This window comes from Antedon mediterranea, chromosome 1 (genome assembly GCF_964355755.1).
Source record: "Antedon mediterranea chromosome 1, ecAntMedi1.1, whole genome shotgun sequence".
NCBI lineage: Eukaryota > Metazoa > Echinodermata > Crinoidea > Comatulida > Antedonidae > Antedon > Antedon mediterranea.
Window position 1 is genome coordinate 38,555,496 of NC_092670.1, and position 480,572 is coordinate 39,036,067.

The 480,572-nt window shown below is 34.4% G+C and overlaps 35 protein-coding genes, 3 non-coding genes and 2 pseudogenes across 57 annotated transcripts; 25 read left to right on the forward strand and 15 right to left on the reverse strand.

Moving 5' to 3' along the window:
- Positions 1 to 2,437: 2,437 nt before the first annotated feature.
- Positions 2,438 to 12,675, forward strand: LOC140044880 (von Willebrand factor-like). The gene is made up of 11 exons (XM_072089579.1): positions 2,438 to 2,536; positions 4,348 to 4,411; positions 5,739 to 5,976; positions 7,074 to 7,120; positions 7,294 to 7,619; positions 8,109 to 8,253; positions 8,690 to 8,857; positions 10,369 to 10,536; positions 11,170 to 11,407; positions 11,823 to 12,110; positions 12,567 to 12,675. The coding sequence occupies exons 1-11, from the start codon at positions 2,447 to 2,449 to the stop codon at positions 12,673 to 12,675; spliced, it is 1,881 nt and encodes a 626-aa protein (XP_071945680.1). The 5' UTR covers positions 2,438 to 2,446.
- Positions 11,720 to 36,050, forward strand: LOC140044890 (uncharacterized). The gene is made up of 30 exons (XM_072089590.1): positions 11,720 to 12,110; positions 12,567 to 12,613; positions 12,967 to 13,170; positions 13,496 to 13,680; positions 14,018 to 14,122; positions 14,334 to 14,622; positions 15,294 to 15,485; positions 16,261 to 16,344; positions 16,614 to 19,376; positions 19,560 to 20,054; positions 20,216 to 21,169; positions 21,442 to 21,936; positions 22,098 to 23,372; positions 23,546 to 24,295; positions 24,472 to 25,134; positions 25,309 to 26,145; positions 26,321 to 26,809; positions 26,984 to 27,820; positions 27,995 to 28,408; positions 28,496 to 29,005; positions 29,181 to 29,669; positions 29,844 to 30,257; positions 30,519 to 30,680; positions 30,855 to 31,691; positions 31,866 to 32,528; positions 32,705 to 33,694; positions 33,790 to 33,999; positions 34,186 to 34,338; positions 34,765 to 34,809; positions 35,169 to 36,050. Exons 3-30 carry the CDS (start codon positions 12,975 to 12,977, stop codon positions 35,474 to 35,476), a joined length of 15,804 nt encoding a protein of 5,267 aa, XP_071945691.1. The 5' UTR covers positions 11,720 to 12,110; positions 12,567 to 12,613; positions 12,967 to 12,974; the 3' UTR covers positions 35,477 to 36,050.
- A 1,656-nt stretch (positions 36,051 to 37,706) lies between these two features.
- On the forward strand, positions 37,707 to 46,736 carry LOC140044901 (von Willebrand factor-like). The gene is made up of 13 exons (XM_072089601.1): positions 37,707 to 37,780; positions 38,777 to 38,832; positions 41,467 to 41,538; positions 41,780 to 42,322; positions 42,995 to 43,429; positions 43,676 to 43,842; positions 43,975 to 44,131; positions 44,384 to 44,615; positions 45,110 to 45,159; positions 45,314 to 45,627; positions 46,030 to 46,174; positions 46,429 to 46,596; positions 46,711 to 46,736. The coding sequence occupies exons 1-13, from the start codon at positions 37,707 to 37,709 to the stop codon at positions 46,734 to 46,736; spliced, it is 2,439 nt and encodes an 812-aa protein (XP_071945702.1).
- A 1,067-nt stretch (positions 46,737 to 47,803) lies between these two features.
- LOC140044911 (uncharacterized) lies at positions 47,804 to 65,797 on the forward strand. Its single transcript, XM_072089612.1, has 17 exons — positions 47,804 to 47,996; positions 48,352 to 48,592; positions 49,390 to 49,671; positions 51,168 to 51,217; positions 51,702 to 51,899; positions 52,421 to 52,605; positions 53,015 to 53,122; positions 53,554 to 53,839; positions 53,998 to 54,861; positions 55,028 to 55,426; positions 55,751 to 58,279; positions 58,418 to 58,644; positions 58,980 to 59,172; positions 59,564 to 59,926; positions 60,060 to 60,242; positions 60,865 to 60,912; positions 64,977 to 65,797. Exons 1-17 carry the CDS (start codon positions 47,804 to 47,806, stop codon positions 65,282 to 65,284), a joined length of 6,657 nt encoding a protein of 2,218 aa, XP_071945713.1. The 3' UTR covers positions 65,285 to 65,797.
- A 349-nt stretch (positions 65,798 to 66,146) lies between these two features.
- LOC140061172 (protein argonaute-2-like) lies at positions 66,147 to 83,430 on the forward strand. Its single transcript, XM_072107696.1, has 20 exons — positions 66,147 to 66,261; positions 66,998 to 67,346; positions 67,903 to 68,023; positions 68,244 to 68,425; positions 68,839 to 68,975; positions 69,412 to 69,546; positions 70,115 to 70,202; positions 70,792 to 70,875; positions 71,127 to 71,190; positions 71,713 to 71,784; positions 72,242 to 72,418; positions 73,040 to 73,173; positions 73,438 to 73,622; positions 74,091 to 74,250; positions 74,464 to 74,554; positions 74,649 to 74,843; positions 75,291 to 75,527; positions 76,244 to 76,443; positions 76,680 to 76,727; positions 77,071 to 83,430. Exons 1-20 carry the CDS (start codon positions 66,225 to 66,227, stop codon positions 77,177 to 77,179), a joined length of 2,805 nt encoding a protein of 934 aa, XP_071963797.1. The 5' UTR covers positions 66,147 to 66,224; the 3' UTR covers positions 77,180 to 83,430.
- Positions 83,431 to 86,033: 2,603 nt separating this feature from the next.
- LOC140061245 (pre-mRNA-processing factor 6-like) lies at positions 86,034 to 98,290 on the reverse strand. Its single transcript, XM_072107780.1, has 24 exons — positions 98,173 to 98,290; positions 97,851 to 97,910; positions 97,654 to 97,735; positions 97,419 to 97,537; positions 96,806 to 96,884; positions 96,430 to 96,524; positions 95,874 to 95,955; positions 95,261 to 95,389; positions 94,513 to 94,672; positions 93,752 to 93,879; positions 93,446 to 93,572; positions 93,215 to 93,333; positions 92,577 to 92,739; positions 91,736 to 91,844; positions 90,973 to 91,042; positions 90,728 to 90,849; positions 90,073 to 90,331; positions 89,725 to 89,826; positions 89,116 to 89,190; positions 88,569 to 88,702; positions 88,194 to 88,261; positions 87,397 to 87,535; positions 86,856 to 86,982; positions 86,034 to 86,474 (listed from the first exon to the last, which is right to left on the reverse strand). Exons 1-24 carry the CDS (start codon positions 98,259 to 98,261, stop codon positions 86,322 to 86,324), a joined length of 2,790 nt encoding a protein of 929 aa, XP_071963881.1. The 5' UTR covers positions 98,262 to 98,290; the 3' UTR covers positions 86,034 to 86,321.
- A 42-nt stretch (positions 98,291 to 98,332) lies between these two features.
- LOC140044922 (uncharacterized) lies at positions 98,333 to 100,949 on the forward strand. The gene is made up of 4 exons (XM_072089623.1): positions 98,333 to 98,621; positions 99,611 to 99,763; positions 99,857 to 100,014; positions 100,124 to 100,949. The coding sequence occupies exons 1-4, from the start codon at positions 98,333 to 98,335 to the stop codon at positions 100,358 to 100,360; spliced, it is 837 nt and encodes a 278-aa protein (XP_071945724.1). The 3' UTR covers positions 100,361 to 100,949.
- Positions 100,950 to 101,242: 293 nt separating this feature from the next.
- On the reverse strand, positions 101,243 to 110,930 carry LOC140063902 (sialidase-3-like). The gene is made up of 8 exons (XM_072084773.1): positions 110,830 to 110,930; positions 110,402 to 110,444; positions 107,869 to 108,045; positions 105,399 to 105,631; positions 104,582 to 104,662; positions 103,923 to 104,035; positions 103,366 to 103,515; positions 101,243 to 102,928 (listed from the first exon to the last, which is right to left on the reverse strand). Exons 1-8 carry the CDS (start codon positions 110,849 to 110,851, stop codon positions 102,617 to 102,619), a joined length of 1,131 nt encoding a protein of 376 aa, XP_071940874.1. The 5' UTR covers positions 110,852 to 110,930; the 3' UTR covers positions 101,243 to 102,616.
- Positions 110,931 to 123,187: 12,257 nt separating this feature from the next.
- LOC140039532 (soma ferritin-like) lies at positions 123,188 to 125,234 on the forward strand. Its single transcript, XM_072085145.1, has 4 exons — positions 123,188 to 123,423; positions 123,714 to 123,860; positions 124,506 to 124,631; positions 124,793 to 125,234. Exons 1-4 carry the CDS (start codon positions 123,319 to 123,321, stop codon positions 124,937 to 124,939), a joined length of 525 nt encoding a protein of 174 aa, XP_071941246.1. The 5' UTR covers positions 123,188 to 123,318; the 3' UTR covers positions 124,940 to 125,234.
- A 617-nt stretch (positions 125,235 to 125,851) lies between these two features.
- On the reverse strand, positions 125,852 to 130,310 carry LOC140063599 (elongation factor 1-alpha). The gene is made up of 6 exons (XM_072110012.1): positions 130,184 to 130,310; positions 128,669 to 129,012; positions 127,957 to 128,124; positions 127,269 to 127,548; positions 126,744 to 127,000; positions 125,852 to 126,534 (listed from the first exon to the last, which is right to left on the reverse strand). Exons 1-6 carry the CDS (start codon positions 130,269 to 130,271, stop codon positions 126,178 to 126,180), a joined length of 1,494 nt encoding a protein of 497 aa, XP_071966113.1. The 5' UTR covers positions 130,272 to 130,310; the 3' UTR covers positions 125,852 to 126,177.
- A 1,144-nt stretch (positions 130,311 to 131,454) lies between these two features.
- On the forward strand, positions 131,455 to 155,068 carry LOC140059841 (DENN domain-containing protein 3-like). 2 transcript variants are annotated; one of them, XM_072105824.1, is made up of 28 exons: positions 131,455 to 131,786; positions 132,056 to 132,350; positions 132,706 to 132,839; positions 133,586 to 133,731; positions 135,823 to 135,931; positions 139,198 to 139,395; positions 140,238 to 140,378; positions 140,977 to 141,083; positions 141,391 to 141,549; positions 141,798 to 141,894; positions 142,178 to 142,311; positions 142,839 to 142,910; positions 144,820 to 144,968; positions 145,134 to 145,201; positions 145,640 to 145,776; positions 146,343 to 146,515; positions 146,960 to 147,058; positions 147,404 to 147,584; positions 147,912 to 148,051; positions 148,709 to 148,821; positions 148,982 to 149,086; positions 149,420 to 149,549; positions 149,796 to 149,932; positions 150,293 to 150,444; positions 150,643 to 150,782; positions 151,925 to 152,046; positions 152,550 to 152,678; positions 153,201 to 155,068. In XM_072105824.1, the coding sequence occupies exons 1-28, from the start codon at positions 131,550 to 131,552 to the stop codon at positions 153,393 to 153,395; spliced, it is 3,999 nt and encodes a 1,332-aa protein (XP_071961925.1). In that variant the 5' UTR covers positions 131,455 to 131,549; the 3' UTR covers positions 153,396 to 155,068. The 2 variants fall into 2 exon arrangements, with proteins under 2 accessions (XP_071961925.1, XP_071962010.1); XM_072105909.1 differs by lacking the exon at positions 142,839 to 142,910.
- Positions 135,282 to 135,354, reverse strand: Trnat-ugu (transfer RNA threonine (anticodon UGU)). Its single transcript has one exon. It is a non-coding gene; the product is annotated as a tRNA-Thr (tRNA).
- On the forward strand, positions 139,023 to 139,095 carry Trnat-ugu (transfer RNA threonine (anticodon UGU)). The gene has a single exon. It is a non-coding gene; the product is annotated as a tRNA-Thr (tRNA).
- On the reverse strand, positions 142,303 to 173,329 carry LOC140039445 (RBPJ-interacting and tubulin-associated protein 1-like). Of its 4 annotated transcripts, none has more exons than XR_011842519.1 (4): positions 173,266 to 173,329; positions 170,134 to 170,216; positions 163,588 to 163,854; positions 142,303 to 142,414 (listed from the first exon to the last, which is right to left on the reverse strand). XR_011842519.1 is itself a non-coding variant. In XM_072085058.1 (4 exons), the coding sequence occupies exon 4, from the start codon at positions 156,631 to 156,633 to the stop codon at positions 156,049 to 156,051; it is 585 nt and encodes a 194-aa protein (XP_071941159.1). In that variant the 5' UTR covers positions 156,634 to 156,696; positions 163,588 to 163,854; positions 170,134 to 170,216; positions 173,266 to 173,329; the 3' UTR covers positions 155,252 to 156,048. The 4 variants fall into 4 exon arrangements, 2 of the variants coding, with proteins under 2 accessions (XP_071941159.1, XP_071941152.1); XM_072085058.1 differs by lacking the exon at positions 142,303 to 142,414 and adding an exon at positions 155,252 to 156,696; XR_011842518.1 differs by lacking the exon at positions 142,303 to 142,414 and adding an exon at positions 163,345 to 163,460.
- On the forward strand, positions 163,389 to 175,297 carry LOC140063621 (kynureninase-like). Its single transcript, XM_072110046.1, has 13 exons — positions 163,389 to 163,593; positions 164,735 to 164,855; positions 167,174 to 167,256; positions 168,400 to 168,461; positions 168,808 to 168,879; positions 169,177 to 169,251; positions 169,601 to 169,747; positions 170,713 to 170,811; positions 171,249 to 171,322; positions 171,853 to 171,905; positions 172,903 to 172,988; positions 173,146 to 173,376; positions 174,211 to 175,297. Exons 1-13 carry the CDS (start codon positions 163,389 to 163,391, stop codon positions 174,361 to 174,363), a joined length of 1,461 nt encoding a protein of 486 aa, XP_071966147.1. The 3' UTR covers positions 174,364 to 175,297.
- A 296-nt stretch (positions 175,298 to 175,593) lies between these two features.
- On the reverse strand, positions 175,594 to 179,309 carry LOC140039277 (ketohexokinase-like). Its single transcript, XM_072084885.1, has 7 exons — positions 179,203 to 179,309; positions 178,595 to 178,711; positions 177,988 to 178,122; positions 177,339 to 177,411; positions 176,955 to 177,098; positions 176,456 to 176,544; positions 175,594 to 175,999 (listed from the first exon to the last, which is right to left on the reverse strand). Exons 1-7 carry the CDS (start codon positions 179,295 to 179,297, stop codon positions 175,747 to 175,749), a joined length of 906 nt encoding a protein of 301 aa, XP_071940986.1. The 5' UTR covers positions 179,298 to 179,309; the 3' UTR covers positions 175,594 to 175,746.
- A 470-nt stretch (positions 179,310 to 179,779) lies between these two features.
- On the forward strand, positions 179,780 to 184,091 carry LOC140039296 (uncharacterized). Its single transcript, XM_072084904.1, has 3 exons — positions 179,780 to 179,801; positions 182,467 to 182,850; positions 183,461 to 184,091. Exons 1-3 carry the CDS (start codon positions 179,783 to 179,785, stop codon positions 183,952 to 183,954), a joined length of 897 nt encoding a protein of 298 aa, XP_071941005.1. The 5' UTR covers positions 179,780 to 179,782; the 3' UTR covers positions 183,955 to 184,091.
- Positions 184,092 to 187,878: 3,787 nt separating this feature from the next.
- Positions 187,879 to 190,652, forward strand: LOC140044929 (protein mono-ADP-ribosyltransferase PARP12-like). Its single transcript, XM_072089636.1, has 4 exons — positions 187,879 to 188,167; positions 188,843 to 189,062; positions 189,817 to 190,263; positions 190,451 to 190,652. Exons 1-4 carry the CDS (start codon positions 187,879 to 187,881, stop codon positions 190,650 to 190,652), a joined length of 1,158 nt encoding a protein of 385 aa, XP_071945737.1.
- A 213-nt stretch (positions 190,653 to 190,865) lies between these two features.
- Positions 190,866 to 193,566, forward strand: LOC140039316 (protein mono-ADP-ribosyltransferase PARP12-like). The gene is made up of 3 exons (XM_072084921.1): positions 190,866 to 191,166; positions 191,445 to 191,675; positions 191,975 to 193,566. The coding sequence occupies exons 1-3, from the start codon at positions 190,976 to 190,978 to the stop codon at positions 192,390 to 192,392; spliced, it is 840 nt and encodes a 279-aa protein (XP_071941022.1). The 5' UTR covers positions 190,866 to 190,975; the 3' UTR covers positions 192,393 to 193,566.
- Positions 193,567 to 194,243: 677 nt separating this feature from the next.
- Positions 194,244 to 199,084, forward strand: LOC140063142 (protein mono-ADP-ribosyltransferase PARP12-like). The gene is made up of 7 exons (XM_072109636.1): positions 194,244 to 194,525; positions 195,130 to 195,346; positions 195,523 to 195,993; positions 196,114 to 196,288; positions 196,799 to 197,046; positions 197,155 to 197,385; positions 197,584 to 199,084. The coding sequence occupies exons 1-7, from the start codon at positions 194,255 to 194,257 to the stop codon at positions 197,999 to 198,001; spliced, it is 2,031 nt and encodes a 676-aa protein (XP_071965737.1). The 5' UTR covers positions 194,244 to 194,254; the 3' UTR covers positions 198,002 to 199,084.
- Positions 199,085 to 199,230: 146 nt separating this feature from the next.
- LOC140063812 (acyl-coenzyme A diphosphatase NUDT19-like) lies at positions 199,231 to 203,661 on the reverse strand. Its single transcript, XM_072110182.1, has 3 exons — positions 202,720 to 203,661; positions 202,024 to 202,234; positions 199,231 to 199,640 (listed from the first exon to the last, which is right to left on the reverse strand). The coding sequence occupies exons 1-3, from the start codon at positions 203,491 to 203,493 to the stop codon at positions 199,411 to 199,413; spliced, it is 1,215 nt and encodes a 404-aa protein (XP_071966283.1). The 5' UTR covers positions 203,494 to 203,661; the 3' UTR covers positions 199,231 to 199,410.
- A 127-nt stretch (positions 203,662 to 203,788) lies between these two features.
- LOC140039062 (uncharacterized) lies at positions 203,789 to 208,347 on the forward strand. Its single transcript, XM_072084779.1, has 3 exons — positions 203,789 to 203,941; positions 204,779 to 205,436; positions 205,979 to 208,347. Exons 2-3 carry the CDS (start codon positions 204,792 to 204,794, stop codon positions 206,378 to 206,380), a joined length of 1,047 nt encoding a protein of 348 aa, XP_071940880.1. The 5' UTR covers positions 203,789 to 203,941; positions 204,779 to 204,791; the 3' UTR covers positions 206,381 to 208,347.
- A 540-nt stretch (positions 208,348 to 208,887) lies between these two features.
- On the reverse strand, positions 208,888 to 222,010 carry LOC140061980 (uncharacterized). 2 transcript variants are annotated; one of them, XM_072108122.1, is made up of 11 exons: positions 221,857 to 222,010; positions 221,121 to 221,294; positions 219,718 to 220,880; positions 219,158 to 219,294; positions 218,706 to 218,806; positions 217,227 to 217,363; positions 215,543 to 215,734; positions 214,849 to 214,986; positions 214,261 to 214,396; positions 213,014 to 213,236; positions 208,888 to 211,956 (listed from the first exon to the last, which is right to left on the reverse strand). In XM_072108122.1, exons 1-11 carry the CDS (start codon positions 221,891 to 221,893, stop codon positions 211,806 to 211,808), a joined length of 2,589 nt encoding a protein of 862 aa, XP_071964223.1. In that variant the 5' UTR covers positions 221,894 to 222,010; the 3' UTR covers positions 208,888 to 211,805. The 2 variants fall into 2 exon arrangements, with proteins under 2 accessions (XP_071964223.1, XP_071964154.1); XM_072108053.1 differs by having other exon boundaries at positions 221,851 to 222,010.
- Positions 222,011 to 223,574: 1,564 nt separating this feature from the next.
- On the reverse strand, positions 223,575 to 236,125 carry LOC140059976 (uncharacterized). Of its 3 annotated transcripts, XM_072106027.1 has the most exons (24): positions 235,972 to 236,125; positions 234,578 to 234,978; positions 234,139 to 234,245; positions 233,627 to 233,797; positions 233,256 to 233,279; positions 231,917 to 232,006; positions 231,430 to 231,576; positions 230,642 to 231,161; positions 230,457 to 230,509; positions 229,809 to 230,060; positions 229,137 to 229,235; positions 228,677 to 228,771; positions 228,322 to 228,551; positions 228,115 to 228,222; positions 227,368 to 227,710; positions 227,150 to 227,246; positions 226,809 to 226,922; positions 226,169 to 226,356; positions 225,830 to 226,054; positions 225,350 to 225,442; positions 224,907 to 224,992; positions 224,482 to 224,551; positions 224,091 to 224,207; positions 223,575 to 224,000 (listed from the first exon to the last, which is right to left on the reverse strand). In XM_072106027.1, the coding sequence occupies exons 1-24, from the start codon at positions 236,098 to 236,100 to the stop codon at positions 223,866 to 223,868; spliced, it is 3,894 nt and encodes a 1,297-aa protein (XP_071962128.1). In that variant the 5' UTR covers positions 236,101 to 236,125; the 3' UTR covers positions 223,575 to 223,865. The 3 variants fall into 3 exon arrangements, with proteins under 3 accessions (XP_071962128.1, XP_071962209.1, XP_071962289.1); XM_072106108.1 differs by lacking the exon at positions 229,137 to 229,235; XM_072106188.1 differs by lacking the exons at positions 231,917 to 232,006; positions 233,256 to 233,279.
- LOC140039194 (lipid droplet-associated hydrolase-like) lies at positions 227,315 to 479,125 on the forward strand. Of its 3 annotated transcripts, XM_072084793.1 has the most exons (7): positions 227,315 to 227,326; positions 475,595 to 475,629; positions 476,342 to 476,487; positions 476,747 to 476,896; positions 477,020 to 477,136; positions 477,542 to 477,771; positions 478,251 to 479,125. In XM_072084793.1, exons 3-7 carry the CDS (start codon positions 476,367 to 476,369, stop codon positions 478,575 to 478,577), a joined length of 945 nt encoding a protein of 314 aa, XP_071940894.1. In that variant the 5' UTR covers positions 227,315 to 227,326; positions 475,595 to 475,629; positions 476,342 to 476,366; the 3' UTR covers positions 478,578 to 479,125. The 3 variants fall into 3 exon arrangements, with proteins under 3 accessions (XP_071940894.1, XP_071940903.1, XP_071940911.1); XM_072084802.1 differs by lacking the exons at positions 227,315 to 227,326; positions 475,595 to 475,629 and adding an exon at positions 472,640 to 472,683; XM_072084810.1 differs by lacking the exons at positions 227,315 to 227,326; positions 475,595 to 475,629 and having other exon boundaries at positions 476,355 to 476,559.
- LOC140061681 (oxidation resistance protein 1-like) lies at positions 240,912 to 275,133 on the reverse strand. Of its 3 annotated transcripts, none has more exons than XM_072107938.1 (15): positions 274,921 to 275,133; positions 266,585 to 266,730; positions 265,721 to 265,800; positions 255,745 to 255,852; positions 255,518 to 255,577; positions 255,102 to 255,182; positions 253,023 to 253,289; positions 252,345 to 252,514; positions 251,173 to 251,993; positions 247,043 to 247,205; positions 246,621 to 246,783; positions 246,093 to 246,212; positions 245,595 to 245,753; positions 245,079 to 245,248; positions 240,912 to 244,850 (listed from the first exon to the last, which is right to left on the reverse strand). In XM_072107938.1, the coding sequence occupies exons 2-15, from the start codon at positions 266,667 to 266,669 to the stop codon at positions 244,709 to 244,711; spliced, it is 2,589 nt and encodes an 862-aa protein (XP_071964039.1). In that variant the 5' UTR covers positions 266,670 to 266,730; positions 274,921 to 275,133; the 3' UTR covers positions 240,912 to 244,708. The 3 variants fall into 3 exon arrangements, with proteins under 3 accessions (XP_071964039.1, XP_071964014.1, XP_071964022.1); XM_072107913.1 differs by lacking the exon at positions 274,921 to 275,133 and adding an exon at positions 267,276 to 267,672; XM_072107921.1 differs by lacking the exons at positions 255,518 to 255,577; positions 274,921 to 275,133 and adding an exon at positions 267,276 to 267,671.
- LOC140063718 (5S ribosomal RNA) lies at positions 273,956 to 274,073 on the forward strand (annotated as a pseudogene).
- LOC140039484 (uncharacterized) lies at positions 275,149 to 277,437 on the forward strand. Of its 3 annotated transcripts, none has more exons than XM_072085091.1 (3): positions 275,149 to 275,268; positions 276,048 to 276,283; positions 276,805 to 277,437. In XM_072085091.1, exons 2-3 carry the CDS (start codon positions 276,071 to 276,073, stop codon positions 277,153 to 277,155), a joined length of 564 nt encoding a protein of 187 aa, XP_071941192.1. In that variant the 5' UTR covers positions 275,149 to 275,268; positions 276,048 to 276,070; the 3' UTR covers positions 277,156 to 277,437. The 3 variants fall into 3 exon arrangements, with proteins under 3 accessions (XP_071941192.1, XP_071941208.1, XP_071941201.1); XM_072085107.1 differs by lacking the exon at positions 275,149 to 275,268 and adding an exon at positions 275,779 to 275,908; XM_072085100.1 differs by lacking the exon at positions 275,149 to 275,268 and adding an exon at positions 275,779 to 275,898.
- LOC140039307 (programmed cell death protein 6-like) lies at positions 277,468 to 283,999 on the reverse strand. The gene is made up of 5 exons (XM_072084915.1): positions 283,952 to 283,999; positions 282,891 to 283,203; positions 281,958 to 282,110; positions 280,516 to 280,659; positions 277,468 to 279,342 (listed from the first exon to the last, which is right to left on the reverse strand). The coding sequence occupies exons 1-5, from the start codon at positions 283,991 to 283,993 to the stop codon at positions 279,116 to 279,118; spliced, it is 879 nt and encodes a 292-aa protein (XP_071941016.1). The 5' UTR covers positions 283,994 to 283,999; the 3' UTR covers positions 277,468 to 279,115.
- LOC140039126 (uncharacterized) lies at positions 304,591 to 343,949 on the forward strand. Of its 2 annotated transcripts, none has more exons than XM_072084783.1 (3): positions 304,591 to 304,760; positions 333,576 to 334,194; positions 343,441 to 343,949. In XM_072084783.1, the coding sequence occupies exons 1-3, from the start codon at positions 304,655 to 304,657 to the stop codon at positions 343,712 to 343,714; spliced, it is 999 nt and encodes a 332-aa protein (XP_071940884.1). In that variant the 5' UTR covers positions 304,591 to 304,654; the 3' UTR covers positions 343,715 to 343,949. The 2 variants fall into 2 exon arrangements, with proteins under 2 accessions (XP_071940884.1, XP_071940885.1); XM_072084784.1 differs by lacking the exon at positions 304,591 to 304,760 and adding an exon at positions 319,743 to 319,968.
- On the forward strand, positions 328,752 to 328,823 carry Trnad-auc (transfer RNA aspartic acid (anticodon AUC)). The gene has a single exon. It is a non-coding gene; the product is annotated as a tRNA-Asp (tRNA).
- On the reverse strand, positions 350,447 to 357,241 carry LOC140039374 (androgen-induced gene 1 protein-like). The gene is made up of 6 exons (XM_072084979.1): positions 357,042 to 357,241; positions 356,292 to 356,426; positions 356,093 to 356,194; positions 355,347 to 355,462; positions 354,506 to 354,657; positions 350,447 to 351,842 (listed from the first exon to the last, which is right to left on the reverse strand). Exons 1-6 carry the CDS (start codon positions 357,204 to 357,206, stop codon positions 351,808 to 351,810), a joined length of 705 nt encoding a protein of 234 aa, XP_071941080.1. The 5' UTR covers positions 357,207 to 357,241; the 3' UTR covers positions 350,447 to 351,807.
- Positions 358,670 to 394,017, forward strand: LOC140059357 (uncharacterized). Of its 4 annotated transcripts, none has more exons than XM_072105279.1 (4): positions 358,670 to 359,018; positions 380,961 to 381,011; positions 383,663 to 390,063; positions 390,269 to 394,017. In XM_072105279.1, the coding sequence occupies exons 1-4, from the start codon at positions 358,979 to 358,981 to the stop codon at positions 391,427 to 391,429; spliced, it is 7,653 nt and encodes a 2,550-aa protein (XP_071961380.1). In that variant the 5' UTR covers positions 358,670 to 358,978; the 3' UTR covers positions 391,430 to 394,017. The 4 variants fall into 4 exon arrangements, with proteins under 4 accessions (XP_071961380.1, XP_071961458.1, XP_071961527.1 ...); XM_072105357.1 differs by having other exon boundaries at positions 383,663 to 390,057; XM_072105426.1 differs by lacking the exon at positions 358,670 to 359,018 and adding an exon at positions 367,664 to 367,965.
- On the forward strand, positions 397,588 to 407,335 carry LOC140049957 (uncharacterized). Its single transcript, XM_072094915.1, has 2 exons — positions 397,588 to 397,743; positions 405,355 to 407,335. The coding sequence occupies exon 2, from the start codon at positions 405,408 to 405,410 to the stop codon at positions 406,185 to 406,187; it is 780 nt and encodes a 259-aa protein (XP_071951016.1). The 5' UTR covers positions 397,588 to 397,743; positions 405,355 to 405,407; the 3' UTR covers positions 406,188 to 407,335.
- LOC140058860 (uncharacterized) lies at positions 428,073 to 432,325 on the forward strand. Its single transcript, XM_072104663.1, has 4 exons — positions 428,073 to 428,176; positions 428,564 to 428,641; positions 428,986 to 430,688; positions 431,097 to 432,325. The coding sequence occupies exons 2-4, from the start codon at positions 428,584 to 428,586 to the stop codon at positions 431,328 to 431,330; spliced, it is 1,995 nt and encodes a 664-aa protein (XP_071960764.1). The 5' UTR covers positions 428,073 to 428,176; positions 428,564 to 428,583; the 3' UTR covers positions 431,331 to 432,325.
- On the forward strand, positions 434,462 to 444,758 carry LOC140058943 (kelch-like protein 18). Of its 2 annotated transcripts, XM_072104770.1 has the most exons (7): positions 434,462 to 434,499; positions 435,529 to 436,110; positions 436,641 to 437,149; positions 439,826 to 440,057; positions 442,088 to 442,228; positions 442,722 to 442,914; positions 443,471 to 444,758. In XM_072104770.1, exons 2-7 carry the CDS (start codon positions 435,714 to 435,716, stop codon positions 443,691 to 443,693), a joined length of 1,695 nt encoding a protein of 564 aa, XP_071960871.1. In that variant the 5' UTR covers positions 434,462 to 434,499; positions 435,529 to 435,713; the 3' UTR covers positions 443,694 to 444,758. The 2 variants fall into 2 exon arrangements, with proteins under 2 accessions (XP_071960871.1, XP_071960946.1); XM_072104845.1 differs by lacking the exon at positions 434,462 to 434,499 and having other exon boundaries at positions 435,348 to 436,110.
- Positions 437,641 to 439,183, reverse strand: LOC140049967 (uncharacterized; annotated as a pseudogene).
- On the reverse strand, positions 449,354 to 457,825 carry LOC140049973 (uncharacterized). The gene is made up of 4 exons (XM_072094938.1): positions 457,711 to 457,825; positions 455,988 to 457,340; positions 455,546 to 455,747; positions 449,354 to 450,410 (listed from the first exon to the last, which is right to left on the reverse strand). The coding sequence occupies exons 2-4, from the start codon at positions 457,323 to 457,325 to the stop codon at positions 450,136 to 450,138; spliced, it is 1,815 nt and encodes a 604-aa protein (XP_071951039.1). The 5' UTR covers positions 457,326 to 457,340; positions 457,711 to 457,825; the 3' UTR covers positions 449,354 to 450,135.
- Positions 458,203 to 467,846, forward strand: LOC140063661 (RCC1-like G exchanging factor-like protein). Of its 2 annotated transcripts, XM_072110110.1 has the most exons (13): positions 458,203 to 458,284; positions 458,433 to 458,818; positions 459,316 to 459,445; positions 459,794 to 459,922; positions 460,069 to 460,135; positions 460,451 to 460,502; positions 461,088 to 461,172; positions 461,521 to 461,631; positions 462,008 to 462,078; positions 462,184 to 462,271; positions 462,693 to 462,866; positions 464,112 to 464,197; positions 465,459 to 467,846. In XM_072110110.1, the coding sequence occupies exons 2-13, from the start codon at positions 458,483 to 458,485 to the stop codon at positions 465,534 to 465,536; spliced, it is 1,407 nt and encodes a 468-aa protein (XP_071966211.1). In that variant the 5' UTR covers positions 458,203 to 458,284; positions 458,433 to 458,482; the 3' UTR covers positions 465,537 to 467,846. The 2 variants fall into 2 exon arrangements, with proteins under 2 accessions (XP_071966211.1, XP_071966220.1); XM_072110119.1 differs by lacking the exon at positions 458,203 to 458,284 and having other exon boundaries at positions 458,712 to 458,818; positions 459,360 to 459,445.
- Positions 467,173 to 474,220, reverse strand: LOC140063694 (glycine receptor subunit alpha-2-like). The gene is made up of 9 exons (XM_072110166.1): positions 474,015 to 474,220; positions 470,929 to 471,029; positions 470,570 to 470,637; positions 469,898 to 470,115; positions 469,504 to 469,586; positions 469,039 to 469,179; positions 468,372 to 468,601; positions 467,861 to 468,007; positions 467,173 to 467,419 (listed from the first exon to the last, which is right to left on the reverse strand). Exons 1-9 carry the CDS (start codon positions 474,098 to 474,100, stop codon positions 467,174 to 467,176), a joined length of 1,320 nt encoding a protein of 439 aa, XP_071966267.1. The 5' UTR covers positions 474,101 to 474,220; the 3' UTR covers position 467,173.
- Positions 479,126 to 480,572: the final 1,447 nt, after the last annotated feature.

Sequence of the window (480,572 nt, forward strand, 5' to 3'; positions counted from 1 at the left end):
ATACAATTATTTAAATACGCATGTCTATTCTAGTTGATTGATATCAATATTACGTCAGTTTTTATGATTAATAAAACTATTCGAGATGAAAAAGACATTTTTCACGCGTCGTCGATCAACTTATGTACGCTCAATGCACGCGCTTCTCTCTACATATGCCCCAAGGGCGCCCAGTGCGTGAAATAAATTAACTGAACAGTTCACTTCTTGTATGTAGTCATATTATAAGGAAACTATATAAAAACATAGAAGTTTACAGTGGGCACATTCACATCAAGGCCAAGGGAAACACATACACTTTTGTTTAAACATTCTCCTATGTATACCTCTATCCATAACATTACATTTATTGATGAATACATACCTACATGACATTTTAAAGGGGATGGTTGCTAGAAAATGTCACATGGTGTTTTTCTGGAGGGGCGGGGGATAATAAATCATGAAGCATGACCATCTCGAGATGATCTAATAGAATGTTTTTTCAGCAGACTCAAATTTTGAAATAACGGGATGAATAAATAAAAAAAGAGACAGGATTTCGACAACCTCTAATTTTCTGGAATTTGTTATTAACTCTATTCGACCGGTTAACTTAATTTTGTTTAGGCCTAGGCCTACTTTCGATAATTGTAAAAAACAATTAGCACAAACAGTGAAGTGCCCCACTAACTGAATAAAAGTCTAGACATTTTTTTCTAAGTCTAAGTCTCATTTTACTGAGTTACAGCGGCCTGAACCTAGAATTTTTGTTATGTTAAGCAGTATACCGTACCATACTCACACGACATGTAAAGACACGTGTAGACACCGGCAGCATATAACTCTTCATTATAAATTTGCTTACATTGCAAAAAATAAAAACGAGTATAGATATATAAAGGTTAGAATACCACATACACTCTTGGGAAATACAGGGTGTTTGTAAAAAGTGGAAAACTAATGGAATAATGAACCACAACTTAACCTAATGCATGATTTCAATGGTTGTCAACTGATCATCGGATAATAAGTCAAGGCTGGGGATGATTTTATCAACTTAAAAACAAGAATAAGCAACAGCACGCGCGACCTTATTTGCGCGATTAACCCAATTGGTTTGTCTGTGTATAAGAACACACTGACATCCTCTACTGTACAAATGGTCAAAAAAATCCCGAGAGAATTCTAATTTTTATTTCCTGTAAATCAGAAATCAAATCGTTCTACGAACTCTGACTATGTATTGATGGTCAAAAGAAACTCTTGTGCTGGGTGCGAACGTACTTAGCAGATCACGTTTTTACATTTATGCGTAAATATCTTGTAAAGAATAATTGATATAATCTATCGTCTGAACAATTTTGTGAAGTCCTAATTTTTTTTAGTCACCCAAATTATGCGAACATCGAATGATTCAGTGAAGGATCCAGGATTTTTAAATAGGGACACCAAATTGCAACGCATGGTGCAAAAATGACAGACATATGTAATATTTCATTCAGCATTTAATTTTGTTTAAACAGTAAAGTCCATGAACAACAATACATAATAATAATATTTTTTAACAGATTAAATTTAAAATAAAATAAATTAATTAATTAGAAGTAAAAAAAACTTCTCCAATAAACGTGACATCAGTATCATACTGTATTTGTTAACAATTAACATTATTTTTTTATTAAATTTAAATTTTCTTCTTCTCTTTCTTAAAAAAGTATATATTATAATATTAATATTTTGGAAATTAATCTTTACCAATTATGAACTTTTATTATACCTAAAATACATCAATGGACTAGCTTTGACAACAATTTAAAAAAATTAAAATTTCCAATAGTTTCCATAAAGATATAAACTTTCTTCGTTAAACTATCAAACATCCAATAAAAATTAATAATAATTAGGCTAAAGACAAAAATAAGTTTTTACAAACACTATTCATCTTGATGTTTAGATAAGACCATATTTTATAGTTTATAGTTAATTTTGTTTTTGTTTGCTTAGTTTAGTTATTCATGTCTTTATTTTTCTATAATGTTCTGCATTGTTTGCTGGACCGCACTGCATACTGTGAGTGCCACTGATACAAAGGTGTATATGGTCAACAAATAAATAATGAATAAAGTCTTTTTTTTTTAAAGTAAAAAAAAATTAGGATTAAAACATGGTTACACATTTCTTGTTCTTACAACACAGTGGTACTAACATTTTTTTTAAACACCAGTATAGTGTAAAGTCATTAATATTATGACTGTACACTTATCTTTTTTCTTTTAAACGATTGCTAAAACCCGAACAAGGACTTAACAACAAACCAAGGATAAGAACAAAATGCACGAAATCAGGAAACCTGGATTTACTTTCCAGGGGCCAGAGCCTACAAAGATGTCCTTCGTAAAACTTATAAAAGGTGATGTAGATGACAAGTTAGAGCAGAACGTCCGTGGATCCTAGATCCGTCAAGATGTCCCAACGATACTTGCTTCAAGCTTTCCTACTATTGGCTATTTGTATGACGTCATCGGCTTTTATTTTAAATTGGTTCGGAAATAATGTAAGTTTTAACTTATTTTAACATTAGTTTGAAACAAAATGAGCTTATCTTGTAATCTCGATAAAAAACAAAGCAAATTATTTCTGAATATTTTGTTTTAATTTAATCAGATTATTGTACATTTTAATATTTAAATTTTTTTTTTTCTATTCCATTGTTAGAATTATTATAATACGGTATGTTTAAAAATCCATTGTCTTGAATACTAGAAGATGGCTAACTAGAAAGACTCGCTAAAGACTCGCTAATGACTTTGTTTTAGTTTCTATGTAAAATATTACTTAAAATTTATTTTGATATCATTTTGAAAACACTAATACTGAGGAGAATTCGTTTGTCTTTTAATAACGCTATAATATGCCAGCTACAATAGGCGATTGACTTACTTAATATTAATTATTTTTCCAAATTGATCTGGATAGATACAAACAAATTTATTTAGTTTTTTAATCACTAAAAAAAATTTCAACAAATTCATTTTGATTTTGTAGTTTTTACTTTACCATTTAATTCAATACTATTACACTCTTCTTACTCACTTAACTATTTCTTCTTATTAAAAAAAATAGTTTTGACATATAGTTTAACAGTTTGAAATTAAAATCATGTGAGTTTTTCCAGAAAACAAATATTTTGTTTCTTAATTATAATTATATATAATTTATCTAAAGTTGTATCAAATATTTAATTGTCTCTTAGAATTGTTATTTTTGTTTAATATACCGTTATTTTTCACATAATAGTAATTTAAAGAAGAATATACCGGTAGTCATTCGGAAGTCAATGAGTTTTTAATTACTATTAGATTTTGCTACCGTATTTTTTAAGTGAATAACTTTAGTAAAACTATACAAATGGTCTATTCAATGTATTTTTTCTTGTTCTGGGCGATATATCAAACAACTGAACAATTTAGAATTAGTAACAACAAAAATGCTTTCTTTATTTATGTGACAAAAGATATGATGTGCCCATATATGGACATGATGTGATATCGCTACCATATTTAAGCATATCACTACCATATTTGGCCACATCACATTTTTTTGTGGCATAAAATTTAATAGTGTAGACAAAGCTTTAAGTAGCAAATTTGAATAAGGATTATAGAAGCTTGGTTTAAGTATAAACTTACTAAATATTACACAACCTTTCAAATCAAATAGACAGGCGATATATGTATAAGGTAATTTATTAAGCAAACACGTTTTTAAACATTAGGTATTTTCAGGAAAGATTGTAATTTCATTCCTTGGTATTTTCTGCATCATTAAATACCAATATCGTCGCTCATCGGCTTTAATGTCTTAGTTTCAATACCCATATTTTTGCGGGTCTTTTACCGAAACTTCTAAACAACTGATCTTAAGTTCTAACTTGTGATTTATTTCTTGGTGTTGCTAGTAATCACTGTGTATTACTAGGCACTTCTTTTAGGCTTTGTTCACATGAACACTAGAACGCAAGGACATAAACATCATAACCGCCGACGGATGATTGGTAACAATACTTGAGCAGCTGCATGTAGGCCTACGCCCTTTTGCGTTGCGTCTTAGTGGAACTAAGTTTTACCTTGGTTCCCAATTGGACGCAACGGAACAACGTGACACAACAAAGCAAGTGAGTTGACCAATCACAAGCGACAGTCAGATGACCCATTGCGTCGTGATTGGTCCGCATACTTGCGTTGTGATTACGTCTTTTCGCTGCGTTCCTATAGTGGAAAACAATCTCTTAATATGTAAATCCAACACATACATTACTAATAATTTTATAAACAACCAAATAATTATAATCTTTTTACGTCACAGAAAGAAACTGATGCCGATAAAGACAGTGAAGACGTATTTGGGGTCAGGGCACATGCCGAAGAAGGTTCGTGTAGCCAACTTATTTTAAAATGTTTTAATTACAGCAAAAATATAAAACAAAAGTCTATACATTATTGGGTGCATTGCAGTTGTGTTATATATTTTAATATATGTTAATAAATCTCAACTTTGGTTTCTTAAACAAATACCTACACTTTATCATCCTAAATCGGCGCAAACATAAAAAAACACGACCTTTGTCCAAGTTTGTCTGTCCTACCTTATTGAACATTTCCTTAGTATGTTTATATTCCAATCAATCCGAAAACATCACTTCGTTTGCCCTTGCGGTGTAGATTCCTGGGCTCGTGATCCGTCATTTCTCAGGAAGCACTTCAGGTCATTATAGGCGGTGTATCACCAACACCTTATCAAATCTGTGTCAATAATACGTCGTATGCATGCTAGCCAGGAAATAATAGACTGGCGTTATTTTACATTCCTTTATGTACTAGGGTAAAGGTACTATTGGTATATAGGCTAACAAGACACATTTTGTACATTAATGTTCCAAGTACAGTTCAAATGAGTTTGTTGGTCTATTTGCAAAATGCTAAGTCACCAACATCAAAAACACCCACGAATATTTACCACCATTATGGCGCGAATTGCGAATGGTGTTCCGTGATTGCTGCCTGGAATACGGTGGCCAGAATAACATACGCTTTGAATAATGTTTGCATAATCAGGATAATTGTATCATATCTTCATCGTTTACTAAATTGTAAGCATCAATTGTAATAATACTGTTGAACCCAATAGATTGCCTTAGTTGAACTTAATAAATTTAATTCTGGAACCGTACCACTGTAGCCTACAGTCTAGTAACTCTTGGACAACTATGTTTAGACATGTTCTTCAAAAACATGTGTGTAGTTAGCCAACCAAATAAGACGCATTGTATTATTAGTCTAATTAAAATAATATATTTAAATATAAAATTCACCTGATGAAATTACACAAACACTGGTATGCCTACTCAATAATAGCCAAAACATGAGAAGTTTGTTCGGTATTAGCTATTAATTAGTGGAATGCCATACTCTCCTCAATCACACGATGTAGTATAGTAGCGTAGCCTAAATACAATTGTCAAGTAGGTTTGAAAAAAAGTTAAGTTAAGTTATCTAAAGCTCTGTCCACTACACATCAAACGTGTCAAAAAAGTGCCCATATATGGACATGATGATGTCATCACTACCTTATTTGTGTATATCACTACCATATTTGGGCACATCACACTTTTTTGTCAAACTAGTTTGATAGGTAGACAGAGCTTAAGTAAGGCAGGTAAGCAAACATTTGTCATGATTATTCTTGTTGTATTTCAGTTATAGAATGTCCGTCGGACATGGAATTTATAGAGTGTGGAGGGCCTTGTCAGGCGACTTGTACCAATCCCTATGCCGAGTGTCCTACTGATGGACCAGAATGTATAGGGTATTGCAAGTGCAAAGACGGTCTGGTACGTCAAGGTAACCGTTGTATACCGTTAGGTGAATGCCGATGCGAATACGATGGCAATTTGATGAATACTGGAGACGTCATTAATGTTGACTGCAATAATTGGTGAGCACATCTTATGTTATCAGGGTATCCTTCCTTCCTTCCAGAGCACATTATAATCACATCATCAATATATTGCATAAATATTAGTAGTCGTCATTTTCGCACGCGTGTCTAGTGTAGACGCGTGTCTAGTGTAGCCCTGGGTTTAAAATATATATTATTTTTAAAAAAATATATGACCTAACATGTACCAACATTGACAATCACTCAGTGATTCAGGACCCTTTTGGATCATAGGGGCTTATTTCACAACATTTGTTCTGGTTAACCACGTTCACAAAAATGTTTATTATTATTAATATTGATGTGAAGGTTTATATTTATTTTTTTAATAAACAATAAATTTTAACTGGAGCTCCCCTTTAATTTAACTTGATTGTTGGAAGAGTTTGCTTATACAGAGATTAGCGCCCTCTATTTTATTCGGAAAGTTAGTGAGGTCCCTGGATTTCTGACGGCTTTTACCTATGTCATGTAGGATGCTGCTGTTTTTTTGAAATATTGTTGTCTGGATTCTGGAACGCTAATTGACGTATTTTAAAGACATTAACAAGAAACCAATACTAACACATATTCAAGGTAGTCTGAGTGGGTTAATAGCTAGGCTGACTAGCTAATTAAGCTAGGACTTAGCCCGGTCGGTGTAGCCTAGGCCTAGCTAGGCCTAGCCTAAAAGCCGCCTTGAGGAAGCAGCGGGTGTGCAGTCTACCGCCAGCAGACGGTTTCCCTGCTGGATGTGAGGAAGCAGTGTGGGTGTGCAGCCTACCGCCAGCAGACGGTGTGCCTGCTGCTGGATGCGAGGCTCAGTCAGACAGAATTGATAAAGCAAGGCCATGGTTTAATCTGACTGTGTTATCTGATTATCTGAATCAGATTGTGTTATATTATTTATATTTTATTTGTTTTGTTTTGAGGAGCCTATTCACCACAAGCTTTGCTTTCTTTTAGGCTCCTCCACTTTATATTTATATATTTGTAAAGTGAAATAAATAAATGAAAATGAAATGAAATGAAATGACTGTTCAGGCCTAGCCTAGGCCTAGCTAAGTTTTGCAAACTGATTGAACATTGCAACTTTATTTTTATTTTGTTTACAGTACTTGCAATGGTGACCAATGGGAGTGTACTGAAAATAAATGTGGAGGTATGACTAGGCCTAGTTTATATATATTTTTTTCTTTATCCTATGCTTTTTTCCAATTTCTAACACGTTTGCATGTTCTTTCTACTAGTATGCAATATAAGCTTTATTTATTAATATTTTCAATGATAATATAGCGCCAATGATAATTATTTTGTATGCCTTCTTTCTCTTAGCCACCTGTTGGACTGCCGGTCTTGGCTCTTTCAAAACATTTGACAACAAGTACTACGAACATGAAGGTAACTGCGAACACTACCTTGCAAAGAACTGCCAACCTCAAGGTACGAAATACGAGATCAGATTGAAAACCGAGAACTGCTACGCTCAGGCCTCTGGTAAAGACAACCTGTGTAGAAAGTCCATCAACATCAGATACAAAGGGAGCAATGTTCGCGTGGGTTATGCCAGTGAAGTCATGGTTGATGGCGAAGAAATTGCCGTTTTCCCATGGTCTGAGCCTGGTATCTTCATTGAAAAACCAGTATATCATACAACCAAGGTATGTGTTTACATGTATATAAAATATTTAGTTAATCATACATTTTTTAAGTAACTAAAATTGTATTCATTATTTAAACTGTTTCCTTTGGTTTAAAAACTCTTATTTCCCCAGAAATGTATTACATGCCTACTTAAACTCTGTCTGCACTATCAAACTAGTTTGAAAAAAAAAGTGTGATGTGCCTAGATATGGGAGTGATGATATCAATCAATCAATCAATCGTTCGATTTATATAGCGCCATTCCAACATTCATTGCTCATGGCGCTCATATGCTTAAATATGACATCATCATTTCCATATATGGGCACGTCACATTTTATTTGTCACATAAAGTTTGATAGTGTAGACAGAGCTTTAATAACTTAATCAGTTTCTTCTCAGATTGTTTGATAAAAACATGGTTAAACGTATAACTATATTACACTATTTATAATATATACAATAAATATAAATGTGTAAAGGTCCATCATTTATTTTTTTCATAGGTCACTTTGGATATTGGGATTGAAATACTTTTTGATGAGCAAACACGTGTTCAAGTTTTCGCCAACAATGATCTCATTGACGCCACGTGTGGTTTGTGTGGAACGTTCAACAACAACATCGATGACGAGTTTCTTACTCCCTCAGGTAAAAAGACTAAACACATTTAAACAACTCTTTAAACTAAGCTAAGACGCAATGCAAGAATGTAAATTAAGCGCAATCCAAGAACGTATTTGACCAAAAGCAAGCGATTAAAATCTGTCTACACTATCAAACTTTATGTGACAAAAATGTGATGTGCCCATATTTGGACATGATGATGTCATATCACTACCATATTTGGGCATATCACTGTACTATTTTGGGCACATTACACTATTTTGATAGTGAAGACAGAGCTTTCCTTGCGTTGCGTCCTAGGGGGAACCAAAGTTTATTTGCCATATTAGGTTTTTTCTAAACTAAGGTGATTAAGAGTGAAGTTGTTTGTCATCTGACAGGATTTGAACCAATGACTCCGGAGATCAAAAGCCAAACATCTTAACAATTAAGATTTACTCATTATATTTTTGTGTTCTAGGTGTGGTTGAAACAGATCTAGATTTGTTCTGGTTTAATTGGCTGGTAGATCTTTGGTGTAGTCCAAGCTTTACTCCAGTGGTTGCAGCTTGCGTTGCTTACGAAACAATGCAGCCGCTAGCAGATGATCTCTGTGCAGATTTGGTCCATAGTCTTGGTCCATTTTCAGGTAAGACATTTGTGACATGATTCGCGCATCTAGTATACTAAAACTTTCACCATACACAGATAATTGTATCTATAATTAGGCCGTGGGAAATTTTATGCTTCTCATTGGCTCGTTCTCATTTTGAAGCGCTTTTTAGGTAAACTCTCATCACAAGATTTTAATTGCATGCGCAAATGCAGCTGGATAAGTTGTAAATGCAGTGGCAACCAAACTAGGCATATACCCAGTTATTCTAACTCTATGCCAACAAATTGTAAAAATATATTAAAAGAAGAAAAATAAGGTAGGACTTCCAGTTGGCACCATCCAACTCATGTTCTTTTTCTTTAAAAAAAACAAAAATGCAGGGATGACAAGAACCATGTCATCTATTTCCTTTGGCCTTGTTTTTTTTTGCAAGCGCTGTCAACACTATCAAACTTTATGTGACAAAAAATTGTGATGTGCCCTTGTATGGGACATGATGATGTCATATCACTAATACCATATTTGGGGACATCACACTTTTTTGTCAAACTAGTTTGATAGTGTAGACAGACCTTTATTTTACAATTTACTTGATGAAACATAAACAGGCCATGATATACTGTGACTACACAGTACATTGCATCCAAATTTTGGCGATTTAGTGACCACAACCATATTTCCGATCTTGATCTGTTGTTTTCCCATGGTCTATTTTTAGATAAGCCTTAAGAAGGTAAGCCTTAAGGAGGTAAGCCTTAAGGAGGTAAGCCTTAAGAAGGTAAGCCTAAAGGAGGTCAGCACAAGGCTAAATTATCTTTCACTATCCCAGTCAATCCGCTTCAAATCCTTGTCATCCTACTCAGATATCCCGCTCTTTTCCTACTCATTCCACTTTGACACGGTCAAGGGTGTGACATTTTGAGTGCTTGTCAGGGTACTAATTCATCTTAATCCATTTCAACAAGGCCCAGGAATTTGATCATTTCCTCTGGTTTACCAATTAATATATTTGACACAATAAAGAGTTTTTAAAGTGATACATTTGCATATTCATAATTATGCGCAAAACTTTTCTTATGTTATATGTTGTCTATTATAGTTTTCAAAACACTCTTAAAAACCCATCTTTTTTCTTTGTAATTTCTTTCTGTTTTTTCTCAGCGCTTTGGGACAATCTTTTGATTGTATAAGCGCTATATAAATCCAACAACAGTACATTACATTTAATGTGACATAATAGTTATTCACTCCGACCAAAAACTGTATTGAAAAAAAAAATTATTTTCCTGAAAAAGTGTAATTTAAAGCAAAAAATACTTAATTTATCTGTCAGACAATGGTTTTTGGTTAAAATTAACAGTTTATTTTTTTATAAGTGAAATAATTTTTTTTTAAACAGAAGTGAATAACTTTATTCAAATTGCAAAATAGCCTAATAAAGTCTGATTTTATTAATCTTCATTTTTCATGTTTTTGGAGGACAATACATCTTTAAATTTCAGCACACATAAAATAACAAGCATGATAATTTTTTTTTTAAATAGCCTGTCACAGTAAGGTGAACCCTGACCCCTACTATGCAGCTTGTCAGTCCGACGTATGTAGCTGCGCTGAGGGCGCCAACTGTCATTGTAATATTTATTCGCAATACGCAGCTGATTGTAGTGCAAATATGGTCACCGTTTCCTGGCGACCAACAACTAAAGGATGCTGTGAGTAGACATTCAAATATTTTTTATCTTATAAATTGTTTAATTATAATTTTCAGATACCATTTATGCCCTAGTATTAATTGTCATTTGTATATAAGCTCTCAACTTAGCATGAGGTTAGGACATAATATTGGATGTAAACTAGTTGGCCAATCACAAGCAACAGTTTGGATAATAAATTTCTTGTAATTGGTCAGATTAATTTCCTTTTGCTTTCGTCCTTGTATCCAAATCTTTTGATTTATTTAATAATAATAACAATTTTTAATACTAATTATAAGTGACCCAAGAATATTACATTATGGCTTAAAAAAAAAAATTAAAAAATAAGGTGACACAATAACAATTAGTGCAACTAAAAAAAAAATGGTACAAGAACAATATAGTGCATCAGTATCCATTGTACAGTACCTAAAGCACTGTCTACACTAGCAAACTTTATGTGATAAAAAATGTGATGTGCCCATGTATGGACACAATGATTTCATATCACTACCATATTTGGGCACATTACACTTTTTTTTGTCAAACTAGATAGTGTAAACAGAGCTTTATTAATTAAGAAATAACCTCAATACATTTGATTATACATTTTTTATGGTTAATAATTATGTCTTAAATAATACTTCATAGCTCTCGTTTGTCCTGTTGGAACTCAATACAGTGAATGCCACAACACGTGCAAATCCTCTTGTGGAGCCCAACTATCTGAGGTCAAATGTCATGACACGTGTGTATCGGGTTGCTCATGTCCTCCGGGGATGGTCTTCGATACAAACGGCTACTGTATTCCTGAAGACAGCTGCGAATGTCAGGCGTTTGGAAGATCGTTTGATTCTACAGACATACTAAGCCTTGAATGCAGTAAATGGTAAGATGAGTATTACTTTATCTTTTATATTCCAGATGTTGTCAAAATTGGCAAATATGATTTAAATACAAAATATAGATACTTTACTTAATTTAAATTTTAGTTTTTTCACATGATGAAAGAAATCAGTTTAAATCATATTATGTAACATATAAAAATGCTTTATTGTTGTAAAATTACATTCTTCACAAATGTAAAGACATACTCAGACAGCGTTGTAAGTCGAGACCCAATAAGTTGTATTGTCGGGCGAAAATTGAACATGTTTCATGTTTCCCGGCGACCTAAAACCATGCAACTTTGTCTCAAGACGGGATTCACCTCAAACAGCACCGAAAAGTCTTTGTCGGGAATTGTCTTATGCTGTCTGAATTAGCCTTAAGGTAATTAGTTAATAAAATGATTTTGTTCATAGTTCATGTGAAAAGGGGTCATGGAACTGTATATCAACTGGTTGTTACTGTGGCGAAAATGCTGAACTAACCGATTGCAAGCTACCAAATGAATGCCAAAAGACATGTGCAACTTTAAAGAGTGAAGCAGTCTGTTCTGACACTACATGCTTCCCAGGATGTCAATGTTCATCTGGATATGTGTTAGACGAAGTGTCTCGTAAATGTGTTTTGCCGTCTGATTGTTCATGCTACCATGGTGGAGTGGCGTATGCCTCTGGATCTGAGGCAAATATTGGTTGCAAGAGTTGGTAAGTAGAATTTAATTGATAAATTGATGGGAAAATTTGTTTTTGTTTTTTTCATTTCTAAAAACAATTATGGTGCAGACCTTTCTACCGGTTTGTTCTCCCTTTATAAGTCAAGTCTAACGCTCTGTCTACACTATCAAACTTTATGTGACACAAAAATGTGATGTGCCCATACAGTATATGGACATGATGATGTCATATCACTACCATATTTGGGCATATCACTACCATTTTTTTTAAAACTAGTTTTATAGTGTAGACAGAGCTTTAAGGTGTTTTGTTTAACTGATGGAGTGCCCCCACAATTCTACTATTCATTTATAGTTTTACTGTATATCCTTCTTCGGATTGTGAATAAAACAAATAAATAATTATTATGCATAATTCTGTTGTTTAGTCAATGTTTAATTCCAATATTTTGCAATTACTGCAGTAATTTTATATTTATTTTTATAGTTCTTGTTCTGGTGGGGAATGGACATGCAATACTGACAAATGTCAAGGTATGATAATCTTACTGTTGTATCTTGCTTATTATACTTGTATTATTGTGTACAAGTATTGACACCCAGAGACAGTGTGTACCAAATTCTAAAAACATTCCTATTTGGGGAAACTGGTTGTACCTAAAGTCATTTTAATTGTATATAATTAATTAATTAACTAATTATATAACTCAACTCTATTAGTAAACTGGCTGTATTACATTAGGTGGTAAAAATCAGTCCCGAAGTATGTATCAACTTTCTATACTATTGAATAAAGACTCAAGACTAAGCCACAATTTGCTGAAATTTGCTCTTAATATAATGTATATTATTTGTGATAGAACCATTTTAATTTTAACTTCTTGTAGGCTCATGTATGGCATGGGGCGAATCCCATTTCACCTCTTTTGATGGTCAAATGTTTGACTTCTCCGGTAACTGCCAATATGATTTGGTAAGCGTGAACGATGTGGCAAATAATATGAGATTCAACATTGGAATTCGAAATGAAGTTTGCAGTACCTCAGGACTAACATGTATCAAAGCTGTTATAATCAAACAATTTGATCAAGGTATTAATTTATTTTTATTATTTTTATGTGACTATTTTCAAGACAGATAAGATTTTAAAAAAGTTAAAATGGTGGAGTAAGAGTAGTTACTCTGGCCATGACTATTACTTGCTACTGACAAATTATGTACTTTTCTAAACTTGTCGAATAAATAATGTTTTTACTATTATTAATGATGTTGGTTGTTTCAATAGAGAATAACATAGATTTACCGTCAATGATAAACTAACACAGTAGTACAGATTTCAGAAAACTACAGTATGAGTATACACAAATGAATACAGGCAACTTTATTTTTATTATAATATTTTTTTGTTTTTACCAGTTGTGGGCCAATGGGACACTTTAAAACTGGTACAAGGTGCTCCAGTAGTTGCCCCACGGGGCGCAGGTCTAAGTTTAAGAGAGCGTGGTCAATACATCATTGTTGATTCTTGCCTTGGCTATACAATCTTGTGGAACAGAGGAACATGGTTGCAAGTCAAAGTTCAACCTTTCTTAAGAAATAAGGTAAATTCAGCAACAATTATGTATATACCTGTTTACTATGAGTTTCTCTATCTTTCTTATATTTAGACAAATTGCCAAGGATAACCATAAGCAAATTCATTCACTAGACAAACATATACACAAAATGCTTTACATAAACAAAGTCTTTGGGAATGGAGTTGTAATTTGTCTTTAGAAAAAATCCTGACATGGCAGGACTTGAACCCAAGGACCCTTGGATTGGTAGTGGTGCATGGCTATACCAATCCAAGGGTCCTGGGTCCACTACGTAGAGATGTTACTGTATAAGTGATTGATAGCAAAATAATTTGAATGTTTTAAATTTTATTTTGTGTAGGTTAATGGTCTATGTGGTAATTTCGACGGCAATAAAACCAATGATTTTCAATCAAGAGACAGCAATGAAGTAATGTCAGTGGTGGACTTTGGAAACAGTTGGAAGGTATTGTTCTATCTTGTCTATCTTTCAAATACACTATAATATATATCTCTGTTTTAAGATTTGCATGATAAAAATTATTTTGTTACAAAGTTGATATACACCATGTACTGTAAAACCATGGAGCCTTTGCAGCCAAGCTGAATTGGGGATTTTTTTTGTGCAAAATCCAATTTAATTTTCATTTCAAGTCATTATCAACTTTTTTTCAAAGGTGCATAGAACATGCCCAGATACCAGCCCAATTGTAGTGGAACCTTGTGCATCTTCTCCTCATCTGGAGTTGTGGGCACAGAAGAAGTGTAGCGTCATCACAGGGTCAAAGTTCAGAGCATGTCACGGTCTTGTATCACCAAAACCGTTCTATGATAAGTGTGTGTCTGACACCTGCGCTTGTGACTTTGGTGCTGACTGTGAATGTATGTGTACTGCTATTGCGGCATATGCCCAGGAGTGTAATGAACACGGAGTACATGTTTCATGGAGGACGGATAACCTTTGTCGTAAGTGGCACATGTGAATACTTCAACTACTAAAGCTCTGTCTACACTATCAGACTAGTTTTACAAAAACGTGTGCCCAAATATGGTAGTTATCTGTTATCATTGTGTCTACATATATAGGCATATCACTTTTTTTGTCAATACCTCATCTGACTAGTTTGACAAAAAAGTGTGCCCAAATATGGTATTGATATGATGTCATTGTATCTATATATGGGCATATCACTTTTTTTGTCACATAGTTTGATAATGTATACAGAGCTTTACTATATTAAAAAGAACAGTCAAAATAATAAATGTCATTAGCGATGTAGCAAAGTTAAACTATGTAATGTAGTGTAGTTATATCTAGGCGTGATTTGGACACAACTGATAATTTGTCCCTAGGTCATTGCAAATTGAATTACCCTAATTTCACTCTCTGTCATTCTAACTGTAACTTTGCCAACATTTGCAAATAAAATGTGAATCTACAACCTAACTTTGTTATTGTTAAGCTCTGTCTACACTAACAGACTAGTGATGTGCCCAAATATGGTAGTGATGGTCAAATGTGGTAGTGATATGACATAATCATGTCCATATATGGGCGCATCACATTTTTTTTATAGTACTAAATACTGTATTTCTTTTAAATTTTATAAATCATTCTTTAATGTTTTAAATTTCAGCAATGCAGTGTGCTAGTGCCGGTGCTATCAGCGGTCCTGAATGCTTGCAATACAGTCCTTGTGTCGATGTATGTGGTGGAACCTGTATTGAAGGATGCTGTCCAAAGAATGCAATTATGTACAATGGTGTTTGTATCGAACCAGATGATGAATGTCCAAGTTGTGGTACTGGTTATCAAATTGCCACCTATGGTAAGCTCATCTTCAACGAACGAATCACTAAACGAAGTAGTAACTACGATAATAGATACTTTTACCGTTTGAAAACTATATGTGTATAATTTCAACACTAAAAGAAAAACAACTACAAATTTTTTTTTTTTTGTACATATTGTATCGGTATTGGTAGAAATTTGTGTTAAATTAGACAGCCTCACTTGAGACACACCCTGCCCATGACAGGAGTAAACGGTGCTATGTCAGACACACCCTGCCCATGACAGGAGTAAACGGTGCTATGTCAGACACATCCTGCCCATGACAGGAGTAAACAATGCTATGTCAGACACACCCTGCCCATGACAGGAGTAAACGGTGCTATGTCAGACACACCCTGCCCATGACAGGAGTAAACGGTGCTATGTCAGACACACCCTGCCCATGACAGGAGTAAATGGTGCTATGTCAGACACACCCTGCCCATGACAGGAGTAAACGGTGCTATGTCAGACACACCCTGCCCATGACAGGAGTAAACGGTGCTATGTCAGACACACCCTACCCATGACAGGAGTAAACGGTGCTATGTCAGACACACCCTGCCCATGACAGGAGTAAACGGTGCTATGTCAGACACACCCTGCCCATGACAGGAGTAAACGGTGCTATGTCAGACACACCCTGCCCATGACAGGAGTAAACGGTGCTATGTCGGACAACAATGAAGTGTATAAGACTTAACGTTTAGAAATGTATTGGTTTTCTAAGTACATACCGTTATTGTTAAAAAATAACATTGTTTTTGTAGGTATTACATACAGTTATCGGTATTATCAATTCTTTTGGACGATTACTGAGGGATACAAAATCACTTGGACATACCTAGGAAATTGTAAGTTTTATGCAAATTATAGAACTTTGACATCAATTATTTTATAGCTGTATTAGCTGTATCAACACAGCTACCATAAGTGAATTAATAATGATAATATCCTGGATTTATATAGCGCCTAATGTTGTGAAACCCCAGTTATTTTTTAGGGATAAAACACGTATGGAAACATACTCTCATAATGCAGCTAGTAATCAGCGCGAATTAAAAAGTAATATGTACACTATGTAAACAAATTTGAATTAAAATAATGTATTTAATTCATTTAGCATATTGCTGGACTCGGTGGTTTGATGATGAAAATGGTGGAAATGTCTCCCCATCTGCAAACTATGAGGTTGAATCAATTGATGACATCTATGCTCGGTATCCATCTTTGAGCTGTAGAAATCCAACAGCAATCCAATGCCAGACCACTGATGGAGTTGGCTTCGATCAAACTTCACAGAATGTACAGTGTGATCCAAGCTATGGTTTAAGATGTACAAACAGTCCAGGAAACACATGTTACAACTATAAAATCAGATTTATTTGCTCAGATTTGTGCAGTCAATATTTAATTCGCGAGTATGGATTGATTGGTGGTTCTAGCTCTACAGGTGGCACATATGTATCTGGTGGAAGTACTGGATCACACGTTTCTGGTGGCACTCAAACTGGTGGAGGTGGCACTGCAACTGGTGGCACTGTATCAGTTGGAACACAAACAGGAAATGTTGGTGAAGGAGATTCAGAAACAAGTGGCGGCATGGGTGCAGGAACCAGTGGCACTGCTGCAGGTGAAACACCAGCTAGTGGTGGCATGGGTGCAGGAACCAGTGGCACTGCTGCAGGTGAAACACCAGCTAGTGGCGGCATGGGTGCTGAGATTGTTTCAGGGCACGATGATAAAGATACTGAACCAAAAGATCCTAGTGAAGATGAAGAGCCATCTGGTGAAGTTGATACTGATTCTCCAGATTCTAGAACTGATGGTGCTGCGACAGGTGAAACACCAGCTAGTGGCGGCATGGGTGCTGAAATTGTTTCAGAGCAAGATGGTAAAGATACTGAACCAAAAGATCCTAGTGAAGATGAAGAGCCATCTCGTGAAGTTGATACTGATGCTCCAGATTCAGGAACCGATGGTGCTGCAGGTGAAACACCAGCTAGTGGAGGAACGGGTGCTGAAATTGTATCAGGGCAAGATGGTAAAGATACTGAACCAAAAGATTCTGGTGAAGATGAAGAGCCGTCTGGTGAAGTTGATACTGATGCTCCAGATTCAGGAACTGATGGTACTGCAGGTGAAACACCAACTAGTGGTGGCATGGGTGCTGAAATTGTATCAGGGCAAGATGGTAAAGATACTGAACCAAAAGATTCTGGTGAAGATGAAGAGCCATCTGGTGAAGTTGATACTGATGCTCCAGATTCTGGAACTGATGGTGCTGCAGGTGAAACACCAACTAGTGGTGGCATGGGTGCTGAAATTGTATCGGGGCAAGATGGTAAAGATACTGAACCAAAAGGTTCTGGTGAAGATGAAGAGCCAGAGCCGTCTGGTGAAGTTGATACTGATGCTCCAGATTCTGGAACTGATGGTGCTGCAGGTGAAACACCAGCTAGTGGCGGCACGGGTGCTGAAATTGTATCAGGGCAAGATGGTAAAGATACTGAACCAAAAGATTCTGGTGAAGATAAAGAGCCATCTGGTGAAGTTGATACTGATGCTCCAGATTCAGGAACTGATGGTACTGCAGGTGAAACACCAACTAGTGGTGGCATGGGTGCTGAAATTGTATCGGGGCAAGATGGTAAAGATACTGAACCAAAAGATTCTGGTGAAGATGAAGAGCCATCTGGTGAAGTTGGTACTGATGCTCCAGATTCTGGAACTGATGGTGCTGCAGGTGAAACACCAACTAGTGGTGGCATGGGTGCTGAAATTGTATCGGGGCAAGATGGTAAAGATACTGAACCAAAAGATTCTGGTGAAGATGAAGAGCCGTCTGGTGAAGTTGATACTGATGCTCCAGATTCAGGAACCGATGGTGCTGCAGGTGAAACACCAGCTAGTGGAGGAACGGGTGCTGAAATTGTATCAGGGCAAGATGGTAAAGATACTGAACCAAAAGATTCTGGTGAAGATGAAGAGCCGTCTGGTGAAGTTGATACTGATGCTCCAGATTCAGGAACTGATGGTACTGCAGGTGAAACACCAACTAGTGGTGGCATGGGTGCTGAAATTGTATCGGGGCAAGATGGTAAAGATACTGAACCAAAAGATTCTGGTGAAGATGAAGAGCCATCTGGTGAAGTTGATACTGATGCTCCAGATTCTGGAACTGATGGTGCTGCAGGTGAAACACCAACTAGTGGTGGCATGGGTGCTGAAATTGTATCGGGGCAAGATGGTAAAGATACTGAACCAAAAGATTCTGGTGAAGATGAAGAGCCAGAGCCGTCTGGTGAAGTTGATACTGATGCTCCAGATTCTGGAACTGATGGTGCTGCAGGTGAAACACCAGCTAGTGGCGGCACGGGTGCTGAAATTGTATCGGGGCAAGATGGTAAAGATACTGAACCTAAAGATTCTGGTGAAGATAAAGAGCCATCTGGTGAAGTTGATACTGATGCTCCAGATTCAGGAACTGATGGTACTGCAGGTGAAACACCAACTAGTGGTGGCATGGGTGCTGAAATTGTATCGGGGCAAGATGGTAAAGATACTGAACCAAAAGATTCTGGTGAAGATGAAGAGCCATCTGGTGAAGTTGGTACTGATGCTCCAGATTCTGGAACTGATGGTGCTGCAGGTGAAACACCAACTAGTGGTGGCATGGGTGCTGAAATTGAATCGGGGCAAGATGGTAAAGATACTGAACCAAAAGATTCTGGTGAAGATGAAGAGCCGTCTGGTGAAGTTGATACTGATGCTCCAGATTCTGGAACTGATGGTGCTGCAGGTGAAACACCAACTAGTGGTGGCATGGGTGCTGAAATTTCAACTGGTGCGACTCAACCAAGTGGTCCATATCTTGATGCTGAAGGTAGATGATTGTTATTTTATTAATGTATATTGTACTGCATAATTTTGTAATAATGTTTTATATTTTAATTATTTACTCCAAAGTGTATATGTATGTGTACATCTATACAATTACAATTGTTACAACTGTAAAACAATGCAACCATTAATGTAATAATAATTCTTAACTTGTTACTTTATAAAGGTTATTGCTGGACACAATGGTTTGATGACGAGAATGGTGGTGAGGTATCTCCATCAGCTCAATTTGAAAGTGAATTTATCACAGACATTTTCGCAATGTATCCAACACAGAGCTGTAGATATCCTACAGGGATTAACTGTCAAACAATTGATGGTATTTCTTACGACCAAACCTCTCAAAACGTCCAATGTGACGCAAGATTTGGTTTGAAGTGTGTGAACAACCAAGGCGAAACATGTTTAAACTATAAGATTCGCCTTGTTTGTGCTGAGTTATGTAGTCAGGAAGGAGTACCAGAATTGATAACAGATGCTGATGGATCGCAACCAGGTGGCGGAGCGAGTGGAACAGGATCTGACAGCACCAGTGTCACAGATTCTGGCACAGACTCCGAAACATCTGGTACTGGTATAAGTGAAGAAAACAGTAAAATAGTAACTGAAGTTACTACTGGAACAAACGGTGCTTCAGTAGGACCACTCCCCAGTATATCAGGTAAATTAATAGTTGATTACTGAATAATAGATTCAATTTAGATATAAGTTCTTTGGAAATTTTGTAACGATTTTATTTAAAATAAAATGTTGAAAAATTGTGTCATTAACAGAAATGCTAAAATTGTTAAATCAATTTAATTTAACTTTCTGCATTTTTAGACTACTGTTGGACACAATGGTTTGATGATGAAAATGGTGGTAATGTTTCTCCTTTTAACAAATATGAGATTGAATCTATTGATGACATCTATGCAAGATATCCAACTTTGAGTTGCAAGAACCCTAAAGGAATCCAATGTCATGCTCCCAGTGGAAAGTATGATCACAATGTTCAATGTGATACAGTCTTTGGCTTAAGATGTACAAACACCAAAGAAAAAACATGTATCAATTACAGAATTCGACTCATCTGCCCAGAATTATGTAGTCAACAGGGAGTTACAGATTCAGGCTCTATGGCAGGACAAGGTGGCATAGATTCTGGTTCAACAACTGGAGGATCACACACCAGTGGAGGGATGAGTGGAACAGTTGTATCTGGTGGTAGTGATGGTACAGACTCTGGAGCATCCGGTGCTACTGGAGGATCACAAACCAGTGGAGGCATGAGTGGAACAGTTGTATCTGGTGGAACAGACTCTGGAGCATCAGGTGCTACCGGAGGATCACAAACCAGTGGAGACATGAGCGGAACAGATGTATCTGGTGGTAGTGATGGTACAGACACTGGAGCATCCAGTGCTACTGGAGGATCACAAACTAGTGGAGGCATGAGTGGAACAGTTGTATCTGGTGGTACTGATGGTACAGACTCTGGAGCATCAGTTGCTGCTGGAGGATCACAAACCAGTGGAGGCATGAGTGGAACAGATGCATCTGTTGGTACTGATGGTACAGATTCAGGAGCATCAGGTGCTACTGGAGGATCACACACCAGTGGAGGAATGACTGGAACAGTTGTATCTGGTGGTACTGATGGTACAGACTCTGGAGCGTCCGGTGCTACTGGAGGATCACAAACCAGTGGAGGCATGAGTGGAACAGATGTATCTGGTGGTACTGAAATTTCAGAAGGTGAATCCCAACCAAGTGGTCCTTATCTTGATGCTGCAGGTAGATTATTTTATTGTTATTATAGAATTCCATATTAAATACTTTAGTTTACCTTTTTTATCTTTATTTCAATCAAATGAAAACAAGTTTTAATATGGAAATTTATTATTATTATTATTGTATTTTTATTATCATCATAATTACAAGTCAAATTGGGTTGTTTAATTTTGTATAAACATTTTGAAATGATAAACAATATACATACATTACAACTATAAAAGCAAAACAAAGATAAATATATGATATCATTCTTAACTTATTGCTTTTGGTAGGTTATTGCTGGACACAATGGTTTGATGACGAGAATGGTGGTAACGTATCTCCATCAGCTCAATTTGAAAGTGAATTTATCACAGACATTTTCGCAATGTATCCAACACAGAGCTGTAGATATCCTACAGGAATTAAATGTCAAACAATTGATGGTATTTCTTACGACCAAACCTCTCAAAATGTGCAATGTGACGCAAGATTTGGTTTGAAGTGTGTCAACAACCAAGGCGAAACATGTTTAAATTATAAGATTCGCCTTGTTTGTGCTGAGTTATGTAGTCAGGAAGGAGTACCAGAATTGATAACAGATGCTGATGGATCGCAACCAGGTGGCGGAGCGAGTGGAAAAGGATCTGACAGCACCAGTGTCCCAGATTCTGGCACAGACTCCGAAACATCTGGTACTGGTATAAGTGAAGAAAATAGTAAAATAGTAACTGAAGTTACTACTGGAACAAACGGTGCTTCAGTAGGACCACTCCCCAGTATATCAGGTAAATTAATAGTTGATTACTGAATAATAGATTCAATTTAGATATAAGTTCTTTGGAAATTTTGTAACGATTTTATTTAAAATAAAATGTTGAAAAATTTTGTCATTAACAGAAATGCTAAAATTGTTAAATCAATTTAATTTAACTTTCTGCATTTTTAGATTACTGTTGGACACAATGGTTTGATGATGAAAATGGTGGTAATGTTTCTCCTTTTAACAAATATGAGATTGAATCTATTGATGACATCTATGCAAGATATCCAACTTTGAGTTGTAAAAACCCTAAAGGAATCCAATGTCATGCTCCTAGTGGAAAGTATGATCACAATGTTCAATGTGATACAGTCTTTGGCTTAAGGTGTACAAACACCAAAGAAAAAACATGTATCAATTACAGAATTCGACTCATCTGCCCAGAATTATGTAGTCAACAGGGAGTTACAGATTCAGGCTCTATGGCAGGACAAGGTGGCATAGATTCTGGTTCAACAACTGGAGGATCACACACCAGTGGAGGGATGAGTGGAACAGTTGTATCTGGTGGTAGTGATGGTACAGACTCTGGAGCATCAGGTGCTACTGGAGGATCACAAACCAGTGGTGGAGGCATTAGTGGTACAGTTGTATCTGGTGGTAGTGATGGTACAGACTCTGGAGCATCAGGTGCAACTGGAGGAACACACACCAGTGGAGGAATGAGTGGAACAGTTGTATCTGGTGGTACTGATGATACAGACTCTGGAGCATCCGGTGCTACTGGAGGATCACACACCAGTGGAGGAATGAGTGGTACAGTTGTATCTGGTGGTACTGATGGTACAGATTCTGGAGCATCCGGTACTACTGGAGGATCACAAACCAGTGAAGGAATAAGTGGTACAGTTGTATCTGGTGGTACTGATGATACAGACTCTGGAGCATCCGGTGCTACTGGAGGATCACACACCAGTGGAGGAATGAGTGGTACAGTTGTATCTGGTGGTACTGATGATACAGACTCTAAAGCATCCGGTGCTACTGGAGGATCACAAACCAGTGAAGGAATAAGTGGTACAGTTGTATCTGGTGGTACTGATGGTACAGATTCTGGAGCATCCGGTACTACTGGAGGATCACACACCAGTGGAGGCATGAGTGGAACAGTTGTATCTGGTGGTACTGATGGTACAGATTCTGGAGCATCAGGTTCGACTGGAGGATCACAAACCAGTGGAGGCATGAGTGGAACAGTTGTATCTGGTGGTACTGATGGTACAGACTCTGGAGCATCAGGTGCTACTGGAGGATCACAAGCCAGTGGAGGCATGAGTGGAACAGTTGTATCTGGTGGTACTGATGGTACAGACTCTGGAGCATCAGGTGCTACAGGAGGATCACAAACCAGTGGAACAGTTGTGCCTGGTGGTACAGGAGTAAAGATACCCACTGTTACAGGTACTTTAAGGATTATTACCAATAACCAAAATATTATTAAAAAACCATTTTAAATGAAACAACAGTTTACAGTATTGTTTCAATGTAAAAAAAATTAACTAAATAGGAAAATTTATTTATACAATTTAAATTTACAACATACTTATATTTGAAACACTATTTTTATTTGACAGGTTTCTGTTGGACACAGTGGTTCGACGATGAAAATGGTGGCAATGTTGATCCATCTGCTCAATATGAAATTGAGTCTATTGACGACATCTTTGCACAATATCCAACATTAAGTTGTAAAAACCCTAAGGGAGTCCAATGTCAAACAAACAATGGTGCTTACGATCAGTCAGTCCAGTGTGATGTAGCATTTGGTTTAAGGTGTACCAATAGTGAAGGAAAGACTTGTGCAAATTACATGATCCGATTTGTTTGCCCAGAATTGTGCGGCCAAGGAGGAGCTACAGATTCAGGCTCCATGGGCGGACAAGGTGGAATAGATTCTGGTTCAACAACTGGAGGATCACACACCAGTGGAGGCATGAGTGGAACAGTTGTATCTAGTGATACTGATGGTACAGATTCAGGAGCATCAGGTGCTACTGGAGGATCACAAACCAGTGGAGGCATGAGTGGAACAGTTGTATCTGGTGGTACTGATGGTACAGACTCTGGAGCATCAGGTGCTACTGGAGGATCACAAACCAGTGAAGGCATGAGTGGAACAATTGTATCTGGCGGTACTGATGGTACAGACTCTGGAACCTCAGGTGCTACTGGTGGATCACAAGCCAGTGGAGGCATGAGTGGAACAGTTGTATCTGGTGGTACTGATGGTACAGACTCTGGAGCATCAGGTGCTACTGGAGGATCACAAACCAGTGGAACAGTTGTGTCTGGTGGTACAGGAGTAAAGATACCCACTGTTACAGGTACTTTAAGGTTTATTACCATAATCAAAATACTATTAAAAAAACATTTTAAATGAAACAACATTTTACAGTATTGTTTCAATGTAAAAAAAAAAGAAACATAGCAGAAAAATGTATCTATACAATTTAAATTTACATCATGCTTATATTTTAAACATTATTTTTTTATTTGACAGGTTTCTGTTGGACACAGTGGTTCGACGATGAAAATGGTGGCAATGTTGATCCATCTGCACAATATGAAACTGAGTCTATTGACGACATTTTTGCACAATATCCAACATTAAGTTGTAAAAACCCTAAGGGAGTCCAATGTCAAACAAACAATGGTGCTTACGATCAGTCAGTCCAGTGTGATGTAGCATTTGGTTTAAGGTGTACCAATAGTGAAGGAAAGACTTGTGCAAATTACATGATCCGATTTGTTTGCCCAGAATTGTGCAGCCAAGGAGGAGTTACAGATTCAGGCTCTATGGGAGGACAAGGTGGACTAGATTCTGGTTCAACAACTGGAGGATCACACACCAGTGGAGGCATGAGTGGAACAGTTGTATCTGGTGGTACTGATGGTACAGATTCAGGAGCATCAGGTGCTACTGGAGGATCACAAACCAGTGGAGGCATGAGTGGAACAGTTGTATCTGGTGGTACTGATGGTACAGATTCTGGAGCATCAGACACTACTGGAGGATCACAAACCAGTGGAGGCATGAGTGGAACAGTTGTATCTGGTGGTACTGATGGTACAGATTCTGGAGCATCAGGTGCTACTGGAGGATCACAAACCAGTGGAACAGTTGTGTCTGGTGGTACAGGAGTAAAGATACCCACTGTGACAGGTAATTTAAGGTTTATTACCATAATCAAAATACTATTACAAAACCAATTTAAGTGAAACAACATTATACAGTATTGTTTGAATGTAAGAAAAAATTAACTAAATAGAAAAATTTATTTATGCAATTTAAATTTACATCATGCTTATATTTGAAACATTATTTTTTATTTGACAGGTTTCTGTTGGACACAGTGGTTCGACGATGAAAATGGTGGCAATGTTGATCCATCTGCTCAATATGAAATTGAGTCTATTGACGACATCTTTGCACAATATCCAACATTAAGCTGTAAAAACCCTAAGGGAGTCCAATGTCAAACAAACAATGGTGCTTACGATCAGTCAGTCCAGTGTGATGTAGCATTTGGTTTAAGGTGTACCAATAGTGAAGGAAAGACTTGTGCAAATTACATGATCCGATTTGTTTGCCCAGAATTGTGCGGCCAAGGAGGAGCTACAGATTCAGGCTCCATGGGCGGACAAGGTGGAATAGATTCTGGTTCAACAACTGGAGGATCACACACCAGTGGAGGCATGAGTGGAACAGTTGTATCTGGTGGTACTGACGGTACAGATTCAGGAGCATCAGATGCTACTGGAGGATCACAAACCAGTGGAGGCATGAGTGGAACAGTTGTATCTGGTGGTACTGATGGTACAGACTCTGGAGCATCAGGTGCTACTGGAGGATCACAAACCAGTGGAGGCATGAGTGGAACAGTTGTATCTGGTGGTACTGATGGTACAGACTCTGGAGCATCAGGTGCTACTGGAGGATCACAAACCAGTGGAGGCATGAGTGGAACAGTTGTATCTGGTGGTACTGATGGAACAGACTCTGGAGCCTCAGGTGCTACTGGAGGATCACAAGCCAGTGGAGGCATGAGTGGAACAGTTGTATCTGGGGGTACTGATGGTACAGACTCTGGAGCATCAGGTGCTACTGGAGGATCACAAACCAGTGGAACAGTTGTGTCTGGTGGTACAGGAGTAAAGATACCCACTGTTACAGGTAATTTAAGGTTTATTACCATGATCAAAATACTATTAAAAAAACATTTTAAATGAAACAACATTTTACAGTATTGTTTCAATGTAAAAAAAATAAACATAGGAGAAAAATGTATCTATACAATTGAAATTTACATCATGCTTATTATTTGAAACATTATTTTTTTATTTGACAGGTTTCTGTTGGACACAGTGGTTCGACGATGAAAATGGTGGCAATGTTGATCCATCTGCTCAATATGAAATTGAGTCTATTGACGACATTTTTGCACAATATCCAACATTAAGTTGTAAAAACCCTAAGGGAGTCCAATGTCAAACAAACAATGGTGCTTACGATCAGTCAGTCCAGTGTGATGTAGCATTTGGTTTAAGGTGTACCAATAGTGAAGGAAAGACTTGTGCAAATTACATGATCCGATTTGTTTGCCCAGAATTGTGCAGCCAAGGAGGAGTTACAGATTCAGGCTCCATGGGAGGACAAGGTGGAATAGATTCTGGTTCAACAACTGGAGGATCACACACCAGTGGAGGCATGAGTGGAACAGTTGTATCTGGTGGTACTGATGGTACAGATTCTGGAGCATCAGGTGATACTGGAGGATCACAAACCAGTGGAACAGTTGTGTCTGGTGGTACAGGAGTAAAGATACCCACTGTTACAGGTAATTTAAGGTTTATTACCATAATCAAAATACTATTACAAAACCAATTTAAATGAAACAACATTATACAGTATAGTTTGAATGTAACAAAAAATTAACTAAATAGAAAAATTTATTTATGCAATTTAAATTTACATCATGCTTATATTTGAAACATTATTTTTTATTTGACAGGTTTCTGTTGGACACAGTGGTTCGACGATGAAAATGGGGACAATGTTGATCCATCTGCTCAATATGAAATTGAGTCTATTGACGACATCTTTGCACAATATCCAACATTAAGTTGTAAAAACCCTAAGGGAGTCCAATGTCAAACAAACAATGGTTCTTACGATCAGTCAGTTCAGTGTGATGTAGCATTTGGTTTAAGGTGTACCAATAGTGAAGGAAAGACTTGTGCAAATTACATGATCCGATTTGTTTGCCCAGAATTGTGCAGCCAAGGAGGAGTTACAGATTCAGGCTCCATGGGCGGACAAGGTGGAATAGATTCTGGTTCAACAACTGGAGGATCACACACCAGTGGAGGCATGAGTGGAACAGTTGTATCTGGTGGTACTGATGGTACAGATTCAGGAGCATCAGGTGCTACTGGAGGATCACAAACCAGTGAAGGCATGAGTGGAACAATTGTATCTGGCGGTACTGATGGTACAGACTCTGGAGCATCAGGTGCTACTGGAGGATCACAAACCAGTGGAGGCATGAGTGGAACAGTTGTATCTGGTGGTACTGATGGTACAGACTCTGGAGCATCAGGTGCTACTGGAGGATCACAAACCAGTGGAGGCATGAGTGGAACAGTTGTATCTGGTGGTACTGATGGTACAGACTCTGGAGCCTCAGGTGCTACTGGAGGATCACAAGCCAGTGGAGGCATGAGTGAAACAGTTGTATCTGGGGGTACTGATGGTACAGACTCTGGATCATCAGGTGCTACTGGAGGATCACAAACCAGTGGAACAGTTGTGTCTGGTGGTACAGGAGTAAAGATACCCACTGTTACAGGTAATTTAAGGTTTATTACCATAATCAAAATACTATTAAAAAAACATTTTAAATGAAACAACATTTTACAGTATTGTTTCAATGTAAAAAAAATAAACATAGGAGAAAAATGTATCTATACAATTGAAATTTACATCATGCTTATATTTGAAACATTATTTTTTTATTTGACAGGTTTCTGTTGGACACAGTGGTTCGACGATGAAAATGGTGGCAATGTTGATCCATCTGCTCAATATGAAATTGAGTCTATTGACGACATCTTTGCACAATATCCAACATTAAGTTGTAAAAACCCTAAGGGAGTCCAATGTCAAACAAACAATGGTGCTTACGATCAGTCAGTCCAGTGTGATGTAGCATTTGGTTTAAGGTGTACCAATAGTGAAGGAAAGACTTGTGCAAATTACATGATCCGATTTGTTTGCCCAGAATTGTGCAGCCAAGGAGGAGTTACAGATTCAGGCTCCATGGGAGGACAAGGTGGAATAGATTCTGGTTCAACAACTGGAGGATCACACACCAGTGGAGGCATGAGTGGAACAGTTGTATCTGGTGGTACTGATGGTACAGATTCAGGAGCATCAGGTGCTACTGGAGGATCACAAACCAGTGAAGGCATGAGTGGAACAATTGTATCTGGCGGTACTGATGGTACAGACTCTGGAGCATCAGGTGCTACTGGAGGATCACAAACCAGTGGAGGCATGAGTGGAACAGTTGTATCTGGTGGTACTGATGGTACAGACTCTGGAGCATCAGGTGCTACTGGAGGATCACAAACCAGTGAAGGCATGAGTGGAACAATTGTATCTGGGGGTACTGATGGTACAGACTCTGGAGCATCAGGTGCTACTGGAGGATCACAAACCAGTGGAGGCATGAGTGGAACAGTTGTATCTGGTGGTACTGATGGTACAGACTCTGGAGCATCAGGTGCTACTGGAGGATCACAAACCAGTGGAGGCATGAGTGGAACAGTTGTATCTGGTGGTACTGATGGAACAGACTCTGGAGCCTCAGGTGCTACTGGAGGATCACAAGCCAGTGGAGGCATGAGTGGAACAGTTGTATCTGGGGGTACTGATGGTACAGACTCTGGAGCATCAGGTGCTACTGGAGGATCACAAACCAGTGGAACAGTTGTGTCTGGTGGTACAGGAGTAAAGATACCCACTGTTACAGGTAATTTAAGGTTTATTACCATAATCAAAATACTATTAAAAAAACATTTTAAATGAAACAACATTTTACAGTATTGTTTCAATGTAAAAAAAATAAACATAGGAGAAAAATGTATCTATACAATTGAAATTTACATCATGCTTATTATTTAAAACATTATTTTTTTATTTGACAGGTTTCTGTTGGACACAGTGGTTCGATGATGAAAATGGTGGCAATGTTGATCCATCTGCTCAATATGAAATTGAGTCTATTGACGACATTTTTGCACAATATCCAACATTAAGTTGTAAAAACCCTAAGGGAGTCCAATGTCAAACAAACAATGGTGCTTACGATCAGTCAGTCCAGTGTGATGTAGCATTTGGTTTAAGGTGTACCAATAGTGAAGGAAAGACTTGTGCAAATTACATGATCCGATTTGTTTGCCCAGAATTGTGCAGCCAAGGAGGAGTTACAGATTCAGGCTCCATGGGAGGACAAGGTGGAATAGATTCTGGTTCAACAACTGGAGGATCACACACCAGTGGAGGCATGAGTGGAACAGTTGTATCTGGTGGTACTGATGGTACAGATTCTGGAGCATCAGGTGATACTGGAGGATCACAAACCAGTGGAACAGTTGTGTCTGGTGGTACAGGAGTAAAGATACCCACTGTTACAGGTAATTTAAGGTTTATTACCATAATCAAAATACTATTACAAAACCAATTTAAATGAAACAACATTATACAGTATAGTTTGAATGTAACAAAAAATTAACTAAATAGAAAAATTTATTTATGCAATTTAAATTTACATCATGCTTATATTTGAAACATTATTTTTTATTTGACAGGTTTCTGTTGGACACAGTGGTTCGACGATGAAAATGGGGACAATGTTGATCCATCTGCTCAATATGAAATTGAGTCTATTGACGACATCTTTGCACAATATCCAACATTAAGTTGTAAAAACCCTAAGGGAGTCCAATGTCAAACAAACAATGGTGCTTACGATCAGTCAGTCCAGTGTGATGTAGCATTTGGTTTAAGGTGTACCAATAGTGAAGGAAAGACTTGTGCAAATTACATGATCCGATTTGTTTGCCCAGAATTGTGCAGCCAAGGAGGAGTTACAGATTCAGGCTCCATGGGCGGACAAGGTGGAATAGATTCTGGTTCAACAACTGGAGGATCACACACCAGTGGAGGCATGAGTGGAACAGTTGTATCTGGTGGTACTGATGGTACAGATTCAGGAGCATCAGGTGCTACTGGAGGATCACAAACCAGTGAAGGCATGAGTGGAACAATTGTATCTGGCGGTACTGATGGTACAGACTCTGGAGCATCAGGTGCTACTGGAGGATCACAAACCAGTGGAGGCATGAGTGGAACAGTTGTATCTGGTGGTACTGATGGTACAGACTCTGGAGCATCAGGTGCTACTGGAGGATCACAAACCAGTGGAGGCATGAGTGGAACAGTTGTATCTGGTGGTACTGATGGTACAGACTCTGGAGCCTCAGGTGCTACTGGAGGATCACAAGCCAGTGGAGGCATGAGTGGAACAGTTGTATCTGGGGGTACTGATGGTACAGACTCTGGAGCATCAGGTGCTACTGGAGGATCACAAACCAGTGGAACAGTTGTGTCTGGTGGTACAGGAGTAAAGATACCCACTGTTACAGGTAATTTAAGGTTTATTACCATAATCAAAATACTATTAAAAAAACATTTTAAATGAAACAACATTTTACAGTATTGTTTCAATGTAAAAAAAATAAACATAGGAGAAAAATGTATCTATACAATTGAAATTTACATCATGCTTATATTTGAAACATTATTTTTTTATTTGACAGGTTTCTGTTGGACACAGTGGTTCGACGATGAAAATGGTGGCAATGTTGATCCATCTGCTCAATATGAAATTGAGTCTATTGACGACATCTTTGCACAATATCCAACATTAAGTTGTAAAAACCCTAAGGGAGTCCAATGTCAAACAAACAATGGTGCTTACGATCAGTCAGTCCAGTGTGATGTAGCATTTGGTTTAAGGTGTACCAATAGTGAAGGAAAGACTTGTGCAAATTACATGATCCGATTTGTTTGCCCAGAATTGTGCAGCCAAGGAGGAGTTACAGATTCAGGCTCCATGGGCGGACAAGGTGGAATAGATTCTGGTTCAACAACTGGAGGATCACACACCAGTGGAGGCATGAGTGGAACAGTTGTATCTGGTGGTACTGATGGTACAGATTCAGGAGCATCAGGTGCTACTGGAGGATCACAAACCAGTGAAGGCATGAGTGGAACAATTGTATCTGGCGGTACTGATGGTACAGACTCTGGAGCATCAGGTGCTACTGGAGGATCACAAACCAGTGGAGGCATGAGTGGAACAGTTGTATCTGGTGGTACTGATGGTACAGACTCTGGAGCATCAGGTGCTACTGGAGGATCACAAACCAGTGGAGGCATGAGTGGAACAGTTGTATCTGGTGGTACTGATGGTACAGACTCTGGAGCCTCAGGTGCTACTGGAGGATCACAAGCCAGTGGAGGCATGAGTGGAACAGTTGTATCTGGGGGTACTGATGGTACAGACTCTGGAGCATCAGGTGCTACTGGAGGATCACAAACCAGTGGAACAGTTGTGTCTGGTGGTACAGGAGTAAAGATACCCACTGTTACAGGTAATTTAAGGTTTATTACCATAATCAAAATACTATTAAAAAAACATTTTAAATGAAACAACATTTTACAGTATTGTTTCAATGTAAAAAAAATAAACATAGGAGAAAAATGTATCTATACAATTGAAATTTACATCATGCTTATATTTGAAACATTATTTTTTTATTTGACAGGTTTCTGTTGGACACAGTGGTTCGACGATGAAAATGGTGGCAATGTTGATCCATCTGCTCAATATGAAATTGAGTCTATTGACGACATCTTTGCACAATATCCAACATTAAGTTGTAAAAACCCTAAGGGAGTCCAATGTCAAACAAACAATGGTGCTTACGATCAGTCAGTCCAGTGTGATGTAGCATTTGGTTTAAGGTGTACCAATAGTGAAGGAAAGACTTGTGCAAATTACATGATCCGATTTGTTTGCCCAGAATTGTGCAGCCAAGGAGGAGTTACAGATTCAGGCTCCATGGGAGGACAAGGTGGAATAGATTCTGGTTCAACAACTGGAGGATCACACACCAGTGGAGGCATGAGTGGAACAGTTGTGTCTGGTGGTACTGATGGTACAGATTCAGGAGCATCAGGTGCTACTGGAGGATCACAAACCAGTGGAGGCATGAGTGGAACAATTGTATCTGGCGGTACTGATGGTACAGACTCTGGAGCATCAGGTGCTACTGGAGGATCACAAACCAGTGGAGGCATGAGTGGAACAGTTGTATCTGGTGGTACTGATAGTACAGACTCTGGAGCATCAGGTGCTACTGGAGGATCACAAACCAGTGGAACAGTTGTGTCTGGTGGTACAGGAGTAAAGATACCCACTGTTACAGGTAATTTAAGGTTTATTACCATAATCAAAATACTATTAAAAAAACATTTTAAATGAAACAACATTTTACAGTATTGTTTCAATGTAAAAAAAAAATAAACATAGGAGAAAAATGTATCTATACAATTTAAATTTACATCATGCTTATATTTTAAACAGTATTTTTTCATTTGACAGGTTTCTGTTGGACACAGTGGTTCGACGATGAAAATGGTGGCAATGTTGATCCATCTGCTCAATATGAAATTGAGTCTATTGACGACATCTTTGCACAATATCCAACATTAAGTTGTAAAAACCCTAAGGGAGTCCAATGTCAAACAAACAATGGTGCTTACGATCAGTCAGTCCAGTGTGATGTAGCATTTGGTTTAAGGTGTACCAATAGTGAAGGAAAGACTTGTGCAAATTACATGATCCGATTTGTTTGCCCAGAATTGTGCAGCCAAGGAGGAGTTACAGATTCAGGCTCTATGGGAGGACAAGGTGGAATAGATTCTGGTTCAACAACTGGAGGATCACACACCAGTGGAGGCATGAGTGGAACAGTTGTATCTGGTGGTACTGATGGTACAGATTCAGGAGCATCAGGTGCTACTGGAGGATCACAAACCAGTGGAGGCATGAGTGGAACAATTGTATCTGGTGGTACTGATAGTACAGACTCTGGAGCATCAGGTGCTACTGGAGGATCACAAACCAGTGGAGGCATGAGTGGAACAGTTGTATCTGGTGGTACTGATGGTACAGACTCTGGAGCATCAGGTGCTACTGGAGGATCACAAACCAGTGGAGGCATGAGTGGAACAGTTCTATCTGATGGTACAGATTCTGGAGCATCAGACACTACTGGAGGATCACAAACCAGTGGAGGCATGAGTGGAACAGTTGTATCTGGTGGTACTGATGGTACAGACTCTGGAGCATCAGGTGCTACAGGAGGATCACACACCAGTGGGGAAATGACTGGAACAGTTGTATCTGATGGTACTGATAGTACAGATTCTGGAGCATCAGGTGTTACTGGTGGATCACAAACCAGTGGAGGCATGAGTGGAACAGTTGGTTCTGGTAGTACTGATGGTACAGACTCTGGAGCATCCGGTGCTACTGGTGGAATTAGTGGTCCTGATACATTGCCAACTGCAGGCACAGTTTTAGTAGCAGGTTAGTGAATTGCTCTTTCTCTTTTTATTGTGATTAATATTGTACTTGGTGAGGAACAATACATGATTGTATCCATTTGTTTTTTTTTAATACAGTTTCTTGTACAACAAGTTTGTGTGATGCATTGAGTATGCCAGTCTTTGATATTACCCGTGACGTCGTAGATGTCTCTAAATACTACGTCATGTGTATGGCTGGCAATGCGTGCAATCCATTTTTCGCCTGCTCCGTCATTAGTGCCATGGTAACAGAATATGAACAAAAATCATCTAGATGTTTGAGTTGGAGAAAAGAAGTAGGATGCGGTAAGTAATTATTTATGTTTTATTGAAGTTTTATAATTATTCTATAATGGCGCTATTATAAGATATCTTGTACTTATTTTATCGTAATTGTTTGTAATTCTGGATCTTCGCCAGATGATTTTAGAGTAACCATTTTTTAAAATAATTTATCTTTAAGTTAATTAATTGGTACACTGTGTTTTCTAGATACATCTTGCTCCGCTGGTCTTGAATTCAAGGAATGTGGATGTGTCAACTCTGTGTGTAGTGTTAGTGACGTGTGTGAACCATGGCAGAGACGCTCCGGATGTGGGTGCGGCAAAGGATTCTATTTCAAAAACGGCGTTTGTGAATCTTGTGGTAAGCTCTATTTTACTCTTTTGCAGTAAACAATGCTGGGTTTTAAGTTCTACAGAAGTTACAAAATTGTTGTCTTTGGAACCATCGCAACGTTTGAATAAAATAAAATCTTTTAAACCTAATTCTAAAAACATCTCATAGGTAGACCAACTACAATTGTCTGGACACCCAAGTCAAATAAAAATAAACAGCATGCAGTATCTTGTCTTTTGACAAACCGTATGTCATACTGTATAATATATCTCTCATCACAGTATACAATATTGATATAGAATCCCCAAAACAATCCAGTGTATGCATTTGCAAATATATGTACCACATTGTGTAATCAAAACATCAGTATTAAAGTACACCCTCGAAGTATACTCAATGCATTATGCAAACATTCTCATGTTGTTATTTTTGTATTTCTTTTTCATTTTTCAGAACATTATGATGGTAGCTTGGATGTTGTACCAGCATCAACCGCAGGTTAGTTTTTCTAATTGTGTTTTTATATTAAGCTGGTACTAGATTCTTTCTAGTACATCATCCACTAGTATATCATTAAATTGTACATGATGCAATAGTGCATGATGCAATAGTACATCATGCAATAGTACATAATCCAATAGTACATCATGTTATATTACATCATCCAATAGTGCATCATTTAATAGTACATCATTCAATAGTACATCATTTAATAGTAATGTGTAATTCCTTCATCTTCCTTAACATCTTTACCAAGGATATTCAATTATTACACTTGGAAACAAACTTCAATGGTGTAATTTAATCTTTGTTAAATGTAGGCCTACGTTTAACAGATATTTGAATCTTTTTTACAGGAAATTGTCGCCACCGTCGAGTTGAGAAAGTACACAACGTACAGTTCGATGATGGATCAGTGTGCAATGCAACATTTGCTGTTGATGAATGCAGCGGTAAATGCGCGTCACGATCAGCAACAAATGGAATGGTCGAAAACATGATGGCTTCACGTTCGCAAACATGCGGATGTTGTAGACCTTTTGAACCCGTTGGAAAAATGATTCCTGTTCAATGCGACGCTAGTGGTGCCATCAAGGAAATCAATGTAGAAGTGTTCGATAGTTGTGTTTGTGAACAAAACCGGGATTGTACATTTCAAGATTAAAAACTCGGAAATAATTAATCAACTTCAGCAATTATTTTAGATAGAAACCATAGATTCCCGAAGGGATCTGAATTCGGCAATGTTTTGTAATTTTATTTTTAAATGTGCTATAGTTACAAAAATTGTCTGTTATGTTTGTTTTGTTAGCAGGATGCTGTGTATATATCATTTTAAATGATTTATGATGAAGAAATAATTTGTTACATAAAAACACTGCTCTGTTATTTATCATTTTTTTCCTATTTCGCCATCATAGGGCGTACATTAAAGTTAACTGATATTGAGAAAGTGAACCCAAAGTTTAACAACCAAAACGAAAGTTTGGCTATTATTTATTGAGGCTGTACACGATTGAGACAATGTCTAACGTTATGATTATGTGAACATAGGCATACTAGTTATTAAGCACGCTGTTTTTGCTGTTAAATATTGCTTGATTACTGACGTTTCTAAAATGTTTGTCTCCTCTGTTAAAACATAGGTTCAATTAAAGATAATGTGTGTTGATTTACTAAAAAAAAAGTCCAATAATAATTGTGTGTTTTATTAAGTTAAAATAAATGTGGAACCTTTTTAAAAACTGTTTTGTTTTTTAATTGTTGTTTTCTTAATTTCATTACATTTATTTAAAAAAACAAGGTCATGGATAATAGATTTATCAGATTCAGAAGTTGAACTGAACTTGTTCGTATTCACAATGTTTAATATACTGTTTGTGGTTGATAGAACTTTCAGTTATATTGAGCTTATAAGAGCTAGAATAGTGTGTGGGTTGGGTCTCTGATATTATCACCGGCTCTTAAACCTAATTAATTGCGGTTTATGTTTACTTTCCGTGTTTAGATTGTTGACTTGGTTACAGGCGATAAGCTTGTTGTTTTGCAATTGCGCATATTTGGTTTCTTTGATTCCAAAAGTTTCAAAGAACACAGCTTATAAATGTCAACCAAACATCATTATCGAATGTTAACTTTTTAGAAATTAATTACATTTTGTGATATTAGTAGGCATATTATATGTCATAATGTAACAATGTTTTTAACACCAAGATCGGCGAATTTCAGCAAGGTTTCTGATACTTTTAGAGAAATCTTTTTAGTTAAATTGTGAATTCATCATTTTATTTCATTATTTATTCGGTCTATTTCTATATAGACAAGAGACTAAGTGAACTTAATCACTGTAGCTGAGCCGGTTGACCAAACCCCAAAGTCAGTTTACACATAAAAGACACTAAATACAGTTAAAGCGAATTATATATCGTAATGTAACAATTTTTTAACACCAAGATCGGCGAATTTCAGCAAGGTTTCTGTTAAATCCGTTTTAGTCAAATTATGAATTCATTATTTCATTTTATTGTTTATTCGGTCTATTTCAATATATAAATAACAAAAAAAAAATGAAATTGGGGAGACCAGGTTCAACCTAAGTGAACCTAATCACTGTAGCTAAATACAGTTAAAGCGAATCAAAATGAATGTGAACTTTTCTAATAAAGGATGATGGCTTTATAGAACTGCAGCATCTGTCAATAAGTATCAAATCTTAAAGAAAGTGGTATTTTACTTATTAATATATTTTAAACCCTTTATATTGCAGTTGATTTTCATAGTTTCCAGAACAAAAAATTGTGTGTAAGATTTTTCTAAATGTTTGGGGTTAGCAAATCAGAAAAAGTCTACACTTTACTTCTGACGTAATTTTAATATTCTTCTAAACTACTCATTAATGTTAAATAACAAAATAATACAGCAGCAGGCATACAATAGAGTTTTTCTAGAAAGCTTCGCATTTCTACATTTTTGCTTTAAAAATTCTTCTGCTATCTAGAAGTGTTGCTTTTTCAGAAATGTTTCTCTGGGCCTTAATACTATGGAAGCTTGTGATATTTTAACATGGAAACGTCTGATATTGGGTCGATACGTTGAGTTGTTCAGGTTAGGCATGTACCTCTAGTCTGTCATTATCTCACATCAAACAAACCAATGTCTGTATGAACAAGATAATCGTAATCTTTTCTGATTTATGGGGAGGATATGTAGTTGACCCTTGTATTACCCGTCGTATACACTAAAAGGTGTCATCCCGATTTTCCACATTGTAAAACTAGACGAGAGACAGGAACGTACTCAGTTTTGCGTGATATACAGTGTATATATGAGTACTTGTACAAAGTGGAAAACTTGTGAAAGAGAAGATCCGGTGTTGAGCTTAGGGTTCTAGAACCATGGCCTCCATCATCAAATCGGTCACATTCATCTTCGCCATTATTTATTGCGCGTCCATTGGTGAAACTTCAAGGTATGAAATATAATTTATTTTCAATTTAAACTTTCAATAATTATTTTGGTTAGGCCTACTCTCTTAAGGAATAGTAGTATCTAAAACATTATTTATCTATTGTAGGGTATTTTAATTATAATCAATATTCATTGTTGCTTTAATTGAATATTCCTGACATGTTAGATCCATACTTTCATGTTTTTGGCTTTGTATCGAATTCTGAATTGTAGAAAATTTATGCTGTTTTTTTTATTTAAGAAATATTATTTCCCTCCATAATAATACATTTCAGTCATATTTTTCAAAGTCTGATTTTCTTAAGCGGCATCTTTTTTTATGTTATAAAAAAAATAGCAAAGATAATTTTATTTCTACCTTACTGAAGTGAAATTTGAGTAATTTTATCAACACGATTTCCACTTTTTCTACAATAATTACTAGTACAGTACTTATCATTTTTCTGTGGAATTAGGCAACTTAATCTGAACGTATATACTTTAAATTAATACATGTTAGTGTACATATTCAAAATACTGTTAATCTGAGATACAGCACTGGGAATCGTGTGAATTCATGTCTGAAACCAGTCAAGTAGCATAGAGTGGTTCCACCTCTTCCATGAGCAGCAGTAGTAAAATCATTCTACGAATGAAGTACTGTAGATCCTAATAACAGCTGTTACTGTGTATGATTCCACCAAACATTCGAGTTAAAATCACGATTGTGAGGCATTTAATAAATATTCAAACTGCTTAAAATATCTTGACATGTTTCGAGAAACTATTCTCATCATAAGAACAGAAAACAAGGCCTAGAGTACTTATATACAGGAGAGTATTTATATAGGACATGTTGTATGTAAATGAGGAAGTAATTAGCATGATACTGTAGTTACTTCTTGTTGAGTTTCTTAAATAAATTAATATCAAGGTGTTACTTGATTTACCTCAAAACGATAATTTGCTTTACTATCACTAAACTGAAATCCTATGAAATAATTTTTGTTTTTTATAGATATGTAGGAAAATACAGTGCCGATCAGTCTTTAAATGCTTACCGAGATTTCAATGGTAAGATTCATTTTCATTTTCTTTGTTTTCACATCTTTATTAGTGGCTTAACTTATCAGGCCTAGGCCAAATAATACATAATATTAATGATATAAATAGCGTATAAGCAGGCTCTCAAAGCGCTGTACATTGAAGTAAAACATAGGAAAGGGAACAATTGTTAGGGTCTAGATAAATGGAAAGCTTGCTGAAAAGAAAAACATTTCAGTGGGTCTTAAAAGACATCAAAATTGCACACTGTCGGATTGGAATTGGTACAACGTTAGAGCTGCCACGCCTTACTAGACTATTTGATGTACATGACAAAGTTTCACAATTTTGAATAGAATGAGCTTGATAGACCTAATAACAGCAATGTTACATTTAAGATACACAAATTTTCTTGGTAATAACAAATATTTTATTGTAACGATACCTGTTACGATACCTGTTATGATACCTGCTTTCTGCAATAATAATCTGTCATCAGAAAAGGTAGAGAATATTTACATAAATAGGCATAGCACAAATATATAAGTCTATTACTATATTTTAAGATAGGCCTACTGGAATGCGTTGTATTCCTCACTCAGTTTTTACTTGGGAAGAATGAGAGTACTCTCAGTCTTTCCAAGGCTATCTAGTCTTGCTTATTCCTGGTTATAATAATATGAAACTAATGGTAGATGCAGCCAGCTTAAATGATATTTTACATGATGATGTTTTCTTTTTTTTTTCGTTTTCTTAATACAGTCTTATTTTGTTAAAGATGATATTTTTTTTTTTTTTTTTAATACAGTCTTATTTTGTTAAAGAACATTTACGTGTGTGTTGTGTGTTTAAAAAAAAATCTTTTTTGTTCTTTCACTAAAAAATAGGGAGCATTAGAGCCAATCTGTAATTGTGTAATGCTTTAAGTTTTACTCTTAATGTCGTAATCGAAATGGGGAATAAATGATGTAAAAAAAGATACAATTAAAATAATTTCGTTGCAAAATGTTTACCTTAAATGTTTGCATAAAGTTAAGAGACAAACAGGACGTTGGCGTGATGACGTCAAACCGAAGATACCCTATTCCACCCACGGTCTCAGTGCATATTGTGCTTTCTAATAATATCAGGTTGTCTTTTTGTAGTTTATAAAAGACCACGGTCGACAAATAACACATTATATGATAACGATGTATTTGACTAGTATGTTTTTATCAGTTGTGATCTTGTTATGTTCTTTAACATTCCAAATATTAAGGTTGAATGTGTATTTAATGCATTGGGTTACAGATAAATCTGTACATTTAGCTCTACCTATTCATCTCTTGGTTTTGTTATTTAACATTCCAAATAGAAGGATTTTATGTTGTATGAACATTTTCTAACAATTCGTTTATGTGAAAAGTCAGGAAAAAAGGAAATGAAGCAAGTATCGTATATAGAAAACGTTGATAACTAATATACAGTGCCAATTAATATACTCATTACAATATGTTTTGTTTTCAACATGACAAATCCTATGTAGGTTACAACTAATGGTAATGACTCGAGAACTTTTCGTTTGTTTTTAATAGTTGTTTTTCGGTTGTTTTCATTTAGTTCTTGTAATGTATTATGAAAGATTAAAAGTAATAAATAAAAAATAATTTAAAAAATAAGTTATTAGGGAAACACGCAAACGTTATTGTACAATAATTGGTTTATGGAAATCAATGACAACATTGTCAAAATGAAGTTTAACAGAACGCAAAAATAATTTAAAACACAGAATAGCGTCAATTTAAAATTATTGTTAAATCCGATCTATTGTGTCTTTGTGATGAAAACTATATTACAAATTAGATTATGCCTATTAAACAAAAATAATGACTCGAGTGAAAGTAAGAAACTAGTAGTTTAGACCTACTACCATTGTGTCTTTTTAAGATAAGATAAGATAACTTTATTTCGTCTACAAACAAGTGGAAATGATGGTGTTTGTCTCATACAAAGTTAAAACATTAACAGAAAACCAAATATCAGAAACAATTTGAAAACATGTATTGTGTAGATGTCAATTATACTGAAACTATGACGTAAATGTTTCCTCATTTATAACTGTCATAATAATTATGGGGGAAGGGGGTGGAGGGTCTACGATAATTGATAACAAGTCCTTCCAAAATAGAACAAAATGGTCGTGCCGAATCGTACGTTTTATGATCGGTGCAGATGAATACGTGGGTTGTCAAAATAGATACTCACGCCTACGTTTAGATACTGTAAAGCTACTGAGTAAACACACACATCTTGCTTGACCCTGTTCATCGATTCGCAAAAACGAATACAGTATTAGGCTTTATAATATCAGAAAGGATAATGTTTTAATATTAGAGATTATAGAGAGAAAAAAGCGTGTATTAAGAATGTAGACATTGTAATATTAATGGGAAAGGTCAATAAAAGGTCAATAAAAGGTCAATAAAAGTATACTGTCAGAAAAAATAATATATTAGAGATTAAAGAGAGAGAAAAAAACATGAATTAAAAATGTAGAAATTGTAAAATAACTAAAAAACTATATTAGGCTACAATTGTCTGTCATTCAGAATGCAATGAGGAAGGATTAACAAGAATGGAAAGAACAATGAAATTATAATATTCTTAATTATAATTGGTTTTCAGATCTTCATGTTCAGAAACGTGCTGCCCAACCGATTCCGAGGCTACCTCCGCTTCCCGCAACCGGCTCACCACGTAAGTACATCATCTAAACAATTTCCCCGTAACTTCCTTCATATATGTTTTATTTGTACAAAACACTCAGATATATACATATTTAACTTAGAAGACTCAGCAAAATAACTATCCGATGACTAAAGCCATACTACACAATGTTCTATAAGACGTGTGAGTAGCATAGAGTACTTCATTTGCGTAACATAACAGGTGGCGAAACACCATTAACTAACTAAAAATGTATTGTATTTTATTTCAGCCGTTGCAGCAACAGGCACATGTTCAACGTGGGGTCAATCGCATTACAATACGTTCGACGGGCAAATATACACGTTTCCCGGTTACTGCGAATACATCCTAGTTTCCGATTGTCTGGACTTCTCTTTCCACATTTACGTGCGTAATGAAGCAGCCGGCGTATGCACAGGTAGCGCGCCGTGTAGACGGTGGGTGACAATCGAAAACGGCGCTCCATCTAGCCTACTTGAGCTATCACCCAGGGATGGTGGTTCGCTGGTTACCTACAAAGGGATAGAACTAACTTTACCAGCATCAATTGATGGAATGATAGTAGAAGAAATAGCCTCGTATATTGTGGTTAGAAGCGGTCTTGGATTTAATCTTGTTTGGGATGGAGCCGAGTACATCGATGTCCACGTTACGTCCTCAAGTTTGAAAGATAACACGTGCGGTCTTTGTGGTATATACAATGACGATCCAACGGACGATTTCTCAACTCCATTGGGTGTGGTAAAAGACGACCCGTACGACTTTGGACAGTCTTGGCAAAACACGGAACCAGGTAATCATTAATTATTAATCATTTTCCATCATATAGACTAACTAAATAATAGTATCTCATTATACATTCTGTTTAATATTACTAATTATGTTTAAACAAACATTAATCTATAACAATTCGGTTGAACGACGTGGCATCACAGACTAATATAATATTTATCCAGATAATAAGTTGGGTTCATTAGCCAAACCAGTTCATCATTTATCCGGGTATAGACTAAGCCTAAATAGGTCATATAAGCAATCACTGCGCATGCTTGCACACCGCTTATGTGTTATGTCCCATTCTGAATGTGTATCAGAACGCGCGCAGAGTGTCATATCAAGCATGGGGCGCACGCTGCGTCCAATGATTGTTTGGTAGTCTTTTAATGCCACAGTTGATAATCAACATGATCTAAAATTAAATTATAGACGTATTACTTGCACACTAGATTCATTATGCACAAAAAAGAAACTTTGTTATTAAACCATTAGTTACAAAAAGCAACTCATCACCAAACCGAAATGGTGTGTAAATCAAAACAAAAATACAATTTTTTACAAATTATATTTGAAGACGTTCTTGTACGTTGATAGTGACTATAGCAATTGTTGGTTTTATAACAAAGATTCTCTAAACTAACTTTTAGAATAGTATAAAAACATTAGAATTATATCGCTTTAAAAATAGATTGCTTCACCGACACAACCGACACAACATACCGATATCGTTATAACCTTCCCGAGATTCAAAGTGACGTCACTTTACTGGAGTTTGAAGTGCGCGCGTACAGTGACGTATACATCTCACTTTCGTCTGCAAAAAGTGATGTTGATCCTATGTATGAGATTGTGATTGGTGGAACCAACGACACCCGCTCTGAGATCAAACGCTGTAAACAATGTCCGACGTTGGCAACATCTGTTAGATCGAATGGATTTGTCAACATGCAAACTTTTACGAAATTCTGGATAAAACTTGAGAACGGACGAATATCCGTTGGAGATGAAAAAAGCACATATCCATTTATGTTTTGGACCGATGCTAATCCGTTAAGTATTCGATATCTTGGATACAGTACGGGTACAAACAGTATTGGAATATTTAGATTCTGTGGGTTTTCTAGTAAGTATTATGCTTTAATGGAACAGCTTAAACAATTTCTAAAGCAGTATTTGGTGTGTTTAAATGTTGCTCCTAAACAAATCATTACAATTTGTATAAATGTTCTACAATATACCTTTGACTACCATAGAAATACCATCAAATTCATGTCATAGAGCTCTAGTCAAAAGTTCATCATTAATCTATTTCAATGTCATAAAAATGTTACACTGGAAATAGAGTTTACAAAAGTTCGTTCGTTTTTAGGTGCCTGTACCGTTGCACCGCCACCGCCTGCAGCCAGATGCACTGAGGCCCAGTTCCCGTCATATTTTTACACCAATCCGGCCTATAAACACTTGATCGATACGGCTAACTTTGCGCGGGAGACTTGCAACCAGTTAATGAGTGCGCCATTTAACTCCTGCCACTCGGTAAGATTCCCTTTTATATTTTTTCTTTCTGCTTAATCACCGAAATTCTCTAAAGCAAGTTATGTAGGTAAAGTTCAAAAGACAACTTGGATAAATGCTGATTCTTTACCTCTTTTCAATCATATTCTACAGGTTGTTGATGTTAACCCTTACGTATACGCTTGTGAAGAAGATCTTTGCTCGTGTAGCCCTAACAGAGACGACTGTCCGTGTGGTCCATTTGAAGCATATGCTCTGGAATGTTCCAGAAATGGCGTAGTATTATCGTGGAGAAGTGACGACCTTTGTCGTAAGTAGCCTACACCCCATTCCTTTTTGTACCAACAAATTGAGAATAGGTTTCATTTCTAGTTAAAGGATTAATATTCAACAAAATGTTTGTAAATGTATGCTGTTCTGCTGTGTTGATCTAGAAAAAGGAAAGCATGTGAACATCGATAAGGGGCTCTGGTTTTAGTATGTCGTATTTGTATGTTCAAAATGTAATTGTATGTATTTTTAATGCTCTGTTGTATATATTGATGTAAATCTTCTCCTCTAGCTCTCGTTTGTACAAACGGAACAGTGTATGACTCATGTGGTGGTTCTTGTCCGGCTACTTGTGAAAATCGTCAAAGAACATGTTCCAAAGATTACTGTTTGGATGGATGTCACTGTCCAGAAGGCCAGCTGCTCGAGAATGGTCAGTGCATCGATTCAAGTGGATGTCCATGTGAATATAACAATAAGGAATATCCATCCGGCCATGTTCTACGTCAAGGATGCAACTCTTGGTATGTGACAAAATATTTGTGACGTCACTTTAACAAAAGTTTTCCAAACATGACTTGACCTTTGGAAATACATTTCACAATGCTATATAGCTTTTCGCAACCGTACTTGACCACGATTCGAGATCCTTATTTTTCATGAGGCGCCACTTCACTACGCAGCTGCTGCGCATGCTCAGAAATATATGTGGCTCCTTGTGTAATTAGGAAAGCCGTAAACATATGAAAATTTGTTTCTTTGCACAATAACGTCAACAATGTTTAAGTTATCGTAATAAAAATATACTCACAAACAGGGCGGCCATGACAATTGATTGTCAAAATATTGCTCAAGTCATCACAATTACAATCTCGAGTTATCTGTATCTTCAATACGTCGAAATACTAAATAGTACGCCCTCTGTCTGTACTGTACTAAGTTTTTCACTCAATTTCTGAGCATTCAATGTTTTTGGAAAAAAGTAAGCTTATAGTTGTTTTACTTTACTATATTTCAGTACTTGTAAAGGTGGTTTGTGGACTGACTGCACGAATAACATATGTGGAGGTAAGTTTTTTTTTGGAGATGGAGATGGATGGATATATAGCATAGGCATCACATCTTTTAAATATGCCTATGCAGCCTGTTCTATTTGAGAAAAAAGGCTAACCAGTCAAGTCTTTTATCTATATTATTATTATAATCTCTTATCAATTTACAGCAAAATGCTGGGCTTCTGGAGACCCTCATTACCGTACGTTTGACAATAAGCGCTATGACTTCCAAGGGGCCTGTTCTTACGTCATGGTACAGGACTGCTGGGATTACTCTAATGATTATGCCATCCACACTGAAAACGTACCATGTAGAGGCCCTGGAATCACCTGTACTAAATCGATAACCATCAAGATGGGAGGTTCTGAAGTTGTTCTTAAGCAAGATTTTGCTTGGACATTTGACGGGAAGCCAGGTGATAGCCTACCGTTTGGCAACCACCATTTGTACGTAGAGATGCCTTCAGAGGAAATGATCAAGGTATCGTAAAATCATACATATAGACATAGTCCTCTATCTAACTGAAAGTTGAAGTAAAGGTATTAAAAGCATTTAAAATTAATCTATAAATAGAATGTAGAATTCGTGAAAAACAGAAAAGTTATACTGTAAAAGTACTGATACAGTAAGAGCTGAACCGCTCACAAGACCGCTCACAAGTCTAAAGCTCCGTCTACACTATCAAACTTTATGTGACAAAAAATGTGATGTGCCCAAATGTGGTAGTAATATGCTTAAAATGGTAGTGATATGACATCATCATGTCCATATATTTGCACATTTAGTTTGATAGTGTAGACAGAGTTTTAGTATTTTGTTCCGTTCATTTTTCTTTTTAAAAGTAAAATGGATATCTTCAAACATGTTCATTTCATACTATAGGTAACGTTGGAAAACAACATCGAAGTATTTTGGGATGGCATGAAACGTGTTGAGGTATCTGTACCTGCTGAACAGTACAACAAGACGTGTGGGTTATGTGGAACGTACACCAACAAACAGAACGATGATTTCTACACACGAGCTGGTGAGATAAATCATTTATTTTAAGTCCTACATAATAGAAATACTTAGTAATAATATAGATTATTGTAAAGTCTACACTATTAAACTAGTTTGAAAACAAAAAATTATGTTCCCAAATATGGTAGTAGTGGTATGCCCAGATATGGTAGTAATATGACAACGTCATGTTCATATATGGTCACTCATCATTTTTTGTTGTCACATAAATTTTGATAGTGTAGAACAGAACTTAATGTTGTTTTATTCTATTTCCAGGTGATATTGAGACGAATCCAATCTCATTTGGAAACAAGTGGAAAGTGTATGGGACATGTCCAGACCTGCCCATAACTCCTCCAGTTCATCCATGTGATCTGTTTTCTCAGAGGGCGCCAGCAGCCACACTACAATGTCAAAAATTAAAGAAAGATGACGCTTTTAAAGGTACCTAAAAAATATTTATTCAAAGAAAGTTACCATTCCAATTTCTCTAAGCACACTTTCAATTTGGTCTTTAAAAATATTTAAATTAGGTTTTAATTGATTTTTCTTGTTCAGGCCCATCAATTCCCCATCACCTATGAAGTCTCACTGCCACCTTAATTAATATTCGTAAATAATCAATTGTACAATTACATCCTATATTTTTTAGTATACTGTATATTTGCTAGTAAATAATGAAGAAGATTGTGAGATTGTATATGCGCGCCTACGTGTGAAATTAAAAGAAAAGTTTCAAGATCTAGATACTATAATGACAATTAGCTGATCTTTTTATTGTCTTTGTTTGGTTAAACATTATAAAATGTAACTTATTATGTTTGCTATTGTCTGCTCAGCGTGTCATGATGTCATTGACCCGGCGCCATATTACGATAACTGTTTGTATGACGTATGCAATCAATTCCCCATCACCTATGAAGTCCCACTGCCGTCGAATTAGTATTCATAAATAATCAATTGTACAGTTACATCCTAATTTTAGTATACCGTATATTTGCTAGTAAATAATGAAGAAGATTGTGAGATTGTTTGTATATGCGCGCCTACGTGTGATATTAAACGACAGGTTCCCGGATCTAGATACTATAATTACAATTGATTTTTATTTTTGACCCATCAATTAATATTCGTAAATATTCAATTGTACTGTAAATTTGCTAGTAAATAATGAAGAAGATTGTGAGATTGTATATGCGCGTCTACGTGTGATATTCAAAGAAAAGTTTCAGGATCTAGATACTATAATGACAATTAGCCGATATTTGTATTGTCTTTGTTTGGTTAAACATTATAAATGTAACTTATTATGTTTGCTATTGTCTGCTCACAGCGTGTCATGATGTCGTTGACCCGGCGCCATATTACGATAACTGTTTGTATGACCATATGACGTATGCAATCAATTCCCCATCACCTATGAAGTCCCGCTGCCGTCGAATTAGTATTCATAAATAAACAATTGTACAGTTACATCCTATTTTTAGTATACCGTATATTTGCTAGTAAATAATGAAGAAGATTGTGAGATTGTATATGCGCGTCTACGTGTGATATTCAAAGAAAAGTTTCAGGATCTAGATACTATAATGACAATTAGCCGATATTTTTATTGTCTTTGTTTGGTTAAACATTATAAATGTAACTTATTATGTTTGCTATTTGTCTGCTCACAGCGTGTCATGATGTCGTTGACCCGGCTCCATATTACGATAACTGTTTGTATGACGTATGCAATTGTAAACCAGGAGGATTATGTGAATGTGACGTGTTTGCGCAGTACTCTCTTGACTGCGCACACAAAGGTGTCGTCTTAAACTGGAGAGATCAAATAGACGAATGCAGTAAGAAATAATAATTATCGTCTTTTATTTCTATTTCTACCTACCTTTGAATATTTTAGTTACGATGCTCTGAAAATGAAAATGAAATAGAAAATTAAGCGAACCACCTGAATAAATGTAGAAGAAGTAACTAAAAAAAGTGTGATGTGCCCAAATATGGTAGTGATAGGACATCACTATATGTGACATGTCCATATATGGGCATATCACATTTGTTTGTCACATAAAGTTTGATAAGTCTTGTGCAAACAAGACTTAATAGTTAGTAATATTTTTTTGGCCTCTGTTGAAAACTTACTTAAAAAGTTCTTTGCTTAAAATCAATAATTTCCCACAATTTCTTTGAAACCAATAGAAATTGAGTGTTCGAATGAAGAGTTGGTTTACCGAGAGTGTGGACCTTCTTGCTATTCATCCTGTGCTTCATTAGAAAGTACTTTCAACTGCACCGAACAATGCGTACAGGGCTGCTCCTGTCCTGACGGAATGGTTCTTGACAGAAATAGGAAATGCGTCACTCCAGAGTTGTGCAGCTGTGAGATGGATGGATCCGTGTATAAAACTGGTGATGTTGTCAAGAAAGGATGTGGAGAATGGTAATTTTAATCTTAATTTACATACATAGACTATTTAAATAATTACTGTATATTTCATTTACAAGGCCAAATCCAGACAATTAGCGAAACGTTTTATTTGGTATTTTTGTCAAATAAGTTGAGCAATGTCATTATGATTATTATTTTACATTTTGACAATAAAGTGATATGTAATATACTGCGCCTTATCAAACAATTGCCATGCGTATTACAGATATTAAAACTAAATGAGAAAAGTGTGATGTTAGGAGTATGTTTTAACCTAATGATATTTGATACCTCACGATGACGCTGTGGAAACATGTTTCACATACGGGGCCAGCAACATGGAAGGACTGATCCCCGTGGCGACGATTTGTTGGAGGAAGACAGAGTCGGAGTTGGCGTTTGATTGCCCAAGAAATGAAACGCATGTGCTAATATGGTTGTTTCAATTCTTGGAGTTTAAATACTGCGAAATCATTAAATCTTTAGGACGTTTGGTCAATAGAAGGCAAAATGTCAGGAATGTATATTGCACAAAACGTAAACGCAGTAGCGTACCTAGCGTACTACTTTGCCAGTATAAATTCATTTTGTTCCAACAATGTTTTTTTTTTACGTTTTTGTTGAACAAAAGTAACACAATTGTTTAAAATACAGTACTTTTAAGAAGAAGGTATTCGACGAAACGTTTGGTTCAACACAAAAGTAAAAAAATAACATTTCTATTTTGTAATTAGTTATATCTTTGGTTTTATTTCAATAAAAGAAGATTAGTGACACTGACAAAGTTCCAAATAATAATTTGATTTCAGCACTTGTTTTGGAGGTTCGTTCGTGTGCTCAGACACACAATGCCCTCTTTCTTGTGGCGTCAACGAAGAAACAACTAAATGTGTGCCCGAGTGTGTCAAAACATGCGGCAACATGCACGAATTTGAAGACTGTTCATCGGCTCAGTGTCTTGAGGGTTGTAAATGTAAGGATGGCTACGTCTGGGATGGCTTCATGTGTATTCTACCCAGCCAATGTCCATGTCATCATGCAGGGAAAAGCCACATGCCTAATGACGTCATCAAGATTGAATGTAACAAATTGTAAGTATTATATCAAATCTTCATATTCACTTAGAAACTGTTTGTCTAAACTTATACGATCATATTCAAATAGTAATTAAACTCTCACATCTTTATTTTAAACGTAACAATTTTTTGCCTGTTGTTTTCGTCTTGTTGTTGTTGCTGTGTTTAAAAAAATCATATTATTCATATTGTATCTTTTAAGACATCCTTTTATTGGCTTTTGGCTGTTAGATGTGAACGTGAATTAAAATTTTACAAACATTTTTATTAAAATTGAAACTAATATGAATGAATAAAATGCTGGTTTAGTTTAGAATGTCATGAGGAATTTTTCAGAATGGTCGAAATCAAACCGGTACTGGGTTTGGTCTACTAGCGTTCCTGCTCCCAAAATATTGTTAGAGATGCGTATGCATATCTAATTCACTCTGTGAGGTTGTGAGATTATCTCTATGAGGTTGTGAGATTTTCTCTGTGTCTAAATTACGTTGTTATTCGCGCGTTCAGGTTTTGTGTAGTTAGCTTATGTAGGCGTTTGTAAGTGTTTGTTGAAAGACACAACTATGTGTTTTATCAGTCGATTTATGTGTTGATTGTAAGGAGATAAGTCGATTCAATGGTCATTAAGCACCATTCTAATCTATCAAGAACCCCCAATATTATCAAGGCCATATCAATAACAACGGTTCAATATGTTTAGCTCAACCTAAATAATATTTTAATTCACAATAAAGTTATTCAATTAAATGTAAACTGATGTGAAAATATCTATAGTGTAGACACAATATCTAAGTTCTGGCAGTTTCATTTTCTGGAATATCTTTGATCTTTCTCTAGAATACAGTTTTATCAATTTAAAACAAAATCGTTAATGAAATTAAATTAGTTGTATACTCCTCTGCTGACTAGATTTGCCCCAAGTTTGTAGTTTAAAAGCTCAGGTAGTATACGTATGAAACGCCATTTGTGCCAAAAAATTTATCTTTTTACTAATATTAAGTCAAAACTCCGTCTGGAACCCAGACTAACTGCTGACCTACGATTTGATTTTTTTGTACCGATCGCATTAAAATGCTGATGAAAAAGGTATATATATTTTGATAGATTTTATACTTATAAATTATTTGACCGGGTGTACTTAAATATGTTTTCACCATTATCTTACAATGTAAACAGTTATCTAATAGAATATAGTGTGAATATACTCATTGCGATTAGGTTATGTAGATTAGGCATATTGTAGGACATTAACATTTGTTAGTGACACAAAACTTGCCACGCTCTTACTTCGTGATTTTCTGACGTCATTATTACCTCATTTGGAGATTTCGTAGTGTGCAACACTTGTTTTTCTCTGTCCATGAACATTGATCCGCATTTTATAAAATTTGTTTTCCTGGAGGAACCTGTCTTAAAGCTCTTTGAGCTTGAACAAAGAGCATCAATATCTTTAAAAATATCTTTGTTGCTTTTTTTATTGCCACTGTAATTGTAACCCTTCTTCTTTATAGACAATGTAATGGAACATCCTGGCTTCCTCTAACCGACCATGACTGTCCAGGTAAATACATGATTTAGAAATGTCTTCGTATTCAACGAAATATTTACAGTAACTTCATACATCCAAAATCAACAGAAAATACAGGTAGAGCAATATACAAATGCTCTTTGCTGTAATGCCAATGCGCGATGAGAAATATCATGATGGTGGTATTCCCAGACGTTTTGTGGTGAGAAATCGGATACAGTAGTACGCAACGTGACGTGTAGAGACAACTTTAGAAAGATGACTATTAATCCTACGTTCACACCTCGTCCAGATAGATCCATTCAAATGGCCGTACAATGCAGGATAACACTACGTTTAGCTTGGTTCACACTAGGGACGCAACGCAAGGACGTAACGCAACGGAAGTGATCAATCAATCAAACAATGGATTATTCAAACATTGCGTTGCGTCTACGTCTAGTGGGAACCAAGCTTTGTGTGCAGATATATGTGCAGATGATGTGAACGTTTTTACCATATGTTGTTTTATTTACAGTTACCTGTGTCGCCTGGGGAGACCCACACTATGAAACATTCGATGGTAAGAAGTACGGTTTCCAAGGAGCTTGTGAATACATATTGGTGACCAATTACCTGTACACACACTCCAACTCTGACTTTCAAATCACCGCAGCCAATGAGCCGTGTGGAACGTCAAAAGCCACATGCACAAAAGTGGTCACTCTCACTGTTGGTAAGTTTTCATTTAATTTATAACCTGATTGTTGAGACCTCGTCAAAAAGTTTGTGTCCATTTAACCTCTGTTCACTTCAATTCACCTCTTGCGTATTTCATTTAGATAAGAAAATGTTAAAGATGTATTGTCCCCCTGAAATAATAATTATTAAAAAAAATTTTGAATATGCCATTTTAATGTCACCTAATAGTTATCCACTTTGACCAAAAATTGGATCGAAAAAAATTGTATTTACCTGAAAAATGTAATTTTAAGCAAAGCAAACAGCCAATGGGTTTTTGGATGAATTTAACCATTTATTTTGTCATTTTATAAGTGAAAACATTAAGTTCTCCCTGTTTTTTTTTCTACGGAAGTTTATTAAAACTCCAAAATAATAATTGTATTTATAGTCTGATTTAATAATCTTTATTTTTCATATTTTTGGGGGACAATACATCTTTAAGTGACTCCGTTATGTTTGTACAGTATGCCAATATAAATGATATATTAACATACACTTGTGTTTTTATTGAAGGATCGGGTCGGAATAAACAGACGATAGTGCTAGATCGATATTCAGAAGTTCCCGCCTCAAGTAAAACGTTCGACGTCACCGAAGTAGGCTTATCTGTTTTTGTTCATACCGACATTGGTGTGACGTTGGTATGGGATAAAAAAACAAGAGTTGACATCAAAGTCGAACCTTTTCATAAAAACACGGTAAGATCATTACTGATTTCGCACATTATTTTTTATATAATCGAAAAATTGTGCTGTAAACATCGCCATGTTGAGAATGAAGTGGAGTTTGTGACTTGGTGGTTATGATGCTTTACTACCAATTCAAGGGTCCTGGGTTCCAGTCCTGTCATGTCAGGATTTTGTCTAATGACAAATTACAACTCCACTCCTAAAGACTTGTAATTAGACTGTGTTTATGTAAAGCATCTTGTGTATTTGTTTGTCTTTTGAACGGGATTGCCACCTTTACGAAGGATAGTGAATGAATTCGCTTATGTTTTTCCTTGGCACTTTGCCTAAACATATAAAAAATAAATAAAATAAATGACATTATATCCTTATAAAATGATGTGACGAAATATATAGATTACATATATCTTACTTGTAGCTTGGCGGATTATGTGGAACATACAATGGCAACCAAGAGGATGACTTTACAAAATCCAATGGTGGTTTCCCCGTGGTGTCTGCAAAGGAGTTTGCAAACAGCTGGAAGGTTAGTTATCATGAGTGTATTTGTTTTATTGTTCTATTACTAGCCTAGACTTGGGCATATAGGCCTACTAGTACTACCTTATATCGTGCTTTGGTTAACTTATGAAACATTGGTTTTATTTTTAGACGATTCTATTTACAAAAGCTAGGATACTATTACTATTACTAAACTGTTGGGATCATATAGCAACGTTTGTTCTCAATATGAAATTGTTTACGAGCATTACGTTGAGGTTGATTGTTTTACATGTTGTATCCACCAATGTATTTACAGTTTTCATTTAAACCATGGTTAATGTAATGCAACTACTTCCACTTGTGCGCTTTGCTATCCTGACACAAGATAATTGCTAGCTTGCTATTGAATAGTGGAATTGCCTGGTTTTGATTTTACTTGAAATACAATTTTCCCTCCTTTTCTGTTTTATACAGACATCCGAATCTTGTGGTGACGCTCCAGATGTCGGCGACCCCTGCGAAGATAATCCTCACCGTAAACCATGGTCTCAACGCAAATGTAGCATTATTAAATCAAATACATTTAAAGAATGTCACAACCTTGTGCCGTACGAAGAATATTACACAAAGTGTATGTACGACGCATGTGGATGTGATAGTGGCGGTGACTGTGAGTGTCTTTGTATCGCCATTGCGGCCTATGCACAGGCTTGTAACGAGCAGGATGTACCAATAAAATGGCGCTCCCAAGAACTATGTCGTGAGTATTTTTATTGTATGTTATTGAAAGATTCGGAATCAAATAGTCACAAAATGTCACTTTATTGCACATCGTGTTTCTGTTGTTTTAGAACATCACATTTAAATACTGAGCTTACTATGCTATCTGTATAACAACCTGTACATTTCTCTCTACAGCAATTCAATGTGAAGGTTGTTTCACCTATGACCCATGTGTGTCAATTTGTGATAGTTGTGGATATACCGATAACCGTGATAGAGATGGCCATTGTGAAGACACATGTGTAGAGGGTTGTAAATGCCCAGATGGCGAATACTTTGATGATGGAGAATGTGTGAAGACTTGTCCAGAGCCTACTACTTTGCCAACAACAACGATAACCACCACCACCATACCAACGACTACAAAAGAATCGACCACAAAAGAATCGACCACAATGAAACCAACAACCACGCAACCAACTACTGCAGAACCAACAACTACACAATCGACAATCGTAGATCAAACAACCACAAGATCAACAACTGCAGAACCACCAAGTACTGTGATTTCGACAACCACTGAATCAACAACAGAAATTGTCACTGTTACTTACCCCGATGTCTCGACAGAGGCCTCAACTACTTCATCTAAGCCTCCTCCTCCTCCTCGACATAGTACGACTTTAGAGTCGACTACTGCTAAAGTCACAACTCCTGAGCCACCGACCACTGCAGAATCGACAACAACCAAACCAACGACGTCGGTGACAACGGCTGAATCAACGACAACGGCTGAGCCAACGACATCAGTGACAACGGCTAAACCAACGACAACGGCTGAGCCAACAACATCAGTGACAACGGCTAAGCCAACGACATCGGTGACAACGGCTGAACCAACGACATCGGTGACAACGGCTGAACCAACGACATCTGTGACAACAGCCGAGCCAACGACATCGGTGACAACGGCCGAGTCAACTACCACTGTTACGACTAAACCGACTACAACGGAGACAACCACAGTAACCACAAAATGTGTACCGCAGCCAACAAAGAGTAGGTTTAATGATTTTGTTTTATGGTTTGTGTATTTCACCAGATAACTTAAACGTCCTACTCCAATGCATGCAATATTCATCCATGTTGTGTTTCAGTTTGGTAAAGATTATATTTTTATTGTGACTATTGACATAACCTGTATTGTGTTCAATTAAATATTTAGTGTGTTGGACTGATTGGTTTAATGATGAGGGACCAGGAGATAAAATTACACCATTCGATGAAGGGGAATTTGAGCTTCTTGCCGACTTGCGTAAGGTATACCCAATCTGTGAAAACCCAGCCGACATCGAATGTACGTTTGCATACGACCCTTACTACCCGGCATCAGAGACGGGTCAAGAACTAGAATGCAGAGCTGATCTTGGATTAACGTGCTTGAATGATTTTCCGATTCAAACGTGTTACGATTATCGAGTACGTTTTTCATGTCCGTGCCCCGATCAGCCACCTACATGCGAACTAGACCATTCCACTGTGACGGAACCGACAACGTCGGTACCAACGACAATCGTTCCGACAACAAAGGAGCACACAACACAGTGTATCGAAACACCAATCGGTAGGTCGTCTGTTTTTTTTTGTCTTTCTGAAACTGAAATTAAATGTGGGCGAATGACATTCCTTGAGTGTGCATATCTTGAGTGTGTATATACATGGAATAGACAGCTTCTTAATTAGACTTTACCGTCCAATGGACTGGTACCATCTGAATTCATGATGACCTCTCTGTGACTTGATAGTGAAATTGGTCTAAATAATACATTGTTAAAAAAAATATAAATTAAAAGATGACGGTGTGTGTTTTGGTCAAATCGTTTAGGACGAGATAGAGTAATACGTTTTGGGTTAGTGTTATTATTACATAGATTCTGATTTGTTACAGAATGCTGGACCGACTGGATGAACGATGAAAATGGCAATAAAGTACCGGACTCTGCTCTTGGAGAATTTGAGCTTCTGGATGAACTTCAAAAGGATTATCAATTCTGTGACAATCCTTCTGCTATAGAATGTCGTGTTGCATCAGAACCGAACTGGTCTTATTACCGCACGGGACAGGAAGTCGAATGTAATTTAGAAACTGGGCTAACATGTTATCATTCCTCAAATGAATCTTGCTATGATTATGAAATAAGGGTTAGATGCGAATGTGAAGACCAACCATTCCCAATATGTTCAACAACAGCAGCTCTAACTACTGAAAGCGCTACAACTGTACGTTCAACGACTAAGGGACGTACAACCGATGTAAAAAATGATGATCGTACTACTACCTCTCGCGTGTTTACACCACCACGTGAATCAACCACTGAAGTTGATCACACAACAGCTGAATCATCAACAGAAAGGTCAACAGTTGTTGTAACGTACGAGTCAAGTACAGCCGCTGAGTCAACCACAACATTAGAACCAACCACGCTTGAATCAACAACAAATACACCAACTACAACTTCCACAACCCCTCGACAAACAACAACACCACACGAAACAACTGAAGAACCAACAACCCCAGAGACAACTACGCTTAAAGTAACAACAAGTAAACAAACTACACCTCATGAGACTTCTGAAGAACCAACAACCCCAGAGTCAACAACTGCTCCAAAAACTACAAAAGAAAGTACAACCGTTCAACCAACGACTGAATTGAAACAAACAACAGCTGAATCTACAACAGAAGAGTCAACAACGGGAACAGTTGTTGTAACGTACGAGTCAAGTACAGCCGCTGAGTCAACAACAACATTAGAACCAACCACGCTTGAATCAACCACAAATACACCAACTGAAACTACCACAACTCCCCGAAAAACAACAACACCACACGAAACAACTGAAGAGCCAACAACCCCAGAATCGACTCCACCTTCAGTAACAACAAGTAAACAAACAACACCTCATGAGACTTCTGAAGAACCAACAACCCCAGAGTCAACAACTGCTCCAAAAACTACAAAAGAAAGTACAACCGTTCAACCAACGACTGAATTGGAACAAACTACAGCTGAATCCACAACAGAAGAGTCAACAACGGGAACAGTTGTTGTAACATACGAGTCAAGTACAGCCGCTGAGTCAACAACAACATTAGAACCAACCACGCTTGAATCAACCACAAATACACCAACTACACCTCCCACAACCCCTCGAAAAACAACAACACCACACGAAACAACTGAAGAGCCAACAACCCCAGAGTCAACAACTGCACCAAAAACTACAAAAGAAAGTACAACCGTTCAACCAACCACTGAATTTGAACAAACAACAGCTGAATCGTCAACAGAAGAGTCAACAACAACATTAGAACCAACTACGCTTGAATCAACCACAAATACACCTCCCACAACACCTCGAAAAACAACAACACCCCACGAAACATCTGAAGAACCAACAACCCCAGAATCAACGACACCTTCGAAAACTACAAAAGAAAGTACAACTGTTCAACCAACGACTGAATTTAAACAAACAACAGCTGAATCGTCTACAGAAGAGTCAACAACCACATTAAAACCAACCACGCTTGAATCAACAACAAATACACCTCCCACAACTCCTCGAAAGACAACAACACCACACGAGACTTCAGAAGAACCAACAACCCCAGAGTCAACAACTGCTCCAAAAACTACAAAAGAAAGTACAACCGTTCAACCAACGACTGAATTGGAACAAACAACAGCTGAATCCACAACAGAAGAGTCAACAACGGGAACAGTTGTTGTAACGTACGAGTCAAGTACAGCCGCTGAGTCAACAACAACATTAGAACCAACCACGCTTGAATCAACCACAAATTCACCAACTGAACCTCCCACAACTCCCCGAAAAACAACAACACCACACGAAACAACTGAAGAACCAACAACCCCAGAATCAACGACACCTTCAGTAACAACAAGAAAACAAACTACGCCTCACGAGACTTCTGAAGAGCCAACAACCCCAGAGTCAACAACAGCTCCAAAAACAACAAAAGAAAGTACAACTGTTCAACCAACCACTGAAGTTGATCACACCACAGCTGAATCATCAACAGAAATGTCAACAACAGGAACAGTTGTTGTAACGTACGAGTCAAGTACTGCCGTTGAGTCAACAACAACATTAGAACCAACCACTATCGAATCAACAACAAACACACCAACTACACCTCCCACAACTCCTCGAAAGACAACACCGCACGAAACATCTGAAGAACCAACAACCCCAGAATCAACGACACCTACAGTAACAACAAGGAAACAAACGACACCTCATAAAACATCTGAAGAACCAACAACCCCAGAATCAACGACAGTTGTTCAACCAACAACTGAATCAAGTACAACTCATCTTACAACCGAACCAACCACTACTACCGTTGTGACAACTCAGCCCATAGTGACGTCATTACCAGATGGTGCCTGTAAGTCAAACTTAAATTATAATTTTTTCTTTTGACTGTCGATCGAAACCAATAGCCCCATAATATGGCCTAGGCTACACAAATTACAATAGTAAAAAAACTGTAAAAGTTTTCTAAATTCATTAAATGTCTTTAAAGGTGAATGCAGTGGATATGGTGACCCGCATTACTTTACTTTCGATGGTAAATCATATGATCACCAGGGCAACTGCACATATATCCTTTCACGTGATGCGTCACCAGAACACCAGTACACTGTATACATTCACAACGAAGAGTGCGCAAATTTCCCAGGTACCACTTGTCCCGAATCGATGACAGTTCTTTACAAAAATTATACGATTGTTATGCAACATGACTTTGAGGTAATTTTCCTTTTTTTTTAAATTATTATTTTGGCTCGCAGTACAGACCTATCACAGCAAGCAAAGATAAAACTATATGTTTTTCTTAATTTCATTTAATTTATTTGGTCTCAAAACAAACAAAAAATATACGAGTAGATTACAAACGGTGAACTAAATGAAAGCCGCAACCGATCATTAAAAATTCTTTAAACAATCTATAAAAATGTCTTTTTTAAACAAGACAATTGCTCTACAGGTAATAAAATGCATTTAGATAAGTCTAGGAATGAATATTACAATTTACCAAAAACTGCAACACATTCTCTTAATCATCATTTTTATACTTCTGTTAGTTTAACGTTAGTGGAAATGTAGTGTATGCTCCTGCATATTTCGATGGAATTGAGTTGCGTCAAAATGGTCTCAAAATGATGGTAATTGTTGCTGCAATTGGTTTAGAGGTTCGATTTGAACCACTGTCTCCGCGATATTTTCGTGTGGTTGTTTCTGCTCAATTGTTTTGGAATAACACAGAAGGATTATGCGGTAAGAAATACATCAATTCCTTCTGCCCTCAATTTAAAGAATAGGGCACTTACTTCTGTCCACTACGCTTTTCCGGTGTAGGCTGCAGTCCTTGTCTACGTCCAACACCCTAACTTGTTTCTTTCCACACTTGGAAAAAAAGTGCTTACATTTTCAACAATAAAATAATAATTATTCATTATTTAATTGTGTTTCTTAATCTTAAATGAAGCCCAACAGCAGATGTCTGGCGAATCTTCTCCGGGATCCTGGTGTTAGGATATTGTGATGATGGAACATTAATCATGTCCTTTATCGACTGAGTCTATTCTATCTCTATTCTTTTTCTATGTCACCTACTGTATTTTCTGTTTATAATATGAATTATTTATAATAATTTATTCTTTATCAGGTCTATGTAATAATATCACAGAGGATGATTTCATCTCACGTGAAGGCAAAGTGATTTCTGATCCGTTTGAGTTCGGTTACGAATGGCTTGAGTCTGTAAACGGTGATGAAGCCCACTGCATTCCACAAGTGAAACCAACTCAATGTATCCCCAGCCAGGAGATTATCGATTGGTGTGGTAACATGAATTCAACCGTGTTCCAATCATGTCATCCATACGTGGATCCACGAGAATACTTCAAGACCTGTATTCGAGACAATTGCGCAGAAGGATTTCCAGGAAATTGCTGGGCCTTTGAAAGTTATGCTGAGGAATGTAGTGGATTGAAAGTGTGTATTCCTTGGCGATCAGACGATTTTTGTCGTAAGTGATTTATCTTCTACTTGATAAACATTATAGGAAACGACTTCTAATTGTTTTCCCTTGCATATGTACATTTCTTACAGTCATTCTTCAACAGAACATTATTTGATTTATATGGTCTTTTCCTTTTTAGCTGAAACATGTCCAGATGGCCTAGTGTACCGTCAATGCAACTGTCCAATACCTGAGGTCGATAGCTGCTCATCCTGGGAAGAATTTGACTGTCCTCTTGATCCGATAGCTGGCTGTTTTTGTCCTGAAGGTACCGTTCCCGATGGAACTCATCCAAGTAATATGACCTGTATTCCCTGTGAAGGTATTATTTTACATATTTATCTACTGTTCTAACAAACGATGATAGGTTTCCCAAAAGTGCCTTTACAAATAAGCTTTCTCTCGGATGCAATACATTGACTTTATGCAAGACAACAAGACAATCAATGTTTCCGCATTTTGATGATAGGTTTCCCAAAAGTACCTTTACAAATAAACTTTCTCTCGGATGCAATACATTGATTTTATGCAAGACAACAAGACAATCAATGTTTCCACATTTTATACTGTGATGACGCTAGTTACTATCCGTTATGCATGAATAATTTCTAGAATTATTACGTAATGCATAACGTTATAAATTACGTAGTAAGCTGGGTACTCATTGTTCACAGACCAGTGGCTCGGTGATGCACTTGAAACAGGCCATCGTTGTTGTAAATAAATTACAAATGAATTTAACTTGATGTAATTATATTGCCAGACCTATACCTGTCAAATAATACTAAACAGCATAATAGCACTAAGATTGTGATTTTGTCTGGATTACTGTAATTAATATTCAATTCAATGACTTATGACATGTAGAATTAACAAAATAATGAACATAATGAACTATGAACTATGAACTATAATGTCTAATTATAACCGTTATATATGTTCAGTTACTCCACCACCAACAATACCAACAACAACAAATCCTTGTCCTGAAGGTAAGCATTATTTGAATAATTACACAGCCAAACGTTGTAATATCAAATGATCAATGAAACAATTTTCCCGAGCGTTTCTGCTTTTTTAAATACACCTAAAAGTTACTTTACACAGACGCATTAGGGTTGGTGAGTACCCTGCCAAAATACGCAAGAATTTTGCCAAAATACGCAAATTGAGGGCGCTATGCTTTGCCAAAATACACAAATCATGCCAAAATACGCAAATTGAGGGCGCTATGCTTTGCCAAAATACACAAATCATGCCAAAATACGCAAATCAGCCTTGCCCAAATACGCAAATCATGCCAAAATACGCAAATTGAGGGCGCTATGCTTTGCCAAAATACACAAATCATGCCAAAATACGCAAATCTGCTTTGCCAAAATACGCAAATCATGCCAAAATACACAAATTGAGGGCGCTATGCTTTGCCAAAATACACAAATCTGCTTTGCAAAAATACGCAAATCATGCCAAAATACGCAAATCATGCCAAAATACGCAAACTGAGGGCGCTATGCTTTGCCAAAATACACAAATCATGCCAAAATACACAAATCTGCTTTGCCAAAATACGCAAATCATGCAAAATACGCAAATTGAGGGCGCTATAATTTGCCAAAATACGCAAATCATGCCAAAATACACAAATCATGCCGGAAAGCACAAATCTGCTTTGCCAAAATACGCAAATCATGCAAAATACGCAAATTGAGGGCGCTATGATTTGCCAAAATATGCAAATCATGCCGCCAATACGCAAATTGAGGGTGCTATGCTTTGCCAAAATACACAATCATGCCCAAATACGCAAATTGAGGGCGCTATGCTTTGCAAAAATACGCAAATCATTCGCTCCTCCTTGTAAAGAGGCCCGAAAAAACATATTGGCTTAGCAAGAGGTACAAAAACGTAGCCGTATACTTTACTATCATAATGTTCATATTTATTAGCAATCATATAAACGTATTTATCTTAGATTAAATATCTAATGCACATTTACTTCTGAAAAGAAATTTATTACCACCATGCTTTATTTACGATACTTTAACGGCCTAGAAATATTCAACCATGCGTACACCAGCATGGTCTTTTCTTGTCATTTCCCCATCTACATCCCACCGACTGTCTGTAGGCTATGTGAACATTAAGGATTACTCATTCTTCTCATCAGTATTTTCTTTAATAATTCAAAAACCGCAAAGGGAATGTGTTGTACTTTTAAAGATTTATAAGACTTTGTGTAGAGCATCTGTGTTTGTATTATTTGTGATTCATGTAAGCGGGAAACCGCCTTGTAAGCCACTAGCCTTAATGTTAATGTTGCTATGTGGCCTTTTCAGAGGATACTTATTACTTGTCTCCAGCGTTGCCAGCGATAAAATTTAAATTATGCCGTAGCCTGTCTCAAATAATGCCAGATTGGGAAAAATAATGGCAAATCCCTAAAATGTGGCCCTAATTAGCGCCACCAACGGTTGCATGTTTAAAAAACGTCTGTAAAACCCCAACTGACACAAAGGGCCTAAAATGTTATCCCATGTCGTTAAAAATTTATATTTTTAGTTTTGTGTGTAATAACTAATATAATTCCCAATATCTGGGGTGCGAAAATGGTAATTGCAAATGTCATCAAACACCACCAGCCCGCCACCAAATTTAAAACCTGCTACAGCTACGGAAACTTTAAATTGTTTAGCTGAAATATGTTTGGAAATATCATAAAAATATATTAAATGTCTTCAAGACCCCAGCCCACCATGGTTGGAAAATTGGAAAATTTTGAAAAAATGGAGAGCTGCTCGTTGGCCGGAAATGGCACTTATTTTCAAATATGAAATTAAAATATATTTATTAGTGCCTTCAGGATCTTAGCAAACCATGGTCCAAAAATGGCACTTATAATTTAAAATAGGAAATAAAAATGTATATTAGTGTCTCCAGGACCTCTGCCCCACCATAGTTGGGGCTGAGGTAAGAAAATTTGGAAAAATAGAGCTGCTCGATGGCCGGAAATATATGAGTCTCTAGGACCTCGGCCCACCATGGTCACTGGGGCTGAGATAACATTTGGAACAAGGCCATACAATGGCTGCAGTCGCGTGCTCAACTACGCAACTTGGACAGCACCGAAAATATAGTTATACAATGTTATGTTGAGAAGATTTAGAGATACACGCGCAACAAAATTCGTGGAAAGAAGAAAAGACTAAAAATAGGACTGCTAAACGATGCAAATGAAACTGAATTTGAAATATGGAAAACAAATTCTCTAGTAGATTTTTGTCTCTTTCGTCATAGCTCATCACATTTGATAGAGCGCATCTCGACTTATCCGTATTCCATTCCCCCCCCCCCCCCCATATATGGTCCGGTATCACTATATGCGTTTTATCGCTTTTCTGTACTTTTTGAACTGTTTTGATGTACAGACAAGTTTTAAAGTAGGCCTACATTACTTTTTGAAAGTTCATTTTTTTCTGAGAGCACGCGACTTATGGCTGTTGGCCTTGTTAAAATTGCTATGAGGCCATCATGTGCAAAAGTGTAAATAGCTTTGGTCACGTAATTTCATCATTCCAATCAATTTCAATATGTTACAGCTCCTCAGAGTAAAAAGTGATACTCATGATTAAAACGTTTTCTGGAATCTATTGAATTGAAGATACGAATTCATGTACAAATTTTGCGCATCGGATGCTGTGACGTCATCATATGGCCAGTTGAATTATAAACGTCATACTTTCATATATTTTTTTTCTCCATATTCTTCGTATCCAAATTCCTTCAACACGTCAATATGCGGTTGCTCAGATAATTCCCTTCCAAAATTGCTATCTACGTGCTTCATTTTGATGACATGACATGTTAAAAATTTGATTAAAATGTGGGTCTCGTAATTTCATGACACAAAATAGGTACAATTCAGCACTGTAAATATATTTAATTCATGTCATAGGATGGCATAATAATTGTCGCCGTTGATATTTTAACGTATGTGCATGTTGAGGTAGCGGATACGCCGCTTATAATTATGAACTGAAAAAAACAAAACCCTTCATAATGTTTTCGGTTAATTTTCTCTACATCTGGGGATCCAATAACCTACATGAACTCTGAAATACTTAGCAACATAATTGGTCAATCGCGGCTAGCCTCGTCGGTTTCGTTGTGCTGCCTATCGCACACACGGGAGTTTGTGAGCAGCCAATTCCTATCCGAAGAGTCGATCGAATCCGAAACAAAAGGATGGATGCACTATTGTACGAAAAAACCTGACAGACCTGTTTTGTACGATATGATATTGTGTACAGTGTAAGGTGATATGTACGAAATTGCAAGATTAAACAAAATATTATTGTTGTTCTGTGGTATATTATTTTTTTAGTTGTTCAAAAAACACAAAATTATGCCAGATTAATATACTAAAAACGGCTAAATAATGCCGCGGCATTTTCCCAGACGCCGTGGGCCTCTAAATAATGCCAAAAAGCATAATAATGCCAGAAATGGCAACTATGCTTGTCTCCAATTATGTCGTCTAGCTTACATTGATATAAATCTATTCAATCTACAATAGGCCTATAGTTAATAAATTAGTACTTGCTTTACTCGCTTTTTAGCAATAAAGAATGGATATAATTCGTTTTTACTGTTTAAAACTGTCTTCGACCAGTTGATTTTATTTTCATCCGAGTGCGTACGTTTTTATGCTTTTGGTATGTTTACGGTACACCTCAAGTTGTGTGTTGCCAAAGTGCTAGTCAACGAGGCACGCAATGCACACAATCCACGCAATGCATGCAATCCTCGACGACGGTAATTCAACGGAAAAATTACCAACAAGTGCGATCCTTCGAATAATAATAAGCCTTCGTTAATATTTGTGTACAATTCATAAACATTTATGAATCACCTACCGTTAATGTAATTATGTTAACAATTTCGAATATCCAGATGCGACTTCGATGTCTACAAGCGAGACCAACAAGAAGGGAGCAGCAGTAGTCTGTATAAATTCATTTCATATCGTTTACATTTACTTTTTTTATATTCATAGTTGAGCCTATTGGATGTATTGTTATTGAATCTGACCCGGTAGAAGTACGAGACGGTACCTGTATTGGCAACACATCCTCAACCTCTTGTCTTGGCAAATGCGAGTCTTCGTACAAAATCACAGGCTACACAGACGGGGTTCCAAGTACTGAAAAAGAATGTCCACTATGCGAACCGGTCCGGTTTAGCACCGAAGTCGTCGATCTGGTCTGCCCCGGAAATCTATCAAAACAAGTAGAGGTGCAGAAGATAATGGAGTGCAGTTGTAGCGCAAGGGACCATATTTGTCCAGATATCTTGCTAGATTAGAATATAGATTTTGAAGTCTGACTTAAAAGTGCATTCTCTACTTTTTTTTATAAATTATATTTTAGTTAAATTCTTTAGTCTTCTTATCGTGACAAGTATTTATTGTTGAATTGAAACAAAATGAAAATCGACCTTTGACCTTTGTTGACGAACGAATTTCTCTAAGTATAGGCCTAACAGAATTATGATTTTATTTATTAAACGGAATTTTCTTTTTGAAGTCTGTTTTGTTGTGCAGTCTGACACGAGTCGAAGTAAAGGAATGAATTGTTCTGTTCCCTTTCCGACTTTTAACAAAATAATTAATTTTAGATTATAATAGTTATTATTATTATTTTACATACAATTTGTCTGGGAAAATTTAAAAATATTTTAAATATTTGACGGTCATTGTATTTATTGCATTTATGATGATGAATGATTAATAAAACCTCCACTGCACTCATTAATCTTAATAGCTTTAACATGCACATCTGTTTGTTGTAAGTCAATGTCAAAGTTGTTACTTTTGAAACGGATAAACATTATTATATAATATTTATGAATCGTAATAAATTACTTTAATGTATATATGATTTGTGTTTAAATCTTACTGTTTTTTATTTGTTACAAATTGTATTTCTAATAGTAAATAATAAAAGCACGAGAATGCATATTGTTTGAACAACATTTGTTATTTTGAGACTGATGATGAAATGTATTACAGTGTGGACTAACATACAACTCAGAAGATATAATAAGATCATTCTAATACAAACTTTTCAATGAAATTATTGTGGGAAAAAGAGATCAGAAAGCAAGCTATTACGACTGGCGCCCTCTATAGTTATTATCTTTGATTATTATACAGGTAGGAAACAATAGCGTGTAATGAAAGACGAGGGTTTGTGTATTTTTGTCGATTTTATTCCTTGTTTTTATACTTAAATACACGTTCAGAATGTACCAGCCTCACAACACAATGTATCCTCAACATAGTAAGTATCTTTTGAATAATAACTATGGTTATAAATGATTAAAATAATGATAGATTTAGGTATGTTTGTTGTAACAATAAGTCCCGGGAAGCGATTGTGACGCTAGGCCATGGTTCGTTCGTGGACCCTCTGAGATTGGATTGGCCTTGATCGGGCTAGCTACTGTAGGCCAGACTGAGCGGTAGCCGCCTTTTAAAAACAGACCATTAATTTGGGTTTGCTGTTATACTAACGTAGTATGTAGCTTGAAAAACAAAACAATAATTTATGATCTAAAATCAATTTTTAAAATGTAATTGGTGTCTTGCTTGCTCTGCACAGTATTTTACTCACTGTCATGAAGTCTTGGCTTGTACTACTGTATGTGGCCTGGCCTAGCACTGCTTACTCAAGGACAGATGCATTATACCTAACCTATAAGTGTGTATTTATTCTTTGGACTGATGGGCTAGTGTTGCCCGATAGCTCTGCTAATTTTTCTGGCTGTTTTACTTTATTGTTTTTTGCTCTTTTGTTTTTGTCCATTTTGAGATTCAGCAATGATACCAACAACAACAGTATTGTCATTTTTTCAGTAATTTGCCTTTAGATTTATATAATCCTTTATAATACCATTGAGTAGATTATTTTTATTATGTCTGGAGAGAGAATAAAATAAGCTAGACCTAAAGAGAGAATATCAATTCAAAAATAAGTTTAGATCATTTTTCAAATATATTTTATTGTACATTTGCAGATATACCCCTGCCTCAACAGCAGCAACAGCAGCAACAGCAGTCACAGCCACCACCACAGACTCCAGGTGGCCCACCACCACCTGTACAAACTCAAATACCTACAAGCTCAATGCCTCAACCACCGCATCAGACTCAACTCGTTCAGCCTATTCCAACGGAAGCTGGAGCTTCTGCCGTACCTGGATTGGAACTTGCGCATTTTGAATCACCACGGAGGCCGAACATCGGCACCGAAGGAAGGCGTATTTTACTCCGAGCTAATCATTTTAAAATCATGATGCCGAAGGAAGATGTGTACCATTATGATATTGATATTACACCAGAAAAGTGCCCTAGGAGGGTAAACAGGTATACAGTCTTATTTATTGACCATGCTGGCCCTGGTACAGTATAAGCCCCTGGTTTATGAATGTATGTTGGGTAAACAAACCCATAACATTAGATTTTTGTTTACCATGATTTGCATGTTCAATATTATATTATATTGTACATTAATTTCCAACTTTAATGCATTTTAATGCATTAACTTTTAAGAATGGCTTGTACAGTACTATTGGTCAGTGTCATGTACGTGTCACCTGACATTCTATAATAGTTTTGATATTAAGAGATTAAAAAGATTAAAATTGAAACAAAATAGTATAGTACTGTAGTATTGTAAGTAGAGTTATGTTGTATAAAGTGCATTCTTTTTTCTAATGCTCTGTCTACACTACCAAACTAGATTGACAAAAAAGGTGTGATCTGCCCAAATATGGTAGTTATGTGACATCATCATGTCCATATATGGACACATCACATTTTTTTTGTAACATAAATTTGGTAGTGTAGACAGAGATTTAACATTACACTGTTTTGTCAGGTAAAACAAGGAGCCATAATATCTATATTTTTTATTGAATAGGGAGGTTATTGAAACGCTTGTGAAGGTGTATTCCGTAAAGGTATTTGCCAATCAGAAGCCGGTATTTGATGGTAGGAAAAACCTGTATAGTCGGGAACCTCTCCCCATCGGCAATGAGAAGGTTGGCATTCTTTTTTGTTATTCTTTTCAGGACATATTCAGCATCAAATTTGATCTCTAAACCAATTTTTATAAGCTGTGTTTTGCCCATTCTTACTAATCTCCAGAGCCATGGCTTGAATAAACTCTCTCTGGAAAATGATATAGTCTCACAAGTTACTACTACTGTGCCACTACTGTACTTATTCAAATTTTCAATAATTCTTTCATTGTATTCACAGGTTGATCTAGAAGTAGTCTTACCTGGTGAGGGGCGTGACCGATCATTTAAAGTATCCATCAAATACATGTCAAGGGTCAGCCTATTTCAGCTGCAGGCAGCATTAGAAGGCCAGATTGCATTGGTCCCATTTGATGCAATTCAAGCCCTGGATGTTATCATGAGGCATCTGCCATCAATGACGTAAGATGTTTACAAATATAGTACAACCCCTTAGAGAGACACTTTTGGGATCCAATATGGAATATGTGTGTTCCTGGAATTAGGGTTAACCATTGTTTTAAAGCATATTGCCCCTTGCTTGTTTCACAATAAAATGTCTTAATGTATGTAACATTAACTGTAAATCCCAATCATTTATTTTACACAGTTAAGCTCTGTCTACACTATCAAACTAATTTATGACAAAAAGTGTGATGTGTCCAAATATGGTAGTGATATGACAAAATATGGTAGTGATATGAACAAATATGGTAGTGACGTGACATCGTCATGTCCATATGTGCACATCACATTTTTTTTGTCACAAAGTTTCATAGTATAGACAGAGCTTAAGCCACTTCAATGTTTTGATTTTCTTTGTTTTCCCCTTTCAGATATACACCCGTTGGACGATCTTTCTTCACAGCACCTGAAAACTATTACCATCCATTAGGAGGTGGCAGAGAGGTTTGGTTCGGTTTTCATCAAAGTGTTCGTCCTTCGATGTGGAAAATGATGCTGAACATTGATGGTAGGCCTATCTTTTTTTCTATACTACATTTTATTTATTGTATTATTTATTGAAGCAGATTGCCATACCATATTTAATCTCATTGTCCACACACACAAGTCCTTAGGAGTGACTTGTTGGTCTGCTAATATGAATAACATAGGGTTGGTAGAACTCTACCGCAAAGGTAATTTTATTTAAACAAAGAATGACCGTGTTAATAGGAAATAAATATTAATGATATTTTCCTTTATTAAAAAAACATTACTCTGGCTACACTATCAAACTAGTTACGACAAAAAAGTGTGATGTGCGTAAATACGGTAGTGATATGACATCATGTCCATATATGGGCACAATTTTTTTGTCACATAAAGTTTGATAGTGTAGACAGGGCTTAAGAGTCAGTTGATGAATAAAATGAATGGACTAATCTTGCCTTGTTTTCATCTTATAGTTTCGGCGACCGCTTTTTACAAAGCTCAACCTGTTATTGAATTCATGGGCGAAGTGTTGGACATCCGGGATTTGCACGAGAACCGACGACCTCTTTCAGATTCTCATCGTGTCAAATTCACCAAAGAAATACGAGGTACTATATATTATTTTTTTAGTTGTAAGATTTGTATAAGGTAAAGGGTAAACTCTTTTGGTCAAGTTCTGAGAGGCTGTGGCTCGACTGAACCAAAATTGACCAATAATCTAAAGTGCTGTCTACACTATCAAACTTTATTTCACAAAAAAATGCTAAGGTGCTAATATATGATGTCATATTACAACCATATTTGGGCACATCACATCCCATCAAACTAGTTTGATAGTGTAGACAGAGCTTTATGGAATAATTTTGCATGAATGTAACTTCTATTTAAGCAAGCCAAATGGCTGAGCGGTTAAGGCAGGGGCGACTCGCTCCTATTTCTGGTGGTGGAACAAGTTTTCTCAGATAAGGAATATAAACCGTAGGTTCAGTGTACACAGTTCATCATTGGAATCGAGTAGGGGGTGACCCAGGTGAACTGGTTCACAAAATAGCCACTGTACAGTACAGTATACAATGGGATAATCACCTATCTGATAGGATAGTGATTAATTTGCTATTGGTAATCCTTGGCCACATGTGCCTATATACATAAAATAAATTATTTACATTTTTACAGGATTGAAGATTGAAATAACACACTGTGGAAATATGAGGAGAAAATATAGAGTGTGCAATGTAACAAGGAGACCAGCACAAACTTTAACGTGAGCATACTGAAAATATTCAGTAGATTTAAATAGTATAGTGTTTAAAATTGAACATTAATTTACTTTTGCTATTTACATTTGAAGGATTTTACATTTGAGCTCCGGGATTCCCGTACCCGAGGGAGATTACCCGTCAGAGTCTCACCCTGGGTTATGGGTGATTCTGTACTATATAAATATTTTAGTAAATACCGTAGCTCTTATTGTCAATGTTACATAAATCAATAATTAAAATATAAGCGTATACGTCATATAAACATAGACCTCGAGTACACCATCAGTGAAGTCAAATGATACTAAGTATCCGTCAATGACGGCCATGTTTCTTCAGAAGAAGACGGCTACAGTAACTATTACTGCTGGTATTGTGAGTGAGCTCTGTCTACACTATCAAACTTTATGTGCCCATATATGGACATGATGATGTCATATCAATACCATATTTGAGCGTATCACTACCACATTTGGACACATCACAATTTCAAACTAGTTTGATAGTATAGACAGAGCTTAAAAGGCTCTTCTTTTTTTAATCTACCTGTTATTGGTTGTACTGGTATTATATTTGGTGTATTTCTATTTTCAGATTCCCCCTTCAGTTAGAGAATGGACAAACAGTAGACTGCACCGTGGCTAAGTATTTTATGGACAAATACAGAATGAAGTTGCAGTGAGTTTAGCTTTAACTCTTTTTTCCAAAAATAAAAAACACACAGTGATCAGTATTTTTTTTCATTCAAAACTCAATATGAATTGTGTAGATGAAAAATTAATTAATACCTTAAAAAGAAATAAGTAAAGAGAACAATTCTTGTAGTGTAGTAGAGCCAGGATCTTAAATGGGAGGACAACATTCTGAGAGTAATCACATAAAACTTGTCCTCCTTTTTTTATATATTTTCTTCTTTTTTTTCCTGTCAGTTATCCGTTTTTACCTTGCCTACAAGTTGGACAAGAACAAAGACACACCTACCTCCCATTAGAAGTAAGTTCATTCAAAGTATAATTATATATATGGATAACTAAAAAAGTACCCACCATGTTGGTTGCTCACTCCTGGGCTGTATTCCCAGTCCGGTTATTTTGATACTCCATGCGTATGATTGCATGCAATAGCAACATACAACCACTCTCTCTTATAATATAAAATACATTAAGAAATATGTTACATAATAAAATGTAGTCCAGAATTGAGGTATTGTTAAATGAACCTTAAGCTCATATCTACACTATCAAACTTTATGTGACAAAAAAATGTGATGTGCCCATATATTGACATGATGATGTCATCGCACTACCATATTTGAGTATATCACTACCATATTTGGTCATACTGTATCACTACCATTTGTATCTGTTAAACCAAGCTGTAAGTGGCGGATTTGTTTCTGCTGTTTCTGGTTTTTAAAAAAAAATAAAAAAAAAAATATTTGGTCATATCACTACCATATTTGAACATATCATTACCATATTTAGTGAAGACCGCTTTTTATTTGTATTGTAACAGGTGTGTAATATCGTTGCTGGACAAAGATGTATAAAAAAACTCACCGACAACCAAACTTCTACAATGATTAAGGTAAGGGTTTTATTTTCAGTTTATTACCAACATATGCAAATTAACGTATTAACTACTTTATAAGGAAGGAGCCATATGATCATTAAAGATGTATTGTCCCCCAAAAGCATGAAAAATGAAGACTTTACATAGACAATTTTGCAGTTTTAATAAAGTAATTCACTTCTGTTAAAAAAAAATTGATTTCACTTTTAAAAAGACAAAAGGAAAGGTTCATTTTAACCAAAAACCATTATCTGACAGACAATTTAAGTATATTTTGCTTTTAATTACATTTTTTTCAGGTAAATTTAATTTTTTTTTCGATCCAGTTTTTGGTCAAAGTGAATAACTATTAGGTGACAAATTGCACATTCACCAAACATTTTTTAGGGGGACAATATATCTTCAATATAACTTCTTAAACTATTATAACTAAAATAGAAAGTTACATTAACTATGATCATATTTTGCGTAGGCCACAGCAAGATCCGCGCCAGACAGAGAGCGTGAAATTAATAGTCTTCTCCAACGAGCAAAGTTCAACGAGGACCCGTACATGCGGCAGTTTGGTATCAGTATCAGCAATGAGATGACAGAGATACATGGACGGGTATTAAACCCGCCTAAACTGCAATATGGGGGCAGAGTGAGTGTAAGTATAACACCCATTACTTAATACTCTACTATTTTTTTTTGTATTGTACTATAATCTGTATTTCATGTTTAACATAAAGTATGGGGGACCAAAAAAAAATCAGCACTGTGGTCATGTTACAAGAGTTGTCAAAACAATATAGATTATCTGATAAAACTCCTAAAAAGTAGGAAGCCTTTGTAATTTTTCCCCTGACTGATTTCAGTGAAAATAAAACAGTTGTTAAAAGGGCATACCATATTAAGTGTTGAGCATATTGTTACAATATATTACACTGTGTCTGAGTATGGAATAGTCTATTCTCTGAATGGGGTGTCCCAAACCTGGAGAATCTCCTGTATTGTTTGCGTAAACTTGATGCTATATGCTATGCTATTCCTGTTAATTCCCTTAGCTAGTCATGTACTTTTGTTTATGATTTTATTTTTTATTAAAATGCAGAAAGGGAAACCAAAATGGTTACTTGAAAGGCACTACTTTTACCGCTATACTTTGAAAACTCAGCCCTAAAATCCTCTCCAACTTATTTGAGTATCCACACATTAATTATTTATTATTTTATGTGGAATAATAAAATGAGATGAGATAATATTTTAATTTGTTAATTTTTGTGTATAGACTCGTCAGCAAGCAGTGCCTAACAGTGGTGTTTGGGACATGCGTGGTAAGCAGTTCCATTCAGGGGTAGAAATCCGTATTTGGGCAATAGCATGCTTTGCACCTCAACACACCTGTCGTGAGGAGTCTCTAAGGTAAGCTGCACCATGCTGTACATTGTAGAAGTGACCGTACAAATGATAAATTTGAATAAACAATACTAGGAATGTTTATTTAGCCAGTTGCGTAACGGACGGTGCAATTTCCCTGGTCTAAGGGCCCTCCAACGCTGGGTAGTTGCATTGGACTGCTCATTCTCTGAGCCCATTGTGCTCTGGGGCCCCTGGGTTTAGCCTGTGAGTGCTCATAGCCGTTATGCCACTGTATATAGCACATTAATTTCCATATTTTCTTAACAGATCGTTTACCGCACAACTCCAGAAGATCTCAAACGACGCTGGTATGCCGATCATAGGCCAGCCATCCTTTTGTAAATATGCCAGCGGAGCTGACCAGGTCGAGCCTATTTTCAGGCATCTGAAATCAACTTTTGAAGGGCTACAGTTAATCATTGTAGTTTTACCGGGCAAGACACCAGTTTATGGTATGTACCTTTCTCAATCTAGATGCAATATTTGTTTTTATTGGTATCATTTGGCGTATTCGATTGGGAGTTTTACCGTTGAGTACAGTTTTTCCTTTGAGTACTTCTTTAACAGAGTATTTTGAGCGTTGAAATTGTTCTTACGAAAAAGCTTGCGTTGTTAACGTTTTCTATTCGAATGATTTTCTGTTGAGCACAACCCGTTTAAAATTTACAATTTGAATACAAAAAGTACTCAACAAATCTTTATGTTGACAACGAAATTTCCCAATCGAAGACGACTGGGCTTCTAATGTAATGTTTTATATCAGCACTGACAACATGTACCTGATTTTTCTGGGCCAACAATTAAGGAGCATGGTCGACTTTAAAATAAACACACGGTTGACTTGTCTGTATCCTCAACAAATCTAGACATTCATTCAAAATTTTCATGAGAAGACATCTATTTCTTTTTTCATTTTATAGCGGAAGTAAAGAGAGTTGGAGACACACTACTTGGGATCGCAACACAGTGTGTGCAGGTGAAAAACGTGAACAAGACATCACCGCAGACTCTCTCAAACCTCTGTCTCAAAATCAACGTCAAGTTAGGAGGTGTAAATAACATTCTACTTCCTCAAATAAGGTATTTTTTTATTTGTACCCAAATATGGTAGTGATATGTCCAATTATGGTAGTGATATGCCCAAATATGATAGTGATATGACATCTTCATGTTCATATATGGGCATTTTTTTGTCGCATAAAGTTTGATAGTGTAGACAGAGCTTAAGGGTTAACTTGTTCTTGTGTACCTTTTACCATTTTTCTAAATTTTTATTTGCATATTTTTCTTCAGACCACCTGTCTTCCGTGAGCCAATCATTTTCCTTGGTGCTGATGTAACGCATCCTCCTGCTGGTGACGAGAAGAAGCCCTCTATAGCAGCTGTAAGTTCAAAGTTTATGAGAAAATGTATGTGTCCATCATATTTGCTATTGTATTAAAAAATCAATATATTCGTATGAACTTTGACATTTTCAGGTCGTTGGCAGTATGGATGCACATCCAAGTCGCTATGCAGCTACAGTACGTGTTCAACAACACCGTCAAGAAATTATTAATGATTTAAGTGGAATGGTGCGGGATCTGTTGGTACAATTCTATCGCTCAACACAATTTAAACCCTGTAGAATTATCATGTATAGAGATGGCGTTAGTGAAGGCCAATTCCCTCAGGTGAGTACAAATGACATTCAGAGTGATTGCAGATCTCAATTGCAATTCGGCTCAGCCTTTCCATGGAGGAAATATACAATATTTCCTCCATGGCCTTTCTGACTACTGGATTTACTATACATGTAAGGGCGTGTGGCGCAGTGCGTTGGATGTTGGTTTACTGATCGAGGTTTTACTTTGGTTTTGCCTCTCTCCACCCAGGGGGTACCCGGTTAGATCAAGACACACCTTTGTGCTGATTACTAGCTGCACTATTATGGGAGTATGTTTTCATACGTGTTTGATCCAAAAAATGACCTGGGTAATAATGTGGAGTGCATTGAGCGCTTGCTTATATGCGCTATATAAGAATGAACTATTATTATTATTTGAGCAACCATAGGCCTTAGTTAGTGATTAGTAAATTATCTATGCTTTTATTTTGTGAACATTTTTTATTCGTTTAAGGTTCTGGCACATGAACTGCGTGCTATACGTGAAGCTTGCACCTCACTTGAGATCGGCTACCAGCCAGGTATTACGTTAATTGTTGTGCAGAAGCGCCATCATACTAGACTCTTCTGCTCGGATAAACGGGAGCAGGTTGGTCGTAGTGGCAACATTCCTGCAGGAACCACCGTTGATGTCGGTATCACTCATCCCACTGAATTTGATTTCTACCTGTGTAGTCATGCCGGTATACAGGTGTGTAGTTAACATCATGGTTTAGACATATCATATGTTGTAATACTGTAAAACCTCAAAAAGAAGCCACCCCCTGTGGTTTGCGAGCGTAATCTAAAAAAGAAGCCCATCTTGATATCAAGCCCACTGAGCTTCTTTTTGAGATAGTATAGGCTTCTTTTGAAGATAGACTGTATTTTTTAATGTCAAAGGTATAGAAATGTATGTGTACGTGTTATCATATCGATATTAATGACCTTACAGCCCTTAATTATCTCATATATTTATCCTACAATGTATGTGTTTTTCAAATGGTACTTTGATTGCATCTTGTATCTTCTTGTCTGCCTCCTTGACAAATTTGTAAAAATCGCTAATCCATAAAACCAAGCCCATGGGCTTCTTTTTGAGGTTTTACGATATGGCTCTACTAAGAGAAACGTCCTAAAATAAACATTTGTTTATAAACATGCTTGTACGTATTTCAGGAATATGTCGACGCATGTGTGTATTATAAGTGTAGTAGTCCCTTTTCATCCCATTGGGACACAGGGCCACTCTTGTGGTTCTGTAAGAAAGTGATTCAACTGGTAGGATTGTTAGTCCAATTAAGTGGCAAACGACAGCGGTTGAAATGCACCAGAACACAGGGATAACTCCCTACTCACTCCCAAAGATGAGTGAGATTATTTTCAACAGACTTTATTTCAATTATTAAATTTTGCTTTTATTTTTAGGGAACCAGCAGACCGTCGCATTACCACGTGTTGTGGGATGACAACTCGTTCTCTGCTGATGAGTTGCAGACTTTGACGTATCAGTTGTGTCACACGTATGTGCGTTGTACACGCAGCGTTTCAATTCCAGCCCCAGCTTACTATGCACACTTGGTAGCCTTCAGGGCTAGATATCACTTGGTTGAGAAAGACCATGACAGGTAAAATTTTACTTAGTAAAGTCAACCAAAAGCTTTGTCTACATTATCAAACTTTATGTGACAAACAAATGTTATGTGCCCATATATGGACATGATGATGTCATATCACTACCATATTTGAGCATATCTATACCCTATTTGGGCACATCACACTTTTTTTTGTCAAACTAGTTTGATAGCTATTGAGAAATCTTGTGAAAATTGTTTTGACATTTTTTAAAATGTTTTATTTACAGCCCAAGTCAGTCTCGTAATGGGAGCTATGTTGGAAGTGGTGGAGACAGGTATGACATTGTTTATTGTTTAATTATAATCTTTAAATGCTAATGTGACTTTCAGGCAATTACTTTGTAATGTGTTACTTAGTTCCCACTAGGAAACATGCAAGGATGTGTAAGAAGAATGCAAATAATTTGACCAATCACAGCGTGCAAACGAATTGCGGTGTGTTATAGTGGGAATTAAGCTTTAGCACTCATCAGTTTGTCCACAATGACAGGATGATATGAATCAAAACCCTACTACTGTATGACTATATTTTTGGATGGGTTGAACCTCTTGTTATGAGAGTGTTCCTCCGTTATAAAGGAGAGTAACCAATAAATATTATTATTATATATATTTTAGTGGCAATGGAAGTCAGCATTCACACAGCGGCAATGGTAGAAACTTTGTAGACATGGCCCGAGCAATCAAGGTTCACGACGACCAGCTGCAAGTGATGTACTTTGCATAAGAGGTTCACAACAAAATTGGTTTGTTATGTCGGTTTATCATTTGTTCATGCAGCAGTATGCAAGATTTCACAACATAGAGTTATAATACTTGTTATCGAATAATTTGTGGCATGGACTAATGTGTGCATATAGCACACAGAATTTTGTATTTAAAGATTGTACAAGCTCTTAGTGAGTTAACATAGTGTTAAACATATACTCTCATTGTGTAAAGTTAGAACATAGTTTACAGTACGTAATTCTGTAAACGCAAGTGAAAGTTGACGACACATTTGTAACCATCAATTGTGTATGTTGGTCAAATGAGGCATTGAATGAGAGCCGTTTTGGTGCATTTTATCCGTTAGTGAATGTTGCTAGCAAACCCAAAGCCTAATGTTTTCTTCACAGTTGCTAAAAACGGTGTTGAAAGCCAAAAACTTGCCAAAATGACCGTTATCTTTCAAGCTTAAGCCAGAATTTTTAAATTAGAAATGAAGGAGTTTTTTTTTTAGAGAATATGAAATTTATGAGGTACAGGCAAAAAGACAGTAGTAGTAGTAGTAGTTTTAATATTAGTATTTTTATTAGATAACGTACTTCAACATTTTTTGTGCCTTTGAGCCCATGAAGTTATTATTTAACATACAAATAATGTTACATATTATTACATTATTTTTAAAGAGAAATTATAGATTATTGGTCCACATTAGAACATTTTATGGAGTTCATAGTTCAATTACCTAATGTTACAAAATGCTGTAGTGTGGACAGAGCTTAAGAGACTTATGTGTGTGGACAAACCGATGCAATGTAAACGGAGGTTGTAGATGTAAATACTACAGGGACCTTGATCATAGAAGTGTGCTTAGTTTTATTGTGCAAATGAATCTATCCAAAGCTTTCCATTTTTCATTAAGTGCATCAAAAGTTCTATCCAAATGCTTAACTTATTTTCACTTAAGATCTATCTACATTCTACACAATGTTGAAATCATTTTAACTTAAGAACAAGCAAATTCTACCCAAATCATTTTACTTAACTGCTTCATATATACTACCAAAAAGCTAAAATAAGTTTTGAAATTGTCTTAAGTGAAAAAGATCCGGTCCCACTAACTTGTACTAATAACTCTTTGCTTATTATTGGGTCACATAAACGATAATGTACTTCAGAATAATTATTAATATTAAACAATATAGAAAGATAGTATTATTCGGTAGCCTCCCGTTTTATTTTGATAGGCTATATTTATTTAGGAAAAATGATATAATTATAATTTAAAGCTGGATTTATGCACCCCTCTACAGTTTTCTGCTGGGCTTGAATAGTGGTTTAAAAATTATTGATAAAAATAGTTATTTTGTAGTATTATCTGGTCGATGCTGACCAACATGCACATTCTCAGCTCATTCATTTCTACAGGATTATATAACTTATAAATGGGTTTTATGAGAAATTCTACATTTTGGACATGAATACAGTATTTTAATTTATGAGTTTTGTTGGTATGTGATATGCTTAGTGTTAACTCGCGCCCATTGTAAGTGCAGATAAAAGATTTCAGCTTTAGTAACTTGTTTTAGAAGCCTAGTGGATGCTGCCTACTTCTGTGAACTGTTCGTAGTGAATGTTGCTGCCTAGACCAGTGAGCCTCTTTTAATCTGGTCAATATTGCTGCCTAACCAGATTATGTCATTTTAGTTATTTGCTTTTAAACCTGGTATATCATCGGTTAATGAGTGAGAAGCTTTTGATCTAGTCAATGTTGCTGCCTAACCAGTTTATGTCAGTTTAGTTAATTGCATAACCTGGTATATCATTGTTTAATGAGTGAGCAGCTTTTGATCTAGTCAATGTTGCTGCCTAACCAGTTTATGTCAGTTTAGTTAATTGCATAACCTGGTATATCATTGGTTAATGAGTGAGCAGCTTTTGATCTAGTCAATGTTGCTGCCTAACCAGTTTATGTCAGTTTAGTTAATTGCATAACCTGGTATATCATTGGTTAATGAGTGAGCAGCTTTTGATCTAGTCAATGTTGCTGCTTAACCAGTTTATGTCAGTTTAGTTAATTGCATAACCTGGTATATCATTGGTTAATGAGTGAGCAGCTTTTGATCTAGTCAATGTTGCTGCCTAACCAGTTTATGTCAGTTTTGTTAATTGCGTAACCGGGTATATCATTGGTTAATGAGTGAGCAGCTTTTGGTCTGGTCAATGTTGCTGCTTAACCAGTTTATGTCAGTTTAGTTAATTGCATAACCTGGTATATCATTGGTTAATGACTGAGCAGCTTTTGATCTGGTCAATGTTGCTGCCTAACCAGATTATGTCAGTTTAGGTATTTGCTTAACCTGGTTAATGAGTGCTTCTTGATTCCTGTATTGTTTCATACACAGTTACTTAGCTATGTGGTAACAATATAATCATTGCCTTTGTATTACCTCAGTACTTTCAACATTGTGCCGTAGAATATCAACTTAATCAATCAATATATTTTTTTTCAATAGATATATTTAACAAGTAAAAAGCTACTACTTTCCTTGGCTACAGGTTTAGACTATTGTATAATTGATGTGCTGGGCTATTTCATTGCTGCAGTTTTTATCTATTCCTTTGCAGTTGAAGACTTCTGTTTAGGATGTGGAATAGGTTGCAGTATTAGGCTTCTATCCTGGCTGAAATTAGGCTGTGGTTTAGGCTATTCTTAGGCTGTGGTTTTAGGCTTTCTTAGGCTGTGTTTTTAGGCTATTCCTAGGCTGTGGTTTTTAAATTATACAGCTTCAATAGAAGACTTCATTTTAAACGGCAGGTTTCTGTTCAACCAGTAATGTGTTGGCTGATTCAATCTAATTTTGAAAAAGAATTGAGGTTAAATAAAATTATTTTAGTCAGGAACAAAAATTTTAATTAACTTATATTGTATATATATTTTTTTTCTCCATTACTATTTGTAACATATTGTTAACATATTGTTTTTTTATTTTCTATTTTAAAAAGAGATTAACACACATTGTGATAATTAGAAAATTCAAGAAAAATGATAATACCCTGACTAAAAAAAACTAATTATTGAATGCATTGATTTATATCAAGCATTTAGCATAATATTAATTTTCAAAGAGCTAATAAGAAACATGTGAATCGATTTTAAGGCCAAATATGGTGCATAAATGCTGCAATGGTCGCAGGACGCTTATTGTAAAAACGCGATCATCTTCCATTATCCTATGAAATGAACGTAGGTGCGCAGAAAATGATAAATAATAAATTAACTACATAATACTACTAAGAATATTCTTGTTACTTAATACTATTTTTCCCTACATTTTATCTATCAAAACATTTGAATAACATTTTATTATTAGGAGTTATATTTTGTAAAACTCTTCCTATCCAATCCACCAGACGTAATATGTGCAATGCTTTTATACCTAAACTTTGTGAAGTAATATTTATCATTATTTCTCGCAAAGTACAGTATTTAAATGAATATTAAAAGTACAATATTTATCCTATGCATATCAAGACGGTCCTTCGTATTTGCCAATAATAAATTATATGTAATTATATACACTTGATACCTCCCAGACGTGAATACAACTTGCCAGGTTCAATTATGTTTTACTAAATTTTTCTACTAAACTCTTTGCAATTTTGAATGCAGTAATTTATGCCGGAGGTTTTACAGTGCATTTAAGCGTTAAAAAACTATTGATAATTGATAATATGTGTGTTACTGTACACAACTAATTGATCTTTATGACCTGAAAATATACTTATTACGGAACGCACAGAATTCATCCACATATTTTTCAGAAGTGCATTGTGTATTTAATATAAGTATACTGTATATACTATTGTGTAGTGGTGTAGATACAGTGTGGTATGTACAATAACCATGTTATATCTCATAAATGTGATGTACTGTAGTAGCATGCTTTTATTGCTTGTTTTTAAAAATGCTTTTTTTCTTTTAGAAGACTTCTCATATTTACATTTTTTATTGTGAAATAATTTGTCTTTTTTTATGTCATAGTTATTGCAGTACAATCATGCTTTACTGCAGTAACTATGTGCTGCAGTAACAGTTGTCTTTTGTAGTTGCTGCAGTACGATCATGCTTTACTGCAGTAACTATGTGCTCCAATAACAGTTGTCTTTTGTAGTTACTGCAGTACGATCATGCTTTACTGCAGTAACTATGTGCTCCAGTAACAGTTGTCTTTTGTAGTTACTGCAGTACGATCATGCTTTACTGCAGTAACTATGTGCTGCAGTAACAGTTGTCTTTTGTTGTTACTGCAGTACGATCATGCTTTACTGCAGTAACTATGTGCTCCAATAACAGTTGTCTTTTGTAGTTACTGCAGTACGATCATGCTTTACTGCAGTAACTATGTGCTCCAGTAACAATTGTCTTTCTGTAGTAACTGTTTCACAATTTAGTTTTACTGTATAGTATGGATAATTACTGCAGTACCTGCATGTTTTCTGCAGAGGTTTAGAATCTTGTCAAAGCAATTGGATATCTTGTTAGTTTCAATTTGTTGGCATTCATTTGAAACTACAGTGTTTTTACTTTCCATTATATTCAGTGTTACTATTTCTACTTAAACTTACGCAAACAAATCTAACTGTATATCTACCACTTACAAGGAGCGTATTATGTGCAAATATAGTACACAGTATTCATTTAATCTAGTACTACTAAAATGGTGCAGGAACATTTTTCCTATCTTACAACACAACATTTAAATGTAGTAATAAAATATGATAATGCAATTTTTATTTTTCTTTGCTGGGTTTTCATACTATTTATGTAGTTCATAGATAATTTGGTTATATTATTACCACTTTTTAGAAGATGTAGTTAGTGGCTTAAAAAAAAGAAATGTTTTTACCGATTATGTGAACACCGTATGAATCCAACGTATTTTAATATAACAGAATTTTATTGCACATTATTTTTGTCTTTATAGGGACAGTATTGCCGTTAATATATTTGGGTATTTTCTCAGTTTTTCTTGTGCAAGATTGTGGTTTTTAAAGATTGTTGTTTTTTTTAAACACTTTTGTGCAATTTCAGTATTCTCATTATACTTAACAAAGAAACCCTGCTCTTAAATTCCAAGTACTATATACAAACCAAAATGCAATACTTTGTTTGTTTTGGTCAAATTATAGCCATCGTTGTCATGGTTACTACAAATTCATTTAAATCATGTAAATCAATTTATTATTCAGGATATCAATTATGCATTAGTGATTAATATGCATGTGTTTTTGTGTTTATGCAAATTTGAAGGGAAGGTGGGCGACAATGCAATAGTTGGTAGGTAGTATCATTATATGACTGGTTAATAAAATATCTATGATAAAGGTATTGATATATACAATGCAACAAGATCTTATAGTAACTATGTATAGCAGACTTATTACAAATTTACATGGAGTTTAGTACAACTATTGAGAAATAATGCATTTTCATGGTTTTCATTACCAGTAATGTTGTATTGACATCGTGTAGTAGTACTCAACTTGGTTTAAATTGAAATAGATATAAGTGTACCATATTAGTTATTCACTTATACTACCTTGATAAATGTTAAGTGTTATCACACTGTACAAATGTATGTTTGTAGGGTGATAGTGTACGTTCGCACATAAATGATATTATCTGTAAAGCTCTGTCTACACTATCAGTATCAAACTAGTTTGATAAAAAGAGTGTGATGTGCCCAAATATGGTAGTGCTATGACATCATCATGTACATATATGGACTCGTCACATTTTTTTGTAAAATAAAGTTTGATAGTGTAGACATGGCTTAAGGTTAGGTTCAGGACTTGAACCAAACCCTCAATAGGTGCGAAAATATGGTACCGCCGTTTATAGTTGGTAGAAGATTGGTCAAACCATATCAGATATTTCTTATTCTGATTTAGTTTTTAAAAATAATGTCCAAAGAAAACAGTGCATTTTCAACTTTTCTGTAAATATTGACATTTTCTTTTTATTTATACTCAAGAAACTTTGTTATTGTAGCAAAAACATAGAGGTGTAATACGTAAACCACCTCATAGTAAAACAATGCATTGTTGTAAGGACACCGGTAAGGTCCACCCATTATTAATGGTATTATTTTTTGTTTGAAAATTGTATTTCCTTGGCTTTGTAAATTGGTGTACTGTATGTATTATTAGTATAGTTTTCTGCTTTCAAAAGACAAAAATGATTGAATAAAAGTAACTATTTCACTTGAATTTTGAGTGATTTTTAACATTATATGTAAAACGGTCGAAATTTTGCGATTTTTGTAAACAAATTATGTGGTAAAATGCCCGAAATATCGATTATAATATATATTATAGGTCGACATTATGACATGGATAACCAATAAAAAATAAAGGGTCAAAATTTGTCCATTTTTCGAATATTTCCTGTATATGTATATATTGTTTTATCATCATCTTATAGAGTCATAGTAGCCAAAAATTTGGGAGATTTTTCGAAAAATGGCCAAAATATTACCTTTTTAAAATTCAATTATTATGCGATAATATGGCTTTATATTGCTTTATATCATCTTATAGAGCCATAGTAACTAGTTTTGTCTAAAAATAAAAGGGTCGAAAATTGGCCATTTTTTGGAAAAATCCCTGTACTAATAGTACAGGGAAATTTTCGAAAAATGGCCTTTTATTTTTTGACATAAATGGTTACTATTGCATAATAAACATGCGCAGAGACGAATAATGGGTTCTGCGCATGTCAATTGTGCTATAGTAACCAGTTTTGACCTAAATGGTTACTATAGCATAATAAACATGCGCAGAGGCGAATAATGGGTTCTGCGCATGTCAATTGTGCTATAGTAACCAGTTTTAACATAAATGGTTACTATAGCATAATAAACATGCGCAGAGACGAATAATGGGTTCTGCGCATGTCAATTGTGCTATAGTAACCAGTTTTGACATAAATGGTTACTATTGCATAATAAACATGCGCAGAGACAAATAATGGGTTCTGCGCATGTCAATTGTGCTATAGTAACCAGTTTTGACCTAAATGGTTACTATAGCATAATAAACATGCGCAGAGGCGAATAATGGGTTCTGCGCATGTCAATTGTGCTATAGTAACCAGTTTTGACATAAATGGTTACTATAGCATAATAAACATGCGCAGAGACGAATAATGGGTTCTGCGCATTTCAATTGTGCTATAGTAACCAGTTTTGACATAAATGGTTACTATAGCATATTAAACATGCGCAGAGGCGAATAATGGGTTCTGCGCATGTCAAATGTGTTATAGTAACCAGTTTTATCGAAAAATAAAAAGGTCGAAAATTGGCCATTTTTTTTAAAATGGCCGATTTTCGACCCTTTTATACTATTGCTTAATAAACATGCGCAGAGACGAATAATGGGTTCTGCGCATGTCAATTGGCTATAGTAACCAGTTTTGACATAAATGGTTACTATAGCATAATAAACATGCGCAGAGGCGAATAATGGGTTTTGCACATGTCAAATGTGTTATAGTAACCAGTTTTATCGAAAAATAAAAAAGGTCGAAAATTTGCCATTTTTAGAAAAATCTCTGTACAGGGAAATTTTTGAGAAATGGCTGATTTTTTACCCATACATAAATGGTTACTATAGCATAATAAACATGCGCAGAGGCGCATAATGGGTTCTGCGCATGTCAATTGTGCTATAGTAACCAGTTTTATTGAAAAATAAAAAGGTCGAAAATTTGCCATTTTTGGAAAAATCTCTTTACTATAGTACAGGAAAATTTTCGAAAAATGGCCGATTTTCGACCCTTTTATTTTTTGACATAAATGGTTACTATTGCATAATAAACATGCACAGAGTCGAATAATGGATTCTGCGCATGTCAATTGTGCTATCATAACCATATTTGACATAAATGGTTACTATACCAAAAAAAATAAAAAATAAAATAAATAAATAAAATATCATCTTTTTAAAATTCAATTATTATGCAATAAAATGGCTATATATTGCTTAGTATCATCTTATAGAGCCATAGTAACTAGTTTTGTCGAAAAATAAAAGGGTCTAAATTTTGCCCTTTTTGGAAAAAATCCCTGTACTATAGTACAGGGATTTTTTCGAAAAATTCCTAAAATATCATCTTTTTAAAATTCAATTATTATGCTATAAAATGGTTATATATTGCTTTGTATCATCTTATAGAGCCATAGTAACTAGTTTTGTCGAAAAATAAAAGGGTCGAAATTTTGCCATTTTTTGAAAAAAAATCCCTGTACTATAGTACAGGGATTTTTTCGAAAAATTCCTAAAATATCATCTTTTTAAAATTCAATTATTATGCGATAAAAATGGCTATATATTGCTTTGCATCATCGTATAGAGCCATAGTAACTAGTTTTCTCGAAAAATAAAAGGGTCAAAATTTGGTTATTTTTAGAAAAAATCTCTATACAGGAATTTTTTTTAAATAAAGCCCAAAATATCACCTTTTTAAAAATCAATCATTATGCTATATATTGCTTTGTATCATCTTATAGAGCCATAGTAACTAGTTTTGTTGAAAAATAAAAGGGTCGAAATTTTTTATAGTACAGGGATTTTTTCGAAAAATTCCTAAAATATCATCTTTTTAAAATTCAATTATTATGCAATAAAATGGCTATATATTGCTAGTTATGTCAAAAAATAAAAGGGTCGAAATGTTGCTATTTGAAATAGAAATCCGTATACTGCAGAGTCTCCTGACGTGACAACAGTATTTCCAACACTATACATTGCATACCTTTCATATACATCATGCCAACAAAACTTGCTTAGTATTTTTTTTTTAATACGCAAAATATGTGATGATATTGAAATATATTTCATGATCCTATTTTTCAAATTAATGTGAGCTTTACATATAGGTTGTTCTACAACTACATCAAATTGTGGAACAAAAGAAAAGCTTTGAATTAATCAAACTAGTTTGACAAAAAAAGTGTGATGTACCTAAATACGGTAGTGATATTCCCAAATATGGTAGTGCTATGACATCATCATGTCTATATATGGGCAAATTACATTAAGTTTGATAGTATAGACAGAGCTTTATAGTTGGATTTAATGCATGTTGCTTTTTCCAATTAAATATTATATTGAACCGTGGCTGCAACCATTGGAAGAAGCTTGTCCGTTTTAAGTCGCCAGTTTTTAATGTTCTTTGAGAAACTACACCAGATTTGTCCGTGATGTGGTTCCGCTTCAACGCATCGCTTCTTAAGGTTCTCTTGCTTTTCCTTCATTAAGAATAATAGTATTAAAAAGTATAAACACAAATACAGTGCAAACATTTGTTTAAATATTATTGAATTTTTGAGTTTCATGATCATATAATCCAAGTGCCAATGCAGCAATGTAACCAAGCTATGACAAGCATAGGAACCAATGGTATAAAAACTATTCTACTAGAATGGGGCCAACTTTGGAGAATGAAACTATTAATTAAGCTCTTTTTACACTATCAAACTAGTTTGACAAAAAAGTGTGATGTGCACAAATATGGTAGTGATATGCCCAAATATGGTAGTGATATGAAATCATGTCCATATATGGGCACATCACATTTTTTTGTCACATCAAGTTTGATAGTGTGGACAAAGCTTAATTAATAAACTTACTTCAGTGCCATGAAGCTGTAGAAATTTATAATAGTATGCCCATGCATCACCAAGATCTGGCTCGATTTTTATTGTCCTTTCAAACCACTCCTTTGCTTTGTTTGACCGGCGTTCGGTCCAGAACAATCTGTATTTCAAACAAATGAAACATTCAATTGGATATGAATGTTTTTCTCATTAAATATAACTTAATTTGCACGCCAAATGCTAATCTGTAAAGCCTTGTCTACACTATCAAACTTTATGCGACAAACAAAATGTATGGTGCCTATATATGGACATGATGTCATATCACTACCATATTTGGGCACATCACTACCATATTTGAGCAAACTAGTTTGATAGTGTAGACATAGATTTAATTGCGTGCATGTCTACAAAACATTGATATTAAATGCTTTGATTCACATACACCTTAGGTTGGCATTGATTATCATTGGATATTCAATATTATTTTTGATACTATGATGCCATACCTTTCAGTCATTAGAAACGGTGTAAATAAAATGTGAAATTTTAAAACTTGTTTTTAATGATTTACCGTGAGACAGCTAAGAGAACATGAGGGTCATGCTCACATCTTTTCAATGCATCAACACTTTTTGTCTTTCTTTGAGGCCTCGCTTCCATAAAGATGGCATCAGCCCATAGAATACCAGAGTTTGGACAGTCTTGCATTGCTAAATAGAATATTTTAATGTATTTATAAAAACAAAAATGCATGATGAATTATGATAGTTTGTTTCTAAAGTATGATAGAAATATTGAAGAATATACTGATATATTCATACCCTTTTTTACGCCATGAAGAGAAATTCCTATTTAAGACACATAAAGACAAAGTCCCATCGTCGACAAATAAAGGGATTGGAAATTCCATCATAGCCACAGAAACATGAAGGGAAATTCTCATCATAGACACATGATGGGAAATTCCCATTATAGACACATGAGGGGAAATACTATTCTAGGCATATCAGGGAAATTCCCATTGTAGGTACATGAAGGGAAATTCCTATTTGCAAATTCTTATACAGTCAACTCTCCCAATACCGGACTCTCTGAAAACCAGAAACTCTCCCAATACCAGACTTTTTTTGAGGACCAAAAGGTCCCAAATTTATATTTACCATTAAAAACACATTCCGAATACCAGACTTTCCGGAAAACCAGACTTATTTGGCTGGCCCAAAGGTGTCCGGTATTGGGAGAGTTGACTGTAGTAGGCACATTTAAGGTAAATTAACCCAACACCATAGACACATGGGGCAGAAATCCTATCCTAGGCACATAAAGGGAAATTCCTATTATATGGAAATTCTTACAAAGTAATACTACCTTTTGCTAGGGTTGATTGTGCGATATTCTTGTTGCCTGCTCTCTCCTCCATTCGTACTGCTTCCAACCTAAAAAGTGAATGCAAAACCATATTCATTTGGATCATTAAGCTTGGTTCCCACTAGCAAGGTAGAAAAATTACTTGTTTGTTGTGTGAAAGTGTGAACTGGTACTACAAAAGTACTGCCACTCAGGTAATGCAGTACAACGGATTCCCCAATAATAGTGGCAAATGGGCACAGGTAATTTCTGACTGGCACCTATCTTTTATGTACGGTGTGTTTGATAATAAAACATGTCATAACATTTGAAAAAAACAGTAGGCAAGTCTGCAATAGCACATGCTGGCTAATTGCATGTACATGAAACTCTTACCAAATTTCTGGACACTTTGTAATGGATAGTCTGGCTTTCTCCAAGATGGCCCTAGCTTTGGTCAAATTACCAACTTTCTCCTCTAATCGAGCAGCAAGTATCCACAGGGGAACGGCATGGTTACACTTTTTTAACTGGTAGATGAAAAAAAAATTAAAATACTTGTTAATGAACCCAAAATAAGGTGACTTTGTTTTCTAGCCTTTACAAAACACATAAAAAAAAGAAATATATGTTTCAGTGTGGACAGACTAACAAGCGCCGTTTGGTGACAGCACATGACTTGAAGGGACCCTTAGGGGAAAAGGCAGTTCTGTATGTGTCGTCCACACCTGTGCGCAATTCAGCCTAGTAGGCTGCAAGTCGCAGCTTATTCCTCTATTTACATATGTAATTTTTTACTACTGTATGCCCCTTAATAACCCCCCTAAATCCCCCACCCTTCCCTCATCCACCTCAACAGCAGTTCAGGATAAAGGATATAGTTAATGCATATTAAAATAATGTATACAAGAGACACATTGAAAACAAATTCAAGTCAACTCACTCCCTGCTGGTATGCTTTTCGTGCCATTTCTCTGTCCCCTAGCTGTTCCTCAATCTCTCCCTTCATCATCCACAACTGAATAAGATTTGGAAAAAATGCAAAGAACTATGAAACAACTATGAGCTATCACTGTAACCCGTGTTGAACATGTTCAGAAATGATACTGAATTTGGAAACAGTCCGAGAAGCTATAATAATACAGTAAACATCAATTGTGGGTTGCAATAACCAGTGTATATTCTTGTGGACTGGCTTATTGAGGAATGTGTGGCGGTGTGTGTGAAGTTGGTTCGAATCTTGTGTGTATCCTTACGCACGACACTTTATGTATGCATAATGGGTTTTTTTAATGGGTGCCTGGCAAGACCAAAACACAATTGCGCTTATTATATTACTAGTTGCATTATGGGAGTATTTTTCCATACATGTTTGATCCGAAAGATGACCAGGGTAATAATGTGAAGAAGCATTATATAGCAACATATAAATTATTATCGCAGTAGCACATAAATGTACTTTGCACTCACTGTAGGAGTGAAATAAATAGCTGCCTATTACTCAAGCTATTAAACATGTTACAGAGTAATTTAAGTAGAGTAATAAACAAACTTTAGCAAAATCTGGATATGCTTTCACTCCTTCCTCAAGAAGGTCTTTTGCTTTGGTCACGTTATTCAGTTGCCATTCTAACTTTACTGACTTCATCATAACCTTAAAAGAATTAAGATACACTAAAGATTACTTAGGATAAAACACATTTAAGACCCTCTGAAGTGTCCACTTAATAGTGGCGTTCAAAAGGAGGGGTTCTAATATATAGAATACAGAAAAGAATTGTTCATTTCTATGTGCAAGATTCTTGTATTATAAACGATGAAAAAATAAATGTAAATTAAACTTTAGAAATTGTTTCTTTCTTTCTCATTGCCATAATGATAACATTGTTATTCCCCTTACCCTAGCTGTCGGAGCTTGCCTTCTAGCCTTGGCCAACAGCAGTCTAGCCCTCTCATCTTCATTATTCTCGCTCTCAAGCTTGACGGCAGCTAGCCAAATCTCTTCACTGTTTGGATTTGCTTGGAAAGCTAATGCCAGGATGCTTCTAGCGGCTGGGACATCTTCTGCTAGCCACTTGGACTTGGCTCCCATCAACCAAAGAACCTCTGCTTTGGGACAATGAGCTACTGCTCTTTGTAATAAATTTTCCAATGACTCCCTGTAAACAGATATGTGTTTAATGAATGATTTAATATAACACCTAAATAAATTCCTGTCATTTGATTGAACGATTGCAGGTCACATAGCGTGCAATAGTATGCACTACTAAACGGTCATTCAGTAGCACTTTTTTAGCGTACGAAACAAAAAACTTCAATTTGATTCAAATGTAAGCCTATCTTTTATTTTTATCTCATGCCATTATTTGTACCATTAAACGCATAAACATTCATTACTTGTAATAGATAACATAACTAAATGCAATAGATTCTCAAATAATTCAGAAAATGTGTGTATATATAAACATAGAGATATTATATATATATATATATACTATAATATCTCTATGATATAAATAATGAACAAACACTATTTCATATTTTACGTAACATACCTTGACCCATGATTCTTTTCAAAGTAGGCAGCCTCAATCCAAATTTTCTTACGACTTGGGAACACAGATAGGGCATACGCATAGATCGCACGTGAACACTCATAAGCGGTCATCGCTGCACACTAAACAAAAAAATTATAAATTAATCAAAATTTATTTATACTATATTACGTATATTGGTTCATACAATATGAAATAAATTTAAAGAGCTGGATAAATTTGTTCAAATAAAATATCGTACTTACACTCTCAGCATCGTCCATCCACGTGGCCTCCCTATCTTCATCTTCAATTCCAACGCCAATCACTGTACGTCTACAAAACAACAAATCTTTATTCAGTCAGGGTCTAATTAATTAGTATGACAGGGCTTAAGCTGCACCCATATAGGGTAATACATCGTAGGCCACCCTCTCTTATTCTACTTCCTACCTAGTTTGATCTACCTTTATATTCATATTATAGCAGGAAGCAGATGAGAATATGTAGGGGTTATGCTGGCTCAAGAAACAAGGATATATTTGGGTTAAAGGTTGAAAGACAATGTTATATCTTCCATTTATGTGTAAATACTTATTTGTCACTCTCATAACTTAACATAAAACTTCATTAAGAAATATAACAAGACCAAGCTTTCACTACTCAAGTTTATATTTTTATTTATTTTTTTATTTTATATATTTAGGCAAATTGCCAAGGATAACCATAAGCAAATTCAATTACTATCCTTCTTAAAGGTGGCAATCCTGTTCACAAGACAAACATATACACACAATGCTCTACATAGTCTTTATTACAAGTCTTTGGGAGTGGAGTTGTAAATTGTCATTAGAAAAAATCCTGACATATGACAGGACTTGAACCCAGGACCCTTGGATTGGCAGCCAAGCATCATAACCACCAGGCCACAACTCCACTCCAATATAGCAGGAAGTAGGATTATACTGGGTGGTGGAATATACTGGGGTCAAAGGTTAAGAGGATATAAAAGTAAAATGGTAAACTAACATGATAGCCTGGCAAGTTGATATACTTGAAGCCTTCTCACACTCTGCTGCATCCTTTATCCACTGATCACGATTGATCTCTACCATGTTTGCTCTTAGTGATTTCACAGCTAAAAACCAAATAATTATATTTTTACATTATTACAAGTGAGTGGCCGAGTGGTTAAGACAGTGGAAACGTAATTACATAGCCATAATATAGGCAGGGGTTTGAGGCTCACTCGCTTCATGGTTCTAGTGGTAGAATGAGTCTTCTCGATAAGGACTATAAACCGTAGGTCCAGTGTACACATCCAGCTCATGTGCACCTAGTTACACCAGTGTACTAGGAGTAGTTGTGACAACATAGGAAGCAGTTAAGTTAATTTATTGTGCAGAGACAGTGGGATGTTCTACCTCACTCGATTGGCGGATTGTAGGTCCAGACAAAAACCAACAACACAATATGCATTTGCCCTAGATAGCAAATTGAAAGCTCTGTATTATAAAATGTCAATAATTTTAAAGTTCCAATGTTAGATGATCCAGAAGGTAACACATGTAGATACAAGTAGGGCTAAAGCTCTGTCTACACTATCAAACATTATGTGACAAAACATGTGTGATGTGCCCATATATGGACATGATGATGTCATATCACTACCATATTTAAGCATATCACTACCATATTTAGGCATATCACTACCATATTTGGGCATATCACTACCATATTTAGGCATATCACTACCATATTTGGGCATATCACTACCATATTTAGGCATATCACTACCATATTTAGGCATATCACTACCATATTTAGGCATATCACTACCATATTTGGGCATATCACTACCATATACTACCTCTGTCAATGATTTTGTCTACCATCTGAGAGTTATTATTTGCTTCTTCGAGTTTTGCGGCCGTAATCCAGATCTGTCGATCAGTAGGGATATTCTCACGTGCCTTGTTCAAAACTTTTCTTGCGTTGTCGTACCCCTCCAGTTTTGCCAGTGCCAACCACAACTACAGAAATCAAATAAAGAAACTATTTTTATATGTGTCTTATGCTCTGTCTACACTATCAAAAACTAGTTTGACAAAAAAAGTGTAGACAGAGCTTAAAATGGTATAGCGTATTTTGTTTGAAAAAAGACTAGACAAATTTGCAGACCTTCATTAGTTTCTAATTCAACAGTGAATTGAATACCTAAAGCTTGGTTCCCACTGGCATAGGCACAATGCAAATGAATGATCCATTGTTTCATCAAATTACTTTATGTCTTTTTGTTGAATCTAAGTGGGAACCAGGCTTTTGTTGCTATAAAGCTCTGTCTACACTATCAAACAAACTTTATGTGACAAAAAAAATGTGATGTGCCCATGATATCACTACCATATTTGAGCATATCACTACCACATTTGGGCACATCACACTTTCTTTGTCAAAGTAGTTTGATAGAGTAGAAAGAGATTTTAGAATTAACTATTATGGACATACCTCAACACTTGTTGGACAACACTCTACTGATCTGCTAAGCAAGATCTTAGCATCAGTAGGGTCTTCTAACTCAACGGCTGCTTTCCACAACTTTACTGAATTTGGTATATGCTCAAGAGCTGTAAACAAACAAGTTCGATCCATCAAATATTGTATGCATTTATATGAGACAGAAAAGAGACAAAATATCTGTATGCAATACAATACAAAAATATCTTGTGTTCAACCTACCTTTACGCAGCACTCTCTTTTTCTGTTTAATTTCCGTTTCTAGATCTGAAGCTCTGATCCAAATTTTGACTGACTGTGGCAAATGTCTAGCAGCTTGTGTTATGACAGCCTTTGCAGCATCACCAGGCTTTATATATAAAACGAAGTTTAAAATATGCAATGCAAGTGATTTGACCAATCACAAACGATGGCGGTAACAGTTTCACTATTCTCATACGAGATTTGTTGTTGGAAGTGTTACAAAACATAATATGAGTTAAAAAAGTTAAATATTCTATCAATACAATAACTAGTTAATTTAATTACCTGTAATCTAGCAGCCTCCAGCCATACATCTTCACTCTTAGGGCAGGCCTCACAGCCTTTCATGATGATGTTCCTAGCTGCCTGCAGCTTGCCTGTCACTTCTTCAAGACGAGCAGATGCAATCCAGGCTAACAAAATAAGTAAATATTTAAAATTAATTATCAATAATCATTATTAGTATAAAGAGCTTTGTATTTATCCCATTCAATTTAACTTTATATATCCATGAAGGCTTAAGCTCTGTCTACACTATCAAACACACTCACATTAAGTTTGATAGTGTAGACAAGGCTTAAGACTAACTCATGTGACTGTTCCTCCTCGGTGCAGTAAGTCAAAAAATAAAATACAATTTATACATCATAATTACGGCTTGATTTACAAGAAAATAAATACTGTACTACACATAGGTCAGCAGTGTAATCGTGGGGTCACAGTTTAATATCAAACATACTTTGTAAACAACATTTTACTGCATGTACACTGCTTATTGGTAGTTAAGCAACACCATGGATAAAGCTCTGTCTACACTATCAAACTTTGTGTGACAAAAAAATATGATGTGCCCAAATATACATGATGATGTCCTATCACTACCATATCTGGGCGTATCACTACCATATCTGGGCGTATCACTAACATATTTGAAAACATCACAACTTTTTTGTTGAAGTAGTTTAATAGTGTAGAAAGAGCTGTTTAGGGAATTCAAGACAATTTTAAAATGAAAAATATTTATATTATATTTGAGCATACTGTACCTGGAGGATGTTTTGGATTTGTTTCACGAACGCTTTTCAAAAGTAAGTGAGCTTTTTTTACATCGGCCACGTCACCGCTGTATGAGGGCAGCATACTCTGTAAGTCAGTCAAATAGCCTTTAGGGTCTACAACAGTTTGACCACTCACAGAATCAGACACCTAAATTAAGAATAGTTAAAATAGATATGGTCAAGTCAAAATTATTTTACTCCAGTTACTGCAGTAACTAAAATGTGTGTGTAACCTGCTTTTGTTAAAGATATATTGTCCCACAGAAAAAATATTTTTCTATATTTTTTTGTTGAGTATGTAATTTAATGTCAAATAATAGTTATTCACTTTGACCAAAACTTGGATAGAATAAAAATGTATTTACCTGAATAAACAGTAATTTAAAGCAAAAAATAGTCAAATTGTCTGTCAGACAATTTGTTTTTGGTTGAATTTAACCGTTTATTTTGACTTTTCATAAGTGAAAACTTTTTTTTCTATGCAAGTGATTACCTTTATTAAAACTACAAAATGGCCTATTAAAAGTCTGATTTATTAATTTTTATTTGTCATTTTTTGGGAAACAATACATCTTTAACGATGTAAACAGAAGAAGAAAAATTTGTTCTCGATGACTCCCTCTATAGTACACAACCGAAAAGGCCGTCGTGACGGCTTTTTTTTTAAAGATGACGGCTTGCTAAGTACTATGGGAAAAGTGTGAGTGTAAACGATCTTTGTCTTTTAAATGTTTACCTGGTTGAGTCGTACATCCATCAGTGTGTTCCTTGCTTCTCCAATCTTTCTCAAATCATATTCCCCAGATGGTGTCATTAAACCAGATGACATCAGGCCAGGGTACGGTGTTTGAAAACCTCCATAATTCTATCAAATTCAAACAATAAATTTTTTAATTGTTCAATAATCTGAAGACTATCAAGACACACAAGCTCTTTTAAATGTTTGCAGATTTCTTAACCTCTGTTCAAACTATCAAACTAGTTTGAAAAAATGTGTTATGTGCCCAAATATGGTAGTGATATACCCAAATATGATGTCCATATATGGGCACACAACATTTTTTTGTCACATTAAGTTTGATAGTGTAGACATGGCTTTAGAAAGCTTACAGTTCGATGGAATTAAGTACCAAACCTGTTAGTGCAAGCCAAGTCAATTCATTTATACAAAGCTCTGTCTACACTATTATTACTGTGACGAAAAAAAATGTGATGTGGCCATATATCGACATGTATTTAAGGTAAAAACAAATTAAGAAAAACAAATTATTATTAATTATTTATATATATAAAAATGACTCGAGATGTTCATATAAGTAAATTAGATTTAAAATCAGGTTCTACGTTACCTGTTGCATTGGGTCAAGTACATTGTGATGATCTTGACCACTGGAATGCTTGGCAAGAAAACTATCAGGTACTGGTGTAATCCTGGAAATTACGGAAATTGTGTCAATCAAAAGGTTATAAAATTGTGAGAGGTGTTTACTCGATAAAAACGGTAATGGGTATGATGAACTAGCGTTTATGTTCCCAACTAATCATCCATTGATAGAAGTACTGATGAAGAAATCAATCTGTGGGAACTGTAGAATGGACCCGAGGGAGGATAAAAATGAATGAGTCAATGGGTTATTGGTTAAAATCTGACTGTTTATTAACTTCATTAAAACTGTAAAATGGGCTATTAAAACTCTGATTTTATAAAGTTTATTTTTCATGATTTTGGGGGACATTTTTAAGGTAACCGTTTGAAAGTCAGGACACAGGATATCTTTCAACTCCCTCGTCCCCACTGTCTACAGGCTTGACGGTCAATTCGTAAACAGTGACTCAACCAATGTGTATTTTTTCAATGCGTTTGATGTATCTTACTCACAGAGTCACATTATTTATATCACTTACTTATCGGCCCGTTGACTCCGTTGCGCTTTGTTTCTTGCGTCACCGACTTCTGGAATGCTTGTCCATTCATCCTCCGACACCTCAGCTAATTTACGCTAAAAAGTAATAAGATTATTAGAAATAGTCTACATAAACAAAGTCTTATTATAAGTTTTTGGGGTGAAGTTATAATTTGTCATCCCAAAAATCCCAACACTAACAGGACTTGAACCCAGGACTCTTGGATTGGTAGCCAAGCATCATAACCACCAAGCCACAGGTACTATTGCTTGATCTTGTTAAGTAGTATTTTTTTAACACATTAAAATAGTCTCCTTATTTAACTAATAAACATTCATTAATTGTCTATTATATAACCTATATTTAACTTCTTTACCTTCAAATCTGAAAACTGTTGTTGAATTTTCGGTCGTTCTTGTCGGTATTTTTCAATTTCTTCTCGTAGCCTCTTCTCCCTATAAGTTAATACAAAATATTTTTATTTATTTATTTATTTCATACTCATCCAACAGCGAGTAACCCGCCAATTACAGGATGGATAAACTATTTAATAATTTCACAAGACAAACATATACACAAGATGCTCTACATAAACAAAGACTTATTATTAAGTCTTTGGGAGTGGAGTTGTAAATTGTCATGAGAAAAAAACCCGGACATATGACAGGACTTGAACCCAGGACCCTTAGATTGGTAGCCAAGCATCATAACCACCAAGCCACAGCTCCACTCCAAGCCACAGCTCCACTCCAAAATATTATTAACAGTATTATATAATTATAATATATAATTAAGCATGGTTCTCACTAGAGACGGAAAGCAAGAACGTAAACGACACAAAGAATAACCAATCGCTTGTGATTTGTCAATCACTTGTGTTGCGCTGCATCGTAGTGCAACATTTTATGCTACAATTATTAGAATAATATAATTATAAATATGTAGTCAAAATATGCAAACTTTAAAATGTCAAAGGTCATTATACCAACCTTCTCTCCTTCCTCTTTTCATCCATTCTTTTGTCTATTGCATCATAGATAGCATCAGCTTCTTCATCATCTTTTTCATAGGGACCTCTAGAGAACAGGCTACCAGAATAACCATTGAACTATCAATATGATAACAGAAAAAACTTGTATTATTAAGTTCTGTGATGTGTCAAAATAGTTTGCTAGTGTGGACAGAGATTAAGAAATGATCCATAAATAAAATTCTAAGATTTACCTCATCAAAATTATTGTCATTTAAATCTTCTTCATCACTATCATTATTTTTCTTCTTTCTCGGAGCAGGATGCCGATCGTCACTTTAAAAGTAAAGTATATTTAAGCATATTGATATTGTTATTATGTTCTTGTTGTAAATTAAAGTGCTGACAAGTATAATAATGTATTTTCTCTTTCTAAATATGATCATCTCACCTGATGTCGGTGGCTTCTCTAGCCGGTCCAATATCTGACCGTGTAGTAAATCCTGTCGCACTGAAAATAACCAATACATACAATATTCTGTTATTAAAAACACACTACCAACAAGTACAAAAATAAAGAAGACGTGACTAGGCTAGGCCAAGTGCAATCTCTCCTCGGATTGCGCCACCGCAACGTTACACTTACAGCGGCGGCAGTCGAGAGCGAGAGATGACAGTAAGCCGGGCCTAGCTTATTAAGTCAAAATTAAAGGTCAATTAGAGATTTAGATTTTATTAAAAAGTCTGATATTATAGCCTATATATATACATACCCTCTGCCCAACCCTGGGACGTATCCCAAGGGTGCAGACATGTTAATAAACTCTTTCTTTTTGTGTACAAGGGAGCCTGGATGCGCCATGTTGACGTTATTGTTCAAAATATACGCCCTCAACGTTTTGTGTAATGTTTGTGTTTATGTTTTTTTGGAAAATGAGGGGAATTCAAGATGTTTATTCAGCGACAAAAAAGGTCGTTGATTTATGGTCGTACGACAGCAAAACAGTTTTATATTCATCATCTATCGGTGCGCTTGTTTTTCCTGTAAGTCTGGGTTTAATTCAACACTTTGTTTTCAGGACAATTTCAATAGCAAATGGACATTTACTTGCCCCTGTTCTAGGCCTAGCTGCTGTGGGACTATCGGGATGCGCTTCGGCCATCGCCGTGACTGAGGCTTCTTACCGGCTTCGGGTAAAACAGAATTACTATTATTGGCGAGGTACGTGAATTTGAATCGATCCATTTAAAAAAAATGTTTTTTACATCAAAATAAAATGTTGTTGGAGAGCAAGATAGCATTTTATTTAGGCCTATTTTCTATGATTTATTTAATATTATTAATAGTTAATGAATATGTTATGCGCGATTTGAACGATTTGCGCAATTTGAAATTGCGCAAAAAAAATCCTTGCGCAATTTGAATTGAAACATGTGTTTCAAATTGCGCAAGCAACGTATTAAATTGCGCAAGTAATCTGCAAATTGCGCAAGGTTTTTCGACAGATTGTGAAATCATGCACACCCATATTTATATAGTAATTTCTAAGAATGATTCAAAATTAAAGATAAATATCGCATTTCCTTATTTTAGTAGTGCAAATATTGTTATAAGTTAGCATACCGTCGAAGAACCGACGAAGGAAAACGAAGCGGTGGTGTTCCACCAGGCGGGCGCGGCGCGGGCGGTCGGCTATACTACTCTAGCCTAGCTAGGGTCTGGACTACTGATACTGACTAGGTTACATGGCCTAGCTTATTAAACTAATATTAAAAACTTAAAAAGTGAGTATTAAACATTATCTTCATTGAAATGGTCTTATTTATATAATAAAATACTAAATTTTAAACTCCTCTGCCTAGGCCTAGCCATGTATGGGAAAATTTACAGTTCGTTTTCAAATTGCGCAAAGGTGTCATATTGCGCAAGAACTATCTTGCGCAATTTACAAATTGTGCAGCGCAATTTAAAATTGCGCAAAGATTTTCTTGCGCAATTTGAAATTGCGCAAGTTGATTGCGCAATTTGAAATTGCGCAAAAAAATCCTTGCGCAATTTTAAATTGCGCAAGAATTTTTTGCGCAATTTCAAATTGCGCAAGGATTTTTTTGCGCAATTTTAAATTGCGCAAATCGTTCAAATCGCGCATAACAAATATAAAAATAGGCCTAATATTTAATAACAAAAAAATTCTTCTCAAATCTCATCAGATGAACCTGCCATCTTCAAGTTGCCCAAACCATACAGCCTTGATGACAAAGACTTGAAATTGTTGGCTGCGTACTTTATGGGAACAGTTATTGTATTCAAAGTTTTTAGAGGGCGTTTTGCATCTGTTCTTCCGAGTACTGTGAAATCTCCAGGTAGGCACACAAACATTTTAAAAACTTTAAAATCTATGATTAAAACCATTTATTTAAAATCTATAAATTAAAATTTACTATTTTTAATTTCAGGTGCTTTTGCAAATGAAGGAATTATTGGTTCCCATCGGTACGCTCACAAAAGTCAAAGACAAAAGATTGTGCAAATAGGCCAGAAATTTGGCTGCCACACATGTGGAAGAAAATGGTTTATAAAATCATTTATTGCTGATCACCAACCCCCACTATCAGTAAGTGCACATACTGTAGGCCGATGTGTGGAGGAAGGGGATTGAGGATATAGTAAAAGTTAAAAAGTAAATAAATTAATCATCATAATAATGTTATATTCTTTTATAGTTGTCACGCAACAATAAGACAAAGAAGTACTTACTTGGGTTGTTGCAGTACCCAAAGGTTCAACAAAAACTGTATCCACAATGTGTACGATGTAGTCTGAAGCAGCAGAAACATCTACAGTCTCCAGGCAACTATAGTGAGGTCGTAAGTCACGCTTCATCGCTTCGGATCTACCACCTATTTCTACCTCTACCTTACATATGGGCTTTTCTTCAAGATGTTCTAAATCACTTGTAATAATGGTGTTTGCTGATTTGTAAATATTGTTTGATATGAATCTGAGCAGTAGATGTGAAATGTATGCATTGAAGTAATATATGTCTACACTAGTTTGACAAAAAAAAAGTGATGTGCCCAAATATGGTAGTGATATGACATCATCATGTCCATATATGGGCACATTACATAAGTTTGATAGTGTATAGACAGAGCCTTATACCTCTTGCTCCTGCTTTCGTTCACCCTAAATAAGCTTAGAAACTTAATTTTAAAAAGTAATGGGACCATATTAATTAAAGTGCCTAGCCATGGGAGGCTAGCATTTTATTAAACATACTTTCACCTTCTATCAAAGTTTAAAAAACACATCTTTTTAGTTCTAATTCAATCGGTTATCTCTCCCATTTCAATTTTTTGAACATTGGGATAATCTGCTGATTTTTAAAAGCGCTATTTATATTTATCAACAACAAAATCTCTATAGATAGAGTATACCATACTAGTAGGTAGTGATTTTATAGTTTTTAATTTCTAATTATGTGCAAAGGAATATGTATTATATTTTTTAGAAATAATATAAACACTTTGTGGTGTTCAATAATGTTTTGCAATTTATATATTTCAATAATTTTAATACCTGTATAATACAGAGTACTATATGAGTAAGTAACAATAAAGCTATATTCTGTATTGGACTATTTGCTGTTAATAAAAATGTGTTTTGTTTATTTTTACTTAATTTCCATAAACAAACATCAAACAAGTCCACCAACATAGTGGAAAATAAAACAAGATTCAATCGAAATGAGGAAAGCTCAACTGGAATACAAATATTAATAAGATACAAAAACACTAACCATGTTCATAATTAATCTTTATTTCAATGTAAATCATCTTCAAGTTCAATTAGTCTAAATTTCATCAAAATATATCAAAATATAACATGATTTCTGCTTGTCATAATTTATTTACTGCATAATTTAGTTCCAACAAAGTGTATTTTGATTTAAATAGTCAAACAACAATACGATACATGATGTCCAATTTGAGGTAGTTATATCAACTTAGTCAATTGCAAGATAAGTACAATTATACAACAACTTATATAAGTTTAAACTGTCCAGAAATAATAAATAAATATATGTCATTCCAGTTCTGTCATTTTAAATGCTAAAATAATGATATAATTAATATACATGGAATAACAAAGAATCAATGCTGTGATTGTAATATAACAACCATCCAAGAATGTTAACTTCCAGGCTTAGATAGTTTAGCCTTTCATGGGTTCAATAAAGTGGGACAAGAAGGCATTCTTGGTCAGCTAAAGAGTAACTGGGTCAGCTGAAGAGTAACTGGGTCAGCTAAAATAATTGTATATTTAATATGTAACATAGAATAACAAAGAATCCATGCTGTGATTGTATATAACAACCATCCAAGAATGTTAACTTCCAGGCTTAAATAGTTTAGCCTTTCATGGGTTCAATACACTGGGGCAAGAAGACATTCTTGGTCAGCTAAAGAGTAACTGGGTCAGCTAAAGAGTATCTGGGTAAGCTAAAGAGTATCTGGGTAAGCTAAATAGTATCTCTGGGTAAGCTAAATAGTATCTGGGTAAGCTAAAGAGTATCTGGGTAAGCTAAAGAGTATCTGGGTAAGCTAAAGAGTATCTGGGTAAGCTAAAGAGTATCTGGGTAAGCTAAAGAGTATCTGGGTAAGCTAAATAGTATCTCTGGGTAAGCTAAATAGTATCTCTGGGTAAGCTAAACAGTATCTGGGTAAGCTAAAGAGTATCTGGGTAAGCTAAAGAGTATCTCTGGGTAAGCTAAATAGTATCTCTGGGTAAGCTAAATAGTATCTGGGTAAGCTAAATAGTATCTCTGGGTAAGCTAAATAGTATCTGGGTAAGCTAAATAGTATCTGGGTAAAGCTAAAGAGTATCTGGGTTTAGCTAAATAGTATCTGGGTAAGCTAAATAGTATCTGGGTAAGCTAAAGAGTAACTAGGTCAGCTAAATAGTATCTGGGTAAGCTAAAGAGTATCTGGGTAAGCTAAAGAGTATCTGGGTAAGCTAAAAAGTATCTGGGTAAGCTAAAGAGTATCTGGGTAAGCTAAAGAGTAACTAGGTCAAAGAAATATATATACAATATCCTGAGTATGTGCTGGAGAAATGTGTCATGGTTGGTCCAATTTAAATGTAAATGAGGTCAAACTTGTGCTATGACGTATTTATGTATGTAAATGAGGTCAAGAAAGAAGAGTAAGGGTTGGCTAGTCATCAAGTGTAAAGGTTGTAAACTCAATATTTCGTAACAATGTCTTATTACGTTCAAAAAGACAAGCAAACGTTTGCTCACCATCTTCAACGAATGCTGCCAAATCCGAGTAAGCAGAACCAAGAGTTTCGAGGACTTTGATTGGAGGGTCAGACCAAGTCTGGCATTTGTCCTTACTTAAACGCACGGAAAGGTTCCTTCTCAATAGTCTGCAATCTGGATTACTAAACAGTGCCCAGCGTAAGTCTTTCATTTCAGGGTCTTCAGGAAGCTTCGAATCGGTTGCTTTAAAACCAATAGTGCTCCCCTACAAATAATACATACATTTTTTTAAAACTAGGCCCTATGTAACTTGGGAAACTAAGCAGTAGTCAGGGCCGTAGCCACCAGTACGGTTGGTAAGGTTTCAACCTGACCACTTTTTCACAGAGGCCTTTGACAACCCAGTGGCTTAAACACTTTTTTTGCGAAAACCGGACCACTTTATTTCTCGTGGCTACATCACTGGTAGTGACCAAATCAAATAATACAGACTTTTTGAGAATGGAAATATCAGCTCACGGCTGTGCAGGGTGCAAGGTAGACTTGCCGCAAGACTCCAAAAATGGGATCACTCGATACATTTTTATTTTATTTAGCCCCAGCTAGTTGCAATCAGGCACAGAATCTGTGTGTTTAATGCATTTTACTAGACAAAGTATAGTAGTAAGTGGAGTCCTGAAATGAGTGAAAAAAAAAACTAACCTGGCAACCATTTTTTGGTTCAATTAATGTTTGCATCACCTGCGAGTCACTAAATGTTTTACATGCATCAGAGCTATAGCATTGGAAACGTGGATAGGTGCCTCCAGTCCTACAATTTATCACAACATTGTCTGATCCCATGTCAACTGGCTACAAATAATAACAAATTATTTGTATAAATAATTACAGTTTTTAACTAAAGCTCTGTCTACACTATCAAACTAGTTTGACAAAAAAAGTGTGATGTGCCTAAATATGGTAGTGATATGCCCAAAGATGGAAGTGATATGATATGACATCATCATGTCCATATATGGGCACATCACATAAAGTTTGATAGTGTAGACAGACCTTTACGCATCAATAAAAAAAAATGTATTAATAATGGGGCAAAGGAAAAATATATGAACATCTTTAGAAATCTAATTCGTGATAAGTAATTTAAATTTTAATTGAAAAAAAGAAATAAGTATTTCAAATATGTAGGACTTTCTCGTAAACAATAAATGACATAACTTTGTACAATAATCATTGAAAATTAATTATATCTTTGGTACCTGACATTCGCCTCCTGAGATTTTCTTTCCATCAATTTCAGGCAACGGAATTAAACCTCCCATATGCCATGTTTCTCCATTATTTTCACTTATGATAACAAATGGTTTACTCTCTGTAAATTAAATTTTGAATTTACAAAGTAATTAATATAAGCAACAAGATAAAATTAGGGATTGAGTATTAAGGGCTTACAGTACAAATGCCAGGGCTGTGGCCAGCATGAGGCAGATGAGCGCTCGCCTCATGAGAATTTCCAATTTTCACTACCCACCACAATTCCCCATCAGAGATCGTCATTTGTATATTAATAATTACTAATAGTAATTTAACAGTCAGGGAGAAAATGGCAAAAGGCTTCCTACTTTCTAGGATTTTATCAGATAATCTGTATTGTTTTGACAACTCTTGTAACAGACCACAGTGCTGATTTTGCCATTTTCCCCCTAACTATTGAACCATTTGTGCCTTGCTGTTTTTAACCTCTCGCTACGGCCTTGTCGCATACTGGACAATGTACTGTAAATTACAATGAAGGTATTTGTAATACTGTACATATAATATGCCATTTGGAAATACAGTACACACAGAAAGAAGTCAATTTTGGGGTCAACTGTATAGGCGAATGACATTCTATTTTTAGCACACCACTGTAACTTACTTGTATTTTTGGATTTTGGCCATCCAACATTTCCAGAAACAATTAACTTTCCTGAATCTAGCTTGATAGCATGGCCAGGTCCTGTATAACAATATAATAGCGTAATAATCAACTACCATTTTGTGCAAATGAGTGTAATGCAGAAAACTTTATAAAATACTTTGGATAATAAAGTTATTGTAGAAGAGTATAGATATAACAGTGAGTCATACGTACCTGTAACGGTGACATAAAAGATACAAGGATCTCACTATTGTCTGTAATGTTTTTAATGGTATTTTTATATGGTTTTCGTTAATGCTTAATATTGTAATGTTTTTCTTTGTGTGTGCTGCCCATAATGTTTTACATTTTTAGTATGTACACACAATGCTTTCAGCTTTTGCTGCTTTTTGTATTATATTTTAATATATTAAATAAATAAATAATTAATTATGTAGTTAACTTCTATCTGCCAAATTAGCTGGTATTGTAGATTTAATTTTAACAGGAGACTTAAGCACGGTCAAACCATAGACAACATTTTTAATCAATTCCAATTTAAACAAATACTGGACATCAGCATCTAAAGTATTGTACTGTAAATGTAAACAAAGGTAAGGCGTGACATTGTATAAAATATGTCCTCAACATTTTTGCATTTAGTTAACCAAAAGGGCGTGGTCGAAGTAACAGGCCAAATTCTGCGATTATTAGGATACTATTATCAACTCAACTGTTTGTTTTTATCTTGACAAAACACAACTTTATTTACATTCTAACAGATTGCCACGATTGACAATTGTTTTACTGGATTGAAAATAAAAAATAAACGTACCAACAGCGCAATAAGATGGTACCCCACTTTTGAAATTAGAAAAGATCTTGTCAACTGGCAGTTCACGGGAAGGTTCCCACGTCTCTCCACCATCATGACTCTGTGTGATCAATAAATTCCATACGCGGGTGTCACTATTTCTTACGTCACTTTGCGGCATGTTCTCCGGGTAAGTGTTGAACAGTAAGATGACGTTAGTTTCATTGATAACAATAGGAACGGGATTCATTGGCCTTTAAAAACAGAAAGAAAAAAGAGATATAGGAACATTTCAGAGCGTGCTTCCATTTGAAAACGAATATCACAGGGGTTAACAATTCATCCGTTCGTTTATTCAATATTCAATAAATATTCTCCACACATGTATTAAAAATACATAAAATAATAATTATATAATTTACATGTATAGTTGGGGAGCCAGAAAGGGTTCACCTGCACCCTCTAGCAAACTATGTTAACAATGTTTTTTTGCTTCCTTATATCAATACAAATCAATTTTTTGCTGTCGCCCGAAAAAAAATTGGGATGCTTGGTCAAACTTTATTTTTGACCATTGGTTAAGAAAATAGCCATATCAATATCTCAGCAACCACTAGTCAGAAAGTTATAATTTTAGTCTAAAATTACTCGCAAAATATATATTTATATTTGCTCTAATACAACAGAAATACACAAAATGTTTAAAAACACCTTATTTTGACATTTAACCTATAGCTGGTACAAACATTTTTGCGTGGAGCACAATTACCATTTTTAATAACAACTGAATGTTGTCTTTGTTTAATATCAAAATTCTGTACACTCCTATTGATATCACTCTAATGAACAAGTGCCAAAAGACATATCATGACCACTGATCAGGAAAATAACCATAGAAATATTTAGCAACCAGGTCAAAAAGTGATAATTTTGGTCTCAAAATACTAGGAATAAATATGTTTAAAAACGAAATAACAAGTTATGAAAAAGTGGAGCCTTTCTTTTCAGGTATCACATGATAAATTGCAACGCGTTGTCCATGATACACTATACGGTAGGCTACTCAGTCCGGCTACTCCTCCTTTTATAGATTAGAAGGGTTGAATTTGGAAGTCTTTGGTAACAAATGAGTATTACATTTCAAATAAACTGGCACTGTGGATGATGGTTTTCAGTGGAAGAGGTGGCAATTAGGAAGGAATTCTCAACCTCAGTCCCCCATCGTATTGGGATTGAGTAAGGATATTTTAAAAATAGTTGACCAGAAATTAAGTTATGTAAAAATCGTATCAAAGTTCTAGCTTGGAGTCAATTCTATAAAACCTTAAAAAGATATTTTAATCTGAAATATACACATGGGTCAGGCCAATTTCAATGGTAGGGCAGTTAAGTGAAGGGGTCTTCTGCACTACCTCATTCCCATCATAGTTGGTGCTGAGGTAAGGTATGGAATACAATCATATCAAACTTCTCAATTCTTAACACTAATGTTGTTGTTTGTACTGTATACTTTTAATTTATAAATAGGAAAAGTCTCCACACACATAGACTGCCAAAATCATTATGCTATATAATACCAAATTTAAACTCTTGCAATATTTCACTTTAAAACTATACCCAGTTTCTTTCTTGTTGCTTGTGTTTACAATTATGAAAATCTGAAGACAAATCAAAGTAAACTGTTGTAAACAAGTATGACTATGTTATAATAATCCTAAAGGACATTATTGTTATTTACTCATCCTCCTTTTTGTTGGATTTACTAATAATTTAAGAAGCAAATAAATGAATGAACATTGCATAGTAACCATCATACTACAGTGCGCATGTGAGTTTAATTAAAACTAGTATCCTAAATATAGGTTTTACTATGCAACTAATTTACATATTTTTGTTTATTTGTATTAAAAATATTCAATATAACTAAGTATGTTGCATCAAACAGCTTATTGTAATGGAGGGAAACATTGAAACATCTGAACAAAACAAACCTAAGTTCTTTAGAATTAAATTATTAATTTTTAGTTTTTATTAAAATCACATATACTGAGTAGTATGATGTTTACTGTGCAATATCATAATAAACAATAACATAGTAAGCTTCTTAATTAGTATTAGTTATAAATTAATAATAATTATTTATAAGTTAGTGATTCCAAATGTTTGTGCCAGCTATAGGTTAAATGTCAAAATAAGGTGTTTTTGAACATTTTGTGTATTTCTGTTGTAGCAAAAATGTATATTTACGTCAGATATTGTATTGTGAATTTTCATCTCCATTATTTTAATTTAAGAATTGTGTTTTCTCCACTCTAAGCTACTAATAATTTAAGAACACCGTATTTTAACACTTCGGTGTCAATCAAGGACTTACGAAAGTTGGTAAAGCTCTCAAAAAACTCTGTAAAAGCAGCAGCTGATATAAACTACTTAAAAAATGTTTGCCATGTTTCCAAAATGTATAAAATGACTTAAAATAAAAATAAAAAACCTTTTTCCAGTTTCTGTTGCAGGATATATGGATGTCTCAGGACTCCAGTTGACATTGTCACCTTTGAAGAGCCTTCGTTTAACTACCATTTTCATTGGTCCATAGTCTTTTGATCCAGTTAGACGCTTTTCAGAAAACGCCAAGAAATGGTCTTCCTGGAACACCAGAGCTGGAATGCTAATTGGGAAAAATCCACAAGAAATTAACATAATTGTAAAAAAGGTTTGAAAGCCTTTAAACCACAAACAATTTAAGACCAAGCATTATAGTATTCATGAAACACCGGATTGGGAGAAATTAACAAGAAAGTAACAAAATTGTGAATAAATAAAGTTTTAAACCTTTAGACCACAAACAATTTGAAACCAAGCATTATAGTATGGGACTGTATTCGATGTTTTAAAATATATCAAGGACAAAAGTAAATGAACAAAAAACGAATTATGGCAAAATCATTCTACTGCAGTTTTCCCTTTTCAAAGTTAGTGATGATTATCCAAAATATGCTATACGTCCAGGTAATTACTGCAGTTACTGCAGTAGAATAATTTTTACATGATAATTATGTCACGAACTCCTCTCACGTATGTTTCCGAGCGGTTGAAAATACTTTAGGAACTCCCTTGTGACATAAAAGTATACACACAAAATCCACAAAGTTGTAAAATAACTCAAAAACAAAGCTTTAATTTCAATCAACTTCAACTTTCAACAATCCAGTAAGCACTTTAAACAACAGTTTCACAATAACTTTACAATATAATATCCAACCTCTAATCCAACAACCTTCTTCAAAATAAATGCTTCAATCAAAATCCTTCTCCCACTTACAATTGTCATACTTCCCCTTATATACAATATGTTCATAACCTTCTAGATCATTCCTTATACTTCTCATTATTACATGATTACAGTTTCTATTAATAGGACTTCTGGAATGTTCTTGATTGTTCTTATTAATTATACATGGTTTCTTAAATCAAAACATCTAATTCTAGAATGTTCATGTAAATACTATGTTACTCTATATGTTAGGGAATGGTAATTTATTACACTCCCCCCTCTTTCTGAGCTCAAAACTCTTTCTTGGAGTTTTGAGGGGAAAGTATACACGGACGCGTCAAAACTTAACCCACTCCTAGTCTATAAAACTTAAATACGCCATAATAACATAGAAAATAATTATTAATAATTACTAATAATGAACCAACAATATTCATGTAAATTTGTCGGAATGGTTCACTAACAATTACTGACATAGGAATCATTCAATTTAGTTTTATACTTTGAGGCTTTACAATACTCTTTCAATGAAATATCATGTGAAAATTTCAAAACACTATTACTGCAATGATATAAAACCACTAATTTCTCTATGGGTTCCGTCTGGTGTTTAGTAAAAGCATGCATAAATAAAATTCCGTCCTTACAGACCGTCATATCTTCCCGACATAAACCTTCTTTCCTTTCAATATCTTCCCGATGTAAACGTTCTTGGTTATCCATCATCTGCTGCATCAGAAGACTCTGTTGTTGTATTTGTTGCTTCATTAACAACACTAAAAAGTCTGTACTGCTGTACACTTTACCGGATATTGTTGTTGATTGTTTATCAGCCATATTTTAAATCTGGATGAGGGTCTTGTTACTAGTTAATCGTAGTTACCGAGACGTTCACAAGTCTACTGTTCCAAATAAATAATGTACTGTTCTTAAAACAATGTTTGTGTACTTACGATTAAACAAAACGTAGCACCACGGCTTCCGTAAAATATCTCAGTATCGTAAGTACCACTTCCTCAAAATATCAATAAAAGTACAGTTGATCCTAAACAGCCACCAATCTATGGCAAAATACAGTAGATCAAACTGCTACCACAAAATATCACAACCGTACTGTAGATAAATACACAGTTAAGTCGAACAGTAGATCGAAATAACCGCTGCCACCAAATTAGGCTGAACACCGCTGCCACCAAATTAGGCTGAACACCGCTGCCACCAAATTATGTCACGAACTCCTCTCACGTATGTTTCCGAGCGGTTGAAAATACTTTAGGAACTCCCTTGTGACATAAAAGTATACACACAAAATCCACAAAGTTGTAAAATAACTCAAAAACAAAGCTTTAATTTCAATCAACTTCAACTTTCAACAATCCAGTAAGCACTTTAAACAACAGTTTCACAATAACTTTACAATATAATATCCAACCTCTAATCCAACAACCTTCTTCAAAATAAATGCTTCAATCAAAATCCTTCTCCCACTTACAATTGTCATACTTCCCCTTATATACAATATGTTCATAACCTTCTAGATCATTCCTTATACTTCTCATTATTACATGATTACAGTTTCTATTAATAGGACTTCTGGAATGTTCTTGATTGTTCTTATTAATTATACATGGTTTCTTAAATCAAAACATCTAATTCTAGAATGTTCATGTAAATACTATGTTACTCTATATGTTAGGGAATGGTAATTTATTACACTCTAATACAAGTCCAATAAAATCTTTAAAATTACCGATATGTTGGTGTGCTCCAGTAGCTAGACTTGAACACAGTTTCTGAAAAACAAAATATGAAATGACTGTATGTAAATTAAAATGCAGAAATCCATTATTTTATACACAGGAATAATTAAAAAAAACGTATATCCAGTGCATGCATATGATTTTAAGCATTTATGACGATTGCTTATATTTAATACAATTACAATTGGCAAGAGGCATATTGAGAATGGGAGAAAGTGCTAACATACAGCAATACTACTGTATACAGTAGTAATAAATCGAGTAGTCAAAGTAATTCATAATTTCATTGTAGCTGTCAAATGGGTGGTGCATGAGTATGCACCTATTTCTATCCTGTCTCCTGAATCTTCCCCCGACTTGTTTTAAAGAGGGCGTTTATTTGACTGCAGCGCTCCTGTAATTCATGATAAATCGTTACCTTTAGACGTGCTTCCTCCCATGGTACGCTTTAATGCACCTGTAAAATGCAGTAAAAAAATACAATAAGAAAAACAAAATTAATATAAAATACTAAATCTTTATACTCTGTTAGAGCTGTTTTGAAACACACAATGCATGTGATAATGCTAGTCTAGTATCTCTCTTATGTAAGTACAGTTCGAAGTTCGTAATCAAATAATAGTCTGGTGGGCTTAAGGTTTACTCACATAGAGATAATGAATCTCTATGGTTTCTAGGCCTATGTATTATATAACAATAACAATATAAAGAACATACGGCATCCACAAACCATAGAAAAAATACAAATAAGACACATCACATAAATTTCCAACGGGCGTCAACAAACGAGCATAAATGCAGAATTCATGAAGACCATGGAGTAAATAAAGATCAAGATTACATTTAACATTAGTAAATGAAAGAAATTAGGTGGAGTTGGTATGACAGTCTAAAGTTCAACAATAATGTACAGCATAAAAACATATTCATGTTTCTATTGGATACAATTTGTGTAGAGCCAGACCTGTGTACGGTTTACGCAATTACTACAGTTCATTAATAATATAGGCAGGCCTAGGCTAGTAGGGGAATCTGCTAGTAGTGGCCAGACAGGCAGAGAGGGCGGCCGCCCTGCCTACAATTACCTGTACTTCTAGGCGCTTGTGTCAAGCTAGCCAACAATAAGCCAGCCAACAATAAGCCAGCCCACTTTTATTTTTTCCAGCCAACAATAACTATGAAACGCCGTTTGTGCATTCTTTACATTTTCATTGTTACTTATGGCTTTTATGGTATTAGGAATTAAATATTTGTGAGAAAAACGGCGGATTGTTCCTGGGATTCACTTGGTGGGATTATACTAGGGTGCCTCCTTAGTCGTCCAGTATAAGTTAGAGTGGGACCACTGGTCACGTTTACTCAGCCCTCATCTTTAAAATTTGAGTGTAACTCAATTACGATTTTTAAAATATAGTTAAATTTGAAACTGTATTTGTGAGAAAATGGCGGATTGTTCCTGGGAGTCACTTGGTGGGATTATACTAGGGTACCCCCTTAGTCGTCCAGTATAAGTAAGAGTGGGACCACTGGTCCGGTTTACTCAGCCCTCATCTTTTAAATTTGAGTGTAACTCAATTACAATTTTTAAAATATAGTTAAATTTGAAACTGTATTTGTGAGAAAATGGCGGATTGTTCCTGGGAATCACTTGGGGGGATTATACTAGGGTACCTCCTTAGTCGTCCAGTATACGTTAGAGTGCGACCACTGGTCCCGTTTACTCAGCCCTCATCTTTTAAATTTGAGTGTAACTCATTTACGATTTTTAAAATATAGTGAAATTTGATACTGTATTTGTGAGAAAACGGCGGATTGTTCCTGAGAGTCACTTGGTGGGATTATACTAGGGTACCTCTTTAGTCATCCTGTATAAGTTAGAGTAGGACCACTGGTCCCGTTTACTCAACCCTCATCTTTAAAATTTGAGTGTAACTCAATTACAATTTTTAAAATATAGTTAAATTTGAAACTGTATTTGTGAGAAAATGGCGGATTGTTCCTGGGAGTCACTTGGTGGGATTATACTAAGGTACCTCTTAGTCGTCCAGAATAAATTAGAGTGGGACCACTGGTACCGTTTACTCAGCCCTCATCTTTAAAATTTGAGTGTAACTCATTTACGATTTAAAAAATATAGTGAAATTTGATACTGTATTTGTGAGAAAATGGCGGATTGTTCCCGGGAGTCACTTGGTGGGATTATACTAGGGTACCTTCTTAGTTGTCCAGTATAAGTTAGAGTGGGACCACTGGTCCCGTTTACTCAGCTCTCATCTTTAAAATTTGAGTGTAACTCATTTACGATTTTTAAAATATAGTGAAATTTGATACTGTACTGTATTTGTGAGAAAACGGCGGATTGTTCCTGGGATTCACTTGGTGGGATTATACTAGGGTACCTCTTTAGTTGTCCAGTTTAAGTTAGAGTGGGACCACTGGTCCCGTTTACTCAGCCCTTATCTTTAAAATTTGAGTGTAACTCAATTACGAATAATATTTTAAAATATAGTGAAATTTGATACTGTATTTGTGATAAAATGGCGGATTGTTCCTGGGAGTCACTTGGTGGGAATATACTAGGGTACCCCCTTAGTCGTCCAGTATAAGTTAGAGTGGGACCAATGGTCCCGTTTACTCAGCCCTCATCTTTAAAATTTGAGTGTAACTCATTTACTATTTTTAAAATATAGTGAAATTTGAAACTGTATTTGTGAGAAAACGGCGGATTGTTCCTGAGATTCACTTGGTGGGATTATACTAGGGTACACCCTTAGTCGTTCAGTATAAAGTAGAGTGGGACCACTGGTCCCGTTTACTTAGCCCTCATCTTTAAAATTTGAGTGTAACTCATTTACGATTTTTTAAATATAGTGAAATTTGATACTGTGTTTGTGAGAAAACGGCGGATTGTTACTGAGAGTCACTTGGTGGGATTATACTAGGGTACCTCTTTAGTCATCCTGTATAAGTTAGAGTGGGACCACTGGTCCCGTTTACTCAGCCCTCATCTTTAAAATTTGAGTGTAACTCAATTACAATTTTTAAAATATAGTTAAATTTGAAACTGTATTTGTGAGAAAATGGCGGATTGTTCTTGGGAGTCACTTGGTGGGATTATACTAGGGTACCTCCTTAGTCGTCCAGTGAAAGTTAGAGTGGTACCACTGGTTCCGTTTACTCAGCCCTCATCTTTTAAATTTGAGTGTAACTCAATTACGAATAATATTTTAAAATATAGTGAAATTTTATACTGCATTTGTGATAAAATGGCGGATCGTTCCTGGGAGTCACTTGGTGGGAATATACTAGGGTACCCCCTTAGTCGTCCAGTATAAGTTAGAGTGGGACCACTGGTCCCGTTTACTCAGCCCTCATCTTTAAAATTTGAGTGTAACTCATTTACGATTTTTAAAATATAGTGAATTTTGATACTGTATTTGTGAGAAAACGGCGGATTGTTCCCGAGAGTCACTTGGTGGGATTATACTAGGGTACCTCTTTATTCATCCTGTATAAGTTAGAGTGGGATCACTGGTCCCGTTTACTCAGCCCTCATCTTTAAAATTTGAGTGTAACTCAATTACAATTTTTAAAATATAGTTAAATTTGAAACTGTATTTGTGAGAAAATGGCGGATTGTTCCTGGGAGTCACTTGGTGGGATTATACTAGGGTACCTCCTTAGTCGTCGAGTAAAAGTTAGAGTGGTACCACTGGTTCCGTTTACTCAGCCCTCATCTTTTAAATTTGAGTGTAACTCATTTACGATTTTTAAAATATAGTGAAATTTGATACTGTATTTGTGAGAAAATGGCGGATTGTTCCTGGGAGTCACTTGGTGCGATTATACTAGGGTACCTCCTTAGTTGTCCAGTATAAGTTAGAGTGGGACCACTGGTCCGGTTTACTCAGCCCTCATCTTTAAAATTTGAGTGTAACTCAATTACGATTAATATTTTAAAATATAGTGAAATTTGATACTGTATTTGTGAGAAAATGGCGGATTGTTCCTGGGAGTCACTTGGAGGGATTATACTAGGGTACCTCCTTAGTTGTCCAGTTTAAGTTAGAGTGGGACCACTGGTCCCGTTTACTCAGCCCTTCTCTTTAAAATTTGAGTGTAACTCAATTACGATTAGTATTTTAAAATATAGTGAAATTTGATACTGTATTTGTGAGAAAATGGCGGATTATTCTTGGGAGTCACTTGGTGGGACTATACTAGAGTACCCTCTTAGTCGTCCAGTATAAGTTAGAGTGGGATCACTGGTCCGGTTTACTCAGCCCTCATCTTTAAAATTTGAGTGTAACTCATTTACGATTTTTAAAATATAGTGAAATTTGATACTGTATTTGTGAGAAAATGGCGGATTGTTCCTGGGAGTCACTTGGTGGGATTATACTTGGGTACCCCCTTAGTCGTCCAGTATAAGTTAGAGTGGGACCACTGGTCCCGTTTACTCAGCCCTCATCTTTAAAATTTGAGTGTAACTCATTTACGATTTCTAAAATATAGTGAAATTTGATACTGTATTTGTACGAAAATGGCGGATTGTTCCTGGGAATCACTTGGTGGGGTTATACTAGGGTACCTACTTAGTCGTCCAGTATAAGTTAGAGTGCGACCACTGGTCCCGTTTACTCAGCCCTCATCTTTTAAATTTGAGTGTAACTCATTTACGATTTTTAAAATATAGTGAAATTTGATACTGTATTTGTGAGAAAACGGCGGATTGTTCCTGGGAGTCACATGGTGTGATTATACTAGGATACCTCCTTAGTTGTCCAGTATAAGTTAGAGTGTGGCCGCTGGTCCCGTTTACTCAGCCCTCATCTTTAAAATTTGAGTGTAACTCAATTATGAAAACATTTTTAAAATATAGTGAAATTTGATACTGTATTTGTGAGAAAATGGCGGATTGTTCCTGAGAGTCACTTGGTGGGATTATACTAGAGTACCTCTTTTGTCATCCTGTATAAGTTAGAGTTGGACCACTGGTCCCGTTTACTCAGCCCTCATCTTTAAAATTTGAGTGTAACTCAATTACAATTTTTAAAATATAGTTAAATTTGAAACTGTATTTGTGAGAAAATGGCGGATTGTTCCTGGGAGTCACTTGGTGGGATTATACTAGGGTACCTCCTTAGTCGTCCTGTAAAAGTTAGAGTGGTACCACTGGTTCCGTTTACTCAGCCCTCATCTTTTAAAATTGAGTTTAACTCATTTACGATTTTTAAAATATAGTGAAATTTGATACTGTATTTGTGAGAAAATGGCGGATTGTTCCTGGGAGTCACTTGGTGGGATAATACTAGGGTACCTTCTTAGTTGTCCAGTATAAGTTAGAGTGGGACCACTGGTCCCGTTTACTAACCCCTCATATTTAACATTTGAGTGTAACTCAATTACGATTAATATTTTAAAATATAGTGAAATTTGATACTGTATTTGTGAGAAAATGGCGGATTGTTCCTGGGAGTCACTTGGAGGGATTATACTAAGGTACCCCCTTAGTTGTCCAGTTTAAGTTAGAGTGGGACCACTGGTCCCGTTTACTCAGCCCTTATCTTTAAAATTTGAGTGTAACTCAATTACGATTAATATTTTAAAATATAGTGAAATTTGATACTGTATTTGTGAGAAAATGGCGGATTGTTCCTGGGAGTCACTTGGTGGGATTATACTAGGGTACCCCCTTAGTCGTCCGGTATAAGTTAGAGTGGGACCACTGGTCCGGTTTACTCAGCCATCACCTTTGAGTGTAAGTGACTCTCAGGAACAATCCGCCGTTTTCTCACAAATACAGTATCAAATTTCACTATATTTTAAAAATCGTAAATGAGTTGCACTCAAATTTTAAAGATGAGGGCTGAGTAAACGGGACCAGTGGTCCCACTCTCACTTATACTGGACAACTAAGGAAGTACCCTAGTATAATTCCACCAAGTGACTCCCAGGAACAATCCGCCATTTCCTCACAAATACAGTTTCAAATTTAACTATATTTTAAAAATTGTAATTGAGTTGCACTCAAATTTTAAAGATGAGGGCTGATTAAACGGGACAAGTGGTCCCACTCTAACTTATACTGGACGACTTAGGGTGTACCCTAGTATAATCCCACCAAGTGACTCTCAGGAACAATCCGCCGTTTTCTCACAAATACAGTTTCAAATTTCACTAAATTTTTAAAATCGTAAATGAGTTACACTCAAATTTTAAAGATAAGGGCTGAGTAAACGGAACCAGTGGTCCCACTCTCACTTATACTGGACAACTAAGGAAGTACCCTAGTATAATTCCACCAAGTGACTCCCAGGAACAATCCGCCATTTCCTCACAAATACAGTTTCAAATTTAACTATATTTTAAAAATTGTAATTGAGTTGCACTCAAATTTTAAAGATGAGGGCTGAGTAAACGGGACAAGTGGTCCCACTCTAACTTATACTGGACGACTTAGGGTGTACCCTAGTATAATCCCACCAAGTGACTCTCAGGAACAATCCGCCGTTTTCTCACAAATACAGTTTCAAATTTCACTATATTTTAAAATATTAATCGTAATTGAGTTACACTCAAATTTTAAAGATGAGGACTGAGTAAACGGGACCAGTGGTCCCACTCTAACTTATACTGGACAACTAAGGAGGTACCCTAGTATAATCCCACCAAGTGACTCCCAGGAACAATCCGCCATTTTCTCACCAATACAGTATCAATTTTCAATATATTTTAAAAATTTTATCGTTATTGAGTTACACTCAAATTTAAAAGATGAGGGCTGAGTAAACGGGACCAGTGGTCGCACTTTAACTTATACTGGACGACTAAGGACGTACTCTAGTATAATCCCACCATGTGACTCCCAGGAACAATCCGCCGTTTTTTCCCAAATACAGTTTCAAATTTAACTATATTTTAAAAATTGTAATTGAGTTGCACTCAAATTTAAAAGATGAGGGCTGAGTAAACGGGACCAGTGGTCCAACTCTAACTTAAACTGGACAACTAAGGAGGTACCCTAGTATAATCCCACCAAGTAACTCCGAGGAACAATCCGCCATTTTCTCACTAATACAGTATCAAATTTCAATATATTTTAAAATATTAATCGTAATTGAGTTACACTCAAACGTTAAAGATGAGGGCTGAGTAAACGGGACCAGTGGTCCCACTCTAACTAATACTGGACAACTAAGGAGGTACCCTAGTGTAATCCCACCAAGTAACTCCCAGGAACAATCCGTCAGTTTCTCACAAATACAGTATCAATTTTCACTATATTTTAAAAATTTTATCGTAATTGAGTTACACTCAAATTTAAAAGATGAGGGCTGAGTAAACGGGACCAGTGGTCGCACTCTAACTTATACTGGACGACTAAGGACCTACCCTAGTATAATCCCACCATGTGACTCCCAGGAACAATCCGCCGTTTTCACACAAATACAGTTTCAAATTTAACTATATTTTAAAAATTGTAATTGAGTTGCACTCACATTTTAAAGATGAGGGCTGAGTAAACGGGACCAGTGGTCCCACTCTAACTTATACTGGATGATTAAAGAGGTTCCCTAGTATAATCCAACCAAGTGACTCTCAGGAACAATCCGCCGTTTTCTCACAAATACAGTATCAAATTTCACTATATTTTAAAAATCGTAAATGAGTTACACTCAAATTTTAAAGATTAGGGCTGAGTAAACGGGACCAGTGGTCCACTCTAACTTATACTGGACGACTTAAGGTGTACCCTAGTATAATCCCACCAAGTGACTCTCAGGAACAATCCGCCGTTTTCTCACAAATACAGTTTCAAGTTTCACTATAATTTAAAAATCGTAAATGAGTTGCACTCAAATTTTAAAGATGAGGGCTGAGTAAACGGGACAAGTGGTCCCACTCTAACTTATACTGGACAACTAATGAGGTACCCTAGTATAATCCCACCAAGTGACTCCCAGGAACAATCCGCCATTTTCTCACAAATACAGTATCAATTTTCACTATATTTTAAAAATTTTATCGTAATTGAGTTACACTCAAATTTAAAAGATGAGGGCTGAGTAAACGGGACCAGTGGTCGCACTTTAACTTATACTGGACGACTAAGGACGTACTCTAGTATAATCCCACCATGTGACTCCCAGGAACAATCCGCCGTTTTTTCACAAATACAGTTTCAAATTTAACTATATTTTAAAAATTGTAATTGAGTTGCACTCAAATTTTAAAGATTAGGGCTGAGTAAACGGGACAAGTGGTCCCACTCTAACTTATACTGGACGACTTAGGGTGCACCCTAGTATAATCCCACCAAGTGACTCTCAGGAACAATCCGCCATTTTCTCTCTAATACAGTATCAAATTTCACTATATTTTAAAATATTAATCGTAATTGAGTTACACTCAAACGTTAAAGATGAGGGCTGAGTAAACGGGACCAGTGGTCCCACTCTAACTTATACTGGACAACTAATGAGGTACCCTAGTATAATCCCACCAAGTGACTCCCAGGAACAATCCGCCATTTTCTCACAAATACAGTATCAATTTTCACTATATTTTAAAAATTTTATCGTAATTGAGTTACACTCAAATTTAAAAGATGAGGGCTGAGTAAACGGGACCAGTGGTCGCACTTTAACTTATACTGGACGACTAAGGACGTACTCTAGTATAATCCCACCATGTGACTCCCAGGAACAATCCGCCGTTTTTTCACAAATACAGTTTCAAATTTAACTATATTTTAAAAATTGTAATTGAGTTGCACTCAAATTAAAAAGATGAGGGCTGAGTAAACGGAACCAGTGGTCCCACTCTAACTTAAACTGGACAACTAAGGAGGTACCCTAGTATAATCCCACCAAGTGACTCCGAGGAACAATCCGCCATTTTCTCTCTAATACAGTATCAAATTTCAATATATTTTAAAATATTAATCGTAATTGAGTTACACTCAAATTTTAAAGATGAGGGCTGAGTAAACGGGACCAGTGGTCCCACTCTAACTAATACTGGACAACTAAGGAGGTACCCTGGTGTAATCCCACCAAGTAACTCCCAGGAACAATCCGCCAGTTTCTCACAAATACAGTATCAATTTTCACTATATTTTAAAAATTTTATCGTAATTGAGTTACACTCAAATTTAAAAGATGAGGGCTGAGTAAACGGGACCAGTGGTCGCACTCTAACTTATACTGGACGACTAATGACGTACCCTAGTATAATCCCACCATGTTACTCCCAGGAACAATCCGCCGTTTTCACACAAATATAGTTTCAAATTTAACTATATTTTAAAAATTGTAATTGAGTTGCACTCAAATTTTAAAGATGAGGGCTGAGTAAACGGGACCAGTGGTCCGACTCTAACTTATACTGGATGAATAAAGAGGTTCCCTAGTATAATCCCACCAAGTGACTCTCAGGAACAATCCGCCGTTTGCTCACAAATACAGTATCAAATTTCACTATATTTTAAAAATCGTAAATGAGTTACACTCAAATTTTAAAGATGAGGGCTGAGTAAACGGGACCAGTGGTTCCACTCTAACTTATACTGGACGACTTAGGGTGTACCCTAGTACAATCCCACCAAGTGACTCTCAGGAACAATCCGCCGTTTTCTGACAAATACAGTTTCAAATTTCAGTATATTTTAAAAATCGTAAATGAGTTACACTCAAATTTTAAAGATGAGGGCTAAGTAAACGGGACCAGTGGTCCCACTCTAACTTATACTGGACGACTAAGGGGCTACCCTAGTATAATACCACCAAGTGACTCCCAGGAACAATCCGCCATTTTCTCACAAATACAGTATCAATTTTCACTATATTTTAAAAATTTTATCGTAATTGAGTTACACTCAAATTTAAAAGATAAGGGCCGAGTAAACGGGACCAGTGGTCCCACTCTAACTTAAACTGGACAACTAAGGAGGTACCCTAGTATAATCCCACCAAGTGACTCCCAGGAACAATCCGCCATTTTCTCACTAATACAGTATCAAATTTCACTATATTTTTCAAATCGTAAATGAGTTACACTCAAATTTAAAAGATGAGGGCTGAGTAAACGGGACCAATGGTCCCACTCTAACTTATACTGGACGACTAAGGGGGTACCCTAGTATAATCCCCAACCAAGTGACTCTCAGGAACAATCCGCCGTTTTCTCACAAATACAGTATCAAATTTCACTATATTTTAAAAATCGTAAATGAGTTACACTCAAACTTTAAAGATGAGGGTTGAGTAAACGGGACCAGTGGTCCCACTCTAACTTATACTCTACAACTAAAGAGGTACCCTATAGTATAATCCCACCAAGTGACTCCCAGGAACAATGTGCCATTTTCTCACAAATACAGTATCAATTTTCACTATATTTTAAAAATGTTATCGTAATTTAGCTAGTTACACTCAAATTTAAAAGATGAGGGCTGAGTAAACGGGACCAGTTGTCGCACTCTAACTTATACTGGACGACTAAGGAGGTACCCTAGTATAATCCCACCAAGTGACTCTCATGAACAATCCGCCGTTTTCTCACAAATACAGTATCAAATTTCACTATATTTTAAAAATCGTAAATGAGTTACACTCAAAATTTTAAAAATGAGGGCTGAGTAAACGGGACCAGTGGTCCTACTCTAACTTATACTGGGTGACTAATGAGGTACCCTAGTATAATCCCACCAAGTGACTCCCAGGAACAATCCGCCATTTTCTTACAAATACAAGTTCAAATTTAACTATATTTTAAAAATCGTAATTGAGTTACACTCAGATTTAAAAGATGAGGGCTGAGTAAACGGGACCAGTGGTCCCACTCTAACTTATACTGGACGACTAAGGAGGTACCCTAGTATAATCCCGCCAAGTGATGCCCAGGAACAATCCGCCGTTTTCGCACAGATACAGTTTCAAATTTCACTATATTTTAAAAATCGTAATTGGGTTACATTCAAATTTAAAAGATGAGGGCTGAGTAAACGGGACCAGTGGTCCTACTCTAACTTATACTGGGCGACTAAGGAGGTACCCTAGTATAATCCTACCAAGTGACTTCCAGGAACAATCCGCCGTTTTCTCACAATTACAATATCAAATTTCACTATATATTAACAATCGTAATTGAGTTATACTGAAATTTAAAAGATGAGGGCTGAGTAAACGGGACCAGTGGTCCAACTCTAACCTATACTGGACGACTAACGAGGTACCCTAGTATAATCCCACCAAGTGAATCCCAGGAACAATCCGCCGTTTTTCTCACAAATATTTAATTCCTAATACCATAAAAGCCATAAGTAACAATGAAAATGTAAAGAATGCACAAACCGCGTTTCATAGTTATTGTTGGCTGGAAAAAATAAAAGTGGGCTGGCTTATTGTTGGCTGGCTTATTGTTGGCTAGCTTGACACAAGCCTTCTAGGCTTACTCCATAGTTAGCCGCCTGAGGATGGGAGAGCCTAGATTACTATTTGACTGTAGGTAGTGTAGACCTAGCTAAGTTACGTGCAACTTCCAACTTATTAAGACTATGGGACATTATAAATATTCTACTTTTTAGTGTCTACAATTTAGAAATATTATTGTTTAGAAAACATGCAATGTAATATACTACTACTAACTATTCAACTAGCCTACTGTGTGACGAAACAAGTGTGAGTAAAACTCATTCATCCATAACCGCAACAACACACTTATGGAACGCCTAGATAAAGAATGAGTCATAAACGTGACTGATTGAGATCTAAGTATTATTATCATCATTGAGATCTACGTATTATCATATCATAGAAATAACAAAATATTGTAAACTAAGATAATTCACAAACAAATTCGCAGAAGATACGAGGAAACAAGTAAAGCAAGAGAAGAAACGGAAAAAAGAATTGAAAATGAAATTTAGAGAAGCAGAAGAGAAAGATGAAGCGCGCGCATTATTTAGTGAATTATAGTTATTTATACGTACCTCCATGAGTGAAGTATATTATAAAAGTAAATACATTGTTTTACATAGCAATGAAAGAAAACAAAAATATGTGACCTAATATTTATAGTAATAATGAAATAGCAAATATATCCCAGTAATTGTGTCCTATCTGGAAGTTGTTATTTACAACTCTAATTACAACTTTCCTGGTACGATCCTACAGAAACTCTTCCCTGGTTGTTATAGTGTTGTTGATGACCACGAACTCAAAATGTGTCAAACATTCACCAATTTTAAATTAATAAACCTAATTCAGGGTACAATAATGTAATGGCAATGCACCTTGATCATTTTTGGGTTGGGGATATATTATTGGTATAAACCCGGCCAGGTCTGCATCACACTAGAACGCGCGTGATATAAATTTGGCCACGGCACGCCCTTGTGGGTGTATTTAAATTAAAGGATGACAAAAAGATAATGACGTGAGCAAAGGTCTTGTGATTGTGATTCGATCATGGTCGAGGTCTCAGTCATTGTTAATCTATATTGCGCAATATATTATTGACATTCCATCATTTGCGACTACCTACCTTCTATCGATTAATTCGACTAGGCCTACGTGATTACTTACTAAAATGTTCATTTTGATTGAAAGTGTAATTTTATTTAGTATATATGTATATATAATGTTGAATAAAAAATGAATAAATCGTAATCCATACAGAATAATATAATATTTGATGACAAATTTTGCAAGTCATTGAAGGGGTATGTCAAACTGATAGAATAGCCAGAACGGTATAAAAGAACGCAATCCCGTGGTTTTGCAACTCATTGAAGTGATCCTGTTTTTGCTTTCGCAGTGACGAAACGGAACGGCGCTTCTACCCTGCAAAATATTGATATTTTTTATAATTTCATAACATTCTAACCAATTCATCGTTAACCATGGCTCAGTCTCTTCCACGACAAAACTATCACTCTGAATCAGAAGCTGCTGTCAACAAGCAAATCAACTTGGAACTGTACGCCTCATACGTGTACCTTTCTATGGTGAGTAGAATGGCTTCCCGCGCGCTGCTTTCTTAAGTCTTTCATAGGCCTAGCACACTGTGTGCGAGCCGAAAACGTCATAAGCACATCCGGGTTACTAAGTCGAGAATGACGTAATGTGCAAAAATTATATAGCGCCGCCAATCGATGTTGGCTACATTACTTTTTTAGGCTAAGGTGAGGTAGTAAATAGAAACAATATTATAACAGTATCATTATTATCAATTTATTTATCCTTGAATTTAAATCAATTATATTTGAATTACGTATGTATGATTTGATTTTTTTAGGCATACCACTTTGACCGGGATGACATTGCTCTGCCAGGTTTCAAACGCTTCTTCAAGAAGAACCACGAAGAAGAGAATGAGCATGCTCAAAAGTTCATGAAGTTCCAGAACCAACGTGGTGGACGAGTTGTTCTGCAGAACATCTGTGTAAGAATTAAAACATTTTAGAAACAAGATAAGTTATAAGATTAAGTGTTGCAATGAAAGTCAGTAAAATAGTTCATCAATGTAAAATAATTGAACTACACTCACTATTTGGACATGTATAAATCTCTTCATTCCAGTTCATCAATTTGTTTTAAATTTTTTCTTTTACCCCATGATTTAATGCACTTGTCAATTGTATGACTCACTATACGACCCCCGGGAGAGGTGCGTCATTTACAAATAATTACCGACGCAGGGGTGCGTCAAAAAACCTAGATGGTACGTCACATCAATGAACAAGGTGTGTCAATGTCCGTCACTTTACCACCCACCATATCATAAACAACATGGTCAGTGCGTCAAAATGGGTGCGTCATGGTCACCTAAAGGTAAGTCACCTTTTTGACGCACGGGTGCGTCATGGTATTCAAAAGTATGACGCACCTCTCCCGGGGGTCGTATAATTGACAAGTGCATAAGCGCCGTCTACACTATTAAACTAGTTTGCCAAAAAAAGTGTGATGTGACCAAATATAGTGGTGATATGCCTACATATGGTAGTGATATGACATGTTCATATATGCGCACATCACATTTTTTGTCACAAAGCTTTATATTAATATATTATTTGATCTTTGTTAATAGAAACCGGACAAGGATGATTGGGGAAGCTGTTTGGAAGCTATGCAGACTGCTCTCGACTTGGAGAAGAACGTCAACAACTCTCTTCTGGAGATGCACAACATCGCTGACAAACATGGCGACAAACAGGTACACAAAGTGTTTTACTTGACTGTATCATTTCAGCTTTGAATGTCAATTTTGGTCCTTGTTTTTGTATAGATTTTAAATAATTTTGTCATTTGTATGAATGCACCATTTATGCAAAAAATGTTTTGCCATAAATTAATCATTTTTTGTTTTTATTTAAGATGTGCGACTTCTTGGAGGCAAACTTCTTGACTGAGCAAGTCGAAGCCATTAAAGAGCTGTCTGACTACGTCGCTAATCTGAAGAGAGTTGGCACAGGCCTTGGAGAGTACATCTTCGACAAGGAAACTCTTGGAGGAGAATCGTAAACTTGTTATTGATACCATAATAATCAGCTCAAATTATTATACCATTGAGCCATATAGTATAAAAAACGTAGTTGTGCCAACATATAAGCAAGTTTAGTATTCATTACAGTAGTACATATAATCCTGTATAACTAGTACCCGCTCAGTCAAAACCATTGAAATGCTTTCAAACTAGAAACTACAATACCGAAGAAAAATAAAATAGCAACATCTTCAAAGAACCATTCTAATAAACCTTGTGCAAAATAATTAAAAGTTCAGTTAAACTGGTGAATAAAAAGAAAAAAAGATTTTTGCTCTTTCGTGAATTTGTTAATGTACTGTAGTGTAAAAATCAATGTTGTATGCGGTTGGTTCTAGACAACGGACTCGGAACACAAAATACTGTATAATAACCAACGGACTCGGAACACAAAATATGCAAGCCAACTGCCAACAACAAGGCAATGATTTTCTGAGAATGTAGAGTGAATTATTTCAGTTCAACTATATTTACATTTTTTTTCATATTTAACTTGTGTCCCTCATAAAAACTGTATTTCAGCAGAACCGGAAACCACCCTGAATGTGTGTAAAGGTCACATCTGTGTATGATGTTCACCAGCACATCCACTTATTATTTCATATAATTTCTTATACGTTCATACTGTATATCTGTCACAGGGACATGAACTTTGTGCAACATCACTCAAATCAGGAAGTCCCTACACGCCTTACAAAATTACATCAACACCAGCATCTTACACTTTCATTTCAAAGGGGTGTCATAAATGAGGTTTCTTCCCACCATTTAGTGTAGTCTAGTATAGTATACACGTTCTGCAGCCTTATACAACCTCCTTTGTAATTTTATTGTAAATCGTCAATATTATATGCAAACTACATATATATATAGAAAATACATAACCAATGTACATTGTAAATATTGAATTTATTGTTACTGCCAACTTTACATGGAACACATACGAGACTGAAAATGAAATCCTGGCTTTCTTATGGATTAAAATCTTTTTAAATGAGGAGTTTATAAATGAAATGCATGTTTAAAATAATATATTTAAATTAAAGTTACATGTACTGTACTCGTTTTTTCTTCTGAAACATTTTCTGTGACTTTTTGTAGAGGACAGCCACTTTCTTAAACATATATTCATGAGAGAGTTTATAGAGGTGATGAGGCATGGTCGAATTGCTATGGAGTATGCATCAGTTAAACCTTGGTGGCGGTCTGCCAGACATCACTTCTTCTTGGTGGCCTTTGTAGCAGATTTTGTTACTTTCTGGCCTTTCTCCATCTTTTCGACAGATTTGATTACTCCTACAGCAACGGTTTGCTTCATGTCACGGACAGCGAATCGACCAAGGGGTGGGTATTCGGAGAAGGCTTCAACGCACATTGGCTTGCTTGGAACAAGTGTTACAATAGCGGCATCGCCACTCTTGACAAATTGTGGTGCGTCTTCGAGTTTCTTGCCAGAACGACGATCAATCTTCTCAATGAGTTCTGCAAACTTGCAAGCAATGTGAGCAGTATGGCAATCCAAGACTGGCGCGTATCCTTGCTTTATTTGACCGGGATGGTTAAGAACAATAACCTGGAAGAAGATAGTGGTCGATTAAAATATCTCTAAAAATAAAGATTTAAGGAGATTTGCCTTCTCACAGGGGTGAGGCAACTGAAGAAAATTTCAATTCAATTTATTTCCACAATATAACATATAATACACAATAACTTATGATATCTAGCAAGTGAATTAGACAAACTTGCATAGAAATACAAATAAAAAAAAGAAATTCACTATACCTGTGCGGTGAAGTTCTTTGCTTCTTTTGGAGGATCATTCTTGGAATCTCCAGCAACGTTGCCACGACGGATCTCCTTAACGGACACGTTCTTGACATTGAAACCAACGTTATCTCCAGGTAAAGCCTCCGCCATGGATTCGTGATGCATTTCAACAGACTTGACCTCAGTTGTGATGTTGGCAGGTGCAAATGAAACTACAACACCTGGCTTGATGATACCGGTCTCCACACGACCTACTGGCACTGTTCCAATACCTATAACACAAATTGACAAATTTAAGGGACCTTTATTTTTCAGACAAACCCCTATTGGAAAAATAATCACGGTAAACACATGCGATTGCCATATACGAAAAAAAAAATCGCATGCCGTTATAACGCAACTGAAACTATGGTTAGAATTTTACTTTTGAGATAAGCAAGTCTAATTTGCTACAAATGTTCATCTATAGGATTTTTTTTGCGCACGCATGTGGCTGTTGGGTTTGTTTATTTTAGAGGAACATTTTAAACCAAAACTAACCTCCAATTTTGTAAACATCCTGGAGTGGTAGACGAAGAGGTTTGTCTGTTGGCCTCTTTGGAGGAATAATAGCATCTAGAGCATTGAAAAGAGTTTTTCCACTTGCGTTGCCTTCCTTGCGTTCAACTGACCATCCCTTGTACCAGGGCATGTTGCTAGAGGCTTCCAACATGTTATCACCATGCCAACCAGAAATTGGGACAAATGCAACAGCCTTGGGGTTGTAACCAACTTTCTTTACATAACCAGTAACTTCTTTCACAATTTCTTTGAATCGAGCCTACAATCAAGATTAAAAAGCAACAGTACATTAAAAATGAACAGCACAAAAAAAAAACGTGAACCATTTCAAATCTAAATTTTCCAATAATTGTATTCAGTTTTTAGTTATCTATTGTTATTTTTACATAAAGCTTGGTTCCCACTAGAACGTAACGCAAGCGTTTTAACCAATGACAAGCGAAGTTACAGACAGTTAGCAATCACAAGGGAATAAGCCATCGTTTGTGATTGGTCAATTCATTTGCGCTGCGTCGCTAGTGGGAACCACGCTTAAGCAAATATATATATATTTAGTCCTTTGTGTTTTTTTATATATACTTATATGAGGGCCCCCTGATTGCCAGCATATGCTGTTTAGGGTTAACCCTTTTTAAATAAGGTATAACTATTTAATAAAGATATTTACCTCGCTGTATGGGGGCTCTGTGTTGTCCATTTTGTTGACGCCAATGATCATTTGTTTGACACCAAGAGTGTATGCAAGCAGTGCATGTTCTCTTGTTTGACCGTTCTTAGAGATACCTGCCTCAAATTCACCAGTACCAGCAGCAACAATCAGTACTGCACAATCGGCCTGAAAACAGATTTAGTAAAGTCACTTGTAATGATTATATTTAGCATCAGAAATATAGCCATTTATTTATTTAACTTTATTTTACAAGTGCTATAAGTGTCTCTACCGTACAGCTTACTTAAATAAAAAATAGGTGTAGAAAATAGGTGTAGTCGCTGTCCATATTCTATTTAAACTTGCATAAACTAATCAATGCAAGATAAATCTTATTTTCATGAACATAAGGCAAACATGAAATTGGTTTTCCTTGATGCTTAAAAATACATACAATATATAAAACATTAAACAATATCAATACATTAAAACTATATAGGTATAACAAGTTACATTTACACAAGGAATAAAAAAACAAACTATCTTTGAAATGTTGCGTTTGAAACAAAGCAAATCAGATCACTGTAAGGAACCATGGTTACAATTTTGTTTCAGAGCTTGTTTATCGGTGGTTTTGTGAATTTTGGTAAATCTATATCAAGAGGCAACCTACTGTATTACATTTCAAATGGGGGAAAATGTTATCAAGAATAAATATTGTATATTGTACCTGAGATGTTCCTGTGATCATGTTTTTGATGAAATCACGATGCCCTGGAGCATCAATGATTGTTACACAGAATTTTTCAGTCTCGAACTTCCACAGAGCAATATCAATAGTGATACCACGTTCACGCTCGGCCTTTAACTTGTCCAATACCCAAGCATACTTGAAAGATCCTTTGCCCATCTCCTGAGCTTCTTTCTCGAACTTCTCAATTGTTCTCTTGTCGATGCCTCCACATTTGTAGATGAGATGGCCGGTAGAGGTTGATTTACCGGAGTCGACATGTCCAATGACGACGATGTTGATGTGGATCTTTTCTTTAGGCATTTTGATTTTTTGAAGTGATTCTGATAATTAAAATGAATTTTAATACATTTTCAAGGAAAGCACACCAACATTAGGATTGCAGTTACAAAAAGTTTTACTTATTTATTTTTTAACAGATGCTATTTGCGAGAAGTTAAATATAAATAGTAGTTAAATTATTTGTAGTTATTGGCATCCTAAATGAGAATTTCATCACTGAAATAGTTTTGCGTTTTTGGCTAGGCCTACATTATGTGTAGACATAGAGTAGGTTACAAATTATTTTAATTGGCTGCGTATAACTATATAGCATGCCTTTTTGCAAACCATAGGCTTCCATTGGTGCAAGAGAGAGAAATGCAAAAGGGTAACAATGCTTACGAAGAGGAACGACGACAGTTGACATGGTAACATTATTTTTAACGTAGTAGTTCGTAGTAAGTAATGTATAGACAGAAATTTTCTTTTAAAATAAATATTTCCGATGGAATGATATATAAATATTTTAATAATTTAATTGAGAACGTAATAAATAAATACTGTAGGCCTAGTTACTAAATAAAAAATGCAACACTGGCCATTATATTGGTGAACAGCACTGCATAATATTAACTAAATAACAGTGACCAAAATGCATAACACCATGACCCATGTGGAACACCATAATTATATTGTGTGTAGCATGCCTTTGCTAAAATCAAATGGCAAATTTATCCCTATTACTACTAGCCTAGGCCTTTTTTAATGCAAGATTGTAGGTATCCTCAATATATAAAGAGAATGGATAGGCTTACTAGAGTCTAGACTACCCTTTCTCTTTATGTTAATTGTTGAGGAGTGGCAGAAATGTGGTTAAATTTACAACGAAAAAATAAAAATAGGCCTACAAAATTCTGCTTCCTATTCAATAAGAAATTGAGAGCGAGACATATGATTATTTTTGTATGAAATATCAATTATTTTTGTGAAACCCAACAGTTTAATCAAATCTTCTGTTCAAGAAAACGGAACAACCGGCATCTATGTAGTGTATGGTACAGCACAATTTTTCATTAAATTTCAAACATCCAATTGATAAATAACATCATATAACAACATATTGATATGTAAAGTTTGTAATAGAATACATACAAAATATTATGTCTTAACGATGCAAAGTATTTTTACTGATTTTATACGATTAAACATAAGACAAAGTAAAACACCTCTTACCTTGGTTTTGCCACGCGAATAAAAAGGCCGATAAAGGACGATCACGTGGTATATATACTGCAAATAGGGTATACTGTAATGACGTCATTTATTCATTTCGGAGATCCCTCCATTCACCGTCGTACCATTGAGCGAGTGTTGTGCAATTCGTACTTAACTCTCGTTGTATTAGTACTTCCGGTATTTCATCATTTAGTGTGAACTGCGCAAACGTGGACGTCGAGAATATAAAAATTGGAATCAATATTCTAAAATCAATTAAAAGGCATGCCATCTAATTACTTTTATCTCAAATATAGTGGTTGTCTAAAAAAACATTAAAACAAATTCTATGATGATATTTGAATAGGAGGCCCTTAATTAACATTTTTACTAGCATAAGATGTATTGTACTTCTCATGTTTGGTGAAAACAAAATGAAAACAAAACTATGATTTCGCTTATGAAAGAGACAATTAAATTAACAGTTAAACTGGAAATTGTTTTAACCAATGATTACGATTTACTATTTTTCCCTTTAAATTTATGGTTGTTTTCAATAAAATGTCGACTTGATTTTTCTGACAATGAAAGGAATTAAATGTGTATTTGTTCATATATTTATGGAATATATTGTATGTTGTATTTGATTTTATTTAGAAATAAAAACCTAAATTTTATTTTTTAGTGGTCGGTTTTAATATGTTTACATATTTGATATATATTTGTGATATATTATATCACGTACCCGTATCGCGCCTTGGTAACCACTTCACTAATTAATTTACGTCAGTATTTCAATTTTATGCCTTATTTTTCATTTGTATCGCCGAGAATAAGTTATAATAATATTTGAACCAGCTTGCCTAATGGCAATGATAAGATGTTTGAATTGATTATTGAAATAATTATGTATAATAATAAATATTATTAAAAATAATAATTTTCGATATTAGATATCGCATTATATAAATCTATATGCATTTTAAAATTAATAATATAATTTAAGGAGACTTATTTTGTGAATATTAACGTGTTATTCATAATTTGGAAGGTGTTTACTTATTAAAATGTACGAATCATATTTATATTGTAAAGGAAATTCTGAACTTTTTAAGCTGAAAAACATTCGACTCAAGCATGGACTTAAATAAATAGATTATTTAGTATATATCATAGCAAAGATCTTTTAGTATAGTTACGTAGGTGGCGCGCTCTCTAGATATAAAAGTTCAATAGGGAAACCCCCTTTTCTCTCTCTTCAGTCGATCATGCGCGACACAATAAACAAATTTAAGCCTTTCTTGGACTTCGGTTTCCAAATTACTTCTGGGTATCATTATCGTTAGCTAATAACAATTATTAATAGTAATAAAACTTAACAATCATGTCAAGGGCAAACAGTGAAGCTAGTGCTTCAGAAGAAACGGATTCGTTCGGTGGGTATCCTAGGCCTAGATTCGAAGAGACGACGAGGAGGTGCAGCTCTTCGCCTCGAAAATTCAAGATGAATTCTACCCCACTAGTTGTGTCGAAACCGAAGTTACATAACAGCCTAGTTGAGATGTGTGTTCTTGTAGGTGTTGACGAGGACACTGGTTTGAAAATAAAGGATTTTTCACAGGTAGAATGAATTGACTAGGTTAACGACATATTCATATTTAAATTTTAAAAACATCGAAATCGAATTCATGTCTAGTCTAGGCCTATGACTAATGTAGGTCATATTATGTGTCTAACTCCCATTTTTAATGGCAAACTCATATAAATTCAAATTTGAACCTAAAGGCCTACAATACAATCTAGCTAAGTACTCTAAATGATGTCTTAACAAGTTCAGGTATATTAGCAGTGAAGGCACATCATAAAATGTATTCATATTCATTTTTATAGGATCCAGCAATGGACCCATTTGAGTCACTAGATGAAGTTGGTCCAGTAGACACACAAGTCCTTGCAGTAATAACACCACAGAGTGCGTACTATCCACAGTCAAAGGATATCCAAATAGATCCACGTTACCCTGTGACCACAAGTGGCTCGATAACCCCAACAAAATCACCAAAAAAGCTACGAAGAACAAGCTCTAGACATCATATCTTGAGAATGATTTCAAGTAACGGTCAAGCTATTCCACAATCCATCAACCATGAGATGGTCAATTCGCTTCCTCCACTTTGTTTTCCAGGTGAAGAATAATTTATTTAAATATACAGTACCACATGTATATAATAAACATGTAGTCATTAGAAGAAATTTTGCCTGATGAAAATTAATTAATTTGAAACGATAAAGATGAGGAAATCTGTGAGAATGAGAAAACCCCAACCAAGATTCAAACTATGTATACCTTAGTATAGTCCTATGAAATTTGTACAAAATGAATGGGTGGGATTATACTCGGATTACATTAACTATTTTTAACCAATGTTTTATATTCTAAAGGTGGGAATATACCTGAGCATGGAATTATATTTGATCATATAATACAAAAGACTTAGCAATATTAACATTTAATACTATCAATAAATGAATGATTTCAGATGAGGCATATGTGATATCACAATCAAAACATCGTATTCAAGAAACAATCCATACCCTTGTTCTGACAAGTATGACAGGGGTGAGGACGTACGCTACATGCTTGTCATTTCATGTGCCATACAGTATACAACAGGTAATATTCAATACACTATTATTAAAGTACAAAAAACAAAACAGGATTCAAACCTCAAAATTGGGTGACTGGCCTCCTAAAGGGTCTTTCACACCTGTTCCGGCACGCTTTGTCTGCCCATATATGGATATAATAATGTCATATCACTACCATATTTGTGCATATCACTACCATATTTGGGCACATCACACTTTTTTGTCAAACATAGTGTAGACAGAGCTTTAGTGAGTTCCTTAATACTATGGTACTGTAGTTATTTACATACTGAGTAATTTGAAAATAAATATAATGTTATTTCTCTTCAATCTTTCTCTTTTAGTGTATTAAAGATGTAAGGATGGTATGGTTTGTTTTTTCCATTAGAATTAAAGATGTATATTGTCCCCCAAAAACATGAAAAATGAAAATTAATAAATCAGACTTTGAATAGGCCATTTTTTAGTATTACCAAAGTTAGTTCTGTAGAAAAAAAACCTGGAAAAAATAATTTTTTCACTTATAAAATATAACAAAATAAACGGTTAAATTCTACCAAAAACACGCTGCTAGCAGCCAATTTTACTGGTTTTTTTTGCTTCAAATTATTTTTTAGGTAAATTATTTTTTTCGAACCAATTTTTTGTCAAAGTGAATAACTTTGATATATATTAAAATATATCTTTAAATAAAATAATTTAAGATAAATTGTTAATGACATGTATTTTATTAAATAAAGTATTTTTATTTTGTATAAAATAATGTTTCAGAGCAAATCAAGAGAACCAGGTTTTTATGACCTAAAACAAGGAACAGACATTTATGAGAAAAATGTGACGACTCGATGGGTTCCTAAATGCATCTGTCTCATAACTCAAGCACCATACTTTGGCGTAATGAAGAAAATTTTATCAAGGTATATATTTCTTAAATCAATCTGTATGATTAATTTATCTGCATTTCGTACAATCAACATCTGTTCCTGGTATAGTACTTCACAATCTTTGTTATTATCTTTGTGTCATTGTTTTATATTCTTTAATTGTTGAAAAGGGAAATTCAAAGCTCCTTCCAGATGTGTGTGGTGAATGTCTTTGTGAAAGATAAGAAAAATAGAGGTAGAACAATAAACACAGGCTGGGGTTACACATGGGGGTAATTAGAAGTGTGAATCTGTTTTTTTTTTTGTATGGTAGAAACTTAGCATTAATGTATTGTTAAATCTATTACACAATAATATGGATGAAATTTAGCCATGGAGGAATTCACACATTTGTGATTTCAAATCATTCAATTAAGCAATAGTATAAATCTATGTCTAAACTATCAAACTAGTTTGAAAAAAGTATGTGATAATTTCACTCTTCCTTGGATGTACTCAAATATGGTGGTGATATGACATCATCATGTCCATATATGGGCACATCACATTTTTTGTCACATAACGTTTGATAGTGTAGACAGAGCTTTCATTCTTTCAAATGACAATGATTTCTTTCACCCTGCAATAATTAAATATAAATTTCTTTTATAAAACAATTATGCTTTCAAAAATTGATAATTAAGAGGAAAAAAAAAAATAAAAGCATGAAAAAGAATCGCCAAGCCTGTGTGTGGGAGGGACTACTGTAGGGATTAATCTGACGACGACAACACCAGAGATTTAAAAAATAATAATAATACGTCATTGTTATATAGCATTTAATGCTCAAAGCCTACACATGGAGATGGTACACTTTCAAACTTTATGTGACGATAAAAAAATGTGATGTACCAGGGAAGAGTTAACTATTTCCTGGATGTACAGGTACCTATATATGGACAAGATAATGTCACTTTACTCCATGATCATATCACTACCATATTTAAGCATATCACTACCATATTTGGGCAAATGACACTTTTTAAAAAAAACTAGTTTAATAGTGTAGACAGAGCTAAGCGCATCATTATTATAACATCAATATATTATCATGTTCAATGCTGCAGAAACAATTAAAGGTTGTTTAGTACCATCACATTTTCAAAGAGAAACATAAATAAACCACAACTTCCTGTTTGTTATTGTGATCCCTCCATGATAATAATAAACTTACTTTCCCTACTGGTAAATACTAGTATGTCAATTGCATTGATTGATTGATTGGCATTTTTCACAGCAGAACACATTAGGGAAAATTTATTTGTCTTAATTTCTGTCTACATTATCAAATGTGACAAAAAATGTGATGTGCCCATATATGGACACAATGGTGTCATCAAACTAGTTTGATAGTGTAGACAGCTTACAAAATGTGTCAACAATTCTGTCTTGTTGAATAAAATACATGATAAAAAGATTTCAGTCACTCAGAGAGTTGATAATTATGTGTACAAAAAAAAAGCACACTCAGAATTGTGCTGCATCTGAAATCAAACCATATTTCTTGTACTTATATAAATGATAAAAAAAGAAATTAAAAAGTTAGCCCCTAGTGAGATTTGAACTCACGACCCCTGGTTTACAAGACCAGTGCTCTAACCCCTGAGCTATAGAGGCATTTGTTGTGGGATATCCTCTGTAATTAGTTTTGATACTGAAAGGTGCCGACACCTGTTGTCTGATGTTCAATTGTGATGTCATCGTTATTGATTATGTCATAAAATTGATTTTTGTTAATTTACGGTAGTCATCATGAACTTATAACTGATGGTTGGTGGTTAACATGTACAAAAGAGAGAAAAAAAAACATGCTTGCTTATAAATTCCAGGGTCCTGGGTCCAAATCCTCTCTACTATATTTTATTACTCGACCTTTCCTTAGGTCATATTATTAACATACTTGATAAACTACTTTAGATTAGAATATTATAAGTTATTATATATTAAATTATTATAAATTATATTTTGTATAAGGAAATCGATCCATGTATTGATTCTTAAAATATGTATATTTATTACTTTTTAAGTTTTTTTTAAGTAACATTGTAATTATGATAATTTAATATTTGTTCTTTTGTATCATAGCCTTCTTCCGGATTTGCAGCAATCAGAGCAACTTCTATTAAAATCCTTAAAAAATATGTTGTATTACGTGGCCATGGTTCCTATGCCGCCGCCAGGAAACCTATCTGTGGTAAGCGTATTTTAACTCTTTGATTCTTTCGAAAGGGAGTGAATAAAGTTGTAACAGGGGTCGATTGCTAACACATGATATTGCTAACATATGATATTAATAGTTAGTATCAAAAGTAATTAATAATTTAATTTTAGCTGTCAAATAAAGGGGAGCGCGCCCCTAGAGATACCCCCTGGATCAATCCCTGTTTGACCTGTTCCTTAAACTGTTGAAATCAAAGAAAAAGACACAAAGTGTTGCTAATATGTCTGAAACCTATTACAATTTTAGAGGCACCTACAAGTACATTTTTTAAAAAAACATGAAAAATGAAGAATAATAAAAACAGACCATTTTGCAGTTTTAAGAAAGTTATTCACTTTAGAAAAACCAAAAACAAACTAGATTTGAACTCGTCACTACGGACGAGTTAGGTTATCCGCAGCGCAATGACCACGTGCACGTCATACGTTAAAATATTGCGCGCAGAAAAACGATTAAGTCATTGAAACAATTTCAGTGTGCTCTCTATTTTTCGTCACGTCTGAGTATATACGGTATACACTACATACTGTATACGTACTACATACAGTGCAGAATAGGTGAAAATAAGTGACCAAAGTTATTGACGCTTTTGAACATGATGACGTCATTAAAATTTTGAAAATGGTGAATCGTGCGAAAGGTAATTGATAGACCTAGACAACATAAAAAAATGGGGGGAAATGGAATACAAATAAGTGGAGATGCGCTATATTAAATGTGACGAGCTACGAGGAAAGAGACAAAAATCCTATATTTTATATTCGAGTGGTCATACGATGACGTCAGAATGTCCGGTTAGCCATATTGATGCATTATTTGATATCTGCAACTCATCTACTACCAGAATATGTAATTATAAAAAAGTTCACCACGTAGTTTAGAATCTATGACTGTTTAAAAAAAGACATAATTTTGACAAATTTTTGAACTTTTTCATCAAAAATGCGCGTAAATTGTTTAATTCTACGTGCTCGTATGACGTGATTTTAAGTCGAAATTGTTTGAAAGCTGGTAAATTTTCTAAAAAAGACAGGAAAAACAAAAATCAATCAAAAAAATGATGTTTTTGCCCTACGTGCGCACGTGCGCGTAAAAAAATTGCGCACGCGTGGGAATTTTTGAAATGCTCAAAATGACATGAAACGCGTAGAAAGTTGATTAGATATTAATTTTTCGCATTTTGAAATTTTAAATACGCGTGCGCGCGTAACTTTTTATGAAACATGCCATTTTTAATCCATAGAAACTTTGCGCATTATATGACTTAAATGTTCACCAAGTTTCAATACAAAACGATTTTTAGTTTTTATTCTATGATCAATCATTGAAATTCACAAAATTGCGCGTAACTTACGCTGCGCGACTCGAAATTTGAAAAAAAAAGTTTCTTGCACATCTACAGCTACAGGGCAATCTTTTGACAAAGTTATACAATCATATGTTGGCCAGAATTAGAGATACGCTGCGCACAAAAAATGGGGGAGAAGGATGTAAGGAAAGAAATAAATACTAGATTTGAACTCGTCACTACGGACGAGTTAGGTTATCCGCAACGCAAAAGCCAGAATATTGCGCGCAGAAAAACGATTATGCCATTGAAAAAATGTTAGTGCGCTCTCTATTTTGTGTCACCTCTAAGTATATACGGTATAACACTATGTACTGTATACGTACTACATACAGTGCAGAATAGGTGAAAAGAAGTGACCAAAGTTATTGACGCTTTTGAACATGATGACGTCATCACAATTTTAAAAATGGTGAATCATGCGAAAGATAATTGATTGACCTAGACAATATAAAAAAATTGAGTGAAATGGAATACGGATAAGTAGAGATGCGCTCTATTAAATGTGACGAGCTATGACGAAAGAGACAAAAATCCTATATTTCATATTCGAGTGGCCAAACGATGACGTCACAATGTCCGGTTAGACATATCGATGCATGATTCGATATCTACAACTCATTATCTTCCAGAAGGTGTAATTTAAAAAAAGTTCTCCTCGTAGTTTACAATCTATGACTGTTTTAAAAAAGGCATAATTTTGACGAATTTTTGAAGTTTTTAATCAAAAACACGCGCAAATTATCCAATTCTACGTGCTCGTGTGACGTGATTTTAAGTCGAAATTGATTGAAAATTTATAAATTTACTAGAAAAAGCTGAAAAAACAAAAATCAAGCAAAAAAAAGATGTTTTTGCGCTACGTGCGCACGCGCGCGTACAAAATTTGCGCACGCGTGGGAATTTTTGAAATGCTCAAAATGACATGAAACGCATAGAAAATTGATTAGAAATTGATTTTTCGCATTTTGAAATTTTAAACGCGCGTGCGCGCGTAACTTTCTTTGAAATATTCCATTTTTCATCCATAGAAAGTTTGCGCTTGATATGACTTAAATGTTCACCAAGTGTCATTCCAAATTGACTTTTGGTTTTTAGTCTATGTTAAATACGCGAAATTCATAAAATCGCGCGTAACTTACGCTGCGCGACTCTAAAGTAAAAAAACGAGCTGTCCTGCACTTCTACAGATAGAGGTAAATCTTCTGACAAAGTTATACGATGTAATGTTGATCAGAATTTGAGATACACGTGACACAAAATTTTGGGAAAGAAAGAAGAATAACATAGAAAAAAAAAAAAAAAAAAAAAAAGATCCTGACAATAACAAGAGGTTATCCGCCAAGTGCGGATAACCAATAATTATTTCACTCATAAAAATAAAAACAAAATTTTAACCAAAAAACCATTGTCTGACAGATAATTTAAGTATTTTTTGCTTTAAATTACATTTTTTCAGATAAATCATTTTTTGATGAATTATGTGACATTAAAATGGCATAATCAACAAGAAATTGGAAAAAAAAATATCATTAATTAGACCAGGGAGTTGTAATTAATTACAACTAATTAGACACAGTAATTAATATGCATACAATTGATTAGTAATGATTGTCAGACATTTGGATGTTAATGCCAGTGGTAACAGATGCCAACTATTGAATTTATAGTAATATTACTATTTACATTTCTATTATTAAACTGTTGTCAGCCAATGCCTCTATAGCTCAGGGGTTAGAGCACTGGTCTTGTAAACCAGGGGTCGTGAGTTCAAATCTCACTAGGGGCTAATATTTTGTCATTCATTTGTATTTTATTTTATATTAATTAGTATGTGTATATATTTATATATTATCAGTTATTTATGATAAAAATTTTTTTTTTTTACCAGGAATTTTCAATCAACGATGTATCGATAGTTGTAGCGCCACCGGATGACACAGATAAGCCTGTGGTGGACATAGCGCTTCACATTCCGTTTCTGAGCTTTAGCGTAATGGACACTCTCAGGATTGTGACATTCATCCTCATGCAGCAGCCAATCATCTTCATAGCATCTAATTATGCCTTGTTAACTCATGTAATGGAGGTATGTCTAGCTATATTTAGAATGTATAAAAAAAATAATAGGCTTATTATTTGCCTTTAGGCAATTATATTAAAGAGAATTGAAGCATTAGGAAACTGTATCACACAGAAGCGGTAGTGTTTGAATCATCTTCATTGTTTTTTTATTTTATTGTCATTAATGGGTTGTCTTTGGTTAGCCTATTTCCTGTTAAGAGTCTAGATAAGTTTATCATTATCAGATTATAATCAAACAAACACTCAAAGTGCTCTGATCTATGCGAAAGAGATTTATATGAAATAGCGCTATATAAATGTCGAAGCTTATAGCAAAAAATTGGAATTGAAAACTCAGACTGGCCATGCGCAAACCCAAAAGCACGTCTGGGAGAGTAGACTCTATGAGATGTACTGTAGGCAGACAGTAGTCTGTAAGACCTCTATGAGATGTACTGTAGGCAGACAGTAGTCTGTAAGACCTCTATGAGATGTACTGTAGGCAGACAGTAGTCTGTAAGACCTCTATGAGATGTACTGTAGGCAGACAGTAGTCTGTAAGACCTCTATGAGATGTACTGTAGGCAGACAGTAGTCTGTAAGACCTCTATGAGATGTACTGTAGGCAGACAGTAGTCTGTAAGACCTCTATGAGATGTACTGTAGGCAGACAGTAGTCTGTAAGACCTGTTCAATAAACAGTGTTTTTGTTTTAGCTGTCATTTTTTGTAAGAAATGTTTCTTGTTTTATCTTTGACTTACATTTGTACATTTGTTGTTTTTGTTTTTATTTTACAGTGTTTTATGGTGTTCATCTTGCCATTTAAGTGGCCGTTTACCTATGTGCTTATTGTTTTTATTTTACAGTGTTTTATGGTGTTCATCTTGCCATTTAAGTGGCCTTTTACCTACGTGCCCATTGTTTCTACCATGTTGCTAGACCTTCTTGAAGCTCCTGGTGTATTCCTCATGGGATGCCACTCTGAACATTCCAAGTCTGTCAAAGAGGTACAGTAAACCACACTCCTTGTGAAATTATTGATTGGACATGGGTGAACATTCATATCTGAAAAGAGAAGAAGTTTTAAACTCTGTCTACACTATCCAACTTTATGTGACCAAAAAATGTGATGTGCCCATATACAAAGAAATTGATGTCATATCTGGGAGATGTACTCCCTGGTCATATCACTACCATATTTGGGCACATCAAACTTTTTTTGTCAAACTAATTTGATAGTGTAGACAGAGCTTTTAGACCTGCCAATGTTGTCTGATGTGTGTTCTCTGGCAATATATTGATATTGCATAGCATTGAGAGTAAATAGGTACTGGTCCCTTTCTAAGGATGATAAATGGAGCTGTAGTTTGGGGTTAATGTGCTTGCCTTCCAATCCCAAAGTCCAGGGTTCAATCCTGACCTAGTGTCAGGTTTGTAACTCACCTACTCACACTTTCAACTACACTCACTAAGCCTCAAATGCTTAAGTTTATAACCACAATAAATTATTAATATCCATTCTGTAATTGGCAAGTTACGCGATGTTGGATGCGTATGAAATAAACAAATAAATAAATAAATATGCACTTATTTTTCTATCAACAGATTAAAGGCATGGTTGTTGTTGACATTGATCAAGGCTCCATTGAAGCTTGTCAAAGTGTTAAGATACCAACAATCCCAAAACAAGCTGTATCGGTATTCATGGAGAAGTAAGAATGAATGACTTACATATAAACCAATAAATATGTATGAAATACAAAAATTAAATAAATAAAAACCAAAATAATTCAACAATTATTTATTTAAATGCCCTACAAATAATACAGAGCATAAAAATGAGGACCAATCTAGAAGTGAACTTGTCTCAGTTCGCCCTTTAACATGGTTACAATACTTAGTGAAGTCCACAACTTTGGAAACATAAGATAAGATAACTTTTAATAGGGGTGCCTACCAATAAATTAGAGTGATTATTTCAGCACTGCCATCACTTTACCATGTATTACTATTCCTCAGTTTCAGCAGTGTGCGTCGTTATATGGTAGATTTGTTGATGGTTGGACGACCTGACCCGACCAGCCTTGAGTCTGCCAACTGCTTCACAGACAAGATGCATAGAAAATTTCAACTGGAAATACAAAATCATTTCTTGGAATTCATGGCCAATCTTTTCAGGTAAAATATGTTGATTAATTTCTATCAAACAATATTTAGTTAAGTATTATTATTATTTAATTATTTATTCTTATACTGGGTAGCCTCTTTAGTCTAAGACTGTTCTCCCAGAGGACCCAGTGTATGTGGGGGAATATCCTGCAACTACAGTAGCAACCCACTGGGCTGAACTGTGCATGTGTGGATGAAATGTTGCAATAACTTCAAAACTATACAAGATGTTCATTTTATAATGTATCTTTTTAAAGAGATATTCAAGATTTCATCAGTCCTGAAATTCAGTGTGTCAAAAAAGAGGATTTTGTGATGTCAAGACCAGAGGATGAAAGATATTTCTACAAAAAGGTAAACATTTAAGTATTTATGCTAAATATTCTACAGCTATTAATAATAAAACACTCGAGATGTTTTTACTTCATATTTCTCTACATGGACGGTGATTTCTGTACTTTACAAGTTCTTTCCTTTATCTGGAGATTTCTGTACTTCATATTGTATGGTCTTCCAAGGTTTCTTTGTCTGAAAGGTGTTTACTTTGAAGGTTCTTAATTTGAAGGTGTCCCTCATTGGGAAGGTCTTCAGTTGAAGAAATCATGTATTTTCATATATATATTTTAAAATTTTTTAGATTATGGAACAACAAATGTTCAAGACATTTCTTGACGATCGTCTTGACAAAAAGCAGGATTACTATACCAGATTGGAAAGAAGGACAAGACCGCAAAGCTCGACAAACATTGGTTTATTTTCCGATTTTCCTAGGTAAGATCTTTGATGTATTTTGCTGTGCTTTAAGAGTGCTATATACATGGTCATGGTATGTCTCTTCCTAAAAGGTGTTTAACTATCTTTGAAGGTTTCATCTCTAAAGTTTAAGAAGGAGAAAGAACCATATATGCTTAAAACATTTCCAAAAGGCTTGTTCTTTGCATAAACATAATTTATGACTAAACTTATAATAATATGGTTTACTGCAATATATTTGTATTCTTAAGCTCTGTCTACACTATCAAACTAGTTTGACAAAAAAAGTGTGATGTGCCCATATATGGTAGTGATATGCTTAAATATGGTAGTGATATGACATCATGTTCATATATGGGCACATCACATTTTTTTGTCACAAAATTTGATAGTGTAGACAGAGCTTTAATTAGCAGAAATATTTGTTAAAAAAAGGCAAAATACATCATGTATCAATTCTATAATACATTCATCGAATTATGTATAAAAGCTTACATTAAAAAGCATTTAAAAATACATCATTGCTTCTTTGTACTCCTTTGAAGCGGGGGTCGCAGATGGAGAGTGCCACATGCAAACACCTTGCTACCTGTGTGCCATGTTGCTGGTAAAGATGGGTAAATTTCACTTGCTTCATGTCATATATTTACATTATATCAATTAACATATTTATTTTACAACCTATGTAAAATTATCAAGGCCGTAGCAAGAGGTTAAAAACAGACAAGGCAAAGATGCTTTAAATACAATAATTACTATAAAATACGACGATCTGTATGCCTCGTCTGCCTCATGCTGGCTACGGCCCTGATTATGAAATTAAAACCCACAAGTTGTTAACCTGATGGAATATATAAATAAAAGTATAACTGGAATGGACACTCTATTGCACTATACTAATACAAAACATTCATTAGTTATTCTATAACACACCTACTGTTCTAATTCTATATAATTAATGAACTGCTTCTACCTTGAATCAAATGTCGAATGCTAGGCCACTAATGCCACTCATCGATTGAGGTGTAATGAAAGCTTACATTTTCATTGCTTCTTTGTACTCCTTTGAAGCGGGGGTCATAGGTGGAGAGTGCCACATGTAAACACCTTGCTACCTGTGTGCCACGTCACTGGTAAAGATGGGTAAATTTCACATGCTTCAAATAATTTTTATCTTGTATTCACATCATTATCAAAACATATTTATTTATTATAAATTTTAGGTAAGTATGAAATTAAAATCCATGAATTCCCTAAAAACTCATCTCAATGTTTTAATTTGTAAATTTAAATTAAATTTTAACAGATTTTTGGGGAGTTTAATACATTTTTTTGTGTATACACATTTATATATGTTTATTTAGTTGTCAGCAATGCTCCCTATAGTGTTGGCAGGTTTGTTTTTCACTTACGTATATGTTTTACACATGAGGCCTAACCTTTTACACTTCACACAAATACTGTATAGTATACAAATACTAATGTTATGCATTGAATTGGGGAGAATATTTCATAAGTTGACTGTAAGATTGACTGTAAAATCATACAGTCAGACGGTCAATGAATAAAAATATTCTACCGATTTAATAAATACAAAACATTCATTATTTGTTTTAACACGCCTCACTGTACCGAACTAAAACCAGGAAAGAGTGAATTTCACTCTTTCCTGGTGTAAACTGTTTATTTATTCACATATATACTGCACAGAATCATGCATGAACACATCACATATTATGTTATAATTACATATTTAACAATAATTACAACCATTTGACTTGAGGGTCTTAAAAGGGAACATACAGGCATAAAATCTTTAACTTTCACTTAAACATGTATTGAGTCCCCCTAATAAATTATTCTTTAAAAATGTGTTGTTAAATATGCCAGTTTAATGTCGCATGAAAGTTATCCACTTTGAAAAAAAATTGGATCAAAAAAAAAAATTTCTGCCAGCCAGTTTTTTGGTTGAATTTAACCATTTATTTTGTTACTTCATTCTATACGTGTCAATCAATCAATCAGCCATCTTCATCATGACATTGTTTTTTTAGAGGGTCTTAAGCTCTGTCCACACTATCAAACTAGTTTGACAAAAAAGTGTGATGTGCCCAAATATGGTAGTGATATGACATCATCATGTCCATATATGGGCACATCACATTTTTTTTTCACATAAAGTTTGATAGTGTAGACAGAGCTTTTGAGTTAAACACAACAATTAAAATTAGTGGTTCAGCTCAAAACTTCCCTCGTGGATTATGCACGAAACTGATGCTGGGGTAGAACGCCTCAACTACTTCAGTAAAGCTTGGTTCCCACTAGAACGCAACGCAAGGACGTAAGCCGCAATGTAAGCGAATTTACCAATCCAAGCAATGGATTATGCGAACCGTTCCTTGTGATTGGTCAATTCGTTTTCATTGCGGCTTACGTCCTTGCATTGCGTTCTAGTGGGAACCAAGCTTTATGATTACACTACAATGTAACTGGACGTTAAATAATGAAAAAATTATTTTTTTATAGATACCACCCATCGACACGTGTCCAGTCAGCCATGGCAATGAGACGTAAATCTTCAGCATCTACCGATAACATAAAGCAGCAATTTACCCCTCACACGCACCTGACCTTGCCGTCATTTGATTTGTCACTAGACGAGGCTTCAGTTACAGGTACAGTACACCTATCTCAGGTTGTATTTTACATTATTTTTTTAATTTCAATTTCTTTTATTTAAAAGAAAATTCGCATTGCATGCTACAGTATATGTACATTGTAGATAATTGTTTAGAATATTCAATTTTTAATTAATATTATCTCATCTCAAATTCCTTTAGGATCAAAGCAATTGACAGCACAAGTTTTCTTTGATAAATGTGTCACAGAACTAACAGAAGTTTTGTCAGTAAGCATATTAATGAATTAATATTCTAGTTAATAACTATATTAGTTAGACCCACCTATATTGAACAAAATTATGTATGACTAACAGGGATATAATATATTTACTGAAATACAGAACAGTGTTACTTATGATAACATAGCAGCTGGGCTTCTGAACTTCATTGACTCTTTAGAAGTCCCAGACATTTTTGTCAAACAAATAAATGAAACCTATGTTAAAATAGAATTTTTTTAGACTTCATCTTATAGAAGATAAAGCATGCCACCCACTGGCAGATCCAGAATTTTGAAATACTGTAGGGGGGGGGGGGGGGCTAAAAATGGTGAAATGAAGGGCTGAGCTTAATTTGCAAATTTAGGGAGGGGGTTGTTCCCCTGCCAGCCCACTACATTACCTTCCACCATATATCACCTAATATTTGGTTCACTTTTCTTGCAGAATGTGCGTAACACAAGTATAAAAGCATCATACCTGTATCTGCGTGGAATGTTTCATATTGCTAACTCACACTTTATCACTGGTCTTGAGGATCTATGCAACTTGAACACAGTTGACCTATCCATCATGCCTATTAAGTATGAGAACTTATTCATTTAAACGTGTAAATTACCTTGTCTTGAATTTTATACCCAGGAAACCGCATATCATGTATGTATTTATATGACGATGAATAAAGAATCTTGAATCTTGAATCTAAAGACGCTCCTATTTAGTGTAAGGCTAGGACCCAATGGCCTTAATACCAGTATAGGTATGATAGTCATTCATTTTAAAGTGTACATACGCTCCTATATAGTGAAGGGATAGGACCCAAAATGGTTATATTCAAAACATCAAAATGGAGACAGGAGCATGCTAATGGAAAGACACTAACACTAATCCTGACACTAAAGCTCTGTCTACACTATCAAACTTTATGTGACAAAAAAAATGTGATGTGCCCATACTGTATATAGTAATGATGATATCATGTCACTACCATATTTGGGCATATCACTACCATATCTGGGCACTTCAAATTTTTTTGTCAAACTAGTTTGATAGTTTGGACAGAGCTTAACACTTATCCACTAGCCATGAGTATGTACCTGTATTTTCATTGCCCCTTGATAGATAATTACTTTTCTTTAACATTTAAAAGTTTCATGGCAAAAGTGATAGCGGATTTGCCACAATCAGACGTGGAAGTTGTCAAGAGAAATCCATTCTATCGAAGCAAAGAATTTCTCAGTAAGGTTGAACAGAAGAATTGCATGAGACAGCAAAGACTACATTACAAAGAGTTTGACATGGACAACCTACCAGAGAAACTTGGTACAATATCTTATCTTAAACTCTGTCTGCACCATCAAACTAGTTTGACATGAAAGTGTGATGTGCCCAAATATGGTAGTGATATGCTTAAATATATGGTAGGGCTATGACATCATTGTGTCCATATATGGGCACATCACATTTTTTTGCTACATAAAGTTTGATAGTGTTTACTTTATGTATTTAAATGTAAATTCCACCTTGTGAATTGTATTGGAAATAGTACTGTATTTTAGCATGTACTGTACCTCACCATGTACTGTACCTCACCATGTACTGTACCTCACCATGTACTGTACCTCACCATGTACTGTACCTCACCATGTACTGTACCTCACCATGTACTGTACCTCACCATGTACTGTACCTCAATGAAGGGCATGTAAATTGCTGAGGAGGAACAAGGAGACAACCTTATTACCATAATTATGTCTTTCTTTTAAGATTTGGAGGATTTTATTAAACGGATTCAGATTATGGAGATTGCTATGGATAAAGACGTGATTGAAAGGTTGTTTAAAGCTCTCACAGTTGGAAATGATGGTAAGCACCCCAACCCCTCCCTCACCTGTTATTTAAACTGTGCTTGACTACTGTATAGAGTAATATTCCGTGGCTGCAGTAAAGTTGGGCTACACTGCTGGTTACCACGACCCACCTTAAAGCTCTGTCTACACTATCAAACTAGTTTGACAAAAAAAGTGTGATGTGCCCAAATATGGTAGCAATATGCCTTAAAAATGGTAGTGATATGACATTGTCATGTTCATATATGGGCACATCACATTTGTCACATAAAGTTTGATAGTGTAGACAGAGCTATGTTAAAACAAAAGTATCTGCACTGTTGTGAAAATCATTTGTTTTCTGTCATTCTATCTTCTGCAGAGTTGCTGTCAGACACATTTTCAAGTTTTGTTGATAGCTGGAAAGATAATGGCACTGAAACAGACGCCATCTACCCGCATCTGCAAGCTCACTTAAAGGAAGGAGAAGAGTATCCAATAAAGGTATCTGGATGGATATCATCAGGAGATGGGTCTGGACGATTGGTACTAACTCAAAAGAGGTAATTAAATTCCTCATATAATTTTTGTTAAATTATTAATCTGTTCTATTGATACTGTGAAATTATATATTATAACCGGATAAACGTTGGTTTCATTTACCTATAAGATAGTTGAACATGGACACAGTCAACTGATAACATTTCTAAGTAGTTGTGACTATCATATAAATACGTTTAAGATTTAACGTCTCGGAAGATTCGACACAATTTAGAAGTTGTTTCAAAATAATGTAGAATTAAAGAAAGAAAACAAATATCCACAATATTTCCATCAATTTACAGTCAAGACCTCCCTGTATAATTTAGTAAACATATTCTTGATTTTAGGTTAGTGTTCTTAGGGGATGGAAACCAGAAATTTCATGATGTCATAAATTTAACAGATATTAAACGTATGGAGAAAATTGAACATTTTACCTCTCTCAAGTCACTATATGTTGCTGCTCTTCGGATACATAGCAACAAAGGTAAGGATACATAGCAACAAAGGTAGGGATACATAGCAACAAAGGTTATACATAGCAACAAAGGTAGAGATACATAGCAACAAAGGTAGAGATACATAGCAACAAAGGTAGGGATACATAGCAACAAAGGTAGGGATACATAGCAACAAAAGGTAGGGATACATAGCAACAAAGGTAGTGTTACATAGCAACAAAGGTAGGGATACATAGCAACAAAGCAGGGACACATAGCAACAAATGTAGCGTTACATAGCAACAAAGGTAGGGATACATAGCAACAAAGCAGGGACACATAGCAACAAATGTAGCATTACATAGCAACAAAGGTAGAGATACATAGCAACAAAGGTAGTGTTACATAGCAACAAAGCAGGGACACATAGCAACAAATGTAGCGTTACATAGCAACAAAGGTAGAGATACATAGCAACAAAGGTAGTGTTACATAGCAACAAAGGTGGGGATACATAGCAACAAAGATAGTGTTACATAGCAACAAAGGTGGGGATACATAGCAACAGAGGTAGGGATACATAGCAACAAAGATAGTGCAACAAAGTTAGGAATATTTGAATATATTTGCCAGCTGTAATTTAATTGATGTTTCTGTGTGATTTATTAAATGTTTTTACTTTTGCATTCTGATAATTCTTGAAGAGGGAGACAAACCATATACTGTAAACTTAAAATCTGAACGTAATAGCTGGCAATTGTTGATAACTGAGATGTGGAATGGAAGGATTGTGTCACATGCACAAAAAGATGATCAGGTAAATGAATAAAGGAACTAGTTGGGAGACAGAGAGAGTATGATGTGAGGAACTACCATGCTATGTCTGAATTGCTCGAAGCCTGTCATGTCAACACCAGCACATAATTTAGATTTAACACTGAAACCAAAAACTATTACTGTATCATCATTATTTTTAGGTAATAACGGAAGCAGCACTGAATGTGATGCTGCTGGACGCTGTCATCCGGAGTTCAGAGTCAGAGAATGCTTCGCATGCAAGACATGTAGAGAGTGCTGCTGGGGTTAGTATAGTACATTTCATTTCAAGTAACATTTATTTCTTCTTTCAAATGTAATGTTAACATTTGACAAAAAAGTATTAAAATAAATAATTAATAAACTTTTCATTTAAAAAAGCAAATCAAATTTTAAAAATATGCTAAAAAGATGAGGCTAGAAGTTATACATCAATTGGATTACTCTAATTGACACTTGTGGCGGGCAAGCCAGATATAATATATCTACAAACAATTGTGAGTAATGAAAACACAGACCACAAAAAATAAGGGTTGTGCTTTTTTATGGACCTTGGTATTTAAAGCCTGTTTCTTACATTAAAATGTTATTTTCTCCAGCACCTGTCCCAATTTACACATAGTACTACTAAGAAAAAAAAGTCACCAAATGCATTGAAACATAGAATAAACCCATCCTTTTCGGAGCCTATGAAAAGCACCGTCGAAGCTATGATCTACATTCCTGGAAGTGAGTTGCTATTTCTGTCTTTTAAACTCTGTCTATACACTATCAAACTTTATGTGACAACAAAAATGTAATGTGCCCATATATGGACATGATGATGTCATATCACTACCATGTTTGGGCACATCACATTTTTTTTGTCAAAATAGTTTGATAGTGTAGACAGAGCTTTTGTACTGTACATTCAGGTGCAAAACAATGACTTATCTCTATAATGATATAAATCACACTATCTTTTTGTTTTTGAAGCCAGTAGCGATGGCAGTACATCTGATGATAGTGACAGCTGTAAGCTATGGTGTGGTATGGCTTCTGGTAAAGTCAAAATATTTGACGGGAGAACCTGGATGCAGGAGGCAGAATTCTGTGATGCCAAGGACCGAGTGGTAATTATACAATTTGTCAATCAATAAGCAAATATGGTAGTGATATGGCCAAATATGGTAGTGATATGGCCAAATATGGTAGTGATATGGCCAAATATGGTAGTGATATGGCCAAATATGGTAGTAATATGGCCAAATATGGTAGTGATATGGCCAAATATGGTAGTGATATGGCTAAATATGGTAGTGATATGGCCAAATATGGTAGTGATATGGCCAAATATGGTAGTGATATGGCCAAATATGGTAGTGATATGACCAAATATGGTAGTGGCCACATCACTTTTTTTTTGTTACATAAAGTTTGATAGTGTAGACAGAGCATTAAACTGATATAAAAGTGTTCTTGTTCTTTTACAGTGTTGTTTAATGTCAGTTGGTACTGGTAGTGTTTGGGCTGGTTCATTTGATACCAACATTTACATTATTGATGTTGATACATACACAGCCAATAAGAAAATTTGCGATCACAGTGATTTTGTTTCTGATATGACTGTCACAGCCAATAAAACGTAAGAAAAAAATCTCAGAATAATTAAGACATAACCAGGACACTTATCCTCATGTGTGGTCAATCTTGATTTCGGAAAGGCAATACCAGATTTGAACAATCTAGGTAAAGCTACCTAAAGCAAAGAAATGTATCTTACAACATGCTCCCTCTTTGTGGAAATATACTTCACTCAGTTTCCGAGTGCTTTCATTTGTAGAGTTGCCTACACATGTAGTTTGGATGGTGAGATTATGATATGGAATACAATAACGTTAGAAAAGGTACAGGACTCCATCAAACTGCCTGAATGCAGGAGCTTAACATCAATCAAATGGAAAGATGGCAAACTATGGTGCTGTAAGTACAGTATAATAATAATAATAATACGTTTTTTGTGGGTTTTTTTTAAATTCAATTTTCTGTCATATACAATACAAAGAAGACAAAACAAATATAAAGGGCAAGGAAAGACCAAACAGGTGCTAAACACCTATGCTAGTTGGTCAACTCAGAACAATTCACAGAAATAAACCAAAAAAATTACATTCTACAATTAAAGCATCTACATGAAAGCGACCAACTATACACACATTTTGAATATCAAAATTATTTTAAAAATAAATATTAAACGTTGATCTTATATCATGGCTCTTAATGCACAAAGCGCGTTACATTGTAGTTTATACTGGTAATTTGCTTTATAAAGCTCTCTAATGCTAACAATTTGACAACATTCACCTCAGATTATATTGAGTGTGTAAAATGGGTGAGTAAGGCAGAGGCGCCGATTTATTGTAGCTACAGAGTCCGTAATAACGGCATGTGTTCGCTCCTAGTTTTGATGGTGGAGCAAGTCTTTTCTCTCGGATAAGGACTATAAACCATAGGTCCAACGTACACAGAATAAAACTTGGTTCCCACTAGAACACAACGCAAGGACGTAAGCCGCAACACAAGCGAATTGGCCAATCACAAGGAATGGTTCACGTAATCTATCGCTTGGATTGGCGTTGCGGTTTACGTCCCTGCATTGCGTTCTAGTGGGAACCAAGCTTTAAGAACCTTTAGTTCATCATTTGAGACAAGGAGGGGTTTACTCCCGTAACCTGGTACACAGTCCCAGAGGGATTACCACCTATCTGACAGGCCATGTTATTTGTCAACTTAAAATATATGGCACAGTGATGTACCCACAAGAAATAAAGTTGTCCAGGTTTTACAAGAAAAGGGAACAATCTGTTCAAACCACTGGGTTGTCAAAGGCCTCAGCCCATTATTCTCTCTGGACACATCATTAACCTGGTTGTTATTATTATCATTATTGTACCATTGTCTATATACCTCTTTTTAATAAATTAAATAATAAATAAGGCCTCTGTGAAAAAGTGGTCAGGTTGAAGCCGTACCAACCTTACTGATGGCTACGGCCCTGTGGCAGATACTCTTGTGACATGTCATATGCGTTTACTACATGTTCCACTTATTGTACTTAAATACAGGCACAAAAGAAGCTATCCGTGTCATTGACCCATCAACTGGTGATGAACTCAAGAGGGCAGTATATATGGATGAGAAAAAATTTCCTGTACAATTTGATTGTTTTCTTACATACGAGGACAAGGTTTGTTGTCAAAGCGTTATAGCTATTTCTGCTTTGTCTACACTATCAAACTAGTTTGACAAAATAAAGTGTTATGTGCCCAAATATGGACATGATGTCATATCACCGCCATATTTGGGCATATTACTATCATATTTGGGCACTTTTCACACTTTGTTTGGTGAACTAGTTTAATAGTGTAGACAGAGCTTTAGACTCTTAGACAACCTTTTCCTACACTTGAATGAAAGTAATATATCTTAAGCGTGGTTCCCACTAGCGACGCAACGCAAGGACGTAGCGCAAGTGAATTGACCAATCACAAGCGATGGCTTATTCGCTTGTGATTGCTAACTGTCTATAACTTCGCTTGTCATTGGTTAAAACGCTTGCATTGCGTTTACGTCCTTGCGTTACGTTCTAGTGTGAACCACGCTTTAATGTTTATGTATATACTATTGTATATTATATTATATTGTTAAATCAGTTTGTTTATAATGTTATTCCATTCTTTATTTTGCTAGTTGTGGGTAGGTTGTACTGGGTCAAACAACGGTAAACTTTTAATCTTTAATGAAGAGACCTTAGAAGTTATGGACACACTACGCGTTAGTTGCCGTGGTATCAGTAAACTGGTTGCTGTGGAAAATAGGGTAAGTCAGTTTTGAAAACATAATAAACTGTCTGTATATTTTGGTTATTATATTTAAAGCATCTTTGCCTCGTCAGTTTTTAACCTCTCGCTACGGCCTTGCACAATGATACTGTAATTGGGCCCTGAAACTGAATATATTACCTCCACAAAATGATACTGTAATTGGGCCCTGAAAAACTGAATATATTAACTCCACAAAATGATACTGTAATTGGGCCCTGAAACTGTATATTAACTGAAAAAAAATGATACTGTAATTTGACCCTGAAACTGAATATATTAACTCCAAAAAAATGATACTGTAATTGGACCCTGAAACTGAGTATATTAACTCCAAAAATGATACTGTAAATGGGCCCTGAAACTGTATGGTTAACATGACTGAATCTCCTGGTTGAAATACAGTACTGTCACAACACTACCTGTATACTACCCGGATTTTCTTGTGGCCAAAACACCTCTACCCAAACGTTTTCTATCCTGTAATTTTAGTAATGCATGTGTTCTTTCTCGACATTAGATTTGGGCTGGCAGCAAACAAGGTAAAATTCATTTATTTAATACCAAGACATGTCGCAGAGAAGAGAAAGTTCTAGAGGCCCATGAGGACGCTATTCGCTCCATGTGCATGGCAGCCAATCAGTATATTTTAACAGGTTCGGGAAGTAAGGATGGAAAAGTTGCAATGTGGAAGGCCGATTTTGATAATACATAAGAAAAAAAACCAACACAATAACATGCCTAGAAGTAAAAAAAACCAACACATGCCTAGAAGTAAAAAAAAACAACACAGGTCTAAAAGTAGCCCTAGCCAAAAGGATGTTTTGTCACGTAAAACAGGAAAACTTCACTTTTGGCAAAAACATATTACAAAAATTATTAATTCTTTAAAAAAAAGACTAAAGAAAATAAATTTAACCAAAGACACATTGACTTCTAGATAAGACTTCTACTACTGGTTTTTATCAGGTAATGTAAATCATTGTTTTCCAAATTATTTGAATTGAAAACATACTTTATATTATGTACTTTATAAATCAATGTAATACAGTCTCATCCTTTGGGACACCCATATTGAGGGGACTTCTCAATTGAGGGGAAACTGCTATTGAGGGGACATCCCTATTGAGGGGAAACTGCTATTGAGGGGACATCCCTATTGAGGGGACATCCCTATTGAGGGGACACCCCTATTGAGGGGACACCCCTATTGAGGGGACACCCCTATTGAGGGGACATCCCTATTGAGGGGACATCCCTATTGAGGGGACACTTTACCATGAACTGAATGATATTTAAACACTACGGCCAACTTTTATTCAGGACACCTACTATTTTTATAGAAAATAAGTGTGAATATATTTGACAAGTATTTAAAGTTGGATACAAATTATAAACTTTATATCTGATGACCAAATTGTGAGAAAATAGTTTGTAATATAGTAAAGTAAAATATATAATAAAAATTAAGTACTAGAAGAATACCATAATTAATAGATTATGGTATGAGAACTTAGCAATAATATTTTTTTATAATCATTACTATTATTTTTAATAATTAAATATATTAAAAAATGTATAAACATTTTATGCAATATCTGCAATAGTGGAGTACTAAAATATAGTTCTGTTAATAATGAAGCGCATTCTTCCATAAATAGTTTTCTATTTACCGTACTTACCGTAATAATAATATTAATAAGTTTTCAATTTGCGCTAGGCATCATCATTAGCAGTCTTCCATAAATAGTTTTATATTTTACAGTACTTACCATAATAATAAGCTTTCAATTTGCGATAACCTTAATATAAGGCATTATCATTTTGTAATGCGTAATTTCTTGGAGCTAGAATTGGTTAAAACTAGACCAAGGAAGCACATCCTAAAGTCTGTGCATCCTTACAATATTTCTAGGTTGTCGCAATTGGAAACTCTCCATTAATTGACCAAGTTATTTAAGAGAGAAGATTATAAACTATTAACTGTACCCACTAGTGGAGTACTAAAATGTTCGATGTCTGTTATATTAATAATGAAGTGCTAGTAACATGTTTACCACGAGGAGAATTCACTTTTTTACAAGCATGTCCACAAGTGCATCTATGTTTTTAGAATAAGAGTGTTGAATAGTGAAAATGATCTTGTTATGTGTACTCTGAACTATCTGTTACGATCTTCAAATCTCTTCACTAAAGGGAGAAAACCTTAAGCGTGTTTTCCTGTCGAAGTTATCGTTAACAATAATCAACAAACCTTCTACGTAAGCATTGAAATGTTAACGATTTACAGGAAAAGGTACTCGCTATCGTTATCATTTCAACTTGATCGTTTTCAAACGATCGTCGTTAAACTGTTAATGATCAACGAAGATAGCGTTGAATAACGTCGACAGGAAAACAGGTTTTATTTTAGTGTGATTTTCCGTTTTGTTGTTTGTTGTATATTGTATATGGAATTTTTATTTTTTCATGGAAGCAATCAATAATGAAGTGCAGTCTTCAAATAAATAGTTTTATTGAAAAAAATTAAAATATTAATTAAAATTCGAATTAGTGTACAATAAATATTAAAACATTTTCCTCATTGTACTAAACAAGGGAGTTGAAATCCCTGTAGAAAATCTATAGAATACATAATCTTGTTTGTAGAGAAACACATAAATCCACTGCAAAATAAATTTAAAATACCGATTCCCGGGTTATTAAAAACATGGTTAGATCAAGTAGTTGTGACGCCACAAAGCCTTGTTTACACTATCAAACTTTATGTTAAAAAAATGTGATGTGCCCATATATGGACATGATGATGTCATATCACCACCATATTTGGGGATATCACTACCATATTTGAGCACATCACACTTTTTTTGTCAAACTAGTTTGATAGTGTAGACAGAGTTTTAAACTGCGTTGTAATTTGATAAAACCGAAAAAAAAACAAAACAGTTATGTTGAATAGAATGAATCGCCAACAAAATCTTGTTGAAGGTCACTGTAAAAAAATACAGCATTACTGTATTAATCTTTTTTTTTAAAATTAAAAATCTTTTGAAATTATGTGGATGACCAGTGCACACTTTTGATCCAACAATTTTGACCTTGTTCAATTATTTGCTAAATTGGGTTATTATTATTATTATATATATTTTTTTTTCAACTTTATTTATAGAGGGTAACCCCTCCAGCTAGACAAATTAATGCCAGTTGATATTTAGGAGCCCTCTTAAATTCATACAAATGATAAATAACATTATGATAAAATACATTATTTACAAATAAATGCAGTCATAAGCCCCCCTCTGAAAAAAAAAAAACTCAATCCCACCGTGGGATTACAATGGGACCCCTATTCACAATACGCGCTTTATTCATTTCCACGGTTGTCTAGTACTACCAGCTGAACTTGGTCGTGCTGAACTTGGTCTTGCTGAATTTGGTCGTTTTCCCCCAGCGGAACTAGGTCGTGCTGAACCTGCAGAAAAAGGTCTATTAGTTGACCCTTGCGTTGTCATACTCATACTGCCAGAAACGGGCGGACTCCACATCAGTATTTGACCTTTAACTGTACTCTCCTTTTCCCAAGGTGCGGGAAAGCTCGGCGTCGGTAACCGTGGTCCGAATAGTGTCTCATCCACGTACGATGGCGAGTGTTTATGAATACGGTATGGGTTGTGTGTCCGAGGCATTCCTTTTAAAGGTGTTTTAATTTTGGGAACTTTTGTTTCATCACCTTTTTTTGTCAGGGTTGACTGATTATTGCCATTTGAGTTAATGTCTAATTTTGGAGTGAGCTTTACTGCAGACGCCTTAAATAGTGTTTCATCAACTTGTGATTGTTCAGCTACTTTGCGGTATTTGTAAGTTTTTTTGACAGGTGTGGTTCTCCCTGTGAAAGGTCGATTTGAATCTCTTCCGGATTCTAAAAGTCCTGTTGTTGTACCAAAACCACTCATTGTTATCGTGTTCCTCGAATTAACATGTCCATTAATTCATTTTTGTCATTTTTAAACATCAATCTGAAATTAATCGGAGAAGCATTAGCATTAATTTTATGATTAACTTATGGACTTCTGTTCAGGCATATTAATATTTATTGGGTTTAAAAAAATTCTAATCTAAAGCCTCTCTACAAAAATAAACAGCAAAACAATGAACTATCTTTATATTATAGTGTTGTGTTACGTGTAGCCCGCTAGTAGTAGCCCGCTAGTAGTATAGTAGCCTATTTATTTTGTATTTATTATATAAATAGGGAATTTGCTTGTTACAGTATAGATAGGTAGACCCTACTACTCTACTAGTACTAGCCTAGAGAAGCCTATACCCTGATGATACTGTGATAATAATTAATTATAGGCCTAGTTAGAGGCTAGGTCTAGCTAGTTTTTTTAGGGCCTAGGCCTAGGCTGGATTTAGGGCCTGGTGGGTGGGTTAGTAATGAATGTATACAGCCTATAATATAGGGTAGGGCTAGGCCTAGCTAGGTAATAAATAGGCCTAGAAGGCTAGGCTAGAAAGTGTAGGGCCTAACTAGGCCTAGCCTCTATCTAGAAATAGTAATAGTAGACTAGGTAAGCTAGTTTAGCATAAATTAACAAATAGGCTAGGCCTAGTACTTGCCTTTCAAATTTTGCAAAGAACCCCCTCTTTCTTTCTTGTCTTTTTCAGTTGTTGTTTATTAATATTATCTTTTTATCCAATAAAAACAAATTGAGGGCGCGCTATCTAATGGGAGATTCGATTTCCGCCGCCGCCATGCGCCATCAAAACAAAAACATTTACACATTGAGAGCAGAGTTGAGACACCAGTCTGTATTGCATTGAGGAGGACCTAGTACTGTAAAGGTGAGTGTGAAATTAATTAGAGATTCATTTATTTTCAAAGGCATTAGAGAAACATTTGGGATAGATTCAATCAATTAATTATATTATTTATCATATTAGGCCTAATAAGTCACTTGTTACACGTAAAGTGATACAATTTATCTTGTTGTATTTAAATCTTTATTTATGAACAATATTAAATAATATTATTTAAATGGAGTGCAGAGGCATGTGATTTTTGAGTTTCTACTACATCTCTGAATTGAGGGTACTGGTATTGGTAGGCCTATCATGATTTTATGAAATTACATTTTTTATGAAGGAAATGGGCTATTTGCACAATTAACCATGTGCAGCAGGTTTTAAATCTATATCACCAAAATGGTGACAGTGGCTTGGACTGCTTTTGTCACATTACTGGCAGCTAGTGACTAGCTAGTGATTTTATATTGCATCATGTTTGTTTAATTTGTTGATTTGTATTATATTTTGTAAAATGTATCTTTTGCCAAAATAAATAATAATAATCATTATAGGCATGGTCAACAGTGCATGTATAACTTCTTTTCAATCACTATTGACTGTTACTGGTTGAGCTTACAATATTGATTGGCACTGTTAATGCATTAAATCCATACTTTTTAAGGAAATGACTTTACACGCCTGTCAACTGGGTGTGTAGAAAGCGACGACCTCGAATTGGACGACCCCAACGACCTAGAATTGGACGACCCATAACACGAAACCGACGACCCCTTTTGCCTAGCCTAGGCCTAAGTGTGGTATAACATCCCGAAGCCGAACATAGCTAAAGATCTTTAAACCATACCTTATATAATACTCGCAAGCAAGCAATTGATTGAAAAAATACAGAAATATCGCCATTTGATACTGAATGTGTCGACACGAACAAACGAACAGATATGGAACGCCAAGAGTGCATCATTTTAAAACTGCATTCGACATATTAAAAATAAATTTAAAAGAAACTAGATTTGAACTCGTCACTACGGACGAGTTAGGTTATCCGCATCGCAAAACCCACGCGCATGACACCTAAGTTAGAATATTGCGCGCAGAAAAACGATTATGCCATTGAAAAAATGTTAGTGAGCCCTCTATTTTGTGTCGCGTCTAAGTGTGTACGGTATACACTATATACTGTATACGTACTACATACAGTGCAGAATAGGTGAAAATAAGTGACCAAAGTTATTGACGCATTTGAACATGATGACGTCATCACAATTTTAAAAATGGTGAATCATGCGAAAGATAATTGATTGATCTAGACAATATAAAAAAATTGAGTGAAATGGAATACAGATAAGTGGAGATGCGCTCTATTAAATTTGACGAGCTATGACAAAAGAGAAAAAAATCCTATATTTTATATTCGGGTGGCCATACGATGATGTCACAATGTCCGGTTAGCCATATCAATGCATGATTCGAGAAAAACAACTCATCTACTTCCAGAATATGTAATTTTAAAAAAGTTCACCACGTAGTTTAGAATTTATGACTGTTTAAAAAAAGGTCTAATTTTGACGATTTTTTGAAGTTTTTCATCAAAAACACGCGCAAATTATCCAATTCTACGTGCTCGTGTGACGTGATTTTCAGTCGAAATTGATTGAAAATTCATAAATTTACTAGAAAAGGCTGAAAAAACAAAAATCAAGCAAAAAAAGATGTTTTTGCGCTACGTGCGCACGCGCGCGTAAAAAAATTGCGCACGCGTGGGAATTTTTGAAATGCTCAAAATGACATGAAACGCATAGAAAGTTGATTAGAAATTGATTTTTCGCATTTTGAAATTTCAAACGCGCATGCGCGCGTAACTTTTTGTGAAACATGCCATTTTTAATCCATAAAAAGTTTGCGCATGATCTCACTTAAATTTTCACAAAGTTTCAATACAAAACAACTTTTAGTTTTTATTCTATGATCAATCATTGAAATTCATGAAATCGCGCGTAACTTACACTGCGCAACTCCAAAATCGTCCAAAAGCTTGGCTGCACATCTACAGCTATAGGTCAACCTTATGACAAAGTTATACAATCTTATGTTGGCCACAAGATAGAGATGTGCTGCGAACAAAATTCGGGGAAAGAAAGAAGAATAACATAGAAAAAAAAAAAAAAAAAAAAAAAAAAAAAAAAGATCCTGACAATAACAAGGGGTTATCCGCCAAGTGCGGATAACCAATAAATATTATACATTACATGGTTAAACCATGGACGTATAATTACATCTCGTCTTCTTATAACGAACACTAGGGGCCGTTTTGACCTGGTTTGCCATTTTTATGATATTTCGTGTGCTAATCGAGTCGAATGCAGTTTTAATGATGCACTCTTGGCGTTCCATATCTGTTCATTTGTTCGTGTCAACACATTCAGTATCAAATGGCGATATTTCTGTATTTTTTCAATCAATTGCTTGCTTGCGATAAGGTATGATTTAAAGATCTTTGGCTATGTTCGACTTTGGGATGTTATACCACATTAGGCCTAGGCTAGGCTAGGGGTCGTCGGTTTCGTGTTATGGGTCGTCCAATTCTAGGTCGTCCAATTCTAGGTCGTTGGGGTCGTCCAATTCGAGGTCGTCGCTTTCTACACACCCCTGTCAACTGAGCACCTAGTAAGTCGATGTGCTAAAAAGACAACATAAATTAAAGGGAAGCTAACAGAAGAAAAGTTGGTTTAAAGGTTAGGTGCGGGCAAAAAATATCTATTGGTCATACCTTCCAATAATTATCGATCTATAGTTTCCCATATGTTTCATAATTTTTTGGATTTTATTTGTTACACGAGCTTGTTGAAAATAAGCACTTTCTTGTCAGTGTGGGGGGGGGGGGGGATAGTTCAAATTACACAGTAAAATCTCAAATTTTGTAAATAGGGAGGCATTTTAAAAAGCTATAAAAAATAAACGGTGTGGTAAAAAAAATGTTATCAGATGACTAAATATAAGAAAAATAACTTGAATTTTACATTTCTGGTAATTTTATTCAACTTCAGATTTTTATTTTCATGCTACTGTATACAGTAGCAAAAATTATCCACCGTATATCCACCATCTTTTTTCACCTTCTAGGGAGTCACCAGACATGTTATTACATTAGGTTAATATACCTAACTACTGAAAAAAAAGTCTTCCTGGTTTTTATGGCAGAATTTTGCCAAATTTTGTATTTGACCATATTAAGGGAAATTCATGTTTTTTCGTCTTGATTTCTGTTACAAATATTTGATTTATGTAGAATTAATCAGATATTATATTTAAAAGTCATGCCTGTACCTGAGCTTTAAGATGATGACGGTAGCTTTTAATTTTTGTTGCGATTAAAAGTATGAAGCATCTCTAGAGCTATCATACACACCCCCACCACCCCCAACCATCTGCCAAAAAATTCCTTTAGCTCTTTGTACTCAATAAATTAGTGACTTTACTGTGTATGACAACCAATGAAACCCAACCAATTTTATCTCAAAGTTTAAGCTTATGGGGCTTTACACTACACTTGTTGGTTTTGTCAACACTTATGGTGCCGTATCAACATTTGACTTATTATACTGGCATACGTTGACCTTTTGATGATCATACTTTACGACATACCAAAATATGCTGCCATACGTAAAATAAGTTAAGAGTGTAAGTTGTTATAAATTCAGAGCATGTTGAAATACGCTGGTACACGTTGGTTGTAAGACTCATTACAGTACGTGCACATAGGCTCAAACACAGATAGGTTAGACATAGACAAAGTTTTTGGTACATAACTTATTTGTTCTATCCTAGCCTATTTTAATATCTTAAAAATAAAATATCAAAATTATTTATATTATTTTTTTCATGCTGACAATTTCAGATATACTTTTTGTTTAGAGAACAACATTAATTATTTTGGTACGTGAACATATTGCTTAATTTTTTTAATAATGTACTGTACACGTTTATCAAAAACCATGAACCAAATTTAATGAAGTACGTGTCTGTAAAAAAGGTGTTTACGTTTTATACGGTTTATTTCTCGACCTTAATATACTTAACTGTAGTTAATTAGATATAAACTTAAAACTATCATAAATACAAGGACAATCATATACATTATGTAAGCTTATATATCATTATGTAAGCTTGAAACTTTAATATTCTTGTGCTCTTCTGATGCTGGTATTGTTGGCAGACTTCATCAATTTTATTTGTTATTAGATAAGTCATTTACATACATAAAAACAAAAGAGATCCTAAATAGACCTGTAAGTAAGGCACTCCACTTTCTTAAAATCTGTTTAGAATGATAACAAACGATAATAAACTGGCATACGTTGACCTTTTGATGATCATACTTTACGACATACCAAAATATGCTGCCATACGTAAAATAAGTTAAGAGTGTAAGTTGTTATAAATTCTACAGAAAACACTAAAGAAATTAGAAAAATAGGCCTAACCATTCATACTGTCTTTGAAAATAATATTTTCAAAAATCTAATCAAATGAAGTCATGATCAGAGCAATACAATTGTTATATGATTTTTGATTTGAGATTCTTTTGATAAACTTGTACATTAACTTAAATTAAGCAATATGTTCACGTATAAAAATAATCAATTAATGTCGTTGCCTAAACGAAAAGTATATCTGTAATTATTGATCATGATTAGTTAGAAAAGACAGAAACAAATTGGTTATCCTTTAGTCCTAGGATGAAATTTATTTTGGTTTTGTAGGAAAATGTACATTTACTGTTCCTTATTGTTGTTTACTGTTAGCAGCCTAATAGGCCTAAACCACTAATGTACAGGCAGGAAGGTTATCATTACAGTAGTTAGTTTACTGTTCCTTGTTGTTGTTTACTGTTAGCAGCCTAATAGGCCTAAACCACTAATGTACAGGCAGGAAGGTTATCATTACGGTAGTTAGTTTACTGTTCCTTGTTGTTGTTTACTGTTAGCAGCCTAATAGGCCTAAACCACTAATGTACAGGCAGGAAGGTTATCATTACGGTAGTTAGTTTACTGTTCCTTGTTGTTGTTTACTGTTAGCAGCCTAATAGGCCTAAACCACTAATGTACAGGCAGGAAGGTTATCATTACAGTAGTTAGTTTACTGTTCCTTGTTGTTGTTTACTGTTAGCAGCCTAATAGGCCTAAACCACTAATGTACAGGCAGGAAGGTTATCATTACGGTAGTTAGTTTACTGTTCCTTGTTGTTGTTTACTGTTAGCAGCCTAATAGGCCTAAACCACTAATGTACAGGCAGGAAGGTTATCATTACGGTAGTTAGTTTTTCTACTGTAATTAACGGTAATGTAAGGAAAGAAAATCGATCATAATTAGTTAGTTTGTTTAATAATATGTAATTAACTGTAAAGCACAGAAAATCATAATTAGTTAGTTTGTTTAATAATATGTAATTAACTGTAAAGCACAGAATACCATAATTACTATTTTTTTAAATAATCTGTAATTATCTATGATGGACAGTAATTCTCTCATCGTGGCCTAATAAAGCACCAGATGCACAAATACCATTCTTTCTTAAGAAATTAAACGCCCAATAGATTATCATTTTAATTGTTGACCATGACGACCTTGACTTACTTACTGAGGTCAAGTTCAAACCAGGTGTTGTCATTAAATGCTGGATAATAAGTAACTTTTTACACTTAGAGTTCTGGTACTGAACAGAAAACACCAATACTTTGATCTCCTGCTAAGGTTGTGAGTCTATAGTGTTTCAGCTTTCTCTACAAATTCATCAACTGTATAGTTTTTTTTTAATCGATCATTCACATTTTTCTTTTGCAAAAACTTTCAGATTCCTCTAGTAGCACTCAAATTTATCGTCAAAAAAAATCAAACAAAAATGTCTGAAAATGGGAAGCCGAGACGTACCAAGAGACAGCGTACGTCTATCCCAGACAGCCCATCAGATCTTCTGCAAGAAAAGGCGGACAAATTTGGATGCAAAGTGACTGATAAGGAGTTCCCAGTCAAGATGGACTTGCAGGATCCCATGGCATTCCTACGGGAAGAATTTAAGATTCCAAAAATGAAAGGTTTACCTGAAGGTAAGTTGTTGCTGATCATCTCAGCCTCCACCTCTACGTTTGTTTAGTTATCCACGTCTGTATTGGTTTAGTTATCCACCTCTGTGTTGGTTTAGTTATCCACCTCTGTGTTGGTTTAGTTATCCACCTCTGCGTTGGTTCAGTTATCCACCTCTGTGTTGGTTTTATTATCCACCTCTGTGTTGGTTTTATTATCCACCTTTGTGTTGGTTTTATTGTCCACCTTTGTAAAACAAGTTAAATTTAAAGATGCATTTTTTCCTGAAAAAATAATTATGAAACATTTTTCTGTTGAATATGCAATTTCAATGTCACATAATAGTTATCCACTTTGACAAAAAATTAGATCAAAAACAAATTTATTTACCTGTAAAAAAACTGTAATGAAACGCAAAGAATAGTCAAGTTGGCTGCCAGCCAATGGATTTTTGGTTGAATTTAAACATTTATTTTGTCACATTGCTTGTATCTGTAGGCAAGATACTTTACTTACGTTTGCCTCTCTCCACCCAGGTGTATAAATGGGTACCCGGTTAGATCAAGACACAACTTTGCGCTGATTACTAGCTGCATTATGGAAGTATGTTTCCATACGTGTTTGATCCAAAAAAATGACTGGGGTAATAATGTTCAGCGCTTAAAGGTTTCATTACATTAGGCGCTATATAAATCTTAAAATCCAGGATATTATTATTATTAACATTACTTTTTTTTTTCTACGGAACTGATTAACTTTATTAAAACTACAAAATAACCTAGTTAAAGTCTGATTTAATTATTCTTCATTTTTCATGTTTTTTGGGAACAATACATCTTTAAATGTGAAGTATAATACAGAATTATTAGTATCATTTTAATGTTCCCTCTGATACAGTTTAGAAGTTTTCAACCTGTAATTGACATGACAAATGATAATACAATCCACTATCCCAATACCGGACACCTTTGGTCTGGCCTAATATGTCTGGTTTTCTGGAAAGTCTGGTATTCAGAATGTGGGTTTAATAGTAAAAATGAATTTGGGTCTGTTTGTACTTCAAGAGTTTCCGGTTTTCAGAGAGTCGGGTATTGGGAAAATCAACGTACTATTTACTGAAAATAATAATTAACAGACAAAATGCTTAAATTTGTATTTTATCAGTGGACCTATCTTTAGTCGATGGAGAAGAAGATTGTATCTACATGTGTGGTAATTCATTAGGGTTAATGCCTAATATGGCAAGACATTATCTCAACAACGAACTGGACAAATGGTCTAATGTGTAAGTAGTGTAATTTTTTCCACTTATTATTTGTTTTAATTAGATGTTAGGGAGCTTTTGATTTGCTACGACCATTGACCTGGCTAGGTCATGTCAATCTGTGTGTCGTCGACCTAGAAACCATACAAAATCTGTCAAGAGAGTGAGGGCACACGTACGGTAAATATCGCTGCAAGCGCATAATGAATTAACATGATATAGTTGTTGTTCGTTGGTCTTCACAAATTGAAAGTTCCTTAAGTATTAAATAAGCTCATCGAGATTCAAATCAGACAGCGCCAACTAAAACTTTTCATCTGGCCTTGTTGTACGATGCTGTATGAGTTGGCCTTTAGGGATAGAGTGAGCGCCCATTTTGCCTACTAAAACCGGCACTGAATATGATATACAGTGTTTCTAGTAATTTTTGGTAACAAAGGATTCTTGTACTACAGTGAGTGTATACATCTAAATTAGCAGCTGTTTCAAGACCTCTTGATAAGTAAACCAAATATTTAAACAAATCATACAAACAATTATGGTGAACCAGCATATGAGAAACATATTAATTTTAATAATAATGTTTATTCGGTCACCAATGAAAAATAAACAGGAGTGATTGATTGAAATATGTATTTATACTGGGTAACCTCTTCAGTCAAGGACTGGTCTCCCAGAGGGCCCAGTTGGTGATCAGTGGCTGTGATGTACTAATACACCGGGGTAACCCCCTACTCGTCTCGAAAGATGTACTAGGTTCTTTAAAGTGCACACGAGCTAGATGTGTACACTGGACCTACGGTTTATAGTCCTTATCCGAGAAGACTCGTTCTACCACCAGAACCATGGAGTGAGTGAGCCTCGAACCCCTGCCGATGTTATGGCTACGTAATTACGGTTCCACTGTCTTAACCGCTCGGCCACTCACTCACTACGAGTGAGAATAGGCTAAAGCCCAAACAGATTCTGCACTCACTCCATACAATACAAAATACAGTTAAAATTAACCATATACAAGAAAATTAAACAGTTGTAATACAAATACAGTACAACTATACATACTGTAACATATAAATGTTTTGTTTTTAGAGCAGCCTTAAAGATGTATTGTCCCCCTGAAAAAATAATTCTTAAAACATTTTTTGTTTAATATTCCATTTTAAAGTAACATAATAGTTATCCACTTTGACCAAAAATTGGATCGAAAAAAAATGTATTTACCTGAAAAAAATGTAATTTAAAGCAAAAAATGGTCAAATTGGCTGCCAGCCAAAGGAATATTGGTTGAATTTAACTATTTATTCTGTCATTTTATAAGTGAAAACATGATTTCTTTCGTTTCTTTTTCTATGGATGGAAGTGATTAACTTTATTAAAACTACAAAATAACATATTCAAAGTCTGATTTAATTAATCTTCATTTTTCATGTTTTTGGAGGACAATACATTTTTAAATATTTTGAGTGTTTTCTCAGTAATTTATTTTATCTAGTTTTATTTGTTTTAGCTGAAATAATATAATAAGTCTGACCGGCATATTAAAACGTTATTTTAATGTATTTGTTTAAAACATTCAATTAATAACTTAATATTGTGCAATTCCTGAAACGTGCTGGTATATTCTCTGAGTGGAATGAATGATGATAGTGTTTTGTCTTTTGTTAACTAATAATTAAAAATCAATTTTTAATGGAAAAAATGTAATTGATACCATACGGTGAGGTAAAAAAACAACCTTTTAATTACAACCATTATAATTAAAGAATTTTACATTAGACATATTGTATAGTTGCTTTATAATTTTTTAGTCATTTGTAATACAATTCATTTCAGTCCTTGACTGTCGTTTTGTAATATATTTTTATATACCAAATAAATAAATAATTAATTTTTATATGATTGTTTTTTTTTATGGATATACTATCTACTGTACCATATGTTTGTATCACTTACTGTTTTATTTATTGTATATATCATATTTAAAATTAAAGAATTTATTTTTATACGGTTAGTTTATAGTTCTAACCTGATTATTTATTTTAAATTTAAAATACCGGTAGTTGTCTACCATCTTTTGGTATTGCTATTTAAATTGAAGAATGTTGTATTAGACATATTTACATTTGCTGTATATAGTATCATATTTTAATATCTAGCTCTGTCTACACTATCAAACTAGTTTGACAAAAAAATGTGATGTGCCCAAATATGGTAGTAGTATGCTTAAATATGGTAGTGATATGACATCATCATGTCCATATATGGGCACATTTTTTTGTCATATACAATTTAATAGTGTAGACAGCTCTAGAATAATGATGTTTTCTTGATTATGGCAGAGGTGTATATGGACATTTTATGGGTGAACTGCCATGGACTGAATGTGATTCAAGAATACAGGGAGACATGGCCAGGATAGTGGGTAATGCTATAAATAATTAATTAATTTACAAATTACATATGGCTGTTAAGCTCTGTCTACACTGTCAAACTAGTGTGAAAAAAAGTGATGTGCCCAAATACGGTACTGATATGCCCATATATGGTAGTGATATGCCCAAATATGGTAGTGATATGACATCATCATGTCCATATATGGGCACATCACATTTTTTGGACACATAAAGTTTGATAGTGTAGACAGAGCTTAACAGTGGTAATGAAGTCAATAATGATGAATGCAATAATTAATAACAATAATAATATTAACATTAGATAAATCATGAATGATTCCACCAAACTTAATAATAACATTGATATTCACAAATAATAGAGCAAAATACAGAGTAACATAATAAATATACAACTAATAATGAACAAATTAATAATAAATGCAAGAAAGAAACATAAGTGAAAAAAGGAAATCACAGCAAAAAAGCTTCAAATTATTAAAATATTCACTAATTATAATAGTTACATTGATAATGATGATCATGATAAAGTTATACTATTATTTAATATGGTTCATCTCTCCATCTGTCAAGCGCTGCCTTTGTACAGACAAATTCAATTATTTTAAAATTGAAAATTGCTTGTCACTTATATAAAACATAAAAAATATGATAAAATGGTTAAAATACAAACAGTACGACGCAAAGGGGTAAAACACAAAAGCAACAAATATAAAAATTACATAAAAAGGTTTAAAACATGGTGAAAAGTCACATGGTGAAAAGTCACAGTAGGAACAACAGTACAACAGCTGTAACATTGACAGGACCAAGACCCTATTCTCAACACAAAAAGATGCACTTGGTTCTTTCAAGTGTACACATTACTGGGCCTCCGTTTTTAAATTGTTATCCAAGTGTACTAGTATACACACAACCACTGTCACACACAGACACTTATAACTCATCATGAGGCCCCTTCATTGTCAGCATACTCTGTTTAGTATCACCCTCTATAAATAAGGTGAAATGAAAATATGACTTCTGCAACATCTGAATTATGGGAGAGGAGGCTAATTTTCTGGCTATAGGAGTCAGTTCCCATGCTTTAACCCCATAGCTACTCAACGTCTCTGTGATAGTTAAGCCTCATGATTTTATCCATATATTTGTAGGTGCCAAGACCAGTGAAGTGGCTGTGATGAACGCACTGACTGTCAATCTCCACTTATTAATGGTGAGTTGTTATTTTTCTCAATAATTTAAGAGTTTTTTCACAAAGGTGATATGGATGTAAAGTTTTTAGTAGGTGCACTAGTGAAATTAAGAAACCAAAATCTTTATATTTTGAAAGAAATCTGTTTGAGAATTTAAACTTTATGAATCCTCTTCTATCTTTATGTTTGAATGTTGTCTGTATACTTTTGTATTGTTTTTAAGAGATGATTCTGCCATATTATGTATGTAATTTATGCAGTCACAGAATCAGAAAAATTTAGACATTTTTCTCAAGTTAAATATGACAATAACACCAAAAATGTAAACCAATTTGAATTAAAAAATGGTTATTTTTTGTATTGTAGATTTCATTTTATAAACCAACAGAAACCCGGAAAAAGATCTTAGTGGAATCAAAGGCATTTCCTTCAGATCAGGTAACGATCAAAATTGAATTAATTTAGTTTGGTGGCTTGCTTACTAATCCCAGAATTCTAGGTTTGAATCCTTGTTCCTCTAACTATTTAACTCATAATCAGAAAGTATGTTAAATGTATGTTGGCTTTCGTAGAAACAACCCACCTTTAGTATTTCCCTCTTTTTGTTCTTTCTTTTTTTCATTACTTCTTACATATAAGTTCAATTGTCTTTAATTAATGGAGTACCAGGCTCAAATCTTAATAAACAATTCTTTCTGCTCATAACAAATTTTTTGTAAATATATTTCTTTGCAGTACATGATTGAAAGCCAAATAAAACTACACGGTGGAAATCCTGAAGATTGTATCATTTATGCAAGCCCAAGAGAGGTACTGTATAAATGCTGTTAAATTTAATACTGTATATTCAAAATAAGGGTTTGATATTGTTCTAGGTTAGATGTACTGTCTCCAAAAAACATGAACATTGTAGTTTTAATAATATTTTTAAAAAAAATTATGGTTAAACAAATGGTTAAATTCAACCAAAAACCCATTGGCTGGCAGCCAATTTGACTATATTTTTGTGAATAAGTGAACGATTGTTACCATCAAAATGGCATATTCAACAACAAAAAATTGAAAAAAAAATTTTTTTTCAGGGGGACACTATATATATTTTTTTTAAATTTGCATATATGCAATATTTTGTAATTTAGTGTGTGGTTTTTTTAAACAGGGAGAAGATAGCATACGATTGGAGGATATATTGGCATTAATTGAGAAGCATGGGTCAGAGATTGCCACAATCATGTTTTGTGGTGTCCAGTATTATACTGGTCAATTATTTGACATACAGGCCATCACGAAAGCTGGACATAGTAAGGTAGGTATCACATAGTTAATTTTATTTGTCCAAAAGGAAATTCATGTTGACATACAATTGCTCGAAATTAGTTGAAGGTTAGTAACACAGAAAAAGACAATAATATTTGAAAAATACAACAGAGCTACAATATTACTCTGATTAACACCTGAGTGGAATAAAAAGCCTGATTGAATGTGGAACAAAAGAATTAAGGAGACGTTTTGTTCTACCTCAAACAGTCCTTAATAACCTTCCAGATCTTAACCATTGATAATTACTATGGAGTGAACTGAACTTTTATTGTATCTCTTTTAAATCAGAGGCCACAGTCTCAATGAGATGTGCAACAAGTTTACAATGAAAAATATATATATAGTGGTAGGCCAAACTGTTGTTTTGCTTACCAGTTTCAAGGTCCTACACTCCTTAGCTGTTGTATCAAGGTTTAACAGCAAAAGCATTGCTTTATGTCGAACGAATAAATTAGCTGAAATATAAAAAAATGAATAAATTAAAAAATATGTGGGTTGTTATGGATTTTTTTTTAACATGACCACTCTGTGCGAGTCCATAGTTAAGACGGATTTGTACATATATTTGTTTTGTTTTTTGTTTGTTTTTATATATTTAAGAAAATTTCCAAGGATAACCATAAGCGAATTCATTCACTATCCTTCTTAAATTTATTTATTTATTTATTTATTTATTTAGGTTTAAAAACACATACAAAACAGCAGCCATTGGCTGATAACGTTTGTTTACAATCAAAGGTGGCAATCCTGTTCACAAGACAAAACATATACACAAGATGCTCTACATAAACAAAGTCTTTTGGGAGTGGAGTTGTAATTTGTCATTAGAAAAAAATCCTGATATATGACAGGACTTGAACCCAGGACCCTTGGATTACTTTATAATTACGCATACTATACACATTCATCTGTCTGTCTATTCATTTTTTTTCTTTGCTCATTAATTTCAAGGGTTGCATCGTAGGGTTTGATCTTGCACATGCCGCTGGGAATGTGGAGCTGAATCTTCATGATTGGGATGTTGACTTTGCTGCTTGGTGTAACTATAAGGTGAGTTTTTATTTTTGTACCTGAACAAGGGTGTGTATCTGTTTTTTAATGTTGGGGTGTGTGGGGGAAGAGAGACACAGAGAATTTGAAGCAAAAGAAAAACCTGAAACAGAGTTTCTGACACTGCAGTGTGGAGTTGTTGTTTTATACCCAATTTTTGTTGTTGATGAAAAGTGGGGGAAAATTGTGAAAACATTTGATTGGTGATCAAGATAAACATTTTAGTTATGTTCATTCATTTATCAGTGGAAAATTACTTCCATTTATTGTCATTTGCATATAAAATATACATAGACATTATGTTTGCTCTGAGATATACAAAAAGTATTGAAAGTTTATAGGCAAATATTTATGTATAAACTTGGCATTTTTCCAGCTAATTTAATATTTCGCCAAAATGTGTTGATGTGTTATTTCTCTGCTTGTATTTGCTACAGTATATGAATGGTGGAGCTGGTTGTCTGGGCGGTGCATTCATGCATGAAAAACATTCTCAAACCGACAAAACAAAGTAAGTATCGACATATACGTTGTTGAAATTACCAAATAAAATGTATAATGATGTGGTTTTATGTTATAATATAACTTTATTGTTTGAATACTGTCTACTGTACATGTATTTTTGTACATTTTTATCATAAACTGAAATGCTGCTGGTACTAAAGTTTTCACTGTTTAAATAGTAAAAGTTAATAAAGAATTACTACATACAATAACGAGTAATTTTGTTTAGTTGAATAGCATGTTGTTTTTATAGTATGCATCTAACCCCATTGCTAGGGTTTTGTTTTCTTAAAAATACAGTAGTATTACTATTAGATTCTCCATATTATCTTTGCCAAGTTTTGTTTTGTTTTTTATATATATTTAGGCAAATTGCCAAGGATAACTATAAGCAAAACAGGTGGCAATCCTGTTAACTAGACAAATATATGCACAAAATGCTCTACATAAACGAAGTCACTTTAACTACTATGGCAACTACACCTACCCAATATTAACCTCTATAGCACACCACCCATATTTTTCTGTTCATTGTAGATTGAATGGCTGGTGGAGTCATCGAAATGAAACAAGATTTCAAATGAGTAACAGTAAGTTGTAAATAATGTATTTAGGCATTATTTGTTTGCTTTGTTATTGTGTTTGTTTATATGTATCTGATTTTACACTAGAGCTCAATTCTTCACATGTTCTTGTATGTGGTTGTGTATGTACTGTACAGTAAACTCTCCAAATACCAGACTCTCTGAAAACCGGAATCTCTCCCAATATGAGGTCCGAAATTCCTTTTTACAATTGTGAGTGAATGGCCGAGCGGTAGATAGTGGAACCGTAATTACGTAGCCATAACATCGGCAGGGGTTCGAGGCTCACTCACTCCATGGTTCTGGTGGTAGAACGAGTCTTCTCGGATAAGGACTATAAACCGTAGGTCCAGTGTACACATCTAGCCTGTGTGCACTTTAAAGAACCTAGTACATCTTTCGAGACGAGTAGGGAGTTACCCCGGTGTATTAGTACATCACAGCCACTGATCACCAACTGGGCCCTCTGGGAGACCAGTCTTTGACTGAAGAGGTTACCCAGTATAAATATATATTTCAATCAAATTAAAAACACATTCTGAATACCCGACTTTCCGAAAAACCAGACATATTTGGCCAGCCCTGGAAGGTGTCTGGTATTGGGATAGTTTTAGATTGTACTCAAACAGTTGTTTCAAGATTTCGCTCTGGTGGCCGGATAAATACATTTTGTACAAAACGTACGTTGATTTATGTACAATTAACCAGATATTATATTTAAAACTAACTAGAAAGAAATACAAAAAAAATGTGAAAACAGGCAGTGCAGAGGATCAATTGTTTGCATATTATAATAATTTAAAAAATTTAAAATTATATTTATTTTAATAATTTGTGTATTCAATAAATAAACAATTTTTTTTATTATTTTTATATAGATATAGAGCTGTCGCCTGGAATTGAGGGCTACCACATATTGTAATAATTAAAAAATGTAAAATTATATTTATTTTGAAAGCTTGTGTATTCAATATATAAAAAAATAATTCATATTTTTATATAGATATAGAGCTGTCGCCTGGAATTGAGGGCTACCGTATTTCAAATCCCTCGATTATGGCATTAGCCCCTATTAAGGCCAGTCTTGAGGTTAGTAATTTTTTTAAAACTTTACATGCTATTTTAATAACCTTTGACCTTTTTTACAATTAAATTCCAACCACACCTGTATTTCAACCCAAATCAACATAAAATATCCAGAATTAATTTGTAATTGTTTCTTTTCTATTTTTTTTTTTTTTTGCAGGTTTTTAATAAAACAAATATGTCGGAATGCATTGCTAAACAGGTGCTTCTAACCGGTTATTTTGAGTATTTATTAAATACGATGTTAGTTGAGAGTGTAGTGGAACAAGGAAAGCCTTACATCAAAATCCTGACACCATCTGATCCAAAGCAAAGAGGATGTCAGTTGTCGTTGATCTTCTCGATCCATGTCAATCAAGTCCAGCTAGAACTGAAAAAGAGAGGAGTTACAGTAAGTGGCTTAAAGCTCTGTCCACACTATCAAACTAGTTTGACCAAGTATGATGTGGCTAAATATGGTAGTGATATGACATCATCATGTCCATATATGGGCACATCACATTTTTTTTTTGTCACATAGATGTTTGATAGTGTAGACAGAGCTTTAGAATATTTGAAGTCAAGAGATGGTCAATAGACACAAATATGCTTGATTCACCCAAGGGTGTTTTTCGTCATGCAATGCTGCATGTAAAAAAATTTAAAAACAAAATAAAGCATTGAAAATATATACAATAATTAAGATAATTTACATCAGTAAAACTCATTTACAGATATTTAAATTTGAAGCATTTTTGTGTCAAGGTTGTTTGAAAGTTTACAACCTTTAATGACTCAAGACTTTTCTTTTATTTTGTTAACTTTATTAGTAATGCTTGCTTGGTTCCCACTACGAAGCAACATAAGAACATAAGCACAACAAAGTTTGACCACTCCTGAGGACGATCAAAGTACATTGATTGAAACGTCGAGAAACTCAACAGTTCTTTTCAGAACTAATATACGTGGTGTACCGCAAACTTTATATCAACATTTGATTTCGCCATGCAAACCTTCAAACAATGTAAAGTTTGACCAATCACAAGCGATGGGTTATTCAAGCTTCGCTTCTGATTGGTCAACTCGCCTGCGTTATATCTACATCCTTGCGTTGCATCGTGGGAACCATGCTTAAGTAAAACGAACAATAGCCTATAAAGTTTTGTTACAGATGCACAATGAAAACTATTCACAATGCTTTTATTACCAATTTACATATTTACTTTACTATTTTATATTTTCTTAGAGTGATAAACGTGAACCAGACGTGCTTCGCTTTGCTCCAGTTCCTCTGTACTCGAGGTATATTGATGTTTATCGTCTTGTGTACGCTATACAGGATGCCATGAAGGTGGCTGCGTTAAACCCAATGCCTGACATGCCTTGTGAAAACAGTTGAGGAAATTCCAGAAATTCAGTGGTATTATGAATGTGTTTTTCATGGTAAAAAGATGAAATTTTAATTCAAAGTTGTTTATCTCTCAAGGACAATTAAAAAAACATTGATTCAATTTATTTTCCAAATTGCAAAGATTATTTGATGAAATAAATGGTTAAAATAAAGCAAAAAGGTAAAAAACCAAAAGAGCAAAGGACAATAAAATAAACAAATACTAAAAGACAAATTCTTACGCAATGCAAATATAGGCGAACATTTTGTTAAAATATAATAACGCACATTAGATTTTTGCATTGTAACTTAAGTTAATACTGTATAAAATGAGATATTGTTTGAATTGATGTTTACACACACATGGTAGGACCCCTCAAAAGGGGCAATTAAAAAGGCTTGCCAGGTCTATTGCATTGTTAGGTCAGTAGTGAGCCTATTTTTAATCATTTTAAAATTTTGTATATCTACAGTAATACTAAAATATAGTAAATAAAAATATATATTTTTTATTTTCGCTATAATGAGTGTTATTCTGCCAAAAATATTTGCAATAAAAGCGTATTGTTTCACTGCCAGTCAGTATAGTTATAGTAATTCATTACTCGTTCTGAGCCAGTTGTATCCTTATCGATGCCGACTTGTTTCGCCACTAGGACTATGGCCAAAGAGTGCCTTTGTTAATATTATGGCTGTGGTTTGTGATGCCTGTCTTGGTTTGACTTTTATGTGCTTAATATTTGGGTTGAGGCGGCTTTTTCTCAATCTCACAGAATTCCTCATCTTTATCATTTCAAATGAATTGATTAATCAATATTCAGTATATAACTGGGCGGTTTACAATTTCTTATAATGCCTATACATGTTTACATGCTTTAAAGCTCTGTCTACATTATCAAAGTGTGATGTGCCCAAATATGGTAGTGATATGCCCAAATATGGTAGTGATATGCCCAAATATGGTAGTGATGACATCATCTTGTCCATATATGGGCACATCATATTTTTTTGTCATATAAAATTTGATAGTGTAGACAGAGCTCAATAATTTTGATTCTTTAAAATGCTATGCATCAAATATGTTCACTTTGGCTAAAAAATAAATAATAGGAAATATTTATTTCTAGCATTGAATTGTACAGTGACTACAATAAATGTTTGTGAGTACTGAGTGTCGATGTGTTTACATCAATCAAAGATTATAAAGACATTTTTCTCAAAGGTTGAGACAACTGAGAACAAAACTATGTTATTCGTTTAGTGCCCATTTATGGACATAATGATGTCATATCACTACCATATTTGGGCGTATCACCACCATATTTGGACACATCACACTTTTTTTTGTCAAACTAGTTTGATAGTGTAGACAAAGCTCAAGATTCGACATGTTCATTCATTTTCTTCAATACCAGATAAGCCGTACATCCCACACTTCCGACCAGCAATCTTACAACCAACATTCAAAGCATCTGATAGAACTCTCCCTCTGTTCAAAGCCCAAATAACGCCAGCATTAAAGGTATCACCAGCACCCAGTGTGTCTACTACTTTTTCAGGCTTGTAAGCTGGAGCATGATAGATTGTACCATCAACGCCTCTCCCCCAGGCGCCACTGCTACCCCACGCACAGATCAAGACAGCCCTGTAAATATACAGGAAAAACAAAAAATTTAGTTGATTCCATAACGACCCACATTTTGATCTTCGAAAAATGTTTTTATCTGTTTTTTTACATTAACTATCCGTATATAAGTTTTTACGTTAAACCCTTCATGAATGTGTACAATGTTTCAACTTGTTTTCAACAATTCATCTGATTAGATGTAATTGGTTGCTAAAAGTACTGTAACTTTGCTAGTTGTAGAGCAGCGCCTCCTATTCGTAACATCTAGTTATTGCCAGATGAAGATTTGTTGAAACGTCAAACACGTACGTGTTCATGAATGGTTTAACGTAAAGAATTATATACGGGTAGCCGAAATTTTGATGTGTGTAAAAAAGACTGCATAGCAGATGTGGTCCTCCACTTGGATCCACTTATAAAAGCAGAGCAACAATCTATAATTGCTGCAGTAACTGAAGTAGATTGATTGCTTACCCTTTTCTCAATCCATCATGCAACCCATGCAAAGCACTTTCAGATGTTGTATAGCCTCGATTCATGACATACTCCTTACTCACAAATACCTACAAATTAAATGAACATTTGAATGTACACAAATTTGATTTGTTCAGTACCAGATATTATAATATCATTGATTATAACTTTTTAAAATTGATGATAGAACATTCAGTTGTAGTTTTTCTAATTTAAAACAAAGATGCAGCTGGCGTGCAGGCCACTGACACCCTGAAGAAACATTGAATGGGAGTCGAGTGTCAACATCCTTAGCAGTTAGTAATGTTAGGTAATTTCCCAATTGGTCGTAAAATCAAAACGGGTATGACCAACTAGATAGGCTTTCTTTATCGGTGCTTGAATGGATGTTCTGTTGAGCGCATGAACGCTAATTAAACATACCCAGTACCATTTTGATATTACAATTAATGGGTAATTACCTTGTGACGTCACAGTTAGTACACTAGTATCAACTTACCACATGTCCTAATGATAGAAGTTTCTCAATATCTGAAGTCTTTGATTTTTCAAGTTCCACGGACACTTTAATGTCGTCATCATTCATAGAATTGTAGTTTTCAACAAGTTCAATCATCTTTAACACATTTGGTATATTTCTTCCCTGAAAAATATAGTTAAATGGTTATTCAGACTAAGTTTTAAAGAAAAATTAGAACAGTAGGCCTGCTTTTCACAATGTTTGCAGGCGCGAACTTAGTACCCCACCTCCCCCAAAATCTTTTTTGAGAGTTAAGAAGTATTAGGTTACATCATGTAAGCAGCAAGTCCCTGTTGAATTTTTGCAGATAAAAAAGTATTTCTATATTTATTTTTCACTTTGTACAAAATAAAATAAAATTACCTCAAAATGAATCCAGCTATATTGTGCTAAATTAATTTTTGAAAAATCAGCAACACTGAGTTCAGGTAAAGAACTAAAAGAGTAAATAAACATGAAACATTATGTAAGAATAAGTTGCAAATGAAAAATGCAATCTTAAGCTCTGTCCACACTATCAAACTTAAGCTCTGTCTACACTATCAAACTTAATTAAGCTCTGTCCACACTATCAAACTTTATGTGACAATAAAATTGTGATGTGCCCATATATGGAAATGATGATGTCATACCACTACTATATTTAGGCATCCAATTACAGTCAGGAGGATAAACTTGTAGTGCTTATTAACGTCTCATTTGAGGCTTAGGAAGTGGAGTTACAACCCTGGTACTAGGTCAGGATTGAACCCTGGTACTAGGTCAGGATTGAACCCTGGACCTTGGGATTGAAAGGCAAGCACTAGAGATATTCAGTATTCGGCACACAGCATTATTTTAACATTAAGTGATCTAATGGTCTTAAGACAATAGTCACACCAAATAAGATCTAACGAGGCAACATTTAATATCAGTAGAGCATTTCATAATGTATTTATTCTGAATCTTTGCGAACTTTTTTTTTGTGAGTATTTTATATAATGTACCTGTAAAAGATATATAAAAAACTTACTTATTTGCATGTAATATTGTTCGTAGACCGTTTGTTGAATTTAATATAACGCATGATGTTGGTGGCCGATAGTCATCATGAAAAGAGCAGTTCTCAAACTTTACTTGGTGTTTATTCAAATCCTCTTTTATTATTCTGTTGAAAGAGAATTGTTTGAAATTGACTTTTAAGAATATGCATAGTTACCAACGTGTCACGCATTTCAAATCTTTCAGGTTGGTTGTCAAAATTTGTTTTATACTGATTTTGTATTTGTATACTGATTTGGTTCTTTCAATATTCCTGACTGAGGTAACTGTATCAATATATTACAGTTTTAGTGGTTAAGTAGGCACAAACTACTTAAGGCCAATTTACACAGACGAGCGGTAACGGTGAGGGGAAACCGCTTAGCTTGTCCCACGTAGAATCTGTATATCGTCAGTGAAAACCACATGTCCACTCCATTTGTGTAAATGGTCATATTACCGTCACCGCTCATCCGTATAAATTGGCCTTTATTAGTAGCATATTGTTCCATGAACAAAACTTAACAATTGTTTTAAGTTCTTATTTTGCATGGGAAGATGGTCTTATGCCAAACCTCTTTTGTCAGAGACTCACTCACTCCGATAAAATATGGGAGGCAATAGTTCCAATGTATTCAGCACAACCTCCGAGTTGAGATGCTACCACTGCTGTATTGCTTGCATTTCCACCTCGGTTGAAAAACTGTTCAGTTGATCTGATGGGGATGGTGTTTTAGTCATGAAAAAGAAAGTGAAATAGTTAATTAAAGATGTATTGTCTCCCAAAAAAATTAAATATGAAGATTAATAAAATCAGACATTTAATAGGTCATTTTGCAGTTTTAATAAATTTGTTCACTTCTGTAGATTAAATTTAACCAAAAACTCATTGTCTAACAGACAATGAGTATTTTTGGCTTTGAATTACATTTTTTTTCAGGTACTAATTTAATTTTGTTTTTCGATCCAGTGTATGGTCAAAGTGAATAACTATTGTGTGACAATAAAATGACATACTATATTAAAAGGGAGGGGGGGGGGGGAGACAATATATCTTTAACAAACAGGCTAAACCAAAACAAATTGATCAAAAATAGGATTTTAAAGAAATACTAGGAAAATTATTATTAATATTGATAAAGGTTAAAGGTTAAAGGTTATTGGATCTGAAGAGATGAGACTAGGGATGTGTCCAATGCTTATTCACCTTGAATCTGTGTCCTCTTCTGGGTAATGGTCGTGCACATTTATGATATCGAGGCAGGATAGTCCAACGAAAAGCATCCGTTTCTCCGCTGCCATTAGTCAGATTGTGTTCTTCACGTTTTTAAATCTAGTAGTATAGATTTAGGCCCTACTTAGATATAAATGAAAATAATATAATAAGTATTTATCAAAAGAACTCTTTTAGTTTATTGAGAATAAAGTCATACAGTGCCAACCCACTGGCTGAATGACTTCTTCTGGTCCGACAACACTGTCGTTAATGAGTTTACAAAAAACTAGGTTTAGCTCTAAAAGTCAATTTTTAACCCTCACTAGCTGAAGCAAAGAACACACAGCATATGTTATAGATTCTTTGGCTGAAGTACTACACAGGGAGAGCTGTGACACAATAGGACAAAGTCTGTATCCTCTTGAATCTTGTCTATTTATTCATGCATGCATGACCTTCAAAACAGGCATGAGTTATGATAACATGGCTAAAATAAGGTGAGCCCTCTATACAAAAGAGCGATTAAAGGTTTATTTGGACGGAAAAATTGACATGTGGTCAAAGATGTTTGATGTGGTGGTGTATGAAACGTGAATAACCATTGTTTACAAATTCTTACATATAAATGTTTTGACGTGATATGTTTTTAGTTTAATTTGGTTAGTTCAGTAGTAATTCTGTCACTACAAGTTGAAGTAGTAGTGTGTTTAGGCTATTTATTGAAGGCCTAGCTTATAATATATTAAAAAAGTTATACTGTACTACTAGAGGCCTACCTGGCTAGGCCTAGATAGCCTAGTAGTAGCGGGTTTCTAGAGAGAGTAGGCCATGGAGGTATACCTCCATGAGTAGGCGGTAATTCGAGCGGTTCGAGCCTATCTTTGCTACTACTAGCTACGCCTAGGGTAGTTATTAGGTACCGGCGTACCGTATATACGGACGCTGGCGAGAGTAGAGGGTAAAGGCTGGTTTCCTGTCGACGTAAGAACATCACTTTTGTTGCGACTACGTCGATTTGTCGTAAGAAATGCGGATTTTACAGGAAACCGATTACGATCGAAAATTTATAAAATCGACGCAACGTAAGAAAAATGGTAACGACAAACGATTTTACAGGAAACCGATGACCTAACAATTGTTGCGTTACGACGTTTTCTTCCGATTTTACAGGAAACCGGGATTTTTTATCTTACGCTTGAATGAACGCCCTTGCGTCACGTTTCTTACGTCTCTTACGAAAGTTGACTTGAAGTCAACTTTCGCAAGAGACGTAAGCGCAATCGTAACAAGCAACCAATGAGCGACAAGAGTTATGACGTAATGTGTATGTCCTTATAGTGAAATAAAGCCGGACAATAACATTTGTATGTATTTACTACTATAATTTTAGCCTAATCATGTTCTAATCAGGGAGTTTTAGGGTTGAGGGATGGGAAAGCGGATAGGTGCAAAGAGGAACAATTTTTAAATATATTCTTTATGCACTCAGTAACGAAATATTTTTTTCATGTTTTATAGGCCTATAAATAATATACCTCTAAATACAGTAAAACATTTGCGATTTAATACTTTGTTAAAACTGTCACTGTCATAATCGATTGAAATATAGTCACGATACACCACTACGACGTTTATATTTTTGGTAATTATTAATTAATACAAACGTTGAGAAGGAACTGTCAGTATAGTTTATTTGTATATAATAATGTGTTTATATATCTAACAGTAGAGCCTATCCACAATCTCAGTAATAAGTTTATTTGTATATATTTTTATATTACATCTAACAGTACGAACATTCACAGTAAGAAATGTTCGATTCAAATGAGGACCAAAAATAGGTAATTATGTATTTACAGTATTGTTCAAGTTTATTCTCAAAGGGCCCATATATTTACCTACCGTATGTGTTAAACCAAGGGCTCATAAATTTACCTACTTTTTTTAAACCAAACTCTGGCAGACTGTATGAGATTGGGATGTTCCATTCATCGCAAATTAATACATTTGTATAATCGTATATTAAATCAAAATAGTATTTTTTAAAGAAAATCGGCCTGTCTTCAACATTATGATGCTGTACTCTAGCTGTTCAACCGGTTTTCAGCTATTAAAAACAATTATCGTAGGAGGAGATTGGAAAATGCGAAGCCTCCTCGCATTTTTGTAGCGGGTATTTTTCAAGATGGACATCCATTATTAGACAGTGTATACCACGATCGGAAAACACCCCTATTTGGGGCAAATCGTTGAACCTAAATTCGTTTTAATCGTCAATAACTAATTATCTAACTTAATTTAATTAGTAAACAGGGTTACATCAGGTGGTTAAAATCAGTACCGAAAGTACGAACCAACTTTATATACCATCGAGTAAAAATTCTAGAAGTAAAGCGCGATTTACCGAATTTTGCCCTTACGTAAATTTATATATAGATTATAGGCCTGTAAATAATGGGTATCTTACTGCGGTAGTAGGCCTACTATCTCATGCTCGATTAGATATGCTTATAGGCCAATAGGCCAATGCCTAGTTTAGGGCCTAGGTAGGTCTAATAATAATAGGAATCTCGAAATGATTTGCCTTTTTTTAATTTTGAAAACTATTTAAGGCTAGGCCTAGAGGGCCAGGATAATTAATTCATATTTTGATTCATACAAATAATACATAGGCCTTCTAGCCTAGGCTAGTTTGATTATTTGGTCAAATCAATTCCTATTAGTACGGTACCGTACAGTATTAATTAAGTATTTTACTAATACTGGCCTAGCTTATCTACTGAAAATAACATGTTGGTGTGCTGCACTGACAGGTAGGCTACAATAACAACATTCAACATTTTGCGCGAAAAATGATAAAACCCGCTCTAAAAAGAAACACCAATCAGAGATGTTGTTTCAAATACGTCATAAATCCGACCGACGTAAGAAAAAAATTTTCAACTTTTGTAACAACACTAAAATCGACGTAAGCATACGACGTGTGTTTCACAGCCAAAATTTCAACTTTCGGGAGCAGCATAACTACAGATGTTTCTCTGCGGCCCGACACGATCTTGACTAACGTCAACGACGTCAATTTTTTCTCAACTTTCGTAAGAGACGTAAGAAACGTATGAAACGCAAGAATCGTTGCAAAATTCGACTTCTTACGTCGACAGGAAACCAGCCTTAAGGGCCAACACTATTATGGTATTATAGAGGCTAGGTAGGTAGCTACTGTAAACCTAACTGTGTTACCTTATTTCCTTGCAGCTGTTATCATGTCTGATAAAAACAACGAAAACTGTTTTGAAGATGATGAAATAAATGAAGAAGACAGTGTCAGTGAAAAAGAAGAAAATGAAGCAGAAGAAAGTAATGAAGAAAAAGACAGTGATGAAGAGAAGGATGATGATGATGTAGAAAAGAACAGTGATGAAGAAAAAGACAGTGATGAAGAAAATGACATTAGTGATGAAGAGGACAATCTGTTTAAGAAAGAAATATTGTCTGCTTCCTTAAAAAGACGGCAAAATAAAAAAGAAAATCCAGGAATTGTTTATCTTAGTAGAATTCCAATGTTTATGCGACCCAATCGATTAAAACTTATATTCAGTGAATATGGACAGTTGGGCCGAATCTACCTACAACCAGAAGGTGTGTTACTTTAATTCCAATGGCATAGGGAAGGGGAGGGGAGGAGAGGGGAGGGGCCGGGGAAGGGAGGAGAGGAGAGGGGAGGGGCATGTGCCACTGTGGTAGAAGAGTTATGCCTATGAAAAGTAAAAAAACTCTTTATTATGATTGTTGGAACAGTTTAAAAACAAGGACACCACCAGACATGGATAGCATAATTGCTTGTGATCTGCTAGACTTGCTCCAAGTCTGTATTTATTGTCTTTTTTATGTTATTCCATACGTCGTCGTTTTGTTTTTTTGTCAGAAAACATCCAAACTCAAGTAATACACATATGAAACGCCATATGTGCAAAAATATACTAATATTAAGACAAAACTCCATCTGCCCAGACTAGTGATCTGGTGGTACATGTTCCGATTCTTGAAAATTTAGTTCTACATCCCAAAATGTGCACCAGCCCCATTCCCAAACCAGCCTATGTTGTTATAATAATAATATATATTTATTTTTTACTGATTTACACCGTTTTGTAGAGTACTTGAATTAAATAGTAGTAATAATAGTATTCTTTAAAAAATATAGTTCGAAAGTGTATTTTTATTTCATATTAAACATTTTTTTTTATAGAAAAGTACAAAAAAGATCACCGCAAGAAGAAAACCGGTTCACGCGCAAAAATTTTCACCGAAGGTTGGATTGAATTTAAAAACAAGAAAATTGCTAAGAGGGTAGCGTCGACGTTCAACAACACAAAAATCGGCGGCAAGAAGACTAGCAGACAATATGACGATATCTGGAACATGAAGTATTTAAGTCGATTTCAATGGAGTCATCTAGTAGAGAGGTTAGAATATGAGAATGCAGTCAGAGATCAGAGAATGCGTACTGAAATTAGCCAAGTCAAAAAAGAAACAAACTTTTTCATCAAAAATATTGAAAAGAAAAAAGTGCTGGAAAAATTGGAAGACAGGAAAAGAAAGAAAGGCGAAGAATGGACGAGTAAGATGAGGAGTTTTAAACAAAGAAAAACCGATGAGAAACATAGTTTATCAAAAGCATTAAATGAACATAAAAAAAAGGCTGTCAGTTCAGATTTTCTACATAAAATATTCCAGGCATAGATTATGCTCATCATGGATTTTATTGTATCTATTTAATTTGATCGCCATGGTTAATAATAAACAGTATTAAATGTATGAAAAATCACTGGATGGGGGTACCTCTTATTCAGTAGTTATCCATCAAAACTACACCAATTCATTAACTAGACATGTAACTCGTCACTTTGACGAGTTTGGTTATCCGCCGCGCAAGTGGTGCAACATTAACATTAAAGGGATAGGTTGAGGACAAAAGGAAGTGTTCACGTTGGCATTATGACCTGAACTGAAGAATATGATATGTTGTTATTGCTGAATTTTATTATTTAAATTCATATATAGTATACACAGTATAATCTGTATCCATATCACATACAGTGTAGAATAGGTGAAATTACTGGACCCGCTATTTATTGCAATTTTTAACATGTTGACGGTTTTAAAATGAAACGCGAAGTTAGCAATTCCGAAAGAAAATTATCTCAGCAACAACGTATTAGCGTGTAGAAGAAATTTGAATACGTGAAATATTGATGCGCGCTCTTTTAAATGTAATGAATTATGACGCAAAAGATGAAAATACGACCTTTTTTATTTAACTGGCCATATGATGACGTCACAACATCCGATTGGCAACACTTTTACATAATTTCGTATCTACAATCCAATAGCTTCCAGTAAAAGTTTTAATCGTGATTATCACATTTTATTCTTACGAGCTATAACAGATTAAAATTTACTGTAAAGATGAAATTGATGCCACACGTGATTTAAATTTTTAGGCATGATGACGTCAAAAAAATTAAAATATTTTTAACTCATGCGAAAGATAGTTGATTGACCTACACAATATCAAAATCGGGGTGAAAATGGAAAACGGATAAGTGGAGATGCGCTCTATTCAATGTGATGAGCTATGACGAAAGATACAAAAATCCTAAATTTTATATTCGCGTGACCATACGATGACGTCATAATGTCCGGTTAGTCATATTAATACCTGATCCGATATCTACAACTCATCTACTTCTAGAATATGTCATCCACAAAAATTTGACCGTCTAGTTTAGAAATTACGACTGTTTTAAAAATGGCATATTTTAAACGAATTTTTTAACCTTTTCATAAAAAACGCGCGCAAATTGTCCAATTCGACGTGCTCGTATGACGTATCTTTAAGTCGAAATTGTTTAAAATTTGGTAAAATTACTAGAAAAGGCTGGAAAAACATAAATCACGCGAAAAAAATACGTTTTCAATGCTACGTGCGCACCGCACACGTAAAAATGTGCGCACGCGTGGGAATTTTTGACATGCTTAAAACGACATGAAACGCGTAGAAAGTTGATTATAAATTAATTTTGCGCATTTTGAAATTTTAAATGCGCGTGCGCGCGTAACTTTGTGTAAAACACGCAATTTTTTTTCAACAGAAAGTTAGCGCATGATATAAATTAAACTTTTGCAAAGTTTCAAGTTGAAATGTTATTTGGTTGTCGACCTATGTTAAATACGACAAAACCGTTAAATCGCGCGTAAGTCACGTTGCGCAATTGTAAACGTCATGAAAAGCTTCGCTTGACGACGTTACGTAAATGTCAATATGTTAAGATAGTTACCGAAATGTTATGTTTGCGAGTTTTGGAGAAAAGCGTTACACAAAAATCATACAGAAAGAAAGAAGAAGAATAAAAAGATGATGATGATGATGATTTCGTACAATCACAAGAGGTTATCCTGCAACTTCGTTGCGGATAACCAAAAAATATTCACACCGTTTTACTTAAGTACAGTACTGTATCACTTGGCCACATGCTGGACAGCTTTTCTTCTAGAAATAGGATGGATGGATGCAGTACAGTAAAGAACCTTTGTCATAAATCTACCATTTGTATGTTTAGGCCTACTTAAAATTAAACTTATTCTTTCCCTTTAAAAAAAACACAAATGTATCTTTTTATTATCAATAAACAAATTTAAACGTATGAATGCATTGTATCACAATGTAATTATTATTTTTACACTAGCAAGTATATTATAAATTCAAGTATGGTAATTAAAATTTAAAGATGTATTGTCCCCCAAAAACATGAAAAATAAAGATTAATAAAAATCAGACTTTGATTAAATTAGTTTGTAGTTTTAATAAAGTTAATCACTTTCGTAGAAAAAAACCCAAATATTTAATGTTTCACTTATAAAATGACAAAATAAACGGTTAAATTCAACCAAAAACCAATTGGATGTCTGTCAGCCAATTTGACTATTTTTTGATTTAAATTACATTTTTTTTAGGTAAATACATTTTTTTTCCGATCCAATTTTTGGTCAAAGTGGATAACTATTTAGGTGACATTAAAATGGCATATTAAAAAAATTAAGAATTATCTTTTCGGGGGGGGGGGGGGGGGACGGTGTCTGATCATTTTGGCCGCCAGTCATTTCGGCCGCCGGTTATGGAATTGCCAAATTCATGAAACGCCAAAAAGGACAAAATATGTATTGTTAATTTCGGCCGCCAGAATTGTAATTATTCTTGAATATGTATGACACGCCATGTGTGTTAAAATGTTAATATTTTACTAGGCCTAAATACTGTATTATTAAGCCGAATCGGCGGTCTTTAATTCCAGAAACAGCAGCAATATTATAGCGTGCACATTGCCATCACTACAGTGAATATTTTTATTAAGAAGGAGGTGATGCTGAAGTTTTTTTTATGTGCCAGTCAAAAACACTTGACTTGATTCATATTAAAAGAAACACATTTTTACAAAGCACACGCATCTTCAGGACTTGTAAAATAAATAAAAAAATAAACATTAAATCAATATTCATTTTGACCAAAATATTCAGACGGTAAAATACCGTAACTATAACTTTAAATCTATGCCTACGGCAAAAACAAAATGTATTTAGCCCATTGCACAAAGTTCTCTGTGGCGTTCCATAGACTTGATAAATTTATTTGTTTTCACTGTAATACTGTACAGTTAATGAGTTATTTCTGGCTATTTCAATTTAGCGCGCCATACCTGGCGGCCGAAATGATCACGCCATTTTTTGGAGTTTCATGAATTTGGGCGTTCCATAACCGGCGGCCGAAATGATTGGCGGCCGAAATGCACTGTGACCGGGGGGGACAATACATTTTAAATAACTTCATAATACTATTTAAAAATACAACGATTTATTTTTCAGAGACACGAATAGAAAGAAATATAGATAACATTATTATTGAATAGTACCCCTTTCACACCAAAAGCAAAACTGCGAAGACACTTTGGTGTGAAAGAGGTATTAGTCCAGAGGGAGCAGCCTACACTTCCATTGCATCCTACGTTCGATCGCAAACAAGGAATTGGAGCTCAACGCGATACTACTGAATAATTTTCCCAATAATCACGTCACGATGGATCATCCCTAGACTTGCCCCAAGTCTGTATTATCTTTTTTTTTTATTTATTTGTTTTTATTTCGACCGCGATTTTTATCAAGTAGTATACGTATGAAACGCCATCTGTGCCAAAATATTTATCTTTTAACTAGTATTAAGACAAAACTCCGTCTGGAACCCAGACTAGATCATCCCAGATGCCGCTGCGATTGGTCAAAAAGCGTTGCGCGTATGCCATTGCGTCCAAAAGTGGGGTTTCCCATTTTCGTGTTAACTGTTTTTGTGTTCAAATTGCTTTTCTTGAGCTATTTGAATCAACTTCTTTATTTGTGTGTGTAGTTCAAAATTGTTCAAATAAGTCTGTGTTAAATGCACGATTACATTACATACTGTAGGCTTATACATACGTCAGACCGTGACGTATACTGTACAATTAAACGTCTGGTTAAAGAGTCTGTAGACTACAAGTGGAAAATCCAGTAAAGTGTATTGACTTTAAAAACCAGAAAGGAGTGGGTCTATTTGGGTAAAATATAAAAAACATCAAGATGGAGAGCGAGATTATTGCGATTTTGTTTAAACACAAGTTGATAAGTCTAGAAAAGTTAAAGGCTGTTGCATTGAATAAAGGTTACACTATCACTGGAACTGACGAGTTGAAGACATTGGTCGATAATTATCCAGAAGTACGTATTTTTACCGAAGGCGGGGAAACCAAATGCGAGTACCAACTGAATATTGAAGTGTGTGCGCGAAAACCACTTGATAGTACAACAGGAATGTGCAAACTGGGATTCGACTGCAGCAAAATTCACATTTGTACATTTTTTGTTAATGGTGAGTACATCGATGGTGTTATAAAATAAATAAAATAAATTTTGAGAAGTTTAAACATAACCTTCCTGAATGAAGCTGGGTATTAGTGTGGGTATAATAATTTCGACAGGCCACACCCATTTTACCACTTGTCCCCGGCACCTACTTCGATATCGTAACACACACAGATCCTAGACGGCAAACCATTTTATCTTTTACTGCGTCAGTCAGCGCATGCTCAAACGTGATATTACATAATCGTGAACGATCAATTATTTATCATCTAAAGCTTGGTTCCCACTAGCGACGCAACGTAACCCAAGGCGCAACGTAAGAAAATGCCCTTCCAATAATTGTGTTTTCCCCCGCCCGCGTGAAATCAAACCTGCGATGTTTGCATCACTATTGCGTCGTCGGTTCCCACTTGTGATTACGCAATACAGAACTTTGCGTCAATACCTCGCTGTAGGCCTATTGCGTTCTACTGGGAACCACGCTTACGCAACGTAAGCAAATGCCCTTCCAATAATTGTGTTTGTCCCCGCCTGCGTGAAATCAAACGTGCGATGTTTGCAGCACGTTGCGCGCCCGACGTTGCGTAGGTTGCATTGGGTTACGTTGCGTCGCTAGTGGGAATCAAGCTTAAGGTGTGTGTGTATGTGATGTAAACTTACTTTAATTGTTTTAATTTTATAGGTGAATGCTCAAAGGGTAATAAGTGTCATTTCCCACATGATCTCACAACCCCTGGTAATACTGCTTTTGTGCGCAAGCATGGTTTAGAAGCTGTTGAAATGAAGGATATTTTTTCACAAACTCATTTCAAAGAGGGACTGGTTCTTACTATCTGCTCTTACTACAATAGTGAAAATGGTTGTAGAAAGGGGAATGACTGTAACTTCCTACACATTTGCAGGTAATATTAATTCAGCTATTCCACAATTGCCATGCCTTAAGCTCTGTCTACACTATCAAAGTTTATGTGACAAAAAAAATATGATGTGCCCATATATGGACATGATGATGTCATATCACTACCATATTTGGGAATATCACTACCATATTCAGGCACATCACATGTTTTTGTCAAACTAGTGTGATAGTGTAAACAGAGCTTTATAGAAGTAGGCTACCCATTCCAATTTTAATCCACTCCTGTCATACTTTATAGTTTCTCTGCAGCTAATTAAAATTTGTTAACTCTCAGTGTAATTACTAAATTGGAGAGACACACCTTACCGGTGACAGCGTTTGTTTAATGCTTTTGTCTTTCCTCGGCCCCGTGTCTTGTTTTTCATATATATATATATATTTTTATGTTTTTTTTGTAATTATTATTTCATGTTTATTGCCGAAATGAATAAAATAAAATACACATTTTCATTTGTTTATCTTCATTTTTTTCTGTATTGAAAGAATAAATGTTTAGTTGAATTGAATTCGTTGCAATTTGTAATTGAATTTTGAATATTGAATTTGATTGTAATTTAGTTTCATTTATCTTCATCTTCATCGATATGAGTTCCCACAATCATCACGTTGATGTGGTGGCAGTATTCAAAGCTGAGGGGTGACTCGAGTTGACGGGGTTGTTTAAGAAATGGAACATCTATAGTATGTAGGCATGTACAGTATCACATACTATTTTTATCTTTTTAATTTTTTTGTAGAAATTATATTGTTACCAAATGTCCAAAGTCCTGTGAGTATAACCATAATGTTTTTAAAACCAACTGTATAAGGGTGTTGAAGACGTATGACATCTGTGTGGATCAGCGACCTGTCAAAATCAAGGATGAAATTAAACAAAAGATTCAAACACACAAAAAATCAGCAAAACCACAAACTCCAGCATCAACATCATCACCCCCACCAAAACCAACACCGGCACCCACACCACCACCACCTTCAAAGCAACTCACAAGTCTAAAGGAAGCAATTTGTACTTATAACATCCGAGAAAAATGTAGGTACAATGAAAGCTGCATCCGACAGCATCATACGTTGCCTTACCAGTGGTTCTACATGGACGGATTGATGTGGAAGCCATTCACAGAAGAGACTCAAACCAAATTGGAAGAAGAGTACTGTAATGTTTCTATTGTGAGCTACACGACGTAAGTATGTCGAACCTCTCTGTGTACAGGGCCGTGCGGCCAGTATGAAGCAAACATTTTAAATTTCTATCACCCACCTCAATTCCCCACCACAGATCGTCATATATTAATATTTCCAGCATCTTTGCCTCGTCTGGTTTTAATGCCATTGAATGGCTACATATATTGTACAAATCTTTTGATTTAGTGAAGGAGTCACGGTAAACTTTGATAAGATGAGAAAGGACAGTAAAGTTGTACGTCTATCGACTCCATCCAGCGTAACAGAGCCACCAAACCATCCGTTCACGACCAAATGGACATGGTACTGGCAAGATAATTCTGTAAATGCCAAGGGTAATTGGAGAGAATACACACAAAAGGTACAATTTAAAGCAAATACCATGTAGAAATGTCATGCAGCATATAGATGAAGAAAAACATATTCTTCATTTTGGCCACATTTATTTACAAAAAGGTGCCTTTATGATTCATTGATATACCCAATTGTAACACATTACACTTTATGCTGAACTGGTCAATCCTGATCTCTGCTACTTTGTAATAGAGACTATGACATAAAGTTAATAGAAGGTATACGAACCGGTCCTAATAAGCATGCCACTGGATATTTTTGGGGGACAATACATCTTTGAATATTAATTGTTGATTACAGAGCACCGCTGGAACAGTGTCTGATAAAGACAGTGAGGAGTTAGAAAAACATTATCAAATGTTTTTAGAAGAATCAAGTCTTTCTACGATTACTTTCAATGTTGGACCATACAGCTACAAATTGAACTTTGACAAAATGGAACAAGAAAGTCTTACATTCAAAACCATTAGACGTGTTCGTCGACGTCCTGCAAAACTAGTCACCAAACATGACATAGTGAGGTACAAGATGGAAGTCAAGTCAAACCGGTATGTAAGGTTGGATCTGTATTTGTATCATGTTAAGCTCTGTCTACACATTCAAACTTTATGTGACAACAAAATGTTATGTACCCATATATGGACATGATGATGTCATATCACTACCATATTTGGGCACATCACACTTTTTTGTGAAACTAGTTTGATAGTGTAGACAGAGCTTAAGAACCATGTCAGACCCCTTTTATATCTTAAAGTCTCCCAAATATTTTCTCTAAAGAAATATCAAAGTATAAAAATCTATCACCTTATTGGTTTTGATCTAGTTCTAAAGGGATTACCACAGGTGTCGGTGGTACCTCATCATCGACAAGCATTCCTGCTTGCTGGGAGAAAGTGGACAAGTTTGATCCAGAAGCATCCTTTCAACTAGTAGATGTAAAAGTTGGTTCTACAGAGTACAATGAAGTAAAGCGTCTTTTTAATCAAACTTGTAACAATCCAATTTTAAAGATACAGCGGGTACAAAATGAAGAATTGTGGGAAGACTACCAAAAGTAAGTTTATTACTATAGCAAACATCATCTTTTGGAAATTTGTTGATGTCTTCAATAACTCTAAAAAGAGTTACAGAAAAGTAATTTTACAAATGATATCATGTTATACCATATCACCTACAGTACAGATGTATCCAGGTTGAGGGCCTAATATATGATATTGTTGTGACCAAAACACTTTACTACTCTTAGAGCTGTATTGGTTCTCTTTCGTCAATTCTCAATTTATAAATGTATTAGGATCCATACCAACATACATACATAACAGGACAATGTGTAAAATGATTTTATTCAAACAGGAAACAAGAACGGATGATCAAAAAGTTACCACCTGGAACAACTGTTGAAAGAAGACTTTGGCACGGGACAAGAGACTACCATGCCCAGGCTATTTGTCAACAAAACTTTGACTTCAGATGCAGTGGGTCAAGCTCTGGAACAGCCTATGGACAGGGAAGCTATTTTGCACGCGATGCGAGCTATTCAACTGGTTATGCACGTGCTGCAAATGACGGTCGCCGATTTATGTTCCTCGCCAAAGTATTGGTTGGAGAATATACAATAGGAAATCCAAGCCACAGACGACCACCAGCAAAAATTCAGGCTGGCAATTTAAAGAGTCTGTACAATTCTTGTGTTAACCAGACATCTGAACCAAGCATATTTGTGATATTTGATAAAGATCAAATGTATCCAGAATACCTTCTACAATTTTAAGAGAACTATACCATTTTCTACAGGTAATGGTTTATTAGAATGGTATCAATAATGTTTTTTTATATTTTATACACTATAATCATAATAAATATTAATGAATTGAAGTAGTGTTGATTTTTAATAGTACAGTAGTAGTAATGTATTTTACCTTTAATGAAATAATAATTGTATACAAATGAATTTAATTTTTTATTAATAATTGTACAGTACCGTACATTTTAATATATTAAAAAAAAACTTAATTCCGACAACCACCATGCTAAATGGTATTATTAGACAGAATTACATTAATGCGTTTTTTAAATTGATGTACAGGCATTCATAAAAAACTTAAGAAATTTAGATTAAGAAGTAAACTGATAAAATTCACATTTCATGGCTAACAACTAATAATTATGTACAGTTTAGTGCATAGTGCAGCTAATTATTAGAAATATATTATGCTTTTGGACCTCAGTTTTATATTTGAATGGTTCTCAAGGACGCAGAATAAGGACGTAAGCACAACGCAAGTTGACCAATCACTACGCCCTGTGGGAACCAAGTTTTATACTAGACTTTACAATGCAGAATACGGTATTATATGCTGAGGCTGGCTAATTCAGCTTTGATTGTCTTAAACTGTTACTTTCGGATAAAAACCATCACCTAATTAATATAAAAATAATTTCTCTGACAAATATCATTTATAAACCTTGGCTTAGTGGCTTAATTTCTGGATATTATGATAGGAGGGTATATATTATGATAGGAGGGTATATATTATGATAGGAGGGTATATATTATGATAGGAGAGTATATATTATGATAGGAGGGTATATATTATGATAGGAGGGTATATATTTATATGATTGATAGGAGGGTATATATTATGATAGGAGGGTATATATTATGATAGGAGGGTATATATTTATATGATTGATAGGAGGGTATATATTATGATAGGAGGGTATATATTATGATAGGAGGGTATATATTTATATGATTGATAGGAGGGTATATATTATGATAGGAGAGTATATATTATGATAGGAGGGTATATATTTTTTGTACAAAGTTTGTAATATAATCTAATGAATAAAAAGGTGGCTTTACATAATGTTGGAATGTTAAATACTTATTTTTAAGTTTTTCACCATGCTTAGAATACTTAATATTCTCATAATTCTGTACAGTGGACACATGAACTCTAAAGGTGGGGGGGGGGGGGGATGGGGTAGGGGTGTTTTCATTTATAAACTACACTTAACTTCACTGCAGTACTGTACATAGTTGCTAATTATTAATTTTATATGTAACACTGTGAACTCCATCTAGTAGTAGTACTAATATTTTGTTTAAACAATGGAATCGATCCTGTAATGATGTCATTTAATCTAATTGAGTGAATAAAATGATGTCATTGTATATAATGAATACAGTATACTGGCTCCATGCTGGTTTTTTTGCGGGGGGAGGGGGGGGGTGTTACATAAAAACAGGAAGTATAGGATTAGATTCTGCCTTAAAGTACAATATGTTTTGGGGTGGGTAACACTTTATAAATAATATGTCATTCATTGCATATAAAAATATCAATAAAACACAACAATAATTACTGTATATATCTCGTGACTTATTTTTATGTCACTATGGACGCCTTACTTTCGATGATGTCACAGATTAGATCACATGACAGCTTAGCTATGTTAAGATAATGTAATACATACCTACTATACAACGACTGGTAAAGAGTCTGTACCTGGAAATTCCCAGTATATATATAATATATATAGTACAGTAGTATATATATTTGGATATACAGTGCAGTACTGCATGCTGAAAGAAGTACCGTAAGAAAATCAAAGGAAAAAACATCAAAGATGAGTGCAATTATTGCGATTTTGTTCAAACACAATTCGATAAGCGTAGAAGAATTAAGGGTCGCTGCAGCAAATAAAGGTCGCAATATAACTAGTACTAGTCATTTAGTGAGATTGGTTAATCGTTATCCAGGTGAATTGCGGATTGTTCGTGATGGAAGAAGGGAAATATGCGAGTACAAACCTGTCAATATAGAAGTATGTATGCGCAAAAACTGCAACCAAGGACCCAGTTGCAGTAAACTTCATGTCTGTACATTTTTTGTTAAGGGTGAGTGTACGTGTGGTACCAACTTCATATTTCACTCATAAATCAATGCATGAATTTATTATACATTATGGAACAATATTATGTTTTCTAAATCTATTATCAATATCGCTAGAGCAGAGGTAGTAGAAATAAATTATAAATGGTTATATACATTATCTATTTTTATATGTCGGGAGAAATTAATTGTATTTTAGTTGGAGATGGGGAGATGACAAAATATTGGGAGACTCCATCATTATCGAGAGAGTTGAGAGGTCCTTGCTTCAAGCTTAGCCATCAGTCTTTTCTGTGTCTGACCACTTCCTGCCCAAATTCAGGAACATATTATAACATTTTCAAAATTGTCTCAAGCCACCCCTACCATGGTGATTCTGGTGATGTAGTGAAAACTCTCTTCATCCCACATTCCACTCATTTATTCTTTAAGAAAATCATGATTTTTTACCTTGATTTGAAGTGTGGTGTTCGCACCTAAATGACTGCATGTTGTGGTTATTAAAATATTTATCATGCCTTCCATTCAGTGTTATAATGAACTTTGATCTCGACCTGAGGTCAATTATATTGACTGAAGTATAGAAATGTCTAAAATGTTGTTTTTTAGGCCGATGCTCAAAGGGAGTGACATGCCCCCACCCACATGATCTCTCAAGTCCCAGTAATATTGCTTATCTGAACTATCGTGGGCTACAAGATGTTGACATGAAGGATATTTTTCTCAAAATTCATTTCAAAGAAGGATCACTCAGTGTCTGCACTTTCTACAACAGTGAACGTGGTTGTAGAAATTCTGATGACTGCAACTTCTTGCACATTTGCAGGTAAGCTACTGTAATTCCTTAAATTACAGACCCGGCCACTTCATTTCAATTTTATTGCAAATTATCTACAGTTAATCTAGTTTTTAATCAGGTTTGAAAATACTCAGCATGTAATTTTTTCTTTTTCTTATTAGTAAAATTGTTATTTAGTTGATGGTTTGGTTTTATTTTTGTAGACAATATGTTGATACGAAATGCGCAGCCTCCTGCAAGTATAACCATGATGTGTTTACAACTAACTGTAAAAGGGTTTTGTCAATGCATGGAATTTGTGTGGATCAGAGACCTATTGAAATCATACAAGATATTAAACAAAAGATTAAAATGCCTAACACTACCATAGCACCATCCGCAATACCTGCAACATTACCTGGAAGACCAATGTCACCTCAAACATTATTTCAAATTCCAAGACCAATATCACCTCCAACATCTCCTTCAAAGCAACTCACAAGTCTAAAGGAAGCAATTTGTACCTATAATATCCGAGAAAAATGTAGGTACAATGAAAGCTGCATCCGACAGCATCATACGTTGCCTTACCAGTGGTTCTACATGGACGGATTGATGTGGAAGCCATTCACAGAAGAGACTCAAACCAAATTGGAAGAAGATTACTGTAATGTTTCTAAAAGGGGCTACAAGGAGTAAGTACATTTACTAACCAAATCAGTTATGTGAATGTAATAACTTCAACTTAAATTTCATTAAAGAAAAAAAAAATGTTGCCAAGAGTATAGGTTTAATAATCTTTCTCCTTAAATTAGTAAAAAAATCACAGTATATTTTGATAAGATGGGAAAGGACAGTAAAGTTGTACGTCTATCGACTCCATCCAGCGTAACAGAGCCACCAAACCATCCGTTCACGACCAAATGGACGTGGTACTGGCAAGATAATTCTGTCAATGCCAAGAGTTACTGGAGAGAATACACACAAAAGGTTATACTGTAGTCTTTAGAATATAGCAATGTTATGCATCAGACCAACAGTCATTCATGTAATAATATTTTCTAGCTGGTTTTCCTGGGAAATACATTTGTATACTTGTGTAAAGTGTACACTGTACAACACAGTTCGCAATCTTCCATTTACACATGGTTGCCTGAACTTTGCTAGATACAGTCGTGAATCCAGGTTATATAAATTGTGAGGTAGTAGGAGGAGAGAGGGCCAATAACAATTCTAAAATGAAGTCATGACCTAATGTCTTATCTTTTGCATTCCATTTACCACTTGGATCTACCTATGAGATAAACAGCCAAAGATTTCATTTTCAGTGGTTTTTTATCATTATCTTTACTTAAATTCAGAAATATGAATAATTATATGATTTTCACAAGGAGGTACAGTACACATAAATATACAATTATTACACCTTTTAAAATAATACTTGTGTACATCACTACAGTAATGTTGATTTGTTTATAAAATAACAATTCGTTATTACAGAGCACTGTTGAAACCGTGTCTGATAAAGACAGTGAGGAGTTAGAAAAACATTATCAAATGTTTTTAGAAGATTCAAGTTTTTCTATAGTTACTTTCAATGTTGGACCACATAAATACAAATTGAACTTTGACAAAATGGAGCAAGAAAGTCTTACATTCAAAACCATTAGATGTGTTCGTCGACGTCCTGCCAAACTAGTCACTAAACATGACATAGTGAGATACAAGATGGATGTTAAGTTAAACCGGTAGGTAGAGTTCATTATCAATGCCAGAATCATTCTACCAGGTTCTACCAAGAATATTATGTTAAAAATTTACAAATTACTGTAAAACTAATAATTTGTTTTGTTTAGTTCTAAAGGGATTACAACCAGCATTGCTGGCGCTTCATCATCAACACGCTTGCCCGATTGCTGGGAGAACGTAGAACAGTTTGACCCACAAGCGTCCTTTCAGTTAGTAGATGTCAAAGTTGGTTGTCAAGAGTACAATGAAGTAAAGCTTCTTTTCAAACTAACTTGTAACCACAAGATTTTAAAGATACAACGGGTTCAAAACCAAGAATTGTGGGAAGACTATCAAAGGTTAGTTTAAAAAACATTTCAAATCTTTGGAAATTTGTTTACAATCTGCACATTGCACAATACATATATTTTTTGTGGTATGAGATACAGCATAGATTATTGTAACAGTACCAGACCAAAGTAGTACTGTAGTAGTATTGATAAAAACTTAATAAATAGATGATTAAAGTACATGTACAATTATCTTTATTCACAAAGAAAACAAGAACGGATGATCAAAAAGTTACCACCTGGAACAACTGTTGAAAGAAGACTTTGGCACGGGACAAGAGAATACCATACTCAGGCTATTTGTCAACAAAACTTTGACTTCAGATGCAGTGGGTCTAGCTTTGGAACAGCCTTTGGACAGGGAAGCTATTTTGCTCGTGATGCCAAGTTTTCAACTAAGTATGCAATTTGTGCAAATGATGGTCACAAATTTGTGTTCCTCGCCAAAGTATTGGTAGGAGAATACACAAAGGGAAAAACAAGCCACAGACGACCACCAGAAAAACTCCAGGCTGGCAATTCAAAGAGTCTTTATGATTCTTGTGTGGATGATACAATTGACCCCAGCATATTTGTCATTTTCGATAAAGACCAAATGTACCCAGAATACCTTGTCCAATATTGAAAGGATAACCTTTTTTCTCCTCCGTTTGTACGCTTAAGCTCTATCTACACTATCAAACTAGTTTGACAAAAAAGTGTGATGTGCCCAAATATGGTAGTGATATTCCCAAATATGGTAGTGATATGACATCATCATGTCCATATATGGGCACATTTTTTTGTCACATAAAGTTTGATAGTGTAGACAGAGCTAAAGAGGTTTGACAGCATTAGGTACTTTATAAATCCAGGGTATTATATTATTCTTTATAAATTTCTTCAAATGATGATTACTGTATACTTTCTGATTAGAAGGAATCGTACATCTGCATCCGGAAAATCAAAGGGCGTGGGACTATGCATTATATAATCAAAATTATTGCAAAAACTGGAGCATCAAAAATAAAATATGCACCCCTGACTACGACGTACTGACAATCGTTTTATCTACCCCTGTAAAGTATAATAACAATACAGTGGTAGTCACAAGTAGAATGGTGTATGATAGAAGTAGCAGAGTATTGTGTTAATATTTAAATATTAAAATACAGTATTAAAACTAATAATTGTAGGCTAGTAGAATTGTAGTAATAATGATAATATATTAATATTTGTGTCGTTCTATCATATTCAATATTAATCATAGTAGTGATATGGAAAAACATGAATGTAATTGATTTTAATTGTCACCTTATTTGTAATCTTAAATGAATAGAAATTAATTTTTCATCAATTCCAACCAATGGTAAAATATCAAAATATTATGGTATAGGTCTTTTTCACTGTTTTGTTACTCATGAACAGCTTCAGAATGGCAAGCTGTAATTAGACAGACTGACCTCTAGGGATGGCCAATTCAGTCTAATTTCATGCATGGAACAACGAAACTGTCTAATTTTTGTATTTTAGTTTGATAAAAAATCAATTTCTATATTTTGATATTTATTATGACAACAATAAAAGATAGCATTAGACAGATGGCTTGAAATGTAGTAATACAGAGTACAGTAGTTGCATATATTTTTGTATTGTATATGTATTGGTATTATTTGAGTGGGCTGATATTTATGGTAAAGTACTGTAGTTTAAAAACAATGTCCAGTATTAATATACAGTAGCTTTATTTATTTTAATTTACTATTATTTTATTGAGTGGGCCGATATTTATGGTACAGTACTTTAAAAACAATGTCCAGTATTAAATACAGTAGCTTTATTTATTTTAATTTACTGAGTGGGCCGATATTTAAGGTACAGTAGTTTAAAAAACGATTTCCACCAGCATTAATGTTAGCTTTGTTTATTTTAATTTACTGCTGCTATTTTATATTTGAGTGTGCTGATATTTATGGTATAGTAGTTTAAAAAACTATGTCCAGTATTACAGTATTAGCTTTGTTTATTTTGGCTTATAAAATCTATAATATTTATTCACAGCTTTGATTGTACATCACTATCTGGATTATTAAATAGAGCTGGAGCGACATGACCAAACCTTGGTATAATATTATAATATAGAGAACATTCCGTTGAGTCTTTGAACACCATTCTGTTTACATTTTTTGACTCTTTTAATGATTGTTCTGCAGTTTTGTTTAGAACGGCCATTTCTCCTGCATTAATTGTCTTAAACTCTGGCACTTTTGGATAAATATCATCACCTAAATATAAAAAGAATTTCTCTGGTAAATATATCATTTTTTTTATAAACCTTAGTGGATTAATTTCAGGTAATTTGAGAGGAGGGTATATATATATATTTTTTTCCAAAATGGTGTATGTAATCTAAGGTACAGTAGTGAATAAAAAGGCGGCTTTGCATAATATTGGATATTGAATACTTATTTTAAAGTTTTTCACCATGCTTAGAAGACTTAACATTCTCATTCAAATTCTCATGATACTGTACACAGTGGTGGCGCCAGCGGGGGGGCTACGGGGGCTGTAGCCCCCTCGTCGGAGAGCCTAGCCCCCACGTCGGGGAACGCGAGTACTTTTCGTCGGGGGGAATATAATATAAAGTAAAAATCATTCGCGTTCACTTCGTAGCTTCAGAAAACCGCGAAGTTCCATTTTTGTTAAGTACGTCGGAGGGCTATTACACTTTATTATGCATGCATTATTGCCAGCGATCTAATAAACAATAGGTATGCACTTGTCTGGCGGTGTCCCTTTGTACGAATCGTTTAACATTGGCCCCGGCCCATTGCGGTTTACGCGTGATATCATGTTCCACCCAGGGACCAGAATGTGTACTGTAGTTACTTTCCAGGCGAAGTTTACTGACGCGTTACGTCGTGTACTGTGTATCGACAGCAAAAGGGTACGAATTATCTTCGCGATCTATTTTATTGTTCGTATGTTCAATTTTTTAATTTACGATTACCGTGGGGTACCTGAACCTGAAATAGACGTTTTTCACTGTAGGCTCGGCCTACATTACTAAACAAAAAACATGTCATTTTCGTTTAGCCAACATCTTATTATAGCTAAGTTATTACATTTCCAATGTCCTGTATGTCATGAACTGCTCGTACATCGAAATTCCAGATTCACATCTGGGAAATAGACTGATTTCCCCGACGGAAAATGGTCTACGCTTGTGGATGCATTCCCCTCCAAATAAAAGGTAAAAAGGGTAACTTATTTAGGCCTCTATGTCTGAATTGTTTTTAAGTATAGGTGTAATTTTTAAAGACCTGTATCTCTAGTTTTCAAAATTGTCTTAGCTCAACCGTCCCCAATTATAGAGCTGGTCTTGTATACTTACTGTACATTTTGTTTCATATTTCGATGTACAATATACAGTCAGTGCATTGAACCTAGAGCCGGGCCTAGAGCTCTATTTTTTCAATTTTTTTTTATATCCATGGTAGGGCTGGTTCTGGAGACGTACCGGTATATATCTTGTTTTATGCTTCGAAGTATAATAAGTTAAATTTCCGGGACCTAGCAACTCTATTTTTCAGAATGTTCTTAGCTCCACCCCAACCATGGTGGGCTGGACGTATAATTTCGTTTCATATTTCAATGTTTTGCAGGGACCTAGCAGCTCTATCTTTGACAATTTTCTTAGCTCTGGTTCTGTAGACTTATAATTTCGTTTCATTTATCAATATGGGCCTATATAAGTGCAATTTCCAGGTACCTAGCAGGTCTATTTTTCACAATTTTCTTAGCAGCTCAACCCTAATGGTAGGGCTGGTCCTGGAGCTTTATATATTTTGTTTCTTTTTTTCGAAATACTATAATCTAATATCCGGGGACCTAACAACTCTAGTTGTTTAAATATCCTTAGCTCCATCTCAACCTCGGTGGGCTTGTTCTCTGATAGACTTCTTATTTTGGTTTATATATCAATGTATAATTGCAATTTCCGGGGACCTAGCAGCTCTATTTTACAAAATGTTCTTACAGATCAGGCCATGGATATCTCGTGCAATTACAATTTTCGCACCCCCAGACAGCAACCTGCCTATCTACGTCTCTGCGATTATAACGATATACCTCTTGGGCCCGGGGGGTAGGTTTTACGTTCGCGTATATTTTCTATGATAGGCATATTGAAATTTGAAAGAATGGATTTACACAGTCATCGTACCGGACCTCTTGCAATGTGTTTTTCACACAGTATTTTATTTATGTACCATACAAAATTGAAAAAATTGGCTACCCTAAATCTGATTAAAACGGCCTCAAATTACGCTATAACGTGTTGCTTCCGGGGCTCCCCCCCCCCTGACCCCTAGCCAAGTGATGCTCGCGCTTCACTCGCACAGCCCCCCTGTCGGGGAATTTAGCCCCCGCGTCGTAAAGATCCTGGCGCCACCCCTGACTGTACAGTGAACGCATGAACTCAAAAGTGAGCGAGGCTGGCTCAGTTGAGCATGGAGATCAAGAGCATCAAAGAAATTTGAAAAACAGACCAGAATCTACTCCAAGCGTTCAAGACTGAGATTGAGGAGTGCTAGAAAATTACATTTTTTGATTTAGATGTGCTCAACTAAAAAATAACCATACTGACATACTCTACTGCCTTCTTACCTGGATATGCCGATACTACTTTACCATCCTCACTCAGATATAAAACTGGAAATGTAGTTTCACAGCCTAGGAATGCCCGTTGAGAACTAAAATCAAACAGATCTTGCAAACTCTTAAAGTTCTCAATACGACTTAGTTCATATATTTGAGGAGGTGGTAGATATACCTGTTTGTCTTGAAATGATTGCAGAGCTTCTGTTGGTAATGACCACTGAACATAATAAAAATGAATAAATCTCTACATTATTCAACAAAGAATGAAAAGAGGGAATGATGTGGTATTTTTTAACACTAAACTTCACCGCAGTACAAAGTTGCAATGATAGAATCATTCAAGCAACGAATATATTGTGGGGAAGGATCCTAACCACATAGTACAGTAAAAGAATTTCATACAGCCACTCTGTCAGGACAGTTGACAGTTGAAAGAGTGCTAGAATTTCTTAGTGGATTGTTGGAATGGCATTATACAAATGGAAATGAATAAATTAATTTGTGAAGAGACATCACCACCCTTTTGGATTCAGCTACAATATCCTTCTCATTAAAAAATGAGTACTAAAGCTCTGTAAACTTTATGTGACAGAAAAAATGTGATGTGCCCATATATGAACATGATGATGTCATACCACTACTACCATATTTGAGCATATCACTACCATATTTGGGCACAATGATGTAATGTTTTTTATTAACCTTTGTCTGAATCATTTCCTGTGCATCGTGCTTCACTAGCGGTACATCATTCATACAGCAGAGAAAGAACATGGTATCGTATCTCTTCTTATTAGTAGCTGGAGTCAACCAATCACACCATTCCATCAGAGACCAGACATCTGGAACGCACTGAAGCTCGCGACACAGCATTATAAACTGACTTGCATCTCCATGTACACGGCGTCTCCATTCATCGATAGTAACTTCTGAAAGACTTGGATGTTCATAATTCTTTGCAAATGTTACTTCTGTTTTTTTATGTGGGATATCTTTGAACGACTTGAGCAAGAGAAGACCAGCTTCTTCAAATGTTTCTCGAATGGCACAAATCCTGAAGGCCACTTCTCTTGGTAGTGGAGAGGTTTGTTTATTTGTGAAAACTAATGGTCTCTGACCCTGGACTGATAACATCTTTCCAAAGTCTTTTGTACTGATGCCAGCTTCTTCGAAAAATTCAAGCCAATCTGGTGAAGTGTCTGCATTATCAAGAGCACCTCCAGGAAAGACTTCAGCTCCTGCAAAAAAGGAGCTCGACTGCGCTCTCTGCATTAACAAAATCGAAAAGTCGCTTTCACAATGATGCCTAACAATAACATTGCCATCATTGATTTTTCTAATTTTGTTTCTGTTTGACAGTTTTTCTTCGCCTTTTTCTTTTGCAGCAGTACTGCTAGAAATAGTATGTGGATGGAATATACCATTTCTTCGATTGGCAGCCACAATGAGAGAGGCTGCCTCTTTCCAGTATTTCATAATGGTTGTTACAACCTAGTCCTACACCAAAACTATGATTACAATTTTTAATAGGCTAAAATTAAATTACATTGGCAAAAGGGAGTTCTTTGGCAGTGTGACATTTAGTTGAACCTGTTGACTGAGTTTAGTTGATCATTGAAATTGTAATAATTATTGCAATAAGTTTGTATTCCCTATATGTATTTCGTGTTGGTTCGGTTTGTTTATCAATTTTACTTTATTCTTTCACGTGCACTTCACTACTGCCCCCATCGGCCACACCACCAGAGGCGCGCCTAGCCAGCCTACCGTCGTGGGATAATATCGGGGGCGCGAGGCTGTGTCGTTGCCACAAATCGCGGGCTGAGAACGGGAGAAGTAAGCCTACCCTACTAGGCCTAGCCCGCTAGTATTTTTTCTTTTTAATATAGCACGACACACGTAGGCGCGTCTAGTATCGTCACAGGTAAGTTCTGTGATTCTTGTGTGTGTTCTTTATTAATTTTAGTGCTGCTGACAATGCACCGATCGTGTAGGACTAGGCCTAGCCCTCCTATAGAGTAGTACTAGTAGTAGCTAGGTTTTAGGTAGGCGGCTAGGCTGGAGCCGGTTAGCCTAGGCCCTAGGCCTAATAATATAGGCCTAACTAAGGCCTAGGCTTCTTGGCGCTAGTTCCGTTTCGCACCTGTCATTTATTTCGACTCAAAATTGGTTAAGTAACGGAACTAGCGCCGGCTTCTTTTTAGGCCGCTAGTTAGTAACTAAATAGTAAACAGTGTACTGCTAGCTGCTGTATTTCTACTAGTACTAGAAAAAGGAGGAGCGGGTCAGTTTAGTTCAGCTAGATAAGATAGCTAAATACTGCTACGCTAGCCTAGGCCTATGCTAGAGTTAATTAATTAATTTTGTTTACAGATTTATTTTATCATGCCTTTTACTATTATTTTATTATTACATATTAGTCAAATTTAATTAAATACATGTATTGTCATCCTGAATTTTTTAGTTAGGAATAGATAGGAGATATGAAACAAATTGTTATTTTTTTCAAAATCTTTTACGAACAGTAATTTTACTGTATAGTTACATTTTCTGTATGGTTAATGTTTGCACTCTGAAAAATCATACAAACATGTGCAGTAATTTTTTTCTCATACTGTAAACTATGACACATGGCTGGTCACGAGGTTTTTTTTTTTTCTCTTCTCTGCAGAAGCACAACATTCTATATCTTTTTTTAAAATCATTATTTTCCCTTTTTTCTTCTATTATTTAAATGTTTAAGTATTTCTTGTTGTTGCAGGAATTTGTAAAAAATGGGTGACAGGTTGTGTGGTTCTTCTACGAATTATGACAGCCATCATACACCTGTTTCACAAGAGGAGGCAAGCAGTACTTCTAAAGGGGAGTTTGCCTACAACAGCCTTGTGTCTAGATCTACAAGTTCTTTGTCATCACTTTCTGAATCAGAACAGAAAGCAGAGTTTCATGACATTGTCCTTATTTGTAGTGAAAGAGCAAAAAAAGAACGTGATTTATTCTTGACGTTTTGTCGTAAACAACAGTGGAAAGTGTACCTGCCATCTATGGAAAAGTTATTGGGGGAGAGGCGATCCGCCACATTTAAACGTGGATTTGATCATAGTACATACATCGTTGTTTTAATTACATCATGTTTTCAAGAGGATGTCTGGGCTGTCGAACGTTTACAAATTGCGTTAATAAAGTCAATTGAGGAAAGATATCAAAACGTTATCCCAGTATTATTTGGCGGTTTACTTCCATTTGAAATGTCTGCAATTGCTAATGTAAAATATGATGATGAATTTTTTGAACATGTGATGAAAAAATCAATTAAAACAGACACCCGTATATTCAAACAAAATCAAGAAGATTGCCGCTTCCAGTCAGCTCAAGGCACTATGGCTACACCACCACCAGCTTATGAGATTGAATCTATGGTAAATTTTAAAGAATATGTACACTTCAAATAAAAACATATGATGTTCCCAATTCCCATCCCATTTTCCCTGCCTCCCCCCCCCCCCCCACATTCGATTTTCCCAGCTCTCCTAATCCAATTTTCTCTGCTCCCCCATCCCATTTTCTCTGCTCCCCCATCCCATTTTCCCTGCTCCCCCATCCCATTTTCTCTGCTCCCCATCCCATTTTCTCTGCTCCCCCATCCCATTTTCACTGCTCCCCCATCCCATTTTCACTGCTCCCCCATCTTCCCAGCTCTCCCATCCCATTTTCTCTGCTCCCCATCCCATTTTCTCTGCTCTTCCATCCCATTTTCCCGACTCCACATACCATTTTCCCTACTCCCCCATCCCAGTTTTCCTAACCTTAATCTGTGCCCATGAATATGATGATGTCATATCACTACCATATTTGGGCATATCACTACCATATTTGAGCACATCACACTATTTTTGTCAAACTAGTTTGCTTAAAATTGCCATTTATACAAATAAATTAGTGTTTTTTGTTTTGTTTGTAGGATTCAGGAGAAGGATGCTCAATAAGTAGTTCCTACTCTGAAGAGTTTAACAACATGTTGACAGAAGCATTGCCATCAGAGATATCACAGCAGTACCTAACCACCAAGCAATTTCAGGGGCTCTGTATCTCACTTGATGTTACTGACCCAGGCTTGAATGATTGGAGAGGCCTAGCAAACTCATTGGATCTCACTTCTTCTCAAATTAAGTTTTTAGAAGATAAGCAAGCTAGGACATCTGAGTACAGCCCTACTAAACTGATTCTTGATGTGTACTTTGAACATAATAAAACCGTCGACAAGTCCTCAATACTAAAAAATCTAAATGAATTGTTTACAGAAATGAACTTTGGTAGGGGAATACAGATTACCCAAGAAGCTATTGAGACATTCATTGGATAAAGACTGAATTATGCAGTTGAATAAATATTTAATGTACCCTTTTTTATCTTTAATTGGAGTTTGCCATTGCTTTCTAATTTACATATGACTTTGACCCTCTGTTTTGATTCTAGTTGTACCATTTATCTAATACTAGCGGTACAGCGGTACTGTACAGGTCACATTCAGTGAATATGGGACCTCAAAGATCTGCCCTAGTAGCTCTTTTAATATACGCAATTTGTAAATGGACGTTCCAAAGGGAAAGCGGAATACTAGTTCAAGTCCATCGATACTGCGGTCACGCAAACAACAGTACAATACGATTCCCAAAACTTGCCAGTCTATACATTGACTCTTTATTCGCTCGTCACTCCGAAGTTTAAAAAAACACATTATCCGAAAATACTACATCCATCAGAACAATGATCTTGCATTTGTTTCGCTTTTGATTCTCGCATTGTGTGGTGATATAGCATCTAACCCCGGGCCCACCAAGGATCCATGCGGTTCTTGTACTAGGTGTGTCAGACCGAATCAACGCGGTATACAATGCGATGATTGCAATTACTGGTTTCATCTGAAATGTACCAACTTGTTAGAGGAAGAGTTCTATGCTCTCGCAAAATCAGCCAGTAACTGGTACTGCTACCCGTGTTCTTTGCCTCAACTCGGCGACTCCTTTTTTTAAACTGAAGATACAGAATCTCTAGACAGTGAATATGCTTCCGATTCTGACTCTCTGGACCAAAGTGAGCATGTAAACCTCCGAAATTATTTAAATTGTTTGTATATCAACGCCAGAAGCAGCAAGACTGTCAACAAGAAAGTAAACAAGTTCAGGGACTTGGAAGTAATTCAGTCGTCCCAAAAACATGACTGTATTTTTATTACTGAAACTGCATGATATGCTGATGTCCTAGCCACCTGCATGATATGATATGCTGATGTCCTAAACACCTGCATAATATGCAGATGTCCTAACCACCTGCATAATATGCAGATGTCCTAACCATTAGACATTTCATGGTATTGTTCAAATTCAATGAAGCTTAGATATATTTACTGTATAAACTTGGTACTGTCTGAAATATATTCCCTGCCCCATTGCCCTCCTATTAGAAATGTCTGTACCAATGGATGTTAACTGCCACAATGACATTACTTTAATTATTGTGTACACATTTTTAATATTTAGTAAAGCGTGGTTCCCACTAGCGACGTAACGCAAGTAAATTGACCAATCACGCTTGTGATTGCTAACTGTCTATAACTTCGCTTGTCATTGGTTAAAACGCTTGTGTTGCGTTTACGTCCTTGCGTTACGTTCTAGTGGGAACCAAGCTTAAGTAAGTAAGTATACATATTTTATTAGTACAATACAATATTTTTTTTTATTGAAAATTATATTCTAGTTAAAATTTAAATTGATTTCTACAGTAGAATAACGATGTTAATTATTAGTACAGTATTATGTATTATTAGTACAGTATTATGCTTGTCGTCATGACATCTTTTTCAAGATGAAAGGAGGCGAAGAACGAACATTAAACTGACCAATGTACAGTGGGCATTAGTACTTTACTGTATTACAAATAAACTATGAAATAAGACTGTACTTATTTATTTCTCTCCATGTGTTTACTTTTAAAACCCAATATTAATCAATGGCTCTTCAGTGAGATTTTTCTTTTAAAGTATTTATGTTTGATTTCACATAAGTTAATAAAGAGTGAAACAATTCCTTAGCCTAAGTGTAATATGTGAGTACAGCAACTGGATTGTTTTGTAACTTGTTATGTGTTTATATTACAACTAATAAATACTTACCGATGCAATGATAGTCGAGTCATGGTGACCTTAAAATCCTTAACTAAAATACTGCTACTGCACCTCTTCTTGTACCTATGGAAAAACATCACTTTTGTTAAAATTGTTTGTCATTTTAGAATAATATTTTATTCTTAATTTTTATTTTGAATCATGCAATAAACATTTTTAGCTAATTTCAATGTGCGTGTTGTTTTGATTAATTTTAATACAGCCACTGTATCTATAATCTGTACAGTTTCATAGGCTGTGATACATATGTATCACATATGACACATTGTATCATAGGTAATATGTGATACTGAAATTGCCTATGAAATGAGAATCGAGTTCCATCTGTTAATCAAACTAAATAACAGACCTGATTTTTACCTTTTTATTTTCGCAAAATCATTACAGTATATTGTACGCTGTACATACATGTAACAATATTCAACAATAGTCCTCATTTTTATTTACTTAAGACGACACAAAAAAACCAAATAATAATACAAGATTTTGGCTGAAAACCTGTTTTAATTATGTTTAATTCAATTATGTATTAATGATATAACCAACATTTGCAGTATTATCACCAAAATGTGAATAACTTGACAACATAAGAAGGCAAGAAAGTCAAGGCATAAAATAAAAAAAATGTTGAGACAATTCTGAGCATTGATTGTGTTAAAAATACAAATTTGTTAGGAGTTATCTTGAGAACTGATTACATTAAACAGCAAACCAGTGGTGCATAATGATTATGCACGCTCATTGGCTAAACCCAGGGGTCCAGAGGATGAGCAATCAAATGCAACTACCCATCGTTGATGGACTGCTGAACCAGGTGCCCTTTCCCGGTGTATTGCGCAACTGCAACAGACACACACACTAATGGGTGGGGAACATATAAATGGGTGGGGACACACACACTAATGGGCACGAACACACACACTATGGGTGAGGAACAAACCAATAGGTGGGGACACGTACCAATGGATGGGGACACACACTAATGGGTGAGGAACATGCACCAATAAGTTGGGACATGCATAAATGGGTGGGGACACACACTAATGAGTGGGAACATAATAATGGGTGGGGACACACACTAATGGAAGGGTACACACACTAACGGAATGGGACACACACATGGGTGGGGACACACACTAATGGGTGGGGAGGCTAACTAGATAAAACACTACTGTAATAAAATGAAAACAAAGTTTATAAAGGCATAATTGATTTTTGAGGCACTTTGGTAACTATGTTCTAACTTCATATATATTCTAAACTAAGCTATACACATATTTATTTTAATGAGTTGATTTAAGTAAATTAACAAGTTTTATACACACAAAAAAATTGAATACAATGTGAATACAGTAACAATCAAACAAAAAGTCCAATTCACTCACTATGATGTATACATATTATATAAGAAAAAATGTACAAATATATTTATAAAACAATGAAGGAATATACTCATAATACATTATGAATATGATATACCCTTTTTCCCAAAATGCAACATTTAAGTTCGGCCCCTTTTTTGCATATAAACTTAAAGATGTATTTGATGAATTTTTTTTCTATGGAAGTGATTAAACTTATTAAAACTGCGAAATGGCCTATTCAAAATCTTTTTTTTGTACTAATCTTCATTTTTCATGACCCAATACATAATTAACATACATGTAAGCAGTCTTTCTAGCATGCTGAGAAAATAATACTAGGCAGGTTTTTTTGAACTTACACACTGCATTCTGGGAAATAATGAATAAAGTTTAGCTACTTAAAGAAAAGCACACTATCAAGCAAAATACAGAATTTTAAAGAAATAAATGTTATATATATATTACATGAACGGAATCTGGATCAACAAGAACGAACATTAGCATATGAACATTAAAAAAGAATACAGAAAATATGAACATTAAAAAAGAACACAGAAAATGTGAACATTAAAAAAGAACACAGAAAATGTGAACATTAAAAAAGAATAATTTTTTTTAAATAGAACACTTTAAAAAAACTAATTACAGTTGTACTGTAACATTTACTAAATTATGTTAAGCATTAAAATGTATTAATTAAAAATTACAGTTTTACTGTGATGAAGGGACTAAATATCAAAATGTATTGGCATAGTTTTTATATTATTATTAAGTAGTTGCCATAATATGTAAGTAGTAGGCACTATTTATAAACATTAATCTATAAAACTCTTAACTATAAATTCAAACACAGGAGTATTTGTTTTTAGTACCACTAATGGTAACGATTCTTAACTCGCATCCACTGCATAGTGTTTAGCCAAACCAATTTTGGGCTAGTGGCGTATTTAAATGGCGATGAGCTCAAGGGGCCCCAGAGCATGAGCAGTCTAATGCAATTAACTAGCCAGCATTGGAGGGCCCTTAGGAGTGCTAAACCAGGGGTCTTTGTTCTATGCATTATGCCACTGTTTTAGGCTAGTCAGTCTGCCTTTGATGATGTCGTGTGAAAATTGACATTCTCATTTAGCAATACACAATAATTATTATTATAATATTAGTTAAGGCTAGCAAAAGGCACATATGCTAGTGAAATTGAATTGGCTTGCCTCTCGTTATTTGAAGTCAGCTTTATACTACTGTTTGTTATGTTATTTAAACATAATCTATTGGAATATAGTCTGAAATTCATTCATTGTTAAACATTTTTACACTAACTATATCCACATAATTACAACATTGTTTTCTTGTTGTTTTTGATTAAGTAATGAATTTCTTATTTCTTAATTTTTATATGTTTCATTTTAAAACATTTTTCTTAAATTTAAATTATTACATACTTCTTTTGTACACATTATTGGCTAAAAACAATAACATTTCTGGACTAAAATACAACTTAGTTTATTGTTTTAAAATTTAAGCAAAAATAGATATAGGTCTACAATACACAAATATGAAACAAAATAAATAGAACACTACAAAGTAAACAAAATCTAAGGGAAAAAATACAAAAATTATTATAAACAAATATTGTAAATTAGAAACAACAAAATATTGCTTAAAACTACCTACACTGTAATGGTACAGTATCACCCTGTTAAATGATCATGAAATCAGGTAACATTTATTGGCTACCATAGCAACCAAACACACACAAAATTGGTAGAAACCCAAGATAAAGTGAACATTTTTTTTTACAATTTTGTTTTCTTAATTTTGCAAAAAATTGTTTAAAAACAGTAAAATATATTTTTGTTTAGCATAGCTCTCATGCCATTCTTCCTACTAAAGTATTCGGAAGACAAATTACTTATTACCGATACAATGGTAATGCATTATAGTATTTATATACTTTGCATTTTAATTATAGATTGCTACATTTTGAATACACACAAAAAATGTTTTAGCGCCCTCAATTGTAATGGTGAAGTCATAGGTTAACAATGATTGTCAATCATTTTGTGAAAGCTGTCAATTTGATTTTCTGAGATTTAAATGGCTGTCATATACTTTTCTGATATTTAAATGGCTGTCATTTTATCTTCTGATATTTAAATGGCTGTCATTTAATTTTGTAATATTTAAATGGTTCTCATTTAATTTTCTGATATCTAAATGGCTGTCATTTAATTTTCTGAGATTTAAATGGCTGTTAATTTTCTACGCTGTGATTCCGTGAGTTCTGGGTGCCAGAAGTCTACAATAAGAATTAACCTAAAGCTGTCACCATCATGCCAAACCTCATGCTCAAAGGAATCGTCAAATATAAGCATCTTGCCTTCTTGCCACTTCCTATAAAACAAGAAAATTAAACTTGAAAGATACCATGCCAAGGAGTGACAAAAAAGTATGATATGCACAAATATGGTAGTGACATCCCCAAATATGGTAGTGACATCCCCAAATATGGTAGTGACATCCCCAAATATGGTAGTGACATCCCCAAATATGGTAGTGACATCCCCAAATATGGTAGTGACATCCCCAAATATGGTAGTGACATCCCCAAATATGGTAGTGACATCCCCAAATATGGTAGTGACATCCCCAAATATGGTAGTGACGTCCCCAAATATGGTAGTGACGTCCCCAAATATGGTAGTGACGTCCCCAAATATGGTAGTGACGTCCCCAAATATGGTAGTGACGTCCCCAAATATGGTAGTGACGTCCCCAAATATGGTAGTGACGTCCCCAAATATGGTAGTGACGTCTCCAAATATGGTAGTGACATCCCCAAATATGGTAGTGACATCCCCAAATATGGTAGTGACATCCCCAAATATGGTAGTGACATCCCCAAATATGGTAGTGACATCCCCAAATATGGTAGTGACATCCCCAAATATGGTAGTGACATCCCCAAATATGGCAGTGACATCCCCAAATTTGGTAGCGACATCCCCAAATATGGCAGTGACATCCCCAAATATGGTAGTGATATCCCAATATATGGTAGTGACATCCCAATATATGGTAGTGACATCCCCAAATATGGTAGTGACATCCCCAAATATGGTAGTGATATCCCAATATATGGTAGTGACATCCCAATATATGGTAGTGACATCCCCAAATATGGTAGTGATATCCCAATATATGGTAGTGATATGACATTGTCATGTTCATATGGGCACATCACATTTTGTTTGATAGAGTAGACAGAGCTTTAGCCTTAACATATTAGTTAATTAATAAGATTTTAATTAAACTACATTTTTTAAATAAAAAAACTAAATGAAAATTTCTTAAGCTGAAATGATGTGTTTTGTCTAATTTAATAATGTTTAAAAACGCATGTTTTTATCAAATCATTACGCAGCTAATATCACTTATAAAATATTCTTACCTAGTTTGATCTTTGACCCGTATCCTAAGGCCGTCTGGGACAACTAAACCTAGATGACTGCGCAGTCTACAATTGGTTGGTCCGCAGTGCGCCCATATGTGAGTGCCTGGGTGCAATACCGAAAACTTCACTTGGCCTCGCTTGTTACTAGTTGCCATTGGAATCTGATCAATGATTTCACAGGTTTTTGGCGCCCTCTTACAGTTAGCATCGTTTCGTTTACCTATTGTTAAAAGTGAAAACTAGTAGTACATGAATCTTGATTCAATACAAGTTATTAAGACGGTTGTATTACAATAATAAATAGTATATTTATTTCATTTATTACACATCAAAAATAGGGATTTTGTAAATTTGCTGCCTTTAACCTTGGTTATTTCCAGATTTCATATTGGCTTAATTCTCAATTTTTTTATAGAAATGTCTTACTATATATTATAGTTGTGACTGATTATCGTTTGGAAAAGGAAATTTCATGATTTTAAATCAGGATTCGCTCACAAAAACGTGAAAAATATAGCAACCAATTCAAATTAAAATATTAAAAAATAATATAATTATATTTAAAGATGTATTGTACCTTGAAACACAAAAAATGAAGGTCAAAATATTCTAAATTTAAATTGGCCATATCAAACTAATATTAAAGTTATTCACTTTAAGTCAAAAATTCGAGCCAAAAACAACAAGTTTACGTAATTACCAGGTAAATTAATTTGATTACATTTTGTCTGGAAATCGTCGCGAGTGAAAGTAAACAAAAATTTCAAACCAAGAGTATGCATTATGCATGATGCTAATTAGAATTGTTTACAACTCGTCACGGTTGAGAAGGTGTTCACACACAGATCGCGAGGAAGTTTTATGAGCGCATTATGAGATATGTTTTAATCAAAAACTTTGACTGGAAGTTATTTTTTGAACTAAAAAAATGTTTGTATTTCAGTTAAATGATTTTTTTTTTGACTAATTTTTGGTGAAAGTTAATAACTATTATGATACTTCAAAATGACCGACTTTTTTTCGAAATCTTTTAATTTTTTTTTTTTTGAATTAGTCAAAGGGACAATACATCTTTAATTTTTACAGATTTTTAATGTTACTGTTTTACACTTTTACCATTTATTGTCATTTTTTAGTCCGTTTTATGTATCTTTTAATCGGATTTGATGACAACTAACATTTCTTTCTTTTTTACCAAGACAAATAAAGTTTCTTGCTTAAAATGTATTAAAATGACAAGTTACCTCGTGTGTACAAGGTAAACTGTTTCCAGTCACCACTCTCCCGTAGGTTCTCAACCTCAGGTACGAAAGAGCCAGTTTTAGGATCCATGTTCGCAACTCCCTCATCACGTATAACTTGCCAATTATCCTCAAGAAGCTAAACACACACAAACAACTATTAAGCTCTGTTTACACTATCAACAAGTTTGATGTGCCCAAATATGGTAATGATACAACATCATCATGTTTATATATGGGCACATCACATTTTTTTGTCAAACTAGTTTGATAGTGTAGACAGATATTTATAAATAATCTGCTACGAATCTTTTAAAAATAAACATTTGATACTATCCTAATTGTCATTAATATTATAACCACAACATTTACCATGCTAAATTTTTACACAAAACTTTGGTAAATTACATTGTTATATATATCTAATTATAATCCCACTCCAAAGTTTCCTAACATTTGATACTGGAACTAAACTTCATTATTTTATTTTATTTCACTCCAAACCAACATTGCCACTAACAGACTGGTTATTTATTTACGTTAATAAGCACAGAATAAAAGACAACATAAAAATGATAAGGAATTCCTTACTTTGATAAACTTGGCCACCTTTGCAGAATCTGGGGTCCACCATGGCTTGGCGGTTAAAGAATCCACATTGTAGAGTGACCGTTGCCATTTAGACAAAAAGAAGCCTTTTTTTGCAGCTGAACTATATACTTCATAGGCCTATGAAGAAACAATAATAAACATTTATTTATTTGACCAAAAGGTTTAAAGCTTGACCATGAAAAGAAAGTCTCCTCGGTAAAGGACTAAATGTCAAGTATACACATCTGGCTTGTGTGCACTTTAAAGAAAACCCCAGTGCAACTTTCAGAATAGTAGAGATACCCAGGTGTACTGTTCCATCTCAGCCACTTTCGTTAATAATAGGTCTGAATTGTGGCTGCTGTGCGTCTATCGTGAGAACCTAATCAAATTTTCCTCAATTGAGGATGAATATTACCATTATCAAACATTATTCAAAGATATAGTATTACTAAAGGTCTGTCTACACAATCAAACTTTATGTGACAACAAAATGTGATGTGCCCATATATCACTACCATATTTATTTATTTATTTTTATTTCATAACTCGCCGAGTATGGAGCATTTGGGCATATCACTACCATATTTGGGCATATCACTACCATATTTGGGCACATCACACTTTTTTTGTCAAACTAGTTTGATAGTGTACACAGAGCTTTAGTGTAAATTTAAAAATGTATTGATTATACCTGTTCTACTCTACCCAGTCTATATAACGCATCCCCAAGATGGAAGTAGTATTTTCCTTCTTTCGTTCCTTCTTCTTCCGTTGCTATTCCCTCTGTCAACAGTGGAATACTTTCTTCATACTTTGTCTCTGATTTGAGGATGAACCCAAGATGGACTTTAGCATGACCGTCACTGGGAACCACTTCAAGGATCTGAGAAACAATTGACAAAAATATACAAAATTAAATACACCTGTACAAGTAGAGGATACTGTTAAAAACAGATACAGAGGTGTAAGCTCTGTCTACACTATCAAACTCTAGTTGTTGTGCCCAAATATGGTAGTGGTATGACATAATCATGTCCATATATGGGCACGTCACATAAAATTTGATAGTGTGGACAGAGCTTTAAACGGGTGCAGGTCAAGTCGGCCCCAAACCGTCTCGGCCAAAGTCAAGTCGGCCCCACGTCAAGTCGGCCCCAAGTCAACTCGGCCTCAAGTCAACTCGGCCTCAAGTCAACTCGGCCTCACGTCAACTCGGCCAAAAACTAATCGGTCAACTCGGCCACAATAAAGTATGGAACGCAAAAAGTGCTTAATATTATTACGGTTCTTACTATCCACGTTTAAAAAAAAATGAAGAAATAAAAAATATAATATCATATAAAAAAATGAACTCATTGCCGATATTAATAGAAGTACCCGCGTGTTACAAAAAACACGTGCAGGTACCGTATTTTAGGAAATCGAAGACGGAGGCCTACGTTCCACCATTTGGCCATAGAAACGTACATCGTTTTTGTGCATGATTTGCGTTTTAAAAAAAGGGGAATCCCCCGGTCAGCGAAAACACGTAGCAGTTGTAGATATCGAAAAAGTTGGCAAACGCACAGGGAGGCTCAGCTACGAAATTTTATTAAACGTAAATAAAGGAAAGTTGGTGAAATCATTCCTATTTTTTTTGCTAAATATATTATTGTCTAAATAATAATATTCATTAAAAGTCAGAATTATTCATAGTTAAAAAATTGTGAAGAAATATTATTTTATCAATCCCTTTTATTTGCACTTTTTGCGTTCCATACTTTAATGGGCCGAGTTGACCGATTATTTTTTGGCCGACTTGACGTGAGGCCGAGTTGACTTGAGGCCGAGTTTACTTGCGGCCGAGTTGACCTGAGGCCGACTTGACTTGGCCGAGACGGTTTAGGGCCGACTTGGATCGAAACCCTTTAAACACTATGTATGCTTACAGTACATACATATACGGTTAAGGTTAAGATACGGTTTTAAGGCCTGTTCATACTAGGAAGGTCGATGACAAACTATACACAGATAGAAATACAGAAATCACAAGAAATTAGAAAAGTTTTTATCCTAGAACTACTGTATACAGTAGGATTTATACATATCTTTGATGAAAATAATATTTATACCTATTCTCTTTGGACCCTTTACCACATAAGGCTGCTAAATATTTATATGGAATATTTATCATCATTAGTTAGTTATCATCTTGTTTCTATTTTAATACTCAAGAACTTTAATGTGTATAATGAAAATTATAACCAGATAGACAACAGGAAATTTACATTCAAGTAGTGGCCGTTGCCATTTAGAGAAAAAAAGGCCTTTTTCTTTAACTGAGCTATATACTTTATAATATAAGAAAAAATTGGCTGATAATTCACAAATAATACCTTTTGAAAGATTGGTTTTGCTGCATTGTTGTTGCCTTTTATCAAATATGTAACTCCCAGTTCACGTAAAACCGTAATATCATTTGGAATCCTTTTATTTAAATCTTCCAATACAGATATTGATTTCATGGAATTTCCTAAAAATGAAAAAATACATTTTAAGTATTATTAGTACAGATATTTCATTCTTAAGCTCTGTCTACACTATCAAACTAATTTGAAAAAAACTGTGATATGTCTAAATATGGTAGTGATATGCCCAAATATGGTAGTGTTAGGACATCATCATGTCCATATATGGGCACAGTACATTTTGTTGTCACATAAAATCGATTATAAATAAGTGTATTAAGAGTTTTGGTAATAAATAATATGACAGTGATCACATTCAATAGGAGGTGTAAAATTTTAAAAAACGTAGAAACAAAATAAGGAAAGGGAGACAAGCAATAAAGGGAGAATATGCAGCGGTCCCAGGAGATATTGCACCTTTAACAGGAATCAGGGAATATACCAGTAGACTTGAGAGGTATGAATATGCATTGTACCCTATGGTAAGCTTTGCATCAATATTGTCATTGCAAATAGAACTGAAACAAGGATTTTGTGTACATTTGAGGCCATTAGTTCATTTGTATTCATGCCATTTGTCGTATTCAATTGGGACATTTTGTTGTCAGCATAAAGATTCGTTGAGCACTTTTTGTATTCAAATTGTGCTCAATAGAAAATCAAATAGAGAAAGCGTTAACAAAGCAACCTTTTTCATTAAAGCCCATTCCCTACGTTTTTTTAGATCTAATTTAAGATCACAAACTATATTTAATGTAAAAATAATACTATATGGTCCTATTGCGATAACTTTTTTCGTCTTTAAACGGTTAAAAACGGCTATAAATCCCAAAATGCATTGCGCGCGGATTGATATTTTTGTTTTTCACCTGTAATTCGCCCACTTTTCGATCGATCGTGAAGCCAAAACAAATGGAAGACTCCTAACTTTTCAGCGAAAATACCGGGTTTTCCCCAATTTGTATCAACGGAGTATGGCAAAAATAGAAAGACAATTAATGCAGCAACTATACAACGTCAGGCTAGGTATATAGCTAGCGTACGATGTTCGTACGTTATCGATGTTTACCAGCTAGGCCTACAAAACTAAGCCTAGCTAGGCTAGGCCTAAGACCGTCCACGAGAGGTCGATCGCCGCGAGCTACTTAGGTAGTGCATTGTTTCTCACTTTTTATCATAATTTACCATAAAACGTACATTTAAGGCAAGGAATGACATGGTTTAATGTTTTTAAAGTGATATATATGTATTATTTTCAAAAAAACTTCCAAAATTGCAGAGAAGGGGTCTTTAAGAACAATCTCAAGACTCTAAATACTCTGTTAAATAAGCACTTAACGGAAAAACTCAATGGTAAAATTCCCAATTGTATCTTTAGACAGTTTATGCCTTTGTTGCTGTATTTACCTAGGAAACGTAGCCTGTCTGCTTGCGCAATCATTGCTTCTTTCAACACTTCATTAGGACAGTTTGGTGCCTTGGCTACCTCATCATATGCGCTAATACAACTATAAAAATTAGAATTTGTAATCAATTAAAAAACAAAACCTAATACTTTTGGCAATATGAAAACTTGTAGGAATTGTAAGACATATAAAAAAAAAAAAAGTTTATGTATGTGTGCAGTGGCTTAACAGCTATGAGCGCTCACTGGCTAAACCCAGGGTCCACAAAGCTTATGGGGCCCATGAACAGTGCCCAGAGAAAAAAACAGGAATTAAAATATGCCAACAAAGCTAAAAACTCCCGAGGCCTCCAGCGTTCGAACTTGGAGGTCCACTTAGGTTTCATAAACCAGGGACCTCAGGCTTCAACGTTACGCCACTGTATGTGTAGATAAAAACATTTAACCAACTTACGATTTTAATAAGTCATTACTACGTTGTTCATCAGCAATGTAGTACAATGCATTAGCGCGACCTAGACGTGCTCGTGGACTAGCTGGGTGTGTTGTTAAAAGCTTCTCAAATCTTCTCAAAGCAGACTCATATTTTTTCTAGTAAAAAATTAAAAAAAAGATTATCTACAAGTCATTTTAATGGCTTTGTTCTTTTTTCCGATTCAAAATCATCAACTCTACGTGGCCTTATTGCTAAATAACAAAGGTCAGTGACCTTTTACACTCTTGAAAATCTTCAAATTCAATGACCATAATCCAGGATTTTGAGATTCTATTCAGATAAATAAATGACCACAATCATCGTTTAAATGATATACTGTTTTTCTAACATTTAAAAATGTTCCTGTGTACACCATCACTTTATATGACAAAACAAATTTGATGTGCTCATATATGGACATGATGATGTCATATCACTCTCATACTGGGCATATCACTACCATATTTGGGCACATCACACTTTTTTGTCAAACTAATTTGATAGTGTAGACAACGCTCTAAGAAATTTAATGAACAAACCTGCACAATAAGGTCTTCACAAAGATCCAGTTCTTTTTCAATGGCTTTATCGTAAGTATTGGTTCGCCCAACCAAAAGTATTTCTTCTTTTGAATTCTTCTTTCGCTTCTTTTTATTTTCTTCTTCAGCCACCAGTTGATCTTCTTTCTTTGGCTCTGGTGCCTTTTCTTTCTTTAGCTCAGTTTCTTTTTCCTTCTTTGGCTCAGGTTTTTTCTCTTTCTTAGATTCTGGTACCTTCTCTTTCTTTGCATCCGGTGTCTGACCTTCTGATTTCTTAGACTCAGATTCTTTTATTGGTTTAGGTACTTTTTTTTCCATTTTGTCCAACTTTTCATTTAACTCAGGTATCTTATCTTCTTTTGGTTCTTGTTTCTCTTTCTTTGCTTCTGGTGCCTTTTCTTTTTTCGGTTCTGGTGCCTTGTCTTTCTTTGGCTCTGGTGCCTTCTCTTTCTTTGGCTCAGGTGCCTTCTCTTTCTTTGGTTCTGGTGCCTTCTCTTTCTTTGCTTCTGGTGTCTTTTCTTTCTTAGGCTCTGGTTCTTTCTTTGGCGCTGGTGCTTTCTCTTTCTTAGGTTCTGGTGCCTTCTCTTTCTTTGGCTCTGGTGCCTTCTCTTTCTTTGGCTCTGGTGCTTTATCTTTCTTTGGCTCTGGTGCCTTCTCTTTCTTTGGCTCTGGTGCCTTCTCTTTCTTAGGCTCTGGTGCCTTCTCTTTCTTTGGCTCTGGCGCCTTCTCTTTCTTTGGCTCTGGCGCCTTCTCTTTCTTAGGCTCTGGTGCCTTCTCTTTCTTTGGCTCTGGTGCCTTCTCTTTCTTTGGGTCTGGTGCCTTTTCTTTCTTAGGCTCTGGCGCCTTTTCTTTTTTAGGCTCTGGTGCCTTCTCTTTCTTTGGCTCTGGTGCCTTTTCTTTTTTAGGCTCTGGTGCCTTCTCTTTCTTTGGTTCTGGTGCCTTCTCTTTCTTTGGCTCTGGTGCCTTCTCTTTCTTTGGCTCTGGTGCCTTCTCTTTCTTTGGCTCTGGCGTCTTCTCTTTCTTTGGCTCTGGTGCCTTTTCTTTCTTTGGCTCTAGTTTCTTTTCTTTCTTTGGTTCTGTAATTTTCTCTTCCTTTGGCTCTGGTGCCTTCTCTGTATCCTTCAACACTCTGTCAGTTTCTGAATCACTAGCTCCATTAAATTCTAAATATTATTAAAGCACATATTTTAGCACTGTCACTGTATTAGCATTTAAAATTATATTATTACTATATATACCATACCGAATATGTATTTAATTTTAAACAAAAATAAACTGAAATCTTTTTTCTTCATTGCATTTTTTAAATATAATGTCTATATTTATAAAGAGAGCTATTAATAAATTTCCCATCTAAAAAGGAGATAGGGCCTATGCATGACCAAGTTTCTCATGTACTTTACCTTGTTGAAGTTGCTGAATATCAATGTAACCGAGATGCACCGCAACACCACACCCGACAATAACAACCACAATGGACAATACTAAAAACTTGGTCAAACTACTTGAAGAAGTATTACTGTCTTTGTCAGATTTGGCTGTCTTGCTCTTCCCATTTTGTGAATTACTTGCATCTCCTAAAATATACAAAATACTTCAAACTACAGTGACAATTTTGGTATAAATTGGTATACACTATGCTACACCCCAGCCTGTATAATGTATTAATTATCATTATTAATCATTTTGATAGATTCAAGATTCATTTGAAATACGGAGTTAGGCCCTACTGTAACACAGAATAATTTCAAAATTGTAACTCATTAAAACTAGGAACAGGATAATTACTATGACAAATCCTGGACCTAGGCCTAGTTAGTATATAGTAAGCATGCCTACTAGGCCTAAATGATTTTAGTATTCTTAGCCATGTATTCTAGGTAGGCCTAGCCTTGCCCTACTAGTTTCCGCTAACATATGGGGCTAGTCTGTCTGGTGAGGGTATCTGGCGACCGGGCAACTGAACTGAGGCCAGATATTATTATTAGCTAGGCCTAGGCCTACTATGAGGAGGCCTAGGCCTAGTTAGTCTACTCTAGGCCTACCTAGTAGCTAGCCTCGGCCTAAAAGCGGTTAGGCCTGGCTATGATTATGTACGCTAGAAAAATAGTTGAAATAAAGTGGTTCACTAACCTTTACCTTTATCCTTAATACGTTTTCTTGCTTTAGGTGGCATGGTTTATTGTGTCCTTTTTTATATAACAAATGAAGATTTCTTGTTGCAGACTATCTACCCAGTCTATCATCAATCACTCTTTCGATCTTCTTCTCCAGGTCAGCCTATAGAAAACACCGGTATGACACACAGTCGCGACAAGAAGAGTCCACGTCGCACTTTACTACACACACGGTGGGTTCGTGTGGACACCTCGACTACCACCGGAAAACATGTGAATGAGCATATTGAGGGCGACAAAGCGAAATTATTTAGGATCAGAGGAGAATTTTTTTTAGAAGAATTCAGATTTAGGAAATTGTATTAAATATTGCGCCAGGCCCTAATTAGGTGGTAGTAGGCTGGCCTGGCATATATCACTTTATTTCAAACACATTTATGATCTAATAAAAGTATTTAAAAAAGCATTGTCCTTACTTAAAATCTACAGCCGTAGAAACTTGCCCTTTTCTAGGCTAGACTCAATTATAAAAACAGATTTACTTGTTTTGTAGATACCGAGTCCGAGATTACTTAATTCATATATTGGCATTGAATCCACTATTGATATTTTCTTTAATTGCTTATCTTTATTTAAAATCCCAAATTAAGAGTTGTTGCAATGGGTTCTTGTTGAACAGGACCATGTCGATGTTTTTTTTTTGTCTTGTTTTTTTATGCATTCCAGTCTGTAAATAGGCACCTCACCCCCCCCCCCCCCCACCGCTGTTGATAGCGAATTGAAATAAAATCAAATAAAAGTAAAATAAATAGGCCTAATATAGGCCTAGGCCTAGCCTAACCTAGGCTATAGCCTAGCTAGACTTAGTATAGGCCCACTAAGCCTAATTAATAATACTAGGTAGGCCTGGCTAGGTCTATATAAGTACGTCACTTCTAGGCCTATAGCCTACACCTTCATAGCATACATGCTGTGTGTTTGTTAAAAACAAGGCATAGGCCTAGGCCTAGGCCTAGCCTCACGCCGGGCCCGGGGCCTAGGACTAGGCCTAGCCTAGCTAGCATTCTACCTAGCCTAGCCTATTACTAGGCTAAGCGCGCCTTCTAGCATAAGCCTACCCACTCTAGGCAAAGACTTGCGTATTTATAAGATATCCTGATGCACTTACAAATGTGTCCAGTAAATATTTCGTTGATTTAAATAGGCTACGTGTCAGGGATGTGTAAGTGTACTCGCGACTGGATGATAACTTTTTACCGCCAGTCCGGAAATCCGCTGATGCTGCTCCTCTGTGATTGGTCAGTAGTTCGTTCGAATCGTCTGCTACTATAACCACGTGCTCGGAGGATAAACCAATCAAATCGCAGAAGAAACTAATCGTCGTGAGGATTAGAAACAGCCACAAAGTATATTAACCGATAATTAACGATAAAAGATCATGCGGTTTTAATCTATTCCACTCGAGAAAAGAAACATAAACCAATAATTATATCATTAAAATTAGATAATTATCGGACAAATGCGATAATGTTTTTAACCATTTACCCGGAAAAATTGGTTGTTCGATAATGACTGATCATGCACACTTTATTTTTTAAAAATAATTATCTGATTGGTTGAAAAAAATAATTTATGGACGCGCATAAGAGAGCTAAACGAACTGAAATTGACACACAAAACTACATAACAATAAGTTTATTCTCTGTACAATTTTTTTTCATGATTACAAATTGCACTCTCAATTGTTACGTTATATAACATAAATAAATTTAAATAAATAAACGTAATTTCTGTTCTTTCATTTTTACATAACCATTATTATTATTAAGCTATTTAAACTTATTAAAATTGATTAATAATCGTGAACAAACAAGTAAATGTAACTAAGTAATATAATTGAATTTCAGGTCTTTAGGCCTTTCTTTATGTCCTGAGATGAAACCATTCATAATACTTAGCCCAACGTCCCGGGTATACAGCGGGTATGATGACCTGCCTTTCCAGGAACGTTGAATGAAGCTCATAGGCCTACTAAACGTGCATTACACCTTGGTTGAAAGGATCATTGATGATATTGCCATGAATGTCAATAAATAACGGAAGATACGTCAAGAAGTCAAGGAAGTCAACAATACCATTACCTTCACGACCGAACTTGTTCACAACCTGAAGGAAACAGATCGAAATAAGTGTACTGACGAAATAATAAAACAATAAAAAGGAACAATGGAATCGTTGAAAAAATAGCAGACGTACAAACTTAATATTGTCTTTGCTTAGTCCTCCTGCTTGCAACTCAACTGATAGATTATCGATGGTAACCTCTCCAGGATACGTCTCGTCATCCTCATCCTCCAGCAGTTGAAAAAGTTCCTTAAAAATGACAAAATAATATATCAATAGTTAAGTTTACAGTACATTGATGGGTGGACGAATTAAAGCAACCACGGACAGTGACGTAAAAGCAACCGTTCAATGTTTACGTAGAAGATTGCCGATTATTGTTAACGATAGCATCGAATAACGTTGACAGAGAAACAGGCTTCAAGCAACACGTGGACGGGTTGGTAAATACAAACACGGACGTCTGTGAATGAATTTGTTTCCAACAGATAAATTAATTATTAATAATGATTATATTAATTACCTTGGCTCGTTGCATCTTGACATCAAGAGCTTCAAAATCCATTTTATTTATCATTTTCTTCACGAAAGGTCTATAAAAATGAATGGAAAGTGAAAGCCTACTGCAGTGCAATAATAATAATAAGCTATATCCTTACGCGTGGTTCCCACTAGGACGCAACGCAAGGACGTAAGCGCAACGCAAACAAACTGACCAATCACACGAATTATTCGAACTGTCGCTTGTCATTGGTCAACTCGCTTGCGTTGCGTTGCGTCTACGTCATTGCGTTGCGTCCTAGTGGGAACCAAGCATTACGTTGTATAACCCACCAATAAAGTTTCCAACTGCGGATTCGATACACGTCTTAACACAACGAAAACGTACCATTACGTCACGATTTATAGACTTAATTGTCATGGTATAAAAAATATATTTTCACTTACTCTAGTCTGGAAACTTTCTCTGATAAGGCAGCTACAACCGTAAATAGTTTAAAGTTTAGCTTGTGACGTTGTGGTAAATTTAAAACCTAAAAATAATAATAAATACGTAGAGATAAAAAGCTTTCTTGGACACGTCCCTTAAGCGTGGTTGTTTCCACTAGAACGCAACGCAGTGACGTATTGACGCAACGTGCTGTATTGCGTAATCACAAGTGGGAACTGACGATGCAAACATCACAGGTTTGATTTCACGCCGGCGGAGGCAAACACAATTATTGGAAGGGAATTTTCTTACGTTGCGTAGGCTGCGTTACGTTGCGTCGCTAGTGTGAACCAGGCGTTCTTAGTTGTTTCTCATTTACAGACAAATTATTCTCTTAAAATACAAACATTGGTATGATTAAGATTAACGATAATAATTATAATATTATTTTATAACTCACGTGATACACATATTGGCATTCCTTCTTTGTGATAAGTTGTCCGTTTACTTGTTGTAATAACGGTTCAATGTCTGAAATGTTCATGTCATGTTCCTGTAAAGAAAAATACAGGTCATATTATACTATCTTCTATATACAGTAGGTATACCTTAGGTCATCATCTACGTACGTCACAATTCTGAAAAGCAAAATGTTCACGACTACGCACGTACCTATCGAGTTAAACAAATCTGGGCCAGCATGCTCATTTTGTTTCTGATGCTCGGACTACACTATCAAACTTTATGTGACAACAAAATGTGATGTATAACATGGACATGATGATGTCATATCACTACCATATTTGGGCATATCACTACCATTTGGGCACATCACACTTTTATTTGTCAAACTATCTAGTTAAGGGTGACATCTCACTCTCGACAGCTGAGTAGTCTTTTCTTTAATCGTTTGATATTCTTTGATTTGAACCAAACTCACCTCAAGCGGATTCATCTTATTATACAGACCACTCTGTGCGCGCCTAAACTCAGGATTGGCCGCTGCCCGGTTGACCTCTTCGCGCCTTTTCTGTTCACTAACTTGCGCAGTAATCAATGAACTCTCTTCCTTCAGCTCCGACAGCCATCTTTCCATATCCTCAAGTTTCTCGTTTGCACGCCCTTGAGCAAGTTTAGCTTTTCTGACATTTGGATCGTTTTCAATCTATATGAAAAAGATAAATTAATAGACCTAGGCTTAAATGTCAAAATACGGTAACTTATAAGCCTTCAAGAGGCAAGTGCAATATTGTCCATACCATTTACAAATAACACTTACCATACGCATGGTTGCAGACGACGTGCGAGCAACAATTTGATCATCTGTTAGTTGTTCTAGGTCAACTTGACGCATTTTGGCGGGACTTGCCCGAGGTGAACCACGAGGTGTTGCTTCAGGAGTCGCACCTACTGTGATTGTTGAATGGTTTTTGTCATCTTTTTTGGTCGCTTTCTTTCCTTTACCTCCTAAAGACGCAAGACCCATTTATAAATATTCCATCAAATCAAAATAAACATTTATTTCCTTCAAAAGCGGAAAAGATTATATTGAAACAAAATCAATAACAGCAATGAAAAAGGTTTCAAGAAGAAAATGTAACGTACACTACACTAACGTATAACTTTTACCAGAGAATCATAAAAGAATTCTGTATAATAATAAATAGAAAGCAAAAGAAGGTGGCAACCTCCAAAAGGCAAGCCTGTGTGGGAGGAGTCAGAAGGTGGCAACCTCCAAAAGGCAAGCCTGTGTGGGAGGAGCCATAAAAAAGTATATAGGCCTACTCTTAGTTTTCAAAACTAGGAGTTTTATTAAAAGAAGCTTATAGCCTCGACTCCAGATCCAGCAAATGCTTCGCTCCGGAATCAAGTAAACAAGAATCTTAGGGCCTAAGAGGTACCGTATTACTTAGGCCTACCTTTTTTCTTCTTCTTGCCAGTTTCATTCTGTGCTGCAGCGCCTCCTTGCTCTCGCACTGTCTTTTCAAGTAGTTCAGTTCGAGCTAGCTGTTTAACTCTCGTTTCATATTGCTCTAAAGAAGAAAAATGTTCTTAAATGTTAAAAAAAATATATTGGCAATAAAGATTTCCTCAGACCTAAGATCTATCTACACTATCAAACTTTAAAAAAAGTGTGATGTACCCAAATATTGTAGTGATATGCTTAAATATAGTAGTGATATGACATCATCATGTCCATATATATGGACACATCACATTTTGTTGTCACATAACGTTTAGTGTAGCTTTATTTTGTTACCTTGGTGCTCGTAAATTTGGGCGTAGAGTTTCTCAATTTTGGAGTAAACGTTGTCTAGAATGAAGTTTAGTTTATCAAGGCGAGCTTGAAGCAAAATCTACAAAACAAAGTAAAACAACAATTTTTATCAGAAAGTAACAGTATTCATTTTAAAAAACACACTAAAAACTAGGCCTAAAAAGTTACATTTGATTAGTGAAACTAAAGAATAATCTTACGGAATCTTCACTTGGTTCAACCCCTGAAGAAAGAGTCGTAGACTGCTCAAGGTCGCTAGTAGGACTGTCTGATGTTTTTCTATTGTCTGACTCTGCTTTTGCTATTTCAGTTGGACTTATGTATTCTTCAGCATCTGGTGATTCTGCCGTACTACTAGCTGTTACAAAAGTGTTCTGAAAGTCGTTACTTTTACTTGTAGAACTAATGAACGATGGTTGTGCTGTAACGTCTGCAGTTGAGAAGCTACTGTCCCATGTATTTTCTTCAAAGTATTCGTCACTATCTTTCTTTGAATTTGTAAACTCTCTGAAAACTCGTTGATAAAAGCCAATTCGTGTTTTCCTGTTTAAAATAGTCAATGAAAATAAATTATGTAATTCAATTTATTGTCATTTGTAAATATATACAACAATATTTATATGCGTCAAGTTGACCTTGAACAACTAACAGATGATCAAATTGTTGCTCGCACGTCGTCTGCAACCATGCGTATGTTAAAATTTATATATTTATATACATTGAAATTAATTGAACGGTTTCGGCTAACAACAAATAAATAGAACTATAAGGTGAAACTAAACCCCACCGGACACCATCCCGGTACTGGTGTATTTTTGTTAGAAGAGTAAGTAAAATTTGAACACGATCACAATCGATAATTAATGACGTCATTTACGTGCGCGCCAACTTTGGCCATGTCATGTCATTAGTGATTATGAAAAGAAAAGTTATAAATAAACACTTACTGAACGATGCAATATTTGGCAAGACAGTCTAGGGGGTCTCTGAGTATAGGGTCTGGGCTTTCTGGAAGGGAAGTCCGCTTTGGTCGATTCCACGACTTTTTCAGTTTTCTAAATTTAAAAAGAAATACCTATAAGTTACTGGTACTAGCCCTAAACTAATGGAAACACTATAGCAATCCATAAGGCATGCGATTCGATTATTCCTACCTCATTTTTCGCTTCCAAATAATTGGTTCCCGTTTAGGAGCAACGGGAGAGGGCAAAGGAATTGGAGTTGGGGTCCGGGGCGGAGGAGTTTCTTCTTTCGGCTGAATGACCGGCGTCGCTGGTAAGGGAGGTAGCACCAATGGTTCCTGTACTGGTTTTCGTAGTGGTGGTGGTGGTTCTGGTTCCGGTGGTATTCGTTCTGGTACTATTGGTAGTTTTGGTAGTTCAACCTTTTCATTTTGAAAGAGAAATACAATAATTATCATAACTATCTATCTCAGTATATGTATGTAGTAATAGTATTATATCAATAGTTAGCAAATAATTTATATAGGCCTTTAGGAATACACCATACCTGTTTAGGCTTCTTAACGGGAGGAATCTTCTTTCTTTTGTTTATCTTCTTTTGTTGATATTTTGGTTTTGTTTCTTTAACTGTAGTCTTCAAATCTAATATAAATCCACGTTAAAAGTGAGTATAAGTCCCTACTCAGATTGTATACCGTATTGTATGTGTAATCTATAGGCCTATATTTCGTTGAAGTTGTACAACCATGGAGTTATCAATTATTGCTCCATGGTACAACCATGGATTACCAAACCAAATTATTTCACTGTAATGATTCTTGATATTCGATATTAGTTACATCCTCATTTCACTACGTCTAAATGCCACCAAAGAGTTAAAAAGCAGTTTAAAAATGTTAGAAAAGGAGGAGAGACGCATCTTTTGACAAAATGCTGGTCAATATTTTGTCTCTCATAAAGGTGATGAGATTACTGGATAGGAGGATGGTGTTAGTTCACTCATTTACCTGGCTGTTTCAGCGCTTTTTCTACTTTCGGTAATTTGGGAGGCGGCAGTTCTTTTAACGTATGTTTTTCTTCTGGTTTTTTGATTGGCTTTACTAACACTATAATAGGAGATGATTAAGCAAAGATGGAAACATAAGAATGACTTTATAAATGGATATGATGGTGACGAAGATAATAGTAGAAGTTTGATAAATGTGACAAGTTGATTGGTAATATGAATGACAGTTATAGTGATGATAGTGAGATATGAAAATGATTGTATTGCTGACGTCATGTTGATATAATCATAATATCCAAAATAGATAGCACCGTAATATAATTTATATACAAAAATATGAAATGCAAATAGATAACGTGATCTAAAAAGCCGTAATATATGTTTGTAAGAGAAAATAATGTGAAGTTATGATAATATAGTCTATATATTGCAATTAGTAAATATTTTCTGTAAATCATTCAACAAAGAGACACAAAGTTGACGCGCGCGTACAACAGTCACTGTTGTACGCGCGCGCCAGCATTGTGTCTGAGTCGTACAATAAACATCAGCGTTTGAACGCGAACACGTTCTCTTTATGAGGGTGCTAACAATATAATTAATACTCTATTTAGTAATCAAATTAGCTTTCCACTTTCAATGATTTTAACCCAGATTTTACTTGATGACTTACTTGGGTTGGTATCGTCGATTTGTGGTAGTGGAGGAGGTTTTGGTGGCGGATCCTTTGGGGGTGGTGGTGTTGGTTCACGCGGGGGTATTGGGGTTTGTTCTTTCTCTGGTGGTGGAGTTGGTTCATTGTCAGAAGGTGGCCGTGGGATTTCGGATGGGTAGTCTGGTGTTGGATAGCGATCTGGAGTAGGGGGTTGTTCAATAGGATGTGTGTCAGCTGAGTTTGTAGAAGAAGGTACCCTCGTTTCAATATCTACGTATAAAGAAATAGTGACGAAGAAACTACAAGTTGTAATTCTATAAATCTAAAATAATCTAAAATATTAATGAAGAAGTACGAGTTCCAATGCTATAAATCTAAAATAATTCAAGATATTAAAAGAAATACAGTAGGCCTGCATTGGGAAGATCAGGAAATCTGCTAATAACAAGTTTATAAAAAGTTCAATTTCGAGATAATAATGATAATAATAATAATAATAATAATAATAAGATTTTTATAAGTGTTTAGTAAAAAAAGCAAGTCTATGAATCCGAAAATAATAAAAACAAGAGAAAGTATTAAATCATTGAAATATAATATATTTGAAAATATAATTGATATGAGGGTTAAGGTGTAGATGACAATATGAAAACGACGATTATTTACCTGGCTCGTCATGAACATCTACTTCCTCTTTTTCTTCTTTTGAATCAGGAATTCTATATACAAAATAAATAGAGAAAGAAAGTATAATTAACAATAGCAACTAAAAACAACCGATAACATTTTGCTAATCATAGTGTCTTATACAAATAAAATCCAGTAGATATCTTAGAATATTTTTGAGTTACATTTGGACAGGAGTTGGAGAGGGTTCACGACTCTCTTCCCGATTTTCTACGACGACGACAGGTGGTGGTGGTGGTGACGTTGGTGGTTCAGGACTAAACCCTACGGGCTCCACTGGTTCTGGTTCCTCTTTATTTTCTTCATCAACCAGCAACTCTTCTACTGGTGAAATTGGAGAAGGTGAAGGTGAAGGCGATGGAAAAGGCGAAGGAGACGGTAAAATAGATGGAACTGGCTTGAGTTTCGATTTAATAACTGGGATCTTAGCTTTTTCAGTTTTTTTGGGAGGTTCCCAAAACTCCGTGGTCTTCTTATCAGTATCTTTTTTAAGTTCGAATTTTTTTGGTTCTTTCCAATCGGAGTCCCGTCTTCTGAATTCCTGTGTTTGTGTAACTGCTTTTGAGCTCTTTTTGATCTCGAACTCTTTGGATTGCGGAATGTCATAGGAGCGATTCTGCGAGAACGGATCAATGGCCACAGTCGATTTTGTTTCATTTGGCTTGATTTTAAATGCTTTTGGAGCTGTAATTAAAAACAGTATAACAAAATTGTTTTAAGATATACGAAGAATGATGGCTGAGGTTCTATTAAGACATTTCGGTAGTTAAATAAAACTTAAGCTCTGTCTACACTATCAAACGTTATGTGACAAAAGAAATATGATGTTATATCACTACCATATTTGTGTTCATCACATTTTTCCAAACTAGTTTGATACTGTAGACAGACCTTTCCTGCTTCTTATCGTTCATTGTGTCTTGCCCTAATAACACACATAAATATTCATTACCCTTGTAAAGGTCTTTCCTTAATTCATCTTTCTTGCGTTGTTGTTCTTCTTCGACTTTTCGCCTAGCCGCCTCTTCCTGTGCCCTTCTTTCTTCCTCTGCTTTCAACCTAGCTTCTTCTCTCTCCTCATCTCTTTGCCTTTGTAGAACTAAGAGTCAAAATACACAGTTAGATGCCAATTGCAAAATATATAAGTGACCCAGGCATGTTTCCTGTGTGCATGCGTAACAAAAATGATTAGTAGACACAACATACATAGGTTACGGATTGAACCAGGGAAGAGTGAAATTTATTAAGAGTAATTTCACTCTTCCCCTGGATTGAACTGATTTTTTCTCGATTGCTGAAATCATGCAAAAAAGAGATAGAGATGACTCAAATATCTGATCATAAAACCATGCAAACTGACAATTAATACACATTTAACAACATCGTTAGTGGACACCACGGCACAACAAACTGTTAGATAAAGGATTCGGAGTTGTAACCTTCTGAGCTAATTGATGTTCCGAGTCCTGACGTCATAGATGACTCGTCATCAGTATGATCACCTTTATTCGTGTTGTGCTTCATTAGAGCTGTTAAGGCAAAGTTTAATACAAGAAAACTGGTTGATTCATACAATATAAAATATCTATTCAATAATGACAAAATAAACAGGTCTAATTTTCTGTAATGTAAAGCTCAACTCAGACAGCGTCGTACGACGAGGCCCAACGAAACGTCTTGAATCTTCGGTGCTGTCTGAGTTAAATCCCGACGAGTCTTTCGATAGCTTCGGGCGTAGTTTTTAGGTCGTCGGGAGAACATTAAACATGTTTAACTTTCTCCCGACGAGATGAGTTGTCGGCACTCGTCGTACGACGCTGTCTGAGTTGGCCTTAATAATAAACATGCAACATTGAATTCGAATAAGACATGTAGCAAATGACTACTAAATACATATTAATATTGATAACCCAAGAAAATTCATTCAATATTAATGCAATTACAAAAAGATGATTTTGATATAGTGTATTTGCTTATGATATTGAAATGAAGAACAAAAAGCGTGTTTTATCTACACTATCAAACTTTACGTGACAAAAATACGATGTGCCCATATATGGACATGATGATGTCATATCACTACCATATTTGGGCATATCACACTTTTTTGTCAAACTAGTTTGATAGCGTAGACAGAACTTTAGTCAGATCAAGAACTAAGACAATTTTAATGATGAGCGAAAATTTGTAATATTAAAAAAGAAAATGTTATAATTACTCAAAATACATTAAAGAAACACCAATATTTATAATTAACAACACAATAGCTTCTTTTTCAATTCCGTACACAATTATTTATGAAAAATCGTGATAAACAATTGCTTAGTAAGGGGATGACGTGGGGGTTTACAGATAGGATACGGCTGCTTGGGGCGTAAGTGGATATAATGGCTGCTATGCCGTACTGTGTTATTTATAAGAATATAAAATAGAAAAAAGACGAACACTTTTAGTTTGTGTGTGGTCTTGTACCCCTTTCACACCAAAAGCAAAACTCCGGAGACACCCCGGAGACACCCCGGAGACACCCCGGAGTTGACGCCCCGCTGTTTGGTGTGAAAGGTAAAATCAAGCAACTCCGGAGTTTAAAACTGCGGGGTTGAACAGCTGAACATTCTCCGGAGAGCGAACTGCGGGGACACCCTGGTGTTTTTGTGTGAAAGGGGTATTGGAAAGAGTGTTAATTGAGAGGTTAGCCAATCCACTGCCTTTAAGCAAATTGAAATGCATGCATCACACAAATCACACAATATATCTAAATCTTAATAAAATCATCACCTTTTTGACAAGCGATACATTTACCTAAAAGAAATTATTAGAGATAAAATTACGCTTGTGATGTCTCCCTTCTGTTATTTATTCATTATAGAAGTAAAAAATGTTAACATTTTACAAACAGGTACATTTTCCTTGAGATTGTTTAACCGTAAAGCCGTATACAGCAATTTACCAATAGTTAACAATTCTGGATACTTACTTATGAGGTGGACAATGCGTGGACATTGTAATCAATAATTGAAAATCGATATTTGTCGATATCAATGCCTATCGCCTTAATTGAGGATATGTGCGAATAATGTCACGTGAAATTAGTTTGATAAATAAAATAAAGTTGACTGTTCTTAATCGTTTTATTTTGTCGTACTTACTTTCATATATACTTGGTTTTACCATGTCTGGTCCATGAACTTGCCTATCGCGTACAAATTGCGGTACGGGTGAGCGCGTTTCGCGTGGAATTGTTGGTGCGTAAACTGGTCCATCCGGCTCCTTTAGCTTATCAACGTGAAAGAAATCTTTTTCTTTCGATAAAGTTTCAGCTATAAGAAAAACGATTAGTTTTTGTTTAATTGCATTTAGAACGATAACAGAATGACTCCCAACAAATGCCAATACCCAAAGAAGTTCACAAACACGGTGTAATATAATAACCGCACAAGTTAATGCTTGGTTCCCACTAGAGACGCAACATAAGGACGTAACGTAAGTTAGTTGACCAATCACAAGCGATGAATTATTCGAACTGTCGCTTGTCATTTACGTCCTAGTGAGAACCAAGCTTAATGGTCTATTATTATCGCTCGTCAAGTTAAGTTAAACAAATATCCAATTAAATTATACATTTACAGTATTTCGAATACTAAACATAGTAAATGCTCACCAGCTCCCATGCGAACCCATTTAGGCAAAGTGGTACTTTCAGGTTTTCCTTCACTGTCGTAGAACACAAAGCCTCCGCCAACTCGACGAGGTTTTGAATTTTTAGTTCTGAAAAAGAAACTCGATTTAGTGATGATGTCATAGCATTACCATATTTAAGCATATTATCACTACCATATTTGGGCACTTTTTTTGTCAAAGTAGTTTGATAGTGTAGACAGAGCTTAAGACTGGATCCACATCACAACATTAGCTGTCACTGAAAACATAACACCTTTCATCACTATCATACCACTATCATACTAACCTAATCATTGTAGTCTGCTAGGAAGCACAGCCTGTATCTTATCGTATCGGCCATCCTAGTATGTGCTCAAAACATAGCAAATAACGGTTACATTATATCATAATTCTCTAATAAAGACTCGTTACCGACTTACTGGGAGGTATGAGATCTTGCGTTGCTATTGGATCTTCCCCATATGCCATCGCCTTGATATTTAAATGTCACATCAGTGGTCACAGAGCCCTCTGCACTATTGTAACTTTCCACCAGACCGTCTCCCAATCCCCCGTAAATACTAACAAGTTCCCCTTCACCGTAACCCCCAGCATCAGACCGACATCCATAGCACAAATTAGGAGTGTCTTCATTCTTTGTTCTGATATCGACAGCGCTTAAGTACTTGGGGTTAAGCGAAGCCGTTCCCGTGAGTTGGACGTATGATCTGCCGACATAGTCTGCTCCGATGTCAGAAACATTCGAAGGTGCTGGTTGGCTAGAGTTTAGTGGATCGATGGTCACACGGCTTTTATTGAAGTCTACATATCCATGTTTTTCCTGTAAAAATATTTAAAAAAAAGAAACATTAAACCATTTATTGTTCATTAAAATATTACTGAATTGCAAAATTAAATATACATTGATAAAAGTGATATCATGAAGCGTTTCGGCTAATACATGCGACGCTGTCTTATCATCTTTTGACTACACATCATAATGTTATATCACTGACATATCAACATACCATATTTAATGCAACAGTAATGCTTTTTCACACGAACTGTAAAAATCCGAAAGTCTTAAGCCCTGTCTACACTATCAAACTAGTGTCATAAAGTGTGATGTGCCCAAATATGATAGTGATAATATATCATAATGTCCATATGGGCACAAGGTTGATAGTGTAGACAAAGCTTTAAAACCCTATTTTCAACAAATCTATTGAACTCAGAGGTTATATAATATAAGATTAAACCACTTTCGTTTTGACTGGGCCGTCAATACAATGCCAATGCATTATACAGTAAAAGTAGGATGAACGTATCAAATGCATGATGTAATAAACAAGTCAATATTATACTTCGTGGTTAGTTGATATAATATTCATTGCCAAGTAGTGCTGAATTTGTTAAGCAAATCAAGGAAGAGTTTAGCAAACAAACCAAATGGACTTTATTGATACATAGTTGATGAGTCTGGAACAAGAACAGTACGCGCAGTATGTCGACGATACAATTCACTCGACAGTTATTGTAATCGATGCACTTATTGCAAGCCTATGCAAAGTGAGCAACTTATTGTTTTATACTTAGGCCTAAAGGGGGTCAAAAGGCATAGAAAAGAAAATTATAACAACACGGCATTTATTTAGATAATTTCATTTTGTATTACGTTTTTTACATACCAGGGAAGAGTGTAATTACTCATTTTTAACCAATCTAACCGCACCAAATACTTTCACTCTTTTTCAGGTGCCAAGGGTACGGTAGCTATCTCGGTCTAGATCGGGTCTAGGCCCCTCTTCTGAAGGTACAGTAAGCCCTAACTTACCCTGAATCCACCCCCTACAAAATTCGTAGCAGATACCAGCGGCTTACGATGAGGCAATAATTTGGCTTTGTACTTCTTATTTCCTCTAAAACCTGCCACATGAGTCCCCATATTTCTGCCACAACACATAGCGAAATGTTTTGATCGAAAACGAAGAGGTTTCTACCAAATTGTCCTAATGCCACATTATTTATTCAAGCGGAACTATTTTGATAGTTTCCACGGAAACATATACTTTCATTTTATTGTTAGATCCAGTTTCATTGATTTTATTTATATTTTTTGTTAATGTATTGTTCTAAAAATGGTCCAATGGTTAGGCGAAGATCGTACTAAATTGATATTCTTTCATCATCGACTCAAATTCATTACACGATGTTCACTTATAAAGCTCTGTCTACACTATCAAACTAGTTTACAAACAAATGTTGATGTACCCAAAATATGGGTCATCATCATCATGTCCATAGGCCTATATGGGCACATTTTTTTGTCACAAGTTTGATAGTATAGATAGAGGTTTACCTAAAGAACTTGATTTATTGTAGCCTGCAACGTTTGATTTTACAGTAGTGATTGAACACCCTATGAACAAAAACTGTGTAATTTTTGCTATCTGTTGTTATTACGTTAATCATCAAGACGGGATTGCTTTCGTCCGTATGGACAGGCGCTTATATCGATCCGGGTTTTTATTGTTAGGCCTATCATTTTGTCCGAGTGTGTCATTTGATTATGATCGATTGGTTTCGCCACCTCTTCAAGGTGACATAATTAAAGAATGGAACATAAGATTGTTTAGACTTAGGCTAATTAAACTATATTGGAGAAGTTACATTTAGATATTCCAGTGCCAGTCACTAGCAAAATTAATGTTTAGTTATAGACAGGTTTAAAAGAATCGATATAGATAGCGGTGTTCTTATCTATGCTAAGAGGATGTAGGCCTATACGTGTCACTTTCACGATGATTAAATTTCGGGTTTATTTTTTTCGTTTCCAGATTTTTTTGGTCAGACTATTATAACATTGCCTACTGAATTACAAATTACATTACATTACAAAGAAAAAAAACATTTTCACAAACTTCCAATGATCTGATTGGTCAATAGTAGTCTGGCCACGACTTTTTTAAATTTTTAAACTACTTTTCGTAAAGCTTGGTTCCCATTGGGACGCAACGCAAGGAAGTAGACGCAACGCAAACGAGCCAATGACAAGCGACAGTCGAATAAATCCATCGCTTGTGATTGGTCAAATCCCTTACGTCGTTGTGTTGCGTCTCTAGTGGGAACCAAGCTGTAGTGGCCACGGACAGTACTATTGGAATTAGCCGGCATCTCTTCCTTAGCAACATTTATCATTTTACTCGGTTAATGGCATACCGATGATATTACAGTTGCGGTGCTTCGAGTAAAGGTCGAAAATTAAGATATACTAATGAATTGATACGTTTGTTACATCTGCTGGTCGATATTTGATTTCCATTTACAGATAATTCAAGTTACTGCCATTGAACCTTGTCGAGTCCCGGGCCTTGTGGGCGTCATCGACGGTTTCGGGTGATTAAAGCCCTCTCATTCTGTGCGGTGCGGCATAGCAATTCATGAAGAAATAGCATCCACGTATGCTTACAAAAAATATATATTTGAGTCTGAGGATTTTGTAGAGTTATTAAAGTCCCATGTGACATTTATGTCACAATTACATTTACAATATTTAATAGTATACCAAAAGAAGCGAGTGCTTGTCATGGTAACCATTTTTTGCATGCATTTAAATGTACACATGATGCCAGACAACATTCAACAAAAATGATTTACAAAAAAAAAGAAAAAAGAAACAATTGGTCGTCCACGACCGGTCAGCACCTCCGTGGGGCAGTTTTCTGTGGTGAAAATGGGAAATTCCTCTCTACTTTAATAGTGACGCACCATGGAGGAAATATATTTCCTCCATGGACGCACGTACATAAGCGCGACCAACAGTGACCACCACCACATGTGAGGTATAAAAGGACATTAGGCTGTGGCTTAATAATCACTAAGATGACAATGCAAACATTATATAGACTCGCACAGATTGCAGAAGGTAAATCTGCTGTAGGGGTGTACTTTGCATTGGTAGGCATATTATGAAGAAATAATAGAGACTCACACGCCAAGGAGGCCTATTGTTCATGCTTACCTTACACACAGACGATTGTTATGCGTGTATGGCAATTAGAAGACTTAAAATTAGCACAAAGGAGCTCACTGTGTTAAAGTTTCGAAGAAATCACCTTACGAAACAACGAAATCAAACGTAATTTCTTTATTAAATTACTATAATTATTTGATAAAAGTAACTGCTGTTGTGTTCTGAAAAAGATCTGAACCTACTGTGCGCTTTACATGAATATTGAATAATAATAATGTATCAAGGCCGGTCTATGTTGTAAATGTTGTGCCAAAAACAACTTTAAAAAAGAACTCATTTAGGCCTAATCGGATTTCAAAAGGAATGTCTCTGTATATCTGGAGATAACCAAGCAATTTGATTGAAATTGAATCGGGGAGCGGTGGGTTGATTTGTTCTATCTACCATAGTTAATATTTGATTATGCATTTACTGTTCATTTTCACCACATATTAAAAAACTGAAAGAAAACTTTTTAAATGTTTAAACGTGACATTAACAGATTTGTCATTTGAACTGTATGTACGACATCGGACGTGACAGGACGGATGATGATGAGTTATTAAGTAGCCGACTATACTCTACCTTTAATACTCCTTGGGGAAATGTCTCACTTCGTTGATGCTTATTTCTGTGTTTTCTATGCTTATATTTGTTCTTGGTGGGCTTAACCTTCGAATAATCCGGCCTAGCTGGAACAGGTGCACCAGGTAATCTCCATTCGCCATTTTGATCAAGTATTTCTCCTTTTAGTAACCTCTCCTTAGCCCGTGTGATCGCATTTTGGTAACAGTTATCAAGAAGGGGGTTCGCCTGCCTCCCCCTCACACCTCGGGGGTGTGTTCCGTGTATAGTCACAACACTAGGAAATCGAAGAGATCCGATATCGTTCTTGTCCTTCAAACTGCAAATTTCCGATGAAGGAAACGTATCATAATGGCCACTTGTATCATAGTGGTCTGTTTCGGAGTACGTAGACACGGCTGTTGGGTTGTATACACTATCACATTCACTTGCTACCCCAGAATCTACCACATCATTGTTAATGTATCCACCAGGATAGTTGATTAATGGAACTGCCGCTGTCATATCCTACCAACATCTCCTTATTATTTAATAATAAACTTCTCTCGATGCTACGCCTTACATTACCTCGTCTAAAACAATAGTTTCTATTCCGAATGTATGAGTTTTATTTAATACCAACACCGTTAAAGTAAGATCGCCATTTAGGCATACGTCTAAATGTAACGATGTCCCATACGAGAATATTATTAAAACCCGAGCGTTCGTTGCGTCAAAAAGTATTCCAATACGGTGAACATTGAACAATTGCGTAAAAATTCCGATTCATACGGACGACCATTAATTACTAATCCCATTCATGGCCAAGTAAAACTGAATAGAGTCCAAACTTCACCTATAGCTATTCACACACACACCCGATCCGTTGCCTATGTTACGGCGTTGAGTCTCGGTGGTGGTGGTCGGTCCTGGTAAAGATGGCGCTCTTTTATTGACCGAAACTGTAAGTTAATACAATACAATTGGAACTGTTATCTCCTAATTGGAATGGGCCTGTGTAAATTTACTTGTATGGTTAAGGAGACAAAAGGTATAGACCGCGGGTGTACTGAAATCAACAATATGTGGGCACAACAACACGTCGACCGTATAACAGTGCACCTCGACCAATATTAATTAAACGAATTTAAAAAGTAACATAACTTAATCCCTGAAATATTCAAGCAGATATTTTAGTTTTTAATAGAGATATCTTAGTTTTTAATAGAGATATCTTAGTTTTAAATACAGATATCTTAGTTTTAAATACAGATATCTTAGTTTTAACATCTTTACTCCATGGTTTTAAATAGAGATCTCTATTAATAGAGATATCTTAGTTATAAACTAAGAGTTTCTATTTTCGAATAAATACGCCATATACATTCATTGATTGTGGACAAGTTACATACACAGTATAATATACATTACTGTACAATATCCTATGGAATATCAACTATTAACGGATACATTTATGGTGTACACACAGAACAAAGGTCGCATAATAGGGCAAACTGTCGCTATAGAAACGGTACACAGGGAATATAAGGAAACCCCCCGTGGTTTAAACAATGTCACGTTGATACCAATTCCGCCGTGGAAACTCTCTTTGTTGTTAAAAAATCGATATAAGTTTCGAAAGTTTTTTTGTTACGAAGAAATATATCAACATAAAGAGTGTAATAAATAGCATAGTAGGCCTACTGAAAAATCGATTGTGAAAGTACTGTAGTTATTTACCTTAATCGAAATACTTTGACATGATTAGTACGCCGTTACGAATTACGTCATGGGCCTATACTACAAAATGCTTAAAAAACCACACCACAGGAGATGAATTAAAATTAAAATTATGAATGAACACATTTGACAAATGATGATGTTTATTGAGGTCTGACATGGAACAACATCATAATGATCATAGTTCACAAAAACCATCAAAACTAAGTAGTCTGAACGGAGGTTATAAAACACAGTCAGTCAACTGTATACAACACATGACGTCTCATAAAACGTGATGACGCCCGCGCTAAACTGATGACGTAACGAAGTTAACCACTAAACTTTTGACGTAATTATCGTATGTTACATTTTTGTTTACATTCAGTAACAGAGGTTCAAATATATATGGCTAACAATTGTTAATATATAAATTATTCACTATTTATAATATATGTTTACTGAATGCCACAAATGAATTATTGTAGGCCTATACCGAGTTGTAGTATTATTACCATATACGAATTTGTGGCCAAGATTTGGTTAATTAACATTCACTAAACAACATGCCTCATACAACCCTAATTAAAATACACGTTTATTTGTACTTGTCATTCGAGAAATAATTTCAGAAATAAAACATTTCATTTCATCTATTAATCAGATAAATAAACCACTCAGGCCAAGATAGCAATCACAATATAACTACATTGCAATTTTTAGACAAAATCTCACAAAACAAAATTTACTTTTTGCCTAAACCACCACGACGCGATATTAACCAATATTCAAAAGCTCTCTCTCTCTCTCTTGATGAACAAATACTGTATATGTTTGCTTTAACGTACTGGAACTTCTTAAACTTTTACTGTATAGTAATGTATACGTATGCTTTCACCAAGTTAAAAAGTTGTTAACCTGGTTATATCTTCAGTACTATTAACTAACAAGAATGATTACAGTTACACAAACGGGTTACTGTAGATCACCATAACTAGGTTTAAGTTCATACTTAATCATAATATTAAGTTAAATCAATAAACCTAATAAAACTGAGTAAATTACTGGTATTTAAGTAACAAACTTGGTTAAAAAGTAGTAGTAAGTAAACTAAACTGGTTTTAATTAGTCAACAAACCAAGTTTAATTTGGTAAAATATTTAACTTAATTTTACGTCTTCACCGATAGTTAACTGGGTTTAACATTTCAACTTTAGTAACACAAGGAATCAGGCTAAAATACTATTAATAGTAAATTAAGCCTGGTTAGTTACATAACCGGGTCAAGAACTCAACTAGTTACCAGCTAACTAGGTTAAATACACTGGACCTTAATACAAAACAGTTTAATTTCCTTAGTGAAAACACAATGCACTTATTCATATTTAAGATTGACTCATTCAATACTTAATTCATATTCCAACAATTAATTTAACACAGTAATATATTTACCACTGATGTTTTATACATAGGAGAGATTTATTTCAGTACAATAGAACGATCGTAAGCTCTGTCTACAGTATCAAACTAGTTTGACAATAAAAGTGTGATGTGCCTAAATATGGTAGTGATATTGCCAAATATGGTAGTAATATGACATCATCATGTCCATATATGGGCACATCACATTTATTGTCACATACAGTTTGATAGTGTAGACAGACCTTTAAGATTTTAAAATCACAATTTATATAGCAATATTCCAACAACTAATTAATGTAGTGTTCTATAAAGTGGTTAAATAATGTTATTATATCTATACTGTTTCGTCAACATTATTGCTATTAGCCCATTGGTATTGAAAGATGAGGGATAAACAATCTAAAGCTCTGTCCACACTATCAAACATGTGACAAAAACAATGTGATGTGCCCATATATGGACATGATGATGTCATAGCACTGCCATATTTTGGGAACATCACACTTTTTTTTCAAACTAGTTTGATAGTGTAGACAGAGCTTTAGATTGTTTAAAAATATTTCAGGTCTTAAGTTAATAATAATATTCACATTACGCATGAATACAGTATAGACAACAAATTACACTGGTAAAATAATACAATTAATTTTTTTCTCAAATAACTAAACTAAATATGAACCATTGCAATTGTATTAATATTTACCATTGTTCATGGACTTCTGTGCGCCTATTTTTTCTACTGGTTTTTGTAAATATGATTTTATGATTACTAAATAATATTATTAATAAAAATAATGATTGTATTATGGTACTAAATAAACAACACATGCTAGAATGATTATTGATATCTCAATAATAATTTAAAATTAAGTTCTCTTAAATTAAAATCTAATGTAAAAATGTACAATATGTAAATGTGGTGTTGATACTGTATGTGCTAAGCTCCACAGGGGGAGAGAATGGGTACATTAAAGTGCAAACATAAGTCAAAAAAGCCGAAACAGAAGACAAAATGTATATTTGGTGAGCTACGCCAGAAATCAGAAGTAGAAGTAGGCTACATGGTAGTTAAAATGAAATAGAAGAAATACTGTTTATTTATATTTCTAAATAAATGAAATCTCTGGTGGGATTTGGTCATTGGAATCAGAAAAGAAAGGTAGATCTAAAACTGAAAACAACTCAAAAGTTTTCCAAAAAAATATCATGTAATGGCAGCATTCAATAGCTGTTGCAAGTAATTTTTTCAAAAAATAAAAAGTCCAAAATCCTAAAAAAAAGTTTACATTTTGTATGGAATATGACAACTGTGTTATGTTACACTATTTTAAAATACCTTCAGTAAAGACACTATTATATTTTAATTTAAAAAAAAAATTGTTTATAAAGAACTCAGCCATGAAATTTGTATATAATGTAAAGGATTATAAATATTAACATAATAATTATATAATTTAAAAATAATTTACAAAATCTTAATATGCTAATGTCAAAAATGGGATAAACTCCAACCACAATCAGTCTTGGATGGACCGACATCTGAGATGTTTTTTAAAAATAAAATTAAAATCTCTGTTTCATTTCATTTCATTTATTTCGTCTCACATAATTATAAAAAAAAAAAACAAACAATAGAGAGAGACAGGATTCCCAAAAGCGAACTAAATCAAACTATCAAGTGTGTCTACAATTTAGTTTGAGCGTGAAAGCAACAGCAAATTATAAATAAATTTTAAAAATTTATTATTTTCATATTCAAAATTGGATTATATAAAGTATGCTTTTAAACTAATGCTTGGTTCTCATAGGACGAAACGGGCAAGTAATTTGACCAATCACGACACGATGGATGACGATGATTAAAAAAGAAGTTTGGTCTTAAAATTAGGTTAGAAATAGAAAATAAATGGTATGTAATTTTTCTCTGGTAATCATACAAGTTTAAATTCATATTAAGTTCCATCATGGATCATACTAAGGGTATTACTTCTCAAACAAGTCCAATCAAATATTAAGCTATGTCTACACTATCAAAATGTATGTGACAAAAAAAGGTGTGATGTGCCCAAATATGGTAGTGATATACTAAAATATGGTAGTAAAATAAATTCTCCTTAATCGGGAGCGTGTAAATTTACAGATAACGCGATAACTACTGGCATGTACAAATAATAAGCATCCTAACGGAAACTCGTTTAAATTTATTCAAATGACGCGAAAAAAACGTCGTTGATGGCAAGTAACGCTACATCGATGTCACTTATTATAGGCTGGCACGACAGACGACTGCCATAACTTAACTTAAGCGGACAAAATTTGATTTTTTGCGAAGTTTTGCGAATGATATAATTTGTTGACAACTCTAATCGCAATTTGCGAAAACGTGAATGGTTAGCGTGAGGATAGGATATAACATCATCATGTCCATATATGGGCACATTACATATTCTTTTGTCACATAAAGTTTGGTAGTGTAGACAGAGCTTTAGGTTTCTCTTTTTTACAACAATAGGAAATCTTTACACTAACAGTCTTAATATACTTATTCACAATCTACATATGATACATTAATATTTATACTTACTGTAAATGATCGAATAAGACGCACACCAAACATGATGTGTTTAGAAAAGCTCTGTATACCCTAACAAACTAGTTAGACAAAAAAAGTGTGATGTGCCCAAACATGGTAGTAATATGACATCATCATGTCCATATATGGGCACATCACATTTTTATTGTCACATAAAGTTTGATAGTGTAGACAGAGCTTTAGAACAGTATAACCGCCCTGGGTAAAACACTGCTTGTTTTTTCGATAATTTATTCTACTTAGTTTCTAGTTAAACATTGTTCAGTTGCAACAGAAACCCCATACTTCTAAGTTGCCAACGGTAAAATCTTCTTCTTGTGATAATACTTCATTATCAAATGTTTTACAACAATGACTGCGTCCATGGTATAAATCACCATCTAACCACAATCCAAATTTTCCACTGAAAAAGTAAAAATACGTTTTAAATTTCCTACAAATATAGCATTTTGTTGGTACAAGATTTCACAGAAATTGTGGTACATGCAAGGGAAATCAGACACAAGTTGGAATTTTAAAAATTTAGATTTTCACAAATACTAAAACTACATAATCCAAGATTTAAAATGCTGAAAAAAATATCTTGATACCATGTCTACTTTAAAATAAATGATAAGCATGGTGTACTTACTCTCCACCGCCTATAGCTAAACTATCAATGTCGCCTTTCACAAAGAAATTATTTTCTCCTGTCCATTTGTAAACGGTCAAATCTGGCAGGAAGTTGAAAAGGAATGTCTCCCCTGTACCGTAAAAATGGTCACTGATTTTCATCGGGGAATTTGTAAGGGCACCGAACAGCTGTTGATGAAACAAGAATAATAAATATTTAATATGCTGCTTTCCAATATGAAGTAATAAAAAGATGGAAAGAATTTAATTATACAGTATGAAGCATGAAGACAGTGGTATACATTTCAAAGTATATACAGCCCTGTCTAAACTATAACAATTTATGTGACAAAAAATGTGATGTGCCCTTGTATGAACATGATGATGTCATATCACTACCATATTTAAGCATATCACTACCATATTTGGGCACATCACACTTCACATTTTATGAAACTAGTTTGATAGTGTAGACAGAGCTTAAAATGTAAGTCCTACTGTAGATAATTGTACTATTTGATTTAACAATGTTTACCCTGTTATCTGTGTCCTTAACAACAATTAACATTGGTCCTTCTGTGCCTTGCATCTTACGATAAAGACTTTTCAGGCTAAAACCATGTTCTTCTGTACAAAACATTAAACACCATGAGTGGCCTTCGATGCGTGCTGGCATATGCTTCCCAACAACAAACTGTATGGATAAATAGAATGTTAATTGTTATTTCTGATCCGTCTATAACCACAATTCGAAGTCCATTGAATTTAAACTACTATTATTATAATTATTGTAAAGCTCAGTTCCCACTATGATGCAGTGCAGAGACGTAAGCCACAACGCAAACAAATTCACCAATCAAATGCGATGGACTATTTGAATTGTCGCTGGTAATTGGTCGATTCGTTGCTTTGCTGCTTATGTTGCTATCAGGAATCAAGCTTTACGAGAAAAAAGAAAAAATCTAAACCCACTTGCCAAATTGTTGAAATAAATGTGATATTGTATTATGAAAGACAAAATTTAATTGCATACCTGACGTATATGTTCAATATTTATTAGTCGGCTCTCTCCGATTATGGCCGGGAGGGGGAGGTCCTTCTCACACTCCAGGATGGTCATGCGTCGCCGATTTGCTTCATCTTTGGTTACAATCTAACAAAGAAGTAAACATATTTGGGCATATAACTATCATATTTGGGCATATCACTATCATATTTGGGCATATCACTATCATATTTGGGCATATCACTATCATATTTGGGCATATCACTATCATATTTGGGCATATCACACCTTTTTTGTCTCCTGGGTGGAGAGAGACTAACATAAATTAAAGTGTCTTTCCTAAGGATACACACCCTTACAGACATAAGTTTACTAAAAGGAGAGGGCGTGGATGTGATAATATTTGTATGTATGTGAATCTACACAAGCAAACTTTATGTGATCTGCCCATATATGGACATGATGATGTCATATCACTACCATATTTGGCCATATACATACTTTATTTGACAGTGTAGACTGAGCTTAAGTATGTTGAGTGGTACGTGTACATACCTCCCAATCTTTTTCAATAGGGTCATGGAAGAAGTCTTCGACAATATTCATACACATGTCCTCTTGGTTGACCAGTTCAAAGCCCTTCTCATTGTGATATACGTCCTCTTTGCCGTAAACTTCCGGAGACCATTGGAGGAAGAAGTCATAAAGGAGATCAGCTCTAAATAAAAACAAAATATATTTGTTTCAATTTAACAATTTGATTCCAGTGTAAAGTTCTGTCTACACTATCAATCTAGTTTGACAAAAAAAAAGTGATGTGCCCAAATATGGTAGGGATATGACAATGACATCCTCATGTCCATATAATAGGCACACCACATTTTTTTGGTCACATAAAATTTGATATTGTAGACAGAGCTTAAGATAATATATAAAAAGGTTGTAAAATTTATAGAACTGAAAAAACATTGACTAACCTGTCACGTGGAATTGCAAACCAATACTCAGGTATCTTTCCTCTACTTTTATTGCTTTCTGAATCTCGTTGTGCCTCAAACGTCTTTTGCATGGGCCGATAAACTTTCAAACATAAGTACAGAGGTGGCTTGTCATTTGGTTTAGATGGCTTCGGTTCAAAAGCTACAAGAAAAAAATATAAAGAAATTCAAAAAATATTTAAAAAATGAAAGATTAATTCTTACGTGCACGGTCGTTTGATATAATTTTTACTTTCCAAGAAAGAATTGATCAGAATTATTCGAAATTAAAGAGCGCAGATAGAATATTGCAATAAATTATGATCTCACTTTTACCCACAAAAATGCATACGACACTAAATCATAATGAATGACTCAAAAATTGAATGCTGAGATGAAACTATCTTTAGCTTCTTGGAAACAGGAAAAACAAAAATAGAAATTTTCATAATTTATTCCAAAATGGCATTTACTTATTTGAATAGATTAAATCAACCCTGTTGTTTTATCAATGGTACTCTCTTTTTCTGCAAACTCAATTGATTGTAAATTGTACTGTACCTAGCTGAGTTGTCTAGTACAATCTGTATTGATTTTATAGCTTAACAAAGTGCATTGTTCCCACAGTGATTTTAGTATCAGGAAGGATTATGTAGTAAACACTAGTGATACATTAGTAATCATCAACACTTCACACATTACAATGTAACATAGATTTTACAATCAAACTGTGATTTAATACACTTAAGATGAATTGTCACATAATCTACAAATTGTATTACAGGTTATGTTTGTTAGCTTTAATTATAGTTACAACTTAATATTTAATTTAGCATTATGATACTATGGAAAGAATAATATACTGTATGAATTTGTTTTCTAATAATAATATATTACGAGATTTCCTTTACAAAATAAAAATAAAGGACTTTACTCTGAATACTGTAAGATAAAAAAAAACCCCATAAATTTAAACTCCATAAAACAAAACTAAAGGACAGTAACATTTTATTTTATAGGGATTGTAAAAATAATTATTGGATAGGTTTAGTAAACAACTGAGTCATTGCAAAGTGTAGAACTTTGTATTCACAGATAAAGATACTATAGAATGGTGATGATGATGATGATGATGATGATGATGATGATGATGATAGTGATGATGATGATATTGATGATAGTGATGATAATGATAAAAATGATGATGATGGCAATAGTGATGATAATGATAACAATGATGATGGTGATGATAACAATGATGATAACAATGATGATGACGTTAACAATGATGATAGTGATGATGATGATAACAATGATGATAGTGATGGTGATGATGATAACAATGATGATAGTGATGGTGATGATAACAATGATGATAGGGATGATAGTGATGATGACAACAATGACGATGTTATAGTGATGATGATGACAATAGTGATGATGATGTGATAATGATGATAATTATGATGATGGTGGTGGTGATAACATTGATGAAGGATGACAGTGGAGATGATAATCAGAAATATTTGGCGATAATCAATTATGGATGATGGATTATGATAATAACATAGTGAAACTCATAATCAATTTACAGTGCATATTATCATTAATGTTAGTAAATTAGTATGTTAAATCTTCTATTTATAATTTATATAAGTGTATATAGACATTAAAGCCCTTGATTGGTTCAACATCCATTAGTTGCATTTATACTATCTATTAACCTGCTTGTAAGTAAGCACTTACTCAAGCGAACTCATGTTACATCATTACATACATCATGTTGTTAAACTGACACTTATTAATACAGTTACTGTACTCATCCATGTTTATGAAACATCCATTCATAATATACAGGTGTCTATTAACAATATACAGGTGGCACAGTCTATTAACAATATACAGAGGTGTCTATTTATTAACAATAAAAATTGATGGAAACTGGTTTGATAGTGTAGACGACGGTGCTTTACAGATCAAATAAGGTGTCAATACTGTAAGGTAGTATAGTAAGGGGAGGGAAGGGGGTTTACAGATCAAATAAGGTGTCAATACTGTAAGGTAGTATAGTAAGGGGAGGGAAGGGGGTTTACGCTGGGATGGGGAGCTGGATACTTAAATCTTACTTTGATATAAAAATAATATACAGTGAAAACATATTACTGTATTTGTTGACAGTACATTAAATTACTAATTAGACATAACTATTATAACAGACTAAATCTCTTTGTTCGTTGAATGCATTTAAATTAAAGTGTAAAGCTAATATTAAAGCACATTGTCCATATGGTGTGACTATCCGGCGTCACTCACCTACGCTAAATTCATTATGTTGCAGCTAATTCTACAAACGTACGTAAAGCCACTTATCTGTAAACAACACTACTGAATGGGCCATTAACACATTTAAAAAATTACTAAACTAGTTATGTTATTGGTAATTAGTAATTACTGGACAAAAAATAAGCTAATTTTTCTTTACAAGCGACAGCCAGATGTTTTCAACTGTATCAAAAAAAAATAAACCGTATATCACCAAGTAAAACCCACTCCCTAATTTAGGCAAAATTTTAAACATAAGACTTCGATAAATTCTATTGTTAAAGTAATCTGAGTATAATTCACCCCCCCCCCCCCCCCTAATTTTCTACATACTTCATAACTCTAGGTTCCCTAAACTAATATTATGCAAAGTTATATGAAAATAAATTAAAATAACAACATACCAAATGTTTCCACTTCATAATATAAACAAACAACGCATTATTTATAAACAATGCCACGATAAAAAAATGTAAAGACTACCAGTAGAAAATGAGAAGAAATGTAATATTTTCAACGACACACTGAGTCATATCATCTGATGATACCTAGTGAAAAACAGCTGTTTTTATCCGTGGATGTAACTTATGATGACAATTTGATATAAACTTCATTGGTTGGCCATCATCATTATTACAGTACTTTAAATAATGCTTGAATGACATCTCTCATTTGTTTATAAATCAAGAGAAAACCATTCAGAGGTAATCCATACAGCAGATAAAAGTGCTGTATCCCAAAGGCCTGCTTGTAAAATCATTTTAAGGATACTGTTAAAACGGGATAGTAGCATGCTACAGAAATAACAGGCACCTTGGAATCGTTACTTTAATACACTGTATTACAGCATTTGATAGCAATAATGTATAGAGACATCAAAAACACATTCCACCTTAATAGACACAAATGGTATAGCAACTTAAGGTAAATTATGAAGGCAATTATTTAGTAGACGGGATGGATATGGTATTGATTGACTATTATATTTTACTGTTTTCCTTATGTAGATGTTGAGATGTCTTTCTGGTTTACTAACAAGACACTCCTACACACTCCTACGTTAAAATTGAGATGCGTTATTTGTCACTAAAAACACACTCCTTCCTTATGTTTACTTAGTTTGATGGGATTATGTTCTAAAGCTCTGTCTCATTCATTCATTCATTCATTCATTATTTATTTGGTCTATTTAAGGATATACAAAACAAAAAAAACTGAAATTGGGGAGACCAGGGTCAACCTAAGTGAACTTAATCACTGTAGCTGAGCCGGTTGACCCAACCCCAAAGTCAGTTTACACATAAAAGACATAAAGACAAAATACAGTTACAGCGAATCAAAATGAATATGAACTTTTCTAATGAAGGCTGATGGGCTTTCTAGGACTGCAGCATCTGTCAACGGTCTGGGAAGCTGGTCCCAGACACGGGGTAACCTGATTGCTATAGAATGGAAAAAAGCCTGTGTCCTTGATGCTTGATGTCTGTCTACACTATCAAACTATGTAACAAAAAATGATGACATGATGATGTCATATCACTACCACATTTGAGAATATTACTAGCACTACCATATTTGGATACATCACACTTTTTGTAAAACTAGTTTGATAGTGTAGACAGAGCTTTAAAAACATTTTTAAAAGGAATTTGCTTTCTGTTTCTGAAAAATGAGCTCTTAGTAATAATTCAAGCTCTTTTCTCACTCACTCACTATATAAAAATAAAAAAGATTTAATGAAGATAAGAAATTGAAACTTAATTTTACAAGATATCTTTAATAAAAATAAAAAATAAAAATCAAATTACCTTTAAACCCACCAGGAATGTGTGATAATCTTGGAATGATAGTCGGACTTGTACAATTGTCTTCTGAGGTCGATCCGCTGCGGATCTCTTTCCCGACTTCTTCCAACTCGTGTAACTCCTTCTCTGTCGCGGACGTATCATGAATACATTCCTTCATGTCGGGTACCATGGAACACCGACGACAGTCAGTCACGAAAATGTGCGACGAATAATTGACAAAGTTTTGGCTGGTTGACTGAGATGGCAGGATGTGTGTGCACATATTTGAATCTAATTGCTTGCTTTGGTTTGAAAGTTTATCATCATTGTCATCATCGGTTTGAGAAGAGATTCCAATATCGCTATTTGTCGTTTCTTTACTCTCAATGGCGTTTAATATCTCTTTCATAACCATGTCTACAGCACAATCAACTAAAGTGTCTGGTGATTGTTCTAATGGCTCAAGAACATAAGAAGAAACATTGCTTGATGATGATGTATGATCATCTACACCGTTTGATGTATTCATTCCGTCGTTATTTCCTGTATCTTCTGTAGTTTTTCTAGTTTCTTTAATATTTATTCCTTCAGAATGACTTAGAGTTTGTGAGTGTCCTCCTTCTTCGATGTTCATATCGTGATCGGTACACCTCGTACAATCACGTCTGTGCTCTTTACTTTGGTCAGAAAATAATTCAGGTAATGGGTCAAAGGTTGAATCAACGCCGGGTGTTTTCACTGATTCTGGGCCGCATGAACAGACACTCTCTGAGCGGTCTTTCATTTGGTCAAGTGGATTCTGCTCATTGTGCATAGGGCAGTAGATCTCATGATTCCCATCCCTGTAAATAAATAGTGAGATAAATGTATAGATGAGATAAAAAAAAAACATATCATGTTCGTTTTAGAGATCAATTTAAATCTTTGTCCACACTAAGAAAAAAAAAGTGTGATGAGCCCAAATATGGTAGTGGTATGTTCAAATATGGTAGTAATATGACATCATCATGTCCATATGGGTTCTCTACTGTAATTTAAATCAGTAATAAGTTATTTTGCAGGATTTTCCTTTTTGTTTTCCATCTAATTGAATGACAACAGAATAAAAAATAAAAAAGGATGCCAACAGAATAAAAAAATTAACATAATTAAACATTTTCCGATGCAAGATTTATTTATTATAGTTTTCCAACCTGTTCATCATTGGTGCTATATCTCTGTACATAGCAGCTCCTAGTACTTGGTCCATAGGTGATAAAACTCCATAAGGTGTTGTACCTCTTTCAATGACCAGCGGGTCCGACACATTAGGGTCAAACATTATTGCATTTGGTGTAACTAGCATAGTCCCATTCACAACACCCTACAAATAAAAAAAGCATTTATATTATTTACTATTTTTAGTATAACAGGAAATTGGCATGTGCCAATAAGAGCCAAGAATTTAATTATTGGCCAGACAATTTATATGAGATTTTTAAAACGACACATAACTAAAGTCTGAGACACAAACATTATGTACAGAGTAGCCTAAAACTATATTATTATATAAAAAAAAAACATCTTTACAAACTATATAGTGTATATAAACAACCAATACAGTAGAGCACGTCGTTTGGGACTACCATCCCTCCCCCCCCCCCCTATTCAGGGGTCAATTTGTAAAGGGGACACTTTTCCATGGAATGAAAGAGGTAAAATAATGTAATAACACTACAAGCAACTCCTAGCCTAATCAGGGGATACTTTCTTCTTGAGAAATACTCTATGTTTGAACACTTAAAGGCCAACTCTCTTTAGGGAGACCCCTACTAAAAACCCTTTGAGGCGTCCCTTAATAGGAATCTCTACTGTATATTTCAAACACTTACCTCACCGTCAGTTATATATTTCACATTTAATTTTAAAAACTGTTTACTTCCAATCTCTGTCTCCGATTCTGTCGATTGAGCACGTACCACTTTGCCCGGTTTCGGATCACTATTTTTGCGAAGGAACGACTTAAACTTTTGACTTTTGGATATGTAGTCATCTTTACTTTTAGACTTTTTTAATTTCGATTGCGGAACTTTATCATTTTTACTTTTAGCCATAATAACTGGTACATCAATCGGCTTCTCACGTACAACTGGTAAATCCTGAAATAATTAAATTAATAATAAACTAAACTTTTGAGAGCAATACCACGCTCAAATAAATTACCTATTCAGGGAACACATGTATTAAGGTGGCATATTGTTGGGTGCTGAAGGTGTACACTGTCCCCTTAATGCAATGTCAACTTTGCGCTGATTACTAGCTGCATTATGGAAGTATGTTTCCATACGTGTTTGATCCAAAAAATGACTGGGGTAACAATGTTCAGCGCTTAGAGGTTTCATTACATTAGGCGCTATATAAATCCAGGATATTATTATTAGTGTAATATACATCATAAGTACCGGTACTATGAAACATGAAATATTTCTTATAAAACCTGCTGCTCAACATGTAACAGTTAATTAACTGTTAATTGTTTTTTCTTCATTAAACTGCCTGGAGGCGCGGCGCGAAAATACTCAGATTAACTGAAATAGAAAGCTTAAGAATTACAATGCCACGCAGATACTGTGTACCTGGCAGTGGTAGCCAATAGCAGGAAGGATGTACAAGTCTTATGTTAAGAGATCCGTTACTATTTAATTAAAATAACATATACAGTATTGTATAAAGAAAATTATTCCTGAAGATGAACAAATAATGTTTTAAATATATTAAATAAAAATGGCTTGCCTCAAGTTTTTTAAAGATTGTTTTATCATTATTTTGGAAGATACTGTAGGCCTATCATTTAAAAATAGTCTTAAAATAAGTGCATATTATTAGATGATTCGCCGACATTGTAAAATGGAAAGAGAGAATATGAAAATACAGTAGCAAATTCGTTCTTTTTTTAGGCTAATTTGGGGATTGACAACAAAAATAGTGATTTTTAGGACTATAGACTTGTAAATGTAAGTTGTTGTTTAAGCTGAAAACATATAGTCTACAAATTTATATCGAACAGATTATGATTCACATCAATGTATAATTTAAAAGATACAAAATTGTTAACGATCTGTTAACACAAAATCCTAATGGTTAATTTAAATTGTTTAAATTTAAAGGCTTTAATGAAATTTTAAATAGTAAAATGTATCGTAGTTGTCTGCAATAAATACTGATAATAGGCCAATATTTTGTCGATAGCCAGTTTTGTTTGACAGCTTACAATAAACTACAAAATACCTGTACAGATGTGATAATGATGAGATAATATGGAAAGTATTTAAAACTTTATTACTATTTATTTTAAATATACTGTATAATACACTATTTGGAAAGCAGTATAATTGTATTTTTACTCAGGGTACCCGAATCTAGGACTCACTCATCTTCTCCTCCATCCGACACTATTGAGTAAAAAGTGTGATTTATAAAGTAATACTCCTCCCTTATTTGTTGTAGTATTGAGCTGGGATTTGGCATGAATATACTACAGGGACATGTCCTCAAACAGGATGAAGCCGTACTGTATTTACGTCTCGAAGATGGTACCGTATAGCCGTATAAACTATTTGGTAGCGAGGTTATTGATGTGTATGTGACGTCACATCCCGTCTTATGACGTCATTACAGCTTCTTTTGTGGTACCCCGAGTATCGCACATTCATGCTTGTTCTTACAGTTTCTTTCTTGAATGAGTCTAAATCTCTGTCTACACTATCAAACTAGTTTGACAAAAAAAGTGTGATGCGCCCAAATATGGTAGTGATATGCCCAAATATGGTAGTGATATGACATCATCATGTCCATATATGGTTTTGATTTTTTAGTGGAGTGTGCATAATATAGTCTCATTATTGATTGATAAGTATACTGTATGTAAAGACAAGATGGTCATACAGAAACAGAAAATAAATTTAAATTACCTGTACATGGGTTTTTGCAACTGGAGATGTTGGACTCAGACTTACTGGTTCTTCTGAATCTGGATCAGGCACAAATAAAATCTGAAAACAAAGATATATTCACTGTAGAAAATCAACAATAAGATTCAAGACATTATATTGGTCCACTTTAAAATGGAATTTCGTTTTGCTTGCCAAAATTTAGACAATAAAACAACAAAGAAAAATACATCAAATTGCAAATGGTAATGTTAAAATACTTAATAATATATAATTTATAGGCCTATGTTAAAATAGTGTTAAAAAACTATTAAAAATACAGATTGCAAAAACATAATAGACGCTGTAAAATACTGTTAAAACAATTAAAATTGAAAATAAAAATTACAACAAAGAGTTATCGTTGAACATTAGAATTGTACATTAATGTTATTTACCACAAAGGACTTCTTAGTTCTACATAGATTGTTGTTTGAGAGTTGTAGTTTAATGCCAGTCTATTAAAATTTTAACAGTAATGTTGAGGGTGCATAGGATCTTTCATATTAAATATATTCAACTTCTAGTAAATCGTTGAATCAGTCATTCAGATCTGCTTTTATAAATGATACTTTGTGCAATCTTCTCAAGAAAGTTTTGAAATTGAGGTTAAAGTTCAGCTTACCTGTCCTGGAAAGATCATACGACAATTGAGATGGTTGAGTCGGACCAGCTCTGACGCTGTGATACCAAACCTCACAGCTATCTTATCCAAAGAATCATTTGAACTGACCTATGACACAAAAAATGACGGTAAATAATTAATGTAGCGAATAAATTTAAAGGATAATTTGTAATAGTAAAGTATTTAATACATCTATGCTGCTGAAATACAAAGAAATAAATTAGTTATGAAATGGATAATTTCCAATGAATATTTTAAAAGTGATTTTTACTAGGTTTTGTCGAAAAAGGGGTTATTAATCAATATAGTAGAAGCCCTATTAAATCTTTTGGCCTCTATTCAGGGGACACCCTGTAAAGAGGACACCGTCCCATGAAATGAAAGATGGAAAACACTACAACCAACCCCTATTCAAAAGATAAGGGGACATCCCTATTTAGGGGATAGTACAGTTATATCGGGACCTTTTTCAAAAAATGTTTTCTTGTGTGTCTACACTATCAAACTACATACATATCACTACCATATTTGGCCACATCACACTTTTTTTGTCAAACTACTTTGATAGTTTAGACAGAGCTTTAGGATCACCAAGGTTTATGATTTTCTTTGCATCTTTAGTACTTGTACTGTAATGACAAAATAGTGATGTACTTTTAAAGAACAGTAATACTCTACATACGAAATACCGTATTACTGTATATTAATGTAGAAAGAAACTTTGCATTGCAGCGGTTTCATTTCATGTTAAAGCAAGCTAGAATAAATGTTGGTGTCTACACTATCAAACTAGTTTGTGACGTGCCCAAATATGGTAGTGATATACCCAAATATGGTAGTGATATGAAATCATCATGTCCATATATCATGGGCACATTACATTTTTTTATCACATAAAGTTTGATAGTGTAGACAGAGCTTTAACGTTGGTGTCTACAATCAGTGTAACTGTTCCATGGAACCTGATATGAAAAAGAAAATGAATTCTAACAACAGCGATAATATGAGCTGAGCAGGTGACACGTTTAATCATCACTACATGTTGAAACGTAATCAATGCGCCACTGTTTTCATTTAAAAGGATATCATTTAGCATTATTAATATTTTATTTATGTTTAAAAATTGCAATCAATTTTTCATCACAGAGAGATCAAGAGATACCTATAATATTGCTTGTGGAATACCATTCTGAAGCTCTGTCTACACTATCAAACTTTATGTGATGTGCTCATATTATGTGCACTTTAAAGAACCTAGTACATCTTTCGAGAGGAGTAGGGGGTTACTGCGATGTACTAGAACATCACAGCCACTGGGCCCTCTAGGAGACTAGTCTTTGATTGAAGAGATCACCCAGTATAAATAAATAATGTCATATCACTACCATATTTAGGCATATCACTACCATATTTAGGCATATCACTACCATATTTGGGCATATAACTACCATATTTGGGCATATCACTACCATATTTGGGCATATCACTACCATTAAGTAGAGCTGGGGAGGAGGAGGGTAACACTTGTAACCATTCATCAATTTTCTATCTTATATTTTGAGTCTGGTATTCAGGACTATAACAGTATTGCGTGTGGAACACGTCCTATTTTGTATAAATGCGGGATTTTTGTTAGCATTATCGAGTCGAAGGTTAATACTGTACAATGCTGGAAAGTTTACTGCACCACCACCTTTCCCCTTAATGTTGATAGTGATACAGATAATATTTGAACTAACTCAATGTTATCTTAACATCTTAAAGGCACTGTATTTATTATTTTAATAATGTTCCCCGGCTCTGTAAACCATTGTGTGTATGGTTGGTAGTTTCTATATTAAATATTTTTTTTTATTTAAAAAAAAAGAAGGCACTAGCAATAACATGATTTTGACTCACATATTGTTATGATAGATTATACAATGTGCTACAATAAATTGAACTACAGTAAAGGTGGAATTAAAAAGCACAAGATTTAGATATTACTATCTAAGCTGCAACTAAAACACTAAGCATAACAGGGCTTGATTTAATATACCTAAATTTAACTAGCCCATGTCATTTTGCTAGCCCATATTATTTTGCCCAACCATGCTCAAACTAATGCTACAAACAAAAACAGAATTTTTTGTTGACAAAAATTATTACATTTACACACAATATTTGATACAAAGTGGTATTAACTAATATTTTTTTCCTAATTCCGCAAATATCATTTAGGTTGGCTAGCCCTGACTTTATACACAAGGCTAGTGTATAAATCAAGCCCTGAACAATATAAGACAGCAAGCAGCTACAATACGTAATATTTTAAACTGAAAAGAAAAACACTACAGACTCCACGCAGAAATATAAATAGATGTTTACAAAATAAGACTTACAACTGTCATAGTAAGTTTAGAAGTCATGTTGGATGGATTAAACTACAAGCCGAGATCAAACTAGATGACAGCACTGAATACCTAAGAATAAAAACATGTATTGTCATATTGTTCGATTGGTTGGCGACTTCTTCTTGTAATACACAAACCAGTGGGACATCCCCGCATTAGAACGTGGTTGCGAACTAGTTCATTCTTATCTTAAGCCCTCTCTCTGGAGATCATGGGCTATTGTCAGTTTATCCAGGTAAGCTAGGCACAAAGTAGACTGTATAGTTAACTATGAAGCAAAACCCGCAAAGTGGTAGTATCAAAGCAGAAGAGGGGGGGGGGGGGCGAAAGACAGAAGGTGGGTGGAGTATGTGGCACACTTTTGCGGACAAATTTTCAGTAGCTACAGTAAAGCTCTGTCCACACTATCAAATTTTATGAGTGACCTTAACAACTTTAAAGCTCTGTCCACACTATCAAACTTTATGAGTGACCTTAACTTAAAGCTCTGTCTACTGTACACTATCAAACTTTATGTGACAAAAAATGGTTACCGCTCGTCTGTGTAAATTGTCCTTAACACAGTGCAACCTGGCTATAGTAGATATAGAAAACTATACATTGAAATTCCGAATGACTTTTTAAAAATCACACACATAATGATAAATCAGCGATCAGTAGAACATGCTTGACAATGTAAAACAGTTCAGTAGGAAAATAACACTACTGTTAGAGTTTGTGAAAATGACACATCAAACCTACACTACAACAAATAAGTACAATAATATAATATTGTATAACAAATTATGTTATGTTTTAAAAAAGATCATACTTATTATAAACATATACAGTTAGTCACTCCCGCACATGTGGATGGATACAGTAAAGCTTTCCAAAATGTTCTACTAAAACAAAGACAATACATTCAATTACAGTTATCTTACCTTTGATAAAGATTTCACAAAAAGGGCATTTAAATAACACATTTTATTTTGTTTAAGCGATATAGAACACACTAAAGTAGTCGTCCATAGTCCAATTGTGCCATCCTAAAAGCGCTAACAATTCTGTGTATTCACCAGCACATATTTCATGCTCACTGAGGTGATATCCTTTCTTTTCAAATCCTTATCAACGATTTACCAATGAGATTTTAGTACCACTTAAAATGGGGGAATTCCCAGATTAGCAGATTTACCTGGCTAAGATTATAGAAATACTGCACAGTGGCTGTTATTGTCTACAACAAATATTCCATTCTTTCTCCAATAATGAAAATTGTTCACAGTATACGTTGTTTTCACTTTATAGTTTCTAAACATTTTTATAAAATTTGTTGAAGCAATGGAATAGACCCCAACAGAAACTAAAACTGAAACCAATTGAGACAAAACAAATAATAACTAATAAGCAAATTATTATGTAGAAATTTACAACAGATTTACTAAAATTTTAAATTTTAATTTTAAAAATGTATTGTCCCCCAAACAATGAAGATTACTAAAACCAGAATTTGAATAGGCAATTTTGCAGTTTAATAAAGTTATTCAGTACTTTAAAAAAAAAAATATTTCACTTTAAAGACATAAGAAATGTATAATTTTAACCAAAAACCATTATCTATACAGACAATTTTTTCAGGTACATAATTTTTTTTTCAATGCAGTATTTGGTTAAAAAGTGAATAACTATTATGTTACTGTACATTAAAATAGCATATCGAAAAAAAAACATTTGCTAATAAATATTGAGATGCATGTGTAGATGGTAGTTATCATGAGATAAGCGGTGTTTTGTGTAATATTTTCAATATTTCTTGTATATAATAATAAGGATACACACAGTTTTGCAGGGAATACCTATATCAATTTCTATATTGAAACAAACAAAAATCATATAATTGCAGTACATACACACATTTACATTACTGCATTAACTGCAGTACAGTATATAATCATTTTTTTGACTTATTTGAAAGAGGATGTAGTCAAATACATGAAGTAGTTATAATCCAAATATAATTATTTAAAATGAGTACAATCAATATCCTCAATCAGAACATAGTCCATCCTGCACCTACAGGGAGCATTCTTAGCTCAAAGGTATCAAAAGATGAGTATTGATCAAGATTGATTCAAGACGATGACATCATATCATATATTTTACAAATATTTCAGAGAAATCATTACCTTTTTCATATTAGGCGACTGCATAATTATAGTATTGCTAATTATTTGGTATTAAATTGGACATATCTGCATGTTTTGAGAAAATAACAACAAAAATGTTTGTGCATATTAAAAACTCAGAGCTTGAAATGTGTTGGTTTTTTTTTTTTTTTTTAAAGAAATGGTAACTTGGGGCAATTTCTGTCGTATTAATTTACCAAAACTGTTGCTTGCGTGCTACAGTTGTTGGGCTAAGTTAGATCAGGGAGTTGTCCCTGATCTAAACTAAATTTCTAGACCTGTACAGTAACTAACCGATTTTCATGTGCAAATATACGAGAGTATATATCTTAGACATAAAGTTTTTTCTACTGGATTCTTAATGATGGTTTACTATTACGGTAATAGCCTTGTAATAACAATAGCAATAATTTTATCCAAATCAGTAATGTAACAAAAAGTAAAGATAACATAGATAACATGTCAGAGAGAAACTTTTTAACTTTTTAAATCCTTTTTTTTATCTTGTGAAATGTCATTTTAGTACAGTATATATTCTTGATATTTGTAATTAAAAAATAATCGAAAAAAAATGTATTTACCTGAAAAAAATGTAATTTAAAGCAAAAAATTGTCAAATTGGCTGCCAGCCAATAGATTTTTGGTTGAATTTGACCATTTATTGTGTCATTTTATAAGTGAAAATATAAATTTGTTTTCTATGGAAGTGATTAACTTTATTAAAACTACAAAATATCAAATCAAAGTCTGATTTAATTAATCTTCATTTTTCATGTTTTTGGAGGACAATACATCTTTAAAGATGAAACAAAGAAAATCAAATCCATACTGTAAATACTGTATATCAGGTCAACTACTGTAAAGCTTGGTTCACACTAGAACGTAACGCAAGGACATAAACGCAACGCAAGCGTTTTAACCAATGACAAGCGAAGTTATAGACAGTTAGCAATCACAAGCGAATAAGCCATCGCTTGTGATTGGTCAATTCACTTGCGTTGCGTTACGTCCTTGCGGTGCGTCGCTAGTGGGAACCACGCTTAAGGATAAGACTACTACTGTAACATCATAGAGTTTAAGTACACAAACCAGTAGTGGTGTTTAGTAGTCTATGATGAGTGCCACTTACCAGGATAAACCGACAATAACCTGAGGGAGAGCTTAGATACGAAAAGTAAAAGTTCCTAGAACACTCCTTGACCATAATGGACTAGTCTGCAACCACGCCCTCATGTGGGAATGTTCCAACGTACCACCGTAATCATTTCTTTTCTTAACAATGCTCTAGCCACTACTGTATAAGATGTGGGTTTATGATAAAATCGGTTACAAGTAGTATCGGATTTCCAACCCGCAATGTCTTGTATGTCTTTCATCGACACACCTAACCTATGAGATGCTGAGGAAGATGCACCCCGAGCCGAATGGGCTTTGAAAATGTCCGTATTTATCCCTGTTGTATTCAATTGAAAGTTCCTAGCAAACAAAAGCTAAGCTTACGGTACTAGCAATGATATAGTTCGACTTATAAGTGAGCGAAAGTTTAAGCAAGTATTATTGGGTTATGCATGCTATAACTGGCAGTACAGTACAGTGCATAGGAAGACTACCTCACACTCAAACTTTATGATAACTGCTTGCAGTACAGAACACAACATTCAATCACAGTTCTCTTCTGGTGTGTGTTTTATTTCTCACTGGATATCCCTTTTCAATCATCAATGCAATCCTTATCAGGACACAATTTACAACAAAACACTGACTTGTAAATGTTCTTATATAATTCCAACAATTTTACAAAATCTATCTTCGGATTTTAGTTGTCTTCCTCGAAGCAAACAACAAAATAAATATAAAACATCAAGAAAGTGTCTCTCACACAGTATTACTATGGTACAACATCTGAAGCTGCCACTAAAGGGTGACAATCTTCTCTGTAGTGTCTGTTGACAAACACAAAAACTTGTTGAAGTCTATTTGGAATATATCCATAACTAAACAGAGTGGAACTTATACTGTATTATTAGTCATAAAGCCAACTTATTGTATTGTTGAAAATTAATTCATATTGTCAGCTGAGGGCAAATGCTTGAACTTACGCCCACAAAAACAGAGATAAATATTTACTTGTTCAAACACAATAAAACTATTTATTCAGGGTCATACCAAACCCACAAAAATTGTTGAACAAAAAAATGATATGTGAGTGTAGTGGACTTATAAAATGGATACAATTTTTAAAAATCCTTTAAGCACTGTCTACACTATCAAACTAGTTTGACAAAAAAAGTATGATAGTCACAGTGATGAACACAAATACGGTAGTGATACCTGTATGGGCACATCACATTTTATTGTCACATAAAGTTTCATAGTGTAGACAGCAAAAAAGATGAATGCATTTTTAAATAAATTCATTAAATTTACAACAAAACAACAATATACTTCTATCACAGACATGTATTATGAATACAGTAACATCATTTTTTGTGCAATGCAAAGTTATAACAAACCGGTAGTGTGAGTCGCTTCTACTCCGCGACAAGTTCAGACATTTTTAAATTTCAATGTTCCAATTAAATGTGTACTCATTTTATATCCATTTAGGGATAGCTAACGTGAATGTGGCTTTGTTGGTCATCCACACAAAAGAAATGCAAAGTATCTTCTACTATCAGGGAGACAGGTATTGTATTTATACTTCCATGCTTACATTTAATGTAACCATATACATTCGGAATAACAAGGAATACCTATACAATTTCTCTTTATGTTTAAACCCTTTAAATCACAATAATAGTTAGTGTAGGCTCTTCACGCTTCATTAATTATATACTGCAAATATTCAGGCTCACCTAGAGAGGGCTCACTTAAGATTAATTAACATAAATTTAGCCTGCTGCTGTACTTATGCACCAAATAACACATTTTATAGTTATTAAACTGATTTAACCTTCCTATTATTAATACAGTCTGAAATTCTATCCTAAGTCTATTATATTATAGGTCCCCTTCCAAGCAAAGAGCAACTTGGCAAAGTGTTTAATGAATATTATAGTTGTCATCACACTGTGTGGCTGAAGGCTAAATTTAATAACAGTTTTTTTTCGAAAATGCCATACTGCACACAAGATTGGGTATGCAGTACCGTACATTAGTTAAAGATGAATTGTCCTCCTGAAAAAATAATTCTTAAACATTTTTTTTAATATGCCATTTTAATGTCACCAAATAGTTATCCAAAAATCGGATTGAAAAGAAATGTATTTAACTAAAAAAATAAATAATTTACCGTAAAGCAAGAAATGGTTAAATTAGCTTCCAGCCAATAGGTATTTGGTTCAATTGAACCATTTATTTTGTCATTTTTTAAGTTCAAACATTTTTTTTTCTTTCTACGGAAGTGATTATCTTGATTAAAACTACAAAATAATCTATTCAAAGTTCAATTTGTTTTTTTGGGACAATACATCTTTAACTCATGGAGGTAACAAACAAATTATATTTTTACATCCATAGTTAACTTTTCTTTTTGCAATTTGTAATTTTTATCTTTTATTTTAAAATGTGTGGAGAAACTAAAAAAACAAAAGACAAAACAAAAACTGGATGAAAATGCAAAGGGTCTGTTTTCTGCTACATAACACAGAATAAACCATTTACTTCAAAATAGATTTAAAATATAATTTTTATATTGGCTACATTTGTGCTCAATATTTGCTCCTAAATATCCGTTTAAATCAGTGGGTGGTCGTTGACAGAAATCATCAGCATTACCCAAAATGCAATAATTCAAACGTTACTGCAGTGTAATTGACTAAAGGTCAGCGGTTGTCAGTCAAATAACCGCTATATTGCGTTGCAGCTAAAAGTTGCACAGCAATAACCATGTTAAATGGTGTGTTGGATGATTTGGTGTTTTTAACTATATTATTTTCAGGCTGCAATTTTACCGGCTACTAAAAATTTTTCCTGTTTCGGCTGCCAAGCAATTGGAGTTAACTTATTCACATGGTTTAATAACCGTATATTTTTTTGCAGAAGAAACAGGACCATAGATTGTTGGTTAACATTATAATCATGGTGACAATTAAATATTTTGTCTTATTTTGAGAGGTTCAGATGTACAGTAATATTATACACAAACTATGTACTGTATTAATTAACTTCAAGTATATTGTTTGTACTGTAGGTTCGGAAAGAATTAGTCTAAAAATGTCGGCTTATCAACATGCTAGGCACTAAATATACTATCAATTTCAATATACATAAATATCCAAATAAACATTTAATAATGAGCTAATTAGCATAAAGTCCTCATTCCATTTGCATTGATTAATATCGAGATGAAAGGATTTCCTGAGTCAAATACGGTATAACACGTAATATGTCTGTAGAGGTTCAGACTCATTAATAACTTATTACCTATGCATAGTGTAGCTATCTGACCGCGTAGTTTTTAATAATTACAGTGCAGCATTTTACACAGCACCCACGGGTATACTTATTACAATGTGTGTGAGTAACCCTCGTCTTGATTCAGGACTGCTGCATGTATAAATAGTTGATTTTCACCCTTTTATAATATGGGTACTGTACTGTATGTGCTTTTTTAATTTTTTTATTACACCTTATTTATAGAGGGTGACTCTAAACAGCGTACACTGACAATCAGGGGGCCTTCTTGATGAGTGACAGTGGCTGTGTGTACACCGGAGTAACAACTACTTGTCTCGAAAGATTTACTAGGTTCTTTATTTAAAGTGCACACGAGCCAGATGTGTACACTGGACCTACAGTTAATAGTCTGTATCCGAGATGGTTTGTTCTACCACCAGAACCATGGAGCGAGTGAAGCTTGAACCATTGCCGATGTTAATATGGTATTATGGTTCCACTGTCTTAACCGCTTGGCCACTCACCACATTAACATACTGTACCATTTATTATACATTAAGTATGTACAGTACTAATGAGCAATGAAGTACACAGCTACTTCTGAGAAAACATTTCTTGTCATATATTCAATGTGATTTTACTCATATGTAATACTAATAGATATAGGATATAAAGTGCTGGAAGAATGTGATGTCTTTTGCAAAGTGCTTGGTCCTATGTTGCATTAACCGCTTGATTACCATAATTCCTTAGGGACAACAGAGGAGGCTGAGTATTCCATGCATTATCGATTCTGTATCCATTGGTCGGTGAAAATTTGATAGGCATTCTAATGCTACTGTAAATGAACCTCTGTGTTTACTAAACTTATTACTTACAGACTCTTGGTGAGTGCAATGTGTCTACTACAGTACTTGGCAATGTCATGGTACTGTTGTAACAGGCATTGTGGGAGTTGACCTTTAGTTGGTCTAATGGCTGAAGGAGAATACTAAAGGCTGGAAGGTGGCAACTTACTGTGTGCTCAATAGTATTTTTCGGCTGATCAATCAAACTTCTTCGTTTTGATAGTGGTGGTCGGGTTGACTTTCCTGGATCTGAAAATAAGAAAATTCATTTATACAACCATTAAAATATGTATTTTAAAGTAGCAGTATTACATTGTATGTGTCAAAAAACCTTCAGTAGAAATGGGGAAACACTATTTATTGATATATGATTATGAACACTTTTAATACTAGAATGTAATGTGGTAGGTGTACTCTAGCTTCATAGCTAAATATACAGCTCCCAGGATTTCTCACCAAGAAAGGCCCAGTATGCAATCCTCATCTGACATAGTTCATACCATTATAAACCTCCCCCTCCCCCACCCCCTTTGATTCCCATATTTAGGAGACACCCAGTGTAAATGGGACACTTTCCCATAAAACAAGTGACGGGAAGTTAGATCAACTTCTATTAGCGGTTCCTGAAGGTGTCTCCTTAACGCTCCATCTTCTACACTATCAAACTAGTTTGACAAAAGAAGTGTGATGTGCCCAAATATGGTAGTGATATGTCCAGATATGGTAGTGATATGCTTAAATATGGTAGTGATATGTTCAGATATGGTAGTGATGTGCCCAAATATGGTAGTGATATGTCCAGATATGGTAGTGATGTGCCCAAATATGGTAGTGATATGTCCAGATATGGTAGTGATATGACATCATTATGTCCATACTGTATGTGTACATCACATTTCTTTGTCACACAAAGTATGATAGTGTAGACAGAGCTTTATAGGTTCTACTGGTTAAAATGTTTTATACCATGCTTACAGTATTAGTTTTATTTTTATTTATTTTATTCTTATTTTAGATTATGTCACACTCTCACCTGAAGCATGGCGGATTCTACTATCAATAAGGTTTGATGATATGGGTAATGGGTGTGAGGCTACAGCAGCATCTACCGTTTCCATGGTTATAGGCAGGTAAATCTCAGAGCCATCTTTCTTAATAAGAAGTGTAAACACACCGTTCCTAAGAAGTAAAAAAGGATGGTTGTTATTTGTTAATTACACAAACCGACAGAGGTATACCTGTGGATATAACAACAATTAGCCTACTGTAATGTAACTCAAAATGTATAAAAAAAAACCTTCTTAAAAAACAATTATTTTTAGTCACATGCAAACCCGACTCTACAGCTCACACTATGTCGGTCGGTTGGTTGGTCGGTAAACACTAACTCAAATTTGAGCACACAACTGTAGCCATGTGTATGGCCTTGTTATTTAAATAAACATACATTTTATATAATGCACTGAGATAAAATAGAAAGATTTATTTTAGATCTTGATGTACCTAAACAGTATGCTTAAGATCATAATAAAACATTGTTATGTTAGCAATATGTTATTTCTAAAAAAATAAAAATTTAACAAAAACAGTCATACTAACATAAAATCTGGCCAAGATAAATACATTTTTATTACAGTTAGTAGATTAAGGCATACCAATGAAAATGCTGAATAATTTAGTATAAAGATGAGAAAATCTGATCATGAAAATGGTTGATAACATACCCTGCCATTATCACTTAGTATAAAGTAATCAATATAGTTTGTTGCTTAATATGGTCACTAACTGCAAGAGGTTTGAATTAAAGGAAATAATAGGGAACAACTGCGGTTGGAAAATATCTAATGACTCACATTGAGTAGATACACAGGTTGATAAAAATATATTCCAAGTATTGTACAGGCTTTGAGGTTAAGTCTCGGTCTTCCTATCCCAGGATATACGCTTCCTTCATATGCTTAATAATATCTAACTATACTGTACTGTACAATAATATTTTACTATGGTTCGTACCATATTGTTAATGTACAGTATTTTTCAATGAAAGTTACAAGGTCTGTCTACACTATCAAAAACTAGTTTAACAAAAACGTTTTTTAACAAAATGATGTGCCAAAATATGATACTGTATGGGCACATTATATTTTGTTGTAAGTTTGATAGTCTAGACAGAGCTTAAAATAGTTCCTCAGTACAGTTCTGCCAACACTATCAAACTAGTGATATGCTTAAATATGGTAGTGATATGCTTAAATACAGTAGTGATATGACATCATAATGTCCATATATGGGCACATCATATATGGGCACATCACATTTGGTGTCACATATGTTTCATAGTGTAGACAGAGCTTTTGATTTTTTACCTATGTTTATATAAACTTCCGTGTAAAATTATTGTGTGTCATCAAAATCATTTTTTTTTCAGCATACTTAATATTTGACATTAATAAAAAATAAGGTCAAGGTAATTTTGATACTGGCAAGTAAATAACACAGAGATGTAAAATTTACATTTTACATACAGTATTTTAAAAACATGTATACAGTTAAATCTGTTTAAATTGTAAATAAATGAATCATTTGTTATCTTATTTGAGATGCCCATGCTGTTTCTCTTCGTACTTTAATTCTATTACATGTAAAAATCAATGAGCTCATTAGCACTCTTCATCCAGGGGCCAGCAAGATCTTCTGTCTGCACAATGGGCTAAATGAGCTCACCACATATCCAGGGGCCAGTAAGATCTTGTTGAAGGATTTGTAATAACCATTGGTCAAGTTAAGCCATGAACATGTCCAAAGCATGTCATTCACATGATCTGTACAAAATTTAAATCTAACTTTACAATTTGATGCCATTTAACTGGTTATTTGTCTTGTTTCTTATTAATTGGAATATTTTGTTCCCAGCAGATTCAGGCAATATTTTAAATTAAAAATTTGTTTTCAATTTTCAAACCTTCCTGTTTGATGTGTGATGTGCTCAAATATGGTAGTGAAAATGATATGACATCATCATGTATTTTCCATATACAGTATGGGCATATCACATTTTGTTTGTCACATAAAGTTTGATAGTGTAGACAGAGCTTTATAATACAACAACATACAATTTTTGTGCCTGCCAGCAGTTTTAGGCTGCTTTACAAAACCATTATACTAGAATAGAAGGATAAAATTTGAATATTCTTAATTTTTTCAAATAATATAATAAAACAACTTCTCATTTTAATACTGGCCTAGTATTAATTGAACCCTGAATTGTATTATTATCAAAACATTATTACTTCTTATCCCTACTTTTATGACATGGACAAGTCAATTTTAATATTGATATTTTCTATCTCTCTTGAGAGATATCATCAAACACTTTTGGAATTTCAAAGTGAGAACATTTCCCCAGTAGAAACATTGTAATGATAATAATCCAAGGAACGACAAGAACATGTTAATGTTAATGTTGTACAGTAAATTGAAAGGAAGAAAAAATGTGTGTATAATACACGCTTAGTATGTTATAAGCAAATGAAGGTACTGTAGTTTTTAATGAGAAAACACCAAACGTTTTTTAAAAATATACTGTATATACATACTGTATTCATTGAATTTTCTACAGTATCAGTGGATGATCCAGGATGTTGAAATAGGAGGGCCCAGGGCCTAAAAATGGTGAAATGAAGGGCTTAGCCTAATCTGGGCCCCCACTTGGATCTACCCCTGATTACAATAGAGAATTCTTTAAGAGAAACCCTTTGGGACCCAACAAATTTCATAATCTTGTAAATAAATAATCAATTTCCATATTTCCCTTATTTACCGTAATTAAATTTTAAAATTTGTAGATAAATTTTAGCTAAATTTGTAATTTTATGTATTTTTCTTGTGCAATATGTTTGATTCCACTTTTATTTGTTCTTTGATTTCTATGTGCACTTTATATACTGTTTTATGCCTGTTTTAAATGTTTTTATATTTGTAAGTATCATGTAATAATTCAGCCATTGGCTGCGATTTTGATATGCAATAAAATGAAATGAAATAAAAAAAAAACAAAGTGTCTCCTTAATAGAGGTGTCCCCTGTTGGCCATAGTGTTAAAACATATTGCTTCTTATTCTGTTCATGGAATAGGGGTGTTCCAAATGTGTTATGGTTATCATCCAACAGACAAATTTGCCAAATCTCAGTTTACCGACTTCAACCAGTTTGCCGACTAGATTGCTAACATTTCAGGGTATTTTGGGGATACTTACCATAAATTTAATAATCAGTAGTCAAAACTGGTCGGGCTACATTTAAATGATTAAACCAGACATAACAAAACTCCCAGTCTATGATAGCAATGTTGGGGAGGGTGATGTCAGGAGAGTATGATGTTGGAGGATGTGGAGCGTAAATAATTATATAATTTAGTTATTTTTACCAAAATATGTTTTTAAACATATTGTGCAAACGTCCTACAACTCAAACTTAAGTTTCCTTTAGTGTATTGAGTTGGTCAACACCGGCTGTACTGCATACACATAGCTAACTTTATATAAACCCATTGATTTTTTTTGCAATTTTAACTAAAATTAAAGACTGTATGGTAAAAGAAAGGTTTTTATTGTTCCCTGTAAAACGATTTATTTGTTCAGTACAAGTTCATTGTACCAGATGTCGTAAAACCAAACATTTGCTGGTATTTTCTGAACTGTTATATATTATGTGTAGGCTTGTTACACAGATTGGAAATCAGTACAAACATTTGGAATGATGACAAATAGGCTGCCTACAGGTAGTGAATTTTAAATCTTAAATAAAAGCAGTGTTGTTTTTTACTTACCGTATTGTGAAATGGTAGCCTGAATCTTGTTGCTTAGTATTTACCATACCGTCTATTTCTTATGGTTACAATATCCTATGCATTTAAACTCAAACTGCATTTAAATACTAATAGCAGAAACAACAACATTTCAAGTACTAGCATGGAGTAAAGATAACTCCATGGTACTAGTTCCAATGCTAGTTATTAACTATTATTAGTCCTGTGTTTATATTCATTGTTGTTGTGGAGTTAATCTCTAAGCATCATGGGTAATCTATTAAATGCCCTCATCAAGGTCCCTTGTTTTGTGTGTATTTTAATAAGTCCTGTTTTTTAGCCGTGACCTATTCAAAGCATATCAACAGCTCAAGCTCAAGTTTAAGTTGAACATTGTGATGATCAAAATTTGCATTTGGTGTGTTGTCCTTGTACCTTAATAGTTTACATTAATTTAACAATTATCTACATGTATGGTGGTATTGCTTAAAAAATGGTTGGATATGACTAACTGACCAGTTGTTTTTTTTAATTGCCAAAACTAATATTGAAAAGCTAACTGTTTTTCAATGTTTTGTTCTGTAAGTAGTACATTCAAGTCTACAGTATATTTGTATAACATTAATAAAGAGATCAAAATGTCAAAATGCAATTTAAGTCACAAACAGTCAGAAACTGTGCTCTTCTAAAAACATGATTGAAATATCAGGTTGGTGTTGGTCTTTATTTAATGTGTATTGCAGTACTTTAAAATTAATGCTTTAAACATAGTACTTATTCGAGCTGATTCTGCTCTACAGTATTTATATAATTTTTAAAAGTAATAAAGTAGCCTACATGTTTTAACATATCCACAGAACAAGCTAAACTGCAGAAACACTATAGAAAAACCTGGTAAAAATACACAAACCAATAGTGGTGTTGGTAGTCTAAAAGTGCTGCTTACCTGGATAAACCGACAATAGCACATGATCTTCAGAGGGAGAGCTTAGATACAAAAAGTTAAAGTTTCTAATACTACTGGACCATAATGGACTAGTCCACAACCACGCCATCATGAGGGAACGTTCCAACGTACCACCGTCATCATAGGAACTTTAACTTTTCATATCTACTGTAAGCCATCTCTCTGTAGGGCAAAGGTAAGCTACTGTAGGAACAAAATAAACATAAATACTGTATACCGGTAGTAGGCCTGTATATTTAAAGGCCTATATTTAAAATCATGCTTTTGTTATTAGTCAATGATATAAATCATACTGCACTTTATATTTCTATAATTATTAACCAGACTTCAAGGAATTATTGCAACGAGTAGTTGACCATGATGCTATCATCATAGTTTGCATCTAATCAATAACCTACAGTACTTCAACTACTCAGCTGAATATTATCAGTAAATTATCACCCTTTATACAGGTCTCAATAGAAAATGAAGTTGTTGACAGTGGTATTTCATCCAATACTGTCTAAGCAATTAGGTTCTGCTGGACAGACTACTGTAGATGTTACATACCTTTTTGTTTACAATTTCTAACAACGTGCAACCAGGTTTGATCTCTCGATTTATTACACGCTTTTATACACGCCCTGAGAATCATCGGAAGGAAAGCGTAGTTGCACGCTATTTTACTGATTGGTCAGTTTAGTACCAGGACAATACATGAACGCTAGTAGCAGTAAGAACTAGGAACATCTCAGAACAAAAACAGGCTCTCATCAGTGTATTTTTCCCCCGACGCCCCTAGCCTACAGTACAGTAACTAAAGATTGCTTGAAGTAAAAACTTGTTGTCAAATACAATAAAATGAATTTGTTTATAGAGCAGTGATTGATGTTTTTTAAATTAAAAACCATATCCCTCTGTGAATACTGCAAAAGCTAAACACATGTTATTTCATTTCAATATGAATAGTAGTTTCGAACAAAATTCCCTTCTATCCATATGCGTATTTCCTTCCTATCAATTACATCACTGATGATGTACAGTATGAAACAGTTGCAATGCAATATTTTGACATACAGTTATTGCCTTCCATACAAATGGGTATTTCCTTTACTTTATTAATTAATCACTGTACATCACTGATGATACTGTATGTGAAATACCGGTACTCGCAATATGTTTTTGACATATACTGCCTTCCATACATAATATGGGTATTTCCTTTATTAATTACATCACTGTAATGATATGAAACAGTCGCAATTCAATGTTTTTTGACATATATTGCATTCCATACAACAAAGGGCCCTTAATAATAACATGTGCATGAAGAATAATGCTAACGATATCGTTGATGTAAATGTATCGTCAAGTGGTTTGGTCAGATGAAGAGCAGCGCAAATAATTATTGATTTGGTTTTCTGTAATGCTCGCAATTTGCAATCAACGGGCAAAGCCCTTCTGCAAATCAAATTACGTATTTTAAAAAGGTCAAACTCAAAATCAAAACAACACATTACTGATGATACAGTAACTCGAATTTGTGACACAATGCAAAATTACAAAGTATTATAAATATATTTACTGTGCTATCTTATTCATAGTATTAATAAGATATTTTACACTTTAAAAGAACATTTGGATTTTTCTATCAACAATACTGTAGTGACCTGGATATAATCCCATTACTTACCTTCAATATATTAACAGTGTTTTTAGTGTTTCTGATTGTCGTCTATATAATTGATGCTTAAAATACACATTGACACTAATGACAGATGCAAAAAAATCATAGGAATAAGCCAGTCAGTACAGTAGTTTATCTCAGAACTTGCATAACATTGACTTAAGCTCTGTCTACACTATCCAACTACAGTAGTATGACAAAAAAAGTGTGATGTGCACAAATATGGTAGTGATAATGATATGCCTAAAGATGGTAGTGATATGACATCACCATGTCCATATATGGGCATATCACATTTGTTTGTCACTAAAGTTTGATAGTGTAGACAGAGCTTTACAGCAGTACAGTGTCCCTCTGTCTATTGTTTAACAACAACACATAGATTATTAGCTATGTCCCTGAAAAACAGTTCTATTAACATTGATTAGTTTCGAAAGAATTGCTAAATTATCATTTAAATTATTTGTGGCAGCTGTCCAGAACTAAAAGCAGGTCAATGAACTATCCCTATCAGTAATCAGGTCAAGCAATTTATGTGTTCAATTTAAGTTAAATCAAATCCGGTGATGACAACATTGTTTACTGACTAATAACAAGAAAGATGATAAAAGCGCCAAACCATAAATAAACATTCAAGATAATCATTCCTCAAAATAGAATCAGTAAAATTTGGAAACTTAAGAAGAATACATGCATACTGTAGCAATGCCCATACCTGTACATGAAATTTATCCTTATTTTCCAATTGAACATTTTGCAACTAAAGATTAATATTTTTGTCTTTAATTAACATAGCGCCATAGCAATCTGGACTAAAGATAAGCCCACTGACAAGTATTGTGACCTATATCTGCTATGGGTCAATTACAATTAGATTTAGGGGCAAAAGTAAAACAGTAAGATCTGATCTTACTGGACAGTAAAACTAAAATGTTTTCATTATTATATTATTAATTTTATACGGCTTATACGGCTTTACCACGTTGAAACACCGGTTCTCGTCAGATCACCGAAGTTAAGCAACGTTGGGCCTGGTTAGAGCTTGGATGGGAGACCATCTGGGAATAGCGGGTGCTGTATACGGAGCTGGGGTCCCGTTAGGCATTTGAAATCAGCACTGCTGATTCTTATGGCAGCCCCTGCATCTAGTATCTAGGTGTAAATAAGTTAAATTAAAGAATTGATAATGATATTGTCATTTTAACTGCACATAATTGCAAAAAGATGAAATGAATGTAGCCTGAATATTAACTAAATGAGCAAACTCCATACATTGCTGGTCATGATAAAATAACAATCAATGAAAAACCTTCAAAAACCTTCTCCAAACTAATCTATGATTAGCTCTTCCCTCCTCAACCTCTACTCACACATTGAGTTATAATCCAGTTGGAGTTTATCAATTATTCAATCAAGATCAATGATGGCAACCCCCATTTAACATTGTTGGTACTTTGCATCGAAAGTTGCATAAACACATTAAAAAGTTCAAACAATACTCTCTACTCTACACAACACAGACTTTTTAAATTAAAAATATAATAAAAAGGATAAAACATTAAAATAAAGAAGGCAACACAAAAATAAACCATGATTTATTAATATTTTATTTTTAGTCTTATGCAATATTACAAATTATAATTAGGCTACACCTCAGTAATGACACCTCACCATTCAAAAGTCTCTAGGCCTAAATATAAGAACGTTACAAGCATACTGTCCCCGTATGCACCTGCTGCCTGCAGCCACAATTACAGAGCCATTATTACCAGGCCAGGGTCCACCCTACCAAGCAGCCTGTCTATACACAGCGCACAGTACACACACAATACATACAACTCACACCGGCAGTGAAATCACTCACTTTTATTTAAAAAATAACTAGGCAAATTATACATTATTATGATTACAAATTAAACCAAGATCTCACCTTATGTTTAGGTCAGTTTCATTCAATATGCATTAAACCGAATTTAAGTAACTCTGCATTTTGTCTTGTTTTATTTTCTATCGTAATCAATTCGTTCACGTCTGGTATATTTTCCTTATTTTGACAAAAAACGTCACCAATATTCGTGTACCCCTATGTTGAAACGTACGAATTTAGTGTGAACTATAGACTGTAGATTTCCAGCCGTTATGTTGCCGTTGTTTATTGACCACTGTGTAACGCCACTGGCGGTGAATGAGACTAGGCCTAGGCTAGTTTATGATTGATGGGTTTTTAAAGAATTATTTTATTTTTAATACAGAACTGTGTACTAAAATTAATAATTATGTAAGCTTGTCAATATAATGATTTTATCTATGCTATATCTAGGCCTAGCTAGGCGTAGTAGGACAGGTTTAAATTTATAGGCTAGCAAAGGCTACGCGGTGTGTTGTATTGTTGATTGTATATATATAGGCCTGCCCTAACTAGGCCTAGTTTTAGGCCTAGCTAGGTAGGCCTCTAGGCTAGTAGTAGGCTAGGCCTAGCTAGTAGGCCCCCCCCCTGGCCTAGGCCCTAGGCTAGGTGGTGGAGGCTAGGCCGCGCCTACTAGCTAGGCCTATGTATGCCGGCCTAACTAGCCTAGGCCTATATAGGCCCGGCCGGCCTAACTAGCCGGACTCCAACCGTAATTACGTAGCCATAACATCGGCAGGGCCCGTTCGAGGCTCACTTGCTCCATGGTTCTGGTGGTAGAACGAGTCTTCTCGGATAAGGACTATAAACTGTAGGTCCAGTGTACACATCTAGCTCGTGTGCACTTTAAACCTAGTACATCTTTCGAGACGAGTAGGGGGTTACCCCGGTGTATTAGTACATCACAGCCACTGATCACCAACTGGGCCCTCTGGGAGACCAGTCTTTGGCTGAAGAGGTTACCCAGTATAAATATATATTTCAATCAATCAACTAGCCTAGGTAGGCCTAGGTAGTCAATTGCGCAAACATATTTAATTAATATATTATTAATGAAAACATCTTCTCTATCTATTTTTGCTCAATCAATGCTGTTTTTATGGCACTTTGTGGCATCACTAATGAGTTTCTTTTTTATTGTTAAAATCTAGATCTGATTCATTTATTGACAACAATGGGACCCGTACCTAAAGAGGATAGGAGTGATCCTGGTCGTAATGATGATGAATCATTGATGGAACCAGGCTTTGTAGTGATGGAGAATGATGCAACTGATAGTGAAGACGAGGAAAGTGGTGATGAAGGTGATCATCAGGGGTATCAACTCCTATCACAGGAACCAGAAGGTGATCATCAGGGGTGTCAACTCCTATCACAGGAACCAGATGTAGGTTGATACAGTATTTGCTATGACTTAGGATAGATGAAGGAGATAGTGATTTAACAGAAAATGACTAGCTACAGTACACTGGTTACACAACCGTCAGTCTGTTAAGCTCTGTGTACACTATCAAACTAGTTTGACAAAAAAGTGTGATGTGCCCAAATATGGTAGTGATATGCCCAAATATGGTAGTGATATGACATCGCCATGAACATATATGGACACATCACATTTTTTTTTGTCACATAAAATTTGATAGTGAAGAAAGTATTAATACAGTACTATAATAAGTAATATGTAACTTTTAACATCAGTGTTTTTTTGTCAATTTTTAGATCTAAAGTTCTTAAAGCTATTTAATTTTGCCAAATACTGTATTATTTTTTTTAATTTTTTATTTTTGTTATGTGTTTTTATGTATATATTTATATCCTTAATTGGCAATTTGTTTTGTTGGATGTAGTTGAAATAGAATAAAAAGATCAAAATAAATGATAATTCTTTCTCTTGTTTTTTTTTTCCAGCTAATCATAAACGATGACTGTTCATTAGGTGCTACAGCAAGTGCACAAACCAGTCGACAGCCAGAAATATCAGCACAACTTGCTCACTGTTTACCAAAAGAAATGCCAAAACCTGATACATCAACAATTGTTACACATACAGATTCACCAGAAACATTGAAACAAAGGAGAGAACTTATGGCAAATGATGACTTAATAAAAGCAGCCATGTCTGGTATTAAATTGCCAACGACTGGCGTACCAAACTGGGCAAACTTTGTCCAAGAAAAAGACTGGAAAAAAAATATAGTGAAAACAGCGAGAAAAGAACGTTTAAATGACGAAGAAAATAAGTCTGGTGAGAACTCCTGATAATCCAGGAAATATGTATGAACATTTTGGGTACAAATATGCAAATTTTAATCAATATAATCTTTTTATTATTTTATTCTATTACTAGTCAGAAAATAATTTTACAATACTAAAGCTTTGTCCACACTATCAAACTTTATGCGACAAAAAAAAAACCTGCTGTACCCATATATGGACATGATGATGTAATATCACTACCATATTTGGGCATATCATTACCATATTTAGGCACATCACACTTTTTGTCAAACTGGTTTGATAGTGTAGACAAGAGCTTTAGATTACAAATCCAGAAAATACAACACCATTCCATAAATTTATAATTATCATGTATTATATGTATTGTAATATATTAAAATAACAGTAAACAAAAAAAGGAGGTCCAGTGTAATACTTTTGGCCTGTGTGCACTTGACGAATCCAGGATACCCCGGTGCACTGTGTCATGGACAAAATGTACCACAAATAATATTTGTTATACCACCTTATTAAAGGGATTTCTGCCTTGTATATGGTTTACTGGCATTTGTAAAAGAAGAAACAAAAAACAATTTGCATACTCAGTCCATTGGACTAGAATAAAGTAGTTTATTTCTATCCTTTTTGCCACGATAATGATAATCAAGTATTTGAAAATTATAATACATCTTATAAAATCATTAACATATACATATCAAAATTAAGTTTATTTAACAAGCATAGCCTACACCATTAAGCTCTGTCTACACTATCAAACTAGTTTGAAAAAATAAGTGCGATGTACTCAAATATGGTAGTGATATGTCCTAATATGATATGACATCATCCATATGGGCACTTTTTTTTTTCACATAAAGTTTGAAGTGTAGACAGAGAAAACACTATTCTACTAAGAACGCAACTAATAAATTACAATATCATAAATTTTCAGTACTTGACATTTCATTTTGTTCCTCAATTATTCATTTTTTGGAAAAAGACACATTTATTCACAAATAAATACTAAAACATCATTTCTATTATGCATAATAGCCATAATACACATTTTTGTTATTTTTTTAAATAATTTTTAATGGACTAATTATAGAGGGCGGCAGACATGATTTTATAAAAGAACAAAATCATTATTCAGTGCATGATTTAAATAAATTTAAACCATTTCTTTCTATTTCTATAACAATAAATCAGTATCAGGGAAATTCTGTCATGTGTGGTGCCTATATTATGTTAAGGTTAGGAAGGCATACAATACACACATCACATGTGATACATAAGTGACACTGTATCACAGAATGGTACTAGACAATTATAGATACACTACTGTACTGAGGATAAGAGCTAAAGAATGCAATAGCATCCTTAGGTTAAATCACTATCTGTAGCTATCTCTTCTCGACATGCTGTATGGAGTAAACAAATTATTTAAGAATCCACAGTATTATAAACAAATGTCAGTAAAGTGTGGATGTACTTGGAAGATTTATAAACAAAGTGAAATAAATGTTGATAACAGTTGCCAATTAAATTTGCGTTAATCCATCAATCATCCAATATTTAATTTTAAACATCCTTAATTTTCGTGCTCTCTTTATTTTCGCACTTTTTTCATAAAAAAAAATATACATACGAAAAGGAATGAATTTGATTTTCAATTATTAAGGCTGTAGAAATAAAATGTTACAATGCTTTCAACACACATTAATACAGTACTATGTTTTGTCTACTGTTTAATTTAACATGTTTCATTATCTTTAGTTGATGTGAAAAAATAGACTAGATTTATCAAACTACCTCACAGTCATTTGCCTGTTCCAAATCACCCCTCCATCCCAAATGGATCAATCCAATCCAATTTCCATAAATACAAAATTGCAATTTCTGTCTTCAAATATCATTATGATATATCAACCAACACATTTTAATACCTTCTCTGCTTTTGGTCTAATTTTCTTGGAAGAATTATTATCATTTTTTCAAATAATTATGGTCTGTTTAAAATCGTAAGTGACATGAAGTCTTCGTAATTGATTTGGATTGAACCGCTCATGTTACTATCTCGTTGCCGGAATGCGTCGGTTAACGATTTCATCATCACGCACGCTTGAATGAAGTCGTCCAGTTTAAGCGATTGCTTCGCAACGGTGTCAAACTTGACCACAATCAACTGCGAGAACTGTGGTGATAGACGATATCCCATGTCGGAAAATGCTATTAAAATTTTAAAATACAAACCATGAATAATAAAGTAATTAAAAAAATTGTAAAATAATTGAATTAGCAAAGACAAAGAAGTGTTTCTACTAAGAGAGTTGACTGTATAGAGTATCACGGTGTGACATCACAACGATAGAGGGCGCTGCATGATTGCTAGACAACGAAAAAATTCGTTCAGCGCTACTATGTTGATAAACAGTAAAGATCTGTATTTCTATCAAATTATGTATCTTAGCTTGATTTTTTTTAACTTAAACTGTAGTTGAAGAATAAATAGATTACCGTATTAAAAACAAATATTTAGTGATCTTTTGAAAATTTAGTTTGTTTTTATTGAAAATTATTAAGTTTTAAAATGACTACTTCAATAAGCCTATTCCAAACCATTGGTGATCTTGGAGTCAGGCAGGCTGAACGCATTTTTGATTGCGCTAGCAACCACGCAGCGCCACCTACCGTTGTGACGTCAGCACCGTGATACTCTATAGATGTGTTTATTGAATTAAATTTAAACAGAATAGTAAACCATTGAGGCTATCGGCATAGTCAACTGTGCAAGTACAGTTCCCAACAACATGGTCAACTGTGGCAATAGTCAATATGGTTAGTGTCACTTAGTACTGTGCATGAAATTAATTCTTTCCAATCGGCAAAATTAACCGCGTATATATGGTTGACTTTTCATTGGCATGGTTGACAGATAGCCACCTCCAAAGATTAATTAATTAATTTTGTATAAAAATGGTTGAAGTAAGCGGTTGGATAAAATCAAAATTGGTAAAGATGTATTGACCTTCTGAAAAAATATTCTTAAAACATTTTTTGTTGAATATGCCATTTTATTGTCACATAATAGTTATCCGTTTTGACCCAAAATTGGATCGGAAACAAAATTATTTACATGAAAAAACTGTAATTTAAAGCAAAAATAGTCAAATTGCCAGCCAATGGGTTCTTGGTTGAATTTAACCATTAATTTTGTCATTTTATAAGTGAAAACATTATTTTTTTCCATTTTTTGATGGAAATGATTAACTTTATTAAAACTTTACAAAATAACCTATTCAAAATCTGATTTCTTTAATCTTAATTTTTTCATGTTTTGTGGACAATACATCTTTAAGTATTAATGGTTGATTTCAATAGTGTAATCGTTGCTTATCTTACCTCTACTCAACTCGTTAGACTCGATACGTCCTGACCTATCTTGGTCGTATCGATCAAAGAAACCTTTCCAATCTTGTATGTACTTCCATAAAGCTCCAAACTCATTCACATCTATCGTACCGCTGTGGTCCTTATCGAATAAGCCTACAATAATAAATAAAGTAGGCGAAATGAATACTAAGTACTAATAATAATAACTTAGGTATTTGTATAGCGCCAGAATCAACTAAACCGAAGTAAAAATCAAAGGCGCTTATATTGGATGTTAAAAAGATGTGTTTTAAGTTCTTTAAAAAAAATAGCAATAGAAGTTGATTTAGTAAAATGACGAGGAAGAGAATTCCAAAGAGAAGCAGCAGAGAACATAAAAGACTTTTGTCCATAAGATTTGGTGTTAATTCTAGGAACAAGTAGATAGAATTAGTGTAAAAAACATGATATTTTTAGGGAAGATTTTCCTATACAAACTACAGTGGTTCTACAAACTCCTATTTTTAATTGGCTAGATTTTCCAATTTTAAATTAAAGGCCAATTTACACAGACGTGCGGTAACGATAAGCAGAGAAAAAATATGTAGCTTGTTCCACGTACAACCTCTATCTAACCACAGAAGAAACCGTTCGTCCGCTCTGCGTTGTGTGTAAATGGTCATAAGGAATAACATAGATTCTATATTTTTATTATTCGTTACCGCTCGTCTGTGTAAATTAGCCTTTTTTTAAGCTAAACTGCTAAGCAACAAATTAAATAAATATAATAATGTTAAGTTATACTGTATATCAGGAAAAATATTAAATATAAAATAAAAATACACACAACATTATATAAAACAATACAAATTCCATAAATATTATTAAGAATCTTATAATATAAAATGCAATTTTTAAATTACTGTATATATTTTATTCCTGTGTGATTTAAATTTGATGAAATCCTGTTTGTAAATTGCTTCAATACCACTATGTTTATTTAAAGATCAAACAACATATTGCAATCTACTTAAAGACTTCTCTACTAAGGATACAAAGGTCAGGTTTAATAATGCAAGTACTGTACAAAGGTCACATCCTAAATCTTATCACAGCACAGAGAATATTTTCATCTAAAGCTCTGACTACAATATCAAACTTTATGTTACAAACAAAGTGTGATGTGCCCAAATATGGTAGTGATATGCTTAAATATGGTAGTAATATGACATCATCATGTCCATATATGGGCACATCACTATTTTTGTCACATAAAGTTTCATAGTGTAGACATAGCTAATGTTCCCAAATATGGTAGTGATATAACATCATCATTTTTTGTCACATAAAGATTGATAGTGTAGACAGAGCTAATGGTCCCAAATATGGTAGTGACATGACGTCATCATGTCCATATATGGGCACATCACATTTTTTGTCACATCAAGTTTGATAGTGTGACAGAGACATACCTATCATTAATCTGCAAGTCTCAGCATTGAAATGACTCCAGTTCCCATTTGTCAAAGCTTGCTGTAACTCTTTTGCTGTGACCTTGCCTGACCTATCAGCATCAACTGCTACAAACCAAGAGTAGACTGTAGGGTCCATCCCAGGTGGACATCCTGCAACAAAATAAAAACAATATTAAATACAACTCATGAGGATTCAACAAAATCTAAGCTACTGATACTATATTGTGTTTGTTATTATTTATTTATACCGAGTGACTTCTTCAGTTAAGAGGGCCCAGTTATGATCAGTAGCTGTGATGTACTAGTACACCGAGGTAACGCCCTACTTGTCTCGAAAGATGTACTAGGTTCTTTAAAGTGCACATGAGCTAGATGTGTAGACTGGACCTAAGGTTTATAGTCTTTATCCTAGAAGACTCGTTCTACAACCAGAACCATAGGGCGAGTGAGCTATACATGGTAACAGGTTTATACATAGAGTATCACGGTGTGACGTCACACTGATAGAGAGCGCTGCATGGTTGCTAGCCAACCAAAAAATGCGTTCAACGATAATATGTTGATAAACTGTAAAGATCTGTATTTCTATCAAATTTTGTATCTTAGCTTGATTTTGTTTAACTTAAACTGTAGTTGAAGAATAAATAGATTATTAAAAACAAATATTTAGTAATCTTTTGAAATTTTAGTTTGTTTTTATTGAAAATTATTATGTTTTAAATGACTACTTCAATAAGCCTATTCCAAACCATTGGTGACCTTGGAGTCACTCAGGCAGGTTGAACGCATATTTGGTTGTGCTAGCAACCACGTAGCGCCACCCACTGTCGTGACGTCAGCACTGTGATTACTCTATAGCATCTCAGTATCAGCCAGTGAGGCCTACGACAACGAAAGTCTACTTCATCCTAAATCGTGAGGAGTGCATACCTCCTTGTCCTCCATAAGGTGCACCACCAAATGACTGACCTCCAGGTGCACCAAACCTAGCAGGGGGTTGCCCTCCATAGCCTGCTGGTGGCTGACCCCCATATCCTGTTGGAGGTTGTCCACCATAACCAGCAGGTGGTTGACCTCCATACCCGGCAGGTGGTTGACCTCCGTAACCTTGTGGTTGTTGCCCATATCCTCCTGGAGCGCCTTGTGGTGGTGGTTGTCGATATCCACCAGGCGGTGGTTGTTGCCCATAAGCTGGTGCTCTTCCTGCAGGAGCATACCCAGTTTGTTGTTGCCCATAAGGATTCTAAAGGAAGGGAAAAACTAGTAAAGTTATCTTATTAATTAGCATAATAATTCCTCAAATTATATAATGTGCAATTATTTCCTTGCGCAATTTATTTGAATCAAAATACTCAATTCAAATTGCAGAAAAAATTTCAAAATGACCAAAGTATTTTCAGTATATTTGACAAAACCGAAAAATTTACTGAAAAAAACTTTAAGGGAAATAGTGATCCTCTCGCCACAATTTCAAATTGCGCATAAATAAAATCATTTAAATTATACTGTACTTTAAACTTAGGCCTGGATAGGTTGGATAGCATGGAGTAAAGCATGGTTATAGTACTGCTAAATAACAATTAATTATTTAATTTTAATATATATATATGCCTGGGCCTAATAATAATATTAATAAATTAAATATTAAATAATAATATATGAAACTGTGCGTGACATAAAGTAAATCAGATATCCAAAATAGACGAGCATGATACCGTAATCGAAGGCCTAAGTATGCTAGGCCTAAATTTCGATGGCTGGCGCAAGTGTTGTGTTGGTGGAGAGGCAGGGGGCAAACGTCGTGTGAAAACAAGATAAAGAAAGGCGAGAGTGACAAGAAGAGGGCTAACTTATTTCGAGACAAAACGGTATATAGTTTTTGTTAAAATAAATGGAGGCATTCGAAACAAATGCTATAATCTAATGAAAAAAACTTTAGAATTAATGTATATACGATAATACTACGAATATTCGGTAATTATCTATTTTACCTGAGGAGGTGGAGCTCCGCCTTGCGGATAATTATACGCCATGTTGTTTTGTAATTGTAACAGCACATTTGCCCAATTCTAATAAACGTTGCCAGATAAATTATTAAGCGTTTAGTACGTTATACGCGACGAAGCCGTAAAGTGGAACGGTTTGACGTCATCATAATACGTAACGTTAAACTGCTTGCGGAATCATTTATAATGAATTTGTCAATTTGTCTTGAATGGCATTGGTCATATATGCGCATATCATTCATATCATTTGAAGTTTTTGTTAAGTTGAATATTATTAATTTGAGGAGAAGAAAACACATTTTCAAAGTGTGTTTATTGGACTACTTCCATATTAGATGACAAATTTCGTTTTTGTAAAAGCACAAGTTAACGGAGTACTTACTCGAACGTTTCGATCTCTATCAGAGATCCTTCTCAACTGACTGCGGAGTGTTAATGCAGCTTGGTCATTCTTGACGTCATCTGTTGATGACGTTGTACGCCTCCGGTTGTAGGTTGGAGGTTGTGCGGGGCTCGGCCAGGTGATGTGTCTATCAAATCATTGTACAAATGCGAGAGTTCGTGGGCTCCAGTGTCCCGGTTCATGGTCTTCTCTTTATTTCTCCTTATATGTAATGATTCTCTAATCTGTCTGTCTTTGCGTTTAGGCTCTTTGGTTAAGATGGTAGCCTCCCAGTTCGGTACATGATTGTGTTTTATGACATGTTCTGTAATGGCAGATTTGTGTATGATCGAAGATGTGGATGTTCTGGAGGCCCTAGTCATTACTCCCCCCGTGTTTGTTGTAACATCTTTTTTGTGATCATTAATTCGTGTTTGTAATGCCCTCCCTGTTTCCCCAATGTAAACTTGTGGACAGTTGCGGCAGGTGACTTCGTAGATTACTCCACATGTATCCATCTTCTCGATTTTATCTTTTGGGTGGACGAGGCTATTCTTGATTTTATTTTGGGGTAGGAAATAGGTTCCGACATTGTGATAGGAGAGAGTGCGTCGTATTCTTTCTGCCATTCCTTTTACATAGGGGATTCCTATGCTACCTCGCATCTTGATCTTTTCCTTCTGTGGTTCGTGTCCTTTGTTCTTTTTTCTTTTTCGGTTTTCCATAACTCTCTGGAAGGACCACTCTGGATACTGGCAGTTGTGTAACGCTTTCTTGATGTTATCCATCTACTTCCATATTGGAATCACATTAACATAAGTAGGCTAAAGGGAAGCATGTTGATTAGAATTGATCATCTTCAAAAACTATCGGAAATACCACCGGCTTGTAAAATAGGCATGTATTTAAAAGAGGCACTTTTCCAGATCCAGTTGCAGTACATACATGGAAAAAAAAATTTTCTCGGTCATGAGCCCGGTCATGAGTCTAAGTAAGGCCTATCCCAAAATTTGAATCAGCATGACGTGGTGATATAGGAGACCATATTCATTGAGAATCAAAACCACTATAGCAACAAGTATCTGTGTAACAAAATTAGGCCTATACGTCACCCGTGGAGGTCACACATCTTGCAGTTGAAATCAACAATCTTCAATTACTTATGAGTAAAAGTTCTGTCTACACTATAAAAAGTGTGATGTGCCAAAATATGGTAGTGATATCTAAATAATTAGCATATGATATGACGTCATCGTGTCCATATATAGGCACATCACATTTTTTGTCACATTATTGCATAGTGTAGACAGAGCTTTAGTTTATAATATTATAGTTGATTAAAAAATGTACGATCGGCGGACGAGACAGTGTAATGAATGAATGAATGAATGATAGGCTTACTGTATGATGAAAGGATCACCATGGAGATGAATGATGATGGTGGATCCGGTGTTGGATGGAGAACAATCTATTTTAAGTGTTCCCATGGAACCGCTCTTCCGTCGATCCTCTGATAACTCAGCACCATTTCCAGGATAAAATTCAGTCATATGACGTGAAAAGTCTTTTGTACGAGAAATTAAAACTGTCACGAAATAAAAAACACATCGTAAATCATATTAAATTCAATTAATGTACAATTTTATTTTACTTGTACAAATAATGTTTCACTTGTTACAAAAATATTTAATATGATTATGTGTAGGTCTAAATAGTATTTTTGTTCGTGAAAAGGCTGTTTTTCATTAGGGAATGAAATATAATATGCGAATAGTATAGTAGAGGTCTTTATTTGCTTCTGAGATATAAATTTGGCAATTATTACCATATGACGCCTTGCCGTTTACATGGACGTATGTTAATATTGGTGGTTGTGGTTAACACGGCCATTTTAAGTTCATTATAAAGACCACATCGGATACTTTTTATTAATTTAGTCATTGTGTAAATTTCTCCTTGAGGGTGAACAACTGTTCGGTATCTAATGCTCTGTCTACACTATCAAACTGGTTTGATTTTACCAAAAAAGTGTGATGTGCCCAAATATGGTAGTAATGACATCAGCGTGACCATATGGGCACATCACATTTTTTGTTACATAAAGTTTGATAGTAGACAGAACTTTCAATATCGTATGTGCGGTATATCAAAGTGTGATGTTTTATCATTGACATTGTATTGTACAAAATGATTTAGCAAATTATTGTATTGATATCATATTACAATACCAATATCGAAACTCATTCAGAGAGCCGACAAGCAAACCGTGTACACTGGTAATAAAAGGCAATGCCACTGACCTATTAAATATAAACGCCCGTTCTTAAGCTCTGTCTACACTATCAAACTTAGTTTGACAACAAAAGTGTGATATGCCCAAATATGGTAGTGATATGCTCAAATATGGTAATCATCATGTCCATGCGTTTCACATTTATAAAAAGTTTTATAGTGAAAGGGATTAGAATATGTCACGGCATTTGTTTGTTTTGTAGTATTTAAATTTTAATATACGACTGTAAAATTTAATTTAAATTACCAAGTTTTACTCATTGGTGAGATAATCCCGTAGGTTCAATGGTTCAGTTTATATCTTTATCTTGTTTTAAGTAGATCGAAAGTCGTAACAACTTGCTATAATATGATATTATTTACTCTTGGGGTCCTTCAAGCCATATTTTAATCCCTCAAATCGTATCGAGAATGTGTAGAAGCTGAGAAGCCAAGTTTTCCGTAACGTCAACAGCTCTTCTGCTTAGCTCTAATTTTGGCTATAGTCCAGATAAGACTTACTGACGAACAAGTGTCGTTATATACAGGTTAACCGCTAACAGGTTAGGTGCTAAGGTTAAAAGAAGATTGTAAACATGGAAATGATGCAGCCATCGTCAGAGCATATTGTTATTATATCAATAATCAATAATAATAATAATCACTAATAATAATAATCAATAATAATAATTATCAATAATAATAACAATCAATAATAATAATAATCAATAATAATAACAATCAATATTAATAATAATCAATAATAATAGGGGCCTAATAATCAATAATAATAATAATCAATAATAATAATAATAATCAATAATAATAATAATCAATAATAATAATAATAGAGAGATGCCTCTTGAATAGGAATAGGAATTGGTCGTGGTGTGAAATATGTATTTTTCTCCAATTCAGTTGACGCGTTACGCAATGTGTTGGGTTACTGATCGTGAGATCGTGGTTCGAATCCAACTCATTGCTTGCATCCTTAGACAAGACACTTACATTTGCCTCCCCACCCAGGTGTATAAATACCGATACCGGTTTGATCAAGACACAACTTTGCGCTGATTACTAGCTGCATTATTATGGGAGTATGTTTCCATACGTGTTTGATCCAAAAAATTACTGGGCCAATAATGTGCAGCTACATGCGCATAAGAATAAACTATATATTTCAATTCATAGCAAAGGAAGTTTGCCCTAAATAGGGATGTTCCACCGGTATCAGAGAAACGAAACAAATAGTTATCAATTTATAGAATTGTTACTTTAACGACTGTGTAACAGAGAATTGTGGTTAAGGGTATCTGAACATGTGTTCGTGTGATCTGTAAATCCGGAATTAAAATATTTGTTTATTCACGGAATCTTTAGTGATTTTATTTGTGTTTTTAAATAGTGGTTAATAATGCGGTAAAATGTATTGTTTACATAAAATAGTTGTAAACGTAGGCCTATGTTTAGACCAATTTCTAAGCTTTGAAAATGTCTTGGGTCGATGCTTTCACAATATTGTTGATTAATTCGTCATTTAGACAAATTATACTTTTAACTCTCGACAATATCATATTTTGTATGATATTTAGAGAACCCCTATTAAGAGGCACTTCGAGACTCGACAAAGTGTCCTCAATATTAAGGGTCGATCCATTGACAGTAAACATGCCTATTTCCCATTCGTGTTCACATGAAAGTGTCCTAATAGAGGGGTTTACGTGTATATTTCAATAAATGGAGGGGTTTACGTGTATATTTCAATAAAGGATTGAATCATATTCCATATTATAACAGCTTACATGTAGCATTATACATTATGATTATTATTATTGTAGATATTGTAACCATAATTATTATTTTTCTAGCGCAAGGTCTTCGAGCTTTCATTTTTGTGTAGCCAGGATTTGATGTTATAGAAGGATTAAATAGCGGTTGCCTTGTAGTCGTGTCGCGCATTAAAATATTGTTATGGAAAATAATATCGACTGCAATAATAAAAATAAATTTTACAGCACAGAAATCGATTAGCGTATTGTTGGTATAAGTACAGTATAAGAAGGTAACAAACAATGGCCTGGTTATTGTACGATTTTGATTAAGGACATCATGAATGCATCATATTATATGGTAATGATTTCGACTATGAGTATTATGATGATGACGTGACGACGAGAGGTTGATGACGAAATATGATGATGACGATAAGGACAATGATACCGATAAAGATTATAACGACAACGATAAGAATGGTGACGACGACGAATAATGATGACGATAAAGATTATGACAACAACGATAAGAATGGTGACGACGTCGATAAGGAATAATGACGATAAAGATTATGACGATATTATGATGTCGATGATAAGGACGACAATGAAAGAATGGTGGAGGACGACGTTAAGAAATAATGATGATGATGATTATGACGACGACGATGAGATGACGACGACGATAAGAATGATGACAACGACGTTAGGACAATGATAACGATAAGGATTATGACGAAGGCGATGAAATAATGATGACGATAAGGATTATGATGATGACGATATGATTGTGACGACGACGATCAGGAAGAATGATGATAAGAATTGTGAAGACGACAATAAAGAATGGTGACCACGATCAGAATGACGATGATAAGAATTGTGAAGACGACAATAAAGAATGGTGACCACGATCAGAAAGACGATAAGAATTGTGAAGACGACAATAAAGAATGGTGACCACGATCAGGATGACGATGATAAGAATTGTGAAGACGACAATAAAGAATGGTGACCACGATCAGGAAGAATGATGATTGGTACGAACCGACGCTAGTACGACGACTGATTGCTGAGTTTGTTTATATATTGTTATTATTAGTGTTGAACTTCATTATAGTAATTGCTACTCTCACTTATTATAAACCGTTTAAGCAGCCTGCATAGCGGCTGGCAAGCGGAATGCATAAACTCGTTAATTGGATCTCAGACCTCTTATCACATTGCCGAAAGCGACCTAGCTTAGCAGCACTAGCAAACAAGTTCAAAAACAAAATAATGTTCGCACGAAGAACAATTCAGTTGTGATAAAAGCATAAATGAGCAATATTTCGTCTGCAAATCGCGCGATAAACATAACGTAATGACTTATATAGGCTGCCTACAATATTGATCATTTTGTATAAAACCTGACAAGAGTCAATGTTTATGCGGGTTTTGTAATTTATGTTCACAAAGTTTTTAAATGCAAAAACTTTGTTAAAATACCGTATATGTTATGTTTGGTTAAAATTATGTCCATTTTTTAATAGATATTTCTAATTAATTTCATTGACATTAACCACATGAAATCCACCAGAGGTGGTACGTTGAAACAATGTGTTCGGTGTATAGAGGATAGGAAGGAAACGTTTATTTACAAAACAATTTTCTCAGCAGATTAAAATCAATGCCCAAGGCATCTTCAAAAAGTGATTAAGGTAGAATATACTAGACACAATTCATCAGGACCAGAGCACCTTCTCACTAACTTTTAAGAATAAACTTGGTTTCCACTAGAGACGTAACGCAAAAACGTAGACGCAACGCAAGCGTGTTGACCAAATGAAAATCGACAGTTCAAATAATCCATCGCTTGGGATTGGTCAAACGTAACGCAAGGACGTAAACGCAACGCAAGCGTTTTAAACAATGACAAGCGAAGTTATAGACAGTTAGCAATCATAAGCGAATAAGCCATCGCTTGTGATTGGTCAATTCACTTACGTTGCGTTACGTCCTTGTGTTGCGTCGCTAGTGGGAACCACGCTGTACGTTGCGTTACGTCCTTGTGTTGCGTCGCTAGTGGGAACCACGCTGTACGTTGCGTTACGTCCTTGTGCTGCGTCTCTAGTGGGAACCAAGCATTAGTAAGTAGTGTATACTCTCGTGTTCCTTTGGGACATTGTTATTTGTTCTCCTTTGAATTTTATTGTTTGTTTTGTAGTCACTCATCTAGTTGTTAGTATTGAATCTCGTCTAACAATCTGACTAAATAATACCGTTCATAACAAATAGGCCTACGCGTTCGTCAGAATGTCTTTTGCTTGGAGACAGAATACAGAATATTTATTGGCCAAAAAAGGAAATTCGTTTTGTTGGCAAGCTTAAACAATAATATAAAAAAGTGATGAATACAAAAATACAAGTGTAAAATATAACATATTAAAATACGAATATAGGCCTACATCCAACATACACAAATATAAAAATCACTCGTTTTCTGCTTGTTAATTTTTTTGTTGTCAAAACAATAATAAAAATTGATGTAATAGTATAGCCGGCCCTGTGTGTAGAGGCATCAGGCATAGAGATATGATAGTTCAGTTATAATGTCTCTATGGTGTTAGGTAGGTTTAGTAGGCTTCTGTTGTGTTTTGCCAACAAGGAAAATAATACTGTACAATAAGTTGAAATTCAACATTGTTGGTGGTAAGTATATACAGAGGAAATTTATTGTCGGATTGCCGGAATTTGGGTTCATTAAACAGGATGGATCCATACTATTCAATTGCTATTGTGTGAACATCCCTCTACACAAGTACGGCACGATACCAACGTATCTATTCACAATCGAATCAACAACTGTCTTTCTCATGGCATGGCATACACGTATACAACTACTCTTGCCCAACAAGTCTGTAGTTTTCGATTTTTTGTCTGAATGAGCTCAATAATAATTATAACTTGGATTGACGCTTCTGCAACAGCGGCACAAACCAAATGGTAGTGCATCCTAACTAAATATAAACATTACTTATTATAATAAAATATAATTATATATAAAAAATATAAATACTGTATATTTATTATACGTATGAAACGCCATGTGCCAAAATATTTTAAAAAATAAATAAATTTCAGTCTCGAACCTAGACTTATAGGATACAACAAGTATTTCTAACCGTGGGTGGTGGGAAGTGCCGTATTGCTCAAAAAACGATAATTTTTCTATGGAATAAACATGGATTACCACGAAAAATGTTGATTACCAGTAGGGAGGTCCTACCATATGTGGTTTTACATTGGAGGAGAAGCTGGTAGTGTATCAATAACACGAATCACCATGATCGATAATACTACAAGTAATTGCACATAATTGGAATAAATTGTGAATACGAGTATGGCACGCCACTCATTTTTCGCATGATGGCCGAAACTTTATAGAAATAGCGTTAAACCGGTAAAAATTGCACTGATTGTTATTAATACGTTAATAATATACCATTTGTTATAGTTCACAATGCGAATAAAGCATCCTTTCACTCATATTTTAATGGGCTTTATGAAAATCATAATTAAACAAACATTGTTTTGTGCTTAAAAATGCGATCATATTATCGAAAGAGAGATTAGAATACTGGTGGCAAAAAATAGTTATCTCCTGGTAACTTAAAAAAAATATCTGTATGTGAAAAAAATGTCGTATCACTACCATATTTGGGGATATCACTACCATATTTGGGTACATCAGAGCTTTAGTCACGCTACTATCAAACTTTACCGTACGTGACAACAGAATGTGATGTCCCATATATGGACACGATAATGTCATATAACTACCATATTTGAGAATATCACACTTTTTGTTGTCGAACTAGTTTGATAGTGTAGACAGATCTTTACATATCACACAATGGGTATTAGGTATGTACTATGTACTTGGAATTTGATTGCCTTTAATTTTACGTGGAATATCAGCATTGCAGGCGCGCCAATTGTTCATAATCTAATAATCTTTTTATGATACAATTATTACAACACGGCATTTCAACGTGTGGAGTTATTAAACAATGGGATGAACTATCAACTATTGACTTCTTCGGTGTAATATTGTATAATAAAACTTATACAATATAATATAGATAAGGTCATGCATTCAAATTATAATATGCTTCAAATAATAATTCGTTTTCCTGAATTTGTTCATTGTTATTCAATAGATCACATCAGCTAAATTCTCAATACTATTGTATACTACTTTTGAGTCTATTACAAATTTCTTCAGTGTTCTCTCGAAGCAGGGTTTTCCAGTAAGATTTGCCGATTTAAAGTGGCTCCAACTGGTATTCAAAATGGAGTAAGACAATTATACTTATCTATTAGTGGCAGGTTAGGCCTTGCCATTTTTAGGTTTGTTGGGGTTTAGCATACATAAGAACACTGCAAATTGATGTGCCCAAATATGGTAGTGATATGCTCAAATATGGTAGTGATATGACATCATCATGTCCAAATTTGGGCACATCACATTTTTTTTGTCACATAAAGCTTGATAGTGTAGACAGAGCTACGGTACCAGGGAAGAGTAAGTATTAATATTACTCAGTCCTGGGTCCACCCACAATGGAGGATATCCTTCACACAATTCACTAATAAGATTATTAAAATGCTGACGTAACGGCATCCTACACAAGAAACGTATTCTCTTCTTTTTGACAACAAAATAAAGAACATTTCACACTGATTTTTCACAGTTCAATTATAATTATTTCTATCTTAATTAATAAATAGAAATACAATATGATCGCTAAGCAATTACAAAGTGCAAATTTAGATACATTTTATGATTTTTACATCTCACAAAAATATATTCTCATATACAATCATCTTAATTCCTGTACATATGTGTTTATATTATACTTTTACTGTTAATCATCCTAGAGGAAACATTTAGATCAACCAACAAGTTATAGTCCTGTTCACACTACTGGTACATGACTGGTAGAGTATACCAATCATTTAGACTCTGTTCACACTACAGTACATTTACAATTTTAATTTTTGCACTACTGTACTTTATTTTGAATACTGTAATATTTGGGCACATCACACTTTTTTTGTCAAACTAGTTTGATAGTGTAGACAGAGCTTAATAGGTACAACCATTATGTTTTTGTTATTTCTCAAAACATGCAGCAATGATTTACTGTATTTTATTAATCATCAGATGATCAGCAAATTTATTTGTTAAAAATACAGATTTATTTAAAGATAACAGGTGGTAGGCAGTAAGAACAATTACAATAAAATATTTCAAATATAAAAAGTCTTTGAATTATCTTTGAAACTCTGAATTATAGTACAGTAAATACAAATGCATTAACATTATAAGAACACCTATGGTTTTAGAATACACTATTGTAAAAGTAAACTTTTCTTTTGAACATCAAAATGTGATGGTTGAATGACATGACAATTATTTTTTTCATTAAAAAATTTAATTTAACTTTTTCACTAAAAACTGATTTACAAGGCACTTTGAATCTTTGTTTTACAGTTAAATTTACCATTAATTGGTCTGCATAGAAAATTTAATTTCAATCACGGCAAACTATGAAAATGTATTAACGCAAATTGTCAAATATGTGTGACTGTCTTACTTCCTAAAATATTACAAATCACATTAAAGGTGTTCACATATTCCTAAATGTTTAACATTAATGTTTTTCAAATTAACTATGTTATTTCAAAACAGAGTTTGCATTAATTAAAATCTTAACTATTCACTTAAAGATTGACCAATCAAAATGACAATTGTGGTTAAAGTGGGTGACATTTCATAGAATTGATGAGTCATTAATGACATTAGTGTTTTAATTACAATCACTATACTGTCATCTGTAAAGCTATGTCTACACTATCAAAACAAATGTGTTGTGCCCACATTTGGTAGTGATGACATCATCATGTCCATGGGCACACAACATTTTTTTTTTGCGCCACATAAAGTTTGATAGTGTTGACAGAGCTTTAGTCACATGGATTGTAAACTGGACAATACTATCATTGTTATCAATGTCAATAATGAATCATGTTACAGTACACAGTATAGCATACTGTACAGTACATTAATGAATCATGTTACAGTATACTGTACAGTACAAAGCAGTAAATTAATGAATCATGTTACAGTATACTGTACAGTACAAAGCAGTATATTAATGAATCATGTTACAGTATACTGTACAGTACAAAGCAGTAAATTAATGAATCATGTTACAGTATACTGTACAGTACAAAGCAGTACTTTAATGAATCATGTTACAGTACACAGTATAATTGTACACAGTATAAAGCCGTACATTAATAAATCATGTTACAGTACACAATATACTGTACAGTACAAAGCCGTACATTAATGAATCATGTTACATTATACTGTTACACAGTACAAAGCAGTACTTTAATGAATCATGTTACATTATACTGTTACACAGTACAAAGCAGTACTTTAATGAATCATGTTACAATACATAGTATAATTGTAAACAGTATAAAGCCGTACATTAATAAATCACAGTACACAGTATACTGTACAGTACAAAGCAGTACATTAATGAATCAATCATGTTACAGTACACAGTATAGCATATGATATTGTACAGTACAAGGTATAGCATTCAGTACAAAGCAGTTCAAGATATTAATCTACTGTGTACTGCACCTTAAAAACTTAATTGTTATCAGTTACATGTTTCACATGACATCATGTTTCTCCTTACACTACCACAAGAACTTGTTACAATTATCATCACTGTTATCAATTATAAACTAGACATGTCAGTGAATCCAAATACCACAATGTAATATTAACTACAGCAGGTTATTCACCCAAACCACACCTTCATCTAATCTTAGACAGACAACATATTAATGGTTGAACCTAGAGGTTAACCAGAGATTTAATGGTTAATCAACCCATCAAATTTTACCTTACAAGTTGCTATATTTGCAAGCGCTTGTTTGTAGATTTAAACACAGTCAAACTTATGTGACAAAAATGTAATGTGCCCATTTATTGACATGATGATGTCATATCACTACCGTATTTGGGAAAATCACACTTTTTTTTGTAGACAGAGCTTTAAAGACACTTTACCTAGGTTTTTTTTAAATCTAATTTAAGTTCACAAACCCACTGCATTTTATGTAAAATTAAATACTATATGGACTGTATTCAGATAATCTTTAAGCTGTTAAAAATACGTCAATATAGCTAGGATACGACCATTCATACATTACCGTTGAAATCTATCAGTACTATCGCTGTTACAGTGGGTAGGCCTAAAAAAAATCATGAGTAAATACAGTAGACTAGGCCTAAAGCTCTGTGTACACGAGGATATTGTACTGTATTTTTTATCGTAATTAACTATAAAACATACAAGGAATGACATGGTTTAAATATTTTTAAAGTAAATGCAGTATTTTTAAAAAACGTCAAAAAATGCAGGAAAAGTGTCTTTAAGTTGAACATTGTGTGATCTGTAAATTATCTTAAGCTCTGTGTACACTATCAAACAAGTTTAACAAAAAATGTGTGATGTACCCAAATATGGTAGTGATATGCACACATGTACATATATGGACACACCACATTTTTTTGTCATATAAAGTTTGGTAGTGTAGACAATTTTGATAAAGCCCAGTGAATACATACTACTGTATTAATAGTATTGTACATTTACTTTGACAATTCAGTGCATACAAATCTACATAATGTTATGATAATCATAAAATGTGTTTTTAATCAAGGCATTTGTGTTTGTTGGCAGTGGTATCATAAACAAACTGTACATATGTATATATTCATTTAAAGCTACTGTATTTTATAGTTTATATTGGAATGCTTTCATTGGATACCATTTTCGCCACCAACTTTGATTTACAATGGAAATAATTAAGAATTAACTTTATTTTTATTTTTATACAAAATACTGTGTATTGATAAGTTTTAAATGAACAACAACATTAATAAAAATTCTATTACAACTTTTTATACACAATATGAATGTGTAAAAACTAAAACTTGTAAAAAATTTCTTAAATTAATAAAGTTCTTAAAACTAAATATAGTTGAATTACCATGAATTAACATTTGTAACAGGGTCTGTAACTAAAAACACATTTTTAAATTAAGTTTTTAATATGTTGTACCAACTCAATAAAATAAACTTACTGTAGACTTAAAGGAGACCAAAGTGTATTTATAAGGTCGTCTCTCTAACCCCAGAGCACATTTCTGAAAACACTACTGTACTACAGCATTCTGTATGTTAGAGAATCTAACAGATGCCTAGGTTAGTGTTTGCCATCATTTTATTCCTATGATGTCTGAGCGCATGAATCAAAGTATTGCACCTGGTGGGTAGAATTCAACTGCACAGACATTTGGTCATTCTTTTTGTCATAGATTAATAGTACTGATATAAATGCATACAAACTTCACATTTCTCTGTCAAAATCTATCGGGTATAATTGACAGAGAAAAAGAAGGGGGGGGGGGGGGCGTTAATATCAATCTGGTTTAAATTCCATGTTTCTTTGCCAAAATCTTTCAGGTATAATGGAGAGAAAAAAAAAGGGGTGTTCACAACAATCTGGTTTAAATTCCTTCTTTCTTTGCCAAAATCTATCAGGTACTGTATAATGGAGAGATAAAAAAGGGGGCACATCAATGTCTTAAATTCCATAATGTAAACACATGTTTGTACAGACTATCTTCAACTGGTCAATGGACCAAATTTGGTGTTGGTTTGAACACAGCTTTAACAGGATGATTCATTAAACATTATCCTAGCAATAACTGCATCATCATCCTCCTCCTCCTCATTGTCAATCTCATCTATCATTGGTATAACTAAATCTCCCCCGGTAAAACTTGTATTAGCGCCAACCACTGGAACATCCAGTTTGTTATCGTTTGATATCGATTCTCCGTTTGGTTGTTGCGGATTTACAATAAAATCAATTCCAGATGCACGCAGTAAAGGTTTTTGCGAACAATTTGACGGGCTTAATTTTAAACGTCCTCGGCCCGGTGACAGCACAGCTTCATCTACATTGTTAGCAGTCTTTGTATGTCGACGTCGTTTACAGAAATAACAAATTAAAAAAATAAATAAAATAAGTAGTATTATCACAAGTCCTATTATTAATCCAAATATCTTCGCGTCAGGTAAATTTCCAGTAACCGTATCAACGTTCTTAGTAAATGATGTACTAGGTGGATTGCTACTAGCAGTGCCACTAATAATACTAGGAAATTTTGATGTAGGCTTTGGTGGGATTGGTGGTAGGCTCGCACTAAATTTCGGTGGTGGTTCAGAACATGTACATTTTAGCCCACTTCTACCTACATCCCAACAATGCTGCGGTCGTTGTAGAGACATTATAAATTCTTTAAATGCGATGATTTCAAATATAGGTAATCAAAATAATGGTTTCAGCTTGTAGCACATCAAAATTGACTTAAAAAACACTTTTTATGATGAAAAACTTTATCCTCTCCAGGCCCTAGTTAGGGCTATCTATCATACATATCCTAGGCCTATCTATGCATAAAAACAACCACAAACATGACCATGTACGTATGTATGTATACAGCAGCAGTAAATAAACAATGATGTTGACCTTAAAAAGTCTGTTGTCAGAAAGTAGCAATTCAGTGTTTGGTTTATAAATAAGTCTTGAATAGCATTCTCCTACTACAACTCAATTAGAATATAGGCCTAGGCCTAGTATCGTAAGCCTGGATAGTATACTCGATAAGCACAGCAGGCGGCGAGAGTTGGGCCTACCTATAGCCTAGGCCCTCCTCGACCTCGTCGTGTTCGAAAAAGTGACAAGCATGTTTACGCTATAAAATACAGTTAGAAGACTTGTCAGCCAAGTTTAAAGACATGGTTGTCTACAATGAAATATATTATAACTGTCACTTAACTTCAAATACAAGAACAGGCTTTTTGCAAAGTTAAATGAGCAAACATTACTAGGCTAGGCCTAGGCAGGTTGATTTGTGTATTATCTCTGTCTATCCACATTTGAAATGATGCACGTTTTCGTTTTTTTCGGAGTCGCGGGGGCGATGGATATCCAACAACAATGGCTCAATATTGAGGGCGTGATTTACATTTTGCTGCTTTCAGGTATTAGTGGATATTATAACGTACTAAACTGTAGGCCTAAACATTGGAAATGCACAAAATAAGGCAAGTAAAATCATTCTCATGATTAAGACGATGAATATACATTTATTTTTCATTAAAAATCTCTATATCGTGTCATAATGCTCTTTAATTGCAACAAACTGGTACGCAGACCTAATAGGCCTAATCATTTAAAAACACGCGGCATTATTATTTAAGTTCGTTAGTTATGTATTAGTAATGTATGAATCGTTAAAAACGTCACTCATAATAATATGTGCCATCGCGTTTTGAATGAATTGCTTCATTCGATTGTTTTTCAGACAGCACTGAATTACAGGGCCATTCAAATAACGATTGATAATTAAATTTGAAGTCCTGTTACTGTTACCAGCAGACCGAAAGTACTTACGATGGCACAAATGCTTGACGGCTCAACACGGCCACATCACACACGGTAAAATAAATATATCCAGAGATATAATGTGAATTGGTACAAAGAGTATTTTTTCTTTTCTCTTTTGTGGCGTAAAGACCACTTTTATTCACATTCATATTATTTTGTGTAATTATGTATATGTGGGTTTTAAATGTTATGTTATATTGTATTTTTATTGATATTTGTAAACAGAGATAATAATACTTCAGTAATGTGACGTAGGCCTACGTGGACGATGAACTGATGACTGAAAAAATCTACGCTTCTCCTAGTTCCGTCCCTCTGGTATATGGTGCATTTCACTATACATGAATTATCTTTATGTTCAAGGGCTTACATACAAAAACGTATCAAAACATATGTTCGTATATTTAGGCCTATCCATGGTTTATGAGCGCGTGCCACCGATGTATGTCATTTTCAGGCGGCAAGATGGCATAGATGATCACATGATGTCATTCCACATGTCTGGAACCATGTTTGTTCACACCATTCTTTTCTATATTTTTAGCACGCATGTTTGATGACTGTACAGTGATTGTTGTTCAATGGAAAGACCCGGATCAATATTAATGTTGATATTGATTGTGAAACATCTCGGTCATGTTACAGCATTGGTATAAAAGTACTTTGATGTACAATGACGTCATTACCACATCACTGTTGTGAACAACCATCAGTTCTGTCATAGATTGTTCGTTCATGGTTGACTAAAATATATGTATGGTGGTTCTGTACACAAGCAACTCACCACTGCTGACATAAGCCTTTGGTCATACTGACGTGTCTTCGTAGCAGTGTTTAATATTTAAAAACTGTTTTTGATTTGTATCATCATTGTCATGATCATGATGAGCATCATCAAGATGTTGCTTTTCATCTGGTGGTACTTCAGTGTAAGAACCTCGTTTTTTTCGTCTTTTTTTCTTTTGTCGTTTTATGATCACTCTAATTATTAGGCCTATGCCTAATACAAGAAATACAGATAATAATGGCACTAAAATCCATGCAACTGTATTGCTGTCGTTGGTGGAGGTTTCTGGGGGAACAGGCGACGGCATGTACCACTCTGGTAAAATGACATTATATACCGGCGGCGGTGAAGTACATCGACATACCTTTCGTTCATACAATCCATAACCTGTATCAAAGCATGTTTTCAGCTTGGACATGACTAACAAACGCCGCCGCGATGATTAAAGTCCACACCATCAGCACCAGTACTCCATGATCAGAACCAATAATATTGTCCTTCAACTATACAATGAGTCCTACATGATTTTCACCGAAGCCTTCTTTCTCGAAATGACAAAAAGCCATTCTAATTCTAAATAACGTTGTTCATGTACAAACGTTTCACACATGAAATACGTAATATAATAGATATCGTGTAGGCCTAGTACGTATTCTTATTAATACTGTTCACACAACAAATGTATTGATTTAAAAAATACGCATGCGCAATTAGCTGATTAGCTGGTATACCAGTTGTTAACAATAGACTAACATGTTACGTGTGACAGCCTATTTTTGATAATGTTTTCTTTACATACATTGGTTTTAAAAATGATTTAAACAAATTATTAACCCCAGCAGCAGGATTTTAACAATGTAAAGCTAATACCTAAAGCTAAAAAAAGTATCTTTCAACATGCTCCGAGTCCGTGGATATATTTTGCCAAGTACTTCACTCAGTTTCTGATTGCTTTCATTATAAGATTGGCGCGTGTTATCAATGCGATTCAAAGCTCTGTCATGATAATGTCACTACCATATTTGAGCATATCGCTACATATTTGGGCACATTTTTGTCAAACTGGTTTTATAGTGTGGACAGAGCTTTACGTCATTAACAAGGAACATTCAAATAACATTCAAATATTTAATAAAGTAAATACAGTGGCCGTATTCACCTTTACTTAGACTAAGAAACACTTAATTAGAAAAATTAATATATCCTATTCTATATGAATACAATTTAAGTGAATTACAGTACTTAAATATTATTAAGTTAAGTGAAATCCTAATATCTAAGGGAAATACCTCACTTAAGTGTGATTGGTGAATACGGCCAATTTTTGCGCTCGGTGAGAACCTTTACGGTGGGTTTAGGCTGATATGAGCTACGGTCATATTAGAATAAAAAGTGCAGTTAGATGATTCTTTTAAAGATATGAATGTTGCTTTTAACTTAAGCCTGGTTTCCATAAAATCGCTACACGACAGAGCGTAGCGATTCTATGGAAACGCTAGAGTTTTATCGGGGATCTAGTACGCGTATACGATTCATCGCCGACAAAATCGGCAAAGTTGAACATGGTTGAACTTTGCCGATTTGACTGCGATGAATCGGGGAGCCTTCCCGATCGATTGCGTCGGCGACATCTGCGCGTGTAGCGATTTTAATGGAAACGCTGTAGCGATTTTAATGGAAACCAGGCTTTATGGAAAGTATGGCCTATGTTTATGTTTCAATAGATTAGATACATTTTATAAATAAATTATGGTCCCACACCTCTTGGCACCCAATCATTAATTGTCACATTGTTAAACAATGATATTTTCCCTCGTTTGTTTCACGGCAAAATGTTCCTGTGACTGTGGCAAGGGAAGGGGGTGCCTACTATAGTTCTCGTGAGTTATCACTCAGTTAAAATTCTTAATACGATTTTTCACGCTGCTGCTCTAGCCCGCTACGTCCCATTAGGACTACTCAATCAGAAGCTAAAGCAAGCAGCAGTTATAGTTCTAAGGACAGACAGTTTTGTGAAAATGGAAACTCCACTATGATTTATTGATTCCAGCTGCTACAGTAGACCCAAAAAACGTCTGGAAAAGAGTCTATTAGGACATGTCATGCTAAAATTACAAATCCCTAAGCATTTCTGGTATATTCACTGTCAGATATTCATTGAATTATTATCGAAACAGTCCATTAAAGTTTGTGTTTGTAATAGGATACTTCACAATTGAAATATCTAAGGTGATGAAGTGACCCCCAGATTTGACCTTAGCAATAAAATTAACTAAAGTGACAGAAATTGAGTATTCACTTCTGTAACAAAAAAATAATATTTATTCACATATAAAAAAAGAAAAGAAACCCCAAAACCATTGTCTGACAGACAATTTAAGTATTTGTTGCTTTAAATTACATTTTTTTCAGGTAAAATAACTATTACAGTATGTGACAATAAAATGACACATTCAAAAACATTTGAAATAAAAAATATTTTTCAATAAGCGAGCAGCGTTTTTTGTAAGAAATATTTCTTGTTTTAATCACATAACACGATTTAGTGATCGGGCGCCCTCTATAGGTGAAATTTCTTGCTAACTTCAATCATTGCTGCCGTATATTATTGGGACTAATAACAGTTAAACCCGATTTTTATTTATAAAGTTCCTACCTGTTGTACCTATACAATAAAATATTTTTCTTTTGTTTAATTTGAAAATGAAAAGTACTCTTGTTAAATAGTTTGAATAGGAAGAAAACATATGTAACCGTAACTTAAATTCTTTTTAAACCCCTCATCTGACGCTGCAGCCGCTAGTTTTCTTTTTGTCTGGAGAACTATTTTAAAATAAAGCATACCTTACCTAAATTGCATTCTTCTGCCCTTCACCGTGGCTTTTCACCTCATATGTTTGTTTTGTTTTGGCATAATTTAACTAAATTGATTAAAAAGATCTGTCCACCAAAATATGAACAATAATAATGAATTAAATCGTAGGTAATTTTGTAGTTGTAATAAAATTAATTTTCGCCAATAAAAACAAAACAAAAACATTGATTTTGCTTATAAAAAGACAAAAATGATTACGTATAGTAACCAGAAACATGCGTCTTCCAGCAGAATGGGCTTAATTCTTGTTCAGGCAATAATAAAATCATATGAATTTATTTTTCGATTTCATTTTTCGTCAAATTGAAAATAAAACCTTTAGGCTCTCCTACATTAAAATGACATGAATATATTCAAATAGAAATTGCTTGCTTTTTGTCTTTGGAAATCTTTTGAAAAAAAAAAAGAAATTACTTAAAAATTATTTTTTCAGAAAATATCTTTAAACAAAATTAATTATATAATTCTAAAATATTACAGAAGACAATATTTAATATCTTTGAAATAAATCGAAAGCCTACAACTTCAACTAAATCATTGTTCATTCATCATACCGTAATCTCTACAGGATACTGTATCAAATCAACTAAAATAACATCTCAAATCAAATCGTTAATAAAATATTAGAGCCAGGTGTTTTTCTATTGTGAAAAATTGATAAAAAGGCACGCGAATGACGTGATATGAACACGAACAACATTGCGTTTACTACGTTAAATATCTAACCCGGTGTGCAGGGTGGCCTCACCCCATTTGGAGAGGAAGAATAGTCCTCCCAGTTGGATTGATTGAGGGCCAGGCGTAACCTTCTCGGAGACTGTCTTTAAAACACGTAGCTAGCCACCGTTGGCCGATCTATATCTATCTATCCATCTGAATATTATTTGAAATAAAATATCATTGTCTTCGGTTTATTGATTATCTGTTTATTTTTATATAATCTGGCTCTAAAATTAGGGAAGACAGCATGGTGCTAAAGCCAGGCCTGCCTGAAATAGAGACCGCCTGTAAATCATAAAATATAAATTCTTCGGGGCTGTAGATGATTTTTAGCCTGGACGACCCGACCCATATGTAAAACAACCGGGCATGCAATCCAGATGGAGACAACGACATTAAAATGTTGTAAAAAATGTGTCGCTCTTTACTAAACCACATTTTTAAAGAACGTCCTATTTAAGAACGATGATGTGTCACAAAAGCACAGAGTGTTATATAATAAACGAAAGCATAATAAAAGTTATCATGTTAATAAAACCACCCCGCCCACAACCACCACCACGAAACACAATTACCAGGCTCGATAATAAAAATGATATTTAACGGAGGGGGTGGAGGGAGAGGGGGGGGGGGGGGGTGGCGAATGGTTGAGAGCTTGCTTATATGCGCTATATAAGGAAGAATGAACTATTATCAAAGTCAGCATTTGATATTGTCATTAGGAGGCCTAATTTTCATATTATTCTTAAAAGTGTGAATAGGCCTATATTATATTTTTTTTAAATCCTACAATAAAATTGTAAATTGAATTGGTAATAGGCCTATGTACGTAAAATAGAAAACACAGAAGCGTAATAGTATAACGTTCAGAGTAGAGATTCATGTTCGTCGATTCACAAGAGCAACGTGTTAATAAAAAGTTCTATAAATTTGAATGTGAATAGAAAAGAAGTAGTAAAGCATGCTCGTTTCTTTGTCTCGCCATTTTGACATAAACATTGAATGATTGCGAAGTAATGATTTATAAGTCATTGAATTAAACTCAGCTTTTGTTTATATTATCCGTGTTTCCTAGTATCTACCAAATAGCTGTAAAACAAAGGCTAATTAAAACTACAGCAATGTGCGCGTGCGTATCTAAATCAATGACGTCACTATGCTAAATTCGGTAGCAGACTATCTTTTTTTAGTACGAACTTTGATTATGGCAAAGATGAGGAAACATAGAGATACAAAGTTGCTGTGATGTTTTTACTGTTTTGTTGTGGTTTTATGTGTCGTAATAATGCCAAGATCTTTCATGATAAAACAGCTCAAGCCAGGGCTGGAAACAGAAGAAGCCGACCTTGAAGAAAAGATTTTATCTGGGCTAGAAACAACAACTGAAACAGGTAGGGTAGCGTAGTGATGGGGAACTGTAGAGAAAGTCATGCTTCGCGTATAATATCTGCTGCCCGCGTGTTGGCCGCCTGTGAGAGGGTCACCACACGGATGGAATCGCTGGTAACTTTGTATCGAGTTGTTTTTATAATTTGTCGGTTCAAAGTCTGAAATAATTAGAAATATGACATGTTTGGTTATTGATAATATTGTGGTTAGATCATGGAGGTATAATACCTCAATGGTTAGATAGATCTAATTTGTGTGTCTTTAATTTTTTTTAAATAAAATGTGACTAGTAATAAGTAATACTAATGCATATCACAACAACTGCTTTCCATTCAGTGTTTATAATATTAAATCCATTCATTTTTTTTTCATCTTTTTCATTGCTCTTTTATCTTCATTGCCTATAAATAATTAAATTCTTTCCAATATTCATTTCATTCAGGTAATTGCCTCTGTGTACACTACAAAACTTTATTTGACAAATGATGTGCCCATATATGGACATGATGATGTCATATCACTACCATTTTTTATCACATCACACTTTTTTGTCAAACTAGTTTGATAGTGTAGACAGAGCTTTATATTTGCCGACCTTGTACAAATTTATTTACCAAAATCTTGTGAATATATATTTAACATTATATTATCTTACTATTGAGTCATTCAATATTAATGTTTAAAATATAAATGTTATTATGTGACACATTTTTTGTGGAGGAGGAAGGTGCATCCAACTTTAACTACTACAGTGGTATCACAACATGTATATACAGTGTTATCTATTCACCATAAATAAAAATGTATCCATAAAGATTAGTAAATTTGTTACAACCTTTTGTCAGTAGTACAAACCATCCCCCTCTACATTCTCAAGATTTGTTGCTCTTCAATACTGTTTTAATTTCAAACAAATTATATTTTGCATCTGCAGATTCTAATCAATAGTTGGTTCCTTTTCAATAGTGTTTTAATATAAAAACAATTGTAATATTATTTACTTGTAAACAGATAGTATATTTTACATAGTAGATTTTTGCAGCCAATGAATAAAACGACAGATACAAATTGAGCAACCGGAGTTAACACTGAGCACTGCGTACTTCTAATCAATTACTAATGGTCGTTTGAAATGCATTTGCTCGAAAAAAATCCCATACAAAAATTTAGGTCATAGATAATCTTTCCCATGTGACTCATTTTAACTGCAATTTTGAAAATTTTAATTTTCAACTAAAACTTGCTGATTTTGTTAAGTAAAACTGGTGATTTAAACAGAAAAAAAATAAATGTGAACTTGAACAGAAAAAAAAACCATTACTAATTGCAGAGTCTGTTTTTGTATTTGAAGAGATTTTTTTAAGAGATATATTATTATGATATTTTCACAAAGGACAAATAATGATTAATTAATTATTAACAGTACCCTATTATGGTATGTTTACATTGCTGTTAATATTTTACTTGTAGGTGTATGATTAGTAAATGTGTAAAATCAATTTTACCGTGTATATTTTTAATGTTAATTTTTTTTTTCATAACTACTTTTAATTTAAAAGGCCTTTCTATACTACATTTTGATGAATTTCCATAAGAAACTGTCAGTCAAATCTGAATCTATATCTACAGTAGTTTCCTTATTAAAATTATTTTTGAGTGGAGTGAAGAAAAAACTGTAAATGTTAAATGTAAACAGTAAAAATCTTGATATTCTGAGTTGTTTTTTTAAATTTTAAGGCTTTTAGACACATTTCCAAGGATTACCAATAGTAAACCAATCAATGTCCTATCAGATAGTTGGTAATCCCCTGATATGGGGCTTTTTTTGTGAACCAGTTCACTGAGAGGTAATCCCCTACTTGTCTTGAATGATGGACTGGGTTCATGTACACTGCCAGACCTCTAGTTTATAGTTGTTATCCAAGAAGACTTGTTCCACCACCAGAACTTGGGGCAAGTCTTGCCGATACTGTTGGCTCTTTAATTAACCTTGTCTAATGTTAAATTATGAAACATATCAGTAGTGAAATCATCCTTTATTTCAAATAAAAAACATAAGAATGTAAAAAACATCCCAAGGTCACTGTTTGGAGACAAATGCCAAATACAAATACAAAACACTAATAATATATCAAGTCAAGTCAAGTATCATTTATTATCATTTGTTTTAGGAAAAACATAGAAATTCTGTTTGCTCTATATAAGATTAAAGTAATATCAAATGTACCTCTGAAACGTATCAGAGTGTTATCAAGGTACATCCACATGGAGTGGAGTTGTGGCTTGGTGGTTATAATGCTTGGCTACCACTACAAGGGTCCTGGGTTAAAATCCCGTCACATGTCAGGATTTTTTCTAAGGACCAAATTACTCCACTCCCAAAGACTTGTAATAAGACTTTGTTTATGTAGAGCATCTTGTGTATGTTTGTCTTGTGAACCTCTGAGGGTCCCTCAGCTGGATGGATCACCCTCATTTTCTCCTATTTTATATAACCTCCATTGGCTACCTATTGACTCACGTATAAAATATAAGATCCTTTTACTAATATTTAAAGCGCTACTTCTTAAACAACCTACTTATCTCCTTGATGTTCTTCCCTCCTACTGGACTGCTACACCCCTCTTGCTTGTCTTTGTTCGGCTGATCAAAACCTACTACTTGTTCCTAGAATTAACACCAAATCTTATGGACAAGATGTTCTCTGCTGCTTCTCTTTGGAATTCTCTCCCTCGTCATTTTAGTAAATCAAATTGCTATTTTTAAAAAAGAACTTAAAACGCATCTTTTTAACATCCAATATAAGCGCCTTTGATTTTTACTTCGGTTTAGTTGATTCTGGCGCTATACAAATACCTAAATTATTATTATTATTAAATATGGTTAAAAAAAAAATAAAAAAATCAGGATCACTGTATACCGGAGTTAACAAAGAATATAAGAATTAAACACTGAAGTCAGTTAACCATACAGAATATATCTATGTTGTAACTTAAGTTCAGATCAGCTTCGTTTATGCACGCTTAACTTGTGATTGGTAAAAAAAAATAGGAATAAGTAGTGCTTGTTGAAATTTAAATTGAATGAAAAAAGGGCTTGATTGCCTAAAGCAAGTTTTGTGATCTGACAATCGTTTATTGGTTGCAATTACTAGTACTTTGCAGGTTCCTGTCCAAATAGTAAAAACCATGTCAAATATATTTTACTGATTTCTACACTAAACATTATTGTTCTTAGGAAATAATGCTCCTACCCTGAATATGTACTATAGAGTTTAGTTTATGATTATATTTTGGTTCTGTACAGTAGGCCAGATTTTAGTTGTTGTTCAACTCTATGATACAAGTAATATGTAAAGGATTATATGAAATTTAAAAGGATTATACTAATAATACTAAAGTATAAAAGTAAAAATGCATTAAAAACCATGTGGTAGGCTGCTACAAGACTATATTTACGCTACACATATGTTTGCTAGGATTGCTAAACAAAAATAATTGAATCATTATTCTGAAGAAATTTCTGAAGACCACATTTAACAATAATTAAAACTGTTACGTCAACAAGTCAAGCAGTGTTTTTTGTAAGAAATATTTCTTGTTTTATATGGTAACTTCACTATCTTCATAGTTTGCTGCATTACCTTGTATATAGTATATAGTCCTTCAGATGGGACATAAAGCTGTAGTATTAAAACAATTATCTATTAAAATATATTATCCAAATTCCTTCACTTGCACTGATGAAGGGCTAGTGTTGCCCGAAAGCTCTGCTAACTTTTCTGGCTGTTTTACTTCTCGTTTTGATTTAGCTTTTTGCTTTTATTTTGTTTCTCAATTGAGATCCAGCCACTGATACCCACAGCATTGTCATTTTTTTCAGTAATTTGCCTTTGGATTTATATTATATATATATTTTTTTTGTTACATCTATTTATTGAATATTGTTATTTGTTATGATATGGACATTGTTCTGAAATAAAAGTGAATTGTGAAAATAGCTGTTAAAATACTATCAACCAGCTATCACAGCAGTACACAGTAGAGTTGATTCACTAGATTTACATAGCTGCTACTGTGTAATAAGCAATCTGATAATACAGTGCTCTATCAGAGCTTAACCCTTGGACCCAGTCAAAGCCATTAGTACCATTAATACAGCCATAATATAATTCATAAATCATAGTCTATATAAAGTGTATAGTATTATATGAAATACAAAATGATTATCAGCACTAAAAATGTAGGCCTTCAAATACACCAATTTCTGATGTTATGTTTTCTATCTATATATTTATTTATTTATTTATTGTACAGTAATCTCATTGTAATGTTTTTTTTTTATTTTGTAAATGGTGGTCTCTTATTTTGACTACCATCCATATATATAAATAATGATTTAAAAAAAAATATATATATCATTTGTGGAAAATCAATAAAAAAACAACAATTTATTTAAGCATTTTGTGACATTAGCTTATGCAAAAAAATGGTATATCAGTTACTAAATAAAACCTATAGTTTTAATTGTAAAAAATCAATTGATTTAGTTGTTCTACTTGTGCTATGAAACTACTTTAGGCCTACCGATTATCAACTGAAAAGAGACAGAACCCAGGGGTTGAAATAAGGGACATTTTAAAAGCCAATGAACACAAGTCCCATGACAGTGTCAAATTTGTCTTATAAGGAAGTCGTTTGATCCTTGGAAATAATCTTCCAATTAGGAGGGCTGAAGATGATCGCAAAATATTAGCGGCATCATTTGATTCAAGCGTCCACTCTGCGTACTTGCTTACTCAAAATCTTGTAAGTTTACTTAAGTAGGATATTGGTTCAATACCCTGGTTCCACAGGGAGGTATTTGAATTCATTTAGTATAATCCTGAATATTAAGGTTATTATGTTTTAAAAAAGTTGCGGTAATGTTGGCTATTACAAGTTAGTTTGCATCTTTTGTCCTGAACTAGGACACTTTTGGAAGAAATTATTTTCAGATACGCTTTAATAACCTTAGTTTTTGGATTGGAAACTTTGCAAGCTAAAGTTGGATTGGTAAAGAGGGTTTGTTATTCAACCTTCTAGCCTAAAAGTTTCAACAAAGAAGGTTAAAGTTCAGCCATCATAGCAGATCCTTTAATATTTGATGGTACTGTATATATTATTCCACATTTTTTTTCTTGTGATAAACTTGTAATATAGGCCAAATTAACAAAGAAGGTATGCATCCCACATTCAATTGTTCCTTTTGTTATACTTTCTTTATTAAAACACCCGGTTTTATTAACTGATATTTTTATATTGATCTGTATATTTTTATTATATCTTTTGTATATGTTTTAATTGAAGAAATGTATTTTTATTACAGTCACTTGTTGACCTAAATCTTGTATGTATTAACTTACTATTAACCTCCTTATATTAAAGGTCTTACATAAAACATAGAAACAACTTGTAACTATGTCTTCATAAAAATTTATACAAAGAAATTTTGTTTTAAATTTCGATTTAAAAAGATACATAGGCCTACAGTACATCAGACAACAAAAATGGCAAATATTGTAAGAAATATGCAGTAACGTCAGTCATCAACAGGCGTAGATTTAGGCAGGGGCCAAACAGGCTTTAACCCCATCCCCGCTAAAATTTAAAATAAATTTTTTTATTTTTCTGCAACTTAATGGATTGTTTTTATCATTTATGAAATATTTAGCGCCCCCCCCCCCCCCTAATCTATAATGCTGGATCCACCTCACCTCAATGATAATAGCATTAATCTGTTCCATCAAAACTGAACACTAACACAAAACAGTGTTAGGGTTGACAGTATAGTATATATCATTATAATATACAGTACTACTAGACTGTACATGGATTTTCATACTTTTTTTTGACTAGAGCCCTCTATATATATTCTACTTTTGAAAGTTCATTATTAGTATTACAGTATATCCTTATCATTGATCTACTGTTATTAATGTAATTGTCAAAAGAAGTGCATAGAAGTACTCTGGTCTATTCTAGTTTGATAAAATTTAAAATTCTTTAAAATAAAATCAGACTTTAAATAGGCCATTTTGCAATTTTAATAGAGTTATTCACTTCTGTAGAAACAAAAATTATTATTCACATATTTAAAAAAAAATTTTTTTTAGGGGAAAATATATCTTTAATTAATTATAAATTTGAAATATTGATATATATTTGCAAATGATTGAGTGGCATTGTTAAATCATAACTCAAGTTATCAGATCATTTTGTGGCAATCATCACGGGTCCAACATATATTGGTCTCTCAGCAGTGTGGCCTAAAAACATGGTTGCAGGCCATCAGGGACCGTTGGTGTTAATTCTCTTTGCGTTTTTAAGCCTCATGAGAGTATTTGGTTGAGAGGTGGCCCAAATCAGCTGTCTACACTTGAAAATTAAACGTTGAACTTTCAGCCTAGCATGCTTTTATATTAAAGAAAATGGTTATAAAATATAAGATAGAGGGAATTTAAATTCAGTGGTTTACTGTACAGAACATGAAGAGGAAAAAAATATGTTTTAGGTTTTAGGCTCTGTCTAAAAACACTAACAAATGTTATGTGTCAAAAAAATGTGATGTGCCCATATAGACATGGTGATGTCATATCACTACAATATGTGGGCATATCACTACCATATTTGGGCACATCACACTTTTTTTAAAAACTAGTTTGGTATTGTAGACAGAGCTTGAGGGTCCCTACATGGCACTCATCTGTCCATGACATGGGCTAGAGTGGACCACCAGAACACTGAAGTAACCCTACTCTTTTGAATGAACCTTTGAAGCTGATCCAAGAAGGCTTGTTCTATATGGTTGAGGAAAGAATCTTTGAACTCATGTAAATGTCGTGGCTATAGGTTGTGGTGCCCCTGCACTGGGCCACCCAGGTTTTCTACCATTGCAGGTCCTAGCCGTATGCCAATGTAACTGGAGTAGGACTACAATAATGAAAAAGCAAATGTTTGATCAGATTATTGGAAATAAGTTGATAAAGAGATTATAAATAAACTAACAAGCTTCTGTTGATATTCCTGGCACCATACAAGCCCTTTGAGATAATCTCACCCCCTTTGAGATAATCTCGCCGCATCAATTCGCAAGTCATTTACATGTGGACATAACGCGATAAGTATGATTTACCCTCCTTATCATGCTTCGTAAATGAGATGATATTTTGTTTTACACTTCATGTGAACGAAAATGAGCACATTTATTGCTAAGGACGTATTGATAAAGTTCAGTCTTATCCTGTTTATTTTGAATTCTTCAGTGTGAATTTATATTTAGTCTTTGTGTACGCGCATAAAGTAGCTACTTGATAGATAGTGTAGGCCTACTGTATTTTTTAGTATTTTTTATCAATCAAAAGTTACATAGAACTACAGTAGTAATACAGTAGGTTTTATTCTGAATAAATGTCAAATGCTACATATCATAATTGCAATCAACTGTAAGGCTCTGTCTACACTAGAAGCAAACTTTATTATCAAAAAAATGTGATGTGCCCATATATGGACATGATGATGTCATATTTGGGCATATTACTACTATATTTGGGGACATCGCATTTTTTTTGTCAAAATAGTTTGATTGTAAGCAGAGCTTTATGTTAATTTCATGCAATGTATTTTGGAAACTGCAGTAAGGTAGGATAAGGAGTGGTACAGGAAACCCTTATGATGAGGATGTACAGTATATTGGGATGGGTTAGCTAATGACAATTTCTGACATCCCTCTAACATCAATAAACCTACCTGTTTACAATATAGTGGAATCCGGCAACACAAAATGACTGTCTGTTACACTGCATGAATTTGATTAAGAAATACGATGTGTTCGGGAAATGTAGATGTGTTTTCCAGGAAGCCAGTGTCACAAAAATACACTGTTTTGAGGAAGTTTCACCACCTCGTCGCCAATTTTAATTGTGTTTTTATTGTGCTGCGCCAAGTGTGCCATAAATCACATATAGCTGTATCTTTATTGCTGCAGGAGCTAGACACACCTTTGGTACTCATATCAGAGGATGACACTATTTATTACTTTAAATGATATTTTGTGACTTTTTGTTGACAGTGTTTTTTGGACACAGTGAAACTCGCCTTAATTCTGGAATAATCTTATCAAACACGTTTAAAGATGTATTGTCCCCCAAAAACATGAAAAATGAAGACTTTAAATAGTCCATTTTGCAGTTTTAATCGAGTTTATCACTTCTTAAAAAAAAAAAATTATTTTCCCTAATATAAAAAGAGAAAAGAAACTAATTTTAAGCAAAAACCATTCTCTGACAAGTCAGAAAATTTAAATATTTTTTGCTTTAAATTTCTTCAGGTAAATATTTTTTTTTCGATCCAGTTTTTGGTTAAAGTGGATAACTATTGTGGGACACTAAAATGGCATATTCAACAAAAAATTAGAAAAAAAATTAGGTGGACAATGTATCTTTAAATTAACATTAAAAAAAAGAAGAAAAATATTACTTTCTAATTTAAGTTAGCATTTAACCATTTATATTCCTAGCATTACACTAGTACTGTAGTAGCAAAAAATAAAATGTGTCTTGTTTGTATTGCTTAACATTGAATATAATACCATGGTCAAACACATAAAATATGAGTACTACAGTAATCAGTGTTTGTACTGTATATTAAAACAAGCAAAGCATTTGACAATTCAAATATTAGTGTTCAGTAGCTATCACCATAAAACAATCTCTTAAGTTAATATTACCAGTACTCATTCAATAGTTATTGTAGTAATGGTCATAAAACATGTCACCTCATAACCCCACTTGATTGCTAATGGATTTCAAACGTCCAGTTCATTCAAGGCCATACTTGATTTCAGGTGTGGATTTAGCCCCCCCCCCCCCCCCCACCTCCTCCCCCTAACATTTAACAGCCTTTTCTTTTTAAAGTAATAATGACTATACCTATTTTTCTGCAACCCGATATTCATAATATGAAATAGTTAGCCTCTTCCTTCCTTATCTATAATGCTGAATCCTCCCCTGGATAGTTACATATCCTCACTTTGTGGTAGGATGTATTCCCACTTCCCCACTCTTCCATTCCAATCGTCTAACATTTTCAGATGGTCTACGTCACTGGCTTGACCACGCTGGCTTAGCCTCTCCCTTTCAAAAGATGAAAAAGGAAAACAGCCCTTTTTGTTTTAAGGGTAAATAGGACATACCTTATCCTTAGGCAAGATGCTTTACTCTAATTGCTTCAGCCTTTGGATGGGGTGTAAAGCCATTCGTACTGTGTAGTGTATGTTAAAGAACTTAGTACACTATTCTAAAAGAGTATGATCGTCTCCCGTGTGCTGATATGGTAGGCGCTGTGCTGCTGGCTGCCGTGGGTCCATGGAGGGCCTAATCGAATGTCCTCTGTTTCCAGTTAACATAATAAATACATTTTTATTTTTATTTACCATGACTCTCTTCTAAATCTTCCTCCAGATACCATATACCTTTATTAAAACTTTCATTGGAGCGTTTTCACTCTAGAACCTCACAATATTGTTTCTATAAAAATAAAGTGTAGGAAATTTGTTTTAAGGAATAAGGTCTTGAAAAATGTCCGATCAGTAGAAACCTCAGTTATTTTTGCATTTTTGTTTATGACCTCACTGATAATATTAACGAGAGATCTTTAATCTATTAATTGCCAGTTTATGATGTGTAACAATCAAAACTATCATCCTATCTGCAAATTTCTCCCCTAATTATTGATCATATCAACTTGACCATCATAAGCTGAAGAGTATTAAATGTTTTATTATACAATTCAGGATAAATAATCTTTATCTACCATGTTATTTCCCCAAAAAACCACCACCAGTAAGATAATTATCCACCATACACCAATAGGCCTAATTCTTTGAAAGTTTAAACATGGTTTTTAATTATGGCAGGAAATATTTATTCAAAATATTAAAATGTGAATGAATCTGTGGCGATAAAAAGAGCAAGTATTCCTTGATGTTTGACTTTATCAGGTACATTATATTTACAAGTCATAAAAACAACTATCAAATTTGTTTAAAGTGTTATCGACAAGTGGACATCACCGGATTGGTCAAGAGTTGTTGATTTACACAACACCAGATAGTGACCGTTAGATATATTTTTTTCTTGCATTGTGATACTTCCTTAATTACACCATGATTTCATAGAAGTATTATACCATTACAGCAAAGTGAACAGGAATGGGACTCCTCAAAATGACCGCTGTATCTAAATATTATATTAGTATATAATAATTTAAAATATAAATCCACATATTAATATAACATATGTTTAAATCTTCTTCTTCTATTTCAAGGAGCAAACTTCATAGTTGAAGGCTACTGCTCTACTAAGGGTCCCATTGTGACTTCGACAGCCAACTAGGCACCAATACGTCTGTCCACGACAGTGTGTGTGTATGAATGAACTAGTACACAGGGGTAACCCCTACTCATCTCGAAAGATGTACTAGGTTCTTTAAAGTGCACATGAGCCAGATGTACACTTGACCTACGGTTTATAGTCCTTATCTGAGAATTAATAGAAATGTTCTATATGACTGAGTTAATGGGTACAATTATAACTGACGAGGATGGATGCAGCCACACATGCGGTAGTCAGTGGTGGATTTAAAAAATGTTTGCACCATTACCTACCATGTACACAAGGAAGAAACATCACTTATTATTTGCATGCAAGATATGATAGTTTTATAGTATATGATGGTTCTGTAGGCGACTACTGTATACGCCACTCATTATAAAACAAACCATTAACCCATGGTATCAACCATAAACCAATCTGTTATCAATACAACATATAGTCAGTGATTGTATGCTATCAATTTTATGTATATTCTAATGTTGACCTATGACAATTAATAGTTTTGATGAGCCAATGTAAAAATACTACATTGCTTCTAGGACTTACTATTGTTTGTTTAACTACTATGATGGGTAATAAAATCTTAAAAAGCAAAATGTAGTAATTACCCTACTATATTAACCTGCTAACTAGGCACTTTACTTTTTTTACGCCGTAGTGCAAAAGATAGGACACTAATTTTAGTTGAGCACCTACAATTTGCAATTTTTAAGCCCTGGGCCCCCCTATTTCAAAATCTTGGATCAGCCATTGGTAGCTTACTGACAATGTCTCCCTGTGCATATAGCCTGTTCCTTGTTCATCATTGGTTACTCATTGTCGCAATTAATTATTAACAAAATACTATTGGCTATTTATTCTTTTTTTGTGTGTGAAGTAGTGTAATACCGTCATTGTGGGCTTTGCTAAGATTAAGAACATACTAAGAAATTAATCAAATTTGGTAAAAAGGCCCTTTAAATTAATTAAAACTTATTTGAAATTAGTTTGTAATCCACAATATTTGTATGTAAAGTGAAGATTATTGATCAACTAATGACTCTTATAATTAAACCTATCTCACTTTACACTTAAAGATTTTGCCCAATTATTACAAAGTGAATACAGATCTAACCAATCATATAGAAGAGTTAATTAAGATCAACCAATAGCTGTAGTTGTTGAAAATGCTTTTTACATTGCATTGACCTATCAGATGCGTCGTTTGACATGTTATGTAAATGAGGTTTGCCAAGTAGCTTTTCTTGGTGCAATCGATTATGTTACTAACTGCTGTGGTTGCATTGTGCCAGAGTTGAGCTTAAGTAAGTTGACTCACGTAAGACCTACAGTACACAAGCATACATCCAAGAGTGCTTATAAAGAATAGGCGTGTACAAACACCGCTTTGTGAATCAAACAAATGCGCTCCATTCCGAAAATCACAAAGGCCGCCGACTTGTTGATATTGACAATTTTCGATAATGACATGAAATTTTCGACTTGTTTTAATTACCTAAGTTCTCTATGGTTGACTCGGGCTTGCGACATCACTAACAGCGTGTAACCTTTATTCCGAGTTTAAATTATGCTCAATACAGTTGCTTAATATAGGTTCATGCGACGATGATCACATCGCGTGCTATCCACTCCACTCAAAAAGTTTATACAACATTAAGTCTCTACTTTAGATTGCTCTATCCATGTTCTTTCATTTCGCTCAATCATTCTGATATTGTTGCTTCTACGTTTATCTACTACTGTTATTTATCCAATCCAATATTGTTCTAATACTGTACTTTTCCAACAGTGAACAGATAAAGTATTCTGGACATTCGCCAGTTACTCACAAGAGCTTGTAAATTATATTAGAAATACTATACTTTTAAACATGTGGACTTTTTGGAGAGGTTATCCAATAAGTGATTCTTGGTAATCGTTTTGTTTGATTGAATAAAAAAAGATATTTGATTATAAATCAAAAAGTTAAAAAGTAAAACAAGAAATTATATTAATTTTTGACACACTTTACAAGGTTATTGATGACTAGCAAGAGAACAGTTTAAAACATTTAATATAAATAAAACAAAAATTTGATGAAGTGACAATTGGTGTATCTGGGATTTTCCAGATTTTTTTTGCATTGTATTTTTCAAATCGCTGATTCCCCTTTCCTCCTTAGATCCGCATTTATTATCTAATAATTACTTTCATTAGTGATACTGTAGATAGATTTTTTTAAATAGATTTAAAACCATAGAATACTTACTTTCACTAGTGATATATAAAAAATAGATTAAAATACCAAACATTTTGGTTCAAATTGGCTTGCAACCTCTTGTGGACAAAAGGAAAATAAATGTTGATTCAAGTCTAATTTTGTTTTATAATGCACTACAAGTGGCCACTTAGCGAGGAAAGTATCACTTTCCTTTCTCCACATATTCCAATTTTTTTTGCGTCTGGAGATCAGGTCTCTACTGATTATTCTGGCTCGTTACAAGCTGAAGCAACAATTAACCAAAATGAAATCAATGTCCAAACTTGTTGACACATCGTTTTCCCCTCATTTAATCCTCTTGTTATGACTGTAACATAGCCAACTCAATTTTCCTGATTCTACAAGGTTATCAATTTTTGTGGGTCGATCCCCCTGTCGTTGTTGATGACAAGTCCCACATACGACCCACAGCTGATATTAATTTACGGATTTCTGCGCTAACTTCTTCAACGGGTTTTACTGATTGTACACTGGTAGAATCGGCATATTCGCCCTGGCAGTTGTTCGATTCCCAAGGGGAAAGTCATCTTAAAGCTTCCTGTTTTGTCCAATGGGTCCGTGCTGGCCTAGTAACCCTCGCATTTACTACCGTTCAGCGGTGTGAACAACTTTGCCATTGGGATTACTAAGTTTTATTAGTTGCCAGTGAATCAGGGACTATTTAGTCCAATTTTATTAGGGATGGCAAGAAATAGTGTAATTTATTTCAGTGTGTATCATGCATGATGCTCTTGCCAGAATTTTCTAATTTGTCAGTGTTTTCGTGAAACATGGTACTACCAGTCTGATCTATTTTTAGTATTTTTATTCCCACTTGTATGTGTTATATTCTGTAAATATTTGTTTTCAATGTATCACTATATAATAAATGCCCTGAATTTGGTTTCCTATATGTTTCATTGATTGTTTATTTTTATTTATTTATTTATTTGCACAAAAACATTGCAACAGGAACAAAGTTCCCACTTAAAGGTGATGTTTAAAAAAAATATTAAACAAACATTGTCTGTAAGTGGGAATATCATAATATAATATAAAAATATCTATATACAAAATATTCAATGTGAAATATCCAAAATTAAGATAAAAATAACCCACCTACCATCAACATAAATATAAACTAAAAACGGGAAACATAACAAATACGACGTTTAAACTTATTTAAGGAATCAGAAAACAGTAGCAACAAAAAACTGTAGTACTATAAGGAATGCCCTGAATTTGTTTGCCATATGTTTGATTTGATTTAAGGAATAGGAACAAAAATCAGCTTCAGGACAAGTAGTAACAAAAAAAGCTGGTGCAAAAATTGTGTTATCAAATTATCTGATTTAAAAAAAAACCCGATACAGATGAGTAGTTGATTTAATAAGAATAAAATGATAATGGTATTCTAGCTAAGGATCATGTAAAAACTATTTTACTGCAGTTACTGCAGTAACCACACTTTTTACTGCAGTAACGTATAATTTTAGTCTGTTCCAATGTAGAGGTTTATAAGGCAGTCATTGCAATAACAATGTATGTGATTAGTACCCATTAAAGCTTGTTAAATAATTGAATAAACAGGGTAAACAGTAAACAAAATGTAGTTTACTGCAGCACCTGCAGTAGAAATATTTTGACATGGTTCCTTAATTATTTCTTTTAGTTTAGAGTATATGTATGTTATATTTGTGTCTGTATATTTACTGTGCCTTTGAGTACCTCCTTACTTTAAACATTACTTTGAACTATTTATAAAAAAAACATTTTACTTCCAAATACAAAGTTTGTGATTACTACTAACATGTGTTTCTTTCCTTCAAATGGTTTCAGGTAATCTGAGAAAAAATTAAATTAAATGTGCCTAAGGGTCTGTTTTGTTTCAAATTTATCTACAAGATTATGTGATTTCCATTGTTAATTTCTAATAAACATTACCAAAGGGACAATAGAAATAATAGACTAATAATCCGTTGTTATAAAATTGCCTAAAAGAATGAAAAAAGTTAAGGTAGCTTTGTGGTTGGTTGTGGCTGGCAGTAGGGTGTGTGACAACAAGAAAGGTTGCTAAACACTTGTTAAAGATATCCATCTAAATAATAGGATCTATGCCCTGTTCTTACTGGCAAATGAGATCCAAGTGGGTGGAGCTTAATCCAATATCTGTAGCCTATCAGAGACAACGACATGACAGGTGGCTTTATGAGAAATAGCTTTTTGATGGTTAGGCTGGTGTATGGCCTAAAAACAAAAACCGACCAAAATCCCTTCCCTTGATCTAAAAGTCTCACACAGTTGAGAAATCCGTCACTGTTAGTGGGAACTCTTCTCACCGATTTTTGGAGTAAAAAAAAATAACGCTGACTACCTCCTACTGGTGTAGAGAACATCTGCATTTACGTGAGGTACTATATTGTTGAAAGCACTGGATCGTATTCATCAACGATGGACACTGGAGCTTTGCCCATGTATTACAGTTGGCAGCTATACATGTCAGCATGCCGGGACCAGAGCTTGTTTCTGTGGCAAAAAGGTACCGATTATTAACATTTTTTAAAACACTTTAGGGCTTATTTTATTTTTTTGATACATAATGGAAATTAAGATTCGTTTGTGCACGGAATGCAAGGAGGTCCGCGCCTTAGGTTACATAACCGGACAGGTGCCAGCGTAAGTTTAACCGTTCAGGGCACTCGCTTATTACGTTTGCTAAGGTACATAAGACGAGATCAAATTACCAACTGTGACCAGACCTAGATTCTCGCGTTGTTTTTTTCTTTTCTTAAGATGGTGGTACCACGCAGATTACAGGGAACAAACGATAATAATAATTTTGATCGTCATCTTTTTTTATCTTCAGGCCGTTTAGATTATGTTTTTAACTCCCGAAGGCAATTTTATCCCAAGATGGGATACTGCTACCCCAGGCATTTTCTCTGTTTGCTTTTAATGATTTTTATGCAAAGAAAACTAAAATATCACTTGCAAACTAAGTTACAAGGCTTACTCTCCCCTTAGAACCCAATTAACAAACTTAAACTTGATAAATTGTCCATCATAATTATAATTTCTAAAATAAGTTTATTTGAATGATATCATATTGAATATCAATATTTTATATGGATTCAAAAGTCTGTTAAATGTTAAAATACTATTTAAATTTATTTTATTTTTCAATTATTATAAAATATATTTATACATCCTATAACAGATTTACACTGTAAAAGAAAAAATTATTAGACAGTTATATTTTAAATTTTCAAACATTTGAAAAGCTAATTATTATTATTATTATTATTATTATTCAGGTATATAAAAAACATTACAAAAAGCAGAACAAGTCTAAAATTATTGTAATATTTAGTCTAATAAAATAATGTTTTAAATTTCGTACATTAAATAAATACAGTAAAATATAACTACAATTTCTGTTTGTACTTATTTACTTACTAATTAGTTTTAAAAAGTTAAAACTTATTGGTTGTTCAAAACTAACATGTGCAGTACATTCAGAGCTTGCTTATATGCGCTATATAAGAATGAACTATTATTATTTACTGTAATGATTCTTTTTCTATTAAAATTGTTAATTTTGACAAAATAAATATTTTCTGAAATTAAGACTAAGCTTTTCAAATTTTTGGTAAAGTAATATCTATTATACCAAAGATAAACTAAATACATAAACTTATTTATTTATGAAATTATTTATTTTTATAGCTATTAATGATTTTGAAAATGATGCAGTTAAGTATGAATAACTTTAATAGATTTATCAATTCAATTAAATTTCTTTTTATTTCGGAAATATCATCCATATTAATAAACTTATAAACAGAAAAAGAAAAATCGTAAACTCTAAACTTAAGTATATAGAATGCTTCTCCATCTATATTGTAAATAGTACTATTAATAATAATTTGTAGTATAGTTAAGCGTGCCAGTTATACCATAGATGAATATAATATCTCTATGGTTAAACCCACATAGTGTGATATAAAGAAAACATCACAAGACATGATGTTCGTTTATTGATATGAACTATACTTGCCTAACCTAATTCCTAGGCCTAAATACAACAATCTATTTTGCTACCAGAGATCCTAACCCACTGCGGTATGCCTGTTTAATACTATATTCTTGTCCTACATATTACAGCATTCCAAGACGGCTTGAAAATAGCACAGGCTTCTGATGTCTGCTGTCATGTTGTAATATATTGTTGTATTGTGACGGACAAAGTGCAAACTTTATATCATAAATCTTAAATTATTGATTATTATTAAAATATTAATATATTATTGTCCTATTGGTATATAAGTACTCTAGGTGTTGTTTTCTGTTCTGATGATGAGAATAGTTTCTCGAAACATGTCACATTTTAAGGCAGTCTGCCTATTTATTAAATGTCTCACTATCGTTATTTTAACTCGAAAGTTCGGTGGAATCATTTATGATTTATCTAACATATTATTGTCAATTTAGTAAGTTTAATTTAACTTACATTGCATGAAATTAATTTATTGCATTGATAAGTGCTTTTATTAAATTTCAAATAAGTTCTAAAACTACGGTAGTTTCAACAACAAAATAAATTTTAAAGATTTTATTGAATTTGAAACCAGATGAAATCATTCAATTTGTATTTGTAGTGAAATATATTAAACACAGATATTACTAATTATTTTTTTTTTATATTTATCATAAATCAAATAATTTGTTATGTAGAAAGAAACATTTTTAAAGCATTGTATTTTCTCTATGATTACAATACAAAGAGATTTCATTGTTGTTTAGCATAAATTAAATAAATTTTATTTGAAAGAAACATTTTAAAGGGTTATTGTTTTGTTTTTACTATAATTTATATAATTTACTATAATAATTGTGATTATATAATCACAAATAATAATGTGTCCTACCATCTTTATATCCTAATTTAAAACTTAGTAGATACTAAGAAATAAATGATATAATTAAACATTTATCCAATATGAACTTTTTAAATAAAAAAGTAACCGCATGACAAGCAAAAAACTTCATTTTAGTAGGCGTACCAATTTCTCATCACTAGAAAAAAATAACAAAATCAGTCACCCATTCTTAAAAAACGTCAAAACTGACAAGACACCACGTTAAAAGATGAGCAAGTTCAGGTGCTTAAATGACAGTATATTAAATTATTAAGTATCATCTTGAAGACCTATTCAAAATATGCCAAGTCAGCTTATATATTATAAAGTATATAGCATGTTAGGCCGCAGGCCAGCATGGCTGGCACTTCAGGTCTGAAGCAACCAGTCAGAATTGATTTGGCCCCTGAATCATTTCCTATGTTAAAGGGTAAGACTTAGCTCCCAGTGTTCGACTTCTGGTTTTGATAAGTATAATGATAACAAAACAAAGACCTGTCATTAGCTCTAGTAGATTTAGATCATTATCAAAATGTCCGGTTTGAACTTTTTGTTCTGGTGTTACTATTCATTAATCATACAGACAACAATTAACACAAGTTTATTAATTGATTGATTGAATTAATTGATTTATTCATTACCAATTAGTCTTAATATCAATGTTTTTATAATTAATTACATGATATTTTTTTTTACAATTTGGATTTGAAATCATTTATTTATATTTTCTTTAAAACAATTCTTTTCTAGTGCAAAATCATTTTCAGAATATTTCCGTTTGAGATTTGAACTATTCTGTTTCAGTAATTTGATAATAATGAAAGATGTGCCTTTCTTTCAATAAGTTAATGTTCAAATAAATTCTACTGCAGTTGCTGCAGTAATATATTTTGTTTACTTTCTAAACCTGTTTATGCAATATATTTAGCAAGCTGTTTTGGGGTAATGCAGGGGTTGGGAGACTGCTTTTACAAACTTCTACATTAAAACAAACAAGACATATGTTATGGTATAAAACATGCAGTAACTGCAGTAAAGACATTTTAACATGATTGATAAATAATTTGTAAATAATAATAAATGTATATGATTCCATTAACTTTCAAAAACACTGTTATTTCACATTTATTAACTGTTATGTTATATTACACAGTTAGCCTATACTACAGGAAACAGCCAGGTTACTCGGCTAAGCCGGCAGTTTCCTTGTATTCCCTAGGTAATCAACACCACCCAGAATGGTCATCTTCATGTTGCTCCTCTCCAGTTGTTCCCATTTATTCCCCCGGTCTAGGACCTTAGGCTCTTTTTAGTGCTTAGAAGTGATACTAACAATCATCATAAGACTACTGAAAATATCTTAAGCTTTTGTGAAGTTTGTAATTATTTTTTACAGCTTTATATCGATGGCACTTTACTTGACTTTAACTTAACTAAAACAACCTAATAAATGCATACTGTAAATAAACGTGTAAAATATATTATAATTATATAAATGAAACTGATTAACATCATCCCATTTAGGAAAACTCCAAAATGTGTAAATGCTAATTTTCACAAGTATTGTCTGGTATGTAACTTTATATACTCTAGTACTGAATTACAATCCTAATTTTAAAATGTTGGTTAAGGAATTACCATACTAATTTTAATGTTTTGATCATGTTTCCTTTTTATAATTTTTGTTTAATCATTTTTTTCCTTTTAATTTTTACTGTTCCAAAAGTGCAACTTCAAAATAAAGTAACAGAAATTTGGAGTAAAAACTTTTATCTCAAGTTTGTTTAAGATGTTGAGTTCCTTTCTTACATTGTTTGTTTTCAGTTCATTCTAGTGAAGAGCTCCTTGATAAGAAAACACTGTGTAAGCAGTTTCTAATTGCTTCCGAATTTATACCTATTGTTGCTTTTGGGTAGCCGTGTACTCGATAATGTCTATTTTAGTTTATTTTTGGTAGTATAAGCTTTGATTAATGATGCTACTGATGAGATGCTCATTAAATATACATTAATCTTTATATATGGACCATGACTACAGCCGGACCAATGCGTCTCTGTTTCTTCTGTGTTTTGTGTTCACGGTACCAATGTTGTTTGTACTGTGTAATCATTGGGATTAAATTTAGACACCGGTGAATAAATATTTTTAGAATTTGTCAGAAATAGGTATCTAAAATAAGATGAGGTAGAAAATAGCTACTGTAGACCACTATAGTTAAAGATATCTTGTCTCCCTAAATTCTAATTTTTTTTAAATATGCTATTTTAATGTCACTTTGTATTGACCAAAATCTTAAACAAAACAAAAATTATATACCTGAAAAAATGTAATTTAAAGCAAAATATATTTAAATTGTCTGTTAGACAAAGTTTTTTTTGTTAAAAGTAAATTTCTTTTGTTTTTTTATAAGTTTAATAATTTTTGTTGGTTTTTTTTTACAGATGTAAAAAACTTCAAAATGGCCTATTTAAAGTCTGATTTGAATAATCTTCATTTTTCATGTTTTTGGGGAACAATAAATCTGTAATATTAAACTTTTAAACATTGTTATATTGTTAATTTTATTTTCTAAACTTTAATTACGATTTTACATATTATTTCATGTATAAGTAATTGCAGTATAGGTTAAGCTCTGTCTACACTATAAACCTAGTTTGACAAAAATGTGTGATGTGCCCAAATATGGTAATGATATTCTCAAATATGGTAGTGATATGATATCATCACGTCCATATATGGCCACATCACAATATAAATGCCTCAAAGTTTTATGGTTATATTTTGACTATCCATGCCTACACTGTATAAGAACGTCAATGACATTGTGACATATGAACTTTCAATGAATTTCTACAAAACCCAAATATATTTATTTAATTTGTTTTTTCTGTGTTTGTAGGCCAAATAAATTATTAGGGTAAAAAGAAACCTTACCGTCACATCACATTTATTTTATTTTGGTCATCGGTTGCAACTTTTCGTCCTATATAACTTGTTTAGCCGATACCCGCAGGCATCTCACCGATTTCCGAGCTTGTGATTTGTCGTGTCACACATTACTTCGTTAACAATGTTATCTCCTTCTAATTGTGTAACCCTTGGATGCAATGTGCCCTCGTTTTTTTAGACGAAAACTTCATCATCGAACCAATCAGGACACCTTTCAAATTCTGATGTACGATCGACATGTTAAGGTCTTCACGTCGAGGCGTGTCATTCACCCGCCAATCGCCAGGTACCGTTTTACCAATGCTGTGCGATGTTATGGTTGCTACTGGGTAGATTCTCCGCACAGATTGTGGTGTCCCGGCCATTGTTCTTACATGTTGTGTATTTTGTATGAATACCGTACTTGAGTTGGTTCTCTCTGTTTATTCATGGTCACTATTTTCTATGAATGGATTCGAATTCAGCATGATGTTTATGTAGAGATGGTAAAACTGATAATGTTTCTACATCTGATAAGAAATGTTGCCAGGATTATGGCCACCCTACCTGTAGGTAATGTTTATGTTTCATGCTTATGCTATCAATGTTCCATCTTCCAACATTTTATCTTAATATAAATCTACAACAATGCTTGATTGAAAGCCTTACTGTAATACAAAGTTAACTATTATACTTAAAAAATTGTCCTATTTAATTATGCAAATTCTCTTCTTTCATGCGGACACACAGTTTGTCTGTATAATACAAAATAAAAAAATTTAAAAATTACTAAATACTTTTGTAAATTCCTTTCTCCCATGCGGACATACAGTTTGTTTATACTGTATAATACGAAATAGAAAACAAAAATTACTAATTAATACTTTTGTAAATTCCCTTCTCCCATGCGGACACACAGTTTGTTTATACGGTACAATACGAAATAGAAAAAAAATTACTAAATACTTTTGTAAATTCTCTTCATTCATGCGGACATGCAGTTTGATCATATTCCTGATATGGCTATAGAATGTTATAATAATGTATTTTTTATAATGTAGGCCTATGTTATATCTTATTCTTTAAATCATCAAATGGCTTGTTTTTGTAAAACCATTTAGTCATTGTTTATGAATATAATCCTGTTTTTATGGCTTCTGATTGGTCAAACAATTTTCTTTTTTATTTTACTTGAGACATCTAGGATGATTCTACAGATCACGTTTGGTTACTTCCTGTTGCACAAATTGAATCAAGTCTCATCGTATTTTCTTCGTATGTTACGTTATACTCGTACACCGGGTCACTCAACGCATACTCCATGACAGTGTCCAGACGCTAGTGTCTCATCTAATTCATCCTTAAGAAAAGTTGATGTCACCACCATAGATTTTAGAGATATACTTTAAATGATAGACCATAATATTGTTATCAATTATATTTATGTAGAGTTAGGCGTGGAGTTATTGTGCTCTCGATAGCCGTGGGTAAAATACGATAAAAATACTTTGTCATCTTGTTTGGTCGTTTTAACTTAAGGTGAAGGTATTCGAAGTAAATTTAATTTATAAAAAAAAATACATTTGGAAATTATAAATATCATTTCTAATTCTTCTGTTTTTTTAAAGAAACAAAAGGAATATTATAGTAATTTACTAAATTACATTTTAAAAATATTTTTCTTTGATATATATTGCAAACATTTTTTTTAGCGTTTTATTAATTTGACCAGATCAATTTGCGTTTATAGAATAATCTTTTAGGAGTTTTATTGTTTCTGACATTATAAATAATATTCACATTGACAACCCTATTAAAATTGATTGGCAAGTTCAAAATAATCCTACTCTTCAACGATAACTTAATTGTATTTCTTAGTTAAAAATACGAGGCCATTTAAAACGTTTTGAAATTCAAATGATTCATTTTTTTTGTATTTATCACTTATTTTTCTGTTTTTGATAATCCGTCAAACTTTAAAGTTTTTAAAAACTTGATTTTGAATGAATAAATAAAATAAATTAATTGATTAACACTGTAAAAAAAACTTTAGATAACTCGGTCTACAGCCACTTAATTAAAAAAAAAAACTTTAGAGAAACAGTGTGTCTTGAAGTTCAATTCATTTACTAGATTACCTCAAGTACTAAACGCTGTAAACAAAATCTAAACATTTGCAATCGGAAAGATTTTATCAAAGATAATAGGCTTATTTATCAATCTATAAAGACGGACGACACATATGCTTTTAGATTTGTTGATGTTATATGCTTCCATTCAGTTCATCAACTTAATTAAATAGTGTCGTAAATTAATTGGGTGTAATCAGTGGCAGAACCTGGCAACAATCCTATACTAAGAAAACTAGATGTTTAATCATGGAGTCAGATAATTCAATCAAGTGTGAGTGACCAAACTCATCCCTGTAAATGCTCCTATTTAACGACTTTATTTTAATTGGTCACTATTAACACCAGGCAAATAGAGTTATTACTGGTGACCCAAACAGATTGTAGATCATTTTGATTTTCCACATCACATCACAAAGATGAAGATGAGTCTTTGAGATTAACCAAGTCCACATGTCGTATGGAAGTACCGCTTTTGACCCCTGACCTTTACAAAAGGCGCTAAGAACTAATCGTTTTGATTAGTTGAAATATTTCGGTGGTCATTAAGTTTGATCTCTTTGTTGATACCACAAACTCAGTAGACTAAGACTTGTTCCAGGTTTTTTTTCACACATAAATGACTGACAGTTGCCATGTAATGAGGCATGTCATTGCGTTTCCAATCTAGTAGTTCCCAACATTTTTTTTCAATTCATTAAATTTTAAAATCTACAATCTAATAACACACATCTTTCATTCAATACTTAACTTATTTTTCTAACCAACTTAAATTAAAGAATTAATTTGTTAATACAGGGATATCTTATTGTCTTTCTGTTTGTACATATAGAAATGCATTGTAATATAAAAGGACACTTGAAAATGAAAAATATCTTTTTTTTCAATTTCTTTAATTTTGTAGGTAATGTATACATATCAATACAACAGTGAAACTAATCTATCACTATAGAAATATATAAATTCAACAAATTACTGAAAAAAGGACAAATTACTGAAAAAGAACAATGCTGTGAGCATCAGTGATATAAGATAAGCAAAATGCTACATCAAAACGATAAAGTAAAAAACTAAATAAACTATAGAAATATATAAAAAAAAAATCAAGATCAAATAAGTTAAAACTGCCTCAATATAGATTTATTTTAACGACATGTTTCGGGCATAGCCCATCATCAGGTGAAAAGAATTGTAACAAAGGATAACATATATAAGTCACAAAATTACATAATAAAACAAATCAGCCAATCAAAGATGTTAAACTGAGGAAACTGTGCTGTTCCGCCGTACCACGCCGAGAATGTTAAAGAGTCGTTATCCAATTGAGTTCGAACAATACCATGAAAGCCCCAGTGGTCTAATGGTTAGGACATCTGCATATCAAGCAGGCGGTCCGAGTTCGAGTCTCGGTTGGGGCGACTTTTTCTCATTCTCACAGATTTCCTCATCTTTATCGTTTCAAATTAATTAATTAAATTTCAGTATATTACCGGGCGGTTTAGAATTAATGTTCTTTGCCTCTTGTGTGTATATATAGAAATATATATATATACTGTATATTACATAATTTTAATATTTTATCAAATTGTTTTTTTTTTATTATATGATTGAATTTTGTATAAGTTGTTGAGCAAAAAAATTGTATTTAATTTCAATTTCTTTATTTTGGAAAAATTTCATCAATATCAACAAAAGTACAAGCAGAAAAAATATAAAAAAAATAAAATTTGTAAACTGTAAGCTTAAATATATAGGATACTTCTCCATTGTTTTAGTGAATGGTTATAATCTGAATAGTAGTGTCTTTATTTCAAGTATAGATACGATAGTGAAATAGCTCTCTGTTTCAACCATACTGTGTACCATTCATTTTGTTATGCCTTTAAAAATACCAGTATATCCACGTACAGTAGCGTAACTACACAAAGAAAGGCAAAGGGGAGCTGACACTTTGAACTAAAATAGCACTACCTTCTTGTTTGACCTAAAGATTACTAAACATCGTACAACAAAAGAAATCACTCGCTCTGTGAACACTTTTGTTCGGGCTAAAAAGTCAACTTAAAAGTGAATAAGTCTTAGATAAATATTATTATGGTTGATTCCTTTTTTCTTTATGTATTATACGGATTTAATTGTGTGGACAAGTGTTTAATAATCGTTTAGTTGAACTAATGATTATAATCAGTAAATAGACACTTTCAATCTTAACTGAAATACAATACTTATAATATAGAGATTTAAAATGTAAAAGATTAAAATCCTATAAAAGATTGTGTATTTTGAATAGGCCTAAGTTGAAGAGTGTGTGTTAAGTTTTTAGAAGAAAGAAGAATCAAGATTAAAATTCAAACCTATCTAAACCTGTGTATACACTATCAAACTTAATGTGATGTGCCCATATATGGACATGATGATGTCATATCACTACCATATTTAAGCATAACACTGCCATATTTGGGAACATCACACTTTTTTTTATAGTGTAGACAGAGTTTTAGATGTATAGTTTGTACAGGTGTGGTGTTATTTTATTTTGGTTACATTGTTGGATGAGTCGTTGACTGTGTTACTCATTATGAGGCCAAGGAACACAGACCAATGCCACTAAAGCTCTGTCTACACTATCAAACACTAAAAACCAAATATGACATCATCATATCCATATTTGGGCACATCACATTTTTTGTCACATAAAGTTTGATAGTGTAGACAGAGCTTTAGAAACCACAAATAAAGATACCATTAAAAAAAAAAGTAAAAATGAAATTATAAGTAAACAAAAAAAATATTTATAATACAACAAAAATCAATTTAAATTATTAATAATTTATATCAAACGAGAAAATTAAACAGGCATATTTCTAAAACTAATTGGATTCTAGACTTCTGAGTTTTATATATTTTGTATATTGAATACTAAATGTGAAATTTCTTTCAATTAGAAATAATTGAAGAAAATATCGTTGAAAATAAGTGGAATCAATACTAAGATATCCTATTTCAACTAGTTGCATGCCATACAATAGTTTAAAACCAAGAGTAAAGTTTAAACTCAAACCTTTCATTTATTTTGTATCGGTTATCTGTTGGTTTTGGGTGCTAACAGTAGCAGGTATATTCCTAAAGTGATGAATTAGATTTAAGTTATGTTTTGTGCTATCAGAAAGTTTAACATTAATATGTTTTCATTTTAATAAAATAATTATATTTCTATCTAAGTTATATTCAATTTAATAAACGAGTTATACCCTATTAAACATATGAGAAAACATATTTAAACATTATCTACACATTTTTATTTAAAATTTAGAATAGTTCAAGAAACCTTTTAAACTTTTGTTTGCATCTAAATAGATAAATAATAAAAATGATTGAAGAATCAAAAGTTTTAAAATATTTTTTTTTTTTAAATGGTGTGAACAATATTGTTTTAAAAGCTAAAAATAAATTAATAAATGTTTAGGGAAAAATATGTAGTTTGTTTATGTTTATAATTATATAAATCTTTCTTTGTTAAAAATAGTCTAGTGATTAACTAACCAGGAACTGTTTGAGTAAGTAGCTCACCATTGATGTTACACGGAAGATACTCTGTAACCAATAGACTATTAACCTGTGAGATACAATTAGTTAAAATTTTGATTGAGGTAAATAAGACAGGCGCGTTTAGCGTGAAATATTTCGAGCAATTGATGTTGTTGATTAGCTGAATTACTGCTCTTCATATGTATGTAGCTTCCTGCGTGATCAGCGTGTCACGTTCACGTGATGAGTAACCACGGCCGATTGATTACCCTCTCCTTACAATTGTAGCCTACCAGTTGTTTCTGACTGTCATGATTCGTAAAAACAAAAAAGTTTGTCTTTACAGGTGATGGTAGAGTCTGTGATATGTTGGATATTATGGCTTGTATTGGATCTGATGTGTCGGGAGGCGAGGGGGAGGGTGTAACCCTAGAACAGTCATACTAAAATCAAGTCCAGCAGAAATGTATCATATATAAACGTTTGCTTAGCTTCATTCAACCGCGACTGTGGAACATCTCCCACCTGTATATATTTTAATAATTTTATAACCAGCATGAGAATGGAAAAAGAATTCAGAAATGTATTATTTGAATTAACTTTTTTCAAATATCACACAATTTCCCCGAAAAATAGGCCTATATATAGACACATATTTAAGTTTAATTTTTTTTTTTTTTATTTACTTATTTTTTTATATTTATATTTAGAATTTGAAATACTTGTTTTATTGTTAGCAACCTAAAATACTAATACTTTTAATAATAAATATTTGAGTAAAATTAAATATCTTTTTATTATTGGTTCACAAAAGAACAGATACTCTGCTGATCAGTAATTAAGAATACCTGATCATTATTTGTTGAATTCACAAGGTGAAGTTGAGTTAATTGTACCAAGAACGTCATTGTCCATTTTCTATTTGATATTGGCTTAAAGTCACCGGCGGTTCAAAGAGAGCTACCAGTCTTAAAGTCTCCTGAATTCTAACATCACGTTCGTAGTAGGTTGAATGATGACAAGCACAAACACACCATGATTACTATCGATTTGCATATTCAGCCACGTTTGTGGTACCGACCGTTAGACAATTCTCCATCTGTGTACCTTTTGCTAAAGATGTTTGCCATGCATAGAATTGCTTGTTTAATCTATTTCATCAAGATCTGCTAACGCTTTATTTCCAAACTCATTGTTTCCTGATTATGTATCGGTGGACAATGCTCTCTGTACATAGGTCGCGGTAACGTATGTACGTTAAATAATCACGATATAATTTACCTCGGTAGCTATTTCGAAAGGTTAAGTTTGCTGGATTATGCTGCGCCCTTTACCCGAAAGCGGAAATGTGCATTTTAATTTAGCTTCCGTAGTTCTTTGCTACTGGCCGCACCTTTTAATTTGGAATCTGTTTAGACTGCATATGGATCAACTATATATATCCTGTTTATATTGAATTCAATAAACATTTATTTTAAAAACAAAACTATTTTTCGTTACCACATATTAAAATATGAAACACTGAAATACATAAAAGCATTATAATGTGTAAACAATATGAATTGAACTTTTTATCAATTTTAGTTAGAACCAATAGATCATTAATAGATTTAAAAAATGTTAGTTTATAGTTCATTTGTTGAGACAAAAAAGAAAAAATTGTCTAAAAAAAATTAGTTTATAGTTCATTTGTTGAGACAAAAAAGAAAAAATGGTCTAAAAAAATACAATACAATGCAATAAAACTTTATTATCCCAAACTCCGGGAAAATCCATTCTAAAACAATTAAAAATTTGTTTTTTGTTAGTGTTTTAGTATTTTCTCATGTTTTTTATCCATCGTTTTTATTGCAAACCAGTTTTACTGTGAAGATGATTTATGTTTTATATATAACATTATGAAATGTGTAGTTTCTGAAAAAGTGCTGTGTATTTCTGCACTTTCTGCTACTACTGCACTTTTAATGTCATAAAGTGCAACTTCTGTACATTTTCAGTCTTCTTTAATAGACGTATTGTTTTCATTCTTCTAGAAAAAGCTGGTATTCAAACTACGTAATAAAATTTAATTAAAGAATAAAATAGAACTATTTAGCTCCAATGACTTAGTAATTTATAGTTGAAAAATCTCTATAAAGATCAATGATGTTTTTCTATTTATTTATTTTTGATACAAAATAAAAACAACCTGTATTCAATTTAAGAATTCAATAATCATTAAAAGTTTGTTTTAACTCAAAACAATATTTTATTTTAAAATAATTAATATTTCAATATAGAATAATATTTTATATAAATTTATATATAGATTATAAATAATCATTTGTACACAACCTAGTACAATCTCACTCCTAAATTGTATTCGCTTTAAGACAAAAATATATTTTTCTATTAAGGCAAGAAGGATATAGACAGCTCTGTCTACACTATCAAACTTTATGTGACAAAAAAATGTGACATGCCCATATATGGACATGATGATGTCATATCACTACCATATTTGGGCATACCACTACCATATTTGTGCATATTAGAGCTAACTCAGTGAAACATGGTATATGATATATCTTTTGACAAAACTGTAGTGCACAATGAATAATTTTTCTCAATTTAAATTATCATTTTCGTTCTTTATCTTTCAGAGTTGAAAAGAGTGAAAGGACAGAGCCCACCAACACCGCCTTTGACACCAACGAGTCAAGCGCTAGCTTCGTCAGCCTTTACTCCAGTAAGTAACCTCGGTTTCCCACCACCTGGCCTTCAAAAATCAACTGAGCAACTTCCGTTTTTTTCACTGAGCGCAGCTTGGAGTCACGGATATTCGGGGTATCCAGTTATATCGGGCTCGCTTCCCGGAGGATTACCGTCAGATTTAATCCCGGGTACGATAACGACAAAGATAGATTCGGGAAAATCCAAAGTATCATCCGTAGTACCGCTTTTCAGAGCGCCACAAAATAAGGCACCTAAATTTGACTTTGCTAACCTTGCGGATTCGGCGACGAAGCCATGCAATGCTGATCAGAATCTATTAATCCCAGTCTCGACGAAAATACCACATGTCTCCCGACCAGAAGAACGGAAACGAGGGCGTGGACCGACGAGGGCGAAGAAAGAATTCATCTGCAAATATTGTGGTAGACACTTTACTAAATCATATAATTTGCTGATTCATGAGAGAACCCACACTGATGAAAGACCGTACTCGTGCGATATCTGCCATAAAGCCTTCAGGCGACAGGACCATCTAAGGGATCACAGGTAAAAGTTTTCTTCAATATGATTTTTTTTTCTTTTGTAATTAAATTATCCTGTCACCTTGTAAAATTGTGACCGATATCTTTGTATTTTTCTGTTATATTATTGGTATATAGTACAACATTTTCAGCAAATTTTACTTTGTAGCCCATATCCCCCTTGAGAAGTGACCATATTACCTCAAGAGGTGGGGGAGGGGCTAATACTGTATCTGAAGTAATTAAGGTAGATTAGTTAATACCCACATGGATGGGCTTATATACAAAGATGGGCTTATTCTAGCAATGGTGATGGGTTTATATATGAAGATGGGCTTGTTCCAGGAACGGTGTGATAATTGCAATGCCTTTAAATTTAGTTTTCATTTTTTATTATAACAATATATATTATATTAAGGTTTATTCTGTATAGCCTTTGAGTTCCTGTTGTTTTATGACTAAACACAGAGGACAATATTACCTCTACCCTTGAACAGTAAACTGACTACAATTTAGCGAATTAATTCCTGTAAAAGTGTAGGTATGATTTTTGGAATGTTTCCAACTTATTAGAAGGGGGGTAATTTAATTATTTAAATTTATTTTACCCTTCCAATAATGTCAATGTTTGTTTTGTTTTATGCTATTTCACTCTGTACTATATACTTCTGTACTAAATTACTTAAAGATGTATTGTCCCCCAAAAACATGAAAAATAAGGATTTTTAAAAATCACACTTTAAATAGGCCATTTTGCATTTTAATAAAGTTAATCACTTCTGTAAAAAAAACCCAAAATAAGTTATTTCACTTATAAAAAAGTAAAGGAATTTAATTAATCTTTAAAGAAATATAAAAATATATTATATGTTCAACATTTAGAAAGCTAATTTAGTTTAAAGCATTTTAATTGGATTGACAAAAAACAAAATAATTACCTGATAAAACCATTAATTTAAAGAACAAAATATTAAATTAACTGGAAATAATCTGGAAATCTTTTTTAAAAATTAAAACTATTTTGTCTTTTTATAATTAGAATGTTAGAAAAGTTATATAAATTGAAATTATGTAAAATAAAGTTAAAATAAAACTTTTTTACTGTAAACTAAGTTTTTAGAAACTACAGATTTTGTTAGTGAAATCTTAGATACTGAATAACTTTATTTGTCCATTATCATATAAAATAATAATAGAAATTGTTCCTAAAGATTGGCAAATATATATATTTATAGTACAATTAAAAACAGATATATATAAACAAACATAAGAATATACACATGTCATTGCACAAAAACTTAAGTTTAAAAGGGAAAAAAATTAGATTAAAATAAAACTTTGTTACTGCAAACTTTTAAACAAAGTTTTTAGCATAAACTACAGATTTGGTAGTGAAATCTTAGATACAGTGTATTCCCAGCTCAGCTGTCTGTTAAAGTATCAAATACACACATAGGAACAATTAATTGCCGAGCTATTTCCCTTCGCCACATATAACAAGCATGTCGAGAGAGATGTTACACACGTACCGCCCAATGAATGCTCGTCTGCTTAGTTTGATTAGGTACTAAGCCAGGTTTGTACTAAGTGCAAGCTTAGGATGATGCTGGCTACTTAATTTGTGTTGAGAATAGATTTAATAAGATTTGACTGCTAATAGGCCTAAAAAAGAAGGTTTACTTTAATTATTATTTTGTTTATTTTTTATTTATTTATTTATTTAATCTGTCTTTATGCTGAATGACACTTTCAGTGCTAAAGCATTGATTTCCAAAGTGGTTCAGTAGAGAACATTAACTAGTTAATTAATTATTAAAAGTAGACTAAATATTATGAAATTATAAATCAGGTACAAAATTGAGGCTCACTATACTTGTTAAGTACAGTAGTTTATTAGTCTTAATGATCATAATTCTAAACATTTACTTGTTTTAGTATTTAGTTTTGTTAAAATAATAATAATTTATCGGAAACTTTACTTTTACAACAGTGACACACTTTGATGATAAGGTGCGTCCAAATAAAGCATACAAAAATAAATAAAATTATTAACTTAAAATGAATCAAAATAATTGTAAAAATAATATCTACATAATAGAAATCTTTTTCAAAGGCATTTTATTTAATATATAAATATTTTACTAATTGTATTAGCTATGGTTTTGAAGATGAAAACAACCTCTTTATAGAGAAACAAATACCAAACAGTCAATAAAAACTTGTGAAATTATTATCAAGTTATCCGCGGACATTCGTAAGCACATCCACAGAGTTTTCATAAATGTTGTGAACTTATAAAGTTCATTGTTAAGTTGACTTTAAAACTGCAGAGAAGATGGCAATATTGTTATTATTATATTCTACCATATGAGCAATATACCATTTTTTATTGGGTTTTGTGTGTAAAGAACAATGAACATATCGTTGTAGTGTTTAGCTGGGTTCAAAGTAATGCAGGTATGACGACCATGTAATGTGCAGAAATGACATATGGTATAATTTCTTTTTTTCAAAACATGCTTAAAGAATAATAAGTTTTAGTAATATACCGTCCCAGGCAAAGATTAAACCATTAAGACAATGAGATTTAAAAGAGCAAACATTGACAAAAAATCTTCTATATTTAGAATTTATTTATTTGCCTTAAGAATGGATTGAAACGGACGGAATGTTATCTGTAAATCTGGTAACCATGACAGCCCATGTTGTCCAGTACTGACCAGTACGTGTTAAAAGGTGTGTCCTGAACCATTCGTCATATTGACAAACATTTAAGCTGAACAAACATTACTATTATCTAAATGACATCTTATTTTCTCATACTTAAGATCTGTTCCACAACGATTTAAGCTTTGTCTACACCGTCAAACTAGTTTGACAAAATAAAGTGTACCCAAATATGGTAGTGGTATACCCGAATATGGTAGTGATATGAAATCACATAAAGTTTGAAAGTGTAGACAGGGCTTTAGTTGCACATCTGCTTTTGTTTGAACACAAGGGGAAGGGGGGGGGGCTTTATTAAATATCAATAATATGGAATTTTGTTATTGTATAGTGCTTTGTTATTGATTAAATGTAAATGCCTATATGGACCGTCCTTATTGGCTTAACTGGAATTTGCTCTACAAACTCTACTACCATGATCACGTGGAGGACATCCCATCTTTTGTTTTTATAAAATGTACCAAATTCTACCAAATTTAGAACAAAGGGACTAGTCACGGAGGGGTAGGATGATGGTAGAAATGGTAAAGCATCTTGCTTGACGTTAAAATAAAGATGGTGCAACAAGTTTTATTTCTTGTGGCATAAGAGACTGAATCCTAACACCATTGTGCCATAAATTATTATTACAAAAAATATTAAACTATAAACAAAATTCTATGTTTGGCATTATCAAATACTATAGTCTTTATTTTTAATATGTATACAACAATGCTTTTAGCTTTTGCTGCTTTTTGTATTATTTTTTTACGCCAAAATAAATAACAAATAAAAAAAAAAGAGAATCTTCTTAACCTTACAATACATGGATCTAAGAATTTTAAACGATTTAAAATACTTCACTGTTAAAAATAAAAACCACATGTTAGATTTCGGAGTATCTATCCATTCGTGTGTTTGACACGTAAATGATGATCATACAGTATAGTACCTGACACAGGATGCTATTTTTCTAATAGATGTGTCAAACTGTATGATTTTTAAAGATATTTGTCAAAGTAATCTCACGTTATTCTTGATGCAGGTCAAACTTTATAGGAAAATATAATGTTGTAGCACATACTTTAATTTTGTTATTAAGAAAAACTTTTGCAGAATCTTTATTGATTATTAACGCAACGATTGCAATATAATGTATACAAACATATTGATCATTTTGCAGGCAAATTATTTCAAATATGGAAGTAAGCTTACACCTATATAAACTTTATTTATTCATGAGACTGATGTACAGCACAACTCATTCAATCAACAATAATTGTTTTTACACAAGTTTGTGATGTTACAAAATTAATAAATACGAAAAAGAAAGAAAAATTTGAAAAGAAAATTACAGCAGAATCCCTTTTTTTGGAAACTCCAAATATTGAAGTGAGCTTATACTAGTCTTGTGTGGGCTTATTCTCGAGTCTACGATAATTTCAATAACAAAAAAATATTTGATATATCAATCATTATAAGATAAAATATTCCAACAAGAGAAAGAAGTACGTACATACTTGAATTGTTATCAACTTATCAGGAACTGTAAGTGCCGGAAGCTGGCTTTGGATTAATTAAAAGAAAGTTAGCATAATAACTGTGATAAGCATATCACCTGTCATATTAGTAGCTGATTGGTGATCACGATGATTTTGACGTTTTGTGTACCCTCTGTCACGGCACTTCTCACATAGTTTGACATCATCATATTTACACCAACAACAGTTCTATTTCTCTTATCATCTGTCAGTCAAAAATTATCATGACAAGGCTTTTGTTTTCGAGAGTTGTTAATGATAACTGGAATCATGTAGGCAGTTTTTGATTGAGTGGGAGTTTAAAGCGTTGCTAGATAACGCGGCTGGACGTGCGTGACATGGTGGCTCGAATATTTACGATTTTTAAACAATGAAATGGCAGGTTTGTCATTCACAAATTTGATTGTTTATTGAGAAAATTATTAATAAGTTTTACGACAAACAATCGCTGAAATATTGTAATTGTTTGCGAAGGAAAATTATTGATAATCATCGTCTTCATCGGGCAACTAATTTATGCACTTGAACGCCACGCCGTTTGTCAACAACAAAGTTGAAGTTTTTATGAAAAGCGTGAAATCTATTATCTTTTGATCTACTTATGAAATTAATTGTTCTTTATTTCATGATAAATGTATGTAGAACTCAATTAATGGTATTCATACAAATAGCAACTAATAGTACAATAAATACCAATATAACTACATTACAATCCTATTACAGTACTAGGATATTTAATTTGATATATATTATATTTATCTATCTATCTTTGTCCAAGTACTCTTGCTTGCACTGATGAAATCTGGCTATTTTACGTTTTGATTTAGCATTTCGCTTTTTTTTTTTATCTCCATTGAGATACAGCCACTGAAACCCACAGCATTGTCATTTTTCAGTAATTTGCCCTTGGATTTATATATAATATATGTATATATAGACACAAAGTAGGATGAAGGGCTAGTGCTGCCTGAAAGCTCTGCTAACATTTCTGGCTGTTTTACTTTATCGTTTTGACTTAGCTTTTCGGTAACTGGTATATTAAGAGTATGCTCAGACATAAAGAGTTATGGTATCATTTTTAAAATACATTAGCATATAGTGATGTTTTGAGATTGATAGCTGTTCAGACTAGTGGAGCATTTAATTGTAGGTGGATTCCGCTAATCTTTCTGTAGTTCAGAGTTATGGAGTAACATGGTTTTATATTGAAAAAACATATTAATGTTTTGAGATTATCTTAAAGCAGTTCAGACTAGTGGAGCATTTAATTGTAGGTGGATTCCGCTAATCTTTTTGTAATTCAGAGTTATTGGAGTAAAATGGTTTTATATTGAAAAAACATATAGTGATGTTTTGAGATTTATCTTAAAGCTGTTCAGACTAGTGGAGCATTTATTTGCAGGTGGATTCCGCTAATCTTTCTATACAATGGAGTTATTCGGCACATACAATACAAATTCATAGGTCTGAACAATCGGTGTCATGTTCAGCAGAGGTGATATTCTTTTGGTTGAATGTTAAATGTTGCGTCTTGACAAAACATCGGCCGGCAGAAGCTGATACGATGTGGCAGGGAGTTAATCCTACTAGATAATAGAGTCAATCGCCACTCATCTCAAAACTATCAAACGCGCTTTATTTGTTAGTTCTATACAGATTACTCCCAATGACTCACGTTCATATTTAGTCTTTATAACTATTTACAGATGTTCCCGCTGAAATTTTACAGTGCATTATTTGTGAAATCATTGAGATTTGTGACATTTGTTATTCCCAGGCCCCAATCTTATTCATGTTTATTTGATGTTTTTTTAAAGGATTCATAAAAAATGGTTTTCGAAATGTTCTAGTTTTTATGCAGATTATTTCGTAACATTTAAACATCGTAACCGTGACTTATCCTCGTAAAAGTTTAAGATGTTAATCAAATAACTACTGCTTCTGTTACTGCCAACAAACAATAAGATATAAAAATAAATAGCATGGTAATTATAAAGCCTAATATTATTTAATATTCTATTGACATCATAGAGCAACCTAGAAAAGACTTAAATCGTCCTTGGGACCAGCTATAGGGAATTCAGTGACTTAATGCTATTCCGCCGAAAAGTCTTCCGATACTTATCTCCAACTTTTTGGCTTCTCAACTTGATGAAGATCCTTCAGTGTTTACTATTTATTTACTTAGTGCACTGATTTTCAAAGTGGTACCGTAAAGATCCTTTGCTATTTCTTTTATTTTCTTTTAGTGTTACTAAATCTTAAATTTGAAAATTTAGTTGGGTTATGGGAAGATTCTTCTTCTTCTTGCTATGGATTAGTTGTAATTGCTGTCTGTAAAATATAAATTTATTGACTAACTATATAGATACAAACAAATTAAACTGGTCAAATTTAAGATAAGAAAAGATAAATCTTTATTGTCATGACCACAACAAGGCGAACAAGAGGGATAAAATACATTATCTTTGAAAATGTTGAGTTGGAGACATGTATTGTGGACAAAAGGATAGATAAAATAGAAATTGTTTTAGACACAGATTCATTTAATTCTAAATAAATATTCTTGGTATCTTTGAAACCAATTTAGTAATATTTAAAAAACTTATTGTTTTTTTTCTATCTTTTGTTTAATTTAGTAAATGTAATATTTTAGTAGGCTTATTCTTTTTGTCTGACCTATGTTAATACTTCTTCTGCAGCTGATTTGACATTTTGACCTTATGTGGTATCCATATTGACACTTAGTTTGCTTGTCCACACGAAACAATATCGATTCATCTCTACACGCACGTTGGCATATTAACAGCCATGCAAACTGCTATAATAGGAATTTTATTTTTATCATTTGGTCACTTCCTCCGAAAACAAATAAACAGCATAACATTGAGAACAGAAGCTTAAGTATCACCACACCCTTGGTAACGGTTACGTCACGAGAAAACCGCGCTATAAACGAAGGCAGATGGGTTGATGATCAGACGTATAAGTGACTGATACGTTGTTAAAATGCATGGTCACGTATTCCATATAGATGCTACATTAACCACTGTACATCAACCGATGTGCAGTGTTAGCTTTACTTGTGTCGTTTTAAGTCAACATAATTTTTCTAAGTTTGGCTAGAATATATGATATCTCAAGTGTTTATTTGCCTCTTCCAAATATTTGGAATGACCCATAGAATATTTTTGCGGTGTTCGTGGCAAAGTATACAGATTTCAATTGTCTTCTGATTACAGAAGTTTTACGTGATACAGCTTAAGAATCTGAGCATTGTCATACAATTACTATTGTTATAGTATGATCAAAGCTAAATAAACTGATTTAAAACAAAGGTTAACCCGATAATATAATTTAATATTAGTTTATCATATTTATTTGTAAATAATATAAATATTTTAGAATTTGATTAAACTTTAATCAACATTAGTCATAATCATATGTTACTTTTATATAATAATATATATTATATAATAACTTTAAAAATAGATAATCTATGTTTTAGCCGACATCCAAACATGACTTGCAGTATCCATGAGCTGTTTTAAACTTTTTTAAAAACTCATATTTTCATTCTTTTTATTTTTATAAATAAATTGTATATTAAATTGTAGCATTTTACTGTAATTAAAGCTACATTTTAATCTTTCTATTAGTCGTTTCAACATTTTATGGAATATTTTTTTTAAATTTAATGTGTTATTATTTGAACATATTGCTTTAAATATCATTACATGTAAAGTTCTGTCTACACTATCAAACTTTATGTGACAAAAAAATGCGATGTGCCCTAATATGGACATGATGATGTCATATCACTACCATATTTGGGCATATCATAATAATACCATATTTCGACACAATTTATTTTATCAAACTAGTTTGATAATGTAGACAGAGCTTTATTTTCAAACAAGTGACTGTCAAATACGCATCTGAGTCAACATTAACATTAGCATGTTTCTTTTATTTTTAATTTTTATTATTTACGGTAACAAGATAGGAGAAATCTTATCAGATTCGATTTCATAACAAAAAAGTTACAAAGTAAAAGTTTACCCAGATAATGATCAATTTCCTAATTGGCTCCTTGATGTCTTAATGAAGCATAAGACAACACGGCTGTATTGTTTTATGTATTATATCAGTAACCTTTGTAATATTTCATACTACTTATTTTGTTATTGTTTGTTGCTGAAACTAGATCGTAATTAATACAGTATGCTGGTAGTAGTGTGGCATGCTTTCTGATATGCGTTAATACACAGTTGGTCAGTGTAAAGTTTATGGCTCGGTTTTTTTCGACCAGCACTTAATTCTAAGAAGTGTCCTCGAAAACTAGATTAAATATGTCAACTGCAATTTACAGTAATTAATTGTTTGTTTTTAAGTTGCATTTTATTTGTGCTAGCATTTTTGTTTAACATCAGTGGTGTAACGCAGATGCCTGAGGCCTTGGGCGTTCTTAGCCTTTTTGGACATATTTTAATGCCTGTTTTTTCCTATGGGCTCAGGGGCCCAATAAGATCCGGGGCCCCTGGGTTTAGCTAGTGAGCGCTCAAGTCATTATGCCACTGTTTAACATATATTTAGTGTGTGCATAGAAGAACATATTGTCTTGTCTGAAGGAACAATCAAAATTTCTGTTTTTATGCGAGAATTGTCAGAATTAGTTTGCATGCCGATCCATAGATACGTAGACACATAGATAGAAGAATAGATAGATCAAGATTTAGCTCGTAGAATCAAAGGTAAAGTGAATCCTGTATTCATTCTAAATGTATGGAAATAAGCTATATATGGTAGTGATATGCCCAAATATGGTAGTGATATGCCCAAATATGGTAGTGATATGACCTCATCATGTTCATATATGGATACATTACATTTTTTTTGTCACATTTGATAGTGTAGACAGGGCTTAATACCATTTGAGTAATTACTACTACTGTTAATATGATAATTTGAAATTATTTTTTAGAAAATGTAAATAACTATCAACTTACTTTTATTTTTTGCAGATATATCCATTCAAAAGAGAAGCCATTCAAATGTCAGGAATGCGGCAAAGGCTTCTGTCAGTCACGAACGCTTGCCGTTCACAAGACGCTACACTTGCAGGAATCACCGCACAAGTGCCCGACATGTAGTCGAACATTCAACCAACGTAGCAATCTGAAAACGCATTTACTGACGCACACGGATATCAAACCGTACAACTGCGAGCATTGCGGCAAGGTTTTCAGACGGAATTGCGATCTGCGGCGTCACAGTCTCACACACAGAATTCCATGAGCGTCTAGAAGATAAAGGCACACTTCATGCATTCCAACTCAGGGTTTTGTCACAGTCGGGGTGGGTGGATCGTTTACCTTACTTAAAATTATGAAGGGATAAAAAGTTAGTATAAAAAAAACGGAGATTTAAGTGTTAATGTTTACTTTAGTTTAAATAGAGGGAGTAAAAACTGTTAAAATATGTGTGAACAGTTTTTAAAATAATGGTTTTGAAAGAATATACCATTAAAATGAGCGAAAAGTGTGAAATACATATTATTATGATAATTTGAAATTCATAAGCAAAGTATCAAAAGTGATGATTTATAAATAATTGTAATAAATTGTATATTTTATAAAAAAATTATTACGTAAAATTAGTTAAACCCTGTAAAAATATGTACAAAATTCTTTTTAATAAAAAGGGAAAGAAACTTGTTCTTGAAGAAGGTAAAAGGAAATATCGGTTGAAAGCACAGGAGGTCTTCCTATCTGCATCCAATTGTTTATAAAGGTATTTTATCTAAAGGACCTGTAGTACTTTATTCTATACATCCTTATCCACACCTACGGATAAGGGTGTGCTCATTGTGTTTAATAAAGGTTAGTATAGTTATATTCATATTAGCTTCCATGTGTTTTCTACGACTTCCTCAAGGATTGCTTCCAAGATAAAACAATCGCCTTGTAGATGAACACTCCCTCAAGTAGCCAAACCTATCCCAAGTCGCTACCTTTGTTGGTAGCTTCAGTGTTATTTCTATTACTCGTAGCTTCCATATAATTTGAATTACTTCCTATAGGATTCTTTTCAAGATAAACTCCTTGATGGTGGACACTCCCTCAAGTAGACAAACCTATCCAAATCATCTCCGTATTTAAAATTTGAAGAGTTTTAATGTTGTTTCAATTCCTGGTGGTAGCATCCATATAATTTGAATTATTTCCTATAGGATTCTTTTTAAGATAAACTCCTTGATGGTGGACACTCCCTCAAGTAGACAAACCTATCCAAATCATCTCCGTATTTAAAATTTGAAGAGTTTTAATTGTTGTTTCTATTTCTGGTGGTAGCATCCATATAATTTGAATTATTTCCTATAGGATTCTTTTTAAGATAAACTCCTTGATGGTGGACACTCCCTCAAGTAGACAAACCTATCCAAATCATTTCCGTATTTAAAACTTGAAGAGTTTTAATTGTTGTTTCTATTTCTGGTGGTAGCTTCCATGTGTTTTGTACAATTTCTTATTAGATTTCTTTTTAAAGATGAACTCTCACTCAGTTTCTTCAGTCAATCTAATTGTCTATAAGCCAACAGAATTACCCCTTTTTTATCTTGATTTAGTCAAACCAGGGAGTTGCAACAAACCAGGAAGAGACGTTAAATTATATAAATACTTAATTTTCACACTTTATTATTCAAATTTTATTTTACATACTTTATAAGCCAAAATAATTATAAACATTTATATTCGTCAGACACGGTGGCCAGCAGGCAGCAACGTGTAGGCCTACCGCTAGGGAAGTTATACTTCTTGATCACTTCCTCAATGTGGCTATTGAGTGTCTATCAATCACTTGCATTCCCCCAAATAAATTAACCTACCCATACTTAATCTATGATACCAATCAAGCTAACCGATCTTTAAAAAATATTTTAAAATTTAAATTCAAATGGTTTTTTAAAACTATATAGGCCTCAATTTGGTTATATAAAGCTCTGTATGCACTATAAAACTTTATGTGACAGAAAAATGTGATGTGCCCATATATTACTACCATATTTAAGCATATCACCACCATATTTGGGTACATCACACTTTTGTTGTCAAACGAGTTTGATAGTGTAGACAGAGCTTAAGATAGTAAATAAAATAGCTATCCAAGCAAAATTTAATAACATTTTAAAAACATTAAAACAATGTTTTTATATTAAATAAAAAGCTATAAAAAAACATTTATACTACAATTATTATTATTCATACATTTGAACCACACATTTTTACTGCATTTTTTTGATTTGAAAACAGTTTTGTATTTTATCGTTTAATTCTTTCTACATTCTTTCAACACTATTTATTAATATATACATTTTTGAACCCAATTTGTAAAATGAATCCTAACTTTATGTATTGTAAATAGATCGTGTAACTTTTTATCTGTTTAGCATATTGTTGTAAATACAGAATGAATAGATATTGATTGAAATATAATTATTTAAAATTAATTTGTAACAAAATTAATGTAATCTATATATTCTATACCAATAAATAATGGTGCTGATTAAATGATTGGTGGATTATATTAATTATAATACACCTGAGTGTATATCCTTACTATCTTTATTGGTTAATTTTGTAACATGTGCCGTGCATTATTTAGTTCTATTGCATGGTAAAACTTCTGATTCATAATTCTAGTGCACACTCAACTTTTGTAAACATTTTGAGAATGTTGAAGGTTGGTGAATGTTTTGCGTATGGAAAACCAACTTGTAGTGTATGCTGTATCTAAGAACTTTAAACTGCGACCAAATTCTGAATGTTATAAATCTTGTTACATAAATCCTCTCATTTCAAATAATCTTTATTCTATTGAATAATTTACAATTTATTATAAAAGTATAGCAATAATTGTAACAAATTCACATTAAAACAAAGTATACTTTTTTGTGCTATTATATAAATAATAAAAAGAAATTTATAATTAAAAAAAATAAAATATATTGCTGCTAAGTTCATCAAAATACTTTTAAATGAATATACATATGATTAAACTATGAGATGTATTTTCTGTGAAATTATAGGCAAAATATTTTTGATGAAAAATTTAATAAAATAATTTTATATAAGTAGAATTCGTTGAAATTCTACAAGTCATTGATTTAAATGGTGCTGAAATTAAATACAAATTATTTATTTTTATGATAAATATCAAATATTGATAATTAGTAATTATTATTGTATACATTGTAGATAAGCATGTCAAGATTTTCTACTCCAGTAACTGCAACAACTTCAATATAATTACTGCAGTAATAATATTAATTTACTTTTATTCAACAAAAACCACTTCCAAAGTTAGAAGCCATGGTCAAATGAGACCAGATTATATGCAACTTTTACAATACTGTATAATACAATTACAACAAAATATGATCAAAAACTGACCAAAAAATTAACAATTACTGCAGTAGAATATTATTAACATTATTTCTAAAAGCTGTAAAATAAATTAAGTACATCTTTGTAGAATGTAAGTTTTGTATGTAGATAGTAATGTGTATCTCTTGTTAATGTTCTTGTAACATTTAGAATCATGTTGTTAATGTTCTTGTAACATTTAGAATCATGTATTTATGTTTTATTGTTCATACAGTAGGTAGAACAATGTTAAAAGAAATGTAATATAGGTCAAAGTTCAATAAAATATTTAAATATTTGCATACAACAATAGAACCCCTCCCTGTTCAGAGGACACACCCCTAATGAAGGCAGAATTCGTCAATCATGCCATTAAGTGACACTAAGTGGCTATAGACACTATGCATGTGAAATTAATTTTTCGTTTTCACAAAGATTCACCAATGTTTAGCCTTAACATACGAGTTCATTAATTAACAAGATTACAATAAAATTACACCTTTTATTAGCTGATTTATCTATTTTACATGCGTGTAAATAAAATATATAAATAACATTTCTTTAAGCTAAAATTATGTGTTTCGTGAAGGTCTCTACTAAACCGCATTTTTCGCAAAACGTGAATCAAATTACTGTGTTGTTAGTGCCTCTTTGTGGTATCGCTGACACATTTGGTGGTGTCCCCTTAATAGGGGTTTTATTGTAATATTTAACCATAATAATAATATTGTATCAAATAGTTTGAAGTTTGTATTATACAGATATTGCCTGCTTAGAGGTGAAATATAAGATTTGACATCCCCAAGGGAATGATATTATGTTCGAGGAAATATATAATTCCCGAGAACATAATATCATTCCGAGGGGATGTTAAATCTTATATTTTACCGATATAAAAGGCGATATCTGTTATATTGCATAACTAATGCATTCTATGAAGATGACTGTTATTGTACAACTGGAAACATTTATAAAAACTCAGTGAAGTGATATCCAGTTGAACACATTGGCAGATCATATCTTCAAATGCTTTAGGATTTTATATAAACTTCATTATAGTCTTAGTTAAAGAAATACATCATTTAAGGTGTTTACAATTACATTTTTAACAAACTAAAGCTCTGTCTATACTATCAACTTTTTGTGAAAACAAAATTGTGATATGCCCATATATGGACATGATAATGTCATATCACTTACCATATTTGGGTATATCACTACCATATTTGGGTATATCACTACCATATTTGGGTATATCACTACCATATTTGGGTATATCACTACCATTTTTTTTGTCAAACTAGTTTGATAGTGTAGACAGAGCTTAATGCAGTCCTCAAAATTAGATAGAACAAAATCTGTTTTACTGTTTATTTATAAATTCATCAAATCAATTAATAACGTATTGTTTGTGCAAAATAGTTCGACAGGGTTTTAGTTTACAATTTACAATATTTTTCTGGTGAGTATCACTGAATATACTCTACATCATTGGACAACTTATTTGTGAATAGTAATTGTATCTTTTTAAATCGTAAAACTATTGCGCTTTCGGTGATAATATATGTAAATAAAGTGCTTATATTTGAAGAAGAAAAAGAAAGTTTTATTTCACTTGTATAAGGAGCAATATAGCTTTTAGACATTTTATTTTAAATACCATTTGGTAAATTGCTGTAATTTGCGAGTTGCAGGACAGAGAATGGCTACAGTAGCTAACAGTACACTGAATAGAGGTACAGTTAGTAAATGGTATTAGTGCTCTGTATGTGTACATTCAGAGGTGCAATTAGCAAATGTTAATAGAGGTATCTTCCATTTTTTAGAATAGTCAAAGAATGTGTTGGCATTCTTTGAAAAATAATTTATTTTGTACTAAACTCTGATGACCCAATAAAGTGATTTTCACTATGTAATCTGTGCTGTAATGTTTATTCAGTTTTTTCTATTGCTTAAAGGCCAATTTACACAGATGAGCCGTGGTAATGGTAAAAAGGTAAAGGTATTTATATTTGTCCTCAAGCTTAACTGGAAACTGAGGAAATTCGCAGAAAATCGCGTAGCTTGTCCCACATGGAGTCTTCATATATGGGTACATCACATTTTTTTGTCACATAAAGTTTGATAGTGTAGACAGAGCTTAAGTCAGACAGCAGCAGTATTTGTATTCAGGTTTTGAAGGACAGTCAGCGCGCACCTAGGATTGGTAGCTCTAAAGATAATTTGATGATTCGACTTTTAAAGTCTGGTTGCTACCACCTGTTGGTACACTCACGTATAGTATAATGTACGCTCCAGCAGTACATTGAAACTGTCACACGGTCGAACACGTCATTTTCTCGCAAAAAAACATTGTCACGTTTGTCAGGTGGGTCTTTTAATGCCACAGACTCTATATTTATAAAAACAATTTTTATGTTATTTTGATTTGTTGTCTGAGGTTTATTTTAGAATTTTTATGGGCTCTGTATTAAAAGACAAACAAGTTAATTTGTGGACAAGTTTTATCTGATTTTAATTTAACATATAAGGATAATCAAATACCCTATAATTAATTATCTTTATAGCAGCTATACATTGTAATAAAATCACAACTTTAAACAGATCTCCAAAATGTTATACTGACTAAAAGGTTAAAAAAAGGTGTTTAGTGGAAACAGTGGCAGATCAAAGATTTGAAATAGGGGGTCCCCGGTGCCTAAAAGTATAAATGAAGGGCTGAACTTAATTTAAAATCTGTGACCGGGCCGATTGGGTACCCTCCTTGAGTCCGCCCCTGGGAAACTGAGAACAGAGTATGTTTATAAAACTGTATGAAAGCTGGGTAGCGCTAACAAGGGCCAACCTCGGTACAACCTGTCCAGGGTTTCACCTTCCATGTTTGGGAACTGTACCATACTGGTGCCATAAGCCATGAAACACCTGTAACGTCAATCACATGGCTTATCACTTTTTATGAGCCAATCACTTAAAAAAAAACAATGACCAATTTGACAGGAAGTTAAATGAAATTCAATAAATTAGTCGAAGGAAAGAACGAAAAACAATAAGCAGGTGATAGAAACGATGGGAAACGCTCGTTGAAAAAAGATCGAGTCAACGAGCCGTTGGATAACCCCTTAGAGACTTAGAAAATGAACAGTGAAAATAGAGATAGTTGTGTATAGAAAAACACTTATTATTAAAAATAAACTTGCAATTTTAAAAGTGTAAGTACGCATTTCCAATTTTTAGATACTCGGAAATATCTAGTTGATTTCTGTAACCTTGGATTGGAAACAAAAATGAAAGGTAAAAATACTTTAAATGAGATTTGATTCTAAAGAAGGATGTTGAACTTAAAGGTTTTTCTACACAACTGCAAGAGAAATAAACAATATGATTTGTAGATAGTTATTTTATTATTCTTTCAACAAATAATTCCTTTTGTAATATTATATAATTACTGTACACATAATCGTACCATATTGGTGTATATTTTTTCAATATTGAAATTACATTTATACAGTAAAAATGTATTACAAATTTTTAAACCATGATTTATTTTTTAACATAAAAAAGTCTAAAATTGGTAAAGTAATAAAATGTTAAATTATTGGGTTTTTTTCATTATGTTTATTATTTATAAATTAAAATACTTTGAAATGAATATATTATGATTTTTGTGGATCATAAAATTATACATAATTTTTAACTTTTAAAGTTAACTTTATACAGAAATTAAATATTATTTTACCAACCTTAATATACTTTTCAGGAGCACAAGCTTTGACTTTGTAAACCAAACATTTAAAAGAAGATTTTATTTGTGGATGACTAGAGTAAAACAGTATCAACAGTTTCACATTTTATTTCAAGTAAAGTTATCAAATTACATTGAAGGTAAGTATATCCCTTAGATATGTTGTTTTTTAGTTGGCAAATAATATTAGTCATGCTTATATATTGTAAGCAAGATTTAGTACAATAATTGATGTGTTAGCTTAATTAAAGTTAAGTTATATAAACTATAGGTGGCAGTAGATATCTTTCACAATTCTGTACTGTCTTATTCATTACTGTAATTACACAATACAGATGTTTATAATTGACATGTCTGCAGTCCAGTATACAAAAGGTTGTCATTTATTTTTTCATATGAACTAAGTCATTACTAAAATGCTTTAAAATTATTAAAACATTACAACATAAAGCATTAAAGTATAATTCTGTACATACTCCATGAGTGATGTAACGGCTATGAGCACTCACAGGCTCAACCCAGGGGCCCCAGACCTTAAGTGGCCCCAGAGTATTAGCAGCCCAATGCACTTACCCAGCCTATGGGAGGGCCCCCTAGAAGTGCTAAACCTGGGGCCTTTTCCCCTGCATTACACTACTGACTCCATGCAATAAATATTGCATCCTAAAGCTCTGTCTACACTATGAAACTTTATATGACAAAAAAATGTGATTTGCCATATATGAACATGATGATGTCATATCACTACTATATTTTGGTATATCACTACCATATTTAAGCATATCACTACCATATTTAAGCATATCACTACCACATTTGGGCACATCACACTTGTTGTCAATTAACATTGATAGTGTAGACAGAGCTTAAGATGTATGTCTGGTATTATACTTTCATATTAAAGCGCTTTCAATCTGTGACTCTCTAGAAACTAGTTATATCATGTTATGTCATTATGTGTGTATGAATGGACATGTGATGTGTTCCTTCACTTGATTCCTCAACACAGTTTTGATGGATCAACATAATATTTGTAGGTAGTTTCAAATCATGACACGCAAACAGTGCATTAATAGCAACTTATAAGGATTCTTTGACATCTAATCCATATTTTTCAAATTAAAGGAATGTTTTAGGAACATACTTTATTTATATTTCATCTTTATTTTATTTATTTATTTTTATATATTGCTTACACTTGATATTTGCAGAAGAGAACTCTTTTAGTCAATTTTAAAATTTTCTTCAGGAACTTTACCTGCAAGAATATAAATAAATGAAATTAATATTAAAAGATAAATATATAAGACTTTCATAAATGCTACACAGACCAGAATTGGCTGGATTCTAGGATTGGGTAATAACAAATTACTCTCAGTGTGTGTCATGCTCATACATTTCTAAACAACAACACCACTTGTTGGAAATTACTCCGCAATTTAACTATAAATACACTCAATATACATTATTACACCAGCAGTTTATTCAGGGCTCTAATATTGAACACTCATATTAAAATGAATCCACAATGTTTATTGGTTATTAAATTGACCTAATTTAACTGTCCAGCTGTCCACATTTATCCAATCATAGAGTCCCTCAATAAACAACCCCCATTCACGATTGACGCTAAACATGCCCACCATGTACGTTTTGAAAATATGAAATCATTTATCTAAACTATCCACATTACTAATCCTAACATTACGTTGTATCCAAGCAATTTACTCATTTTGCACAACAGAGGCTAGGCCCAGGATTTATTGATGGTTGCAACACTTGTGGGGGAGATTTGCCTGTCACACGTTCTTCACCTGTCCTGGTATTTTTTCTACAGGAAGTGATCTCATAACATATGGGAGATGACCTGATTTGTAAAGGGCTTGTGATTTCTCAAAATTTAAACAAATTTAATTTTTTATAGTTCTTATCCACGTTTTACTATCACACATTTTGCAAAAAAATTATGTTAAATTGAGTTAACTTTTTATTTACCGTATCAAATTTGGGATTGCGCAATTTACTCGGCCATACTTAATTATTTCAACCGATCATGTCACCGGTTGGTTAAGTGATGAACGTATCTACTGACAATAGATTTTATACGAAGACACAGGGTTGATTAGCACAATTGTCCCTTCACAATATATGGCACGTTGCCAACGATGACAATCAACTTTTGGTAATGTCACTAACTGTAAGCTGGGGTTTGTGAAAATATTGTCACTAGCAATAAGCGGCAGTTTGTGACATTGTTACATAGAAAAACAGGGTTATTTCACATTGTGACTAACGCTAACAGTAAACAAATGGGGGTTTTCGTGAAATTTCATAGTTGCCAATGTGACATCTGCAGATATTCAGATAGTTGGCAATAGCTATATTTAGTTATGATTTGGTAACCTCTAAATGGCCTTCAATATTGAGCATGCACTTAAAAAGGAGTGTTGTGGCCCTGTTTCGTAACCTCAACAGTAGTGTAAAAGTGAAAGTACACAGTTTTGCAGATACCAGTAGCATCAAGCCCCAGCAGCACCAGCAAGCCAATACATAACTAAATTCATTACTTACACTGAACTTAGCCTGCACTTTGCATTATTAGACTTCTGAAATTCATACTCTTTTTTGTCAATATTTAAGTTTCTTTTAATTTTTATCTATGTTTTCAATCCAGAACAATTTGATTTGATAATAAGTGGAAGTTTTGTGTATGAGGATAAATTGTTTTAAAGATAAAATAAAGTTATCTGTAACACTAATAGTACATATAGGGGTTACAATAGAATTGGTAAGAAAGTATTATAGACAAGGAGCTATTTGTCAACAATTGTAATAATGTTGTTTTCCATTACACCATCAGAAATGCATGTCATGTAAATATTTTGATAATAGTCCATCCTACAAGGAAATTTACTTCAAAGGTAGAACACTAAAAAATGTGCCTTGCAATAACAAAGTTATGGGTTCCTATACTGTTTTTGTGTTTTTTTTACTGTACTTTCAGACCAATACAGTAGAACCTGTGTTTTACGTACCCTGATTTTACGTACGCTTAAAATAACCGATGACGTCATCATTTTCTTACATTGAGGGCGCAATTTAACAACAACAAAGCACACAAAGCCACAATCATGGCTGTGTGGTGAGGAATTCTGCTGTGTGTGGGACAAGCTACGCACGTGCATTCCCCCTAAAGCAGCGACTGTTTTTAATATTGATAGAAAACAATTATATTTTACACTTTATTTAAACATCGCACAGCCTGTATATACTGTACTTTTCTAGTTAGGCCTCACATCTTGCTAGGCCTGCTAGCTTGGCCTGAATAGTCTAGGCAAGGCCTAGCTAGTGACCACCTGCATACTGTACAGAGAAGGGATACAGAAGTAGGCAAACACGGCTAGCTACGATCTCTACGTATTTGGGGTCAATTTAAGGTCAACCTTGATTTTACGAATCCCTTATTTTACGTACGCCTTTCGGTCCCGTACCGTACGTAAAATGGAGGTTCTACTGTACAAGTTTTGAACCCTGCAGGGTCCTTTATAAAGTAAATTTAGTCGAATACAGTCACAGTTCAAAAAGCAAGAAACCATGGAGAGAGATCATTGTACAAGACTGCATTAAATGACCATCAGATACACCAAATTGAAATCCTTACTCACTCATGGCCAACTTTGGATACGTTTCAGAATGTCAAGTACATCAATGTGATTGTTTTCTATAATAAACAAGTCATACATGCCTACATTCAAGACATTCGCAACTTATTTATCGCCATTTAAAAATTATATTTTTAGTCACATGCAACGAAATTCTACAGCTCACTATGTCGGTCAATTGGTAAACACTAACTTGAGCATGCGACTGCAGCCATGTATATGGCCATGTTAAACAGATATGGTGGCTTAATATACTTACTCCATAATTTGGTTGTGATCATTTGTCCAATTGAATAAAAGCAGAGAAGGACGAATGCAGAAATCAATATAAATGCAGCAAATCCGGCACCGGATAAAACACGAAACACAGGATATACCCAGATATCCATCACAAAGCCTAGGTATAGGATCCTAAAAATAGATATGCACGGAAATTTGAAACGAGTTATTAATAGTTTAAAATTAAACAACTCAAATACTTACCTCAACTTATACAGTACTGTATACATATGCTGGAATATTCATTCGAATAAGTTTGAGTATTATTTTGTAGTTTTTATTTTAGTACGAGCAAACAGTTAAGCATAAAGGCTACCCATTCAAATACGCAAATTATTATACTTTTTGTGTGTTTTATATTTGGCTGTTTATATTCATATTTATTTATGTCGCAATATCTGACACGTCAAGACTATATCCAGGATTTTCACAGGGTTTTTTTTTTCCTCTTCAACTAAAGAAAAGATAAATTTAGGCCTAGTCTAATAGATGAAAGTAATTTGCTGGAATAGGATTGGACAAAAATTGTCATGAGCTAGTCCAATTTAGTAGAACTTTCGCAGATAGTCTCAGCTTTTTTTACTCTTTCTCAAATCTTATGAGTTCTACTGGTTTGGACTGTCAATTATTTATTTAATTCTCATTACTCTATTTTACTCTAGGTGAGGTTATTTTGGATGTTAGCTACTGAAGGGAAATACAGTTGAAGTGGTCACCCTCGGATCCTGAAGGTGTACAATCTACAATAAATATGATTGGCTGATTGAGAGGGATTTTAAAACATTTTTTATTTTCAATTCACTGGCGAGATAAACACTTACCATACAAGGTAGGACAAACCAATCACAAGACAGCCTCCAATTCCTTTTTTCCGTGATGGATAGTGATGCCGGACAATGAACATTTCAACGAGAAGCATCGGAAGTATGATAGAATGCTGGATAAAATAAAAAAGTTGATTAAAACATGAAGCAATCTTGATGACTCTAGGAAACCCATAAAGAGTCAACCGGTTATGGAAAGTTGAAAACTACATGGAGCGTTTTAGGGACTCGAAATCAATCTAGAAGATTCTAGGGCTCCAAGTCAATCTAGAAGACTCCATGGCATGCCATGACATGACAAGTTCTAGGGCTCCAAGTCAATCTAGAAGACTCCATGGCATAGCATGACAAGTTCTAGGGCTCCAAGTCAATCTTGAAGACTCTATGGCATGACAAGTTCTAGGGCTCCAAGTCAATCTTAAAGACTCCATGGCATGACAAATTCTAGGACTCAGTCAATCTTGAAAACTTAAGTTAATCCTGAAGAATGAAGGGCAATCTTAAAGGTTCCATGAGTTCATGCATGGCCGTAGCCACCAGTACGGTTAGTAAGGTTTCAACTTGATCACTTTTCACAGAAGTCTTTGATAACAGAGTGTCTTGAACAGGGAATTGTTCTTGCGACAACCCACCACTTTATTTCTTGTGGCTACATCACTCTCATGGTAATGGTATCCTTGGCTGTTTGAACGTTCTAACTTATGAAAATATTAATTGTGTAGTTTTAGCAAAGGAATACTCACCATGGCATGATTCATCCAACTAGGAAAGATGCTATCCAACCATTTTGGAAAAATAAGTTCTCGATCGACAGCATACAGACTCCAAAACACAGTTTGTACAAGCTGTTAAGTAATAGAAAAAAAAACGTAATACTGTATATTTACACCAGTTATCGGATTTAGTTAATAAGGGAAAAATTAAATTTTTTTTTTTACTTACTGCAGCAAAAGGAAATGCAATACTTGCAAGAAACCCATCTCTGAGATCACAGCATTTTCTGCCAACTACGGTAGGACCTGATGTCTGTACAAGATCAGTTACTGTAGCAAAGGCAAAATATGCAGCCTGGAAAAACTTAAAAATAAATCAAGAATCGTGATTACTACATACAGTATTCCAACTAGTGCTAATTAAGAAAATGAATTGAATATAAAATTAGGTTTTTTTTAGTAATTTATTATATATATTAATTATATCATGGAGTTTATACCTCCATGATTATATCAACATTGTCAATATCAATAAATACGAATTGTTAAACACCTTTAAAAACTTGATAAATACCCCAAAAAAATGAATATGAATTTGGTCTAAACTAAAGTGAGACGTTTCGGCCCACAAAGTGATGTTTCGGCACAAAAGTGATGTTTCGGCACAAAAGTGGGCCGAATCGTCCCACTACTGTCTGTGTAGGCCTACTTCTTTAATAACTTTATTTGTTTGTTTTTTGTAACTTGTTGTTGTTTAAATATTACTTTATCAAATTGTGCAGCACGATTTTGAAATCCTGTCTAGGCCTAGCCGAAATTCAAATTTAACCTTGCGCAATTTTAAATCGTTTATTTAATTTGCACATAACAGCTAGGCCTAGCCGGCTTAGGCCTAATCGGGGGCGGCCCACAGGTACGTCAACTGCAGGTCCCGACACTCTCTCCATCAAAATTACCAGCCAATCACTTGCAAACTTACCAAACACCAAATGGTGAGAAATTTGAATTTTCCTCCATATTCATGCTGATGCGGTAGTTTGTGACGTACGTACATATGATCATAATACCATGTATACGCATAAACAGAAAATCCAAGTAAATGGAACAATGTAGAAAAAACTAGAGTTGAATTATTATGGACCATTTTGAAAAAGCTAGGCCTAAACCCACCGTGTGCGATTGCCACAAGTGTCTCTTCTTATCATACAAACAACCAACAGACAAGTAGGCAAGTAGAGGAGTTCTGTTCTATTTTAAATGTTGCTCCACTGGTTCAATTCAAATACTTAACTTTGCATTTATTAAATTTTATTCACATGGATTTATATGCGCATTGTGTAAATTGTCTCATTTTATATCTACTTCGTCGAAAAAAATAAAAATAAAAATATTTCATTATTATGCAGAAAGTTGCCTTATGAATAAAATTATTAGTATTCGGTCTTCAATTCGTATGATAAGAAGAGACCGAGCGCCACCTATCAGCAGTTAAAATGTTTGAAGCTGGAGATGGCGCTAGACAACATTTTCTTCACATCGAAGTTTTTTTTTTACACTGATCGGATGACGAAAAACAAAATATCAAAATGTATTGAATAATAGTTTTTTAGGAGTAGGGCCTACGATTACCGGCAGATAATTGTTGTATTATTATTAAGCATGTTTGTAGTTAGACTTGAGGACCAGAATAAATACCCCTTTTTGTATTATTATAAAATTAATTAATTCTGGCATGTTTCCAGATATTGAATACTGTATATAATACAGGATAATATTAAAAATAATACAAAATAATAAAAACAATATTAATATAAAAAAAGGAAAACAAAAATTAAAAGTAAAATTATATAGTATTACAATATCTACTCTTATTTATTTATTTATTTTATGTCTTTAGGCACTGTGGCCAAGGATTACCAATAGTGAATTAATCACTGTCCTATCAGATAGGTGGTAATCCCCCTGATACAGAGGCTATTGTGTGAACCAGTTCACCGGGGTAACCCCCTACTCTTTTTCGAATAATGAACTGGGTTCTTTAAAGTACACACAGGTTATAACTGTGTACACTGGACCTACGGTTTATAGTCCTTATCCGAGAAGACTTGTTCCACCACCAGAACTAGGAGCGAGTCGGCCTCGAACCCTTGCCGATGTTGTTGTTGGCTCTTTAGGTTCTCTACTGAAGTAGTGTAAAATGAAATAATCTTCGGGTTATATCAGGACAAATATTGTTACTGACAATAATTATTCCAAATTAATAGTAATATTTTAGTAAACTAAAGTTTTAAAGGTTAGCATATAATAAATAATAATATTTTTATGTTTGTTTGCAGTCTTTAAAGGCCTAGGCCTACTCTAGTCTGTTAGTAAATTCTGGCATATCTAGATTCGGAAGAGGATTTTTTTTTAAAGTTATACATTTTAGTGTGTTATCCTTCACTTGCATTGGTTAATTTTTAAATACTGTTTGAAATAATGATTATAATTTATTTATGTTTTAATTTATTAACGTTCTTTTGTAGCCATACTATTGGGAAAATCCAAATGGCCTCGCTTTCGCGCCTTTTGAGCTCCGATGACGTCATTTACAAACGCTGTGTTTGGCTGGTTTGGCAGCATTATAATTTTCACAGTGATAGAAAGCCTTTTTCTGTTGTTAGTGTTAGGGATTTCTTCGATTAATATGATAATTTACCGAAGACGTATTTTCATGTGTTTGTAAATTCAAAGTATTATATTTAAATTGCTGAACACGTGAATTGTGTTACTTCACGAAGAAATTCTATCGAGAGGCCGTAGAAATTATTGTCTGAGCTATCCATTCCTGCGAGTTATTTTTATGTTGTCGTAGTGTTACGCACACAAGGACAGGGCTACCACCAGCACTACCACACAACAGCTAGACGGACAGATATGCCACGTCAAAAACAATCCAATCCGAAAGCGCTAAAACGTAAGTATTTCTTTTAAATTCACCGCAAATTTGTTTGTGAATCACTACTTAATACTTAATAATGTTTCCACTGTAGTCTATTTTGTAAATAATCTATATTTAATGAAAAATAAAGTTTGTTTATGTGGGAAACACGAATCTTCGGGGAAATACCTCACCGGAGCAGACGTCCATGTTTAGGGGTTCCCTCATTACGTATTCACGTTTCAGTCGTCTCATTTCCTGTTTTTTTCACAAGTAAGTCATTCCTTTAATTACTTAATACATGTACAGTTTTCAAGATTATATATCATTTGACAAACTAGTTGGCTGTTATGTGTATTTTTTGTTTTTATTGTGCGTATGAAGGGGAAATTCTACATACACATTTTCCCAAGCTGCCTGCGGAATTTGGGGAAGCCTTGGGCTATTCCATTTTTGCAAAATCAGAGGGGCGTTTTCCAAGTGTCAAAAACGTTTAATTCTCAAATTTCTTTAAAAAGAAATTGTGTACAAAAATTGTTGGAATAAATTATACTTAATATGTTTTAATAAATCAACTCAAAATGCCATTAGTAAGGGCCTAACTCTAGGCATACATAAGCTTATTTAATGATTATAATAATTATATTGTGGAATATTATTATTATTAACATTATCATTTTGACTATAGTCTAATAATATCATTTGAAAAATGAACATTTTTAATTTATTATAAAATGTAGCAGATTTAATTCACTGTTATTTTTCGATTGAAACTTAAAATAGATGTGATGATGTGAGCTGTGAATATTATTAGTTTTAATCTGTACTCTACAAAATCATTTTTCTGTCTGTATGTGTTCCAAATGTATGATAGGTGTACATACAATACATTCATATTTATACTTCCATGATTTATGTAACTTTAAATGGCAAACTCTAATAATTAATATTATTCATATTTCATTTGCCTATTTAAACACCCCCACAGTAGAAAATAGATGAGACTCTTATCTGCCCCAAAACAAGATAAATCTAAACCAAGTTAAAATGAAATCCAAACCTAAATATATGAAAAATCCAAGTTGTATTGGCCTATTTTAATTTTTTTTTCATAATTAAAATTTGTTTAAAATTAATTACAAATTCACATTAATTTACTCGTTGAAACACCCCCACACAGAAAATAGATTGAATTCTTGTATCTACCCCAAACCAAGTATGTGGTAAATTTAAAATAAAGTAAATGCATCGGTTATGTACATTATTTAAAGTAATTGTTTGATTATTTAGATTTTTAAAAATAATAAATCACATAATTTACCGGTTGAGAAACACCCCCACATAGAAAGTAGATGATACCGTATCTACCTCCAATAATCTATAATGCAAAACAGTTTCTATACAATAAATTGAACATAATGAATAGTAGTTGTTGTGAATTTGTTTAATTAAAGCAACAACTACGTTACTCAGTGCTTTTAGAATTCTAGGCGTATACAATTTATGGAGGATATTGAATGAAACTGGTAGTAATTGTGTTTGTACTGACAGGATGACCTCACTCATTGTGCAAATAAGCGCCATGCTATAATCTAATGACAACAGTTCTATACTATTATAGCAACTTAGTAGTAGTCAAAAGTGAAGACTTTTTATTTATTTTATGTTATATACTGTTTATGTTAATTTAATGTATTATTAGTACAGTAGTATTATTGTCATTAAAAAAAACAACTTATGTTTTAGTAATTAGTCAATTAAAAAAAAAGTGTAGAGTTTTATTTATGAATGTTATAATACTGTGTATGTTAATTTAATGTCAACACAGTACTATTATTAATACAGTAGTATTATTGTCATTAAAACAACTTATGTTATGTTTTGTCAATGTTTATGTTACAATACTGTTCATATTTTTATAATGTCAACATACGTAACGGTATCAATTAATATTAACCAGATAACAGTTTCAATTTTTTGTGGGAGTACACCCACCTTTATTTTTCGGGTTTTATATTTAGATTTCCAATCTGGCCTTTTAGCAAAAAGTATACATACACACACAATTATAAGATTCAAATATATGTGCATTCTTTTGAATATTATAAAAATCAAATGGAATTTTCTATAGTGTTTTTAGTATTATTGTAATGTTATGTAATTTTTAAAAATGTTTTTGTTAATAATATTGTGCCAACACTGGATCAGTAATAATTACTGTATACCCAAGTACACTAAAGCTCTATATTCATTATCAAATTTATGCAACAAAAAATATGGTGTGCCCATATATGGACATAATGATGTCATATCACTACCATATTTAATCATAGCACTACCATATTTGGTCATATCACTACCATATTTGGGTACATCATACTTTTGTCAAACTAGTTTGATAGTGTAGACAGAGCTTTATTCTTGTCAATTAAAGCAATTTCAGTTGTCTATGTTATTGTTATGTTAGTGTTACTGTTTTTTTGTAAAAAGATGGCTGCAGAAACAGTATGTGTAACATGTTTGTGCATTTCTTATGAGCATTGAACGCCACATCAGAAATTTAATTCAGATGATGATTTTTTCCTATTAAATTAAGGAGAATGTGATGCACAGTAAAACGTGTATTCTAGATTTAATCATAAATTATAATTCCAAGTCAGGTACTACAAATACTTATATTACTCAGCTGAATCAGAAGATAATGCCTGGCCTTGTATTAACATCGTCCATTATCATTTTATTTAGCTTCGCAATTTGAATGCTTCTTTGCGTGATACTGCCGTAGTCATTGATTTCGTAATTATACACATTTTTATTGTAAAGCGCCTTCTGTTGCAAAAGAAAATCGTCGAGTCAACGTCATTGTTCGATGTGCGTTTGATGAAAACTCTTTAATGAAATTGGAAATAAACTTATTCCAATGAATCTACATTATTATAATAATTAGTACACTTTAGTACTATGGTAACGACACACAGTACAATAAATAGTATTGGATAAAGATACTGTAGAAGCAGTGATGGTAATATTTCAGTGGTTTCAGTAACTGTTGGCAAGGTATAGTCAGTTAGTAGGGGGCGATTGTAAAGTGGTTTCCTTGATAGACTCATACTACTGTACAAAGTAGGTAAATATTGTGATAAACTTTACACTGTAGTATCAATTTGGACTGGTAACCTCACCCACCTCTCAGCACCAACTACTATACAGTCTACAGTATGATGAGAGATACTGTAGTGCAGACTTTCAAAGATCTATCTACAGGTATACTCTTTCTAGGTTTAAAGCTCTGTCTACACTATCAAACTTTATGTGACAGTTTTAGACTATGTTTAAAGCTCTGTCCACACTATCAAACTTTACTGTATGTGACAAAAAATGTGATGTGCCCATATATTGAAATGATGATGTCATATCACTACCATATTTAGGCATATCACTACCATATTTGGACACATCAAACTTTTTTGTCAAACTAGTTTGATAGTATAGTAGTAATTTAAGACGACTGACAATTTAATTTTCAAGCCTTATTTTTATTCAGGTGAATATCTAGCTAGGTTCTCACCCACGCCATATGGTTTTACTATCCATACTGTAGTAGTATACTGATTGTATTTATTTCATCATTTCAAATGTATTATTAATTATATAATAAAATCTACATATCTCCGGCTGTTGTTCTTTAACCTCACTAGCCAACACAGCATGCAAAGTGTCTTTTACTTTATAATTATTTCTCTTGTTAAAAAAAAAAAAATGGTTATTGTATTTTATTGACATATATTGTAAAATAAACATTTTTAATGTGCTTGCATGTTGTTTTTTTCAATTAAATAGAGCTACCAATCTTTTAAAGTTACATGAGGAGTGTAGATAAACAGATTTATATTCTGAGTTTATTATATTTAAAAACGTACATTGTTTTAGTACTGTTTTATAGTACTAATGCTTTGAAAAAGTCAATATAAACTAGACATGAAACTCGTCACTTTGACGAGTTAGTTATCCGCACCACGACAAACGCCACGTGCACGTCATACGTTGGAATATTGCACACAGATAAAGATTATGGCATTATGACAAGAACTGAAGAATATGATATGCTGTTAGTGCTGAATTCTGTAAATTTTGTGTCATATTAGTACTGTATATACATGCAAACAGTATAATCTGTATACATACCAAAAGGAAGGATGGAAAGAAGCATAATACAGAAAAAAAATATGGATCTCATACAATAACAAGGAGTTATCCGCTCTACCAAGCGGATAACTAATTATCAAACTCATATTTTTAAAATTTTTAAATGAACATACTGAAGTAATGAACATTGTATATTAAAATTTTGTACACTGATGGTTCTGAATTACATTGAATGAAAGAATTCGAAAAAAGAATAATATTTTGATCAACATTAGTGTTATTGCACACTAAACATTAGAACAGACAGAGAAAAAAGAATTAAAAATTCAATTGGAGACAGTTCTATTCTAGCTAACAAAACAGAGAACGTCATTAAACGTAAACGAACGTATGCTGCCATAGCAAGCATTCAAGCGTGTCTACTTAAGCCGCAATTAAGTGAGTACACATAAAGCTGAATTATCAAACTCATATTTTTAAAATTTTTAAATGAACATACTGAAGTAATGAACATTGTATATTAAAATTTTGTACACTGATGGTTCTGAATTACATTGAATGAAAGAATTCGAAAAAAGAATAATATTTTGATCAACATTAGTGTTATTGCACACTAAACATTAGAACAGACAGAGAAAAAAGAATTAAAAATTCAATTGGAGACAGTTCTATTCTAGCTAACAAAACAGAGAACGTCATTAAACGTAAACGAACGTATGCTGCCATAGCAAGCATTCAAGCGTGTCTACTTAAGCCGCAATTAAGTGAGTACACATAAAGCTGAATTGGTATTGCACAATGCATTGCTTCAATCGTTTCATGTAGTTTCCTCTCTCTCTCATACGAAGTTGTGTGTGTCTACGAGAGGATTTCAATCGGAAATAATGAACTTCCGAGGCAATCCCTAAGCCTGATTCAGGTGACTAATAGAAAAGTAAGGCATAATATGCTAAGCTTAGCTATTAAGTATTACTACAATGCTGCTGCCAGTGTTTTGTTACTGTAGTATTAGGCCTATACACCATTCTAATAGGCCTACCGTATAGTGCTTTTTAACGATTTTCATCGGGTTTTTCCAGTTATGTATTCTTTAAAAATCTAGTCTAGTTAAATAATCAATATTTTTAGTGTTTTGTATACAAAAATAAGACAATTTACGGTAATTCTTTTAGTTTTCCCAGGACAAGTTTAAACTTCTCGTCATTTCGACATTACGCTTTACACGATTCGTTTCTATATTTTTCTGTTTTGGGCAGGATGGTTTAAACTTACCATAGACTTAAATTTACATGGACAATACAGGGTTTACACACAATTTGAGAAATACTTCTCAATATTTTTACATTTTTTATGAAAGCTGTCCTCAAATTCATGGCAGGCATCTACATACATTTGGATTATTTCCATATTATATTCAATGTTATTATCACGTCTATTACTTACCCAATTGGCAAGTTAAGACGAGTGCATTTCGCATGATATCCTAATACATGCTATTTATATCCCAAGTTTGTTCATGAAATTTCAAGACCTAATTAGTAAACAGTATCCTAGGCAGCATTTAAAAAATGTAACCCTTCTTGTCATTTGTCAATATTTTTTTTGTTAATAGGAACTTGGTATTAAATCTGGTCAAGCACATCACAAGATGACAGTTTTATACTTTTGCTTTTCCGCTACTCCCCTGTTATACTTATATGTTTGTTTTTTTTTTGCTATGTAGAAAGATTGAAAATAAATAATAAATAAATAAATCATGAACTCTCTGTATCTTTTCACTCATCCTTAATTTAATTTAAAAAAGGGAAATATTTCAACAAATAGAATCATCACATCTTGTGTACAGTGGTAGCTACACTGTAGACTATCTCTAAATATAGGCTATAGCCAGTATCTTGTTTTGACCCCAGTGAGCTAGAATACTGTAGGCCTACACATGGAGAGGTATAACTCCATGGCCTACATTAGTTTCCAACTCAAGGATCATGGGTTTGGAGGGAAGAGGACAGTCTAGGCTAGTGAAATCTACTACAGTAGTACTACTATAGATGCATACAAGGAGTTATACTGTAGTAACCCCTTGTATACTACTTACGGTACTACAGACCAGTGGTCTAGTCAAGGGAAAGTTACGTCAAAGCACATCTAGCTCATGTGCACTTTAAAGACCCTAGTACATCTTTTGAGACAATTAGTGGGTTACACTGGTGTATTAGGACACACACAGCCACTGATCATAACTGGGCCCTCTGGGAGACTAGTCTTTGACTAAATAGTTTACCCGGTATAAAGAAATAACAAATTCAAAATCTCTAATGCGTTCCAGCTCTAAAGAATCGCAGGAGACATTTATAAACGCCCATTTTTATAACAGATTTGTCATCGTCTGTCCTTGTTATGAACCATTGTGCGTTTACAAATCCGACCCATACTATTTGTGGTTTCCTTTATTTTATAATACTACATTGTGTTTATAAAAAACCTATATAAAGAGGGATTAAATACCAATGGGTGTTGTTAGGATAGAAAGGTGACATTTAGCCCAAATAGAGTGTATAGTAGTCTAGTACCAGTTTATGATTTCACCAAACACTTGTTTTGATAATAATCTCCACAAAAATAAAGATTTATAAAATCAGACTTTTAATAGTCCATTTTGCAGTTCTAATGTTATTCACTTCCATAAAAAAAATGATTTAAAGTAAAAAGAAACGGTTAATTTTAACCAAAAACCATTGTCTGACATTGACAGAAAATTTAAGTATTTTTAGCTTTAATTTAAATCACTTTTTTTTTTCAGGTAAAAATTTTTTTCCGATGCAGTTTTTTATCAAAGTGAATAACTATTATTACGTGACATTAAAATGGCATATCCAACAAAATATTTGAAAACAACAATTTTTTAGGGGGACAATATATCTTTAATTTTGCTAGTGTCTTTAATAACAGCTACCTACCAAATATAGAACTTTAACCTATAGAATATTAGTATTACATTGAGTGAATTTTGGGGAATTCCCTCTTGGACTCCCAGAGAATTTGTAATTCCAATTATCTGGCCTCTCTTCTTGTTTGGCTTCGGTTCAATTCAATTCACCATGAAATTAAATAAGAATATGTCAAAAAAACTTCAGATAAATTTTAATAATTAAAAAAATGGTTTTTAAAAATGTTTAAAGATATATTGTCCCCCTAAAAAACTTTAAAAAAAAAAATATATTTTTTAATATGCCATTTTAATTTCACATTATAGCCATTCACTTTGACCAAAAATTGGATCGAAAATAAATTATTTACCTGAAAAAATGTAATTTAAAGGAAAAAATACTTAAATTGTCAGTCAGAAAAGGTTTATGGATAAAATTAAACGTTTCTTTTGTCTTTTTAATAAGCAAAATAATTTGTGAAAGTGAATAACTTTATTAAAACTGCAAAATGATCTATTTAACTTTCATTAATCTTCATTGTTCATGTTTTTGGGAATAATACATATTAATGCAGGTGTTTTAAAAGTTGATCAATACAATTATTAATAAGCTATGTCCACTGTTTGCCTTAGGTTGGGTTGACCCAGAAAGCCCTTCTTTTTCTGCTACAGTATATAAATAAAACTCTAGATTTTGAGAGTTCTGGTTTTCTTTTCTGTTTTTCTTATTTAATTAATTATAATTTATAGTTCTTTATGATCCAATTTGGAGTTAGATCTGTATTATTGCATTACCAAGACTATCTTTACTTTCAGTTAAGTTGTAATATTTTATGGATATTAATGCACTGTACTGTAAGTGTTTACAAAAGCCATCCTGATTAATTTAGACTAGCAATAGTGAACTGGGAGGCACAACATTATCATAGTTATTTATATGTGGTCAGAATATCTATAGTAGTGCACTTTTAACTCTGTACATAAATACTGTAGAGTATGCATAATTACATACTGCTGTTTCTTGGAAAACATCATAGCTTTTATGATAAGGATTTTCAGCATTAATATAAACATACAATTTTTCCCTAATTAATTGATAATATATCCAGTAATAAAAATCAATATTTTTAAATGAAAAAAATTTAATGTTAATTTAATAAAATAGAACTACAGTAAGATAGATAACAATAATTTAAAAAGATTTAACTCAAAAAAAAGAAAAAAGCAGGAACTTATTTATTATTAGTTCAATGTAATATTAATAATAGTAAAAGTAATTGGTGTTGTAAGTAATTAGCTTTTTTGGTGGAATGTTTAATATTTTAAGTTCTTGGCAATAAAAAAAATTACTTTACACAACGGTATTAACATTACATAAGACTTAAGCACCGACATATATAATTGTAAGTTCACTATTGTAGTATTATCTTTATTGAATTAATTTAAAGCCAGTCTTTAATAAATCTAATCTGCAGATTTTATTTAGTAATCATTGTCAAGAAAAGTTTAGCTTTATGAATGGGATTACCCAATTCATTGAAGGGTGAAACGCTATTTTACCTCTTTTATAAATGGAATTACCTAATTTATTAGCGTGTGAAACTGTTTAAAAAGTTGTTCTAGTATACTATACCCGTTTTATGAATGGAATTGCCCGATTTATTAGAGGTGAACACTAGAGTTATGCTGTACCTGTGTCATCACATGCCATATTGCACTTCTTTGATGACATGCATGTCATATTTTGTATTCTGTTGAGCTGTACAATACAATTCTGTATACTATTGTTAGTACTGCCACATCATACGACTGAATAGGTACATTTATTTTTTATGCTACACTATTGACACCCTGATTGTATTACTCTCTTTTGTACCTACTGTATGTTGCTATCAAGTTCCAGGTTTTCAAGTTAGTGTTTTTTCAGATTGCCTATTTTTCAGTACTACTGTATACTGTAGTTTATTTAAGTGTTTGTGTTGTCATATTTTTCGTTCAATTTAATAATAAATTAACAGATTTCTTTCTTAAAAAGCAATTTCAATGAGATTTGTTTACAATAAACTTACTTTACTTTATGTTTATTTGGATTTGTGGTTTTAAAATCATTATTGAAACTAATTGAATATTCAAATACAATTATTCTAACTATTCAAACTAAAGTAAATAACATTATAAGTAGTTTTATTCTATTCAAACTTAAGTACAATATCGTCATCATAAGTGGTAATTGATTTAAGTTATTAAGATGAGAAAAAAACTGTTGTCAAAGCTGAAGTATTTGTCTGCAATATGTTTTTACTTTTATATTTTTATTGACATTGTATAGTAAGAAGGAATTTTCTTTTTTCTTTCGGAGGAGAATAAAGTTGTTTGAATTTTGAATTAGTTAGTTACAGTTAAAGTTTATGTATTAAGCATGGACAAATTTTATTTTAAAATTATGTTTTGCAATATTGCTTATCAAAAACTGATTTTTTAGTCGAGAAACATTTTATATTTTATTTTTGCTACACAATTTTAGAAATGTGTAGCAATAAGGTTATTTTGAATATCTTTTTACTATGCTGTACTGGTGAAATTATTCCCTGATGTTACAGTAAATATCACTAAATATTTGTTTAGATAAAAAAATAGGCTCTGCAGATGTAAAAGTTGATGAAAGTACCGCATCTGAACACGTTGATTTGTTTAATTGTTTAGAATGGTTCATCTCGTTAGATAGTAAGTTTTAACATTAACAATGTATAAAAGAAGTAAAGTACATTTTTACCAGATGTAAAAATTTATAAAATTTCCATACAGTACTTATATTTTTAAGTCTGTCAATTTATAGTTGATTAGTCATGGTGCTAGCTAGTTGAGATCTAGAAAAATAGTTGTTCAAAAGGGGACTTAAAAGCAAGATGCTAAATACTGTACATAAAAGGTAAGAGGAAGGTCAACCAAATCTAGGAAGGTCAAACCAGTCAAGGATTTCTGGTTCCATGGAGAGGCATTTAGAACATCAGGACTCCGGAAGGATATGTGCTCAGGATATGCTTGACTCTTGTGGTGGATCATTCCTTATGGAGATTAAAGAACGTTGTATGACGATGATAGGACGATCAAAACTCCTGTTATGGGTTTTCCTGTTGCGAATTTTCCTAGTAGGAAGATATCATTAGGAAGTGCTTTATTGATAACATTAAACACTAACATTAAAGTTCACAGTAACAATACATTAGCACATGATTGCATGGAAGTACAGTTAGATTACCTCAATGGTGATTCTTTTCCAAGTACTTTAACTTTATGAACTTAGAAAAAGTATAGTTTTGAAGAATCTTTAAGTATGTTTGGTTTACTGTATAGTGGTAAATAATTTGGAAGTTTTAGTAATACAATATTTGATCTCGAAATGTCATTCCAATTCATTTACAATAGTTATAGTAGTCATTCATTTGTTTAAATTTCAGTTGATTTCTTTGTATTGTTGAGATGGTAACCCTGTAATTTCACCCTAATTTGCATATTTAAGTTAATTTGCATATTTAAGTTAATTTTCTTTACCATATCGGGATGAGTAACAGAGGTGTGATGTTGTAATTCTCAAGTTTTGATCTCCTCATCATATGTGACCACTTAAAAAAGAAAAATCTCTGTTTGCCTAGCTCAGTATCAGCAATTTTTTTTATAGCATTTTGTTCTTTTTTTTATCAGCAATTTTTGTTTGTTTCATTCAGGTATTCCCTAAAATGTTCAAAAAACTTTTCATTCAAATACAAATGGACTTTTGCTTTCTTTTTTTCTTTTTTTCTTGAACATTGCCTCGGATGATACTCCACATGATTGTTTATTTTCTTATCTTGCTTTTGGATACCAAAGAAGAAAATAAATATACACCATACAAACCACACAACCACAACATTACAGTACATAATTAGGTCACCCATGCAGAGAATGGTAGAGTCCTCTTATGGGCTGACTTTATAAAGCAGATTGTGGTTTAGTGGAAACTATAAACAGTTGTATACACCAATCACATTGTTTGTCATAAATCACAATTCACCAGGGATACTACAATCAGGATCAAGGTAGTACTAGTACCTCCTACGTTCTGATCAATATGTGTTTTCCTTGTGTAGTTAACAGTACTATTAAAACACACAGGTAAGTGTTGTAGTTGTGGTTGGTATAAAATACTGTATAAACTGTATTAGTAACATTACAATTACTATATTGAAGCCTAGCCTGCAATACCACCCCAAGACTTATTTACATTAACAGTAAAATAGATAATTCCTGACAGTATAACCTTACCGCCAGAATAAAATACTACCGTACCACAAAGGTAACCGCCGTACTACCATACCATATTATTGCTAGGATAATTAGTGCCATACCGATAGGATACTACTGCTACTGTACTGCTAGGATAAAAAATACTGCCGTACCACTCAATAGCTACTATTACTAGTACCGTACCACACCACTAGAATGACTACTAACCGCGTACCGCCTCGCTAGGAAAACAGTACTACTGTATCACTAGTACCGTACCACTAGTAGTAGTAAGTAATATACCGCTAGTACTGTACCGTACCATTAGTACTGTACCACTATTACCGTACCTTACTACTAGGGCCGTATCACTTAGACTAGTACCCTACCACTAGGACCGCACCACTAGGACCGCACCACTAGTACCGTACCACTAGTACCATACCACTAGTACCGTACCACCAGTATCGTACCACTAGTACTGTACCACTAGAATAACTACTAGTACCGTACCATCAGTACCGTACCACTAGGATAACTACTAGTACCGTACCATCAGTACCGTACCACTACTACCGTACCACTATTATCGTACCACTAGTATCGCACCACCAGTGCTGTACCACCAGTACCGTACCACCAGTACCGTACCACCAGTATTGTAACACTAGTACTGTACCACTAGAATAACTACAGTACTAGTACCGTACCACTAAGATAACTACTAGTACTACCGTACCACCAGTACCGATAACTACTAGTACCGTACCACTAGTACCGTACCACTAGTACCGTACCACCAGTACCGTACCACTAGGATAAGTACTACTACTACTGTACAGCTAGAACGATTTCCTTTTGCAGCTGGTATATATTCAATAGTAGTAGGCTCTCTTCATTACTACTTCCATGAATGTGATGTATGTATTGTTGGGGTCATGAACGCTAGTTGTCAACATTTGTGAAACTAACCTTGCCACCCAGCACCCCACGCCTTCCCATCTGCTTTTAAAATGTATACATTTATAGCTACCAGTTTAGTCATTATTGTCTACATTGTCTAGTGGTGGTTTCCTAAAAGCACCCTTAACCTTCTACTGTACAGCCAAGATACTATCACCATTATTCTTGTTAATCAAGGTCTATTGCAGATTATCCTATTGTCTGTGAACCTGGGAATTAAATCCGTGTTTTCCTTACCTGGGAATAATCCAGACAAAATAGTCATTTTTTAAATAGGAACAATGCAGAATTGAACTGTAGAGTGGATACAGTATTTGGCATGGAATGTAGACCTTAGTGTATATACAGTAGTGTTAACCTGAGGATATTCCAGACATAGCCACTATTGTTTTGAAAATTGGGAAAATACAGAAATTTATCATTTTCCTGACCTGGGAATAATATACTGTTTTTTCCATACTGTACCAGGGAATCCGTTTGCTCAACCTGATGTGTTAGATTATAGCAATTACTATGATGTCTATGCTGTACATAGAAAAAGACATTATTTGAACCGTGTAAATGTGTTGTACAGTAATTGTGTATGTATAGTATACAGTATTTAGCAACCATAGTGTTTTCCTGACCTGGGAATAATATACTGTGTTTTCCATACCTGGGAATATTAATATACTGTGTTTTCCATACCTGGGAATTCGTTTGCTTAACCTCAGAACCAATGTGTTCAATTGTAGCAATTACAGTTAGTACTGTCTATACTGTACATAGAAAAAGACATTTTTTGTACAGAATTTAGTATTAGTACTAGTAGTAGTATTAGTACTAGTAGTAGTATTAGTACTAGTAGTAGTATTAGTACTAGTAGTAGTATTAGTAGTAGTATTAGTACTAGTAGTAGTATTTTTAGTCTAGTATTTAGTGTTTGTGATGCGGTTCTTGGAATGGAACAACCAATGTGTCATAGTCATCCCAGGGTCTTGGGCAAATCTTTATAGCACTTTTAAATTTTGGCCTATATTAGTATAACACACACAAATATCTATTTGTGCAGAATAAATGTACTGTAATTGTGTACAGTACACCTAAGTATTTAGTGTTTGTGATGCGGTTTTTGAAACGGAACAACCAATGTGTCATAGTCATCCCAGGGTCTTGGGCAAATCTTTATAGCACTTTTAAATTTTGGCCTATATTAGTATAACACACACAAATATCTATTTGTGCAGAATAAATGTACTGTAATTGAATGTGTACAGTACACCTAAGTATTTAGTGTTTGTGATGCGGTTTTTGAAACGGAACAACCAATGTGTCATAGTCATACCAGGGTCTTGGGTAAATTTTTATAGCACTTTTAAATTTTGGCCTATATTAGTATAACAGTAACACACACAAATATCTATTTGCGCAGAATAAATGTACTGTAATTGTGTACAGTACACCTAATAAAGTATAAGTATAAGTATTTAGTGTTTGTGATGCAGTTTTTGAAACGGAACAACCAATGTGTCATAGTTTTTTTCTTTCTATGAAACACCTAAAATCATAGTGTTTTACTGTACTTGTTGGATCATGCAAGCATAGAGATATTATACTATAATATCTCTATGATGCAAGTAAACCATAAACCTGTCAATATATTACCTTTTAACATTGTTCACTGTACCATGTTAACAAGTTTGACGTACAATACAAGATTTACCTTTTTACACAGCCAGACACAATGTGATAGTATTCCCTATAAATAACAATGCATTGTGGATGTCATGCTATTATCAGGGAGTTGTTATTAGCAATTCCCTGCTATTATGATTGCATTTTTCCACCACAGAATCAATGCATACAGTACATGCAATATTCTTATGTTAATTATACCATAGAGATATTATAGTGATCTATGATTATACAACCAAGTTATAAATAACAATTTTGCCATTGAAAACGGTTTACCATGACAAACACCTTTAATGCTAATAAAATGACAGGTTTTCATATTTTTAAAATTCAATGCATAGCAGGTTTTATTTCATGATTTTTTGTGAAACTGTAACTATCAATATATTTAAAGCTCTGTCTAAACTATCTAGTTTGACAAAAAAAAGTGTGATGTACCCAAATATGGTAGTGGTATGCCTAAATATGGTAGTGATATGATATGTTCATATATGAGCACGTCACATTTTTTTGTCACATAAAGTTTTGTAGTGTAGACAAAGCTTTAACAGTTTTTAGGATGTTTTAATTTTTTTTAAACCACCGTTTGGTATGGACTTTATTTTTTCTGCTTTTTAAATCATGTATTAATGCATTCATGTAAATGTATATTTTTTTTAAAGTAACATTATTTTGTCTTTTTTAGTAACATTTCAACTACATTGAACTGCAATTTATAAAATAATGACTAATTTAAAGAGCAATATATTTAAATAGATTTTTAATTTAATGACCATGAATAAATAGATAGATAGATGATAATAATTCATTAATTTTGCGTTTCCTCCCACCATCATAGAGCTATGAATTGGAAATTATAGCTCCATGCTCCCACCACTTTCCTCCCCCTTCTTAAAAACGGATTGTTGTCGCCTGATTTTTTTTTATATACAATTCGTCGTAGCCACACGTGGCCAAGAAATAGCCACGAAGCTGTAATGTGGGTTACGTTGCAGTAATTTCTAATTGTACTGTAGTGCAGTAGGGACGTAGACACATTTATAATACTGTACAATACATGGTGGAATACCCTTTGATGGGTTGTGTCGATTTTGCTGCAGATAAGGAATGGTGATTGGTTGATTGGATAATAGTCTGCTGGATTCAATGACATGATAACCCATCCATTCACTAACTCCTGACCATTACTAATGGGGTCAAAGGTTGACCATAGTCTAGAACATGGTGAAATTCACAGATAATAAAATACTGTAATTGCCGTGGCTTATTCTAATTCATTCAGCAAACTCAGGCAATTAATTACAATTTATTTTGTTTTTGTATCTTTAATCATTAATTCTTTTATAATTGCTTTAAAGGGCTGTTCACAAATTGAATACAGTATTATTAAAAGTGATTTTGTTTCTAAAATACTATGCTTTATTAAATTAGCATTTTAGTAAATTTGTTTGTTTTACATCATTTGTCCTCAAATTTGGATTTGCTCTCTACAGACCCATGGAAGCAGTGCATATCATGATTGAAAGGCAGGGTCTGAGGTGGACCAGTACAATGGGGTGATCCCTACTGGTCTCTTCTCAAAGATGCAATGGGTTTTTTCAAAAAGATGGAAATGCCCAGTTTTAAGACCTTATCTAAGAAAACTTACAATGATGAGTATTAGATAAATAATTTACAATCATAAATAAGTCATAATAAATAATAATAGTGTAAAATGGTAGTTATTATTTGCAGATGCATTTGATGGTATTTGTGATTTTACATTCATTTGTCTTTATTTGCAAAAGAAGGTTCTCAGTTTTGTGCAAAAATAACCGTTTTCTGTGATCACATCGTTTTTTAGCATGGACATTCCAAGCTGGTATTTTATCATGTATCCATGTGTCAGCAGCCAAAGCATCACTCCAGAACTTCCTGGAATTGTTTCATAGTTCAGGGATCATCTTGCCACTCGACCAGACATTTCGTAAATTACAAAAAATCTGGCAACCATTCTGAAACTAAGGAATATTTATTATAGGTCACATTTTATATTCTCAGTACTTCGCTTTCAATCCTTGATGATTAAATTATGGTAAGAATACTGAAATACGATCGATTTACTTTCAGTATTAAATATAATTGTATGAGATGGTCCCTGTGATGGTTATGATTCTTACTTTCAAATATTATTGGAGTATGATTGTATTGAGGGATCCGCTCGGAAGTCTGATTGATGACAGGAAATTTGTGTATTTAACCAGGAAACTTAAATAGGGAAATGCTTCATACCAGCACAAGCTGTCTTTATTTGGCAAAGTAAACATTAGGTTTTATTTTAAGTGCGAACACACAGCAACGTCATCTACCGTGTGATCAGGTCGGTAAACATTACTTAATGCGCCTTTAATTATGCGCTTAGTTCATACTTAATTAACTCAAGGATCTACCATTATTAAAATTTTAAATTACGTCTTGGATCGGAACCAAGTTTTAATATGGTTCAACAGATCTGTTATCATCGCCATGTTATGTTGATGACCTAAGCTGCCTTACCTCAATGCCGATTAATAGCATTGTACGCACTGTAAAAATATTATCAGATATGTTAATGTAATTGTTATTGCATTGTTGCATAGCTCAACATTGTGCATATAACATAAGCCTAACATTTTTGGATTATTATATGAAATATACAATTATGTGTAAATATTGATTGGTGCATACTATATAATATAAATAGCATCCTTTGGTATTGTTATGTAAACAAAAAAAGCAGAAATATTAATATATCTTATTTAGCTATTTTTATTAGAGAATAAAGGCTGTCTCAGAATGCAATGAAGATACAGTATTAAGAAATGTACTAAATCTCCCATAAAAACATAAAATATAATTATACTATAACAATATTTATTTCTGAGTTCAGTTTAATTAATTAATGAAATTTTGGAAAGTAATACATGTGAATATTTATGGCTTTTTCTCATGTTTTATTGCTTGAAATGAAACTAACTGTAGTCTTGTTGTATCACAAGAGTCTGAGGAACTTCCTGCAGATAATCACTGATGAACTGACGCAGGACCCATGATGCCTCACTCTATCTTATTGAGAACACAGTATACAAATTAGTATCTCATTTGCGCTTCAATATTCTTAAGAATTTCATCACTCCCTTCCTCCAAACAATTTGTTCAAATTTTAACCATGAAATAAATGAAATAAAAAATATTGTAGCCAATTTTAAATGTCATTGATGAACTGATACATCACCCATGATGCCTCACTCTATCTTATTGAGAACACAATATGCAAATTAGTATCTCATTTGTGCTTTAATATTCATAACAATTGTTCCCTTCCTTCAAAAAATGTGTTCAAATATTGTAGCCAATTTTGTATTTTTTTTTATTAATCAAGGTCTTTGGCAATTCAGTATCCTGGACATTTGGAAGTACATCTTGCTCTATTGCAACATTGTGGAAATGTTTTAATTATGTAATAATCATGTGCATTTATTCTGAGAAAAGTTTTTTTGTTTTATCTTTATCTTTATACTGGGTGATCTCTACAGTCAAAGACTGATCTCCCAGAGGGCCCAGTTGGTGATCAGTGGCTGTGATGTACTAATACACCGGGGTAACCCCCTACTCGTCTCGAAAGATGTACTAGGTTCTTTAAAGTGCACACGAGCAAGTTGTGTACACTGGACCTACGGTTTATAGTCCTTATCCGAGAAGACTCGTTCTACCACCAGAACCATGGAGTGAGTGAGCCTCGAACCCCTGCCGATGTTATGGCTACGTGATTACGGTTCCACTGTCCACAATTATAGTGATGTTTTCATTACATTTTAATTAAACATTTAGTTAAATCATGTCTTTAGACATACTAAAGCTCTGTCTACACCATCAAACTAGTTTGACAAAAAACAGTGTGATGTGCCCAAATATAGTAGTGATATGCCCAAATATAGTAGTGATGTGCCCAAATATAGTAGTGATATGTTTAAATATTGTAGTGATATGACATCATCATGTCCATATACAGTATGGGCACATGACATGTTTTTGTCACATAAAATTTGATGATGTTGACAGAGCTTAATTAATTATAATATATTTCCTTTCATGTTTACAACATGTCCTTGTAGCTTGTTCAGTTTGTTGCAGGATTTCTCTTCAAAATAATCTATTTTTAGCTCAACCAACCCAAACCCTTACTTGATAATAATCAAATAATTTTGTTTTTAAATGTAAACTGCTAAAAAAAAAATATTTAAGATACTGCATTAATTTTTTTGTTAATGAAAGTACTTAAAGCTCTGTCTACACTATCAAACTATTTTGACAAAAAAAGTGTGATGTGGCCAAATATGGTAGTGATATTCCCAAATATGGTAGTGATATGACATCATCGTGTCCATATATGGGCACATCACATTTTTTTGTCACATAAAGTTTGATAGTGTAGACAGAGCTTAAGTCAGTGAAAGAAGATGGCACCATCAAATAGAAACAAATACTAACAAAAAATAGATATTAAACATAAATGTGGATTACTGTATATAAAAAAATATTATAATTACTGTATATATTTTATTTTATTATTTCTGTGACCTGCTATAAATTTGTTTGCTAATGAATGTCAGTGAAATGAAGACGGTAGTTAAAATTCATCTTCTTAAAATAGAAACAAATAATAACAGAAAATAAACAAAAATGTGGATTCTTTTATATATTTAAAAATTTATTTTATTTAAATATTTCTGTGACCTAATTTAATTGAACTTTCACAATCATTTTTTCAAGAAAGTCTAGGTTTTTAGGAATATATTTTGATTTCTCACGTAACGTTAAATTTGATATCACAGAAGGTGTCCGTTTGCGCACAACTAAACTTCAACATCACTAGTCTCTTATCAGTTCTTTCCACATTGCTTCTAAATTACCATGTATTTTTTTTCTCTGAAATTCTAATTTGAATTTCTTGGATGTCTACAAGGTAAGGACATATTATTCAAAACAAACAAATTATTTTGGTCTACTATTATTTGTTGTCTGATGATTTGAAATAATAATATGATGCAATGTCACTGCAGTATGCATATTTCTGATAATAAACACATTAATTTAACATAGTACTATAGAAATTAAATAAATAGAAAACATGGAGACACTGATATCTAGATGTAAGTAGCGTCTTTTTTATTTGCATACATTGCACGCATCAAATAGGGTAGACTGGAAATCGTACTGTTTATATCTGGATTCAGTCAGTACAGTTACTAAGTACACTTACTGTATTTGGTTCTACCTGTCACATTGCCAAACTCTTCTTTTTGTGTTGTTCTCTCTTATTTGGAAGAGAAGAGCTAATTTTGGTTTATTAAAGATACACCACTGTTGGTAGGTGTAAATGTGAGATATCAAAATGAATATTATAAATGTTTGAACTTTGAATAAAAGGAAGAAATTTGTATCTGGTTTTCAAATTCTGTTTTGATTTTTAGTTTTTATTACCAAACAATTAATAAGATCTGTTTATTTAAAGTAATTTCATACAATTTAATTTGTTTATTAAAATTAATATAAAAATGAACAGATTAGCAGAATGTACAGTAGGAACAATTTAAATACTGTTGATCATTCTTTATTCCCTCTGGGTAAACCCAGCCATCTGATTACGCTTTGATACTTACTGTAATATTAAAATGTCTATCGTTGATTTGTTTGTTTACTAGTACTTGATATTTACGCGTAAACAGTAGTAAGGTCACGCATTACGGGAAATTCAATTTCTGGTCAGGAATTTATAAAATAACTAATTTAATTCCGTTATCTCACGAGAAATAGGCAAAGATTTGTCGATACTCTCCGGATGGGCATGTCTACCGTTTGTGTGCTGTTCGCAGTGCGTGTTCATGACTCGCTTAGTAGTTCCGTGGGGTTTTCTTGTACGCTGTTTATAATCTGTGTTAGCGTGGGGCTCATTTCCACTTTTCACTACGGAAGCCTTTTATGAAAGTAGATCGACAGTTGCTAGGATTTTAGGAAATGTGTTTTTAGCCTTGTGTTAATAATTCATTTGCATTGCTACTACTGTAGGTATCGTATTATATATTATATTATATTTATAATTGTTAGGACATTGTGTTATTTAATTCTTGTTTTTGTCTAATAATATTGGTAACATTATATTTCCTCATTTTTTCAAGTTAAAAGTTAGTTTGGTGAGCTTAAGTTTAGAATAGTAGAAAGATTGGTTTTTCTATCCATTTAACTTATAAAACAAGCTTTCTGAAATAATAATTGATAAAAAAAAGTAGGAAAACAAAAGTAAGAAAGTTTGTACCTAATAGTTTTATCATAGTTATTTTAATTTCAAGTATGTAACAGTATTATTTTTTGATTAGCAACAATTTTGAGAAAAAAATGAACAATTTTTATAAAAATACAAACAATAGTAGCAGTGTGGAGTTGTAGCATAGTGGTTAACATGCTTTCCATCCAATCCTAAGGTCCAGGGTTCAATACTGACCTAGTGCAAGGTTGTAACTCATGACTTTTTTAACTTCACTCCTTAAGCCACAAATGAGACTTATTTATAAGCACGATAAATTATAAAATATTTTTTTTTGCGGTTGAATGTGTATGAAATACAAAAATAAATTAAAAAAACATACTTTTTTGTATAAAATGTTTCTGTTCACTATTTCTACTAATGACCTATCTTATTGACTCACTTCGATGTGTTAATCCATTTCTTTGCTTTAAGTGTATGAATCAGGTTTTCCTGCTGCAAATTCTCTGAATTAAAACCTTAATTTAAAAATTAAAAATGTATTATTGATTTAATTCTTTCTACAACCTATATTGATTCTGGCAGCAAGTTTTTACAAACGTACTGTAGTTTGGTTCTAGTAGGTAAAATGTTTCCTATTTCTATGTAATACAAAGCAAAAAAGTTTGTGACATAAATTTTAATGAAGTGTTATTTTGAGTTTACCTCAATAGTTATAACATCAGTGTTCCGTTCAGTCTTAATTAATTAAAACACAATTGTGCCAGTAACTAAGGAACTATATAACAAGAAATTTAGAAACGATGCAATGAAATGAGCCTAAATCAAGTTTTAATGTCCATATACTATGTAAAAATTATACTACAAAGTCATAAACTTATTGTAGTAACACTAAACTATTGTTTTCTACTAAATACATTGATAACCTATATTAAACTGTATATCATACACTGCTACTGTGTTACACAATGTCCTATGTCTTGTGGCAACTTCTTTTCCGTTATTGGCAATCATTTACTTAAATCATGCCTTCCTACGGTACGTAATTCTACACTCTGCCTGTGCGTCAAAGTTGACAGAATAGCTAGGCCAGTTGCCAGCTTTGACAGACAGGCTTCCGTTAAGCCAAAGGAGTTGTTTACTGATGTTGGGAATTGACATGCGGGAGCTCTTTGAATCAATTAAATGATCCTAATTAAGGGCTTACGATGCAAGGGAAGTTGGACTTCAGGAAATAAAACGATTTTAAAGAGTGAAAAGACGACGAATTGCTGATAAAATTAATGAAAGATGTATTGTCCCCCCCCCCCCCCCCAAAATTAATGAAATCAGACTTTAAATAGGCCATTTTGCAGTTTAAATAAAGTTATTTACTTCTGTAAAAAACAGCAAAAAAAAAAACAAAAAAAATAATTGCACTTATAAAAAGACAAAAGACCAAAAACTATCTGACAGACAATTAAATATTTCTTGCTTTGAAATTTTTTTTTCTATCCAGTTTTGGTCAAAGTGAGTAACTATTATGCGACATTAAAATGGCATATTAAAAAAAAAAATTGAAAAAAAAAATGTTTAGGGGACAATATATCTTTAAGCAAACGATTTAAATATCATTAATGTTTATAATCGTTTATTCTTTGGGGTTGAACGAATTTCCATTTTTGTTTATTTCGGTCTTTTGAATCTTAAAAACATTGTTTTAATTTATAATTTTATTTTTCAGAGCAAAGAGAAGAAGTGAAATTGCTCCTTAAAGATGGGCCATCAACACAAGGTACAGTATATTTTTTCTTACCAGTTATTATTGATATTATTGCCATAAAAGTTATATTGTTTTTTTAATAGGCCATTTTTATGTCCAAAAACTGGATAAAAAAATAATTTAACCTGAAAAAAATGTATTTTAAGACAAAAAATACCTGAATTGTCAGACAATGGTTTTTGGTTAAAATTAACGTTTCGTTTGTGTTTTTATAAGTGAAATAATAATTTGAATTTGAATACTTTATTAAAACTTTAAAAAGGGTCTGATTTTATTAATCTTCATTTTTCATAATTTTGGGGGACAATACATCTTTAAAGATAAGATATAAAATTTAGTTACAGTAATATTTATCTTATAAAATTACATTAGAAAATAAAACAGGCAGAATCACTGACAGGAATTAAATATTGAATTAAAAAATAAACCCAAATACACCTGCTTCTCAGGAATTTTGACAACCAAACATGAAAAGTTTGATTTTAAAAGACACACAAATCCGTAGGAAATTGTGGAGAATACTCTTATAATAAAAAAAATCCAATGAAGAATGTATTTATGGCACCAAAATGGCGTGAAAATAATGATTATAGAGTATTGACAGAAATATTATAATGACATTTGATCCACCAGTGTGAATCTAATTTTAAATCTCGTAGCAACTTTATTTATATGTCAGTAAAGCTATACAGTATGGCTCCATAGGATTACAAGTATAAATACATTTCTAGTGGTTAGCAGACGCTCAAATCATTTTTAATGTAATATTATTAAAACTAGAATTATCGGAATCATCCTACCTATCTAACAGTTGTTAATTATTCTCACTTACTTTTTATTGCAAGTTCAAATCCACAAAATAAATAAAAAATAGTATTCTGTACTTATGTATTAATTTGTGTGTACAGTATATGAGGGTATGCTGTCAGTGGCGGATCCAGGACTTTGAAATAGGGTGGCCCAGGGCCTAAAAGTAGTGAAATTGAGTACTGAACTTATAGTTCTGTGTAAAATTTAGAGGGAACTGGGCAGGCTGGCCTCCCCTCTTCCATTGAATCCGCCCCTGACTGTAGTTAACCACTTCAGAGATCTCCAGTGATGATGATGATATGATAAATGTGGTTGTGAACAGTATTAAAGACATATTGATATTAAGTCAAAGTTTATGTACTCGGAGTTCAATGTAAAATTAAGAATGATCAATGTAGAATCATATCTATACGGTAAATACACTGTGAAGTCACTCCAGCATTTGTCACAAATACAGTAGTTTTCAAGTGACAATTTGATTAGATGGCAGTTACTTACATATTGTCTCCCCAAAACATGAAAAATAAAGATTTATAAAGTCAGACTTTGAATAGATTATTTTGTAGTTTTAATAAAGTTAACTTCCTTAGAAAAAAAAGAAATAAAATGACACAATAAATGGTTAAATTCAACCAAAAACCCATTGGCTGTCAGCCAATTTGACTGTTTTTTTTGCTTTAAATTACAGTTATTGACAATGATAGGTAAAAATATTTCTTTCGATCCAACTATTAGGTGACATTAAAATGACATATTCAACAAAATATGTTGTAAGAATTATTTTTGTCAGGGGAACAATACATCTTTAATCTTAAATAAAATTAATTTATAACTATGAGGTATACTATTAAAAAATAAATTAAACAAGTATCTGAAATTCAGATCTGTAATGAGATGAAGAAAAGAAGCTTTTTTATTCAAAACTCTTGAACATTTTTTGTCATTGCACCTACAATAGTGTATACAGAAGGCTGATCCTTGCTATTAAGTCTGTTCTTAATTGAATGTGTCTTTTCCTGCTGTCTGGAATTTGTCTGCCATCTAACTTCTAGGCAGTCATAAATTTAGAAAAAAAAAAGGATTAAATTGTCTTTTGGGACCCAATACTTTCACTTGATTAAAACCGGGTTAGCCTTCTTTTTTTTATCCTTCTTAGAACACTCATTCTGATGGGTTATAATTGGTGCAATGGTAACCCCATAACTATATGTAGGTTATCATTGCTTGGGAGAACCCTGTGGTCAGTTTGTCCCTAACCGTATGGATACAGACAGTAATTGCAACTTCCTATACTTTCGTTTAATTACACTGTGCAGTAGCTACAATGTCTTACCCTAGAGATTTGGAAAGCAGCATGTATGAATGTCTTGCTACAAGTCATGTGACATCCATTAGTGCAATTCATAACTTCCTGGATCTTAAAGTTATTAAACATAAAATTCATGTTTCATTTTTATGTTATTAGTAATTAATAGTCCATTGCATTTATTAAATTTTGCTTTATTATAAAAGTACTGCATACAGGAGAACATGGGAAGGAACATCCAGAGGGGCGGGGCATATAAGCACTTGCTTCAGGAGAACATGGGAAGGAACATCCAGAGGGGCGGGGCATATAAGCACTTGCTTTAAGACAAAGTACTGCATACAGGAGAACATGGGAAGGAACATCCAGAGGGGCGGGGCATATAAGCACTTGCTTTAAGACAAAGTACTGCACAGGAGAACATGGGAAGGAACATCCAGAGGGGCGGGGCATATAAGCACTTGCTTTAAGACCAACAACAAAGTAAAAACCAAGTAAATACAAATTAAAAATAAATCTAACATAATACTTTTTTTTTGTTATATAGAATCTGGCACTGGAAAACCATCTTCATCAGGCAGTAAAAGAAAAACGAAAAATCGGAATACCGGAGAGAGAAAAACAAAGCATATGAACATTTCTGGAAAAACTAAAAACAAAAGAATGGTTCGTGGCCTAAGAGAAAAAAAGAGCAGTGATAAAAATGTAACGCAATTACAAGATAAAGGAAACAATAATATGCAGATTCAAACCAAAGACACTGATGTCAATCAACAGTTAATTGAACAACTATCAACTGAACCTGCTAAAAAGGACAAGTATGATTTAATAAAGGAGAGGAGTGCACGGACAACAAAACAGACTAACCCGAAGGAAAACTCTCCAAAGAAAAGTCCTACTAAAACTGGACACCATAAGGTTATTATGCCTCAGAAAGGAAGCCTGGATCTTCCTCAAGACACGGGACAATTTATTGAAAAAGATAAAGATGTTGCTGTAAATACTGCAGTTGTGCAGAAAGACACTGAGCAAGAAGCAGCAGACAAACAGCAAGCTCTGGAAGCTCTGCTTCATATATCTGGTGTTGAATTGAACTCATTTTCTCAAGAGAAAAAAGAATCACAGGTAGTAGAAACGGGGAAAAAATCTACTGAGAACAAAGAGCCTGTCAAGGAACAATATGATGTTCCGCTTACACAAGCTGATTCGCCTGGACAAGACAAAAATGTTAGTTCAGAATCTAGCAATGTTTTGAGAATTGATGAAACGGAAATTGGTGTGAAATACCAATTGAAATCAGACTCTTTAGAAGAGCAAGGTTTAAAATTAACCTACACTGCACCAACTGCAGCTGATTATGACTTAAATCCAGTTAGTTATGGTGTTTACAGGCCAAATCGACCTAAATCTGTTATTACACTCGATAAACAAGATTCTGATTGTGCAGAGTTTGACAAAGATAAAGGAAAACGTATCGGAAAACATGTTTGTGAGTTTTGTGGGCGAAGATGCCTGAAGCCCAGTGTGTTAAAAAAACACATTCGTTCTCACACTGGAGAACGACCATATCCGTGTATACCTTGTGGATTCTCCTTCAAAACAAAAAGTAATCTTTATAAACATCGGAAATCGCATGCTCATGCAATAAAAGCAGGAATCACTCCAAATCTTGAAGGGATTAAAGTTATGGAGGATGATGAAAATGATTCTGAAGAAACAGAAAGCGAAGATGAAATGGAAATTGATGAAGGAGTTGATGCAATAAATGATGAGTTAGATGAAAGGCTTCATCAGGGTAAACGCTTTGAAAATATAACTAAAGCTGCTGTTGAAGAATCATTATATATTGGGAAGAATTTGTCAGGCATTCCTGGACAAACATCATTGTTCTCTGGTGAGGCACCTCACACACCTGCAACTATTGGAAGACATCGTTTGACACAAGTGTTTCCATTAAGTAATCCATCACCTTCAGAGGCACGAGTAATGCAAGGGGAAATCTATATGAACAGAGAGAGAATAATTAAAAACTCAGTAACTGAAAATCAGAGTTTATTAACCATGTCAAGCACACCTTGTACAAGTCTTTCACCAGTTGTAAATAAAGGAAGTAAAACTGACACTGATAAGTTATCAAGAGAGCAATCGCAAGGAGATACAGGTTGTGGACAGGTGTTAGATAACCTGCGCTCAAAGGATGTGGCTGGATTCCGAATTGACATGGAAACAGGACGTGCAATGCCTATACTTCATACACAACTTGGTAGCTCGGATCAACCTGATGCAGTTACTGAAAATCCTGAAAAAAAAATTGATGATAATTCAACAAATAATGATATAGACTCTGCAAAACTAATGATACCACTTACAAACTTTAGCATTGTGAAATCAGGGGGTCAGTTTCATGTGCAAATACCAGTCCAGGGAATATTAGAGTCTGCTATTGTGAAGGATTCCGAGAATTTACTGACAGATAAAACAAAAGATGTCTCTGGTATTCATGAGAAAAGGGACTCAATTGACATTGAAAAAATAATTCAAAGAACACCAGCCATATCTGAAAAAATTGTGTCCAATAAGGTTAAGTCGCATCTACCATTTTTTTCTGTTGGAGACACATTAAAAACGACACAATTTAATTATACATCAACAGACTCACGTTTAAGAACTGTAGGTAATGAAAGCCAAACTCAACCAAGATCTAGATCAATATCGGAAAGCATTATTATGAGTACTCAACCACATTCACGAAGTTCACAAGGCCTGCCATTTTCAACAACACCATTTTCTCAGGTTTCGGTTGTAAGTTCTCAATTAGGACAACATGGTACTATTGCAAGCAGTATCTTTGAGGGTAATAAAATGTGGCCTCAACCAAAAACAAACTTAATTTCACCAAGAAAGATAGCAACTTCAAGTCCAGTTATACAATATTCCCCAAGCATTTCAGAAACAAAGAACAATAAAACTGGTTCAGATTCAAGTATAGTTACAAACAAAGTGACTGAATCTTTTTCTCATTCAAGTCACAATAAACCTCCATACAAAATGTATCCTGCTATAACTCTGCCACATGACAATTCACCGTTGTTGTTAGCAGGAACAAATAAACATACTCTTCTGCCACAAACAATGGTTTCACCAGGTTTTCGGCAACAACCAACAAGTAACCAAAGTTATTCAAGGTATCAAACATTGGAAGAAACGCAAGCAGCATTGAGGGCAGCACAACCAAAACTATTCAAGCGACGAAAGTATAAATCTGAAGGAGACTCGATGCCTTCTGATTTGAATCTTCCGAAGAAACGTGGAAGAAAACCCAAACATGAAAGAATTGCAATTGATAGAGTGCCTACACCAACAAGACCCATGGCACCTGTTCCATTTCTGCCGACACTTCCACCAGTACCTCAAAGTCCTCTTGCTATATCAACAGCAGGTACAACAGTCAAGACACCAATGCTTTCATCTCTACATTTTGCACATTTTCCTTCACTGGATAATGCATCAATTAGACATTCCATGGCTTCCCCTTCAAGTTCTGTAATTAATACAAATACACGAATCTCTTCAAGTGTTAGTCTCTCAATTCCCGGACCATCATCAAATATTCACTCAAATACACCATCATCAATGTTCTCAGGGACAACACAGTTTACTTCTGTTCAGAGTGCACCTTATACATCATACATTTCTACAACTGTAACATCAAGAACACAAGGAGTTTCTGCAAGAGTTCAGAACTATTCTAAAATTGTACAAGAGGTTTCACGGACACCTGAAGTTCCAGCATATCATCCAATTAGCCTCCAGTCACCACTTCCTGGCCCGTCATCTTCAATAAGTGGTTGGCCAAAACGACAAAGAGGTGTGTCTCCTAAAACACAAGATTATGGTAGGCCTAGACCTCTTATGCCAATCTCTGATATGACACACAGATCAGGAGGAGATGGAGATGACAAGAATGCAAGACACAATATTGAATCAACTGTTAGTCCTGAACTTAAGCAAGTTTTACCTCATCCTGGCTTATTAAAAATGTCAGAAAGGTTAAGTCAACCTAATTTAGGAGGAGACAATTTGAGCCAGCCAAAAATAGGATCAGATAGTTTAAGCCGGCTGAAGTTGGGATCAGAAGGTTTAAGTCGGCCAAAGTTGGGATCAGATGGTTTGAGCCGACCTACTTTAGGATCAAAACCTAGTCGAAAAAATCTTACCCTAGACATTCCATCGTTTGGAAGCTTGAAACATCCGACAGTTACCAAGGCTAGTAAATGCACAACACCAATTGAGTATGTTGCAAAGACTTTACTTTCACCAGAGGCATTTTCAATCGCACAGTCTGTAGTTAAGTTAGCATCTCCTATGAAAACTAAACCAGATGGTACTCCTACTACACCAGTGGAGGCTGCAAGAGAATTGGGACGTCTAGCAGCTCATGCTGCTTTTGCCAATGCTGGAGGAAAGGTGGAAAACATTTTGAGTCCAATGATTCCTTCGATGACTACTTCACAAGGATCTATTGTTGTGGGACCTATTACAACTCCTACTACATCAGGACCACAAAAACAATTTTTTGTTCTACCATCTCCATCGAAAACCCACAATCCTGGTTTTCCTTCACCATATGATAATCTATTACTGAAAAAACAGGTTCCAGTAATAACAAATTTTTCAACTGCATCTCCTCCAGTTAGTGTTCAGACTCCTGTACAGACACCTCATAAGCCACCTGTTTTATTTAACACAAGCCCAACAACATCGCAGGTGATTTCGCCAAAAGTGAGATCTCAACCAATCCATCCGCATTCAGCATCAACAGTGCCACAGACTGAATATCACACAGTTATAAATAAATCTTTTCAACCAAGTCGTTCAAGTCAAGGTCAAACAATAGCGTTTGTTCATGGTTTACCAACTTACCAAACAAAACCCAGACTACGGACAAGTGCTCTACATAAGATTGATGAAACGGTTATTACGAATGAAGGAGTTAAAACTATTCCAACACCTCTCAAGTACCTGTATAAAAATGCAGTGGGAAGCCATAGCAATACAACACCTATGTTTACTTGTTTGTATCGTACTCAGCCAATGTATGTAAAACAGCAATCCAACTACAAAGTGTCTATGTATTCTAATTGGAGATCTGGATCGAACAGCCTGCATCCGCTTGGTATGAGCTGGAAAGCTCATCTAGGACTTAATGACTCCAGTCGTAACCGTAGACCAAGAATGGTTTACATGGTGTCTCCTTTATCGAAAGATCAAAATGGTATCTTGACGCATTCTAGCATGTGGAGAAGGGAAGACCATCGCACAAACCAGCATAACATTCCAAATATTAAACAGCAGCAAACAGAGTCGTCCTCCAGAAGAGAAATCAATGCAAACTTTCCTCATAAACTCTTTCGTCATGGCAGAACACACCATCGAAGAACAGAAAGTGAGTCTGCTGTGATGGACTGCAAATCGAAAGAAAGGAAAATGAAAGATCTTGGAAAGCATGAACCTTTAAGAGTTCCAATCTTTGAAGGAGGATTTAAATCTAATGAGGAATATGTTTATGTCAGAGGTAGAGGAAGAGGAAAGTATGTTTGTGAAGAATGTGGAATTCGTTGTAAAAAACCTAGCATGCTTAAAAAGCATATAAGGACACACACAGATATGCGACCATATAAGTGTTCAATTTGTAACTTTGCTTTCAAAACCAAAGGAAATCTTACAAAGCACATGAAATCAAAAGCACACAACAAGAAAACCGTCTCAACTGGGGATGATGCAGATCTTGGTAATCTAGATGATGATGATGACAGAATCGATGAAGATGATTATGATAATGATCATCAGTTCTCCGATGCAGATGAGAATGAGGATACTGATTCTGCTGATGGAGAATCATCAGAAGATGATGAAGAAGAGGATGATGAGGTGGAACCCAGAACTTTAGAGCATGCTTTTCTTAGAAGGAAAAGAAGTCATGGTTCGTTACCAGACATATCTGGTTTTGCTGGAAGTAGTGAGTACCACTTTTCGTCAATTGATGCAGGTAGTTTACCATCTCTTCATTCAACTAGAGGAGAACAAAACTCAGATTCATCTGATGGAATACCAGCTAGACGTTCTTTGAAAAGGTCTTACAGTGAAAGTTTAGATAAAGTCAGAAAATCTGACAATCTACCAGATTCTTTGAAATCTCATTTCAATTATTTTACTGTAGAATCTGGAAAAGCGGAAGAACGAAAACCAACAAGATCAGAAGTCGTTGGAAAGCTTACACAACATTTAACCAATAAGAACCTAGAAAAACTAAGAGCACAAACTCAGAGCCAGCCTTTGGTGACAGCTCCGAAAATGCAAAGTGGTAGTAATAAATCATTTGATATTACTCAGTTACCTCTGCCACACACAGGAATCCTGCATATGCCAACATTCCAACCAAGCTACGGTTTGTCGGTCTTAAACATTAATTCTGGATTGCCAAGTTTTGGGAATCAAAAGCCGGCACATTCCATTCCTATGGGATCAAACTACAGGATATCGGCAAAGATCCATGAGGCTGCTAAATTTGAGAGCTCACAGGTAAATTCAGTATCAAAATTAGAAGAAACAGACATTGCTACCAGAAAAAATGTTGCCCTCCCAATGCACACACCATTTCAGAAAGCACATATGAAAGCTGCGTCAACAGAACCAAACAGATTCAAGGCACATTCAGAGGTGCCTTTGAAGAGTGTACCAAGTACAGAAAGCATTCATATAATTCCACCAGGAAGTGTAGGATCAGTCTATATTCCTGTGTCTTCTGTTCTCCAGTGCGGCATTATTCCTCCAACAACGGCACCTTATTCCTCGGGACAGTTTGTTTTCACATTTCCTGTTTCTCATCCGAACACAAGTTCTGCTGAGCCTGATGTTGTATTACCAAGTCCTCATGCAAAAGTAAAGGTAACCTTTTTATTTTTAGTTTTCTGAATATTTTCTGGAAAACACAAAAGAAACAAAATGCAGATCCTTCGAACTGCGTCCTTTGTAAGATTTTAGATTCCACTATAAAGAGTGCAATGAGCAGTTTTTGAGAAATCTTAATAGTCTTTAATGTGAAATTTACTTTATTACGTACGATTAATGTATTTTTTTTGTATTAATCCAGGAAGTTCAAAGTACATCTCCAAGGATACTGTCGGCAAAACCGAGTGACCTTTCACCAGCGCAAACAAAGATCTCCACTTCACACAATACAGAGGAAAGGAGTCATGGTTTTCATAAAATGCCATTTTCAGGAATAGTGGCGAAAAGAAAACGGTTACAGGCCAGTGAAAATATCTCATCTGCATATGCACGTCAAGCACAAATACCTGATGAAACATTGAAAAGGTTAAAGTATGGTAATCCTGACATGAACTCTGACCTGCAATCATTAGTGAATACTTCAAGGATCTCTCTGTCAAAATCTGGACTTCACCATATTATAGAAGCTCCTCAAGCTCAATTTATACCACCACCACTCCCAGAATTATCCAGTCATCACTCACCAGTACTTACATCCTCATACATCAGTAACGTATCAAGAGTTCCGCTAATTTCTCCAATGACGCCTTCAAGAATGTCTCAACTACCATCGACGATTCTTACCACTTCAGAGGTCAATGCCCCTCTAGTGCAACACAAACAACTTGATTCTTATAAAGAAAAACAATTAATGCCATCTTCATCATCTGGTGAAGTTAGTAAATCAACAGACACAGCTCACAAAAGAATTATCGAAATCGATAACAGTGATGCTGAAGGCATTCCGTCTCCCACAGCCACAAGAGGTGGTTTTCACAAATGTAATGTTTGTTTAAAGGATTTTACAAAACCTAGTCAACTTCGCATCCACATGAGAACTCACGCGGACGAACATCCTTTTAGTTGTGAAGAGTGCTCACTGTCATTTCGCACAAGAGGTCTACTTCAAAAACACGAGCGTTCTCCCGTTCACTTCTCCCACGTTGAAGCGGTCGAACTATCGACTGAAAACGCGGACGATCCAAGACCTTTCAAGTGTAAAGAATGCTCAATCGCATTTAGGATTCCCGGACATCTTGCCAAACACCTGCGTTCTAAAGGACATATCATGGCAATGGAACGTCAAGGGAAATCGCTGCGACATCGGTTAGGAAGTATGGATGGATCACCGACGAAAGACGACAGGCTTGATGATCAAGAAGATGAGAATACTGATAGTGCCAGTGAAGGAGAGCATGAGAAAGTTGTAGTAGAACATGTCCAACAGGTTGAATACGTACACCAACCTGATCATTCTGATTAGCATTTACCTTCCTTCTTATACCATTCCACTTGTTACTCAATTTATTTTCAATTATTATTTATTCAACTTTCAAAGGGTATTAGAATGTGCTAGTCTCCCAAGAATAAAATACTAGAAAATGTTTATTTCCTAACCATTTGTTTTTATAAAACAATAAAAGGTTGGAACGACCAGAAAGATAAGTTTAAAATACTTTTATTTTACAAAAAAGGTAGATCATATATACAGTACAGAATATACTTAACTCTATTGGCAGACAAACAATACTACAGTATTTTAAAAGTTATTATGATTTAATTTTTAAGTTTGATTAGTTAACTACTGTACTCATTCAGCTGAAGATGTATAACTAAAGTTTTAATAGATTCAAATTTTTAAATAATTTGAAAGGTATGAGATCAACAAAAACTATATGTTCAATGCCCACCAAAGAAATACTAAATATTATTTAATAATTAATGCATAATAATGTACTAAATCCAATCCACAGTATCTCCCATAGTAATATAAGTATACAAATATTAAAAGTACAGTACAGTAATATAATAATATATATGTATATGGGAGAAATGTCTAAAAGTAATAGTGTATTTGTTTTCCTTTAAACCAATATATATATATAACATATGTTACTTTATGGTATACTAGGCCTATTGACTATTTGATGTATTTAAGAATCTGTTTGTATTCATTATATGTTGTCCAAAGAATCAAAACATAACCATTACAAATTATGTCGTTAAGTCAAAAAGGCTGTTTATTTATTTTATTTTTCTCAATATTTTAAAAAATCAATCAATTGTTACATAAGTTAACAGAAAATGATGTATTGCAACGACTCTGTAGAATTATTATAGCAAGTAACTTTCTTGTTGCATTGGTTGTTTTTACATACTTAATGTTATAATTAGCTTTTATAAAGTTCTATTTTTTCAGTTTACAGACTATTGTTTTAGAACTATCGATTAAAACATTCAAATCCATCATTGATTAATATATAAGACTACTGCAGTAATTATGATTTTAGAAAAACTACTGCAGTAACTAAAATTTTAGATCAATAATCTTAATTCTATTTTATGCATATTAGATTTTGAAGAAATCTTCAATGGATTTTTAAAGTCTTGTTAATGTTATTTTATTTTCAATTGAAAAGGTGTCACTATATTTTAGAATCTGTATATTATTTTCATGGACATTTTTCGTCACTACCTCGCTAACAATGTACTTCTATCTTCAAAGTTTACTAGTACACCGTCAGTATACCGTAAATCTTCGAAAGAAAGAAGCCCAGTGGGCTTAATCTTGAAGAATATTAAGGGCATTCGGTTACAGTGTAATCATGTCAGTACTTAAAACTACAGCTTACACCTTATAGAATATACCAATGCAGCTTCCTAGTCAAGACTTCTTAAAAGTAATCAATGAATAATTTGTTTGACCAAGGCAATCTAACAACAGGACACTGAGCTCGCCTTGTCAAGATAGGAACTCGTAATAGTCATTTGATCTTATGTCTGGCTGCAACAAATACCAACAGAACTGTATAATGTACATATTCTCCGCAGCGGGGTGTCTGATAAGGGGCGTGGAACGCAGCCACAGATAAACCCTTTGATATCCGGCGCTCAGCATCCAGTTGTTAGATTGCCTTGTACTGCTAAACAACTTGTTGGTGGTACGTTGAGTGTAGCATTTCCCAATTCAAATCAAATGAAAAAAAAACTTGGAAAATCTAAAATAATACTTTACTGCACATTGTTTTGTCATAGTAGTTCAGTTTGTTCAGTAGTAACTAAGTAGTTTTTGTATGATTGCTTCTAATATTGTCCTGGTTTTTATTCATATTTAGCTTTTTTACGTCTATTTTTCACCTTGAATGTAGTGTTAACAAGGGAGTTCCATCAGGGAATTAAGCAAAATTTCTTTTATTTTAAAAATATGGTAACAGGGTTTACACAAAAATACAGTTCTAAAAGAACTAAAAAGTATCATGCGCGTATGTAAGCGTAAACAGAGAAATGTACAGAAAAAAAAATACTCAAAAGCCATTTTAAGTTTATTTAATTTATATTTTGAGATGTGTTTGCTTGGTTTTAAATGTTTTCGATATTTTTTAAAGATTTGTGTTTTTAAAAAAGGCATAGGCCTACTGTTGGAAGTATCTATATAAATTAGGTTTATTTTGAAGAATATGTTGACAAAGATGATTTACGGTAATGATTTAATAGATTTTTTTTTACAGAATCAAAAATGTACATAATCCTTTATAACTATGTTTGAATATCCTTCATTGCATTATAGCTTTCAAAAAATATTATATTATTCATATATTGTATGAAATTATATAATAATTATATCGTCAAAAACGTGTTTACGATCTTAAAGATCTTTCGAAAGTCTAGATAATAGACAATCTTTTCATATTTGTTATTTATGTTGTTGACTGTGTTATATGTACAGAAGTGAATTTGCCGTGACTATAATGTTGATTAATATTAGACTGTAGTTGAGGTATATTTCAGAAATCGTAATGCCGTGTTATATATTGTAGATAACGGACAAATATACATAACAAACAAAGTATATTCCTTATTGTCTTAATTTCAATTCTTTTATATTTTATATATATAATATATTTGTAATTCGCCTTTAATCCAAGACATGTGGTTTTACCAATAAAAAGAGAAGGATCTTAAAGCTTGGTTCCCACTAGAGACGCAACGCAAGCGAGTTGACCAATGGCAAGCGACAGTTTGAATATTATTTCATCGCTTGTAAATGGTCGTCAAATCACTTACGTTATGTTACGTACTTGTTGCGTCTCTAGTGGGAACCAAGCTTTAGCGATTGTCCTTTTCGTGGAAGAAGCCGTTGCATTACTGTACTGTCTCTCAACCTAAAGCTAGCCTACATAAAACTTTTGTTTGCAAGCTGGAGCAAATTCCGAGCCTTTGGCAAGCATATTTTTTTGCAGTTTCCAAGTGTAGACCAGTTTGTAAACGTCGGCAAACTGCAGAAAACAAGTTTGGTTGTAAACATTCTTGACAAACTAGTTTGGTGACGTTTGTGAATTCAGCGAATCAAATAACAGTCTCTGGGTGTTTTTCAGTCACGTGATGCTTCCAAATAGACAAAGTTTGCTAGACCAGTTGGTAAACATCGGTAAATTGCAGAAAACTATAGTTTGCAGAAGTTTTGCATGTTTTCCCCATTCTTGCTGGTTTGCTGAGAGTTTTACGAATCAAATAGTCTTTGAGTGCTTTTTGTTTTGCATGTGATCCTCAAATAGACAAAAGTTCAAAGTTCAGTATAGTTTGAAATGGTATACTAGTAATGGCAGTGACACAACAGACACAACTTTGTTGTCCTTTTTGTTGTCCTTTTTGTTTCCCCGACGAGAAAACTAAATCTTGTGAAATGGATACTCTTGTTGTATGTACTGTACCAGTACTTTATTATTAAGTTTTAACTTATTACATTTTACATTATGGTCGCTAGACCTTTGTGAAATTGGCAGTTGGCATCGTATACATTACCTGTGTTTAACAGTTATTATGCCCATTGCCTACAACTATTAGCTACAGTTATTCTTGAGGAAACTGAAATGATAGTTTCATCAGAATACCTACAGCTGAAAGCTATTATAGTATCATTCCATATTATATTATGTTCTGATGCAGTCTAAAGCTCTGTCCACACTATCAAATTAGTTTGACAAAAAAAGTGTGATGTGCACAAATATGGTACCGATATGCTTAAATATGGTAGTGATATGACATCATCATGTCTGTACTTTGTATATGGGACACATCACGTTTTTTTGTCACATAAAGTTTGATAGTGTAGCAGAGCTTTACGAAATATTTGACGGACCATCTCCATATCCGCAACACGTGACCTGTAACCTCTTCTCTTCATAGCATTTGATGTAAGTTATATAATAATTTAATATTTTTATTCCCATTATTTCATTTTCATTTATTCCACATTTATTTAGTCATCAATTACAGTACATCATAATTACAGTACAACTGAGAACAGGGATCCTGCATAAAAAAGCTGTAGCTTCGTTTTTTTTTGTAGGACCCTTTTACATAAGAACAAGTATATAGAACTTAAATAAACAAAGGTGTTGTTAATCAGCATATAGTGATAAAAAGTATTTTTTGACCTGTTTTTTTATACATTTATTTTGTTTCTTTAAGATAACCGGTTTATTACCACCATTACAAGTGAATTCTTTCCACAATTTTGGTCCATATATGTGTATAAACTGTTGACTGCAAGTTAGTCTTGTGAAGGGAATTTCGAATTCAGTTTCTGTTCTGAGGTTATGAGTAATACTGTCACAGTAATTAAAAATATTTAAAATGTGATGTGGTAATTCATTGAATTTTACGTTTGCCATAAATCCTATGACGTTTACTTTGTAAATATCATAAACGTTTAGTATTTTTAGTTTCTTAAACAGTGGCTCTGAGGCTTGTCTGGACTTAGAGAAGGTAATGCATTTTACAGCTCTCTTTTGGAGTTTTAGTATTACTTCTAACGTGCTCTTGTATGTATTTCCCCATATTAAGTTACCATACTGAAGGTGAGGTAATACTAAGGTGTTGTAAAGACTAATACGGATTTTATGAGGAAAAATTCTCTTACTTTTAAAAGTATACCAGTTGCCCTAGACATTTTTTTCCTAATAAGCTGTATGTGATGTTTCCAGTTAAGATTTTCGTTTAAAATTACACCTAGAAATGTCAAATTTTCTTTTCTATGTAATAACACATTATTCATTTTTATTTTAAACTGGTTTTTGTCAAAGTTCTTTTGGTTAGTTCTAAAAACAACGTAATTAGTTTTGCTGACATTCAGTAACAGCTTATTTGCTTTAAGCCATACGTTTATTTTTTCTAGTTCAATATTCATAGTATGGTTTAACATTGTAGGGTCATCTCCCCTTGTTATACAAGTTGTGTCGTCAGCAAAACTAATTATATCTATTTTACTACTTGCTCGACTTATATCATTGATGTAAATTAAAAACAAAAGTGGTCCTAAAACAGAACCCTGTGGCACCCCTATATTGGTGTCTTTTAAACATGATGATCTACCGTTGGCATAAACATATTGTTTGCGGCCACTTAAATAGTTTCTAAACCACATTAAACAATTGATAGTGAAATATTGTGTTTATCGTTTTTACAATTTCTTTCCAACAATGAGAAATAAAGTTGAAAGCCCGACAATATATAGAGGGCATGCTTGAACTTCTAGAACCATTATGCAAATTAGCTGCTGTACATCTCACGATAAATGCGCCTACTTTCCCGCTCTCCCACACGTACGGTAACTAATCACACCCCCCCCCCCCCCCACCCATCCGTAGTGTCTCCTTGCCTGGGTATTCCGTAAAAGACCTAAGATTGGATGACTTATCATTAAACTTAAAGTTTACACTACCTCACGTAGTTTTATAGATTCATACATGGTCCTTTTTTTTTTAAAGGTAGGCCCTAAATTAAGCAACTTAAAATTGTCGATGATCGATTGAAGGCCGGACTGCTTGTGGTTGTTGCCTCCACTTACCACCAGGGGGCGTGACGGCGTATTATGATCATGATTGGTTAGAAGTTAAATCTTTTATTATACGAAGTGTGTGGTGTGCGTATATGCGTACAGTTAAGTCTTGATCTAGTATCTACGTAAATTGTGTTGTATTTTCTTACATGTGTTTACATTATACATTCAAGTCGTTTTAGAGGCCTATTAACTATAAACAACGGGTCAATAGGTCAATTGTTGATGACATTATAGTTACATTATTTGAAAATCTATTATTATTATTGAAAAATCAATCAGATACAACATTTAGTTAGGGCTATTTTGGTCACTACGTATACTATAGCTACGCACGCGTTTAGATTACGTCTCGTCGTAAATGTATACTTGTTTAGTGAATTTACACTGATGTTGAATATCTGAGTGGCATAAGTACAATAAATTATGCATCAAAACAAAACGCAAAACACCTATTTATAACAGTGGAACATTCCAATCATCGCATAGAAAATTATGATGATGGAGCGCCTTTGACTACGACGACGCTGTAGTAGTGTTCATATCGATCCGGTTCTATAGTCACGCTGCATCTTTATAGCCTACTCAGCGCCCTTTAAAGATATTACCCGATGATACTCGAACGCGTCTGACTGTTTAACACGGCGACGATACGGTGGCGTTTATACCCCCTTCTCCTTACAATAGGTATTCGTCTTCCCCTAGCATTTCCATTTAATTGTGTCCATGTTTAGCAGGTAGGTGGTTTATTATTATTAATATTTTTATTATTGTACTACTGTATACAATTGATATTCTTGTGTGAAATGTCAGGCTCTGTAATTAACATAATCATTATATTATATTTTAATTGCCAGGCTTAGTTTAGTCATATGCTATGTATATTCATAGTTTGAAGAGCATTATCATTATGCTAGCAATATACAAGGTACAAGTCTACTTCATTGTCAAAGTTTTACAATTTAGAGATGTGGTTCGCAATATGTAGGCCTATTGCAGATTCCTATATTTTGTATAAATATTATATATTGCAGTTAAATTAGCCTATTTATGTATAGGCCCGGTGTACTTAAAATAAATAGTTGTATTATATCATACATTTCACATATGTCTACTTTACATGTGGCCTATTGAATATTTTTGTTGCATTTAAATTATTAATGTAGGCCCAGTGTACTTAAAATGAATAGTAGGCCTATGTTGTATTATGTCATACATTTTACATAATATGTCTACTTTACATGTGGCCAATCAAAACAAGTAACTTTGTAGGCCTAATAGCATCAATAGTAATTCATGTATAATGTGATTGTAAGTATAGTCAATGTATATTGAACCCAGGGTAAAGATCTTCTATTTTGATGTGCTGACCCGTGCTGACCCATTGTACATATGATAAAATTATAATTACTGCAGTAACTGAAGTGAATTCTATAACATTAAAGCCATTTATCACTTATGATGCTTGGCTACCAATCTAAGGGTCCTGGGTTCAAGTCCTGTCATATGTCAGAGTTTTTTTCTCATGACAATTTACAACTCCACTCCCAAAGACTTAATAATAAGTCTTTGTTTATGTAGAGCATCTTGTGTATATGTTTGTCTTGTGAAATTATTAAATAGTTTATCCATCCTGTAATTGGCGGGTTACTCGCTGTTGGATGAGTATGAAATAAATAAATAAATAAGTAGATATAACCTTAACCACTATAGTATGCGTGTAGCATAATGTTATAAGCGAACTCACTATCTGGTTTCATAAGATGAGATTCGATATAACAAGTTAAACCCGAATATCATCCAATGAGTCACCTTGCTTTATTGCTGATAAACAGATCGATTGCCTCGCGTGTACCACGCGTGTGCTATCCCTGGTTGACTGTGCACTTGCGCGCACGATCATTTACACGCGAGGACCAGCATATACTTACAAAAATACGTTATTATGGTGTAGATTTTTGTAAAAATAATAGTTTGGGATTTCAACGATTCCTGCCAGCTTTTAAAGCCAGTGTTCAACTAACTTCTAATTTTCTCGCAACAAAAAAAACGTAAACAATTATTGTGATCTTTAATTCGAAGCTAGCAGAATCTGCTATTTAATCATTGCCATGGAATTGCTAAGATCCTGAAACAGCCTGCCAAATTATTCATGTTTTTATTTCACGCAAATAATCGCCAAAGGCTTCGCTGATGAAAATGAGCTTACAGCTCGAGTTTACGACTCATTACAAAGGTAATGATATTATTTACGTTAATTTATAAATAAATATTCACATCAAACGTTAACAAATGCACTTAGTCGAATATAGTTGCATTTTGCATCTTAATACACAGTTGTCATTACAAATAAGTAACATGTTTTAAACTACTATCTGACGTGCTAAAGCGTGGTTCCCACTAGTACTTAACGCAAGGACGCGAATTGTGACGAATAAAGCTTGGTTCCCACTAGAACGTAACGCAAGGACGTAAACGCAACGCAAGCGTTTTAACCAATGACAAGCGAAGTTATAGACAGTTAGCAATCACAAGCGAATAAGCCATCGCTTGTGATTGGTCAATTCACTTGCGTTGCGTTACGTACTTGTGTTGCGTCGCTAGTGGGAATCACGCTTTATAGATTACGACGCGAAGTACCCATGAAACTTAGCCCCGGGAAAATGACGAGCCGATAGATACACAAATCTCTGAACGTTACCTACTACGTAGGTGTTGATGAATCTACCTGAAGCATAACATCAACCTCTGTGCCTCTTCTTCAGAGAGGATTAAACTCAAGAAATAGATGTTAGCAAAAACAACTTGTTATCCACGAGTACATTTTAGCAATTTTTAAAATTTACTCAATAATCAATCAATTACGGACGCTTTTATATTATTTTTAGCAACTAAATTTAGAGATTCAATTTCCCCTTTTAAATGAAATGTATATTTTAATCATCATGCATGCCAAACGCTAAGTAGTCAGGTATCGTTAAGTCAATGTAACAACCGTGATCATTGCCATTTGAAGCCTCACGACGGATTTTCCTATTTATACGAACGATTAACGTTGGAAATAAATGGACTAATTATTTACTGTTCATTAAACCGCTGTATATATTTTGGGTTGATCCGGAATAAATACTAATTTCAGTTGGACGTTCTGTTCCTCTCTAAAGCTTGGTTCCCACTAGGACGCAACGCAAGGACGACGTACGCGCAATGCAAGCGAGTTTACCAATGACAATCCACTAATAATCCATCTTTTTTGATTGGTCATAATTTCGTTGCGTTACGTCATTGCGTTGCGTCGCTAGTGGGAACCAAACGTAATACTGATATAATAATTAGACATATATTATGTTGACACTCGGGTAGAAAAAAAATCGTACCCACTGAATGACTTTACGTCTCGACAGCCTTGTAGTGGCACGTCATAAAAACAAAGATTTTTTATTTGTCATTTCTCACGTTACGTTTTAGGTATGCTATGTTTTGACATACTCAAAATGGAGTAACTACAGTTACTGTAATTATGTTTTGAAAACACAGCATTACTGCAGTAACTTATTTTCATTACATTTCCATACACATCAATTTGATTAACCCACTAAAGTTATAAGTATCATCTTCTTCCTTATTCCGATTTCTTCGACAGAAATTACAAACGATAAAAACGTCTTTGATTAAAAACCTTCAAACGATAAAGTATAATAAAGAGAAGCATATCTGACTAGACAGCCTGTGAAGTACTAGATTTACGTAATTATGTGTAATATGGCGCCGAAAATAATCAGCTGCGGTAGATTGTCTGCTGCGAAATGAAATTTTATATTGTTTCAATTAATCTACTCTGTTTTATGAATAAATCGTATGTAATTTTACGATTTTTCGGACCCATACCAGCATAGACTTTCCCCCAAGTCTGTAGCATAGTTTGACAAACATCGCAACGCAAAAGTAGTATACGTATGAAACGCCATATGTGCCAAAATAGTTATTTTTTTACTAATATTAAGTCAAAACTCTTCAGAAGTGAACAACCCATATGCACGCGTACGACCTAACTATGACACCATGACTACAACAATAGTACGCCTATATAATCCATATTATTGTGTGTTATCAAGTCCATCGTTATTACAACCAAGGCATATCAACGCAGTTTACTATCTGGGTTCGTCTTCACGCACAGTTCACAGTTAGTAGGCCTTTGTTACCAAGATGATTGTTTTCATTATTAGTTATTCAAAGGTCGCAAGGCATTTATTCAGGAACACTGATCACAGAATTCCCCTTAGCATTGACACTATATTACGAATGCTAGGTGAAATCATTAGAAAGGCTTTATTTAAATATTCTTCAAGTCAGGAATTCATTTGTGAACGCGTTTGATAGCTGATCATAACTGTCATTACTTTTATCGTTTTCTTCATTATTCATGTTATTGGACAATATGCTTATATTTTGTGAAGGCGTTTTATTCATTTTTTATTTATTTTTTTATTCTCGTTATCGACGCGCTTCAGTTATATTATGTTTTGTGAACGCGTTTTTATCTTTACAACGTCTTTACATCCTCGTTGTCGACGCGATTTGTGACGACATATGACCCCAGGACGCGCCGCGAATTGTAGAGTTAGCTCAATTCTTATGTCACACCTTATGGATATGGCTAATGATATTCATGTTTATTTTGTGACGTTTCATAAGGGGTCCCCAAAAATGTTGCACCCGTAAAATATTGTCCCAAGTCGATTTCCCAAAAAGTCGTATTGTGATACACCTGAACATGCCATCATCGCATTGCATTATTGATAAAATATTTTTACAACATGGCGGACTTCTTGTCATAAAAAAAAATATTCACATTATAACAGCGATAATGAGATACTTGAAGGAGATGATTTCAACGCAGACGACTCGGGTCGTATATAACTCGCAGCACAGAGTTAATAATAAACATTAACGTGGATACTGATAGGCCTAAACGTCTACGTGTCTATACCCATTATTCTGTCCAGAATTCGCTCTATTTTGACATCTGCTGACGTAATTATTATTATTTTGATAGCGTATGTTTTCTTATTTACATTATTCATTCTGAGATCATCATTTTGTCTTGTCTTTTTCTAAAAGAAGAATAATATTATATAGCTAGGTTTAAAAAGCAACATGTAATTTTATATAATATTCGTAAAAAACACAAAAGGCCAACGGTACTGACAAATGCAATTTGTATGATGCTGTATCTGTATGATGCTGTATTCACATATACGTGACAATACAATAGGCCTTTGTGTACAGTATCACAGACAAACTCCTTAATACATCATCACATGTGTATAATATGTGTTCCCTGTTTCATGGAAGGTTAGATTAACATTCTTGCTAGGCCATAATATTGTTGAAGACATTGTGACTACCAATCGATGGTTTTTGTTCATTCACTTTAAACATGACCTTCTGACCGTCTTACACAATAGCCATAGTGAATTAGTTTAGTGACATTTCTCCTTCCAGAGAGTCTCCATAATGAGTAGCCTACCGCATGCACTTGCATTTTGATTATCAAATCGATCCAGGGAACAATAATCCATATCTCCAGCAACCGTAACCAAAATTATTTTTGATAATCTAATTATCATGTTCAATAAGAGATGATATATACGACCCTTGGGGATTGTAGATTTAATATTACAAATGATATAAAGAAAACCCCTGACTATGGGTTGCGTTATACTGTATAATCACTCGGCTAATGTTGATATGGAGTGTGAGATGGGGAAGGGGCTGTGAGGATGTGATAACGGAGAAAGGAGAGTAATTTATTCTGCATTAATGATGAGTTATGAAATGAAATATCTTGCCTGTTGTTGTTTTCTGACTAAGGTAGGCTAGGAGGCACCAGATCCCTGAAAAGATCAAGACTTAACCGATGCTAACTGGGTACTTACACATTGATCCGCAGTTAGCTGTGTATCCCTATACTCCGGTTTGGGTGCTAGCTTGGTGTTTTTGTCTTTTTGGTCTCTTTCTTTTGGTTTCCACTCTTTCTCTTTATTGTCGAGCATGCGCATAGACACATCGTTTATTTGTGCTATATAAATATATCTATTATTATTATTATTATTATTAAATATGACATATTATAAAGAATACTAGTACTATAAACATTATTTTGCGATCTATCAAATCAATCAATCAAAAATAACATTTATTTCCTTCATTCATAAACAAACATAAATATTATTTCTTACAATATACAATATGGTGTGGGTATTCACCAAGCGGCCTATGTTCTTTTTGTGGCCATTTTTCAATCTTGCGATGAGAAATGTCAACGTTCATCCCTGTGTATTTATGCAGCCTGACATATTACTGAGCTTAATTTGTTTAAGTGCTTCCATGACAAATTGCAGCCATTGCTTGATTAGTAGATGCACTATTTTATCTGAAGAGTATTTCATTATCACCACTGTCCGTTTTCAACAAAATCTAATCTTATTAATTATGAATTCTCTGCTGCTGCTTTGACATTATGTTTCGTCATCATTTCCGATGTTGTGTAGCATTGGACATGTTTTATATACTAACTTAATATTTCTGTCTGTCCCGCTGTTTAGCAAACACCCGATTCCCAGTGCTGTCTCTCCACATACTATATATTTCCGAAGTATCATAGTAATATTTGGTGATACAGCATCACATGTGGTGCCTGTATCATGTAAGGTTAAGGGTTAGGTTATTCTAGATACATGTGAAACACATGTGATGCTGTATTACCAAATATTCCTATGATATTTCGAAAATAAATACAGTACCGAGAATCGGCTGCTATTAAACCAATGTTAACTTAACATATAGCTTCATATTATTATATAAAATTATATCAATCTATCGACACCGAAGCAGTGTACGTCACGTCACCCCGACTGACGTATGTTTTAATGAAACTAATTTTACTGAAAATTAAGGTACTTTTAGATTTAAAGCTCTGTCTACACTATCAAACTTTATGTGACAAAAAATGTGATGTGCCTATATATGGACATGATGATGTCATATCACTACCATATTTGAGTACATCACACTTTTTTTGTCAAACTAGTTTGATAGTGTAGACAGAGCTTTAGTTTAAATGCCAGTAGCACACACTTTAGTCGATACAATATTTGTCACTAGAGCAAAGCCTGTGATCAGACAGTAACCATTACTATGTTAGAAGATGTTTTTAAGATGAGAAACATGACGAATGTAATTGCTTTGCTTTTTCTAATGTGCAGCATTGCAGTTCGGCCTACCGCATTATGCACATCCGAATATACATCTGATTAGACTGATAGACACACTGTCCATTATAAAACCTGAATTGACCAATAAAGTGGTATTCGGCTAAGGCGGGAATAAACCTGTGTGTATAGATATGGATACAAGATTTTACGTATAGTATTATCCATGATAATAGGCTGATGCCGCGTCACAACTCTCTTTACGTCATCATGCGCGTGTGCGTGCGGATGACATACAAAGCATCATGCAAAGTATTTTCATATTAAAAGTCAATGCATAAATTCTGTTTGATACTACCCTAGTAATTGAATGGGATGGACGCAACATTGATAATTAAGGATTAAATTGTTTGAAATTCCATAAATAATGTAATTTAGTTGTTTAGCTTTTACAGATTATTACCAGCTAACCTCGATTTAAGCCACGATTTATTTACGTTTAGCTATGGATAATGCGTCAACAACTATAACAAAATACGTCAACAACTGACAATTGCGTCAACAATAATAATCAGTTCTTATGATAATACCTATCCTATCTTCGGTAAACCTGTAATCGATGCGAAGTTCATTAGAGTTCGTCTTATAAGAATTTGCGGTGATTTACTGTTTGTGATTGAGTCATCATGCGCTCTAATTAATGCTAATAATGACTAGATAAAACGTTTGTGATTTAGTTACTCAACTCAAATTGATGATAATTTTGCCATTGAATATTGTTTTTATTTCACTGAACTGATTTAAACCGTGCTGATTTGAAATATTGAAATAAAAATGATTGTAATGGTTAATAAGTTATTCTTGCTCCAAGTCTGTATATATTGTCTTCTTTATGTTAGTTCACGAGTCGACGTTTCGATTTTTGTCTGGAAATAGTTTCTCCAAGCTCAAGTAGTACACGTATGAAACGCCATATGTGCAAAATATTTATCCTTTTACTAATATTAAGTCAAAACTCCGTCTGGAACCCAGATTAGAAAAAAGTGTGTAGTATATAGATAAAGTAATCAAACAAATGAAAAATTAAATGAAATTAATTTTACAATAATGATATTTTCTTTTCTATTTTAGATAGTTGTATTTCTCCCAGCCGGCAATTGCGTGTCTTATCTTCATCCATCACCATGCGACTTCAATATTGTGTAGAATCCAAAACAGTTCTAGAAGAAACCGAACACAAACTAAATCCCGATGGATCTATGACTGACCGGCGTGTTGTCAACGCCACTCATCTCAAACAAGAATTACTTAAAATGTCACATTCGAATATACAAAACGAAGGAGATAGAAACATCACAAAGACATCGTCACAAAAGCTGAAATTATACCTTGAAACTGAGCGCGAAAAAAGAACAATGTCAGACGGTTTGAACTCGTGTGGATGCAGTTCGCGCGAAAGCTGCTCACCGGAGTTCGCAGACAGTAAAGCGAAGGCAGACGTTGGTTGTCGTGAATGTAACCCAGATGTAGGCATGTTTACTACTAGAGGTGTAATCCCAAGGCATCGGTCGGCTTCTGAAGATCTGGAATGTACCTCTACCGTGTATACCAATTTAAGCCTTAGAACATTGAGAGATATTCGTAATAGTTTGGAAGGAAAGGTGAAACGTCTGCGAGAGGAGAAAGAAGAAACGAGCGCCAAAATTGAACAGGCGCAGATTGAGGATAATGTCAGACGAATGGAGAAACAAAAACTAAGACAACAATTAAATCTTCATCGTCGTGATCGTCTGAAAAAGATGATTCGTGAACTTCATAAAAAGTTAGAGAATCAAAGCATTCGTCTGCAGTTTTGCTATACAGCTATTCTGGGAGTTCAAAGGTCAGTTATGAAAACAAATGATGTGACACAAAGACGACAAGAAGCTATTGTGTGCGCCGATTGTAAGGAGGCGCCATTTTGAGAATTAGAAAACTTTCGACCAATCACGTCGTTGGCATACCACGTGCTTGAAACAATAACAATACATTCTGACACGTCACGATGGTTCGTCACGCTTGAGTAAAGCTCTTGAATCGTATGTTGCTTATTCTCTTAAAATTAACATATAATTATTATAACTGATTACGTATTCGCAGAATTAAGTGATTGATTTAAAAGCGTTCCTGAAATGAAGTATCACATTTTATTACATTTAATGATGAATTATCTTTTTTTTTAAATATTTCATTGAATGTACAATAGTTGATTTTAGTACAACAACATCGTCAGGAAAAAAATTACTTGATTTTATAAAATTGCCTTGACAGTATTGTTGAATATGTTCTTTAAATAAGTTTATAATAACAATAATAATAATAATAATAATTTAATGAATTAGATAAAATTATTATATATATATTATGTACATATAATACATAATCAGAAAGCTTGGTTAAATTAAGTTTTAAATAATCCAAAATAAAACATATACACATGTTATAATTGTGTGCACACAAAACAAAAGGTGCAATTAGTAAAACGATAATTTGTTTGGCACATTTGGCGTTTCATACTATTTGAGCTTGTAAACTTGTATTTTCAGACAAAACTCGAAACGTCGAATGGTGGACTAACATAAAAAAGACAATAAATACAGACTTGGGGCAAGTCTATCTTTACGAGTATACAACAAACGCACATTTGTTCTTATAATCATCAATAATTGTATGCGCAATGTTCACGTACGCGTGCGTAATATATTCGATACGAGATGAAATGCCTTGCAATTATTATTAATATTATATCTTGTACCAAAGCTGAATCGTTATGTTATGCCAAGGATTTGTTATTCGCTAGCTTTACGTGCTTAGAGGTTAACGTTGTATAAATAGAGTATATACAACTCTGTCTACACTATTAAGCTTTACGTGACAAAAAATGTGCTATGCCTATATATAGACATGATGATGTCATATCACTACCTTTTTTGGGCATATTACTACCGTATTTGGGCACATCACACCTTTGTTGTCAAAGTAGTTTGATAGTATAGACAGAGCTTAAGTCAGTGATGAAGTTTTTAAGAGTTAGATCAGCGCAGATTATACAAAGCTGAAATATGGATAATAAATCGGATTTGTTTTTGTTTAGAAGTAGTTCGTTTCCAAGTTATTGTATTGTACCCATTAAGCAGAATATAGATCATGAATCACATGATTAGACAAGAGTCCAAAATGACACCCATATGCGCACACATGGAGGAATTATACAAGTGATGTTTGACTGGGGTGAATACTTGCATGAGTTGAAACATCGAATGAACAACAGTCAGACTTCCAACCGAAAATATTAGCATTAAATGTGTGTATATTATTCCGGTGCCATCTTGAATATTCAATGTCGAACGCATACAGGTTGTTAGACCATTCGAAAATGGCGCTCAGATTTTGACCGTGGAGACAGTAAGTACAGTAGTTATAGTAGTTAGTAATTCGTAGTTAGTTAATAAATAGTATTATATAACACCTAAATAAATTCCTGTCATTTGATTGGACGATTGTGGGTCACATGGCGTGCAATAGTACGCACTATTAAACGATCGTTTAATAGTACTTTTTGAAACATTTTTGTGTACGAAAAAAAAAACGTCTCGCGGATGAAAAAAAATCTAGTACACAAATTATCCTATATTATAAATTATGGCTATGTACTGTGAAATACAACAGTGCCACCTGTCGTCTGGTCTCAGTTTCATTTGTAAACACCACCGCGAGATATGCAACAGCAGCAGATATTTGTGTACGATTTGGACATTATGTACTAATTTCATTCAAAAAGGCATTTAAATTAGCTTTAGATCGTTTTTAGGATTTTGATTAATTAATGGGGACATCCCTACAAGACGTGGAATTGTTGGAAAAACCATAATTAGCTTAGATAAGTTCCAATTGTCTGTCGAAGTTTTGCCTTTCAGCCAAGCTAGTACTAGGCTACTAGACCTAGCCTAGGCCATGCTAGTATTTAGGCTAGGCCTAGCCTAGGCGTTTTAGCCTTGCTAGGCCTAGGATTGTTTGGTCGTTTGTTGACATAATTAACACAAAAGTAGGTGTGTTTACGAAATCCATATAAATATAACATTTAATATAACATTATTAAAAACCAAATGTTACTGTTTTTAATCAAATGTGTGTGAATGAAATGTAGTAAGCTTTGGCTAGGGCTACCTTTTATTTGATTCAAATAACTAGAATTTATTTAGATGTTATATAAAACAAATAATGAATGTTTTTTATTCGTGTAATGGTACAAATAATGGCACTTGGTGAATGATGAAAGGTTATATCAACTCGGCTTTGCCTCGTTGATATAACCTTTCATCATTCACCTCGTGCCATTATTTGTACCATTACACTCATAAACATTCATTATTTGTATATTAGACATTCCGGCGCACTATACAGGCTGGAAACCAGCTTCGCCATGCTCAAAAAGTTTACACAGAGCCTAGCGTGACACGTGATATGAAATCAACAATTCAATTTGCAGAGATACACTAAAGGGCGTTATACAATTTCGCTCTTCGAATCTCCAACACTATCTGTGATACAGATACCAGGGAGTTCCCTGCAGATACTAGTGCGGAATTGCTTTCGATTTAAAGGTAGTGCTAAAACGAATAACTTGCGAACCTACACGACTTCTAGTTATTTAAAGCAGACTGGAGACCGACTAATGCTGGTTATCATCCCTTTCGTGATGATCGGTGACGTCTGCTGATTGCTAATAATACTCTTAAAAAATTAGAATATTATGTTTCCTTTTCGAAATTATACTTCTTAAGTATACGACCTGTTTGTCTGTTTTCATCATCTTAAATATAGACCCATGTGCTGTTTTTGTATATACGCAGTATATGAATTTTACGTTTAATTGATATTGTCAAAATTGACTTTCCAATTTTCATCATGAACCAATACCAAATTTGGAATATTAAATCATAAATTGAATCATGTGACGACATGTATGAGAATTTCTTAGAACAAAATTTTAAATCAAAATAATAGTTTAACATTTAAAAATTACGATAATATGATATGTATTTATGTATGTATGGATCCTTCTTCATCAAGATCGTATGGAACATTGAAGTGCTAGACTACGAGGTTCGAATTCACAAATTGAGGTCGCTCGACACTTTTCAACATCTAAAATCTGTATTTTAAAGATTTTCCTGTCACGCAGAGCCATATATTATAAAGAGTTACGACATTGGATTTAAGTCACGTGATATGCAGATCAATTTGTGTCAAACTTGTCTCCGTTAATGCATGTAAAGTATAGGAGCAAGAAATTACTTTAAACTTTTTCTTATATAAAAAAAAATGTAATTGCACATTTTACGGTGGAATATCGACGTGCACAGCGTACAGAACCACTTGCGCCAAAGAATATTGCGCGCGCGTACGCTAGTACATTATAAAGTTCGATTGATTGATTTTGGAACGAAACATACCATAACTACGTCCCATTAATAACAATTATGTAATATTTTCAATTCATAATGCATGCTTTGATGACTAAATAAAATAATAAAGTGTCGTGGATATATTTGTTAATATATTGAATAGGTATGAACAATATTAAAATAATAAAGGCAAATTATTACAAATGAAATGATGAACGAGTCTCTGAAAGTTTGTGTCAAAAACACACAGAGAGCCATATACTGTATAAAAAGAGGGGTGAATTTGTGTGTTTTTTGTATTGGTTCATGCTTTGATGTATCCTGACTTGCATGTAGGCCCTACCATTTATTCTTTTGTTATTATAGACACAATATATATATGTTACCAAATTAATACCATTAATAACATTATTTACTAAAATAAAAACGGAATCTAAGCGTTATTTCATTGACAACAAAATCTAAAAATAATGCATGGAACTACAGGAAAACGCTATACAAAAGAGACGCGCGCGCCCTCAGCGTGCGAATTCTTTGACACAAAAATGGCTTCTAATTTTCAATGTCGTAACTCTTTATATATATGGCTCTGCTCCTCCTGTCACGAAAGTTAGTGCGCCCTCTATATCGACACTAAAATCGGGTTCCGTTTGCAGGTGTTTTACTGAGAGCTATTAAGTTATGTGTCGTCATCATTTATTGACAGCAATAAATATCTGGTAATTATTATTCTATCTCTATAATGTGTATTATATAAGCATTTATTTAAACAATTTAAAAGAATATAAAATAAATTTTACTTAACCAGTGAAAACAGGAGCGTAAATTTCGTCCCAAAGACTATCTCTTTGGGACGAAATCCGAGAGATTTCAAGATATGATATTTCCGAGTCTAAATAATCTCTATCTATGGAACGCCTCCTCTGCCTTCAGTTCACAATGGTCATGCAGTACACACCAATCGTCATGCAGTACACACCAATGGTCATGCAGTACACACCAATGGTCATGCAGTACACACCAATGGTCATGCAGTACACACCAATCGTCGTTCACATTTATCATGCAGTACACACCAATGGTCATGCAGTACACACCAATCGTCATGCAGTACACACCAATGGTCATGCAGTACACACCAATCGTCATGCAGTACACACCAAACATCATGCAGTACACACCAATCGTCATGCAGTACACACCAAACATCATGCAGTACACACCAATGGTCATGCAGTACACACCAATTGTCATGCAGTACACACCAATCGTCATGCAGTACACACCAATCGTCATGCAGTGAAATATTGCGTAATTTATACCGCCACCTATCGACAAAATCGAATATCACGTGACGTTTATTAGACGGCTGTAAAACTAGGCCATCGACTCTAAGATTTCTTTTATGTTTGACATACTGTACTTATTTTAACCGCTACACATCTCTGTGAATGCTCTGTTTTTTTATATATACAATAATTTATTATGCGAGACACGGGCGCGGCTAGGAGGCCATTGCAATTATTGAATTCCATAAAAGAAGTTTAAATAGTCTTAGTTTTACAGCCGTCTAATAAACCTCACGTGATATTCGATTTTGTCGATAGGTGGCGGTATAAATTACGCAATATTTGACTGCATGACGATTGGTGTGTACTGCATGACGATTGGTGTGTACTGCATGATGTTTGGTGTGTACTGCATGACGATTGGTGTGTACTGCATGACGATTGGTGTGTACTGCATGATAAATGTGAACGACGATTGGTGTGTACTGCATGACAATTGGTGTGTACTGCATGACCATTGGTGTGTACTGCATGACGATTGATGTGTACTGCATGACCATTGGTGTGTACTGTGTCGTGTATCGTCGTAGACAAATTAATAAGTACGTTGAGATGAGTATAATAATGAACGTATTTAATGAAACCAACTAGTAGTCATGAGCAATAGTATAGAACGTTTTGTAGGCTAACCCTCGTCAGACCATATGCGCAGTACGCATATATATATGTGCGCGTGCATATACTACACTCCTCCTTTCTTATTTTAACGTTAACATTATATCAATAAGCACAATAAACTTTCGTTAATTATTTTGTTAATCAAATAGGTTAATCATCGTGATTAAATTACTGCTTCTATAGTTCCAGATAGTTCTTATTTGGTTCCTCATAATAATTAACAAATGTGAGTAATTCTCACCATTATAATTTTGTGTAAAAACATGAACAACATAACTTTAACGTTCATAATAATAACATTGTTCACAAGTTCTATATCTCTTCGATAAGTCGTGTTGGCTTCCTTCGAAGTCGCGTGGAGCGTCGTGGAATAACCTCAGTCGATGAAGACAATCTATGTTCCTCTTCAACCGGTTGGTTGGTGGATGTTTGCTCTTTGTTCGCAATCGTTTCGCTCGCAATCGTTATTGGTACTGTCTGTTTAATCTTGTGTTCCAACTCGCTATGTGAAGTAGGGGTTTTACTCGCGTAAGCGTCCGCGTCTGTCGCTTTCAACTGGTCAATGTGTCTTTTCCACACTCGGCCATCCTCAACACTAATTACGTATGATTTTGGAGCGGTACGTTCTATCACGGTACCTGGCCACCACTTTCCCTCTTGTCGGAAATCTTTCACTAATACCATTTCACCTGGGTAAAATTCTCGTAGATCTTTCGTTTTGTCGTGATGAAGCTTCTGATCACTCTGCTTGTTAAGTACCTTGTTTTCTGTACTGGGATGTAAAAGTGATACTCGCGTTCTTAACTCACGGCCCATGAATAACTTCGCTGGCGTTTGTCCCGTAGTTGCGTGTTTTGTTGTGCGATACGATAAAAGAAATCTGTCCAAACATTGTTGGAAATCCTTCCCATTAGCTCGGCTTGCCGCTAACGATCTTTTGAAAGATTGAACCATTCGTTCTGCTGCTCCGTTGCTTGCGGCGTGATAAGGTGCAACCTTTACATGTTTCACCCCGTTTTGCTTTAAGAAGAATTCAAATTCGTCGCTAACAAATTGAGGTCCATTATCGCTTACAAGTTGAACAGGCAATCCGTATCTACTGAACAACTCTCTCATCGCTTTGATGGTCGCTGCACTCGTCGTACTGTTCATCTGAACGACTTCTGGCCATTTCGAATATGAGTCAACCACTACTAGATAATCTCGTTTATCTTTCTGCGCATAGTCAATATGTATTCGTGTCCAAGGCTGATTTGGCCAGATCCAGGGCATCATTGGTGCTACGCTTGGTCCATTTTGTGTTTGGTGACATGCTTGACACTGCTTCAATGTCGGAATCTATCTGGGGCCACCAGACATGACTTCGCGCAATCTCTTTCATACGCACGATTCCGGGGTGAGCACAATGAAGCTCCTCCAGAACTGCCCCTCTGAGTTTCGGTGGAATCACTACCCTGTATCCCCACAGCAAACAGTCCTGTTCTACACTCAATTCGTCTCTTCGGTGTAGGAATGGTTTTAGATCGTCGTCGTTTTCTGACTGCCATAAACCTGTCTGTACCATGTATAACACTTTGCTCAATAGCGGGTCTTTCCTGGTATGCTGTTGTACGTTCGTACTCGTGACTGGCAAATTGTCTAATGTATGCCCCGCTATGTTATATACTGCATCGTCTTCCCGTCCTTCGTATGGCATTGGGAGACGTGAGAGTGCGTCGGCAATTACGTTCTGTTTTCCAGGAATGAACTTTAAATCGTATTCGAACGCTGACAGTACGATTGCCCATCGCTGTAATCTCTGTGCGGCCAGTGTCGGAATAGCTGATTTAGGTCCTAGAATGCGTTCAAGTGGCTTATGATCAGTTCTTATCGTGAATTTCCGTCCGTATAAGTATGTTCTAAACCTTTGAAGTCCAAACATGATGCTTAGGGCTTCCTTGTCTAGTTGTGCATAACCCTTTTCGTGTTTATGCAGGCTTCGCGATGCGTACGCGATCGGTGTTTTGATATTGTTCTCGTTTACGTGGCAAATGACTGCGCCAACTCCGTATGGTGATGCGTCCGTGTATAGTTCCAGTGGTTTTAATGGGTCATAATGCGTCAACATCATGTCTTCGCTAATAATTCGCTTTACCGCGTTAAACGCTTTACTACAGTCGACAGTCCATGACCATGGTTTGCTTCCCAACAGCTCATTCAAAGGATGTATCATCGTCGATAATCGTGGAATAAATGACGCGTGATAGTTAACTAGTCCTAGCCAGGATCTTAGTTCTGTTGCATTCTGTGGTGCTCGTGCATCCTTGATGGCTTTCACTTTATCGTTTGTCGGTTGAATTCCTGCTGCTGATAGCTTACGTCCCATGTAGACTACTTCCTTTTGTACAAACGCGCATTTCTCAGCTTTCACTCTGAGACCATACTTGTTAAATCTCTCAAATAGTTTCTCAAGATTACTAATATGCTCTTTATCAGACGCACCTGTAACAAGAACATCGTCCATGATCGCACATGTTCCTTTAAGTCCTGCTATCACCTGTTCTATGAATCGCTGCCATATGGCTGGACTGGACGAAATACCAAACGGTAACCTCGTGTATCGATATAATCCGCGGTGCGTGTTGATCGTTACCAACTCTTGCGCCTCGTCTTCCAGTACTAACTGCTGGTACGCACATTTCAAATCAATCTTAGAGAATCGCTTTCCACCTCCCAACTTGGTGAAAACTTCCTCTGGGGTCGGAATTGGATATTGGTCGCAATTTAAACTCGGGTTGACTGTTACTTTATAATCTCCGCAGACACGTACCCTGCCATCGGCCTTTGGAATACATACCAATGGGGTTGCCCACTGACTAAAGTCTACCGGATAAATAACTCCTTCGTTTTGCATTCTGTCTAACTCTACCTCAACTGCGGAGCGTAGCGCAAATGGAACATTTCGAGCTTTGCAGAATTTTGGGATTGCGTTCACTTTTAGATGTAATGTCGCTTTGTGTCCCTGAACCGTACCTAATTCCGTTCGGAAAACTTCTGGGAACTTCCGTTTGAATGACTGACCGACATCGTTATCTATTTCTACCGAATTCTGAGCAAGCGATGGTGGAAATAATGACTTCCAGTCCAACTTAATCACTTCTAACCAGGTTCTTCCAAGCAAGGTTGGTGAGTTTCGTCGCTGTGTTCTCACTACTATCAGTGGGAGAACGTTACTCTGGCCCCTATAGTTCACGGTGACTTTAATTTCTCCTGCTATATCGAGCTTAGTACCTGTGTATGCGTGAAGTGTACGTTTTACTGACTTTAATGGTAGATGGCTAAGCTTGCTTTCGTAATCGTCAAAGCTAATTATCGATACTGCTGCGCCCGTATCTACTTCAAAATCAATATCTATATCATCAACTCGCATCTGTACCGTTATTGGTGGTACCGAATTGTCCTGCTTAATGCCTACGCAAAACATTGTATCTACAAAATCGTCATTACCTTCGTCGTAATCCGGTGCTTCTACTTGCTTGATGGATTTAGGTTTATATTGTTTTGTTGATTTACTCGACTGCCTGCATTCTGATTTTAGGTGTCCTTGTTTGTTGCATTTAAAGCATGTAGCGTTTTTGTATTTACACGTATCTCTTGTATGATTGTTCATACCACAGCGGTCACATTTCTGCGTTCGTGTTTGTTTTGACGCTTGATACGTTTTCGTAGACTTCCTGCTGTTAGACGTAACGTGGTTGATTGGCTTGTCCACATCGTGCGACATACTTTTCATATTCGCTGTTGCTGCCTCCGAGGCTATGGCTATGTCTGTTGCTTCCTTGAACGTATGGTTCTTTGTCAATAATTTCTTTTGGATGCTCTGACTTATTAGTCCACATACGAACTGATCACGCAGTGCGTTTTCCAATGCCTCTCCTTCAAAACCACAATGTATCGCCTTTTTCTTTAGATGGGATACAAATTGAGAAATAGTCTGTCCCGGTGTCTGTTTTACATTTCTGAATATAAATCGTTCAGAAATCGTTATTCGAGTAGGTTTGTAATGCTCTTTGAGCTTGGTTGTGAGCGTATCGTACGATTTTGTACTTGGTTTATCAGGAAAACACAAATCTCGTATCGTTGTGTATCCAGTCTCTCCTAAACTACTCAATAATATCGCTCTTTTCTTACCTCCGTCATTGATATCTAATGCCACAAAATATTGTTCCAGCCTGTCCACATACGTATCTATGTCTCCATCCTGGACGTTGAATTCCTCGAATAGAATTCTGGTATTAGCCGCTGCCATTACCGCGCTTCGCTCTGTACGTTCAGGGCGCTCAGAATCGTTATTAGCCTGTGCGGTTCCTTGGTTACGGTTGCCGTTGTTGGAAAATCAAAAACTGCTAGCCTAGGCCTAGTTTTATAATATTATTATACTTCCGTTTCTCTCTATGTAAATGTGCCTGTATCCTCGTCGCCAGTGTCGTGTATCGTCGTAGACAAATTAATAAGTACGTTGAGATGAGTATAATAATGAACGTATTTAATGAAACCAACTAGTAGTCATGAGCAATAGTATAGAACGTTTTGTAGGCTAACCCTCGTCAGACCATATGCGCAGTACGCATATATATATGTGCGCGTGCATATACTACATCTACACACCAATCACACGATTGTGAGCGTATCGTACGATTTTGTACTTGGTTTATCAGGAAAACACAAATCTCGTATCGTTGTGTATCCAGTCTCTCCTAAACTACTCAATAATATCGCTCTTTTCTTACCTCCGTCATTGATATCTAATGCCACAAAATATTGTTCCAGCCTGTCCACATACGTCGATTGGTGTGTACTGCATGATAAATGTGAACTGAAGGCAGAGGAGGCGTTCCATATCTATCTACCTAATAAATACGGTAGGTAGATTTGTATGGAACGCCTCCTCTGCCTTCAGTTCACATTTATTATGCAGTACACACCAATCGTCATGCAGTACACACCAATCGTCATGCAGTACACACCAATGGTCATGCAGTACACACCAATCGTCATGCAGTACACACCAATCGTCATGCAGTACACACCAATCGTCATGCAGTACACACCAAACATCATGCAGTACACACCAATCGTCATGCAGTACACACCAATCGTCATGCAGTACACACCAATGGTCATGCAGTACACACCAATTGTCATGCAGTACACACCAATCGTCATGCAGTACACACCAAACATTATGCAGTACACACCAATTGTCATGCAGTACACACCAATCGTCATGCAGTACACACCAATCGTCATGCAGTCAAATATTGCGTAATTTATACCGCCACCTATCGCCAAAATCGAATATCACGTGAGGTTTATTAGACGGCTGTAAAACTAAGACTATTTAAACTTCTTTTATGGAATTCAATAATTGCAATGACCTCCTAGCCGCGCCTGTGTCTCGCATAATAAATTATTGTATATATAAAAAACAGAGCATTCACAGAGATGTGTAGCGGTTAAAATAAGTACAGTATGTCAAACATAAAAGAAATCTTAGAGACGATGGCCTAGTTTTACAGCCGTCTAATAAACGTCACGTGATATTCGATTTTGTCGATAGGTGGCGGTATAAATTACGCAATATTTCACTGCATGACGATTGGTGTGTACTGCATGACGATTGGTGTGTACTGCATGACAATTGGTGTGTACTGCATGACCATTGGTGTGTACTGCATGATGTTTGGTGTGTACTGCATGACGATTGGTGTGTACTGCATGATGTTTGGTGTGTACTGCATAACGATTGGTGTGTACTGCATGACCATTGGTGTGTACTGCATGACCATTGGTGTGTACTGCATGATAAATGTGAACGACGATTGGTGTGTACTGCATGACCATTGGTGTGTACTGCATGACCATTGGTGTGTACTGCATGACCATTGGTGTGTACTGCATGACGATTGGTGTGTACTGCATGACCATTGTGAACTGAAGGCAGAGGAGGCGTTCCATAGATTTGGTTTTGAACCGAGGGCTTCAGTTTCACACGTTGAACAATTTAGAACCGGTTTACAGAAAACTGCTGGCATAACAGGTCCTATTCAAAGCCATATACTATAAAGAGTTACGACATTGTGTTAAAGTCATGTGATCCACACTCCGGCAAATTGTGTCAACATTGTCTGCATTAATGCATGTAAAGTATAGGAGCAACAAACTATTTTCAACGTTTTCTTATATTTTTGACGGTGAATTATCGATGTGTAAAGAGTATACAAGTCCTATGTCTATGCTAGCGCCCCCTATAATTCTTCATATAATGCATTATTCATATTACTGTATGTGCTCCCTGAAAATGCTTTCCTGCCATCGAGGTATTAGATTGGCTTTATATTATCGCTATAGTCTCTGGTAACTTCTGGGTCATCCGCCCTCTACCTTGATTAGTGTAGTCGTAAACAACTGAGCATGTATTATTAGTATTCGGCGGTCAATATTATAAACAATAGTGGAACCGTAATTAGGTCCGCGCCTACCTTGTCATAACATCGGCAAGGGTTCACTCGCTCCTTGTTTCTGGTGGTAAAACGAGTCTTCTCGGATTTTCAATATCGACTATAAACCGTAGGTCGAGTGTACACGTTCCCATTATTAACCGCATTTTTTAACATTTACTTGTATTTATGTTTAGTTGTTATACTTGTTTAGTTAGTTATGTTGTAGTAGTCTCTTCGCAAGCCATGAAATATACCGCGGGCCAATTCAACCCGCGGGCGCCGCAATGTCCTGAGAGAACCCTGCGCTAACGAGTTGAAATGACACTCCGATACCCGCGGGCGCCGCAATGTCCTGAGAGAACCCTGCGCTAACGAGTTGAAATGACACTCCGATACCCGCGGGCGCCGCAATGTCCTGAGAGAACCCTGCGCTAACGAGTTGAAATGACACCCTGATATTCAATCTCAATGGCTAACTTTCTTAATGAATGGCATACAATCTTAGAACCTACTCTGGGATATTTACAAAATCTCATATCTTTATTTAGGTCGATTCATTAAAAGATGAAATACATACTTTGGAACTATTTAATCTTAACGTTTAATCTTAGAAATTACCCTGTCAGAGAATCGTACTATATTTGATTTATCTCCAATAAAACTTTTTTTTTCCATTTCTTATTTCGTTGTGTTTGTTAGTAATAATTATAGTATAGTAAATGTTACCTCCGGGGCTTCCAGTAGAGATTAGTAAACGCAATACAGATTATGAGAATTCTAATGATCGTCTTATTTCAAGCCGATTCGCTCAGTTGAACGACTGGGCTAATGATTCCTGATATTTACATAATATCTACAGGCAATTTTTTTTATATCAAAATTCTTTAATATTAAGTCCAAATCAATAGTGTTTTCAATTTAAAAAATTTGAATTCACTAGAAAATTATTACTTTTTTGTTGAACCAATTAATAATAGTTTTCCAGTTAATTATATTCGGAATTTGTTTTTGTGATTATATTCAATATTATTATTATATCAAAGAACTTATAACACAAGAATCTCCTGTTCTTCAATTTGCATTCAAAACACAGTATCGGAAGTACAGGGTTAAAAGGTCAAACTGGGCGACGCCATTTCAAAGCATGGAGCAGCGCCCCCTCCAAACTAGGAAGTCAATTACTCTACCCCCCCCCCCCCCCCACCCCTAGAGTAGGCTATTAGCAGATCCCTCTATGATTTTGACTTTCTAATTTGATGCGGGCGCCCAACTCCATGGCTCACAATGGCGCCACCCATAGCTCTATTCTATCCCACAATGCCTTTCGAAATTGTTACGCGCTTCGGACGAACAGGAGATTCTTGTGTTATAAGTTCTTTGATTATATTCAATATGCCAAGTAGAGCAAACTATTACAAAAATATGTCACATGACTACATACCACACGTGGCTTACTGACGCGCGCGTGTATTATTCGTCTCTCTGTGTAATTGTGACTTAATCTCAACATGTATTGTTGTAATGTACGCTGTTTTCAGATAATATTTCAATTTCAAGCTCTCGTAATTTGGAATTATTTAAGATTGGAAAATGACACTTTTCATCTAATGTGATTTATTCTACACGATAACAAATGTAATTAATTTGGTTAACATAATCACGCATTATGCGAAAAAATATGTGGAGTGAGGGAAGACCTTAATTTTTCAGCAAAAACTACTCACTGACTATTCATTAAAGATGTATTGTCCCCAAAATAAAATCAGACTTTTTTAAATCAAGTTATTCACTTCTGTAAAAAAAATATTGATTTCTCGACAAAGGAAACGGTTAATTTTAACCACAAACCATTATCTTAAGACAATGTAAGTATTGTTTGCTTAAAATTAAATTTGTTTAGCTAAATCATTTTTTTTTTTCGATCCAGTTTTTGGTCAAAATGAATAACTTTTACGTTACATTAAAATGGCATATTAAAAAAGAATTGGGGAAAAAACAATGTTTAAGGCCGGGGACAATATATCTTTAAATATTTGGTGGCTCAGAATGGAAGACAGAAGGCACACTAGACTTTGCCCAAGTCTCTGTTATTATACTTCTTGAGTATTGTCCACGGCGCCAGTCGGCGTTTCGATTTTGTATGTTACCTTTTATGAACATTAAGTCGATTCGATGTCACTATAGAGCCGAGCCGCGCATAACGTTTTTTTGTGTAAACCTCTCCCCACACATCCCATAGAATTAACCCCTAAAAACCCCCATGTTTTCCCACACTACACCGATGAGTATCATACCACTTGATGTAAGACAACACTGCACTGCAGCGGTTCAATTTATAACATGAAGAAATAGATGCAAGTTAGTCACGTGAACTGCATCGTTTTTTCCCAATTGATGACATTTACAAAATCCCAAGGGAATGTCAGCCATTAGTACAACTGTCGAATAGACCATACGTTTGTATAGCCTTTAATAGGCCTATTAAGTGTGTATAAAGAAAAGAGACTAGTTGTAACCACCTTCTTAGACAACAAAACTGAGGTGGAAGGTGTTCACCCTGTCTTAAGCTCTGTCTACACTATCAAAAAGTGTGGTGTGCCTAAATTTGGTAGTGATATGACATCATCATGTCCATTTTTATTGTGTCACATACAGTTTGAAAGCTTTAAATATCTGTGCATCGACATAACAATGTCTCTCTGTAATTAAAACTTTATTTACAATTTCTTTCCTGTATAAATTGTTTTTGAACTATTATTTATATTATCATTTATCATTTTATCATTACAATTACTATAAGTGTATGTTTCACGTTACGTTTATTCGTGGTGTCAGACGAAATGGGAATCGCAATCCAATATCCAATATTAAATAGGCAACACATGAAAGTATCATATTGCTTAAAACCAGGATGATATTAATGCTGATTATTACAACTGTCCTATATACGACTTCATTAAAAGTGAGGTAACAATGCTAATGATATGACATCTACGTGCAACTTAATTTAATCGTTTAAGCAGACTTTTTGTTTATCGTTTCTTTGAATAAAGTTCAAAATGATGAAATATGCATTTAAACTTGTGAGGGTATATTGCACTGCGAATAGTACAGCAGAGGTTTATACACTAGCGGTAAACGGGACGAATAATACAGCAGAGAGGTTGACACACTAGCGGTTAACGGGACTAAGAGTTGGGCAAAGGGCGACACACTAGCACTAAACGGAACGAATAGGTACAGAAGTTGACACACGATCATTAAACGGGACGAATAGTCTTCGTACATTCTTGGTCTCTGGCGTATGGTGTATGTACCGTCTGTAACCCTGTTTGTCTCTGTCTATGAACATTGATCCAAACTGTATATATTATTATTATATTATAACAACTTTTTTCCTGGTGGAACCTATCTTAAAGCTCTCTGAGCTTATTTGAGTTTCTCCAGATACAAGGCATTAACTATTAATTTGATTCATATTTTTTCAACATACTTTGAATTTTGCTTTGTGTAAATAAATAAATGAATGAATGAATAGTACAGCAAAGAGTGATACTAGCAGTAAACGGGACGAATAGAAAAGCAAAGGGGACTAAATGGGACGAATAGTACAGCAAAGAGTGATACTAGCAGTAAACGGGACGAATAGAAAAGCAAAGGGGACTAAATGGGACGAATAGTACAGCAAAGAGTGATACTAGCAGTAAACGGGACGAATAGAAAAGCAAAGGGGACTAAATGGGACGAATAGTACAACAAAGAGTGACACACTGTGACACTAGCAGTAAACGGGACGAATAGAAAAGCAAGGGGCACTACATGGGACAAACTACATACTGTGACACTAGTAAGGCAAAGGGCGACACACTAGCATTAAACGTAGCGAATAAATACAGCAGAGGTTGACAGACGAACAGTAAACGGGACGAATAGTGCATCAGAGGTTGACATACTAGCGGTAAACGGGACAAATAGTAGGCAAAGGGCGACACATTAACACTGCACTAAACGAAACGAATAAGTACAAAGGTTGACACACGATCATTAAACGGGACTAATAGTAATAGTTAAGCAAATGGCATAAAGTGGGACGAATAGTACAGTAAGAGTGACACCTTGTGACACTTTATCACTAAACTGCTGAGCGAATAAAGTACAGCAGAGGTTGACACGTCACGCGAACAGTAAACAGGACGAATAGTAAGGCTCTGCACCAAATCCGAACACATAACATGAGTCTAGCGAATGCCAATGACTGATGAAGTAAAAAAAAAATCCACGTGATAGAGCTGGCGACATTTATCTGTTTAATTTGTAATTATAAAATGATTACTATATTGAACACTAGACATTATTTGAAACGCTGTGTGGTTTTATGTTTTTTCGACTAAAAACAGCTTTTGCAGTCGAAAATCTGCGAAACGATTCATTTATCGCAATATTAGTCTTATTAAAACTTAATTTCGATCGTGATAACATAATGAATGGAACCCTTATGGTTGTAAGCAATAATCAAATACTAGACCTATATCGGTCTCCGGCCAAATTATCTTGTTATCAATATCATCATCAAACATCAACAAGTACAAGCAAAGTAAAATTATAATGATGTCACTTCTCATAATGTTTTACCTCTATTAAGTGACCAGTATTTTGTCCAACAGCCGGAAGCCGTCTATTGTATCACAGTTAATCCCATTCTGGGTTTCAGTCTTCCTCCGTATAACGGAGAATGTTATTATCCGGTTGGGTAATCTTCCCTTGGGTAGCTATCGCATATAATATTTATTAAATATTAGTTTATGTCCGGAAGGTAAACACATGAAACAATGAGTAATTAATTCTATTAAATCTATATTGCATCTGTGTGATGTATGTTGATTAAATTAGATTAAGTCAGATTGTTGAATTTCAGAGAAAGACATGAAAAAAAGACGACGGGACCAAGGACGATCAATACGACCAGGAGCACGGACGACTAAGACGATCTAGGGCACGCACGATTAAGACGATCGGGACTACGTACTATCTAGACGATCGGGAGCACGATTAAGACGATTGGGACTACGCACTATCAAGACGATCGGGAGCACGATTATGACGATCGGGACTACGCACTGTCAAGACGATCTAGAGCACGATTATGACGATCGGGACTACGCACTGTCAAGACGATCGGGAGCACGATTATGACGATCGGGACTACGCACTGTCAAGACGATCGGGAGCACGATTATGACGATCGGGACTACGCACTACTGTCAAGACGATCGGGAGCACGATTATGACGATCGGGACTACGCACTGTCAAGACGATCGAGAGCACGCACGATTAAGACGATCAAGAGCACGCACGATTAAGACGATCGAGAGCACGCACGATTAAGACGATCGAGAGCACGCACGATGAAGACGATCGGGAGAACGGACGATGAAGACGATCGGGAGAACGGACGATGAAGACGATCGGGAGCACGGACGATGCAGACGATCGGGAGCACGGACGATGCAGACGATCGGGAGCACGGACGATGCAGACGATCGGGAGCACGGACGATGAAGACGATCGGCAGCACGGACGATAAGACGATTGGGAGCACGGACGATGCAGACGATTGGGAGCACGGACGATGCAGACGATCGGCAGCACGGACGATGCAGACGATCAGTAGCACGGACGATTAAGACGATCAGGAGCACGGACGATAAGACGATCAGGAGCACGGACGATAAGACGATCGGGAGCACAGACGATGCAGACGATCGGGAGCACAGACGATGCAGACGATCGGGAGCACAGACGATGCAGACGATCGGGAGCACAGACGATGCAGACGATCGGGAGCACGGACGATGCAGACGATCGGGAGCACGGACGATAAGACGATCGGGAGCACGGACGATGCAGACGATCGGGAGCACGGACGATGCAGACGATCGGTAGCACGGACGATAAGACGATCAGTAGCACGGACGATGAAGATGATCAGTAGCACGGACGATGCAGACGATCGGGAGCACGGACGATAAGACGATCAGTAGCACGGACGATGAAGATGATCAGTAGCACGGACGATTAAGACAATCGGCAGCACAGACGATTAAGACGATCGGGACTACGCACTATCAAGACGACCGGGAGCACGTAGTTTTTAAGGCCTAGATTGTTGACGATCGATTTTGTTCAGTGAAGAATTAGATGGTTAGTTTTAGTATATTTAGAGGGTTAGGTAGCTTAATTATGAGTTACATGTATGTTGATTATTTAGGGGTCTTTGGGTCCGATCGCCTTGGAACTGTGGTACTTTGCATTGAAATAACTATTAAAAAAAAGTCGTTTATAATTATATCTTTGTTTGATATCGATTGCCAAAGTACATCATCACTGTACTTGCTGTGTTAATACAATACTGCGATGATTATCATATACTGTGCCTACTCCCTAACTCAATTCATGATAATCACTCACCTTTTATTAAATGATAATTCAATTAACGACGTCACCATCGGAAAATATAATAATTAATCCATCATCACTCATAATATAATCATATTTGTTACAAATTTGGAGGGTAATACCCTATTTCGCTACACTTAATAAAGATTAATACATCAGACTTTGAAACGGCCATTTTGTAGTTAATCATTTATCGTTGAAAAACAAAACTATTCAATTCAAATAAACATGTATTTCTTTCATTTTCAATAATATTTTCACTTATAAAAGACAAAATAAGCAATTTATCAAAAACAAAAAACCATTGGCAGCCAATTTTATTAATTTTTGCTTTGAAAGTTGAATTACACTTTTTTCAGGTAAGTAAGTTTTTATCCAATTTTTTAGATATGAATAAATATTATATGAACAATTTATATTTTATTTAGATAGTAATCTGTATGTACAATGTTTCTCTGTGCGATATTGGTTTAAACCAATTTACATAAAATCTTGTTAAAGCGCCGCAGTGAAACGAATTGCTATCAATTCCCGTTAAATAAATTAAAAACCTCTCTGTATGGTGGAAAAAGCTTCATTTTTATTTCCGAAACCCACAAATGGCCAATATTGATAATTACATTATTTTACATTTCACGTCAGAGTTCGCAAAATGGCTAAGATGTTGGTGGTGTGATGGTACCGTGCTTGGGTACTACAACAACTACAACAACTACGGAAAGTTGTAGACTATCTATTGCATCTGCGTCGTGTGTAAAGCTCTGTCCACACTATCAAACTAGTTTGACAAAAAAGTATGATGTGCCTAACTAGATTGATAGTAAAGACAGAGCTTAAAAGGCGGCTCATCACACAAGATGTTAGCACACGTCATATTCATCATCACCTGATATTTGTGTCGTCTGTATGGCACGCCAGGACGGACATAACTATGACAAGTTGACCTAGCTCGTGTTATGTAGACATCGCTCGTGTTAATTTTACACATCGCTCGTGTTATGGAGACATCGCTCGAGTTGAGTTTACACATCGCTCGTGTTATGGAGACATCGCTCGAGTTAATTTTACACATCGCTCGTGTTATGGAGACATCACTCGAGTTGAGTTTACACTCAACACGAGCGATGTCTACATAACACGAGCAAGGTCAACTTGAGATAGTTATGTCCGTCCTGGCGTGCCATACGTCTGCTGTGCCATACGTCTGCTATCAACACATTATACCTAAGCTTACACTGCTGAGCAAAAACAAACCCGCCGCCGGCATTATAAAAAGGTTATGGATGAGCGTGCACGTACATATTATATGCGACTTTAACATGTCATAGCACACATGCCAGTCCATCCGATGGTGTAAAAGCCAAGTATCATATATGTTTAGAGGTCACTAATGGAAAACATCTTCAATGTATACTCTGGTGTAATTTATTAGTATCACCAGAAATATATACCTAAAGGGGGACTCCGGAAACACAAAACGTCATGTAGCCCCACTTTTAAAACGCGAAATTCACGATACTCGTTCTGCTTCTGGTCGGAAAATAAGTGGAGTTGTTATCAATGTGGTTGTAAAGCTATGGCTACTTTATGTGACAAAAAAATGTGATGTACCTATATGGACATGATGATGTCATATCACTACCATATTTGGGAACATCACACTTTTTTGTCAAACTAGATTGATAGTGAAGACAGCTTAAATGTTTGTTTTTTATAATAAACAACATTTTAAACCGGAACTACCCTTTCACGTATATAAACATTGACAATTTGTTAGTGTTTAAAAAAACCATATTGGTTTTTTTGTGTCATTATAATATACATTTCAGTTTTAATCGCATCTACAGATGTTCCAACTATTTAAAATTGACGGGTAAATGCTTTAATATATTTGAATTCAAGTTATACGCGTCGGAGCTCACGTACAATTCTCGGTCGGTAGATATGTTGATTATTTGAAATGTAACATCAAGAACAGCGAAGGTCGAACGCCCCTTCAACCAACTTACTAATTGCTAAAATAAATTGTGTTCTGTCCCAGTGGAGGAGTTTATTTATTAAAAGGTTTGCTGTGGAAATGCATCTCATAATATTTTCTGTAACCATGGTAAACAATCCTAAAAATTGGTTCATGACAATTTAAAAGTAGTTTCCCCGTATTCATGATTGGGAAATAAAGTAGATTTTGCTACTGCCATTGGCATGTGGACATTGGCATGTGGACATTGGCATGTGGACATTGGCATGTGGACATTGGCATGTGGACATTGGCATGTGGACATTGGCATGTGGACATTGGCACGTGGACATTGGCACGTGGACATTGGCACGTGGACATTGGCACGTGGACATTGGCACGTGGACATTGGCACGTGGACATTGGCACGTGGACATTGGCATGTGGACATTGTACATTCTTCTTGTTCTATATATTATTAATTAACAGTCAAAGAATAAATTCTAACTCACTCAGTGATATACTGAATATTAATTAGTTAATTTTGAAACGATATGAAGAAATTTGTAAAAAAGAATATGTCGATGCTATACAATACAATTTACAGAATGTTTAACAATCGTTAAAGAAAAACAAACATTAGGAATAATACATTTATATGCCGCTGCGTTGTTTGTTGAGAGTACGAAAACATTCAAATGTCGGAATGTCATTAACATGAGATGATGTATCGTATATAATGTAGAACTTAATTAAATTGCAAAGCAATTACCATGTGAATGTTTTAACATTTCAGTGATGTCATTTTGTGCTTGTTGAAGGTAAAACGTTAGGCAAACAATATTTTGAACTTAAAATGTGTTATAATAAGTTACGCATTCTAGCAAAAAACAGTATAGAATTAAGTTACTACGCATAATGCCTAGTGTTGTATGAACGTATGCTTGGTTCCTGGCGACGCAACGCAAGGACGTTAGCGCAACGTAAAGCTGTGTTCCTACTAGGACGCAACGCAAGGACGTAAACGTAACGCAAGCATGTTGATCAATGACAAGCGACAGTTCGAATAATCCATGGCTTGTAATTGGTCCTTGTGTTGCGTTACGTCCTTGTGTTGCGTTTTGAGTGGGAACCAATCATTAGTGATTTGACCAATCGCATTGATTGATCCATTCACTTGCGTTGCGTATATGTCCGTGAGTTGCGTTGTTAAACAGTGATTTGACCAATCGCAAGCGATAGATCATTCGTACTGTCGCTTGCCATTGGTCAACTGACTTGCGTTGCGTCTACGTCCTTCTATAGTGGGAACCAAGCTTTACTACGTGACTTGGCCCATCAATCGGTTTCCATTATTTATACTGAAGTGATGAGTTTTTCATGGTGTAGGCTGAATTATTGACAAAGTGATGTAGTTTTTCCATGAATTCGTGTAAACCATCATTATGAATGCACGTATGATGCCAAGCTATCGATCACTGCAGGGATTGGATGAAACCGTGTACAAGCCCTCTCTTGGATAGGATAAATTAACTGTCGTAGCAAGCCCTTGGATAAACAAACAAGGTATATAAGTGAACTCGATGTTTAATGCTGTCAGTATGAACATCAAGTTAACAGAGTGGTTATACCTAATGTTACAGGTAAGAATTAATCGTAAAAGTAAGACGCAGTTTGTAATAAAGCCGTTAAATATAAGTACATTTTCTATCTTAGTTTAAATGGCATGAATAAACATTTTGTCCTTCTGCGTGCTACTATACTATTACAGTAACATTATTTACAGTATTTACAGAGACTATGACGTTTTTGCAACCTGTATTTTTAGTAGTTTTTTAACAGCATTTTAATAGTATTTTAACATAGCCATTGAAGTATTTTTCTTTGTAGTTTTATTGTCTTAATTATGCCAAGCAAATCGAATTTCCATTTTAAAATGGACCAATAACATTTCTTGAATCATGAATCTTTGTTAGCTGCATTGTTGCATATATCCTTATTTCAAGTAAATTGTTTGTTCTTATTTTCAGTGATAGCGTTACGTTAAAGCATGGCACATTTGGTTGACTTACTTGTATGTTTTATGACCCTTTATCCGGTAATTATTGGTAAGTATAGACATTTAAGTATACTAAGTAATTAGCTTAAACCATAGAGATAATATCTCTATGCTTAAACTAGGCCAGTAGGCTAAATATTATATCTTGACGTCCTATAGATGGATATTAACTATTTTAGTCTTTTATTTAGGAATTGTATTGTATTTTATTGTAATGTTTTCTTCTCTCCATTTTGGAGCCATCTTTGACTTTTCAAATTACAAATTTATTCAAAACTGGCTCAAATAAGGAGAAGAACGTCAGCTAATCGCGTATGCATTTGTATTTTAGTTTGCATAAAATCATTCTACCTCTACAACTATATAAACAAATATTTAAACTTGTTGTTACAGTTTCTATTGAGATCGAACTTTTCAACACAACTGTGGAATTTTCTGGCAATGATTCCTGCTTTTCTGATCCTCGTGACAGGAGTTGCGAATGTGATCAATTCTGTATCAAACATCAGGAATGTTGTCTTGATTATGAGATATGGCTTTCATCTACATCTGTATTGACATCACCTTCTCTGGTTACCACTAATACTCTTAACAGTTGGCTAGAATTCTTCGGTGCTGTCAAATCAAACGAAGAGGAGAAATTGGATTTAGAAACATTAAAACCAACTTTTCGGGAAATTGAAAATCTTATTATGAGTAGAAAGGAAAATCTTGATGAATTTTCGTGTAATGCTCTTGTGGTGGATTGCAGAGATACATTTTGTTATCAGTTCAAGATTCTAACAATCCAGACCTGTGACAAAATGTTTTCCCGCGCTACGAAGTGTGGGGATGGAGGCTATGATCTTGTTTACGACTCCAGTTCAGAACTGGTGTATCGCAATCGTGAATGTGCAATATGCAATTTTGTTGAACCTAAAAACATTATACCGTTTGTAAAGATGGTAGATGCAGGAAATAAAACCAATCTTACTGACGAGGATCTAAAAAATAAGACACCGAAAGCAAAAAGAGCAATCAGGGACGAAGATCAGCAGAATGTTTTACCGCCGACTTTGAAGACGTACAGTAAATGTCAGAGTGTTAGGTACGCCTGTGAGGTTGAAATAAGTGAAGAATTATCCAAGGCTTGTTTGGCATACCAAGGGATTACGGGTTGCTCCTCTAACCCACATTGTGAGAAATGTTCTGATCCATCGACTAATTACGGTAGCTCCTGTCCTTTTGTATTTAGTTCAAATCGTATTACTAAACCATCTTTTGCTATCTTTATCGACTCTTCTGGAGGTTTAACCAGAGTTTACCCAACTAATTCAGAAGAGGGCCCTGATGATAACGTTGAAACTAGTGGCTATGACGTCATATTACCAACAGATAATTCAACGTTATTTGAAAATTACACAGAAACGCCCATATCACCAAATATGGATACAACGCCATCAATTGAACTGCGCGTAACAGCTGCGTATAGTGACGTGGCATACGTAATAACTTTGATAGGCACTATTTTGTCCATCATCAGCATCTTAATAGCCCTGTTAACGTTCTACGTTTTCCCGGTAATGAGGAATACCTCGGGCTGGATCAATATTCTTCTGCTACTTTCAATCTTGACCAGCTGTGTGCTATACATGTTTTTGTTGATAGATAAAGCCATTCCAATTGCGTGTAGAGCGGTCGCCATTGCTAAACACTTCACCCTACTCTGTACGTTTTGCTGGATCAACTGCCTCGGTTTTAATATATTCCTTTCGACAAAACCGAAACCAGTATTTTCCAAAACTGTACAGAAAAAGTTTTTTATATATTATTGCGTGTACTCAGCACTCATCCCTTCGTTAATTGTTTCTGGTTGTATTGCTGTAGAATACTTATCAATACAAGATGTGGCCGTCTACGAATATTATGACTGTTTTTTATCTGGAGGTGCTAAGCTATGGGTTTTTATTTTGCCCATCTCTGTTATGATGCTCTTAAATGCTATCATGTTTGTCATAATAATCATCAATATTAAGAAGAAGTCATATGCCACGGAAAAGCAATCGGCAGAAGCAAAGAAAAAGAGACACAGATTTGAAATCATTCTCAGTGTCAAGGTAAGCAGGGGCGTAAAAATGTCAACAGTTGGGCGCACGCGTACCACCAACATCATGGTTTGTACGCGCGTAAAGCTCTGTCAAACTGGTGTGACAAACAAAAAAGTCCATATATGGACACGATGACATCATATCACTACCATATCTAGGCACATCACACTATAGTTTGATAATATGGACAGATCTTTCAAATTATCAAATTATTAAATTTTCATTAAAAAAATCATTATTATTCTCTCTTTCACAACTTTATCATCAGCAACTAAATTGTATGTGCATAATTAACATACATCATTATTGCGCTGTTTGTGGTATTATTGCAAATTTTATTTTGTTTACGCGCGCGTAAACTGTTAGTGTTTTCAATGACGGTATAATTACATTTGATTACAATTTTGTCTTTTCTAGATATTCTGTGCGTTTGCTTTGTATTGGATCTTCGGTATTCTGGCAAACACAATTGTGATAATACGACAAGAAACCACGATACTCAGCTTAGCGTTGACGATCGTGTTCGTGTCGTTTTCGTCCCTGCAGGGTGTCTTCGTCTGCATCGCCCTCGTCTTCAACAAGAGAGTCATCGAAATGTGGAAGAAAAAACTACGTAGAAAACAATCACACGAGAAATTAGAACAAGTTTAAAAATACCATAATGTAAATATCAATACGAAGTTGATCAATGTCGTCGTTGTATATTAGTCATATATTGTTAATTTAATGGTAAAGGTAAGTTAAGTCCCGTAGTCATTTCTGAACGTAGGGGCAATCATTTTTTATGTTGTTATCGTTTTCAATTGAAAGAATAAATGTTTAGTTGAATTGAATTTATTTTAAAATGTAGGCCCTATCAATGTAAAACAAATGTATATTAGATATTGTTCAGTTTGTGACGTCAGTTATTATAAAAAGTGACCTTATATCATACTCCTGAATTTATAATTTTTCTGCATTTATTTATACGTAATAAAATATAACAAACACAAATATTCTCATAAAAAAATGGAAAAAAGGAATTGTTTACTGTTAATATTTATACAGAATATTGATACTTTATCACTGTACTGTAGTGGCATGGTGTTTACGTAGAATTAAATACATTTTGCATACTATTGTCGATTTACGCTACCGTGTAGCTCTGTTTATACTATCAAACTAGTTTGACAAATATGGTAGTGATGTGGCCCACATTATGGTAGGGATGTGCCCAAATATGGTAGTGATATGACGTCATCATGTCCATTATGGTCACATCACATCTTTTTTTCACATCAAGTTTGATAGTGTGGACGGAGCTTTACTGAAAATAAATACATTTCAGTTTGTCATGTTATGTCAGAACCATCGGGTTTTGTTAAGATGGATTAGATGCATTTGTTAGTTTTATACAATTTGTTTATATATCTGTAAAGAATATATTATCTATATTGCCTTAATTATTTATACCAGCTTTATTGATAATCAATTAACTAAACTATTATGATAACCTTAGCGTTAAAATATGTGCGAAAGGATGGTGTTATGAAAAGATGAACGTACCACCAGAAGACTTCATTCGCGTGTTTCTTCTGCCCCTACTGGGGGTGGTGCTGATTAAGGTGTGATTTATTGAATATTCAAGAAATAAAGATGTATTAATATATATTGTGTATGTTGATTTGTATTTTTTTGTTCGTATTCCAGTGCATGTCAAGTCGGAGGAGTACGTACTGTAGAGGTATTAGTAGTTATAGTATACGTGGTTTTCACTAGAGACGCAACGCAAAGACGTGCGCGCAACGCAAGCGTGTTGACCAATAACAAGCCACTGTTCAAATAATCCATCGCTTGTTAATGGACAAATCACTTACGTTGCTTTACGTCCTTGCGTTTCGTCTCTAGTGGGAACCAAGCATTTTAGTTCTAAGGCATAGCCGCGCATCATTTTGTAGGAGGTCAGTCTCATGTGTTAATGGATGATGAGATCAAATTTATTTTTATAGTCATCTATTATAAGAGAAATCGAGATTGTATTCTGTTGTGTATACTACGTCGTAAAACTCCTATCGGAAATATGTTATGTTTCAATACATCAAAATCAGTGTTTATTTAAAGTGCTCTGATACTTCAAAGTTCAAGGTTCACTCTTGTGAATTACAGAAATTTGTTACTATTTATTTATTTTGCAGGAGCGGGAGTATAAAATCATCGTGTTGTCACTGGCAGATTACCGATTATGATGTATAGGAACGAAGATGTAGAGATAAATGATGAAAGAAGATGTTTAAATGATGATGGAACGAAGATGTTGAAATGATGATGGAACAAAGATGTTAGGGGGTGCGATAAGGGTATTGATAACGATAGATGTTGATATGATGGTGATGGTAACAAATACGTTGAGATGATGATGGTCGTGGTGAAGAAGAATGGTGTTGAAATTGTGGTGGTGGTTGGGAAGAATTATGGTGAGATGATGTTGATGGTAAAGAAAAATGATGTTGAGATGGTGGTGGTTATGGTGATGGTAACGAATACGTTGAGTTAATGATGGTGGTGATGTTGAAGATGAATGGTGTTGAGATGGTGGTGGTGATGGTGATGGTAACAAATACGTTGAGGAGATGATGATGTTGAGATGATGTTTATGAACGACCGACGATCGAAGTGATATATTCAACAAGAGTACAATAAGATGGCCAAATGTCAAAGTAACTTATGTTGTGTAGTGGGCGTACAAAAGCTAACTCCCACATTAACAAATATTATATTTAAACGATTTCTCCCGAACCTGATGTGAGTATAGCATGCTTGACAACAGAAATAGGTTAATTGCTGACGGTCTAACATTTATTTTCACTGTTGGCTGCCAGTTAATCAGGCACCAGAGCAAGCATATATTAAGCAATTTTTTTATACTATGCACTATACATTAATATTATCTCTATGGCGCTATCACAATTCCCTTTGATTATAATTTTACCGCGGCCTTGGTAGGCCTATTTTGCTTTGCATTATTTTTAAAGCTATAGTATCTTAATAAAACGTTCGTTTTATGTAACACCATTACCGTATTCGTACTAACGCAGATAATTGTTATCATTTTTACACCATTCAACTATTTTTATACCTCCATGATTCAACGACGCTCTATAAGTTTATTATTTAACGAAGATGGCGTTTTAATTAGGCCTATGGCCAAGACAACTGCTTGTGATAGGCACATAAACACTAGAATTCTGTCTAATCGTTTCATTTCAAATGTTGTTTTCTCGTCGTTCGTTCTCAAGATGCAGCCTAACTAGTTCACATGCTCTAACCTAACTAAAAGACGAACATTAATCATAATGTGATTCCTGTCGACAATGCCCGATATTCTAGATTAAGAATAATGACATGATATAATACCGCAATCAAAGAAACAACGCGATCTTTTCTGAGCGATTTCTGCTAAATGCGGCGTTACTTTGCCTGAGCTGACGCCACTTGTTTAGTTGAAATGCTGGCATTTTTAAATTAAATTAATTAAAATTAATTAACTCTTCTGAATTAAGTTTCAGATAACGTAAGATTTTTTTTTGTCATGCCAGTTGTCATCACAAAAACGGCTGCCGTTAAACTTATAACTTTGTTTCTGTTTTTGATAGTTTTATGATTTTAAAATTCGACTCGGCAGGGCCGGGGAGCGGTTGCTTTTTTAATGTTGACGTTGACGTGAAAATAGTTACACCCCCTCTATAGTTTGTCTAAAAAAATAGAAAACAAAATATTGTTCGTCAGCTGCTGGCTCTCTGTACGTGTGTCGAGATGTTAAATGACGAAATTAATCAAAAAAGTGAGTACACAAATTGAAATGTAGTGATTTTGAACCGTCTGTCTTCAGTAGGTTAATCTGCCTATCGATGTTTATTTGTTTAGTTTCTTTAATCTAGATGTGAATACTGTCTATATAGTTTATAGCGTAGGCCTAGGCTAGGCTAGACCTCTCCCACCTTCAATAACATTCTGGTGGGACCTGCATGGTGGATGAAAGAGAATGGGCAGACCATCCAGGCAGGGCCCATCCCCTCCGCCTGCAGCAGTCTGTGCTACACACACAGTGGGCTGATATTGGCGTAAGGCTTGACAGGACATAATCTAATAAGATCTGTGCTGTGGTAGCTATGTTTTTATTATTAATCTAATAATAAGTAGCTGTATTATTTTATTAAAATCTAGGTTAGGCCTAGGCCTATGTAGGCCCATGGAGTAAACTCCATGGTAGGCCTAGACTTAGGACCTTATTATTAGAATAGCCTAGATGGGTATAGTATAATAACTAATACATTATAGTTAGGCCTAATTAATATATCTAGCTAGGGCTTAATTGATATTGCTTTTCAATGATTTGATAAATTAATTAGCGGCACTTACACCTTTAAGCCTATTAATTATTGACTAATGATATGAGGCACGCAGAAGTAGACCTAGCCTAGTAATGAAAGTAGGCCTAGCCTAGTAATAAAAGTAGGCCTAGCCTAGTAATAAAAGTAGGCCTAGCCTAGTAATAAAAGTAGACCTAGCCTAGTAATAAAAGTAGGCCTAGCCTAGTAATAAAAGTAGGCCTAGCCTAGTAATAAAAGTAGGCCTAGCCTAGTAATAAAAGTAGACCTAGCCTAGTAATAAAAGTAGGCCTAGCCTAGTAATAAAAGTAGGCCTAGCCTAGTAATAAAAGTAGGCCTAGCCTAGTAATAAAAGTAGGCCTAGCCTAGTAATAAAAGTAGACCTAGCCTAGTCATAAAAGTAGGCCTAGCCTAGTAATGATATGTACAAACGGGAATCCGTACAAACTACACGTTTTAGTTTTTTCTTTTTTCTCCTCCAGATTTGATCTTTAATGCACAAACAAAGACAGAATGTGAAATTTTGGTGATGTCAATATTCAGCTCAACATTAATAATGTGACAATCTTTAATCATACAATGTCAGACATTTTGCGAACTGCTCTCAAAACCCATTTATAATAAAAAGTTATAGTCCAAATTATAAAGACATTTTTTCACAATCAAAATGATACATAGAACATACACTATCAGCACCCATACTTCTGCTGCATTCCAAATTATGAACGACCTTCGAACTTCCAAAGATCTCTGTGACATCATTGTGTCTGTCGACAATCAGGACTTCTATGCGCACAAGGTCGTTTTGGCTGGCTGCTCGCCGTACCTACGAGCCATGTTTACGAACGGCATGTTAGAAACGGACAAGAACGTCGTTAAAATTCAGGGAATTGATCCTGTTGCGATGGAGATAATACTGGACTTTATGTATACAGCGACGATAGACGTAAATGTTGAAAACGTTCAGATAGTTCTGGCTGGAGCGAGTATGCTTAATATGAGTAGTCTACGAAATGTTTGCTCAACTTTCTTGCAATCTCAGCTAGATGCTAGTAACTGTCTAGGTGAGAATCAATATTTTATTCTAGTCTGTACAATAATATTTTGGGGTACAATATTAATATCTTCTATCTATTAATACTTTATAATCAATCTTGGTTGTAGGCCTATATTATGAACTTTCAATATATTAAATATTCAATTGACAGTATTAATGAACCACTAAATAAAAGTTTAAAGATGTATTGTCTCCCTTAATCATGAAAAATAAAGATTTATAAAATCAGATTTTGGAATAGGCCATTTTGTATTTTTATATAAGAAAAAAAAAAAAAAATGGTTTCACTTATAAAAAGACAAAAGAAACAATTAATTTTAACCAAAACCATTTTCTGACAGATATTTTAAGTATTTTTTCCTTTAAATTACATTTTTTCAGGTAAATAATTTATGTTTCGATCCAGTTTTTGGTCAAAGTGAATAACTATTATGTGATATTCAAATGGCATTATTTAACAAAAATATTTAAAAAAAATATATTTTCAGTATATTTTAATATAAGTTTATACACAAACTTCTTCTGTTTCATTTATAGGAATTCATTCATTTGCGGATATGTACTCCTGTCCTGAATTGGAGTACGCTTCTCGTAGTTTCATTTACCAACATTTTTTGGAGGTCATTCGAACGGAGGAATTCTTCATGATGAGCGAGCAGGACGTTTTCAAACTGTTCCGCAGCGACCAACTACAAGTTGAGCACGAAGAAGACGTTTACGAAGCGGCCGTCTCATGGATAACTTACGACTTTATTAATCGTCAATACAGCTGTTGCAAAGTTTTACAAAACATTCGCTTCGCGCTTTTAGACAAACAATACCTCTTGGAAAATGTTAGCAACTCTGAATTAATTCGTAATTGTCCGAATTGCGGTAAGGCTGTCAGCGATGCGGTGAGGATACGAAACGACAATCAAGCTCTTGCGCAAATTAGTAGTCGGTGCCAACCTCATAGTATATACGTGATCGGCGGAAGAAACAGTGTTGATTGCCAATTAAATTCTTGCGAGAAATATGAAGCTTCTAAGAATAGGTGGATTCCACAGGTTAGTACTGATTTACTGCAGTAACTGAAGTAAATTGCATTCATGCTGTTACTGCATAAAATGTAGATTAAACGAGTGTAACTAAAGTATACGTGTAGGTTTGTTACAAGAATGTTGAGAGTGGCGGGCGATGACCCCTTCCTCCATAAAAATGATAATATATTTAAATTTTTAAATGCATTAACAATTAGAAGAAAGTACAATCAATTGCACCATAATCTGCAGATCACGAATATGAACTATAGTATTACTAATATTGTATGTATAAATGTATATTTTAATTTGCGAAGGTTTCAATATTCAATGACTGGAAATTCAAGCTATTGCAATGACCCCTAATGACCTGTCTTTAAGCTATTGCAATGACCCCTGATGACCTGTCTTTGAGCTATTGCAATGACCCCTGATGACCTGTCTTTAAGCTATTGCAATGACCCCTAAGGCCATGTAAAAAAAAACAACAGTTGATCGTCCTGGTTTTCTAAAAAAAGGAAGGAAGAGGCTCTTTTTATTTTTTATTTTTTATTTTTCCAAGATGGCGACTCACTACCGTATTTTCTTGAATAAACATGCCGCTATGAATAAAAATCACTCCCACCCCTCGCATACACCCTTCCTGACAATTCAAATAAATATGGTAAGTACTGTAAGATGTCTAAACAAACATAAGTATACAGAACAGCAAATATTAAAATACACCTTTTTTTTTATTTTATCAGGGGGTCACAATAAAAGTCCTTTTTGTACACTTTGACTTTATATCAAACTTCTGGATATTATTAGCCTACTGTGGCACAAATGCTCTAGTGTTTTTCCTTTTGGGTGTTTTGCCTGATTCCTTGCATTCACTACAAAGTGGATAATTCATGTTCTCAATTGATAAATTGTGCTCAGTTCCACAATAAAAGCACAGGGGGTCTGTGAATGTTATGTAATAAGCTGCTTCGATAGGCAGGGCACATGTCATTTTGTCATTGACAAAAACAATAGAATCGTCCTCTCCCAGGATGTCTTGAAAACAAGTTCCACATGAATACGACAGTGTGTCCAGTTCTCGTTCCAAGAGCTGCCCTTGGTCACGCTTCAGAAACATGAGCTGCATAACATACTCGCCACTTGAGGCATTCTTCACACTAGAATAAAGAATGAAAAAGAGTAGGGGTAAATATATGGTAAATTCAGTTGTGTTGAAAGAATTCTGAACATGACAATAATATGATAATATGACATCCAAAGAGGGAGGGAATATCAATGCATACACACATATTTTAAACAGGACGTGGGTCATGTACCCGAACACGTCCGTAAACATCTAGCCTATATATATGGGACAGTTTCAACCCAGACGGGTCGATTCGCCTCTCTATATGGATAGGCAAACTCTACACTCTCTCGCGACAATATGCTAGCCTACAGTTTTGTTACTTCTATATGAACATTTTTACCGAACAATTACTCACCTCCGTAGTTTGGTATTGGTCTCCTATCGGTCCACCTTGATCGAATTCGCCGCCTGAAAAATCAGAGAAAATGTCTGCGAGAGTACGTCGGCCGTCCACTACGCCGTTCTCGCATACCAAGGGCCGGCTTCACGATTTTTGTTGCAGTCCGAATTTAAACACAAATAAAAACCATGTTGTTTATCTACTATCTAGTCTAGCAGTATCCTACTATCCTAGATCAAATTATTATGTAACAGTTGATAAAAGGACTAAAAAGTAGGCCTACCAAGGAACCAATAATTATAAATATTAATAGTGTATACTGTAACTCAAATGTATAGAATATAGCGATAGAAACAAGGTAGAACCAAAAACATGTGTTCTCCAAATCCAGTCGTTTTTTGCTTCACGGCAACATTTTTAAGGAGTAGCGAGCATATAGCGGCTGTGAAAATTCTAATTAGATCCAGACGTTTATGTAAAATATTATACCCATGATGAGTGTAATTCAAAATATTCATACATTCAACGGCAGTGATACCTCTATCATCGCTGACCTATAATCAAAGAATATGACCTCAAATTTATCGCAGTCGACGCGCGATGTGTATCGATGGCTCCCGACGGCTGTGGATCACGAAAAAAGAAAGAGCTAGGCCTAGCTTTCGACAAAGGTACAACATAAATCAATGTTTTATATACAAAATATCGAAATAAAAAATAAAATAAAAATTGATGCGGCCTGAAAAAAGCATGCGGGCGGGGACGATCAACTGTTGTTTTTTTTTATATGGCCTAATGACCTGTCTTTTTAATGAACCAGTTGATTTTGTGCAGGTAACTCACTCACACATCAATGTAATGTTAATGTCTCTTTTAGATTTTCATATTTTTACAACAGTGAGAGTTCTTGAGATACTAATAACTTACCCTTGTGGGTGGAGTGGGCTTTGGCCAAAATTTAATAAGGTGCCTCTATTCACCCTAGAGAATAAAGATGATTAATATATCAATATGCAATACATAATATTTCAATAGTGGCTTCCGATTTGGATTGAAGAAATACTATGCCTAATCAGGGCCGTAGCCGTCATTTCAATTTTCACCACCCACCCCAATTCCCCAGCAGAGATATCATATTTTATATTTTACAATTATTTTTAAATCATCTTTACCTCATCTGTTTTTAAAACTCCTCGCTACAGCCTTGTTAATATTCTTATCTTTCTTTCAGGAGAGCATGGAAATTGCTCGAACAGCAGTGGGGGCAGCAGAATTAGATGGAATGCTGTATGTAGTGGGTGGGGAATGTGCATTCAACGGCGTGCAGGACGACGACACGATGTATTTAGGTTGTGTCGAGTGTTACGATCCCGTGCTCAAGCGTTGGACCCGGAAAAAGGAACTAAACGTGCAGAGGTCATTCGTCGCTGTGGCGTCTATGGGTGGCTATATGTACTGCATTGGTAGGTGTCTACATTATATACTGTACTGGCATTTCAAATGATATATTGTATTAGCTCATGTCATTGAAACTATTGAGTTTTGGCAAAACATGTCTACCAGCAGATTATATAATGAGTCTTCTTTTGTTTCCTTATTAATTTATTTAAATAGTTTGCCATTTGATAAGATAAGATAAGATAAGATAACTTTTATTGATCCTCAAAAAGGAAATTCATTGCTCGTCATAATAACAAAGAAAACACTATAAAAACAAATATAGCATAAAACCATTCATATAAAAACATCTAAAAAATTACAATATAAAATTATCTTCTTGACTTCCTGTTGTACTGGATGATACCGGAGGGAATAAAGGATTTAGCAAATCGATTTGTTTTCACACTGAGGAGCCTCAATCTACCACTTGGATTAAGTTGGTCTATGATCACTTTGTGGAGAGGATGAGAGGCATCCGAGGCATCTGATTTATGCTATTGTTAGTTTAGTCTTATTTATTTTGCATTTCTTGTTTTTTATAAAGTAATGTAGCTTTTGGGTAAATATTTCTGTACATAATTTTAATAAAAATAAATAAATAAAAATAAATTTTTCTTAAGCTCTATCTACACTATCAAACTAGTTTGACAAAAAAGGTGTGATGTGCCCAATATGGTAGCGGTATGCTTAAATATGGTAGTGGTATGCTTAAATATGGTAGTGATATGACAGCATCATATCCATAATACAGTATGGGCACATCCTATTTTTTGTCACATAAAGTTTGATAGTGTTAGAGCTTAACACCCATAATAAAGTAATGTTCAGTAGAATGAAGGCATTGGTTAAATTGCCTCTAGTGCAATGTTGAGATAACAAAAATAATCATAATTTACACGCACTTAGAGATGAAGAAATTATCTCTATAATAAGGTCAGCTTAAGGTTAAACTTAGACAACACGTCTCTTAATTTTCTACTATATATAATTGCTATTAAATAATGACATCTTCTGTGAATAACTTATTTAGTGTTAATTAATTTGATTAGGTGTGCGACTTTAAAAATTATGATTTATATTCAGACTGAAAGATGAGTGAAGCAATATGAATACAGTAATATTTTCATATTTTACATATTAGTGTTATTATTATACAGTATAGGTAAATACAGAAGTATAATGTAGCTACAAAATGGTTGGAAACAATTTTGGAAATAACCAGAATGACCCCCTAAGTTTGTACAAATTAAAATAAGGACTATAAATAAAAGGTTAACATTCCTTTGTTTGAAAAAACCCTGGATTCGGCCCTGTTAACGGTCTTTCACACATGTACCGGCACAGTTCCGGTCCGGCACTGGAAAATCAAATCGAACGTCAGTGTTTCGTTTTCACGTAGCTTTGCGCATGTTGATTCGTGCATAGTCGCGTGGAGTGTTGTGAAAACAAACATTGACATTCAATTTGATTTGCCTAGTCTGACTGGAACCGTGCCAAAACAGGTTTGAAAGTACCTTTATTCCGGTTTCTTTAAATGTTCTAATTGATGAGGTGACACCTATATTGACACCTGTATTTTATTCCTGTTTCTCTTCATTATTCCTTCTCTTCACTAATTATTTCTGAGCCAGTTTTAATTTATTTTTTAACACAATTGATTGTTGTCTGTCTGAACCATGGAAACAGAATAATTGATCATTCTAGCTCATTATGTGCATCACCTTCAGCTCTGCTTTTATTGTACTTTTATTTTCAATGCTGTGGATCTTTCCAATTATATTATATATAAAAAAAAGGGGTGTGTAGAAAGCGACGACCTCAAATTGGACGACCCCAATGACCCGTCTGTGTTAATTGGCCTTATTATACCGTAACACATTAACAGGTGCCACATGTGATACATATGTGATGCTGTATCATAGAATGTCCTTATGACAGCAGACAAATAATGTTATAGAGGGGTTCTTCTGTAATTAAAAACCGATAAATATTACATAGAAGTTTCATTGAATTATAAAAATGTAGTACTGTATCATTCTTTATTGAATTTTAGGGGGTGAAAATGCATCAAATAGCTTCAACATAGTAGAGCGGTATGATCCGAAAATAAATAGATGGTGCTTCCTACAAACTATGAAACGGAAAAGAGCTGGTTGCGGTGTTGTAGTATGTGATGGTAAACTATACGTTGCTGGTATGTTTGTTTTGAATTTATAACCATTTAAAATATTTGTTTTATCAAATGCTTTACAAATGATACAGAGCATATTCTCCTTGGCACAATCTAGCTATATTTTGTCTTGTTTGTTTGTATAAATGTGTTTGCCGAAATTAATAAAATAAAAAAAAATAGAAAAAATAATTAGGACCAACTAGAAGTGAACTTGTCTCAGTTGGCCCTTCAACATAGTTTTAAGCTCTGTCTACACTATCAAACTTTATGTGGTGTGCCCATATATGGACATGATGATGTCGTATCACTACCCTATTTCGACATATCACTACCATATTTGAGCACATCACACCTTTTTTGTAAAACTAGTTTGATAGTGTAGAGAGCTTTAAAAAAGCACAAGCAGTAGAACAGTATGATAACAAGAAGAGAGTAAATTTGCCAGCGTTTTCCTATTTATTTAACCAATAGATGTAAAAGTAGAGGTACTGCATTTTCATTTTTAAATTTGTAGGTGGTTATGACAAAAACTACCATATAGATCGTGCCAGTATGGAATGCTTCGACCCAGAGCTTCAAGACTGGACTTTTGTAGCCGAGATGGAGAAGGCGCGGTCGGGCGTGGCTCTTGTTGCCATGGATCATTACATCTATGCTCTAGGCGGTAGACTTAGACATACAGACCAGTACTTTGATATTGCTGAACGGTAGGGAACGAATAAACTTTTTTAAAGCTTTGTCTAAAGTATCAAACTTTTGTGTGACAACAAAATGTGATGCGCCCATATATGGACATGATGATGTCATAATATCACTACCATATTTAGGCACATTGTTTACTAAAGTTGCTTATGCAAAGGATTAAATACCACCATCTATAGTTGGATGTCTTTTATAGCACCCTTATTTCACAAATTCTTATATATAAAAGTAAATATTAAAGCACATTTCAAGCTGTTGATTCTAACTACAATAATACAATCAAACTTGGTGTGACAACAAAATGTGCTCTGCCCATATATGGACATGATGATGTCATAACACTACCATATTTAGGCATATAACTTCCATAAGTATTTGGGCACCTCGTTTATTAAAGTTACTTATGCATAAGATTGAATACCACCATCTATGGTTGGATGTCTTTTATAGCACCCTCATTTCACAAATTCTTGCGACCTGAATATAAAAATTAATATCAAAGCACATTTCAAGCTGTTGATTCTAACTAGAATGATAATATTAATTGTTTTGCTTAAATAGGTACAATACACAAACACACCAATGGTCCCCCATCCAGCCGATGCAAGTAGCCAGAGCGTGGCCGTCCGTAGTAGCGTTTGACAACCAAATATACGTGTTTGGCGGGTTTGACGGCACCAACAGGCTACGTAGCGTTGAGAAATACAACCCTCATACGGATACATGGACGTTTGTCGCCAACATGAGTGTGTGTCGTGCGGGATGCGGGGCGGCAGTTGTATAACGACGGCTAGTAGTAGATTATTTTAAGATTCAAATTGCCAAATTATGAATTTATATTTTCAAATTGTTTTTTTTTTTTGGTTTATGTTGGTTCAAAATCAACTCTCAATTATTTAACCCTCACAGCACTTTCACAGTGTGCATGCTGTATAAACATATTGGAATACTGTGCATGCAATGTCTATTTTGTACTGTGCATATAGTATATATCCTGCACTGTATTTTACTGTGCATATAGTATATATTTTTACTGTACTGTCTGTGCATACAGAATAGTATATAAAAGCTGTGCTATAGATGCAGTATAAATTCCTACTATACAACATGGAGTATACATATTGAATTGTACCATGCATATATTAATTATATTGCATTGTACAGACAGTATAAATAGTGTTTTGTGCATGCATTAAACATTATGTATAATACGGTGAGGAGGTAATATTCCATGTGTCACAACTTAGTGCACATGTAGTATTATACTAAGTGGATTTAATTTATCTAGTCATTTAATTTCATCACCTTTAAGTATGTATAACATGATCATTTGAATATCAGGTGGTTGTGCCTTTTTAAATACTGCATGAATCATTTTGGCCTTAGATACAGTAATTGTACAATCATTAACATCAGCAACCATTTGTTTTCCATGATGCACCATGCCACTACGCAGCTGTTGAGTCTAATAGTCATTCGGTACTAGCTGATATGTTTCTGACCATGAACAAATTTACTTTTCGAATTGAAAACTTCGAAGTCGGTTGGTATGTTTGCGAATAATTTACTGAAATTTTTTTATATTTTTTAATTTGACTTTAGGATATATTTGATATTGGGCATTTAAAACATAAAATATGTTTGATTGTATTTTATTTTAAATGTATATTTATTATTAGGAAAGAAAGATGTATATAAATTTGCCAAAATGATATTTGCTTAATGGAAAACAAAAATGAAATGATGTTCTTGATTCTGTTGGGACTTTTTATAAAACTTCTGGATTTTATTTTTGTTGATTCAAAATTGGCATTATTAATATTAAGAAAATATATTTTATTATTTTTTTTTTTTTTTTTTTTATGTTTTAAGTGTATTAGATAGGGTAAAACCCTTGGGAACACAGGTGCTCACATACATATTTCAAAAACACTTTCGAGTGTGAATATGTCTATTGTTCTATTGTAATTGAAAAAAGTACATTTCTGTTCATGTTTGATAATTGTTGTTAATTACTAATTTACAACTTCCTGTCAGTGCTGTTTAGCTTGCAATCCTCCGGCATTAAGCTTGGTTCCCACTAGCGACGCAACGTAAAGCTTGGTTCCCACTAGCGACGCAACGTAAAGCTTGGTTCCCACTAGCGACGCAACGTAACGACCTATTGACGCAAAGTGCTGTATTGCATAATCGGAACCGAACCGAAGACGCAACAGTGCTGCAAACATCGCATGTTTGATTTCACGCAGGCGGGGCATGCAACCACAATTATCGGAAGGGCATTTTCTTAAGCTTGGTTCCCACTAGCGACGCAACGCAACCTCGCGACGTAAGAAAATTCCCTTCCAATAAATGTGTTTGCCCCCGCCTGCGTGAAATCAAACATACGATGTTTGCAGCACTGTTGCGTCGTGGTTTTCCACTTCTGATTACGCAATACAGCACTTTGCGTTTACACGTTGCGTTGTTACGTTGCGTCCTAGTGGGAACCAAGCTTTACGTTGCGTCGCTAGTGGGAACCAAGCTTAATGCGGAAGCTTTACTAAAGCTTGGTTCCCACTAGCGACGCAACCTACGCAACGTAAGAAAATACCCTTCCAATAATTGTGTTTTCCCCTGCCTGCGTGGAATCAAACCTGCGATTTTTGCAACATTGTTGCGTCGTCGGTTCCCACTTGTGATTACGCAATACATCACTTTGCGTCAATACGTCGCTGCGTTGCGTTCTAGTGGGAACCACGCTTAATGCAAGCGTTACTAATATTAAAAGGTAGCAAGGGCGTCCACCAAGATATATCTCAGAGCCATGTATATAATATATGGCTCATCCAATCCAAGCACCATATTATCTTTGTCCAAAAAAAGTAAATGCACTAATTTTCAAATGTCTTATATTTTGAAGGAGGCCCTCAAGTACACCATGTTGTTAACGTAGATTATAACTGCATACGATGCAAAACAAATTCAATGAAGTAATATTAATGTATTTATTGAAATATTAAAAATTGCATATTGCATGCTTCAGCTGCGCAATCATTTATTTAACATTAATAATGATAATATTGAAATTAAATTATTATTATTATTAGAATAATACAGTGGTATAGACTGGTTCTGAGTAAAGCTTGGCTCCCACTAGCGACGCAACATAACGCAAACGACGCAACGTAAGAAAATGCCCTTCCAATAATTGTGTTTGCCCCCGCCTGCGTGAAATCAAACCTGCAATGTTTGCAGCACTATTGCGTCATCGGTTCCCAGTTGTGATTACGCAATACGGCACGTTGCGTCTATACGTCATTGCGTTGCGTTTTAGTGGGAACCACGCATTAGATACAAACATTAACTAAAAAGCTACATTATCAAAACGTATACCGTACTGTTTATACCTTTAATAAGGTCATCCGTTTTTAGTTAAACTACTTATATAGGGATTATACTTTAGCCTATAACTTAAGTTAATTTTTCTTAATGAACACCTGTACACACACGCTAATAAGCGTCGTGTATGCTAATAAGCATTACATTCATTTGAATAATTCTCGAACCTATGACAATGCCTTCTTTGATTTATTTCCACTGATTCTATTTTCGTCACTTCCTCCTCAAAGGAATTAATAAGCACATGTATAAATGCATGTTAATGAGCATAGGTTTATGCTAATTTATGCTAATTAAGCATTACAGTACTTTGAATAACTCGGTAAGACGTCTTCTCAGTTGATTTTATTTTCGTCACTTCCTTCTCAAATTAATTAATGAACACATGTATGTACATATGCTAACCGTGCTTGCTATTATGCCAATAAGCAGTACAGCCATTTGATTTATTCGATCGTAGGCAATGTCTTCTTTGATATCCACTGTTGATTCTATCTTCATCACTTCCTGCTCAATTTAATTAATCGAAGGTAAAGCATTCTGTATTGTTTACATGATAGTAGCTGTTTTTCAGCGTGTTTTATTTTCACTGATTACAAGATGAAAACTAAACAGATACTGTAGTCACGATAAGATGACAAATCAATTCCACTGGCCTTCTTGCTTCTGCCTACACTATCAAACTTATAGTTTGATAAAAACAAGTGTGATGTGCCCAAATATGGTAGTGAAATGCTCAAATATGGTAGTGATATGATATCATCATGTACATATATGGGCATATCACATTTTGTTGCACATAGAGTTTGATAATGTAGACAGAGCTTTAGATGGTTGCCAACACCTTACTGTAGTTAACGCATTATCGTGCATGATATTGTACAAAATAGGATCGCGTATATTTTTATTTTATTAAACCGTAGTTTAATAATGATCATCACGTTTTAAAATATTTTATTTTTGCCAATAGTTATTTCTGTGATTGTTCACAGACAGGTGGTAAACGGTGCCTTTATGAAAATGTTTAGTGCTGTTATACATGTTCAGTGCTGTATTTCTTATACATGTTCAGGGCATTTAGTATGAAATATTGAGGATATTTAAAATAAGCTGCCTTTCTTTGATTGGAAATAAATCGGTGGTTTTGGGATTTAAGTTTGTGCTTAACTCGTTTGTATGTTGTAATCTGCCACATATATCAAGCGTCGTATCATATCTTAAAGATAACCATTATACATGAAATAATTTCCCAACGCACAAGTTTATTATTTACACAGATACTTCCACCACACGAAGTGTTGTAAAGTCGCAGGTTTGATTTCACGCGCAGGCGGAGCCAAACACAATTATCGGAAGAGAATTTTCTTACGTTGCGTAGGTTACATTGCGTCGCTAGTGGGAACTACGCTTTAGCGTTGCGTTACGTTTAAGCTTGGCTTCCAATAGAGACGCAACACAAGTACGTAACGAAACGTGAGTGATTTGACCAACAACAAGCGATGGATTATATTCAAACAATCGCATGTGATTGGTCAACTTTCTTGCGTTGCGTCTACGTCCTTGCGTTGCGTCTCTAGTGGAAACCAAACATTAAAAGAGCACGACCTTCCCTACGTTAAGGATCATGTCAATTAACATTCTACTGCAGTAACTATATTTTTACTGCAATAACGTATGATTTTAATTTGTTCAAATTAATGTAGACGTTCGTGAGGTACCGTACGTATGTGATAAACATTCGTATTATTATTATTTACAATAAGCTTTTTTTTTTTTTTTGACAAATCACAAGCGATGGATTATTCGAAAAGTCGCTTGTCATTGGTCAACTCGCTTGCGTTGATCGTACGTCCTTGCGCTGGGTCTCTAGTAGTGAGAACCACGCTTAAATAATTGTTAGAACACGTTGAAGAGTAATGCGTGGTTCACACACTAGCGCAACGTAGCGACGTATTGGCGCAAAATGCGTAATCACAGTTGAGAACCGACGACGCAACAGTGCTGCAAACATCACAGGCTTGATTGCACGCAAAAGAATAAGAAAAAATACGGTAACAGTAACAGTAATTCCACAGTTAATTAAAAATGAATTTGAAGAATTGTAACCAAAGACTTTAAGTATTTCCCTGATAATAATAGAAAGGAAAAGGGAGAAAAGTAAATCGCACTAGAAAGTCGGTGTTTCTTTATATTTCGTTGATTAGTCAACGACCGACACGAGGACAATACGTCAGCGAGAATTATTTGTAAAGATTCGTTCTGCTGGACTGTTTTGACATCATCGAAAACAGGGCATGCGTAAAGCGTGGTTCCCACTAGAACGCAACGTAACGCAGCGACGTATCGACGCAAAAAGTGCTGTATTGCATAATAATCACAAGTGGGAACCGACGATGCAACAGTGCTGCAAACATCGCTTGCAGGTTTGATTTCACGCTGCACGCAGGCGGGGGATTTTCTAACGTTTCGTAGGTTGCGTCGCTAGTGGGAACCAAGCTTAATCAAATTAATATTCACGATGAAGTGAACTACTGACCAATCAGAAACGGCATTATCCGTCCCCACGGCCCAACACCACGTGCCCCCGATCACATGCGACGATCGACACACTCTACCGGCGAAAATGAAAGTGAAGGAATTTAGGCTAGTTAAAATTGTATTATACTTATGTTTATGGACTAATTTTACGACGACAAACCGGACTAAGACCTATAGCCTACAGTTATTAAACTAAACCTTCATATTTATTATCTTCCCGATACCTTTATAAATGCCGCGCGCCTACTATACTAGGCTAGGCCAGGGAATCAAGAAGCACGCTCGCCTGTGGTGGTGAGTATTTTTAGGCGCATGGGAGTGGAGTGGGAAGATAATATTTTTAAGTGGAGTAGGCCTGGGCATTTTACTGCATTTCGTAACAATATCAGTTTTATTCCATTTCAATGACTCAACAATTATATTTTCATATCAAAAGTTGTACAGTTTGAGTTGCAAAAATCACTTTATTATGTGTTAAATTTTCTAAAGAAAAAGATTTCACAATTTGAAACAAAGTTTAGCCACACGTACACAGTGTAGGCTACTACAATAAAAAATGTATCTTACCTACACAGCACATTAACATATAAATAGAAAGATCTATATTCTAGAATTATTTGTTAGAGTTGACATAATTATGTTTACTTTTTCATCATTATACCGCTCCTTTATATACTTAAGTCATTCATGCAGTTAAATACTTTATATTATATTCAAATCCAAAAGGCATTTTATTCAAGTAATTAGTCAAGTATAATACTGCATTTACTATATAACTTTCACAAGACTTTACTTTCAATTGCAATATTTTTGTTTTAAATACTTTTGTTTAAAAAAAACTAGAGGAGTTGAGGTTATTATCAGCTTGAATACACAGCTGACTTTAGATAATAACTTAGATGTAATCTTTTTTTCGTAAGACATGATTAGTTTTTACTTCTGTTTTTATATACAGGATAATTATAATTTTCACACTGGTCTAGTTGGCATATAGTATTTTACCAGAGCTTTTACTTAGCCAACTGTTTTGGACAAAATGTGTGTTCATTAATTTTTATTTATAAAGAAAAAAAGTGTATTTTTGCAAAAGTATAAATTATAATAAAGCTCTATCTACACCATCAAACTAGTTTGACAAAAAGTGTGATGTGCCCAAATATGGTAGTGATATACCCAAATATGGTAGTGACATGACATCATAGGCACATCACATTTTTTTTAAAAATAAAGTTTGACATGGAGATGATTACTCTATCCATAATAATAATACTGTACACCAAATCTAAAGATCGAAACAAATGATTGAATCAAAATGATGTTGGCACCCATTGTGGCTGCAACGGTAGCTGCAACTGTGGCTGCAACTGTGGTTGCTGTTGCTGCTGCGGTGGTTGTTGATGTTGTTGTTGTTTCTTAGCCTGGAGGAACTTCTGTAATCGCCGTCGTCTCTTGTTTGCCTTAATATATTGGTGTAGCTTGAAACCACCGTAAACAGGTAAGGCTATTGCACCGCAGGTTAACACTAGGCCACTAGCCCCTACAACAAGTCCTAGGCATACAGGGGCTGCAAGAATCTGACATCCTTCAAACAAAACATAAAGAAAATTGATATTTTTTGTTGTAAAAACATTGTTATTTGATGATAGCTGTAGGGTTTGACCATGGAGTATATTATTATTATTACTCTATAGTTTGACCAATGATGGCCATAATTGTAATTGAAATATTTTATTTATACTTGGCCTCTTCAGTCAAAGCCCAGTTATGATCATTGGCTGTGATGTACTAGTACACCGGGGTAACCCCTAATCGTCTCGATGTACTAGGTTCTTTAAAGTGCACACGAGCTAGATGTGAACACTGGACATACAGTTTATAGTCCTTATCCGAGAAAACCGTTCTACCACCAGAACCATGGAGCCTCGCAGTTGTTATGGCTACGTAATTACGGTCCCACAGTCTTAACCACTCGGCTTGGTTTGACCAATGGCCATAACTGTGATTTTTTTTTTGTATCCCAGGCTCCATGTTTGTATTTTCCTGAGACTGAGAGTGTATCTTTTCAGGATTCACTGTGTATAAATTTAGGATTTCTTGATGAATGATTTAAATGATTTGCTTATTTTTGTGGCAATTCAGGAGCATTCTTAACATTTTCCGTGTTTCGACATTACACTTTCTAGAGTTTCCATTTATTAACTATTTATGGCATAATGATTTGTCATTGTTTTAATGTCTAAATCCTTTTTACATCTTTTTTTATTTAATTCCTCAAATTATTTTTTTGGTCTTTCTTTGGGTCATAGAATAGAGAAATGAGTATGCCCCAAACTCCATAATGGACAATTGAAATCAATAAAATATTATTATAGAACAAAAAAAAAAATCTTTAGAAAATGTGAGATTATTATTCAAGGTAGATTTGGTAGAATTGTTATAATATAATTTTGACACGGTCCCTTTCTCAGTTATTATACACAATGACAGCAAGTAATTTAAATAAGTATTCCTATAGGCAAGCTGTAAAACCTCTGTGGAGCAGTGCCATAATGACGAATAAACCCAAATGATAATGCCAAATGAAAGGCAGGCAAGTAGAGGCCTTTTAAGATTGTTATCACGAATCTCATCAAGAAATGCGGATGTCTCTCAAACAATGATGAAGAAATGATAAAAACATGTTTGAAAATGTCAAATGATAATTACTTTTGAAATTGCTCTTCTAAACATTGATTAGTTAATTGCACGGCACAATCATCTGTACATACACAAGTTTGAACCACGGTTTGGATTTGATCCCAAAAAGGTCAAAGTTGACAAAACACTGCATACAGTTAGTAGCGTGTAAAACATTCTTTTATTTCTATTCTCTAAACCGTCTCCCCTCATTTTTTATTTCAAGGTTTTTCTACACAACACTTTATGTTCAATCTTCTACACAACACTTTATGTTCAATGTTCTACACAACACTTTATGTTCAATGTTCTACACAACACTTTATGTTCAATCTTCTACACAACACTTTATGTTCAATGTTCTACACAACATTTTATGTTCAATCTTCTACACAACATTTTATGTTCAATGTTCTACACAACATTTTATGTTCAATGTTCTACACAACACTTTATGTTCAATGTTCTACACAACACTTTATGTTCAATCTTCTACACAACACTTTATGTTCAATGTTCTACACAACATTTTATGTTCAATCTTCTACACAACATTTTATGTTCTATCTTCTACACAACACTTTATGTTCAACCAACCTTCTACACAACACTTTATGTTCAATCTTCTACACAACACTTTATGTTCAATCTTCTACACAACACTTTATGTTCAATCTTCTACACAACACTTTTTGTTCAATCTTTTATTCAAGTGTCTTGGTGCTAATGCAATAATGAATTTAAAAGGCAATGTATTGAAAACTGGTGTCCCTTGAATATGGGTTTGCTATAGTGTTAAAACACATATCTCCCCTTGTTCATTTCATAGGAAAGTGTCCCCTAAAGTGTCCCCTGAAGTGTCCCCTGAAGTGTCCCCTAAAGTGTCCCCTGAAGTGTCCCCTAAAGTGTCCCCTAAAGTGTCCCCTAAAGTGTCCCCTAAAGTTGGTGTCCGAAATGAGGGGTTCTATTGTATTCAAAACATTTATAATTGAAAAATTTGCAAAAAATGTGAAATTAGCACAAAAGAGTAAATAGTTTAATAATATATCCAATTTCTTGTAAAGCTGTTTTAATGTTATAAACCTTCCTAGAAATGTCTCCTAAATTAAAATTCATGGCGTTGAAATTGAATTTTGAAAAAGCTGTCATGGACATTATTTATTCATTATTTTACGATCAAGATGTTCATGCACAAGTAACTGTTACCTTTGAGACATAATCTACTGTATATGTATGTATGTATGTAATAGTTTACTTGTTCAATCATTGCCTCTATAAATTGCCTAATTTATATTCCACGCCATAATCCTCTAAACAAAACTTGATAACATGTGATTGCTATTAAGTCTATTAATAATGAGGCAAACAGCAAACGATATTATTATTGGTAATGCTAGAAGAGGATTTTCTTTAGTGTTTGAGAAAAGCACACATTTAACACACCAATTATTGGACAACTTAATTAAATACGGAGTGCCAGAGGATTTGAACTTGTACAATACTTTATTGGAAGACTTGTGTATGGATAACAACCAAAACCTTCAGGATATTCTTAATTTATTTTGTTGTGGAAGCACTGGTGTTCGTTACTATGACAATACCCTACTTTCTTCCTAATACTGTTCTTTGTTCTAAAGCTCTGTCTACACTATCAAACTAGTTTGACATAAAAAGTGTGATGTGCCCATATGGTAGTGATAAGCCCAAATATGGTAGTGATATGCCCAAATATGGTAGTGATATGACATCATGTCCATATATAAGCACATCACATTTTTTTTTTGTCACAAAGTTTTATAGTGTAGACAGAGTTTTAGATATATAGTTCTTTAGTTTTTTAGTAGACACTCATATGCTTTATAATCTGTAGGTAAATATATATGCTTTAAAAATAGTTTTATACTATTCCATCATTGTAAATTAAAGATAGCGTTGTTATCTTTACAGTAGCCACATAATTATTTGCTATTTTGTTCATCATCCTTAATTGATCCAGGGAAATAGTAATGCAAATTAAACTGATAATTTATTCATTTTGTCAAAATAAATGATCTTAAAATCGATAGAATTGTGACTGAAAAAAGAGTTAATGTACAGGACGAATCATTACCATAGTCATTAATGATATTCATAGCTTTTATCTGACAACGCCAAAGTGACAAATTGATTGACAGATAATATTTAGTATTTAATGTGTTGCACTTTAAGATACAAGATAACGACATCGATATTAGAAAAAGAGAATATGAATTAGCTGCAGATGATCTCTCTGATATGAATATTGAGATTTGAAAATGTTACTGCAGAACAATGACTTGAGCTTTGTCTACACTATCAAACTAGTTTGACAAAAAAGTGTGATGTGCCAATATATGGACATGATGATGTCATACCACTACCATATTTTGGCACATCACACTTTTTGATAATTAGACAAAGCTTAATTAAGAATTTATGAAGTGCTTTTTAATGTCTATTTTTGACCGCGGTGACCATTAATATTGTTTACTGGGGTGTGTTGCCACCCTGTTGATTGTTTGAAAAATCCAGGATTCTCCCCCGTAAATAATAGAGAGGGATACAAATAGTAATACGTCGTGGATAGATTCTTTCAAGAACTATACATTTTATATTATAATTGTGTACAATCTGTTACCTTTGTGGCAGACTGCATGTCTTTATTATAATGTACTATAGGACTACCAGTAATACTGAGCTTTGATGAGTCAACAATTTGGTCTGGTTTCCAAGAATTTACATTCCTACTCTTGATTTCTTATTATTAGTGTGTTAATTTAGTTTTTACTTTATAGTGGGAAAAAGTAATATTCAAAATTGGTTTCACACTGTGTCTAAAAATCATAATTATATTATTACTTTCCTATAAAATATTTTTGTCAACAAAAGGGTACCCTTAATAAAATAATTGAGTGTCCTCTGTCTGAATAGGAGTTGACCTTAGTGATGTACTGGCTGTCATTTCATGGAAGAGGGTCTCCTGCAATACAAAAGCATAACTCCATGGATCTGAACATACCCCAGGTATTTTTATTTCCTACTAATCATTTGTATTGATTTATTATATGCAGACACAGTGTAAACAGTATGATAAAACAATCACAGTGTGCCTACTGTAAATACATCATGGTCAATTACTTCCCATTGTGTAAACCCTTGCCATGTTCCATTGAACTTGGCAAATTAGCCGTATCATCTACCATTGTTTACAAAAAATTTGTATATAGATTTACAGTCTTTGATCTGCTTTTGATCACGCAATTTATGGTGACCTGTTTGTTTAGAATGATTTGGAAAAAAAATGGGGTAATATAGAAAATACTGGAAAAAACTTTCTTTTTCCAATATCCTAGTGTTTGAATTTAGTACTGTGTGTGTTATTGTTTTGACTTTTCTATTGTTGGTATAATAATAATCAATTTTAATTCACTTGCTGTTTCCTTTATCATGTTATTCTCTTTGTCCCTAACAGGATGCTAGCCAGTTGTTCATTATCATTTCCTTTTGTTGTGATGAAATCAACTTATCAAAATGATGTATCATCCATTTGTTCTAGCAGGATACAATCTAATTTTTCGATACTAATTTCCGTATCCTTCTAAAATTTCCTTTTAAAAAGTATTTATAAAAATATACCAGACAAAAAACAAAACTATATTATATTAATAACAAACGTGAAATACGAGTACAGTACTACAATTTCCTAGCAGTATATTTGTAATAATATAAAACTATACTTTGTAGTATTGCTATGCTGTTTGTTGTTCTGTCTACACTATCAAACTTTATGTAAAAAACAATGTGATGTAAAATAAAACAAAAAATGAGGACCAACTCGAAGTGAACTTGTCTCAGTTGGCCCCTTCAACATAGTTTTAAGTTCTGTCTAGACTATCAAACTTTATGTAAAAAAAAATGTGATGTGCCCATATATGGACATGATGATGTCATATCATCACCATATTTGGGCAGTATAGACGGAGCTTTAGATAGAAAAGATGCAATTTGTTACAGAATACACACCTAATACAGCGCCTCTGACTGCACGTCGTTCCATCGGATCGTGAGGCTTGAATCGGTATTTACAGCCAAACACGCTATAACGAGAATAATGATCTCCAAAGAATTTCATGCCTCGGAAGCGCTCTCCACATTGGTAGCAGAATTCGGTGTTGCAATTTGAACATGTCATGTGATCACATCCTGTTACTCTTTGAATTAGCACCTGTATGTAAATAAAAATGTTAATATTAACATTTTAGATTCTTGTTTTGATTGAGCTACATACAATACACTCATTCTAGTTCTAGTAGTCCCATGACCTAGATGATTGTAGGGGCGTAGCAGATGTGATACAGTAGTAGTACTCATCATTATACGATATACAGGCATAAGCTATATCTCCCAGTGGTGCCTATCTTCTCTCAGAGCTGAATACAATTATTAGCATATTTAAAATACACACCTTACATTTTGGACATCTGTGAGCATTTTGTTGTCCGAAACTCCATTCCTTTGCCCACTGCTTTAGCATGCGATCTCCACGTCGCCATTCTTTGCACGTTAAACCCTCGTGCCACGGGGCATGACAGGGAAAACACCAATTAAGTGAACACTCTTCGCAGGTAATGGGCACATTTTCGGATTTGGATTTAGCACCTTTTTGTAAGCTGGTTAGATGATTACATCTTGGACATGTTTTTGTGCTGGGATTTGAGTTGGCTTCAAGTAAAAAGCGATAAAACTTGTCCCTAATTTCGGGCTCAAGGAAATATGAAATTTCTTCGCGGCACACAAAAGCTATGCACGTAGAACCTGGACAAGATATCTTTACGATTCGTTGTTTTACTTGCGTTGTGAAGTATTCTTTTAAACATAAATCGCAAACAGGTAATTTACAACATAAACGGACGTGTAACGACTCAACGCAGAAACATATTTGACAACTGGTTACTTCTGAGCGCCCTCTACAAAACAAAGGAGGCGGAGTACCCAACTGTAGTTCTCGATTTTGTACAGCAGCGCCACCAACAATCAGAGTCATATACGTGTCAATGTCGTTAAGTGCTGCATCAATAGTGCCATCTGTTAAAAGCTGCTCACGACTTTGTCCAGCTTCCATACCTACCTCAAGAATACTAAATACATCACTATTGTCATTATCATTATCATCATCGTCGTCGTCAGAATCGGATTCAACGTATTGCACATTGTCCCCCTCGCTGTGATCCAGTTGGGTCATAACGACGGGGCCATATGCAACATTCTCAAGTTGCGGTATATATTCTTCAAAATCGCTATGACCTTCTGACGTCCACTGCGAATAGTATTCGCGAGTGTCAGACGAGCGTCGTTCGCAGTATCGGCCATAAGGTACGCGAGTCGGAAGATTCCACTTTTTATTGCACATGTAGATGGCCTGATTCTCCTTACTATCAGACAATTTGAATAAATTTAAATCAACGTTGATGAGACCATCGTGGTCAGGTTCCACCTTTTCTGGAAATTGATCGCTTTGCGATTTATTTCTCTTGTTACGGACTGGAATTTTAGTATTGCCAACCGCTGTGCTCCACCAAACTGTTTCATAGTCGCGTGGAAAGCTTAAAGCTCGTTTAACGCTGACAGCGCCCGGTGGCAGGTAAACTGGACGATGTTTGAATGGCTGGTTGCTGATAGGTTTGTGTCCAATATCCAAGTGATACTCCACTCTTGTACAGTTTTCACATGTTGATGATAAGATTGTGGGTTTGTCAGGCTCGTCTGGTGTTTGAGTCGATATAGATGCAAACGTCTTCTTCATTTCAGATGGAGTGATCTGAATTTAAACATCAAAAGAGTAGACAAAAAATCTTTGGCTGGGAGTATTTGTAGAGTTTGAGTAGGCCAGTTAATTATTGATTAAGAATAGGAAATTGACTATTGTATATTTGTATTGTATATTAAACTACACAGCATTGTAATCATATAAATACGTTGCTAACAATAAGACAGAGCTAGGCTAGGCCTTTTGTATTGCTAACTAGCATTGCAACCCTTGCCCTCTGGATGCTGCCCTGGTCAAATTATAAATAGAATACCCAACCGTACTTACAAACTGGGCCTAACCAGGCTAAAAAGTGATCCTGAAATACTGTATTATATTAGTTCAATTTTATCATCGAGTTACGTTTACAACAAATACTTACCGATACTATAATAAGAGTGACTGTGAATGTAATCTTACAATCAATACGAAATAATATGCGACATTTTTAGACCATCTCTACATATTTATAAGCCTCGCACGACCACCATTCATCATCTTTATTTATCGATGATTCCGATCAAGATTTATTATTGCAACAACAAAAATAGAGGGCGATATTTATTATGGAACGCCCATGATCAACAACACAACATTGGGCAACCAAAACCACATGTTTTTTAAAATTTATATGGTAGGCGGGAGTTGACGGGTTTATGTTCACGTTTACCTAATTTTTGAATTAAAAAACAAACTTTATTAATGGAGTTGATATAGTAATCTATTGTCATATACTTCTTAGCGATATACCTCTCTAAAGTTAGATTCTTGGCCTACACTTTAATTTATCGCCAATTTATTCTAGCTAGTAGAGGTTAGGCCTCCTGAACTAGCTAATAAGTGATACTGTATTATAATATTAGTAGGCCAATGGAGTCAGTCTAGCTAGCTGTAGTGGGAGATCCTTTTTAGTGTAGTAGGGCTATACCAATGCCAGCAGGTACAAACTGACTCAGGTAGTGTACATCTAGTACTGACAGAAAATAGTACTGTAGTGAAAGGCCCTAGTCCAGCAAGCTCTGTAATAATAATAAATAAATTAAATTAATAAAAAATAAATACTGTGAAATCTGAGAAAATATTTCATTTCTTTTTATTTTCTAGGTAAACCTCATGATGGGTTGCAGTCATCAGTACTAAAATCAAACCAAAGAATGCATAACTGTGTTAAACTATTACACAAAGGAACATATTTAAATAGAATTTTCTTAAAATGTCAAACTCTTTCGTGCCTAGCCAATATCTCACAGCAGACTACAGCATCATCACAACACCGAAACTATTCAAATAAGTATATACATGAACGAGCAGCAGAGGACCTTGCAGTACACAAATTTGGCGGTGACCATCGGCAGCGAAAACACCGTGTCTATGTTTGGGGTTATGCGATGACGGGAAGTTTAGGCGTACCAACGTTTATCAAACCCAAGCCAAGAGTTCCTGTACGAAAAAAACAGACCGCCCCCTATCTGCTTTATTTTGATGAAAAGGTACTGACTCAACTGACTCTTTGTACGCATGGTTAAGCACATCTTTGGAGTTTTTTACGCTTTACCTCGACTGCCCTGTTCAACTTTTTTTGTTTCTGATTGTCAAGAAATTGGAAGTAAATTAAAAAAAAATAAATAACATCGAGTGAATCGGCAATTACAGGATGAATATTTAACAATTTATCGTGCTTATAAACTAAGTCTCATTTGAGGCTTAGGGAGTGGGGTTAAAAGAGTTAAAACGCTGGCACTAGGTCAGGATTGAACCCTGGACCTTGAATTGGAAGGCAAGCATGTTAACCACCAAGCTAAAGCTCCGCTCGTTTTTTTTCATTTAACATCATGTAAATAATCATCATCTAAATATAGATGTTTTTTTTCAGAAACATTTAAGTTCAAATTTATTACCAAATACATAGTAATATTGAAATTTCTACTCCAAGGTTTAAAAACAACAAATATCTTGATTTTAGACTTTTCTGTACTTATACTTGTAGATTTCAGATGTTGCCTGTGGTTATGGATTTTCTCTCTTTTCCAGTAATAGCCTCAGTTCATCTAAACTTTGGGGCACAGGAATCAACACAGACACACAGATAGGCTACCACGAGAAACAAGTGAACAGGGGTAGGTGGATGGATTAGGGTTAGGGAAGGGATATCAGCGATATTTGGTGAAGGAATCGGAACACTAGAAGATGTGCTTAGTTCAACACTCAACTTTATGTGACAAAAAAAATGTGATGCATGTGCCCATATATAGACATTTCGATGTCATATCACTACCATATTTAAGCATATTACACTTTTTTTTTTCAAACTATTTTGATAGTGTATAGACAGAGTGCTGAGGTACTGTATTCTCCTTGTGCCTGAAGTTTGCAAATTAAAATGTCATAAAAAAAGTCTGAAAATAAAAAAAGACACATTTATTTAGATAAAAATTAAAATACATTTTTACAAATGCTTTTTTAAGGTAAAAATTTAGAGTATGTAATAGCACCAGCTGAAATTCATCTGCCTCTGAAAACTCCCCGTTCCACTCGTGTTATTCAAGTTGCTTGTGGAAGAGCGCACTCTCTAGTTTTGACAGATCAAGAAGGAGGTATCAATAAATTAGATTTTTTTAAAATACCTTCTGACAAATAGTATTAATTAAGAATTCTTGGTGATAAAAACATTAAAAATTAAATTATATTCACTAGATAAATATTAGTTGATTAGAAATTGATTTTTTTTGTGATGCTTAAGTTTTTAGTCTAGGGAATAATGCATATGGCCAGTGTGGAAGAAAAGTCATAGAAGATGAAAATTACAGGTAAAGTAACAATTACTTCTTTCTTTTATTATTAGATTGTTCATCAATAGAGGATACCATTTTAATTTTAATAATGATGTTAGTTTGATAGTGTAGACAGAGCTTTTTGTCATTTACTTAAATACACAGAAACAAACACAATAGTATCACTTTCCAGATTTATTGTATGTGCATATAGGTACCTATTTAATGTTCATGTTAACTTATAATACTTGTATTTTTGGGCCTCTTATTTGAGAGAACTGAATATTACTAATAAGATTAATTTAAAATGTTTTTATATTTTAATAATAAATAAATAATTAATTTTTTCAGCTGTAATATGAGAATTCACAACATTTCTGGTATTGAAGGTAAAATAAAAAAGGTTTGTATCACAAATTTGTTTGTAATCTTTCATCCCTAAATTGATTAATGTTTAACTAAAATGAATCAATGCTGGCAATGATGTAGAACAGTTTGCCGCCCTCTGTATTAGTTAGCACGGCCCTAATAGACATACTGTAATAGAAATAATTTTTTAAAGGGTATAATGCTGTACCATCCTGACTAGTTAAGCATGGTTTCCATAAAATCGCTACACAACCGAGCGTAGCGATTCTATGGAAACGCTAGAATTTATCGGGGATCTAGTACGCGAGCGCAAAATATTCTTTTGTACGCGTATACGATTCATCGCCGACACAATCTGCAAAGTTGAACATGGTTGAACTTAGCCGATTTGACTGCGATGAAACGGGGAGCCTTCCTGATTGCGTCTGCGACATCTGCACGTGTAGCGATTTTAATGGAAACGCTGTAGCAATTTTAATGGAAACCAGGCTTTACTGCACATTTACACAAGAATTTAAAGACTATTGTCTACAAAAACAATATAAAAATTAATATATTTATTGATATAATTAATATGTCATGTTGTCATGTTCAGTTATTTACTTTACACTGTTCTTAGATTGTGTGTGGACAAGACCACAGTTTGTTTTTGACAGAAAGTGGACAGGTCTTGAGTTGTGGATGGGGAGCTGACGGGCAAACAGGTTAGGTTTATGATTTGAAGGAAATTATGATAATATAAATATACAAAATGAATGAAATATCTATATGAATTGATTAAAGCTTTATTGAACATTATGGTATACATTGATGTGTAGTAGATCAATAACAGTTAAGCTCTGTCTACACTATTAAACTTTATGTGACAAAAAATGTGATGTGGCCATATATGGACATGATGATGTAATAGCACTACCATATTTGTGCATATCACTACCATATTTGTGCATATCACTACCATATTTGTGCATATCACTACCATATTTGTGCATATCACTATAATATTTGTGCATATCACTACCATATTTGTGCATATCACATCCTGTCCGTAGGTAGAGGAGATTATACAAGTTCAAGTGAGGTCGGTTTAATATTGGGCGATCTGAAAGGTGAAACAATTGTTGATGTTGCTACGTATGCTGATTGCTGCTTAGCTGTGTCAGGTAAGTTGTCTCACTACACACTGAGTACATAACTATAAAGATTACATAAAGCTCTGTCTACACTATCAAACTAGTTTGACAACAAAATTGTTGGCACTGTCTTGATCACGAGTAGAATCTTGCAGGCTTGGATGATTGAGGTTCTTGAACCAAGATGACAACCCACCATGCTATAATAGTCCCATTATCGGGGTTCACAACTTAAAGTTCAATGAACTTACTGTGACCTCCATCCACCCATATACACTGTATACTTATGTTAAGTTAACTGTTGAAATTCATTTGAATTTTATATTTATATATAGCCTCCTCCGCAACACTGTCTTCTTGAATTTGTTCTTGTTCTCTAATTTCTGTTTTACTTTTGTTCTGACAGATAAAGGAGATGTATTTGGATGGGGAAATTCTGAATACAATCAACTTAGATTAGTTACAGATGAAACACAGGTTAGCAAACTGTAGTGTGACAATGTAAATGTAATTTTAATCGTTCTGAAGCTTAACTGAAATTCTGATTAAGTCCTCTCAATCTGTGTTTTAATTTGTCTGCAGATTGCAGAGCCAAGACGTCTTCCTTTAAAGGATGTTGGACGGGTTGTATCCGTGGCAACTGGTGGCACGGTCTGTGCACTTCTCAATGGTTAGTGTTTTCATTATCTATAATAAAGAAATGATATTTGTCCTAATAATTTGACTTTTTTTGTTCTTATATTATATTACTCTTTAAAGGTTAAAGGTTCACTGGCATATAGCTTGTTTTAAAACAGTATAGTATAGGATTTATTGATTGAATACAAATTTAAAGCTCTATCTACACTATCAAACTTTATGTGACAAAACAATGTGATGTGTCCATATATGGACATGATGATGTCATAGCACTACCATATTTAAGCATATCACCACCATATTTGGCCACATCACACTTTTTGTTGTCAATCTAGTTTGATAGTGTAGACAAAGCTTTAGCGGGGTGGGAGTCAAAGATATATTCTTAAAACAATGAGTCATTGGATGTTTCAGACTGACTGACAGTTGGAAAACATGTGCTTTTGTTTCAGATTCTGGTGATGTGTATGTGTGGGGTTACGGTATATTAGGCAAGGGGCCAAAGCTTTCAGAAAGCAAAAGACCTGAACCCATCCCTGCTATTCTTTTTGGCCGTAGAGAATTGAAGGAACACATCAAAGTTACCAGGATATTCTGTGGAATGCACCATTTTGCTGCCTTAACAAGTAAGATAAATACAATTGTATTTTCTTTATACACCTTTTGCTTTTAGAGAAATCCTCCTTATAAAGGCATGTATGTTAGTAGTAAATGAATAAGAGCCAACAACATACAATGCTCTGTGTACAGTTTGTCCCCTTCATAAGGGGAGCAGGTTTCAGTGGGATAAAGGGTCAGTGGAATGGAGGGTCAGTGGGGTGGAGGGTCAGTGGGATGGAGGGTCAGTGGGATGGAGGGTCAGTGGGATAGAGGAGTGGTAGGAAGGCCCAGAATTGAAACTTACTACCAAGAATTTAAAGTACTGTAACACAAATAACAAGAGTCCATACAGAGTAATTCATAATGTATTAATACTGTATACACGTAATGTACATGTCATTAAATAATATAAATACAAAATATTACAATTTATATTAAAATATGTTATTTAGTGTAGGCTTAGTGTATGTATGCATTAATGACTTTCTCGTTCTGTCAAATCAATACTTTTGGAATGAGAAGTTGATGAAGGTTGAATAAATGCATATATACATAATAATACAAGTATAAAGCTCTGTCCACACTATCAAGCTAGTTTGAAAAAAAAGGGCCAAATATGGTAGTGCTATGGCATCATCATTTCCATAATACACATCACATTTTGTTGTCACATAAAGTTTGATAGTGTAGACAGAGCTTTAGGCAAATTTACATGTATAACATGATTACAATCATTCAAGTTGAGTGTATTTCATTTGTTTAAATAATTGAATTTATTGCCATGACAACATGAACAATAAATATAACAATATAATTACAATTTGAAAAAAAGCCTAGAGGCAGGATTTGTGTCCTAGATTTGGCTAGAAAGCATGTTAACCACAAACCAATTGTACTTATAATTATATGTGTACTATAAAGCTCTGTCTACACTATCAAACTACAGTAGGTTGACAAAAAAAGTGTGATATGTCCAAATATGGTAGTGATATGCCTAAAATATGGTAGTGATATGCCTAAATCATGGTAGTGATATGCCTGAAATATGGTAGTGATATGCCTGAAATATGGTAACTGTGATATGCCTAAAATATGGTAGTGATATGCCTAAAATATGGTAACTATGATATGCCTAAAATATGGTAGTGATATGCCTAAAATATGGTAGTGATATGACATCATCATGTCCATATATGGGTACATCACATTTTTTTGTCACATAAAGTTTGATAGTGTAGACAGAGCTTTATAATTGGTATTTGTTTTTCAAGGTGATGGTGACCTGTACACATGGGGTCAAAACTCCCATGGTTCATTGGGACTTGGTATTCATCTTGACCAGTACTTTCCACTCAAGGTATGTTTATTTTCACTTGATGTTTAACTTGCATTTGAGACACAGGCAATAATACCTTTCACATCGACTAAAGCTCTGTCTCTATCAAACTTTATGTGAACTAGATTGAAAAAAAAATGTGATGTGCCCATATATGGACCATTTACTCCATGATATGGACATGATGATGTCATATCACTACCATATTTGGGCACATCACAATTTTTTTTTCAATCTAGTTTGATAGTGTAGACAGAGCTTAACAGTTAATACACACCAGGGCATCAACACTTTTTGATGAAGCCGATTAGAGTGGATTTCAAGTAACCGCTTCTAAAGGCAGTGGATTACCCAATTCTAAAATACTAGTTAGTTCTGTAATGTCAAAAAATATCTATATAAATTGCATATAAATGTGTCATAGAATGACAAAATATCAAGACAGTATGGTATATGTAAATACTATAATTTGCACAATTAGGCATAAAACAGGTGCTTAATACAGACATTGGTAATATTATGTCTTTTTTGTAAAAGAAACAATTATTTGTAAAGCTCTGTCTACACTTTTATGTAACAAAAAAAATGTGATATGCCCATATATGGACATGATAATGTCATATTACTACCATATTTGGCCACATCACACTTTTTTTGGGTAAGCTAACCCTTTTTGATAGTGTGGACAGATCTTTAGTTGGTCATCTCAAAACGTTTTCTCTATTTTTTTAAATATAATAGTATACAAATAATGAATGTTTATGAGTGCAATGGTACAAATAATGGCACGAGGTGAATGATGAAAGGTTATATCAACGAGGCAAAGCCGAGTTGATATAACCTTTCATCATTCACCAAGTGCCATTATTTGTACCATTACACGAATACAAAACATTCATTATTTGTTTTATATAACATCTAAATAACAAACAAAAATGTTTCAAAAAGTACTATTTAACGATCGTTGAATAGTGCGTACTATTGCACGCCATGTGACCCACATTCGTCCAATCAAATGACAGGAATTTATATAGGTGTTATATAATATCTAATATTATCTAGTATATATAAAATATAAAATAGTTAAAATATTTTAATTTGAATTTTAACTTTATAATCAATATTTTGCCATTGTCGAGAAACATTAAAATATATATAATGACATAAAATGAATACCATTATAACCTGGCTAATGTTATGCAAATAAAAACTCAATATATTATAAATAAATAAATAATTAAATATAATAATAAATGAGTATTTTTATGGTTTGTTTTTATAGGTTGGTGTGCCAGCGGAAGTTATTGATGTTGCCTGTGGTGTTGATCACATGATCGCACTTGCAAAAACGTTTATATGATTAGGCCCTGTCTACGCTATCAAACTAATTTGACAAAAAAGTGTGATGTTACCAAATATGGTAGTGATATGCACAAATATGATACAGTAGTGATATGACATCATTAGGTCCATATATGGGCACATGTTATATGCACATAAAGCTTGTTCTAATGCTATGGCTCACAGTTTTGTGTTTCTAAATTTCAATTGGTGCTGTCTTTTTGAGGTTGTAAAAAGCCTAGACAATCTGTAAAACTATTATCAATTAAGGGGGACACTAACAGGACCAAAATTTCCCCCCTTAATAGAAGCGTTCACTGAACAGGAGTGTGCCCTGAATAGGGGTGTCCCCTGAAAAGGGGTGTGACCTAGATAGGGGTGTGCCCTGAGTAAGGTTTGTTCGTAATTTTGAAACATATATTATCCTTGTTCATTTTACGGAAAATAGGGCTTTAATAGGGCTGGCCCCACAATAGCATTCTGTATAATTCATAATCTCACTATCTATAATGCTGAATCATGTTATTGCACACATGTTCATTTTCACCTAGCATCCATTGTTTAGTATTGGTACTAACCATGCATATACATTTATTCCATTCATTATGCTCTATTCAAATTTAGACATACCATTATTAATTTTTAAAATGCGTATGGACTCTCAATTTAATTATTGATTGATTGATTGATTGATTGATTGATTGATTGATTGATTGATTGATTGGCATCATAGTTTTGTATTTGTAGTGTACAGTAGGTCTTGTATTCATCATTTTAATTAAATTATTAGTTTTAATCAATAACATAATAATTTCTTTTTCTGCTCTGTAGATATATCTTTAATTACAGTGAGTGGCAGTATACATTCCCAAGAGACTCAAATTAATATGCCTATTCTGTTCTTATTCAGTGTTTACAAATTAGATATACAGTCAATATTGTTGAAAATATCGCCGTAGTAACTATATACATTTAATCATACGTTTATGTTTTGTGTCATTTTGAAGTGCTTTGTTGCTGATATTGTTATAACATATATGAATAAATGAGCGAAGTCCCATCAAAGTTTGTAACTATGGCAATGATGCAAGACTATTATGTATCCTTTGGTTTGATGTTTGATGAAATAATGTATATAATTGTATAACGTGCCTGCTGTATGTATCCTTGCCTTTTATCCAGCTGCCATTCGGGCACTGAATGCTTATCAGTGTACCGTACGAGAGTGATGTGATACTTTGTAATTATTTTTGTTAGTTTTAGAGCAACCATAATTTCTATGTATATTAATTTTATATGCAAATGACAATAATTGGAAGTAATTTTCCACTGATGAATGACGCAAAATTACGGAAACATCAAATGGTAATGATGGGTCGTTCTAAAGTTTTTTTTATCACGTACAAACAAATATATCGTAAACATTCGTGATCAGTCTATAGATCATTTTCTCTCACAATTGCCATGAAGAGGAAAGCAGACAGCAGTAGGCCTAGCTCCTAATGTAATAATTCACAGTAGGTGTGTTATACCACAAATAATGAATGTTTGTATGATTAACTGTTCTATTTAACGACGTTAAGTTAACGTTTCAAATCGTGAAATATTGTAACCATTCAACTCACAAACATTTATTATGCCTATTTGTATGATATTTCATGGATTTTTAAAACGATTCACAATTATAATAAATGTAATTAATGATATTAAGTAACATGTTGGGAATACAATTCTGGAGAAAAAATCAATTTTATAAGCTAATGCAATGCGTTTGTATGAATATTCTTCCGCCTTCTGTAAAGCCATTTCTTCTTCTCGTTCGCTTTTTGACACGTCATCGGAATAGACATTCTGGAAATGCAGTGGGATGTATTTGCTGTTAGAAACGTTCTTCACCTGTTTCTGTGGATGGAAACAGTTACGGTGTGGTTAGCATGTTCTCAAAAAGTTCTTTTTTTCGCCCGTGTTTGCGCAGCCAAAACAAAATTATCGTTTCATTTTCCAATGAAGTGCGCATGATCAGTCATTACCAAACATTTGTATCGCATTTAGGCCTATCCGATAATTATCCGATTTGAATTAGATAATTATCGGTTTATTTTTTTCCACAGGCAGTTTATCGGTTATTTTTTTGCTGCTGAAAAACGGCATTTGATTACCTTTTGTCATCGGACATTGTGGAAATATAGTGGGATGTAATTACTGTGAAATTAAGGTTAAACGGGAAAGAGCGTTATTTAGGAAGTTTTGTTGTGTCCAATCTGCGGAATGTCTCCTATTTCTCTCTGTTTTGAGAATCGTATGTAAATTAAATGTAATAAAGTATAAATAGTCATCACTAACCGATTTATTTTTTCGTTTTTTTTCGAATTGTTTTTTCGCTTCTTCTCCATGTTTTTTGGCCGTTGTGTAGATGTGATGCGCGAGCGCGTACTCCAATAACGCAAGGTTGATAAATGTTTGGCATAACCCCATCCACCAGTCCATAACCTAATAGAGATTCATTGAAATCATTCTGATTTTTGTACAAAATTTGTACAAAAATCAGAAGAAATACACAATATAAATAAATATGGGGCGCTAAACATAAAGAAAACAAACATTGATTTCTCGAAACCAACCATGCAATTTGAGTTATAACATTGATGACAGACGGAAAAGTGGAAATTAGGCCTACTAGAAACAAACTAGACTTGCCCTAAGTCTGTAGTTATTTCGAAGCTTAATAGCTAAAGTAGTATACGTATGAAACGCCATATGTGCCAAATTATTTATCTTTTTACTAATTTACAACGTCAAAACCCCGTCTGGAACCCAGACTAGAAACCAATTCAATTGAATTTGAAATTCTTACAGTCGCATATCCAAGTTTTGGTGTCAACCGTTGAGCAGATACCATCTGTGTGTAAAACGTTAGCACCGTCGTCATCCCTAGTGAGATGCGGGCTGGAACGGCTCCGATATCGATCCAAAAGTTGATCCAACTAAGGACCACTAGACCACCAGCAGGGTACATATAACCCCATACGTAGAAGTTCCTCTGTCTCTGAAGTCTGAGGGTGAACCCGATGCAGGAGATGTTTTCTATGTGACGTGTGCAAAGGAAACCAATTTATAAGACAATTTTTAAGTGTCCTCGGGTTAAAAAAGGAAATTCAACTTCCATTTTGGCACATTAGAATTTAATAAATGTATACAATGTATAAGTCATAGTGATAAAGGCCTTCATGTAACCACTATAATACAGATCTATATATATATCTATGATTATGAACAATTTATGCTTATTTTGACAATTTCAAAATTTTGGAATTTATTTTAAATTAATTAAATTTATTTTAATTATATCGTAATATCTTTTCATTTTCCATCTTGTACTGACGAAATAAATGTAATGAGACGACCTCACGTAATTTGACCAATCGCAAGCGATGGATCATCCAAACTGTCGCTTTGATTCGTCAAATTACGTCATTGTGTTACGTCATATGGAAAAAATACTTCAGCAAAGTGTACTATACCTGTGTATGAAACCGGTTCGTAGAAAGCGTATTGTTCTTCGACTTGAGGCGTGTGGTAATGGGCGACCGATGATACAGCAGATAAATCGATAGAGTTGTTATACGACCAATCCAGATGTATCTGATCGTCGATATAACCAACTGTAATATACAAAATAACATAGGCTTACTAAGCATTTAATGATTATCACAAGTTAGATACAACAAATACGCGCGTACAACCAATATGTGCGTAAAATCAATACGCGCGTACAAAATATGTACAGGTTTTAACAATATTTGAACGCGCGTGTCGAATAATGTATCAGATCTGGATAACACAACGGATCGGTATATAACACAGTAACTGCTTCAGTGATATTGTAATGTGATGGCGCTAGTTACCATCCGTTATGCGTGAGTAATCTGTCAATGACGTAATGCAGCAGTAGACAATCGTTGTTGCCTATTCGTGTATACACTTACAATTCGTCATTTTTAACGGACATCTCTGAACGTCAAATGGGAAGTAAACGTAATCCATCGGACAGAAATGCCTTATCTTCATTCTGAAACAATTGAATATACAGTATAAAAAAATAAAAAATTGAACATTTTGATACCCAGAAGGCTATAGAGAGAGGTTAAAAACAGACGAGGCAAAGATGCTTTAAATATAATAATTACTATAAAATATGACGATCTCTGCTGGGGAAATGTTGTGGGTGGTGAAAATTGCCTGCCTCATACTGGCTACCGCCCTGAACCCATTTATTTCAGCATTCAATAACAGGTTTCCCTAATTTGTCTTTTATGTAATTTTTTACTGATAATTATTTTATGTCAATAAGTGGGAATAGGAAAAAAAGATGGATTGTACCTGGTGACGTAAGATACATTGTCTGGTTTACTTATTCTGACCACCTGATTACTTTTAGTGACGTCACTTATATCGGCCTCTGTCGAATCGGTAAATATCATATTTGGTATCCACACTTTATTTACGTCACTTCCTATGAGGACTAGAGCTTCACTCTGGCTATGATTCAGTCGCCAATCAGACCATAGAACCTCCAGGAGTATTGTCATACTAAAATCCTGAATGTATTTATTTTAGTTTTTAAGCATGCAGTATAGAAGTTTTATATGAACATTATCTTGTTGCGTGTAGGTCTACCCCTCTCCTGAAGCGCAAATAGGTAAACGGGAATCAATAAAATACAAGCACGCACTAACCAGTGATCAAAATGAAGTCAAGTCAAGTGCCTCTACGCGCGCCCGTGTGTATGTGTCTCATTTGTATATGACACGACTGTTCGCGTAATACTTGGTTCCCACTAAAGACGTAACACAAGGACGTAACGCAAAGTGAGTTGACCAATCACAATCGATGGATTATTTTGAACTGTCGCTTGCCATTGGTCAACATGCGTTTAAGGAGCACGAATACTTTCTTCGTACCATGCAAGTATTTGACCAATATTCTGCGACGAACCATGTTAACATCGCCGAATAGACCTATTTTTCCTAGTGTGAATCAAGCTTTACTTACCTGGTTCTGTTCTCGAATTGAATCAATTCCAAGGATTGTCATGTGAACGTAAATATTATCCGCCTTACCTAAATATAACGGTACTGCATTTTAATAAATATTTTAATAGAAATGTTAAAACAATATTGTGGCCTATTATATTAAAGATAGAAGATCAGCAATTACACCTTAATGCTTGGTTCCCACTAGAGACGCAACACAGCGCTAAGACGTAAACGCAACGCAAGCGTGTTGACCAATGACAGTTCGAATAATCCATCGCTTGTGATTGGTCAACTCAGTTACGTTGCGTTACGTGCTTCTCCTAATGTTGCGTCTCTAGTGGGAACGAAGCTTTATGATTAAAACGATTTACATACCTGTATTTAACGGTCTAGAAATGGCAAGATTCGGACGGTTAAGTAATTCTTCCAGCACGCTAACATGTTCGTTATAACCGTTGTTAAAATATGCCAAGAAACTAAAGATAATTTAAAGCTTTTTAATTTGCCGTATTTATAACCACATGTAACAATATAGGCCTATCAGGAATGTCATATTGGTATAAAGGTATAAGGTTTATATAACATCCCGTATTTTAAAGACCAATTTATACAGACGAGCGTTAACGGAAACCGCCTGTCCGCTCCGCGTTGTGACATGTGTACATGGTCAAAAGGAATAACATAGATTCTATATTGTTATTACCGTTATCGCTCGTCTGTGTAAATTGGCCTTAAAGCTTGGTTCCCACTAGAACGTAACGCAAGGACGTAAACGCAACGCAAGCGTTTTAACCAATGACAAGCGAAGTTATATAGACATTTAGCAATCACAAGCGAATAAGCCATCGCTTGTGATTGGTTAATTCACTTGCGTTGCGTTACGTCCTTGTGTTGCGTCGCTAGTGGCAACCACGCTTTACTCTGAACGTGTACGTAGGCCTATAAAGCTTGGTTCTCACTAGAACGTAACGCAAGGACGTAAACGCAACGCAAGCGTTTTAACCAATGACAAGCGAAGTTATAGACATTTAGCAATCACAAGCGAATAAGCCATCGCTTGTGATTGGTCAATTCACTTGCGTTGCGTTACGTCCTTGTGTTGCGTCGCTAGTGGGAACAACGCTTATGGAAACGAACTGCTAGGATTGCATTACAGTGTATGTGTTTCTTTCCACGCCGCCTTTATCTGACAGCATGTTTCTATTTCATAGCAGCTGAGTGGTTTCGAATCCGGGTCCGGGTCTACACTATCAAACTGATCTGACAAACAAGTGTGATGTGTCCAAATATGGTAGTGACATTACATCGTCATGTTCATATGGGCACAGCACATTTTTGTCACAAGTTTGATAGTGTAGAAAGAGCTTTATGATAGTTAACACTCCTCTCCTCCTCTATTCAAGTATCTTTTCCATACAACATAGATAATATAAATTTATACCATACATATACACGATTTTTAGAAAACATGAACTCGTTTTTAACAATGCTGTGAATATCAATAATGTTCGTAAGATATTAATATTCCAAATGACATGCCGGTGACGATTTGATCGCCTAACAATACGGTACTACACCACAAGTAAATCGATCTATAGATATAAACAGAGAGCACCCAATATTGCATTGTCATGCAGTGAGATACATTGCATTATTTGCACACATTAAATTAAAAATTGTGAAGGAGAATGCAGTAGTTATAATTATACTATAGAAAACTTTTCTTACGTACGTTGTTCTTTGCTACTCAGTAAAGCCTATTTTCCACTAGGCGAATTTGTTCGCACGAATCGAAAGCGTCATGCTATCCGCATGCGTATTCGAATTTCTGTCTGTCATACTCCCTTCTTCGACGAATTCTAGTTCCTTTGATTTTTCGCTTCCTTTTTCTACATTCTATACTACTTTTTCATATTCTACCATATTATATACCTATGTTATATTTTCGATCTTCTACTACTATATACGATACACTTATATAAACATACACTATTGTACAACTCTGCATCGCGCACATCGTACGCACGCATTTCATTCTATTACGCACACGCACTAATATCGAACATAGAGTATTTTAAACTAAAACCATACAACAAGACATCCACCGGTTCAGTTCAAAACCATTTTAAGGTAAATTTTTAATTAATTATTTTCTATCCACTCTACCATTTTCATATAAAGATACCATGGAACCACGTCAGGTCAAGTTCAATATTGAATATCGAAACGTGGCAGGCTATAGGCGCTTGACCTTTGACAAGATCGCCTAAAATTTATAATTTAAATCTACGATACTTAGGCCTAGCCTAGGCTAGTATTGTATATTCAGGAATAGCCGCTCCATAGTCTCTTTGCTTTTCTTCCTTATATCTTATTCTGATTAACTCAAAATTATTTTTACTAACAAACGTTACTATTTGTATGCCTAGGCCTAGGCCTAGGCCTAGTGTGTAAACATTATTGACATAATTTCATAAACATCTTCATGTCGTAAAACTACTCGTAACATTTTTTCTCAACTTTCTATCATATAAAGTCGTAGTTAGTCATGCCTCGGGTCACATTCTATGGTCTCCGTACAGGTAGGCTACTACATCAGTACTTCTATGAATGGATGACTAGCCGGTGACAAAACGCTAGTTGGTCATACACAGTACCGTTTTTGATTTTACGATCATTCGGGAAACCACCTCACGACGAAGGAACAGATTAATAGGGACATTTTTTTTTACTTCCTTGCCTCATGCTATACTGTTTACGTCCGTGTGCCAAGAAGTGGGAACCATGGCCACGTTTTACTTATTCATAGGCCTAGTTCATGAACTATTAGTAGTATAAGGCCAATACCAATGTTAGATGTTGACTTGTAGCATTGACTTGATGATTTAAGTCCGTTAATAGTATGCACGCCTAGATATGTCATAATCGATGAAGTCATTAATATGACAAATTGTTACTAATTGGATAGCCAAAGACTATGAATTATAATTTTAGTAGAAAATGGTCATTTAAATCCGGGTCTACTGCATTTTCCCAAATAAAGGATAAATATTTTGAGAATCTTTCGTTAAATCGCCACTTGATATTTATACTTATAGTTAAATGATTTTTCTTGTTTGCGCTTTTGACATAAAACATTGTTAAGAGCGTGTTGGACGTTCGATTACTGATCGTGAGATCGAGGTTCGAATCCAACTCTCCCCGCATTGCTTGTATCCTTAGGCAAGATACTTTACTTACATTTGCCTCTCTCCACCCAGGTGTATAAATGGGTACCCAGTTGCGCTGATTACTAGCTGCATTATGGCTTTTGTTTCCATACGTGTTTGATCCAAAAACATGACTGGGGTAATAATGTTCAGCGCTTAAAGGTTTCACAACATTAGGCGTTATATACATCCAGGATATTATTATTATTAAACATGATATACAAAACAAAACATAATTGAGAATGTAATTACCTTTCACTAGTACTGGATGTAGAAAAAACGAATCCATTGTAATTGCCAACAATTAATGTCGTAATTAAAATAAATACGAGCCTCATGTTTTTTCTCACTAGACTTGAGTAAATTGCAGTTTTCGAACGCGACGTACTTTTTCTGCTCTATTTCTTGCGTCAACTCCGACGTCTCTTATTCACAATTCTTCCCCACAGAGTCAAACCGTCCGCGTATTATTCGCGCCGCCTCAAGTTCTTGGGTGACTGTCAACCTATTGCGTTGTATTGTGTATACTATTTGCATTATTAGCTTAAATTAAACGTAACGCTCATTCATGCGTATCGCTACCATAGCAACGTGATACTATATTAATGAACATAATAAATACGTACGTACGATGTATCAATATACTTTAACGGTTGTTTCTCAATAAATAACTTGCAGCGAGAAATAAAACCTGACTATAGCTTTAAGCGCTATGAATTTGTCAACGTTGATATATTTGTCTAAGGGTTCCGCATGATAATGTGTATGAATATTAGGATATTGAAATCAAAACAATAAAATAATTACTTTATTTGGCCTATAGAAACAAGTTGAAGTCGTTTCTGAGTTGATAGCGCCGCAGTGAGTGCGAAATGTAATTTTTCAGACGCGGCATGAGTGGTGTCGAATTGTGATGAAAAGTTTACTAGGACGATACTCTAAAGGCCACTTTACACAGACGAGCGGTAACGGTAATAAAAAATAGAAACTATGTTATTCCTTATGACCATTTAAACACAACGCGGAGATACAAATATTAAATTGGAATAACAATTAAAGATACCAATGAATATGAATCGAGACAGCATTTTATCTCAGCTATGGCACTGGTAACGATTTCGGAGTCGTATTTGATCGTCTCGCACTATTCGGCCCTGATCAACATAGGCCTATTATGTTTTTTTACTTTTATCATCGAAAAGATGGTACAAATAAAAATGTAATATAATAATGTATGTTTCTTTTAGATAATTCTTTTTATCAACTGTTTGGCCGGGTTCTTGTTGTGATTTTGTCCTCATTATGTCTGTTTATCATATTGTTAACCTACTTTTTCTTTTCAATGTTTTACTTCAATTTTAATTGTATTTAAAATAATATTGATTGCAATAAATGTTATCGTATCGTACATGCTGTCATTTGAAAACAGTATTATTATTGTAATGATCTGTTCAGTGAAAATCAATAAAATTGACATTAACTAGCATAATAAGACATAATATCACGTGACTTGCTATGTAATTGGTACGGTACGGGAATATTAACTATAGGCTAGGCCTATATTGTTTATTATTTATTTCGAGGAAAACAATAAAATAGAAGATATCCGGTTCAAAACGTTGAATGTACAATTTATATACCCCGTGTGCATCATCTATGAATAAACAATGTTTACAATGATAAAAATAGCACAACGTGTTTACTGTAAAACCGAGGAAGAAAACCCGACAAAACAGTATTATTAGTAATAAAATAAATATACGGCGACGGTGGCGTTTCATACGTATAGGGGGCGTTTCTTCGGCGCGCGGCGGTAAACAAACTAAAACTACGCCTAGGCGGTCCTAAAAGAAGCTCTAGTTTTATGGTAAATAGCTGATTACCGAGTGTTTTTTTTTACTTCGTACTTCTAGGTTAGGTAGCCATGTTACTAGAGGATACTTTATTTAATATAAGTTAGTAAGGACTAGCCTAGCCTAGAATACTAACTAAAATACAATAAAGTCTAGGCCTAGGTTAGAGACAAGCTTGCGAGCGTCACTGACCGACGAACTAGTCATATTGCCGCCCGAGGGCCTAGACTCTAGGGGAATCATTTAGGGCCTAGCCTACAAGAACCTAGTAGTTCAGACTAGAAGAATCATCATACTGATCTATCTAGGCAGCTAGTATTAGTAGGCTATGCCTTTTGTCTAGGTGGGTTATAATGGCAATCCAATAATATAAATATAGCATTTCATTATTTATTTGGTCTATTTGAGTATATACATAAAAAAAAAACTGTAATTGGGGAGATCATCATGTGATCATCTGGTGTATAATTGATATGTATGTTTATTTCAACAGATTATAATTATTAAATTAATTCACTATACACAGTATTGTACTCAATAACATTTTATATCAACTTTTTACCAACAGTCACCATTCATTAAACACTTGTAACTGGCTTCAACCTAACTTCCAAGCGTCCTTCCAGGAAATCGCACATCCAGACATAAGGATGGTAATTGAATAACTACTTTGAAGCAGCTTTGCATCCGGAAGCAAATTAACATTGTATGTCTTTATTATTTCAGATTGTAGGCCTAAGGCTAGGCCTAAATGATGTCTGTGAATTTACCCAAGATTTGTTTTATGCGAGTGCTCAATATCCTCACTCATGTTGTCAAGTATGAGCCTGCTGTGGAGTCATCACATGATGCAATCATTCTTATCATTCCTGGTACGTTCTGCTGCAGTAGTACTCATTTTCTGAAGTAAACCCTGGACATTTCTCATGCAGTAAATTTACACAGTGAGCTCATTGTTAATTAATATAACTAATATATGGACATGATGATGTCGTATCGCACTGTCAGCTTTAACATTGCAATAAATTCTGTTCTGCAGAAATAAAACTTTGCTGATACCACTGAGAGCAAGAACATTACATTTTCTGAAATAATTAAATTAATAATTATTATTTAATTATGATGTATTAGGAAATCCAGGAGTAATGACCTTCTATGAGGTGTTTATGGAAGAGCTGTTTTTAAAAGGAGAAAAGAAAATACCAGTCTGGGGAATTTCCCATGCTGGTCATCACAAAAGGTCCACTATCATTGGTCAACCAACAAATGAAGAAATAAAAGGTAAAGCCTTGTCTCACTATCAATGTTTTTGTGACAAAAAAAGGTGATGTGCCCATATATGGACATAACTGGACACCAAGGTTTTTATAAGTCTAATCATGTTTCTTTTACTTTTTTCCTAAGATGTTGAAAACAGTCCTGATATTCACAGTCTGAAAGGACAAATTAAACATAAAATAGCATTTATTAAAAACCACATTCCAGCAAATAAGAAACTAATTCTTATTGGCCATTCTATAGGTGAGTACTAACATTATTCTGCGTGACAATATTCTTTTCTTTCTCTATTAAATATAGAACTTGCTTTCCCAGAGTGAAACATCACAATGTGAGAGGCTTAAAGATCTGTCTACACTATCAAACTTTATGTGACAACAAAATGTGATGTGTCCACATGATGATGTCATGTCACTACTAAATTAGGGCATATCACTACCATATTTGGGCACATTACTATTTTTTTGTTAAACTAGTTTGATAGTGTAGACAGATCTTTATATATCTGTTGATGGTGTGTTGGCAGGGGTTTATTTGCACTACAACCTTTGACAGTTAAATATTCAAAGTAACTTTGATTTAAACCCTGTGTTTGTCAAGCATATCCATTTCCACCAAGCTAATTTTATGACATTATCTATTTCTTAGGATGCTATATTATTCTAAAGATGATGGATGAATTGCCTAGGAGGAAAGTTATCAAATCCTATCTGTTATTTCCAACAATTGAACGCATGCTTGTGTCTCCAAATGGTGTGATACTCGGGCCAATACTTATGTACCTACGATGGTTAGCTATTCTTCCAGTTTACTTTCTGTCTCTTCTGCCCCAGGATCTTCAGAGCAGACTCATTGGATGGCATTTTAGAAGCAACAAAGTAAGTTATGATTTTTGTTTACACTGTACAAATAAGTAAAACTTTTATGTATTCACTCAAAAATAGAAAATAAAATTTTATATTGGGTGGATGTGCCATCTGTCTACACTATCAAACGTTATGTGACAACAGATGTGATGTTCCCATATATGGACATGATGATGTCATATCACTACCATATTTGGGAATATCACTATCATATATAGGTACATCACACTTTTTTTCAACCTAGTTTGATAGTACACAGAGCTTACGGAACCTTATAAATCCTTAAATCTTATTGTAGATATGTAAAAGTTTCATTTATTCATTTTGTGCAGAAATAGAATATAAAATAAATAAAAAATTGTCTGAGGTCTCTGGATGTGTCATTCGAGGAGCCTTGAATCTCTTTTACTTTGCAAAAATGTAAAGGTTTCCTTTATTCATTCTGTGCACAAATAGAATAAAAAATAAAATAAATTAAATCTGTTTATCAGGTCCCTGGATGTGCCATTCGAGGAGCCTTGAATCTCTTTGATCCAACTGTTGCTGCAAATGCTTCTTACATGGCATCGCAAGAAATGCATGAAGTAAAAAACTGCGACCACAAACTTGTGCAGAGGCATCTGTCAAAACTCTGTTTATATTATGGAACATCGGACAGATGGTGTCCTGTGCAGTACTACTCGGAAATTAAGGAACATTTTCCCGACGGAGATATACGACTCTGTAAAGAAGGGATGGAACATGCATTCTGTTTAACTTCTAGTACTAAAATGGCGTCAGTTATGTGGCCGTGGATAAAAGATGACATTAACAAATGAAATATTTGGTTTATTATATTTTAAAAACTAAGTTCACTATATTGATAGTTTATTATAATCAAAGAACTTATAACACAAGAATCTCCTGTTCGTCCGAAGCGCGTAACAATTTCGAAAGGCATTGTGGGATAGAATAGAGCTATGGGTGGCGCCATTGTGAGCCATGGAGTAGGGCACCCGCATCAAATTAAAAAGTCAAAATCATAGAGGGGATCTGCTAATGCTCTAGGGGGGATAGAGTAATTGACTGAGGAGTAGGGCGCCCGCATCAAATTAGAAAGTCAAAATCATAGAGGGGATCTGCTAATACTCTAGGGGGGGTTAGAGTATTGACTTCCTAGTTTGGAGGGGGCGCTGCTCCATGCTGTGAAATGGCGTCGCCCAGTTTGACCTTTTAACCCTGTACTTCCGATACTGTGTTTTGAATGCAAATTGAAGAACAAGAGATTCTTGTGTTATAAGTTCTTTGTTATAATATATTACATTTTTTACCTTCAGAAAGAAATCTAAAAGGTGATTATTATACCATAACATTAATATGCACTTATAGTCATAGTAACCAGTTAAAACAAATTTAACAGGGTCGAAAATAATTTCGACCCTTTTATTTTTTTAACATAACTATCATATACATATGGCTTTATAAGATGATGATAATACAATATATGGCAATATTATCGCATAATTTTAATATATGCTCATATATTGTGTTACCATCATCTTATAGAGTCATAATAAATTAAAGTAAAAATACAAGAAACATGAAAAACATTTTCGAAAAAAAAAAAAAAAAAATTAACATGCGCAGAACCCATTAGTCGACTCTGCGCATGTTTATTATGCTATAGTAACCATTTATGTCAAAAGTAAATGGCCAACTTTCGACCTTTTTATTTTTCGATAAAACTGGTTACTATAGCACAATTAACATGCGCAGAACCCATTATTCGTCTCTGCGCATGTTTATTATGCAATAGTAACCATTTATGTCAAAAAATAAAAGGGTCGAAAATCGGCCATTTTTCGAAAATTTTCCTGTACTATAGTACAGGGATTTTTCAAAAAATGGCAAATTTTCGACCTTTTTATTTTCGATAAAACTGGTTACTATAGCACAATTAACATGCGCAGAACCCATTAGTCGACTCTGCGCATGTTTATTATGCTATAGTAACCATTTATGTCAAAAGTAAGTGGCCAACTTTCGACCTTTTTATTTTTCGATAATGGGTTCTGTGTTTTATTTTTCGATAAAACTGGTTACTATAGAACAATTAACATGCGCAGAACCCATTAGTCGCCTCTGCGCATGTTTATTGTGCTATACAAAATAATATTATCTACGCACGTGAAGAGCTAAAACAAGAACACGTTTTGTTGATTATCACAAAACTTTGCTTTATGCAGTTGAGTTAATAGTACAGGATTTTTTTCGAAAAATACCCAAAATATAACCTTTTTAAAATTCAATTATTATACGATAATATGGCTATATATTGCTTTATATCATCTTATAGAGCCATAGTAACTAGTTTTGTCCAAAAATAAAAGGGTCTAAATTTTGCCATTTTGGGAAAAAATCCCTATACTACAGTACAGGAATTTGTTCGAAAAATGCCCAAAATATAACCTGTTTAAAATTCAATTATTATACGATAATATGGCTATATATTGCTTTGTATCATCTTATAGAGCCATAGTAACTAGTTTTGTCGAAAAACAAGGTCTAAATTTTGCCATTTTTGGGAAAAAATCCCTATAATATAGTACAGGAATTTGTTCGAAAAATGCCCAAAATATAACCTTTTTAAAATTCAATTATTATACAATAATATGGGTATATTGTGCTTTATATCATCTTATAGAGCCATAGTAACGAGTTTTGTCTAAAAATAAAAGGGTGTAAATTTTGCCATTTTTGGAAAAAATCCCTATACATTGATGAAAAAAATCCCTATACTACAGTACAGGAATTTGTTCGAAAAATGCCCAAAA

Coding starts and splice junctions, on each gene's coding strand:
- LOC140039307 (XM_072084915.1), bottom strand. CDS start 283,993: ATGGCGTATAATTATCCGCAAGGCGGAGCTCCACCTCCTCAG. Junction 280,660..281,957: donor GACTTGCAGATTAATGATAG/GTATGTCTCTGT, acceptor TTATTATTGTAG/GCTTATTCGATAAGGACCAC. Junction 279,343..280,515: donor GTCTAACGAGTTGAGTAGAG/GTAAGATAAGCA, acceptor AAATTTTAATAG/CATTTTCCGACATGGGATAT.
- LOC140061245 (XM_072107780.1), bottom strand. CDS start 98,261: ATGGCGCATCCAGGCTCCCTTGTACACAAAAAGAAAGAGTTTATTAAC. Junction 92,740..93,214: donor GTTGTCCAACAAGTGTTGAG/GTATGTCCATAA, acceptor TGATTTCTGTAG/TTGTGGTTGGCACTGGCAAA. Junction 87,536..88,193: donor ACAATCAACCCTAGCAAAAG/GTAGTATTACTT, acceptor TATTCTATTTAG/CAATGCAAGACTGTCCAAAC.
- LOC140039316 (XM_072084921.1), top strand. CDS start 190,976: ATGTTTTTAGAAGAATCAAGTCTTTCTACGATTACTTTCAATGTTGGA. Junction 191,167..191,444: donor ATGGAAGTCAAGTCAAACCG/GTATGTAAGGTT, acceptor GTTTTGATCTAG/TTCTAAAGGGATTACCACAG. Junction 191,676..191,974: donor TTGTGGGAAGACTACCAAAA/GTAAGTTTATTA, acceptor TTATTCAAACAG/GAAACAAGAACGGATGATCA.
- LOC140063621 (XM_072110046.1), top strand. CDS start 163,389: ATGTCTGAAAATGGGAAGCCGAGACGTACCAAGAGACAGCGTACGTCT. Junction 168,462..168,807: donor TCAATCTCCACTTATTAATG/GTGAGTTGTTAT, acceptor TTTGTATTGTAG/ATTTCATTTTATAAACCAAC. Junction 173,377..174,210: donor TGAAAAAGAGAGGAGTTACA/GTAAGTGGCTTA, acceptor ATATTTTCTTAG/AGTGATAAACGTGAACCAGA.
- LOC140059357 (XM_072105279.1), top strand. CDS start 358,979: ATGCCACGTCAAAAACAATCCAATCCGAAAGCGCTAAAAC. Junction 381,012..383,662: donor AGATGGGCCATCAACACAAG/GTACAGTATATT, acceptor TTTGTTATATAG/AATCTGGCACTGGAAAACCA. Junction 390,064..390,268: donor GTCCTCATGCAAAAGTAAAG/GTAACCTTTTTA, acceptor GTATTAATCCAG/GAAGTTCAAAGTACATCTCC.
- LOC140044890 (XM_072089590.1), top strand. CDS start 12,975: ATGGCATGGGGCGAATCCCATTTCACCTCTTTTGATGGTCAAATGTTT. Junction 25,135..25,308: donor AAAGATACCCACTGTGACAG/GTAATTTAAGGT, acceptor TTTATTTGACAG/GTTTCTGTTGGACACAGTGG. Junction 30,258..30,518: donor TACAGATTCAGGAGCATCAG/GTGCTACTGGAG, acceptor CTGGAGCCTCAG/GTGCTACTGGAGGATCACAA.
- LOC140059841 (XM_072105824.1), top strand. CDS start 131,550: ATGTCAAGGGCAAACAGTGAAGCTAGTGCTTCAGAAGAAACGGATTCG. Junction 142,312..142,838: donor TTATTTTCCGATTTTCCTAG/GTAAGATCTTTG, acceptor ACTCCTTTGAAG/CGGGGGTCGCAGATGGAGAG. Junction 149,087..149,419: donor ATGTAGAGAGTGCTGCTGGG/GTTAGTATAGTA, acceptor TATTTTCTCCAG/CACCTGTCCCAATTTACACA.
- LOC140044880 (XM_072089579.1), top strand. CDS start 2,447: ATGTCCCAACGATACTTGCTTCAAGCTTTCCTACTATTGGCTATTTGT. Junction 5,977..7,073: donor AATGTTGACTGCAATAATTG/GTGAGCACATCT, acceptor TTTTGTTTACAG/TACTTGCAATGGTGACCAAT. Junction 7,620..8,108: donor CAGTATATCATACAACCAAG/GTATGTGTTTAC, acceptor TTTTTTTCATAG/GTCACTTTGGATATTGGGAT.
- LOC140061172 (XM_072107696.1), top strand. CDS start 66,225: ATGTACCAGCCTCACAACACAATGTATCCTCAACATA. Junction 70,876..71,126: donor AAATACAGAATGAAGTTGCA/GTGAGTTTAGCT, acceptor TTTTCCTGTCAG/TTATCCGTTTTTACCTTGCC. Junction 73,623..74,090: donor GGGCAAGACACCAGTTTATG/GTATGTACCTTT, acceptor TTCATTTTATAG/CGGAAGTAAAGAGAGTTGGA.
- LOC140039194 (XM_072084793.1), top strand. CDS start 476,367: ATGATGTCTGTGAATTTACCCAAGATTTGTTTTATGCGAGTGCTCAAT. Junction 477,137..477,541: donor TCTTATTGGCCATTCTATAG/GTGAGTACTAAC, acceptor TCTATTTCTTAG/GATGCTATATTATTCTAAAG. Junction 477,772..478,250: donor GGCATTTTAGAAGCAACAAA/GTAAGTTATGAT, acceptor TCTGTTTATCAG/GTCCCTGGATGTGCCATTCG.
- LOC140061681 (XM_072107913.1), bottom strand. Junction 265,801..266,584: donor TAGAATCCGCCATGCTTCAG/GTGAGAGTGTGA, acceptor TCTTATTTTCAG/ATCCAGGAAAGTCAACCCGA. Junction 255,853..265,720: donor AAAATACTATTGAGCACACA/GTAAGTTGCCAC, acceptor TTTGTGTCATAG/GTCAGTTCAAATGATTCTTT.
- LOC140039277 (XM_072084885.1), bottom strand. CDS start 179,297: ATGGCAGCGGAGAAACGGATGCTTTTCGTTGGACTATCCTGCCTCGAT. Junction 178,123..178,594: donor GCCTCCCATATTTTATCGGA/GTGAGTGAGTCT, acceptor CTCTTTCAACAG/AATAATAAAAGAGGATTTGA. Junction 176,000..176,455: donor CATGATGGATTGAGAAAAGG/GTAAGCAATCAA, acceptor GTATATTTACAG/GGCTGTCTTGATCTGTGCGT.
- LOC140058943 (XM_072104770.1), top strand. CDS start 435,714: ATGATACATAGAACATACACTATCAGCACCCATACTTCTGCTGCATTC. Junction 440,058..442,087: donor TGGCTATATGTACTGCATTG/GTAGGTGTCTAC, acceptor ATTGAATTTTAG/GGGGTGAAAATGCATCAAAT. Junction 442,229..442,721: donor TGGTAAACTATACGTTGCTG/GTATGTTTGTTT, acceptor TTAAATTTGTAG/GTGGTTATGACAAAAACTAC.
- LOC140039374 (XM_072084979.1), bottom strand. CDS start 357,206: ATGGTCCATAATAATTCAACTCTAGTTTTTTCTACATTGTTCCATTTA. Junction 355,463..356,092: donor GTTGGATGAATCATGCCATG/GTGAGTATTCCT, acceptor TATTTTATCCAG/CATTCTATCATACTTCCGAT. Junction 354,658..355,346: donor GGTTTGTCCTACCTTGTATG/GTAAGTGTTTAT, acceptor ATCTATTTTTAG/GATCCTATACCTAGGCTTTG.
- LOC140039296 (XM_072084904.1), top strand. Junction 182,851..183,460: donor AATCTACCTACAACCAGAAG/GTGTGTTACTTT, acceptor TTTTTTTTATAG/AAAAGTACAAAAAAGATCAC.
- LOC140059976 (XM_072106027.1), bottom strand. CDS start 236,100: ATGTGTTGTGGCAGAAATATGGGGACTCATGTGGCAGGTTTTAGAGGA. Junction 233,280..233,626: donor AAAACCAAGTATATATGAAA/GTAAGTACGACA, acceptor AATTTCTTTTAG/GTAAATGTATCGCTTGTCAA. Junction 224,001..224,090: donor GCAAAGACAATATTAAGTTT/GTACGTCTGCTA, acceptor TGTTTCCTTCAG/GTTGTGAACAAGTTCGGTCG.
- LOC140063902 (XM_072084773.1), bottom strand. CDS start 110,851: ATGGGAGGAAGCACGTCTAAAG. Junction 104,663..105,398: donor ACCATCTTATTGCGCTGTTG/GTACGTTTATTT, acceptor ATTGTTATACAG/GACCTGGCCATGCTATCAAG. Junction 102,929..103,365: donor AACCAAAAAATGGTTGCCAG/GTTAGTTTTTTT, acceptor TATTATTTGTAG/GGGAGCACTATTGGTTTTAA.
- LOC140063599 (XM_072110012.1), bottom strand. CDS start 130,271: ATGACGTCATTACAGTATACCCTATTTGCAGTATATATACCACGTGAT. Junction 128,125..128,668: donor TGATCACAGGAACATCTCAG/GTACAATATACA, acceptor ATCTGTTTTCAG/GCCGATTGTGCAGTACTGAT. Junction 127,549..127,956: donor CAGAGCCCCCATACAGCGAG/GTAAATATCTTT, acceptor TCTTGATTGTAG/GCTCGATTCAAAGAAATTGT.
- LOC140044922 (XM_072089623.1), top strand. CDS start 98,333: ATGAGGGGAATTCAAGATGTTTATTCAGCGACAAAAAAGGTCGTTGAT. Junction 98,622..99,610: donor GAATTACTATTATTGGCGAG/GTACGTGAATTT, acceptor AAATCTCATCAG/ATGAACCTGCCATCTTCAAG. Junction 100,015..100,123: donor ATCACCAACCCCCACTATCA/GTAAGTGCACAT, acceptor ATTCTTTTATAG/TTGTCACGCAACAATAAGAC.
- LOC140044929 (XM_072089636.1), top strand. CDS start 187,879: ATGGAGAGCGAGATTATTGCGATTTTGTTTAAACACAAGTTGATAAGT. Junction 188,168..188,842: donor TTGTACATTTTTTGTTAATG/GTGAGTACATCG, acceptor TTAATTTTATAG/GTGAATGCTCAAAGGGTAAT. Junction 189,063..189,816: donor AACTTCCTACACATTTGCAG/GTAATATTAATT, acceptor ATTTTTTTGTAG/AAATTATATTGTTACCAAAT.
- LOC140044911 (XM_072089612.1), top strand. CDS start 47,804: ATGTTTGCTATTTGTCTGCTCACAGCGTGTCATGATGTCGTTGACCCG. Junction 49,672..51,167: donor AAGATTGAATGTAACAAATT/GTAAGTATTATA, acceptor TCTTCTTTATAG/ACAATGTAATGGAACATCCT. Junction 58,280..58,417: donor GTCATTACCAGATGGTGCCT/GTAAGTCAAACT, acceptor ATGTCTTTAAAG/GTGAATGCAGTGGATATGGT.
- LOC140039484 (XM_072085091.1), top strand. CDS start 276,071: ATGGGACCCGTACCTAAAGAGGATAGGAGTGATCCTGGTCGTAATGAT. Junction 276,284..276,804: donor TCCTATCACAGGAACCAGAT/GTAGGTTGATAC, acceptor TTTTTTTTCCAG/CTAATCATAAACGATGACTG.
- LOC140049957 (XM_072094915.1), top strand. CDS start 405,408: ATGCGACTTCAATATTGTGTAGAATCCAAAACAGTTCTAGAAGAAACC.
- LOC140063142 (XM_072109636.1), top strand. CDS start 194,255: ATGAGTGCAATTATTGCGATTTTGTTCAAACACAATTCGATAAGCGTA. Junction 195,347..195,522: donor AACTTCTTGCACATTTGCAG/GTAAGCTACTGT, acceptor TTATTTTTGTAG/ACAATATGTTGATACGAAAT. Junction 197,047..197,154: donor ATGGATGTTAAGTTAAACCG/GTAGGTAGAGTT, acceptor TGTTTTGTTTAG/TTCTAAAGGGATTACAACCA.
- LOC140061980 (XM_072108053.1), bottom strand. CDS start 221,893: ATGCCACCTAAAGCAAGAAAACGTATTAAGGATAAAGGTAAAG. Junction 219,295..219,717: donor GTGAAGACCTTATTGTGCAG/GTTTGTTCATTA, acceptor ATTTTTTACTAG/AAAAAATATGAGTCTGCTTT. Junction 214,987..215,542: donor GACTGGGTAGAGTAGAACAG/GTATAATCAATA, acceptor GTTTCTTCATAG/GCCTATGAAGTATATAGTTC.
- LOC140044901 (XM_072089601.1), top strand. CDS start 37,707: ATGGCCTCCATCATCAAATCGGTCACATTCATCTTCGCCATTATTTAT. Junction 37,781..38,776: donor TCCATTGGTGAAACTTCAAG/GTATGAAATATA, acceptor TGTTTTTTATAG/ATATGTAGGAAAATACAGTG. Junction 45,160..45,313: donor CACGAATAACATATGTGGAG/GTAAGTTTTTTT, acceptor ATCAATTTACAG/CAAAATGCTGGGCTTCTGGA.
- LOC140039445 (XM_072085058.1), bottom strand. CDS start 156,633: ATGAGTGGTTTTGGTACAACAACAGGACTTTTAGAATCCGGAAGAGAT.
- LOC140039532 (XM_072085145.1), top strand. CDS start 123,319: ATGGCTCAGTCTCTTCCACGACAAAACTATCACTCTGAATCAGAAGCT. Junction 123,861..124,505: donor TTGTTCTGCAGAACATCTGT/GTAAGAATTAAA, acceptor CTTTGTTAATAG/AAACCGGACAAGGATGATTG. Junction 124,632..124,792: donor ACAAACATGGCGACAAACAG/GTACACAAAGTG, acceptor TTTTTATTTAAG/ATGTGCGACTTCTTGGAGGC.
- LOC140039126 (XM_072084783.1), top strand. CDS start 304,655: ATGCCAAGATCTTTCATGATAAAACAGCTCAAGCCAGGGCTGGAAACA. Junction 304,761..333,575: donor AGAAACAACAACTGAAACAG/GTAGGGTAGCGT, acceptor TTTATCTTTCAG/AGTTGAAAAGAGTGAAAGGA. Junction 334,195..343,440: donor GACCATCTAAGGGATCACAG/GTAAAAGTTTTC, acceptor TATTTTTTGCAG/ATATATCCATTCAAAAGAGA.
- LOC140058860 (XM_072104663.1), top strand. CDS start 428,584: ATGGCACATTTGGTTGACTTACTTGTATGTTTTATGACCCTTTATCCG. Junction 428,642..428,985: donor CCTTTATCCGGTAATTATTG/GTAAGTATAGAC, acceptor TTGTTGTTACAG/TTTCTATTGAGATCGAACTT. Junction 430,689..431,096: donor AAATCATTCTCAGTGTCAAG/GTAAGCAGGGGC, acceptor TGTCTTTTCTAG/ATATTCTGTGCGTTTGCTTT.
- LOC140049973 (XM_072094938.1), bottom strand. CDS start 457,325: ATGAAGAAGACGTTTGCATCTATATCGACTCAAACACCAGACGAGCCT. Junction 455,748..455,987: donor ACAGATGTCCAAAATGTAAG/GTGTGTATTTTA, acceptor ATTTACATACAG/GTGCTAATTCAAAGAGTAAC. Junction 450,411..455,545: donor AGTCAGAGGCGCTGTATTAG/GTGTGTATTCTG, acceptor TTTTGTTTGAAG/GATGTCAGATTCTTGCAGCC.
- LOC140039062 (XM_072084779.1), top strand. CDS start 204,792: ATGGGTGACAGGTTGTGTGGTTCTTCTACGAATTATGACAGCCATCAT. Junction 205,437..205,978: donor CTTATGAGATTGAATCTATG/GTAAATTTTAAA, acceptor TTTTGTTTGTAG/GATTCAGGAGAAGGATGCTC.
- LOC140063661 (XM_072110110.1), top strand. CDS start 458,483: ATGCATAACTGTGTTAAACTATTACACAAAGGAACATATTTAAATAGA. Junction 459,923..460,068: donor TTTGACAGATCAAGAAGGAG/GTATCAATAAAT, acceptor GTGATGCTTAAG/TTTTTAGTCTAGGGAATAAT. Junction 460,136..460,450: donor ATAGAAGATGAAAATTACAG/GTAAAGTAACAA, acceptor TAATTTTTTCAG/CTGTAATATGAGAATTCACA.
- LOC140063694 (XM_072110166.1), bottom strand. CDS start 474,100: ATGAGGCTCGTATTTATTTTAATTACGACATTAATTGTTGGCAATTAC. Junction 469,180..469,503: donor TCCGTTAAAAATGACGAATT/GTAAGTGTATAC, acceptor TGTATATTACAG/TTGGTTATATCGACGATCAG. Junction 468,602..469,038: donor CGAACCGGTTTCATACACAG/GTATAGTACACT, acceptor CACGTCACATAG/AAAACATCTCCTGCATCGGG.
- LOC140063812 (XM_072110182.1), bottom strand. CDS start 203,493: ATGAAATACTGGAAAGAGGCAGCCTCTCTCATTGTGGCTGCCAATCGA. Junction 202,235..202,719: donor AGGAAATGATTCAGACAAAG/GTTAATAAAAAA, acceptor TATTATGTTCAG/TGGTCATTACCAACAGAAGC. Junction 199,641..202,023: donor AGTAGTATCGGCATATCCAG/GTAAGAAGGCAG, acceptor TTTTATATTTAG/GTGATGATATTTATCCAAAA.